Below are 576,716 nucleotides of genomic sequence, written 5' to 3'. Positions count from 1 at the left end.
GGGCATTAGGAAAGCACTAAAGAGCAAAGATAGCTTCTGGGGGTAGGCAGACATCCAGAAGCATCAAGGAAGCTGAGCAGAGGCCAAGGAGCCACACGTTGTTAGGGAAACCATCCCTCACAAGCAAGGGCTGGGCCAGCTTTGCTTTTATGCATCACCCAGGCCTTTGCCAGGTGCTGATCCTTCCTTAGAATCATGGGATTAATGCTGTGGATTTCAGCTTCTTTGACATCTTGCTCAGTCACCGAAACCAAGAGAGAAAATAGATATGGTTACTGGCCAATGAGGTGGGCAGGGTGCTGATATTTTGTCATTACTGACTAATTGGTTTCTTATTTTTATAAAACCCTCCTTCTTCAGGTAGAATCCCCCAAAACTACATTTCCCAGCTTCATGTGCATCTACCATAGGCCTGTAATCAGGGCCAACTATGTAATTTGTAGGACCCAATGAAAATTGAAAAGTGGGGTCTCATCCAGGCCCAGTGACTTGCACCTATGGTCCCAGCTACTCAGAAGCCTGAAGCAGGAGAATTCAGAGTTCAAGGTCAGTCTGGGCAACTTCAGAGTCTTCCATCTTAAAAAAAAAAACCCAAAAAACAAAAAAAACAAAAAACTGTAGAGTCTCATTCAAAAAGCAAGGGTGAAAAGTATAATTAAAGTTACTAAAATATAATCCATTTTTCTTTAAAAATATTTTATTACTCATAAATGTACCATGGGGTAATAGTGAAACACTGACAGTAAACTTGTAAATTGCAAAAAGTGTCAATTTTAAATCATATAAAGAATATTAATATAATACATTGAGCATAAACTTTTTCTAACTTGCTTTTTATTCAAATTTATTTACTAGGTCACCAAAATATATGCTTTTAGTAACATCACTTTTAATCAGTATAATCGAAAACAATATTGGTTGCTCTTGGCAAATGCAGATCCCAAACAATTTTTTATAATTTTTAATTTTGAGAAGGGCTTTCTGTTGATGCCACTGCTGCTGGATTTCTCATATGTATATTTTATAGTCCAAAAACATTGGGATGAATTTCTGATAAATTTTTTGAAACATAAATGTTAGTAGATCCAGTCCTGGTGATTCTTGTAGAGTAAAAATTTCCCCAAAGATTTAACTCTTCATACAAATCAGTTTTGTGTAACTGAATTTAATTCTTAAAAAAAGTTATACAATGGAATTTTAATGTTTCCTTTGGCATTTCCTAGACCTTGTTGAAATCACATGGGAAGCTGAAAGTGGCTTCATGATTTGTAGGTAGTTGAAAACACCAATTTGTACATGCTATCACTGTATCTTCAAATACAGAGAAAAACATTATACAATTCTCTTCCATGTGAATATTTGATTCATCCAAAACTCTACAAGGAGATGAAGTTCTTTTCCATCAAATCTGACAGTCGAAATTTAATTTGTTTCTAGCCCTATGGAAATTTGTTTTACAATGTTGCAGCAATTTTCAAAACCAGAGATCCTACACTATTTGAAGAATTCTAACAATTCCCGGATAGGCCTCATTGCAATGTCTCTGTGTATGCTCTTATTTTGTATAATACCAATACCAGCAGTTCTTATCTCAGCTCAGATTGCAGGGCTAATGCTCTCTGCGCAGATGCTGCAGAGATGCGCAGAAGACTGGCCATCCTCCTTCCCTTTTCCTCTCCCAGGGCGATCATGGACCCTCCCCCACAGTTGCTGTTACTTATTCTGCGGCTATTGTTACTATTATCACCACCAGTCTGTGGCCCAATCCCTGCCAGGCCACCACTTGGGAATCTCAGGAAACCCTGGACTACCCATATGAGGATGTAGACAGTAGACATCCAAGTCAACTTAGTGCACTCACCCACCTTTCGCCTGTGGGCCTGAGCCTGTGTGTACTACCACCCAGGGTGTCTCCTCTGCATGCATGTGCTCTATTGTCCCATCAGACTTCACAAACACTTTTTATAATGTTTTTCTTTGTATTTGAAGATACAGTGATAGAATGTACAAATTGGTGTTTTCAACTACCTACAAATCATGAAACCACTTTCAGCTTCCTGCGTGATTTCAACAAGGTCTAGGAAATGCCAAAGGAAACACTAAAATTCCGTTGTATAACTTTTCTTTTAAAATTAAATTCAGTTACACAAAACTGACTTGTATGAAGAGTTAAATGTTTTTGGAAAGTTTTACTCTATAAGACATGAAATTATGAAGGATTTCAAGATTTCGAGAGCAGCAGAGCATTAAACTAAGTGTGAGGAGAGAAGCCCTGTTGAACCGTACAGGGTGGGTGCCATGAAGATACCCCTGTGTGCAAACACTGTTCCATTGATCAGACACACCCCCAAAAGTATGATTCAGAGACCAGCTGGGCAGAGGAGTAGGTGTGATGGGGGTCTGCTTTGCCAGCTCGATTGCTGTGGAGGCAGTTTGCTCCTGGGATAGACGGTGGCAGCAGCTTCCACACAGTGCAGATAGAATGGCAGGGCAGAGACAGCACCCTCTTGGATGGGTCATCTAGTATCCTTTAATCTCTTTCTAATTAGGTTGATAAAGAGTGAGTTCTTATTTGAAACTAAGAGCCTCAATGATATGGCATGTGTAATTTTCTCCATTTTACAGATGAAGAGACTGAAAGTCATGGAGAACCTGCCCATGTCATGGAACCTGTGAATGGTAGAATGAAGATTCAGATCCCAAACCTAGGCTGTTAATCATTGTATTGCATCAGTTCTTCAAATGACATCAAAGAACCCCCTAAATCATACTTAATACTGCATTATAACTGTACTGAATATCTGTTCATTGTGTACTTAGCTAACATCTTTTTCACTGGGGAGTTTCCTCTTTTATACCTGATGGGATTATCAGTCAATCACATGCCCTGACTCCCCAGTGAATGTGAGATAATCAGAGCTGGGATGATCAGAGATTCCCTTCCTCCTAAGCATAACCATGGAAGACAATATCATTTAGAGCCAACTTAGAGGACTAAAGAGGAAAGAGGGTCTCTCCTCCTGAGATTGTGACTGTTATTCTCCCCTCCCCCATCCAACTGAGAATGAGAAATCAGCATGGGAAAAAGCAAAACTGAGAAACGGTTCTGATGACGACATCTGAGTCCTTGGACTCCAGACATTCCTGGAGCCTAATAAGTAAGCCAAGAAATTACTCTTTTTATCTCTGTTATTTGAATTGTTTTCTGTCTTTAAAAAATAAAAAGTATTTTTTAAAACTACAAAGATACTTCACATGGTCAAAGGGTCAACAGACTGACTGCCTGCTTCTGTAACTACTGTGATGACTTCTACTCTGCCCCAAATAGCTCACCAGGGGTCATCTCTCTTCCATTATTTACTTTTACTCCTGTTGGCAATGGAAGTTACATTGAGCAGAAATCACTGCTACAACCATCCACTCTACATATATGTCAGGCATCTTTCTTTCTCTTTGCCCTGTCTTCCTGGTCCTGCGTGACTCTTAAATGGAAAGCATCATCTATCCTTGTTGTAGACAGAGGTATGCAGAAAAAACTCCTCTTGAAATCCTGGCTGTCTATATAATATCTGACAGCACCAGAAGCAACATAAAATGCTCTGGATGATGTGATTTATTTTATATAATGTGAGTTGGCTAATATCAGTGTTTGGATTTTCTTCAGAAACATAAACAAAATGTACTAAAAGGTACCATGGAGATGCTATGCTTTCTTTCTGTGTCTACTGAGAGTGGGATGATTCTCACCAATATAGAAGAAAGGATTCCATCAGAATATGGACACAGCATGAAATAGCACTGAATGAGAAGTAAGCCAGTCTTTCCTGAATCTAATCAGGATACAACATCAGACAACCAGGAATTTAGTCTGTCTTTAAAATATCCAACCTGCATTCTTCAAAAAAAATGTCAACATCATGAAAGACAAAGAAAGTCTGAGGAAAGGTTCACATTTAAAAGACTAAGAGATGGGACCATTAAATAAAAAACATTATCTGAACTTGTTCCTGTGCCAGGAAAAAAATGCTATAAATGACATTCCTTCTTGAGTCAATTGACCAAATAGAATTATAGACTGCAGTCAGATGGAAGTATTGCACAATGTTAAAATTCTTCAGTATGATAATTACACTATGATTATAAAAGAAGATATCCATGTTCTTAGGAAATGCATACCTGGGTGTTAAGGGCATGGTATAGGCAACCACTAATTATTCAGAAAATACATATAAGGAGAGAGATAGAGAACGGTAAGGCAAATGTGGTCAGTATTTGAAACTGATAAATTCATTAGCGGGAATATTAATTAGCACAGTCATTATGGAAAAGAGTATGGAAGTGCCTCAAGAAACTAGAATTAGAACTACCAGGGTTTGGGTTATGGTTTGGATATGAGTGTTCCCCAGAAGCTCATGTGTGCGACAATGCAAGAATGTTCAGAAGCAAAATGATTAGATTATGAGAGCTCTAACCTAATCAATGGCTTAATCCACTGGTATGGATTAACTGGATGGTAACTGTAGGCAGATAGGGTGTGGTTGGAGGAAGTAGGTCACTGGATGCATACTTTGGGTTATATATTTTGTCCCTGGTGAATGGAGCTTTCTCTGCTTCCTTGATGCCAAGTCCTGAGCTGCTTCCCTCTGTCATGCGCTTCTGAATGATGTTCTGCCTCACCTTGGGTTCATAGCTATCAAGTTGGCCAACCATGAACTGAACCTCTGAAACCATGAATCCCAAATAAACTTTTCTTCCTCTAATTTTTCTCATCGGGTCTTCTTGTCACAACAACAAAAAAGCTGACTAAAATAGCTGGGGATGTGGCTCAGTGGTAAAGTGCTTGCCTACCGTGCATGAGGTCCTGGGTTGAATTCCCAACTCTGGGGGGAAAAAAAACCTACCATATGACCCAGCAGTTCCACTTCTGGATAGATATTCAAAGGAAATGAAATCAGTACGTTGAGAGATATCTGCACTGCCATGTTCACTGCAGCACTATTCATAATAGCCAAGAAATGGGTGGGCTGGGGATATAGCTCAGTTGGTAGAGTGTTTGCCTCGCAAGCACAAGGCCCTGGGTTCAATCCCCAGTACCGCCAAAAAAAAAAAAAAAAAAAGCCAAGAAATGGAACCAACCTAAGTGTCCATCAACTGATCAACTGATGAATGGATGAAAAAATGTGGTGTATATATAATTAAATACTATTCAATCTAAACAAAGACAGAAATTCTGTCATTTGGAACAATACTAAGCAACCTGAAGCATACAATGTTTAGTGACATAAGTCAGGCATAAAAGGACAAATATGGCGTGATCTCACCTACACGTGGAATCTAAAAAAGTTAAATTCAAAGGCGTAGGGAACAGTGGTTACCAAGGGCTGGGGAGGGGAGTTTGAGATACATTGGTCAAAGGATACAAAAATAGAAGGAATAAATTCAAGAGACCTGTTGTGTAGCACAGTCACTAGAGTTGACAACAATGTATTCAATTCTTGAAAACTATTCAGATTTTAAGTGGTGTCACCCGGAAATAATGACAGGTATGCAAGGTAATGCATATATTATTTAGCTCAGTTTAGCGATTCTACAATTGGTTCATATCTCCAAACAACATGCTGTACCTGATAAAAACAAAAAACTAACCCAATCTTAGGTGATCAGGATTCTGAAACGTATCCTGGTTTATAAACCTAAGTTGTATTTAAGGGCACACAACTGGTTGAGGGGAACTGTGGACAGAGTGGGCAAACCCTCCTCCGTCTGAGTCCCAGCACCCAAGCTTTGGCTTATTACCACTGGCCATGGATTCCTGGCTTCATGGCTGTTTGTCCATCTCTGGTCCAGAAACTTGACCCTAACTGCTGCAAAGGCTGGCTCATTTGGGTTTACAGTTGAGAAAACAAAACAAAACAAAACTCCCTGATAAATTCAGGTAAATACTGGAGTTCTTTTATACAGTATTTACAAGTTTTCTATAAGTTTGAAATCATTTCAAAACAACAAAAAAATTCTCGTGAAAGAGTTAGCCTGTCTTTCAAGTTTCTTTCAACTCATGATTATGTCAAAGAGAAAGTATCAGTTTGGGACTAATATATCTTTAACACATTTCTAACACTGCTAATCTCTCCTTTTAATAAAGAGAACACAAGCCTCAGGCTCAGAACCTTTGGCAAGCAGCAGTTACCAGCTAGAACTTAATAACACAGTTATGTTTTCATTGAACTTACTTTTGCATTTGCTTTTTTATTTAAGGAAAGCGGTGTAGCTTTTGTATGGTAAGATATAAATTACCTCTTAAATAAATTTATGTAGTTAAAAAGGTGCTAATGTAATGAAAAATATTAATATCAAAGTACAGGTGGAAAGAAATATTTAATGACAATTGACTGGCTTTTAGATCTTTTCTAAAGGCCTTAGCATATAGATGGGGAAGCCAGAACTCTGAAAGGTAAATATCTAGGATTGTGTAGTTCCTAGGGACGAAGATGAGGCAAGTATGGTCAGCTATTTGCATCTGTGGGTCCTGCATCTGCAGACTCAGCCAATCACAGATTGAAAATATTCAGGAAAAAAAAAAAGTTACATCTATACTGAACAGATACAGTATAGATGTATCTGTTCTCATCATCCCTGAAGCAACGTAGTATAACCACTATTTATCATATACATTGTATTAGGTATTGTAAGCAATTTAAAGATGATTTAAAGTACACAGGAGGATGAGCATAGGTTACAAGCATATCTACATCACTTTATATGAAGGACTTGAATATCCATGAATTTAAGCATTTGTGGGGGACCTGGGACCAATCTCCCATGAATCCTAGATGCAGAAGGGTGATTGTACACATACCAAAGAGCTTTGATTCATTGCCTATTCCACCACGCATTGTTGTGTGACCCACAATGCAAGCTGCTAAGAGCCAACCCTACAATAAGAAACACAGTTTAAAGTAGCATCATTTGTTATTTGCACACACAAAGAAACACATGAAAACTCATTATCCATTTTGCAAGTCAGGCAACTCAGCAAGATCAAACCTCACTGCTGACCAATTCTTGCTGCTTCTTTTTTCATTTCCAGAGTGACCAATGAAACAGAAAGAGTGATTCGTTTCTATATAGTTCATAGGCAAATTCAAAACACTCCTTTTATTTATTTATTTTTCAAAAACACTCATTTAAAAAAGCACTAATATGAGTCTGGAATCCTGGAAACTGGAAAGAACAGTTAGATCAATCTTGTAAATAGTTTCAGATGTGGGGAGGGAAGCACGCTGGGCATTGGCATGCTCCAGGGCACCAGCCCCGTATCCTAGCTTTCGCGGTCACAATGCCAGGCGCTGACAGTTAAAATATTTTCCTTGTTCTCTGACATTCTTGCTCTCTTGATGCTGTTTTCTATAAATCTGTGGGTGGATTTTATTTGGCTTTGAGTGAAAAGTTAGAACTGCCAGGGCAAGTGCTAATGGTTATGTCTGATCTGGTCCCCCCACTCCTGTCAGGGAACTCAACTCATAAACCTCACTAGCAAGAAGAGAATGCCGCCTGCCTACGCGGGTGCCAGGGCAGGTCGTCTTACGACTTCCTTAAACTCATTCCAGGGTCCGGCCACTCTGACTGTCAGGATAGCCGCCCTCTTCCCACCCCACTCTTTGAGGTCACCTTTGGCCACAAGTGTGTGCCTTCCTCTCCCTGTTCCCTCCTTTGGAGGGCAAATGGCCTCCAGCCTTTGTAAAATAACCTCTGTGTGTTTGAAGATTATTACCAATCCTCCCTAAAGTGCACTCACCCCAGATTTTCCATCTTCAAGCAAAAATAAAACTTTCTAATCTATTCATCATCTTCAAGGATCACCTTTGAGCTTACATGTTGTTTTTTCCTATCACTCCTAAATTGTTGAGACCATAACAGAGCACAGTGTTTTGAGGGCGTGTGCAGTCAGTGTAAAAATGCCCAACATTCCTGCTTCCTTGGAAGGCCCAGACTTCCTAAAGCGTGCCAGGATCCCCTGACTCTCCGGGCTGGAGCCAATCAGTTCTGAGGCCCTTGGAGTCTTAAATATGCCTTTGGTGGTTCAAGTCTCATCCATACAACACTTTAAATTAAAGGTGGTTGAAAGACCTCAGAGATGTACCCTGTAACTATTTTTTTTAATCTAGAGCCTTGCACATCCAGGCAAGTGCTCTACCACTGAAACTACACCCTCAGCCTTCTCCCCATGCCCACCCTGTTCTTTTTCTTTTTTCTTTTATTAAACTTTGAGACAGGTTTAGCCAAGTTGACCAGGCAGTCCTCAAACTTGAAATCCTCTGTCTCAGCCTCCTAAATAGCCAGCATTACAAACGTATGCTACTGCATCTGTCCTTACCCTGTAACTTCTTAAGTGGAAAGTTCAGTTTAGAACTAGGGTCACCTTGTGGTATAGAGGATACTAAGTGTTGACTGGGTCTTACGAACCCCAGAGAAGACCAAATTAACTATTAGGGGAGAAGAGATGTACAGGTCATTCTGGGACTTGTCAACTGTTACCAAAGTAGTCCAATTATCTGAGGTTGCTGTAAGGATTGATTTGAGGAGACACTCTCCCCAGAACAGTGGAAAAAATTCTACACTGTGACCTAATTTCAATTTACCTAACACATTAGGGCTTCATTTAGCAATTCTGCTTAAGAATCTTGCCTGTCCACCCTGAAATAATGACAGAATAAGAAAACATAGAGTGGGACTCTTTGAAAACTGTCCAGGTAAGAGGAGGACAGAGAGGAGAGGAGGAGAGGGTCCAAAGAGTGAGTTTTTACACAGTTCTGTCTCTGAGGAAGTCTCAGAACTGTTCAAGCCCCTGACTGTCACTGAGGCCAGAGACTCACCTGAGCGTGTTTAAGGAGTCAGTTCCCCAAGACTTCCAGATTCCCTCAGGGATAGAATGGAAGTTGTTGAAAGACACCATTTTAGACAATCTACCCAAATGGCAGGGAAATTATTCTCTGAGCAGAGTTTTATGCTGATCATAGGAAGTCAACAAGTCTAGACTTCTTAATTTACACCTGGAGAAACTGAGGTCCAGTTTCTGGACTCTGAGGTCCAGAGTGATGTTCCAAGGTCAGATAGGAATTGGCATAACCAGTACTCTCTGACCTTGGCCTTTTTGCCCCCACCTGCTTTGAAAATCCTAGAGCATCAGTACTAGAGTTGCCTCCCTATCTCTATCTAGACATCTATGATAGATGTGAGCACGAGGACAGCCATTCTCTGGTTCAGCTCAGATGGTGAACGTGGGGTGGGTAAGTGGGAGGCAGGGTTGAACAGTGTGTGTGTACATTTCACTTCTTTCTTTGCGTTTTGGTTACGTTTAACAATGTGTTACCTCTTCACAGAGTAGTTTATATCATTTGCAGGATGCCAAGAATGACATCAACATCTATTAAAACCTAACATTTCACATTCTCCACTGTAAACATTAACATTGCTTCGTTTCCAAATATAAACTCAAAGTCATTCTCAAGTTGGATCATTTCTTTCCAAGAAAGTTGGTGTTACTGTAATGAAATTTACCTAATTAATCTCCTTAAGGAGAGAGGGGATCCAATGATGACTGTTAATAAAGACTGCAAGGTTCTTCTTGTAATCAGTGTAAGGCAATCTGTGGATTCATTTTGGGAAAGACCATAACTTTCCAAATAAATCTTAGTAAAGCCTTGCAGACAGGACTATTTCCCCACTTGGTTGGCTGGCTTTCAGCCTTAGCTAGGCCCTGTGTAAACTTCTCTAGAACCTCTATGTGTATTTTTATTCACCTGTGACCTTGGACCTTGATGTTCATGGTCACCATTCTTAATGTCAAGAACTAAGTGAACCAGTCATTCACAGAAACTCTCAGTCTGCCATACTTCACACGGTCCCCTCCCTGGCCATCATCAGCTCATCAGCATGGACTCACCTCCCACTTTTTTTTGTTAGTTTGGTACCGGGATTGAGCCCAGGGATGCTTTACCACTGAGCCACATTCAGCCCTTTTTTCTATTTTGAGACAGGGTCTTGCTAAGATGGTTAAGGCCTCACCAAGTTGCTGAGATTTGAACTTGTGATCCTCCTACCTCAGTCTCTTGAGTCCCTGGGATTACAATGTATACCAGGATGTCCAGCATGGATCCACCTCTTGATACTAAGCAGTGAGTTTAGAACACAGAGACAGACACCTTCTGCCAGGTGTTTCCCTGAACACTAGTGGGGTCATACACACACACACTCACACACACACACACACATATATATATAGCCAAGAGTTTCTCCTTTCAAGGGAGTGCAGTGTATCATACTGGGAATGGAAGTCTCCTGGTCTTGAGTTCAAGATGGCTGGAGGAGAAGGGCATCCCCAGGGAAGAGCCTTGTGAGTGACAGCCCCCTGAGAAAATGTACTGGGAGTGATGGAGTTTATTAACCCTGAAACTAGACACCGAAGAAGTGTAAAGGATATCACTGGTGGTGGGGAGAGTTTGGGGAGATTTGGTCAGGGCAGTAGAGGAGTGTGGGAAGTTACAGAGGAAACTTGGGAATGCAGCAGAAATCCTGTTTTCAAAAGTGGGGCAGCTGGTCATGGAGATACATATACCCAAAGGTAACTTGATCCTCAGCTCCCAAATTGAGAGCTGAATCTGTTTGTGTTCTTACTGATTTTAGGACATGACCAAACTGGGAACTGGAATGGGGCCAAGTTTGCAGGTGGCAGGTAGAATAGTGGATGTCAAGGAGAAGATAGCATGACAGGCCTGACCCCTACTCCAGCAAAGCAGGCCATAAGAAGTCCCAGGAGACCAGGAACCTGAGTATAATTTTCAAGGACAGAATCCTCCCACTGTTTCCCATTCTTCCATGGGAAGATTTTTTTCAGACCTTGAGAGGGTGACAGTCTGAAATTTATCCCTAAATGTTCATGGTGGTCATTCCATGCTCTGCTGCCTCCAGACCCTTATAAGAGTTCTGAAATCTGGATCTAGGTTCAGCCTTCCTTATAACTGCCATTTGGGTCATTTGTGTCCCATGTTGGATTATAAGCTCTGTGAAGACAGGGAAGAGATCTATTTCTGTAGATCAATTTCTAGCACAAGACTGGCACATAGTTAGCCTTCAACAAATACTCATGGAATGAATGAATAATGGTGGATGGCATTACTATGCTTGAGGACCTACTTTCTCCTTCCCCATAGCATATTCTTGACCCCTATGACTTTGGACTTGGTCATGTTACCTGCTGTGGCCAAAGGGATGCAGGTGGGCATGTTACAGGCACACCAGAGGAGAAGACTGAAATGCGATTGTGTGGCTTGGGTGGACCTTGTACACTTCTGCTCTGGCAACCAGGCTGCCTGTTGCAGGTGGGGGCTGCTCCCATAACCTGAGTTCCAGAACAAGAAGCTGCAAGAAGCAAACTGAGTCAGTCCATGATCCTGAGCAGAGCTGTGGTCATCCTTCTCTCAAGTAGTATGATGGAGAAATGAAGGTCTGTTGTAAGCCAGTGGAATTCCAGAACTGGTTGCCAGGACAAAAGCCCTGACAATGGAAGAACAAGCCTTCTCCTATTCAATTTCAGTGACGTGCTGGCACAGCTGCCTTTGATGCCTTGAATTTCCCAAAGCTGAGAACAGATGACTAGCAGTCTACCTTCTAGAAAGCAACCTTTTCACTGTCCCCCCCACCCCCGCCAGGAACACCCAGAAAGCCTCCTCTGCCCAGAGAAACTTAATGGCGAACTGTCAAGGCTCCTTAAACTGAAAAGTGGTCTGACAGCAAGTTTACATATCATATTTTAAACATTTATGTAGTTTTAAAATAAATACAAGCCTGCGCTGGCTCCAGTCCTCTCCATTTCTTCACCTGCCAGTGAAACAGGCTCTCTCCAATCCTTCAAGAAGCCAGAATTATTCGGGTGCTGGAGGGAGGAGACTTGGCTAGAATCCACCTGTGATCTGCCTAGGATCTCAAGGTCTTTTCCCTCCATGCCGAGTGTAAAATGTGCATGGTTTCTGGGGAACAAGAAAAAGAAGACTGAAAGAAACCTTGTGTTCTTTACTGAGTTCTACTGGTTTTGTTGTTGTTGTTGTTTTCATTTTGGGGTTTTTGTTTGTTTGTTTGTTACTGGGTCCTGAACCCAGGGCTGCTCTAATCCAGAGCTACCTTCCCAGCCCTTTTTATTTTTAATTTTGAGGTTGCCAGGGATGGCTTCTAGCTTGCTTTCCTCCTGCCTCAGCCTCCCGAGTCACTGTGATTACAGGCTGTGCCATCATGCCTGGCTAGTGCACTGAAGCTGTCTGGATGGTGTTATAACTTTTGATAAAAAGTGAAAAATAATGCAGTCAGGTCTATGAGATACTAAACTGCCAAATAATTGGAAATGACTCCATGTTTCATGCATTTATCAGAGGCTCTCTTGACATCTACCCTCATAATCTCAGCCTGCAACAATGTTGTAAGGATTCCAAATTCTACATTTCCAACTTTGACTTTTCTCACAACATACAAATCCTTATAGCCACTTGATTGTCCACAACACTTCAGTCTTAACGTTGGAAATTAAAACTTGGATATTTTTCCGAGCATGGACTCCTTTCCCTTTATTTCCTGTACAGATTAAGGCGAACCATCTTCCCAGTTATCCAAGCAGGAAAGGGTGTGTGTGGCTGGGTGCTTTCCTCACCCTCTGTACCTGTATTCATCTGGTTGTCAAACCCAGTGATGCTACCCCAAATATTTTGTGGGATAAAGCTAGATGTAAGTAATTCATATCCACAGACATAAAGGTCCTGAAATTTCCCTAAATCTCCTTCCCTCATTCCACTCTGCATCCCCACCCTGATTGCCTTAGTTCATCTGGACTTGGCATCCAGTGTAGCTGCTGCCCTCCTGGCCTGACATAGTCCTCCCTTCAGACCAGAGTCCTCTTCCTAAACACGAATCTAATGATATTACTTCTTTTAGAAAATCCCACTATGAATTTCTTTTGACTATAGAATAAAACCTAGGAAACAGAGACCTCTGGTACTGGCCATTATGAATCTTCCAGGTTTATCATTCACAGTTCTCTCAGCCAAACTCAACCACCATTCCAAACTCCACCATTTTGGATGTTCTATGTTCCTTTTCCCTGTGTTTACCTGGGGACCCAGTCCAAGGATCTTGCCTGCTATGAAGGTTGCCCTGACCCCTGAGCTGAGTTAGGCAGCCCCTGCTTTGAGTTAAAGCCCCCTTATAGCCCCAATGGCACTGTTTTTAGTGTATGCCTCCTCTAGCAAACTGAAAGTGAAGCAAAGGCTGACCCGAGTTCTCTGTCCTCAGGGTCACGCACACTGCCTATGTCCTGTAAATATGAATAAATGGAAGGTGAAAGAGTGGCTATCTGAGTAAGTTCTCCAGCCATCACCAATGTATCCTTAAGTGAATAAATGACTTAGTACATTAATTTTCCTTTCTGTAAATGAAAATCAGAACAAGAATCAATAAGGCAGATTTTTTTAAAAAAACATTCTTCTAAAATCGAGGGGGAAATGATGCTATCACAGCATTATTACTTCTACAATGATAGTGACATTTGCTGTAGCACTGGAATGGAGGATTCTGACAATACTGACATAAAGTGCCAACATCCCAGTATGATACTATAAAGCAAGTCAGTGGGGGCTATTATCTGACACCTAAATTTTTTCCTTTTCCTTTTTTTTTTTTTTTTTTTTTTTTTTGGTATCAGGAATTTAACCTAGGGGCACTGTACCACTGAGCCACATTCCAGTCCTTTTTATTTTGAAGTAGGGTCTTGCTAGGTTGCTTAGGGCCTCACTAAGTTTCTGAGGCTGGTTTCAAACTTGCCTCAGCCTCCTGAGCCACTGATATTACAGTCATGTGCCACTGTATCTGGCTATAAGCTTCTCCCTTTGTAATAAAGAAGCAAAAAGGTTTCTTCTGCATCCACACAGAACTCCCCAGACTTCTGTATTTTAGCACAGTCATTTACAGCAGGGAGTTAGGAGCCAAACTCCAAAGGTTTGAGACTCAGCTCCAGCACTCACTGGCTCTGTGATTTTGGACTAATAACTTAACTACTCTAGAACTCAATTTTCCTATCTGTAAAATTAGTACAGTCAACTCTTCATATCCAGGCTCTGCATCCTCAGATGCAATCAACAAGGGATTAAAAATATTTTTTTGAAAATTGACTCTACTTTGAACATATGCAGACTTTCCTCCTTGTCTTTAGTGCCTAAACAATATAGTATAACAATTTACATAGTATTTACACTGTATTAGATGTGTTAAGTAATCTAGAGATTATTTAAAGTACAGGGGAAGATGTGTGTGGGTTATATGCAAATGGTGCAGCTTGGATTGAGCACCTGTGGATTTTGGTATCTGTGGGGGTTCTGGAAACAATCCTCCATACATATTGACAGACAGGTATATATTAATAGCACTTACTCCATAGGTTATTATAAGGGTTAAATGAATTAATTAAATGAATTAATTAAATGAATTAATGCAGATAAAGCACAAGAAAGCTACAGGAAGCATAACATAAATGTTATTGAAGGCATACATTTTGCCCCAAATGGTAGAATATATTTTCTAAGTATCAGAGGTGGTTAGATCCAATTTAAATGGTATTCTTCCTATCTACTCAAGGGTTATTTTTTATTATTGCCCAGGGTTTTGCAAACTCCATGCAATTTTACAATATGTCTATGGAGATTTAGAGAAACAGATCCAACTCAGAGAGCTTCTGTGAGCCTGTCCTCAGCTCCCTGCTTCCATGAGGCCCCAGGTTTTGTTCATGAAAGATCGAGTCAGGACAGGGATCTGTAGGAACCCAGGAGGTTCATGGAGTGTACCTATGTCACTGTGCCATCTAGTGGACACGAAGCTCAGTAGTCAACGGAGGCCCTCTCAGAACAGCTGGAGGGGAGGGTTTATAGACTTGACTGTCCTGATGTATCCAGTCAGCTCCCAGGATGATCTCAGAACACCATCGCTTTGATGTGCATCATCAGCCCTAATCATCTGAGACACCGGGAATCCCTCTAATGAGCCGACAGCTGAATTGCTGTGTTCAGCCTGCCCATCCTCCCTCACAGCCGGACTGGCAAACCCAGGCAGAGAAGAAAGGAATGAAAATGGATGCGACAGTATTTATAATAATGAGAAAGAAGCTAGCCAACATTCACCTATATTTTAATAAGGATATGTCAAATCAGCCAGCCAGCAAGCTGGGTCAGTACTTAGTAACTTTTTGACCTCTGTTTCTGGCTTCAACACATCTTGGCACAAGGAAACCTGGGCTGACAAGGGCTGAATCCCACTTTATTGAAGTATTTTTAGAGGAGGCCAACTACTCTTTGTAGGTGATTAAAAGCTTATTCCCAGAAGGCAAGTAATCACTCCCCCACCAATAACTCAGCTCTGGCATGCAGGGCAAGGGGTATCGAACACCATAATAGGGAAAGAGTATCCACATAAAAACCCAATCAAAAGCCAGGCTTGCCTTTGAGGGGCGCTCGGAGGACAATAATCCACCTCGCCTTTTTTTTTCTATTCAAAGTTCCTGGCCATGGTGGCCAAGCAAGCCAGCATTAAACTTGAAAGACAATGGGCTTGAAATCAATAACCGAAATCCCTCACATAGTTCCCAGTTTGACACATTCGGGCAACAGACATAGGAAGCAAGGGGATGGTGACAATTGAGTTCCACTGTATCTTGTCCAGAGTACAAATTCTTCAGGTGATGGATTTAGCACATCGTCCTTAGAAAATTGCATATTATTGATGTTAGAAAAAATAAAATCTCTGGGACACTATTTGTCTTAGACCAGTTAATGTTTCTATGGCAAAACAAATCACTAAGAGGATTCAAATAGGAAAGATCTAACATTCTTCCAAAAAACAAGGGAGTTGGGACTAAGGGTTATAGCACAGGCCTATTTCAGCACGTAAGCAGATTCTTAGTGCTCTCTTTTTGAAACACTCAACATCACAGAGTTTAAACCTTATTCTCTGTAGGCCAGCCAATCGGAAAGCGCCAAGAGTCAAGGCATCATGGGATAATCAGCTATTCAATAGCCCTATTTAAACTGCAAAGGTTTGCCAGTGAGAAGAAATTCTTGTTCCTCTGTTTGGTGACCTGCTCTGCTGAGCCTGGCAGCTCAGTGTAGTCCCTTGATGGTGGCCATCTGTGGACACAGGTCCGGTGGATCTTGAGCCAAGAGAGAAGCAATTCCTGCCATCCTTCCTCCCAAAAATCTATGCAGGGCTCCAGGAGGTTAAAGTTATTAGGCTCGTAAGTGGCAGAGCTGGGGTTCAAAGCACTAAAGCTCATGTTCTTAATTTCATTTCACTCCTTCTGCAACAGGAACCCATTTGGGGGGGAAATGCATTCATTCAAAAAAATTTTGAGCTCCAACAAATTACGATAACACTACTGTGCATAAAATATAGCCCCAGCATTTCGCCATCCAATGAAGAAAATGAGACATCAACCATTAGGGAGCAAACGGTGTGGCGAGCTTGTTGGGTGGATCCATATGCTATGGGTGCATGACAGAGGCTTCTGAGTCAGTGCTGGAGGGTGGGGCAAGGTTTCCCTAAAAGACCTAACACTGAATCCCAAACAGTGAGTTGGAGTCAATCAGAAGACTGGGGAAAAGTCCTCAGGAGAGTCCACACAAGGGAAAGTACGATTAACAAAGGGGACTGCAAAAGTTGGACATGGTTAGACCATAACAAATCTAGATACACACAGTATGGGTAGGTGTATAAGTGTGTGCTGTGGTTACTGAGGGAAGTGCAGGTATGGGAGAAAGAAGTGGAACCCCAGAGAAGCTAGGCCTATAGTCTTGAATGCCATGCTCCAAAGTGAAGACTTTAGCCTGGATCATTCACATCAAGCAAGTGCACTTTTGCTCCTTGTAACCAAAAAAGGGTAATGAACACACGCTGGTACCCAGCGTGCCAGGCCACAGTGGAGATCCATGGATGAAAACTCAGAAACTCAGAGTCATCTGTTTTACTGACTATTTGTTAATCTCTCACATGCAGTTTCCTAATTCGGTCTCATGGAAGAAAGCTATAGGGTCCATAAGTTCTCACCCCTGGGTGACAAGCCTAGGAACTTATCATAGAAGCATCTTCAGCAGGTTCAAGAAAACTGCAGCCTAGAAATCTAGGAGACAACTTGAAGGTGCAGGCAAACAGTAGGCTCCCACCTAGGTGAGCATCAGGGATTACAAAGAGATGAGCACGTGGGGAATGAACTGTTTCAAGACTGTAGGGCCAGATCTGCATCTCCTCAGTGCCAGACATCATTTTTCAGTGTCCCTGCACAAGCCTTACTGAGCATGTGCTGAGGTCAGACTGGCCTAAAGGACTGGGGAGGGTCCAGGGAAAACACGGGCACATTTTTAAAGACTTTGGGATTTCTATGGGAAGGATGTAGACTCAGGAAACATTGCCAAAATCTGAGGTATAAATATTTACTTTTATTGTACATTTATAATATACCTTGCCAGGCAGCATTCCAGATACTTTTGGAAATTGTCTCTAGCCCTGACCAGCCCTACAAGACTGATATTGTATATTATAACCAAATACAAGATACAGATACATTCATTTTTCCAGCCCAGAAAACCAATAGGGAGCCATAGCACGTTCTCAAGAGAGGAACAATACAATGACAATGGTACTTTGGAACAATTAATTGGAAAATGATTTTCAGGATTATCCTAAAGTAGAAGAAACTATGTATTTTATACTAATCCATGCAGAACATGAGGCAGGCCTGCTGCTGTAGAAATAAGAGAAAGAACTTTTTTTTTTTATTGTAAACAAATGGGATACATGTTGTTTCTCTGTTTGTACATGGAGTCAAGGCACACTATTTGTGTAATCATAAATTTACATAGGGTAATGTTGTTTGATTCATTCTGTAATTTTTTTCCCATCCCCCCCCCAACTCCTCTTTTCCCTCTATACAGTCCTTCCTTCCTAAGAGAAGAACTTTGAAGAGAGAGATGGACACTCACATTGAACCAGAGGAAAGATCCTGTAAGAGCTGACCCAGTCGAGGTCGAAAGAATGTTCACTAATGTCAAGTTGTAGATAACAGGCTCAGAACATCCAGACTCAATTCAAAGTCCCATGGCTTCTATCAGATCAGAAAAAAGTAAAAGTAAAGATGTGAGGTCCACAAAGTCCCTAAATCTGAATGACTTGTGGAGGTGACAATGTTTTGAGTAGCAATGCCTGTGTGAGGCAATTGTAGCTGACCACCCCATCCCACTATGACCCCACCCAAGTCTTTGCTAAAGAAATGAGCTTAGGTGGCCATGGATGGATATGAGCCCAACTCCAGCACATGCCCACTGACAAGGAGTGGAGGTCTGACCCACTGGCCAGTCCCCAATCAACTTTCTCTCAAAACCCTGAAGTGTGAACCTGAGACTGTGATCAGACAGAGAATGCCTGGCTCCTAACTGTGCCCCATTCCAGTTCCCATGTGTGTTTAGTTCTTTGGATCCTGTGTTCAAAATCACCTGTTATACACTTAGAGGTGATGGTCCTTTACTTGAGCTAGCTCAAGGAGAACTATGTTCTTAAGAACCAAAGGATCCCTGACTGGCCAGCTAGGCCAGTAGATACACTTGAGGCCAAAAGAGGCATCCAGGGGAGAGCACAGATGTGTTTGCTCTGCCCCATGCAGCTGCTGCTGCTGTTGTTTTTATTTGAATGTGGTTGTCTTAAGACAGAGCTTATTATCTTCAACTTGCCTCAGCCCCTTCTACACCCTATCATATTACCATAATACCTGCACCTCCTCAATCATTTGGCATTACCTGCTTCACCCTGTAATTATTTGAGTTTGAAATCTTTGTTCTATACCTGGTATGTGGGGTGTGTGTGTGTGTGTGTGTGTGTGTGTGTGTGTGTAGGAGGCAAAATGTACCTGTACCTGTCAATGAGGTACAACTGCAATGAAGTAAAATGGAAAGGACACCGGGCTAGAAGCAGAGTTCCCTTTGATCTTTTCAGTTCCTCAGAAGCAAACGTATTTTGTAAGCAAAAATCTTTGGAAACAAAAAATACAGTGCGTGATCAAAAAGTACAGCCAAGTTTCCCTGACATTTTGTTCAGGGACCCTTGCATAACTTGGTGAACGGGTACAGTGGCTGCATTACTTGGGATGCTTTTGTTTGCGAGTGGCAGAAACCCAACTCAAATTAGGTTACCAAGGGGTGAGGGGGATTGGGGACCTGTCTCAGTATCAAAGGAAGAGCTCCTGGAGTAAATCCAGCCTTCAGGAACAGTGGACCTAGTACCCCAGGCCTCTCTCTTTGGTTTCTCATCTCTGTGTATGTCTCTCTCCCCATCTATTGCTGGCTTTATTCTGCTAAGAGTTCTCCCTCTTCCTCTTTTCTCTCTTTTGGAAGGTGATTGTTGACATCCCTGTACCCACATAATCCAAATTCAGCCACCCCTGGAAAAGAAACCCTCTCTCTGCCACCATCATGGAGACAGGAATGACCCCCACAGGAAGGTTTTAATTAGCCCCAGTTGGGTCAGTCTCCAGGGGAATGGGATTCTTTAGTTTGTTGGCCTAGGCCATATATCCATGCCATTGGGATTCTGCTACCAAAAAAGAGGGAGACAGAAGAAAATTTGCTAGAAAACAAACAAACAAACAAAAATATAGCTATGTAACTTACAATTGGTAAAAAAAAAAAATAAGTTCTAATTAAATAACCTAACTTATATTACTTTGCCCAATGAAGGCATATACTTACACACTCAAATGGTAGGTATCTGTAAGCCACTATGGGATCACACTAAAGTGTCCTCTATATTGACGAAGTAAGAATAAGTTCCAATTTCTCTGGCAAAGATTTCTAAAGTTTTTGAATAGTTCTAGAAATTAAAAACTTCCTTCCTCCATTAACTCCAGATTATACCCAAACCACTAATATAAGGGAGACACTCATACACTTGCATGGGTTAAATAGTCAGAAGATCTTTGGTAGGGGTGGAAAGTTTGGCATTAGATAGGAAGGAAAAAGGAAAGGAAGAGCTTCTGGGGGTTTCTAGAGAAAGGAAGGGGAAGTCACATATAAGTAGGAGGTGAGAAGATGCCAAAAGTAAATGCCACTTGTTTCGAAAATTTCCTTGAAAATAAGACCAAAGTGCTGGGGAGTGATATTGCCTAAATGACATTGTTATAGTGTGTGCACATACAAATATGTAACAATAAATCCCATCATTTTGTGCAACTATAATGCACCAATAAAATAAATGTGGAGAAAGAAAAAAGAAGGAAAGAAAGAAAATGTCCAAAAGATACTGGCTCAGGGCTTCCCGGGGCTATCCATTGGTACAGACTAGGGAAGTTCTAGCTGATCTCAAGAAGATTCACACTGTATATGGAGTAGAATCCAGGGCAACTTGGCAGAGATGGTAGAGATGCTTAGAAGGATATGACGAAGGTGTTTCCTGAAAGCAGAAATTCTACTGCCTTTCAAGAGAGCAGACGAAGAAAAGAAGGAGGAGGAGGAGGAGGGGTGAGGGGGTCAAAATGGCCATAATTAGCCAGTTAAGAAAACTGAGAGAGAGCCTAAAGAAGGGCTCAAAGTTGATTTAGGAATAGCTATGTGGAACCATTCATTCAGAGTGAAAATGCAACTTAAATTAATTGTAACAATTTGAAGGAGGAATGTGACCACAATGTAGGGGAAGGAAAATAATTATCCCTCTGCCCTTTTGAGTTCTTATTGGGTTGGACCCCTGTAACAAAAGACAGATTAACAAGAGAAAGGCAAACAAGTTTATTGACATGTGTACTTCATATATGCTTGGAAAATACCAGGAAATGAGTAATTCTCAAAGAAGTGGCTTAGAACTCTCTTACATAGCTTATATAGCATCTTCAACAAAGAACAGGAAAGTTTTTAAGAACTGACAACATACTTCTTTGAGTCTCTAGCATGGCGACTTGTAGGAAGGCACATAAATGGAAGTCTGTCATATGGACTTCTCTGCCATTTCCAGACTGATGGGGGTCTAAAGTTCTCTTCAGGAATCAACCTTTGTCCTTCCTGGTACAGAGGGGAAAAGAGAGACTTAGATCTTTGTACATTTATGTTGTGATTTTAGGTAAATAAGGGGAGGACAGAGAACTTTTATTGCATTTGCTTCCTCTCAATTACCTTCAGCTCAAATAATCCTTATGGCAATGTGACACATTTGGGGGGTTGCATGTTCTTTGCCATAGACCAGGGTTGCAGAGGTTGCTTGGAGTCTTGAGAAGGAAGAGAGAGAGAGTCTCCAGCCAGACAGATCCAGGAGGGGGAGCTCACCAAGCAAAGAGTCACAGTTCAGGATGCTCAATTAAGTTCATGTATCAGCATGTTTTCTAGTTGGTTCTGAAGCCCCAGCTGCCTAAAGTGTTTCATCACATGTAACACAAGATATTATTTTATGTACCACAAAGAAAAACAATAGTACCAATTACACTATAACAAAATGCTTTCTTATCACTTCAACTTTTAATCTCTTAGACTCTTCTAAGCTTATTTGGATGTAGGTTTTATCCTATACCAAACCTGTGCATATATGCAAAGAAAATTTAACTGAAATGAAATGACTACAATAATCCTAAAAATTCTTTCTGTTCAATATCTGATTCTTCTGAATCATATTTAGACTTGGTGTCTTTGATGTCTTTTTTTTCCTACACAATAACATCTTCTGGACCTTCAACAATGTTGGCAATATAGCACTTCTTTCTTTCTTTCTTTCTTTCTTTCTTTCTTTCTTTCTTTCTTTCTTTCTTTTTGGGGTGGGGAATACAGCATTTCTTACAAAAGAAAAAAGCAGAAATTTGAAATTAGGATATGAAATTTCTTGGTTGTGATAATGATATGTCTTAGGAAAATGGCCTTATTCTTTAAAAGGTCCTTGATGAAGTTTCTTAGAAGTGAAGTGTCATGTTATTTACATGTCCTTTCACATAATCCAGCAAATAAACAAAAAACACTCTCCCTCCCCACGCTCCCCACCAAAAAAAAAAAAAAAAAAAAAGAAAGAAAGAAAGAAAGAGTGAGAGGTAATGTCTCAAAATAATAATAGAAAATCTAAGTGAAGAAAATATAGGTACTCACTGAAATGTTTTAAAAACATAGTAAGTTGAAATGTTTTCAAAGTAAAATGTTGTATGGATAGAACAAAAATCCATTCTGTTTCCTTCCAAGTTTTCTCAAGCTACAACACATGTACGCCTTGCAATTTGAAGGTTACAAGGAATGAGAGCTCTTGTTCCACCTGGTTATGCCACTAACTTCTCTGCTGAGAAGAATAATGAGACTGCGTTGCCTGTTTCTATCTTCAACCAAATTTCGTTGCTGCTCTACCTCATGGGATTATTGTGAACACAGAGAGGCAAAAAAAAAGAAAAGGCGGCGGGGGAGCATGAAATACCATGATTATAAGAACAAAGGTCTTCGAAAGGACAGATAGTAATAATGATCCACAACATAGCGGAGGAGGCTTTCTTGTTTAATGAAGTTATTTACTCTCATTCCTTTGGTTCCTGAAGGGAAGATAATCTCAATAGCTTGTTTTGCTAGCCTTTCCTTTTGTTGGCTGCTTTGGATAGTAAAAGCCTGTTGTGAATTACTCACTATGCCTAGAACCCAACAGCATGCTTATGATGATGTCCTTTTACACATTTAATGTGGAAAACCCTCGCTAACAAGAACACAGGGACGCGCAGGGATAACGAGCCTCGTCCCCGCAGCGCTCTGCGGTTAGCCGTGCTACCCTGGAACCCCGCGGCTGCAGGGCAGTCCTCCCCACAGTGCGGAGCCATCCCTGGAGTGCACACCCTGACTTGTTGACATTTACTTTACAAAGGGAGGAAATGTAAGTAAATCAAGGCAAACAAAAGTGACTCAACCGGCTCCGACATCTTCTACTTTAGGACTTGGAACACACAAAGATGAAGCCAGCAGATGAAGCACTTCGCCCAAGGCCACCAGGCTCCTTGAACCCGCAAGACTCTGGCTGGTGACTCCGCACTCCACCCTGTTTTGAGCGCCTCCTCTTCCCGCTGTTGGTGGTGGAGGAGTCCCGCCTTAGCTTCTGGGGATGGCTGGACACGCAATTCCTGACACTGGACAGATGGAATCCACACCAGCTCATTAGTCACATATACTCAGCCCAGACCATGAGGACCACATGTCCTGCAGGGCCACGCGAGGGTTGCACCCGGAAGCGGAGAGAACCACCAAGGATTGTGTGGGAGGCAGGACTCCCTCTAGCAAGAGGGTGGGGTGCCCTGGTTCCAGTGGTGGTTGGCCTGGGCTCCGTGGAAGAATTGCGTGGATCGGTCGCGAACTGAAGCCCAATATTCAGGGGTAAGCGGGAACTGTGCCGGTTCCCTGATGTGAGGGTTATTCCGTCTGAGGGACATTATCCATGGCAGCGGAGTGGGAAGGGGGAACTTGCCATGATGCCATTCTGGCCTCAGATGTCAAAGCAGCATGTAATACTGGGTCTTAATTTTAAGCCCTCACACACACCCTGTACCACATGTTCAACCCCAGGGTTGCAAAAGCCCCAATGTACTGTACTGTTTTCAGATCCCAAAGAAAGAACTTGGAGGACTCAGCTGAGAGGGTTTGGACGTTTTATTACCCAAGTGCTCCTGGGTGGTGGTGACAGGCCAGGACAAAATGGAGAGCTGCACCACTCCTGCAAGCAGGGAGAAATAAATAAATATATACAGGACAGATTGCCTGCCAATGGCTCAGATGGGTTTCTTCAGATGTTTTATGAACACATGACTTCACAACCACAGTCTTTCTGTTTTGGTTTCCCACCTGAAGATTGGAGATAAGGAAAGTGGCCAGTTTCCTCCTCCTTGTCCCATTCCCAACACATCCTTAAGAGTCCTTAATTCATCTTCAGAAACTACGAACGGAGCCTTCTAGTCATTGACTGCATTCACCCCAACACCCATCTCCCTCCTTTACATCTTCTGTGTTGAGGATATGGATTTCTCTTTGATCCCTTTCTATATCTGGTTCTTTTTGCTGTATCCTCCTTCACTGGAGATACCAGTTGCTTTCACATAGAACAGTTTCCTACCTCACCAGCAAGCTTCTGAACCTCTCAGTGCAAGGATATTTTCTGGGGGAAATTAAGATATACCCAGAAAAAACAAAAACTATTAAGTCATAATTCTATTTGTGACTTCTTCTGGGAGTTTTATCCATTTGGGGCAGCAGAATCTGTACTTTAATAGTAGATGGGTCCTTTTAATCCAGAACTCTATTTAGCTCTCTACAGTAGAACTGTGATGTTACAAAGATAGAAAATATTTGATGAGAGTGACCAGCTCTACTTTGTAATAGGCATCATTCAATCTATTGTTCTTTGTTAGTTACAACAAATTATACAGACACACTTGTGTAACTGAAGAAGTATATTGCAATATTAATGGGTGTGATTTCTGTGGAGTTAAACATGGAATTTCCTTCACTCTTTTTCCATTTTGAAATGATTACAGATTCAAAAAAGTTGCAAAAAGTGGTACAGAGCCCTTCACCCACTTTTCTGCAATAATAAGCTCCTCCCTCATGAGTTTAAAATTGCTCAGCATTCTGAGCAGCATGATAAAATCTCACACAGTCCTGCCTGGGATGTGACTCATCCCTCTGTCCAGCATATCCACACCATATATACTACTCTCCCATTAGTCACTTAGGAGCTGTCATTGTTATTGGATCCACCATCATGGTACTGCAGTGCTTGTGTTTAGAGAACTCTTATTTTACTTAATAATGTCTCAACAGTGCAAAACTAGTGATGATGGCATTTCAGTTATGCCTTTGAGGATCCATAAAGTGCTTCCTTTAAGTGAAAAGGTGAACGTTTTTGACTTAAGAAGGAAAAAAAAATGATAAGCTGAAGTTATTAAGATCTATGCTGAGAAAATCTTCTGTCCATGAAATTATGAAAAAAAGAAATGTGTGCTAGTTTCGCTGTCACAGTCTCAAACTGCAAAAGTCACAGCCATTATGTGCTTAATAAGAAGGAAAATATATTAAATGTAGGTATGTATGTGTAGGAAAAAACAGTACATGTAGGGTTTGATACTATCCATGGTTTTAGGTATCCACTGGGAGTCTTGGAATGTATTCCACACAGGTAAGGGGAGACTACTGCAATATGATAGAATTGCTAAGGTTTCACAGAAGTCACAAGTTTGTTGTGGGGATGAGTCCAACAGGACACCAGCACATGGTTACAGTCAGCCTGGCTTATTGACTAAGAGTTGACAATTCCTTTCTAACTCTAGGAGTTTCATTGACTCTTTAGAATGAAACTCCCCTCCCCCCTTTTCTGTGGTGCCAGGGATCAAACCCAGGGCCACAAGCATTCTGGGCAAGAGATCTACCACTGAACTATACACCCAGCCCTAGAATTGATAGTTTGGAGTCAGATAGTTACTCTTGGGAGCTAATCTCAACTTTAGGATTAAGCAGCTATATGACATGACAAACAGTAATTTTTGTTTTCTAGTGCAGGGGACGGAACCCAGGGCTTACACTTGCTAGAAAAACACTCATCCTCTGAGTTATACCCTAAGCCAATTGTGAACTACAGTTAAACCTACATTTCCTCATATGTAAGTGAGACATGGTGCATATTGTACTTAATACAGGGCTCTGACGCAGCAGGCACTCAAAAAGTTAGTTGTTATCATCTGAATAAATTAATGCAAAAAACAAGGATAAAAATAAAATCATATGGGGGAATAAAACAACCTTTTCTGCCCCAAATCAACCCCTAAGCAGTCATTGTATCTGGCCACTCGGTAATGACTGGGAATGTGATGTTTTTAGCTACCGGACATGAGGCAGAACTAATCCAGGGCAGAATTAAAGAGCAATAGGGTCTTCCAGCCCTCTAGGCTGCCTGTGATGAAAGGCAAACTGTGAAACTAGATGCACCATGAAAATGAGAATTTCTTCTGCCTTTCCAGGAATTTGCACAGCTTTGGGACAAGCAATATATTTAGGCCAAATTCAAGGAGCTCTTAAGAGACAGGAAGGGAGACTGACATGCCTTACCTCCACCACACTCCCCACCAAGCTGGGCATCTGAATTCCATAGCAACCAAAACTTTGTTTTTCTTTTAAATTCACAGACTAAAAGAAAAAAAAAAAAAAGGAAAAAATTCACCGACTGCTTCAGCGAACACACTAAGAAGCAGAGCTAGGTGGAGAAGCTGCTAGTAATCACAGCTTACTTCTAGTTATTCATAGTCCTCTCTCAAATGAAGAAAACCATAGCAAATAAACCAGAACAAAATAAAACACTTAGAGAGGCAATGTTCAAAGAGAATGAGTGATGTAGCTGGATATAGAAGGGTAAACATGGAAAATACCTCCCAGCGTGGTCCCAGGTGCTCCACGGCCTGGGCTGGGAAGCTCCTGGGCTTGGCAGCAGCTCTGTTCCCAGGCAGGGGTGGAAGGAAGGAGGGAGAAGAACCTTCTTGGAATACTGTTGGCGTGAGGGCCGCCTACCATGGGGCCATCACGTAACTCATTCCCTAAGGTTAGTAGAAGGAATCAAGATCCTTAAGACTGGGCAAGATGATAGAAATGCCTGAACTAGGGAAAAATAATTAGCTAAATCTAAATGGTATTCTTGATGCCAAGGAGGGGATAAAGATCAAGATGGGTTTCAAATTTATGTGTCTCAGGAAAGGAGAAAAATGATAATTTGGGAACTGAGCAAGTACCCTGTAGTCCAACAAAATTCATTTCTAAAGGTTTTCTTGACAGATGCTTGGATCAGACTGCGGTATGTTAGGTGTATGTTGAAACTGGCAACTTTTCATACTTGCTAGGAAACAAATAGAATCAATGGTATTTGCTGCTCCCAGTCAAAAACTTGCCCTCCCACATGCAACTTGAGCTTGTCTCATTTTTCTCTCAATCAATGGCCTGCGGGGAAAAATTCAATCATACTAAGATTTGTTAAAAAAATTTAAACCCTCTAACAGAGTATAGTAAGTCTATGTGCAATTCAGAGGCCAAATGAAAGAAACGTGAGACTTATGATTTATTTTTAAAATTAAAAACAACACATTTTCAGGGTTAAGTAGAAAGGTCACAACCCATAAAAGCATCTAATCAGCCTCATTAGTGTTTCTTCAGCCACATTTCTCTTATTCAACAGAGCGAATCTCCTCTGAAGAACAAGTTAATTTCGCAATAACACATGCAAAGACCAAAGAAGGAATCTCTGTAATGCAGCTACTACCATCAGACCAGGGAGCATTTGCCTCAGAGGGAGAAGGAACAGCAAGCTTCTGACACCTTGCCCACATCTGTAAAGCTTAACAAAGTTTCCGTGTGGCTTCCCAGAATATCACATGACAGCTTCTCACCCACCTCCAAATGAGGGTGCACTCTCATCCTGTGGATTGGAGTAGCATTTCTTTCAAGAAATTTAACTTTTCAGGACAAGAGCTGCTGGGCATCCAAAGAAACATCCTAGGTCGAAGATTCCAGAAGCAATTGGAGGTCTAATTCACTTGATACTCAGGAGAGTTAATGGAGTTTTATTATCTCGAGTTTAACTTGAATGAAATGCAGTGTTTGGGGATTTATGGATTCCGACCAGATCTAGATTAAAATCTTCCGTTCAAGGGACCATTTACATCTTTTTTCTATTTCTTTGGCCACTGCTTCTGTGTCTCCTATACCCTCTCTCCTCCTCCTCCTCCACCTTATGTCAAATGTTGGAATGTCCTGAGGCTCAGCCATGGGCAGTCTCTTATCTACATCTTTTCCCTAGGTCACACCATCCAATCCCAAGGCTGTCATTACTCTCATAGTCAAACTAGAATGCTCTTCTGTGCCCTGGACTTGAGAATCTAACTGCTGACCTATTACCTCCATTTGATCTATAACTTTACAGGTCTGGTCTGGACCTCTTGGCTTTCCTTCCAGAGCTGTTTCCTATCAGTAAGAGGCTCCGACACATTCATTCCACTGCTCAGGAGTCACTCTTAATTACCCCTCATTCTCCTCGTTCAGTCCATCACAAGTCCTCTTAATATCCTTCTGAAATACGTTCCAAATGCCCCCTTCTCCTCTGGCACCATCCTAGCCCAGGCTGCCCTGCTCTTCTGGCTACACTGGCTTGCTAGCCCCTTCAATGGTCTCCCCACTTCTACTATTACCCCCCTAAAATGTAGTCTCCACAAAGCAGCCGAGGCAACATTGAAAATGTGAATCCCAAAATATTGCTCTGCCGCTTCAGGCCCTCCAGGAAGTTTCTGCTTCCACTTAGGTTGTAGAAAGCATCAAGAAAACACAGCTCCCCCAACAACCAGGAAAGAGCAGACAATCTACTAAATCATGGCTTTTCTTTGAGCTCATCAGAGATCTGAGGTCACAGGGCAACCGTATAAATTAAATTCCAGAAACTAGAAGCCCCTGTGAGAGGGAGGTGTTGTGAAAATATTGTTTCACATTTGGCAGCGAAAGGAATGAAGGGGTAACTGCTATGCAGGTGGGAGAAAGAAAATTTCTCAAATTTTAGTTTATTCTTAAAAACCAATGAGGGTTGGCATGTTGGTTTGCTATAGATAGGACCAGCAGAGGGGAGGGGTTTTGATACCCATTGAGAGCACTTCCCCCACTGACCTCTAGCAGGTGCTCACGAGAAAGATTAGGGAAAGGTGAACAACCAGAGAGAGGCCCATCTCAGTGGTAGAGGTGTAACCGATGCCTAGCTATAATGTCAAGCGTATCAGGCAGGATTTTAAAAACAAGACCTGGTTGGGTGCAAGAACACATGCCTGAAATCCCAACTACTCAGGAGGCTGAGGTAGGAGGATTGTAAGTGTGAGTCCAGCCTAGGCAATTTAGTAAGACCTTGCCACAAAATTTTATTTAAAAAAGAAAAAAAAAGTAAGGGCTGGGGGTATAACTCCGTTGTAGAGCACTTACTGAGCATGCATAGGGTCCTAGGTTCAATCCCTCGGACCACAAAACAAACAAAAACACGTTAGATAATGACAAAATGGTCAATTCTAGAACCTTCTCTCTCACCCTGCACAAAAGTTAACTCAAAATGGATCAAAGACCTAGAAATTGTACCAGAAACTATATAACTCCAGAAAGCAACTTAGGGTCAACCCTATGAGATACGGGCACAGTCAACAACTTCTTAATAGAATCCCTAAAGCTCAGAAAATAGTGGCAAGAATTAATAAATGGGATGCATCAAATTTAAAAGCTTCTGCACAGCAAAGAAATAAATTAAGAATGTGAAAAGAGCTAGGAGTGGTGGTGTATGCCTGTCATCCTAGCAGCTCGGGAGGCTGGGGAAGGAGGATCACAAGTTCAAGGCCAGCCTTAGCAATGTAAAATAAAAAACAAAAATTAAAAAAAAAAAAAAAAAAAAAAAAAGGACTGGGCTGTAACTCAAAATAAAAAACAAAAAGGGCTGGGATGTAACTCAGTAGTAAAGTGCCCCTCTGGGCCTGATCCCAAATACAAAAAAAAAAAAAAAAAAAATGTGAAGAATGGGAGAAAAATCTTTACTAGCTACTTTCCTGACAGAGGATTAGTATTCAGAGTATATAAAGAAATCAAAACACTAAACACCAAAAAAAAAAAAAAACCACCAAATAATCTAATTAATAAATGGGAAAATGTACTAAACAGATACTTCTCAAAACAAGAAATACAAATGGCTAATAAATATATGAAAAAACATTCAACATCATTAACAATTAGGAAAAGGGAAATTAAAACTACTCTGAGACTTCATCCCACTTCTGTCAGAATGGCAATGGTCAAGAATACAAACAACAATAAATGCTAGTGGAGATGTGCAGGCAAAGGTATGCTTATACATAGTTGGTGAGACTGCAAATTAATAGAATCTCAAAAGACTAAAAATGGAACCATCATGTGACCCAGCTATTCTGCTCCTTGGTATTTGTCCAAAAGAACTAAAATCGGTGTACTATAGTGATTCAGCCACATCAATGTTTAAAGCAACACAATTCACCTTAACCAAGTTATGGAACCAGTCCAGATGTCAGTCAACAGATGAATGAATAAGGAAAATGTGGCATTTATATACAATGGAGTATTACTCAGTCATTGAGAAGGAAGAAGTTATGGTATTGACTGGTAAATGCATGAAACTGGAGAATATCGGCTAAGTTAACTGAATCAGACTAGAAAATCAAGGATTGAATGTTTTCTCTCATATGCAGAAGCTATACCAAAGTAAGGGGAAAAGACCAGGGTGGGGACGGGAGAATTCCATGAAACTAGAAGAAAGATCAGTGGGGCAGAGAAAAGGGATGGAGGGGGAGGGGAGGGACAGGAAATAGGAGGAACTATGCAATGAAATTGATCAAACTACCCTATATACATATATGAATATACCACAGTGAGTTTCTCCTCTATGTATATCTGTGAGGCACTAATAAAAAATAAAAAAAAATAAAAACTTAAGTAGGGCTTGGTGACACATACCTATAATCCCAGTGACTCCAGAGGCTGAGGTAGGAGAATTGCAAGTTTAAGACCAGCCTCAGTAATTTAATAAGGCCCTGTCTAAAAAAAAGAACAGGACTGGGGATATGGCTCAGTGGTAAAGCAACCCTGGAATCAAACCCGAGTACAAAAAAAAAAAAAAAAAAAAAAAAAAAAAAAAAAAAAAAATATATATATATATATATATATATATATATATATATATATAGAGAGAGAGAGAGAGAGAGAGAGGGAGGGAGAAGGAAGACTGATAGAGTCAAAGAAGCAGGGAATTGGAGGAGGGAGAGAAAGAGGAAGTACTGGAGTCTGAACTGGAGCAAATTATATTCCATGCTTGTGTAATTATGTCAAAATGAACCACAACACTATGTGTAAATATAATGCACTAATAAAAAATTCTTGTAAAAAATAATACAAACAACATTAAATATTCGAGAGAATGTGGAGGAAAAGAAACACACTTCTGCTCTGTTGATGGGATTGTAAATTAGTACAAATACTATGGAAATTAGTATGAAGTTTCCTCAAAAGACTAATGGAACCACCATATGTCCCAGCTATACCACTTCTTGATGTTTATCCTGAAGAATTAAAGCCATAATACTATAGCAATACATGCATACCCATGTTTATAGCAGCACAATTCACAAGAGCAAAACTACGGACCAGCCTAGGTGTCCATCAATGAATTGATGAATAAAGAAAATGCGGTATATATACACAATGGAGTTTTATTCAGTCATAAACAAGAATGAAATGGTGTCATTTGCAGGAAAGTGGATGGAACTTGAGATCATCCTAGCAAAATGAATCCAAACACACAAAAAAATTAAGTCATATGTTTTCTCTCATATGTGGAAGCTTGAGAGGAAAAGGGAAAAGAAAGGTGGAGGGGGATCTCATGAAAATTGAAGAGACATCAATAGAGTAGAAGAAAGGAACAGGGGGAGGCAAAGGGGGAGGCAAAGGGAAAGTACTGGGGAACAATATTGGTGAAATTAGGTTGTCACAGTGTGTGCATGTTTAAATATGTAACAACGAATCCCACCATTTTGTACAACTATGAAGTACCAATAAAAATTATGGGAAAGGGCTGGGGAGACAGCTCAGCTGGTAGAGTGCTCGCCTCGCAAGCACAAGGCCCTGAGTTCGATCCCCAGTACCACAAAAAAAAAAAAAAAAAAAAAAAAAAAAAAAAAAAAAAATTATGGGAAAAAGTATTCTATTCATCAAAAAGACATATCATGCATGTGCATGCACTTAACAGAGCTTCAAAATATATTAACCATGAATTGATTAAAAAATAAGCAGTTGAACTGGCCACAGTGGCTCATGCCTGTAATCCCAGTGTCTGGGGAGTCTGAGGCAGGGGGATTGAGTGTTCAAAGCCAGCCTCATCCAAAGCAAAGTGTTGACAACTCAGTGAGACCCTGTCTCTAAACAATATAAAAAGGTCTGGGGATGTGGCTCAGTGATTGAAGTCTCCTGAGTTCAATTCCCATACCAAAAAAGAAAAGAAAAGAAAAAGAAAGAAATTGACAGGGGCTGGGACTGTAGCTCAGTGGCAGAGCACTTGCCTAGCTCATGTGAGGCACTGGGTTCAAGTCTCAGCACCACATAATAAATAAAATAAAACAAAGGTATTGTGTCCATCTACAATGAAAAACTATTTTTTAAAAATAAGCAATTGACAGATGTACAATTATAATTGGAGATCTTGATCAGCCTTTTCAATAATTTTTGATTTTATTGTATATGTTTATGATGTATGTTTTGATAAACATAGTGAAATGGTCATTACTAGATTCAGACAAATTCACATATCCATCTTCTCACATTTTAACCCCCCTTTGTGTGTGTGTGTGTGTGTGTGTGTGTGCATGTGTGTGTGCATGTGCGTGTGCTGTCTTAAGAACAACTGAAGTCTTCCTTAGCCACCTTCCAGCATATACTGCAACATTGTTAACTATGGTTCCCTGTGTTATATCTTTAGACTCATTCATAATGGCCACTTTGTATCCTTTGACACACTTGTTCCCATTTTCTTCCTACTCCTATCCCACCCTGGTGATTTGCCTTTTACTGTTTCTATTAATTGAATCTTTTGGATCCCATATATAGGAGAGATCATGCAGGATTTTTCTTTCTGTTCCAAGCTTATTTCACATAGTATAATGACCTCTGGATTCATCCATACTGTCCCAGATGGCAGGATCTCCTTTCTTAAAGCTGAATAATATTTGCATGTGTGTGTGCCATAAGTTTATTGGCCCCTCATCTACAGACTGACACTTACTTTGTTTCCACATCCTGACTGTTGTGAGTGACTCTGTGGTGAACATGTCATGCATATATCTCTATGAGGTGCTACTGTCATTCCTTTGGGTATATACCAGAGAGAGTGTCAGGAGATGTGGTAATTTTTAGTAATAGTCATATTGTTTTCCATAATGCCTCACCAAGGTACATTTGCACCAACAATATACCAAAATCTACTTTTCTTCATACCATTGTCAATACCTATTTCTTGTTTCTTGTTGTTGTTGTTGTTTGTTTTGTTTTTATAATAGCTATTCTAACAAGCCTGAGGGTACTATCTCATTGTAGTTTTGATTTGCATTTCACTGATGATTAGTGATGTTGAGCGCCATTTTGTATACCTGTTAGCCCCTCTCAAGAATCAATAGAACAATTAAAAAATCAATAAGACAATAGTGACCAACACCATTGAACTCATTGATGTTTAGACACTCTAACCAAAAATTATTGACTATATGTTCACTCGACATGTTTATAAAATATTCACCAAGATAGATCATATTCTGGGTCATAAAACAAACCTCAAAAATTTTTTTTAATTTTTATTTTTACAGACTGCATTTTGATTCATTGTACACAAATGGGGTACAACTTTTCATTTCTGTGGTTGTACACAATGTAGATTCACACCATTCATGTAATCATACATGTACATAGGGTAATAATGTCTGCCTCAGTCTACTATCTTTCCTTCCCCCACCCCCTTCCACCCCATTTTCCTCCACACCATCCAAAGTTCCTCCATTCTTCTTTTGCCCCCCACACCCCAGTTCCCCATCCTGGTTATGTATCATCATCCACTTATCAGAGAAAACATTTGGCCTTTGGTTTTTCAGACTTGGCCTATTTCATTTAGCATGATATTCTCCAACTCTATTCATTTACCAGAAAATGCCATAATTTTATTCTTCTTTATGGCTAATATTCCATTTTGTATATATACCACATTTTCTTTATCCATTCATCAGTTGAGGGCATCTAGACTGGTTCCACAATCTAGCTATTGTGAATTGAGCAGCTTTGAACATTGATGTGGCTGTATCTCTGTAGTATACTGATTTTAAGTCCTTTGGGTATAGGCCAAGGAGTGGGATAGCTGGGTCAAATGGTGGGTCCATTCCAAGCTTTCTGAGGAATCTCCACACTGCTTTCCAGAGTGGCTGCACTAATTTGCAGCCCCACCAGCAACGTATGAGTGTACCTTTTTCCCCACATCCTCTCAACACCTATTGTTGCTTGTATTCTTGATAATCGCCATTCTAATTGAGGTGAGATGGAATCTTAGGGTAGTTTTGATTTGCATTTCTCTTATTACTAGAGATGTTGAATGTTTTTTCATATATCTGTTGATTGCTTGTAGATCCTCTTCTGTGAAGTGTCTGCTCATTTCCTTAGCCCATTTATTAATTGGGTTATTTGTATTCTTGGTGTAAAATTTTTTGAGTTCTTTATAGATTCTGGAGATTAATGCTCTATCTGAAGTGTGTGTGGCAAAGATATTCTCCCACTCTGTAGGCTCTCTCTTCACATTGCTGATAGTTTCCTTTGCTGAGAGAAAGCTTTTTGTTTGAATCTATCTCAATTATTAATTCCTGCTTTTATTTCTTGTGCTATGGGAGTCCTGTTAAGGAAGTCTGGTCCTAAGCCTACATGATGAAGATTTGGACCTACTTTTTCTTCTATAAGGTGCAGGGTCTCTGATCTGATTCTGAGGTCCTTGATCCACTTGAGTTTAGTTTTGTGCAGGGTGAGAGACAGGGATTTAATTTCATTTTGCTGATATGAATTTCCAGTTTTCCCAGCACCATTTGTTGAACACACTATCTTTTCTCCAATGTATGTTTTTGGCACCTTTGTCTAGTATGATAAAACTGTACTTATGTGGGTTTGTCACTGTGTCTTCTATTCGGTACCATTGGTCTACCTCTCTATTTTGGTGCCAAAACCATGCTGTTTTTGTTATCATTACTCTGTAGTATATACTTGAAGCTCTGGTATCCTGATACCTCCTGCATCACTAAACCTCAACAATTTTTTAAAGTTGAAATAATGTCAAAATTTGTTCTCTAACAACAGATTAAAACTAGAAAAGTAATCAGAAAATTCTCCAAATACTATGTATTAAATAAGACCCTTCTAAATATTTTTTTGGTTAAAATAGGAATGTACAAGAAATAATTAGGTTGTTTCTTTTTTCTTTTCTTTTTTTTTTTTTTTTTTTTTTTTTTTTTTTTTTTTTTTCTGGGGATAAAACCAGGGCCTTGGGCTTTGGAGGCAAGCACTCTACCAGCTGAGCTATATCCCCAACCCAGGGTATATTTTTAAGACTATGAAAAAGAAAACATCAAAATTTGAAGGATAGGGGCTGGGGTTGTAACTCAGTGGTAGAGCGCTTGCCTAGCAGGTGTGAGGCACTGGGTTCGAACCTCAGTACCACATAAAAATAAATAAAGTAAAGGTATTATGTTCATCTACAACCAAAAAAAAAAAAAATTGAGGAATGCAAAAAATTCAAATCAAAAGCAGTTAATTAATCAGAACTGTCATAATAGCTACACTTATGACCAGATTCAAGATTGTCTGTGAGATCAATCACGGAACAGAACCAAGAAATTGACTTAGGTGAAGCTCGTGTCGTAGTTCATTGAGGCTGCTACAGCAAAATGTCACAGACCGAGTGGCTCATAAACAACAGGAATTTATTTCTTAGGTTATGCAGTCTGGAAGTCAAGATCAGGGTGCCGGCAGATTTAAAGGCCCACTTTCGAGTTCACCTTCTTGCAGCCTCCTCACCTGGTGGGAGGGACGAGCTAACTCTCAGGGTTCTCTCTTATAAGAACACTGATCCCATTCGAGAGCACACCACCTTCCTGAACTAACTGCCTCCCAAAGGCCCTACTCCTCACACCATCACCTTGGAGGTTAGGATTTCAACTTGGATTGGGGAGAGACATCAACACTCAGATAATAACAGCTGGCCAAGCAAATCCAGAGTCCATATGGAAGGACATCAGGAAGGAAAGACCAGGAGCAGGCTGAAACCCCATGGACATTAATTCTCCCGCATGCCCCTCTCTTTCCAGGGATGGCCTAAACTTATTTTTTTTTTTTTTTTTTTTTTTTTTTTTTTGGTGCTGGGGATTGAACCCAGGGGTGCTTAATCACTGAGTCACATCCCAGTCCCACCTTTTTTTAAAATATATTTTTAGATGTTGATAGACCTTTATTCTATTCATGTATTTATATGTGGTGCTAAGAATCAAACCCAGTGCCTCACACATACTAGGCAAGTGCTCTACCACTGAGCCACAAGCCCAGTCCCCTTATTTATCTTTTATTTTGAGACAGGCTCTTGTGAAGTTGCTTAGGGCCTTGCTAAATTGCTGAGGCCGGCTTCGAACTCATGATCCTCCTGCCTCAGCATCGTGAGCGTCTGGGATTACAGGTGTGAGCCACCACTCTGGACTGTCCTGAACTCTTGTCAGATCGTCCAGTGGATCAGGTCAGGAATACTCTCCCAACCTAAAGCCAAATAATTGGGTGCTTTAATTACATCTTCAAAGTCCCTTTGGAGCAGTGTGTGGATATGTTTGGTTGAACAAGTGGGAGAAAGTGCATGTGTACGTTACCAAAGGTTGTGGCTGCCCTTCCATCTTCTGACCCTCTCTAATAACATGCTAGAAAGGGAACTCTGGGGTCTGTCGTTCAGTCCAGCCAAGTTCACGCACACCATGAAGCCATTACAGGGGCTAATGAACAATTATGGAAGAAAGTAAAGAGGAGCGAGAACCAATATTCACAGAGCACACACAACAGCCCCCCCAAAGGTAGTATAGTTGTTAACACATGGGGCTTTGGGTCTAGACAACCTGGTTGACTGGGTTCTAAGTCCAGCTTGCTGGTAATATCACTCTTGATAAATAACTTAATCTCTTTTTCTCTGTTTCTTTCTCAATAAAATAGAACTTACTTGTTGGGAGAATTAGATTGAAAAAAAAAAGTATAGATTAAGAAGGTTAATCGTATGCCTGATATAAAATAAGCATTTACTATGTGCTATTATACTGCGTGCTTTCCTAATTTAACTAAATGTCTTGCTCCTTCATTTGACAAATATTAATGGAACAGCTGTGCAGCCACTGGGAACAAAACGAAGGACAACAGTCGGGGTCACTACCCTCTGAGCTTGCAATAAATTAGTAGTGTATAACAAATGAGAAATTATTCTAACACAATTGATAAGTACTATTCAACTCCTTGTAACCTGATGGGATGGCATTATCATTTTATAGATGAGGAAACCACCAACTATTGAGATTGAGGAACTCGTTCAGAATTACACATGCCTTTGTCTGCTAGAGCTGCCATAACAGAGCACCCCAAACTGAGCGCTTAAACAGCAGAAAAGTACCACCTCAGAGTTGCAAGGTCAGAAGTCCAAGATCAAAGTGTCAGTTTCTTCTCAGCTCTGTGAAAGAGGATCTGTCCCCTGCCTCTCCCCTAGTTTGATGACTCATTGACACGGTTAGGTATTCCTTGACTCCCAGAAACACAACCCTGATCTCTGCCTTCATCTTCACATGGTTCTTCTTCTGTATGTGTGTGTAGGTGTGTGCGTGTGTGTTTGTGTGTGTGTGTGTGTGTCCAGATTTCCCCCTTTTATAAAGATAGCACTTATATTGGATTAGGGTCCCACCCTCCTCCAGCATGACCTCATCTTCACTAATCACATCTGCAATGACCCTCTTTCCAGATGAAACCTCAGAATGCAACAAGTGAATTTGGAGGCAACACAATTTAACCCATAACATGGAGTTTTGAGGGGGCAAAGTCAGGAGCCCAATCCAACTCTCTGATTCCCAGTTCACATATTGTGCCTCCTCACACTGGGTAACAGATGTATGAGAGATTCTTAAAAGAGAGCGTGGGACCTGAAGGCTCTGCCCTTGGCTGTGAAGCTGCCTTGCAAGCTGTAGCCTCTCCAACCTCTACTACAGGGTGTTCCTTACCACACATGCCGCAGATTGAGCGACCCATTGACATTTTTTACTCTATTCTAATTTGGAAAGCAAAACATGGAGAGTTGAACTGCACCAACATCTTTACGTATGGGTTACACCTAAGGACCAAAGAACAGCCTCAACTCAAAATTCAGTCATTAGGATCCATCATCTGAAACCTCCTGAGAAAGAACTAAAGTGTACATTTTTAAAAATATAAAATGTTATTTGCACTTCTCTTTTCAACATTAATCATCTTTTTAATTGGCATGCCCTGCTTCCTTCAAAAGTATGTGTAACAGGTGCTGAGTTTTTCAGTCAATATGTTCATATTTCAACAAAAGCAAGTAGATCTGGAGAACTTCGAGAGACCCTGTCTCAAAATAAAAAATAGAAAAAGGCTGGGGATGTGGCCCAGTGGTTAAGGCCCCTGTCAATCCCTGGTGCCCAAAACAGAAAACGAACAAATAAACAAAAAGAACCCTACAAATGAAAGTGCCCACAAGGGCAGGACAAGTGTATGCTGAGTGACTTCAGGGGGACCAGGTGCTGTGGAGCATGGATACAGCAAAACTCCCACCCACACACTCCAGGACCCAGTGTCCACACCACAAATACAGTTCATCACAGGGATTCAGAGCCCTGGCTTTGGAATCAAGAGGATTTGAGTTTGAATTCCACTCTGCCCTTTGCAGGCTGTGTAGGCTGGGGCAAGTTACCTAATCTCTCCAAATCTCATCTGTGATGTCAATATCTTATGTATACTTACCTCATTAGGATGGTGAAAAATTAAACAAGATGATGGATATAAAGTATTTAGCATCCCACTAAAATAACAGTTTCGTAAAGACAGTAATTACTAAATACTTAATGAAAGGAAAAGTCTGAATTGTAGCATTTTATTACAGATTTATTACTTTAATATACATTTAATAACTAAACTATGTGACTAATTATCATAATTTTCAATGTAATTACCAACAGCTGTTTCCAAGAACTTATTCAGGGTGCTTGGTACACCATAGGCTGAGGAAGGAAGAGGTAAATTATTACTTAGCTGAAGAATCAGATCTCAATATAGCCTAGTAAAGACTTGAAAGAATCTTCTTAAATGATTAGGCAAAAAAAAATTTGAGTTAGCCTTTCAGTTGTTTTCATGTGAACCAGAGTTTGTAAGTATTTGAAAAAAATATTTTCAAAAACTATTTTCCTGAGTATTTTATTACAATCTTCTTTACACTATAAAAGATCTATGAAGATTCGTTTTATTACAAATAGTACCAAATTAAATTCTAATCACTACCAGTGTGAATGATACCAAATTTAGTTAGCAGAATCTGCAACAATGTGTTTTTTCTCAGGTCCTTTTGTACGTGTATCTCATGATATTTATCTATGGCACATACAGAGACGTAAACAGAATTCACAGGAGATCCAAGCACCTTGGGGTTAGTCAGTCACTTTTAGCCAAATTAATGTAAACTTAGCACAATAAAACCTTCTCCACCAGGTACAGGCATGTTAAGAGCTGGTGGACCTGCCAGCTACTTGGATTAGAAACATCCTTCATCCATTTTATAGTTGGCAATGCTTCAATTCTGTTACTTGGGTGTTTTAAAAGTATAGAACTATGTTTTTGTTCCTCTTCTAACAATTCTGGACATTTCTTTGAAGAAGGGGCTTATTCTCACAAGGTAGTACCCTGGAGAAAATCTCTCTTACTTAGGGTTCAGGAAATAGATCTTTTTCAAAATTGCAGGTTATCATTGACTATCACCTGCCTCGAGATGATAGGCAGCTTCCTCTGTGGGTCCCCTGCTGTGCCCATCCTTTGGAAGGAGTCAGTCCTTAGGAATCCAAGTCAGTGCAGAGTTCAGTGTCCACAAGGGGCTGAGCCACAGAGGCACAGAGCACTTGGAGATTCCAACTTGTTCTCATGACTGAGACACTTTGAGGGAGCCTGACTGCCTAACAGACAAAGGCCCTGACCTTTCAACCTGACAAATTCAAGTGTGGTTTGTCATCCGATGGATGAATTTGGCCATGTGTCCTGTAGGATGCAGAGGCCTTGTAGGATGCAGAGGCCTTGTCCCAGAAAAATGCAAGAACATGAAAGAGGGGCATTGAAAAATAAAATCCACAAGATGATTGAGAACACACATGGATATGCTAATTACAAATTCCTTTTCCCAAATAATGAACAGCCCTGTGATTTCTTGGGCTGTGTAGACTCCATTCACACATATACAGGGGTCAAAGTGGGGAGTTGCTGCTAGTTTTTTCTTCCTAGGAATGTGAAGTATGTTTTTATATTTATTTTTCATTTTCTCCTTTTATCATGTGCACTTAAGCCCTCCTATTACAGTTGTTGTGTTCCACTTCTCTTGGTGACCCCCAAAGGAGAAAGGTTGTATTCCAACATCTCCAGTTTCCGGACCCTTTCTCTCTAGGGACCCTTCCTGAGTGGACCAGGAGCCAGAAATGGACAGAATATGCCCTCCAGGAGAGGCTTAGAGATTTGAACCTGAGATCAAAGTACTCAAATCCCTCAAATGTCTGAGAAGGTGTCCTGGTGGGACTCTCTGGGTAGGACCTTTTTCTCAACCTAGAGAGTTTTATACTGCCTTAACTTGATTTCAAAGAGTTTTCTCAAAATCTCTTTTCCTCTACTGTGTCTAACTTGCTTAAGTATCACCATTAACTGGGTAGTGGATAAAGACTGGAATGGCCTAGAAGCCCTATGAATTATTAATGCATTGTTCTTTTATTTGACATTTGAAGGTTTCACTAACGTCCATTTGAAAGCTTACAAATAAAGCACTCTTGCAAATCTCTACAAATAACCCTCCAGTGGATTATTTTTACCCAATCACATATAAATGGAAGTAATGGATGATAAGAGTAAAGAAACAAAGACATCTATGGATTAAGCCTTTTTTCCTATTTTTTCTTGATATGTTTTTTAAAAAAAAAATTTCTCTTGTGAGATCAAGAAAATATTCAAAGGTCTCACTCCAATTTGCCAGAGACTTCTTAAGCCACAAGAAGTTATCAATAGTTTTGTCCTCTGTAATTGTAAAAGAAGATCTTTACTTTCTAAAGTTCTACTCTAATAGGGAAGTCAGTGGCCAAAATTGACCATGACCCAAAGGAATTATCATGCTCTTGAACATTTGCAAGTACAAACTTTTTGTTGTTGTTGTTGTTTGTTTGTTTGTTTTGCAGTACTGAGGACTGAATCCAGGTTTGCTCTACCTCTGAGTCACATTCCCAACTCTATTTATTTATTTAGACAGAGTTTCTCTAACTTGCTGAGGCTCGTGATCCTCCTGCTTCAGCCTGCTGGAGGCTGAAGGGTGCATCACTATACCCCACTTGGAAGTATAAAACTTTTTTTAAAAAGAATCCTCATGAGGGGCTGGGGATATAGCTCAGTTGGTAGAGTGCTTGCCTTGCAAGCACAATGCTCTGGGTTCAATCCCCAGCACCGCGAAAAAAAGAATCCTCATGAAAATTACACTGCATTGTTTTCTTTCTTACTTTTATTGTTTTAAAGCCAGGATTAAAACAGGAAGAGATTTGCTATGTCTGTCATGATCCTATCTGCCACCCCATCCACCTCCCTCAGCTCCCCACGTGCAACTTCATGGGCGCGGATTCCTCACTCTCCTGCCTTAACAGCACCCACTCTCATTCCTCCAAGCCAGCCAACACGTTGCTTCCTTGACTTGAATGACCTTCCTCACTCTTTTCTGTTTTTCAAGGTCTCTGCTAAATGTTGAGAACTTTCTATAACTCAAGCAGGAATAGGCCCTCTGACTTCTGTGCTCACGCAGAATCATAGAGGCACTGGACCTTCAGAACCACAACTGATTGCTTGTGTGTCTGTCTTTCCATCATTGAAGAGCCAAAGGGATGACTCATCTCTTCTCATTTTTATCACAGTATCTATCCCATGTTGCTTCTGTAACACAACCAGTGGTAAATCATGCTCTTAAAGGTAGTACATCAGCAATAATTAGGGGACCTTGTCCTGTCCCACAATGGAGCCAGTGATTTTGGTATTCCTGGAGGAAATAGCACCAAGATTCAATAAAAAAAAATATTGGGAATTAGCTGCAACATTTCATAAGCCAAATAATTCCCTGGTGCCCACCTGGAGGAACCGGACCCTGTATGTTTCCATACGTCTCTCATGTCTCCATACCACCACCTTTGAGGAAAATGAATTTGAACTACACCTTAGGACATGATTATACCCATGTGCATCTCCCTCACATCACAAAATCAGACTCTGCATAAATCCTCCTTTGTAAACAAATAGTGAAGATAATTTAAGGTACAGAGGTGAGATACTATTATAGTCCAATTCATTCTAGGTTATAAATGTCTGAGAAAAAAAAAAAAAAAGCCTCTCTTGCTCTAACCATGCAGAGGGTCCCAGTTCCAGGGTGCTGTAGAATGCAGGCTATGGCATAAGACAGATTTGGTTGAAATCCCAGTGCTGCCTTAACTAACTGTGAGGCCTCAAGAAAGTCACATCACTGCTCTGAAGCTCATCAAAAAACAGCGTTCACAGTGCTAACGGTAATTCCTATCTTGTTGGGCTTATTGTGAGGAATAAATGAAATGATGTGCGTTAACTGCTCAGCTCAGTACCTGACACAGAGGGGTGTGACGGCCTTGGACCTGTCTTCACTTCCCAGGTCTTATGGCGATGTGCCTCTCTTTGTTCGCTGTTCTCAGACTCCTACCTCCCCAACAATGTGGGGAGTCTGTGAACACTGCTCTTTTCAAGATAGAGGCAACATGTGGTCAGCCACTCGCTGACTGAAGGTTTCAAACGCATATACTCATGTCTTTCCTCCGTCAGTGCTAACCGAGGGCAGTAGGGCTGGGAATGAAGAAAACACTACTGGAAGGGAGGAGAAAGCCATTATGGCACTGGCAGAAGAGAGGTATGGGTGGGTGATTGAGTCCTAGATTCTGAACCAAAATAATAAGTACAAGAGTTAGATAGGGGTGTCCTCTCCTTGAAAAGGGAAGGGGAAAGGCAGAGACACGTGTAAAACTTTACTTTAAAAAAAAATATATATATATATATATATTTAAACATATAAACATTAAAATATATGTATATATATATAAACAGTCTTTTTAAAATTCTAATTCTCTTCCAAAAACTGAGCTAGATGATGCAACCATTTTTCCTTGAGTTGAAACTCTATATTATCAGGTAATTTTTCAAAAAACAGAACTGCCACCCTAGTGGAACAGAGCTCAGGAATGCTCATAAAAATCTTTTTAAACACTGGCATACCACCACCACTCTAATGGAAGGAGGAGGCTGGAGGGCTCCCCTCCCCTCTCCACCCCAGGGACCCCTTCACTGGTGTGCACAGGTGTCATCCCTTCATGGCAGATCCCTCAATCTGGATTCCTTCCGATGGTGGTAGAAGCTGTAGACTCTCAAGGGCAGCCTGGAATGTTTTTTGTTATCAGGAGCCTGCAGGCCTCCTTTCATCTTATTTAAATTATAGCCTTTCTGCTAAGACTGAAAAGAAAACCAAGATTGGTAATTGTATCGCACTCAACTGAGGGAAAGTGGCCCATCAGCCCTTCTAGAGTTACTGTGCTATTCATGTGGTTTTTCTGTTTCCTACAACTGCCCCTGACACTCCAAGACTTTAGCTCCATTCCTGAGAGGCGAGGTGGAAACTGAAGGGTTATAATAATGTAAGTAAACACCTTGTGAAGAGCTTTGCATACCTTATTTAATGGAAGTCTCCCAACATGCCTGAGAAATGGGTGTTTATTATTATTTTTTATCATCATTATTACTTTTTTTTTCTTTTTTACATCCCCATATTCCAGATGACAATTAAGGGCACAAAACTGGCCACAGTTAACCAGCTGGCAACTTTCATAGTGGGAGTTTGATCCCAGACAGCCCAGCATCAGAACCCCTGTGGTTAACCTGCATTCAACATGAATTTCAAAACTCCATCTTGCCAGGCTCTGGATTGAATTGAAGCCCCTAAATCCATATGCCTTCTGTCTTAGTTAGTATTCTATTGGTACAACAAAATACCCGAGACCAGGTAATTTATAAGGATTAGACGTTTATTAAGCTCACGATTCTGGAGACTTGGGAAGCTCAAAAGCATGGAGCTGTCTTGGTCTCAGCATCTGGTGAGGATCTTCTTGCTGCATCATAACATGGCGGAGATACCTCGTGGCCAATCAAAGCCAGCTGCTAGCTCAGGTCTCTTCTTATAATGCCACTAGTGCTACCATGGAGAACCCACCCTCATGACCTTGTTTAATCCTTAATGACTTCCCCAAATCCTCAGCTCTAAATGCCATAAACATAAGAATTTGGAAATTAAGTTTCTAACATACAAACTTTGGGGGCGGGTACACATTCAAACCATAGCCCCTACTCCCCAGTGTGGTGGTATCAGGAGGTGTGGCCTTTGGGAAGAAACAAGTTGTGAGGGCAGAGTCCTTCTGGATGAGATAGAAAGAGGAGGAGATAAAGAATCTCTCTCTCTCTCTCTCCCTCCCTCCCTCTTTCTCTACCCAACTCTATCTCTCTCTGCTTCCCCTGTGGAAATGTCACACTTCCACATTCTTACTTAATCTGAGGAAGAAAGCATCCATCTGTAAACCAGAAGCAGACTCTCACCAGATACCAGACCAGCTGGCACCTTCGTCTTGGACTTCCAAGCCTCCAGAGCTGAGAGACATATCTGCTGTTTAACTCCGGAGCGATGACGATTTGTTACAGCAGCTTGAGCTGACACGGTCGTGCTGGGTTAAGATGCTGTGAGAAGGTCCATGACACTCCACTTCCCCAGCTGCTTCTGAAAGCAACAGATGCGGCACTTGGCCAGCAGCCAGCCATCTGGGACTCCATTCTGCCCCCCAAGGCTACCTCTGACCCATTGGTTGGATCTTAAGAGGGACTGGAAATCACTTCAGGCCCTGGTCCACACCCTAGTGACCTTTCTGGGTCCCAGACAAGCTGTGACGAACCTTCGAAGAAATAGGATGTGGTGGATGAGTCCAACAATAGGGTTGGACTTAGAGACATTCTCAGGCCACTTAGAGAACTGCTTTTTAAATGAACCATTCTGTCTAGAGAAGTCCGGCCAAGCAGAGTGGTCACTGGTGCAGAGACTTGGGGGATCGTCTTCTCTGCTTGTTGCAGGGGGTACCCCTAAGGCCCAGGCTTGCCACATTTTGCCATCAGTCCTACCCAACCCACATAAGCAATACCAGAGTTCCTGCATTCCCTAGTATGTGGGGAAACCTGTCCCTAAGACCAGTTTCCATCAGTGTTGAAGTTGTGACTAGCCCCTTTCCCAAAACTGGGGGTGAGATGGGTGAATCCTCTGACCCAGCCACTCCTCCTAGACAGTGGAAGAAGCATTTACCAGCCACAGGGTCTTGGGCCCTGTGCCAGCTTTCAGACCTGTGTCATGTGGGGTGTTCAAGCTTCAGATCCTCAGAACACAGTGACCCTTCTCTTCTCCCCTGATCATTTGTCTTCAGATCACAGTCCTCCAACACAAAACAGCCCATTCCTGTCCTTCTCATTTGTAGAACCCAAGAGCCTGTCAGAGTTTGGCAATAGAAAAGCCTATGGCACAAACAGGTCTGCTTGGCCTCCAAAAGGTTGAGGAAGACCTGGCCTTAGAGAATGAAAAGTCTCCCACTTTCACTGAGGGAGGTTAGGACCATGCCCCCTCCCTCCCCATGACTGCCCAGCCCTTGCCCAGCCCAGCCCACAGGAGACAGCCCTCCTATTACAGCCCTGGAAAACAAGCCCGAGGCCTCAGTGGCTCACCCACTCAGTAAGATTGTCATGAGATATTCTGCACAAATACCAGGAACCTTCAGATAGATAGATAGATAGATTTATTTATTTATTTTAAATTTTTGCCCAATTATTAGAGTTGTATGAGCAAAACCAAGAAGAAAAAAGGTATAAAAGAAAAAAGGAAGTCAGTCCTAAACAAAATACCAAGAAAACTCAAATCTGTAGATGTGAACCCACTGGATGCCACTGATTTGTGCCCTTAGAAATGATTAAGATAGTGTTGGGAGTCCATGCAGTGGTACACACCTGTAATCCCAGTAGCTCAGGAGACAGGTAAGAGGATCATGTGTTCAAAGCCAACCTCAGCAACCTAGTGAGGCCCTAAGCAACTCAGTGAATCCCTGTTTCTAAATGAAATATTAAAAAGGGGTGGGGATGTGCTCAGTGGTTAAGGACATCTGAGGCTCAATCCCTGGTACCAATTAAAAAAAAAAAATGGGTTGGAGTGTAGCTCAATGGTAGAGCACCTACCTAGCATAACCAAGGCCCTGGGTTCCATCCCCAGCATCAAAAAAAAAAAAAAAAAAAAAAAAAGAAAACCTTTTTAATAGAGATTAAGATGATTTTTTGTATGCTTTTTCACAATGGTTTTTAAAAACTGTAGAAACATGTAGTGAGGAGAAGCCAGTTATCAAAAATTGTTTCAGGTGTATGTGTCAAATCTGCTAATCTGCAAGCCAATTTGTGAATATATTTCATCTGCAAAAAGAATCTTTATATTAAATGGAATTTGCTTGCTGTGGCCGAAGGAGTCTTTTCTTCTATTTTTGTTGTTATTATCAAAATAACTCCCTGTAGTACTAGACTTTAAGTCTGTAAGCTACATCAGAAACTATTTGTTTTAGGAAAAGGTCACTGAGAGTAAGTATTTCACCAGATTTGGTTGTTGGAAGACTGCCTTTTGGTCTCTTTTGATGCACACATTATCTCAGATTGTTCTCAGGTGTGTAGAGTTGTAGAACAATCAGACCATCAGGCAGGGTGGTGCATGCCTATAATCCCAGTTACTCAGGAGGCTGAGGCAGGAGGATCAAAAGTTTGAGGCCTGATCAACTTAGTGAGACCCTTTTTCAAAATAAAAAATGAAAAGGATGGCATCTATAGATCAGTAGTCAAGAACCCTTAGGTTCAATCCCCAATCTCACACACATACACACCCAGGAAAATTACAGACCAATGTCTCTTTAGTTTCAGGAACAAACAAGGCATGAATAAAACACTCTCAATGAATCAAAAAGCATTCCTCCTCACATACCCACTTTGTGTAGGTATCAACTTGTATTCCAGGAACTGTAAATCGTGCCTGTGACTGTGAACACATTCATTTTCTGTGTTTACGTAATACTGTGGTGGGATCACCATGTGTGCTGATAGCAATTTCTATATTTCTTTAAACATAAACACCCATCAGGACACAGACTGTAAGTATTTTGAAAACGCCATACATTAAGAAGCAAGAACTGCTCAAGGAATCACAAATATTTATTCTAAGGCCGGTCTTAGCTCAGCTTTCTTCTGACTTGGGGCTGCTAATACCAGTCATTTATTCAACACCCCAAGCTCATTCAAATGGGAGTCAGTGCTTCATAATTCCAAGTGGAAATCCCCCCTTATTTTCAAATGCAGAAAAATTTGGATCGAAAAACCAGTGAAATGTGAAGCACTTGAAATTACCTAGTTGATTTCATGAGTCTCAGATGGAACTAAAGGGAGCTTATGAAGAATTCATAAGGACAGTGTTGTGGGGCACTTCCTCTCAGAAACTGAGGCACTGAGGGAGCCACTAGACTTGGTCCTCATCCACGCCATCACCCACGTATTACCTCCACACATCGTAGCTTGTCTTCTGAGGCTCAAACAAAACCATGTGGGCACTGTGAATTGAACGTGGCCTCTCCAAAATCCAGACGTTGCTAACGTGCTAGTGTCAAGAGGTGTGGTATTCAAGAGCTAATGAGGCCATGAGGTCTCCCCAGTTGTAATTGGGATTAGGTGTCCTTCTAAAAGGGCTGGCAGGCTGGGTGCTATGGTGCAGTCTGTAATCCCAGTGATTTAGGAGGCTGAGACAGGAGGATGGCAAGCTCAAGGTCAACCTGGGCAACTTAGTGAGACCTTGTCACAAAATATAAAATAAATAGGACTGGGGATGTAGTTCAGTGATAGAGCACCCCTGAATTTCACCCCCAGTACCACAAAAGACAATAAAAGTTGGGGTGGGTACTGGCCGAGGGAGTCGATTCCTTTGCCCTCCTGCCTTTCTTCGGGTATGAGCAGTGCCCCTCCCTTCTGGAACATAAAAGACACCAGCTTAGAAATAGAGACTGATCATTCACTGGAGGCCGGATCTGCCAATGTCTTGATCTTGGACTTTCCAGCTTCCAGAACTGTAAGAAATAAATTCCTACTGTTTATAAATTAGCAAGTCTCAGGCATTTTGTTGGAGTTGCATAAAACAGACTAAGGTAGGGAATGAAATGGTTTCTTAATTCATAAATCACTGTACAGATACCAGTTGTTATTAATATCTTAGATTTTTACTTGGGGTTTCTATTTATTTTTGGAGGTAGGAAGGTGAGACTTTCCCTTCCCTGAACCTTAAGTCCGTCAATAGAGTGTAGAAGGAGGAATTAGTAAAAATCAATTTTGTGACCACGGTCCTAATCTAGTGACCGACACAAATAGCTCATCCATTAAGTGTTGCTAAATGAGTGGCCTGAGTAGGGCAAGCAGGAACCTGCCCAGGAGCCAGGAATGCAGAGGAGCACTCTTGGGACAAGAGGACATCTTAAGAGCGATCTATCTGTGCTAGAGAAGCTCAGACTCAGAATTCAGACAAGTCCAGCTTCTAATCCTGGCTCTGCAATTTGCCAGCTGTGGCAACTTGGATAAGTTGCTAAATTATAAGTTCTTTGTCTATAAAATGGTAAAATACTACCTTCCCTTTACCAGTCATGGTGAAGATTAGAAATAATGCATGCAAAGCATTAAAGTTTTAGATTCCCAGAGCTGCCAAAGCAAATAAACACAAATTAGGTAGCTTAAAACAGCAGGATCTTATTCTCTCACAGTCCCAGAGGTCAGCTTTCTGAAATCCAGGGGCACCCTCCCTCCCTAAGCAACAGGGGAGAGTCACTCCTTGCCCCTGCCAGCTTCTGGTGGTTGCAGGTGATCCTTGGCTTTGGAGTCACGTAACTCCAAGCTCTGCTCCTGTCTTCCCAGGGTATCCTCTTCCCGTGTCCTTTTATCTATCTTTTTTAAAAGCTTTTCATTGGATTTAGAGCCCACCCAGACAATCCAGGATGATCTCATCTTAAGATCCTTACCTTAATGACATCTGCAAAAATCCCTTTTCCAAATAAGTTCACATTCACAGGTTGCAGGGCTCAAGACACAGACAAATCTTTGGGAAGAAAAACCTTTCAACTCATGATGGTGTTATGTACCTGGCATAGAGCACTCATAGAGGTCAGATGAGCTACGATGGCTTAGCACTTAACCATTTGGACAATCATCGTTAACTATTTTTAGCAAGGAAAGACAAGGCTGCGCACCTCCTCAGCCCCTTCCTTCCTGCCTGCCTCACCTGCAGTGGGAGGGGACCTTCTCTTAAAGTGATGAAATGATGCTTCACACCCAAGCAGTGCTGTGGCAGGGGTCACATTTACCAGAGCAAGTGTGTTAGTCTCGCAGGGAGTTCACTGAGAGAAGTCCAGAAGACTTTTGGCCCTGCAGGAGGACGACTATTCACAAGTTGCTACCTTCCCATCTTCTCAGGAAAAGAATCTCAGAGCCCTGACCTCCCACACCAAGAGGGATCCAAGACAGTGTAGGGAAGGAGGAAGCAGAGAGGGGTGATAGGCAAAGGGAGGTGGCTGGGGGTGCACTCCGCAGTGGAGTGCTTGTCTAGCATGCACAGGCCAGGCCTTGGGTGGGAGCCCCAGCACCCCCAAAGACAAAACAAACTCAAATTAAAACCAAGGGAAAGCACCAAGATGGGATTCCTGGGCACCCAATGCAGGCTGACAGTATAGAAGTGAAAAATGTTTTCCACCATCTCTTGGACTCCAGGTGTGTCCATCACCAGACACCGGTGACTGTCTCTGTGGTGACACCCTTCCATGCAGAGGTTGCTCCCATCCACGCCAGTCCCCTCATTTTAAAGGTTTCCTGCTCTCCCCATTCTCCCTTTTTGCTTCTCATAGATTTTTTCAGGCTGCAGAGCATATTCAAGTTCACTTGTGTTAGCTTTTTATCACTGTGACCATAATTCCCAACAAGAACCACTTAGAGGAGAGAAATGTTATTTTGACTCATGGTTTTAGAGATTCAGTCCATGGTCAACCAACTCCATTGCCGTGGCCCAAGGTGAGGCGGAACATCACGGCGATAGGGCCTGGTGGAAGGAAGTTGCTTCCCTCGCGGTGGCCAGAAAGCAGACAGAGGGACGGGAAGGAGCCACAAGGAAGATGAACCCTTCCAGGGCATGCCCCCAGTGACCTGCCTCCTCCAACCACACACCATCTGCCTACAGTTACCACTCAGGCATTCACTAAGATGAACTGATTGGGTTAGAGTCTAATCATTCACCTCTGAAAATGTCTGCATTAACACAGGAGTTTTGGGAGACTGCCTCATCTCCAAACCATAATTCTTGTTCAAGGGCTCCTGGGAGGAAGATCTGATTCTCCATCCGATCTGTCAGCTGGAACTAAACAAAAATGGGGCACCTGCTCTGGATGGAAGCAAGGTCAAATGGCTTTTGAATTCTGTGGGGTTTTTGTTGGTTTCTTTCTTACTTGGGCTTTCTATCCTTCTTCATTCCTCCTCTCCCTGCAGTCCCTTCCACTGGGGACAGTTCAGCCCTGCCTATTGCTCAATTTTGCCCCCAAGCTTTGTGTCCAATCCTCACATCAGGGAAACACAACAAACTCAGTCCTGTGCTGCCTCAGGTCAGCCTCGGTCTTGGTCAGTAGAAAAGCCTGAAAGGTATGGCAGAGGACATTTTGCCCATACTCACCTTGACCCCTGGTTCAAATTCCTGAACTCTTTATCACGTGCTCTTTGCTGTTTGTTCTCTGACTACTTGCCCTACACCTGATCTCTTCATCCAGTTCTGTGCTGATGCCTGTGCAATGCAGCACTCAGGCTTCATGACTAAAAGACCTGCAATTGGGATTGACTGGTGGAAAACCCTGGCAGGAGGTGGCAAGTTGGGGTGGAAAGAGTTGGGTACTTATCTGCTCCCTGTGATGTACCGCCTCTGGCATCCCTCATAACTACAGCTCCTATCAGGCTGCTCCTCTTCTACAGCACCTATTCCCACTGGGAACAGCTGATACTTTTCCCATCCCTTAGCCCTAAGTGTGATAATAGCTTACACCATGTTACCGTCTGGCTACATCACAATCTTGTCTGTTTCCTTAACTCTGTCTAAAGTCTTCATTTGAGCAACTTCCTAATAGGAGCCTTACCAAAACCTGATCAGACCATTTTCTTTTCCACTTCTGGGTGCTTGGCTTCACTCCTCTTATGGTTTGGATGTGAGGTGTCCCCCAAAAGCTCACATGTGAGACAATGCAAGAAGGTTCAGAGGAGAAATGTTTGGATTATAGCCTTAACTTAATCAGTGAATTAATTCCTGAGGGATTAACAGTGGTAACTGGAGGCAGGTGGGGTGTGACTGGAGGACGTGGTTAATCAGGGGTGTGACTTTGGGGTATATATTTGTATCTGGAGAGTGGAGTTTTTCTCTCTCTGCTTTCTGATCATCATGTAAACTGCTTCTCTCTACCACACTCTTCTGCCATGATGTTCTGCCTCACCTTGAGCCCCAAGGAATGGAGCCAGCCTTTTATGGACTAAGACCTCTGAAATCATTAGCCCTTAAAAAAATTTTCTTCTTCTACAATTGTTCTTGTTGGGTCTTTTAGTCACAGTGGTAAAATAGCTGACTAAAACAACTCCTTACCTAATACATGGGTTTCTCTGGAGAGAGCTGTAGTGGACACTGTAATGTGCAACCCAGTTCTGCTCTGCAGGGGTACGGTCCTTATTCACTAGTTGCTGGCAGCACTCACAATGGAGCCCCCTTCTCAGGAATTTCTCTCAGCAAGAGAGCACCTTGCCCAAGGTCATGCCCTGCTCTGGAGGCAGCTCACATCCCATGATCCAATGATGGATCTGTGTGGGAAACAGAAGTGAAATAGGTGAAATCTCCTTGCTTTAGGATGAGAAATCCCTGAAGGACTTTTCAGCTCCACAGATGAACAAGGGGTGGTGAAAGCCTTTGAGGAGATACACTCCTGTTCAAGTCCTTTGCCCATCATTCTGTCTCTCCCTCCTCAGGGAGTTACTGGCAGCATTCCCAATAAACTTCCTGTAGGCAATTTGATTATCAGGGGATTTATTCTTAAATAGTTGGTTTCTTTCAAAGTACCAGGAAATGGTCTCTCAAATACATGCTACTAACCTTTGACAATAGTGCCCAACAAAATTTGATTTTCTTCTTATATCAGGTGCTAAACAAAGTTGGTAATTTCATCTCTTCAGGTCTGCTACCTTTTCCCTCCACTCCTCAGAAATTCCACTAGTTGATCCTGTATCCTTCATACTACCCAGAGAGTCCAGTGTCTCTGGCCTGAACTGTCTTATCACCAACTCTGTCTCTGACATTCTTTCTTGCAAAATAATAAGAATACTTCTCAGTTTATACTATGTGCTAGACACAGTGATAGCTACTCAGAATATAGAAATCAATAAATGTACCAGGTGCAATGGTACATACCTATAATCCCAGTGACTTGGGAAGCTGAGGCAGTAGGATTGTAAGTTTAAGGCCAGCCTCCACAACTTAGCAAGACCCTGCCTCAAAATAGAAAGGGTTAGGGGGAGATCCAAGATGACAGACTATAGGGAGGCTGCATTCCTTGTCACTCCATAACTCAGGTTTCAAGCACAGGATATCTGTTTCTTGGTGAGGCAGTTTTTACAGCTTATCAATCCCCTGCTGTTTACTCCATTTGTCTACTGCAATCATCTGAAGTCTGCCCAGCATATCAACTGTTTTTGAGTGCAGATTGCCCACTGTCTGGCACCTACCATCTGCCATTTGCCTGCCTTTTGCCCATCCATTGCCTGCCTTTTACCTACCCATCACCCACTGCCTGAGATTCACCTCCCAATCATCTGGCAGCAGTTGGCAGACTGACCACAGACCACCAGTGGAGTGCCAGCTGCCTGCTGTTGCCTGGAAGTTCACTGTCACAGTACCTGCAGGATTGGTTACACATGGCTGCTGCCATTTTGAGACAACAGCCAGGACTTGTAGGACCCTCGCCGAACTGACTGAGTCCCATCTCCAGGATCCCTCAGCCTGACCAATCACTCCCTGCCTCCAGGGCCCTCACATCTGACTGCTCCCTGCCACCAGGACCCCCAGACCAACTGACTGCGCCCTACTACCAGGATCCCCAGACCAACCAATTGTACCCCACCTCCAGGATCCCACAACCAGACCAACCACATCCCACCTCTAGGACCCCTGCCCAACCACGCCCACATCCCAAGCTGCAGCTCCCCATTTGCCAACACATTTGGAAGCCAGAGTGACCATTTTGGGTAATCCTGGAAGCCATAACTTCCATCTTTAGGTGGGGCAAATCCCATCCTGAGACGCCTGCCGGAGACTTGAACCTCATTGTCAGGTACCTCTCATACATCAGGCTATTGAAGACTGGGAGGTTTGAATACTATATGACTGTTGTAGTGTAGATTTTCTTTTTTCTCCTTATTGGAAAAATTTTAAGTTTTTATTTCTTTACTTTTCTTGCTCTCTTTTCCTTTTGTTTACCTGTTCCCTCAGAGTCTCTTGCTCTCTTCTCCCATGCTAACAACAGACTTCTTTTGTTTACACTCTCACTTTTTCCATGATCTAGAACTTCTATATATTCTTTTCTTATCCCAATAACAGCTACATCCTACACCCCTATGCATCCTCTTTGTCCTCCATTAGAAACTGCAAACCTTATTGCAAATCTACGTGTTATACTGAAGATAATAATTGAACTCATTCTGTTTATTATGACAATATTGTTAACATCCTCATAGGGGCTATTTGATTTTGAGCTGCATACTGTCTGAACTGGGCACTGCTAATATTGATCTCCCCCTTAAAGAAAAGGTTTTGGAAACCTATCAGGTCACTATAAGCCTATAGGGAGGAAACTGCATTACCCAAGATCTGCACTGCTAGAGGGGAAGATACAAGAACAACATGAAAAAACAAGGGAAGAAAATGATCCAAACAGATCTACATTCTATATTAATAGAATCCAATGACAGTATGGTAGAAGAAATGTCAGAAAAGGACTTCAGATTATACATAATTAAAATGATTCATGAAGTCAAGGATGAGATAAGAGAGCAAAGGCAGGCAATGAATGATAATACCAATAAGCAGTTGAAAGAGCAATGGCAAGAAGCAAAAGATCATTTCAACAAAGATAGAGATTCTCAAAAACAAAACAAAACAACAACAACAACAAAAAAAAAACAAATGGAAATCCTTGAAATGAAGGAAACAATAAGCTAAATAAAAAACTCAATGGAAAGCATCACTAACGGACTAGACCACTTGGAAGACAGAACCTCAGACAATGAAGATAAAATATTTAATCTTGAAAATAAAGTTGCCCAAACAGAGAAGATGGTAAGAAATCATGAACAAAATCTCCAAGAACTATGGGACATCATGAAAAGACCAAATTTAAGAATCATCCAGATTGAGGAAGGCACAGAGATACAATCCAAAGGAATGAACAACTTATTCAATGAAATAATATCAGAAAATTTCCCAAACCTGAAGAACGAGATGGAGGCTTATGGAACACCAAATGCACAAAATCACAACAGATCCACACCAAGGCACATTATAATGAAAATGCCTAACATACAAAATAAAGATAGGATTTTGAAGGCTGTGAGAGAAAAGCATCAGATTACATATAGGGGGATACCAATAAGAATATCAGCAGAGTTCTCAGCTCAGACTCTAAAAACTAGAAATGCCTGGAACAACATATTTCAAGTTCTGAAAGAACATGGTTTCCAACCAAGAATTCTATACCCAGCAAAACTAACCTTCAGATTTGAAGATGAAATAAAATCTTTCCACGATAAACAAAAGTTAAAAGAATTTACAAATAAAAGTAAAGGAAAAAAAAAGAAATAAAATGAGAAAAAAAGGAAAAAAAAGAATTTACAAATAGAAAGCCTGCACTACAGAATATTCTCAACAAAATATTCCTCAAGGAGGAAATGAAAAACAACATTGGAGGTCAGCAAAGGGAGGAACTACCTTAAAGGAAAATTCAAAGGAGAAACCAAGTCAAGTTAAAAATCAAAAATAAACCCAAATGATTGGGAATACAAATCATATCTCAATAATAACCCTGAACGTTAATGGTCTAAACTTATCAATCAAAAGACAGACTGGCAGAATGGATTAAAAATAAAGACCCAACAATATGCTGTTTCCAAGACATTCATATCATAGAAAAAGACACCCACAGACTAACAGTGAAAGGATGGGAAAAAACCTACCATGCACATGGACTCAGTAAAAAAGTAGGGGTTTCCATCCTTATTTCAGATAAAGTGGACTTCAAGCCAAAGTTAGTCAGAAGCGATAAAGAAGGATATTTCATACTGCTTGGGGAACCATAAATCAGGAAGACATAATGATCGTAAACATTTATGCCCCAAACAATGTGCATCCCTGTACATCAAACAAATCCTTCTCAATTTCAGGAATCATATAGACCACAACACAATAATTCTGGGTGACTTTAACACACCATTGTCACCACTGGATAGATCTTCCAAACAAAAACTAAACAGAGAAACCATAGAACTCAATAACACAATCAATAACTTAGACTTAACAGACATATATAGAATATTCCATCCATCAACGAGCAGATTCACTTTCTTCTCAGCAGCACATGGAACCTTCTCAAAAATAGACCATGTGTTATGCCACAAAACAGCCCTTAGTAAATGCAAAAAAATAGAGATAACGCCTTGTGTTCTATCAGATCATAATGGAATGATATTAGAAATCAATGACAAAATAAAAAACAGAAATTACTCCAATACCTGGAGACTAAATAATATGCTATTGAATGAAGCATGGATAAGAGAAAACGTCAGGGAGGAGATAAAATAATTCTTACAGGTAAACAAGAATGATGATACAACATATCAAAATCTCTGGGACACTATGAAAGTGGTACTAAGAGGAAAATTCATTGCATGGAGCACATTCAAGAAAAGAATAAAAGGTCAACAACTAAATGACCTAACATTACAGCTCAACATCCTCAAAAAAGAACAGAACAACACCAAAAGTAGTAGAAGACAGGAAATAATTAAAATCAGAGCTGAAATCAATGAAATTGACACAAAAGAAACAATTCAAAAAATTGACAAAACAAAAGTTGGTTCTTTGAAAAAGTAAACAAAATAGACAAACCTTTAGCCACACTAACCAAGAGGAGAGAGAAAACTCAAATTACTAAAATTCATGATGAAAAAGGAAATATCATGACAGACACCAATGAATATGTAACATAATGAGAAGCTACTTTGAAAATCTATATTCCAACAAAATAGAAAATACTGAAACATCAACAAATTTCTAGAGACATATGATCCCCCCAAACTGACCAGGAGGACATAAACAACTTAAACAGATCAATATCAAGCAATGAAATAAAAGAAGCCATCAAAAGCCTACCAATCAAGAAAAGCACAGGACCAGACAGATTCTCAGCCAAGTTCTACAAGACCTTCAAATAAGAACACATTCCAATACTAGTATTTCAGGAAATAGAAAAGGGGGAACCCTACCAAACTCATCCTATGAAGTTAATATCACCCTCATACCTAAACCAGGCAAAGACACATCAAGGAAAGAAAATTTTAGACCAATATCCTTGATGAATATAGATGCAAAGATCCTTAACAAAATACTGGCAAACCATATCCAAAAACATATTAGGAAGATAGTGCACCACGATCAAGTGGGGTTCATCCCGGGAATGCAAGGTTGGTTCAACATCCATAAATCAATAAATGTAATCCATCATGTCAATAGACTTAAGGTTAAGAATCATATGGTTATTTCAATTGACGCAGAAAAAGCATTCGACAAAATACAACACCGCTTCCTGCTCACACACTAGAAAAAATAGGGATAGTAGGAACATTGTAAAGGCTATTTATGCTAAGCCCACAGCCAACATCATTCTTAATGGAGAAAAACTGAAAGCATTCCCTTTAAAAACTGGAACAAGACGGGATGCCCTCTTTCACCACTTCTATTCAGCATCATACTTGAAATACTAGCCAGAGCAATTAGACAGACAAGAGAAATTCAAGGGATACAAATAGGAAAAGAGGAACTCAAGCTGTCACTATTTGCTGATGACATAATTCTCTATTTAGAGGATCCAAGAAACTCCTCTAGAAAACTTCTAGACCTCATAAATGAATTCAGCAAAATAGCAGGCTATAAACTCAACATGCATAAATCTAAAGCATTTTTATATATAAGTGATGAAACATCTGAAAGGGAAATGAGGAAAACAACTCCATTCGCAATAGCCTCAAAAAAAAAATAAAATACTTGGGAATCAATCTAACCAAAGAGGTGAAAGATCTCTACAATGAGAACTACAGAAAACTAAAGAAAGAAATTAAAGAACACCTTAGAAGATGGGAAGATCTCCCATGTTCTTGGATAGGCAGAATTAATATTATCAAAAATGGTCATACTTCCAAAGGCGCTATACAGATTTAACACAATTCCAATTAAAATCCCTATGACATTTCTCATAGAAACAGAAAAAGCAATCATGAAATTCATCTGGAAGAACAAAAGACCCAGAATAGCCAAAGACATCCTGGGAAGGAAGAGTGATGCAGGAGATACACAATACCAGACCTTAAACTCTACTACAGAGCAATAGTAACAAAAATGGCATGGTACTGGCATCAAAATAGACAGATAGACCAATGGTACAGGATAGAAGACACAGAGACATCCCCATATAAGTACAGTAACCTCATACTAGACAAGGGTGCCAAAAACTTACAAGGAAGAAAAGATAGCCTGTTCAACAAATGGTGCTGGGAAAACTGGAAATCCATATGCAGTAAAATGACATTAAACCCCTATCTCTCACCCTGTACAAAACTCAACTCAAAATGGATCAAGGAATCTTTATCTAGGAATTAAACCTGAGACCCTTCACCAAATAGAAGAAAAAGTAGACCCGAATCTCCATATGATGGCTTAGGACCAGACTTCCTTAACAAGACCCCCATAGCGCAAGAAATAAAAACAAGAATCAATAAATGGGATAAATTGAAACTAAAAATGTTTTTCTCAGCACAGGAAACAAACAATAATGTGAAAAGAGAGCCTATAGAGTGGGAAAAAATCTTTGCCACACACACTTCAGACAGAGCACTCATCTCCAAAGTTTATAAAGAACTTAAAAAACTACACCCCAAATACAAAGAACCCAATCAATAAATGGGCTAAGGAAATGGGCAGACACTTCACAGAAGAAGATATACAGGTGAGCAACAAATATATGAGAAAGTGTTCATCATCCTTAGTAATAAGAGAAATGCAAATTAAAACCACCCTAAGATTTCATCTAACTTCAATTAGAATGGCAATTATCAAGCACACAAGCAATAATAAGTGTTGGTGTGAATGTGGGGGAAAAGGTATACTCATACATTGCTGGTGGAGTTGCAAATTAGTGCAGCCACTCTGGAAAGCAGTGTGTAGATTCCTCAGAAAGCTTGGAATGGACCCACCATTTGACCCAGCTATCCCACTCTTCAGTTTATACCCAAATGACTTAAAATCAGCATACTACTGTGATGCAGCCACATCAATGTTCATAGCAGCTCAATTCACAATAGCTAGATTGTAGAACCAACCTGGATGCCCTTCAACTGATGAATGGATAAAGAAACTGTGGTATATATATAAAATGGAATATTACTCAGCCATAAAGAAGAATAAAATTATGGCATTTGCTGGTAAATGGGTGAAGTTGAAAAATATAATGCTAAATGAAATAGGCCAAGTCCAAAAAACCAAAGGCCGAATGTTTTCTTTGATAAGTGCATGACAATATATAATGAGGGGGGGTAATGGGGAGAAGAGAAGAATGAAGGAACTTTGGATGGTGTAAAGGAAAAAGGGGTGGGAGTGGGTGGGGATGGACAAAACAGTAGAATGAAACAGACAGTATTGCCCTATATGTGATTACATGAATGGTGTGAATCTACATTGTGTACAACCATAGAAAAAAATAAAAATAAATTTAAAAAAACATGAAACAGATGGAAATTTTTTAAAAAAGGGGTTAGGGATGTCACCCAGTTCTAAAGCATCCTGTGTTCAAACCCCAGTATGTGGAGGAAAAAGAAGAAGGAGGAGAAGGAGAAGGAGAGGAGGAGGGGGAGGTGGAGGAAAAGAAAAAAGAAAAGAAGAAGAGGAGGAGGAGGAAGAATAAAAATAAGGAGGAGGAAGGATAAAAATAAGGAGGAGAAGGAGGAGGAGATGGAGTAGAATAAGAATTAATTTCTGCCTTTGAGTGGTTCACATCTCAATTTTGCTGCTTTACTAGCTATAGACTTTGAAAAGGAATCTGAAAAGAAGTGACCAGAAAGGTAGAAAGAAGACTGAAAGAGAATAGTATCCTGGAAGTCTCTTCAAGTATTAGGAGAGATTGACTATGTCTAATGCCACTTGATACATCATATAAAATAAGGATGAGAATTTCTATTCCCTTGGGATAAACATAGGTTATCAGACAAGAGCTGTTTTAGTAAGTGGTTTGTTGTTTTAGTTGGCTTTTGTGTCACTGTGACCAAAATACCTGACAAGAACAATTTAGAGGAGGAAAAGTGTATTTTTGGCTCAGAGTTTCAGAGATTCAGTCTAGATTCAGTCTCCACAGCTCTGGACCCAAGGCGGGGTAGCTATGGACCCAAGGCGGGGTAGCTATGGCAGAAGGGAATGGCAGAGAAAAGCAGCCAGGAAGCAGAGAGAGCTTCACTCAGCAGGGACAAAATATGAACCCCAAAGACACGCCCCCAGTGACCTACTTCCTCCAGCCATACCCTACCTGCCCATAGTTACCACCCGGTTAATCCATGTTAGTGGATTAATCCACTGATTAAGCTACAGCTCTCATAATCTAATTTTCTCACCTCAGAAAAGTCTTGCACTGTTTCACACATGACTTTGGGGGTACACCTCATATCCAAAGCATACCGGTGGTGCTGCCAAGAGCCTAACTGGAGCAATTTCAAGAGAAAAGCAGGGGGAGGAAGTGCAGATGGTGTACAGACCACACTTGAAAGGAGCTTTGCTATAAAGGGAAACAAATGGAGTCGCAGATCACAGGAAGTGTGTCTGTATGCCAAGACAGGAGATTTTGTAACAAGTTTTTTCTCTGGCGGAAATGATCGAGATAAGAGAGGACATTGTAATGATTCAGGGATGCAATTGCTGTAGTGAGAGGAGATAGGGACTTACCTGCTGTGCAAGCGAAGGGGACCTTAGCAGTCCTTCTGGGGGTGCTCATGGATAGAATGTGAATGAGTACAGAGCAGGTGGTTTGTCGATCAGGGTTTGGAGTGAATGGAAGTTCTTCCTAATTGTTCCTTGTTTTCTCAATTGAATTAAGAAGGGTCATTAACTCAGTGAGAAGTTGGGGAAGGCCTCGTAGATTTAAAGAAAAAAGAGAAGGTGTATAACAGTTACCAAGGGGAATGGAGTGAAAATGAGATACCTAAGGATTTTACAATTGAGCCCTTGGGAAGATGCAATAAGATGGTAGATGAAAACATTTGGCACCATGCCCTATACTAATGGGCATGAAAAAAATTAGTTATTATTAAATTAACCTGGTAGTGATTAAGATCCTCCAAAGAGGCACCTACTCCCAGGAAAATTTGTTAACTAACCCCAAAGGCAGTGAATTCACAGCTGGCCTTAAGGAGGAGCAGGAGGAACATTGTAACTTAACTTAAAGAGCATTATTGCTAAACATAGTACTATTACTGAGAATGAAAATTTTCTAGGAGCATAGTCGTGTCCATTAATTTACAGATTGCCTATAACTGTTTTCATGCTACAATGTCAGGGTTAGGTAGTTTCAATAGATAGTGTATAGCCCGCAAAGTCTAAAATATTTACTATTTAGCCTTAAAAAAAAATTTTTTAAAGGTTTGCTAATTCCTGTACATAGAATTAGATAACGAGTGATTATAGACCTAAGAAAACAAACTGGAGACAATTAGTATCATTGCAGAATTAATAAATTAGAAATGGCAATGAAGAAAAGAGGCATAGCTAGAGACTGAATCGACCTTGAGGAAACACTAAATTATGCCCGTAGGAGAGAAAAAAAAAAAATCCACTGATTAAAGTAATCAGAAAGAAAATAGAAAATATTCACAAATTCTTATTCTTCAACACTCCAGATTCTTAGAACAGATGAAGATGATCCCAAATAAGGATATTTTGTGTCCCTGAAACAGAGACCTCAAAACGATAGCACAGAAAGAATTAAGTATTTGAAAATATAATGAGAAAAATTTCCCCAAATGCAGAAACAATGGAATCTGCTACCTTGGACACACTGTGTTCCAGTAAATTTTGATCCAGGTCAACCATAGTAAACCATATGCAACCAACAGTGAACCATAGTCCAAGTCAGTTTCAAGAACCAGAAGAGAGCTGGACATGGTGGTGCTTGCCTATAATCCCCACTACTCCAGAGGTAAGAGGATTGTAAGTTTGAGGCCAGCCCCAGCATTTAATACCCTATCTCAAAATTTTTTTTAAAAAATGATACAGGTTGGGGATGTAGCTCCATTGTAGAGCAGCCCTAGGTTCAATCCCCAGTATGAAAAAAAAAAAAAAGAGCCACCTTAATTAACACTCCCAAGCTGAGTGCAGTGTCTCACACCTGCAATCCCAACTACTTAGGAGCCTGAGGCAGGAGATTCAGAAGCTCCAGGCCAGCCTGGGCAACATAGCAAGGTCCTGTTTCCAAAAACCAAAACAGCACACCCACTCTCAGATCAAAGCCATATCATCGAGAGAAGGCAGTTTTTTAATGGATATATTTATTCAGGAATCTAAATTATATATAAGAAGGCTACCAGGTGAGCAGAGAATTAGAAGAAAACGAGTCAGGAAATTTCTTTGGAACTATCATTGACAAAAATTGTCCTTCACTGAAGTAATTATTCTTAATAGAAAACTATTTTCTCAGCTTAAAATCAAGACTCCATCTTCTCATCCTAAATATTTATCAGAAAGTACAGTTCTCCACAGTTATGATTGATATTGCTTACACTGGAGGGGATTTCCAAATCCCAGATGCAAAAGATTGTCTTCAATCCCAAACATAAATTTATTATGCATGGTGGCTGCAATTTCAGAAATTTGCCTCTCATCCCTATCTCTAAATCTTGGGCTTATCTTACTTGGGGGTGATTTGTGCCTTCTGTGGACTAAATACATACTAGTTTTTCTAAAAACTTCCTGAGGAAAAAATAAAGTGATCTATGAAAGTAGAGCCTGTGGTTTTTTTTTTTTTTTAAGATTTAATGAAAAACATAAGTTAAATTAAATTATATCCCAAGGCTGAAAAGGTGATTAATTATTGTCAGCACATCTCGTTTATTAAAAAGAAATAAACATTCCATAAACATTCCACTCCTTTCTGAACTGACTGGAGTGAACTCTTTCACAGGGAAGATGGAGGGGTAAGGGCGGACACGGTTATCCACGTACATAATCCCAGCTTCCACTTACCAGTATAAATGTTCCAAGATGTCTCAATGTCAGAATTTGCAAACTCAACTCACTATTAATATGTTTGCCTGTGAAAGTACTATTGTGCCCTAAAATTTAAGTAATTAAACCATGACTTTATCAACTGAACTTAAGATTTTAAAAATTATTATGCCTTGGAGTTTTGTATATGAGTTTTGAATCCTAGTAGGTTAGGATCCTAGTTCTTCCACTTTCTAGCTAGAGATGTAGTAAATAACAAAGACCCTCAGTTTATTCCATTTATAAAACAGGAATAAGATCTTCCTATTTATTAGGGTCTTCATAAGGTTAATAAATAATACTAAATGTCAAGAGGACATAGTAGTAGTTCAATAAATGAAATCTACCTGACAAAGAAGTACTTGTCCAAGAAAGATCACCAAATTTTTGTTTCAGAGTAACTTTTTTCCTTCTTCCCCATTTCTTAAATTATTGAATACACTGGAGGAAATGATAAGAAGAGTGAAAAAAGGACAGGTAAAAGCCAGGTGCAGTGGTGCACGCCTGTAATCCCAGCAACTGGGGAGGCTGAGGTAGGAGGATCACAAGTTCAAGACCAGCTTCAACAACTTAGCAAGCCCTGTCTCAAAATAAAAAAAATAAAAATAAAAATAGTTGGGGATATAGTTCAGTGGTAGAGCACCCACCCCCTAGGTTCAATCTCAGTTTAAAAAAAAAAAGAAAGAAAGAAAAAGTACAGGTAGTATTTAAATCATTCTCAATCAAAATTCGTATGTAAGCACAAACAAATCCATTTAAATTAGTTATCCCCCTAGGAACTAATTCATTGTAATAATGCAGACAAACACATATGAATAGTGTATTTGTGTAAATTAATATAAAACATGCAAGGACATGAACTCTCCTCCTTTTTCTCCTCCTCTTCATTCTTCTTTTGTCTTCTAGGACGACTTTCTGCAGTAAAGTTCATTGCACAGACAGGTACTTTTAAAATGTTGATTTGGTTAAGTCTAAAGGAACAATCCACGTGCATAAAATTCATGGAATATAATTTCTCTCATGCTTATATTCCCTTAATTTAAATTTCTCTTTGTGGTGTTAACAAAATAAGAAACCATTCCACATATAACATAAAATATTTATTTCCTATTTACATTTCCATTTTTATGTAAATCATTGCACATCATATCATATATCAAAAAAAAAAAAAAGGCAACCTTAAAAGCAGTGAAGAAAGCATCACACCGTATGGTATTTATCAGCAGTCTCGTAACTCTCGCTTCTTGCCTTTTTTTGATTTTTTGCTTGTTTCCTGACGAATGGTATTACACTCCAATAGAGCCATTTTGGAAAGTCTCTGTAAGTACTGAGATGGTGCTCCAGTAAAAGGGTCGCTGAAGTCAGAATCTGGGGTGAGAAAATCAGCTTTTCAAATTAAATTAGGTATGTATGCATAAACAGTTTACAAAATATAGTGAGTAAAATATTTGTTCCATAAGTGACCATAAAACACTACTAGATCTGCATATAATAAATACTGTGAATTAGAAATGCCAATGCCGACTTCTCACAATGACTATAACTGTGACGGAAAGTCACCTAAAAAATATTTAATTAAAAAATAATGCTTTGGAGATCCAAGATGGCAGACTAGAGGGAGGCTGCGTTCCTCGTCGTTCCGTAACTTGGGCTTTTAGCAGAGAAAAATCTGTTTCTTTGTGAGGCCGGCTTTGCTGCTCATCGATCCCCTGCTGCTTACCCCATTTGTCCACCTTGATCACCTGCATCTGCCAGCATATCGACTACTTTTTGGGTGAAGATTGCTCACTAACTGCTGCCTATCATCTGCCATTTACCTGCTTGCCTGCCTCTTGCCAGCCCATTGCCTGCCTTTCACCTACCCATCACCCACCACCTGAGGTCCACCTGTCGATCATCAGCAGACTCCCCACAGACCGCCCGCAGTCAGCGGATCACCAAATGCCTGCTGTTGTCTGGAAGTCCACTGTCACAGTACCCACAGGTTTGGCTACACATGGCTGCTGCCATTTTGGGACAACAGCAGAACCTGCAGACCCCCAGCCCGACTGACTGTGCCCCACCTCTAGGACCCCCAGCCTGATTGACCGCACCCCATGCCAACACAGCGCCCAGGCCCCACGCTGCTGCTCCCCATTTTCCAACACGTTTGGAAGCCAGTACAGTCATTGTATTATCCTGGAAGTGGAAGCAGCCATCTTTAGTTGGGGCCAATCCCATCCTGAGAGGCCTGTTAGAGACTAGAAGCTCATTGTTGGGTACTTGTCATGCATCAGGCTACTGAAGACTGGGAGGTTTGAATATTATATGTCTGTTATAGTGTAGATTTTTTTCCTCCTTTTTGAAAAGTTTTAAGTTTTTGTTTCTTTATTTTTCTCACTCTTTCTATTTTCCTTTTGTTTACCTGTTCCCTCAGAGTCTCTTTCTCCCTTTTCTCATGCTAACAAGCAACTTCTTTTGATTCTACTTTCACTCTTCCTACAATCTAGTACTTCTATATGCTCTTTTCTTATCCCATTAACAGTTACATCCTGCACCCCTCCACACTCCCTTTGTCCACCATAAGAAACTGTAGACTTCATTGCAAATCTATTTGTTATGCTGTAGATAATAAATTGAACTCATTCTCTCTGTTTATTATGATAATATTGTTAATATCTTCATAGGGGCTATTTGGTTTAGGGCTGCATATTGTCTGCACTGGGTGCTGTTAATATTGATCTCCCCCTTAAAGAAGAGGTTTTGGAAACTTGCAGGGTCACAATAAGCCTACAGGGGGAAAACTGTAGTACCCCAGATCCACACTGCTAGAGGGGAAGATACGTGAACAATATGAAAAAACAAGGGAGGACAGTGTTCCCAACAAACCAAGATTCTATATTAATAGAATCCAATGACAGCATTTCAGAAAAGGTGTTCAGGGCTGGGGAGATAGCTCAGTCGGTAGAGTGCTTGCCTTGCAAGCACAAAGCCCTGGGTTCGATCCCCAGCACCGAAAAAAAAAAAAAAAAATCAAAAGAAAAGGAGTTCAGAACATACTTAATTAAAATGATCTGTGAGGCAAAGGATGAGATAAGAGAGTAAATGCAGGCAATGAATGATTGCTCCAATAAACAGTTAAAAGAGCAATTGCAGGAAGCAAAAGATCATTTTAACAAATAGATAGAGATTCTGAAATAAAAAACAGAAACCTTGAAATTAAGGAAACAATAAACCAAATAAAAAACTCAATGGAAAGTATCACCAACAGACTAGATCACTTGGAAGACAGAACCTCAGACAATGAAGATAAAATATTTAATCTTGAAAATAGGTTGACCAAATAGAGAAGATGGTAAGAAATCATGACCAGAACCTCCAAGAACTATGGGATATCTGAAAAGACCAAATTTAAGAATCATCCGGATTGAGGAAGGAACAGAGATACACACCAAAGGAATGAACAACCTATTTAGTGAAATAATATCAGAAAATTTCCCAAACCTGAAGAATGAAATGGAAAATCAAATACAAGAGGCTTACAGAACACCAAATGCACAAAATTACAACAGATCTACACCAAGGCATATTATAATGAAAATGCCTAACATACAAAATAAAGATAGGATTTTAAGGGCTGTGAAAGAAAAGCATCAGATTACATATAGGGAGAAACCAATATGGATATCAGCAGATTTCACAGCCCAGACCCTAAAAACTAGAAGGGCCTGGAACAACATATTTCAAGCTCTGAAAGAACATGGTTGCCAACCAAAAATCTTGTACCCAGAAAAACTAACCTTCAGATTTGAAGATGAAATAAAAATCCTTCCATGATAAACAAAAAAGAATTTACAAAGAGAAAGTCTGTGCTATAGATCATTCTCAGCAAAATATTCCATAAGGAGGAAATGAAAAGCAACAATGTAGGTCAACAAAGGGAGGAACTACCCTAAAGGAAAAGTCAATCAAAAGAGAAACCAAGTCAAGTTAAAAACCAAAAATAAGCTAAAATGACTGGGAACACAAATCATATCTCAATAATAATTCTGAATGTTAATGGTCTAACCTCATCAATCAAAAGACATAGACTGGTAGAATGGATTAAAAATAAAGACCCAACAATATGCTGCCTTCAAGACACTCATCTCATAGAAAAAGACATCCACAGACTAAAGGTGAAAGGTTGGGATAAAAACTACCACGCACACGGACTCAGTAAAAAAGCGGGGGTTTCCATACTTATTTCAGATAAAGTGTACTTCAAATCAAAGTTAGAAGGGGTAAAGAAGGACATTGCATACTGCTTAAGGGAAGCATAAATCAGGAAGACATAACGATCATAAATATTTATGCCCCAAACAATGGTGCATCCATGTGCATCAAACAAATCCTTCTCAATTCCTGGAATCAAATAGACCACAACACAAAAATTTTGGGTGACTTTAACACACCACTGTGAGAAGGCATGAGAAAATGCTTTCCCCTCCAGAGTCCTATCAATAGAGTATGTTAGCTGACTTTGGAATTTTGCCAATGAAGAGAGAGAAAATGGTCTTTCATCCACAGTTGTAATTTACATTAAATTAGTTAATTTAACAAATTAATTATCTTGTTTATTAATAGCAAATTTTATTTCCTTTTTCTATGTTTCAAAAGGGTTATGATTTTGTCAATTTACAGGTTAGGAAGGATAGTACTTTGTGATATGGGCTGTAAATATCTCCCTTAGTTGTCTTTTTTTTTTTTTTTAAGTTTGTTTATGATGCTTCTTTCCATAAAAAATTGATTTTTATGTAACAAAAAGTATCAGTGAAATAACTTATGACTTGGGGATTTTGAGTCATGAAAAGTTAGATAGTTCTTGCTAACTCCAGATTTGTAAAGAAAAAATTTTCAAGTTTTCTTCTTATTATTTAATGGTTGTGTTATTTAAAAAATATCTTTGGTACATATGGAATTTATCATGGTATATGAGGTAAGGCAGGGATATTACTTTATTTATCCCTATAACACTTATTGACTACTTCTTTTTTCCCAGTGATTTGAGGTGATGTCCTCTTTACACATTCAATTTCTATATGTATCTGAGTGTACGTACATCTGGGCATATTCTGTTTTGCTAATAGATCAGTCTGATACTCTTAAATTATTTAAGTTTTTAAAAATGCCTTAATGTATTTTAGTGCTGGTCCCACTTCTATGTTTTTTTTTTTTTTCACTAAATTTAGCATCAGGTGATATAGCTTAAAACTGTTAAGTTTTCATTGAGATTTTGTTTAATTTACAAATTAATTTACACAATAATATGGCCCTTCTATTTGTAGAAAGGTTTTTTTTTTTTTACTTCCGTGGTATTTTAATTTTTATTTTTCATAGGTCTCACATTTTTATTGATAAACATATTAATATATTTTTGTTCCTATTATATATGAAATCCTTTATTCCATTGAATCTTCCAAAATATTGTTTGAATATATGTAAACTACTGATTTTTGTATGTTGATTTTGTACTTTGATAATCTAATTTGAGTTATCTTTCTGTTTGTAGTAGCTGTTAATAAAATTTCTTGAATCTAAAAATTAAAAAAATAATAATAATGCTTTTGCCTGGGCATTGTGGCATACAATTGTAATCACAGAGACTTGGGAGGCTAAGAAAGGAGGATCGCAAATTTGAGGGCAGCCTCATCAACTTAGTGAGACCTTGTCTCAAAAGAAAAAATAAAAGGGGCTGGGGATGTAGCTCAGCAGTAGCATGCCCCTGGGTTCAATTCCTAGTATTTTTGCAAAGTAATAATAATACTTCTATTTAATTATCTAAAATTAATTCTGAGTCTGTATCATGCTTCTTAAAACACGGATGCTATGGAATTTATTTCAAAGTAAAAGTCACACTCTCCATAAATACCTTGTTTCATGACTTACATCCTCATCAAGTTATTTTCTCCAATAAAATAGATTCTTATGAATGCTAAGTGAAGTAACATAGTAAAATTATATAGTTAAATAAATCATTCACTTAAGTGAAGCAATATTGACCAAGCATTATTATGGAGTAGTAATAATAATAATGGCACTTATTGAATTATCTTTGTCAAGTTTACATCTATTTCATCAATACAACAATACAATAAAGTTGTAAGTAGTATTATCCCAGATTCCAGAGCTTTAAAACATGATTTAGGGAGGCCAAGTAACAAGTTCAAGGGCAATACCTAGTAACTACCATTTGTAGGATTTAATCATGGAACCATTAAACTCAAAGTTCCTACATAATCACTACATATCGCCTTAAATATATAAATGTGTATAAATCTTTCTATTGACAAACATATTGGTCTTTGAAAATAATATACTGACCCATATTTATGTAGGTCCTGGGGATTGACCCCAGAGGCACTTTATTGCTGTACATCCCCAACACTTTTTACTTTTTATTTATTTTCTTTTTCTTCTTTCTTTTCTTTTCTTTTGTACCAGGGATTGAGCACAGGGACACTTCATTACTGAACTCTAGTCCCAGTCCCTTTTATCTTTTATTTGAGAACTCACCTCAGCCTCCCAATTAATGAGATTACAAGCACCTGTGCTCAGATTTGTTTTTATTTTAAGACAGGGTCCTGCTGAGTTGCTGAGGTTCTCGCTAATTGCTGAAGCTAGCCTCAAACTTGTGATTCTCCAGCCTCAGTTTCCTTTAAAATACCATTATGTAACTTCACTTTGAATAGTTTCAAGTGTAAAAAGATATTTTTAATTCTCGAATGCAATTGTTATTTTTTGTTTGTTTTGCTTCCAACAAACAAACGGGAAGTTGAGAGGGAGAGAGAGAGAGAGAGAGAGAGAGAGAGAGAGAAATCTTAATATGATCAGGGGCTGGGTGGGATGGTACACACCTGTAATTCCAGCAACTCAGGAGGCTGAGGCAGGAGGATTGCAAATTGGAGGCCAGCCTTGGCAATTTAGAAAGACCCTCAGCAACTTAGTGAGACCCTGTCTCAAAATAAAATATAAGAACTCAAAAAACTTAACATCAAAAAACCAAAAAACCCAATCAATAAATGGGCTAAGGAACTGAACAGATGTTTCACAGAAGAAATATGAATGATCAACAAATATATGAAAAAATGTTCAATATCTCTAGCAACTAGAAAAATGCCAATTAAACTACACTAGATTTCAACTCTTTCCAGTCAGAATGGCAATTATCAAGAACGCAAGTAACAATAAATGTTGGCAAGGATGTGGGGATAAAGGTACACTCAGACATTTCTGGTGGGACTGCAAATTGGCACAACCTCTATGGAAAGCAATATGGAGATTCCTCAGAAAACTTGGAATGGAACCACCATTAGACATAGTTATTCCACTCCTCGGTTTTTACCCAGAGAACTTAAAATCAGCATACTACAGTGACACAGCCACATCAATATTTATAGCAGCTCATTTCACAATAACTAAACTATGGAACCAACCTAGGTGCCCTTGAACAGATGAATGGACAAAGAAATTGTGGTATATACACTATGGAATATTATTCAGAAGAATGAAATTATGACATTTACCAATAAATGAATGAGTCTGGAGACTATCATGCTAAGTGAAGTAAGCCAGTTCCAAAAAACCAAATTTGAATGTTTTCTCTGATATGTGGAAGCTAATTCACAATGGAGGGAAGGGTGAGGGGAAGAATAGAAGTACAATAGATTAGGCAATGGGAAATGGAGGGAAGGGAGGGGGATAGTAATAGGAAAGACAGCGGAATGAATCTGACATAGTTTTCCCTTGAACATATATGAAAACAACACAGTGAATCATGTACATCCATAAGAATGGAACTATAACTAGAATAAGATATATTTCATGCTTGTGTAATTGTATCAAAATGGATTCTGCTGTCGTATACAACAAAAAAGAACCAATAAAAAAAGAAAATTAAAAAATTCAAATAATAAAGAGGAATTTACACACACACACACACACAAACAATACTAATTAACCCACCAATATTGATGTTTCCTCTTGATTCAGGTACTACTAGGGTAAGGTGCCAATCCTCAATAATTAGTACAACATTCCTATAAAATTTATTAAAGACCAACAGATGAAGAGTCCTTATTTCTCATTCATCTATCAAATAAGAACTACATGGGGATAATACTTTTGATATTTTGGATGGAACAATTAAAATATTTTTAAGCAGGAAGAAGTCATTCTTCCAAGTTACTGGAGATTATTCTCACTTACTAATCTGAGAAATGTCCTCAAACTATAATTACATACCTTGGTATAGTCATCCTATTTTCTTTATGAAGTTCTAAGTATAAAACTTTAATAAAATTGAATAATATGAAGAATCCAAGTGCATTTCCAGTTCTCTTTGAATATGCATTTATAAATATCTCTCTAAAATAAAAAATATGAGGAGAAAAAATATATATCTACATCACCCTTCTTTAACCATATCTCATGATTTTCCTTACCCTGCTCTATTTCTTGTTTCTATTGTGCCTAATTTTTTTTTTCTTTTTTTTTTTGGGGGGGGGTGGTAACGGGGATTGAACCCAGGAACATTCTGCCTCTGAGCTACATCCCCAGCCCTTTTCATATTGTATCTTGAAACAGGGTCTTCCTAAGTTGCTGAGACTGGCCTCAAAATTTCCATCCTCCTGTCTCAGAAGCTGGGATTACAGGCACGAGTCACTGTGCCAGGCTGTGTTTAATCTCTAATATGCTACATAACTGACCTACTGATTTTATTGAGCATTTGTGGGCTATGTTTTCTTGCTAGAATATACATTCCACAATGGTACGGGTCTTTGTTTTGTTCAGGGATGTATCCCCGAGCCCTAGCACCTAGAACAATACCTGGTATATGATACTCAATCTGTATTTGGTGAAAAAATTAATAAACTTCCTTCTTATATGTCGCTAAAGAAGACAATTTTCTTATATGTCTCTAAGGAAAATAATGAAAATGCTTGCTGAAAATTTGTTGAAGAAACCTACATAGCACTGTGGGGGTACAAAGATAAATAAGACACAGTACCTGTGTTGTCCTATTCCTGCTGCAACAACAAAATTATGCAGGTTGGATAATTTATAGAACAGAAGTTTACCTCTCATGGTTTCAGAGGCTGGGAAGTCCCAGATGGAGGTGCCGGCAGGTGAAGGCTACTCTCTGCTTCCAAGATGGCGCCTTGTTGCTGTGTCCTCACGTGGCACCAGGGAGAAGCCCAGAGGGGGATGAGTGCTGAGTTCTCACAGCGGGGAAGAGATGGAAGGGCACTAGGGTGCCCCCTTCAAAAGTGCTTCAGAAGTGCCTTCTTCTATAAGAGCACTAATCTACTCATGAGAACACGATCCTCATGACAATCATTCCCAGAAAGTGCCAGCTTTTCCTTTCATGGCATCTGGTATTAGGTTACAACATATGGATTCTGGAAAGTCCCATGTATTCACACCTATTGTCAAAGAGCCATAAAGTTGGTCTATTGGAAAACAGGCAGACAAATGTTTGTTTGGGCCAAGATGCAAAACACATCTCTTTTGTTCCAATTAACATTCTTCTTTTTATTTTATGCCTACTGTTGATAATAGAAGTTTTTATGGCTTATGGAAATTCAGAGAAAGGAAATATCCAAGGAAAATTTTAGGAATATTTAATCTGATGAATTTCCATAGATGTATTTGCAAAGCTACTGTAAATTCTGACTACTACCAACCTTCTCCATAGGGACCTTATAATTTCAGTTTTTGTTGTTTGTCTGAAGTGATGAATGTACTAGAAGATGACAACCATGTTTATGTTAAAGATAAAGCTGGGGATGGTGGCACACTCCTATAATACCAGCTACTCAGGAGGCTGAGGAAGGAGGATCACAAGTTCAAATCCAACCTCTACAATTTAGTGAGACCCTGTCCCTGGGTTAAAATACCCCTGGATTCAATCCCCACTACCACAAAAATAAATAAATAGATAAGGTTTAAAAGTCTTAAATTTGGAAGGAAATATTTGGTGCACATGGGTAAAGAATAGATCATTTGATAGCCTGAAAGACAAATAGTAAATAACATATAATGCTGGGTGTCATGCTTAGACCAGTATTTCTCAACTGAAGGTTTTTACTATACTTTTTAAAAAACATTTGTCAATATCTGTAGATTTTTTATTTATTTTCACAGCTGCAGGTGCTAGTGGCTGTGGATGCTTCTAAATATTCTACAATGCACAAAACACACCTTATAATAAAGAATTATCTGGTTCAAAATGTTAATACTATCACTGTTGAAAATCCCTGGCTTAGACAATAATCAACGAAAGACTCCCAAACTTTTTTAAATGGGAAACTTTTGACAGTATGGCTCACAAATCTTCTAACATCAACTTTGGGCAAAATTACCTCAGGGAATGACTAGAACTTAAATGCTAGTCATGTGTATTATATCATGTGCTAGATATGGTTCCTTTGGTATAATTTCATAAATCAGTCACATGTAAAAGGAAGGAATGAGGCAGTAAGTGTAGACACCAGGACTTCTAGGAAGGTCCTTGAACACATCATGAAAAATCTGAGACAACAGATTTTTGGTGTCTACTTTAGAAAAATAAAATTCTGATCAAACTATTAAAAATGAGGAGATGAGGATGCCTGATTTTTAAGTCTCAAAGGAGAGCTCTCTCTCTGAATATGGCAAAAATATATCATAGTGCTGTAAACCCTCTTAGTAACTGTGCACTTTGGAATAAATTGATTACTGAATAGTTTTTGGGACCCATGCAGTGGTGCACACCTATGATCCCAGCTAGGCAGGAGATCACAAGAGCAAGGCCAGCCTCAGCAACTTAGGAAGACCCTGTCTCAAAATAAAAATGGCTGGGGATGTAGCTCAGTGGTAAAGTGACCCAGAGTTTAATCCCCAGTCCCAAACAAACAAAACAAAACACACACACACACACACACACACAAAAAAAAAAAAAAAAAAAAACTAAAAAAGAGTAGTATTTTTGTAACCCAAACTGTTGGTATATGGATACATTTCTGTAGTGAGATGTCTTTGGTACACAAGATTCATGGAAAAAGAAAAAATTAGAAGATAAGGCTAGAATGGAAAGTTAGGGGAAGCTGGTAAAGGGTTCAATGACAGATTAAGAAAGTCATATTTTAATCTGCAGTCATGAGAAGCTGTTGTTTTTTGAAGAAGGCAGTAATGTGATTAGAGATCAAGGTTTGGGGGCTTTGTCACCTCAAGTTGAAGAATCTCAAAGGTCAGAAACTAAAACCAGAGAAACGAAAGTTGTACTCCACTTGTGTACGATGAATCAAAATAATAATAATGATAATTTTAAAAACAAGATCAGTTTACAGGCTACTACATGACCTAAGTGAGATATGATGACAGCCTATCCCAGGGTCCTGAGATTATAAAGTTATGTATATAATGAACCCAACATCCTCTAAGCTCATGAAATAAACAAAGCTTAAAAGAAATATTAATAAAACAAAGACAAATCAATGAAAAAATAAAAAGGAAGTAAAACAGGTAAGTATGTGACACCCTAACAAAACATTTGATGGGAAAAAAGATGAGCCAGTTTACCTTTTGATTTCTCCTGAAGTGGTATCATGGTGCATGTCCCCTTTGTCTTCTTTATCCTAAAAGAGTATATATGATCATAAAGTCACATGTATATAAACCCAGGGTACTTTGACTTTAAAGGATACAATAAGAAGTAAGCAACACACTTTCAGTGAAACTCATTGCTTGGTTTTGTTGGTTTTCATGTTGGGGGTGGGCAGGGACCCAGGACCTTGTACATGCCAAAGAATGTGCTCTATCAGTGAGCTGCACCTCCAATCCCAGAACTCACTTGTTAAATGACATCATGTGGAACTTAAATAAACGTTAAAGAAAGGAGACTCCTTCCATTTTAACTAATCCAATTAGAAGCAGATATGAACCAACCCAATTCCTTGGGTTTTCCTAGTAAGTTTTGCCAGTAGATGAGCGCTGTGTCTAACTTTTCCTACAGATCTTTACTATAACACTTTGTCACTATGACCCAAGAAATACTAAAAGGAGGGGAATGGAGATTAACAGGATATCTGGAAGTGTCAGACGCCCACTATTCCTTACTTGTGCACTTTTTACCTATCAGTCACTGCAATTGGAATTCTGCCATATTTAACTTTTGTTCTTGCTGGAATAAGCCTAGATAATAAGTGATTATTAGGGGAAATACATCATGATTGAATCTGCTATAGATGAGATACTCCATCATAAGAATTCTCAATTTATTACAGCTATTTTAAACTTTAAAAGTCAGCAGCAGCTTTTAAATACTTTTCACCTCTCATCTCTAGGATGACCATTATCAGTTATATTTCCAAAGTGTGCCATGAAAGTCACTGGAAATTTCTGATCATTAAAGAAATTTGAAAAAACATTCAATTCTTATCACAGATTTAATTCCAAATATTCACATATGGAGAAAAAAAGAGGGTAAGGAGTTGTACACAAAACAAATCAAAAAGAGTACTTTCCTGCTTTGCCAAGACTGTTCTTTCACAGGGCGCTGTGCAATGTGCAGAGGAGAATAAAATACTTGTAGACAACTTGACATGTTCTCACTAGAATGGCTAAAACGAACACACTTGTGTCAGAGGCAAGGAAAAGAATTAACATTTATGTTTGGCAAGTACTTTGTGTACATTCTGTCCCTTAGTCACCACAATTCCACTTTACATATGAAGGAAGCTTGTCATAACATGAATAAAATGTGTTCAGATCATCCTTCATTGGCTTAAGTTAATGCACACTCGAGTCAACATAAAAGGTTTAGAAATGGGGCCTGGGGGGTGCAGCTCTGTGGTGGAGTGCTTGCCTGGCATACCCAAGGCCCTGGGTTCCCTCCCCAGCACCACAAAACAAACACACACACACAAATTAAGAGTCCTTTCGGTGCTGGGGAGGGAACCCAGGGCCTTGCACATGATAAAGCATGTGCTTACCCCCTAATCCCAGAAGTCACTTGATAAATGACATCACATGGAATGTAAATAAAGAGACAGAATGGGCTAGTTCAGGGGGGTGCTTTCCCAGCTTCCCACTCCTTTAAGATGACTGTGTGTTGAAGGAAGTTAACAATTCTGGTCTCTACTGGTTCAAAGTCTGTTGCCACTGGCAGGGCACTGTGTACACAGATGAAAAGGAGAGGAGTAGGTCGGGGATCAGGGACTGGGGTTTTGGTAATGAAGCACACTGACTGTCCTCAATAGGTTTTATGCTTATGTTTCAAAAGCCACCTCATCTCTAGCATCCCACCCTCCCTCCTTGTGGATCCACCAACTATTCTGCTAGTAATTCACCGTTTCTCTTCCACCATTGCTAAGGCTGTTTTATTTTATTATAATCTCACTTCAGAAATAGTAATTTTGTTTTTTATATTTTTATGCCTTGAAAAATCTGTCTTCAGATAATATTAAAAATGATGAGAAATGTTGTATATATGGTTATTGTTCATTGTGGTATTATTTTAAAAACCAAGCTCGATATGGTGGCACATGCCTGCAACCCCAGCCACTGGGAGGCTGAGGCAGGGGGACTGCAAGTTCACCCTCAGCAACTTTAGTGAGAACTTGTTTCAAAATTTAAAAAAAATAAATAAATAAAAGAGCCCTTGGTTTCAATCCCCAGCACCAAACAAAATGGACAAACCATGGACATATCAATGAAATATAAGGTAGCCAATAATATAGTTTGAAGGTTATATATGAAAAAATACATAATGTGTAAGTTTTAAAAAGGCAAAATAAAAAATTGCCAGTACACTAAAATCACAACTAAAATAAAATCCATGAAACTAAAAAAGGATAGAAGAAAATGCCTAACAGTAAAAATTGGACATTTTAGGATGGGAAGATAATCAAGCAATTATTTTTTTCTCCAAAGCTCTTATTTATCTTCCTAATTTAGATAAATATTATCACAACTTTTCATTTTTAACATGTTCTAGATATCTATTTGTGTTACCACAATTTATTTCAAGAGTCCTTAACAACAATATCAGTTGGAAAACTCAAGAAATACATTCTAAAACACCAATCTTCAGTACTTGTATACCTGGATGACTTTAAAGTTCATTATTGCTGGAAGATAATATACAAATCATCCCACTCAAAAAGTTGCAGTATATGATACCATAAATGCCTTTTTTTTTTTTTTTTTTTTTTTTTTTGTGGTATTGGGGATTGACCCCAGGGGCACTGAGTTACATCCCCATCCATTTTTATTTTTTATTTTGAGACAGGGTCTCACAAAATGGCTGAAGCTGGCCTCAAACTTGCAATACTCCTGACTCACCTGCCCAAATTGTTGGGATTACAGGTGTGTGCCACCACATTAGACCTCATTCTAGAATCGAATCACAGGTCCTACATTCAAGATGCAGAAACTTGTTAATACTACAGAGTTAGATTTTTTTTTATTGCTAAATATTTCAATGTTCTCCTGGGCATGATCTAGGGTAAAGTACTCAAGATTTTTCAAAGTAAGTCCGTAATCCTTTCTGGCAATGTTACACTTGAAAACATAGTATAAAGTGCCTTTTGTCCATCTGAATAAAAAATTTAGATTTAAAAACAAATCCTTTATGAAAAAAAAATCAGTAGGCAAGAAAGAGATTCACTAGCCAGAACAAAATCTCTACATTGAACAGTATTTCTGCAAATAACTATTACACAAAAGAAAGTGACCTCGCAAAGATCTACCTGATTGCAGGCATCTGGGTGTCCGTGTGCAGTAGTCGATTATGAATCTCCAGTGGAGTTGAACTTATACTCTTTTGGCAGGTTGGCAGTCCTGGTAAATATGGCATTTTGACACATTCTTTGAATTCTGCTAGACCAAATGCTGAAGAGTATTCTAATTTAAAATACCATCATAATCACCTTGGTTAAATGAATATTACTTTTACTATATACTAAAATGCATGACAAAATACATCAAATTAGCCATTAAGTAAACTAAGCAACTATAATTTATCTAGTATCTTTACCAAGAAAATGTCTTTCGATTCCTGTCCCAGGGACAATAGGGAGTAGTAGGTTAAGGGACTGATTAAGAATTAGAGCAAGAGTAAGAGCTGGGTGTGGTGGAGCACACCTGAAATCCCAGAGACTCGGGAGGCTGAAACACGAGGATTGAAAGTTTGAAGTCAGTCAGGGAAATTTAGTGAGATCCTGTCTCAAAAGAAAAAGGTCTGGGGAATGCAGCTTAATGGTACAGTGCTTGCCTAGCATGTAGGAGGCCTGGGGTTGAACTTCCAGTACTACTATCCACATCTTTTATTACTTTATTTAATTAGAATTACTCAAATGTTAGCATCACATTTAAATAAAAGCACTTCCAAGAGTCTGGTATTATCTACAACTTTGAATCTTTTCATTTTTCTGCTTTTGTGTAAATAACAGATAGAAGTGCATGATTGTCTGAGCTAGCAATGAGAAATAAAAGAATTCTCTTAGGCATCGATTTTAATTTTCTCTCCACAAAATTTCATAACATCTATAAACAGCAACACTGAGTATCCAGATTGCTGATTCTATGACCTCACATATCAATGGACAAAGAGATTGTCAAATCATTTTTAAAAATTCAAAACAAAGGCATTAAATGGAAAAGGTAGATGAAGAAGTTTAAAGTTTGGATGGTCTTTAAACCTGGAGAATTGCTTTTGTGTCTCTACTAAACAAGTCTAGCAGCAACATAGTATTTAATACACAAGTTATTCCATTAAATGTTCAAAATGCCATTTTGCAACCTTTGATTTTTCCTCTTTTGGGAAAAAAATGTTTTAACTAAAAATCATATAGATTCACTTTTCAACATTAGATTATAGGGTAGGAGGGTGGATAAGCAAGTATTTTCTGAATACCTTTAGTGGGAACCTGGTGAAAAAGTTGTAAAAATATATATGTATAGCAACACACTTAAAACGAGAAGGGATGAAATGATTGAATAGTCTGAATTTCACTGTTTTCAAGAATTACATCTCCATCAATAAAGCTGAAGGCAGAGTTCAGAATAAATAATAATACAGTTATAAGTTAAAAGTAAGGTGGAAACTATTCATACATATATCAGTCATTCTTAAACCAATCTTTATTGAGCAACTACAGAATACAAGACACTCTCCATTTGATGTACTTAAAAATAAAGTTTTGGTTCAAATTATTGATACATAAAGACATTGTTAAAGATTTGTGTCCTGCTGGGCCTGGTAGAGCATGCCTGTTATCCCAGCAACTTGGGAGACTTAGGTAGGAGGATTTGAAAGTTCAAGGCCAGGCTGGGCAATTTAGTGAGGCCCAAAGCAACTTAGTGAGACCCTGTCTCAAAATAAAAAATAAAAAGGACGGGGGATATGGCTCAGGGTTTAAATGCCCCTGGGTTCCATCCCTGGTTAAAAAGAGAGAGAGAGAGAGAGAGAGAGAGAGAGAGAGAGAGAGAGATTTGGGTGCCCTAAGACATAAAAAGTCAATTTGAGATATTTAAAAGGATAAACTATTTATGAAAATTGGCATGATCCAATAGAGAGAGTAGTACACTAAATATGAAGAGAAGTAATTCTTTATTATTTTTTCTCCTTTAGAGGTACTGGGATTGAACCCGGGTCCTCACACATGTTAGGCAAGTGCTCTACAACTGAACAACACTCCCAGATCTTTTATTTTTTATTTGGAGACACAGCCTTGCTAAGTTGTCCAGGCTGGCCTCAAACTTGCAACCCTCCTACCCAAGCCTCCCAGCTGCTAGGATCACAGGTATGTGCTACCACACCCAGCTAGGAGAATGCTCTAAAATTGATCTATTAGTCACAGAATTACATTAATTAATTTTAATTTGCTTCCATTTTTTCATAAACAATATATTATTCTCATTATATAAATGTCATAGAAATTATAAAGTGTTTTCAACTGCTTAAAAAACATATGTAAATTCAAGGCACTATTTCTATATTTTTTTGGGTAAAATAACAATAAAAATAAAGTTACCTTTCCTTATCTTTTGTGTTTCTAAAACTGCTTTCCTCCAACTACTCTCAAAAAGAAAACAACTGTTCAGAAAACTTCTGGTGACATTAGAAGTCTCAAATTTGATTTCAGGAGATAACATTGACATTTTTTCTTCTTTCAACAGTGCTGATGAAAATGAGATGCTGCTCCAGATACAGGACACAAAATACAAAGAAAACAAGGCATTGCTTGTAAATATCTTCTCATTTGTTTTTCATCACACAGATCAAGTATTAACATAGGCATGTTAACCTATAAATACATATTCTTGGGATTTTAAAATGAGGTATTTAAGAAAAAAGCAAAATGTATAGTCAGAACTTTTAAAATTGTTAAATATTTTTCAAGTTCCAGGAGACAGATATTTGGCAATATAAAAAAATGTGAAGTCCAATAAGTTGTCATCTTCAAAACAATAGAAAGCTTAGGATTCTCTAAAAAATCCTGCCAATATAAAATGTATTTGTGCCTGAAAAAAGAAATCAAAGTCTATGTCCCACAGAAAATAAACTGTCCTCAAGATACTCATAAATTTATACTAACCAATCACATATCTTGCTTATTTATTAAATATATATTCAATTCAATAATTTATCTTAGGTAACTATTATGTTCAAAGCATGACTAAACCCCCAAAAGAGAACAGCCACAAGCAAGACTCAGATTTAGCTATGTTTCTTCACTTGTACAAAATAACTTACTGGAGGTTGATTCTATGCCAATAATTGCCCACGCTTTTGGATTAACATACTAAACAAATAGTCCCTGCCCATGATAGACTTAGAGTCCAGTAAAGGAAACACAAAGAAATGGATAACACCGTTTAGTTAGTGCTATGATGGGGCGGGGGGGCTAGGGAGCACACAGGAGGGAATCCTAGTAGAAGGGATGCCTGTAAAATCACCAGGAGTTGAGAGACAACAGGCTCAAGGGTATATGACTGGAGCGTGCACGGGCGTATTGCACACAGCAGGAGGGAGAAAAAAGAAGAAGGACAAGAATGTAGGGGGTAAGAGGGAGGCAAGTGAGGGCACAGGAAATGAGGAGAGGGGGAAGGGGAGGGGAGAGGAAAGAGGGACACCAGAAGAGCACCTCAGAGGTGGCGGTGTGGTGAGGGGGTGACCTTCTCCAAGGAGGGCTTCTCCTGAGAAGTCGGCTGTGTCAAGTCCTGGTGAGGCTACTTATTAAAACAGGAGAAAACAAACTAAGAATACAGGAGGAAAGTCTTTGGATTTGGAGACGAGCTCTTAGGTCTGCTTGAATTGTAGCCTTGGCACTTAAAGGTGAGGGTAGCGACCAGACAGTCATGAGCTACAGGGTGGGAGTGAAGCGCGTTAGGTAATAGAGTGGAGGGAAGCAAGGGAAAGGAGAATCCAACTCTGCGCAGTGCCCAGGGCCCACTTGGACTTCTCCAGTCTGACCTGCCAAGTGCTCTGGCTCTGGCCCAGGCTTCCTCCCCTGCAGCACGTCCCAGAGTTTTATTGTCTAAGGAGGCCACCACCCTCTCTATTCTTGGGTTGATCCCCCTTCTAAGTAACAAAGAAAGAAGAGTGGTTCATGCTTTCTTTGATGTTCTTAAAGACAAACTCTTAAGCTCTTTCAATTTCGTAGGATTTGTTGCTAAAGACTTGAATAAACAAACAAGAGCACCAAACATCACGAAAATGGTAACAAAACTAAACCAAAATATGGAGTAAATTATGATTTCCACACTCTTAAAGGACTCAGAATCACGCTCCAGACACCATCCCAGGAACTTCTTTCTCTTTTTCATCTGTAGACGTGGAGATGACCTGAGAATGTTCTTTAGCTTCAAGGCAGCCTCTTAGAAGCCCTCTTCCAGGACAGAAGAGGCTACGACTAACAGTAAGTGCCTGCTACCCTCCGGTGGACACTTGAGTTTCTGAACATCCCACATTGGAGTTGCTCCAAGATAGTCTTATTGAGGAATTTTATCCTGCATGTCAGGAGAAAGCTTCCTTAAAACTGGATTCTTCTAGAATGTTCGTATAATAAACTTATGAGACTGGGCATACCTGCAATTCCACATACTTGGGATGCTGAGGCAGGAGGATCACAAGTTCAAGATCACACTCAACAACTTAGCAAGGCCCTAAGCAACTTAGTGAGACCCGGTCTCTAAATAAAAAATAAAAAGGGCTAGGGATGTGGTTCAGTGGTTAAGTGCTCCTGGGTTCAATCCCTAATACCAAAATAAATAAAATAAATAAGGATTCATTATATTCTTATCTCTATGTTTTTACATTTGTTTGAAATTTCCCATAATAAAAAAACTTTTAAACCTACATTTGCAAGTATGTATAACTTCAGGCATGTGCTGAAATAATTAAATTCTAAATTTTATTATTATTATTATTTTTGTGTGTGTGACCCTTGGGACTAAACCCAGGGGTTCTCTACCACTGAGATATACCCCCAGTCCTCTCCACTTTTTCTTCTGATTTTGAGGCAGGGTCTCAATAAGTTACTGAGACTGGTCTCAAACTTGAGATCCTCCTGCCTCAGCCACACAAGTATCTGGGATTACAGACGTGTACCACTGTGCCTGGCAAGATTTTCTTTTTGTAACCTAGTTTAGAACTAGGAGGAAAAGTTCAATAAATGTTTGTTTGCTTACTCATTATTCATCCATCCTTCCATTCATTCATTTAATAACAATTTCTTGAATGGCAATCATGTCAGATACTGAGGATATAATAGGGAAGCAAATCAGATAAGGTCCTGGCTTTGAAGTCTAAATAAGCAAATAAAGTTTATTTCAGATGAAGTAGCATGAAAGTAAAGTCGATTTTCATTATTAGCGGTAGTTAAGTTCTATAGTCACTGCAAACTGAATTAGTGAATACTGAACCACTGTTGCTGGGAGAAACACTGGGTTAGGATCCTACCAATCTCTACTCATTTCCAGCAACCAATCAATACCTAACCTTGTTTTTTGTTTAAAGATACCTTACTTACTATATATTATTGATTCATTAATATTGAGGTCTTGGCCAACAGCATTATTGCCCATGCCTGAAGAAGCTTATTGCAGACCTGAATTTTCTACACGAGGCACAGATAGCTTTTTTATACTTAGGAGCGTGAGACAGCATTACACTTAGGGCTCATTTTATGTAACAAAATCAACAATGAAAAGCACAAAAATGTGAAAAACATGACACCAACCAGACAATGAAAAGGACACTTGCTTAAGGTCTGAGAAGTAAAACAAGAAAGGTCTTGCTTCATTTGAACTCCACTGGGAATGTGTGACAAATTTTTCACAGTTCTGCAACTTTTTTCCCTACTCATTTGAAATTGAGTCCTATTTATACATTTAGATCTAGTGTGCTCATTTTAATTGCTGTCTGTATCAAGTAAATGAGTATGCAATTGTCCATTTTCCTACAGGTGGTCCCATGAATCATTCATTTTTCCAATACTACAATCATTTTCAATGCCATCCTGATTCCAACTTCTAAAATTTTGTTGATACTCTTTTATTGTACTCTTTTATAAATTTGTGCCATTTTAATTTTTAAATCCTTTCCCAATCATTTCAATAGGATTTTAGGAGGGAGATGATGAATGTGTTCAATCACTCTCTTTAACCAGAATCATTTAAGTCATCAGTATTCCCTTTGAGCTTTCTATACTGGACATCTCAACCTAATACTACTAGTCTTGAAGGTGGGACAATGTTTTGTTGTGCCAAATTTTCCAAATGTTACAGGATATTTTCCTAATCTTCCTGTTCTTTTTCATACTGTCTCATTCTTGCCTTATCATGTCCATTCCTTCATCTCCTTTTGTGTGTGTGTGTGTGTGTGTGTGTGTGTGTGTGTGTATTACTGGGGATTGAACCCAGCAGTACTTTACCAAGTTACATTCCTAACCTTATTACTTACTTACTTACTTACTTACTAACTTACTTATTTATTATTTGAGACAGGGTCTATCCCCAGCCATTTTTATTTTATTTTATTTATTTTTTGAGACAGTGTTTCCCTAAGTTGCTAAGACTGGCCTCAAACTTGTGATCCTCTTGTCTTAGCCTCCTGAGTCACTGGGATTATAGATGTGTGACACCATACATGATTCCTTTGTGTCCTTGAATATTATAATTTTTTCATGCTGTTACTTTTAGTTTGGGGGTACAAGTGTCCCATTTACTGCATCTGCTAAGTCTCCTTCTTTGTGGTTACTTTCTTCATATAATTTGTAATCCTTGACTGTGGTTTTATCTTTAGAGAAATTGCTGTCTGGAGAAGTCAACACTTGCTTGAGCTAGGAACATGCTTCTGTACATAGAGGTTTTTCACTGATCTCTGACTGGTCTGGAGTTTCAGAGGTACCAGACCAGCAAATAAGTCATTTTCTTGAACTATAGTCCCTGATTGTGTAGAAATGTGAAAGTAGACCCCAGAACTGAGCAGGTAAAAGGTAAGAAGCTCTGATCTCTAGCAACTGACTCTTTCTGCAGTTCAGGTGGATGGCAAGCTTCTCAGCAAACTTCTTGGTCCAATGGTGAGTATTTTTCAAGTTACCATCTCAGGGTCAAGGTACTTGTGACATGTTATATTTTTCAAACATACGTGCACTAATACAATCCCACATGCTCTTCCTCCAATGCAATGTCATTGACACTCCTTTGTTACAAGATGAAATCTGTGTTCTTTTCCCTGAAACTAATTTTCTCAGAAAAAAAAAGCAAAGAAAGTCACACAATGTGATTTCAAAAAGATTAGGTCATAAAAAAGTGACTTGATTTTCACCAGATTCTCTTGGGATATGCACCTTCAAAACGTTGGCATCATTTTGTGTGGACGTCAGGTGATGTGTAGAGGCCACATATAAATGTTCCAACTGACATCCATAGATGTCAACAGTCAGCATCAATTATCAGACATGGGAGTGAATAAGCCTTCAGGTGATTCCAGGTCCCAGCCTTCAAATCTTCAGCTGAGTCTCAGACATGGTAGAACAGAGCCACGCTGTCCGTGCTCAGCACTGTCCAAATTCCCGGCCCATGGAATTCATGAGCATAATAAATGGTTGTTTTGCACGACTAAGTTTTGGAGAAATTTGTTGTGCAGTCATAGTAACTGAAACAGTACTCCTTTGTGACTCCCAGTTTTCAGCAGATGGCTCAATGGTGGCTTTCTTTGTGAACATTCCCTCATTTCAGGCACCTGGGGATTTCCTTCTCTTGGTTCCTGCTCAACCACATATCCATAAATTATCTTATGTTTTATTCAATACTTGAAAACTAGTGAAGCAAAATGGAGTCTTCCATGTCAGCCCACTCTGCCACGATGCCCAGAATTTCCTAGAATAACTTTTCTAATAATGACACAAATAACTAAAGAGTTTTATAAAGATTTGAAAAAAATCATAAAATAATCTATAGAATGAATTTATTAAAGAACAGCTAACTTGTTACAGAAAAAATACAAATAGTCATTAAAAAGTTCATTCTTACTAGTGCTCAAATAAAAGCAAGATAATAATAAGGAGCTACTACTTTAGCCAAAGAAAATGGCAGGGATTTTTTTCTTTAAATCAGTAATAGACAGTAAAAGATTGGGTTCAAGGAAATAGGCACTCTTAAAAAGTTTCAGTAGAAGCATGTATTGGTTTATTTCCAGGAGGCAATCTAGCAATATATATGTCCTTGCAATTTTAAATACTTTTGACTCAGAAGTTCTATTTCCAGCAGTTTATCTGAAAGGAATAATCACTGATACACACAAATATTTATCTTCAAGGATGTCAAACCCTGTACTTTTATAATAGAAAGGAGGCTGAAAATAACCCAAACATCAAAAAAGCAAGAGATGGTAAAATCATCTTTATTTTTAGTTTTTTTTAACCAAATAATTATCAAATGGACATAGACAAAGAGAATTATACATTCATTAAGAAAGATATTTATTTATTTACAATGCCAGCACTGTGCTAGGAGCCAAAATACCAACATAATTGGGATATAAAAACGTGCAACCTATTGGGGGAAATAAAATGAACAATGACTGTTCATTATGATAAATATTAATAATGAAACTACATTTGCTTTCTGTGGTAAACCTGCACCTTTGCTGAACTAACTGAACTGGGGAAGTAGCTGGGGTTTTGGTTTTGGGGCGACAAGCTAAGTCCTAGAGGTTTTGACAAGTAGAAAATAACTGCAGCAGAGAAGTCTAACCAGTCTCTCAAATTTTTGCTTCTCCTTCTAAGAGTTGTTCCTAGAGGTGGGAATGTGAGCAAACACAAGGTGTAATAACTTTCTACATGATTTTAAGGAGTAAATCTGCTTCATTAACACTTTATCTTTCTCCTGCTTACTGGACTTCTTTTTCCAAATATAAATTTTATTGTGTCTATTTTAGGTGTACAACCTGTTGTGTGTGTGTGTGTGTGTGTGTGTGTGTGTGTATTTAAAATGGTTACTATGTACTGACTGGATTTAGACAAGAATGAAACGCTAATGAACGGCAGAGCGTGGGTCTCTTTACCAAATGGAAGAAAGCCACCAGTTGATCAGGGACATCTGTCTTGGAATTGTTGTAATGTGAATAACAAACTTCTATATGTTAAATCACAACATATTGGGACCTATTTGTCACTCCAGCTAGCATTATGCTAACACCTGTGACTTTTTTATTCCCAAGTAATATATTAGCTTTTACTCAAATATATTCACTACCCATGTACTATGTACAAATCAATGTGCCATATGCATGAGAAATACAAAGATAAACTAAATACAGATTCTGCCTTCATGCAATTTCCAATATGGAAGGGGTAAAATAGTCACTTATATAACTGGAAGGCAGGGTATGTAAAATTAAAGCCTTAGGAGATAAAGTATTAGATGAGTTAAGAGGAGGGAGAGAATATTTTCAGGTATAGGTTCAAGAAAGAAGACAATGGCATTTAAACAGGATTCAGACAGGCTGAAATGTGGGGAAAGGCATTCTACCCAGATATAGAAGGGAGAGCTGTCATGGAGACTGGGATGTTTGCATTCTAGTTTGCCTGGAAAAGGGGGTTCAGATAAGGGCATTGTGAGAGCTAATGAAACAATATATTGGGATGAGATTACAGATCAAATGTGAATGCTGGGCAAGTGGCTATACTTTCTTCTCTGAGGAATGGGAAACCATTGGAGGTTTTGGAATAGGAGTGTGGCATATATTCACTGCTATGCTTTAGGAAAATTAATCTGGTAGGAGATGAGTTAGGCAACTTTTAATAATAGTCCAGAGAGCCCAAATTAGAGCAGTGTGGCAGTGAGAATGAGAGAATGATAGTACATTGGATGTGGAAAGTTTGGCAAAGAAAAGAGTCAAAGATGAACTGGAATGACTAAAAAAATGATGGAACCATGAACTAATTTCAAAGAGAACATGTTAGTTTTAGGTAGAGGGCAATGACCCATTTTAGATAGAATTGAAGTACAAGTCATCCAGTGGAGATACATAACCTGGACCCAAGTAGCAGGAGGTTTATAGGCTTGGTTTGGAGATGAAAAATGTTACCTATTTACAGGTAAGAATTAAGGCCAAAAGCTACATTAAAGTTAGCTAAGAAGATCCAAAAAAGAACAAAATAAAAACCCAGTGATTTCCTTAAAATATATGCAAAGCAGAAAGATGAAGAAAATGCAGAGGACTGAAGAGACAGAGGGTCCAGAGGAACCAGCATCATGGGAGGCATTAGACCATATCCAATTACAAAAGAGATATGGAGTAAGGAAATTAACACCAAACACAGGATCTCATTTCATCCTCAAACTGACCAACTGTTATGGTTTGAATATGAGCTCCTGTGTTAATGCAGTAAGCAAAATGATCATGAGAGCCATAACCTAATCAATCCATCCTAACTTGAATGGGCTAGGTGTTAAAGGTATGTGGGGTGACTGGAAGGAGTTGGGGGGTGTGCTCTCAGAGGTTATATCATGTCCCCTCTGACTCCTCCCTCCTCCTTTCTCTCTGCTTCCCCACTGTAATAAGCTGAGCAGCTTTCTGCTTCATCTTTGGTCAAGAGTGGTGGAGTTGGCCGACCATGGTCCCCTAAACCTCTGAAACTGAGCCATAATGAACTTTTTCTCCTCTAAGTTGTTCTGGTCAGGTATTTGGACACAGGGATGAAAAACTAACACATCAAAGAAACACAATTTCCAGTCAATTACTGAGCAGAATTCAAATCCTAAAAAGAACAGGCATTGGAGTAAAATGAACCTGGATTCCAATATTAACTCCGCCCTTCAATAGCAACATAACCATGGTCATGCCTCTGACTCTCATAAGGTATGTGAAGAGTGAATTTTATAAACACTCTGGAAGTGTTCAGCACATTGACTGACATGTAATTAAACAGTAAGCAGAAGCTATTTTTTAAACTAATAAACATTTTTTCCTTATCACAGCCTGCTGATGAAAAGGTAATTCAGAATCTTTTCTTTAAAGACACTTTTTAAAATTTGTGCAATTTTTTGTGCTATTTACAAAAAAGTAATGCTTTGCTGTCTTTATTGTTGTCTTAGCATGATCTCTGCCCTATGTATGCCTTTTCCCGTCACCTGCCATCTGCCACTGTGAACCTCTGGACTGCTCTTATGCTAAATACCCTTAACTGTCCACACTCCACCTGATAAGAGAATAAGAACTTCAGGTTACTTCCTCCAACTCTGTCCCCTTTCAGCAGGAAGTAGCTTGGAGATGTTATTGCCCATTTTCCATAGAAATGAAAGGTAGAAATTGACAATGGGGAAATGTATCAGGGGTTCACTTGATGCTTTGATTATATCCCTTGTTGCTTTGAAACTTACATGGTTTTTTCATTTTTTCCCAACCTTTCCCCTGACCTCCTTCCAGATCTTCTTTTCCCTAATCTTCTCCACCCTGATCTTTTCCTTGATCTTCTCCTTCTTACCTTTCCTCCCTAATCTCATTTTCTCTGAATCCCCTCTTTAAAAAGTCCCCTATTCCTGCTGATGGGCAGACTCACAGCCTTTGGGACAGGAGTCCCCTGTGTTTCTCCTTTGCTAGCAAAGCAATAAACCTACTTTTTCCTTTTGCTCTAAATAAATAAATAGTGTATTTTGATACTGGAACAAGTAAAGGATACATAGTGGGGAAAGGTTGTTCATTATTTTCTTTTAGATTCATAATTTTTTTAAAAAATTTAGTTCATTATAGTTATATATAATAGAACCAATTTTTTGAAAGCAAGATTCTATCAAAATTTGTAATGTACATATATCTGACCCTGCAATTCTGCTTTAAGGAGCTTATTCTATAGAACTGTTCCTGGGTGTAAGAATGTTCCCTGTTGCATTGTCTGTAATAGGGAGGAAAAAAAAAAAAAAAAGGAAATAATCTCAAGTGGAAGAGTGGTTACATAAATTGATACATCTGTTGTATGAAATTCTTGGTACACCCCTAAGTAAAAAAGTTGTATGAAAGGCTTTCTCTGTATCTTAAATGGAAAGAAATTTTTCAAAAGAATCTATACATAATTTCATTCATGACCAAAAAAGAAAGAAAAAGAATATCATAATAATGAGGTGGTTAAAGCAATTTAGTATTTTGCTGGCTGGGAAGATCTGTTTTTTTTTTTTTTTCTCCCCCTTCTCATATATAACAAGTCTCTAGAAACATGTGCTAAATAAAGTTGTGTGAAATTGGTAAAAAAAATTTAAAAAAAAAGGAATATAAGGATGAACACTAAATTAAAAAGTAAGTAGTGGAAAATAAAGAAGACATTCACCTCTATACTTGTGGTGTTCCCATGAGAAGGACCAATGTGCTATAATGTAATTTCAAAAATATGTAAGGAAGAATTTTAAAATAGAAATATCAGAAGTATTTTTAAAATTTTAACAGATTTTAACACTCTTAAGAATATATATGTACACACACAGTCACATTTGAAGAGCAGAGATTTTTGTGCTTCAGGAAGTATAATACCTTAAAACTGTTTGTGAAATTGTTTGCATTTATCTGGAGAGAGGCTCTACAGTTTCCATGAGGTCTATGACCCCAAAAACGGCTGGTTGAAAAGATGACCAGTACAATAGAAGTCTACCTGCCATACAATTATTTTCTAGTAGCTTTAAGCCCCAGTGAAAAAAGTAGCACACAAATTATAGATAAATCAGAAATGGTACAAAGCAAAATTATCAATGAAAACAGGGTTAAGACAACTTAATAGGGTCAGCCTCCAAAGTCCTGTACCATCTGACTGGGTGCCAAGTGTGGGAGAAAGGCAGATACTCGTAATCAAAGAAGGAAGTAAACACATCCCACACCCCCTTAAGGTTTAAGTTCTGGGAGGGGTGGAGAGTGAACCTGTCAAGGTGTGCCCACTTAATGAATAGATGTGCCTGCCCCGTACCAGAAGGGTAGTGGGAGTGGACTATACAGTTCTGGCAAGCAAGCTCTCTTCCCCTGGTTCATTCTCCCTCCTGTCACCTGACCCTTCAGAATAGACGTAGTCAGGTCCTTCTTGACCAATCTTCTCTGGCAGCTCCCCTCTAGAAGGTCTCAAGAGAATACTTGGGAGCGGCCCAGGTGCCTCTCTAGGCCCTTTACCCTTTCTTGGGAGGGGATCCATTCTCCCTCTCAGGCCTGCCTGACCCAGGAATGTCCCTTTTCCGATGTCCCGTCCCTCCCAACCTCCAGCTCTTGGGGGTTAGCTGGCCAGCCGGCCAGGCACCCGCACTCACTGTCCCTGCAGCTCCGCGTAAGAGGGGAGGAGCTTCTTGTGCCTGGCTCGTGGTAAAAAGGGCGGTGGTTCTGGCAGCGACGACTGCAGCGGGGGCAACGGGCATCGCGGGAGCCAGCGGCGGCCCTGTGCTGACCCGAGCCCCCGGCCCAGACTGGCCACGTTTTGGTGGTGTCCATAACTGTGGGACGAGGCAGCCGGCCGCGCACTCGCATGCGAGCTGCTCTCAGGACAAGCATGCTCATGCTCCGCGGCCGGCAGCCCTGCGATGCTGGGGAACGTGGCTCAGCCCCGCCCGGCCGGGGGCAGCTGCTGCCACGCCCGTCCAACCCGCGCATCGGTTGCTAGGCGCCTGTTGCCTGGGGCTTCGGGCTGCACTCCACCAGGGTGCAGGCCAGCCCTGCAAAGGAACCCGGTCCAGGGTGTATGATTGGGTAAGATCAGGAGGCAAGTCAGTACTCCCAGGACTTGCATCCGAGTGTCACTGCCCTCAAGGTCGCTGCTTTGAGGAGCTGAGGTGGGCAAAGGCGGAAACAAGGCCGGTTTAACAGCCATCAGTTGTGACACAACACGAGAGGGAAGTAGGGTGGATAATGGCAGTCGTAAAGTACATGAAGTTTTAGCTTTCTGGGTTGTTAGCGCATCAACTTGTACCAAAGGCTAACTTTTCAGATTCAAAGTAATCAGGTTTTCCTGGATACTGGGTTTTTTAGCCAAGTGCCAAGGTCACACCCCTTCACCCCACCAACTTTGATCTTCTGTGAAAGATTAGGTTGTCTCCTTCCTATGGTGGAGACAAAGTACACTAATTTGTACAGTAGGATCTTAAGCCTCGTCAAGTTATATTTTCATTCTTTGAGCGTCCCCCTTCTGAACTGCAAAAAGTTGGTGATATGGTTTGACTCCTCTGAAGCCCATGAAAACTGCTCAACACTGGATACTTCAATCTTCCAACTCAAATTAGACCTGGAATTGAAGTAGCCCAGGGTGGGGGAACATTAACCTCTCATTAAAAAAAAAAAAAACGAAAACAACAACAACAACAAAAAGCAGACTGCACACTAGAAACCACAGAGTTTAAAAGTCTGGGGCCCATCCCAAACATTATGAATTTAGCTCTGTGGCTGCAAAGCAGAGAACCACCTACACAGGATTATGTGGATTAATATCACATTGGCATTGATCAAACCTTTATTGAATTGTTTCCTTCCATACCCTCTCAACTATTACAATCCTATTTGAAACTTCTGCCTTTTCTGTTGTCATCAGGTGTCCAAATTCTACCTCCTCTGTGAAATTTTTCAGTTTACACAGCATGAATTGTATTCTCTTAATGTTCTATTACTACATACATCATCTTTTCCATGAAACCCCACTCCTTCTCTTTCGTTCCCCATTTCCAAATACCCAATGACTGCAATGTGCAACTGGAGACTCGAAATTTTAAATGGCTTAAGAGGTTAGAGTCGCTCAATCAAGAGTGAAGTGCCTACAATGCACCTCATTAAGAGGTTAAGAATCAAGTGTTTCACTGGGGAGTAGCTGGGAAAAGTAAATTCCAGATAAGAAATGCTATAGCTGTAAGCAGTGATACACATCTGTAATCCCAGCAACTAAGGAGGAACCCCAAGTTTGAGGCCAACCTCAGCAATTTAGTCATGTCCTGTGTCAAACACTAGCTCAGAGGTAGAGCACCTTGGTTCAATTCCCAGTAAAAAAACAAAACCAAAACTGCTTTAACACCAAATGTGTCAAAGAAAACAGTGGTGGGTAGGGAGAGTAGGGATGGTGCACGCCTGGAATCCTGGCTACATGGGAGGGTTGAGGCAGGAAGATCCCAAGTTCAAGGCCAGCCTCAGCAATTCAGCGAGGCCCCCAGCAACCTGGTTTCAATCCCCAGTACCAATAAATAAAAAGAAATATTTTTAAACCCAAAAAACAAAGTTGTCAATCTTTCTGGGCCCCCAAAAGATATGAGGCTCTATGTACCTCCCTGTAGCACTCATCTTACCATATTTGTCCATCAGAGTAACACACAAAAGTAGAGGCTATTTTATATTGCTCCCAGTTGTACATTTGAACTAAGTGCTCAAGTTCACTACCAATACCAAACACTTCATGAAACATGAAACAAATTTTCACTGAAGCTTATGAAACCAGGTGCCATTATTTCCCCCATTTTGCTAATGAAGAAACTGAGCCGGACTTATTGGCCCAGACTGAGACTAGACATGAACCCAAGCAGCCTGGTGCCAAAACTTGTACTGGAGCTAACAAACCAAAAATGAATCTTCAAACGGTAAGTAAAACTGCTTAAAGGCCAATAAGTCTAATACCCTTTTATGAAGATAGCTAGGGGAAGACTTATTAGATAGAGCTTTAAAAAGGTACAAATGGAAATCAAGATGAGGTGACTTTTTGAACCTAATATGTGCCAAGACTCAAATTAATTGGGGAAGTAAAGCACCCTTTGTAAATGATGGCATCACATTTAGCGGTAGGTTTCCTAAGTAAAATAAGGTGCCAAACCTCATCTCCACAGTTCACAAAATATTTTCATACCCACTTATTTCTGTCCTCACAATTCTAGGATGGCAGAGCTCACTTTATACTCTAGGAAACCGCTGTCATCACCTGACAGCAATGCTGTAAATTTTTCCTACTTACCCCCATACTCTCTACAACTGCCTCAATTTCTTAATCCCCCTGCAAGAGCTTCAGAGTGCACCATCTGGATCTCTGCAATCCCTCCCACTTTTCCCTACTCTCTGGTCCTATTTACAAGAGTGATCAAATCAGCACCCTACTTCTTCATCCCAGGTACTCCTACACCTCATCAACTACCTTTTTTTTTTTTTGCTACTTTGGGTGATATGTCAGTATGAATTCAGAGACTAACAAATATACCACTGAGATGGTGGTAGGGAGTTGACAGCAGAGGAGGCTGTGTACGGAGACGGAATGCATGGTAACCCTTTACACTTCTGCTAAATTTTGCTGTAAACCTAAAACTGCTCTTTAAGAAAAATCGCTAAATACTACAACCCTGTATCTAAACACTTGTTATTTCCATTCCCCTAAAAACTTCCTCTAACATTGTACATACCCCCACCTAGGCAGTTAGCAATAATGCCATCTACACAACTTCATTCTGACCCTGCAAAGGCCACTGATGGCCCTCACCACTGTCCAAAAATCTGGAAGTCAACCAGACTCTAACATCTTCTGAGATACCTTTACATCTCAGGACAGAGGATGTGCAAAAACTGGGGTCTTGTACTCATATTTAACAGCAAAAGAGGGCAAGATTCAAAATTTAAACTCTTTGGCTCCACCTAGAGATTAACATATAATTTTTTTTTTACACTGATCCTACAGTTCACTAAGAAAACAAATTTCTGACAAAACACACTCTCATAAACATGTAACATGGTTTTATGAAGTTATCTTCTTGTTTTCTCTCCATGAACTCAAAAGAAACTTAGTCATAGAACTACCTTCCAGTATCAGAAGAAATTTTTAAAAATTCCTAATATATTGTTCTAGATACTTTCAATTATTAAAAATCAGTTAATGATTCTGGTGCCAAAAAATCAACAAGGGATATGTTTCACACTGCTACCATCAGTTTCTCAGTAATAAAATTCAATTACTACAAAAATTTTGCTTTCATTGTATACTTTATGCTATACTCTACATGTAAAGACTTTGTACTTCAAATTTTTGCTCACTAATTTCAACTCCAAGTGTTTTAATCCAATTTCTTCTACATAATATCCACAATGTATAATAAAATTACTAATAATCCATCTAAATTTGGGTAAAAGATGCAAAATAAGAATGTAAAAGTGGTATACAAAAGGATAACAACACACTCACATGGTAGTTTTCAGGCAAGTCACTGTCTGAGAGACATGGAACTTCAGCAATTAAATGTGTATGGTAATATGAAAACCCTTCAACAAACCCAAAAAATGTTTTTTTTTTTTTCATAAGATAAAAACTTGATCCCAGTTTTCTGTTGATATGACTGAATTTGATCATACACCAAGATTTAGCACGATAGTTGAAGGAAGGCAGAGGCAGACTACCAAGTCACCAATACATTGAGAGCAGGTACTGTTTTATTAACTGACCAGATTACAAAAATATGATGGTAGATACCTGAAAGGAAAAAGAAAATAAACCTATGAAGGAAAGACAATAGCAGCTAAAAATGAACATTAGTAAGTTATATTTTAAAGGACACCCAGTTTCCATTTTTAAATGGATTAAAAAAAGATGGAGGGTTCCTTCCCTCCAGAAAGACTCTTTAAGAGATAACAAATCATATACTTCCCCCACCCCACCCCACCGAGGAGTACTGATCATATTCCAAATTACCACATTCACTCAATTATTCAGACTACTTCTTTCTCTCAGGATGCAGTTTCTCACCTTAGTTCATTCTTCTAATAAGTCTGTTGATCTGGTCTTCCCTGTTGCCAGCATCTCCACCTTCTACAAAATGGGTGGTCTTTTTCTTCATTCCACCTCTTGGAGAAGATAATTTGAAGGGCCACAGGAAGTTATTTGCCTCTTTGAAGCGTTTTCCAACAGTGTAGATCTCATGAATCAGATCCTCCATGCAGATGATGCCATATTTACCTGGAAAAAATTAACAGTTATTAAAGTTTAAAAAAAAAAAAATCATTACATTTTAAGGCATCCAACAAGCACAATTATAGGCTGAGCTAAATGCAAATTAAAAAGAATCATGTATATCTAAAAAGGGCTGGGGATATAGCTCAAAGCTAAAGCACTCTTATCAAGATTTAAGCTGATGAAATTATCTTACATTTTCTTTAACGAAATATAGGAAATATATGAAGGTTCATTAGTATTGAGAAAATTAGGGCCATGGGAGGATAGAAAATACCACTTTCATCTAATATCGAACTTTCCCCAAAACAAAGAGAACCTACCAAGAGATCGTGCAATCAAAGCATTATCCGTCAAGGCAATTCGTTTCTTATTGATTTTGCCATAGCCACGCTTGTAGATGAGTTCATTCACTGACTTCAGGTTTGGGTACCTGAAATATGAAAAACAGACATGAATGATCAAAGAAAAAGATTATCACTATTAAAACATCTAAAATCCACCCTGCCATGCCATTCTACTTGCCAAGCACAAATAAAAGGAAAAAGGCTCTTACCCCCATGCAATATATGGTTCCACAATCCTCAGCATGTTAATTGAAGCCTTGTTGAGCTTTACAAAGGTGCCATTGAAGATCTGGCGAAGGCGAAGAAGTTGTAACACCTTACGAACCTTTGGGCTCACACCATTGATACTGCAGTGAAAAGGGACCAAAGAATTTTTATTTTATGTGTTTTTTCTATTAATGGACAAGAAACTAAAGAAACTGACCATACACATCCCACTTATTAAGTAAGAATCCTTTCATATTAAAGAGACCAAAGTTCAGTGTTTTTTCCTGTTTTCTACAATTTCCACTAACTTGCTTCCTCTCCAACTATTTTTGTTAAGTACCAGTAACACATAAAAGGTTCTGACTTCTACCTTTGTTATAGCATGATACTAATGGCACACTTTAATTTCTTCTGAAATCAACTGACAAGACACTGAATTCTTCCTGGGTTCAATTACAGTGGACAGGAGCTTTAGGCAGAGGGCTTACAACTAATCCCTTAAAATGACACCCACTCCTTTTTCTAGTCACACCTAAAACATTGTTATTCCCATGTTTCAGAATCAGCCCTTCCCGAATTAACGAGAAATTTTTCTGAGGTTTTTAAAATTTCCCTTTAAAACCCAAATGCAATAAAAACTGAACTTACCCCCTGATCCTGATGACAAATGCCAGTTTGGGTTCTGCAGGTACATAGAAGTTGCCAGCTTTTCTTGCCATTCTAGCCATTCGAATCTCTGTTCTGTACATCTGTCTATATTCCTTGTGGTAATGCTTGGCTTTTTCATAAATAAGCTTCCTCCTTGCCTTTCGAAGCTGAAAAGCAATTACCATTATTCACGATTCTTAATTCCCAAACACAATCTGCAATAGCAATTTTAAAAATAATCTTCCCTTCAACTTTTACTGCCACAGTACAGTAACATTCCAAAAAGCAGATGCTATATTTATATGAGAATGCCACATAAGGAAGCTCTAAGCGATTACTTGGTACAACAGTGAAATACACAAGTCTAGCTAAGAACATTCACTTCATTCTCAATCCCAATCACAGAACTCTTCTCAAATCTAAGTAGTCCAAAACTTTACTTACCATCTTTTGGGCAAACTTCTTCCTCAGGCGCTTTATCTTCAGCTCTGCATAATTCCTTCGCTTTTTCTTAAGGGTTTCTGGCACAGCAGGGACCTTCTTTTTCTTCTCTCTGTCATTAGCATATAAAGAATATTATCAGTAGTTCAAAAACCTTTAAGCCTTGCATCACTCCCATCCTGTACTGAGCAGCGTGCTAACATACCTAGGGTCACTGGCTCTTAACCACCACTGGTATCTGAATTACCCCAATATGCTCTGGCCTAAAAAATAAATGTTTTTCAGATTTCTCCCAGTAATTTTCACCTTTTAACACACACTTTAGATAAACTGCAATCGCAAACATGACATTAGCAGAATTAACAACTGTTCCAGTTCCAATCCTGACCTCCAACAAATGTATCTACAGAAAATATATCTAGAAAATATACTGCAAAACGTACCAGACTGAAAGACTGCTACAAGACACTTGACTTTCAGTCTAAAGAACCTAGGATTCTCAATATTAAAATGGTGAAACTCCACCCTGGTTCAAGTCCCAAGCAACACACGTTGAAAGCCACGGCCTGCAAAGACGCCTGGGCCACGTACTAGCCAAGGATGCATGCAACTTAACAGGTTTTATGCGGGCCTCGAAAGACCTCGGCCCAATCTGTTTGGTTTGCACACACAAATTCTGCGGTGGTACCTCGTTCCGGGTACTTCAGAAACCTCCACTTAAGGCCGCCCGCATCCCATCCCAGCCTGGGGTCCCTACTGGTGTCACGGAGCGTCACAAACACAAAGATAAGTGGGCAAAGGTAGGAGCTAAGGTCAAACAGGGAAAAAGTGAGGCAAATGGCCTATATTTTCGGGGATGGCAACGGATTCTCGAGAGGACGAAGGGTAACTTACTCGGCAACCTCCATGGTTCCAGCCGGAAAAAGAGGAAGTTAGCGCATGCGCACTTTCCACTTAAAGACTGCGCGAGAAGCCCCACGATTTATAGGCGTCCTAAAATAAGCCAGAAAAGAACTCAGAACTGAGAGCCCACCTCGCAGTTGCAAAATTAAGAAATGCCCGACTTAATCTCTTCCAATCAACTTTCGGGCAAAATTTGTGTAGGAAAAGCAAATGCACTGGTTAGGCTTTAATCAATTCAAGAGCTAGGAGTGGTGACACCTTGACTGCTCGGGGTCCTAATCCCTAGGTTGCGTTGACAGGATTAGCTCGAGTTCCTGGTTGTAACTTAACATAACACGCCTCTTGGGTACGAACTACAAACCCCGGCATGCATCACTCCATGGTCAGCCCGACGGGAGGGTGACGCCTGACCAGCAGTGTGGGTAACCACCGCCATGGTGATTCCAGCCAGGAAAATGAGAGCCTTTGGGATCATGTCCCAAACAGCTAGCAACGATTCGAAGTCACTTTTGGCCGCTTCCCCGACTCTCTGCCGCCCGTAGTTAGACTCTGGCACCAACCCCCCATGCCGCGCTGCCGAGGTCCTTCTCCTCGTCCTCTAGTCTACAGGGCTGTCTTCCGCAGTGCCTGATCGCAGGCTGGGCCGTCCGAAGTCCCCTGGCTAACGAAAGTGGTGAGACCGGGAAGAGCGAGGACAAGACGGCCAGGGAATGAAGGCCGGGGCTCCGCGGACCTCGCGGCCTGACAGGCGGAGGCAGGGACGACCTGTGGCAGTGGGCGTGAGCCACGAAGGGAGGTGCAATGAGGGCTGGAGGCTGCGGCCACGGCCATGTGAGAGGGGCTGCCCCGCGCGGCTAGGCGGACGACGGGCGGGGGGTTGGGGGCTGGGGGCTGGGCCGGGGGCGGGGTGCGCCCGGGGGCGGGGAGGGCCGAGCGGAGGGAGGGCCGAGCCGATGCCGCCGCCGGCTCTTCCCCGTCGCGGGTTATATAGCGCGGAGCGTGGAACCCGCTCACAGCCGGCCGGGAGCGCTCCAACTTGCAAGCGGCACTGCGCTGCGGAGCCTGGTGCCCGAGTGACAGCCGCGGGGAGTGCAGGGCAGGGGGACACGAGACCGCAGGGGCAGCTGCAAGCCGTTGGGCAGCGCTCGCCTGCGCCTAGCGAGTCGCCCCTTTCCGGCGCTCCGCTGCCCCGCACCCCACTCTCCCACCCTCTCGCAACTTGGGTCAAGTTGACAACTCCTGCGGCGGCCGGCCAGCCCGTGCGGTCTCCACCGCTCATTCCTTCCCCGGGGTGAAAAGGAGCCGCCGCGCCGGCTCCGGGGACCCTCGGGCGGCAGCAGCTTGGCCATGAGTGCAGTGCGTGTCGCCTAACTCACGGCTGTCACCGCCGCTGCAGCGGGACCGGCCGGCAAGACTCTCCAGGACAGGCGGGCGGCCGCCGGCAGGAGGCGCCGAGCCGGGCGGCAGCCGCGGCGGGCTTACCCCGGGGCCACTGCGCGGAGCCCAGCACCGCGCAAGCAGAGAGCGGCGCCGCGCACTGTGGTCCGGCGGGCACCTCGGGGACAGGCGCGGGGTGCAGCCTTCTGGTCCCGGCCGCTCTGACAAGGGCTTCTCTGGTCTGCCTGGCGCGGGGTGGGCGCGGACAGGGGCTCTGGGCTCGCGCGGGCCCCCGGGCGTCGCGATGAACATCGTAGTGGAGTTCTTCGTGGTCACTTTCAAAGTGCTCTGGGCGTTCGTGCTGGCCGCGGCGCGCTGGCTGGTGCGGCCCAAGGAGAAGAGCGTGGCCGGCCAGGTGTGCCTCATCACGGGCGCCGGCAGCGGCCTGGGCCGCCTTTTCGCGTTGGAGTTCGCCCGGCGCCGGGCGCTGCTGGTGCTCTGGGACATCAACACGCAGAGCAACGAGGAGACGGCGGGCATGGTTCGCCACATCTACCGCGACCTGGAGGCAGCCGATGCCGCCGCGCTGCAAGGTAACTCGGACTCACGCCCGAGCATTGTTGGGTCAAACCTCTCCCTACCCTGCACTCTACCTTGGAAGGTCCCCAAATCCCACTGTCATGGTCAAGGAAAAGAATACCCTACCGGTCTTCTGGAAAGCGAGTGGAATTTATCCTCTGATAAAAGAGAATGATTACCTCAGTATTAGAAAGAGGAAAGTGTGCCAAACCCAACCCTTAACGGAAGGTCCGTCCCTTTTTAGGACGAAACTGGTGTTTCCCATACCCTTTGAGCCTAGGGAAAGCAGAGGGAACTTGTTACCTCAGGATGGATTCCTAAAGAAATGTCTTGCTCTTGCTTGCATGCGGCATGATGGGAAACAGAAGCGTCTTTGAGAAGTTGTTCCTAGACTGGACTGTATCAGTGTATATGTATTACTGCAGTCTGAACCCCTTAGAAGAGGGCAATATTGATGGTTTCACTATAACTTTAGCCAGAAGAAAATAATTACATTGTTTCACCAGCGATAAGTAAGTGCTTTAGTTTACTTACGGACCCTAGCATGATTGAGAAGATTACCTGCCTCTTGAGAAAGTGCTTGAAGGATTTCAGCTTCATGTAAATTTCTTTCATGTTTCTGGTCACTCCAATCTGCATTGTTGTATATTTATTAACTAGCCTGAATCTGAGACTTAGAAGGAAAAAAAAAAAAAAAACCATAAGTGGAAACCATAACCAAACATAAATATTGGTCCAGGAAATTTGATGATTGTTCTTGCTTTTTGACAGAAGTTTTTATTTCCATGAAAAATATTGAACTATGTGAATATTTACATATTGGGTGCCACTCTTTCCCTCTGTCCATCTTTTGTTACAGACTTCTTAGCACCTGCTTTCTTGATTTAAGTTTAAAAATGATGCTACTGTGAAGGGGTAGCAAATACAGATTTTCTGTGTGTGTGTGTGTGTGTGTGTGTTCACTTCCAAAACCCAAAAGATAAGGATGTTCATTTTCCAGAGAAGAGATTTTGTTTTTTTAAGCTGTTCAAGTTCTTATGTGGCCCATTTACTTACCTTCTACCCCAGTGAGAACAAGCCAGTGACCCCCTGTTTTTCATGAGAAACTTTTAGGTTAATTTCTTGGCTTCAGATAAGAATCTTGAATTCAGATTATTATTTACAGTTTTGATTTATGAACTTTAAAGTGAATTTCTATTTTGATGGTGCTCAGACTAAATACTGAGAGCTTTTTCTAGCCAGTTTCCCCCAGCTCCTACCACCCCCCAAAAAAGGAATGTGTAATGTGTATGTGTTATTCTCTGGGCTGAAATCTGTTCTTTGCAGGTGTCTTTAGCTCCAGCAAGCTGATCCCATGTGGTCTACTTGTTTTGGGCTTGTCACAATTACATGACTTTCCCCTAAGCAAAGTTATCCAGTAAATTGCTGCAATTTCCAAAGACTTTGGGGGGAGGAAGGCAGCTGTAAGTCCAGTCATTGGCAAGCCTTGTGGTGTTAGAAATTTGAAGCTCACTGTAGTACTTTTGTTCTGTGTGATCTTTGTCCTACTGATTGCCATGTGACTCACTTTCTGTACCTCCTTCTCTGTTCCATTTTTTTCCCCTCATCTGGGCTTCTGAGGACAGCTGGGAATGGTGAAGAAGAAATTCTGCCCCACTGTAACTTGCAGGTTTTTACCTACACCTGTGATGTGGGAAAGAGGGAGAATGTCTACTTGACCGCAGAAAGGGTCCGCAAAGAAGTTGGTGAAGTCTCAGTCCTGGTCAATAATGCTGGTGTGGTTTCTGGACATCATCTTCTGGAATGTCCTGATGAGCTCATTGAGAGAACCATGATGGTCAATTGCCATGCACACTTCTGGGTAAATATAAACTTTTTTTTTTTTTTTTTTTGGTACTCCTGGGCCCTCTTCGAGAAGGAGAGTGATCTCATGCCAGCCTTGAAGCCACCTGTACTTCCACCACCAAGTCTCCTAATGAGCTATTCCCCCATGGTGAATTTCAGTGTATGTTGGTTGCTGTTAAATCATTACTTTCTCCCCTCCCCCAAATTCAGTATTTCTTGAGAGGGTAAAAGACTTAACATTGTGAACTAGTTTGAAAAATTGCCATAAAAATAACAAGAGTATAAAACCCTGGGTTTGTTTATTTTACTTTCTGTTGAGTTTATACAACATTGGTTGTTCTTATGAATTCCTAAAGTCAGGGTTTAGGCTTCCAAATTACTGCTCAGCCACATTTTAGAAAGTGCCAAAGATTCTGAGATCAGCATTTATAGTCCATTGGGAGTGATCAGGCCACCCTGGCCGTCACTTCACCTACACTGGCCATCCCCAGGATCCATAGCATTGTCTTTTTGGAGGACATCACAGGACTTTTTCAGCTTGGAAGTTACCTCTCAAATGAGAACAGAAGTCACCTTGATAGGACCACAGAGAGGGGAAGGCATCAAAAGACCTGTTGAGCTGTGGGACCTTCAACAATGTCAATTTCTAACCAGCTGAAGTACTAACTTTTCAGCTGAATTATCTTCAATAAAGGCAGATGTGAAACTCTCCCCTGTAATTCTGTGCACTGTTGATCCACTTTGCTTTTTTTCCTCATAGTATTTCCCTTTTTGTAGACAGGTTGAATCCGATAAAGAAGAGGTAGAGGGGGCTGGAAGTGTAGCTCAGTGGTAGATCACTAGCATGTGTTAGACTTTGTTTGATCCCTAGTACTGTTTAAAAAAAAAAAAAGGGAGGTGGGGATAAGGAGATAGGATTTTATTTTATTTTCCACAGGCAGATTAGTCTTCTAATAGAACACAACAAAGAACTATTTCTCCTAAATAGGTCACATTAAACCTCATTAATTTTTTAGCAACTGCTTAAAAACTTAATCTGGCTTTAGAAGTACTTATTTAAATGTTGCTTATCCAATAGGAAGCCTTTTCTCTGATCCTGGAAGAAGCTTATTTTGATGTTTTATTTTTTTAAACATGAACTTTATTTCCTTTCATAACCTCTAGAAATGAACATATAAATAACCTGAGCTAACTCATGTCCATGTTTCAGTGAGTAAGGGGATAAAGTTTAGAGGAATGTAAATGTGCTTATGTGTGTATGTGCATGTAGGTGTGTGTTGATTGTGTGCAGTGCATATGGGGAGCCGAATTAAAGGTGGTTTTTTTTTTTTTTTTTCAGGCAGCAAGTATCAAAGGGGTGGTTTAGGTGGGAAAAGGCTAGTCCAACTGAATAAACTTGGCAGTATACTCCATCAAGAATCTTGTGTGTTTATAATTCTGAATAAAACAAAAACTGCTATTTGAAATGAAAGACAAACTTAAACTGCAGGTGTAATGTAGTTTCCATATTTGAAAATTGGTAAAGGTGAAGTTGCCATAGAAACTGTTGATTTCAGCCAATGCATCAAGCCTTAAACAGGTACACAGCTGTCAGTAGGTTAGTGTGCACCACAGGCACTGGGAATTGTTTTTTTTTTCCCCAATAACCTTTGACTGAGATGATGCAAGATTTCCTAACTATAAAAACTTTTACCTACACCAAGTACTCTGAAGTTTCACCATCTTGACTATTCTGATTATTTTGTTGACTTAAAAAAATTTCAAATGTAACCAGATTTTTTTGCAGGGTGGGGTGGGTACCAGGGATTGAATTTAGGGGCACTTAACCGCTGAGCCGCATTCCCAGCCCTTTTTTTGTTTTTTATTTGAAGACAGGGTCTCACTAAGTTGCTTAGGGCTTCCCTAAGTTGCTGAGGCTGGCCTTGAACTTGTAATTCTCCTGCCTCATCCTCCTGAGCTGCTAGGATTACAGGCATGTACCACCTTGTCTGACTATAACCAGATTTTTAAGGAAACCTCTTATAATCTTGTGTTAAATATTTATAACAGGAGAGTATCTTATCTTCTCTAGACATTCCTATAAAATGAATGCTAATGTTTTAAGCTCAGAAAATCCATACTCTCAGCTTTGGAATCGTACATAAATTGAAATATTGTACTTTTTTCTTTTTCTCTACATCCCCAGCTACGTTTTATTTTTATTTTGAGATTAGTTTCAAGTTGCCTAGGCTGGCCTCAATCTTCTGATCCTCCTGTCTCAGCCTCCCCAGTAGCTGGGATTATAGGCATGTGCCCCCATGCCCAGCTAATTTACTATACTTTTAAGATTAGGTTACATTTTTTTTTTCTTTTCTTTTTTCTAGTACTAGGGATTGAACCCAGGGGTGTTTAACCACTGAGTCACATCCCCATCCCTTTTTACTTTTTGTTTTAAGACAGGGTCTTGCTTAGTTGCTTAGGGCCTTGCTGAGTTGCTGGGGCTGGCTTGAATTTATAATCCTCCTGCCTCCACCTCCCCAGCCACTGGGATTACTGGTTTGTGGGCCACTGCACCCAGCCATTAGGCTATTTTCTAACATAAGGAGAAAATTGAATCACAAATATTATTCTGGAACTGAATCTGTATACCAAGGAGGAACATGGTACCTTTCTAGCGTCCTAACTGTGCCTCAAGATGTTGCTTAACCACACAATTTAGGGAGTTCTTGGAAGCCTTGGCGGTAATGACGTCACTTCATATTAAAATATGGGAGGCTCCTGAATTCTCCAGCTGTTTTTCTCCTAAGCATCTAAACTTAAGAATTTATTTTGAATATTGAGTCAGAAAATTCATTTTAGAGTTGGAATTTCTGACTTCTTGCCAGGACTTAAAACCTTTTGAGAAGAAATTGAAATTTAGCAACTAAAATTTAAAAGAAGGTATATTATAATTTTTACAGTGATTGGAATGGGAAGGTTAAATAGTACTGTGGAGAGCCACCTGAATTCAACTTTCCTTCCAGTAGTCCTCTTAGGCAAAAGTATTAGTGATGATTTTTCAAAGATGTGTTGGCCTGACTTGTACTGTTTTCCTTTCAGAAAAAATGAGTGTGTCTTGTGGCTCCATACATATTAAAAAGTACATCAGCTGAGCAAAGAGTTCGTTCAATGATTTGAACTGATCATCTTGAGCCAGACTTTTAAGTAGCAGTTAATGTCCGTTTTCGTAGAATAACAAATAGTATGTTGATCCTGACTCAGTAAAAGTTATGAATGGTGAAATAGAAGACCATGTGGACTTTCACTAAAAAGCTGTGGATGCTTCCACTTCCAAACCATTCCTCATACTGGTCCCGCCTTCTGGAATTTCCTCTTTATCTACTCCACGTGCCTTTTAAAGTCTAGTCCAGGTTGTCAGCCTACCCTTCCCGCCCCACTCTAGTCCTTCCTGGAATTCTCGAATGTCAGAGTTACAAGGATCCTTAGACACCCTCTGGTTCAACCCCTTACTTTCCGAGGAAACTGCACTTAAACGACTCATATAAGGCTCTTCTTCCCAAGTTTTTTGTGCAGCATTCGTTGTCATAGCCATTCTTTGGTGCATAGTACGGCTTTTTGGCATAACTTTGTCTACAATGTACCCTTTATCCCAAAGTAGATGGCAAGCTCTCTGAAGGTAGTTGGTTATATTCATTTGTTTGTGTTCCTCTGCCTAAAACAGAACTTTATTCTTAAGTCACTCAATAAATATTTAATAAAACGCAATAGGCTTCTGCTGAAATATTTAGAAGATAACCTATTTAGAGAATCCTCATGTGGGTCTATTGTGAACTTTCAAAAGGTAAGTATTATGTTGAACTAACTCAAGCCTTGTGAGGTTGATACTTTAAAAGGGGGCTAGCTCACATTCACTATTGTTTGTATCTCCTTTTGTTTCCTATGGACTTGGGATTTTTTCCATTCTTCCCGCCCCACCAGTGTGCTCAATTTTACAGTAGAGTGTTAACTGTGCTGGTTTGAAGCTGAGGACTTTGAGAAAGCCACACTTGATATCCAGTTTGAATCGAGCTCCAATTGAATATATGGCAACCATGTTTTTTTAAATAACTAAGCCTCAAGGAGACAACCTCTACCACAATTCCTTCTTTCCATCTTAGCCATGTATTATTTCTGCACACTTTGGAAGCTTTTACACTGTTCTGCACAGGCTTGCAGTCTGCTATGGCACTTCACCTTCCAGTGTTGTTCTACTGCCAGATTTCCCAGGAACCTTCTCTTGGTCACCAGTCAAGAAGTGATAGATATGGGATAGGCTTTAGTTTGTGTGATCTATGAAGCACACAGTCAGGAGAAGGCCATGGAGAACAAATGCACTTTAACACTAGCATAGAAATCATTCACATATGCTCTTTATCTCACTGAGATTTAAAAAAAAAAAAAAAAAAAAACTTGAAAATACCTCCATTCAACTTGAAATATAGAAAGTTGATCTCTATACAGCAACTGTTAATATCCCCCCCATTATTAACATTGCTTCACTTGATGTTTTTTCAGAGAGAATCTCAGTTTGCTATTTCTAAAAAAGCCAAAGTTTATCTGTAGATCCTTTCAATCAAAGAGCCGCATTTGGCCTTTATACGTGAGCAGCACATTGATCCCTGATTAACCAAAAGGGGGAAGCAAAAGCATTTAACTCTAGGCCTTTTATGTTCTGAAGAAATTTTACATGGTAAAGGACTAAATCTGTCAAATAGCTAGTAGGTAATTTACTTCTATTGATATGTTAGTCAGACAAGATAATTGGTAGTTAATTAATAGACCACTTAACTTAAAAGGTTTCACAGTTTTAAAATACTAATTACTGAATTAGGCATTTATCTATATCCAAATGTCTAAAGTCTATTTAGTTAAAATCCATCCAGGAAAAGTAAAAGCCCACCAGCTAGATCTGAGTAATGTAGCACTTAAATGCATTAGTGCTACCATTGTACCTAATATCTCATGGATGGTCTCTAATCATTAATGTTTAAGTTCTTACATGATTTACTGGTTTTTAATCTCACATGCTGAATTCCTCTATTCTCTGTTTAGCAAAATCTAGTTTTGTTTTGTTTTTGTTTTTGTTTTTTTTCCCAAGCCCTCTTAGGTTTAAAATGTATAAAAAGTCATTTCTAAAATATTCATATAAAATATTTGATAGTTCCTCCTTCATACCACATTAAGAATTGTAAGACTAAACATTTTATATAATATTGTTTCCCTATGGGATATTATTAAGGTACCTACTAAAAAACTTAGAATTTATGGCCTTTTTTTTTTTTTTTTGTATATTTTATTTATTTGTGTGGTGCTGAGGATCGAACCCAGTGCTTCACACATGCCTCACACACACACTGAGCCACAACCCCAGCCCTTATGGCCTATTTTTAAAAGTCTGCTCTAGAGCTGGTTTCTGTTAAAAGTAAATGTCACATGCATAAAAATGTTTGAGCTTTCAAAATAAAGACTTCAAGTCTTGAACTGAGTTATAAATTGGCATAGTTTGTCTTATTAATTGTTGGTTATAGTCAAAAACAGGAAAAAAAACCTCTTTTGATGATAACTGCCTGGATAGCTGGGACTGTGTATCTGTATACACAAACTCGGATCACGTGTTTATTAATTTTGAGTTTCTGTGTTTGATGTAATTTTTTCTAGGCCCTAATCTATTGCTACTAGAAATCGAAATCCACGACATGAAAGGTGTCTTTACAAAATTGGTGTGAGCAGGGAACCAGACACTACCTCGTCTAAGAAACTTCCCCACATGTTTGATCTGTGCTCTCATCTGTCTAGTTGTCATTGTTGTTTGGAAAATACTGCAAAGTAACCAATGCACAATTTCTAAGCTGTATGAACAGATAGCAGTGCTCCCTCATTGCCAAATGCAGCATGCAGCTTGATCTTTCCACAGAATGTAATCCTCTTGACTATCTCCTTGAATCCTGAGTGCCTTAGTTGCCATGAAAAGTCACCTTTCTTCTGTTCCTCTTTCTGACTTCCCAGTGCTCTTGGCCTCCCCACCTTTGAAATGTTGGCTCTTTAGTATTGTGTGCTCAGACCAATTGTCTCTATGCACCTCTTCCTAACTGCCTAAAATCAGCATGTCACAATATTGAACTAACTCCTCTTTGCCCCTTCTTGCATCCCCCAGTTGGACAATCACAAGGCTTGAAAACAGCATAATCTTCAATCCTCTCTATGGGTCACCAGCACCACCATGGACTTTGATTAATCCCCTTATTTCCATTCCCACCTCCTTCAGTGTACCTCTATCACCTCACGCCTGGACTCAAAAGAACCTCTAAACTTCTTTCCCTGATCCCATTCTTAGCTCTCCAGTCTAGGGTTATCTTAGCAGAGCTGAGTTTGCTGTTTGCTTGCTTGAAATTCCGGTGTGACCACATTACTCACAGTCCATGCCATTAGCATGGCATCTTGGACCTTCCAAAACTGAATTTCACCTGCCTTCCCAGCTCAGCACCTACTCTACCTCCTGCTGTACTATAAACTCCAGGCAGGCTGCTCTTTACTCTGCCTGAGAGAGCCCTACATGCTCATGCTTCATGCAAGAGCTTCTGGTTGTCTACTCTGCCATTTGAGTCCCATTTCATCGGGAGACAACAGAAGTTGAATAGTTCAAAAAAAGTGTACTGCTCCTGCAAAAGAAAAACACAAATAGCAAGTATTTTCATGTTGACTTGATAATAACTTTATATTAAGGTAGTAGCCCCTATGGAATAATCATCAAATTCTAGATTCAAGGATTAGCCCCTTCTTATTTGGAGGGGAGTGACAGGAGCTATTCGTCTCCATTCCTGTGGAAGCAAAGTCGTATTTGTTCTTTCTTCCCTTGCTATTTTTTTCTTTTCTCTCCTTTTCTTTTACTAGCACTGGTGATTGAACCCAGGAGCTCTGTACCTCTGAGCTATATCCTCAGCCCTTATTTTATTTTATTTTGAGACAAGGTCTTGCTAAGTTGCTGAGACTGGCCTCAAACTTGTGATTCTCCTGCCTCAGGCTCTAGAGTTGCTGGAATTCAGGCTTGCACTACATCCCTGGTCGTCCCTTATTTCTGTATCCAGGGCTTTATCCATTATCTGACCAGGTAGAAATTAATCTATAGGACATGTCAAAGTGTAACTATTCTTTAACCCATGCTAATGCTAACATGGAGTAGCTTTTTCAAAAAGACTGAATGGAGAGTGCAGCAGCAGAGTCTTTAGCCATTCATTTCAGGACTGGGTCACTGGAACCTAAACAAGAGCTACAAACCATAGGCTAAAAAAAACTGCTGACATTCTCTCAATTCATTCTCCTCTCTTAAATGTGTTTTTAATCTCATCACTTTTCAGATTTTCAAGATAATTGCCAAGTTCCAGTAGATTGATTTAGTAACTAGTGACTAAATAGTGGCAGTCTGAGAAAATTATTTTCAAGCAATTTAATAACCTCACTTGAGAATTGAAGTTTTGGTAGGAAACTCCTTTTTTATTAATTTTTTAAGTTAAGGAATATTCATAGATTCACCTAAAATTTCTTAGTTTTTCTGAAGCTAAAATTAAGCCTCCTTCATTTGTGATAAGTCACCAGTGTGCCTCTGTCTAATCTTAATATCTGCCTGTATAAGTGTATAGATGACATGATTTGCCCATTTGCTTTGTGTTTTGCTATATTTAATAAGTAGAAGGCACATGACTATGGTACAGTTGTAGCCACTGGAACTGGGAAAATACATTTAAGTATGTTGAGCATATCTAATCTAAACATCTGCAATCTTTTTTCTTTCTTTTTGTATTGGGGATTGAATCCAGGGTGTTTACCACTGAGCCACATCCTCAACACTTCTTTTTCAGTTTGAGACAGGGTCTCACTAAGTTGCTTAAGGCCTTGCTAAGTTGCCAAGGCTAGCTTTGAACTTGCAATCCTCCTGCCTCAGCCTCCCAAGTCTCTGGGATTACGACCATGCACCACCGCGCCCTTCTGAAATCTTAAATACTCCAAAACTTGAAAGTCTTTTGAGTACCAACATGATTTCAGAATTAGAAAATCCATGCCTGAGCTCACATGATGGGGTCAGTCAAAATGTAGGTATAAAATTATCTTCCATGTTATATAAGGTATTATGAAGCATAAATGATTTTTGTGGTTAGACTTGAGTCCATCCCCAAGGCATCTCATTATGTAGATGCAAATATTACAAAAGCCAAACCACTTTGGGTTCCAAGCATTTTGGATAAGGGATACTCAACCTGTACCTAGAATGCTTTTGGACCCCCAAATTGTGCTATGCTGAAGTTCCACTAGGGGGTGTATTGGCAGGGTGCTTTTGTATCTCACTTCTTACACACAACCATTATTTTCCTAAGAGAAAAGTTCCTTTGTAACTAATCTTTGGAGTATAATAAAATTTCCAAAGATTAAGAAATAGGGAGCTGTTCCCTGCCTTCAATGAATGAGATAAGTCCAAGATTTTGAGCCTATAACTCCAAGGATCAGATTAAAATGTGTTAATCTCTTTTGGTTTAATTAGTGATTTCTTATCTCAGAAGTTAGTATAGTAAGTTATCTATTCAAAGACCTATCACCTTCTCTTAGTTTCTGTCAGATGACCTAGAAGCTCCTTTCTGGCTGAGGCCCATGTAAGCATAATTGGAAAATAACTCAAAAGACAGATGCTTTTGATTCTTTGATTATATAGAATAGGTAGGGCATACTGATAGTCTCTAATAGGGTAGCCTTAGAAAACAAACATCCCTGTATTGTGTCTTAACACTGTGTTAAGAGACCATTGTTGAGAATATAGGTTGGCAGAGCCTAGCCTCAGGATTTAACTGTGTTTACCTGACATACCTGGCCAACCAGTTTCAGTCACCTGGATCCCTGGGTTTGTGCAGGCTTACACACCTCTGCTCTAGAGGGAACAGCACTTCATCTTTAGGAATGCCAACACTTTTTACCCAGCGTGGCCTACTCTTTTTTCTTTTTTACTTTATTTGTCAATTCTCTTAAAACTGAAGTTCACACCTGTCAGAGACCATTTTCCTAAATGCTCTGAAACTAAAATTAAGTGAACCACAGGGGGGAAAATGAATATCCTCTCATAATGATCATAAAACTTTCAACAGTGCAGCAAATGCTGCTAGAATATTTAACAGGTAAGGGCAATTACTGTGGAAACCTTGAGTGCTGTCAAATTAGCCCCTTACAATGACAAGCCACTTACAGTGAATTCACTTTTGGAAACAAAACATTACTTGGTCTGTGAAACTTTCAAAGATCACACAAAGTTATGTGAAAGGCAACAGGGGTGTTAAACATTGTTTTTTGGTTTGGGGAACTCACAAGGGTTTCTCTTATTTGCTGCTTGCTTAAAATGTGAATTTCTTGCCTCTCCTTTAAATACCTTCATACTGGGATTTTTGAATATTAACAAGATTCAGCTTCTTAGTGATATTCTAAGCAATGGGGCTCAAAATAACACTTCCCAAATCAGTGTAACTGGGAAAATATTTGTGGTGTAACTTATGTAAACACATGGGTATTTTGAGGACAAGTGCAACTTAAAATTCAAAGCCTGAATTTTCCCACCTGCAAATTGTGATTAGCATACTGCCCCCTACTGATTTCTCAAGGATTTTTTTTTTTTTTTTTAATTAAATTGAGACAGTTCTGCAATCTCTGGGGAAAGAAATATAAAGTGTAATTATTTTTAAATAATTTTTACTTGTAGTGTTTTTACATTTACTGGACACTTCTTCAAGCATTTTGGTTCATAACTTAAACAGTTGTTTTCTGCTGGTAGTGGAAAAGAGTTAGGAAGGAGGTATGATTGGAAAGTGTTGTTTCCCAGCATCATCCAGGTTTCTGGAAGAAAGGGATGAGGTGACTGAAGCAACTGCTTAGCTACATGCTCTTGTGTCTTCTTTTTGAGGTCAGACACTGGGTTTTAACCGGAAGTATGTTCAGGCTGTGTGTGGAGGGAAGGAAGGACTGGAAGCTATACATAGTAAGAACCAGGAACTGCAGGGACTTGAAGAAAGAAACAAGCTATCCAAAAATAGATAGCACTTAGAATTAAAATAGCCTATAAATATATGCTTAATGAGCCTTGTGTACATTTACTGTACTTTTTATGTAACACTTAAATTTACAAAGCACTTTTCTTTCATTTGAGCTTCACAGGCAACTCTGAATTAAGTATGACCATTATCCCAATTTTATGGATAAGAGATCCTGAAACTTCTCTTGAGGTCACCACCAGGGAAGGAAGGAGCTAGGGCCCAGACCCTCAGTGTGGGGCTCCAGGTTAGAAGGTGTACAAGTACTTACCTGGGCTACTTGTTCAAAGCTCCTGGTATAGTAAAATTTCCTATGAGTCACTTATGGTTTTTGTGGTATAATGTAAGAATTAATCTTCAAATGTTGATTTTTTTTTTATTAGCATGGTTAGTTTAGCAATAACCGATTAACTCCAGGTTAATATCCCCAGAAAGTTTGTGCTATAAATTAGACAAGCATGTAAAATTCTAGCCTGAAGAAGCAATGTCACACTAGATTTTATTACTGAAGACCAACTCAGAGGTTTTTCTGAGCCTTTTCTGTAATTTTCCATGACTGTATTCGAGATGGCCTATATAGTACATCCTTCGTCACTCAGTTTCCTTCCCTTTCTTCCTAGTGTGTGTGTCAGCATTAGTAAATTGGACCTGAGAAGGTAGTTAATGGAAAGGAATCTTCTACAATTACTGGCTATGTAAAGTTCCATAAGTATTTGGGACCCAAATTTTAATAACAGTGTGGTTTCAGTTTAGCTTATTCTGTTACCTTATCTCCCAAAAAATGTTAACCCTTTATTCTGTTATATAATAATCTTATGGGATAAGAATTTCAGAAAAGTTCCATAAGCTTCCCCTTTGAAATGTTAACCATGGATTTTCAAAATTGTGCAGTGTGGGCTAACTGATAACAGGTCCAAGCTTGATCCAAACATCTGATTTATAAAGGGGTAATCTTTTCCTGGGTGGGATTTTCTCACAGACTTGCCCAAGTATGAAAGTTTCTGTGGTTCACTTGTCCAGGGAAAGGTGAAAGAGGGAGATGCTGAGGCAGATGGGGTCTACATTGTCTTCATAGCTATGGATGAGAGAGAGAGAATTTTGAAGTCCTGAGGTCTCTTTGAGAACTTGCTATTGCTAAAAGTGTGTCCAAGACAAATATACAGACAGTCCACAAATTCTCACAGTTGTTCATACAAAGTGCTGAGGGCTCTTTACTTAATAATGAATGACCACAGTGAAGGTCAAGGGGCAGTAAGAACAGACTGTGGAGGATTGGTCTGCCCGTTTTGCTGAATGTGGGGGAGAAATTGATCTGAAGTCACTTGAGGTTTGGAGTAGACAGATTCCCCAGGCTCACTCTAGAACCCTGTCTTGGCCTGTGGTCCAGAGCAACAGCAGCAGCAGCAGTACCACTTGGGGTCCTGTTAGAAAGGCAGACTCTGGCCCACTTTCAAACCTTCTGAATTAGAATCTGCATTTGGTCACCTTCCAGGCAATTCTTATGCACATCAATGTTTGAGGAGAAAGAGCTCTTCCACACTTCTTTTCCTTTCTACTTTCTCAGTACCTCCCCCTCTTTTTCCTGAAGCCCTTTAGGAATCTTATATATGAGTCAGGCATGTTTGCACACACCTGTAATCCCAGTGATTTGGGAAGCTTTGGCAGGAAGATTGCAAATTCTGGGCCAGCCTCAGCAACTTAGCAAGACCCTGTCTCAAAATAAAAAGGGTTGGGGACATAGAGCACTACAAAAAAAAAAAAAAAATTCTGTACATGAGGAAAAAGTCAGACCCTGCACTCTGGGCCCCACCCCTGATCTATGTTTGTTTTTTAAATTTGGATTCAGGTCCAGGTGCTCTTTAGCTCACTACTCTCCCTAGCTCCTGTGGCCACAGCCATGAGCAGCATGGCAGAAGGTAGGAACCATGCAGTGAAGGGTTGTGTTCTCCCTGCTCAGGACCAAAGTAACTTATGGAATTAATTTGTGGGAGGTCAGGGACACTGCCGGTGTTACTGTGTGTCACTTCCAGCCCAGTACCTGGCACATCATGGACATTCAGAATTGTTGGATGACTGAAGGAATGGTTCCGCGTAGTCTGGCTACACTTAAAGGGAGTAGTGGATAAAAGGTATACAAACTGAAAGCGATAGGATTTTGAGTCCATTTGTTTTCTTCAGTGTTGGAGATCTCAGGGCCTCAGACATGCTGTGCAAGCATTCTGCCACTAAGCCATATCCCCAGGCTATATGGAGCCCAGTTTAAGTTGTGATTTTTCCCCCCAACTTGGAATGTATTTCAAACCTAGAAAAATGTCATTACAATGTAAGAATTAGAGATTAGGGGAAAATCATCACTGGTCTATGGAACTTGCTTTGCTAATGCCCACTCCCTACTAGATAGTGGTCCTTAAGGGGGCAGTTGTGCCTTCAGGGGACATTGGCAATACATTTCTCTTGTCAGACTGGTGGAGCTGCTACTGGCATCTAGTGGAGAGAAGAGAGGATGCTGCTGAAATATCCTGGGATGCCCAGGAAAGCCCCCTGTGGCATAAAATAACCTAGCAATAAATGTAATGGTGCTGAGACTGGGAAACTGTTCTAGAGCACTGGGTCTCAAACTTGCTCCTTACTTGAGTCACCAGGGGAATGTTTCCTCTTAATGCCTGATTCTCTCCCATGGAGTTTCTGGTATAACTGGTCTGGGATATGGCCTAGACACCAGGAGTAAAACTCCCTAGGCAATTCCAATGTCTAGCAAAGTTTGATAACCACTTATTTATAGGAAAGATGGATTCTGCAATCATTAAAGTTCTCTGAGGGGTTCTCAAAGATTGATTGAATTTAGTAATGCTTAGCTCAATATGGGTACCATAAACCCTTATATATAAGGGTTGAGTGACTTCTAAGGTATTATATATAATGCATGTTTAAGAATGAATTATCAGGAGTAACCTCTTGATTATGTTTACTCTACTTTTAAATAGTTTTTTTTTGGTTTTTTTTTTTTTTTTTTTTAAGATTCCACGGTAAGCACACTAGAAAGCAGGAAAGAATTTGAACTATTTGCACTCATGAATTACAAGGGCTGACGATCACGGGGGACATTGCTGGGCTGTGCTCTTGGAAGGGGCAAAGGTGCCCTGCCACTTCAGATGGCCCAGCAGTGGCTAAGCTGGCGTGCACGTGCTCATGCCTCACGAAAGTGGTTACTGGTCACTAGAGCAGAACTGAAGCTCTGCCCTTTGGAAGATCTGTCTTTATTACCATTTCTGAGAAGTGATGTGCATTTGTGGCAAAGCAGAGGGATTAAAGACAGCCCTTGTTTGGCAGGTGATTTGGCTGCAATTTTGTGAGTTATTTTCATTATTCCATAAAGAATTATTGAAGAGGGGGAGGGGCCTGGGCCTGAGGGAGATCACTGAACTCTCCTTTGATCATCTTGGACCCGCTTAGGGGAAGATCAAGGGAAACAACATTTCAGAAACAGTGTTCACTGTTCACAGTTTTGTTCACACATTGAACTGCCATGTATTCAAATAAAACAAAAATGATTATTTTGCACAGATTATTTGTAATATTAAATAAGAGGCATGAATTCAAGTTATATTATGTTAAAAGGCACAGCCATGACAACATATAAATGTTTAACGAGTAGATATTTTTACTAATCACCAGGTGCTGGCAACCACACTAATGGAGCTGATACCTTATTGAGTCATTTATGAGAGTCTTAGGCAAGTTATACCTCAGTATTAAGGCTTGTATTTTGAGTGCACAGTAGCAACTGAAGCAGTCTTGAATATAAAGCTAACACTTTTTAGCTACAGATCCTTGGAGATCTCCTCTTTTGGTATGGGAGATGAGTTAAACCAAGATTCAGAGAGGTCAGGTAACAAAGAAGGTTAAGGCTTCTGCAGTCAGAACCATGTGGGTTTCTGGATTCCAAAGACCAGTGTGCTTTCTAGACAGATTGAGTTTTAAGTCACCTCATTCCTGGTATTTCTGCATAGCAAGCCCTAAAATATAAGGGAATGTTGGGCTCTGACTTGCAACCTTGGGGTAGATTCACCCCATCCTTTACCAGTGGGAAGACAAGTTAATGAAGCATTTATTTTTGCTGAATAACTAATGGTGTCATCATCTAGGTGTTCATTTGAAAAGCCTAGCTCTTTTATTAGCTTCTTGGTTGCAGGGCAACTGTAGGAGTATTCTTGTGCATGTGTGTTAAGTATTAACTGCTGATGCTGTTCGAATGTTAAATGAATCCCTGTAGCCCCACAATAATGTTTTTTAAGGATGGTAAATGTAACATTGGTACAAATTTGACTGATGACATATTCCTTAGTCTCTCCTCTCTATCTAGAAAGAGAATGTTTTGTCTTAATCTGATAAAATTAAGATGAACACGTTAAGTCAGAAATAATTGTTCCAGACTTCATCATCTTGGGGCTATTTTGCACAATTCATCAGGAGATTTTTCTGTGTCTGCAAACATACCTAAATAGGAAAAGGAACAAAGGCCATTGTGCAGCAGTACAAATGTCAGAATGTCTCCTGTCAACTACAACTAAAGTAGTTAAAGTCAGTATATTGCTTGCAAACAAAGGTAGGCTTTATCTCCCAATTAAAGATAATTCTATAGTGAAGATTGCCTTTTTGAAATAACATTGTGGTCAGAGAAACTTCTAAATTTTGACCATTTTATTTATTAAGCATTATATTTATTATTGGAAATTCCCAAAATTAAGAGTATTTAGGCTCATATTCCTCTCACAGGGTAACTGGTGATACATTGAACACATTAATGAACAGTTAACCTTCTTAACACAGTTCAGTCTATTTCCAATACCTTCAAAAGTTTGTATGGTAAAATCATAGTATTCCAGGAACAGTGACTGAGTTCTCAGAGAAGAGTACCACCAGATGTCATTTTAGCCTTGTAAATATTCAGGAGAATATTCCATTATGATTCTGATAAAGATAAGTTATTCTGGTGGCAACACAGGCAGGAGAACAGGAAGAACGTTCTTCCTGGGAGGGGTAGCATAAGCACGTCCAGTTAGATATTTTTGCTCAGTGGACTATATTGTATTTTCATTTTCAGATTGTACATAATGCTGTCATTTTGGAGATCTGGAAACTTTTAAACCTACATCAGCATGCCATCCTCTTTATATGCCATTTCCCAGTGTAATATAATTTATAGTTCTCTTTGGAAATGAATGTTTAGTCTGTTTCTTGGACATTCAAATAAGAGTTAAACACTTCAAAACTGTTCTTTTAAAAGATGGCTTTTTAAAAATTGATCACAGGATAGTTATGCAAATGCATAAAAATATAGTATAAGGTCTTTTCCTACTGTGAAAACTTAACTGTGCTTTTCCCTTAGTGTCTGCGAACCTGGGGCTGTTTACAGATACAGAGAATGCATTATGGGTGTTTTACTGACACCATCTCAAAATTTCAAGTCAGACTTTGCCAGACACCATGTTTCTTCACATTCTCTTTTGCTTAACTTTCAGCTAATTTGTCCTGACACTGCAGCTGCAGGCTCCGCACTGCACAGTCTGTCATTAAGAGCACCAGGAGTGATCTGGAGGTCGGAACTGTTGGAAGTTAATTTGGCGTAAACCCAACTTTCAAAGATTTCTCAAGCTATGACATGCCATGTCTCTGTGCAATCACTTACACTTCTGTTTGAGAAGTTCTTGCCCATATTGTAAACGTGACCTCTACAGGTATCTTTCAGAGGACCCACTGCTTTGAAGAGGAACCCGAGGAGTTATGGAGATATTAGACTTGCTAAGCGTGTGTCAGTGCCCGTTTAAACATCCTTCTTTTGTTCAATCACGTAAGCAACCTGTCTGCTGGCAGTAGATTGTGAACCTTGTGATAAAATTAATCACAAATAATCAAAATTCTATATTCACCCTTTACAGCCAGAGTCAATTATTACAGTTTTTCTTTTTTAGCAAATAAGAAAGACCCTAGATCCCTTCCAACTCTGAATTCTCTAAATCTTCCTGGTTCAAATATAGGTTACTGACATTAGACACCACCTTAGATCAAGAGTCACTCAGATTTTCTTGATGAAGAACTAGATCTCCTCTGTTTTCTAGACATTCAACTAAGAGGACATAGCAATGGAATGCAATTCTCTGGCTTTGGTTTAGCATCTAGCAAACCTTGCCAACCACCATGGGTGCCAGTTAACTCTAGAGACTGATTAAATGCCCTTCCTGTAGGGATCCCATCTTGAGTTGTTAAGTCCTAAACTAGGTAATCTGTCCTTGTAGTTGATGTAATACAGCAATCCTGTGGCCAGTGAATTTTCTGACTCGCCCATTTTGGATCCTCTGTGGCAGCATACCCATGAAATTCTACTTAAACCACTTGGGTGTACATTTCAAATTTGCCCTTTATGTTCTTCTAACAACTCTTTGAGACAAAGTTAAAGATCATGAACCTTAGCTTGAACTGACTGGTGTCATGGCAACTAGAACTTCACCTTTTGCTGGTCCCCACCTCGTACATGCTACAATATTTGTGCACATTAATAATTCATTGCAAAGTGCCAGATTTCTTTGTTCTGTCAAGCTGTGTCAAGGACGGAATATGCTGTGCTATCTCAGATGTCATCTACCAGACTGTGGAGGGCAGGAGTAATTAGAAAGGAAAACTAGTTGGGTTACTTTGGAAAATTCCTGAAATGTAGTGCTTTCTAGTCACCCATTTATGGCATTTTTTTTTTTCTTAAAAAGTAAGGAACAGAATTAGTGTTGATCAAGGTTTATTTAATAATGCACCCCAGAACCCAGGCAAGAGTTTGTGTGTGGAAATAATGTACAAGGAGCAATTGCTCATGTCCATTCAGGCATCAAGAAATGATTAACAGCCTTAGTCACATGTCCTAGGTTCCAGCAGGATCCTGAGCATGGGCTTAAGAGAAACCTGAGTGGTCCTGATGTGAATGCTCTTGCCCAGCTTGCCTTTGTTCAGCACAGAGTGAGTGAGTGGCACCAGTTTTGGAAAATAAGCAGTCTGGATTCCAAGGCTGCTGGCGTTACTGCAGGGTTTCCTCAACAGCTCACATGTTGACAGCATTAGAAGTTGTAGTGATTGTGGAATTACCTATCATTGGTGAGGTTTTCTACATAAAGAATATTGTCTTTGTCTTCGAAGGTAGAATATACAGAGACACATTGGATGTCATTTATAAAGATCAAATTTGTCCCTGATTAGGCAAAGAAGTCACATTTTAAACTGAATCTTGACCCACTACTACTATAAAAAAATTTTAAATCCTTCCTCTCAAAACAAAAACTTTGAATTAAAACAAAGCAACCAACCTGTGTCACACTCCACTAGCTACTTAAAGTTGAAACATATTTCTCTGAATAATATATTTAGAACTCACAACTACAAAAGACTTTAATCATATAACGATACTTGGATTATTTTCTTTCTAGTTTTCCCTCCCCCCCCCCCAATATAAAACCAGTAACTTAACTCCCCTCCAAACAGCTTTGGGGCAGGGCACAGGAGTAGAATCAGACCCAAATCATGTTCTTTGGAATGTGAATGTATAGCCCTTCTGCTTATGTGAGAGAGAATCTATAACTGGTTTACATTTGATATATCAGTTTAACCCAGTTAAATCCCGGTGAGTTTAAATTGTGCTTAGAGACAGGAATGAGGCTAACTCCTGTTTTACCCATCACTATAAGACCAGATCATGCCCAGCACCTGCACATGAACATGTTCAAGAATGACTTGTTGAATAGAGAAGTGAACACCACCAGACTCATTTCAGAACTTTAATCAGTTTCAGAACCTTGCAACAAATTAAACTTAAAACACAGTTAGGAACTTGTTAATCTTGTATCACCTGCCTTTATGTGCTGCTAAGGATCTGGGTTAGTCATTTAACACCTACAGGCAGGACCTCAGCACATGAATATGGGGAACTCATTAGAACCAGCCCACTCTGGTGTCTGTGAGTTACTAGTCAGCCCACTGCCAGCTGGAGTTAGGGTGGACACTGGCCACATACGCAAGCAGCTCAGTGGTTCAGATTTGTCAGGTAGCCAGGTAGCAAATTCTTACTTGTATTTTAGATTGTATGTAATTTCTTAGGATTTAATATTAAGTCCCTATACTTACCTATATTAAGAACTTTTAAAACAAAAAGATAGAAAGGACTCTCTTCTAACACTAAGCAAACTTTTAATATAGATGACTGTGTGACTTTATTACCAGCCTAGAAATAGGTGGCATGATCCTCTCTTGATGCCCAACTGTAGGCTAATGTGAGTGCTCTGAATAGGTTGGAGGTAGGCTAGGTTCAGCCCTGAACGTTGGTAGTTTTGGTGTGTTGAGTGCAGGATATTTTCAACCTATGGTCAGTTTATCACAACATAACACCATCATAAGTTTAGAAGTTTCTGTCCTTAGAGGTGATGCCTGGTTAACATCAAAGATAACTTTTATACTTTTTAGTTAGTCTGGGAATAATTCATTTTAATCAGGTTTACTTAAAAGGCAGTTTATAGACTTGATTACTTACGGATATGTTTTCAAGTTTAGCTTGGAATATAGAAGCTCCTTTGTGATGTGACTTGATTTCAGTTCTGGGATACAATGGCCGTATATAAGTTATAGAGCCTGAAGTTGAACCTATAATGACCTAAAGTACCAGTTGTTGGCTTTTTGGGGTATCAGGCAGACCAAAGTAACAATTACTGTGATAGTTGCCCTAATGATTGCCATTTACGACTACAAAGAAATCCAGCTGGAACATGTCTTTTATATCAGCAGTGTGCTGGGCCTATGCGGTAATGAAAGGTGAGCACAATCCCAGCGTCACGATTCTGCCTTAAAATCTGGAAGACTGACCTGGGTCTTCCAGCTTAGTCTGAGACAAATAAGTATAAAACAATTAATCAAAACATGATAAAAACTTGCAATTATATGTCAGGATGAGTGGTACCAACTATGTGTCTTAGAAAGAGATGGACAGTCAAGCTGGTCTAGAATAGTATTAGGTAACACAGGCAGGTGTGTGGGCCGGGAGTGTAGCTCCTTGTCAGAGCACAAGCTCAACCTGCACAAGGGCCTGGGTTCAGTCCTGAAAAGCATAAAAGACTATAGCTCCATGATCAATATCACACTTTGGCTTATATAGAAAGGGGCTTTGAATATAGATTATCAGAGAAGAATAATTCATCCAAAAATTTAGTGAGCCCTTAGCCAGGAAATCTCTGAGAAGGGAACTCTTTTTTTTTTTTTTTTTTTTTTTAAGTCTTCTGTGTAGTGCTTTGTTTTTTAACTTCATAAATCATGGGAAACTGTGTTGGCAGTAGACAATAACTCAACAGAGGACAGATTGCTCTTTTCCTGCTTTCCTTTAAGAAGCAGGTTATAAAACTGTTGGGAGCCTGGTAGAATAGTTAATAGATCATCTTAAGTAATTTGAAGGATTTTTTTTTTTTTAATGCAGTTCTGCATTTTGAAGGCGAGAGACCAGAGGAGAAAGAGTTTAGTAAGAAATCAGTGCCACCTCTTTTTTTCACCATGTCAGTGGATCTGCCACATAGTCTGCCACCCTAGGTGGCCAGTCTCCTGCCTCTGTGGAGTCACCTCTGGGACCCCCACAGTGGAGTATGGTCCTTCACAATTCTACATGTTCTTGTCAGTACAGCATTAGCATCATGGTATATTTTTCATTAAAATGGTTCTGTACTTTCCATACCATTTTCTACATTCTAAAATACTTTGCCTTCTGCCAGCGTACACGTCAATAGTAAACCTTTCTAGTGGAGCAGCTGTCTGTTTCCAGGTCTGTCACTAATTAGATGTAGCAGAGGGTAAACATTTATACAAGGCACCTGTTCATAGGTAGGCTGGAGATCCTCAGAGCAGATGGCTGCACTGGAGTGTCACCAGCATAAAAAGATCTGACCTGACCTGGGAGTCGTTTCAGGTTAACAGATAACTGTCATTTAAAGGTGATAAAGACTCTTCTACTGATGACTTTCTTCTCATCTCTGGACATTGTCCCCAAGAGTCCTCAAGTTACAGTCTGGTTCATCATGGCCTATAATAGACCTGCCATGCCAATGATATGGTACTAGGTTAACCAGACACATAAAGGATCTTCTCTTTTTGGAAAATGTAAAATACGTTTAAATGAATTGGGAATATAATATTGTGTGGGTCAAAGTTTGTTCTGTAACACTGGATTGGGTTTTCGAGGAAATTCAGCACATCAGTTCTAAAACTTGAATCTTATCTTTTCTTTCAGACCACTAAGGCCTTTCTTCCTACAATGCTGGAGATTAATCATGGTCATATTGTGACAGTTGCAAGTTCCTTGGGATTGTTCAGTACTGCTGGAGTTGAGGTTTGTCGAATATAAAGCATTTCCTTCACTGAATGAGTTTACCCCATGATGAACACATCACCAGAGTACCTGCTGCTTGTACATCTGTGAAAGCATGCAGTTGACATGCTGGGTGTAGGATGTTTCCAAATAAGCCAGGGCCAGCTGTTGAAATGGAATTATACCTCTTCTGCCATAAAATCACTTACACTGGTTTGACAAAGTAGCAGCCAAGAGAAGTAGATGGGCCAGTCCTAAGTGTACCCCATTTCCATTAGCAGCCTTGATGATGGCGGGAGGCACGGGGTCAGGAATGGAACCACAGAGAGCTAGGGTAGTGCTGTGGGAAACAGATAAATGAGGCCAAAGGTTCACAGTCTGTTTTGATCATCTTGCCAAAAGTGAGCTACCTTGTGTTGGCTCATCAGATGAGGTAGTTAGGACCAGCGTCAGGTGCTCTGCATTTTAAGTTTGTAATACTGAACTTCATCAAACCCTGTTCCTCATCATGTTCAGATTATAAAGCATGTGTACATCTGTTGTTCTGTGCTGTTTGTCCAATGAGTACCTATAATATTGAAAAGATAATTCCATGCATATATGCAAAGGGACACAGAATAGATGGCTTCTGCATTCAAGGGATTTATATTTCCATTTGTAACTTAAATTTGGGTCAGGGACAAGAACTGTGTGCCCTTAGTTTTAAGTTTATAAGTTTTAGTTATCATTTTCATTTTAATTTCACTCTAAAGAGAAAGATCATAACAACTTATAACCTGAGCTAGACTTGCCTTTGTTCTTCTTGCATTAATTTAAACAAACAGGTTTTTCAGTCTCCTTCACTGAACAAGAGACCATTTGTAAATTTTCCAGACACTTCAAAGTGAACCTCTCTGCATTTTTAACTTTAGCCTGTGAGCCTTCATAGAATCTTTGGCGGTAACTTCCTCAAAGTAATTTGATACTTAGTAGATGTGGCAAAAAGCATTCATCTGTTTCTGCTGTTGCTTTGAAAATATTATTTCTGCACTGAACCACATCAGATATCTGTCTTTTAAAATGGTTTCCTTTTCTTTGCTTGGTTACCTGTAACTTTTTTTAGCAAACATTTAGCCAGAGAAGATAGGACCAGGGAAGCTTCAGGTTGTCGTGATTTGGGCATGTTCTTACCATTTCTGTTCTCTCTCTTCTCTAACTCAGGATTACTGTGCCAGTAAATTTGGAGTTGTGGGTTTTCATGAATCCCTGAGCCATGAACTAAAGGCTGCTGAAAAGGATGGAATTAAAACAACCTTAGTTTGCCCCTACCTGGTAGACACTGGCATGTTCAGAGGCTGCCGAATCAGGTCAGTGGGAACATATTACTGATAAAAAGAATAACCCTGGGAGAATGTGTGGAATTGCATTTTCAAACAGCCTTTGGCTTTAATGGTCTTTTGACATCCTGTAGTTTTCATTGGTCAGGGTTCAAAAGGTTTATTAAATTGTGTAACTTTGGCAAGTGAGAGACCTGTGCCACACTAATAGTAACTTTCAGAAGTTAATTCAAGAAGCATCCTATAGTAAGTGGCTTTCCATCTCTTCAGGGAGAAAGTGTAAATACTCAGGATCTTTCTTAGAAGCTGCATCCGCCAGAGTTATTTTTCTCTACTCTTAGTGTTGGTAGATAAGAGTACCAGAAGAAAAGTCCTTAATGTGACTTTGGTTTGGATATGAAACACTGTCACTGTCACAGAGGAGTAACATGCCTTTCTTCTAAAAACGACTTTGCATATTACACTCCAGATTCAGAAATTTCTCTTGCAGCAAGTGTATGTTGCTAGATTCATTCTGACAGAATGAGAAGAACCGTTTAGATTTACTAAAGATGAAATGAAAGACCCACACACTTAGAAGGAAGCACATGGGAATATAAATGTCAAGTTCCATCTGAGTTGCGTTTAGCAGAGTAAACACAACCACGAATCATTAAGAAGATACTTGTGAAGACACGCTCACTTTGAGATCTTCACTTAAGTGAATCTCCCTGTTGGTCGGAAGCCATTCTTAACACATACTGAACCGGACAAGCAGTAAATTCTGTGGAGGGCGATTTGAGTCATTCCAATCTCAGGCTGACTCCAAGTCTGGACTGAGAAATGAAATCTAGGGGCTGGGGATGCAGCTCAGTGGTAGAGCATGTGCTCAGCATGCATGAGGCCCTGGGTTCTAGTCCTAGCACCAAAAATAGAAAAAAAAAAAAGGAAAAAGACGTGAACTCTAGCTCTGCCTTGTCCTTTCCATGCATATGTGTGTGTGTGTCAATGGTTGTTGGTCTGGTCTTCCTTTTTTCCCCTTATGTATCTAGAACCAGTTGCTGGGGGTCTTGAGGAGCTCCATTTCCTATTTAGCACAGTCGCATGTGCAGGCGTCCAAAGTTGTGGTGAGAGGATAAATAGTAAAAGGAATAAATCGTGTTACTATGCTATTTCAACATGTAGCATAATGAATTAAACTGTAGGGAGGATATCTGTGTGCCCTTCATTTCAGAGGTCCCTAGAGACTATACCTTAGCTTTTCCTATTCAGGCATCCTGAAAAATGTAGACCTGTTATTTCTCTCAGAAAGACTGTGCCAGTGTTTACATGCCCACATTTTAGCTATACCTAATCCTAAATGCTTTGCCTCTTGTTGGGGTTTAGTATTCACTATACCAAACAGCTACTACTACTACTAAAAGAAAAATACTGGAAAATAGTATGAAATACATCTTACAGCATCTTAAAAACATCACTCACTTTATAGAAAAGCAGACCATTTTTGCTTTTTTTTCCCCTCTAACTTGTTTTCTTCCATATGTAATCAAATATGTTTATAGTAGGAAATTTTTGAAAAAAAAATAAATAAATAAAACAGAAAAGCACCATAAAGAAAGCAAAAAGTACCCCAAATCTGGTCACTCAGATACTGTCACAATGTTTTAATATGTATTTTCAGTCTTCACTATTGTGTTAATTCTGAATTTCATTTTTTAACATAAAACTTACATAGGAAAGAAATTGAGCCCTTTTTGCCCCCTCTGAAGCCTGATTACTGTGTGAAGCAGGCCATGAAGGCCATCCTCACCGACCAGCCCATGATCTGCACCCCTCGCCTCATGTACATCGTGACCTTCATGAAGAGGTAACTGTGAAGGGCTCCCTCACTGACCCAGCCTTCCCCTGCCTGCCCCAGGCCCTGGTTAACTTGAGACTTCAGGTTTGTAACTGTGACTTTCTGTTGCAGCATCCTTCCTTTCGAAGCAGTCGTGTGCATGTATCGGTTCCTAGGAGCGGACAAGTGTATGTACCCTTTTATTGCTCAAAGAAAACAAGCTACAAACAATAATGAAGCGAAAAATGGAATCTAAGAATCTTTTTGTATGAAATATCATTTCTATCAGAAGACGATCAAGATGTTTCAGTCCAGTACACATCAGCGTTACTGACATTCTGTGGATTCTAACCCCATGTTGACTTTTTTAAAAAATCAACTTTTTAAAAAAATAAAGTGTAAATTAACTGACTAGAGTGCTTGGGAAATGTGATCAGTCAAAGTGAGCTAAGCTTGTTGCTAACAGGATCCTTTTAGACAGGACCCTAAAACCAGTCTGATCTTTAGACAAGCACTGTGTGACATCTTTGGGCTTTCCTTATTTTTTTAATGAACAGAAAGTCTAGAAATGATAACTACAGTGTGTTTCACATGTGTGATTTTTCTGAATTCCATAGAGTTTATTCATTCTTTTCAGTAAACTCTAGCCAACTGACATCCTTGCAACTTCAAGGACTGTAGGGCTATATTTTCTCATCTTTTCTAAGGTCCAGTAGTGTAAAGCCTGTGTGGCTTTTTCATGGTATCTGTATGTTCAGCTCTTTTTAAAAAGGAATTTTGAAATCTCCATCCATTTGAAGTCAGTGATGTCTGAGCATTACAGTAAAGATGATCAGGTCTCATTCTTAAACTCACATTGACTAAAGTGTTAGGTGATTTTTTTTTTTATTTGACCTCTGAAATACTTCATTATATATCTAGAGACCTAGTTATCCAAAAAGACATGCATTTTCTACCTATGAATTTTGCTGCATATAGAAAGTGCCCTTTCCTCAGGAGTTGCTGCGTTTTGTGTTTGGGGCAGTACTCTTATCTAGAGTACACAGCAGCTCTGCAAAGAACCCATTTCTAAAAATGGGAATTTCTACATTAAAAAGTCCCCATTTTTTGTGCCAACTATGATTAGTGATGGGGAAAATCTTATTCTATGGAGTATGTACGGAAGGGTGTAAAGATTCCTTTGGAAGGTGTATTCACATTGTAGAACAGCAAATGACATTTTTACAGTATTTTTTTGTAAAGCAAACTATTTTGTGCCTTGAATTTGGTATATGTGTATTAGTGAAACATTGTAAAAGTGAACTTCTACCTCTGTATCTAAATGTGTACCATCCACTTGTAAATTACTATGAACTATTATGTGATTGCTTTTTTTTTTTTTTAATGTCTTGTTTGAATAGTGACCAATGTTTAAGGCTATTAAAAAAGCCAACTTTTACTAATTGGGAAGTTTTATAAAGGACTGATTAAACTTAAAGAATTAAATTACACACCACCGACTGTGATTATTACCAACATTGTTGTAAGGAAAATCATTATATTCTTTTCTTTCATGCTGTATGTTGCAATTGGTTAAAGTAAAATGTTTGAATGGGATAGCATTTGGGAACAGACATAAAAACTCAGGGTACCATACACCCAAATTTATACTGTTACCATCTACTTATATAAGATAACTTCATCAAAGGCTACTTGTATTAAAGTGGGAAAATGGGGCTGGGGATGTGGCTTAGTGGTAGAGTGTTTGCTTAGCATGCATGAGGTCCTGGGTTTGATCCTCAGCACCAAAAAAAAATTAAAGTGGGAAAACAGAAAGACTCCCGTTACCTGTGTTTGTCTGGCTGCACCACAAATCAAACCTCACTGGATCCATATCAGGAAAGGTCCTGGTCACTGCAACTTTTCCAGTGCTGGTTTTAAGGAAGAACTTCATTGCATGTTTGAATTTCTCTTTATGAATGATAACCAAACCCCAAGGCATTTAACAATGGAGACCCTGGCTGCCTCTTAATTTTCACTTTTGGATTTAAATAAGTACTTTGAAGTAGCCTCATAACAATGTGGAGTGAGAGCAATTATTTTCAGGTTGTCCAGGTCTGCCACCCAACTAACATCCTAGAGAAATGGTTCAAATTAATTTAATGACCCATTTATCAACCTTAACCAGGAAAGTTCTTTACATTTGATTTTATTCTCATGTGTTAGAATATAAACCTATAACTATTTTTGTTATTGCCCTTATAAGATTGTCCATCTCCATGTTCAATAAACTAAATTCATTTTTTTGGTAGAAGTCTTTGATTCCCATATCCCAGTCCAGTTTAATTACTTCTGGGGCTCTCCCTTGAATGTTTTCCAAAATCTTCCCATCTTTAGCTGTGGAGCTTGGAAAGGGACACAATTCCTGCAAGTTTGGAATTGCAGGATTCCTACATGCTGTCTTTCTTCATTCTAGTATTGTATTCTCAGCATTTGCTATTTTGCTGGTGTGTGTGTGTGTGTGTTTTCTGAAACACTAAATCTTTTCTAGTTCTGCCTACTTGGGTTGATCACTTACATAATCATAAGTTTACTTCTCCAGCTGGTGGCTCACCTGTACCTATGCCACACACACACACACACACACACCTTGACATCAATGCTGACTTGAAATGTGTTCTCTTTTCTCTCATCTGGGCTCCTGTTCATGTGAGTGTTCAGGGCTGCCATCCCCACCCCACCAGGGAGCACCACTTCTGTCCCCAGCTAGCGTTGGCCCTATCCCTCTCTCTAACCTTTCAACTAGTTTAATAATAATCATATTGAGTGGAACTCAGGAATCAAAAGTTTTGAAGTTGGCAAAAATAAATTCCTACTATTGTGTTCCTCCTTGATCTACCAGGTCTGCTGCTCTGTCACAAAAGATTAGATTAGCTTGACAGGATTGAACTACATAAAGCCAGGCTAGTTGTGTGTGTGTGTGTGTGTGTGTGTGTGTGTGTGTTTTAAGTATCCTGTTTCCTTGAAAGGCTATAGCTTACAAATTTTTCCCAAGGTTAACATTTAAAAAAAAAAAAAATCAAATGTCTTTTTCAAAGTTTTCTTTTCCAACTGGCAGAAATAACTTCTAAATTGATGTTGACCTGTAACTTGGAAATATGCTTTTGCCTCCAACAAAATATAAAATCGGTGAGGTTGGGAAAGGAGGGTAGTTTTTTTCTCATGCCAGATTGATTGATTGTGACTGATTCCAAAGAGGATAGAGACAGCAAAGCTGTAATGGACCAGAAGTGACTGGGACTCAGGACCAGGGAGCATAGAGTCAGCATTTATCCATAGTTTAGCAGGTACACCAAGCATCTTCTAGGCTAAAGGACTCGTTGCAGTTAACTTAGATACAAATAAGTACACCTGTATGTGCCAAAAATGAAGCCTGAGAGTGTGGGGAGGGGAGAAAATCCTGGAAGGTTGGTGATGGCAATCAATAGGGTTGGGAATGGGTTTTTGGGTACCCCAGGGAATGGATTCTCAGGAAAGGTACAGAGATCAAAATAGGTAAATTATATTCATTGTGATTAAAACAAAACATGAGAAGGGAATGGCATCCATTCTCTAAGGAGGTCCCATCTGAGAATCACCTACATTACAGGATGAGAAATGTGTCCTTCATTTGATAGAGAAGAGGGAAGCCCTGGAATTTTTTTTTTTTTTTTTAAGCAAGAAAGTAACATGGTCAGAGTTGTGAGTTAATAGAATCCATTAAGCTGCAATAAACAATTTCCTGTCCCACAGGAAGTGGGACACCAGTAAGGACAGATACAGTAGTCCATCTGATGGGTGATGGATGCCTGCGAGAGACTGGAAGCAATGAGACTGGAGGAAGAACAGGCTGAGCAGCCAATGGCACAGATTGAACTTGTAAGCTCAGGTGTCTGAAGATAGCTTATCACCCAAGAGCACCTGAGTTGTTTTAAGTGAGAAGAACAGAATTTACAGGCAGTTCAACTTAGAAATGGTGCATTGGGGATGCAGGATGTCAAAAAACTGACAAACAGCTGGACAACTGGCTCTGGTCCTCAGGGAGGAGGTTGGTGCTAGGATTCTGGACTCATCTGCATAGAAGCTGTGAAGTAAGCAAACTTGGGAGAGGGAGGCATAGTTTGAGAAGAGATCCAGGGACCCAACTTGGGAACCCTAAAGCAACCTCAGAAATCATAAAAGGTGATGGGATAAGGTTAGGAGGGGAACTTCCTCCTCCCAAGGAGAAACCAGACTAGAAACAATGCTCTCTTCCTGGACCTAATCCCCAGGCTGAGTCACACTAAAGAAACCTCAGTCTGGCCCAAGAAAAAGAGTCTGTGTGGCCAGCCCTGGGGCAGAGGCCCAGAAGGTGAAGGGCAGTGTCAACAGATAGCACATGAAGTCTTTAACCTTGTACTCGGGTTTCTAGTAACAAAATCCACCCTTAAAACGACCAAAGGAAAATTCCTTCTTAAATGAAACCTGGAAACTGTTGCTCTTTGGCAATTTTGTTTGCTTGGCCTCAGAAGTATGAATTGCTTAAATGCACAGGCAACTTTTCATGAGAATCCTGGGGGAAAACAAAATACAAACTTCAAGCATCATCAAAAGGATACATGTTAGTTCAAATGAACTCTAATGTGCCAAAAAGATGAGACAGGACCAACTCCTACCAGTCTGCTCGAAGAATCCTATCTGGCCTCTGTAACACTGAACTCGGGTCAAAAACTGCCCTTTTCCAGGCAGGTCCCAGGTCAAGCTGGGCATCCCTGATCTCCCACCAAAGGTCAAGGTAGAGCAGTACATGACCATAGTCCAGTTACTATTTATTATGACTCTTCCTGTGGTTTTAAGTCCTTATAATACAATAGCTTCCTCAAAGCATTTACACAGTTCATGATTTACCTATCTCTTGGGGAAGCATTGAGGATGTACAGCCACACAAGCCAGAGAAAGAATCCTGCTTGTTTCTGTAGTAAACTTACACAATGTCTTCCAGAAGCTTCTAACAAGCTTTTTAGCTGTGACTGTTGAAACCCTTCTTACCACCCAGTCAAAAGCAAAAGACTTGATTAGCAAGAAAAACAAAGCATCTTCAGACCAGATTCTAAGTTTGAGGTTTTCCTGTCAAGGTGATTGAAACCATGCTGCAGAGAGAGATGTGTGTGCATAGCAGCCATGAAAAATGCCCTCTTGCTTGCCCACACGTCCTGGGTGGTCCACCTGGACACTACTCCACAGGCTCCCCTCCCCCGAGGGAGGAACCGGAGCCTGGCTCCTCCATCCCAGCCCTCTGCCTGCACGTGCGCAGTCTCCCAGGCCAGCCCAGCTCATCCAGGGCCTGAGTGGTCCAGGTGGCTAATGGGCAGGTGGGGGTCCTGGCTCGGACACTGACACACATACATATGTCAACAACACAGCATCCTGTGGAGCTGCTGTTCAAGAGCTCAGTATTGTGGATTGAATCATGTCCTCCCCAAGGATGTTGAGGTCCAAATCCCCAAGGCCTGTAAATGTGTCCTTATTTGGAAATAGTCTTGCAGATGTAATCAAGATGAGGTCATACTGGATTAAAGTGGGCCCTAAATTCAATCACTGATGTCCTTATAAGAAGAGACAAACACAGGGAGAAGGCACCATGTAACCACAGAGACAGAGACTAGAGTGACGTAGGTACAAGCCAAGGTACACCAAGGAATTGTATCAAGGACCAAAAGCTAGGGGAGAGGCAGGGCACAGGTTCTGCTTTGGAGCCTTCAAAAAGGAACCAAGCCTGCTGACACCTTGATTTCAGATTTCTAGCTTCTAGAACTGTGAAAGAATAGAATGTGACAAAATCACGCTATGTGCAAGTATAAATATACATACCACCATGAATTCCACCTTTATGTGTATCTAGAAAACACCAATTAAAAATAAATAAATAAATAAATAAATAAATAAATAAATAAATGGAAGGAAGACCAGTAGTGTAGAGGAAGGGGAATAGGTGGAGGGACTGAAATGAAGAAATTAAATTCCATGCAAGTATGATTATGTCAAAATGAACCCAACTATTATGTTTAGATATAATGCACTAATAAAAGTGGGGTTTTTTTGTTTTTTGTTTTTTAATAGAAAGACTAGGTTTCCGGGGGTTTTTTTAGCCACCCAGTTGTGTTACTTTGTTACTGCAGGTCTAGCAAACTAATACCCTCAGGGTCTGCTGCCAGACAACATGAGCTCCAATCCAGCCCTTCCCCTCACTGGCCTTATATCTGGGCCTTTGTCTTTGCCTCCATGTGTCTCGGTCTCCTCATCTGTAAGTTGGTGATCATAGTGGTACTTGCATCGAGAGCACTGTGAGGAAGTGTAAAGATTCATGTAGAGCCCTGGTACTGTGCCTCCTACACCTTGTAAGTGTTCAATAGATCCCATTAGGTTGAATCATATGAAATTGTCATTTCTCAACTGTTTTGATCTACAAAAAGGGCTACTTCATATGGTTCACCCTAACAGTAATGTGCAGGAACAGAGATAAGAACCTACATCCAAGTTCCTGTTTATAGTACTATTTTGTGTTTCTAACACTGCGATTCTCTGACACCACCTGGGTGTCCTACAATTTCATTGGATTTCTGACACTCCCCAGAATTAGTGCAGACTCCACAGGCTGAGGGCTCAATCCCACAAGGCTTCTTTCCCTTACTTTGAATGTTAGTCGCAAACTGGGTCCGTCCCCAGGCTACCCATATCCCTTCCTAGCTGACTGCAAATTCAGGGCCTCCCGTAAACCTCTTAGGTTTGAATTCCCTCGAAAGACCCAGAACTCAGGAAAACCTGTAGTACTTACAGTACAGTTCAGAGATGGACGTCCAGGTAGAAAAGCTACACAGGGCAAACCTTGCTATGCAAGAGTTTTTATCCAAAATTTTTTACATAGACATGATTGATCAAATCATTGGCCTCTGGTGACAGAATTCCATCTCTATCCCCTCATCTCTCCCCAGAGGTGGGGTGGTGGAGATGTTGAAAATTCCAACATCCTCCAAGAGAGGCCTTGAAAATGAGTGCCCATCTCAATAGCATAAACTCAGGTGTGGTTGTAAGAGGCTTGTTATGAATAACAAGAGACACTCTTATTGTTACAAAAATTCCAAGGGTTTTAAGAGCTCTGCCTAAAACTGAAGACAAAGGCCAAATACATTTTTTGTTATACCACAAATACCTACTATGCTTCAGTTAGTTAATTAGTTGTTTGTACATCTGAGGACAAGGGTCGTATTTTATTTATCTCAGCAATGCTAGTCCTAACACCTGAAAGCCAAGCACATAGTAGATACTCAATAAATGTTGACGTACATGACCCTGTGTGCTCTTCAAATACCTGGTGGTCCTCTTGTCAGTAACAGGAATATGTTCACTTCTGCCTTACCCACAGAGAAACTTTCCCAAGTCTCCTGCTTTGTGACTACTAAAGTAGCTATGAGGACAAAGGAATTTACTGGGTTTTTTTTTTTTTTTTTTTTTTTTTTTTTTTTTTTTTTGGTAGTTGTAGAAGGACAGAATACCTTTATTTTATTTGTTTATTTTTATGTGATGCTGAGGATCAAACCCAGTACCTCACACATGCTAGCAAACGCTCTGCCACTAACCTACAGCCCCAGCCCCAGGAATTTACTGTTGACATGCCCTTTGAGCCTTTATTCTTGTCAACCTCAACTGTATGCAAAGGGGAGGCCAGAGAAATTTGTAAGGCAACCCCACCAACCCAAATCTGCCCCCAACCCAAACAGTGAGAGTCCTCCCAAACCCTCAGAATACCTGGTCAGTCGTGGAAAACTTGAAGAGTAAATACAGAAATTAGGCACGTTTTGAAAAGATCAAGCAAGCACTGAGGCAGACACAAAAAAAGAGAACTTCAGTCTAACCCCTGTATCCACCTGGCTTGAAGTGACAATGGAAATCTTATACTTTCACCAAGAAAAGAAGAAGAAAAACAATAGAAGTCTGTATTGTCCAGAGGTCTTCGTTTATTTTCTTCCCCTTTTCTCTGACTTAGGCAATGACTTGGCACGATGGGATTTTCTGAGATTTACCCCAGGATGCTGAAGGGTATTTGAAATGCTTCTGGAAGGGGACCCCATGACTCTGGAGCCCAATCCTCTGCCCTCTGCATTCCTGCAGCCCAGGCCCTGGAGGCCTGAGAGCCGGAAGCAGAAGCTGGCCAGGGAGTGAAAAAATGAATATGCTGTCTCTGAAGGAACTGGAAGGAGCAAGAACTGCGGCCCCGGGGGACATTCCCACAGTTCCTCCAGCTGCTCTGACTTCCTGCTCTTCCACCGCCTGTAGTCTGTCCCCAAAGACTTCCCAGCAGCCAGCTGAAAGCCCAGGAACCATTTTCCTCACCTGCTACAGAGGCAGCAGAGAAGTCCAATGCATGCGGGAGAGGAGGGACCTGCCCGGTTTTCTTCCCTGGGACTGAACTGTGGGGAACAAGTTCATTCAAATCTCTACATTTTAGCTTAATGAGCCACAGAATAAGAAGTTTGTTTAATTTGGGAAATTCTGGTTTATTCTCCATGAGGAACTGTCAGTTTAAAATGATTTATCTTAGAAGGGAAGACGTAGTATTTTATGCATGGAGGAGATAAAATAAATTAGGATAGGTTAAATGTTACCTAATAAGGAAAGGGGGTTCTGATAGACTAGAGAAAAACATAGAAAATAGGATTCACCTGATCAGTCTACTGTGCACTTCCTAGCACTGAAGGCTTTCAGGCTGAGTCAGTTCCATAATCAGCCTTAGGGTTTCTAGTATTTTCTGTTTGTATCTGGCCTCTAATACTGGATTCATTTGTAAGCAACCCCAGTTCCAAGATATTAGGGAGGCAGAAAGATGAAAAAGAAGAAGAAAATGGTCTGTTTTCAACTTCAAGTGAAACCTCTTTAGGGAATACATTCCAACCTTAGAAGAAAAGCTATTTAAAAGGCTAAAACCTTTAGCCAGGTTAAGTGGCACAGTCTATAATCCCAGTGACTTGGGAGGCTGAAGCAGGAAGATCACAAGTTTGAAGCCAGCTTCAGCAACTTAGCAAGACCCTGTCTTAACACAGTATAACAATAATAAAGGGATGTGGGTGTAACTCAGTGGTAAAGGGCCCTTAGTATCAATTTCCACAACTGACCAAAAGAAGATGAAAAGTATCTGGAGATTAGATGCACAACTGTGTGAACATGCTTAATGATGATAAAACATACTCCTAAAAATGGTCAGAGTAGGGGCACCATGGAACATACCTGTAATCCCAGTGGCTTGGAAGGCTGAGGCAGGAGGATCACAAGTTCAAAGTCAGCAACTTAGCAAGAACCTAAGCAACTTAGAGAGCCCCTGTCTCTAAATGAAATATTATTAAAATGGGTTGGGGATGTGACTTAATAGTTAAGCACCCCTGAGTTCAATCCCTGGTACCAAAAAAGAAAGAAATAAAGAAAAAAGATCAAGATGGTAAGTTTTGTTATGAAAATTTCACCACAGTTTTGTTTGGTGCTGAGGATTGGGCCCAGGGTTTCTGCATGCTAAGCACATGCATTACCTACACTCCCCAAATAAACATTTTTTAAAAGAGACAGGGGGTTTCACTATATAGCCCAGGCAGGCCCCAAACTCCTGGGCTCCAGTGATCATTCTACCTCAGTCTCCCAAATAGCTGGGACTGCAGGTGTATACCACCATGCCTGACACCAAAACTTTTAAAAGACCAGAAAGTTCTGTCTTTGGGGTCACAGTTGAGAAGGCAGCTTCCCATCCATAAGTAGCCACAGCAGATGGTCTCTCCGTCCAATGTAATCTTTCCCTGTGACAAGAAAGGAAGAAATCACAGGGCAAACACATATCTCATAAATTGCTGCATGATGGGCACTGGAACACAAAGACGACCAGGTCACACAGGTCCCCTGTTCTCCAGGGACCAAAGGCCAAAACATTTGGTTGCAATAATTTCTTTATGAATAGTACAAAGATTTTTGTCACAGTGACCTTCACTGTGACCTTGCAATGCTTGCCCTGGCTAACCAATGCTTCTCCAGCTCTGCTTTGCACTCAGGCTGCACCCAGACATAACGTCAAGCATGTATAAGAGGACATAGACACCATTCCCCCAGGTGCGTCCCTTGGAACATTATCATCATGAGATGTTACTGGAAAAGTGCCCCAGGGCCAAAGACTCTTCCTGAAACACCACTAACACTCTTCAGAGTCAAAAAACACTGGGTTCTGAGTAATCCTGGGAAGAAAACTGATTTTTTAATTTTAATTTTTTAATTTTTTATTTTTTGGGAGTACCAGGGATTGAACTCAGGGGCACTTGACGGCTGAGTCACATCCCCGGCCCTACTTTTTGTATTTTATTTAGAGACAGGGTCTCACTGAGTTGCTTAGTACCTTGCTTCTTTTTGTTGAGGCTGGCTTTGAACTCGCGATCCACCTGTCTCAGCCTCCCGAGCCAGTGGGATTACAGGTGTGCACCACCACACCTGGTGGAAGCTGTTTTTTATGCTTCCCAATGTGTTTGATCCTGGCTGGAGCAGGTGTCCCCTTGAGCCAGGGTTAAATCCAGGTTTTCTTTCTCCCCCTGGAGTGTTTGTCCCCCAGCAGGCACGCAGGGCACTCCACCACTGAGCCACATCCCCAGCCCTAATTTTGTATTTTATTTAGAGACAGGGTCTCACTGAGTTGCTTAGCGCCTCGCTTTTGCTGAGGCTGGCTTTGAACTAGCGATCCTCCTGCCTCAGCCTCCTGAGTTGCTGGGATTACAGGCATACACCACTCTACCTGGCCAGCTTGTCGGTTTTTAGTTGTATATTATGATCTCATTCAGTTTCCTCCTACTCATATGCCTGCCCCCAACTGCACTCTCAATATTCAGGATGACTGTCTCCCCGAGGATTCCTGGGCTTTGACCAGGCATTCTTACTATTTCCCCAACTCTAATAATGATTCCCAAGTTCACTCAGTCCCCATTTCCCCAGGGCCCAGCTTAGGCCCTGCTCCCTCCAGTGGGACCCAGAATAGCCCAACCAGAGGTGCTGTCTCCTCCTCAGTACTGACTCTAGAAAATGGGCCTCCTGCCAGAGGCACTCATTGTTCACAGGACAGCTGAAAACAGCAGGAAGGCTGGGATCCTACCTTTTTTGTCTTTGTTTTTCTCCTCCCAAGTGCCATAGACCCATCCCTGGTGTATACTTTATGCTCAGAAAATGTTAATTGAAAGAACACAAACAACTCAAAAAAAAGGCAAATAACCCTACTGAAATATGGGCAAAGCCAGGCATAGTAGTGCACACCTGTAGTCCAGCTACTCAGGAGGCTGAGGCAGGAAGATTGCAAGTTTGAGGTCAGTCTGGGTAACTTACTAAGACCCTCAGCAACTTAGTAAAACCCTGTCTCAACATAAAAAATAAAAGAGGGCTGGGAATGTAGTTCAGTGGTAAAGTGCCTCTAGGTTCCATCCTTAGTTTTAGATATGTGTGAGTGTATATATAATATACACTATATAAGTGATATATAGGCAACAGACTTGAATAGACATGTTCATGGAACACTGTTCCAGATAGTTAAAATGTGGAAACAACCCAAATGCCTGTCAGTGGACAAATGGGTAAAGAAAATCTGGTATACCCAAGTGGAATATTATCTGCTTAAAAAGGAATGGGCTACTGTAAATGTTATAAGAATAATCCTTGAAAACATTATGCTAAGGGAAAAAGTCAGTCACAAAAGACCACAAATTACATGATTCCATGTGTATGAAATTTCTGAAAGAGGCAAATCTATAGAGACAGAAATAGATCAGTAATTTCTTATGACTGGGGATGAGAGTGAGGATGAGATTGTGATAGTCAAAGGGTATGATATTCTCTTTGGGGTAGTCATCTAAAATTGATTATGGTGATAGTTAAACATGTCTGTGAATGTACTAAAAACCATTGAATTGTACACTATAAGTGGGTAAATTGGTATGTAAATTTCATTCTGATAGAGCTGTTTAAAAAATAAATGAACATATTTAACAAACTTTTAATATTCAAGTGTTACCATACATAACTGAAAATACTCAAGCAACACCCCAAAGGTCCATGACATGCCATCATTTAAAATTTGCTGAGGATCAATTTGAATTCCACGAGTCAAGAGGCTGGCATACTTGAGGGAGTCCTTGAGTCAAGTGGGGGGATTAGAGGCCCGTGTCTTCCACTCCTGTGACCTGAAATTAAAAGAGAAGTGATAGAAACTCTAATTCCACTTTCTTTCTCTGTGAAAAGAATGGAGGGAAGACATAACATCAATAGGTATAAAAAAGTGATGCTGCTCACTAGTTTAGAATACCACAAGTCTTGGAGTTTAGAATTCCCTTTGAGTCTTATGTGTTTATTTATTGATTTATTTATTTGTACTGGGGATTGAACTCAGGGGTGCTCAACCACTGAGCCCCATCCCCAATCCTTTTTAAAAATATTTCATTTAAAGATGGTCTCCCTCGTTTTCTTAGGGTCTCACACTGTTGCTGAGGCTGTCCTCGGACTTGTGATCCTCCTGCCTCAGCCTCCACAGTCAGAGTCTTGTGCATTTAGAATCTTAGCTGTTGGAGAGGGAAGAGAGTCACCATGCATCCAAAGGCAGAAAGTCTAGATTGGTAGTGCTCATTCCAAGAAGGTGAGTGCAGGCTGGCATTGTTACCAAGCAGACTGCACTGGCAGGAGAGAGAGACCTCTCTATACAGCTGCCAGGCCTTTGAGGCCAAGGACAGCCCCACCCTAGGTCGTGGGGGGTTGGTTATGAACAACTGGGGGAGGGACCTTGCCATGGGGACCATGCAGGGCTGATAAAGGGAGGATTGACAGATGAGGCAATCTGATGGCGGTGGCGAGTGGCTCCTCCTGCAACTGTGGGCAACCACTTTGTTATTTATGGAATAATGAAGCAAGTACTCTGGGAGCTGGGGGCTTAGCTTGATGGTAGAGCACTTGCCTAGCAAGTATACAAGCCCTCGGTTCCATCCCCAGCAGGGATTAAAAAAACAAACAAACAAACAAGAAATCTTTCTTTGTATAGTTGTTGAAACTATTAGTTCCTTCCCTCCTGTTACCACCCCTCCTCTTTAAAAAAAGTGGGCTGTCTCCACTCATGACTGCAAGAAAAAGAAGCCACAGACTAGAAAATCCTGTAGTAAAGGGTCAATACATAAATGTAACCTCACCAGTAACCAGAGAAACGCAATTAAAAACCACAAAGACGGGCTGGGGTTGTGGTTCATGGTAGAGCACTTACCTCGTACCTGTGAGGCACTGGGTTTGATCCTCAGCACCACATGAAAATAAATAAAATAAAGATATTATGTCCATCTGCAACTAAAAATATATATTTAAAGAACACAGAGTATTTCATGACCATCTGGTTAGCAAAAGTAAATAAAAATTCTGATAATACTTTTTTTGTTTTGGTTTGGTTTGGTTTGGTTTGTTTCTGGGGATTGAACCCAGGGACAATTTACTTCTGAGCAAAATGCCCAGATCTTTTTAAATTTCATTTTGAGACAGGGTCTCACCAAGTTGCCGAGGATCTTACTGAGTTGCTGAGGCTGGTCTCAAACTTGCAATCCTCTTGCTTCAGCCTCCAAAGTCAGTGGAATTACAGGTATGTGCCACTGTGCTCAGTTAAAAAATATCTGATAATATGAATGATTGTTTAGGGTGTGGAGCAAAAGGAATTCTCGTAACTGCCAGTGGGAGTATACAACCTCCCACATTTTGCAAAATTAAAGATGCATATGCTGCATTACCCAACAACCCCACTCCTAGAGAGAGAACACCTAGAGAAATACTCACATGTGCACAGCAGCAGACATGAACAATGTCACTCTAGTAAGTTCAGATAAATTGGAAACAACCTAAATATCCATCAATAGGAGAGTGGGTCTATGGTGATATGGATCATTCAGTGGAGTACTGCAAAGCAGTGAAAAAAGGAATGAGCTGCTGCTATATGCACCTAATGGATTAACTTCAGTATGTATTACTGAATAGAAAAATGACAAAAGTTAGAAGGGCATGGTGGTATATGCCTATAATCCCAGCAACTCGGGAGACTGAGGCAGGAGGATCACAAGTTCAAGGTCAGCCTCAGCAACTTAGCAACAGCCTGGCTCAAAATAAAAAAAATAAAAAGGGCTGAGATGTAGCACAGCTGGTTAAGCAGCACTGGGTTCAATCTCTCATTTAAAAACAAAAAGTCTAAGAACTTTTTAAAATCCTATGAGGAAAGGTGAAACCCAGACTAAGGTCTTGGGTTGAGGGTTTAAGGAAGACAAAGTGACCCCACTCGCCCTAGTACCAGGAAAACATCCTTGGGATTGGGGCCATGGGGAACAAAGATGGAGGAGAGCCAGGAAAGAGAACATGAGCCTGTGGTTCCTGGGTAAAGAGCCCTTGCAGAGTCCTGGGAAACTGTCGAGACAGACTTTGGGAATTTGAGTGTAGGAGAGACTGGGGCTCCTCTCCCAGAGACACAGCTCATGCCTGCTGCTTTAATTCAGCACTGAGGCGATAAATGAGTTCAGGGCCCCAAGTCGGTCTGCAGAGTGACTTCTGTGTTCTGAGTGTGGAGCTAAGGGAAACCATTAGAGAAACACAAAATGCGACTGGGTGTCATTCAATAGCTAAGGGTTATGTGGTCCCACCAGACAGAAAGAGTATATGGGGGTGGGATAGCAGGGTGGGATCTGAGCAAAATCAAGCAATAAATAAAGTGAAGCAATCTGGGAATAAGGAGAAGAGACTCAGACCAGATGGGAGACTCAAGCAATAGAACGCCTTTAACCCCAGAGATTGCAACCCCAAAGACTTGGAGTTCCCGTCTTGATGGTTTTAACTAGTCTATGAGGATCACGAGGAAAACTGGATCTTGTGTCCACAGCAAAATCTGCTGTCTCACCTCCGTCCACTGAGATGGAAACTGTAACTTGCTTAGCTCAACTTAATTGTTTCCTCCATGAGTAAGTGTCTGTTGACCTTGGGAAGGGTTCAGATGAAGTAAAAACACTTTTCATTAGGTTCAGCAACAATCTATGTCTACTGGGCGTTTGGAGTATTAGTAATGTTTAAGAGGAGTCAGTATTAAAGAATCTAATATATTAGCCTCTTGATTCCAATTTAAAAAGTGCAATTGAGTAATTGTTTAGATTTGTGATTTTACTAGGTTTGTAAACAATATTGGAATGTTTATGAGAACTTGAGATGTACTATATTTTTAAGTGTAACTTATTATACTTATTAGAATTGTTTAAGTGTTTGGGAATGCTCTGATCGTTAGGCATTTAAGTGCTAATAAATAAACTCAAATATACTAAATTTATAAATCCAGAATAAAATATATAAGAGGATTTAATTAAGTAAGATGTAAAAGGCCTCTTTAAAAGTGATTGTTAAAATTTAGTAGATTTATAAATAAAATGAAAGTTGTCAGTTGATGTTAAAACCTTAAAGAAAATGAGAATTTTTTTCCCCCACTGCATGCAGCTTTTAAAAACTAACCACAAATAGTGTTTCTTCTTCAACACACAAAGTTCTTCCCAAAGAACATTAAAAAAAAAAAAAAAATCAACTCATACTGACCACAGTACCTTCCAGAAGTGGGAGAGGAGCTGCCCAGACCCTGTGTGGGAGGGAAGCAAGGACATCCAGGGACCCCAGAACTGCTGATATGAAGAACCAGATGTTCCTCATCCTAGTCTCAGTCACTGCACAAGCACAGAAGTGCCATGAGTTTTTTGTTTGTTTTTTTTTAATGGGTCTCACTATGTTGCCCATCTGGTCTTGAACTGGTGAGCTCAAGTGATCTTCCTGCCTCAGCCTCTTGAGTAACTGGGACAGAAGGCATGTGCTTCCTTCCCTGGCTGTCCAAGAGATTTTTTTCCCACCTTTTCATTATGAAATTTTTCTTACATGCAAAAACTTGAAAATACATAATATAATGGACACCCACCAAGCCAACACCTACATTCAGCAGTTGTCAATTTTTTTGTTGCACAGGTTTTATCTATCTCCAGCTAGACCAATCAATCTCCTCTCCATTTGTTTCAAAGTACTTTGCAGATATCGTGATGGTTCACCTCAAATGCTTTGGTATTTGCCAATAAATCTCCTGAAAGTAAGGATGTTCTCTTATGTAACCACAATACTATATCACACTTAACAATGTTAATGTGTTCCCAACATCATCTAAATCCCAGTTCAAATTCAAATGCAAAAGTTTAGTTTAACTTACTCTCTATATATGTATATATGATATGTGATACACTATATATAATATGTATATATATCATATATATAGTATATCATGTAATGCAGCATTTGATGTGATGCTATAGTATGTTTTGTTTTACTGTTGTGTAATATTACATTGTTTTTTTGTTTTGTTTTGTTTTGTGGTGCTGGGGATTGAACCCAGAGCCTTGTGCTTGCAAGGCAAGCACTCTACCAACTGAGCTGTATCCCCAGCCCATTACATTATATTTTATCCATGCTTACATGCCCATTCAGCTAATCATATGCATTATTGGCGATTCTAGTTTTTGCCTATCGAAATGACGTTTTTTTAAAAACTACATTCCAAGCAAGAACCAAGTACTTCATGTCTTCTTATATCATCTTAATCTACAACAACCCTTTCACTTTTATTATTATTTTCATGAAAATAATGTGTTTGCAGTAGTTAGGACAGTAGTCTTAAAGAATATCCCAAATTCTGAGTTTGTCTGTTTTTTCTTTGTAATACTGTTTTAACCTATTTCCATAGCTCTGGTTTTCTTGTTAACTAGAAGTTAGGCCAAGTGACTTGTTTGTGTTCAAGTTAAATGTTTTTGGCAAAAATTCTTCATGTGTGGTGCTAGGTACTGAATATTACTTCACATCAGGAGACACATAGTATTCGATTGTTCCTCCTTATGGTTTAGATTTAAGATGTCCCCCATAAGGTCACGTGTGAGAGGATGCAAGCAAGTTTAGAGATGGAATGACTGGGTTATGACAGCCTTATTCTAATCAGACATTAATCCTCTCATAGGGATTAACTGGGTGGTAACTGTAGTCAGGTAGGGTGTGGCGGGAGGAGGTGGGTTATTGAGGGTGTGCCTTTGGGGTACATATTTAGTCTTGTGAGGGGACACTCTCTCCTTCCTGGTACCACGTCCTGAGCTGCTGTCCTCTACCACACTCTTCTGCCATAATGTTCTTGCAATACCCTGTGCACAGAGCAATGGAACTGGCCTTCTATGGACAGACCTCAGGAACTGTGAGCCCCAAATAAGCTTTTCCTCCTCTAAAATTGTTCTTGTCAGGTTTTTTGGTCACAGTGACACAAAAATGGACTAAAACATCCTCTATGACTCAGTTAAGGTGACAACGCACTTGGTAAGTGTCTGGAACACAGCAAACATAAAATAAATGTTACCTATATTCACCCCATTTCACAGATGAGGAAACTGAGAGTCTGTACTTTTAGCTCACTTTCTTCAGGTAACCTGACTTTCAAGTGACAGAGTTGGGACTCAAACTCAGACCATCTGATTCTGTATCCAGACTTCTTTCCCTTCACTATCCAAAATTCTGCCTTCTTAGAGGTATAAAATACTTCACAAGTCCTTCATTCTCTTATTAGTTCATTCAACAAATATTTAATGAAAGCCTACTATGAGAATGTCAATCATTATGCCAGGCACTGGGGATTTCACAGGGACAGAACGGGCCCTCCGAGAGCTTACACTGTAGCACAATGAGGTGTGCAGTAAACACAAGACATAAGTAACATCATAGAAGGTATTATATGATTTGGAGAAACAAACCAGGATCAGAAGGGTGAGGTGGGTGTCACTGAAAATATAGCTTTTGTTTTGTTTTGTTTTTGTGAGTGCATTTTAGTGGTACATAATAGTTGAGTTTATTCTGACATAATTATATATGCATGGAATTTAATTTATTCCATTTCAGATCCCAGTACCCCTCTTTTCCCTCCCCTTTTATCCTATTCCCCTTCCTCTACTGGTCTAAGAAGGTAACTTTTGAGCAAAGATTTGAAGGAAGTGAATGGGTGAGTCATAGAGAAATCCAAGAGACAATTCTAAGCAAAGGAAACAGTCAATGCAAAGGCCCTGAGGCAGGCCCTGAGGCAGTGCATGTTCAGCAACTGTGAGGAGTAGCCCCTCCTGTCTCCAACCTGAGCCTATTCAACAGAGGTATCCCATCATAACTGATTCACAGATAAGGATTTGTATGGAAATATTTCTTTGCCTCTTTAAGAGTTACTGTATAGGTTCCCACTCATGTCCACAGGTGCCTGTGTGTGCCAACCTAATGAAAGGGGTCTCCCAATGCCAAATGACAGAGTATGGGATTCTCCTCCACAGTGTGCCTCTAGAGATAGATTTTGGTCAAAAAGGAAAAGAAGGAGAAAAGGAGATGTAGGCAGAATTGAAGGTTGACCGTATCTGTGTCAGAGCTTTGGGGCCGATGACATGTGTAGGAGCTGGGTCACCCCTCCCCCCTTCCTCTCTCTGCAGCTTTTAGGTCCCTTGAAGGCCCCACCCTGGGAGATGGTGTCCACTTGTCTCAACTCAGCCTGCAGCCTCTGGGTCGGTCAGCTTTTTGTCACTGTGACAAATAACTGAGAAAAACGTACTTAAAGGAGGAAAGATTTATTTTGGCTCCTGGTTTCAGGGGTCTCAGTGCCTGGTCAGCTGGTTTCATTGCATTGAAGCAGAACATCATGGCAAAAGGTCATGGTGGAGGAAAGCTGCTCAGCTCGCAGTGACTGGAAAGCAGAGATACAGTAGAGAGTGAGAGGAAGAGAGAGGAAGGAGACATGGACATGACACAGTCCCCAAGGGCATGCCCCCAAAGCCCCATACCATTCAGTTAGGTCCAACCTCCTGTTTTCCACTACCTGTCAATCATCCATTTGAATTTTGAGTGCCTCGGTGGGTTAATCCACTGAGGAGATCAGAGTGCTTATAATCCAGCCACTTCCCCAAAGCCCCACCTCTGAACACTGCAGCATTGGGGATCTCCAGTACCTGAGTCTTCAGGGGCACACTTCATATCCAAACTGTAACAGCCTCTCTTTGGAAATTCTCAGTAGACAACTTGAGGAGAGCAGCAACCAACAACCTGAGACATCCCAGAGGCTTAATCAATAAGTATCTGGAGGGGAGGCCACACCATCTGAGGCTGTGGGACATCTGAGTTGTCTGTCATCACAGGCCCACACTCCTGGTTTCCCAAACCGAGACAGGTAGACATGGCTGACACCCCAGGAAGAAGCTCAGGGACTCCCACAAGTAATGTAGGGGTCCATCCTTGAAATGATATAGCTTTTTTTTTCTTTTTAAATATTTTTAGCTGTAGAAGCTCATAATATCTTTATTTACTCTTTTATGTGGTGTTTAACATTGAACCCAGGACCTCGCATGTGCTAAGCAAGCACTCTCCTACTGAGCCATAACCCCAGCCCAGTATGGCTTCTCTTATAGCCCACACCAAGCCAATCAAACCTGGCGTGGTACCACAGTGGTCACAGAGAGCATTTATTAGATACCACTGTGCAAATGAGGACCAGCTACAAATACATCCCAGATTTGCATCAAAGCCTTGCTCTCATGGCCTGTTTAGAATTCCACATGTGGTTGAAAAGGGTCCCTGAGTGGTTAGCCTTCCCCACCATGAGCATGAAGAGCCCTAGGAGATCCCCTTAGACCTGAGCCTATGATTCAGCCTTGGGCGGCTTCCCTGCCCTTCTCCTCACCCTGCATTTTAGGATCAGGCTTCCTTTACAAGACAAGAATGCTTTGCTTTCCACTGGGCTGGTGATGTAGCTCAGTGGTAGAGCACTTGCCTAACATGCCTGGGACCCTAGGTTTGATCCCTGGCACCACCAGGAAAAACAACAACAACAACAAAAAAAACTTTCCACCATCTAAAATGGTTTTTGTTCATTATAGCTAGAAGAAACGTCTTCAAAGGGAGAGTTCAAGTAGAAGTTCAAAGTAATTTTCTTCTCTTCCCCCAAATCAAGAACTTTCCTGCCTAAGATTCCCCAAAGAGAGATCACGAGAGAGTCAAGAGAGTCAGAGGAATCACAGATGGAGCATAGGAAGTCATCCTTAGGAGGGGTTCAAGGAGGATTCCTCTAGAGGGATTTTCTGGAATGTTCAGGTTAGGCTTGCCAAGCTGCCTGCCAAAGGCACTGGGGCAGGATTCAGTTGGTGCAGGGAGGTCCAAGCTGGAAGGAGATGCAGGTTTTCCTGTCTGCCCTGTGGTACTCAGGCAGCTGTGGTGTGGGGGACTAAATTGGCCTTTCAAATTCTACCTCTTCATTTGGTGTCCCAGCCCCATGTCTGGATGATCAGAGATGCACCATTTTTAAAGGGTTTCATCAAAGCCTTGCTTGGCCATAAAATGAGCCATTACATGAGGCCACACTCCTTTTGCTTTAAAGACTGGCACAGACAAATAACAGATAAGAGAGTCTTTATGTAGTTCAAATGGAAGACAGTCCATAAAGAACTCTGAGGAGACTGGTGAGCAGAGCGGAAGAACAAACATGAGTTTGATAGCCTGTGTCCACCTGAAACTGAAACACAGAATACCGAGGATAATAATAGCCAGCCCTGACCGAGTTCTGGCTTTTAGATATTAACTCATCAATCTTCACAACAACACTGTGAGGCAATTACTATTATTAAACTCAGCTACAGACAAGAAACCCAGGCAGAGACCTTGACTCTGGCAGCCCAAGGTCACAGAGTTAGATGGGGTAGAGCCAGGACTGTAACGCCCAGAATCTGGTTTCAGAGCCTACACTCTTAGCTACTCCCCTATCTGGTTTGCCCTCCCCCTGGTTCAGGTCCCACTTTCACGTTTCCAGTTCATGTGCTGCATGTGGAGGTAAAACAGGACCCAGGCTGCCAATCCCACATCCTGGCAATGAAGGGAAAAAGCAAGAGGAAACACAATATTCTCCATTTTCCTGTACAGTACCACCTCAGGCAAGATCGCCCAAACAAGACCTACCTCTGATTCAACAGTACACACCATGAAAAGAGATTCACATCATTAGTCAATAGGGAAATGCAAATCAAAACCACAGTGAGGTACTTTTTCATACCCACTAGATGGCTATAATCAAGAAACCAGAAAATACCAAGTGTTATCAGGATGTGGAGAAATCAGAACTCTCCCACGTTGCTGGTGGAATGTAAAAAGATATACCTACCTTGGAAAACAGTCTGACAGCATCTCAGAAAGTTAAATATAGAGTCATCATAGAACCCCCAAATTCCACTCCTAGATATACTCTAAAGAATTTGAAAACAAACAAACAAATAAAAGCTTTCACAGTAGCCCTCCCTTATCTGTGGTGTCACTTTCTGTTCATCTAGGTACCCAAGGTCAACCTAGGCTGAAAATATTAAATGGAAAATTCCAGAAGTAAGCAATTGAAGTTTTAAATTATATATTTAGAATGTTTTAAATTGTCATCCTGCTTCATCCTGCTCAGGACATAAATCACCCCTTCATCCAGTATATCCATGCTGTATACCCCATGCAGCCTTTAGTCACTTACTAAGAATCTCAGTTATCTGATCAGCTGTCAAGGCATTACAGGATTTGTGTTCAAGTTATCCTTATGGAGTAGCCTAACACTGACTCATGATACCTATGTCACCTCACATCACCTCACCTCACCTCACCTCACCTCACCCCATAGGCATTGTGTCATCTCACATTATCACAAGAAGGGTGAGGACAGCCCAATAAGACCTTTTGGGAAAGAAAGAGAGACAGACCACATTCACATAACTTTTTAATCTCTTATTGTGCTTATTTTATAAATTAAGCTTTATCATAGATATGTGAGTATAGGAAAAAGCATAGTATATGTAGGGCTTAGTACTATCCTGAGTTTCAGGTATCCAGGGAGCCTTGGAATGTATTCCCTGCAGATAAGAGGGGACTACTATACACGGATGTTCATAGCAGCACTGCCTGAGGTGGAAGCCACTCAAATGCCCTTCCACAAAGGAAAGGATTGACCATATGTACTATATACATACAACCAACATTATTTAGTCACAAAAAGAAATGAAGTACTCACACATGCTACCTTGTAATGAGCCTCAAAAATATGTCAAGTGAAAGAAGTCTATCACAAATGATCACACACTTATGATTCCATTTGTATGAAATGCAGAACAGGAAAATTCCTCAAGACAGAAAATAGATTAGTGCTTTCCAGGGATACAGGTAGGGGAGCCTGGAAAATGACTCCCTAATGAGTATAGGGTTTCCTTTTGGGGTGATGAAAAGATAGAGATGGAGATTACATAATATTGTGAATGTACTAAATGATACTGAAATATTCTTTAAAATGGTGGATTTTATGATATGTGAATTTTAAAAATTCCATTTATCTGTCTGAATCTAATTCTACAAATATTTACTGAGTACCTACTATGCGCTGGTTGCTTTTCTAGACTCTGGGTCACATCAGTGATGGAGACAGAGCAGATGCCTGTGATCTCTGAGCTTCCGCCCCAGAAGGGAGAGGTGTGAATACCAAGCCTACATACGTGAGGGTGATCTAGAAAGCAAAGCAAGGGGCAGGGAGTGGCAGGGTGAGCAGGAGGGAAGCTGGTTTAGAAGAGAAAACCAGGGGCCCCTCTGAGGAGGTGATTTGAGCAGAGAACTGATCGAAGTCAGAGAGAATGATTTGGAAAGATCTAGGGCAAGAACAGCTGGGCTGAAGAACCAGAAAATGTGCAGGGCAGGAGACCAGAACAAGCCCAAGTCTAAAGAGCGATAGAGTCCTGTGAGGTTGGGATAGGGGATGGGGGGTAGGGAGTGGCCCTGGGAGGTCAGAGCCACACAGGAAAGTCAGAGCACATGGGGACTGACAGGCCACCATGGAAAGCAAGGAGTTACTGGGTCTGACGAGCTGTATACTGGCTCAGTTCTCACTCACAAGGCACATACTCTCATTATCCTTGTCTTACTGGACTCAGAATCTGAAGCTCAGAGTGGTTTGGGAGCAAATTCAAGATTCTATGGGTATTAAGTTTGGAGGTGGAACATGACCCAGGTTCTGTGACCTCACAGCCTACAATATTCAACAAACAACAAACCACTGCTACAAATCTCTTCCCAAAGCCGACTCAGCCTGGGGCTGGGTCAGCGCAAGCTCCCAGCAGAAGACACCCACACTGTCTGCACCCTGCATTTTAAGCAAAACCTCAAGAAACCAGGAGGTGCCCAGAGGAAGAGGAGGATAGTGATGCTAGTCCTGGGCACATGGGATCTCAGTTTCATCCTAGAACAACTTGTGTGTTGGAGACTGAAAGTCCCATTCTACTCAGGAGGAAAACAGAGGCATAGACAGCTCTTAGAGTGGCCAGAGATCCTAAGGGGGTCAGGTGGTAGAGCTGGGATTTGGACTCAGACAATCTGAGGCCAGAGTGGAGATGCTTACTCACAGGCCCACATGGTCTCCCAGCCACCTTGCCTCCCTTCTTCCCGTGTCAGGCTAAATCTGCAAAGATTTCTCTCCACCTGCTATCTGTCCATCGCCTGTGGCTAAATCCTGCCTGCTTGCCTTGGACCTATTCCTTCCCTCTTCTCCACACCCAGTGCCCCACCAACTTTTTTCATTCTCTCAGTCACAAACTGGGAATGCAAAGGGATCAGGTGGGGCCACACCCTCAAGGAGCTCACTGCCCAGTGGCAGACACAGGTGAGCAGACAACTGATAGGCAGTGAATAAGTCCTCGAGAAAGGAAGGCACCAAATCGCTTCTAGAAGTGGCAATGGGAGTGGGTAGACATCTAGATAACTCGAGGATGCCATGAAAGGCTTCCTGGAGGAGGTGATGCACAACATGAGACCCACAAGACAGAAGGAACAAGACATCTTACTGTTGCCGCCTGCAGCAACAATCTCGCAGTAATTTATCAGAGGTGGACTGGAACTGAACTACTTCTATTATCTTTATCTGGGCTACTTCCTTCTTGTTTGCTTGTTCACTAGTTTATAGAGGAAAAGAGGCTTTGCTTACTTTTAGTTTTGGAGGAAGAGAGGCTTTGAGAGGAAGAAAGACTTTGCTTAATTTCAGAGGAAGAGAGACTTTGCTTAGAGGAAGAAAGACTTTGCTTAATTTTAGAGGTGCTACTTCTTAGAGTTCTGCTGCTTCTTCTTAGAAGTGCGTCCTGCATCCTGCATCCTAAAGGTGCGTGCTAGAGGTGCGTGCTATCAGAGGTGCTTTCTATCAGAGGTGCTTCTTAGTGGTGCGTCCTGTGACCTGCAACCTGCGTTCTGCGATCTGCGATCTTACAACCTGCGACCTAGAGGTGTGGCTTTAGTCCTCCGTCCTGCGATCTGCAATCTGTGACCTGCGTTCTGCCATCTCTTCCCAGGCAAAGAGAATGTCTTATATACCCTAAGGCAGCCAATCAGCTTAGGATTAAGTAGCACGGTTGGAGCATGTGCCATGGTACCAATTAAGAATGAGGAACATCTGTTGACCACTAGGGCAAAGGAGACATTAACTAATCAGGCAAAAGTAGATCACGCCGTGTTAACACTAACTATGCACCACCTCTTGGCTCAACGCCAGTCGCCATCCTAGGGCTACCCAAACGTGTCTCTGCATCTTACCCCTATGGACCATAGACACTAAGAGCTAACTCATAGCTCTCTGCAGTTTGGCCCCAATAGCAGTTGCACATCCTCAGATCTGATGCCCCAAGAATCCTCTACCCTGCAGATTTAGTTCAAGAAGTCATTGGGAAAACATCAAACATGCTTCTGCCATGATGTTTGGCCTTGGTATAGGCCCAAAGCAATATGGCCCTGAGACTATTGGACCAAAGTCTTTGACTCTGTGAGCCAAAAGAAACTTTCCCTCCCCTTAAATCAATCATGTCAGGTATCTTATCACAGAGACAGAAATCTGACTAACACATCCTCTGATCTCACCATACTTTTTCTTTTATAGTTCATTGACAGTCGACTCTCCCTTCTAGGTATGATTATCTTTCCATGTATTTTCAGATTTTCCATGTTTTATCTCCCTTATTAGGTGATCATGCCTGAGGGGAAGGGCCAGTATCATTCATTTCCCTGTCCCACTCCTTTGGCAAGCAAGCATGGTGCCTTGTGCAATGGAATCATTCCTACAACTCATGTTTGTTGAGGGCCTACTATGTGCCAGGCACAGTCATGGACATTGGAGACTCTGTACTGAACCGAGCACATGGGTCTCCTAACTCACAGGATATACATTCTAGAATACAAACACCAAACACTGTACATGTAAATTTTAAAAAGAACATGACATGAAATGCCCATTTGGTTCATATGATTTCCAACTAGGTTTGTTCAGCAATGTAAGAGAAAAAATAACAATGTAAATAATGGTAATTCCATTTGCCATTTTACTCAGTGAATCCATGTCCAGAGAGAGCCTAAGACAGGAAAAGTGAATCTGCTATTCCCTCCTGAGCATCTCACTATGCTGAATGGGATTCTGATGTTAATATATTTTCTCATAAAGAATCATCCTTAAATAAGAGCCAACTGCTTCATCTGGTGTCAGACCAAAGGAAACAGTGATGTGTTCCAACTTGGAGGAATAATGGTTCTGTCAAGTTTGCTGAGTGATATTAAGTTGTTTCTCAACATGGCATCTACCTGGGGAAATTGCAAGGGTTATTGATTACATGTGATTACCACGGACTGTGTGGACTTTAGAATCTAATCCTTGATGGAGAGGGATTCCCCTGTATTATGCTTACCCACTAACTCAACCTGTGATATTCAGTCACTCAATGCCATTTGTATGATGTCCCTATTATGTGTCTGTAACTATTCTATGCACCAAAACTAGAAAGGTGAATCCAAAGAGGTACCACAATCAAAAATTGAGCATTATTTCTTGTATTTGTAAGATGTCGTGCATCTCTAAAATGTTTTATAATGCTGTTCTTGTTTTATCTGTCCAATGTATCTCCAGATTTTAGCTTGGACTGCTATAACATAATGCCATAGATTGGATGGCTAAAATAACAGACATTTATTTCTCAGTTCTGAAGACTGAGAAGGTGAGGATCAAGGTACTGGAAAATTAGGTTCTCGGAGAATCCTCTCCCTAGCTTGTAGACTACTTCTCACTGTGTCCTCATAAGACCTTTCCTTGATGCTTGTCAAGAAATCTTTCTTCCTCTTATAAGAGCACTAATCCCATCATGAGGGTCCCATTTTATGATCCCATCTAACCTAATTACCACCTCCCAAAGCCATCACACTGGGGTTAGGACTTCAACCTATGAATCAGGGACAGGGACAAAAGCATTTGGCTCATGATAACTCTCTTGAACTCATCCTCTTAGGAAATGCTCTTTCCCACACTACAACTCTGCATTCAGTGAGAACTACCATCATTTCTCCATATGCTGCTTTCCTGGTCATATTTAATTGACTGAAGAAGAGCAACCAGCTTCAACTTGAGTCACTTATGTTATCTCATCCCCTATACATGTTGACTACTTGATGGAAGAGTATTTGGTCCCAACCCAGTTAATCAAAGTTCTCTCTAGTATTTGTCCAAATGTGTATTACAAAATATCAGAGGCTGAGTCCTTTATAACATAAAGAGATTTATTTAACTCATCATTTTGGTGATTGAAAGGTCCAAACAGGGGCTAGGGCCCCTGACTGTATCATGACATAGCAGAAAAATGGAAAGGGAACTGACTGTGTGCAAAAGGGTGAAAAAACCTGAAGTGGCCTCACTTCATAACAACCGACTCTCATGAGAATAAACTCAGACCTGTGAGAACTATTTGAATCCCTCTGAGGACAGTACCTCATGACCTAAGTACCTTGCACTGGTCCCACCTCTTAGAGGTTCCACCATCTCAACACTGCCACCCTAGGGTACAAGCTTCAGCTCCTGAAACTCGGCAGGACACTCAAACCATATCCAGACCATAGTGAAGTGGAACTGAAAGGAGAGAATGGTGTAACTCCAGATCTGAGGCATGCGCACAGCAGCTGACCAGGTTTCAGGAAGGAATATGGCACCTGTGCACAGATGGGAACAGAAATGGGAAAGATGATGGAGACCCAGGCTCCCTGCCCCCCAGCAACAACTATTCCTGCCACCCTGAGGACCACCAGCCTTCTCCCCAGCAACATGAGTTGCCTACAAATTCTTTCTTCCTAAGTTGGGTCAAGGTGACTTTCTGTACTTGCAACCAAAGTGCCTGAGATACTCTTTTTTGACATTTTTTCCTCAACTGGAGAAAAGAGCTCAGAGAGGTCAATTGAGCTCTCCGATATCCCACTGCTACAGAGTGAGCAGCAAGAATTAAAACATGGCTTCAGACCTTGATTCATGTCCTGGATCTTTAAAAGAGGTTTCCCTGATTCTGACCCGGGCCCCACTCAGGAGCGTCCTGCACTCTCGCGGTGCCTTTTTCACAGCCCAAAGCTGCACATGTCATGTCCGTGTTCTAATCCTCTGGTGACTCACTACCCCATCAGAGTGCAAGCAGACACTCCTCTCAGGGCACACGGGCCCTTCTGGATCTGGCTCCTGCGTACCTTGCCTGCCCACACCCTCCTCCCTCTGGCCCCTGTGTATTCCCTGAATAGCTCTGTGCCTGAGTCACCCACTGCTCCCTTGTTTGCCCACCTTGGAGGCCTGCCACATTCCTCCAGTTCCCTACTGACCAGGAAGGTTCCCTTGCCACCTCCCACCCCAGGCAGAGCCACAACCCCTCCCTATGGATGCCTTCTTCCCATAGGCCTCCAGTCAAGCGCCTGCCTCGCTCTTCTCTAGTTCCCAGCATCTGCCTTCCAGAATGGAGTTTCACTGGGACAGCTTCTGTAAGTTCATCTATCCCTTGACTATGTCCTGTCACATAGTAGGTACTCAAGCAAGTAGGAGACAAGCAAGTGTATGTGGAGTATGAAGGTCAGTGTGGGTATCCAGAGTTCTATTTCTTTAATAACCAGCATCCGTTTGTGAGTTGACTGATGAGATGCTTCGAAGCCAGCGGTAGCTGAACGGGCAAATCTGAAATACTCTTCAGAGATTCATCTGCACTCTATGTGCCCAATTAATGCTGAGCCATTAGTCCTTTCCAAAGCTGCCAGGATCTATTAAGCAATTTAACTTATCCTCCCGCACTTCAGGATAGCTCCCAAGGGCATTTTTCAGGCCTGGGCAGCTAAAGCATAAATGACTTAAGTGGTGAGCTTTCTATCACCCCCCCTGGGAACCCATCCCACCTAAGCAGAGTTTTAATGGGTCTAAAGCACCGTGAAGCTGAGAAGCACCTAAAGCTCTGACCAGAATTATTCTCAACCCTTAAAGAAATGCCCATCTGGGGCCCCTGCTCAGGGCTGACCTTCTAAGTAACTGGAATAGGAAACCACCCTCTGTGGGGTGATTAGAATGGTCCCAGGAAAGTCCCCAGGCTTAAAGGATGCCCCTCAGCAATTCACTATAGTGCCCAAAATCCCCTCCATTAATCACTTAATAAATATTTATTGAGTACCTATTAGGTGCCAGGCACTTGGGAACTCTGACATTACAGTTTTGTTATTTTGAACTAACTCAGGCTTTATGCTGAGCTCAAAGGCAAATATTTCTCTGAAGGTAAGGCACTATGCATTACCAGTCATAACCACCTCCTTCCCAAGGAGACTGCTAAGAAGAGGAGAGCTGTGGGGGAGGAGTCTTAGGACAGAGAGCAATGCAAGTTGTGCTGGTGAAGAGAAGGAGCGAAACCTGTGAGATGCGAGCTAATTCTTCATGTCGCGATGGCCACCTCGGATCAGGTTACCACTTTCATTCCCACCCTGCTACCCTATGGAGTTGCTAGACCAGAGAAGCAAGCAGAGTGAGCATGCTGCATACACCTCGCTTCTGGGATTAGCCTTGTGTTCCCCAGCTGGGTCCCACTCTTAATTCTATCAAGAAATGCCCTGGATTGCATGCAGAGGGTGGAAGCAGATCTAAGCTTCCAGTTCAGGCACATACTTTAGCCTCTGTGAGCAGAGCTCACTTAGCAAGGGCCAACTCTAACACCCTGCAACCACAGTGAAAAAACAGCCACAGCCCCATTTCTCAAGTACCTACTAGGTGCCAGGTGTTCTGTGTGATCAGTTTTTCATGATGATGTCTAGGGCATGCATTTGTAGGAAACCAAGGCTTGAGGTACTATTGGCTCAAGGTCACCCAACTAGTCAACAGATGAGGTAGGGTTAAATGAAGTCCCTACACGTGCAACTCCAGAACCCATGTTCTTTACTGTACATAAATCATGAACTAGGTTCATTTTCAGTTCCAACCTTTGTCTGTACCTTGAAGGAATATCACAAGGGAATCCCATCTGCTATAGTTTGAATATTTGTGTCCCCCCAAAAAAATTTAGGTTGAAATTTAATCCCCAGTGACACCATATTAGAAGGTGGAATCTTTGGAAGAAAGGGGATTAATGCCCTTTAAAGAGGTTTCAGCAGCATTTATCTCTTTTTGCCTTTCCTCCATCCCCCTTCCACCGTAAGAGGACACAAAGAACAAGGTACCATCTTGGAAGCAGAGGGCAGCTGTGACCAGATACCAGACCTGCCAGCACCTTGACCTTGACTTCTCAGCCTCCAGAACTGTGAGAAATAAATTTCTTTTGTTTATAAATTACCCTGTCTGTGGTATTTTGTTATAGCAGCACAAATAGACTAAGATGCCATCAGAACTTGGGAAATGAGAGTATAGGTTTACTCTCTGGGAGTTCATTTATAAAATAGAATTTTAAAAATATTTACTGTAAAGAAATGGAATGACTCAACAGTAACCTGACCAAAGGTATGGAGAGAGGAAGAGGATTAGGTGGTCAGGACTCCCACAAGAGGTGAAATCAGGGGCACGGTTGTCCTGTCCTGTCCTGTCCTCTTAATACAAAATGAAAGTCAAGTGCAATCAGTAGAGTGGTGTTCCCACTGTCAGAGGCAGATGTATTGGGCATTTTCATAGCCTGATCATATCAGCCATCACTCTCATCTGGATTCTTCTCTTCTCTCTGGGTGTTGGTCCCTATGACATGCTGCTTAGTGGCCACAGACATTTGAGCTTTGGTGGTCATAGCTCTTTGTCAATTAACAAACTGGAATTGTGAGTATTCATCCTCTCTCATGAACTCAGGACCTCATTTTTCCAGATATACCGGTAACCAGCTATACCAGATGCTTGGCCTCAGTGTCTGCCCCAGGCTGACCCTCAAGCTCCTCGCAGGCCTTCTTTAGGCCCTTCTTCCTTGCTGCTTAGGAATCCAGGACCTTTGAGCTGGCTTTTTGTCAGTCTTCCTTCCTCATGGAAACAGGAATGACCTGTTGCCGATGGGTCAGAATCCAGCATTGAATCTTTCGGGCTTCTTCCCCATTTTCTTTGGACTCTGACTTCAAAGATTTCATGCTCCTCGACTGGACAAACCAATTGCATGATTCATTTCCCAGGAATAAAAAATCAAAATGGCCAGATAGGGATGTAGTCCAATGGTAAAATGTGTGCTCAGCACACAAGAAGCCTTGGTTTCAATCCCCAGTGCCAAAAATATGTATAAAACTAAAATAAAATTGGGAGGCATCAAAAATCATTATAACAGTGTCATATGAAATATTTTATGTAAATAAATTATTGAAGGTGTCATTATATATTATGGATGTAGATACATATTATATATTTATCATATTCTAGAACTTTCCAACATATAAAAAGTAGAGAGGAGAATATAAGGAATTTCCACAGCTTCATCACCTCATTTTGACAGTGATCATCATTTATCCATCTGGTTTCTTCCATCTACCACACTGTTCCTCCAAGCATTTTAAAGCAAATCCCAGAGGACATATGAATTCACTCACAAATACTCGTTTAGACTCCTACAACAGTTAAAAGCTTGGCCATAATACCATTATCACCTATAACAAAATGAACAGTAAACCCTTAATATAATTGAATACCCAGTCCCTATGTTCAAATTTTCCAGATAGTTTCAAAAGTCTCTTTTTGCCACTGGTTGTTTGGGAAGCAAACAAGTTACAGACACTGCACCTGGTTGTTACATCTATTTTCATCAAAAGCCACCCCTCTATTTATTCTAAAACTATTTATTTGTCATAAAAAGTCAGTCATTTTCTGGTAGAATTCCCCCACATTCTGGACTTGTTTCCTTTTGGCGCTGTTTAACTAGTTTCGCTAGGGCCAGAATTTTCTGTAAACTATGGAGTTGATTTAGAGTAGTGAAGGTGTCCAATGGAAATAGAATTCCAGGCACATATTTAATTTAAACTTTCTACCAGAACATTTAAAAAGTTAAAAGAAATAGATGAAATCATTTTAAAATGTTTTATTTAATGTAAAATAGTCAAAATACTAACATTTCAGAATGTAACTAATATAAAATATGAGGTATTTTATATTCTTTTTCAATAGTCTTCAAAATCAGATGTACATTGTACCCTTAAAGCACAGCTCAATTCAGAATGGACACATTTCAAGTGCTCAAGAGTCATAGCCATACTGGATTATGCCGATTTAGAGGCTTAATTAGATTACAATAAACAATTTTTATATACAAAGAATACTTCATAGAGGTTGCTGTTATTGAGGGTTCTGTTTTGCCTTTTTAATGAAACAAGGTCTCTCTATGTTGCCCAGGCTGGTCCTGAACTCCTGGACTCAAGAGATCCTCCTGCCTCAGCCTCCTGAGTGCCTTGGGAGTATGGGCAACCTGGTTGAGGTTGCTGTTTATTTCCTGTTTTAAAGTATCCTCTCACCAAATAGTTTCAACATCTATCGATAAGCATTTCCAAATCCATTATTTTATTAGGGATTTCAAAATCATAGTTTTCTAATTCTACTATTCCTTCTGCATTTATTGGGAGGAATTCTTTCCTAAAGATGAATTCTCTGTAAGCTCTTTGCTTACCTAGAAATATATTTTACAGAGAAATGGTGAAATACAGGCTTATTCTTCTCTGTCAATTCTCAGAGAAATGAGAATTTCAAACAACCTCTGATAGTGACCAAAGAAGAGGTCTTCTCTTATCATTATGAACTCATGAATTTCTATATTGCTACCTTTCTGTACATTGCAAACATTATTCCTTTTTGATGTTAAAAATTCCATATTTTTGACCAATAGGTCTCTCCAGTAGACTCCTAGGCCAGTATTGCTATCTTCTCTGCTTTCTGGAACAGTCAGGAGTCTCAAGCTCATTTTGGACATTCCCTGCCCCAGCAGGAATCAGCTACTTCTCCTCTCAGTGTTCTAGGTCTCTTTCAATGAGATCACAACTCAGAGGAATGAAAGAAAAGAAATTAGAGGTACCAAGATGAGTCCACAGGAAAGGACTCAAAGGGTGGAGAAGGGGGAAAGACAGGAAGAAGGATAGGAAGAGAGAAGGGTGATTTCAGAGGTTCTCCACGGCCCTGCTCATCCCTATCTCTAAATCTCTGCTCTCCTGAACCTCCGATTTAGGATGAGAACTTCTGCTGCCCTTAAGGGCAGGTGAAAGTTCAGTCAGCTGGGAGCCCCACCTCACCTCCCTCTGCGAAGAGCCCAGAGCGTTTGTCCAAAGCTTCACACTTCCCACCCAGCCCTTCCTGAGCCAACTCCCTGATGTCTCCGGGAGAACACAGTCGGCATCACCCCAATGACATCAGGGAAACTCCTATTTCCAGCAGTTTCTCCTTCAGCTGCAAAAATGTGCCGCGGTAGACTGGGCGTGGGCTTTTGAAGGCTCCGCAGGAAGCAGAGTTGTTTTCTCAGCACCACATCTGAGCGCATCTTCTGTAGTGGGGGGCCCGACCCTGTGAGAGCTGCAGGAACTCAGCTGCTGTGAGAACTTCCCATCCCCCCACCCTGTCCTCCACGGCCGTGCCTGATTGATCAGCTAGGCAGGGAGGACCCCACACCATGTGGGGGCGGTTGAGAAAGATGGGGTCCAGCACAGAGGAAGGTATGGGGTATGCCTGACAAGTTGTCCTAAGTGTCCTTTATCGCTCCCCATTCTCCACCTAAAAGGACAATACATTTCACTTCACCTAGATTTAGGTCAGCTTAGGAGAACCCCCAGATGCCCACCATACTCCACAAGTACAATCATGAATCTATTCTCATTGGCCTCCCTGGCTGCCAAAAAAACCTTTCTTAGCTCATTACCATTGCTACCGCAGCCAGACAGCACTTTCTAGCCATTTTCTATCATTGTTAAGACCCATGCTCTGGCCAGGTCTCTAAGGCCAGGCTTTATCCTTCCAGCCCCAGAGGCTGTGAGCAGAGCCACCTGACTCAAGGAACTTCTTACCTGTCTGTAATGTAGATGGGGAGAGCACCCTTCCCATCACGGTCTCCACGATTGCCGCCTCCTGTGGGTGCACAAGGCACAAGGTGCTGCAACTCCCTCCCCCACACCCCTTTGAGCCCACTGCAGCATGTCCACCTCTCTGCTGTCCCCTGACTCCTCAGCCATACTCCCGCCCCAGTGCCTTTGCATTTATCTGGTTCAGGGCTGGTATGCAGGAGAAGCAGGATTCAAACCCAGGCATCAGGTCTAGAATCCATACCCTTCACTATGACATTAGATCGCCTTTTCCCATCTTATGAGTCTTTCACTTTGAGCATTGCTTTTACCTTTTTCAAAAGAGATGCCCAATGTTTCAGCTCATTTTCTAACCCCTACATCACTCATTGGACAGGAACCCAGAACATCAACGGAGGTACCTCCTGCTATTCTCCAATAATTAGAGGAAGGTCTTGAAAGCAGTTGCCTCCCAAGAAACTCAGAGTGCATTCACAGTTGTGTTCTATTTCCTTATCTTAAACCTTAAGGAGCTTAACCTTCCTATAACTGGAAACCTCTTTCAAAGGCTGTGGATTTTTCTCATCAAAGTTTCAGAAGGCCCTGCAGGAGGGGTGGGCCTAACCTGTTTTTAGCCAGGGTCTGTCTGCACTTGGGTGATTATCACATCTACACTTGCACTGAGGCCCTGCTGACTGCCTTGGGGTATGGATACCTTCCCTCCACCAGGCACTTTGTATCTATTATCTCAGCTCATCATTGATCCAGTTTATAAGTGGCTGTCAATATCACTTCTTTACAAATGAGGAACCTAGCTAATGACATTAAGGCATGTACCTAGACCTTATTCCAAAGTCCATGCATTTTTCATTGAGCTGCTCTGCCTTCCAAAAAGTAGGTAATTTTCCCAACCCTCCCAACTCCCAATTTTGGGATCTATGGTCCATTAAATGCATTAAAATGCAAAGACAAGTCAGGTGCCATGGCATACAACTGTAATCCCAGTAACTAGGGAAGCTGAGGCAAGAGGATCTCAAGTTTAAACATAGCCTCAGCAATTTTGCCCAGACCTAAGCAAGTTAGCAAGACCCTGTCTCAAAATAAACAATAAAAAGGGCTGGAGATGTGGCTCCATGGTCAAGTGTCCCCAGGTTCAATCCCTAGTATCTAAAACAACAACAACAACAAAAAATTGCAAAGACAAATGGTAGTATCTCAATGTCATACTAGTAATCAACCCATGCTAGACTCAGACAACTCCCCCATAGAAGACTTGAGTCTGGGATCCAATATGGTCTGGTTTTTATCAGAGTGTGCCACTGTGCTAGATTCCAGAGTATTTTAGGTGATGGGCAACATTTTAATTTTTAATATGTGTTGAAATACAACCTGCACACTAAATCCATTATATTAATAAGGATGAAGCTATGTCAACTAAAAAAGTCATTAAAATGATAAGGAGGACTGGAATTGTGACTCAGTTGTAGAGCACTTGCCTGGCCTGTGTGAAGCACTGGGTTCAATTCTCAGCACCTCATACAAATAAATAAAGGTTCATCAATGGCTAATAAAAATATTTTTTTTAAATGATAAGGAACTAATTGTGTAAGTGGTTCACAGATTACATGGCAAAAATTGAGACTGTCAGCATAGTGAAGTGGCAGTGTCCTAGCCAACAAGTTTTATCTGAGGCACGATTATTGCTAATTGAAAACTTTTCCCAGCACCAAACCATGACAACTTGCAATATAGTCAGCATTGGCAATTTTTGATAGTCTCTATGGAGATTGATTCTTTTAAAAATTCTACAGAGACTGATTCTTAAAATTTTTATTTATTTCTTTTTTAAATCAAGGTTGTCAATGGTAAGCATGTGAAATGTGAAACAAGGAACTGACCGTCCTCTCGTCCTTTTCATATCCAGGCAGTGCACCGACTTTCTAGAGAGGGAAAGAAAGTGGTCGTAAAACTGCATTGGGTTCCCTTGCTAGATTGGCCATTGCTTGCTTTTATCATGAACTAAAAATAGGACCATGACTTCCATGTCTCTGGCACATTAAAAAAATCAAGAATGTGAAATACAGAACATCTTTTCCCCTTTGTATAGACACCTGATGAGCTTTACCAAAAGCCTACCTTAGGGCTGCAAGAGCTTATGGGAAACAGTGATCTGCCCCAAGAGTAAACAGTAAATGGAATGACGATTTTCTAGGAAGTGCTGTCTGGCTGCGGCAGCGGCAATGAGCTAAGAAAGGTTTTTTGGCAGCCAGGGAGGCCATTGAGAACTATGGGCTGTGATGAAGAAAGCATTCATCCGGTTATCTCCGTGGGAGTGCCTTCCGTGAGGCATCAGGGAGTCCGCCTGCTCTGGGGATTTCCTTTGGCATTACAGAAAATGATGCAGGGAAGCCTCCGTTCTCCGGAATGGGAGGCCAGAGGCCACCTGTGTGAAGACTGTGGGTCAGGATTTTCACTCGTCGTCATTTTCCCTGTTGTTGGCTCAGAAACCGGGTGAAATGATTCACTTGCTGCCCTGGCACAGTTGGGAGGGCAGCACAGAACTAGGTTTCTAAAGCTGAGTCCCGGAGAAATAGACTCCCTTCCTAAGTAAAGACTGTGGAGAGAAAGTGCAGCGGGCCATGGGAATCCCTAAAAAACAGTTGCTCCATGTACATGTCAGCAAGATGCTTTGTGCAAGTGCTGGTTGTGGTGATATTCACAATGGCAGATACCCGGAGGCAGCTCTCTGGTTCATGAGAGAAACTGGCTTAGGACATGGTGGTATGTCTGGTATGTGGGATGATGAAATACAACGCAGCTATTTTGAAAAGATTACAGCTCATCTGATGTGTGAATTGACAGTGATGTGCCCAACGTATTTACATGGAAAAGATAAGCCAAAAAAAAAAAAAATCGGTAGAGCGAGTTCCTATTATTGTGCACAATATGGACATATGTATGTCAACATATGGAGAAAGACCTGGCCAAGAACTTGCTTCAGGAGGGGGAGCAGGACCACTTGATGAACTTGGGTGGAATGAGGAGATGGCACTTTCTCTCCTTTCGCAATGTACTCTTCTATAAGAGGAAGGGAGACCCTGGCCTGAATAGGAGACTATGAGTGGGTATCTGGGCAAGCTCTCTGCACCCTATTGGGGAAACTCACTTTTTTGGCCCTTTCTCTGGGACTGGGGAGAATTCAGCCTTGAACTCCAGCAATGGGTCTCACCCATTGTTTGTGGAAGGGGTCCCAAGGGCCAGGCAACCCAGGGCGAAGCTGAAGCCAGTAGGGCCTATCCCATCCCTGTCCCTCTCCAGGACCAGGACGGCTTCATCTTCTTTCTTCCCTGGTGTTTGGGGTCTCCACCCTGCACTTGATCTCCCAAGGGCCCACTATCCTCCAGGGGCTTTCCCTCCCTCTATCCTTTTGCCCTATCAAGGCTTGTTCCTCCAAACCTTATTCTCTGGGAGGGAATCAATAAACAAATTCCTGGTCTCTCTGCCAGGCGACACACTTGCATTCTAACTGGAATTTTCTGGGGAAAACTTACTGGAAACAAATCCATCCGTTCTATCAACATATAATCTGTGAGCACCTCAGTTAGGTCAGATCCTGGGAGTAAGACTGGTGCCCCACTGATGGATGGAAGACACCTTGCAGGGTCAGGTTCTAGCAGAGGCAAATTTGGTGGGGGGCTGCAAACAAGGGGGCAGGCAGGTGCCAAAAAAGTTTTAGGGGAAGTGAGTTTTCTCAAAATGATCAAAGCAGACCAAGTAGGCACTGCCTTGGGATCTGAGGGGCGGTATGTTCCTGAGCAGTAGAAAGAAACCTGGACTTAGGGACAGAAGCACTGGACTCAACTCTCCACCTACCACCTGGGTGACCTTAGGCAAATCAAGACACCAAACTCTCAATTTCCTCATGAGTAAAATAGGGATTAAAAAAAAAATAGTATCTTTATCATAACTCATGGAATCTTACCGTACTCAAAATGTAATAATTCGCTTTCCACGTGTGTGTCATTAAGATGTCTACTCTTTCTTCTCAAAGGCAGCAGTGTGGCCTTGTAGCTGGTGCCCCTCCTGCCTTAAGAGATCAGCCCCATGATGTAGCAGGTTAGCACGGTGATCAAATCAATGAGTTCTGAAGTCAGGCAGTTGGGGTCCAGTCCATTCACGACATTGGCAGGTTACTTGGGAGGTCTCAGGACTTCAGTTTTCTTGTTTTGAAATGGAGATGATAATCTACAGATGCCTGATGAGAGGATTTGGTACTTGCAAAAGTAGGTGAGCAGTGCCTGACCAAAGTTTGCCCTGTGTGAGCAATTGGCAGGGGCCACTGAGGAGGGATGAAGGACCCTTTCTCTGCCACTGACTCATGCATTTGACAATAACCACAGCTGGGGGTGGAGGGTGCACCACCAGCCCAGGTTGCAAGAGAATCATTTCCTAGGGAGGGAGCCATGGTGGAGCAACGCATGCCTGACCATCCCTATCACACTGATTCTCTGATTATAGAATTAGTCACGGATAAAAATGATCAGATACCCAGATATGATGCTTTACTTTTTTATTTTTCTGAAACAAGAATGGAATCTAAATGATAAAACTACCAGTAAGCTATTTTAAAGGGGCAAAGCTAGGAATTTCAACAACCAGTTTTCAGGATACATAAAATCAGTGGAAGACAACTATTCATAAATGTTTGAAGCTCCTGAATTCCATGAAACTGACTGCTTTCCTACTAATCTAGGGTGGAGGAGAGAATTCTAAGAATACTAGGTCCTCCAATATCATTCAGATGGCATTGACATCGTATGGAGTCACTCTGGAACACAGATGGAGATATAGGGAAGCAAGAAATTAGCATCATCTACCCTCCAGCATCAGTGATGAGCTATGTGCCAAGCATTAGTGAGGGATGCATCAATAAAGCCTTTGGGATTTCAGAGGAGAGTGTGGGTAGTGAGGCCTCAACTGAGTAGGGAGATTCAAGGGAGGGATGAGCAAGTCAGACAGAATGATGAGAAAGGAGTCTTCCTCCTAGGGAAGGGCTTTGATACTGCAAAAGGATCCATCTCAAGCCTCTTTAAATTGGATATGAGATGGGCTGTGTGTTAGACAGTGCTTTTTGCCATAGTGACCAAAATACCTGACAAAAACTATTCAAGAAAAAGGAAAATTTAATTTGGGCTCACGGTTTAGGAATTTTGGTTCATGGGCAGCCAATTGCATTGCTCTGGGTCTGAAGTAAAGCAGAACTTCATGGCAGAAGCGGGTAGAGGAGGAAGCTGCTCAGCTTATGGAAACTGGGAAGGAAAGAGAGAGAGAGAGGAGAGTCAGAGACAAGAGGTTTTCCCCAAAGTCACAGTGACCCACTTCCTCCAGTCATGTCCCACCTGCCTAAGTTATCACCCAGTAGTCCATTCAAATTACTGATCAATCAAGTAGATCAATCTACTGACAAGTTACAACTCGCATAATCCAAGCTTGCCTACATTGCCTAACATACGAATTCTTTGGGGGACACTTGTAGACCTAAGTCATAATAGACTGGAAGGAAAAGAGAATTTTAACTTAGCAAGGTATTCTTAGGGCAGAGATTTAGGGGGCCAAGGTCTCTTTGCCAAAGTGGAACCATGATCTCTCCACTGGTATCCTCTTCTTTTGAAGTTGGGGGCCTTAGGTCTCAGAACACCATGCCTAGAGTGAAAGGCACAAACTCAGACAAAGGGTTACAGGTTTAAATTGATGTTCTGGACTAGGACTCAGTTTATTTTCCAATCCCATCATATGCTGTATACACTTGGGGACTATTCAAAACATTCAATACAATTCCTTTGTGAGGTGTTTGTGTGATCAACAGGAGAACATTATATACAGATGTGTGGTACAGCCTCATGATGTTTGAGCTTTGCTGTTTTTCTTTCCTTCCCACCTCCAGTCAGAAATTAAGTGTGGTTGTGCATTTTAATCCCCAAAGAAAAATTCTATGCAATGGCAAAAGGTAGGGGCATTTACAGTTGTAGGTCTCACTATGATCCAGGATGGTGCAACCTAGCTCTGATGCAGCTGTCAGGGGTTCCCTGTTAAAGACAGACCTGAAGTTTAATCATGGGCCACTTTTCGGTCCACTGTCACTGGTGGCCTTGAAGCACCCATTGGGAGAGGCCCCTTTCACTCAGTCACTAGCCATGAAGTCTAGGGTTGTAAGGTCCCCAAAGACACACCTGCTCTGAACCTGTGAATGAGACCTTACTTGGAAAAAGGGTTTTTGTAGATGTAATTAAGTGAAGTATCTTGAGATAATTCTGAATTATGGTGGGCCCTAAATCAGTGACAAATGACCTTATAAGAAAGGAGAAGGTGATGTGAAGGAAGCCAAGAGCAAAGTTATGCAACTACAAGCCAACTAATGCCAAAAGATTGCCACGTGTCACAGAAGTAGGAGAGGCAAGCAAGGATTCTTCCCTAGGAGTTTCAGAGGGTGTGACCTTTCCAATACCTAGACTTTGGACATCTGGTCTTCAGAACTATGAGACAGTACAGTCATGTGCTGCATACCAATGCTTCAGTGGAAGATGGATCACATATACAAGAGCAGTCCATAAGATTATATAACCCAGTGACACTGAAGTCATCTCATTTTTGTGCAAGTATACTCTATGATGTTCCCACAATGATGAAATTGCCTAACGATGCATTTTTCCAAGTAGATCCCCAATCGATGCGTGACTGTAAATTTCTTTTGTTTTAAACCACCAGTTGATGGTAATTTGTTACAGGCAGTTTCAGGAAACCTATATGAAGTCCTTGATCCTTCTTTATAGGGCATTCTACAGATGTTCATTCAAAAGAGGTTCCTTTGTTTTTAAAGGACCCCTCCCCCATTTAAATTTGCAACATATCAGCATCAGGCTCAGAGACAACTGGGCTGAGGAGGGGGCAGAGCAGAAAGTGGTGGTTCTGGAGTCAGAGACCAAAGCTGACTCTGGACTGTGTGTTCGGAGGACTTACTTCTGTTCTCTCTCCTTGGTCAGATGGGAATACACTGGAGAAGAGCAAATGAGATAAGTCATGGGAATGCACCACGTCAATAGCCAGGGTCAGTGAGCCCAGCTAGCAAAAGCCCCCTTGATGAAGTCGAAAATCCAATGAATGATCACCTTCAGAGGTAATGTGAGCTCTGCAGTCAGTCTGCCTGGGCTCCTCGTCCTCCAGTTTTGTGACCTTGGGCAAATTCCTTTGTTGGGGCTCAGCTCTTTATTCATTCAATACTACATCTAGCACTGATCAGTGGTTGGTTGTAAGGACTCAGGATCTTAATACATGAAAGGTGATGGGTTACATAATGCGTGACCCATAGAAAATTACCTGTCTTCATTAACATCGTTATTGGCTCTGAAAATGAAGGCTTCAAGCACGAGGTCCTAGTGCCGTGAAGCCATCAGCCTCCACCTCAGGCCTCCTGGGCTGAGTGCTTGAATGTCACCATTGCTCATTAGAGCATTTCCTCTGCTATGGTCAAGCTGAAAAACATCGTCAACAAATCAAGGAGTCCAACATCTTTTTCAGAGTTAGTTAATATTTTTTGTGTGTGAAGAGTCACTTATCTAAAACTGGACAATGTTTTAAATCCCATTTTCTTCTGTGAAATCTCCTCCACAATTAAAATTCTAACTTAAAAAGCCCATATGTTGAATAATCTCATTTTTCAAAGTTTATCCATCTGGTTCTGCATTTTTCTTCCTACGGCTCTTTATGTCTATACGCATAGAAAGGTGTCAGTGATAATGCTCAGCAAATGTTGACAATGGTATGTTATGATGTAATTTTCTTTTGCTTTTTTTTTTCTTTGTACTTTTCTTTGTTCCGTGAGCATGTATAAAAAATGCATGAATTATTTTCACAAAAACAATGTTTAAAGTTTATCTGTTGATACCTGGAATAGGCAAATTCATAGAGACAGAAAGTACAATGAGAAGTTACTAGGGAATGCAGGAGGAAGAATGGGGAATTATTGCTTAATGGGTACAGTGGTTTTGTTGGGGAAAATTAAAAAGTTCTGAAAAAAGGAGAGTGGAAATTGGCAGCACCACAGAGTGAAAGATTCTGATTTGTATATTTGAAAATAGTTACAAAGGTAAATTTTAACTCCTGTATTTTACATAATAATAAAATATAAAAGTGTGTGTGTGTGTGTGTGCGCGTGCGCATGTGCGTGCGCATATGTGCACGCACATGCACGCACCTTGTATTTTCCCTCCTGAGGGTGCATCAACAGAGGATGACCAGGAAGCCAGTATGCAGAAAAGCCTGGTCAAGGGCTGGCTTCTCCAGTTCAGTACTTGTGTAAATGGAGCTGTAAAGAGTTAACTCTAAGAGACTTAGGCAGGGTTTTCAGGATCTTAGGTAGGACCCAGGAAAGACAAACCTGCTAAATAACTGAAAGGACGATAGGGTCACCGTTGGAGGGAATCTTTCTTTTACCCTTGACAGCCATCCAGTAGGTAAGTGGGGGCTTTCTTTTCCTTTTCCTTTGCAAAACTGGCCAAGAAATTCTGAATCTTGTAACTGCTCTTGGATCCCTCTTTGCTCTGCATCTTCTCATTCAGCTAAGTAGCCCATGTTTGGCCCAGTGATCCAATAACCAATTCCAAGTTTTCATCTGTTTGTCTGGCCTGGAGCTTGTCATCTTCTAAGGAGGGGCAATCTGCTCTGTTTCTCTGAGTTAGACAGATGTATCAGCAAATCACAAACTGCAGAAGGGCATTCAAGCCCCATGTCTGGCCTGTCAATTCCAAGTCCCTCAGAATCTTTGTTGTACATTGCTGCCATGGCAATGGCTAGGGACAACACCTGGTGGAGTGGGAGCCTGCCAAAGCCCACTGTAGCACCAGTGAAGGACAAAGAGGGTATTTCCGGGACAGTCAAGGAGCAATTAAGAGACAAGGACCAGCTCTGAGCCAGCCAGACTGAATAGTCTGGAAGTATTTGACCCAGAGTTTAAACCACAGAGGCTGAAAATATAATTTTAAAAAATCAATTTAATTGCTTTTGTAAGCACTAAATGCTGAAGGACACTTCCTAAGTTACTTTCTGATTTTTTTATCCTAGGGCATGATGACCAATAAGAACGTTGGCCTCCATTCCTGGCCCTTCGTGGAGTTTATAATTACAGCAGATCCACAGAGAGCTCCCAAGCACCCTGGCCCATGCAGGCGAAACCAGCTGTTTGCACATAGACCTTGAAAAGAGCAAAGCTTACAGACAGTAAAACATGTTCTCATGTTAGCATCTTTCTTGTGAGCACAGCCCCTATGCTGTTAACACAGTCCGAGGAGTCAAAGTGGCTTTCTCCTCTCCACTTCCCTAAAAAAAAAAAAAAGAGTTTTAAATTTCACATTCTGTGATCTAACTTCCCATTTCCCACTCACAAACAAATGACATCTGGCCACTCTCAACAATAAACTTGGAAAGATGAGACATTTCCTGTTAGTTCTCCATGTAACCCCTGCTTAAACTTTTAAATTCCTGAAAGAATTGCCTAAAAAATAAATGGATCATTAAAAAGTGAGGAAAAGGGGGCGGGGGGTGGGGTGTAAGGAACCTGCTACAAGATCCCTGTGACACTTAACTCTGTGAGGTTTTACCAGTATTCTGACACCTTTAAAAAATTCTGTTTTATCACTGAAAAATCAAAACAGGTTTTTTTATTCTGCCCAACCACCTCCTGGAAATCCCAACTGGAAAAACCTTCCACAGGCTACTGGATCCTACAATGCAGCTAATTGCCTGATTCCTTTAAGTGGTGGTCGAAATTTTTCTGAAGTCCTCATCTGCTTTTTAGCACCTTGCTTATCTATCCACTCAGTTCCTAAGAAATTGATATGGCCTCACAGTCTCCAAAGTTACACAACATCATAATTTTTTCAAATCCACATTTCCAGCCCTGATTTTTCTTCTTCATCATCAGTTCCCATTTGGATATTTCTTCCTGGAGGGAGGCCCTGCCCTTATCTTGAATTCAGCATGACTAAGGCTGGTGACTCTCACCAGCCTCCCAAAGCTAGCTCCTTCTCCATACTTCCTCTTCCTGCCAGGGACACCAGTTTCCTCAAGATCCAGTCTCAAATAGGGGCATTACTATGGAGGGCCTAGCCTGTCCCCCTCTCAGCCCCCAGGGACAGTGAAACAATCTATGAAATTGCACATGTCCCTTCTTCCCAGTCCTACAACCACCAATCTCTTGCCTACGTGCTTGACAAGTCCATTAATTTCCTGGTAGGTGTCCCTCGTCTATTTCCTGTCACTGGAAAAATACCTGACAGCCAAAATAGCGAATGCATTCTTTTTTAAAAATCTTTTTAAAAATTATTTTTGGTTGTTGATGAACCTATATTTTATTTATTTATATGTGGGACTGAGAATCAAACCCAGTGCCTCATGCATGCTAGGCCAGCGCTCCACTGAGCTACAACCTCAGCCCCTAGCTAATGCATTCTTAACATTTACAACAAAGTAAGCTTCTTGGGTTCTATAGGTTGAACCTAAATGTCCCTCAAAGGCCCATGTGTTGAAAGCTTGGTCGTCATAAGTGCTATTGTGAGGTGCTGAAACCTTTAGGAGGTAGGGCCTAGAAGTCATTGGGGGGCATGCTCTTGAAGGCAATATATAAAACTGGGTTCCTTTCTTTCTTTTTTGTGCTTCTCAGTCATCATGAGGTGAACAGGCTTCCTCTGCCCCAGACTCCCACCATGATGTGATGTGCTACCACAGGCCCAAAGTGACAGAGCCCAAGTGATGGTTGACTAAAACCTTTGAAACTATAAGCCAAAATAAACCTTTCTCCTTAAAAGTTGTTTATCTCAGATATTTTGTCACAGTGACAGAAAACTGACTAATACAATGGGTATACGTAGGCAATGCACAAAACCCCCTGGAGTTCAGGCCCCTGTGTGCAGCCCTTGGAAGGGCCCTGCACTTGGTTTAATCCCTATTGTGCTGTCTTGAAACTCTTGATAAAAAACAAGGGGCCTCACATTTTCATTTTGCATTGAGTTCTGCATCAGGTAAACAATCCTGCTTACATGCTCAGTACAGACTCCTTGGCTTGACATTAAGAACAGTTACAACTGGGCTGGTCCTTCTCTCTGGTCTAATGAGCACATCTTGATGTGAACCCTCCAAGTGCTCAATCATATTGATCATTTACTGTAACTGGAACATGCCATGCTAATTTTTACTTCCAGTTCTTTATTCATCCAATTCCTCTCTCCAGCCATGCTTTCCTACTCTCATTTCAATCCTAATCATATTTCAATTTCCTTATCCCCATAATTTCTCTCTGTGCTCAATGGTGGTCAGCCTTATCTAGTTTATATATGTTCAGTTTTTCTATTAACCCTCCTTTTGCTATCTCAGTCTTGTCCTGTCAATCAGTAAATATCTGGCTTTGGGGAGCATGGCTTTTGCGTCAGTGCCATCTCGACAGTGCCTTGCAGTGTGCAAGGTTGATAACCAATTGTTCAGCTAATTCTCCTTTGTCTCCAGTGAGGGTTTCAGGATGCCTACCCTTTATGTATGAGTTACAGACAAAATGTGGGTTAAAATTTACTCAGTTTAAAGTATAGAAAGTTGGAAGTAGTCATTGAGCACATCTATATTAATTTGGTGAATATTTATTGAATGCCAGCTTTGCGTCAAGTGCTGTTCCACTCTAAGCAGTAAAGGGGTAGCTGGTAGATCAGTTACTAGGATCTGATCAGTAGCTGAATTGGCTGGGTTCACAGTTCCAGATCCACCCCTTTTAGCAACAATGTGATCTTGCACAAATTACTTAACTTCGCTGTGGCTTAGTTTTTCTATCTGACAAATGGAGCTAATAATACCCAAAGTCAAGTCAACAAAAGAAAAAAATTGATAAACTGACCTCATCAAAATTAAAAATTTTATGTATTGAAATGACAACCCACAGAATGGGAGAAGGCAAGTCATATGTCTGACAAAGGATTAATATACAGAATGTATAACAAACTCCTATAACTCAACAAACAGCTAACTCAATTAAAAAATTAACAAAGAGAATAGAGTATATTCTAGTGGAAGAGCTCTTGTCCAGCATGTACAATAATGTGGAATAATCTCTGTCACCACAAAAATGAAAAGCACAACAACAAAACAAAAACTGGAGAAAGAATTTTGAACAGACATTTCTCCAGGGAAGATACACAAATAGCCAATAAGTTCATGAAAATACACCCCAAATCACTAATGATTAGGGAAATGATATCAAAACCATAATGAAATACCACCTCATGCCCATTGGGATGGCTACTATTAAAAAAAATGTAGAAAATAACAAATTCTGGTGAGAATATGGAGAAAGTAGAACACTTGTGTTTTTCTGGTGGAAATATAAAACAATGTCACCACTGTGAAAAACAGCATGGCAGATCCTCAGAAAGATTAAGGTGGGGCTGGGGCTGTAGCTCAGTGGTAGAGCACTAGCCTGGCACATGTGAGGCAATGGGTTCCATCTTCAGCACCACATTAAAAATAACTTAATTAATTAAAAAATAAAGTTATTGTGTCTACCTACAACTAAAAAAACATTTTTTTAAAGATTAAGGTAGTATGCGCCTGTGATTACAGCTGCTCAGACAGCTAAATCAGGAGGATCACAAGTTCAAGGCCAGCCTGGACAAGTTAGTGAGACCCTGCCTCAATAATAAAAAGACTGGGGATGTAGCTCACCAGTACAAACTGTACTAGCATGCACAAGTCCCTGGATTCAATTCCATTACTGCATTTTTTTTTATTATTGTGTACAAATGGGATACATGTTGTTTCTCTATTTGTACATGGAGTCAAGGCATACCATTTGTGTAATCATACGTTTACATAGGGCTATGATGTTTGATTCACTATTTTTTTCCCTTCCCCCCAACCCTTCCCACCCCTCTTTTCCCTCTATACAGTCCTTCTTTCCTTCATTCTTACCACACTCCTTATCCCTAACCCTAAACCTAACCCTAAACCTAATGCTAACCTCTCCCACCCCCCATTATATGTCCTCATCCGCTTATCAGCGAGATCATTTGTCCTTCAGTTTTTTGAGATTGGCTTATCTCACTTAGCATGATATTCTCCAATTTCATCCATTTGCCTGCAAATGCCATAATTTTATCATTCTTCATTGCGGAGTAATATTCCATTGTATATTTATGCCACAGTTTCTTTATCCATTCATCAACTGAAGGGCATCTAGGTTGGTTCCACAATCTGGCTATGGTGAATTGAGCAGCAATGAACATTGATGTGGCTGTATCTCTGTAATATGCTGATTTTAAGTCCTTTGGGTATAGGCCAAGGAGTGGGATAGCTGGGTCAAATGGTGTTTCCATTCCAAGCTTTCTGAGGAATCTCCATACTGCTTTCCAGAGTGGCTGCACTAATTTGCAACCCCACCAGCAATGTATGAGTGTTCCTTTTTCACCACATCCTCGCCTTTAATTTCTTTGGTTTGTCTAATTGCTCTGGCTAGAGTCTCAAGGACGTTGTTGAATAGAAGTGGTGAAAGAGGGCATCCCTGCCTTGTTCCAGTTTTTAGGGGGAACGCTTTCAGTTTTTCACCATTTAGAATGATATTGGCCATGGGCTTAGCGTAGATGGCCTTTATAATGTTAAGGAATGTTCCCACTACCCCATTTTTTTCTAGTGTTTTGAGCATGAAGGGATGCTGTATTTTATCGAATGCTTTTTCTGCATCTGTTGAAATAATCATGTGATTCTTAACTTTAAGTCTGTTGATATGGTGAATGACATTGATTTCCGAATGTTGAACCAACCTTGCATCCCTTGGATAAAACCCACTTGATCGTGGTGCACTATCTTTTTAATATATATTTGTATGCGATTTGCTAAAATTTTGTTGAGAATTTTTGCGTCGATGTTCATTAAGGATATTGGTCTGAAATTTTCTTTCCTCGATGTGTCTCTGTCTGGTTTAGGTATCAGGGTGATATTGGCTTCACAGAACGAGTTTGGGAGGGTTCCCTCCTCTTCTATTTCATGGAATACTTTGAGGAGTATTGGAATGAGCTCTTATTTAAAGCTTTTGGAGAACTCGGCTGAGAACCCATCTGGTCCCGGACTTTTCTTTGTTGGTAGGCTTTTGATGACCTCTTCTATTTCATTGCTTGAAATTGGTTTATTTAAGTTGTGTATGTCCTCCTTGTTCAGTTTAGGTAATTCATATGTCTCTAGAAATTTGTTGATGTCTACGAGGTTTTCTGTTTTGTTGGCCATTACTGCATTAAAAAAAAATTACACAGTTATTGTATGATCTTGCAATCCCTCTTACAAGTCTATACCCCAAAGAACTAAAAGTAGGAACTCAAAATGTCTGAGCATCCATGCACATGGTGGTGTTAATTCACAGTAGCCAAAAGATGAAAGCAATCCAAATGTCCATCAACAGATGAATGGATAAACAAAATGTAATATATACATGCAATGGGATATTACTCAGCTTTAAAAAATAAATTCTGACACATAAGACAACCTAGATGCACCTTTATGCTAAATGAAATAAGTCATAAAAAGACAGATATTATATAATTCCACTGATATAAGGTACCCAGAATAGGCAAATTCAGAGATAGAAAGTAGAATGGTAGTTTCTGGAGGCTGGGGCTGAGAGAGGAAGAATGGGGAGTTAATGTTTAATGAATATAATTTCTAATTGGAATGTTGAAAAGACTCTGGAAATGGATTGTGGTGATGGTTGTGCAGCAATGTGAGTGTACTTTATAGTGCTGATTTATATGCCTAAAATTATTAAAATGGTAAATTTTATGTTTTAAATATAGATAAAGTACTTATATCTATATAAGTATTTCTATCTATTTCCATCCATGATAAGAAAAAAGGGGGGAATAATAGGTTTATTTCACAGGGTCATTTTACAGATTAAATGAAATAATCGTGCAGGACTTAGAAGATTGTGTGGTGCCTACCAAGGTGGTTTAATGAGTACGCACAAGGGGAAGAGCAAGCATTATCATTGCAGGTATCATTTCCCACACATGAGCCTTCCACCGCCTAAGCTCTGTGATCACAAGACATGAGCTTCTTGTTCACTCCAGTCCATGTTGATCCCATATATCTCTGAATTCCTGTCCTTCACGGTTTGGTTGTGAGTAGCACCTCTGTCATCCCCTAGGTGCTTCAGTGCGTGAGTCCTGCCCACCCTGGGTTGTAGCGGGGATAAGCCATACATCTCTCTATCCCCAAGTGCCCGACAGGGCTAGGCCCACAATCATCAATAACTGGGCAAACATCATGCAGTAGACCCTACTTCCATTCCACATTTGTGTCTTATCAGAATAAGATAGAAAGGCATGAAAGAAAGGCACTAGTGACATGGCTCATCTATCCTCTTATTTGTAGTGAGCATAACTCTTTTCTTCATGCACTAGGTTTCAAAAGAAATCAAATTTATTTTCCTACAACTGATCTGAATTTCTATTCCAAGCCCTCATCTCCCTGAGTAGGAGACACTTATTTGCAGTCAGTTCTGGGTTTTCCCTCCATCTCCCCAGGTTGGATCTTAAAGCTGGGAGAATGATCCTAGAAAAGCACACTACAGTGACACAGCCACGTCAATGTTTATAGCAGCTCAATTCACAATAGCTAAACTGTGGAACCAACCCAGATGCCCTTTAACAGGTGAATGGATAAAGAAAATGTGATATATATATATGATGGAATATTACTCAGTTTTAAAGAAGAATGAAATTCTGGAATTTTCTAGTAAATTTATGTAGGTAGAGAATATCATGCTAAGTGAAATAAGCCAAACCCAAAAAACCAAAGGCCAAATGTTTCCTCTGACATGCAGATGCTAATTCACAGTGGGTGGGTGGGTGGATAGGGAAGAATAGGGTCACCTTATATTAGGTAGAGGAGTGAAGGGAGGGGAAGAGGTGTGGGGAAAGGAAGGATAGTACAGTGAAACGCATTATTACCTCATGCACATGTATGACTGCATGACCCATGTGATCCTACCATATGTACAATCAGAAAAATGAGAAATTACATTCCATTTATGTATGATCTGTCAAAATGTATAAATGCATTCTACTGTCATGTACAACTAGTTAGAACAAATAAAATACAAGAATTAAAAATATTTTTAAAAACCTGGGGACCTGATCCTAGGTATCATTGACCTCCAGGAAGGACCCTGCTGAAACACACTGGGCCTCTACAGCCACTGATTTGCTCTCATCGCAGTTGCATCCACCCACTATTCAAACCTCAAGCCCTCTGTCTGTCTGCTGCTTCTTTTCACTCTTTGGGCACATCCAGCTGTAGGGATGTTGTGTGATTGGGTGGGGATGTTGCATGACCGGGTGAGCCTTCAGAAGCAGGCTGTCCACCATGAGGTGTCACCCTCAGACTCATGGGAGCATTTTACAGCTCCCAGGTGCAGCCATCATAGCCATGCCTGCTCTGGAGCCTTGGTACTCACCTCCTCCTGGGCTCAACCAGAGGTCAGGACTCAGGTCTTATCTCTCTCAGCTTCTTCAAACATGCCTGGAGGTTCTGTTCTCACCTACCTAGGATATGGTGCATAAAAATGATGGTGGGGCTGGGGAGATAGCTCAGTCGGTAGAGTGCTTGCCTTGCAAGCACAAGGCCCTGGGTTTGATCCCCAGCACCACAAAAAAAAAAAAATGATGCTGGAAAGAGGGCCAGGGACTCATTCATAATTTGCTCATTCCCCATTTACTCTCCATTCATTCCAGACATCGAACTCATCAGATACTTGTCCAATCAGTGGTTCCTGGCCAGAGTTCCCTTGCAAGCCACTTCTTTCTAATCACTCATTCCTTGGGGTAGTGACCTATCCATGACCTGTCAATGACCATCTACCTGGGGTAGAAAAGGGATATGGAGTAGAAAGAAATGTTGGGGAAAGCAGAGGTTAATATTTTAAAATTATATAATGTATCGCAGTCATCCATTTAACAAATATTCATCAAGCACCCCTTCCACATGAAAGGTACTGTGCTGATGCCACACCAACCACAGACACAAAAGTGGCACAATCACTGTCCCCTGGAGCTGACAACTCATGGTGGGCACACAGTCTGGAGGGGAAGAGCCATAGGTTCCTCCTGCATAAGGAAACTCAGACAGCCCTTCAGAAAACTGTCTGCTTAGACACAGGACAAGAAGAGCCTTTGGACTTACTATTATCAATAGAGATAAACAAAGGGACAGCTCCTGAGAACAAAAGCATTGTGTGGACCATACTGTCGTACTTAAGGAAATGTACACATGCAAATACACAGGAAGTAAAGCACTCACTTCTTTGAACAAAAACATTCATCTTAAAATCTACTTGCTAAGGTTTGAATATGTCCCCCCAAAAGTATGTGTTGTCAATTTATTCCACAGTCACTGTAGTTTGGGTCTGGAATGTGCCCCCAAGACTCATGTGCTGAAGGCTTGTCCTCATCTGGTGGTGCAGTTGAGTGGGGGTGAAGATGATCAGAGGTGACCTAGTTGAAGGAAGTGTGCCCTAGATGACTGTATCTTGTCCTTGACCACTTTCTGCATGCCTTCCACCCAACAGGCCCAGAAAAAATGAAGCCAGATGACAATGGCCTGAAACCTCTGAAACTGTGCGTACAAATACATCTTTCCTCTTAAAACAACTTAAAAGTTGTTTTCCTCAGGTATTTTGTCACAGAAATGAAAAACTGAGTAATATACCAATGCATCAGTGTGGGGAGGGGAACCCAATGAAAAGGATCTAGGTCATATGGGCTTCACTCTTACAAATCAATTCCCATTATAAAAGGGTTTGGGGGCTGTGTGTTAGATCTCTTGCTCTCTCTTAGAGATTCTCTCATCATGCGATGCCTTCCACCATGGGATGACCCAGCAAGAAGCCCTTCATCAGATGTGGCTCCTCACTCTTGTATTTCCCAGCCTCTAGATCCATGAGTCAGGTAAACTTCTGGTCTTTATAATTAACTCATTCCATGGTATCCTAGTAGAGTAGCACACTGTTCCTCCTTTTGAGTTCCTGACACCTCAAGTTGTAGCAAGGAATGAGGGATTTTTGGTTTACTCTGTATTCTTTGAAGTAAAGGGAGAGAGGCCAGGAGTCCTGGTAGCCTCTCATGGTGGCTCCAGAGGCTTTCAATCCTGTGTGCAGGTGTCGACTCTGACACCAGGCACTGAAGCAAGAACAAAGGTCAGGCAGTATAGATAGGTGGTTGGTCAGGTCGGGAAGATGGAAGCTAATTCAAAAGGAATGAATGTTACTATCTTCAGGACATGTCCCCTCCCTCACCAGTGGCCAAAAAGTCACCAGCCTGAAGGGGAGGATTTTTCCTCCCAACAAGGGGCTGTTTATAAATGCCTCCTGGACCTCTGCCTTCCTGCCTGGACTCCTGGCAACTTTCTTCTGCTTTTGGCCCACCTTTTGGTCACAAGTTGTGTACACAGGATGGGGGCGGGGAGGAGAGGCCATGAGAACAAAGAAATTCTTTAAAAGGTATAAAAGAGGCAGGACACCCCCACTTCCTCCAATACCCAACTCAGGGACCCCTTCTCTGAGAAGTCTGTCTCTGTTCTATTCTTAAATAAAACTTGGCTTTCTGTGCTTGCCTCAGCATTTCTCGGGTGTTCCATCTTCACATCTGGGGAAACAGAACTCAGCCCTGATTGATTTTCATCACCAGCACTATCAGCACCAGGCACCTGGGATCCAACCTTGGGGTGTCAGGCCAGGATGATACTGAGGAAATCACTGCCCAGCGAGATCTCCACAGGGAGATGCAGGACACACCAACACAGGAGGCCAGCTACATTCTGAGAAGAGCAGAAAAGGAATTGTGAAACTCCCTGGTGACCCAATGAAGAAAGGAGGGATTGCTTCCCTAATGCCACAGAATTGCATCCAGAAAATACTAATGGTTTAGTCAGATTTATTTGTGATCACAGAGGAAAGGCATGTTGGTTCTGGTTCTCTGGTGACATGCTTGATGATAGATTCTGAAAAAGATGATGTATCATTTATTAAGCTACTTATAGGATTTTTTTTCTAGTGTTTATTCAAAAACATATTTTTTCTTTCTTTTTTTTATTGGAGATGTATGTCTATTTTTCTTAAGAAGTTCTTACCAGCTCAGGTCAAAATGAAACCACTGAGGAAGATGGTGGTGTTCTTAAATTCCTCAGTGTTTGCTGATCACCCACATGGTCCTGGGCATCATTGGTACTGAAGATAAAGGTGTGTAAGCATGAGCCTGAATCCTCGAGGAGCTTTCTGAACACAGGAGGAGGAAGATTAATACTAAGTGAGGAAGAAAATGAGGAAGTGTGTCAAGAAGAAGGAAGACAAAGCTAAATTCTTGGAATAGTTAGACCTGCTCAAACTCATCAATGGTTCCCATCTTGCTCTGAGGAAAAGCCAATCCTTCAAAGGCCTCCAAGGAACTACTCCATTTGCTTGACTCCTTTCCTCTCTGTTCTCAGGTCCTCCTCTTCTTCCCCTGCTCTCTCCTCCCTCCTGCAGCCACAATGACCTTCTACCAGACATCCCAGCCTTTGAACTTGCAGTTCTCCTGGGATGTTCCTCCCAAAGACATGCTCACCTCCTTTACTCAGCTGCCACTTTCCCTGTGAAGTTATCCTTCTCCCAACCTTCCCACTCCTCCCCACCTCTCACAACACATTCCAATTATTCTTTTCTGTTTTTCAAACCTTCCAAAAGCACATGGTAGATCCTGCAGAGGTTCAGGGACCCCACTCTGAGAGTTATATTAGAATTCCCTGGGAGGCTCATTAAAATCCAATTCCCAAATGAAGTGCTAATCCCCACCCTGCCAAAAATATCCAACTCCCCAGTCCAACCCAAGTGATTCTACTTTAGTGACTTTGGAGAGAAACCTGGAAATCAGCATTTTAAAAGGCAATTCTGCACAATTCTGATGATACGGTCTAAGGCCTCCATTTACAAAAACAATGGGAAGCCATTGAAAGGTTTTAAATTAAAAGTGACAAAAATAGGGACTGGGAATGTAGTTCAGTAGTGGAGCACTTGTTTAGCGTGTGCAAGGCCTTGGGTTAAATTCTGGGCACCAATTAGAAACAAAAATCAAAAAGTAAGTGACAAAATTAGCTCAGGCCTGCAGGAAGCCCTGGGGGCCATAGAACCAACTGGTAATCATCCAATTGAGGATTCTTTTGCTCAATCCAAATAGAAATCTCTACTAGGCAAAGTGCAGCTCCCTTAGTCTTAGCAGCTCTGAGTTTTAAATGTCAGAGGCTCTCAGCTCTTAGTTTCAGTGACCCTTCTCTCTGCTCACTAGTCAGAGCCAGCAACTATCAACAATTCTCTGGAAATTTCCCAGCAGCTGGAGCTAGTGGCTCCCAACCATTCTCCATTGCTGGCTATCAGTTTCACCATTCTCTGGCTACTAGCCAATTCAGTGATACTAGTCCTGGCTGCTGGCCACTGTTAATTCTGGTAGCCTAAGTGTTACCAGTTCTTAGTGCAACCACCTCAACCTGCTCTACTCAAGATAGAAATCACAAATAGGCAAAGTACAATTCATTCCAAGAGATCTTATTAGAACTTATGCTGCAGTATAATGGAAAGCAGTGCATAGAATGTTCTGATAAGAGAATGGAAAGTCTACTTCTATAGGAAAAATGTGGGCTCCTGCACATGCAGTGTCCTGCCAGTTAACTACAGTTTCTGCCTAGTCATGGGTAGAAAAGGGTCTTCTGGACTGAATTGGGAACAGCTAAAGGGCTGCAGAGGGGTGGAGTCATCCAGAGAGGCTGCATGGCTTACCAAAAACAAAAAAAAAAAATGGTTTTGTTTCTTTTTGTCATGCTGTGTATTAAACCCAGGACCTCATTCAAGCTAGGCAAGTGCTTGACCACCAAACTACAGTCATCTAGGATGGACCTGTTACTGAAGCTGCTGCAGCCAAAGTAAAATTTCCCACATGGCTTCAAGGAGTGTGGAACAGCCATGGAAGAAAGAAATTTTAAGAATTCCTCTTGAGTAGTGTTGGGTCTTTCTCTTCTGTTTTAGTACCAGAGAGCTCATGGTCTAAATCAGAGTCAACTATCTATACTCAGAGAAGAAAGTTCTGCTCCCACCTATTTTCACAAATAAAGTTTTACTGGAGTACAGCCACACTCATTCTTTCCCCCACATCCTTGCCATTTGGGTGCCATGGATAGAACCCAGAGCCTCAGTCATGCTAGACAATCTCTCTACCACTGAGCTACAGCTCCAGCCCCGCATCCATTCTTTTGTGTAATTGTCTACTGTTTCTCTACTAGAATTGCAGAGATGCAGACAGTCAGTAGTCTGTATCTATAGGATCTGCTTTCACGGATTCAAAAATACTTGGGAAAAACAACTGCATCTGTACTGAGCAGGTGCAGACTTTTCTTCCTTGCCATTATTCCCTAAATAATAAAGTATAACAACTTTTCATATAGCATTTACATTGTGTTGTATTATAAGTAATCTAGAGGTATTTTAAAGTATGCAGGAGGATGTGCATAGATTATATACAAATACTATACCATTTTATATAAGGGACTTGAGCATCTGCAGATTTTGGTATCTCAAGGTGTCCTGGTACCAAACTCCCTCCCCATGCCGAAGGATGAACGTAGTTGTGACAGAAACTGCATGGATGGTAAAACAAAAAATACTAAGTGACTTTTTCTGGAAAAAGTTTGCTGAGCCCTGGTCTAAACCAAGGACTAGAAGGCAGGAAGAAAAAGTGATAAATATTTAGAGACAAGATTAAGGGGTGGATGGAGTATGGTGGAGATGGAGAAGTGGGAAATTGAGCTCTCTGAGGATGAGATCTGCCTTTCAAGCTCAGACCATGGAGTGAAGGTGCCACCAACAGATGAGTCACATGTGGGAAAAGTCCAGCCTAGAAATGTGATAAATTTGGGAACTTATGTTTTGTGTATTCTCCAGGCTTAGCATACAGTTCCACTGAGGTTTTCTGTAGTTTGTCTTCTGTAGTTTGAAATTTCCCCTCAGAAATGAGACTAATAGTTATAGCAAAGGAGCCCCAGGCCCTAAGCTAAAAGGTGTTATCTCTCATATCCTCAGACCCAATGAGATGATACAATTATTTCCATTTAACAGATCATAAAAATGAGGTTCAATAATTTGCCCAAGGATAAATATGTTGGCCTCTAGAGTTTTTAACACTACCTTAGGCAAACTTGAAGATGTACTGCATACTTTGCATGGCTTTAAAAAAAAAAAAAAAGGTTTTATTTCTGTTTTGTCATGCTGTGTATTGAACCCAGGACCTCAACAGACTAGGCAAGTGCTGGACCACTGAGCTACATCCCTAGCTCACAAAAGTGACTTTCAAAAGACCAGTTACAGGCAATGAAGGATTCAATTGGTATTTCTACCCAGAGTTTCTCTTTACCCTTTGCTTCCTGTTTTGAAATCAGTTTCTGATCCATAACAAAACATTACACTTAATCTCAGCTATGGTAACTGAATATTTTTAGTAATAGTTGTGGTGGTGTCTGGCCAAGGACTTTGACAAGCTAAATGAAATAAACTGTATCTGTTGGTAATTTATTCACACTGATTGATACCTTCAGAGCTGGAGCAGGTGATTCAGTCTTGAAGCCATCCAATAGCCTGAGGGTGAACACTTTAAAGAGGCGACCAAATGCCCTCCCCAAGCTAATGATGGTCCCTCTGAGTTTTAGCAGAAACTCTACTTTCATCACATTTATTAAAGGCTGAATTTACTTCATAGCCACGAGGAAGGAAAAAGAATCTTTGCTCACTATTTCTTTCCACCTCAGCTAAGCAGCATTGTAAAACTGCTCCCAGTCAAAAACAAAGACAACTGGGTTTTTTGTTCTGTTTTGTTTTTACCAGTTTATTTCAAGAAGGCAATACGATAATCTTTTGATAACCTGGGGTTACTTTCCTGTAAAGATTAAGGTTGGAAAGGAAAGGAAAAAAAAAAAAAAAAAAACAGTAAAATGTTTTTAAAAACACATAGTAAATGGTAGTTCTAAAAGACATTCACTTTCTGCTCCGGGACCTAGCTCTTCCTTTATCTCTCTCCACTTCCTTTCCTGGCTTCTCATTGCAAGTAAAATTAAACCTGATCTCCATACTGTGGCTTATGATCCCCTGCTGGTCTCCACACTGGCTTCTGTGGGGTCCTCAAGATCACATCCTTTCCTCCTCCAGCCGCTGGCCCTCACTGGAACTGTCTGCAACACTTCCCTGCTATTCATCCTCCAGGTCTTGGCTCTAATTTGACTCTAAGAAAGGTTGTCCAGGAATGCCAATCTGGCTTCAGATTTTTTCCTTCCTAGCATTTATGACAATCAGCAATACAGTTGGCCCTCCTTATCTCTGGGTTCCATATCCACAGTCAACCAATTGCAGATTGAAAATACCCAAGAAAAAATTGCATCAGTACTGAATATGTAGAATTTTTTTTTTGGTCATTTTTCCATAAACAATACAGTATAACAACCACTTACATAACATTTACATTGTATTAGCTATTCTAAATAATCTAGAGTTGATTCAAAGTATATGGGATTATATGCACATAGATTATATGCAAATAGTATGTCCTTTATATAAAGGGACGTGAACATCCTCAGATTTTGGTATCCATAGAGGTCCCAGAATCAATTCCCTGTAGATGCCAAGGGACAGTTGTAGTCTTATTTATGTGTTTTGAAAATGGTCTCTTTTTCCTATCCTTCTAGAACATACATCCTATAAGGCCAAAATCTATGTTTGCTTTCTCACTGATAAATCCTGGAAGCTTAGAATAATGCCAATAACCCAGCGGACACTCAGAACTATCAGTTGAATGAATGACTGGAATTTTTTCCCCTCCATTTAAAAAAAAATGTTAAGTAGTCTCTGCCTCTTTTTTTTAAGGGTTTAGAATCAGCCCTTTCTAGCTTGAAAATTTACATAATTGTCTTATGTAAGTATTTGAAATGACTCTGTGATGTTTCCCAAATTCATCTGCAAGTTTAAAATAATTTTAATCAAAATTCCAACATAACTGTTCTTAGCCCTTGATAAACTGTAAAAATTCACGCAAAAAAGTAAATGTTTAAGAATAACATTTACTCTGTCCCAAAGGTTAGTGAAGTACACAAGATTAGCCTCACAAGAGATGTTATAAAGCTAAGGCAATTTTAACAGCATAATATTGACACTGGAACAAATAAAAAAGATGGATCAGGGATGTAGACCTGGGACTTCAGGGCTTTGCAGAGTTGGTATATCATATCAGAGGGGAAAGGGCAGATTATTCAATAATTGGAACTGGAACAACTGTCCACCCAGGTGAAAGATAAATCACTTTCTTGCATCAGGCACACACACACACACACACACACACACACACACACACCAGATACATTAAAACCTAAATGTAAAAAAATTAAAATTCTTAAAAGAAGATAGAGGTAATCTTAGATTAGGGAAGGCTTGTAAACTTCAGGCCCCCAAAATGCAAACTACGGTAACCTCTGAAACCATGAGCCAAAACAAATCTTTCCTCTTCTAAGTTGATTTTTCTCAGGTATTTGGTCACAGTGATTGAAAGCTAAAGATGTGAGCAAAGGGAATTCTCATGGTACTTCAACTGTAAATTGTTATAACCTGCCTCTTGGGGCAGCATTTTAACTATATCTGTTATAATTCCAGAGTTCCTAACTATGACCCAGCCACTGGTACATCTCTGAAGAAATCTGAAGCCTGTGCAAGACTATTAATGTAGCATTGCTTTAAATGATAAAATTATAAATATATATCATGAGGGGAAATGCTTAAATAAAACAATATACAGTACATTAAGAGAAATGAATCAGATCTGTAGGTCAGTATAGGCAGCCCTCAAAACATGTTACTTGACAATGAAAGTAATTTTCAGATTATAGGTACAGTGTGGTAGTCATTATAGATAAATACCCATTATACTATGTATTTTCAGGGGGTGCATATAAATAATTGTAAGGTAGTAAAATACAGTCTGGCTGTATACCCACCAGTTCATAACTACCAGTTTTTCTGGAGAGAGAAGAATGGTAAGATTGCAGCAAGGTGGTTGAGTGGAATATTAGCCATCTATAGTGCTCTGCATTTTTGGAAGCATGTATTCCTCTATCTCCTATGCAATTAAAATGATTGTTTTAAAATAATGTTCATTTAAGAAAACAAACTGCCCAAAATAAAAAGTTAGGTAAAGAAATTGAAAAGTAGCCATAAGAAAATTTTATAGCAATGTGACATTGCCCCAGTATCCAAGTTCATGATCAGTGGGCTCATTTCTAAAGAGAGCACAGTTGGGTTGTTAGGCCTAGCAAGAATTTTCTCCAGAAGAAGAGAAAGGAAGAGAGAGTCTGAGTAAAAGAAAAATACAGCACACTGCATGTTTGTCAGTTTTCCATCACTGTGACCAAATACCTGAGAATATCAACTCAGAAGAGGAAAGATTTGTTTTGGTTCATGGTTTCAGAGATTTCAATCCATACTCTGCTTGCTCCTGCTGTTTCTGGGCCTGCAATGAGGCAGGACATCGTGGCAGAAGGACGTGGCTGAACAAACTACTCACCTCATGGCAGCCAGAAAGCAGAGGGTGGGTGGGAAGGGGCTGAGGCAAGAATACCTTACCTGTCCCCAGTGACCTATGTGCTCCCACAGTGTGTCACCTCCTACAGTTTCACCACCTCCCTATGGTCCTTTCAAATATGGACCTAGCCATGGATTGATCCACTGATGGGATCAGAGCCCACGTGGTCCGATCACTTCCCGAGTCCCACCTCTGAACATTGCTGCATTGGGACCAGGCCTTCCACACAGAAGCCTTCATATCCAAACCATGAGACTGCAGATGTGAAGGCAGAAGGGCCACATGGAAAGCAATGTGAGTGGCCTCTGGGAGCCAAGAGAAGGTCCTAACCAACAGCCAGGAAGAAAATCATAACTTCAGTGCGACAATCACAAGGAGCTGAATTTTGACTGCACCTGGAAGCAGTTCTTTCCTTAAGCCTCAGGTAAACCCAAGCAACATCTTGATTTCAGCCTTGGGGTATCCACTGTGGGCTGCCTGGTCTTCTGATCCACAGAACTGTATTATTTTAGAAACAAAAAAACTTGGGCAAAACCAAGGTCAAGGCTATGTTTTCCTGGGATGGCTCTTCTAGCCATGTATTAGGTAGTTAGTACCCACACCTCCACTCCTGCCCTGGTTGTCTTCTTTTTATTTAAGCTCTATGCAGGGGGATGGAGGTGCTGCCTTCCCAGGGAAAACAAATATTTGTAGGCATTTAAGATTGTCACAATGGCTGGGAGCCCCTCTTGCCTCTTACTATGAGCATAGAAAATGCTAAAACCTAAATTTAATTCAATTTAATTTTATTGGTACTGGGATTGAACCCAGGGCCACTTACCTATGAGCCATATCTCTAGCCCTTTATATATTTTATTTTTGAGACAAGGTCTTGATAAGTTGCTGAGTCTGGCTTTGAACTCTCGATCCTCCCGCCTCAGCCTTACAAGTTACTGGGATTGCAGGCACGGGCCACTCTACCCAGCTAAATCCTAAAATCTTACAATGCAGGAAACATACTGTTCCCTGAATGGTCCTGCTAGTTGAGAAACGTGAGCCTGGCATGAAGCGAACTGAACTTGACAGTTGGAAAAGGTTTTAGGATGTAGTAGATTTTTTTTCAACCTACAGATTGAAATTGGTTCTTGAAAGATTGCTACACATTTCCATGGAAGCTTCTCTTCTGTGCAGTCACCATCCAACAGACTCATAATGACTGAGCCAAGCTTACACATAGTCTTGATTAGACAGGGAGGAGGAAGGGTTAGTGCCATTAGTGGCCCATGGCACACCCAAATTAAAGTCCTGTTGACTCGTGGGTTGTGTGAATTTATGAGGAAGGCCTCAGGCAGAGGATAAAACAATGAACTGCTGCTGCTGCTGTAATAGATTTGCTGCTGGACACTGTTATTGGGAATGGAAACTGGAGTCTGGAGAAGGCACCGCTATGTCCTGGGGTGCAGGGCAGTGTGTGTTGGCAGCCAAATCTCAGCCCCACAATGGCTCAGCCCTCACAGGCCGTCGGGCCAGAGAGATTTATGGACCTCGAGGACGGAGTGCGACCGAGGTTGCTCAAAGGAGGCAATGCATTGTGAGGTGCAGACTGTCAAATAACATGTTGGGGTTTCTTCAGTGGTCCCAAGACTGAGAGATTACATCTTTAACACATCAATAACTTAGCCTCTGGTTAGCAGGGCTCACTGGGGCATGACTAATCAGCGGATGAAAGTGTCTTTGTGGGGATTAACTTTAATGAAAAGAAAAGGGATAGTTATTTGGGGAGTTTGAAATCTTTCATAAATCAAAGAGACACTAACCAAGCAGGTTCATAAGGTAAGAATGAAGCCATTGTGGGAAATGAAGGGACAGCTACTTTTTACATAAATCACAGGTCAGGGCTCCATTGGCTGAGAATCCCATGGGAAAACGGGATCCTGTAACTTCTTCAGGTGTAAAAGAATGGTATTTGGGAGAAGCTCGGCAATCCTTAAGGAAAGTTAGATGTACCATGTCCTCATTAACCCCTTTCCTACAGGCTTCCAGGAAATCTGGACCTAGCAACCAGCTTTATCAAATCTTGAAGGAGTCATCTCCATATATTCCAAACGCAGCTGTCAAAATATGTTCTGAACTTGTCTCTTACCAAAGGCCCTGTGAGTCAAAGTCTCTCCAGGAAACCACGGGAATGACTCCATGTAGCCTACAGATCACGAAAGAAAGATGGTTCTCTGCCCTCTGAGAGCTTAGACATTAGACTATAAGAATGAGCCAGAGCTTATCTCTTAATGAGTGATAAGGTTTATTCCACCAGTAATGCGACTTCTCTCCCACCCAACGTGATGCTCTCAGAAGGATGTATCACCATTATCATGTTCCTGCCCAAACTGTGTAACTTTAATCTAATCGTGAGCAACTACAGAAAAACCTGTGGTGATAAAGTCTCCTAAACAACAGGGCTGTTTTCTTTCTTCTTCCCTCCCTTCCTTCCTTCCTTCCTTCCTTCCTCCCTCCCTCCCTCCCTCCCTTCCTTCCTTCCTCCCTCCCTTCCTTCCTCCCTCCCTTCCTTCTTCCCTCCCTCCTTTCCTTCCTTCCTTCTTCCCTCCCTCCTTTCCTTCCTTCCTTCCTCCCTCCCTCCCTCCCTCCCTTCCTTCCTTCCTTCCTTCCTCCCTCCCTTCCTTCCTCCCTCCCTTCCTTCCTCCCTCCCTTCCTTCTTCCCTCCCTTCCTTCCTTCCTTCCTCCCTTCCTTCCTTCCTCCCTTCCTTCCTTCCTTCCTTCTTCCCTCCCTCCCTTCCTTCCTTCCTTCCTTCCTTCCTTTATTTCTCAAATATCAATCTCACGAAGGACAAAGAAAGTCTGAAGAACTGTTTGGTTCTGTGTTTTTTTTTGTTTGCAGCACTAGGGAGGGAACCCAGCGACTCAGGCATGCTAGGTAAGCCCACCACCTCTGAGCTGTACCCCCAGCCCACTAAAGAACCATTTCAGATTAAAGGAAACTAAAAAGAGATGACAACTGAATGTGGCATGTCAACCTGGATTGGGTTCTTGTCAAGACAGAAGCACTGCTATAAACAGATTTGGGACAAGTCATAAGATGTGCATATGACCCGTGCTCTAGATAATAGTACTTCATCAATGTTAAATTTCTTGAATTTCATAGCCGTATAGTATTTGTGTAAAAAAGACTTCTTGTTTTTAAGGAATATGCATGGAATTATTTGGGGATTAAAGTTCATAATATCTACAATATCATCTTTAAAGTTTCAGAATTTCCTCCAAATATGTGGAGGAGAAATGTAGTAAAATATTAACTAACAATTGGTGAATCTAGATGAAAGGTATGTAGAAGTTTATTGTACTATTATCACAACTTTTGTGTAGTTGGAAACTTTTTCAAAATAAAAAGTAACAAAAAGATGGAAGCAGATATATATTTTTTTCTTTTTAAAAAAATTTGTTCTAATTAGTTATACATGACAGTAGAATGCACTTTGATACATCATATATAAATGGAGTATAATTTCTCATTCTCCTGGTTGTACGTGATGTAGACTCATGCTGGTTATATAGTCATATATGCACATAGGGTAATAATGTCCAATTCATTCTACTATCCTTCCTACCCCCATGCCCCGTCCCCTCCCTTTATTCCCCTCTGCCTAATCCAAAGTGCCTCTATTTTTCTCTAACCCCCCACCTTGTTGTGAATTAGCATATGCATATCAGAGAAAACATTAGGCCTTTGTTTTTCGGGATTGGCTTATTTTGCTTAGCATGATATTCTCCAGTTCCATCCATTTACTGGCAAATGCCGTCATTTCATTCTTCTTTAAGACACAGTAATATTTCATTGTATATATGTGCCACATTTTCTTTATTCATTCATTTGTTGACGGACACCAAGGTTGGTTCTCTAGTTTAGTTATTGTGAGTTGAGCAGCTATAAACATTGACATGGCTGCATCACTATAATATTGTGATTTTAGGGGTTTTTTGTGTGTATAAATCGAGGAGTGGGATAGCTGAGTCAAAAGGTGCTCCATTCCAAGTTTTCTGAGGACTCTCCACACTGCTTTCCAGAGTGGTTGAACCAATTTGCAGTCCCACCAGCAATGTTTGAGCATGCCTTTTCCTGCACATCCTCATCAACATTTATCATTGGGAAGCAGATGTATTTTAAGATCAGTAAATACAAGGGGGAAATGCATACAATCCTTAAAAAGGAAAAAAATCCCAGCTGAATTCTGAAGGTTGTAGTTAATCACAGTCTACCAGAGGATGCATAGCACGAAATATATGGTTCAAAGAGTAACCATTAGGAAGGCTTTTGACATCAAGTTTCCTACAACCCACCTTGTATGGGTTATGGATCTAGTTTCTCACATGAGCCATTCTGTAGCTGGTGAGGAAGTTCCCAAGCTCCTGTCTTTTTACTATGCCATTTTTAGTAGATTGGCTTTTTGTCTCATGGATGCAGGATGGCTTCAGCACCTCCAGACATCATGACTTCTTTCCAAGAGGAAAGAAGTTGAAAGAAGATAGACCGAGCATCACTTGTTTAGAAAAGTGAAAACTGTCCCCAAAACCTCCATAATTCAGTTACAGGTAAATGTATTCAAAACACGTCTATTTTCCAGTTACCTCTTCCTCTCATCATGAATTTGTGTTTTATTATTATTAAGTTTCAGAGAAAGAGTGATGTAGATAGAGTCCTGGAGCCTGGGATCAGAGCTGGCTCTGTTCTTCACTCTCTGGAAGGCTTTCCCCAAGTCATGCTACCTCTCTGGACTGGCCTCAGTTTCCTCATCGTAAAACAAGAGCTTTAACTAGATTACCTAAAGTGCACTTTGGGCAACAACAATATGTGATTATATATCATCTTTTCTACTGTTTAAAGCGGCATTTGTCTGATGTGCACAAAACTCTGACTTCAACTGGCTTGACCAATCAGGAAATTTGTTATCTCATGGAAGAGGAAGGCAGGCCAGACCTGGATTCAGGGCGTGTAACAGCTTAATAGCATTGAACATCAGCAGGAAGTTCTTTTTCTTTGCTCTGCCATCTGCTGCTCTGGCTTCTTCATCAGGCTGTGGATGCAGCTATTCCAAGTGTTGTACCCAGAGAGGGTAATGTATACTGCAAGAAGAAACACCATCTTGTCCTCAGTTCTCCAGAGGAGGAAGGGAACTTCCTGAGAAACTTCCTAGCAGCCTTCCTCTTGGGTTTCATTAGACAGAAGTGGTTTGTATGTGGGTCCTGAACCTACACACCTTAGGAGGCCGAGGTAGGAGGATTGCAAGTTCAAGGCTGACCTCAGCCATTTAGCAAGGCCTGGGACTCACTGTTTGAACTTTAATACTCTCACAACAAATAAGCGAGGCTTCCCAGATCCCACCATAGCTCAAGTGAAGGCTGCTAGGAGCTGGTACCAGAACAGAAGCAGATGGTAATGGTAGATTGCCCTGAATGTGGTACAGCTATGTTCCCAGATCATGAGTATGGTGCCTGAAGAGAGGCGGCAAAGCCATACCCTGGATCCCAGTGCTGAGCAGAGACTGACTAGTGCCTGATGCCTGGAGAAGCAGGACTAAAACCTGGGAACACAGGCTTTGCTGGTGGTGCAAATGCCAGGACCAACTTGGGTCAAAATTAGGAGGTTCTCTTAGCCTCCCCATTCTGTAATCTTTTTATCCATGAAGAAAAGCCCTCAGACCAGAGACCCTTCATTTTATAGAAGAAAAAGTAGTTCCAAATCTTCAACATGTCGGCCCAGGATCAGACTTCCTTAACAGGACTCCCATAGCACAAGAAATAAAAGCAAGAATCAATAACTGGGATAGATTCAAACGAAAAAGTTTTCTCTCAGCAAAGGAAACTATCAGCAATGCAAAGAGAGAGCCTACAGAGTGGGAGAAAATCTTTGCCACCCATACTTCAGATAGAGCACTTATCTCCAGAATATATAAAGAACTCAAAAAACTTTACACCAACAATACAAATAACCCAATCAACAAATGGGCTAAGGAAATGAACAGTCACTTCACAGAAGAAGATCTACAAGCAATCAACAAACATATGAAAAAATGTTCAACTTCTCTAGTAATAAGAGAAATGCAAATCAAAACTACCTTAAGATTCCACCTCACCCCAATTAGAATGGCGATTATCAAGAACACAAGCAACAATAGGTATTGGCAAGGATGTGGGGAAAAAGGTACACTCATACATTGCTGGTGGGGCTGCAAATTAGTGCAGCCACTCTGGAAAGCAGTGTGGAGATTCCTCAGAAAACTTGGAATGGAACCACCATTTGACCCAGCTATCCCACTCCTTGGCCTATACCCAAAGGACTTAAAATCAGCATACTACAAAGATGAAGCCACATCAATGTTCATAGCTGCTCAATTCACCATAGCCAGATTATGGAACCAACCTAGATGCCCTTCAACAGATGAATGGATAAAGAAACTGGTATATTTATACAATGGAAAATTACTCAGCCATAAAGAATAATAAAATTATGACATTTGCAGGCAAATGGATGAAATTGGAGGATATCATTCTAAGTGAGATAAGCCAATCTCAAAAAACCAAAGGAAGAATGATCTCGCTGATAAGCGGATGATGACACATAATGGGGGGGTGGGAGGGGGGCAAGAATGGAGGAAGGAGGGACTGTATAGAGGAAAAGAGGGGTGGGAGGAGTTGGGGATAGGGAAAAAATAACAGAATGAATCAAACACCATTACCCTATGTAAATGTATGATTACACAAATGGTATGCTGTTACTCCATGTACAGAGAATCAACATGTATCCCATTTGTTTATAATAAAAATAAATTTAAAAAAAAATAAAAAAGAAAAGTCCTGTCTTAGAAACATTACTCAGTTTATGACAGCAGGATTCGCAAAGAAACAGACGAATCGATGAAATAGCAAGAGAAGATCAACAAGCTCTCAAGAAGGTAAACCACTGTGGGTGAGAGTAGACATCAACAGCACACAACAGGTTGTGAACCCAAAGACTGAAGATACTGGAGTCACCAAATAGCTATAAAGTGCTTTTTAAAATAAAGAATGCTATCACAAAAATGAGTAAGTGATAGTAGTTTTCAGAAACAAACAGATTTTGAAATAAATATGGAACTTCTAGAAATTAAAAATATAAAATTTGGCATCTGAAACCAAATGGAAGGTTTTGACCCAGCTGAAGAGAGAATTTGTGAAATAAAAAAACATATATGAAGATGTATTGTCAGAATGAATTAAAAATACAAGATCCAACTCTGTGCTGTATATAAGGGACAGACCTGAGATTCAAAAGCACAAAGAAGTCAAAAGTAAAGTAAAGGAAAGTGCATAAAACACGCAAAGAGTAACCATAGAGGGTTATAGTGATGATATTAACATGAGACACAATATAATGCAAGATAAGAAATATTACTAGGGACAAAAAGAACACTGCTGATAAAGGTAGAATTACAACAGGAAGATAAATAAAACACAACCAAATTAAATTTCCAAATGCATGGCAAAAACTCTCAGAATTGAAAAGAAAAATAGATAATTTAATAATTATAATTAGAGACTTGAGTCAATACTACTCCCTTGGTAAATGATAGAATAACTAGATAGAAAATCAGTAAAGATACAGAAACCTTGGATAACATCATCAGCCAAATTGATCAATTGATATTAATAGAACTCTCCAACCAACAACAGAAAAATATATATTATTTACAAATACACACAGAATATTCTCCTTAGACCATATAATAGGCTATCAAATGAGTATCAATCAATTTAAAAGATTTTATGTCATACAAGTATGTTTATTAGCCAAAGCAAAATTAAATTAGACTGAACAACAGAAAATAATTTGGAATATCTTTCTCATATTATACAAATAAGCAACATACTTCAAATGTCTCTGGATCAAAGAAGAAATAATCACAAGGGAAATCACAAAATATCTTTAAGTGAACCAAATTGACAATACACCATGTCAAAATTTTGGTGGTAGCTAAATTCTGCAGAGATGGAAGTTTATAGCTTTGAACATTATTTTGAAAAAGAAGAAAATCCAAAACCAATAATATAATCTTCCATCTCAAAAAGCTAGGGAAAAACAGACCAATTCAAACCCAAAATAAGTACAAAGTAGGAAACAACAAAAGCCAAAGTGGAAATTAACAAAAAGAGAAAAAGAATATAGAGGAAATCAATAAAACCAAAAGTTGACTTTTCAAAGAGATCTACAAAATGGATAAGCCTTTAATTAAATTGACCAGGAAAAACACAGAGAAGGGACAAAATATCAAAATGAGAACCTATAAAATTAAGAGGTTCATAAGAGAATATTATGAACAATTTTATGCAAATGAATTAGATTATTTAAATGAAATGATTACATTTCTAGGATGACACAAAATATTAGGATAAATATAAGAAGGATGATAAAATATTACTACTATAAGTAAAAATAAAAAAATCGAATTAGCATTAAAACTTCTCCACAAAGAAAAATCTATGCCCAAATGACTTAATAATTTTAATCAAAGACTAAAAAGAGAGGCTGGGGCTGTCGCTCAGTGGCAGAGTGCTTGCCTGGCATGTGCAAAGCACTGGGTTCAATCCTTAGTACCACATAAAAATAAACAATATGATAAAGGCATGCTGTTCATCTGCAACTAGCAAAAAAAAAAATTTTTTTTTAAAGATTAAAAGGAAATAGCATCAGTCCTACACAAAATCTTTCAGAAAATATGGAAAAGGGAACTACTTTCACTCAGGGAAATATTAATCTGATACTAAAGTCAGATAAAGATATCTAAGAAGAAAAAACTGCAGAACAACATATAGATGTAAAAATACTTAACAAAATATTAGCAAATTGAATCTAAGACACAAAAAATTATGCACAATGACAAAGTGAGAGATATCCTAGGAGTACAAGACTGGCTTAATATCCTAAAATCAAATAGCTATTTGATTGATGTAATGCATCACATAAATAGAAAATAGGACAAAACCATATAGGCATCTTTCTCAGAAGATCATTTGACAAAATCCAACGCCTATTTATGCTGAAAACTCTTAAGGAAGGGTAGCCACATGTAGAAAGGAATTTTCTCACCCTGAGAAGGGCCATCATCAAAAAAATAATAATAATACAGCTAACATTACATTTAGTGGTGAAAGACTGAATGCTTTTCCCCTAATTGGAAATAATGCAAGAGTGTCTGCTTTCATCATTTCTATTCAACTAGAAACTCTAGTCAGCACAATAAGACAGGAAAATATAGACTGAAAAGGAAAAGCTAAAAATACCTATTTTTGCTGGCATTCATGTGGAAATGTGAAGATCCTGAAGTAGACAAATAAATTTGAAAATTTCAAAGCTTACTATATAAGGCTTAATTTCAAAACTTACAGTAATTAAGACAGAAGAAATACAAATGGTCAAAAAATATATGAAAAAAGGTTCAACATCTCTAGCAATTAGAGAAATGCAAATTAAAACTACACTGAGATTTTATCTCACTCCAGTCAGAATGGCAGTTATCAAGAATACAAGCAACAATAAGTGTTGGCAAGGATTTAGGGGAAAAGTTGCACTCATACATTGCTGGTGGGACTGCAAATTGGTCCAACTGCTATGGAAAGCAGTAGGGAGATTCCTCAGAAAGCTTGGAATGGAACTATCATTTGACCCAGTTATATCACTCCTTGGTATATATCCAGAGGATTGTAAATTGGCATACAATGATACAGCTACATCAATGTTTATAAAAGCTCAATTCACAATAGCTAAGCTATGGAACCAACCTAGGTGCTCTTCCACACATGAATGGATAAACAAAATGTGGTATATATACACAATGGAGTATTACTTAGCCATATAGAAGAATGACTTTATAATACTTGCCAGCAAATGGATGGATCTAGAAACTATCATGCTAAGTGAAATAAGCCTGTCCCCCAAAGCCAAAGGTCAAATGTTTTCTCTGATATGTGGAAGCTAACCCACAATAAAGGGGTGGAGTGTGGGGAAAAATAGAAGTTTAGTAGATTAGACAATGAGGAATGGAGGGAAAGAAGAGGGGATAGAAAAAGGAAAGACAGTGGAATGAGTTGGACATGATTTTCTCATGCACATGTATGAAAACAACACAGTGAATCCCATCATCAGGTACATCCCTAAGAATTGAATCTTAACTAGAATAAGATATATTCCATGCTTGTATAATTATATCAAAATAGATTCTGCTGTCATGTATAACTAAAATGAACCAATAAATAAAAGAAAGGAATACAAATGGCCAATAAACCTGATTAAAAAAAAAGAATATATGGTATCTGTATAAGAATATAACATATATGTGTGAGAAACTCTCATTTCTGTTTGATTGATTTTGAAAAGGTGTCAAAGCAATTCAAGGGCAAAAGATAGTCTTCTCAAGAAGGCAGCCAGATATTTCAATGCAAAAAGATTGAATTAGACATTTATTTCACGCCATATTTTTAAATGATGTCAAAATACATAATGGACTCCAAATGTATACAACTTTTAGGAGAAAACAGAAAATCTTTTGGATTCTGAGTTTGACAAAGATTTCTTTAAAATGACACCAAAAACATGATCTAAGTATTATAAAAATAATTGAACTAATTACTTAATTTAAAAAATGAGTCCCATAAGAAAAATATTGGTAAATTGGGCTACATGCAGGCTATACACAGAACTCTAAAAACTCTTAAGAAGCAGCAACTCAAGGAAGGGCTCACTGATGAATGAGTGAATAAACAAAATGTGGTATATGCATATAGTAGAATACTATTTAGCCTTAAAAACAAAGGAAATTTCGGGGCTATAGATCAGAGTATTTGCCTAGTCATGTGCCAGGCTCTGGGTTTGACCCTCAGCACTGAAAAACAAAACCAACCACCAAAAAAAGAAACAAAAGAAAGGAAATTCTGGCATATGCTATATATTATGGATCATCTACTATATTGCTGATGGGAATAGAGAATTATGCACATGGACAATTTAAATACAAATGTACAATTATTATATAACCCAGCAATTTTACTATTTTATCTGCTCAAAAATTTTTGCAGCATCATTCATAACAGTCAAAATTAGAAACAACCTAAATGTTCACAAGCAAGCATATTATATCTATTTTATTTATTAGATATATTGATTATATTTCCACACAACAGAATAATAGTGCACTAGATATTTGATGATAATAAGGAATTATATATTTGGCATAACAATGATATTTTGGTTATGTCCTAAGTATTTTTATTTTTAAGAAATACACACTGAAATGTTTACGAATGAAATGATATGACATCTCTCATGTACTTAAATGTAGTTCAATAGGGAATTGAGAAAATTGGTGAAAAAAAGATGGTTTACTATATAAAGCTTAATTTCAAAACTTAAAGTTATAGTAATTAAGACAGAAGAAGTACGAATGGACAAATACATGAAAAATATTCAATATTTCTAGCAATTAGAGAAATGCAAATTAAAACTATACTGAGATTCAAAGGGGTTCAGTAATCTATACCATTTACTTTCTTATATGATTGAAATATTTGCATGCCCACACACATATCTGGTGTTAGAGAGGATGTGGGGTAATGAGAACTCTTCATTAAGAGGAGTATATAAATGGGTTCAACATTTTTGAAAACTATTTGGAATTTTTTGAGAATTTGCACATTAGCAGGTCCTCATAACTGCAATTCTAATCGGCCATATAGTCATGCAGTGGCATATTATTTACCAGAACATGAACATAATAATTACACAAAACATGGAGGAATCTTAATAACGCTGAAAGAAAAATAGAAGCAGAAGGCTACGTGAAGTAGTATGATCTCATTTTTATACCACTCAAAACCAAGCAAAGTAACAATGTGCCATGTAGGCTTACATATATATAAGACTATATCTGTGCAAAGCAGTGAGGAACTCCCTAATTCAGGATAACAATTACCTCTGTGGAGACCTGGGGCTGACTGGAAAAAGAACATTAGGCACAGGTGGTATTGGCAATGTCCTAGTTCTTTGGACAACGGAATCACAGGTTTTCATCAGATTTTAAACTTTATAATATAAACACATGTGACATATCTGCATATGTGCTGTATATATAAATTTTAAAATAAATTTTTTTAATATAAAAATATTTATGATACTATGATTTGTCAGTCCTTGTGGGATTGAACTCCCTCTGTATTGAGATGCATTTCATTTCTTAGGAGTCCCAGGGTTATGTGTGCACAGGATTTTGGCTCCTGCAACTATTCTGTGGGTTTGAGATAGTATGTTGTACCCAGCTAAGAGCTGGCCCTCTGGCACCTCTGATGGCTGTTTCTCACTACTCATCTCAGTCGGTTGTTATTTTTTCCCTTCTGTATTCAGTGGCTTTAGACTATTCTAAAATTTTCCATGAAGGTAATTTCCGGAAGAGTGAGCCACTGGGTTTGGATGGCAAATCATTGGCTCGGGTACTGTCCCTACAGTACTAACAGGGAATGGCTTGGCCAATCCTACCACCTAGGCGACGTGCCCTGGCCTTGGATCTCATCCACCTCACTTCCTGAGGTCTTGGTTAGGAGGGGAAGCCAGAAAAGCCATTTCCACCTCCTTAGCCCTCACCACTTCCTGTCCTTGGGCAATTAAGCAGCATGGCCTCCTAGGCTCCCCACATGATGCCCATCAGAGTTGAAGGCGTGAAGGGACCTGACTTGTACCTATGTTCTGGGCCAAACCTTACTCCAGAGCAGTACTCTAGTCCATGCCCATATTTAACTCTCCACCTACTTTAACAAACAAAGTTTTATGGGAACACAAAACCACAGATTCATTTGTGTATTGCCTATGGCTACATTCATGCTGTAATGGCCAGTTGAGTAGTTTAGACAGAAACACTGTGGCCCACAAAGACTTTTCCTATCTGGCCCTTTACAGGTGAAGTTCCACACACCATTCTACAGGGCCCAGGACACTGTGTCTACCCTGAGGGCACACCCCATCCTCAGAACTGTCAGATGACAAGAGGTAAGAGGTGGCATAGTGTTGAGGTGGCTGTCACCTTGGCCATCAAAAGACCTGGATTCGGGTCCCTAGTCTGACACTGCCTGGCAAAATACAGAATTTCTCTCTACTCTATTCTGCCCACCTGGCAGATGGGAAAGACAATCTCTGCTCATGCTTCCTTTCCTGGTGAGAATCAGAAGAAACACTGCCTGAGCTTTTCAAACAAAAGTACAGGATGAGAGCATGAGCTTTCAACTTTAACAGACATGGTAATTATCTAGGGTCAAGGGCTTGTTAGAAGCACATAGTTGGGTCCATCTCACCAAATTTTGCATTTCGAAGGTCGAAGTTTTCCAGAGAAAACTGCATTTCTTACAAGTTTCCAGGTTATGTGGCTACCAGCGGTCTAGCTTCCACACTTTGAGAACCTCTGCTCTAAGAAATGGTTTTTCATCCTGACTTTACATTAGCATCTCTAAGACGCTTTAAATGACCAGATGCCCAGGTCACAGCCTCTAACAATTAAATCAGAACCTCTGGGTGGGGCCTGGGTGTCAACATCTGCTGAAGCTTGGTGGGTGATTCCAGTGCACAGTGGAGGCTGAGAGTATCAGCCAGTGGCACTGGGAAGAATCTTAGTTTATAAAAATCAGATCCAGCACAGATGCACTGTGGAACAGAATGCAAAATCTGTGTGAATTTTCAGACATTTTCTGTTTGCAAGGAACAGTTTTAGCTTTCATCAAACTACAAAGGAGTGTCATTTATGTGCAAACATCTCACATTTTGGAAGAACTGGAGATCAAGTTGTATTATCCTGGAAAGCCTCTGTCTAATTCCCTCCACGAATTTACATCCAGTGCAGCCATTGATAGAATGTCTAGGGCTACTTTCTCTCACGTTGTTATGAATTGACTTTCTCCAGAATGTACCTGTGTCATTTCTCACCTCCCCCACCAAGCAAGCCACCATCCCTCCCACCTGCATGCTGCAGTGGCTTCCTAATGAGACTTTGGCCACTCTCCCCTGCATTCCCTACCTATCACAAGAGCTGATGGAATGTAGAGCTGATCACGTCTCTCCCTTGCCTCAAACCTCTAGCTTCACCTTGTGCCCAAAATAAAATCTAAACTCCTTACCTGGTCTACAAGTCCCGCCCCACCCTACCCATCTCCCCCACTTGTCTTGCTCCACTCTCCTTCAAACACCCTTGACGTGGGGCTTCTCTCAGCTCCTGGAAGAATCCAAGCACTTCCCCATCCAAGGCCTTTCTCCCACCTCCACACTCCCCCTAGATGAAGATCCTTTAGGACTCAGTTTTAAAAGGCCACCCCAGCAGACTTCCCCACCACCTTACCTAAGGCAGACACTCTTCACTGCAAATTATGCTCTATCTCATCTCCTCTTTCATCTTGCCACTTAATAACAATGATCTCAATTTGTAATGGCATGATTTCTTCTCTCTCTCTCTCTCTCTTTCCCTCTCTCTCTCTCTCTCTCTCTCTCTCTCTCTCTCTCTCTCTGGTCTGTCTACCCACAATCTAAATTCCTTTACCAAAAGACTGAGTCATTTTGTTCTCCACTGTGTCCCTAGAACCAAACACTGGACTCAGTCAGTACTTATTGCATTAGGGTTAGTCTAGTGCTACGATCAGTCAACCTTGACTTCTCCCTCTTGTCGCACAAGTGACATGGCATGCAGGGGTGGAACGCCCGTGCGCCTGGGGCGAGTTGGGGGACAGGAGGGAATGAGAGCCAGGTTTCTGAAGGGGTGGCTGCCACCCGTTCCTGCCAACCGTCATCATGGAGACCCCTGGTTGCTGGATCTTCCAGTGTTTCAGGAGATGCAGACAATCCAGATTTTATGTGATTTAAAAATCTTGGCAACTAAACTAAACTTTAAAAAAACAACCCTTTGGGAGGCCAAACAAAACACATAACACATCTGTGTGCTGGATCCAGCCCGAGGGCTGCCAGTTTGCAACCTCTGCTGAAATCCAGATGGACCAAATCTAAGGCTCTCTCTGATCTATCAGCCCAGTTACCCTATCAAAGGCGGAATGAGGTTAGATGTGGTTTGGATTATCGGTGTTTCCTACGAAGAGATAGTCCTTTGAACCATGAATTCGATTCTGGACTTCAAGGGCTATAGGCCCAGGGATGGAGAGAGCTGGGCCGGCTTGTCATTCAGCAAACATTCCTTCATACCTGGTATGTGCCAAGAGCGGGGCATTCCTTTGGGCAGTGGCTGGAGATCAAAGCCTTAAGTCGTGCTGCCTCAGCCAGCCCCCCACCAGCCTCTGCCTCCCTTTTGATCCCCTTACCCAGCCCTCTTGAGCCCCCAACTTCACTCTTGACTTGAGCCTTCCCACCAGCAGCAGAACTCATAGCTCCCACCTTGCAACTCCCCTCCCCATTCCCTGCTTATCTCCTCGGACGCCACCTCTTCTTCTACAGGCTTGTCAAGGGAGCTGTGCGTCCTTCCAGCTCCCCCTTCCCCAGGAGCGGCAGCCCTGAAGGTCAATGCAGTAGCATGGTGGGGAGGGGGTCAACTGGAGCTGGTGGGTTTTGTTTTAATATGATTCTTCATTGCTTATCTGCTCACCCCTCAGTCCATATTTTTCTGATGCATTTCAATGTAAATTGCAAACACCGGTGGCCTTCAATATGCACATCGTTAGTGTTCCATGTTTGTTAAGCATCTTTGCTTTTAAGGTAAAATTTGCACACACATGGAGAGTGGATGCTGCTGAGCCTTGATAAATGCATGCTCCTGGGTTACAACTCTTGTTGAGATACAGAACATTACTGTCATCAGGCCAGTTCCCTCACACACAGTCCCTGACCCACCCCAGCCAAGAAGTCAGCATAAGTCTGCTATCTTTTTCAATATAACTGAATTTTGCCTTTTCCAAAGCTTCATATAAATGAAATTGATCAACATATACTCTTTTTTTTTTTTTTTCTTGTGGTGCTGGGGATTGAACCCAGGGCCTTATGTATGTGAGGCAAGCACTCTACCAACTGAGCTATATCCCCAACCCAGCATATACTCTTTTGTGTAAGGTTTCCCAAAATATAGAGCATTTGAGATTCATCCACAATATGGAACTTATTGATAGGTTTATCCTATGTATTGCTGAGTAGTATTCCACTTATGTTTATCTCTTTTCCTATTTATGAGCATGTGAGCTATTTCCTGTCTAGGGCTATTGTGAATAAAGTTGAGAATTTTTGCACAGACATTCCATGTTCCTTTCTCTTGGGTAAATATTTAGGTGTAGAATTGCTGGGTCACAGAGTAAGTAGACACATGTGTCACCCAGATTTTACCAGGGTTTCTGTTTGATCACATATCAATAACAACAACTAAATTTCTTGTATTGGCTAAAACTGGTTGGTTATATCCAGAAAAAAGAAAGAAATTGTCTCCCAGGAACTTGCAGTCTAGTGAGGGGAACAGGGGAGCACATATGGCGCCTTAAATGATAACACACAGGGCACAGGGCTCTCCATCTGCTAAGAAGAAAATTAATGGGGCACCTTGTGTTCCCAGCAGGGAGTGGTCCGATCATCCAGGAGGGCTTCTTGCTAGAAGTGAGTCTTGAACTACATCTGCAGATGAGGGGTTTCCTTAGGATTTCCAGTTGTAGAAAATTGAATCTGTCATCCCAACACTGCTCCAGTGACATCTTGGTTTTATTACTTAGCTTTTCAGTTAGCTTTTTTTTGTTTAGTTTGGTACCGGGGATTAAACCCAGGAATTCTCTACCACTGAGCTACACCAACAGCCCTTTCTATGTTTTTATTTTGAGACTAGATCTTACTAAGTTTCAGGCTGACCTGAAACCTGTGATCCTCCTGCCTCAGCCTCCTGTGTTGCTGGATTTAGGCATGCACCACTGCTCTGGGCTCAGTTAAGTATCACAAGAACGGCACTGAATCCCTCAATGACCCGATTCCCTTCCATTAGGCTGTACTTCCTACAGATTCCACCACCTTCCAATAGAGACACAGGCGAGGGACTGAGTCTTTAGTATATCAACCTTTGGGGGGCATTTCAGACCACAACTATAACAGTAGTATGATTGCGTTCCATCCTCAGCAGCCCGATCTATAAAACGATGGGCTCCAAATGAGCTGGCATCATCTTGGAGCTTCCACGTACAAGAACAAAACTGCCTCTAATGCTTTTGTGCATTCTTTCCTGATAGGGAAAACCATCTCTGGGCTAAGCCAACTGTCTCCACTCCTTATAATCTGTGTATCTTTTCCAGACTTTGCAAAGGAATGACCCTGGACTAAGCCTAGGTCTCTGACTCAGAGTCTTGTAAAGATACTCACATGACCTCAGCAGGAGGAAATCTGTCGACCACCTCTTACAGATCTTGCAACACACTTGGGTTGCCAAGGTTCCCAACTGGACGTTGGATGTGATTTTCCAGGTCATATGAGGTGGGGCACACTCTAAGAAGAAACGGAGGCCATGGTGTGAATAGCCCAGACTCTTGTGGGCCTTCCCATATGATTGACTTTTCTTTCACATTAGAAGGCACAATTTGCTGAAAGGGCTCAAGTGGGTTCCCTAAAAAGGTTTAAGTCAAGTCCACATCTCTGATTTTATCATGTTGGATAGTAGAATGAATAATAGCCTCACCTTCTCTGGATGACTGGGTAGCTCACCGCTGGAGGGCAGTTTGTGTGGAAGCTTAGGAATCTTTGCTATTTCATCTGCTTCTATGGTATTGACTGTCCCAGTTTGTTTGGAGTTTCCGGTTTCAGCACTTAAAGCCCTATGTTCCCGGAAATCCCTCAGTCCTGAGCAAACTGGGCTGGTTTGTCACCCTATGAATAGCAGTGGCCCTTTACAGCAATTTCCTCTAAATAAAGGTGGGTTTTCTGAAGTTCTAGTTTTGAAAAGTTTTTTCTTCATTTTGTTTGTTTGTTTTGCAGTGCTGGGGGTGGAACCCAGGACTTTGCTCATGCTAGGCTAGTGCTCTACCACTGAGCTACACCTCCCGCCCAAAAGAAGAATTTTTAGAGCCATGTGCTGACAGATACCAGCCCCAGTCCAGAGCCACCTCTCTATCCAGCAGGGTGGCTGAGTGGGGCACTGCAAGTGACTCTCTTTCAGCAGTGCTGTTGGTGACTTGGATCTTGTGTCTTGGCAGATGCAGCCAGCGGTCATGGGGCAAGAGTCAAGGCCATTGGTTTAAGTGGCAAAGATGGTTTCTGGGTCAGTTTCCATGTCTTTGATGAGGCAATAGATCTTACATGGCTGTTTTATTTGCAGATTTCAGAGAGAGCAAATGATATACATTCAGCAAGACTGACTCTGACCTGGGGGTTGGAGGTCAGGTCACTATAAGCTTTTGGTGGGCTTGGATCCATGCCGAGTAGGAGACTTTGTCCCCTCTCCCACCTAGAAGAAAGAGGATGCAGCTTTGGAGAGTGATTTGTTGCACCCTGTAGGGTCAAAAGGAGACACTTCAGCTATGCAGCTTTTATTTCTAGAAAGTCATTCTCTTGTAGGCCTCTTCCTCTCCACTAGATTTGAAGAATCTGAGATCTCTGTCCCCAAAGAAGCCATCTTTTGTTCTCCAAATATGTGAGTTCTGTTCCTCTGGTGATCTTAGAAGCCATTTCAAGTGGGGTTCTGTGTGATTAATCTCCTTGGCCACTCTGAGTTGCTGTAGAAGTTTGGGGTGTTCTGTGGTTTGGGGTCCAGTGGTCTGAAACAGATACTGTCTAAATATACCCTTGTCACATACAGTGTCTAAGGGTTCCCTCCCATCTGTTTCCCCTGCCTGATATTGTGTCAGTGTACTGTGAACTGATTGTCCCCTGGGAATGAGTGGCTGAGCTTTGTGTCCACTGTTACAGACAATTGTGGACAGATACCCTCTACTGTGCGTGCCAGTCAGTACACACAAGGTGTTCTTCATTACAGACTAGACAGGGGGTCTGAATTACAAGGAAATAATTCAATCTAGCAGGCAAAGGTGAAATTGCCAACCCAAAGAACAATTTATGAGATCATCCAAACCTGGATGTGAAATCAATTCCATAACACGGTAACTCGTCACAGACCACCTTGCTTAATTTTATTTTATTTTTTCCTATGAATAAGGTCGTCCTGCTATCACCGATGTTCCACACAATATAAAAACAATACAGCCATTGTGCTTGAAACTCCTTTATGTCTGAAATGCAAAAAGTTATAGCAATTGTGTGAGCTTTAAGCACATTTATGTTATAAACGAATTCCCTCGAGTTGAAGAGTCTAAGCATGTTTATTAACTATCATTTCAACACAGCAAGAAAGGTGGAACTTTAACCAGGGGGACCTGAACCAGAACTTTCTGAGGCATTCTCGTTTCTAGCTCACAGCCCTGGTCCTAGGACCACACTCTTAGTGAACTAGTGTTTTTTCCAGGGCTCCCATCGAACAAAAAGGAAGGTGCTTCAGGTCTCTGTCATTCCTTCTGGACCTGTCAAGCAGGGTCCAAGTGATGGCCCCATCCTGGAGAAATATGCGACTGAGATTTCAAGGAATTTTGGACCAGCTGCAGGGCTACACAGGGCTTACAGTGCTCGGGAGACTGTGGGGACTTGAACCCGTAGGGTCAGAGAGACACAACCACACAGTTGCTGTGATCAAGTGTCATATCATGTCACTCATATGGGCTCTTAATACAAGAAAGTGTGGGAACTTAGCTCTCTCAGCCTACCTAGTCTTGGCATCTGGCCTTTTCTTAAGGAAAAGAAAAAAAACAAGTGACTGCTGTGTTCTGTCCTGTTTAAAAATGGCCCCAGCCCCCGGTGGCTCTAATAACTCATTGAGGAAGGCCCTCTCTTTCTCCAGCTGGATTTTTCCAGTCCTTTTTTGCCTCTACTTCATGCCTGAGACCTTCATTCCACTGTATGCACCTGCAGGGAGACAGGCAAAAGGAGCTCCACCTTCTCGTGCTGGTTGAAAGGAGTCATGGGGAGGACTCTGTGCAGCTGAGACGGAAGCTTAGGGGTAGTTTGAGGTTTGTGTGTGTCAACTACTCCAGCAATTAGGTAAAAATTGTATGGAAAATATGAATGAAAACTGCTCTGGTTATCTACCGTTATATAACAAACCACCCCAAAGTAGTTGTGACCAAAAAAGACAACTCTTGTTACTTCTCACAAGTCTGTGGGTTGACTGGGCTCAGCTGGGTGGTTATTTCTGCCCCTTGTGATGTTGGCTCGGGTTGAGGTCATCTGAGGCTTCATTGGAGCATCTAAGAGGCCACTCACATGGTTGGCAGTTGGTGCTCACTGTGGCTTTGGAGCACAGCTGAGGCTGCTGGCAAGGGGTAGCCCCTTCATGTGGCTTGGGCCTCTCACAGCATGGTGACTGAGTTCCCAGATGAGAGTAAGAAGGGGGAGTGTTCCCATTGGGAGGTAGGAGGAGGCTAGACCCAGAAGGCTAGGCCTGAAACTGGTATATTGTGACTTCCGCTAATTGGTTTAGCAATTATAGGGTCAGCCCAGATTCAAGGGAAAGGTAAATAAACTCTACTTCTTAGTGGGGAGAGCAATCATTTACAACCACCCTTAATTCACCGCAACTTAATTATGGCCTTTCCATATTAGATAACGTATCCTGGTCTCTGTCCATGCAAGGCCTCATACCCTACACAGTCTTTGCCATGGATGCCCGCATTGAGCTGATTTCCAGTGGAGTTTTTGCCCTCTGTTTCATGGCTCTTCTCTTAGGTAGAAATTCCATCCTCTTCTGAGGTAATTAAAACAGGCAGAGCTGAGCGTGGCAGTGCAGCCTCTATCCCAGCTACTCAGGAGGCTGAGGCGGGAGGATCACAAGTTCAGCAACTTGGTGAGACCCTGTCTCAAAATAAAAAAGGGCTGGGGATGTGAGTCAGTGGTAGAGCACACTGGGGTTCTATCCTTGATACTACAAAAAGAAAAAAAGAAAGAAGGAAGGAAGGAAGGAAGGAAGGAATGAAGGAAGGAAGGAAGGAAGGAAGAAAGAAAAGAAAAGAAAACCTGGCAGAGCCGTGACCTCAAGACTACCAGAGCAAAGAGACAACTTATTGCCCAGATCGGAAGTGCCCCCATTTCAGAGCACCTCTGTGGTCAGCATCCATAGGCTGGGCATCCACTGTCCATCAGCAGTGACCACCTTCAGAGATGGCCAACACACTCCCAGTCACAGGTCACTGGGGCAGATGCTGGACTGAGTTACCCGTGTGAGTGCCCAAGGGCACTGGCTTCTACTACCTTGCTAACAAGCACCAGAACCAGCACCATCCCTGGGCAGTGAGAGAACAGAGTTGCTGACAGTGAAGCTGTTTCTTAATATTTGGATACATATCGTCCTGCTGTACTCTAGAGAAGTTGCACCTATTTATAGTTCTTATATCTAGTGCGCTAGTTCAGCTGGTGTCTAGAAAAACACTGGCTTTGCTGGAGCAACTGTCCAGGGCCTCAAGAGGAGAGTGGGGCTCTCTTTCTTGCATTCCCCCCATCTGCCTTCCTGAACAGGACTGTCAGAGGTCATCCACAACCTCCTAATGCCAGTGCTGATGGGCTTTCTTCCTGCCTTCTCTTGTCACTCACTTCCTCCCTGTCATGATTGGCACTCCTGACTGTCCTGTCCTCCCTAGACATCCTTTTCTTATTACTCCAATTACATCTTGAGCTCCTCTCTTCAGCCTACTCCTTAAATGTTAAAAAATGCTTCCCAAGGCTTTGTCTTTGGACTTTTGCTCTTCATCTGGAGGATATCAGTCATTCAAATGTCACTCACTGATTGCCACCCAAGTGTTTATTGCTCACAGATACCTTCTCTCTAACTTCAATACCTCTCCAGATCCTCCGTTACCAGTTGACCATCTTTCTTTGGATGTTCTCACCATACCAGGCCTGAGGAAGCATTAGGAGACACTATATTTGGCCTTGTGGAAAAAGCAACTTAAAAATGATCCTAAGGTCTAACAAGCCCAATGGAGCTTTCTGCAGACACCCTCCCCTGAGTCTGTGAGAAAATTAAGTTTGAGGTAATATTTATTTGTGTACCTGTTTTATCATTATCTTTAAGAAGACAAAAATCCCTCAGTGCAGAACTGACTATACTTTATTCATCTCTTCCCCTCTCCCTTAGCACCTGATTATAGTTTCTGGCCCACAGTAGTTGATCAATACTTATTGATTAATTCATTGATGTCTTTTGGTCAATCATAACTCATGTTTATGAGTGCTTACTCTGTGCCACATGCAGTTCAAAACCCTTTAGATGAATTAATCCATAGAATTAATTTATTTAATTCCCATAACTACATTGCCATCTTTATTTTATAGCTGAGGAAAGTGAGGCTTGGAGAAGTGATGGTCACTTACTTAAACACATGGGGAAATAGTAGAAAGGCCAAGAGTTGAAGCTAGGCATTCTGGCTGGGGAATCCTGACTCTTAACCATGCCCAACACTGCTTCCTTGGTGAGGGCGGAGAAGTAATCACTGGCAGTTGGGAAAGTTGTTGTTACAGGAGGTAGGGGTCGTGGAGGGGATGGTGGTTCATAAAGCCTCAACTATCACAGGGATTTACCCCAGAATAAAAGAAACACATGCTGGGTATGGTAGCACATGCCTGCAATCCCAGCAGTTCTGGAGGCTGAGGCAGGAGGATTGCAAGTTCAAAGCCAACCTCAGCAACTTAGGGAGACCCTGTTTCAAAAATTTTAAAAAGGACCAGGGATGTGGTTCAGTGGTTAAACACCACTGGGTTCAATCCCTAGTACCAAAAAAGAAAAAAAGAAAGAAAGAAGGAGAAGGAAACATGTAAATTGCATTCTTACAACATCTTAGTTATAGTTGACCATCCCCAGTCACTAGACAAGAAAAGCAGGAATTTAGGGCAGAGCTTGTAATTGGCCTGAGATTCCCCCAGGATACCTCTCATAAGCATTATGGGAGTAGGAGAAGCTGAAATCGATTCCTGTTGAAGAGCATGTATCTCGATCTTGCATTCCCTCTCAGTATCTTGTTTCTACTTCATCTTCCCAACTGGGAAGGGTAGAGACCTCATTTTAGGCTTCATTTGGTTTTTCACCATGACTAATTTAAGGATGGAGACTCAATCTGTGTTTGTTGATTGAGAGATTAGAATTTGGTTCTGAGCAGAAGCTAGAAGGCAAGCTGTTTCAGCAGAAAATTTCAGGCTCCTGGCCTCTTCTCCTCCTGAGGCAGAGGCAGAAGCTGCAGCAAGCTGAATGCAGAACGTCTGCTGTGCATTACGCAGGAGAGACTGTGGAAGTGACTCTAGTTCTAGGCCCCACCCCACAAAAGGGTTCTGACTTGCCCTGCTGTCAGAGATTCAGAGACAATCCACTGGCTAGATTCTCCCTGGAGTTCACATCCAGTCCTGGTCTTCACCTAATCCTGGAGCTTGTTGATCATCTTGAGTTGGTGAAGAAGGATCCGACTCCTTCCTCTGGACTCAGAGAATGAGGAAGGACCAGTGGCCAGACATCATTCTGGAAAGCAACTACCCATGCAGAAGATTTGGTGATAGGCTCAAGAAAAATGGAAGATTTTGCTCATTCCTGAAGCTGAGAAGACTTATTGCAGGGAGTACCTAGTCTGTTTCCATCAAAGCCTTCTCCAGAACTTTCCATTCCTTCATTCTTCTCCAAGGCAGCTTGGCTTCCTTAGTAACAGTTTTCAGTACAAATTTCTGCCTCTTTCCACCCAGGTAACAAAGTCTCCTCCCTCCCTTCTTTGGGTCCTCATAATTATTTGTGAGCAAAATTTGAAAAAAAAAAAAAAAAAAAAAGCAGACCAAGATTGCCGAGTCTCTCTCAACTTCAGCTGCGGGTTTCAGAAGTCCCTTCTGGTTAACATCTCTCAGAATAACAAAAGCAGGGAAGTGACCTTTGATTCTCTGTTCTGTAGAAATCAGAGGCTGGATGACTACACTATCACTTAATTTTCTTTTTCATTACTTGTGCATGCTAAAGGGAAGGTTTATTTAAAATATACTAATTTGGGATCAGTGGAAAGACTATTTTTTATTCTAGGTAGTTTTATGACTCATTCAGGATAGTTTTGTGGTTCATCAGACTGTTGAAACTAAAGACTGAAAGGATTAAATTAAATAAAACCAAACAATGTGCTACAGGATTCGTGAGCTGGAGACAAATCTAAGACATTGGGAGAACATTATTCAGTTATTTAAACTTCACTATTTACTACCTTGAAAGAAACAATTAGCACATGGTTAAAATGAGCCTCGCCCCTGCAAAATGTGAGGAGTTAATGCCGCTATCTATTGGGTTGTCTCCCCCACAGTGATTCCCTCTTCTTAGATGGCTACTCCTCTTCTAGATGAGCTCCCTAGGGATAGACAGACTTAAGGCAGCAATATTTGTGCAACGTAGGCCAGAGGAGAGTCCCTGGTCCAAGATGGACAAGTTATGGGTAGCTTCCTAAAACTTTAGTATTAAAACAAAAGAAGAAAGTCAGTATTCCTTCAGGTATACTTGTATACAGGTATAAACTTGGGTTCTATTGGTATGTGCACTTGAGAAGCATGAGCTGGTTTAGGAAGAGAGAGAGGAAAAGAGAATGGGGAGTTGAGAGAGAGGGATAACTTCCTGTTCTCCCTACAACCTTCTACTTCCTGGTTCCAGTTTGTGTGTGTGTGTGTGTGTGTGTGTGTTTCCTGAATTTCTGGCCTCACATTCTGTGAAATACCCCTCTGGTTCTATTAGCAAATTCCTATTGCTGGTTTGAATTGATTTTCAGAACTTGAAACTGAAAGGATCCTAATTAACATAAGAGTGATATTTTCCTTCCAGGTGTTTGATCAAAACTTCACATCTATTAGATGTGAACTTTGAATATAAGCATGCCATTAGCAATACATGTACAAGAAGACAAGTTTAGAGCTACAGTGTTCTTGGGGGGCCATCAATTCATGCATGTGATAAATGAGGCCCAGGAAGGCTGCATCCTTTGCTAAAGTCACCTCTATCAAAAACAAGTCCCTAGACTTGACAGACTCCTAGACCATTGCTCTTTCCCTAGTAGCCACTTATGGATTAAAGTACTGTATTTATTTTCACAAAATGTGTACATTTAAAAAAAAAATGTCCATATACTCCTAAATATTCTTAGCCTCAGATTTTGAATGAAAAGCTGAAGATGTTAAAATGATTTCAACAAATCTACATATTAACAGAAATAGAAGTTTATTCCCAGGCAAGAGGTTCCATCTAGTAGGCCAGACTTCTCTGCCCACGTCACTGTCGTTGTGTTAGATGGGGAAATCCATCCCCAACCCCACTGAAAAAACATTTCTTCAGTACTTACTGATTTAAAGTGGGCACTGCTCTAGGCCAGAAGATACACTGAGAGATAAATCGGGTTGACTGGCTTTCTGAGTGTTGTTGAGCTTAACAGGTTTTTACCCCCATATGTGTGAGTGGGGGGCAGTGGATGTTTGGGGTGTGGTGGGAGTGATATAAAATGCACTACTAGAGTAAAAGTTCCTTGAAAGTAGATGTGGCTTCTTTGACAGTGTCACCAGAATATATAACATGTGTCCTAGGCATAGGAGGATGAATAATGGAAGGAATAAGTGACTGACTGAAAGAGACAAACAGTTGAGCTACTAGTTGTCACATTTCTGAGTCCAGCACACTCATTATCTAGGTTTAACGTCCTTCTTGGTCTTTCCTGCTAGCTAGAATGATGGGGACTCTTTAATTGAAGTTGTTTTTTTAATTATTTTTTGAATTCCCAGCATACCTCAGAGTGTCCTGGGGATATAGTCAAAGGAGTTCTTACCTATGTTGAAAAGTTAGAACCTAAGAGGAAAGCTTCTCCAGTGAGGGACTGTTAACCATGTTAACCATTCTTCTAAAGGTAAGAAGGAATTCAGAGGCCATCTGCCAGAGACAGACAGTTAGGTTTGACCAGGCCTAAGGATGTCTTTTCTCTGAACCAGATATCACAAAATCTTTCCCCATGAAGATGTGCACATGAGATTGCAGAAATGCAGGGATGCATCTGGGATGGGGAATGTGATTCAACCTGCTGGCCTAGAAAAGGAATATAAATGTAGAAGTGAGAAGATAAGGGAGGGTCCCATGGGTCCAAAATCCTCAGAAGTGAGGGAGTGGTTTTTTTGTTTGTTTGCTTTTACTTGTCATGTTCTTGATTAAAAAACCTCAGAGACCCCCTGGGGTTGAGGGTATAGTATCACATTAACAGTAGTGTCATGTGTTATCATGAATGCCTATCTCTGTGTTATACAAGCAGTGAGATTTAAAATTTATTTCTCTAACTTGTGGTGGATGATAGATCATTCATTCGCCCACTTAGTCAATATATCACTCATACATTTACCAGGTGCTTTTATCATGTGGGTTAGGCCACGTGAGCCTCAAAGACAAATTCATATGATTTTGCCATTAATAACTTATCAGCTCTGTGTGCAAAACTATTAGGTTCTCTATCATTCTTGGTCATAACGGTAACAAGTAGCCTGTGGAAGTTAAAAGGTACAAAACAAACTGTGCAGTTCCGGACCTGCAACAGGATTTAAACAGCAGCTAGCAGGTCTGGACCATATTTCCAAAGTCACCAGGAGTCCTGAAAACCTCTGTGTAATAAGGTACATTTTTCATTCATCTATTTTTACTTTATGGTGGACAAATTGGTCTAAACTGTCAAAAAATCACAATTGAGAATGTTTGCCTGAGAGAAGACTGCTAGAACAACTTGTCATAGGGGTCGCCCGGGGAGAGGGTTGAGATGCCTTGTCCCGACCTGATGGGTGGTGTCTCACCATTGATCTTTGGCAAGTTGTACTGGAAAAGATGGACAGAGTTCCAAAGTGCAATATTATATTTCCAATTAAAATGTAAAAACAAACCTTTTTCATAAAACACATTGGCCTCAGCCCTGGGAAGTGACTACAAAGCCCCACGCTGATTGAGAAAAACTGAAAGCAGACACTGTAATTGATAAAGGAGATAAGTCAATCTGTATCCTTTAAAGAATAATGAGTTCCATTTTTCATCAAAAAGATCTCCTTGTGCCGAAGAAACATTCTTTCAATAAATCTACTTAATGGTTTCCCCTCTAATGATATATAACATTGCGCTTTGGAAGACAGCATTGCAGCAGGTCCTTGCCAGGAACTGCAGGCCACCCATCATTTGCATTGGTAATTCAACCAAAAAAAAAAAAAAATACAGATGATTCCCAGGAAGTGCTGCTGTTCTGGGGAAAATATCTGAAGTCCTTCCCGGGTTCTTCCAGCAGGTAAAGGCATGGGATGTTGAATAAATAATCACTAAACTTGAGATGCTGTGCACACCTCCACTCCCACGGCTCTCTGAGAAGGACTCCAGGGCAGACAGCCCCAGCTAAATGCTTCAGATACTTGGGTCGTGAGAACTGATTAGCTTTGTTTGTTCCCTAAACTCATCACTCTCGCACAGACCTGATGGCCTTGTGCCTCTGCAGAAGGTCACATGTTTACTGGGTTGGCTAAACCGAAGTAACCACTTCAGTGACCCTGCCTGAAGTAGCCCCCACCTCATCTGAGGGCGGAAGCCTCAGGTGGTCAAGTCCTGGTAAAAGAAAGGGCCTGTCCCCTCCTATGGGAGTGATTTAGGGCCTGTGTGCTCTTGGGTTAGGCAGCAGGACCAGATTTCAAACAGTATACCTTCATGAACCTCCACCTTACAGATGCGCTGTTCTTTTCACCAGGACCCAGCTTTATGTAACAAAACCTACTTCCTCCAAGAGCACCCAGCCCTCCCAGTACTGACAGACGGACGGACTTCCCCACATGGGAGTCATTAGCAACAACCCTGGAGTTATTTCCTTATGGTGCTGTTTGTTTATTCTCCAGTCGCGTGTGAGTCAGCCAGATCATGATTTGTGGCGGTTTTGCTTGTGAAATCTTACATAATTATATTCCTATTGTCAGGTTGGGTCTAGCAGTTAGACCGTATAGTGTTTTCTCATTGCACAACATCTGCAAATCAATAAGGAGAAAGCCTGAACAATGAGATGACGTTGGCTAGCCAGAACCGGGCAGCACGTCACCCAGAGGCGGCTCTGCAGTTTCACAGATACAGCTGCTAATTCCTCTGCTGGGCAGGGTGACTGGGCAGGGTGGTGGCCTTTCCAATGGGTTTCACTGAGGTGATATTTAAAAGAGAAGAGTGAGGGCATGAAAGAAGAACAATCACAACACTTTACACAGAAACCGACCAAATTTTTACTGCATTTGCCCCACGCTGGATTCCAACATGCTGGTCCAGAACGCGGCTGGCTAGAAGCTTCTCCAACAGGCTTTCCCTTCCCCGCCATGTACATTATTAATTTTGATCTTACTCACTGTCCCAAGTCCGGAGGCATTTAATAAAGACACTCTTAATGCAAACAGTGAGTGGTTACAACACACGGATGGGGTGGGCACGGTTTCCACGACACAGAGTGGAATCCAGGAAAATGACACGCAGAGGCAAGACGCCCCCTTCATTGCTAATGGTATCATGGAGCTCAAAACCCACAACTGCTTGGTTTTGTTTTGTTTTGTTTTTTAAAATTCCTGGAATATATTGAAACTACTTGTTCCTAGCATTATTTCATATTTTTAATCAAATATCTGACCTGATTCAAAACATATTTGTTTACATACATCTTTGCTTAGCGCACCTTATTTATATTGATATAGGATGAAGATTACAAATATCTGCATAAAAAGAGAAACTGTGTGACTCTATATGAAGACAACAACCATCACATTCCACAGCACGTCAGTGGTTAGTTTTCGAATGGTCAAGCATTATTTCAAACAAGAGAAAGTATATAACTGAACACAAGCGCCACAAGAAAACAATCAGAACAACAGAATCAAACCCAACTTCTCTATTAATCATTTAAAAACTTGAGCTCTGTTTCTAACACTTTTCATTAATTGTTATTTTAAGCTCCAGTAGCAGGATCAGATTTCTGCTGCCTCTAGGCAAATGAGTTATGATCTGATCTCAAGTTCCAAGGGAAATGCTCAAAGTTTTATTTTTCCCCAGTTGAATAAACAGTACCATGTACATTATCTCTTGTGTTAGAATAGTGTTGTCTTCACATAAGACTCAAATAATGGTATTAGTCATTCATTTCCTTGAACTCAGACACCCTCATGCGTGCTGACAGGTTTATAAGGATGTGGTGGCAGCCGTGGGTTCTGGGAGTTGCTAGATGGCCGACTTTGATTTCTTGCAGTCCTGAGCCATGGAGCCTGGGTTCGCCTGGTTATTGTCCGCTTTCTCTCTCAGATGCTTGGCTTGTCTGAAAGATTAATACATTAACAAGAGCTGAGGTCCAGGGTTGCACATCTTCAGACATGTTTATTAGCAGATGGCACATAGGATTCAAAGGTCACCACAAAAGTGACATTTTAAAGTGAAACAACAATATTTATGTTCAGATAGTCTGCTGATGAGATCATGTGGAAATGGTTTTGATTAAATTAGCTTATAAATGGTTGCCAATCTATAGACAACTTAAAATGCCATGTCTGTTTACCAAATGTTTTCTTCTCACGCTCTTACCTTTTAAATATTAATGACCAAATGCTGGGGGGTTTTGTTGTTGTTTTCTGGGTTGTTTGGTTTGGTTTTGCTTCTTTGGGAGGGGCATGCTCATTTAACTACAGGATGATTATGTCTGGTTTTTACTTCCTGGGTTATCTATTTTTATTTTAATTCTAAAAATGTTATCTCCTTTGTGTGTTCTGAGAACTTACTCATTGGCTATTATTATTGCTTTGAAAGACTTTGGATCCTACTATGTAAATATAATTGCCTTACATTTCTTCAGTATAAATTGGGTCTCTGGAGAGACCCAAAATCCAGTTCCTTAGATAGGGCCTTATGTACTAGTCTCATAAAAATGCTATGAGCTAGATTCCAGAAATAATTTTTATAGTTGCAACCCCTGGGAGCCCCAGTTCTGTGGCATTGTTGTGCTGTGTTTCATATAGTGATGTGAAAAACCAAGTGCAGGCTAGGGGAGGGACACCTCTCCTTATCGTTTTTTTTTTTTTTTTTTTTTTTTTCTCACTGTTGTGTTCACAGCTTAGTAGGAACATGAGTGGTTTTTTTGTTTTGTTTTGTTTTGTTTTGTTTTGTTTTTGTTTTTGTTTTTTAACTTCAGAAGGTAAGTTAGCCAGAAGATGGTCAACAGTATGAAGTAAAAAATAACTTTTTGGTAAGTTTTGCAAAGTCTCTATAGTCAACAAATGCATATATGTTTCCAACAAAGGCATTAATCAATTCATTGGTTAAAACTCACATACATATTATAGGAGATGAATATGACCACAAATGCTGCTTCTCATTTATCTACCTTTAATTGTGTTATGTATGATTTTGTAAGATTTAGATATCATTGTTTGAATGTTTTTACATTACAATTGTCTATGCCTCATCTTTTGTACCATTACAAAAGTTACAAATAAAAAAAAAATACCAAGGAGGATTTACTCACTTTTCAAGAGAACCCTTTTCAATATTCATTGCTCCATCAATTGGATCCAGTCCTTGTTCAGAAAATTGTTTCAAGGCACTTAAAGCTGCCTACAATGAAAACAAACAAGGAGAACCATTCACTGACTTTAATGTAATGCAGAGGTAACTGTAAAACAAAGTCAAGACAGACTATCATTTTCACTAATCTAAAGAAATGCTTTTTACATCCTTTAGCAAAACTACATTTGAAAGGCTGAATTATCATGGAGCAATGTATATGTACATCTTTAATTTTATGTATACACACATATACACATATGTATATAACAAATAATATATAAATGAAAATAATAACGAATAATTTAAAACTATAAGTTATATATGTATGTATACATTTTTTCCCCAAAAACTATGAGAGCTTCATTTTTAGGAAGGTTGGGAAAATGAATTTCAATGAGTCTTATGCCTTATCCCTTATCCATAATTTTGCAAATTCCATCTGCAAATGTAACACCTCATATAAGCATAAAATATTTCGGACAGTGACTTCGCATGTTTTCTCCTCACGTGACTGAGATTATGTATTCTCTTCCTTCAGATGTGAGGATATCTGGTTTTTCCACCTTGAGTACTTTTTCCAAAGTTAGCATAAAGGTATTGTTCAATTTTGTGGATGTTGAATTCCAAATTAAGTCACAGAATATTAGCAGAAATGGACAGCAGGTACTCATGCATAGTCAGTGGAAGGCTATGATGGCATTCTGAGAGAAAGGGAAGGAGCAAGAATCCCAGCTTCTTGGGGCTCTGGTGAGGTGTTGATAGGCCCAGGAGGTGTGGGATGCTGACGGGTGATGACAGGCTGGTGGAGCCTGGCTGGATAGCTGGGAGGCACCAAAAATGCAAAGCTGATAAGATCTACATAACTTGTTGACACTCTTGTGCGAGTTCCAAATTGTTATTTCTTTGAATAAGAATTTGGTTGCTCGTCCCCTCCCCCTCCCCACCTTGGAAACTCTATTAGAAGGGCTTTGTTGAGTCTGAGGTAGGTGTCGGCCTCAGAGTTGTTTGCATCTCCAGAGTCCTGCTGGTTCACACTTCAGGCATCTGTGTCTTCTCAGCTGCCTTTGAGAAGAACTAACTCTTGCAGTTTCTCAAACTTTTATCCGCCAAAGGCCCCTTTTGGGTACCTAAGTGCATGGGTTCTTTTACATTATTTTATGAAAGAAGACAGTTGGAGGGTTTTACTTTTAAGTTAATAGACCTCTTTTTTTTTCATGCAGTTTTAGGTTCACAGAACAATGGAGGAGGTAGTATGCACAGTTCCCATGCACTGCCTCCTGCCTCCCTGTCCTAAACAGTTTCCCCTGTTACCATCATCTTGCAGCAGGACATAGTACATTTGTCATAACTGGTGAGCAAATATTGCTATATTATCACTAAGTAAATCATATTTTACATTAGGATTCACTCTTTGTATTGTATATTCTATGGGTTTTCACAACTGCATAATGACATGTACCCACTATCACAATATCTATGTATAGAATAGTTTCATTGCCTTAAAAATCCTGAGCTCCACCTATTTATCTCTCCCTTTCTACCTCCTTCCCCATCAAACCCCTGGCAGCCACTGATCTTTTTACCATCTCTACAGTTTTGCTTTTTCCAAAGTGTCATATACTTGGAATTAGGCACTGTGCAGTCTTTTTGGACAGGTTTCTTTCACTTAGCAATACGCACTTAAAGTCCTCCTGTGTCTTTTCCCAGCTCATTTTTTTTATTTCGTTGCATGGATGTGCCATAGTTGGATTAGCCCTTTGTTTATTAAGGGGGTCTTGATTGTTTCTAGTTTTGGGTTATTATGAATAAAACCACCATAAATATTCACTTATAGTATTTAGTGTAATATACTCTCAATTTGGGGGGATTGAACCCAGGGGCACTCAACCACTGAGCCACATCTCTAGCCCTTTTAATTTTTTTTATTTTGAGACAGGGCCTCACTAAGTTGCTGAGGCTGGCTTTGAACTTGAGATCCTCCTGCTGCAAGCCACCAGAGCCACTGGGATTACAAGTGTTTGCCATGGTGTCCAGTCTACTCACAATATTTTCTGTCTTTTCTCTTGTTTTTTTTGCATTTTTTGCTGCTTTGTTTGTGGTACTAGGGATCAAACCCAGACTGCATCTCTAGTCCTTTTTATTTTTTGTTTTGAGGGAAGCTCTTGCTAAATTTCCCAGGTTGGCCTCACACTTGAGATCCTCCTGCCTCAGCTTCCCATGTGGCTGGGATTACAAGTTGTGCTACCATATCTGGTGCTTGTTTGTTTCTTAAGCCACAATTTCTATATGCAACCAAAAGTATCAATATATAAATTTCTTTAGATGACTATTCTTTTCAGGTCTTTAAACTGAGCCCTCTAGATCAGATGTGCTAGTCTAAATACTCATCTGTGTCTGCAACGCTGGTCAGGGTGCCCTGGGACAGGAGGAGACTGTGTTTGGGCTCAGTTTTTATCATTGAACCTGGAGTCCTGCAGAGAGGTGGTCAGGGTCCTCGTCCCGCTACTCCAGATCTAGACTCTCAATTATGCTGTCTAGCTGGCATGTATAGCCAGGTAAATGTGGACCTCAGTGGGGCAGGAGCAATATGGCCATCTCGCTGGGGTATCATTGTGGGTTTGAATCCTGCCATCTCATATGCATATGCAGAAGCCCTGAGCTGCAATACCTTGGAATGTGATCTTATGTGGAAACAGTGTTGTTGCAGATGTGGTTAGTTACAATGAGGTCATACAGCAGTAAGTGAGGCCCTAACCCTGTCACTGGCGTCTTTATGTAAAGTGGAAATCTGAACATAGATGCATGTTCAGGGAGAAGAAGAGAGAGATCGCAGTGATGCAGCAGAAACCAAGGGCACCAAAGATTTCCAGAAGTGACGAGAGATTCAGGGACCTGATCCTTCATAGCACTCAGAAGGAACCAAAACTTGATCCCATATTCCCAGCCTCCAGACTGTGAGGCAACAAACTTCTGCTGTTTAAGACCTGTAGCTGTGGTACTTTGTTCCAGCAGCCCTAGCAAACGATTACAGGTGCATCATGGTTCCTCTCTAAGGACAGCAGAATCAGTCTCCCTCTCTTTTGAATGGTTTCCTTTATTATTTTTTTATCTTAAAAAAATTGTAGTTATAGGAAAATCAGAATATATAGACAGGCAAAAAGAGTTGAAGTATTCACAGTCCCATGCCCCACCCATTCACAACATGGTGTGCGTCTTTCTACATCCTTGCCTATCCCCTCCCTGTAGCTACTCACTTTAACCTAGAGTAGATCTTAACACTTTTATAACCTGCTCTTTTCTCAGAACATGAGTAGTTTTCCATACCACCATAAACATTAAAAGCAGTGTTTTCATGGCTGCACAGTATCTATCACCTTTATATGCCTTTCTGTATCTGGCTAATCCCCACTGCTAGACATTTAACCTAGTTCAAATTTTTAAGCTGTCGTAAACACTGCACTGAACTTTCTACTCCTTAAATCTTTGGGAACCATCTCAATACTTATGGTAAATCCTTAGAAATCAAATATCTGGTCCAAAGATGGCGCCCATTTTTGCAGATCTTGATCTATACTTTCTGCCTGTCCTCACAGAGGTACCCACGCCAGCAGTGGGAGGAAGGCATTTCTCTCAGTGCTTCTGGAATTACCTCTCAGAACCACTTTGCCAGTCAGGTGAACAAATTTGTTTTGTCATTTTATGGCCCTACCTTGTTTTTAATTTATTTATCCTGATCATTTACCTTACTCATTAACTTTGGCCTTAGTAAGGATTTGATTGCTTTCAAAGATTAAATTCATTTTTGAAAGACCCAGATTTGAACAGCTCTGCCCACAGCCCTCAAAAAAAAAAAAAAAAAAAAAAAAAATTGCAGAGGAATTTGACTCTTGTTTGGCTTTGATTGGGTGACCTCTGAGACCCCATCAAGTCCTGCAGTGCTGGGATGGCTACGCTAAGAAGAGTCATGTGATTAAGTATGTTCTTGTGGGCTTGTGCCATCAACCTGAGCATGTGTCCCACCTCCCACATGCGTGTGGCACCAAGAGTCAGACCCATTCCCTTCTCAGTTCCAAAGATCATTCATGCCTAACCTTCTTCACAAATACTCCCAACTTCTTGGGGTGGGCTAATGAACTTAAAGGTCTTCATAGTTGCAACAATTTTGAACAAATGATCAGCTATTCTGTTCTGATCCATTAATATGTGAATTGTTGGCAAGAATGTTAATTTTGGTCAATTTCTTCCCAAATGAACTATTAATAGTCCATTTAAATTTGCAGTGTGATATTGCTGAATGAGACTGAATGAGAGATTGCTCCAAGACTCTCAGTCCTGTTTTATTCCCAAGAAGGCCAAAACAACAACCCAAATCAAATTTTTACACTTTTGTGTGTATGTGTGTGTGTGTGTGTGCATGGTGCTAGGGATCAAACTTATGACCTCAACCAGGCTACTACAGAGTTACACTCCCTGCACCCCAATTTTTTAAAAACTTTAAAAAATAATTTATAAGCTAACTATAGCCCATTTTCCTTGGTTGCTGTTAGGAACACTTGGTTCCTAACGTGGCCTGAATACCATGAACCAAATAACCTGCTTCAAGTCCAGAACTATGGTACCTGCTCTCTTTCCTCTGAATTAGAGACACACATAAGACAAAGGCCAGGTCTCAGGGAGCGGGTTCAGTGTTTTATCTCTTACAAAATTTCTGGGATGATTTTATCATCATGTCATTCTGGTCCCTGTGCACTGTCAAAATGACTGTCATCATTCAAAGAGCATCCTACAGGCTGGAATGGTGGGTGCTCTTTCACACTGTGCCATGAACGGATTTTCAGAATTCTTGAGTGACTGCTTCCCTCTGAAGGTATGCTTGATAGCTTCCAAGTAACATTCCCTTATCTATCTGCTGAGATCATTCAACCCACGTCTTGTTGATAACCTGGAACACAATAGCTTATAAGTATGAAAGGACTTCTTTCTAATTTATAAAAGACAAAGATGATAATTTATCTTAACCTCTGTAAACAGTAGTAGCTACCATTTGATGAGCATCATTCTGCCACTGGCTCTATACCTGCGTGGCCTCAGGTATTATCACAGCCCTGCAAGGGAGGTCCTGCCCATAAGGAATCCAAAGTCAAGAGAATTCACTAACCTACTTGAGTAGCAGAGATGTGAACCCCAACTATATTCTTGGTCATTTCCCTTTATTTTCTCTGAACTTAAATCTGTTCACATTCAGCCTGCTCAATTTCAGCATGGCTTCTTTCAAAATTATTTCAAAATCACTCTTAGTTTCTCTTCCATACTCATTCCATCCACTATGTTCCACAATAATAACTTCAAGTAAGCTAACAAAGTTACCTCCATTTTCTTGAGAAGGAATTTATGTTCTTGTGGGAGTCCCACAACCCTCTCTCAGCTTCCTTGGTTTGACTTCCAAGGTTCCACTCAGCACTTCCGTAACACTTACAGTTTTGGCTAATGCCAAATGAATGACTACAGGAATTATTTTGTCACTTAGAATCACCACAGGACCACAAACAAGATGACTTGATTCTCCATTTCTTAACACTCTGAGGGTAATGAATCTGCCTTCTTTACTGGCCTTCCTTCTCCATTAAAAGACTTTTCCCCTTTTGGCCTTCCTGTGTTTGCGGGCAGGAAGGAGAGAGGAGCTCAAGGGTTTTGCCAAGTTTATTAGGCTACAGGAAGCTACAGCAAGAAGAGGTTGTGGGAGCCCGGTGTAGTGGTGCACACCTGTAATCCCAGTGGTTCTGGTTGGGAGGCTGAGGCAGGAGGATCATGAGTTCAAGGTCAGTCTCAGCAACTTAGTGAGGACCTAAGCAACTCAGTGAGACCCAGTCTCTAAATGAAATATATAAAAGGGATGGAGATGTGGTTCAGTAGTTAAGAGCCCTTGGGTTTAATTCCCAGTACAAAAAAAAAAAAAAGGAAGTTCTGGGATTGCAGAAGCGAAATGAACAAAGAAGGTAAAGGGTTTGACTGTGATGCACAGACAGCCATGAACCCAAACTGCTTAGGAAATCAGAGATGGGTAGGTGCTGCTGATCACGTGGCTCCTCTTGCAGGTACTAAGAGAACATTTCGGGAGCTGCTTCCTCCTCCGCTTGCCAAGAGCACAACTGCGGAATCCGGGGCTCTCTTCCCACCTTCATCCTCAATTCGTCACCCACTATTTTCTGGGAAAGGATATTTACCAATTAAAGAATTCCACAGGAGATGGGTTAGCTTCTCTTTCTACAGCAAAATGCCCACAACAATAGAAAGATGCAAAATGCCTGAAAAAGCCACATGACATTTAGCAAGACCCAATTATGACTGAGGTCAAACAAAATGAGCCTTTGCTATCAGATCAATTATTTCAAAGAACGATGGATAATGCAGTGGCTTTATGAACAAATGCTAAAATTTAACAGTCGAAAAAGTGTTTTACTATACTCCTCCAAATTAGTTCAGAAAATGGTAAAATCAACAAAATTCTCATGTTTTTATTCACTGAATAAACTTCCTAGAGGCCAGCTGCTTTAAAAAATTCTGAACATATTATAAATCTGCTACATAATACTAAAGGACACTTTGGAATGAGGGGAAAATCAAATAGCCCTCATTTGGGAAGATATACTTGAAGCCTGGTTAAGAGGCAAGTTCTAAATTGTCTATTTACTGAGAGGGTAAATAGATAACAAGATGTTCAGGTCGCACTGGCTACAGTTCACCCTTTCAGCATGGACAATTTGCTGTGCAATGAATGTAAACTAAACTTGGGGAGTCGTGGGAAGGAGGCAAATCTGGGTTCCCTAATGAGGAACATCCTGGATGATGCTGAATCCAAGTTGTGTAACTTCCCACTCACTGAGGATTAGAGAATTTCAAAGATACACTAACGTAAGTACCCAGAACCCTCCATAAGTCTTTGGCCATAAACAAATAGACAACTCAATGATTTCATTTCCAGTGTTTTCCTAGCAAATCAAAACAAACACTCGGCATCCATTTGTAGGTTACCACAGCCTACCAACCTCAGTCTTAAACTTCAGCCTATGACAACTAATGTGCTCTGTGATTTAAAAAGAAAAGACATAGCCAAAGCAATAAATATAGCTGTGTTTGGGAGAAAAATTAAATATTTTCAAGAAGTGGATGACATGTCCTGTTTTTATGCCTATCTTTTCAGTGCTACACTTGCATCAATTTTTTGTTTTATTTTGTTTTGTGTGTGTGTGTGTATGTGTGTGTGTATGTGTGTGTGTGTCCCTTAGAGAAAAGCATCTGCATAGTGATATGGAAATATTTTTGTCCCCAAAAGATTTTACAACTGCTTTGTGAATGAAGCCACACAGGTTCTAGAACAGATGTCGCCACCGACTCATGTGTCGCTTGTTTGGTGCGTAGTTATAGCAATGCCAGAAACACGATGCCAACAAGATATTTTCCATGCCTATTGTCGGCCCTGGCTCTCCTGTGTGTGTGCGTGTGTGTGTGCATGTGTGTGTGCGTGCAGAGAATGAAGGTGCGTCTTTCCAGTCATTTCTACAATTTGGAACTCTCCTCTTGACAATGAGCAATTAGCAAATAGTGCTAATTGTTAAAACCAATGCCTCTCCTCCTGCTTCCTTCTTCAGGGATTAGTTTATAATGACAGTGTAGCAGCATTAGGTCATTCTCTGAGAGACAACAACAGTCTTCATTAGCAAAATGTGAATTTTTAACTCATCCCCCTGACAAGCAGCTCTTTGTGAAGTTTTTGAACAAGATGCCCAGTGAGTCCTTTTATTTCCTTTTCTTGTATGTCATACTTTTCCCACCAACTTATCCTGATTCCCAGAAACAGACAGGCTGTTCCTATTAAAGTCAATGATAACCATACCGTCTGAATGTGGCCTTCGTTTTTTAAAAAGTGTTCAAGTTTGTTTTGTTTTGCCTTTTCTCCCTAAAGTGCTTACTCATGTTGATCTCTTCCTGGGAGCAGATCTAACTGCTAGATTCAGCTCAGAATGATCATAGTGGTCATGTATGCAGTTAATTAAATCAGTCTCCTGCCATGAGGAAATGATAGGCTTCAAAAGCAAACGTCTCCATCTAGAGTGGAGGATTCTCCTAACTTTCCATCCTAATAGTCTCTGGGACTGACTCTATATTAAATCACTCAAATGATTGAAAAGAGGGTCTTTACTAACTTGAAGGTTTGTTGCCCAAAGAATGTGAAGTTTAAGGTTTCTAAGAGATCCTTTTCCTGCTTTGAAAGGTCTATAATTAAATGCCATGTCTCTATATAAAACAAGAGAAACCAAAAAGATATTTATGTTTCTAAACTTTATCACTAGTCTATTTCATTTCATATGAATCAATGATATAACTTTTTTAAATGAAAAGAGGCCTACCCTGAACATTAATTAACCCACTTGCTGCCTTGCTTTCTAACAATTTCATTGTAAGCCTGCACTTCTCATTTGATCTCCCACAATCCTATTAGTTCAGGTAATTTCCATAAAATTGGTACTTTATAAAATGACTTGCCCTTGGAACAAAGGACTGTTGCCTGCTAAGGTGATGGTTACTCTTTGGAAAAAAAAATGGTTGTGAAAAAAAAAAAAAGTAGGAAGGTGGGTGTTCAGAGATATGCAGATTTTCCATAGTTTCCTAAAATAGGTGTTCGGCTCTAGAACTTGAGAAATTGGTTAAAAAAAAAAAATGAGCAAACTTCAGATTTAACCACTGCCTTCATTTCTGCAGTTAGGCTCTTAGAATGGTAATTTATATAGCTGCCAGCCATGGCAACAACACAGAGACGAATTTAAAGCAGGATTAACTGTGCTGCAGAATGTCATCAATGTGCTCAGAACAAACTTGAGCAGCAGCACCACTACCATGCCTTCCTGTAACGAGGCTTTTCTGTTTGCCCAACATCGTTCCTGCTCAAAGCCCTATTTTGCCCTGTATTCAATTATTTTTGATTTAACGCAAAGTTCCCTTTGTAATGGGGTTTGCCACAACATGTTGGTGGGCCACACTGACATGCTGACAAGGTAAGTGTCATAAAGGCAGCATCATTCTCTGTGGAAGATAGAATAATGCTCCCCACCACCAACTTGTCCATATCCTACTTCCCAGAATCTGCATGTTCCTTTACATGGCAAAAGGGATTTGGCAGATGGGGTTAAGGTATGAATGTTGAGATGGGAAGATTAGCCTAGATTATCTGGTTGGGTCTACTCTAATCACTCAAATTAAAATCAGAGAACCTTTCCTGGCTTTGGTCAAAGAAAAAGATGTACCAGGGACGATTAGTCGAAGAGGCATAGTTGTGTTGATTTTGAAGATGGAGGCAGCGGGCCATGAGTCAAAGAATACAGGTAGCTGCTAGAAGCTGAAAAAGGAAAAGAAGTAGATTCTCCCCTAGAGTCTCCAAGAAAGAACTACTGAAACCTTGATCTTAGCTCAGCAAGACCCTTGTCTGACTTTTGGCCTATAGAAGTCTAAGGCAATACATTTGTGGCAAGTCAATAGGTCTTCGGTAATTTTTTAAAGTAGAAAAAGGAAACTAATACACTCTCCTTGTCATCTGGACAAGGAAAAGGGTTTGGTATCTGGAGTCTGCTATACTTTGGATCTTGAATGTGCCCCAAAGGCCTGTGTGTTACAGACTATCCTCATGGTGGTGTTAGTGCAAAGTGGTAGAACTTTTAGGATATGAGGACTTGTGGGAGGTCCTTAAGTCATTGGGGCCTATATCCAAAGGCAACTGTGGGAGCCCATCCCTTTCTTCTCTGGCTCTTGCTTCCTGGCCATGAGGTGAGCAGTTTTATTCCGCCACATCCTCCCACCACGATGTACTGCCTAACCACAGGCCCAGAACAATGGGGCTAATCAACCATGAACTGAAACTTCCAAAACAGTGAGCCAGAAATAAACCCCTTCTCTTTATAAGTTGATAACATTTTGTTACAGCAATGGAAAGCTGACTAACATAAGGTTTTTCAGACCTGGATTAAAATTCCAGCTGTAGCACTCCACCTGTGTGTCCTTAAACAAGTAACTTTGTCCCTCTCAGCCTCCTGTTCATTATCTGTAATTTGGAGACTACAACACCTATTGCACTGGATTATTCAAAAAGTTAATGGTTAGACTTTAGTGGTGTTTAATAAATGAGAGCTTGAATTATATATTTTTCTTTGCTGTATTTTGAACCCAACATCTGGTGATAAAATTCTTATACTCCTTTTCTCTTCCTTGTTCATTTAAGTCAAATTCCCTTTATATTTCTCTAAATTTTTTCAGCCTGTTGCTCTTGTTCCTCTTCCTAAGAAAATCCTATCATTAAGCCTCCTTCTTAATCAAAAGTTATTAAAAATTCCAAGCCCTAGAGTAACATTCAGTATCTTCACACTTAAAAATATTAGAAATAAATTATTTACATCTAAATACCCATGTTAAAATTTCTTTGATAGTCTCAAAGATCCCTTTTTAAATTGGTTTTTAAATCTATATCCTAATGGTTCACTCCTTGAATTTGATTAACTGATCTTTTAAGGCCAAGGAGTCCCGTGGTAGATGGAATAATGACCTCCAATGACATCCATGTCCTACTCTATAGTACCTGTGAATATGTTGTTTTACATGGCAACAGGGACTTTGCAGATGGGATTAAATTAAGGGTTTTGAGATGAGACTTTCACCTGGATTTTGCAGGTGGACCCAATCTAATCCCAGGAATGCTTAGAATTAGAGAATCCCAGGTATGGTAGTGATGGTGAGAGGGACAATGGGAGAAGAGTCAGAGGGCTATGTCATCCCTGGCTCTGAATGCTGGGAAATGGATTCTTCTCCAGCACCTCCAGAAAGGAGCATAGCCCTGCTCACCATGCAAGACTTCGGACCTGAAGAACTGCAAGATAATACATGTGTGCTGTTGTAAGCCACCAATGTGTGGCAATTTGGTAGGGCATCCATTGAAAATGAGTACAAATCCATTTAAGGGGACTGCAAGACAGAGTTGTAAATGTCTATAGAGACTACACTGGTGTTGGGCCCAGGAAGGAGACTGTGTGGGCCTGACTGGGACGACTGGAGAAAGCGAAAGCTGGGCCTGAGAAGAAATGGGGTCTACAGTGCTGAAGGTCAGGAGGTTGGCCCTGCAAGTTCCCTGCAAGCCACAGCAAGCAGGAAGAGAAGAGCACCACATACCTCCTGAATCAGCCTTTATAAGATTTCATGGGGGCTGGGGATATAGCTCAGTTGGTAGAGCGCTTGCCTTACAAGCACAAGGCCCTGGGTTCAATCCTCAGCACCACAAAAAAAAAAAACAAAAAAAAGATTTCATCACTTCCCACATAAGTCCTTCCATGGCCTCTTTCCACCTTCACTACCACCCATGTTCTACTCTCTCTTCACTCATGTCTATACTGGGCTCCCTTCTGTTCTTTTACTGGAACAAACTCCCTCCCACCTCAGGTCCTTCTGTCCATCCCCTCTCACGAACCAATGCTCATCTTTCATTAGGTCTTAGGTGCAGGACACCTCTCCCAACCACCCCTTCCCCCAACAAATCACAGCCTGCTTATTTCCCTCATAGCACTTGTCATTATTTCCCTGAGGGAGGACCCTATATAACTCACCACTGGAAACTGTCATTCATTTAACAAATGTCTGTTGAGAACCAGACACTGTGCTAGACACTAGGAAAACTAATGCCAACATACATGGTTTCTTGTGGGTGTCTCCCAGCCGGGAGAACAGCCTGCAAGTGATGGCCTTACAATGCAATAATAGCTCCAAAGAAAGAACATACAACAGTAGCACCAAGAAAGGGTGCTTATCATGGAGAGGCAGCATTTGGGGTGAGACTTAGGGTAAGAAGACCTTTTGGAGTCCAGAGGAGCAACATTAAAGCCCTGCAGGATGCTGGGGCTGGGAGGGTGAGTGGGGATGGAGAGCATGGCAGATATTCATCACAGTTTTAAAGCTGCTGTGTAGAGAAGGTAAGCACCTTACTGTGGAAAGCCTGGGGCACACTCAGTGGATGAAAGCCACAGGCAAAAGGATTTGGAGATCAGAACAAGAAGGAAACTTGTGTCCAAGAGGAAATGTGTCAGCAAGGGGGCCCTGAGGAAAGACTGGGTGGTGCCCATTGCCAGGGCCATCTGTCAGGTGGCAGGCAGATGGTTGTGAAGGCCCTGCCATCTTCAGCTCCCTGGTACTTAGGGTTGGGCCTGTTCACACATGGCCATGCAGATTATACCCCAGTCTGTGTGCAGAATGACAAGGGTTGTTGGAGAAGTGACATGTAGAACTACCTAATGAGTTGTGAGTATGCTGAGTTCTCATGATAAGAGTAACATGTGGGCCTGAGCCTCACCACTGGTCATGTGAGGAAGGGTCTAACCTGTGCTGTGCCTCAGCATCTCCATTTAGAAGACTGAATCAGGAAAACCACCCCACTGTAGGACTTAATTCTATGAGGGATGTTTATACCCTTCCCAGGGGGTTCCTCTGTGTACAAGTAGTGCTAGTAAATGTTTGACCCTCTAGGAGGGAAATCCTGACCTGTAGTATCTGTCGATACCCCTCCATGGCTGATTTTCACCTTCCAAGGTGACTCAATGAACATAGAGTTGGGAGAGGTGTACATAGTTGGTGGCTTCGAGCAGCAGGATGTGCTACAGCAGCCTATACACACAAGTGTCATGCATGATCTCCAGCTCCCTGAGTCCTGCTGCAGGCAACGAAGCAAAGTGGGTCAGAGCCTGGGATTTGCAGCTGAACACACCTGAGATCAGTGGCTGACTCCACCTCTTCCTAGTCCATGTGAATTTGGACAAGTAAAATTCTCAATAATTAAAATGCCTACACTTCACATAAACCCAGAGTAAGGTTTTGTTTGCTTGTTTGTTTGGCACCAGGGATTGAACCCAGGAGTGCTTAACAATTAAGCCACATCCCCAGGTATTTTTATTTTATTTTGCTAAGTTGCTTAGGGCCTCACTAAGTTGCTGAGGCTGGTCTCAAACTTACAGTCCTCCTACTTCAGCCTCCTGAGTTGCTGGAATTACAGGTGTGCACCACCATATCCAACCCAGAGTAAGATTTCTAAAATGTAAATAAAAAGATGCCTATCCTGTTCGAAAGCCTTCAAGCACTTCTCTTTCTTTTCTTTTTTAATATTAGTACTGGAGATTGAACCCAAGGGCTCTCTACCTGAGCTACATCCCCAGCTCTTTTTATTTTATTTTAAATAAGTTGCTGAGGGCAGCGTTGCTATTCTCCTGCTTTGGCCTCTCAAATCACTGGGATTCCAGGTGTGCACCACAGTGCCCCACTCAGGACTTCTCGTTTTTCTCAGAACAAATCCCAATTCCTGACTATGGTCCCAAAGCCCTATGTGATTCTGCCCAAGCTCCAGCTCCAGTCTCATCACCTACCACGCAAGCCTGAGCCCATGCAGTTCGAGCACATCAGTCTATCGGCTCTTAGAAATCCCAAGTTCTGTGAGGGCAGAAATTTGTGTATTTTATTCTGTGTGAATACTCAGCACCTAGAAGAGTAAATCCTCAATAAATACCTACTAGCTGACTAAAAGAATGAATGAATGGTTAAAATAGTGCCTGTGGTTAAGACTATCCAGTTACCTCTAAGCTGCATTTTATATACAGTCGTATTAATTCTTAGAAGTTCCCCATGGAAATTAAAGAGCAAATTATTTCCCCCATTTATGGAAAGCCACAAGTTAACAATTCATATGATGTTAAAGACAACTATTCAGCTGGAATGAATAGTGTCTAAATGTCAGTATTTCAAATGAAGCATGATCTTAAGGTCTTGATAGGTCTCCAATGTGAATGTTTTCACATGTTGTAAACTTACTTTATGCCAATTATATTTTTGCAACTTTAGAAGAAATGTTATTGGAATTAACTATAATGTTTTCTAGAAGGTGTCTTTTTTATATTAGCACAAATGCAAAGTCATTGCAAATGACTTTTGCAAGACGTAAACCATCTCTCTTTTTTTTCTAAGTTACAAATGGAAGAAAAATCATAACATTAATAATACCACACTTTGGTAATGTTTAGAAATTTTATTAAAAGTAATTTTTCAAGTCTATAATTAAGTAACATCTCAAAGGAAAAATCTAGAGTCCTGATTTCCTCAAAACATCTTCATGAAAACAATATAATCAAATAATATGGAATATTATGTGTTAGAATAATAAGGTCACAAATGATCTCCTTGCCTACCTTCATTCCAAAATGAGAAGAAATTTAGAATACTTTGGGGGATATGGGTTAGATATGCCAAATACTTGTGTATTAGAAGTTCTCCTAAGTTTGTTTATAGAAATTGCCAGTACTCCAAGAGGGTTGACACATTCTAACATATCCAAACACTGTTTTTCTAATTTCTTGCCTACAAATGAAGATGTAAAGTTGTAAGTATAAGAATGTATGTGATGATCAGTGTTGGAATCCTAATCCATCTTAAGCTGCATGCATGACAACTGGCAGTTCCTAATGCCTATTAAGAGACAGGTTTTTTTGGCCTGAGGGTAGATTCTCTTTCAAAAGCAGAATATTTTTCTTCTTTTGCCTTCTAAAGATATCACATTAAATTTCACTCTTGATGGTTAATCTTTTACGGAGGTAAGGTAGATAGAAGAGGGCATCTATGATAGTTTCAGAAATTTGGGGCAAAATGTAACACAAGGCATTCCAATATGAATTCAAAATCAAAACCTTAACTTGGGCAAGGGACATTATATCAACCAACAGCATTCTTTAGAAATGCCTGACATTCAGTTGGATAGAATTATATATTGAAATAGATTGTAGGCATATTGCAAATGTTTTTCCCCTAGCATCTGGTAGTATCAAAGCCCAGGAGGAAAGGAGGGTGACCGTGCCAGAATTAAAAAGCTGCCTCGTTGGATAAATATGCGGAAAGGATATGAATTAAGTTATCAAAAGGCTAGAAGAATTTGCTGAAGGGAGGGGTGGTTTCTAAAAGCAATAAGCTTTTTGGATTTTGACAGCATGCAACTCTAGTGCTTTGTATAGCTGGTATTATTTGCCAAATGAAGGTAAAATGATATTTCAAAGGGGAAAAATTAGTAAATGAGTACAAACATCAAACAACAAGGCAATACTCAGATTCGTAAAAGTAAATAGTACTTAAAGTACCTGAAATACAATGCGTGATATGCCCCAAGGGAAATCAAGTATCTCCTCTATGAAGTCTTTCTGTATGGGGAGTACTGACCTGTGAATTCTGTGCCTTGTGTACAAGTCAAGGTAACCAAACTGCTGAATGAAAAACCCCAGAATCTCAATGTCCATGGAAAGCCCAATTGGATGTTCCTGGGCTGTGGATCCTGATCAATGAGGGTCCCAGACCCCTTCTGTCTTATGAGTTTGCCCCTGTCTGGGCCATTCCATTCAGTCCTCTTCATTCAGCCAATGGAAGAGAAAATAAAATAGAGAATGGTATCTAGGAGGAAATTATGAATGAGGAAGGAAGCCCTCACATTCCACAGGCCAGAGCCTGGTGACATGACACACTTAATTTCATGGGAGATTGGGTAACACAGTCAAGTTATGAGCTTAGGAAAATTCCAAGAAAGTTGATGCATGGTACCATGGCATTGTGCTCTCTTGTGAGGAATCTGCATGTCTGACTACCTGTGTTAAGTCCCTAGGTACAGATGAGTCTTTTTTTTTTTTGTAGATGGACATAATACCTTTATATTTATTCATTTTTATGTGGTATTGAGGATCAAACCCAGTGTCTCACTCATGCCAGGCAAGCACTTCTACTACTGAGCCACAACCCCAGCCCAACAGATGAGTCTTAACTGGCTATGGGACTAACTGGTATGGGGATGATGCTCCACGAGTGGGTGGACATGGCTAGCTGGGTAACCTGGAGGTGCTACAACTGGTGTTCTGTACTCTCATGTTGCCAAGAAATGCCCAAATTTTCCTTCCTTCCTCAAAATTGCCTCTCTGTGATGATATCTCCAGAGGACACAGAGACCCCAAGTCAACAGTGACCCCCTATTTTATTAATTCTCACCATGTTTTTATATAAGGAAAAGACTTAAGAGGAGAAAGTCCTTCCACCCTTGCTTCTGGAAGAAGCTTCCATGGGGTGGGGGTAGGCTGGAGTTCTGGGAGACAAAGGACAGGTGGAAGGTTTTTAGTGAATCCCAACCTCAAGAATAAAAAGAACCAGAATTGACCCAGACTTCCTTATCAACTGAGAAAGGAGTCAGAAGTTATAGGTGAGCAGAACTATAGAACTTCATAAAATTTCAGAGCTTTATTCTGTCTCCATTTAGTTTAACTTAACCCAGAAACAACCCCTGTGTGAATATTCAGGAGAAACAAAGACAAGAGTTTCTTCAGAGTTTACATCACAGTTTGCAAGCAGGCTGGGATAAGATGAATCCTAAGAAAGAGACTGAGGCAGTGAGCAACTTCATTCACTTGTTAAAAACAAAAGAAAAATCGATGAATTGGATGATATCCAAACTACCAACTTTTGCTCTGTGAAGTACTCTGGAAGAGGATGAAAAAACAGGCTACAACTGGGAAAAAAATGTTTCCAGACCATGTATCTAATGGAGGACTAGAATCTAGAATACTCTAACTCTCAAAAACTCAGCAGCAAAACCAAATAATCCAATTAGAAAATGGGCAAAGGACATGAAGAAACATTTCACTAGTGAGGGTTTTTAGATGGCAAATCAACACACAAAAAGATGCTGAACATCACTCGCTGCCATTAAGACCACAGCATCACATTTCCCAAGAGAGTCAAAATAAAAAGTCGTAACAACACCAAATGCTGGAGAAGAACCATAGAAACTGATCTCTCATTTATTTCTGATGTAAAATGGTTCGGCTGTCCTGGAAAATAGTTTTTCATTAAAACAACAACAAAAACAATAACAACAAACCATCAACTTAAAATTACCAGGTATCACACTTCTGGGCATTTATCCCAGACTAGTGGAGTTTTATATCTAATGCAAATGTTGCATTAACTTTATCTGTAATAGTAAAATACTAGAAGCAAAAATAGACCAGAATAGGTGAATTGTTCCACAAAAGTAGTACCTTAGTACCATTTACTATTATTTCTCAATAATAGAAGGAATGAACTAACAATGCACATAATAACCTGGAGCAACTTCAAGGGCATTAGTCTGAGTGAAAAAAAGGCAATCTTGAAAAGTCACACACTACATGATTCCACTTATCGTGAGATGACAAAAGCAGAGAATCAGAGAACAGACTGGTGGTTGCTGAGAGCTGGGGGCGTGGGCAGTAAGGTGAGGGTGACACTATAAAGGGGTAGCAGGACGGAGACTGGGTGCAAAGGGCACAGTACCTCTCTATACCTTTCCCCCTCAACTTTCTGTGCATCTATAATAATTAAAAATCAAAATTAGCCAGGCATGGTGGCGACTTCCAGCGACTTGGAAGTCTTGGCAGGCTGAGGCAGGAGGGTTTCAAGTTCAAAGCCAGTCTCAGCAACTTAGTGAGGCCTTAAGCAACTCAGTGAGACCCTATCACTAAATAAAACATAAAAAGGAGCTGGGGATGTGGTTCAGTGGTTAAATGCCCCTGGGTTCAATCCCCAGTCCAAAAAAGAAAAATAAATAAAAAATTAAAATTAAATACAAAAAGAAAATTAGAACTATTTTTGGAAAATAGGATTTTTATCTTAAAATGAACAATTATCATCATAAAACTTTTAAAAATATTTAGATGTTAAAGAAAAGTCTCTCACATTGTCTTTCCCTTCAATGAATTCCAATTCCACCTCTAAGAAGTTACTACTATTAACTTAGAAGTTACTTAGAAGTTAGAAGTTACTTAGAAGTTACTACTATTAACTTGGGTGTTAGATAAAATACCTTCCAGGTATCCTATTTATTATATTCTCGTATACATATATATGGATTTCGTATTTTTTCCCTAGATGAAATCACTGTGCTCATTTTTCTGCACCTTGCTTTTTCATGTAACAATACACCTTGAACATCTTTTCTTGGCAACATAAATAGCTCTATATCTTTCTTTGTCATAGCTACATCTTATTTCACTGTATAGCTATACTATAACTTATTTAATCAGTCTCCTAGTAATAGACATGTAGATTATGTCTAGCTTTAACAAATAAAGCTTCAGTGGATATTCTGCTACATAAACTTTTTGCAGATACATATAAGACAAATATAAAAATTTGATAGATACTGTCAAATTGTTTTTCTATAGAGGTGTAACAAGGTACAGGTAACAGTAGATTAAGGGGTTAGGAGAGCAGTGCCACCAGGACCTCGAAGAGAAGGGGACTGGAGAGCACCCTGTTCAGATCTGTGTTTTGGAAGGCACGGTCTGCCCTGCAACTGGGGTTGGTGGCAGGGAACCCAGGAGGCAGGGAGAAGGGACCAGGCTTTTGTCCCAGTGGCCTCCATCTTTCCATAGCTGGCACACTGCCAACCTCCTCTTGCTGTTACAACCATTTTCACTTGGTTCATTCTCTCTGAAGTAGGGAGCCCAGGAGTGCTGACTGGGTGGGGTGTGGAGAAGAGGTAGTGTTGGCATCCTTCACCAACTCCTGCCCAATCTGGATGAGGAGCCCTGTGTGGTCCCTGCTTGGACCTGGTCCACCAATCCCTTCTGTGGACACAAAAGGCAGCAGCCCCTTGCCAGCATGGCTATGTGGAGGTCCAAATCCCTTTCAAGTCACACAGTCCCAGACAAGACTCCCAGAGGCAAGGAGGTAAGGAAGAAACAAATGACATCCTCCCACCCAAGAGGTTCAATTGTGAGTGCATGGCTCTGGGAGCTCAATGAATTTAAATGGAAAGAGGTGACATTTTTATATGTACCTGTTGAGTATCCCGTATCCAAAATTCTTAGGACCAGAAGTGTTTCAGATTTTTGAAGTTTTTGGATTTTAGAATATTTTCATAGACTTTATGTGTTGAGCAACCCTGATTCAAAAGTCCAAAATCTGAAATTTAGATTAGGTTCTCATAATTTTTGAGTTTCTCATTTTTGGATTAGGGATGCTTGATCTGTATTAATATGTAACGGAAATACTGGAAGTATCTTAGAAGTGTGTTAGTAGACCAACTGCAAGATTTTAGTTTTAGTCAATGTCTTAAACACATTTACTACTATAGCTCAAATTTTTAAAATATTTTTTAGTTGTCAATGGATCTTTTATTTAATTAATTTATTTATATGCAGTGCTGAAGATCAAACTCAGGGCCTTATACTTGCCAGGCAAGTGCTGACCACTGAGCCACAACCCCAGCCCACCTTTAAAATATTTTGATAATTGTTTCTCAATATAATTTTGTGAAATCTTATATATTTTAAAAAGCATTCTAGGAAAAGATGTGTAGGCTTCACCAGATTGCCAAAAGGGTCCCCTATTTAACCAAAGCTGCAAATGAGATGAAGTGGATTCCAGGGAGGAAACTGCCCAATTTGTCCTCTTGTAATAAGATATTTGGGACATAGGGCTTCGGAGACATTAGGCTGCTCCTGAGTGACTAGAAAGTTCAGGGCTTTGGCATATAATACATATAAAGAAAAAAGACGTCAGTGTTCTTCTGATGACAGCTGCTCTTTGATTTTTGTTATCCTTTTGACCATCAGCCACAAGTTTAAGAACTTGCACACTGCTGATCAAGGACCCCTCTGCCTTTTACCTTGGATGTGTTTATTTAAAACCTAACAGCACATGCTACACAGGAGAAGGTGAGAGAGAGGGATATTGCTAGAGTCAAACAAGTGTGTTCTGTCTTTGCTCCAAGGTGACTAGATGCTTCTATTGTTATATGTCGAGACACCACAGGATGTGGTGGCCCTAAAGGGGATAGCGAGGCAAGAAGGTAAGGGCATTTGTACCAACCACTCTCCTGCTCCTCTAAAATGTTTATACACACACCCAAATACCAGAGCATGAAGAAATGGAGACTGGCACAAGAAGAAACCAGTCACACAAATACCAAAGGACCCACTTGGCCACGTGTGGGTCCCACACGCTGCTGGACAAAGCCTACACTTGGCAGACATCTTGCCCAATTTCCCTCACAAAGCAACTGAATAAATGTAATCCTTGAACAGTGCCTTCTCATTTCCAGCAGCTCTTTCATAATTTTGTGCTTTCCACTTTTTGAGACGTTGTCTTGGCTCATCCCACTTGAACCTACAGCCATCAGCTCCTTTATAATAGGGGTGTCTATAAAGAACTGCCCTGAAATATGCCTTTCCAGTGCACTTAATGTCTTTCCAATTAGATCCAGATGTGAGGAGCTGAAGGAACAGTTCTCAGGACTGGACAAGATGACATAAATCTTGCAGCTGACAGAGATCCCACTGAGCTCGGCTGGGGAAATTCACAGAGAACTTGTTTGGGGCCAGAAAAGCGGCTGGGTATAAAGACAGATGTGTACACTCTGATTCGAAAAAATATGTTAAGAGAGAGAGAGAACTCTTCGCTAACACAGTGCCTACAAATTGGGCTGCAGGCCTGAAGCAGGTTGGGTTAGCTCCCCCTTCCCACTCACAGCTAGATCAAAGGAGGTGACTGAAGAGGCTGCTAGAAAACAGACCAACTCAGCGATGCTTCCTTAATTGCTCTTCTCAGAGAGAGGAAGGTGGGCACTCCTGACGGACCTTTGCTGGAAGAGAACAAGGGCTGTTTGTGCAGCTGAGGGTTTCGCTTTTATTTTTTTAATTATCAGATCTTGTACACTTTCCAGAAAGTTCCTTTTAAAAATAGTATATTCTTCCTCCTCTTCTCCAGATGCTAGGAAGTGCAGGTTCAGCCCAAACCGTGTCTATTTCAAAGAGACACAAAAACCCAGGGCTGGAGTTAAAGGAGTTTGGTGGCATGATGCCCAAGAACTGAAGGCTTTGGTTTTCTTTTACCCTCCCAGTAATTTTGTTTTTAAAGTTTGGAAAACAAATTCCACTGAATGATCAGCTTCTGCAGGATGCAGCCTGGAGAGGGCAGGGTGGGCAATGGAAGCAAGGAGCTGGGTGCAGGGAATGAGCCCAGTAAGGAGCAGACATGGTCACTCTGACAGACAGGTGCAACAGTGAACAAATAGCTGCCTGATGTAGGCAGAAGGCTCGCTCTCTAGAGATTCGGGTTCATAAAATAGCAGTTATGGTTTTGTTTTGTTTTTTCCCCCTCAAGAGTCTCCTCAAATGATCCACTGCCTCTTCTCTAAGCCCTCTTCCACTCCATCATGACAGCAAGTTCTGTGACAGAGGACAGAGCTCCTGGACACTTGCTCTAAGTCACCTCACAAAGGCTACTGCACCTGATCAGAGACACTCCTGCAAGTTTTGCCTGGTCCAGGCCAAACCAGGATCAGGAGGAACCCCTGGCCTTTCTCAGTTCAGGTCTTTGGCTTTTTTTTTTTTTTTTTTTTTTTTTTTTTTTTTGTCAGGCATCCCATGGAAAGCTTGTGGATAGTGCATTTCGTTGACAATTTTATGACCCTGATCATTTCCCTAGAAACCGTATCTTTGAAATGGTTCCTTGTCTTCAGGTGGGTGAGAGCAAGACTGCTCTTCTCTCTACTTCCTGCTGCTGAGACGTCTGCCCAAAACAACAGTACTAACGTAGTAGAAAGTTAGTTCTGGATCACAGAACAGCACAAATAACTTTGACCACTTTTATTTTCCATCTCAAGATACAAGCCAAAACATCTTTTTTAAATTTATATTTTACATCTTTTAGTTAGATATTACTTTTCTAAGTGAATTTGAAGTGCTGTAAAGATGTCTTCACAGACAACTCCAACTCTATAGAAATTAATGCAAATTACAGTGTAGATCAGTGACATGCTAATTTATAGCACTGTAAAGGTACAGTTCAAAGCTTGAACAAACCAGAAGGAAGTCAGTGGATTGATGGTTTGCAGTAAGAAAGGTTTAGAAACAATAAAACATAAGTGGGGTTTTCATTTGGAAATGAACTAAGGTTCATTTGTTCCACGTTACTGAGTTTTTAATTTAGATCTGCTGTTAAAACCTAATGCATTTTGTATTTGTGGTTAGTAAGTGACTCTAACTCAATATCTTTAAAGAAAAAATTGCAAAAGAGCAGGAATAATTCTCAAAGATAAGACTCACATCTGTAGGTTTCTTTGCTAAAAATGTAATCTCTAAATCTCACCTTTAAAATGTAATTACAAAGCAGAAAAGTAAGAATTTAAAACATCTGTGATTTTCAAAAAGAGGTTAGCAATTGTTGTAACAGGAAAAGCACATTTCCACAGAGGTAAAATTCACCTGTATATAAAATATTGTACATTGCTGGCAATTATTAGTCTCAAACATTTATCTCTGAGTCAGAATGTAAAAACTGTTTTCCTGTGTCTACATAAGCATGTATTCCCATTTCTCTTCTCATCTTCCTATTATTTATACTGTTTCCCTACACCCAAAGTGCAAATATATTCAGAAAACATACTCTTAAGATTCTGAGATCTGTCTGGGAAAAAATCAAGAGGGACTTTGCTACCCAAGTCAAACTGGCAAAAATTGGCACAGATACTTGGGTGCTTTGAGGCTGGAGTAGCTAAACCAGTTTGAAAATGGATAGTCTTTTTAGAAATCAGAAGGAGAAACTTTTTTTTTTTTTAAAGAGGAAATTAATTCTCAGGGTAGGTAGTTTTTTTTTTTTTTTTTTTTTTTTTTCCCCTTTCTTTCTTCTCGGTGCTGGAATTTAACCCATAGCTTCAAGTATAACAGGCAAGTGCTTTATCATTAAGTCACATTCTCAGTCTTGATTTTTTTCTTCTTCTTCTTTTTCATATTTATACCAGCAAGAAATAAAAAATCTGGCTTGGTAACACAAATAACATTTTTTTTCCTAAAAGATATGAAGCTACTGAATAAGCACGTGTTTTTGTTGTTTTCAGAAGGCAAATGTCCTAGGTGAGGGTCAGAGCTGCCAGGCCACTCTCTCTTGTGTGAATGCCAGGTCTGAGTTTTGTGCTTTTGCTTGGATGCACATCTGTGTAGCCAGGAAACAAATGGACACTCACTAAACGCTGTCTTCCTTTTGCTCAAGACCACCTAACTCTAAATACATTTCTTAGAGAAAAAATCCAGAACACTAGACTATTTAAAAATGAGTTATCCTAAGTGAACAATTTATCTATGAAATAAAGATTATTAAAATTGTTTCTCAACAGAGCAAATTCTGCAATAGGAATTCTGTTCGCCAGACTAAGCAGCTACATTTAGCACTTATTCAGGCTCTCAGCTTTCAAGTGCCACACATTCATAAAGCTGCATTTTATTACACATGCCAAAACTTTAAACAGTAATTATGATATAACACCCACTGGGCAAAGATAAAAACTGTGGAAACCTGAAGAATATTTTATTTCTCCTTAGATTATTTGGTTGCCTATTTCATTTGCAGATATAACCTAATTCTTAAAATGTTTAGAGGATCTACCTATACCTTACATATTTACTTCTGCTTCTTGACAACAATCGCCATAAAATGGATTAAATAGATTGAAATGCTTTTTATGATTTGGGTTTGTACTTGTATTGAGGGATATGCATCACACCCTGAATTAGTGGTGTCAATAGAGAAGGGAAGTGAAGATTAGGATTCATAGGAAAGAGTCCTGAATCAGTTTTCCCCAATGCTACATGCCCATCACTTATCCATCCACCCTCATCTTCAACCTAACAATAGCAATAACAGTCCATGATGAAGCCTTACATTTGAATGGCATTTAACATTTTCTTGTTTCTAAAGAGAGAAGAATAAAAGTACTAACCTAGGAAAAGACTAACAGGACATTCTTTCAAAGGCCATTCAATATTATTTCAGTTTACTGAAAGATTACAGATGTATAGCCTATGTGTTAATGCACACAGATAGTTGCTTAAATAACTTTATAGTAAGGCTAGCAGTGGGACTGTACACCCCAGGGGACAATGACACCCCTTGAGACCTGCTGACTACAAAAGTCTGTGATTACTGGTGCTGGGAGGTGGGTGGCTCTGGAGCACGCAGAGTGGTCCCCCCACTAGGCTAGAAGAAGGGTAGTTTTGGCAGGACCTCCAGGCCAGTTCATGCCTAGGGACAGGATTGAGCCTCAACTGGAGATGGAAATATTTAGCCAGTTCATCCCACTCAGTATTTGTAGTATGACACTGTGGAGTTCTACCACGTGCAAACCTACCAAATACATGCCTTGCTGCAGGCAGAAAGTCCATCTGGATCCCATCTTCTAGAAAGGTGCAGGTCACGAAGCCTACCGCCTGCTTTGCTTAGGCTGGCTCGAAGATGAACTATTTTGTTGTTGTTGTTTTGCAGTACTGGGGATTGAACCTAGGGCCTCATGTGTGTTAGGTAAGCACTCTACCACTTAGCTACATCCCAGTCCCTTTTTTCTTTTTCTTTTCTTCTTTTTTATTTTGGGACAGGTCTTTAGTAAGTTGCTCAGACTGACCTCTAACTTGCCATCCTTGTTATTTCCACAATCCCACAGTGCCGGGGACTCGAACCCGGGCCTCGAGCATGCGAGACAGGCACTCTACAAGTTGGGCTAAATGGGCTGCACTAACTTGCCATCCTGAGCAGCTTGGATTACAGGTGTACGTCCAGGGAGATGCACTATCTAATGGTGGAAAGCTTACTTTTGCAAAGCTTCCAGAAGGAAAGGTGGTGGCATTGATTTGGAGAACCAAACAACTTTGGTCTCTGGTCGAACTCAGGGCCATGTGGCTAGGGTGAAGAGCCCAGGAGACTCACTCCTGCCACAGCAGATACTGACTTCTCTTAAACCAGTACTCCCTTGGACTGGAGAGTAGAAAATGTCTCAGGTGGGTTCTGGGACAGCCTCAGTTCAGAGCAGGCCAGAACAGGCTAATTCAGGACTTTCACAGTCCCTGTAGACAGGTCCAGGGGGTGCTCTGTGGCTTTGCTTAGGCCAGTCCCTCTGTCTAGAAGGCACTTCCCTCTGGTCTTTGCCTAAAAATCCATGACCTGTTATTTAAGATTCGAATGAACTGTTCCCTCCCTAAAATGCTACTTAAATTCCCTGAGTGAGTTGCTTTGTCCCTTGTACTTCAAGACTACTTTGCCTCTATATCCATTATAGCTTTTTATTGCACTGATGATATCTTTAACTATGTCTTTGTACCTCACCTGGCCAACACAGAACCTGAAACATAGTGGGTGCTCATTAAATATTAGACAAGTAGATAGACAGATAGACAGATAGGAGAGAAACTGAGCTTCACTGTCTGAGTGTGTGAGCCAAATCAAAGTTCATCTACTGTATTTAAGAGTCTAAGAAGACAGGTCCAATGTGTAGAGTCCAAGCCAGAAGGGAATCCATATACTGGCACAAATGAGTCTGGTGGGCAGACTTAGACTCAGTAGTAAGACAAATACCCTTCAGATCTGGGAACAACACATATTGCAATTGTGCTGGCACAAGAATAGTCCAATTAAAACCCAGATGTTAAATGGGGGCATAAATAAACATATTACATGAGATTGAGCACATAAGGGCAAATTTAAATTTATGGTGTAGTCTATTTAAAACAGGTCCCAGTTGGTGATATAGAGGACTTTAAATAGATCCTATTTAAAATAGGTGAGCCTAAATTAACCCAGGGTAAGAAATGAAACCTCTCATCTTGCGTTACATGGAGAAAGAATAACTGAAATCTGCCCAGAGTTATCAATCATTCATTCAGTCAGGGATCTTTTGAATGCTTCCTGAGTGCAAGGTAGGAGGATGTAAAGAAAGGAAATGTGCACATGAAAAAGGAAGGACTTGCAGGTAGGAGGAAGAGGGGGGTACTCCTCATGGCAGGAAAGGAAGGGGCAGAGCAGCCCTGGTTATGGACTGAATGAGCATGCAGCCCATATCCAGGAAGTCTTGGGAGCTCCCATGCCATCTTACCAGATGATTATTCTCTTCCTACTATCCCTATGTGGCTCACCTGGGCTGATAAAATTCCATATTTTACAGCCACAGACCTTTTTCTTCCCCTATGATGACACTTAAGTTGGTTTGTTTGGGCGGTGCTGGGGATCAAACCCAGGGCTTTGTGCATGCAAGGCAAGCACTCTACCACTGAGCCACATCCCTAACCCCCAAAGCTTGTTTTTTAAGTATAGAAAAAAATCATACACAGACACATTTGGGCATCCACTCTTATATAGAAACAGAACAGGGGGAGGGTGCTAAACTCAAATTGAAGGAGTTAAACAGAAAATTTATTCAGTAGTGAATCACACATGGTGTACCATATAACGTTTGCCAACTGAAGTGAAGGTCTTAATGCTCCCAAATCTTTGGTTCCTCAGATGTTACAAATGTATTGCTACTTAGACTTACTAATGACATTCTTTTAGCTCTGGCATCTTTCTTTAATTTGCATTGGAAACTCTTTGAAGTGCTAAGATTTTTCCTCAGGGTACATTATATCCATAAACTAAGATTTTTCTCACAATTCTCTCTGGACTTTTCTTGCTCATCAAGCACAATGAAAGGCACAGAGATTTTCACTATGCAGTCATAACTTTTTCAATCAGAGAAGGCAAGAGACTTAATGGAATCTAAAAGATCACAGTAAAAAAACTCAACAACTCAAAACAGCACTTCTCTTCCAGTATTACTAAATGGTAATCAATAATACAGATTGGAGGTTGGTGTCCAAGTGCAAAAAGCACGATCCTGTCCTTGGTCCCTTGTGGGCTCCAGGTAGCCCCCCATCAGACATGGCTCTTAAACATGCAGTAGTGTCTTCAGCTCTAATGAACCATTCACGCTTGGGCAAACTCTCATATTTCCCTTTGTCATGCTGTTATAAAAGAATTTCATTCTATACTTTCCAGATTAAGTAAATTGGTACAAAAGAGATATGTGGCCAAAATAAGAGAATGGGGGAGGAAAAGAATTCTTGCAGACTCCTGAATCAGCAAAGCAACAGGCAGAGAAAAACTATGCAGTGACTTTGAGCTTCTCTCATATCCCAATGACTCCAAGTCTTTTTATCCAATCTGGTTTTAAAATATCACTCTTAGTTTTCTCTTTTGGTGCAATATCTATATTTGTATGACTTTCCTCTCAGTATTGAGGTCTCCTCAGTTTAGCTATTTTTATTTACATCATTTCCAGTAGAATAGGTATGACATGCAAAGTGCTTAATAACAGGTAGGGCATGGGCCCCGACCAAGTTGATCTAACTGCACCCTTAGCTGGGGAAAAGCCTTTGATAACCCATGTTGCATTGGGTGTTACCTGTTAGTAGCTGGTTTTCAGAAGAGGGGACTGGGTAGCCAGGAGGCTGCAGGAGGCCTCATACCAAGCACTTAAGGCCACAGCTATTTGCCAATGATATCTAAAAATTTCATATTTTAACAAACAGTGTGGGCATACAAAGGCACACTAACACCAACGTACTAAGTATCTCCTCCATCAAGATCTACCCTTCAATTTTCCCTTCTTAAATTTGACTTATAAATTTTCTTCCCAGGAATATCACATGAAGAACTACTATTAAATTTAAATTCTGAGCTTTACCTCCATAAAATAAAATCATTCCCAGGATTGACTTGGAATTTTGATCTTCACAAGTATAACTTTTCCCCATGATAATCTCTTGAATCTCCCAGTTTCTACTTTGATTCCAGTTTAATATTGTCTTAGGATATTCAGGAAATAGAACTTTTTTTCCTTCTTTATTCTTAATATACAAATGCCTTTTTGCTTTATCAGTTCTTCGGACTTAAGAAAAAGAAAAAGAACCTGCTGTCTCACTAGCAGTTGCCAGATAGTCTCTCCCAATACCTGTCAAGTCAGGCTGAAGGAGAGAGTTTAAGAAAGCACCACCACCAACAACAAAAATACCCTATAAGTTGCTATAGAATGTTAATTACTTAAAAAATAAAACTTTACTACCTTGACTATTATTTCATCAAAATGGTGGCTCATTCTGAACCTATTGAACAAAGAAATAATAACTTTACTCCTTGCTACACAAACTTGATTCTTGTCATGTGTACTCTCAAAAAGGGAAAGCAGAATTTTATCCAGATATATTCAGCACCAAAGTGGTGTAAACCAAGCTCTGAATGCAGAAAGAACAGGAAGAAGTTGATGCTGGTCAGTGGATAGATGGCATTGGAGAAGGGCAATAACACTTGACATTAATTATACATCATCCCATCCGATCCTAGTCAGGGTATTTGCCAAGAAGTTCTTACATTCCTGTGGCCAGGGAACAGGGCCACACTAGAGTTTCATGCAAAACAACAGTGCATTATAAAACACTCTAATCACTCCAGCTCCCTACAATGACTAAATAATTTAATAAAATTATTTCATTGAATGAAAGCCTTTGGTGAAAATAATCAAAATTTTGACTTTCAAGTTTTTGTTTTAAAGAAGTTTTCTAAATTCATTTTTCTCCAATGATTAACAATTGCTGATTTAATGTTAACTTGGCAAGTTTTTTATATTACTGAGGTAGATTCAGGGATAGAATTGAAAAGGCTAGTGGCACATAAAGAATGCTTTTACTTTGAGAGTATATGTTCACAGAGAGATGCCAAGTTCCTCACCTAGTATGGAAAAACTAATTCCAAACAAATATAGAGGATGTGCTTTATTTCTGATAGGCTTTATTATTATATTTGTACCAAAATCCATACTTTCCCATTTATAGAAACAGCTTTAGAGAATGCATTTTCCACATAGTAATCAGAAACCCCTAAATTCATCCTGCAAGCCACCTTGAAGGTCCAGGGTTTTTTTTTAAAGGGGCAACTTTAAATAGCTGAGAAGTGCTCTAGTTTCTGAAGCTGCACTTTTACCCTCCTCTGTCAGGAAACTGGGCCTCCTACGAGAAGTCGGCTCCTATTAAGATGATCCCCTCTGCAAAGACCTCAAACAGCGGCCCTACCATGTGCAGAACTCCCATTGAAATCTAAACCGAACCTAGGACTCATGCAGCTCTGCCCCCACATATTGCCACATCCCACACATGCTGCTGTCATCACACCCACACTGTTGTCACAACACCCAACGGGCTGTTACTAAGGGGACTGGTATGCTGCTGAATATATGCATTCAATAGGAATTTCCAAAACATATTTCAAGAAATACTTATCCTTGGCTCTCATCTTCATCTGCTCAATGCGGGCTCTGTCTCTGGAAGGAGCAGCTCCTATCAGGCGTAGCTCCTTTGACTCTTGAGGCCTCCTGCCTCCCCAGCCATGAATACACAATGGGGACCAGAGGACAGCTGCGGGAGGAATCTAGGGCAGTGCTTAATTGGATCGTTCTCCTTCCATTAGACGATCCTCCAGGCCGGCACATCTCCCTTCACCCTCATTCTCTGCCCTGCAGTGCCTGCCAACCCCAGCCCCGACTCAATTCAAGTTTTGTATCCTTGTCTTCTTAAGATTCTCAGTGTCTTAGCCTGAGGTAGCTGAGGAGTTCTAAGGCTAGGAAACAAAACAAAACAAAACAAAACAAAACAAAAAACCCATCCCTTCGATGCTGTGGAGTAGTTGTTGATTCTGTATTTAACCAAACAAGAACTAGGAGAAAATGGGAACAGTGTGTTGGGGGCTGCTGTTGTTCTTTTGAGTAAGGTGGTTTGAGGGAAGTCATCTGTTCCACATTAGAAGAGAAACATGATTTGATAGCAAATTACTAAATTAATTCTTGGGGGTTCCTCATTCTTGTTTAACATGTATGCTAAATTACTACAGGGGATGAAAGAACTTTTGAATGAGTTTCAACACATCCGATGACATCCAGCATGAAGACTGACATGAGTAAGCCATCATGGGTAAGGACAGCTAAATAATAATTGCAAAGAGCTTTTGAGGAAAATGCTGAGGTAAGGGAGTAATCTCTGTCTTCTGCTGAGGCTCTGAGTATACTCCCTCCATGGTCTTCAGACCCAAGGCACCTTGTAGATTCCCTAGAAGGTCTCAGCTTTGGTCACAACAGAAGCCTCAGCTGCTCTCAGGATGAAAGCCATGATTGTTCAGTGCCAGGCTCTGTACACAGCTTTATTTTTATATTCTTCAAACTGAGGTTATAAAGAGTGCCAAGATTGTCCTAACATCATCCTAGGATGTGTTGATCACACACCACTTCCAATGGTTTCTGAATTGCAACTCACTCCAAATGATTTAGCTGTTGACACTAGAACCAGCTTAGGTTTAGGAGACTATAATGTAGCTAGGAGCTTCAATTTTGGGGGTGTGCTTGTCATCCTCCCCTCCCCCTGACTCTTTTCTTTCTTTCAGTAGAGCTCAACAAACATTCCTAGAGTAATTGTGTCCCAGGTTCTTTCATATGTCTCACTGAGGGGGTGATTATATAGGTTATGGAGTGAGACCAACCTGACCTGGAATTCGGCTGGGAGACTTTGGTAAAGTTGCTTTTCCTCTCTGCATTTCCTGAAGTGAGATAATGCACATAAAGTATTTACCATAGTGCCTGGCATGCAGGAGTGGCTCTCACTATTGCACAGAGGCACAAAACAGTTCATGTGACTAGTGGGAAGGAAAACACCAAACAGGCCAAGACCTTATTTCCTGACAAGTGCTGAAGGAGTAACACTTATTCCAGTCTTATTTTAGTAAGTCGTAAGGTGGAAGACAAACATCGGAGGAGGAATACAGGAACTGACACCTAATTACATGTTATTCAATAAACAGTGGAAGACATCTTATCTCTCTGGTTCAGAGGACAATCACAAAGCTGGTAGAGTTAAAACAAATATGGTGAATATGTGGTGACTTTGGGGGCTACCTGCCGTTTCTTCTATGTATTTGCAAATGCATCCATATGCTAAGGAGAGGTACCACTTACGTCATGTCATGCTGGTACAGTCGACAAGGTCAACAGACTGCATGGGCACAAGCATGGCAGCATGTAGGAGGGCGGAGGCTGTGGGAGGGAGAATGAGGTGGGAAGAAGCAGAAGTCTGGGGGGATGCAGCCGCAGGCTTTCACCCATCCTTGGAATGTAGGGAACTCAAACTCAGAGCCTGCAGGGATGGAACTGGACCAGTCTGCTAGAACTTCTTGCCTGGTACTCCACCAGCCATGTGACCACACCCAGAGCACAGCTCTATGGTTCCCAGCTCTGCTGTGGCCTTTGCCTTTTGTCAGTCCATTTTCCCTGCTTTGTTGGGCTTCGCCTACTCCTGATTTTTTTCTCTTAATTCTCCGTTTATAATGATATTTTTTGGCCCATAATCTATTGTAAATAACAAAGCATCTTAAACCTAAAAACAAAAAAAAGTCTGTGAATGATTTTTCTTATTCTTGCTCCATGTATGAACTTTAAGCCTCACCTACATGGTAGAAGGTTGAAATCTAAGTGTTTTTAGTCTAAGGTCAGATTTATTACAAAATTTTTTGATACTAGTATTTTAAAAGTGTCCAATTTATTTGAGTGCCTTTGGAGGATACACAACTGACCTGGCAAAAAAGACAACGGGGGTTTGCAGACTGCATAGCCGGTAATGGTGAAGGATCTGCCTATGAAAATATTTTGGCAAAATATATAATGAACTCAAAGGAGTCACAGTGGAAGGCACAGGGAAGTTCCTTTTTCTTCCTCTGGTTCCTGCCTTCCTGCCTACTTACTGACCTGACCAGCATTTGCTGAGGCAAAATGGAGAAGTCTGGTAGACCTGGGGTTTGACTTCTGCCTGTGTGACCATGAACAAATTATTTAGTCACATGACACTTACTAGAGAGTGATAATATAAATACTATCTAGTTTTATCTTTCTTTGTACCTTATTAAAGCAATATGCCAACTTAGAAAATGAAAATGGCCACAGACTTTTATGTATGGCAATACATGTGTGCTGGACTCTTACTGGTCCATTTTTATTCTCTTCTAACTTGCCTTGAGCTGCTGAAATGCAAGTTAAAATGGATTTTATAACAATGTTGTCCAAAACTTTTGGATTCCTCATGTTTATTTCATCTCATGAATGCCATTCTGAAGATTAAAGGTGGCTTATGTGTGAATTTCTGAGGACTTGATCATAAATATATCACATTATAAGAAAGCCCATAGAAAAACAAATCACCCTAATTATTATGTAAGCTCATGACACAAAACAAATGTTCACATTTCAGGTTTCTAGGTTTTTCTGAGTGGTCAAGGTCTTACTGTGATATTCTTCCCATGACTTTGGCAAAAGTTTACTTTTTGATGTACAATCCAAGATTTTGAGCCTTACTTTTGTGGAAGTATGTTTAGGAAAAGGAGTTGGGATATCTATTCCATTTGTGAAACTAACTTTTAAAAAGGTAATTTCCCTTGGTCCTGATTTACCCCATATCTGGGATGAATAAAAGTTTGGCTTTTGCAAAATGATTTCTGCTCAGCGAGCAGCTGCAAAGGATATAGAACGAGGTAGGTGAAGTACCTTATGATCTCATGGATTGACTCTGGGCATTTTTCATTTTTACCTTCCATGCAGGTTCACCAACCTTGTGTGGGTACAGAGGAGGAAGTGGGCCTTGGTGGCTACGAAGTCAAGACTTCAAAGTGTAGCACCACAATCCTTTCCGTTAGAGGCCAGATTTGTTATGAAACATCTTTAGGTCACCTATATATATTTTTTTCCTTTTGATAAAGAATTAGAGTATTTTAAGGCCACATTTAACAAGTTGCCTGAAAATTTGGTACAATTTCTGGGCTTTGAATGAAGATTTTCTGGGATGTTGCCTGAAGCAGAAAGCTGTTTTGTGGTTTTTGTTTGTTTCGTTTTGTTTTTGTCCTTTTGCACACGAGTCCATAAGAAACAGGTTGACAGGCAGACTAGGCAGAACTCTGTTTTGAGAGGCTGCTCAAACTTCTAAGCTCACATGGAGTTGTAAAGCTGTTTCTCAGAAGTCTCCATTTTCTCCTGGAATCCTCTCTGAATGAAGGTCCTTGCGGCTCTTACTGTTCTTTTAGAGGGTGACACCTATTCTCTATTCTCCTTCACTTTGCATATCATTTTTCAAGCTTTCTGGGAAGCGCTATTACACTTCTATGAAGAGACTCCAACTGCCAATCTTGAAATATTCTTTGAAACCAGTAACACCAGGTGCTCTGTTCAAGAAGGAAGGAGGCAGCTCCATATAATATACAATGCAACATTTGTTCCCAGCAGCACTGGCTTCACACACACACATGCTCACACTCACACACACACACACACACACAAACACACACACACAACTGCTGCCTAAATAGCTCAATGTTTCTCTTGAAACACTCTAAGGGTTTCAGGAAATGCAAGGAAACTTTTAAAAACAAAGCATTAAAAAAATGGAAACAGAAGAATCTAAGAAAACATGAAAAAAAGGAATCCAAGTTGAACACGGCTTGTAATAACATACTTAGAAAGGAAGTCAGGAAGTTAGATGAAGTCATATCATCAACCTGTAGATAAGAAAGATCTCTTTCAAAATGATAAAAGGTCTACTCTTTGTAAGCAATTTTAGAGGTGTGGATTTGTTTTTGTGATATCATATTAAGAAGATACAGCTAAAATGAGATCATTGCCCACTGAAGGATGCTACTATTTTCGCAGAATCATTTATGAAAGAAACCAAAATCAATGGAAGAGTAAATATCAACATGATGCTTTCTACTCTTGCTAGAAAAATATTTATTTTCCTTTTGAATTTTTACACAACCTTGCTCATCAAAGAGCAGAGACTCACAAAAGAGAGAAGTCAGGTGGAAGAGAGATGAGCCCAGCCTGGCCACACGCATGGACAGCTGGGATCCCACCCTTCCTTTCCCAGCAGCTCAGGCAGTGTGACTGAACAGCACTGGGGCATCCTCTTCCATGTTCAACAGTTTAAAAACACAATAAATATCTCGGTTTCTTTTTGGTTGCTGACTTACTGTTTTCTAGCACATGTAATAATGTTTTATTAAGTGTTTAATGACCTTTTAAACCATAGTTTCCAGCCACAGAAAACAGCCCATCTTCCTTACCTTCTACATTTCAAAAGAATGTGTTTTGTTTTGTTTGTGGTGCTAGGGATTGAACCCAGGCTCTTGTACATTCAAGGCAAACACTCTGCCAACTGAGCTATATCCCCAGCCCTCAAAGGAATGTTTTTGACTAGAATGTATATTAGTTCTAACGTTTTTGTTAGTAGAATTATTGAAATGCCTTGTTTAGTATTTTATTTCTTATTTATTTCTTTAAACTAATTATCACTTTCAAACTAAGTTTGGGTATATATTTTAAAACTCTTTCTTCTAACCTTCCCCAGGAGTGACCACTTTTGAGTTTATTGTGCCAACACTGAACAACATAATTCTGTATGTCTATCACAGCCTTTCCTGGTCATGAGCCTTGCAAACAGGTGCACACACATATATGTATGTGTGTGTGTTTCGCTTAATTATACCACCATGGGGCTTGATACTCCCTTTCCCTTGCTGTTCACTTTATTGCTGCCTACTTTTCACCCCTGCATTTGAAGGCAATGAATGCTGTCACAGGGCTCTGCCTGAAGGCTCTTATCTTCATCTCTTGGCCAATTCACACACTAGGCATGCATTCTTGCATTTTAGAATAGCACATTTCTTGACTTTGCAAACATGACAAGCAATCTATTACTCTGAACCAAAATACCATCATCCAGTCTCATAACTTTTTCTGGGTTTTAGACTCATGAAGTTACCAATCATCTTTATTAATTTCATGTCCTATTAATTTTTTTCAGGTTGGGGATGGAATCCAGGTCCTTACACATGCTAGAAAATGCTCTGCCACTGAGTGACACCCACAGCCCTCGTGTCCTTTTTCATTTTAATGTGGCTAGAAAATATGTGCTCTTCCTCTTGTTCACTGGAGCTCTGGGTCTTTTAAAAAATGATTTTGCTATTATATCCCTGGTCTTTGTAATAAAATTCCTCTAGAGGAGAGGTGAAAGGGCTTGAGCAACGCCTTTCTTCCCTCTGGCTTATTAGAGAAGATGAAGGTTTCGGGGCAGGATGAAAGAAATAATCCAGGAAGGAAGCCAGGAAGAAAAAGGGGGTGGAGGGAAACTTAAGCCAGTGTCAAGAGGTTGGTGAATGGAAGAATGTGACACAGAAGAGGGGGAATAAAGAAGCCCCTCCAGTAAATCTCACCGGAGATTTCCTTGAAGGCCTCTTTCAAAGGCTTCTCCTCCATGGAGCCCGCCCGGCCTCTCCTACCCTCTTTCTCCCTCCTCATACATTGTATGTCTCCCTGTTGCCCTGGCCAGCTTCTGCTTTGTGTTATAGGTGCTAGGGGGCCTCTGGAGAGCCCCCCACTCATTCACCATGTCATCAACCACACTGGTGCCTCCCTGATGCCAGGTGCTTTGCTGGATGCCAGGGGTGCAGAGGTGACGGTGGTATGACCTGCCCTCTAGAGGCTCAGGCTGCATGTGAGCTGCTGCCCACAGCCCTGGCCCCTCCTGTCAAGCCCATGTCTTCCTTGTCTACCTTTGCTTTGTTGATGCTGTCACCCTTGCCTGAAGTGTCCCTCTTCTTCTTTTCTCTTGTTTGTTTTTCAAGGCTCAGGTATAAACTCCTCAGGAAGCCTATTTTGAACTTCCAGGTTGAGCTCCTATAGAATATATGCACTTCTCTTCTAGCATTTTCCAGAAACTAATACCAACTCTATCTCTGCCTGTGGACTTGGGGTAGATGCCATGCCTTCTAATCTTTGTTTTTTCAAGTTCAAAAACTATGCCTGTTCTATGGTAAAAGTTAGTTGAATTAAAATTTGATTAGTTCTGTCAAGTCAGCACAGTACAGTGATACATGCATACCCTATTTTATAGCAGCACATTTTACAATAGCCAAGTCATGGAACCAGCCCAGGTGTCAGTCAACAGCTAAATGGATAAAGAAAATGGAGATATATACAACAGAGTATAAAAGTCAAAAAAGAGGAATAAAATTATGTTATTTGCAGAAAAATGAATGGGGCTGGAGGACTTGTTAAGGGAAATAAGCTAGATTAAGAAAGTCAAGGGTCATGATTTCTCTCATATGTAGAAGACAGGGGGAAAAGAGAATTTTCATAAAAAAAAAATTAAGACCAGTACAGTAGAGGATGGGGATGAGGGGTGGAGGAGAAGAGGAGAGAGAAAGGGGTGGTATGGTATGGAGGAATGAAATCGACCAAATTATGTTATGTGCATATATGAATATATCAAATGAATGCCACTATTTTGTATAGTTATAATATACCAATAAAAAAGGAGTAAAATTGATTGGTTCTCCTCATAATGTCTCTCTCTGGGTGGAGTGGCAAAGGTATCATCATTTGTCCCCTTTTACAGGTAGGAAAACAAAGAGATGGAGAAGATAAATGACCTGTCCCCAAATTTAAATGGTAGGATTGTGCAAAAAGCCACACCTCCCACTCTCTCCTCTAAACTCAATAGACTTGCTATGATAAAAGGGTGTGCCCATTTACTCTGAGTCATCTTAGGGAAACAGTTTGGATGGGAGACATAGACGTTTAGAAGGTAGGAAGACTATATAGACCTGGAAGGAGGTCTATCTTGGCAGAACAGGGAAATGACCAGAAACAACCATGTGCAGTAGTTGACAGAAGACAGGCTGAGGCTAGTGCTGCTGCATGGTCAGCTTAAGAAAGGAAATGATTACTGGTTGAGGACAATAGGGTGAAAAGTAGATTAGCAAGTGATTGCTTCTACTGGACAAGAACTCAGAAAATATCTAAAGAGAGGCACCCGGGAGGAGTCAGATTAAAGCTGGAATCAAAGCAAGGCTGCCTGACGAACAAAACTGCAAACCAGGACAAATGGGAAGTAGTTGAGCAGATGTATGAGTGAATTTCCAATTGATGTGACTGCTAACTGTGCAGTTATACTATTATTTGTCTTTAAAGTTGACCAACAGGTAGCATCAAGCAGTGGGAGGAGCCTAATTGTCTTATTTGAAATCACAAGTCCTGCTTTTATGAATAAAAAATGGGGGATCTCCTCACCAGAATAGAGGAAGAAAATCAAGAAGGGAGGGCAGGGGGAGAGACCAGCAGAGTAGAATAAGCAGATCAGGAGAGGGAAGAAGGGAGTGAGTGATATGGTACTAGAAAATGAGATTGATCAAATTATGTTATGTGCATATATGAATATGGCATAATGAATCTCACTGCTAAGTATAATGATAATGCAATAAAAAAAACTTCAAATTAAAAACATCTTTAAAAAATTTTATTGCATTATACATGTGTGTGTGTGTGTGTATGAAATCCTGCTTTTAGGCCTCTCAATATGTTCAGGATTTATGAATTTGGGCGAGCCACTTAGCATTTCTGAATCTTAGTTTCTCCTTAAACAGTGAAAATGCTTTCTGTTTACAAGAAAGTTGTGAAGATCAATTCTCTTTTTCATTAATAAGTTAAGGTTTGTTTCCAAATCACTACATTTGGGGTTAGATTAGGGTGTCAGTCAGTTATCTAGAAGCTGCTAAGCAAATAGCGCTGCTGCAAAAGTCTGGGAAAATTACTCCCAGTTTTGGTTTTACTTTTGTTTGGCCCTAAGGCAGAAGGGAGTTAGGAAAAAACTTTGCATTAGTTAACTTGGGTCAAGTACTCCATATCCAGTAGCGATGGCATATGTGTAACTAGACAGAAGGAAGGCAATCTGAGACAAATAAAGCTAAGCAGTAGGTGTGGGATGATGAATCTAATTAGGTAGTAAATTAAAATTAATAGAGATAGTGGCATGAAAAGTCCCCCAAGAGAAACTGTGAATAGTGCCCCCACTGGTTTCTAATAAGCAGGGTGGTTTCCAGCAAAACTGAGTAGGAGGTCAAGTTACCTTGTGGTGTTGCTCCCTTTTTGTATTATCTGCTGTCACCATTTGCTTCTTACTTCTCTCCATCCTCCACCCCCAAAACCCTCATGGTTTTCAGCTCCTCTGATTCAGCACTCCCTAATGCTCTTTTAGGGTAGGCTCCACTTCCTAGGATTTTCTCTTTCCCCAATAACTGAATCTCTTAATTTTCTCAACTTACAATTCTTGGTTATTGCTTCTGCAATTAAAAGAAAAAAAAGGAAGAAGAAAGAAAGAAAAAATTCAAGCTAAGACCAGGGCACATCAGTGCCTTCTTAAAATACTTACATTCCAATGATGCTGGAATGCAAAGTTCTGCAGCTGGTTATATGGGTGCTATATATATTTGGGGGTGCTACAGCAAGGCCAGTGGAAGAGAGTTTATGGATTAGGGGACCTCACTTGGAATCTGTCAGATGTCACATATTTACATTGTTTCAGCTAAGGGCTAACCCTCTTAACAAAATCCAGGAGTAGAGATGTGGTAAGGGAATGCAGAATGGATTTGCCTTTAATCAGCCTGTGGTGTGATAGGATAGGGTGGTGGTGTACTAGAATTGGGTGGGGAAGGACAAATCTGTCAAAACATGAGAAGAAAACCTGATGTGCTAAGAAGAGATGACACTGGGTTTAAAATAAAGCTTCATAAAAAGCTATCCAGTTGGGCAACACCCAATCAAAATAGTACTGCTAATGGACTAATTATTAGCATGGAGATACAACTGTGAATTATACACAGAGGGAGGAGGGGCAGGATAGGGAGAAAAGGATTGGGGGAGGCCTATTAAAGATAGATGAAAAGTTGGCCTCATATCAGAGCATAAACCAAGCCAAAATTTTAAAAAATGTCTTTGCTAGCTTATCCTTCAGTAAAATATATGTTTTCTTTTGTCCTGTGTGTTTAGCTATGAACATGTATGATTAGAAAACCATCAGTGAAAGCAAATATATAGATAAATTAGGGAATAATTACTCACAATATAAAACAAAATTATGGGTTTTACAAAAAGAATTCTCCTTGAGGTTTCTTTAAGCGCCATTTAAAATATTCTTCAGTATGTCAAAGATTTTCATAAAATAAGGCCAGTCCATATACTAGAGAGAGAAAGATTTCAGGAGAGTTGGTTCAGCATAAAAAAATTCCAAGAAACACACACTGCTAATAGACAAAGGAAAGTAGAAAGATGCAGCTCACTTTCAGCTGTAATAGAGGATCATTTTATCTGCCATGCCAGGAAGCTCTTTTTTCACCAGGAAGAATTCATTAAATGGAGAGCAAGTCAATAAAAATGAGCTTTATTAAAAATAACTGATGTAATTAAAGGTATTGGTGAAAACTAGCTCAGTTATGAAGGGGAAATGAGTCAGCAGAGAATTTAAGAAATGAAACCATACGCCACGAATCTTCTCCCAATTTTATTTTGGAAAAAGAAATCTGGTACACTACATAATTTGTAATAGCCAACGTGAATGCCAGCATGATGGAGGAAGAAGTGCTTATATAAAACTGTCATTCTTCCAATAATGGTGAATTATAGTATTGACAGTGCTGGCAGCCCCAGGAAGCTGTCCACAAGGACAGTGGGAAAGCCCAGGCTCGTGGCTGCAGATGGGAGGAGGTGATTTTCATTAATACAGTTCTATGTTACAGTTTAAATAAGAATATTTGATCTCTGGAATACTGAAAACTGCACACGGGGGGAAATACACTTAAGATGTGAGGATCCCAGATCAAATGATATTTCTGTGGTGGGAGGGGAATATGTAAGTTGGTCACATGATAGAGCATCTACACATTAAAGGGCAACGGAGTAGCTATGCAATATAGCTTTTTAAAAGAATCATTCTGTTCAAGCTCCTGTGGTCCTAGTCACCTGATTTGAACATCATGCAAAAGTCTACATGCCTCAAGACCAAGCGATACGTGTGCTTGGCATCTTTGCAGAACTTGGATATATGAATGTGCAAGGAAGCCAGAGGAACTGTGAGGAACCAGCACCTCTCTCCCTGGGGAGCTTCAGCTCTGGGTGGTCTTGTGATCTGAACTCAGGGCTGGAAGACAGAGAAACAGCTGAAGGCTTGGATTAGCCAGTGATGCCACATGACAAGCCACTGCCTGGTCCAATGCCTTCTAACCTAGCCCTATCAAAAGGATTAAGTGCTTACCAGCTAAGAAATAAAATTAAAAGGTGAATCTGTAGATGCTTCAAGCACTAAAGAGCTTAGTACAGTATTCTACTACCTGCCTCACCCTTGTGCCAAGCATGTCAGGCTGCAAGATGGGGATGATGAAGAGGAACATTGTAAGCAGAAGGCAGATAAAAGAAGTTTGGAAATTTCCAGGTACAAAAGTCATAAATAACCCACCATAAGATCAGTGACAAGTGGAAGGGGCTCTACAAATTGGAATGTAACATTTTCAATAACAGAATCTTCCTTGCTCACCTCAGAGTTGCTGAGATAAACACATGAAATACTGTCTGCAAGAGTAATTTATGAATTATAAATCTTCTAATAATTTATTGTGGTATGTGGTCTAAAAAAGAGTTAAAAAAAAAAAAAAGAAAGAAACTTGGAAGCATGTAGAGTGGGGAGTATCTGAAAATGGGTAGCCTTTATCCAGTCCCTAGAGACCACAGGCATTTTCCTCTTGAAATGTCTGCCCACGCATCACAACTGCATATTTTGGGAAGTAAAAGGGATACTTTATTCTATACGAAGTAAATAAAAGTTAGTGACTGGGCTTGGGGGATGAGTTATTTCATGATCTAAGTTCTGTCAACTCACTGTGTGTGATATGTTGGGAAAGAACAGCAGGGAAAATCTGGTGTTTCTGAGGCTTTGTCTTACTTAAAGAATGAAAAGACCTTCAGCACTCTCCACTCATAATCTGCTGCTCAAAAGCAAAAACAAAACCACCACTTTCCAACTCTAAGTAGGTTCAAGATCCTGTGTTTTGCAACTTTGTTCTGTGGCTTCACACGCAGAAGAGATATGCTCTGTTCATTTAATAGGTATGCTAGATGAGGCAAGAGAGAGAAAAAAAAGGTAGGCTGGCTTGAGTTTAAATTAATCCATGCCTTTTGATATTTATAAAATGGATTTCCACTCAATTTTCTAACAGATGAGTAGTCGATATGCCAGAATAGTAGAAAAGGCAACATTAGAACAAAAGTCTCCCCAGTAGATTAAATGGATATGTATATTCACCAAAAGATAGAAGAATATACATAATATTATTTATAACAGCAAAAAAAGTAGAAAAGATAAATAAATATGGGATAGTCACATAATGGAATATCTTACAGCCTTAAGAAGAATGACATGCAGCTATGCTCAATACTATATACAGATACTATTGAGTAAAAAACCACAAACACAAAACAAGAAAATAAGATCCCACTTATGCAAACTATAAAAATAAGCACAACTAAATTATGTTGTTAGAAGACAGAACAGTAGTGATTCCTGGGGAGAGAGCATGGTGGGACAGGGGGCTGCTGGGACATTAGTGTGTCTCTTGATTACACAGTTGTATTCAGTTGGTGAAAATATATCAAATTTATACTTATGTACAATTTTCTGCATTATACCATATTTCATTGAGAATTAGTTTTTAAACTGTAAGTAGATAGGATATAGTTAGATTCACTTTGATTCCCTGATACCAACTGTTTACAAAGTTCCTACTTCTCACAGATCAGGATGTAACTGATGAACAGAAACTCCATTTCTGAGGCTTAGTACTAAGACAAGGAATATATAAATGAATGTTTTTATTCTTACTGTAAATCATGGAGTCAGTAAATGGATCTGTAAATTCAGTGCATCTGCAGAGTCATAAATATTGCTAATTCAATAAATGATATTTTAGTAATTTGGATTTTATTCCTTTTTTGAAGTGTCTTAAGAACCTTAGAGATTCTAAATCTCCTATATGAAAGAAATCTGGAAAAATGAATCAAAACGATCTATTAAATTTATTTAAATTGACAAAGGATTTTCCCACTGATATGTGATGAGGGTCTCATTTAATATTCATTCAGAATTGTAGAAGACTCCTGCTGGATGAATGAATAAAGAACATGTGGTACATATATACAATGGAGTTTTATTCAGCCATAAAGAAGAATGAAATTACATAACCTGTAAGAAAATGGATGGAACTTGAGAACATTATATTAAGTAAAATAAACCAAACTCAAAAGGTCAAGGGTCATATGTTTTCTCTCATATATAGAAGCTAGAGAGGAATAAGGGAAAAAAAGGTAGGAGGGGGACCTCATGAAACCTGAAGAGAGATCAGTGGAGTAGAGGAAAGGGACCACAGAAGGAAAGAGGGGAGGGAGAGGAGAAATACTGGGGGATGATACTGGTCATATTATATAGTTGTATTGTGTGCATGTACAAATATGTAGTAACAAATTCCACCATTATATATAACTATAATGCACCAATAAAAATATATGGAAAAAATAGAAAATGATCATATCATATGAGTTTAGCTCCTTCATTTTTTAGATCAGTCACCTGATACCTAACAGGTCAAAGGACATGTTTATGGCCATTAGACATTAGATATTCAAAAGCAGAATATGGACTAACATTCAGGTTCCCTAACTACTTAACCAATCCACTTTTCATTCTAGCCACTAGCATTCATTTTACTGTTGATTCACAGAAATATAAACAACTAAAAATAGATGAAATGGAATTGTTACAATGTGACAACACTACAATTTTAATTTATTGTGATATTCATATATTCTAAAGAGCAGGACCAACAAATTAAGTGTTCCTGAATGATTATTGATTTTTGGAAATTAGCTAACAGTTTAGAAACTTGTATGTTAACAGTATCATTAAAAAAATACTAATGCTTATATACTGGAAATTACACTTACTGTGACCAATGGGGCAGTGTGGGGGCTATTTTATCTTCTTATTTAAGAACATACATTGTCTGAACAGCACCGGATGACCTCAGACCAATCAGAACAGAATTCATCAGGTTCTTCTACATACGTCTGAAAACATACAGCTGAGACGGATTTGGTATTACTACAGAGCAAATCACCTTGAGAACATTTGGGCTATTTTTACCTGACAACACCCTTTGAAGGACTATTTACCTGCTATGGGTCATTTCCATGAGTAAATAGAAATAACCACCTGAAACTGAAACTGTTTACCCACCTCATTCTGTTTCCCAGGAGTTATACAGTTCTAACTTGCTTGCTACAGGACAAGATGGACTCATTAGTTTTTGTACAAATTGTTTTCAGGTCCTGTACTATAGTTAACATCCTTTGACTTGGTATTGTGACCCTTATTCAGATATAACTGTAAGTTTCATTGATCATGAATGCATAACATTTATGAGCGGATTCAGTACACTTCCAACAACAGGACATGAGAGATTAAACTCGCCCTTAAAAATGGACATCAACAAAAACAGAAATGACAACATAAAATACTGAGGTAGACTGTAGTGTTTAACTGCATTTCCCTCCTAAGGCTCCCAGATGATGGGGTGTAGACTATACTTTGCTCTCAAGTCTGAAGAAATGGTTACATCTCTCATGCCACTTATACTTATGGATGCCCTCTCTGGTGGCCCAGAGGCCCAGTGGACATGTGAAGACAAATGTTATCATCAGCAGCCAATCTGAGAAGCAGCTTCTATGTACTGTAGAGATTTTAGCAGAAATAATATTAAATGTATACCTTTCTAGTCCTAACAACTGCAGAGGCATGAGGTGACATTAAGTCATTTAACAAATATGACTGAGCACTGATTCTGGTAATTGGACTTTAAATGAGATAATTCAAGAGAAGGATTTAGCATGGTCACTAGTATGTGACAGATACTTTACATAAGTACCAGTATCGTAACACTTCCTGGAGGAAGTCATGTTAAAGCCGGCACTGGAAGGATTAACCTGGTAGACAGGGGTAGAGTGGAGAGAGCAAAGGAAAATGAAAAGGAGAGTGGCATTGCTCTGGGACACTAAGAGGTTCAGGGGTGGGGGGCCATCAAATGACAGGGGACACAATGGGGCAACTGAGATGAGCAGGTAGCAGAGCATGAGGAGTCCCATCATGCTCATTACAGAAGTAAAATATCCTAAAAACCAAAGCTTTTCCCACTGTAGGCTCTCATCTATTAGTTAGCTCTGAGAACACTTTTATGGGTTTCTGCCAGCACTACTTTTTCAACAAAAGAGATCAAACTAGTACAGGATGAGACAATAGAAAAATGCAAAGCTTGTTTTTAAATATATTTATGTACTTGTTGGGTTGTGATGTTATATTTACTTCTTATTGTGAGCTTGCAGGCTGCTTAAATGAAAACATTCAAGCAGTATCGATAAGTAGTCTTGTGCTTTGGAAAATCAGTTTGGCTGTTGTGCAGAATGGAGGAGGGTGACAGGTTTGGGTACAAGAGGCACAGCTGCAATAGCCAGGTGAAGATGCTGGCATTCAACTGGGCGTGGGGCTCATGAAGATGGACAGAAGTTCTAATGAGAAACACTAGGAGGACAAGATTAGAAGAAGAAGGTGTCAGAAATGCAACCCAATTGTCTCAGTTTCTGCCTGAAACAACTGAACAGGTCTTACTGTCCTTCTTGAGGCAAGGAATGCCAGAGCAAAAACAGTTTGGTGAACAGATGATGATCAGATCAGGACATACTGAAGTACAATGCTGAAAATCAGAGAATACTCACAATTTGGATAACTTTCTCTATAAAGAAAATTCATAGTATTAAAATGTCCTAATGTTAGAAATATATAGGTGTGTGTGTGTGTGTGTGTGTGTGTGTGTGTGCGTGCATACGCACATGTGTGCAAAGAAATACAGTAAGCACATAAGGGATGTGCAAATGTCCAGAATTTGGGGACAAAGTTTTTAAAAAGATATTCTAAAGGCAATGCAAAGAAGAATCATCATTAGTACAGTAAGAATTATAAAGGTAAAGACAAAATGTATGAGCATCTAGCATAACACTTGACACACAGGAGATGTTCCAGTTACATTTTCTTTGCCTCTACCTTCTAATACCTCATTAATAGATCTTAAGATACAGCTATTTACATGGATATATATCAGGACACTTGATAGCTAGATTTACCAACTATGATTCATAAAACTGATTGTATTCTCCTGTACAAAGGCAAGAAGTTAATAGACAAATTCATGATGCGTCTCTAGTAAATGTACAGAAACTTAATGTACGCATTTTGTGTATCTTGTCTCTGACTCATTTTAAGCCTTTTCCATAATTCCTTCACCTAAAAATATTAATTTTAAAATATTACTTAAAATCTTTCGAAAAATAATTCAAATCCTATAGACAGGTAGGTAGATGGATAAATAGATGGTTGAAGCTGATGGATGACTGTATTCCCCCCCCCCCACGGGAAATCACATAAGACAGTTTATTAAGCAAACAGTGTCTCTCTGCAGGGTAAGAGAGAAAATGAGAGGAAAAGGGAGAAAAACAAAGGGCACGCGCTAGAGAGAGTGGAAAAGCCAGGAGGAGAGAGAAAGAAAGTGAGTAGGACAGAGAAAAGCAAGCGGATGACTGTATTTTTAATTATTAATCCAAGAACTGTGAATTAGAGTTCCCTGAACCTTCTTTTTTTTTTTCTTTCTCTAAAAGTATTTAATACAAAATAACTACAAATGTACAGAGAGAAACTAGTGTAATGAAGTTACCTGAATTCATGCTTTAGCTTCAACAACTGTCAACTCCTGCTCAATCTTGTTTCATCTCTGCCCTCACCCATAACCCCAAATCCTGATTAATTTAAAGCAAATCCAAACTGTCTATATCATTTTATTGTAAATGTTTTAGTATTAATATCCAAAAGATAAGAACTTTTTTATAAAACAGCTGGGCATAGCAGCACACACCTGTAATCCCACAGACTCAGGAGCCTACAGCAGGATTCCAAGTTCAAGACCAGCCTTAGCAACTATCGAGACTCTGCCTCAAAATAAAAAAAAAAAAAAAGAAAAAAGACTGGGAATGTTACCCAGTGGTAAAACACCCCTGGATTCAATTCCCAGTACCAAAACAAAACAAAACAAAAAACCATAACCACAGCCAGAGTGGTGGCACACACCTTTAGTCCCAGTGACTCAGGAGGCTGAAGCAGGAGAATCACAAATTTGAGGCCAGACTGGGCAACTTAGGAAGACCCTTAAAATTTAAAAATAGAATAAAAAGGCTGGGGATTATAACACAGTGGTAGAGTGCTCCGGGGTTCAATCCCACAATCTCCAGAACTGCTAAAAAAAAAAAAAAAAAATTGAGGATATCTTCCAATAAGGATATACTTAAATATTATATATGTATGTAGACCTAAAAAGAACACCTTACTGTGCATATTTGAAATAAAACATCCAACTCCAAAGTTTCTGAGAAGTCTTATATCCATTACATCTTTATCAAAATTCTTGAGGAAAAGACATTAAAATGAATGACTAGGGATGTAACTCAGGGGGTACAGCCCTTGCGTAGCATGCAGGCCTTGAAGCTCATTCCTAGCACCATAAAAGCAAACAAAAAAAGGACTTCAGAAATAAAGCATTCAGCAGAGTCGCTGTGTCTTTGCTGGGCTCCAGTCAGCCTTCTGACTGATTTCCTTATCTCCCACCACTTCTTCCTCCATTTCATTGAACACACAGAGGCTGAAGGTTAGTTTTCTAAAATATCCAACATGTCAAGTCTTGCTTCAAAGTTTTTCACTGTTCTCCACTGTCTGCAGAATAGAGTTCAAATGTTTAAAAGTGGTGAGTGAGGATTAATACAATCTTCCGCAACTACTTTTCAATCTGTGTTCCATGGCTTCTCCATCCCACTATCTTTAGTGCCCTGGCCATGTTGGAATAGTCTGCTCCCCTTCTTTATGCCTCTGTGATTTTATTCACAGTGACTCCCTTTATATGAAGAACAATACTTCTTATTTATCCAATATATAAATGTGAGTTTGCTATGAACAGATGAAGATAAGGAATGAGGCATGCCCTTTGCTCTCAGGGAGCTCATGACCTAATGGTAAACAGATAAGTAAACAAATTTAAATAGAGGTATGATAAGTGTAGACATATTAACATGTCCCAGGTTTGGTGATGACACAGGGAGATTTTGTTGTAGATATGAGATCATTAGTCAACATTTGGAAATACAATGAACATAAAATATATGGAGAAAGGGAAGTTCAATCTAAGATTTGAAAAAACCCAAGATTAAACATGTAGAATTAATACAGAGCCATAGGATGACTACATCCAAGAGATCAATTTAAAACCATTTGCAGTTTATTACAGGTAAAGCCTACAAGAGATTGTAATCACAAACTCAAATATACATTAGGAAGGCTTTGTTACCAAATCAACACAAAAATCTGTGGGAACCAAATTGTAAGTGTTGTTTGGCAAAGGGAGGCTGAGCAATTGGACTTACACATGAAAAGAATGAAGCAATTAATTCTGGTGAAATACAAAGCATACTAACATACTAACAGAAGGAAGGAGTTCAATGTGATGCTGAAATCATGCTATCAAATTTAACAATATGCCATACTTGCTGCTGCATCCACTCTGATGTCATTTAAATAATGAAATAGTTTCTAATTCATGGTACAAAAAGTGTAATGCAAACCAAAGAATGGTATTTTAAAGCATGTGTGCACACACACAGATACTTGTGTGTCCCCTACCTCCCAAGGGTAAGGAATTGAACATTATTAGTCATTTGGAAGTTCCTAGAACCCCCTCCCCAACTATTTTTCACTCTCTTCCAATGAGTAGCAGACATTACCTTGCTTTTTGGGCTAATCTTTCCTTATAATTTTGTCATCTAAAAAACACTTAATATTAGTTTTAAAAACACTGCATAGCAAGCATAAACTAGCAGTCTAAGGAAGGAGCAATACTGCTCTTGACAGAGAGGAGAGTGAGGAGAAGAGAGATAACAGGATTCTAGTTTGGTTGAGGTTCTTCAAGCATTTGCCAGAGCCTCTACTGCAGAACCTGGAGGCAGCTCAGAAACAGAGGCTTGGCAGTGTTTGAGCTGTTGCTAGGTCTGTGGTGTGAACCAAGAACTGACATCCAGCAGGACTGTGGTCAGGAGTGTACTGATCTATTTTGTTTTAATTTTTATTGTAGTAAAATATCCATAACATAAAATTTACCCTTGTAAACACTCCCTCCCTTTGGTACTGGGAATTAAACCCAGAAGCACGCTACCACTGAGCTACACCCAATCCTTTTTATTTTGATACAAGGTCCCACTGAATTGCACAAGGCTGGCTTGAACTTGGGATCCTCTTGTCTGTCTCCCAAGTAGCTGGGATTACAAGTGTGCACCACAGCACCCAGGCCATTTTAACCACTTTTAAGTGTACAGCTCAATGGAATTAAGCACATTCACACTGTGTAGCCATCGCCACCATCCATCTCCAAACTTTTTTCATTTTCCAAGATGAAGATTTGTATCCACTGAGCATTAACTTCCCATTCCTACACAACCAGGCAACTGCTGCTCTACTTTCTGTCTTCATGAATTTGACTACTCTAGAGACCTCATACAAGTGGAATCACATGGTATTTGCTTTTTGTAATCATTTTTTTCACTTAGCAAAACATCCTCAAGGTTCATACATGTTGTAGAATGCAGAATTTCTTTCCTTTTTAAAGTGAATAGTATTCCATTGTGTGCGTACATTTTGTGGAGAAAGATATCCACAAATGGATAAATACACTTCCACTTTTTGGCTATTGTGAATAATGCTATTGGAAACGTGGGTGTTCAGACATCTAAATTCCTACCTTTAGTCCTTTCAGGTATATGGTATACATAGAAATGGAATTGCTGGACTATAGTTCTATTTTTAATCTTTTTAAGAACTACCATGTTTTCTGTTATTGATTTTTAATTTAATTCCAGAGTGGCAGAGAACATATTTGGTATGAATAGAATTTCTGTAAACTTTTTGAGGCTTGTGTTATGGCCTAGAAGATGATCTATAGATGAATGCCCCATTTGTACCTGAAAAAAATGTGTATGATGCTACTGTATGGTGGAGCATTCTACACATATCAATCAGGTCAAGCTGGTTGAGCATGTTGAGCCTTCCATATCTTTACTGATTTTCTTCCTACATGTTCTTTCATTATTAGGTAAGGGTTGTTGAAATCTGACAGTAATAGTTAATTTGTCTATTTCTTTTTGCAATTCTATCAGTTTTTACTTTCTATATTTTAAAGTTCTATTATTAGGTACATAAGCATTTAAAACTGTCCTCTTGATGAATTGGTCCCTTTATTATTATGTAATGATTTTCTTTACCTCTGATAATATTCTTTGCTTGGCTATCTTTAAGTGCAAATAATAGCCATGTATAAAAACAGATAATCATCTCTATGAAAAATCTGCTGAAAAGCCTAACACTGATGCCCTAAGACATTCTGAGTGGTTGGAAAAAATCACCTTTAGAGCGGCACAATGTGGCTCTCTGGCCCACACTCATCACCTAACTGTGTAGAAATGCAAATTTCCAAGCTCTGTCCAAGACCTACTAAATCCCAGAAAACTGTCTCTAACAAGTACACCTGGGAATTCTGAGGCTTGCCAAAGTTTGAGAGTCACTGCCTAGAGTCCCTTGCATCTTCTGATTCTAGAATAAGTATTTTAGGGGGTGGGGTTGTGGCTCAGTGGTGCGCTCACCTAGCATGAATGAGACCTTGGGTTTGATCCTCAGCATCACATAAAGATAAAATTAATGTAGAATAAGTGTTTGGATCAAAATAAACCCAAACAACACTTCTTTGGAAGGTGAATCAATCAAAACTCTCTAGTTAGAAAGGTATTTTTGCAACCCACATTTCTATATTGTTGCCCTAAAGGTCATTTTTTTGTATGTTTGTCATATATTAACACTTCTGATTAATATATATTAACAGATTAAATAATTATACAAAGAACTACAATTGATTTTAAATAGAGCCATATTGCAGGAATATGGGGCAACATTCAACACTTTGAATTTTCAGCTGTGATTTTTAAGGTAGGAAATACTGCTTGTGGAAACATTATAATGAATTTTCACTGCATGTGACTAGTGAGTCTTGGGGATGAATCAGAGTTGGGTCTGACTCAAAAATTCCCTCCTCTTAAAACAACTCCATAGGGCGGAACTTTTGTTTTCCTTTAGGTCTAGTACAGTAGGTGGGCGACTTTCTGAGTAAAGTTTTCCCACTGTGCCATTAGTCTGTGTATATATAGTCTTTTGAGTGCTATCCTAGGCAGGTGGGATTCTTTTTCCTTTTATTTTTTACTTTTATACCTGAAGAGCTTCTTTTGCAGCCGCTGGCCTATCATTTTTTAAAGCTCCTCTCAGGTATGAGCAGCACTTGGCTCCTCACACATATTAACTTATCTAATCCCCACTCTAACCCCTCTGGGTGGGTATGACACGCCTTGTCACAGATAGCTGGAGAAACGGCCTTCACGCACTGCCAGGGATTCTGCAGATGAGCTGGCAGGTGAACTCCTTGACTCCAAGTCCCGGAGAACTCCCCCGAGGGCCACCCTAGTAACTGGTTGTAACTTCAAAGACATGATAGAGAAAAAAAAGAAAAAGATTCAGGATCTTAAAAAACAAAAACAAAAATTTTTTTTTTTTAAGTTTAAAATTGTAATAGACATTCAACAGTAAACAAGTTAGTTTATTTCAGTACAGGACATGGTTCTAGGTATGAAAACAAAAACCAAACCAAACAAAACAAAAAAAAAGGCAGGACAAGAAAGCCCTGGCCATGACCTCTGAGATAACTACACACAAACACACTCTGCCACAAAAACCCCATGTCAAGGATGCTACTACCAGCCAGAGTCCCTGATGTCACTTCAATATGCTGTCTTCGATTTAACATGGACTACTTACCTGTATTTAAAAATGAAGTTTTATCATCATCATCATTATTTTCAGTGTTGGGGCAGAACCCAGGGTCTTATGCATGCCAGGCAAGCCCTCTTCCACTAAGCTAAATCCCAGCCCTCAAGTTTTATTTTTAACAGGAGTCTTTTATTTGGGTCATTAATTGTGACAGTAATAATTGCAAATTATAATGTTTCATTTACACTTTATTAATCAAAACCCCTCAAAAATAAAACCAACCTTCAATTGCAGGATCATATTAAGAAATTAGAATCAACTACTGAGTACTTATGCCAAGGTTCAGGTGTAAAGTATGGACGCTATTTAGCCAACTGAGATGGCTTCAAGGGTGGTTTTCTTGGCAAAGAATGGTAAACAGAATTTCCATGCCTCATAATTTCCTTGTACCAGAACCAAAAACAATATTTAATATTTGCTTTATACCTTACCCAAGAATTTTTTTAAAAGCCCATCCACAGAATAATCAGTGGTCAGTTAAAGAATGTAAAGCCTAAAACATGAGATGCCTTGGAGGATAGAGTGGTTGCACTTTCTGCCCTGGTCTCTTTTTCAAGTAAAAATGGATTTATGGCAAAAGTGTTTTCAACATGCTAATAACAGATTTAAAAGAATCATTTGCCTTGGAAGAAGTTTAACAACAATAAAGAAGAGGAGGCTGTAAAATAAAACCAAAAAACATGTCCACAAGAACTTGAAAAATGTCAGGAAAAAACAAAAACCTCATGAATTGTCTAGACAATCATAAGCAATTATTGACTTAGTTTGTTATAATTTCAAATTACCCTCTTAAAATATGTGATTTACAGTGACCATTTACACAGTTATTATCTATGATTCCAAAGATGATCAGTTTGAAGCTTAATGAATTTTCTTAATATTGAATTTTTAAACCTTTGAAATCTTGTATTCAGTACTGCTCTGTTAACATTTAAGCAAAGCTGCGTGATCTAGGGAAAATTCAATCTCTTCTGATGATTAAATTTCAGTAATTGAACATAAAAACACTTGAAACATGAAGGGTCATATAAATGAACTGTCAGCATATATTACAACTTTACGATGTTGCTTAGGTAAGAAAATGCTCCTTGAAGAAGTTGGCACAATGAGAACCAATTGGAAAAACAGAGGAAGTAAGCGATCACTGAAATAATGAGCAGGAATTCCATTAAGGCTCCAGGCCAGGTATGTGAAGGAGGTGTGATTGACATGCAGGACTCCAAGATTAACTGTGTGGGAAGGGACATTGTGGTGTTGGTTCCTGCCCACATGCATCTAACAGTGCTATATTTGGTATCAGAGTTTGACTGAAGTGCTGTTTACAAAGACATTGCTTTTTGCTAACTCTTTTCTTTTAAATGCTAAGGATTTTGTTTCAGCCACAGTGTCAGCAAGAGAGCATGTTCACAAGAAGAAGAAAAATAGAGCTATGTGCAGAGTTAGTCTTACATTAAGATGTGATTAGTGTTCACTTTTAGTGTCAACAACAATTTAAAAAGCTACATTTCATACAAAGACAGGGATGAAAATGACCATGAGGTCATCGAGTCCCTCTGCTCCTATCAGTAGGTCCCTTTGGAAATTGCTAATAAATGGTAAGATTTTAGAAGCCAACATAATGACATGATATAAAAACAATTTTTAAATTTTGATATTTATGAGTATGGGAGTATAGAAGAAGGCGTTGTTCTGAAGCTGCTTCTAGAATTGCTACAGAGCATTGGAATCTAGTTCAAGTTAACATAACATCCTTGAGACGTAATAAGCCAAGTGTTGGTTCCGAGTATACACTTGTATTATAAGTGATTATATAATGGAGAGAGGTCAGTAGATGAATTTGAACACAGTCTTTGAAACATTATTTCTAGAAGAGAAATGAAACACTGGAAATCTTGCAGAGTAGAACCTAGTTAATGAATGGCTTTATATTACTTGAATTTCAATAAAGTAAGTGTTAAACACCATTCTACCAGCTCCCCCCCATCTTACCTACAACGAAAGTGTGTACAATCTTAGTTTGTAAAGTGAATATTAGTTCCACTTGCCAATACCTAAGCTATAGATAAGGGTCTCATTTTCCTGTTTATGACTCCTGCTATACATTAAGAAATGACCAACCTGCTACCAGTTGACTGTGTGACCCTGAGAAATCACTCAACTCTCTACAGCAATCACAAACTCATACTAGGGCAACTGGAGGTTAGATTAAATTACCTACAGTTTTCTCTAATAAATAAGGATTGACAACTGGCCATGACATAAGAGAAATAAACTTAAGATATTTACTTTATCCATACCTTACTAATTAGTTGGTAACTTTACATCATAATTACACTTGATCCTTCCAAGACCAAATTCAGATAAAAAAAAAAAAAAAAAAAAAAAAAAAAGCAGCACAGCACAGTAGTGCCGGAACAGCCCTGATATTTGAATTCTAGGATGCATTCCTCAGTCCCAGTAACTACTACAGGTAATTTTTTAAATGTTGTTTTGTTTCCCTTATCCTTTTTATGAACTAATCCCTAAACTTTTAAAGTAAATCATTCGGTCAGACACAGTGACTGCCTCCTTATAATCCCAGCATCTGGTGGTGGGGAGGGTGTGCTGAACAGGATGGCAAGTTCCAGACTAGCCTCAGTAACTCAGAGAGACCCTGTCTCAAAATTAAAAAAATAAAAATAAAAATATAAAAGAAAGGGCTGGGGCTGTAGTTCAGAAGTAGAGCACTCCTGGGTTAAATCCCCAGTACCACAAAAACAACCAACCAACCAACCAACCAATTAAAGTAAATCATATACTCTAAATTATCATTCAGTTTAATATAACACATAAGCACTGAATCTCTCCTGAGACAGGTCCAATTCTCTGTACTTAAATGATGGCACTCTGTCCCTTCAGGAGTTTACAATCCAATTGCCAAGTGGCATAGCATGACAAGGGCATAGTGCATAGTGCATGGAAGGTCAGGAAAGACAGAACTCTGAACCAGTTAGAGAGTTAACATGCTTCTCAATGGGATTTCAAGCATCAATAAGTATGACAGGCATAGACAGGGAAAAGATGAGGAGGAAGCAAGAAAAAAATCAACTGGAGAGTCCAAAGAAAATGCAGTAGCTTGGACAAAGCCAAAAGACACTGTGTGTGTGTGTGTGTGTGTGTGTGTGTGTGTGTGTGTGTGTGTGTGAATGGAAGAGACTGACTGCAAGTTTAGGGCCTACCATTTAGGATCTTAACTTCTTCACTTAAGGAGTGTAGCCAGTGGGAGGGGAATGACAGAGGCCAGGCCTCTTTCTACAGATATCTAACCTGAACCTGTGCCAATAAAATACATAATACAATACCTCTGGCAGACTGTGTGAACCTAATAAACGTGAGAATCACATTTTCTCACTATATCTATCCCCAGGTCCTGTCATAGTAAACACTCAAATTTTTATTTTATAAATAAGCCAGTGAACAAATAGTTAGCTTGATTCATTAAAGGCAAATATGAATTATGTTCCAATAAACATTGATATACCCTATTGTATGCTGACTTTAGATCTTTTGGATATATACTGAGGAGTGGGATAGCTGGGTCATATGGTGGTTTCACTCCTAGTTTTTTGACAAGTCTCCATACTGCTTTCCAGAGTGGTTGCACTAATTTGTATATCACAAACAATGAATGAGTGTACCTTTTTTTCCCACATTCTCACCAACACTTATTATTATTTGTATTCTTGATAACTGCCATTCTAACTGCAGAGAGATGAGATTTCAATGTAGTTTTGATTTGCATTTCCCTAGTTGCTGAAGATGTTGAACATTTTTGCACATATTTGTTAGCCATTTGTATTTCTTCTTTTAAGAAGTGCCTGTTTAGTTCTTTTGTCCATGTATTAATTGGGTTATTTGTATTTTTTGGTGTTTTTTAGTTCTTTATGTAGTCTGAATATTAATGTCCTATCTGAAAAGCAGGTGAAGATCTTCTCCCATTCTCTTACACTCTTTATTGTTTTCTTTGCTATGCAGCTTTTTAATTTGATGCCATCCCACTTACTGATTTTTTATTTTATTTCTTGCACAATAGCCAAGTTATGGAACCAACCTAGGTGCCCTTCAACAGATGAATGGATAAAGAAATTGTGGTATATATAAACAATGGAGTATTACTCAGCCATAAAAAAGAGTGAAATTAGGGCATTTGCTGGTAAGTGGAGGGAAATAGGGAGCATCATGCTAAATGAAATAAACCAGACTCAGAAACTCACAAGGTCGAATATTTCCTCTGACATTTGGCAGTTATAAGGGTAGAGAGAGAAAAAAAGAAAAGAGGTGGGGAAGAATTCCTTCAAAATGGAAGAAAGATCTGTAGACTAGATGAAAAGGATCAAAGGGAGGGAGGAAGAAAGGAGGATAAGGGAAGAACAGTGGAATGAATCTGACCTAACTTTCTTATGTACATTTATGAATACACCACAGAGAATCTCACCATCTTGTATATTCACAGTACACTTAAAAAAATGATTATAAGCAAATAGCAGAAAGATCAGCAGAATAGAGAAAAGGAAATAGGGGGAAGGAAGAAGGAAAGAAGAGTACTGGGGACTAAATTAGAGCAAATTAAATTCCATGCTTTTATGATTGTCAAAATGAATCCTAGGGGCTGGGGAGATAGCTCAGTTGGTAGAATTCTTGCCTTGTAAGCACAAGGCCCTGGGTTTGATCCCCAGCGCCAAAAAAAAAAAAAAAAAAAAAAGAATCCTAATGTTATGTGTAATCAAAAAGAACCAATAAAAAAGGTAAACATGAAATTTTAAATTTTGCTATTAGTATATTTCTTAATGAAAATAAGTTCTTGTATGCTTTAAATAAATGCACACTTGAATATTCCCCAGTTTTCCTTCCTTCCTAGGCTACTCAAAATATCATAGAAATAAATATTATTAAGCCTTATATGCAAGGAGATGCTTTCATAAGCTTGTACAGTACTAGAGATTAGCTTTTTATATAAAATTAAGTTATTTTATCAGACATAGCATCTAATTTTAGAAAAATCTGTTCCTATCAGTTTTTCATGGAAAAACTACTATCCATATTTGCATTTAAAAGGTTGTTTTGGGCTGAAGATGTAGCTTTGAGGTAGAATTCATTGTTAGCATGGATGAATTCCTAGATTGAATCCCCAGAACTGCAAATAAAATAAAATAAGATAAAATAAAAGGGATGTTTTAAGTTTGAAATATAAGAAAACCTTTTTACAGCAGCCACAAAAAACTATATCTAATATTTCAGAATCTCCCATTCTCCTTGGCCACTGAACTTGATATTGGTGGGGGTACTAAAGTCAGTAAGTCTTGCTGCCTACCAGTGGCAGCATTCAAGCAAGGAAATATTTTAATAAAAGCCATGATCCAAGAACACTGTCATCCATCAGGTTGCCAGTGCTATCTATGGGTTAGTTACGGATACATAAGGCAATGAACTTTATTTTGAGACAATTCTCCAGAAATTACTTCTGGGAAGGACCTTGAAACTCAGTTCCTGTAATTAAATCAGGTGGACTATGATGGTGGAGGTTAGAAAGTCTTGGTGGTCTAGAAGCAAAGGAATTTGGTGTTTCTTTGATCACTGATGGAACCTCTGGTAGTCGTTGGAAATAAATAGGAAAATGAAGAGATTAAGTGTGAATTTTCTATAATGATAAAGGAGACTCCCAAACATAGCAGTGATTATGGGCGAAGACTCCTTTCTACTTTTTTATATAAACACATGGAAGTGTCCTATTTGATACAGTGACAAGTGAGTTTCGGATTTCAGTAGTTCAGGTAAAACCCAGAGGTGTTTTACCACTGAGCCACAATCCAACTCTTGCCTGATTCTATTGCACTCTGCAATTTTGAAAAAGGAGATTTTTCTTGTATATTGCCCACCCAAGGCACCTTGGCACATCTTTATACATATTTACATAAGTCAATATTGGGGAATCATTACCAATGCTGAACAATGGTTCAAATAACCCCAGGATAAATTAGCTTGATGTTGAATCTACAAAAGAAAAGCAAAATTTGGGATCCTAGAAAGGAGACGTTAAATTTATAAATATAAATTTAAAAAGCAAAATATAAATTTTATTAGATATAACCTATCACACAGAAATCAATTTATGTTTTCTAATAAATCATAACCTATCTTAACTGTGGTGAAATATCTGGGAAAATCAAGGATTCTGAAACATAAATTCTCTTATGTAATTTCTTAGGAAAAAAGTCAGTTTACTATAAAACAAAAACATTTTGTTTGGCTCAAATATTTAATCCAGACCAATCATATATAATTTGTACTCAATAAATATTAAGGAATGTATGTGTGAATGAATGAAAAATTTATCATAACCATTTTATGTCTCTTGAAAGCATAACAGGGTATTATAAGTATACTCTTCCACAGAGTACAAACTTTCAAATCATCTTAATTTGTAAACATAATTTTGAATTCCAAATAAAATGACAGAACTAAAATCAGAAAGCAATATAGATATTTTTACAAATTTTTATACTGCCTTTTCTCAAAAACGATTGTATCTAGTTGCAAATGTTCAAAGACAAAATGGATTCACGTTTTCTGTTTACAAAATCAAATTATGCATAAAAGCCTTTGATCAGACAGATTCCAGCATTTATGTTTCTGCTGGTTCAAGGAAATAAAGTTGTAATAAAGAAAATGAAGCTGTAATAAATTGCTCCAAAGCAAAGGTAAAATGACCATCCAATTAAGCTATAACTTTAAAAATCACCTTGAGGTTAAGTTGGGAAGAAATATGAGGAAAGGGGCAATTAAAGATCAGTGCTTTAAATCTGAGGTCTCCTCATCAACAATAAAAGATTCAGTTACTTAAACTCTTTTTCACTATTTCATTTATGAGTTACTTTTAAACAATATTTCATCACTCAACAGAGGAAATAAGGAATCCTTTAAAAGAAAAAAAAGCTATACCAGGCTATCAAAATCTTCACTAAGAAAAATAAACTAATCAAGATTGATCTCCTGGGTCTCTCAGAAGTTCACCAATTCCAAATGTTCACAGAAGTTTCACAAGAGAAGAAAACAATAAAGTTTCCTTATAATATAGTGCTTAATAACTCGTTGTGGGGGTATGGAGTTAATAACAGCAGCATTCTGTAAAATACATTTAACTATAATTAAAATACACATTCATTTACTTCTTTTCTTAAAAATCTAAGTTTCTCTTTCCCCAATACTAATAAGTCTGGGTCAATTTTGTCTGTCAGCTCTTAAAGGATTTTTCTAGAACAATTTTAAAGCAAAGATTGAATGTGTTGCTCTTAGCCTTAAGAGTTGAAAGAGATGTTTTGAAAATTCATTATTTTTAAAAAATCAGCAATAACTAAATAAATATGTTCATAAAGCAAACAAAAGGCAAAGTTTCCTTTATATTTAAGCATACTGACCAGTAATATCCTATTTTCAAGGTCTTTGATATCAGTTACTGATAGAGCAAATGAAAATGGTAAAAAATACCAACTGCATTGCTGAAAAGAGAATATTTCTCCTCATTTAAAAACATTCTTCCTGTTCCTTTTAAATTTCACCAGAAAACATATTTGCTATAAATGCCACACAAATGAGTGGATAAATAGTTAAGTACAATCTAAGGAGGTCTTAATCTAATGTACCATTGACTGTCAGCTAATCTCTCCTGGTTTAACAATCTGAGTTTAACTACTTCATGATGAATGAGACAGGGTGCAAATGACCTGAGTGTTTCAGCCCATAAAACAGGCTTAGGGAAATAAAACCTAACCTGCAATTTTGATCACCAGACTGGCCATCATGGGGCAATGTAGTTAAGGTTTTAAAGGAATTGTCTAAGAGTAATATTAAGTAACGAAATTCTAATAATTTACATTTAAAGTACCATTTACCCTCAAGTAGCCTACTATATGCAAGATTTGCCATTATATAACTGAAATTCAGATAGCTCTGAATTGAAAGATGGTGAGCTAATTGTCAGAGGACCTACTGAGCTGGAGAGCTTTATAGACTCAGTTTTACAGAAAGTTTTTTGGAAAGATTAACATGTACTCACATTAAGCAAGAAAGACTCCAGTTGTTAACAGCAGTAGGTCTATTGTTCAAGAAGAAATACATTTCATGAGATTCATTATGAAAGAGAGGCAGAAAATCCTTTTTGGCATTCTGCATATAAAATATTCTCAAAAAGACATCTGCAGTTAAAAAAAAAAATCCACCTACTTTTACTACTACAACCTTTGTTAATTTTCTACAGTTCTCTGCTTCAGTAACTTAAAAGTCATTTCCTTAAGAAAACAGATGACAGACAACTTGAGTGACTGATTATATTGTGCCATCACTTTGTTTTTCTCAGAGGCCTGGGTTTAAGAGGATGGATGTTAGTGTAAATGACAGCAAGGGGAGCTTCGCATAAGATTTCACTTCTGTTCAAAGACAAGCTAATGTAACCTCACTGCCGTGCCATCAACTTGACAAATGGACACCGTGCAACCCTCTGCCTCCCACTGAAACCGGAGAGCCTGATTTACACAATATTCTTCCCATAGATGGAAAAAGACTTCATGCTGCTAGGCTGTATAATGGGTTGATCTGATAATCCTTCGCCATGTAATGAAATTTGATAATAGGGAGGTGAAATGCATCTCAAAGAATAAAGCAAGCTGATGAACTTATAAAACTACACTTAAGTCTTTTAAAACCTGAATAAACAGAAAAAAAGGGACAGTTCAATCCATGCTGAGAAAATGTAGCAGTTCTCATGTTGACTCTGCAACCAAAGATATATGGCTTTTACTTAGAATGAATAAAAGACACGGATCGAATGAGTACAGCTTTATTCACACAAGTCAATGTAATCTGTAAGCCTTGGTGTGCCTTATCTTTACCATCAGATTTTTGCTGGTTCTCAGTTCTTCACCTCAAGAATTTTACATTATTTTATTCTGCTAAATTATTACCCCAAGAAGCTCAATATTTTTCCTTCAAAGTGGGAAATTCGAAGAATTTATAACTACCATGCAATTTCATCTGGAGATTTAAACATATCCTAAATTTCTGACACAAAAATCATAAAATCCAGGACTTAATAAGAAATACAAAAACTGCTTTAAAGTCATAGTATAAATTCTTACTTATTCACAGTATAAATGTTTAAATAAATTATTTTAGGAAGAAGTTCATGGTATAGAATATTTTGCAGCAAGGCTGACTTCAAATCCTCTGTAATAAAACTGTCTATTGGTATGAATGCATACAGATAAACACCATGAATGTAAATTATAGTCAGAAGCAGTTTTAACACATGTAAATGTTGAATGAGGTAGAATTTTAGTCTTATATTTACTTTGCTGTTGTCACAAATAAAAAAAGCACTTATGAAAACATTTCATGCTGAAGTGAATGGATTTCAACAGCTGCTGATTTGGTGACATGGAGAACCCCAGAGGAGACATCCTGCTGAATTAACATTTTGGAAATGTTAAAAAGAAACTTCAAACAGACCTTGTTTAGCAGGCGGTCAAAGATTTTGCTCGGTGGGGATCATGTGAAGGCTAGCAGAGCAGTCACTCAGCCATGAATCAGACTTGTCAATAGTTGCCTATTTTCTCAACAGGTGACTCAAACAGGCACACAGTCTATTTCCCCTAACATTTCTGTGTGCTTACACACAAAAAATCATCCTAAGCTTCTGCTCTGGCATTTTGTAGGAAGGCACAGCATGTACGGTTGGGAAACAGTCGCTGAGGAGTTTAAATACATTTTTAAAATTTGTACTTTTGCTTTTTTCTAACTCCCCAAATTAGCTACATTATACTTAAAATCTACTGAATCTTTCTTCTTTTCTTTTCTGTCTTCTTTTTCTTTTTTACGATGGTGGAGCTTGAACCCAGGGCCTTGCATGTTAGGCAAATGCTCTACCACTGACCTACACTCCCAGTGTAGAATCTACTGATTTCCAAACAAAATTTTATCCTAAGTTAGAACTTGGGCACAAAGCCAACTGAAAAACTATAGGAGCCTTGGCAATAGCAAAGATCAAACCTTTCATTTTATAGTTGGGGAAACTAAGTGATTTGCCAAAGGTCACGTATTTATTTTCTGATGCCTTCAGATTAGAACATTCATTTTCTGACTCCTCAATATTAGTTCATTATACTTGTCTTTAAGAAGCAAATAAGAATTAGGTTTCTTTTAGCAATGTAAAAATATTCAAGGGAAGATAACTGTTAAACTAGGCAAAATATCATGGTTCAACGTTTTTCTAATTTGGCATGTTTTGATTTTCCCCCCTTTAAACTGGTCACAAAGAGAGTTAATGGAAAATTCCTTCCACACACCACCAAGAAGTTATGGGTTCGGGGGTAGGCTGGAAGAGGCAGAGTACCAAGTTCTGTTTTCAACTTTCAACATTTAAGAGTTTAGTACAAATATAGAGTACAAAAATAATAGAGCATTTCATTGTTAGTGACTCAGATTGGCTTTGTAAACTATGCCATACAAGCTACTATTATGTCAGAAAATTACCAGGTATCCATTAAATGAGTTCAGGCTATTTTCTATTGTTCAAGGATGTTTTACTTGTTTTGGAAAGCTTAAGTACAGAGTTCAGTGAAAGTTCTCAGAGGTGATTCCACAATCATAGCAGCACTTATTACCTTAGTCAACCTCACCTACAGCTTCCATCAATGCATGGTCATTACCAGCCATTTGAAGACAGAATATGAGTATTTGTAAATAACCTCCTGTTGGAAAGATGCTTCCTAGGTAAGTACCCTGTTGAAAATACTTTCTACCTAATTCAGAGATAAAAATTAAGAAGAAAAGCAAACACCAATTTCACATACGCATACAAACATATATATAAACCTCTCGGAGCCCAAGTCCATGAATCCTTGTTTTTCAAAATTTAACTTTTAGAAGTTTAACTCATCATATGGTATGAGGAAACAGGCCTAATGCAAAGGTTGATAGGAGTGTAAAAGACAGATTGGATTTATGTATCAAAATGAAAAATGCACTCATCCTTTGACCCAGCATTCCTACATACAGAAATTAACCCTGACAAGATAATTCAACAAATGGGGAAAGATATATGTGGTAAGGATTTTCACGGCAGTATTAGTTATGGTAGTACAAAGTTGGAAATCAAACTAGTAAGAAAGTAAAGGTATGTACATATACTGGCAAACATTTAGCTTTTCAATTATTACTATTCACTTACTATTAAAACTACAGTAATATTAGCTTAAGGATCAAAAAATAAGTCAATGGAAGAGAATAGAGTTCAGAAATAGACCCACACTTATATGGCCATTTGATTTTTAATAACATGCCAAAGAAATTTAATTGTGTTTGAATAACTGAAAGTTCATATGAGGGAAAAAATGAATCTCAACCTCTTTCTCATACCACATACAAACATTAACCTAAGGTCTACTTTAGACCTAAAGTATAAAACCTAACACCATAAAGTTTTTAAGTGGAGACAAGAGAAAATCTGCACAAATCGGGACTAGGTAAAGGTTTCTTAAAACAGATTAATCATAAAATAAAAAATTGGATTGCATCAAAATTTAAAACTTCTAAAGGGGAGATGCTGGAAAACAATATTGATCAAATTATATTGTTATATTATGCACGTGTATGAATATGTATCAACAAATTCCATTATGTCTAATTATAATATACTAATAAAACTATGGAAAAAATTTGAAACTTCTTATGAAAATACACCAATAAAAAATGAATAAGGAGGTTACAAACTGTATTTGCTTACACAGATGACAAAGAATTGGTATCCAGGATAATATAAAGAACTCCTAAAACTTAATAATAAAAAGACAAGTTGGGATGGTAGATCACCTGTATAATTCCAGCAATTTAGAAAATGCAGGAAGGAAGATCACAAATTAAAGGCCAGCCTGGGCAACTTAGCGAAAACTTGTTTCAAAATAAAAGATAAAAGGGTGGTGGAGATGTGGCTCAGTGAGTGTGTGCCACTGGGTTCAATCCCCAGTAAACATGCACATACACACACACATTCACTCACAGACAATAACCTAATTTAAAACAGACCAAAAAAAGAAAGATTCTTCACAAAGAAAGATATATAAATGACCAATAAACAAAAAGTACTTGACAGTATTAGTTACTGGGTAGAACAAACTAAAAATCATAATGTAATATCATTACATACCCATCAGAATAACTAAGATTAAAAAGTCAGTACCAAATGTTGGCAAGGATGGGCACCAAGTGGAACTTACTTTCATCCTTGGTGGGAATGTCAGTGGGTGTCTCATGTAAAATATATAACTACCCCATAACCCAGCAATTCCACTCCTGGGAACTGATCCAAGAGAAATGAAAACATGTCCACAGAGGACCTGTACAAGATGTTCACAGCAGCTGTATTCATAATAGTTAAGAAGTAGAAACAGCTCAGGTATTTATCAAAAGGAGAACGAATAAATAATTTTATACAATGAAATACTATTCAGCAACAGAAAAAAAAAAAAAAAAACAAAAAAAAAAAAACCAGACTAGGGATGTGCACAATAGGGCAGAATCTCAAAAACACTGCTAAATAAAAGAAGCATTGCAGAAAAAGACATACTCAATATGGGTTCGTTTATGTGAAGTTCCGGAACATTTAAAAATAATATGTGGTGGAAAATATCAGAACAATGGTTGCCATTGAGGTTAGTGAGGACTGGGATTTATTGAAAAGGGAAGTGAGGGACCTTATTGTGATAGTAATGCTTTATCTCTCAATAGGGGTTTGAGTTTCACAGGCATATGGTCAGAACCTGTCAACTGGTACACTTCAGACTTTTACATTTTTATCTCAAGAAAAAAGGTCCATAAGCAAATACTGAACTTAAGTTAGTAACACACCTGCCAAAGTACTAGGAGAGGCAGGAAATATACAGATGTCTGCCTGCAAGACAACTCAAAAAATGGGTTAATAGAGAACCACTGAAATAGAGAGATGTGTAATGAACAGTATAGTAAAATATTATACAATCTAGGTGATGAAGTATATGGTTATGCATTAGAAAAACCTTTCAACTTTTCTGTGTAGTACAAAGATTTCACAATACAATACTGGGAAAATGATCGTTCACGTGTATATTTATTGTAATAGAAAACATCGACCATACATGATTAGGAGGTTATTAAATAGTTTTTAAGTAAAACTGTGTATTTAGATAGATAGATAGTCTGAAGGAATATTTACCAAACACAGTCATATTTTCTCTCTGAACACATATGTGTGCACGTGCATGATTGTAGGTAATCTTAAAATAAGCACATGCAAGTTTTAAAAATAACATGTTTTCCAAACTGATACTTTACCTCTATTAATAGATACTTCTTTATGTTGTATTCAATGAAGTCTACCTTCTCCTAAAACAGAACCACTGAATGACTTTCAAGCCCATATATAGCAAATGTCCAAAAAAGATAAAACACTAGCTCAGTTTGATCAAATTATCTCAGTATCAAAGCCTTCCACATTTATGGATAATATGAAAGGGCAGCAGTAGTTGTACCACCTTTTATTAAAAATTTATGACATGGCTCAGATCAAAGAATCTTTAAAAAATTATCTACAACAATAAGTTATTTGAACTGTAATTCGAAATATCAAAATTGTTATGGACTATTATCTTAAATTTCAATGAAAATTTTGTTATGAAATAACATTTAAAATTTGGTAGATACATGTCCATGCAGAAGGAAAAACAAAATCTTTCAGTTGCATTGAGCCAACACATGGAGAACAAATCAATAAGTACTACAAGACTCACAAGTCATTTGTAATTAACATTTTATATTTTCAGCTACTTTTACCATATATTCAGATTAAGAACCTAAACTGTGCTGCCATTTCTTTCTCTTTTTTTTTTTTTTTTTTGGTACCAGGGATTGAACCCAGAGGTGCTTTTACCACTGAGCCACAATCCCAGTCCTTTTTTTGTTTGTTTTTTAAATTTAGATACAGGGTCTTGCCAAATTGTTTAGGGCCTCGATAAGGTGCTGAGGCTGGCTTTTGAACTTGTGATCCTCCTGCCTCAAGCTTCCAAGCCACTGGGATTATAGGCATATGCCTCCGTGCCTGCCTTGTGTTCCCATTTCTAAGTTAAAGTATTCTGATTTTTTTTTTAAAAAAGCATCTAGACTCTTATTTTTTGAATATATTTTTACTTGCAATTGAAAAAAAAAATTCTATTTTGTGTCACATTCTGGGATAGCTGGGTATAACCTGAAAATACCATGCAAGAAAACTGATCTGTTCAAATTAGAAGTAGGTAAGTTCCTTCAGGTATTCTAACCACCAAATATACTGCTAAATATAAAATTTGATGATATATAGGGGACTATGATTGTACTATTCAATAATCTACAGATATTAAATGCTACTTAGTATTATGAAAATCATACAGCATATATCAGAATGATTTCTTCATTTTGCTGGCTGTTACAATATACATTTTCCTCTCAGGGACACAAATGTGTAGCACCATATAATTTACAAAATAAACATATTCTGCCATTTAACTGGAATTGAGGATTTTTTTAAAGTAGTACTAATGAGTACTAATGAGTACATTTCTCATGAAATGGTCATGTTAAAGGAAGTTTATCTTAAGCATTTACATCTTTCTTTAAAAAGCTTATTATAAGTTATTTTTAAAAAATAGTTATCAGTTACTTTACCCAGCAATTTAGTTTCTTATTTGGTACTTTCTCTATTTAATATAATATTATACAGTCTTCCAGTTTTCAAGTCAATAAAAATTGATACTTTTTTCATTATTTAATTTACTCAGGGTCTCTCACAATAAACTACTGGAGGGATAGTTCACAAAGCCAAGTATACATATGTATAGTTAACATTTTCTTCAGTTTATCTAACGAAAAATATGAATATAAAATAATGATTAAAATATCTAAGAGATTATGTATGCAAATGAACATTAGTTTATGAATATTTATCTGGGAAGCAACAACTGATTAGCATAGTGGCAGAATTCCACTTTGGAACTCAATTTCACAAGACTGTCTACCTGATGTTTATGTTCTCTTTCTCTCTTACACATATGTACATGAAGCCCCCTTCTTTTATGACACACTTGTTTCACACACAGTATTAACAGACATCTTCAAATACCTTGTAGTTATTTCTAAAAATCAAAGTCACTTTAAAAAGTTACAAATTTTCTGTAAAAAAAAAAAAAAAGTCTCAAAAATTCTGAAAACGTTTCTGGAAGTGGTGACTTACATGTATGACTAAGATAAGCATGCGTGGCCTCTCATGATGCCAAGATGACCACATTGGAGGAACTAATACTTACTCAGATGTATATGCTCTGGGATGTCTATGTGTCTGTGTATTTTAACTGCTACATTTGAAGGAAGTGAGCTAGCATGGTAAGAACTGCATCTGTATCCGAAGCTGTTTAGTTAAGTCTTTACTTCTTTGGATTTCAGTTTTCTCATCCTCAAATAAGTGTTGATTTAGACCAGCACAGCTTAACAGAAATATTATGCAGGCTAAATATGTGATTTTTATAGCCACTTTAAAAAGTAAAAAGAAACAGATGAAATTAATTTTAGTTTAATACTTTATTTGACCCACTGTACTAAAAATATTATCACTTCAACATTTAACCAGTAAAAATTAATTAATGAGATCATTTGCATTCTTTTTGTTTTGGTGCTGTCTTTAAATCCAGTGTGTATTTTATATTTAGGGCACATATCCCAATTTAGAATATCCACATTTTCAGATGCTTAGGAGCCACATGTGGCTAGCTGATGGTTGAGGAGTTGGACAGTACAGACAGTTACTAACAGTACTTCTAGTCTTAAAAACTTTATTACTTTATTGTCAAAATTACTATATTAACAGATTTAGTATAAAATTAAGCACAAGTATATGAAAACCATAAGTCAAATACTTCCATGGAATATCCACTTTCATCAGGAAAGGTTAATTAATTTCTTGTCTGGCATTTTAAAATTCTGGATTATTTTTTCTAACATTGAACAATCATTAAGAAGTAAAGAACTGGTAATTATCTTCTGAACTCAACCCCATAGATAGTGGATTACTTTGTCTATTAAACTGGCTCAAGTCTATTAAATAACTGCCAAGTCCCCCTTTCATATTGTAGGATTTATATTTTTCTTTAACCTGAAGCTTTAGACCTCTATGTTACTATAAGAATCATGACTTGTTTTTAAATGAATAAACATCCAAAATTACTTTTACAGTAGAAAGCTTATTTTTTTTTATTCAGTCTGAATTACTAAGACTATGAAAGGGTTTTATATTAGGGAATCACAGCACAAGCTAATCAATATTCAATAATAGATATCATTATCAATTCTTGGCAGCTTATTATTGGAAAAGGCTGTGCCCATTAAAGTAGGTGATATAAAGATGACATTCACGTTCTAATTGAGAAAAATATAAGCCATCATCTATGAAGTATCCCTTAGTAACTGAAAGACTGAAATAGAACCTACGAGCATCTTAGGACTTTTCAAATGTTAATAATAATAGTAACAGATCCCCTGCAAGTTAGTTATATCTAAGAACAATTATACATCATCTCAATTAGCTTAAGTTTGTTATACCAAACTTTATAGAAATTATATAAATGTTCTCCCTGATATTAATTTAATCTTTTGAACCTTCCCTCAAATTTATAATAGAATAGCAAAAGGGCACACTCAATTGTTTCTCTATCATCATAATTATTTTATGACAGATTTTTTATTTTTTAAAAAAGAAGTGAATAAAACATCCCACATGCTTTATCAAATTCAAATGGTATTTCTGCAAATCTCTAAAATTTTGTTCAACATTATACATAGCGAAAACTGATGATGCCAATACATATTTTTGGATGGCAATATAACATATTTAGCCTTTAAGGACTAGAGGAAAACACTGTGTTTATAAATTTGCCAATAAGATAAAGTCATGTCAGTTGAAGTTAACCTTCTATGTGATTTATATTATTTAAGAAGCATTTAGCAGAGCCCGACTGTGATATACCACCTCATTTTTAGAGAAAAAACTGTAAACATTATCACTATTGTGTAGTTACATATAATTCCTCCAGGCAATTATCTATTATATGTCAGAGGCTAAGGAAGGAAGTAATAAAGGCAAAGTCAGAAAAACTCTTGATGTTTTGGACCTGTGCCTAGCACACTGCCTGACCCTTAGATTACATTCAGTGTTTCTGAATGAATGAACATAGGGCATATATCTGTGATACAGTCTATATGTTTGTATACAAAGTGGCCTGAATACATTCCATGAATAGATTCAGTAAGTAAATAAATACACATGCATACCATAATATACTATAGATGTATTAGCTTTTTTTTTTTTGGTAGGGAGATTTGTTAATAAGAACTTTTAATGTGATTTTTGATATCTAAATTTTAGTTCTCCATTCAGGTGCCATCTAATCTCAAATCTTTTTTCTTCTTTCATTATGCACTCAATTTATCTATTATTTGTATAACTGGCAAATGATAGTCATGCTGATCCTATAGATTAATACTTATCACTTTTATTTTGTAAGCAAGGGAGATTAAGAAAATCGCCCAACATAATCCAGCCTGTGAGCACAAGAACTAAGTGTCAAATCCCAATCTGTTTTCTAATTATCCCATGAAACATAAATTGAAGCTGATAAAGAAGCATGATATTTTGTGTTTACTCTACTAGGCTGTGGTGCTCAGTTGCTTGGTCAAACACTACTCTTGATCTTCCTGTGAAGGTATTTTACAGATACAATTAACACTGATAAGGAGTTGATTGGATCAGGTTAGACTCTAAATACAAGTGGGCCTCATTCAATCAATCAAAGACCTTAAAAGATTCCTACCTCGAACTCAATCCTCAAAACAGGTTTCCTACCTCAACACTGTAACATAGAAATCCTGCCAGCATTTCTTTCCTGCTGGCTTGCCCTACAGACTTCAGATGCAAGACTGCAACATCAACTCTGCCCTGCTTCCAGACCACTAACTTACACAACAGATTCTGGACTTGCCAGCTCCCAGAATCATGGGTATCAATTTAAAATCAACCAATCTCTCCCCTTTTTTCCCCTTTCAAAATACACATATACACCATTGGTACAAAAACAGAGATTGGGAAGGCATCAAAATGTTGGCAATAGTTCAATTTACAAAGGTGAATAAGACCCAAAAGGGACCAAGATACCAAAGATAAAATCTTGGGTACAACAGCATTTAAGGAGACAGCAGAGATAAGTTGGGCAAGGCAAAGAGAGTTTCATGCAGAGGGAAGTAATCTGGCAGAATGGTCAAAGAGGATAAGGGTGACTGAGTGTGGACCCTTATATTTCACAATTTGTTGTACAATAGTAACTATGGCCAGAGCAGTTACAATAATGGTTGGGATGGAAATTACACTGCACTCACTTGATTGTCTACTAGTGAATAAGAAGTGAGAAAGTAAAAAAAGTGGTAATTGAAGAAAAGAAGAATATAATGCATTATTTCAAAAAACAAGGTATAATGGTGAAGGAAGATTATGTTTGAAGGAGGGAGACATTTGTAACTTGCGGGAAAGGAATCACTGGAGAAGAAGATAAAGGTAGATGACAACTGCGGGAAACTAAGTCCCCAAAATAGTAAATCTTAGAAAATGAGTTCTAGAAGACAGAAGTAGGAAAGAACTATGATCAGAAATGAAATACCTCTGTTTTAGACAAGCAGTGTAAATAGGCAAGAAATTAGTGCTCTCATGGATTGCTCTGAAGCTGAGACTTCATGCATTTATTTTATATATTCTTTATTTCTCAGGAAATTCAGAGGTGAGGTCATCTCTGAGTCTCCATTAAGTAAAGTGTGTGTGGGGGGGTACAAAATGGAATTAAAAAAAAAAAAAAAAACAACTGGATTCATTCTCTGCCAGTCTACCTGCCCAGCTAATCTGATCAAGTATATTTTGAGTTGCTAAGCAAAAAGTTTTACCATTCCTAGTTAAATTATTCCTAATATTAGGTTACACAGTATATTGTGGAAACCTTTAGTAAAATATGCTAATTTCCACAAGCAATTAGAAAAAAAATTATGTTGGCCACCTGTTTTTCATCACTTGTACACATTTCTTGGAGATAAGCTTGAAAATAAGATTTCTAATACATAGATTATATATTTTTTGTTATAAAAATATGATCTTCCTGGCAACAAGAAACCAATATTATAATATATGACCATAATAAAATAGCACAGTATAATCTTATTATGTTCAATAAAAGACTGAACTTAAGATTATTGATGTGATCAATAAATCTCCTTTATTATTTTCTTCACTGTGAATATTAAATGATTACACAAATAATATGATTTTTCCCTTAAGATATATAAAGTAACCTACACAATTTTCTCACGTGTACAATTTTTTCATGTACTAAATAAGGACATGAGTGGCTAGAGATTAAGCTTTAAGGTCTCCAATGATGCATTCGCTAAACCAAAAAGACAACTTTACTCATTTCAAAATGTTTTATTGTAACAGCAATCTCTGAAGGCAAACACAAAAGATTCTACTATGCTTAGATTTTAAAACATAAATAACCAATTTAATGCATCACTAATGATGTACAATGGGTGTCTTCTGTAGCACCAATTCAAATAAGAGACTGATGCAGTCTGCCATAGACTTCAAAGTAACTAATTTGGTAATAGGAACACTTCTTTTGTGCCAACTTTCCTACTAAAAAGAATTGCAGAAACCCTCCCAGTTGGATATTTACTAAATACAAGTATTGAATCCTCATTAAAATGTTATTTAATAAAACAAAGATAATTAAGGACTTTAGGTCTTCAAAATTTATCTTAAGTAACATTAGGTTTTTTTCTTTCTTCTTCAAAGAAAACAGACATTGATGGCAAAGTATGCTCTATTTTAGAATTAAATATTTGTTCAATGTTTTTTAAGTTTTAAATAGGTGTTATATTTGTTACTCTTGTGTTACATACCCCATGCACTCCAGATGCCTCATCTATGAAAGCAGAATAGTACATTTCACTTCTCAATGAATCTTACCCAGCATGTACAATGTATTTCCTGGATCTTGAACTTCTAAAGGTAAAAGCTTATATCAGAGTTCCCAAGCATATTCTATTATTATATTTAATAATCTTTTCAGGAAAGAACTATAGATTTCTCTTTGCCTATGTTTTCCCTTACCTACTTTGGAATTCACAAGTTTGGCCTTTCTGCGTATGGTGTTGGGGATATAAAACAAGTATATCCAAAAACATGTTTAATAAAAATTGTTGTTCTTTGACCAAGATCATTTGTCAATTTGCCTCTTGGCCCACATCTACCAACCAAAATATAAATGTCGATTAAGAAGTTTTAATTTTTTTGTTGTTTCTTTCCACAGAGTAGTGAATCTTGAGAAAGAACCTATTATTTCACAAAGGAACAACAACAAAAAAAGAGTTTTCATTTCTATTGGCCACTTGCAGCAGTGTGTGTCCAGAGTGGGACATAAAATATGCTTCTTAGGGCTTCTTCCAGTGGTACTCAAAAGATTCAGAATCTAAATTACTTACCTCTAATTGGAACTAGGAGCACTCTACACTAAGCACATCCCTAGCCCTTCTTATTTTTTATTTTGAGACAAGGTCTTACTAAGTTCTTCAGGATAGCCTCAAACTTGCAATCCCCCTGCCTTAGCCTCTGAGTCACTGGCATCACAGGTAAGCACGATTGGAAAAAATTTTTCTTGAAATCAGAATTTTTTACAATTAGTAATTGAGAGGCAGAACTAACATCTATGAAGTTACAGCAGGGCTTTCCTTTATAGCGTAATATTTTAGGATATATATTTCCAAATAAAGAAAAAATAAATTATTTGAGCCATTTAATGATACCTAACAACAGGGCATTACTATATTTATTCCAATCAGGAAAAAGATATCACTCAAGTGAATTTTTTCTAAATTACACCTCAATTAATGTAGCTTAACTGTTGTCTGTGCTCTATACCAGCATATTAGCCAGAATTGCCTTGCATACTTGCAAATTTCCATGTCTGCCCTTGATCCACTAGAGGGAATTTAAATTCTCTATCCTGGTGTGAAAGACACCCTACAGTCAGATGTCTATCTCAAATTCTAACTCCAGTATTATTCAAAGATCAACCCTATATTTCAACCAAAGAGACTGCCAAATAAATGAGCCCTGCTCCTCTCCTCTCACACCTGGGCCCATGCTAGTTCTGCCTTGGACTGAATGCCTTGTTCCTATTACCTAGAGCCTAGTTCTTTGTACCAAAGTCCCCTACTATATTAAAATTTCTTGTCAAAACTATTCCTGCCCAATTCCCAAAACTCCTTAAACATTACTTTGATTTCAGTTATCATTTGTTTGCCCAATACATTTCCTCCTAATCATGACAATTCTGAGGGATAGCATCCATTTCTAATTCAGGACCTTTAGGTCCACATACTCACAATACAGTCACACTGCCTTAAATGCAGCAGACGTTCAATCAGGTTTATTGAATGAATGAACTTTAATGTTATTATAATCTTTTATTCTAGATTACTCTTATTTGAATAGTCACTGCAGAAACCAGTGGAAAAACTGTTACCACTTGTAATTTCCTCTTAAAAGCAAACAGTAGAAATGGTTAAGCTTTCAATTATAAATTCAATTAGAGATGAGACTAGAGGTTAGCCTCATTCATAAAATGAGGCCATAGGAAAGACCATAACAATACTGCAGTTAGGGACCAAGCAATAGGCCTGATTAATACGTTTCCTTGTAACCATGAAAAGGATACACTGCATAGCTAAGTGTACAGGGCAGACAACACTTGAAATAAAATATAAATGAATACATGGTACACCAAAGTGCTTAATAATGAAGTTTTGCTGATATATGCTTTACTACCTTACTGAAGTGGTAAACTTTTAAATCCTCCAAATCAATGAGGCTTAAAATAATAGCAACACTCATTTCCTGGGATGATACATGATTCTGTTAGGAGTTCTATCATCTACATAAATTGAGAAGACTGGAATAAATGAATTAATAGAATGGGGTTTCTTTTCATAGAATTGACCTAAATGAGGAATCAAAATTTGAAAATTCTTCATCAAAAACAGTTTTAAAAAATCCACCCAAACACCTTGCCTCTTGTTAAAAAGCAACAAGAACTCTTTTTTTTTTTTTTTTTGCACATGGTGATACTGAAAAAGTATTTGTTGAACAGATAAATAAATCACAAGCTGCTTTTTAACTTAGAAAATTTAATAAAAACAATTTGAGTAGTGATGCAATGCTAATATCTGAGTATATACAGAGTATACACTTCAGTGGAACAAACTGAAAATTTGTCTGCTGAGATTTGGGAAATGTTGCCCCAATTTTATACTGCCTCTGCTTCTGCACAACACCTCCAGGAAAATTCCATTGCTCTACACTACTGACCTGGGTTTACGAACTTTAGTGAGGGAGTCAGTATTTATTAGAATAAAAGCAACAGGCTACTACTCTTCAAAGTTATCTGGACACAGAAGGACAATGTAAAACACTAAAGAGAAAGAAAAAAAAACCTACTTAATTTTAATATAAAAATAAAAGCAGACCATTATTTGGTAACTAAAAAAAAGAAAAGAAAAGAAAACCTTTGAATAGCACATTTTGAATGTGATAATTTGTCTCAGGCTAATTTTATTTTATTTTTTTAGTTATTCCAAGTCCCATATAATTATTAAAACCCCCAGAAACTTTTTATATTCATGAAAGTCCAGAGAGGAAAGCTACTTAAAATTACAGATAACTGTTTAAAATTGACTTCTGATAGTCCCTACCATCTATTAAGTAATTTATTCTAAATGGAATTCATCATTTAGCTCAGCATTCAATAGCTGAACTTTCCAAAGACTCTTGGGACAAAATTGTCAAAATGGTCACAGTAATTTTCTGTTTATTATTTTCTGTAAATACTAAATGTCCCAAAACATTCATATTGCTACCCAAAATCAACACGAAGTGTTTTTGCCCTCCTTCACATTACAGATTTTGAGTACACAGGCTATATACTTCAAAAGTATAAAGTGAAATTTTCAAAGTGATGGTTTTATGGACACAACACTTAGGAATAAGGGACAACACAGGGTGTGAGAGAGGGGCTGTCTGGTCTCTCCAGAAGCTTGCTTTTGCCACCTAGTGGGAGAGGCAGTTTCACTGTCAGGTTTTGTGTTTTGCGTGGTTGTCCTCTTTAACACATCAATTGGCTTCTTATAAGAAAATGATCAAACATACTTTTCTTTTGTAACTGTAAGTAATTTCTCCAAAATGATCTGTTTCATATTTATTGCCTTTACTTTTAAGTGGCTAGTTTTCAGTACAATGAATTAACCTAGAGAATTCAAGGTAAAATAAAACCTTTGGATATACATTTATTATTTGCAATTTTGGGGGGAAAAGTTAACCTTTTCCTTGATTCCAATCATTCTCTATCACCTTTTCTTGTTTTTCACAAGGTTGATGTTTTAGCTCATTCCTGTTTCTCATTCCTAGGTGGGGACCAAATCTACATCTTCATCCCTACTTTTTCAAATCTTCAGCTATATACCCAATATCTGTTCTGGAATTGATATTTAATATGGCAAAAACTGAAGTCACTATCCTCCAAAAGAAACAAAGTGAGACAGTGTAGCAGGTTTAATGATTTTTAGCCCAGGGCCAAAATGGCAGAAAAACTTTTTTTAAGTATGTAAAAATTAATGAAACAAGTTAAGCAAAAGGAACAATCAGAAGTCAGGATCAGTTTATTGGGCCGGGCAAGAGGAAACATGATGACCAAGAGTTAGGTGGAACAATAATAATTAACAGGAAGTGGGGTCAGGACCATGAGAAATTTGAGGCAGATCACAAAGCTAAAGCTAAGAAAACTGGAAATAAGAGGTAAGAGAGGTAGAGAGAATACCATGACTAAGTCCTCAAGCTTGAGGTACACAGGCAAGTAAGAGGGCTGTGGGCTGCCAGAAATTTGTTAGGTCTTGGTCCTGGAAATACATGTTAATATCTGTTTTTTTCTAATTTACCTTTGTCCAAAATTTTTTAAAAAAATTCCCATAGAAAGTCTGCTGGAAAATTCCTTAAGGTTTCTGACCCATATAAATCAGAGCTTATCAAAACTTCCATTATCATGAACAGTTTAAAATGAAAACTTATATAGCTATTTTTAAACAGTTTTACTGAGGTATAATATGCATGCCCTAAAGTTCATCCATTGAATAGTTTAAATAAATTTAGAAAGTTGTGTGAGCAGCTCCACAATCTAGTCTTAGAACATTTTTATCACCATGAACAGTTCCCCTACTCTCATTCCCAGCTCAAGGGCACTGCTGATCTGTCTCTAATTTGCCTTTTCTGAAAATTTCATATAAATGGAATCAGAAAATATGTGGTCTTTTGTGTCTGGTGTTTTTTATTTATTGTGTTTTTGAAGTTCATCCATGTTGTAACATGGATGTAGCGCATAATGGTTCTGTATTTCATTCCTTCTTATTGCCAAAATACTATTTCTTTGTATGAATACACCACATTTTGTTTACCCGTTCACCAGGTGATGGTCATTTGGGTTTTTTCCAGTTTTTAGCTACTATGAATAATGAATAATTCATATACAATTCTTGATATAAACATGTCATTTTTTCTTGGATTGGTAATCTAGGGGTGGAATTAATAAATCATGTGATAAATTGGATTTTATTTTTAAGAAATTCCCAAACTATTTTCCAAAGTAGCTATACATTCCTACAAGCAATCCATGAAAGCACTACTTTCTCTATAATTTCACCAACATTGGCTATTATCTGCCATTTTGGTTATAGTTATCTTACTGGGTGTAAAATTATATGCTACTGTGGGTGTTTTACTTTGCATTTCTCTGATGGCTATGCACGGAGCATCTTCTCAGATGATTACTAGCCAACTGTATATTTTCTTTAGGAAATTATTTATGTCACATGCATTTTAATTGAGTTACCTCCTTATTACATGTAGGCACCCTTTGTATGTCCTAGACCTACTGCTGAGGGACACTGCACTTGCCTCTGTGCTGACTCAGCACACCCTCGCTGGAGTTCCCCAGCTTCTTTGGGGGCTGGTGCAGGCATTTTGAATTATGCCTGAGGGTGTGGCCATCATCATCAGAAGGGCGGCTCCCTTCCTGAGGCACCTACAGGAGACTTGAGGTCCTTTGACAGGACTCAGGATTCAAGAAGAGGAGGTATTGAGAGACTCGGGACTAACTCAGAGCCACCAGGTGAGTCTCTCCCACTGGGCAAGGCTCCCTGGATAGGTCAGCAGTCCCGGAATGCAGGGAACTTCGTGGAGTAGAGTTGCCCAGTGAAACTCCTCCGCTGGAGCCGGGAACCCAGACCCGGGAGAATTGTAGAGGAGGACCACCCAGCAAGAGGCTTCAGCGCAGAGCGAGGGTCCCAGGCCTGAGCAGTAGGTCCAGTCCCCAGGGAACATCGTAGAGGAGGGTCACTCAGAGAAAGAGTCCCTCACAGGGCCAGGTCCCCCAGACCAGGTGGTAGTTCTGGGCCCTAGGGAACATCGCAGAGGAGCTGCCCAGTGAGATTCTCAATCACAGGGTGAGGCTCCCTGGTCTAGGAGGTAGGTTCAGACCCCTGGGAACATCGCAGAGGAGGGCTGCCTAGCCCAGGTGGTAGTTGTGGGCCAAAGGGAACTTCTCGGAGGAGAGCTGCCCAGAGAGACATCCCCACTGGGTGAGTCTTCCCCGCCAGGTGAGGCTTTCCCACCAGGGTGGTAGAACCAGAGACATAGGCCCAGACCAGCCACGCCCCAGCCCACAGTCTAGTCCCCCTTTAGACTGACTATCAGTCAACAAGTGGAGGCACCTCTGCCCACCAGCAGGAAATATACCCCACCTGAAGGCCACCACCCCTAGAGGGGCAACTTCCTTCTGTATCACTGCATTATCAACTTCCTCCAAGACTTCAGGCTGCTGAAGGCTAGCAGGTGACTTATTGGAAATCTATAGGGACACTATAAGCTAACAGAGGAAATCTGCAATATCTCAGAGTTTCACTACTACAGGGGTAGATACCTGACCAATATGAGAAAACAAGGGAAGAAAATGTCCCAAACAAACCTAGATGCTACAACGATAAAATCCAATGACAGCATGGCAGAAGAAATGTCAGAAAGGGAGTTCAGAATGTACATAATTAAAATGATCAGAGAAGCAAATGAGGAGATGAAACAGCAAATGCAGACTCTGAATGATTGCACCACTCAACAGTTAAAAGAGCAAATGTGGGAAGCAAAAGGTCATTTCAATAAAGAGTTAGAGATACTGAAAAAAAAAAAAAAAACAGAAAGAAATCCTTGAAATGAAGGAAACAATAAACCAAATTAAAAACTCCATAGAAAGCATAACCAATAGAATAGAACACCTGGAAGACAGAACCTCAGACATTAAACACAAAATATTTAATTTTGAAAACAAAGTTGACCAACAGAGAAGATGGTAAGAAATCATGACCAGAATCTACAAGAATTATGGGATATCATGAAAAGGCCAAATTTAAGAATTATTGGGATTGAGGAAGGTACAGAGAAACAAACCAAAGGAATGAACAATCTATTCAATGAAATAATATCAGAAAATTTCCCAGAAATGGAAAATTAAGTACAAGAGGCTTATAGGACTCCAAATATACAAAATTACAATAGACCCACACCAATGCACATTATAATGAAAATACCTAACATATAAAATAAAGACAGAATTTTAAAGGCTGCAAGAGAAAAGAATCAAATTACATTCAGGGGCAAACCAATATGGATATCAGCAGATTTTTCAACCCAGACCCTAAAAGCTAGAAGGACCTGGAACAACATTTTTCAAGCCCTGAAAGAAAACGGATGCCAACCAAGAATCTTATACCCAGCAAAACTTACCTACAGATTTGATGATGAAATAAAATCCTTCCATGATAAACAAAAGCTAAACGAATTTACAAAAAGAAAGCCAACACTACAGAACATTCTCAACAAAATATTCCATGAGGAAGAGATGAAATACAATGATGTAAATCAGCAAAGGGAGGAACTACCCTAAACGAATAGCCAAATAATTGAGAAGAAACCAAGTCATGTCGAAAAAACAAAATGAGCCAAATGACCGGGAATGCAAATCATATCTCAATAATAACCCTGAATGTTAATGGCCTGAACTCATCAATCAAAAGACAGAGACTGGCAGATTGGATTAAAAAGAAAGATCCAACAAAATGCTGCCTGCAATAGACTCATCTCATAGAAAGAGATACCCACAGACTAAAGGTGAAAGGATGGGAAAAAACATACCATGCACATGAACTCAGCAAAAAAGCCAGAGTATCTATCCTCATATCAGATAATGTGGACTTTAAGTCAAAGATAGTCAGAAGGGATAAAGAAGGACATTTCATACTGCTTAAGGGAAGCATAAATTAGCAAGACATAACAATCATAAATATGCCCCAAACAGTGGTTCATCCATGTACATCAAACAGATCCTTCTCAATTCCAGAAATCAAATAGATCATAACACAATAATACTAGATGATTTTAACACACCTCTCTCACCACTGGACAGATATTCCAAACAAAAATTGAACAAAGAAACCATAGATCTCAATAACATAATCACTACTTTAGGCTTAATGGACATATATAGAATATACCATCCAACAAAGAACGAATACTTTCTTCTCAGCAGCACACAGATCCTTCTCTAAAATAGACCATATTCTATGCCACAAGCAATGTTAGCAAATACAAGAAGATAGAGATACTACCGTGTATTCTATCAGATCATAATGGATTGAAATTAGAAATAATGACAGAATAAAAAACAAACTACTCCAACTCCTGGAGAATAAGTAATGAGTTATTGTATGATGAATGGATAACAGAAGACATCAGAAGGGAAATTTAAAAATTCTTAGAGGTAAATGAGAACAGAGATACATAATATCAAAATCTCTGGGACACTAGGAAAGCAGTACTTAGAGGAAAATTTATTTCATGGAGTGCATTCAATAAAAAAAAAAAAATCAACAAAAAAACCACGTAACACTACAGCTCAAAGCCCTAGAAAAAGAACAGAGCAACACCAAAAGTAGTAGAAGACAGGAAATAGTTAAAATCAGAGCTGAAATCAATGAAATTGAAACAAAAGAAACAGTTGAAAAAATTGACAAAATAGTTGATTCTTTGAAAAAATAAACAAAATTGGTAAACCCTTAGCCACACTGACAAAGAGAAGGAGATAGAAAACTCAAATTACTAAAATTTGGAATGAACAAGGAAATATCACTACAGACACGAGTGAAATACAAAACATAATTAGAAGCTATTCTGAAAATCTATACTCCAACAAAATAGAAAATCTTGAAGACATCAGCAAGTTTCTAGAGACATATGAATTACCTAAACTGAACCAGGAGGACATACACAAATTAAATACATCAAGTAATTTAATTTCAAGTAATGAAATAGAAGAAGTCATCAAAAGCCTTCCAACAAAGAAAAGTCCAGGACCAGATGGGTTCTCAGCAGAGTTCCACAAAACCTTTAAAGAAGAGCGCATTCCAATACTCCTCAAAGTATTCCATGAAACAGAAGAGGAGGGAACCCACCCAAACTCATTCTATGAAGCCAATATCACCCTGATACCTAAACCAGACAGAGACACATGGAGGAAAGAAAATTTCAGACCAATATCCTTAATGAACATTGATGCAAAAATTCTCAACAAAAATTCTTAGTAAATCACATACAAAAATATATTAAAAAGATAGTGCACCATGATCAAGTGGGTTTTATCCCAGGGATGCAAGGTTGGTTCAACATCCAGAAATCAATAAATGTAATTCACCATATCAATAGACTTAAAGTCAAGAATCACATGATTATTTCGATAGATGCAGAAAAAGCATTCGATAAAATACAGCACCCCTTCATGCTCAAAACACTAGAAAAAATAGGGATAGTGGGAACACTCCTTAACATAGTAAAAGCCATCTATGCTAAGCCCATGGCCAATATCATTCTTAATGGCGAAAAACTGAAAGCATTCCCCCTAAAAACTGGAACAAGGCAGGGATGCCCTCTTTCACCACTTCTATTCAACATTGTCCTTGAAACTCTAGCCAGAGCAATTAGACTGACCAAGGAAATTAAAGGGATACGAATAGGAAAAGAAGAACTCAAACTATCCCTATTTGCTGATGACTTGATTATGTATTTAGAGGAACCAGGAAATTCCACCAGAAAACTTTTAGAACTCATAAGTGAATTCAGTAAAGTAGCAGGATATAAGATCAATGTTCATAAATCTAATGCATTTTTATACATAAGTGATGAAACTTCAGAAAGAGGAGTTAGGAAAACTACCGCATTCACAATAGCCTCGAAAAAAATAAAATACTTGGGAATCAATCTCACAAAAGAGGTGAAAGACCTCTACAATGAGACCTACAGAACACTAAAGAAAGACATTAAAGAAAACCTTAGAAGATGGAAAGATCTCCCATGTTCTTGGATAGGCAGAATTAATATTGTCAAAATGGCCATACTACCAAAAGTGCTACACAGATTCAATGCAATTCCAATTAAAATCCCAAAGATGTACCTTACAGAAATAGAGCAAGCAATCATGAAATTCATCTGGAAGAAGAAACGCAGAATAGTTAAAGCAATCCTTAGCAGGAAGAGTGAAGCAGGGGGTATTGCAATACCAGAACTTCAACTACACTACAAAGCAATAGTAACAAAAATGGCATGGTATTGGTACCAAAATAGACAGGTAGATCAATGGTACAGAATAGAGGACACAGACACAAACCCAAATAAATACAATTTTCTCATACTAGACAAAGGTGCCAAAAGTATGCAATGGAGAAAAGATAGCTACTTCAACAAATGGTGCTGGGAAAACTGGAAATCCATATGCAGCAGAATGGAACTAAACCCCTCTCTCTCACCCTGCACAAAATTCAACTCAAAATGGATCAAGGGCCTTGGAATCAGACTAGAGAACCTGCACCTTATAGAAGAAAAAGTAGGTCCAAATCTTCAACATGTCGGCTTAGGATCAGACTTCCTTAACAGGACTCCCATAGCACAAAAAATAAAAGCAAGAATCAACAACTGGGATAGATTCAAACTAAAAAGCTTTCTCTCAGCAAAGGAAACTATCAGCAATGTGAAGAGAGAGCCTACAGAATGGAGAAAATCTTTGTCACTCATACTTCAGATAGAGCACTAATTTCCAGAATATATAAAGAACTCAAAAAATTCTACACAAAGAATACACATAACCCAATCAACAAATGGGCCAAGGAAATGAACAAACACTTCACAGAAGAAGATCTACAAGCTATCAACAGATATATGAAAAAACGTTCAACATCTCTAGTAATAAGAGAAATGCAAACCAAAACTACCCTAAGATTCCATCTCACCCCAATTAGAATGATGATTATCAAGAATACAAGCAACAATAGGTGTTGGCAAGGATGTGGGGAAAAAGGTACACTCATACATTGCTGGTGGGGTTGCAAATTAGTGCAGCCACTCTGGAAAGCAGCGTGGAGACTCCTTAGAAAACTTGGAATGGAACCACCATTTGACCCAGCTATCCCACTCCTTGGCCTATACCCAAAGGTTTTAAAATCAGCATACTACAGAGATACAGCCACATCAATGTTCATAGCTGCTCAATTCACAATAGCCAGATTGTGGAACCAACCTAGATGCCCTTCAACTGATGAATGGATAAAGAAACTGTGGTATATATATATACAATGGAATATTACTCAGTCATAAAGAATAATAAAATTATGGCATTTGCAGGCAAATGGATGAAACTGGAGAATATCATACTAAGTGAGATAAGTCAATGTCAAAAACCAAAGAACGAATGATCTCACTGATAAGTGGATGATGACACAAAATGGGGGGTGGAAGGGGGGTAAGAATGGAGGAAGGAGGAACTGTATAGAGGGAAAAGGGGGGTTGGAAGGGTGGGGGGAAGGAAAATATAACAGAATGAATCAAAAAAGTATTACCCTAGGTAAATGTATGATTACACAAATGGTATGCCTCTACTTCATGTACAGAGAAACAAGAGTTATCACATTTTTACAATAAAAATAAAAATTTTTAAAAATGAATGAAAAAAACAGAAAGGTTCATTTCCAAACTCAATTATGTTCCACTAATCTACTGTCTATCCTTATGCCACTAATTAGTGTAGTTTTTTCATAAAATTTGAAATTGGGTAGTATAAGTCTTTCAATTTTGTTCTTCCTTTTCAAAATTTCTGAGCTCTCCATATTTCCATTAACTTAACAACAAGCAACCTTCTGATCCACGAATACTGAATGCCTGCCATGTATTTAGACATTTGATTTTTCTCATCAGTGTTCTACATTTTTCCATGTATAAGTCTTGTACCTCTTTGTTTAAACTGATTCCTAAGTGTTTTATTCTTTCAGACACTATTATGAACAAAAGGTCTTCTTAATTTCACTTTTTGATTATTTATTTCTAGTATATAGAAATACAGTTGATTTTTGCATCAATCTGCAATTGATCTGTACATTCAATCCTGTCTGTAACTGTACTAAACTTATTAGTTCTAATGGGGGGGAGTTGTGTATTTCTTAGGATTTTCTATGTACTGGATCATGCCATCTGAAATTAAGACATCCACTTTTTCCTTTCCAAACTACATACTTCATGTTTTGCTCATATTCTTTTTCTCTCTCCCTCCTTCTTTATTTCTATCTCCTGTTTTTTGCCATATCACATGGCTACAATCTCTAGTACAATGTTCAGCAGTAGTGAGAGCAGACATCCTTGCTTTGTTCCCAGTCTTAGGGAGAAGGCATTCAGTCTTTCGCCAGTAGGACAAGATTAGCTGTAGGTATTTTTGTAGGTCCTCTCTATCAAGTTAAGGAAGTTATCTTTTACTTCTAGAGTGTTTGGGGTTTTCTATAAGAAATGATTGTTGAATTTTGTCAAAACTTTTTCTGTGTCTATCGAGATTTTCATGAGGGTTATCTCTTCTATGAAATAGCATAGATAGTAACTGAATTTTGCATGTTAAACTAACTTGATAAGGATGTTTAATCCTTTTTATATGTTACTTGATAATCCTTTTTATAGGTAGATGCCGTTGTATGGTTTCTGAGGCTTTGTTCACCTTTTTTATTCTTTTTTTTTCCTGTTATTCCAACTAGATAATGCCTTTTGATTTATCTTGAAGTTCATGGATTCTTTAATCATCTTGAATCTGTTAGTCACCCTAGTGACTTTTTCATTTCAGTTATTGTATTTTTCAACTCCAGTTTTCTTTTGATATTTTTATTAATTTTTGTCTTTGTACTGAGATTCTCTATTTGTTGAGCTGTTGTTGCTATACCTTCCTCTAATTCTTTAAGTGTAGTTTTTGGTACTTCCTTTGGTTATTACAACTGCTTCAAAGTCTTTGTCTATTAACAAAGCCTTTGAATGGACAACATCTGGACCCATTCAAAAAGAGTTCACAACTACTTTTTCCCTCTGAGTATTGATCATCCTTTTCTTTCTTTACATATCTTCTAACTTTTTATTGAAAACTGGGATTTTAGATACAATATTGTAAAACTGTGGATTTTAATGTTTTCCCCTCAGGGTTGTTCTTGCTATGGTTTTCTTGTTTACTAATATTCCTGGACTAAATCTGTGGAATCCATCTTCCTCATGGTGTACAACTTCTTGTATCTCTACTCAGTTTTTAAAATTTTAAGCCTGGTTTCCTAAGGGGTCATTCTATGTATGCATAGTTCACAGGTCAACCAATGATTGGTTACCAATTCTGCTCAAACAGCAGTAAGCCAGTAAAGTTTCTACCCTCTGCAAATGGATCTGTGTTTAGGTTGGGGGTCGCTTCAAATTCAGGTAGTTTTCCAGGCTTTCTTTGCATTTAGTTTCTGCCAGGTCCTTCTGCATCTCCTCAGCATGTGTGCAGAATTTCAGTTAACCAAAGTATATGATAGTTTGAGCCCCTCTAATCTCTTCTGTGCATCTATGAAGCCTTTTGGTCAGCCAGGAACACACATTGAGTTTATCAAGGCTCAGTCACACTGTGTCATTTCCCAAATCTCCCTGATAAATTTATGACTAGTCTACTGGTTCACTATTGGTTCCAACCAAGACTGTAACCTTAGTCTCACCAAACTTTTAGTTAACTTTTCCTGTTTGTTTGCTACTGTTAATCACACTGATTGGTGCAGGCCTTTTCACATTCTACTTTATGTCAAGTAAGGCCACTCCTTCAGTGAAACTCCTAGGTTGTATGGCTTTTGTTGACCTTGAGAACTACTTTGCTGAGTCTAGAGGTGGAGAAGAACATACCCCATTAGGGCCACCACAAAACCCTACTTTTCTTACCTCAGTGCAGTAGGGTTATTATTATTTTTTTTTAATAAATAAATGGTTCTCAATTTGGTAAATGTCTTTTATTAATTTCCAGAGTCCTAAATTTGCTGTTTTTGACAATTTTATTCAGTTTTATTGTTGCTTTTTGGAAAGAGAATTTGCCCAGCTCTCACTGTGCCCTTTTCATAGTTTGCCTTTAGAGCTATTTTTAATTGCTCTCATTCTTTCATACTCGGCTGGTCACCAAAGCCTGTCAATTCTCTGAATGTCTCTCTGGAAAATCTGCTGCTTTTGTTGCCATTTTCAGGGTTATATCCATCAAGGTAATCAGCACCCGTTCCTGAACTACTGGGATGAAGTCATCCTCCCCATCACTGTCACTCCTGCATCTGGCTTCCAGACTGATCGTACAGATACCATCCTAGTCATAATCCTAATTCCTGACCAAAGAATGGCTCTCTGCTGCAAAGAACATTAATTTCATACTGTCTAGAGTAGCTTTTAAGTTACTCTGCTTAAGCTTAATTTTCTTAATTTCATGAGGCATCATTTAGTCCAGGAGCTCCTACTAAGCTGAGTTTTTCTTTCCCCACATATTCTTTTGCCAACTTCCATGCTTCTATCTTTTCTCATGTTGTTGCCCTATGTGGAATAACCTTATAATTTCTGGTCCATCGATTCCTAAAAGAAGCTTAATCAAATGAATTATTCTGTTATTGATCACTCTGATATTCCATAGCCTTTCAATATTTATGTATTTACAGATTTTAAACTATTTCTGACACAAAGTTTGCAATTGGTCCTCAATTTTTTTGGTATGTATTTTTTTGTTTGTCCAACTTTTTTTTTTTTTTGTGGGGGGGATGCTGGGGATTGAACCCACGGCCTTGTGCTTGCAAGGCAAGCACTCTACCAACTGAGCTATCTCCCCAGCCCCCCCCCCTTTTTTTTTCTTTTTAAAGACTTTATTTTTTAGAACCATTTGGGTTATTTATAAAATAACCTTATTTATAAAATAGGAAATACTTTTTAGTATCCAGAGCGGTGATGGACATACATACTTACAATGGTGCTTAATACATGACTGCTAAATGAATAAACTGAAAAGCTTCTTGATTTCCATAGGAAATTTTCAGAAATACTTAAAAGTGATTATTCTGGGAGTCTTTTCTTCAAGAACTTAACTGACATAATACCCCTGAAAGCAGAGTTGATCTTAATGTGCATATGGCACAAAAACCAATCAATAGAACTAGATAACAACAACAACAACAACAACAACAAAAGTCCTGAGAGCTGCTGGGCCAAGTAATGACCCAACAGTTCCTAGATAGTAGGAAGGTCCCAGAGGTCTGGGACATGAGGCCATGATATCAGGGGGTAAAAATGAGGCAGCAGCTGTTTACCAAATAGTATGAAGGTATTCAAATATTTTAACATCTGGTATAATAATCAGGGTACACAAGAATTACCAGTTTTGCCAGCAGTTTTATCATGCTATAGAATGCAATATCAATAAAATGGAATTCTGTCAATCTTGGGCAGTTAGGGTTTTGAGGAGTAATATGAGAATAGTTTTTTGAAAGGTTAGATTAGACAAGAACAGTAAATTGTCAGAAGTCAACATAAAGCATCAGGTTGGCAGCACAAGATCACAGAATTAAAAAGAACTTGTAGGTCAAGGCAAATCAACAGGGCAGAACCTAGGAAAGTAAACAGGCGTCAGTGTTCAAGGCAAGTAGAAAGATCACCCAAATAGTAAAGAAAAATTTAGGTAAGGAACCCAGGAAACAATCAACTAGGAAGTAGAAAGGTATCAGCAACAAGGAGACTCTGAGTGCCATGCAACCTTCTCCCCAAGGCAAAAACTTATTATATGCTTCCTATAAGAAACTGCCTTTACATAGACTACCTTATATGTCAGGCACCTATGTGAAGGAATGACCTCTGTCTCTAGTGAGGGTAGGAGAATCAAGAAGAAGCCAAGCAACACATTGGTCCTGTAAAGTCAAAAATTTAAGTGTGAGTCATTTTTTGTTTTGATACTAGAGATTAAACCCAGGGACTCATGCATGCTAAACACACACTCTGCCACTAAGTTATACCCCAGCCCCAGGTGTGAGTCTTGGTAGAGCAGTGATATTTCTTATCAAACAGTAGTGACTGATCTGGGTTTACTGGTAGCATTTCTCTGTTCCATCTAGGAAAAGCAACAGAATACATTTTTTTTTTAATCACTACTTTGCCCCTGGTGATTTAATTCTACTTATGGTAAATATTTGGGGGTTTAAAAATGCCTTCCCTCTAGAAGATGCAGAGAGAAGCCAATTAATGAAGGGTATTTTTAAAATATGTGATCTGAAATGGCAAAAACTGCCAACACAGAGACAAAGAGAGCATGCCAAATAACTATTAGCAATGAAAGAATAATACTGAAAAATTTAAAATATAAGCAGTAACTAACTTGTTTGTTCAAAAAGGAATTTTGGATATGGGGAGAGGCATGACTTAATTGAAGGTGTATTGCTAGGGGAGAGGAGGTTACTGTTTTTCAGTTTTAAATAGGGTAATAAATCATGCACAACACCATAATTTGAATTTATGAGGAAGGTAATACTCTTTAGGTTGTAAAAGTGACCTCCAGTGGGCAATAATGCTCTCAAATCTGTGGCCCAGGGATCTATATTCCATTGATCGTCACTTTAAAAAAGTCTATATAGGCAACAGTTTTCCACTCTAACTTTCACATCCATTAGCCAATTATATACATATGGTATTTATTGGTTTAATAATGTATCTGGTTATGATTCATTAGTGTGAACTCTTCACAAAAAGGTTTTCAGAATATTTCCCCAGTGATCTTCAAACCAACATCAAACATAGAGGCATGTAGAATAGTAAGAACACTAAATTCCTACCTAAATATTTTTAATATAAAGGGTACATTAAGAATTAGAATACTGATTTAAAAATTAAAGAATTAATGACAGTAGAAGTCATTTGTGCAGGTCCAAAACTGACAAACTTATTAGAGAGTCTAGAGAAGTTTTAAGTTCTATTTATACTTTGTGACTTACAATATCATGAACATGAAATTATTTTTAAAAAGGTAAACTGTGGCAAAACACTGATCTATAGTTATGCTGAGGTATGGATTACATAACCACACTAAAAGTCTTTTTTTTGAAGTGTAGTTGGAAAAAGTCAGGTTTTATACCTAGAATTTCACACTTTTTGCTGATTAAAATAGGTGTTATTCATCATTCCAAGGAAAAAATATGTGGGAAAAGAAAGTAATGAGTAAATTCGTGGGTTTTGACTATAGTCCAAAATTATTTTATAGCTCAAATTAATAAGTCACTTGTGAGCACAATATCATTGGATATATGCAACCTCTTAGAAATGTGGTCATGCTGTACTAAGCATAAATGAAATTATGAGTCAGTTATAAAATACATAATATTCAATCTTCCCACTACCTTCTCCTATAATTCACTGTTATTTCTGGAAACTGCTTATATATCTGAAATGAAAGAAATGAAAGATCATTAGAGAAACAAATGAATATTCCCTATTACTTAAAAAATCCAGTTTTACAGTGTTTCTAAATGGGATTTCAGCAAGGAGACAAAAGTAACCTTTGCTACAAGCAAACTTTCTTTCAATGCTCTGATGAAAATGAAGACAGACTTACTTATTATTCCCTTAGAGAATAAAAATGGTTTTCTCTGTAAATAAATCCAAAATCCACATTCAAGTCTTATTCTGCTATAATACAGGCGATATTTCAAGGAAACTGGCTCTTTTCTGAAAGAGAATGAACTCTGAATGACCATGTTTAACCTAACATTTGCTATAAAACACAAAAGCTTCATGTTTCCTCCTTTTAAGCCTAGGACTGAATTGGCAAACATTTTCTATAAAGGGGCAAGTAGTAAATATTTTAGGCATTGCAGTCAATGAGGTCTCTACCCTAACTACGTGGTTTTGCCTCTAAAGTGTGGAAGTGGCCACAAGCAAAATCTACATCAATGGTGTAACTGTGTCCCAATAAATATATTTATGGGGAATAAACTTTGAATTCTGTATTTTTACATGTATGAAATATTCTTTTTTATTTTTTTTTCAATCATTTCAAAATGTAAAGGCCATTCTTAGTTTGGGTAGCAGAAAAGACTTGGCCTTTAGGCTACCTATGCTGATCTCTGTTCCAGTCTATCAATAAATAATATCTATCCAGTGGCAAGAAGTTGTTACTGGTGAGTTGCCCTGCTCTAATTTATTTTAAGATATTAAATTCCTTAACTTAAAGTGGAAAATTTATAAACTTAAAAGTCAGCAGCAGAAATTTTTTTTCTCTAATAAAGGGATAAGCTCCTGACAGAAGTATTTTTGAAATATAAAAATCAACAAGAAAGCACCTTCCCAAAATAAACATTAAAGTTCATTTGCCTTTTTAATATATCTATTTTGGCACCCTGAATTCATAAAAAGTAAGCAAAACTCAAGGTATATTTCAAATCCTGGCAGCTCCAGGACCTCCTAGAAGCTGCAGTAACAATACCCAGTTCTTCACACCCCATAGCACTCAGCTCTGTGGCTGAATATGTGGACCTGCAGAAGCAGCCAAAGTTCAAAATCTACACTGCATCTGTGCAATACAATGAATACCACTGCAGCTATCTCTAGGATGATGATGTGGGGTCACAAGTATATTTTGCTTTAACAAAAAGTTGTAATTGTCTTGAATAATTGTTGCTAGAATCTATGATGTCTGTGCCTCTTTAGATTCTGGGGAATGCAGTCACCAACATTATTCAGTGAATACTGGTTTGTTTACTATATGGCAGATACTAGAATCAGGAAAGACAGTTCCTGGGACTTGAATTGTTTAATTAGGACACAAAAGGATATGAAAGGTTAGAAAAATTAAAGGTTATGAATAGACAGTAAAAGGATTAATGGAGATATATGATGGATTCCTAAGGATAGCTACATGTATGTACTCAGAGTACATGAATACTTCAAGGGCAACATTTGGAAGGCCTGGGATCCTTTCACAAAAAAATATCCTTAGAGGGCCACCATCAGAGAAAGCTTTCTTGGCCAAACATTCTATTTTTCTCACTAATTTACCTAATAAGTTCTACCAAATATAAGTCATTCTAATTTTCTTAGAAACTCAATTTATTTTCATCCTATAAATGAATATGTGGTTGTGATGTGGGAAGGCTTTCTCTATCTATCTTTGAGTTTTAAAATATCAGTATAAGACTTTATGGCATAATTACCCTGGGGAAAAGAGAAAACAACTTATGAGGAGAACTTAATTAATCAAAAGTAGAATCAAATACCCACTAGAGTTGCAAATTATTTCACTTAATGGCCATCCCTTTATCTAGAGGTCTGACTGGAATCCTAGTCAAAGTATACCCACTAGGAACCACTCAGTTTGATTTCACTAATTTGGACACAAACCCTTGAAGATGCACAGTAAATGAAGCAAATACACAACTGCTACAGTTTATACCTCATTTTAGTAATTGCAAGAAATAAGCAAAATATCTGGGCTGGGAATGTAGCTCAATGGTAGAGCACTTGCCTAGCATGCTGAAGACCTTGGGTTTGATCTCCAGCACACCAATAAATAAACAAGCAAAATAATGTAGAGAGCCCAGCACATGACAGATGCACAATATGTAAAGTTGATTCTTGTTTATTTTCTTGTAGAATTGTTGATTTTTTAAAATTCCAAGTAATATGGTTAATGTGTCACTTGTTAGAATCTTACTTTTGTTGACTAGAATTCAGATTACAATAAATATTAATATACATGTTACACTTAAAGTTAGTTAGTGCTTGGTTAAGTGACTGATTTTCTAACTCACTCTTTTATTTATGTGAAGCAAGTAAGTCAAAACTAACCTGAACACAATAAGGTAGAGAGCAGTAAAACTATTATCTAGAAACTAGGGTAAAGCATTTTTGCCCAATCTTTGTGAGACTGGAGATTGATGATGAAATCTGAATGAAGATGAATAAAAAGAAAGCAAAGGGAGGAAAGGTTCTGATTTGGGGGCTATAATGAGAAGGTGACTGATGTAATTAGAGGAGACAGGAAAAGATACTCAGTAACATTTCCTGATGATGAAGAAAGGTGCAGAAAGAGTAACCCCCAGAAAGAGAAAGTAAAGAATAACATACTTGGCGAATTATACCAAGCTATGAGACTCCCAAAACTTTTCTATTACTAAGAATTATGTTTTAATAACATACACTAACCAAGATAACTTTAATTTTCAATATAGGCTACACTGAAAAATACTGATCAGATCCCTCACCAGCTCACTGTGTTTTTTACTCAACTTACCAATAAGGATGTCCTTGAAAACACCAAATTTTTTAAGTTTCACAAGACAACTGACTCACCAAGGACTAAGGCTAGAATCCCCCTTATCTTTATAGATTCCAGTGTCTAGTGAAGTACTGACACACCTGCTCACTAAAGTTAATACCTAGTTATCGTATAAATAATTGTGGAAATTCAAACTTTGTTTTTGCTCTGAACAACTAAACATTCTAAAGGAATGTGAATTTCTAATGTCATCCACGTTGTGATGAACAGGACAAATGTAGAACATTCACACCCAGACACCATGGGGACCTGCAGCCTGAATTGACTGTCTAATTGAGAGTTTAGTTTCCAAATAAGAAACTCTGACTCAAAATGATCATCATTCTAGTTAGTCTGAAGCAGATCTTACTAGGGCTAGCATTTAGAGGGGCTCTCAGTCAGGCATTCCAGAATGGAACCAACATATCAGAGAATGAAGAAGCAAGAAGATGTCAGCCTTCTACATTTCCTTGGGGTCAGTGCTGTATGAGTAACTGATAAAAGCAATGAACCCAGCTTTTTTTCCTTTAAAATTATGTTTTTTTCAGGTATTATCTACAAACCGTAAAATTTGATCTTTTTAAGTACAGTTCTGTGAGTCAGAAAAATGCATAGTCTTAATATGGCACATTTCCATCATTCTGAAAAATTCCCTCATGACATAATCTACTCAATCCCTCTCTATACTCTCAGCCCCTGCCAACCCCTCAGCTGTCTCCTATTCCTACAGTTTTGCCTTCTCCAGAATGTTGTGTAAATGGAATCTACAGTATGTAGCTTTTGAGTGGTTTCTTTCACTTACCATCATGTAACAGGCCACGAGGCCCATGACACTGTGACACAGTCAATGAGCAGAAGGGCAGGCACTGAGACTGAAGAAAGGGAGGAAGTCAAACCACAGAATGGCTTGTATGCCACGTCTAAAATTTTGCCTTTTAATAGTAGGTAGGAAGGGAAGCCATTCAAAGGTTTGATCTTAAGTTTTTTTTTTTTCTTTTTTTTTTTGGTGGTGCTGGGGATTGAACCCAGGGCCTTGAACATGCTAGGCAAGCACTTAAACAACTGAGCTATATCCCCAGTCCCATTCAAAGCTTTGAAACAACTGAATATTATGATCTGATTAAGTTAAAAATAATTTTGGCTATTGTACAAAAGACCAGAATGGGAAAAAAAGTAGAAAAACAAGCAGCTACTTTAGAGGTACTGTAGTTGCCTATGTTAAAAATAATAGTGACAAATTAATATGGCAACAATTGAGGACCTGATGAAGCAGCTGATAGTGAATTACAGAAAGAGCTGCTGGGACTGTGTGTAGCATGCTGCAGGAGAGAGGAGCAGAGGATGCTTTCAAGGATGACCAGAGCAACAAGGTGGAAGGTGGGGGCCATTTACCAAGATGGGGGAAAGGTAAAGACAGGGGAGGAGGGAGCAGCAGGTTGGGTAGGGGGAGATGGAAAATTAAGAGTACCATAAATTTTAATATCTTTAGGATACAGATGGTATTGAATCTTTCCCCTGAGCATTTAGCATAACTATTAACCTTTGATAGAGAAATTTCGTTTGTCTCTTCCCTGTTACTTTTAATGCAGTGGGTGAATGCGCTGAATAATATATTCAGTTCCCACTGCACTGAATTCCTTGATTTAAATTTACAAAAACAAGAAGATAAACCATAGAGGCTCAAGATGAGAAAGGTCTTTCATTTCTCCATTTCATTTTTTAAATAGATAAGAACATGTTAAGTTTCATAAGGACTGCCTCTAAATCTTACATATACTTTTTTTCTTAGATCAATTTAATTTGTTCAATTGCATTAAAATGAATTTAGAAACATTTTAAATTATTATAACTTTTCTTGCTTTAACATGTTTTCCTGTTCGCTCACGTTGAAAAATCAGTTGTTGAAAAGCATTTAGTGGTTCCTCCTTAAGACCAAGTTTATCTGTTGGAATGACAAGAGAGTAACTTTTGATAGGCCAGCCTTCAGGATGGAGCAGGTAATGTGGCAACATGATGTGGAAAAGCCAGAGGTTGTGAGTAGAGATTTACTTTGTGTCTCCTCTCCTCAAGGAACCTATTTAAGTACAAGGGAGGCACACTGATCACACCAATATCCCCCACTGTGCAACTCTGAAGCCACCAAATTAGTGTTTGATGCAGGGGCAATCATTTCTGCCATGGATACAGTTATGTATTTATTCAATTTAACCATTATCAACATATCTCCTGAAAGTTTCTTTTTTTTAAATCTCAAAACTCCATGTAAAATTTGTAATCTGTAACATAATTATACTTACTTTATCATAAAAATGTCTTCATTTACTTACCATTGAGCAAAATTGACATTTCAGATAGATGAAGCATAACACCACTTGGTACAGTTGTATAGGTTGTCAAGGAAGTAGTGCTTACACTAGTTATTGTGGTGTATTACCAAAAAAAAAAAAAAGTTCCTTTGGATGGCAGCCCTCGGGAAGAACTGTTTTTCTGATTTGTAAAGGTGCCTTAAGAGCTGACAGTAGCCCTGGATATTTAGTTCTCTAGCACATGGACTTGGCACAAACTTGAACCAGTCAAGTTCGAAAGAGGTGAAGAGGGAATATCCACAGCTTGTTCATGGCAGAGCTAAATCTGATCCTAGTCTCCATTCCAGTCCAGGGCTCTTTTATAGTAACATGCTACCTCTGCTAATTGTGAGTTGTTCCTTTCAGATTTGTGGGTTATTAATGTACTCTTTCAATTCTTTGTTATGCTTCAGAAAAGATCTTTGCAGGATGGGTGTCTCAACTTGCTCAAGCCATTTGTTTCTGCCATGAGTGGAGACAGAGATAGACAGAGAAGTAGCTGTACTTGCCAAATATTCAAAGGGGTGAATTTACCAGACTGGAAGTTCCATGAGAGCAGAAACCATGTCTAACATTCTCACCGTGTATCCTTAGCACATATCATATAGCTAAATTATAGTTGTATACAGGGAAATGTATTACTTCATGTCAGTGAGTTAAGTTATACCCCTCAGATCCCCTCAGTATTGTCTTCTGTGCTAGGGCAAACACTGGTATAATAAAAATGTTGAGAAGCACTGGAGTGATCTCAAGCTATTTTCTAGACCATGCTATACCTATTTATTTTTGGTTAGGTTCATTTAAATGGGAGCAGTAATATCAGTCACAGAATCATAAAATGGGAGCAATGGGATGGATCTTATGTCATCTAATCTAACTCCCTCATTTAGTATTCTAGGAAGCTGAGTCACAACAAAGTGATAGAATCCATCCAGGTAATGCAGTTAACTTTGACCATGATTAATTCCTAAAACTTAGGTTTTCTGGCAACAAATTAGCTGCTCTTTTCTGAATACCCATTATTTCCCCACTAATCAAGAAAATAATGACTGGAAACCTACAAGGTCAGAGATATTGGGCACTGGGAGGCATACCCTTAGTGGGATTTTGCTCTGAGTTGGACAATGATAAATCATGAGCTTAAGAAAATGCACTATTATGTTCTTTTACTCCCTCAATGCAAGAGGCACTACTTGGAAGAAGGAAGATTAGTCAGAAGACTAATAGAAGTCCTCAAATTTAGTGAAATGGATATGGAAGTGGGTAATGCTTGTCCTGTATACTGTTCATTTAGAAAGCATAGCAGGATAGTCATACAATAATCTGTGCATTAGACTATGCGATGATTATTTTCATTGAAAATACATACTCTCTTGTAAATAGGATGTTCTCAAGCAGCTATCTAAACCAAAGTATAATGTTTATTAAGAAATAATATACTTTTCAGATTTTCAGCTTGATTTCAGAAATAAAACTTTAAAAGTAAAAACAATGACACTGGCACTTCATTTCAGTAATATCCCAAATTATGGGACTAAGTTGATGGTTCTGAATGTTCACATGATTATTTTATGAATATTATACAAAACTGTTCTCTAACAGAACCAAAAAAACATGAGACTCCAGTAATATCTATGCTGCTTCATTGATTGTGCCTCTCATATGTAATTATTAAAGATTAAAAGAGTATATAGGGAAATTATTTGTTATAAGAGAATTCTACATTTAATAATGAATTGCAAACAAAAAAGCCTAAAATCATTTAAATCCCCTAAAATATATTTCCCAACCAAACGATTTTGATTTTTCAAACATCTAGCAAATGGTGCTAGTAGATAATATATGACGGAAAGCAAAGCTGTATGTGTGCACATAAGCTTCCCTTCTGCTGGCCTCCAATTTCTCAGTGGGGCCATAATGCAGCAAGATGGCAGTGGCATATTATACCTGGTCATGGCTGGCTTCAACGGAGCTTCCAATAGCATGGAAAGTCATCTGCACAGGGGCTAAGGTCAGACAGGTCACATATTCTTTGCCACTTTGTTTATCACAGTAGTGAACCTATAATAGAACACACGCAATCTGCTGAACACCATTTTTATGAGGGAGCCAGATGTAAAAGGTCCTTTTTCAAAGTGTCAAGATTTCAAAAAAAGTCAAATAATTTATGCAAAGCACATCTCAAATATTTAAAATCTATGAACCTTTCAATTTTCTATGGTAAATCTATTAATTCCATTTTAACCCATTTTGTCCCATTGTCCCAGATGGGGAACACCTCTAAAAACTCAAAATAGAACAAATATGCCACTTAACAATAACTTTGAAATAATATTTGAATATTTACTATGTTCACAGAATGGAAAACTTGGGACTTCATGGGTTCAATCTTTTTGAGGTTTTAAGGGAGTTTAAGAAATGCTTTTTTATTATGGCTAATATAAAAATGCTACATGCTAACTAAATGCTACATATATCTTTAAGGTCCAGCTTTTCAGGATATAAAATGAATAAAGGACTCAAGTTTGTAAGCATCAGTCAAAGTCCATTTGATTCTAATGGAACTTTGCCAACCTGAGTTTTCCCTCATCTTTGACTCTATGTGTATGTGATTGCTGCTAACTGGTAATGACAATTCTTCTCTTTCTACATTATAGCCCCTTCAAAATCAGTGAATATATGTGTGTGTGTCACTATACATGTTCTGTTTGAAATTTTGACATTATAATCAAATTGAATTAAATTGAAGTGATTTATAAAGTGCAGACTAAAATAAAGTTACCAGAATATTATTTTTCTTTTAGCTAAATATAACTAACCATTATTAAAACCACATGTAAGATACTCCATATCAGAGGTAGGGCATATGGGATAGGGGAGAGTATGGGTCCATTTTCTTATTAAGAAAATTTCCATCTTTCTATTTATCTACTTTCAAAAAAGTTCTGTCCATGGACTTTTTTTTTTTTAACTGTAAGCTAACAAGATAATAAAAGCATTGCTTTTGTGATAAATTAATAAAAATATGTCTATAGAATGGAATGGGATTCCTACCAATTATATTAGAGGGAAAACTGGTTTCATTAGTCATAACTTGCTTAATTTGTTAACTTGTACACATTTAGAGTAAAGGTTTAGGTGAGAATTTTGAATTTTTAAGGAAGAAAATTAAAACATGTAAGTTCCTTGTTTGAGGTTTTATTCTAATAGCTGCATAAGGTTCATATACCCTTACACCTTTATTACAGAATATGGCCCATATTAATTTTGTCATGTTTAGTAAGAATATGATTGAAAATTATAACAATATGAATCCTAGTCTAATAGTTTAATAATTCAACTGTTTCAAACCAGTAGGGTTGTTAAGAATGGCCATCATTTTCCCTGGAGGTAGGGAAATTTTCCTCCTGGGAATCTATAAAAGTAGTATAGGACTCAAATCAAGTCAATATAAAAGTCTTGTTTCCAAAGTACTGTAAAGATTTTGTTATAAAATTTTTTTTCCCAAGTTAACCTTAGAGAAAAAGATTTGACAACAGTTCTAATTCACTCTACTATAACCCCTGAGCAAATTAAAAGCTCAGTCTATGTATAGCAGTTCAAGAATGTGGAAGTATTGTTTACTATGTGTCAGCTAGGTATGATGGGAAAAAATGTAACTTATCACATAACAGGTTTATGCAAAAGTCAATAAGTGGTGACACTATAATAGCTACAGTTCGCAAGCATTTATGATATAGTTAAAATAATATGTCTGATATAGTGCTATTATAAAACATGCTCTTTATAAATTTAATAAAATATAATCACCCATTCAATCCCAATTGAAAATACATATGAAAGATATGGCATTCTTTTAAAAACAGTTGACACCCTTGTATGTCAGCTGACTTATTGCAGATCTATTCTTTCTCCTAGAGAAATGAAAATTAGAAAGGACAAAAAGACAATTATAGTCAAAAAGATAAGCTTCAAACTTGGTTTTCATCAGTGGTTTAGATGTCATAGCTGAAAGATTCAGCTTTTCTCCGAACTCTATACAAGGCGCCATGAGAAGCAAGTATGTAATAAAATACTATGGACACATGCAATTCATGTGTGAAAAATAAATGTAATGCTGCAAGCTAGCACACAGTTCCAACCATGTCACAGCACTACTGCTGGGTTCTCTAGTATGGTCCAATAGTAATTCTTAGCTGGGCACTTAGATGCTCAGAATAAAGACTATATTTCCCAAGGTCCCTTTTAGATATGACTGACCAGATGTCTAAGAGGATGTGACTGAAAGAATTCTCTAGCAGTTTCCTAGAAACTTTAAAAAATATATTTCAGATGTATGCTTTTTGATCTTCTTTACCTATTTTTGCTAACCTGCTGCTTAGAGTGTTAATACTGCCATCCTGAACCATGAGGAAACCTAGATATGGTAAAGTGGCGAGTTGGAAGGAACTATGGTCCTTGAGGACTCCGTGGAACAGAACCATCATACCCGCCTTAGTCTTCAAGCTATCAGCTTTTAAATATGCAAAATTCAACTTCTACTCTATTTATGTCACTGGTACTTTTATCACTCAAATGAAACCTAATCCTAACAAGATGTTTCCTGTCCAAAATCGACACCAAGACTCATAGCCAATCACAAAAGAATCTCCAGGAAGCTGCCAACATTTAGGGCTTAACCTTATCTCCTTCCCTCACTCCCTTTATAAAAGCCAGCACAACTGGTCCAAACACAAAGAATCTACATAGGAACAGGGACAGGTAAGTAAATGGGAGGGAATCATCTGGATTGGTCAGTCTTATAAGGAATAGAGTATTTTCAGTGAATGAGGAAGCTCTAAGAGAATATCTGACAGACAATGGGAACACCTACACAAAAGCAATACTGACATTTCATCCTCTGGTGGGAGGCTTGCTAAGAATTGAACCTACAGACCCCTCTCAGTTTGAGTTACATTCCTGGCAGTCTAGAAGCACATGAAAATACAGCAACAAGACTTGGATGTATTTGGGCCCATGTTGGAGTTCCTTGGCATGTAGCATACCTGAAAAACAAAATGGATGGAGAAGACATGCTCAGCCCAGATTTTCATGGCTTTGCAGGAAATGATAGAGAATCTGCAGAAATCAAGGAGCTACCCAGGCCAACCATGTGGTACCCATCAACATAGGGGACCAGAGGCATGACTTACTAGTAAGGCCCAAGGGAAACAGTTGCCCCTTAGGACCAAGGGAACTGGGATAAACTGACCACCACCTAAAGAAAATCATGGACATCATCTATATGGAAACCAGCAGTGGATGAAACTACACTAAAAGTGCCATCTCCCCCATCTGAACTTTCAAAGACCCTAAGGGTCAGGTCATGAAATAGACGTGGATTGTGGAGGAGAGTGTCTAAAAAATAGACACTCACCAATGACCAATACACAAAGATGCTGGAGTGAGAGGAGGAGAGGAAGAGACCCATGCACACCCTGCGTCTACTAAGTCTACTGGGCCAAAATGAATAACATGCAATGGAATGACTTGCAAAATGAATAACTTGTAAAGGATATGACTTATTGTTTTACACTGAACTGGACTATTTTTTTAATCAATTAATAATTAATCTGATGCTGAGGATAAAACCCAGGACACTGGGTATGAGGTGAACCCTGTGAATTACACTCCCAGCCCTTGAACTAGATTTTTAAAAACTACAGATAACTGGCAAACTAAAAGACTTACTAAATATAGTACAAATGAACATAAGAGATTTGATAAAGCATAGAGGAAAGCAGTGACTGAAGAAATAAAAAAATCACCTCATATTTTTCCCTCACTGCATTGACATTTCACAATAAACTGGATAAGAAGTATATGAAAAAATACATGAAACTACTGCTTGCAGACCCAATTTCAAATTAAGCAAAACATAATGTGTGATAAAAGGCCTTAAGAAACTATCATACTTTGAATACTTTGCATACCAATGACTCATAAAAACAAGTTTGATATGGCTCTCTTCAGGTATATATTTTCTTCTTAGAAATAAAAATAGAAATGCTAGGACCAAAGCAGTGTGTTTCCACATCTGTGGCCCTAGAAAATCCAGTATAAAATGTCTTAGGACGTTGATTTTGATAAAATAAAAATGAATAAAGACAATTTTAGAAGATTACAAAAATCATCTCTCTATATTTAAGATTTACTGTTTACACATCATATAATTTTGCTGTTTTTAATTCTTTAAAACATAAGCAGTGAATGCTGCACTTTTTGTTCTGAATTTATAACACTAGTCAACAACTATATATTGACATTTTGTTTCTCAGGAATTTATAAAAATAATTCCACTAAAAGGTGAGTCATAAATTAAAATGCCTATTAAATAACATGGCTTCATTTGAAATTTGCAAACCTATAGTATATTTAAAATAAATTTCCTAGTATGATTTGCACTCCAATAAATCCAAATGAGGTACTATACTTGCACGTTCTGACATTTATCTTGCCAGTCTAAAGATTACCTTTACAAAAATCTTTTCAGCTATCCATATAATGTAAGAAATAAAATACTACTAGTCTCATATTATCATATATAAAAAGTTAGGTAAATGAATTTTTTCATGGTCATTTGAAAATATGAGGGACTACGCAAATGAAAATTACTCTTTATCTCACCCCAAACTGTTTCCTGCAGGGCTGAAGTTCCTTGATGTTGCAGGACTACTAAATACTTTACTAATCTCAGCAGGGAACTGGTTAACTGCCTGTCTGTCAGATGTTTGTACTGGCCACCTCCTGTAGGGACAAAAATGAGGAGAGTGTGGAAAAGACTCACATTTAAAGAAAGTTGCTCCTTAGATCATAAAGGAAAGATAAAGGCCTACATATCCACATGTGATACAATCCAGTCACTGTATTAAGGCAGCACAGGTTTGATTAGCACACCTGAAGTTCATAACATGGGGTCTACTTCTTAGTAGCAGGTAGCAGAGTCATATGAGCCTCACCCACAAGAGTAAAGATAGCAATGAACTAAGAAGGGGCATGTTAACAATAAACTTCAGGATACTCAAAACATGCTTGATTCTTGCATGATTCACACCAGCTGCATAGAAGAACTAAAGTTTCATTAACACAAATAACATGTTCCTAGCAAGGCATGAAATAGATTTGCTTCATAAATATTGACCTAAATACGTAGAGTGAGTTGATCTTAAACATTTCTAAACTGTTTTCTTTGTAGATCACATGTGAATTAACTTATTTGGGTCAACTACAGTCAATAGGACAAGTCTAAATTATGTCAGTTTATGTATAAGTAATTTATAATAAAGGCATAAGATTAGTTTATCCCATGAGAAATATTTAGATATGTGACAGGTTCACAGTGTTTATTAAAATAAATATTAAATAGTATTATTATATCATATTCCTTCATAATATAATAAAAGATGACATTTATAAAATTTTTAAAATATTAACACAGATAATGACTGTTACTGACTTCCTCTAAAGATTTTGTCCTCAATTTCATATCTAACAAAGTAATACCATATCCTCTGTAACAAAAATGCACACATACAACTAACATGCTCAGCCTCATACTAGTCTTTTAGTTGGTGAGTAATCTGTTTCACTCATGCTTGCCTAAAGCGACAGGCGTGAATATCATTTTTTGAAGTGAATATCACTTCAAAAAATGGTATTGAAGACAAGATCTTATAAATCTTTTCCTTACATACTGGCTTAATTAATAATGTGTTTAATTGTATTTTTTATTTGTTCTTTTTAGTTATATATGACAGCAGAATATATTTTGACATATTAATACAGACATGGAGTACATCTTATTCTAATTAGGATCCCAGTCTTGTGGTTGTACATGATGTGGAGATTCACTGTGGTGTATTCATATATGTACATAGAAAAGTTATGTCAGATTCATTCCATTGTCTTTCCTATTCCTGTTGCCCTTCCTTCCCCTTTGTCTAATCCAATGAACTTCTATTCTCCCACCCCTTCTTACAGTGTGTTAGCATCCACATTTCAGAGAGATCATTTGATCTTTGGTTTTTTGGGGGACTGGCTTATTTCACTTAGCATAATAGTCTCCAGATCCATCCATTTACCAGCAAAATTTTATCCTTTCTACTCAAGAATTACAGATCTTAGAAATATACAATACATACTTGTATTTAAAACACAGTTACATTTTTATAAAAAGACGATGTATGACTTCTGCTTCCAGGCAAGATGGAATAGATGTACTTTTTTCTTATTCTGCCTGCTAAGTACAAGTAAAAGTAAAAGCTCTGGATGTTATAAATAAACATAAGAACTCAGAAAAGTGGAAAGGAGAAGGAAGACCACCTAGGGGTTTCAGGGCTCAAGGAAAAACACAGTGGTGAATTCCTAAATTTTCTTTTTGTTTTATATATCCTGGATTAAGTGCTAGAGAACCCAAGAACCTGAAAATGCCAATGGGTATAGAAAAAAAACAAAACAAAACAAACTCCTAAGAAAGCCTGCTCTAACCAAAGGATCATAAAAGGAATAAACTAGCAAAACAGGAAACTTTTAGATAGTAATTACAATCACATAGCAAAAAATGAGAGATTCATTCCTAATGCCAATAACAAAGGTCAAATGGAGAACCTATATTTTCACCCTCAGCAGACTTCAATAAGGAGCCCCAAGTCCCCTGCTAGTGTGGTAAAAGAGATGGTCAAATGGGGAACCAAGATTTTTATCTTAAATGGATCCTGGTGCACCTTCACTTGGTGATTCTGAGGCACCTACCTCTCCTTGCCAAGGTGCTCTCAGGAGAGGGTCAGGAATTTCACCTTCGCCCAGCTGTAAAAAAGCCCCTCTCGTCCACCAGGGTGTCAACTGAGACTAAGCACAAAATGTGAACCCTTAACTGGTGCCATGTCAGAAGAGTTTGCTAAAACCAAACTTTTTTAGGTATACAGTACTCAAAATGTCCAGAATTGTTGGAATATCACTCCTTATCAGCAAGATGATACAGACATTAGACTTACAAGTATCTTAAAGTAGCCATAATAAAAATATTTCAATAATTATACTGCACTTGAAACAAATGAAGAAATGACAGTCTCATCAAAGAAACAGAAGCTAACAGATGGTCCTAACAGCAAAATGGACAAAGTAGAATAATTAATTAGTGAATTTGAAGATAGAAAATACAAATTCCCCAATCTGAGAAAAAAGAATGAGAAAAAATGAACAGAGCCTCCAGGATTTATGAGACCATAACAATGATATGATAATAATTGCACCACCAGAGTTCTAAAAGAAGAAAAGAAATGGGTAAAAATGAAAAAGAGTTCAAAGAAATAATGGTTAAAAAATTTGGAAAATTGTAGTAAAAGATATAAACCTCACTCCTTTAAGAGGATGGATAAACACAATAAACACCAAGAAACCTACTCCCAGACACATAATAAGCTTATAAAAATTAAAGACAAAGAAAATCTTAGAAGTAACAAGAAACAAACAACCCTTAACCTACAAAGGTAAAACAATTAGAATGACAGTATTTTCTCAACTGAAACTATGAAATGAAAGCAAGATGAAACTGGCATATTTGACTTTTTAAGTGTTAAAAGAATTGTCAACCCAGAATTTTATAGCCAGTAACAATATCTTACCCTGAATGGTCAGAAGTAAAGAGAATTGAAAGAAGCCAAGCAATTGTTAGAGTAAGGAGTAAACCTAAGATTTTCTATGCATGTAATAATTTTATAGTAAGAATCTTCAATGAGATTAAAGTTTATCTGCTATAGTTTGGATCTTGAATATCTCCTAAAGGCCCATGATTGTAGAGTTGGACCCTAACTATTAGAAGGTAGTGGAAGCTTTAGGAGTGTAGCTTAGTGGATGAGGTCATTGGAGGTGTGCCTTGAGGGGATACTGTGATACTGGCCTCTTTCTCTTTCTCTTTTTAGCTTCCTGGATGCCATGAATTCCCACAATGATGTACTGTGCTGCCATAAGCCCAAAGCAATATGACCAAGAAACCATGGACTGAAGCCACGTTCAGGAAAGCCTGGGCAACTTAGCAAGACTCTATCTCAAAATAAAATGGGCTGGGGGGCTGGGGCTGCGGCTCAGTGGTAGAGCACTTGCTTAGCATTGTGAGGCACTGGGTTCGATTCTTAGCACCACATAGAAACAAATGAATAAAGTAAAGGTCTATCAACATCTTTAAAAATAAATAAATAAATAAAATAAAATAAAATGGGCTGGGATAGTGGCAGAGTGTCTACCTAGCATGATGCTGGGTTCCACATCCAGTCCCATAAAAAACAAAAGTCTGTTGCCTTACCAACTAAAGGAGGCAAAAGAGTGAGCTTCTGACTGGCAGAAGAGTTACATATGACTGCTAAATTTCACATATACAGGGAGATCCTAAACAGCGTGGTATGAAACAGCTGGAAAGTAAAAGAACTGAGTGGAGACTATCAGTCAAGGGAAATCACCATGGGGAAAACAAAGTGTATAGTTTTAGTCCAAGCAACTTAATTGACAACTAGATTGAAAAAAATGGACTAGAGTTGGTACAAGTTATCCACAATGTACATTTTTCAAACAAAAATTTAAAATGTGCAAAACAGTAAATAGTGAATCACATGAATAAGGCAGTGAATAGAAACTGATCACTACAGGGTGCAGATATTGGATGTAGTTGACAAAAAATTCAAGCAGTTACTATGAAAGTTTTAAGAATTCAAGGAAAACATGATTTCAATAACTACATAGACACAGGTCTCAACAGAACCAGAACTATTTAAAAATCCAAATGGAAATGTTAGATATGAAAAAACACAGTAAATGAAATGAAAAAAAATTACTGTATGAGGTAAAAAAAAAAAATTGAAATAGAGGGAATAATTGGTAAACTTGAAGGTAAGATCAATAGGAGCTATGCAATCCAAAAAGATTAAGTAAAAAAAAAAAATTCAGAGACACATGGGACAATATCAACAGGTTCAATATATGCGTAACTGGAATTATAAAAGGAGAGGAGAAAGGGTAAAACATTTCTTGAAAAAAGTAGTGGCCAAAATTTTCTAAAACTGGCTTATAAAAGCTATCTTATAGTTTTATGAAGTTAAATGAATCCCAAGTTTGATTTAAAACATTTCTAGACATAGCATAGTCCAACTGGTGAAAAATCAAAGATAAAAAGAATATTTTGATAGTAGCCAGAGAAAACACAATACCTTATATTCATGGGGCTGTTTTAAAAAGTGGCTGTTCTGTAAGAAAAAAATTAGCTTCAACTCTTACCTCAAACCATACATAAAAATTTAACTTTAAGTACATATTAGCATTAAATATGAAGGCTAAAATCATAAAATGTATACAAGAAAACATACAAGATAAAATCTTTAAGACCTTGAGGTAGTCAGATATTCCTTAGATAAGACCAAAAAAGCATAAGCCATAGAGAAAACATGAGAAATTTTATCAAAATTGAAAACTTTTCAAAACATCATATTAATATAATGAAATGACAAGCCATAGGCAGGGAGATTAATATCTATAATGCAAACGGCCTGTATTTAGGATATAAGGAACTCTTTTAAATCAATAATAGACAAAAAAAATTAGAAACTGAGCAAAAGATAGGGACACTTCACGAAGACATACAAACAACCAATAAACACAAGAAAAGAAACTCATATGATTCATCATAGGTGAAAACTAAAAGTTCAATGACACACTACTACAACCTCAATAGAGTCTAACCACAGTAATATATGGAACCCTCATATATTGCTGGTAGGAATGTAATGATACAACATAATGAATAAGAATCTGAGTTGTTTTTTTTTTTTTTAAATAAAATTGTACATACACTTACCATACGATCCAGCAATTCCACTTCAAGGTATTTTTTGCAAGAAAATTGGAAACATGTCTGCATAAAATTTTATACAAGACTGTACATAGACAGCCAGCTTCTGCAGGTTCTCGGAACGGAACTGGCCCGCTAGTGAGAGCCTTTCTGAACAGAGCAGGCTCCGAGTCCCGCAGCTGCCGCAGCGCAGTGTACTCCTGCAAAGAACCAGCAGAGAGCCTCGATCTGCAAGCAGCCTCAGGGATAAGGGCAGGGCAGCCGGAGACCTCTTCAGGCGGCTCTGCCCACTCCGGCTGCGGGCTCTCTTCATGGGGCGATCCAAGATGGCGGCCTAGAGGGAGACTGCACCCCCATTCGCTCCAGAACCCAGGAGTTAAGAAGGGGAGGCATTGAGAGACTCGGACTGAAGTGGAGCCACGGGTGAGTCTGCCCACTGGGTAAAGCTTGGCCCGGGTGGCAGGCCCAGATAGAGGTGGCTTATCGGAGCCGGGCAGGGCAGCTAGAGTCATCCACAGGCAGTCCTGCGCACTCCGACGGTGGGCCCCGCCCACACAGCCAGCTTCTCCAGGTTCTCGGACGGAACTGGTCCGCTAGTGAGAGCCTTTCTGAACAGAGCAGGCTCCGAGTCCCGGAGCCACTGCAGTGCAGTGTACTCCTGCAAAGAACCAGCGGAGAGCCTCGATCTGCAATCAGCCTCAGGGATAAGGGCAGGGCAGCCGGAGACCTCTTCAGGTGGCTCTGCCCACTCCGGCTGCGGGCTCTCTTCATGGGGCGATCCAAGATGGCGGCCTAGAGGGAGACTGCACCCCCATTCGCTCCAGAACCCAGGAGTTAAGAAGGGGAGGCATTGAGAGACTCAGACTGAAGTGGAGCCATGGGTGAGTCTGCCCACTGGGTAAAGCTCGGCCCGGGTGGCAGGCCCAGATAGAGGTGGCTTATCGGAGCCGGGCAGGGCAGCTAGAGTCATCCACAGGCAGCCCTGCGCACTCCGACGGTGGGCCCCGCCCACACAGTCAGCTTCTCCAGGTTCTCGGAACGGAACTGGCCCGCTAGTGAGTGCCTTTCTGAACAGAGCAGGCTCCGAGTCCCGGAGCCGCTGCAGCGCAGTGTACTCCTGCAAAGAACCAGCGGAGAGCCTCGATCTGCAAGCAGCCTCAGGGATAAGGGCAGGGCAGCCGGAGACCTCTTCAGGCAGCTCTGCCCACTCCGGCTGCGGGCTCTCTTCACGGGGAGATCCAAGATGGCGGCCTAGAGGGAGACTGCACCCCCGGTCGCTCCAGAACCCAGGAGCTAAGAGGGGGAGGCATAGAGAGACTCGGACTAAAATAGAGCCACGGGTGAGTCTGCCCACTGGGTAAAGCTCAGCCCGGGTGGCAGGCCCAGATAGAGGTGGCTTAGCGGAGCCGGGCAGGGCAGCTTGAGTCTTCCCAAGGTAGTCTTCCACACTCCGGCAGTGGGCTCTTCCCACACGGCCAGCTGCACGGTGCAGGCCCACAGTGAGAGCATTTCCGCACAGAGCCAGTTCCAAAACGTGGAACCAGTAGGGGGCTAGGGGCAGTATTCTTCGAATGAGCTGCTTTATCAGATTCCTCCAAGACATCAGGCTACTGAAGGCTGGGAGGTGATACACTGGAAATCTACTGGGACACTATAAGCCAATAGTGGAAAACTGCAATATCTCAGGGTCCCACTGACAACTGACCATTATGAGAAAACAAGGGAAGAAAATGTCCCAAACAAACCTAGATACTACATCAATAAAACCCAATGACAGCACAGCAGAAGAAATGTCAGAAAGGGAGTTCAGAATGTACGTAATTAAAACGATCAGGGAAGCTAATGAGGAGATGAAAGAGCAAATGCAGACATTGAAGGAGGAGATGAAAGAGCAAATGCAGGCATTGAAGGAGGAGATGAAAGAGCAAATGCAGGCATTAAATGATCGCACCAATCAACAGTTAAAAGACCAAATACGGGAAGCAAGAGATCATTTCAATAAAGAGTTAGAGATACTGAAAAAAAACCAAACTGAAATCCTTGAAATGAAGGAAACAATAAACCAAGTTAAAAACTCCATAGAAAGCATAACCAATAGGATAGAACACCTGGAAGACAGAACCTCAGACATTGAAGACAAAATATTTAACCTTGAAAACAAAGTGGAACAAACAGAGAAGATGGTAAGAAATCATGAACAGAATCTCCAAGAACTATGGGATATCATGAAAAGGCCAAATATGAGAATTATTGGGATTGAGGAAGGCTTAGAGAAACAAACCAAAGGAATGAACAATCTATTCAATGAAATAATAACAGAAAATTTCCCAAATCTGAAGAATGAAATGGAAAACCAAGTACAAGAGGCTTATAGAACTCCAAACATACAAAATTACAACAGACCCACACCAAGGCATATTATTATGAAAATACCTAACATACAAAATAAAGACAGAATTTTAAAGGCCGCGAGAGAAAAGAAACAAATTACATTCAGAGGGAAACCAATAAGAATATCAGCAGATTTTTCAATCCAGACCCTAAAAGCTAGAAGGGTCTGGAACAACATATACCAAGCCCTGAAAGAAAATGGATGCCAACCAAGAATCTTATACCCAGCAAAACTTACCTTCAAATTTGACGATGAAATAAGATCCTTCCATGATAAACAAAAGTTAAAGGAATTTACAAAAAGAAAGCAAGCATTACAGAACATTCTCAGCAAAATATTCCATGAGGAAGAGATGAAAAACAACGATGCAAATCAGCAACAGGAGGCGCTAGCCTAAAGGAATAGCCAAATAAAGGAGAAACCAAATCATGTCAAAAACAAATATGAGTCAACTGACTGGGAATACAAATCATATCACAATAATAACCCTGAATGTTAATGGCCTGAATTCATCAATCAAAAGACACAGACTGGCAGATTGGATTAAAAAGAAAAATTGAACAATATGCTGCCTGCAAGAGACTCATCTCATAGAAAGAGACACCCATAGACTAAAGGTGAAAGGATGGGGAAAAACATACCATGCACACGGACACAGCAAAAAAGCTGGAGTATCCATCCTCATCTCAGATAATGTGGACTTCAAACCAAAACTAGTCAGAAGGGATAAAGAAGGACATTACATGCTGCTTAAGGGAAGCATAAATCAGCAAGACATAACAATCATAAATATCTATGCCCCGAACATTGGCTCATCCACGTACGTCAAACAAATCCTTCTCAATTCCAGAAATCAAATAGACCACAACACAATAATACTAGGCGATTTTAACACACCTCTCTCACCACTGGATAGATCGTCCAAACAAAAATTAAATAAAGAAACTATAGATCTCAACAACACAATCAGCAATTTAGACTTAACGGACATATATAGAATATACCATCCAACAAAGAATGAATACACTTTCTTCTCAGCAGCACATGGATCCTTCTCTAAAATAGACCATATTTTATGCCACAAAGCTACTGTTAGTAAATACAAGAAGATAGAGATACTACCTTGTACTCTATCAGATCATAATGGATTGAAATTAGAAATAAATGACAGAATAAAAAACAGAAACTTCTCCAATACCTGGAGACTAAATAATACACTATTATATGATGAATGGATAACAGAAGACATCAGGAGGGAAATAAAAAAATTCTTAGAAGTAAACGAGAACAAAGACACATCATATCAAAATCTCTGGGACACTATGAAAGCAGTACTTAGAGGAAGATTTATTTCATGGGGTGCATTCAAAAAAAGAAGTAGAAATCAACAAATAAACGACTTAACACTACAGCTCAAAGCACTAGAAAAAGAAGAGCAGACCAATACCAAAAGTAGTAGAAGACAGGAAATAGTTAAAATCAGAGCCGAAATCAATGAAATCGAAACAAAAGAAACAACTGGAAAAATTAACAAAATAAATAGTTGGTTCTTTGAAAAAATAAATAAAATTGATAAACCCTTAGCCACACTAACAAAGAGAAAGAGGGAGAAAACTCAAATTACTAAAATTCAGAATGAACAAGGAAACATCACAACAGACACGAGTGAAATACAAAACATAATTAGAAGCTATTTCGAAAATCTATAATCCAACAAAACAGAAAACCTCGAAGACATCAACAAATTTCTAGAGACATATGAATTACCTAAACTGAACCAGGAGGACATACACAAATTAAATAAACCAATTTCAAGCAATGAAATAGAAAAGGTCATCAAAAGCCTACCAACAAAGAAAAGTCCAGGACCAGATGGGTTCTCAGCCGAGTTCTACAAAACCTTTAAAGAAGAGCTCATTCCAATACTCCTCAAACTATTCCATGAAATAGAAGAGGAGGGAACCCTACCAAACTCGTTCTATGAAGCCAATATCACCCTGATACCTAAACCAGACAGAGACACATCGAGGAAAGAAAATTTCAGACCAATATCGTTAATGAACATCGATGCAAAAATTCTCAACAAAATTTTAGCAAATCGCATACAAATATATATTAAAAAGATAGTGCACCACGATCATGTGGGTTTTATCCCAGGGATGCAAGGTTGGTTCAACATTCGGAAATCAATAAATGTCATTCACCATATCAACAGACTTAAAGTTAAGAATCACATGATTATTTCAATAGATGCAGAAAAAGCATTTGATAAAATACAGCATCCCTTCATGCTCAAAACACTAGAAAAAATTGGGGTAGTGGGAACATTCCTAAACATTATAAAGGCCATCTACGCTAAGCCCATGGCTAATATCATTCTAAATGGTGAAAAACTGAAAGCGTTCCCCCTAAAAACTGGAACAAGGCAGGGATGCCCTCTTTCACCGCTTCTATTCAACATCGTCCTTGAGACTCTAGCCAGAGCAATTAGACAAACCAAAGAAATTAAAGGGATACGAATAGGAAAAGAAGAACTCAAACTATCCCTGTTCGCTGATGACATGATTATATATTTAGAGGAACCTGGAAATTCCACCAGAAAACTTTTAGAACTCATAAGTGAATTCAGTAAAGTAGCAGGTTACAAGATCAATGCTCATAAATCCAATGCATTTTTATACATAAGTGATGAATCTTCAGAAAGAGAAATTAGGAAAACTACCCCATTCACAATAGCATCGAAAAAAATAAAATACTTGGGAATCAATCTCACAAAAGAGGTGAAAGACCTCTACAATGAGAACTACAGAACACTAAAGAAAGAAATTCAAGAAAACCTTAGAAGATGGAAAGATCTCCCATGTTCCTAGATAGGCAGAATTAATATCGTCAAAATGGCTATACTACCTAAAGTGCTATACAGATTCAATGCAATTCCAATTAAAATCCCAATGATGTACCTTGCAGAAATAGAGCAAGCAATTATGAAATTCATCTGGAAGAATAAAAAACCTAGAATAGCTAAAGCAATCCTCAGTAGCAAGAGCGAAGCAGTGGGTATTGCAATACCAGATCTTCAACTCTACTACAAAGCAATAGTAACAAAAACAGCATGGTATTGGTACCAAAATAGACAGGTAGATCAATGGTACAGAATAGAGGACATGGACACAAACCCAAATAAATACAATTTTCTCACACTAGACAAAGGTTCCAACAATATGCAATGGAGAAAAGACAGCCTCTTCAACAAATGGTGCTGGGAAAACTGGAAAACTATATGCAATAGAATGAAATTAAACCCCTATCTCTCACCCTACACAAAACTCAACTCAAAATGGATCAAGGACCTCGGAATCAGACCAGAGACCCTGCATCTTATAGAAGAAAAAGTAGGTCCAAATCTTCAACTTGTTGGCTTAGGATCAGATTTCCTTAACAGGACTCCCATAGCACAAGAAATAAAAGCAAGAATCAACAACTGGGATAGATTCAAACTAAAAAGCTTTCTCTCAGCAAAGGAAACTATCAGAAATGTGAAGAGAGAGCCTACAGAGTGGGAGAATATCTTTGCCAACCATACCTCAGATAGAGCGCTAATTTCCAGAATCTATAAAGAACTCAAAAAACTCTACACGAAGAATACAAATAATCCAATCAACAAATGGGCTAAGGAAATGAACAGACACTTCACAGAAGAAGATGTACAAGTAATCACCAGATATATGAAAAAATGTTCAACATCCCTAGTAATAAGGGAAATGCAAATCAAAACTACCCTAAGATTTCATCTCACCCCAATTAGAATGGCGATTATCAAGAATACAAGCAACAATAGGTGTTGGCGAGGATGTGGTGAAAAAGGAACACTCATACATTGCTGGTGGGGTTGCAAATTAGTGCAGCCACTCTGGAAAGCAGTGTGGAGATTCCTCAGAAAGCTTGGAATGGAAACACCATTTGACCCAGCTATCCCACTCCTTGGCCTATACCCAAAGGACTTAAAATCAGCATACTACAGAGATACAGCCACATCAATGTTCATTGCTGCTCAATTCACCATAGCCAGATTGTGGAACCAACCTAGATGCCCTTCAGTTGATGAATGGATAAAGAAACTGTGGCATATTTATACAATGGAATATTACTCCGCAATGAAGAATGATAAAATTATGGCATTTGTAGGCAAATGGTCGAAATTGGAGAATATCATGCTAAGTGAGATAAGCCAATCTCAAAAAACTAAAGGACGAATGATCTCGCTGATAAGCGGATGAGGACATATAATGGGGGGTGGGACGGGCTAGCATTAGGTTTAGGGTTAGGTTTAGAGTTAGGCTAAGTAGAGCCGTAAGAATGAAGGAAAGAAGGACTGTGTAGAGGGAAAAGAGGGGTGGGAGGGGTGGGAGGGGTGGGGGGGAGGGGAAAAATAAAATAAACATCATTACCCTATGTAAACGTAAAAAAATAAAAAATAAAAAAAAAAGACTGTACATAAACAACTTTATTTGTAATAGCCCAAACTAAAAACAACCCAAATGCCCATCAACAGGTAAACTGTACAATTTATTATATGTGTCCACCATAAAAGGAATTACTACTTAGTAATAAAAAGGAACAATCACTGATTCTCAAAACAAATAAATCTGGAAAATATTATACTGAATAAAATAAGTCAGACACAAACTTGTATACACGATATGATTCCATGTATGTTAATTTTATATTAATTTCTATGAAAAAGTAGAACTAATCATTAGTTCCAGAAAGAATACTACGGTTGTCTGGAGCCAGGGGAGGTGAGGAAAACCATGTGCAAAGAGGCACAAAGACAATTTATATAGTAATGGAAAGAGTCCCCTGTTCATTGTAGCAGTAGTTACACGGCTGTATACATTTTTGTTTCTGTTTTCCCACTGTATCAAATCATACAACTAAAGTGAGTATTTCATTGTATATAAATTATACCTCAATAAAGTTGATTAAAACATTTTTGAAATATGGTTATCTTTGACACAATTGGAGACTTTAAGTTATTGTTTATAATTCTCACAATTAATCTCAGAAGTAATTAACTTTCAAGTACTTGTTACATTAGGAGTTTAACACTATTTGAATTTGGCATATGTTAAGATGTGATTTCCTGTCTTTCCACCTGCCCCCAACACACACAACCATTTTAATGCTGGTTCCATGAGGGCAAGGACCTTGACTGTCATATTCATGATATATCCTCAGTGCCAAGAAGTATACCTGGCTTGAGGTAGGTACTCAATACATATTGGTTGAATTAGTGAATAAATGACTCTTACGTTTTAGTATTCAATGAGAATCTCTATTTGGATTTTGTTTACTTTTCCTAGTCAATCCTATCTACTTCTATGCCTCCAAGTACATCTATATACTAATAACTCTTGAATCTGTATGTCTTATTCTCTCTCCATGATCACCAGATGCAATTCAATTGCCTATTGGACAATTTCACTTGAATGCCCCATAAGCAACACAAATTCCCTATGTTTAAGATGGAACTCTCTGACTTCTTTTAAGTTTATTCATCCTATCCTATCATACTAAAAATAAAACCTTGCCTAGAACACCTCCAGTTCATACTACCTCATTTACTCAATTGGTCTCTACACTTCAACAGATGTAACTCCTGCTTCCACCCTAAGCAGCCTAGTAAAAGTGTCCTCTCAGAAGTCTGCATAAGAGATCATTTAATTCTCCCAAATGCACCTTAGACAACTGTACCCTAGTCCCACTCCTCTATGCTAACTAGCTCTATCTTAATTCAATCTTTATTATTTGTTTTCCTGGATTTGTGTAAAACCATTCTATATCTTTCTGCTGCTGGTCTCTCTTTATTTTCTTTGGGGTTCTACTTCATCTTTTACGTAGCTTACAAAATTATCTTTCTAAAAAGGAATTACGTCACTACTCTTTTAAGGTCTCTGACTAATTGCTTAAAAAATTCAAGCCCCCAATAAAACATACACATCATTTCAGTCTTCCACTTTAAGTATGTTCTAAGATACCATGCCCTTTTATGTCTCCAGTACTTTGTTTTTTCTGCCTGTAATGCCTTATTTTTAACTCACCTTAAATTTCTATGTACTCTTGAACTCTAAATTCAAACGTCCCCTCTGCTATGAATTTTTCCCTAACAGGGAAAAATAGTTAACTGTTTACAGCCATTCATGATTCTAGACATCACTCACCACATCTCAAATTAACATTTACAAGGTTACTCTTACTATGACACACAGTATGTGGGGCAAGCATTATACATTGTCCCACATTATTTCATGCAGCATGTAAAATTTAATTATTTTTATCGAATTGTATGTTTGAACATTTATCCCTACCTAGAAATAGAGTTAATTTGTGGTAGTAATTCATCTTCTGAATATTGGTTCTATTTATTTGTCCAGTCCCCACCTTGGCCATAACTCCTTCTGCATCCAGTACTTAGCTTGTTACTTAGTATTTGCCCAGAGTGAATAAACAAATGTTCATTTCCTGTTCTTCAGTAGAATCAATTCCAATGTTCAGTGGCATGAAATTCTATAGCCAAATTAACTTCATATCCAAATTCTTCACATGCATGCTTGAAATGATTAAAAGCTGTATGTCATAATGTTACCAAGAAGTTAATAACAGTTGTTAAAACTGTAAAGTTAGTACCAAATAGTCCAATTCTTGTTTTCTCAGATGTTCCAATCAATGGACTTGATTCTTGACTTTTCTTAAAGTGGTACAGATAAAAACAAAGTTTTTTAAATATCCATTTTTTTCTGACAGTTAAATCTGCTTTTTGATGGGACTGTGTAAAGATGGCAAAACTTTCTAGAACCTAAAATAAGTCAGGGTTTAAAATAAACTAGTAATCCCACAGAGGAAAACAAATATACTATACTATAAATGTGATGTTTTACTTGTTCAGCCTTTAAAGTGTATTTACATATAAAATTTTATTTTAGAATAAAATCCAACATCCATTCCACCTCAAAAGAGTCAAAATCTTAAATGCCTCACACCCAGTTGTGTATAAAGACAGAAATAATGTATGAACAAAATCTATGACCAAAACAAAACAATATCTAGAAGACTGTGGACCACCACAAACCAGTCTTCCTCCATGAACCAGTCTTCAACATTATACAATACTATGACTTAAAAAAAAGATTTGTAAGCAAAAATGTATCCGGCACTTGCAAAATAACATATACAATGCCTACTTCACTATCCGATATAACAAGTCAGTCAAGAAGTGTCAGTTTCCTTCCCTTGTTTATCCATTTATCTCCTAAATGAAGTAAGTTAGAGCAGGTATTTTTTTGTTTCTGCATTTTTGTGAGTGTGCAGAAATTCTTTACATGTGGTATTCCCCATGCTGTTCTCTTTCTTAAGAATTGCCTTGGGTGAAAAGAGAAAAATACCCCCCAAAAATCTCTGAATGTTGGAGAGAGGGCAATACTGAGACATTGCACCACGATTTGGAATGGAGTGAGGTACATAGCTGTCAGTCATGTTATGGGTACTATAATTAATCTTATGTCATTAGGTAAAAACCATATCAATGCCAATCTTTTCTAGTGAAGGGAAATGTAATCTACCTTTAGACGAAAAATAATTTTTTCTTCAAGGTTTGATTTTCAAATAATTCTAAGCAATTTTCATGTGGAGTTGGACTCTCTTCTGAAACACGGAAAGCTACAGATTGTTCTACTTAGGGAGAACACATAATAACAGCCATTTTTTTCTGCACTACGGTGGCTCATTTCAGGTCTACATGAAAGTTTCTGTGGTAGAAATGGCTCTTACTGTGCTTGTATATTAACTTAAAAAATACTTCATGTGCCTTACTAGTATTCACTGCTACATGAAGGGTTAAGATGAGTGTCTTTGTCCTTTTGAGTTCTGTCGTTACATCTGCAGTGACTTAGGGTGGCATTAGTCCCAAATAGTTATTGCAGCAATTATGGACTGTTTTACTCAAAATCTGCTTATTTCCTATGTGTATTATTATTACTCATCAATGTATGTTTTTATCTGCATCAGTATTTCTTTCTTCAAATATAACATTTTTCTCCAGTTTATAATTTCCACAAAATGAGTTGATGTATAATTCCACTGGTTTTTACGGAACAGCTATGTGATATGTAATCTGCATCCCCTGGGGGTTTGGTCAGCATATAAGGTCTGAAGGTACCTAACATGATAGGTCAGTTTGCATTAACTTGGGCTGCCCATTCAAAGAATGCACCTGAGTTTTAGGATCACTATAGGAAGACCAAGCCTTTAGGAGAGTTCAAATACACACCTAAATTTCCAGTCTTTGGAAAGTACTAGAAGCCAAATTCAGGAGAGATTTTCAAGGAGTAATTGAATCACAGCAGTATCTGCTGACCCCATTCCAAACCTACAAATGTGCTTTGTTCATTGAAGTCTAAGTAATTTCTTATCATTTTATAGTACCATTTGCTTAACGGTCTGGATGAAAATCTAAGCTAAGGTGAAATATGTTATGCTTCAAGGATAAATTAAAAATGGGAGAGAACATATTTCTATGTGAGTGTATATGTGTATATGAAGATTTCTTCCTGCATCTTCTCCTACTGGCAAACTATGAAGTTGCACTTATATTGGTCTTTTTACAAAATGGATACCCCATTCTTCAACACACACACACATACACACACACACAAACACACACAGAAGCTACAAATAGCCACTTCAATTATAAATATATGGACTACGAAACATGAAGCATAGGGAAGATGAGAAAAGAGATAGGAAAAGGGTTGATTTTCAGATTTGCAGGGAGCCTGGTCATCCCTCCTACCCTACCCCCAACCCTATCTCAATGTAGTCTATAATAAGATCACAGTGTTAAATTCTTAAAAGAAAGCTGTAACTAAAAAGAAGACTGCTATAATCATATTAAACTTCACAAAAGTAGACAAATAAACTGAAATGTATTAAGTGCAAATTATACTTGAAAAGAAAGTTTTTAATGGAAGTTTTTAATGAGAAGGTTTTTAATAGCCCTTCTCATCTGGCTGAAAATAACACCATCATCTAAAATTCCCAATAGTGAAAAAAGCCTTCTAGAAAACACATCTTGATTTTGGAAAATATGCCAGTGTGGTTTAACTAAAACACTAAGTGCTTCTTCATATTATTTATGTGATGAAAAATTCTAGTATATCATATTTTACTCTGAAGTTTTCACAAATGGCAATATTCAATGCATGATGATCAATGTACGAGATACAGAATGCCAAACTGAAATTAAATCCATCTAGAAAAGATAATTTACCAAAATAATTCATTCATTCCCAATCTAATAATTTTTCTAATGGCTCATCTGGGAACTATTTATACTTATTAGTTGTAAAAAATTTTTAGTATGATCAGTATGGAAAAGCATATTAAAGACAAAAACAGAATAATGTAAACATAAAATCTACTTCAGTTCAAATGCACAGTATTTCGAGAATATTTTTGCCACAATTTTATTTAAAGAGCTAAATGATTTTGAAACATTGTGGTATTATAAAGAGTATGAAGCATACAAAATGGGAATTCTAAAACACTACGGTATTGAATAAGTTTTTGTTTTGTGGTTTTTGGTTTTTTTTTGTGTGCTGGGGATTGAACCCAGGGCATTGTACATGTGAGTTAAGGAAAGCACTCTACCAACTGAGCTATATCCCCAGCCCTTGAATGAGTTTTTGAGATGTGTTGAAGTTATGGAAGTAGACCTACTATGCTAGATAACATCTGAGGTTCACAGAGCTATTGACATCTAAAAATAATAAATCATTGGATGTGGTGGCATCTGTAATGCTAGCAACTAAGGACACTGAAGCAGGAGGGTTACAAGTCAAAGACTTCAAAGATTCAGCAAGACTCTCAGCAACTTAATGAGACTCTGCTTCAAATTTAAGAAAAAAAAAAAGAGAGAGAGAAAGAGAATGGCAGACTCAGTTCAGTGGTAAAGTGCCCTTGGGTTCAATCCCTAGTACTACTATTAATAATTAACTAATTAATTAATTAAAATCAATTAAGGATGTTCAGGTTTTAAAATAAGATAGTTAAAATACATTTAAAACTTAAAAAATATTAATTATGATGAGATTCAAAGGACATGCTTCTAAAATAATAAAAATCTTCAGGTTAAGTCCAAGCAAGGGTAAAAGAATCACTGAGAACGTACAAGTATTCAGTCATTTTCTGCTATGTGAAATTAGCTGTTAATAACTTAAATTGTATTGTAATTTTATGTATTATACATGTAAACAAAAGGATGTGAACTTAATACCTACATTCTGATGATGAAATTTATAAATTTCAACTATGAAATGAAAAGACTAAAGACTGGGCAATGAAAATAATAAAAGTTAAAACAACTTCATTTTCCATGTACTCACATATTTTTACTTGGAATTACATTATAGCTGTCACATACAATAGCTTGGTTAGGTTTAAATCAACTTGCAATGGGCAAAGGAAGGTCAAAGAAGGGTTTATACAATATTCAATAAGCAATAATATCTGTTCAGTGTGCAATAAAATGAAAAGGTACTAACCTAGAAACAAAGAAAAAGAATTTATTGTGTTTAAATTCCAGAAATAAAAGTAACAGAATGGCATATTATCCTTAACAAAACTGGTCCTATAATTTCTAAACTGTAGTCCAATTAAAACATTTAAGAAACAGAAACAATCTACATGTTTTTGTACTTCATATATACACCTGAGAAAGTTATCTAGAAAGAAATAGGCTTTAAAACTCTTAACCACAAAGATCTTTCTACGGTGACATGAAAATGAGCTATGCATGTGAGAAACACTAAGCCACTTCCCACAGAGATTTTTTTCATGTCCCAGCTGTGGGTTGTGATCCATCAGCAACATAATATTTCACATCAATATGAGCTCATTCAACCAAAGAAGCACAGTAATGTTTTAAAACCACATGTTTATATTCATTAGTATGTAAAAATCATAGTACACAGATCTGAAAATGTTTAACTTGTCCATAAATAAGAGTATATTGTCTCAGTGTAAGTTTTTAAAAGAGGTCTAAGCAGTCAGTCTAATAATGGGGGAAGCAGATTACATTTTGGTTTAAAGTAAAGATATGTTAAAATTATAGCTGTTGTCATTGTGAAGAACTAACATATGAAAACAAATTTAAAAAATTAAGTTCTTCTGGCAACAAAATTATATCTATTGTAATGCTGCTAAGAAAAAAATCAATTCAGAGCTTCAACGCAATTTGTGCTTTCTATAAATATGTAGTATTACGCTCAAACATTTCTAAGTGACTAGATTTGTAAATAAGGAGTGAATTTCTTTTCATCACAGTTTATTTTTAATTCATCCTATGTAGATTATAGGTAGAACTAAACACTACTTAACTTTTTTCTAGTAGTTTAACTATATGAATCAAGATCTTTTTTTTTAACAGTGATTTATTGTGATTCTTAAACAACAAAAGCAAATTCTAAAATTATAACCTGAAATTAAGCATTTAAAATTTCAGATGACAGAGTCAATAGTTGGTAACAGCTTCTTTAATTTCATATTAATAGTCCAATTAAAAACACTAACAACTACCTGGCAATAGATTTGAAAGAATTAGAAGGATTCTGTGAAGGAAAAAACAAAACCGAACATGCAAAATACCCCCCAAAACACACGATCCTCTCTCATTTTATAATCTAAAATTGTAAAATGTTTATAAATACATGATCATTCTACACAATACAGATCTTCTAGAGCACTTCTAATGGAAATTACAGTTTTTGGTCTTACGGAATAAGACTAAGATGAAAAGGGGGATGAGAACAGTGAAATCTGGGGAGCAGACCTTTCTACAGGAGCAAGCTGCAGTTCATCCAGTCGAGGTGGTGGTTACAGTTCAGTACATGATTTTCAAGGCAACTAAGTAATCAGGATGTGTGTTTCCCCTTCCTGGAGTTAACAATTCTTTAAAACTCTCTGAAATATCCATAAAGGAGTGTTGGGCTTGTTTGTTTCTCCAAAAGGGAACGAAGAATAAATAAGTGGGAGTAGGGATTTCTATCCTCAAATTCACACATACAAGTTAAACTGTAAGCTGGTTTTAGACTACCCAGCGAAATAACGTTGTTGGTTACCATCAGAGGCAGTTGCTATTCTACCTAGATGTTTCAAAACATAATTCAATAAAACAAATACATATTATGCCTCAAACAACTAGAAAGCGTTGCATTATTATTCAAATACCATGTTTAATTAACTCCTAAGGTAATAGACTGTGAGGATGTTGTACCTTAATGATTTACCTGAATCATTACTAGCAATCAAATGTCAAATTCAAAACTGTTATATGAGTAAAATCATCATTAGAAAGACTCAACGCTAATGAAAAAAGAGGGGGAAATGAGTGTGAAATACTAACACCAAATGTCTGGAGGCAGAATTTTTGTTTGTGGAAGACTGAGTGAGGAGATAGATGCACCCAATCAAAACCAACTGGAAGACAAAACAGAGTATGAAAAATGTTTATAAAAAAAAAAATTGAAGAAGAGAGAAAATGGAAGAAGGACAGGCAGCAAAAGAATTATTGGATAGACAGAAAATAAGAGAAAATGAGACATGTGCATATGGCTCTTTTTTCTGTCCTCTGTGTTCCTAAATAATTTACAATGTAAGTGGCATATAGGCCACATTAGCAGGCGAGAATGGGCCTTCTGATGATAGAGATGAAGGATTTGGGGCTAATGAATTGTTTTGCTTTTTGTTTTTGTTTTTGCTTTTTAATTCATACCTGAAAGCCTTGAATCCTTGCTAAATATTCCAGTTGTTTTGAAGGTTGTACTGGAGAACAAGGGGGAGTAGGAGAACTTCCTTTTAAACCTATGGCTTCAGCTGTAGGAGATGTTCCATTCATAAGGAGTTCCCTGGCAATTGTGGCTGAACTATTCGATGTGGGAGATATACTGAAGAAAGAGCTTGAAGGTTGGTTCATATCTTTGGGTGACAAATAGCCTAGAGTAGTGCCAGAGATTACTTTGTGGCGGCTGGCTTCCATCTCTTGATAAACATCAGGAGACAAATGAAGAATTCCTTTTGGAGCTATAAATAAAATGAAGGAACACTGTTAATACACTTAAAATAACTGAAAACAAATATGTTATAGCATTATTAGCTCAACGGCTTCCCTTAATGTAGTAACAAAGAAATAAGAAGCACTGCCAATCAAGTATCTTCCTCATGCCTGCAGAGACAACTGTAGCTTCTATTTAGAAGTGAATAAAGTATGTTTCAATATTCCTAAAATCAGAAGTTTAAAAAAATCCAAAAAAGTGGTTTCAGAGGAATTATGTGTGGTAGGAAAGTCATGGAGAAAATAAGGGAAATTGATGTGTGGAAATACAGTGAGGGAGAAGATTGAAAATATGGAATATCTTTATCCTGAAGATCAATATTTTATTCTCATTAATAGAAAGTAACCACCCCATCATATGTAGCAACTCAGACACAGAAAATAAAATGAAGGCAGTACCAGTCCAAACATTTTCAAAGACACAAACCTATATATTCAATGGCCTACTGGTCCTCTCCTTTCCACAAGGATATCCCACAGAATATTTTAACTCATGAACATGTCAGAAAGGGCATCCTCTTCCCCAAACTGACATGGTCCCTATCTTGCTTAGCTAATTATGTCACCACCATCTATCTGGATACTGCCTAACTTATACCCCTGGTGATCATCTCTGATTCACCCATAACCAAGTGGTTATAGTGTCCATTCTAACATCTCTAGAATTTGCCCTTCATCATCTGGTATATTTGTTCAAGCCAGGCCATGGACAGGTACTGCAAGCAAAAGGAGTGAGACTGGTGCTATGTCATCAATTGGTAGAGCTTTAAACACATCAGAGGCCCTTTCCTTTGACTATCATTTGTCTCAGAGATGTTTCAAGCCATATTTCACACTGCTTGTTCTGATTAGGTATTAACAACTCTCAAATCATATTATCTTTTAAAATTAATGAAAAGTCATCCCTTGGAGAATGTGCCTTGGGAGATACAGCTTAATGCCCTTGCTTTCACACCCATCCCACCCTCCTGCAATTAGCTTTCTAATTGGAACCTCCTATGTTTCACATAGTGGCTAGTAACAATCACTGAAAGGTTTCACTGCTGCTAGTCTCCACAGCATTCATTTTGCAAAATGTGTTCTATAACGAGTCTGCAAAAAAGGGTTCCATGATAAAGAAATTTGGAAAATAATGCAAATCCATTCTCTCTTCCTCTCTCTTGTGTGTGGGTGCGCGCAAACTCTTCAGGGAGATTAAAAATGCATATTAGCATAGTAAAGAATCAAAGAAGCTCAGAACAGAAACTTTCAACTTGGTTTATCCCAGAACTTCCAAGCTAATTTTATATCCATGCTTTCCTCATAAAATTCAAAGCAGTAAACATTATGGAAAATCCTGTAAGGCCAAACCATTCTCCTCTAATTCCCAAATATATATATTCCCAAATATATATATTCATTCTAATTAGTTGTACATGACAGTAGAATGCACTTTGATACATCATACATAAATGGAGTTTAACTTCTCATTCTGCTGGTTGTACATGATGTGTAGAACCACACCGGTTATATAATCATATATGTTAATAGGGTAATGTCTGATTCATTCTACTATCCTTCCTACCCCCAGACCCCCTCCCCTCCCTTCATCCCCTCTGTCTAATCCAAAGTACTTCTATTCTTCCCTAGCCTACCCCACCTTATTGTGAATTCACTTCCACATATCAGAAAAACATTTAGGCTTTGGTTTTGGGGGATTGGTTTATTTTGTTTAGCATGGTATTCTTCAGCTCCATCCATTTGCCTGCAAATGCCTAATTTCATTCTTTCCAATGGCCTTTATTTTGCTTAAACTTGTGTGCTGTTAAACCTCTCTGGTGATGTTTTCAGTTCAGTTATTTAGTCTTCACCTCCATGATTTCCATTTGGTACTTTTTAAAGTTTGAAATTCTCAGCTGCAATTAGCACTTTGTTCATGAATTATTCTCTTGACTTCAGAGAGCATCTTAGAGAGGGTCATTTTGAATTCTCTATCAGGTAAATCACATATCTCCATTTCATTAGCATCAGTTTCTGGAGATTTATCTCAATCTTTTGTTTGGAAAATATGTTTCATTTTCCTTGCTTCTCTTTGTTGGTGCCTGCACATTTGGACAAAAGAGTCACCTCTCTTAGCATTCACAGACTGGCCATGTATTGGCAATACTCACTAATATCAGTCTGGTCAGAGACTCTCAGTGTCTCTTAAACTTCTGTGTTAATCTAACCTGTTTTTCATTGTTCTTCCACCCCCAGGTATCCAGTCTGCCACTCCCATCAGCACTCAAAGACAAGCAAGACTGGGCCAATTTCTCCAGGTTGCCCCATATAAACTGAGTCATTGGACATATGGTGCACCTCTTTATCTCTCGAAGAAGAAGCTGGGCACTGGGGTTTTTCAGCTGTTAGCTCTGTGCAGGGCTAGGGGTGGAGGAGTAGGTACAGTGACCACCTGTTCTCACTATTCCCAGGCGGCTAGAGTATGCCATGTCCCATCAGTACCCTGAGACAGGCTAAACAGAAGCCAGTCCTCTGGGTAGCCCTCAGAAAAGTTGAAGCACTGGATGCCTGATGCATCTCCTTCCTTTCTCAGGAGCACCTTAGAACTTGTGTGTATGCTGGGGGTGTGGGGGGCTGTCTTGATTGTATGGCACTGTGCCAGAGACTGAGATTTTTGGTATAAGGATATTTTCCTTATACCAGTTTTCCTTTCCTATCAATGTAGCTGGTATCATGCTTGCCTGGGGTGCAGGAGCTTCTTACAAAGGGAATATGTCCATGAATTATTGTCAAACTGGTGTGTTCATGGAGTAAAGAGGGACCAGGGCTTTATATCCACCATTTTGCCAAGGCTAGACCATTCTCTTATTTAAAAGCCTTTTCATTAGTTCCCTACCACTTACATTACAGACTCTAAACTCCTTAAGATGACATAGGAAGACTTTAATAATCTGGCTCCTCTTTGATTCATCATCCTCATCTACTTCTTCATGAAGACCCCATGCTCCAGTCATATATACTTCTTCTGATACTCTAGGCTGATCCCAACATGCCTTCATTTCTATTGCTCAGTTACAAGTACATATATACACAAACATGCATGTATGCACAAGATGCATTCTCTGTTCCCTCTCTCCCTCGCGCCACCACCCCCAGTTCAGCTGCTACTATGTCCCATATACTGTGCCAACCAATAACAACCTGGCCTCAAGTCAAGTTCTGCCTACTGGGCAGGACAATAAAAACAGGTAACAATGTAGTAGGTGCCCTAGAGAGTGCATAGTAGAAAGGAGAAACAACAGGAGCTCAGGAAAGGCTTCCTAGAGATGACGCTGACAGTAAATTTCAAAAGGTAAAAAGAAACTATCCAAAAAGGAAGAGAACTGAAAACAAGGGACAGCTTGGGCAAAGGAAGGGAATAGGAGGATTTGTATTCCAAGAAATCCTGGGCAGTTCCTCACCACTAGAGGTTGAAGAGGAAGCTGGGAATAGTAAAAGATGAAGATAGAGGTAGCAGGGGTCAAGTTCCAAGAGACCTTATCCTGATGGCATTAAAGCATAAAAAAGCTTTGGATTTTAATAGTTAAACAGCATAAAATAATGCATAATCTTATTTTATAGATTGAGTTTATATCTTTGTTTAGTTTTCAAATTCTGTCCATTTAAGTTTTCATTTCTTAAAATTAGAAATAAACTTTTTTTAACCATATTTTTACTGGTGCATAATTATACATTATAGCTATTTTTGTTGTTGCATATTCATACATGCATACACTATAACAATATAATATGGTATCATTCCCCACTATCTCCCTTTACCTCTCCTCTTTACTCACCCTGGTCCCTTTCCTCTACTCCACTGGTTTCCCTTCCATTTTCCTAAGATTCCCCATCTCTACTTTTCTTTTCCTTTTTCCTCTCTAGTTTCCACAGGAGAGAAAATAAACAACTCCTGACTTTGAGTTTGGCTTATTTCACTTAACACAATGCACTCAAGTTCCATTCACTTTCCTGCAAATAATTTCATCATTCTTTATGGCTGAATAAAACTCCACTGTGTATATATACCACATTTTCTTTGTTCATTCATCCACTGATGAACACCTAGGCTGGTTCCATAACTTAGTTATTGTGAATTGTACTATTATAAACATAAGTATGTATATATCACTATAGTATGATGGCTTTAATTCATTAGGATAGACACCAAAGAATGGTATAGCTGGGTCATATAACAGTTCCATTCCTAGTCTTTTGAGGAAACTCCATGCTGATTCCATAGGTGTACTAATTTACAATCCTAGCAACTCTGTAAAAGCGTTCCCTTTTCCTCACATCCTCACCAGCATTTATTATTGTCTGTACTCTTGATGGTTGCCATTCTAACTGAAGTGAGATGAAATCTCGAGTAGTTTTGATTTGCATTTCCATAATTTCTAAAGTTGTTGAACATTTTTTTCATAATTTGTTGCCATTTGAATTTCTTCTTTTGAGAAGTACCTGTTCATTTGCCTATTTATTGATTGTTATTATTATTACTATTATTCTTTTGGCCGTGGTGTTTTTTGAGTTCTTTATGTATTCTGGATATTAATCCCCAGACAGATGAGCAGCTAGCAGATTTTCTCCCATTATGTAGGCTCTCTATTCATGCTCGTCATTGTTTCCTTTGTTGTGCAGAAGCTTTTTAATTTGATGGCTTCCATTTAGAATTCTTGGGGTTTTTTCCCCCTTTAACAACATTTACTTTTTTAAAACAATTATTTTTAGATACACACGACAGTGTATTTTTACATTTTAATACAAACATGGAGTATATCCTGTTCTAATTAGGATCCCCATCTTGTGGTTGTACATGATGAGATTCATTGTGCTGTATTCATATATGTACATAGAAAAGTTCTGTCAGATTCATTCCACTGTCTTTCCTATTCCCATCATCCCCCTTTGTCTAATCCAATGAAATTCTATTCTTCCCCCACCCCGCCACCTTCTTGCATGTTAGCATCCACATATCAGAGAGAACAATTGAACTTCAGGTTTTTGGGGGTTGGCTTATTTCACTTAGCGTAATAGTCTCCATCCATTTTCTGGCAAATGTCATAAAGTCATTCTTTTTATGGCTAAATAACAGTCTACTGTGTATATATACCATTGTTTTTTTTTTTATTCTTTCACTTGTTGAAGGACACTAGGTTGGTTCCATAGCTTGGCTGTTGTGAATTGAGCTGCTATAAACATTGATGTGGATGCATCACTGTAGTATGCTGATTTTAACTCCTTTGGACATATACCAAGGAGTATTATACCTGGGTCAAATGATGGGTCCATTTCTACTGCTTTCCAGAGTGGTTGCACTAATTTGTAATCCCACCAGCATTATGTAAGTGTAAACTCACCAAAATTTATTGTTATTTGCATTCTTGATTATTGTCATTCTGATTGGAGTTAAGATGAAATCTCAGTGTAGTTCCAATTTACATTTCTCTAATTGATAGAGATGTTGAACATTTTTTCATATATTTGTTGACCATTAGTATTTCTTCTTCTGTGAAGTGTCTGTTCAGTTCCTTTGCCCATTTACTGACTGGGCTATTTGGTTTTTGGGGGTTAAGTTTTTTGAGCTCTTTATATATCCTGGAGATTAATGCTCTATCTGAGGTGAAGGTGGCAAAGATTTTCTCCCGTTCTGTAGGCTCTCTCCTCACGCCCTTGTTTCCTTTGCTGTTAAGAAGCTTTACAATTTGATACATCCCATCTGCTGATTCTTTATTTATTTTTGTGGTGCTGAGGATCGAACCCAGTGCCCCACCCATGTGAGGCAGGCACTCTACCTCATCTGCTGATTCTTGATTTTACTTCTTGCTCTTCAGGAGTCTTGTTGAGAAATTCGGTTCCTAAGCAGACATGATGGAGTACTGGGCCTACACTTTTTTCTAGTAGACACAGGGTGACTGCTGTAATGACAAGATCTTTGATCCATTTTGATTTGACTTCCATGCAGGGCGAGAGATAAGAATCTAGAAACTACTTCTACATATGGATATTCTGTTTTTCCAGCACCATTTTTTTTAAAAGGCTATCTTTTTGCTAACATATGCTATTGGTATCTTTGTCAAGGGTCAGATATCTATATCTATGTGGATTTGTCTGTGTATCCTATTCTGTTCCATTGGTCTTATGTCTGTTTTGATGCCAGTACCATGCTGTTTTTGTTACTATAGTTCTGTAGTATAATTTGAGATCAGGTACTGTGATGCCTCCAGCATCACACAACTTGTTCAGGATTCTTTTGATTACTCTGCATCTTTTATTATTCCAAATGTGTTTTAGGAATATTTTCTCTAGTCCTGTGAAGATTATCATTGGTTTTTTGATGGGGATTATATTATATCTACATAAAACTTTTGTTTAACATAATTATTTTAGCAATATTAATTTTGACTAGCCATGAACAAGGAAGGTTTTTTCATTTTCTAATGTCTTCTTCAACTTCTTTCCTTGGTGTTCCATAATTTTCACTGTAGAAAATTTTACACCTCCTTGGTTAGATTTATTCCCAGGTATATTCTTTTTCTTGAGGCTATTGTGAATAGGAGTGTTTTCCTGATTACTTTCTCGGCAGATCCATTATTGGTATATAGGAAAGTTACTGATTTTTCTATGCTGATATTGTATCCAGGTACTTTTATGAATTTGTTTATAGGATCTTCTACGTATAGGATCAAATCATTTGCAAACCAATACTCTTGATTTCTTTTACTATTTGTACCCCTTTAATTTTTTTCTCTCGTCTGATTTCAAGAGAACTATAATGAAGAGGAGTGATGAGAGTGGATATCCTTGTCTTGTTCCTGATTTTAGAGGAAATGATTTCAGTTTTTTTCCATTCCATATAATGCTTGCTTTGTTTATCACATACATCCTTTTGACTTTGAGGTAATTCTATCCCTGACTTCTTCAGTGTTTTTAACATGGATGGGTGCTGGATTTTGTCAAAGTCTTTTTCTGCATCTATGGAAATGATCATGTGATTTTTATCTTTGATTCTATTTATGTGATGAATTATATTTATTGATTTGTGTATCAAACCAACCTTGTATCTCTCAGATGAAACCAACATGATCATGATGTTCAAACTACTTAATGTACTTTTCACTGTGGGTTGCTAATATTTTATTAAGGATTTTTGTGTCAATGTTCATCAGAGATAATGGTCTCTAGTTTTCTTTCCTTAATGTGTTTTTATCTGGTTTTGGTATCAGAGTAATACTGACTTCATAGAACGAATTTTGGAGTGTTCTCTCCCTTTCTATTTCACAGAATAATTTGAGGAGCCCTGGCATTGTTTTTCTTTAAAGATCTGGTAGAACTCAGTCTGACTTCTTGGTTGAGAAGTTTTTAAATTAATGCTTCTGGTTATTTAATACTGGTCTATTTAGTTTTTCTATGTCTTCTTGGCTCAATTTGGATAGGTCACATGTGTCTAGAAATTTGTCAATATTTTCTATATTTTCCAATTTATTGGAATATAAGATTTCAAAACACACTCTAAGGATTCTTTGTAACAATTTCACACTCTCACTAAAGTATCTAAAAGTGCTTTCCTATTTTGGTATTAACCATTATAATTTTAAAAATCCTTGGCGCTTATTTACTGAGACAGAAAGCAAAACCATGGTTGCCTGGGAATGGGGTTGGCAGGAGTGACATGCAAAAGGACATGAGGAAACTTTCAAGGAGGTGGAAATGTTCACTTCACAGGTTTATAAACATGTAAAAAAAAATGATCAAACTGTATACATTGTGTGCAGTTTATTATACTTCAATTAACATTGTAAAAAATATTTGCAAATTTGATAAGTGAAATGTCATACATATTAGAAATTTTTATACCTATTATTACTAATTTTTTTAACTATCTGGATGCATGTACATAATTCTTATTTAAATGTTATGACTCTAACTTATATACTCAGTTCAAGAAACTTAACCATATTACTTCAGTATTGTTATTAGACAATTTTAATAGACTTTCTAATAGCAATATTATAAAGTAACAAAATACACTCTCAATACTCAAGGAAGGCATCACATCACAGTATAAAGACTGGTAGAGAGGATCAGGATCTCCTACTATACAGCGAAGTACAAGATGACTTTTCTTTGTGAATAAGGAAGATTGCCTTCTATAGAGTTCAACTCTTAACAAAATGGTCATAAAACAGTATAAAAGACACATGGATTTATGAAAGTCTGTAGTCAACTTCTAAATAATTTTCAACTTGAGTATCAGTAATAGTGATGGATTGCTCATAATTAGAGTTTTCCTGTTGAAATTTAAATTGCTGTTCAAGAGTACAAAGGCCTAAAAAGTAGAATCAAAGAGTAATTTAGCATGTGCATATTTAGGGACCTTTAACTTATTTTGCCAAATTATATTTCTATTAGGAGACATGACAAAATCTACTTTTATTCACACATCTACCAAAAGAGGTTTCAGTAATTCTAAGTAGTCATTGCCACCCTACAATAGTTCATTATTACCTTACCTTTACTTGATTACTGTTTAGGATAGATTTTTCTCTCATGCAACAACCAAAGTCTGTGTTTTCTCTGACCTCAGTTTTGCTCATGGACTTTAAACACTGCATGCTGCTCGGGCTTAATACATCCCATTATATTCACTCCTTATCTGAAGAGGTCCTGAGACCAATCTTCCAATATCTACTTTTGTTCCTGATTTTGCCTTTGATACTCCCTCCTTGGTTCTATCAGTCTGTGACCACTTTACACAGCTACACTGCAGACACTGTTTGTTATCTCATTTAATTCCAACAACCATGCTATGAGATGGATATTCTTAGTCACCTATATTAGTGATATAAAAACAGAAGCATAGAAATGTTAGGCAACTCACCTATGGTGATAAAGATAATAAGCAGCAAGTCAGACTCTTATTCTAGGCAATATATCTCTAGAGACTGGACACTTAATCATTATATTAAATGCCCCACTAAAAGAACAGGTAAGGAACTCAATGTAATATCCAGATACCTAAGGCTCAACTCAGAAACCAAACTCCAAGCCTGAGATTAGCCCAGATTAGTTCCCCAAGCTCTGGCAGTGTGGACCACATGGCAGGGGCCTTGTTCTTTCCGAAGGTCACTTTGAGACCAAGTAATGGGTGAGAAACTTAAGAAGGAACCCACTGGACTGCCCTGATCTCTAGGGAGATCATAAACAAGACAGAATCCATCCTCAGCACAATATTTAGCTGCAAGGCTGATGTGAGGTATTGAAATATTCTCTTCCTCCTACCCAATTGCTGGAATCCAGTGAAACAGGTATTTGATGAGACCTGCTTCCCTTTCCCACACAGTTCACTGCCAAACTGGTCTTCTAGCCGAGGATGCTGGATCCCCAGTTCTGCCTAAATTTAAAGTCACATATATACTATTTATGGAGTCAAAAATAAATAACATAAAATTTGAAGAAAATTTTTATGAAAGCTAAACTAAAAAAGGAAACTGCTGACTCAGAACAATACAATGAAAAAATCAAACTGGTACATTATTTTTGAGAAGTTTCATTTTAAGTTCAGTCTCAGAATTACCTTAGAAGGGAAAGCTAGAAAGAAACAGCAACTATAAGAAATCACTATTGAACAAATGCATAAAATAATGTATTTTACATTGTATGAAACCAGTATCACTATGATACCAAAACCAGATAAAGACACATAGAGGAAGAAAACTATAGACCACTATCCCTGATGAATACAGATGTAAAAATCCTTAATAAAACATTAGCAAACTGCATTCAAAAACACATCAAGAAAATACACCATGATAAAGTGGGCTCCATTCCAGGGAGGCACGATTGGTTCAACATACACAAGTCAATAAATGTAATTCACCACTTAAATAGAATTAAGAACAAGAATCATATGATGATCTCAATAGATGCAGAAAAGGCCTCTGATAAAATCCAGCACTCATTCATGTTAAAAATGCTAGAAAAAGCAGGAATAAAAGGCTACATAGAACAAACTCAAAATCAAAACAATACTGAACAGAGAAAAAACTGAAAGCATTTCCTCTAAAGTAAAAAACAAGACAAGGATGTGTACTCTTAACCACTTCTATTCAAGATAGCTCTCAAGGACTGGGGAGATAACTCAGTTGGTAGAGTGCTTGCCTTGCAAGCACAAGGCCCTAGGTTCAATCCCCAGCACTGCAAAAATAAAAAAAAAAAAAATCTCAAAACTCTAGCAAGAGCAATGAGGCAAGAGAAAGAAATTAAAGGAATACAGGCGATCCAAGATGGCGGCCTAGAGGGTGACTGCACCCCCAGTCGCTTCAGAACCCAGGAGTTAAGAAGGGGAGGCATTGAGAGACTCGGACTGAAATAGAGCCACGGGTGAGTCTGCCCACTGGGTAAAGCTCGGCCCGGGTGGCAGGCCCAGATAGAGGTGGCTTATCGGAGCAGGGCAGGGCAGCTAGAGTCTTCCACAGGCAGCCCTGCGCACTCCGGCGGTGGGCCCCGCCCACACAGCCAGCTTCTCCAGGTTCTCGGAGCAGGCCCCCTAGTGAGAGCCTTTCTGACCAGAACAAGCTCCAAGTCCTGGAGCCAGCGCAGCGCAAGGTACTCTGGCACGCAAGCAGCTTCAGGGACCAGGATAGGGCAGCCAGAGACTTCCCCAAGTAGCCTGGACCCCTGCAGTGGGAGGTGCCTTTCAAGGCTACCTTCTCAGAACAGACCGCCCAGTGAGAGGCTTTCTACATAGAACCAGCAACAAGTCCCCAAACCAACAGAGAGCTTCGATCCGCAAGCAGCCTCTGGGATCAGGGCAGGGCAGCCAGAGACCTCTTCAGGCGGCTCGGCCCACTCCGGCCGCAGGCTCTTTCCACGGGGTGATCCAAGATGGCGGCCTACAGGGTGACTGCATCCCCAGTCGCTCCAGAACCCAGGAGTTAAGAAGGGGAGGCATTGAGAGACTCGAACTGAAATAGAGCCACGGGTGAGTCTGCCCACTGGGTGAAGCTTGGCCCGGGTGGCAGGCACAGATAGGGGTGGCTTATCAGAGCAGGGCAGGGCAGCTAGAGTCTTCCCCAGGTAGCCTTCCACACTCCGGCGGTGGGCTCCTCCCACACGGCCAGCTGCACGGTGCAGGACCCCAGTGAGAGCCTTTCCGCACAGAGCCAGCTCCAAACCCTAGAACCAGTAGGGGGCTAGGGGCAGCTTTCTTCGGAAGCACTGCATTATCAAGTTCCTCCAAGACTTCAGGCTACTGAAGCCTGGGAGGTGATACACTGGAAATCTACCGGGACACTATAAGCCAATAGAGGAAATTTGCAATATCTCAGGATCCCACTGATAGCTGACCAATATGAGAAAACAAGGGAAGAAAATGTCCCAAACAAACCTAGATACTACATCAATAAAACCCAATGACAGCACAGCAGAAGAAATGTCAGAAAGGGAGTTCAGAATGTACGTAATTAAAACGATCAGGGAAGCTAATGAGGAGATGAAAGAGCAAATGCAGGCATTGAAGGAGGAGATGAAAGAGCAAATTCAGGCATTAAATGATCGCACCAATCAACAGTTAAAAGCAAGAGATCATTTCAATAAAGAGTTAGAGATACTGAAAAAAAACCAAACTGAAATCCTTGAAATGAAGGAAACAATAAACCAAGTTAAAAACTCCATAGAAAGCATAACCAATAGGATAGAACACCTGGAAAACAGAACCTCAGAAGTTGAAGACAAATTATTTAATCTTGAAAACAAAGTTGGCCAAACAGAGAAGATGGTAAGAAATCATGAACAGAATCTACAAGAATTATGGGATATCATGAAAAGGCCAAATTCAAGAACTATTGGGATTGAGGAAGGCACAGAGAAACAAACCAAAGGAATGAACAATCTATTCAATGAAATAATATCAGAAAATTTCCCAAATATGAAGAATGAAATGGAAAACCAAGTACAAGAGGCTTATAGAACTCCAAACATACAAAATTACAACAGACACACACCAAGGCGCATTATTATGAAAATACCTAACATACAAAAAAAAGCAGAATTTTAAAGGCCGCGAGAGAAAAGAATCAAATTACATTCAGAGGGAAACCAATAAGAATATCAGCAGATTTTTCAATCCAGACCCTAAAAGCTAGAAGGGCCTGGAACAACATTTACCAAGCCCTGAAAGAAAACGGATGCCAACCAAGAATCTTATACCCAGCAAAACTTACCTTCAAATTTGACGATGAAATAAGATCCTTCCATGATAAACAAAAGCTAAAGGAATTTACAAAAAGAAAGCCAGCATTACAGAACATTCTCAGCAAAATATTCCATGAGGAAGAGATGAAAAACAACGATGCAAATCAGCAACAGGAGGCGCTAGCCTAAAGGAATAGCCAAATAAGGAGAAACCAAATCATGTCAAAACAAATATGAGTCAACTGATTGGGAATACAAATCATATCACAATAATAACCCTGAATGTTAATGGCCTGAACTCATCAATCAAAAGACATAGACTGGCAGATTGGATTAAAAAGAAAAATTCAACAATATGCTGCCTGCAAGAGACTCATCTCATAGAAAGAGACACCCATAGACTAAAGGTGAAAGGATGGGGAAAAACATACCATGCACACGGACACAGCAAAAAAGCTGGAGTATCCATCCTCATCTCAGATAATGTGGACTTCAAACCAAAACAAGTCAGAAGGGATAAAGAAGGACATTACATGCTGCTTAAGGGAAGCATAAATCAGCAAGACATAACAATCATAAATATCTATGCCCGAACATTGGCTCATCCACGTACGTCAAACAAATCCTTCTCAATTCCAGAAATCAAATAGACCACAACACAATAATACTAGGCGATTTTAACACACCTCTCTCACCACTGGATAGATCGTCCAAACAAAAATTGAATAAAGAAACTATAGATCTCAACAACACAATCAACAATTTAGACTTAACGGACATATATAGAATATACCATCCAACAAAGAACGAATATACTTTCTTCTCAGCAGCACATGGATCCTTCTCTAAAATAGACCATATTTTATGCCACAAAGCTACTGTTAGCAAATACAAGAAGATAGAGATACTACCTTGTACTCTATCAGATCATAATGGATTGAAATTAGCAATAAATGACAGAATAAAAAACAGAAACTTCTCCAATACCTGGAGATTAAATAATACACTATTATATGATGAATGGATAACAGAAGACATCAGGAGGGAAATTAAAAAATTCTCAGAAGTAAACGAGAACAAAGACACATCATATCAAAATCTCTGGGACACTAGGAAAGCAGTACTTAGAGGAAGATTTATTTCATGGGACGCATTCAAAAAAAGAAGTAGAAATCAACAAATAAACGAATTAACACTACAGCTCAAAGCGCTAGAAAAAAAAGAGCAGACCAATACCAAAAGTAGTAGAAGACAGGAAATAGTTAAAATCAGAGCCGAAATCAATGAAATCGAAACAAAAGAAACAACTGGAAAAATTAACAAAATAAATAGTTGGTTCTTTGAAAAAATAAATAAAATTGATAAACCCTTAGCCACACTAACAAAGAGAAAGAGGGAGAAAACTCAAATTACTAAAATTCGGAATGAACAAGGAAACATCACAACAGACACGAGTGAAATACAAAACATAATTAGAAGCTATTTCGAAAATCTATAATCCAACAAAACAGAAAACCTCGAAGACATCAACAAATTTCTAGAGACATATGAATTACCTAAACTGAACCAGGAGGACATACACAACTTAAATAAACCAATTTCAAGCAATGAAATAGAAGAGGTCATCAAAAGCCTACCAACAAAGAAAAGTCCAGGACCAGATAGGTTCTCAGCAGAGTTCTACAAAACCTTTAAAGAAGAGCTCATTCCAATACTCCTCAAACTATTCCATGAAATAGAAGAGGAGGGAACCCTCCCAAACTCGTTCTATGAAGCCAATATCACCCTGATACCTAAACCAGACAGAGACACATCGAGGAAAGAAAATTTCAGACCAATATCCTTAATGAACATCGACGCAAAAATTCTCAACAAAATTTTAGCAAATCACTTACAAATATATATTAAAAAGATAGTGCAACACGATCAAGTGGGTTTTATCCCAGGGATGCAAGGTTGGTTCAACATTCGGAAATCAATAAATGTCATTCACCATATCAACAGACTTAAAGTTAAGAATCACATGATTATTTCAATAGATGCAGAAAAAGCATTTGATAAAATACAGCATCCCTTCATGCTCAAAACACTAGAAAAAATTGGGGTAGTGGGAACATTCCTTAACATTATAAAGGCCATCTACGCTAAGCCCATGGCTAATATCATTCTAAATGATGAAAAACTGAAAGCGTTCTCCCTAAAAACTGGAACAAGGCAGGGATGCCCTCTTTCACCGCTTCTATTCAACAACGTCCTTGAGACTCTAGTCAGAGCAATCAGACAAACCAAAGAAATTAAAGGGATACGAATAGGAAAAGAAGAACTCAAACTATCCCTGTTCGCTGATGACATGATTATATATTTAGAGGAACCTGGAAATTCCACCAGAAAACTTTTAGAACTCATAAGTGAATTCAGTAAAGTAGCAGGTTACAAGATCAATGCTCATAAATCCAATGCATTTTTATACATAAGTGATGAATCTTCAGAAAGAGAAATTAGGAAAACTACCCCATTCACAATAGCATCGAAAAAAATAAAATACTTGGGAATCAATCTCACAAAAGAGGTGAAAGACCTCTACAATGAGAACTACAGAACACTAAAGAAAGAAATTCAAGAAAACCTTAGAAGATGGAAAGATCTCCCATGTTCCTAGATAGGCAGAATTAATATTGTCAAAATGGCTATACTACCTAAAGTGCTATACAGATTCAATGCAATTCCAATTAAAATCCCAATGAAGTACCTTGCAGAAATAGAGCAAGCAATTATGAAATTCATCTGGAAGAATAAAAAACCTAGAATACCTAAAGCAATCCTCAGTAGCAAGAGCGAAGCAGGGGGTATTGCAATACCAGATCTTCAGCTCTACTACAAAGCAACAGTAACAAAAACGGCATGGTATTGGTACCAAAATAGACAGATAGATCAATGGTACAGAATAGAGGACATGGACAGAAACCCAAATAAATACAATTTTCTCATACTAGACAAAGGTTCCAAAAATATGCAATGGAGAAAAGATAGCCTCTTCAACAAATGGTGCTGGGAACACTGGAAAACCATATGCAATAGAATGAAATTAAACCCCTATCTCTCACCCTACACAAAACTCAACTCAAAATGGATCAAGGACCTCGGAATCAGACCACAGACCCTTAATCTTATAAAAGAAGAAGTAGGTCCAAATCTTCAACTTGTTGGCTTAGGATCAGACTTCCTTAACAGGACTCCCATAGCACAAGAAATAAAAGCAAGAATCAACAACTGGGATAGATTCAAACTAAAAAGCTTTCTCTCAGCAAAGGACACTATCAGCAATGTGAAGAGAGAGCCTACAGAGTGGGAGAATATCTTTGCCAACCATACTTCAGATAGAGCACTAATTTCCAGAATCTATAAAGAACTCAAAAACTCTACACAAAGAATACAAATAATCCAATCAACAAATGGGCTAAGGAAATGAACAGACACTTCACAGAAGAAGATGTACAAGTAATCACCAGATATATGAAAAAATGTTCAACATCCCTAGTAATAAGGGAAATGCAAATCAAAACTACCCTAAGATTTCATCTCACCCCAATTAGAATGACGCTTATCAAGAATACAAGCAACAATAGGTGTTGGCGAGGATGTGGTGAAAAAGGAACGCTCATACATTGCTGGTGGGGTTGCAAATTAGTGCAGCCACTCTGGAAAGCAGTGTGGAGATTCCTCAGAAAGCTTGGAATGGAAACACCATTTGACCCAGCTATCCCACTCCTTGGCCTATACCCAAAGGACTTAAAATCAGCATACTACAGAGATACAGCCACATCAATGTTCATTGCTGCTCAATTCACCATAGCCAGATTGTGGAACCAACCTAGATGCCCTTCAGTTGATGAATGGATAAAGAAACTGTGGCATATTTATACAATGGAATATTACTCCGCAATGAAGAATGATAAAATTATGGCATTTACAGGCAAATGGATGAAATTGGAGAATATCATGCTAAGTGAGATAAGCCAATCTCAAAAAACTAAAGGACGAATGATCTCGCTGATAAGCGGATGAGGACGTATAATGGGGGGTAGGAGGGGTTAGCATTAGGTTTAGGGTTAGGTTTAGGGTTAGGGATAAGGAGAGCGGTAAGAATGAAGGAAAGAAGGACTGTATAGAGGGAAAAGAGGGGTGGGAGTGGTGGGGGGGAAGGAAAAAAAATAATCAAACATCATTGCCCTATGGAAACGTATGATTACACAAATGGTATGCCTTGACTGTATTTACAAATAGAGAAACAACATGTATCCCATTTGTATATAGTAATCAAAAAATAAATTAAAAAAAATAAAAAAATAAAGGAATACAAATAGAAAAAAAGTCAAACTGTCTGTTATGATATGATCCTATATCTAGAAGACCCAAAAAATTCTAACAGAAGACTTCTACAACTGATAAATGAATTCAGCAAAGTAGCAGATACATGATCAACACTCAGAAATTAATAGCTTTCCTATACTCCAACAGCAATTCTGCTGAGAAAGAAACCAGGAAAACATTCCATTCACAATAACCTAAAAAAAAAAAAAAAAAAAAAAACCTAGAAATTAATCTAACCAGGATGTGAAAAGTCTCTACAATGAAAGCTATAGAACACTGAAGAAATGTTCTTGAATAGGTGGAATTGATATGTCAAAATAGACATATTTACAAAAGCAATATACAGACTCAATGCAATTCCCATCAAAAATTCAATGACATTCTTCACAGAACTAGAAAAACAGTCCAATTCATTTGGAAGACTGAGACCCAGAATAGGCAAAGCAATTCTGAGCAAGTAGAGCAATGCATGAGGCATCATAATACATGATCTCAAATTATACTGCAGAGCTATAGTAAAAAAAAAAAAAAATGCTGTCATGTATAACTAATTAGAATAAAAATAAATTTTAAAAAACAGCATGGAAATGGCATCAAAACAAACATGAAGATCAATGGAATAGAACAGAAGACACAGAGACAAACACACCTACTTACAGTCATCTGGTATTTGACAAAGGTGCCAAATTTATGTTGGAGAAAAGATAGCCTTTTTAACAAATGGTGCTAGGAAAACCAGACATCCATATGCAAAAGAATGAATCTGGATCCCTCTCACCCTGCACAAAAGTCAAATAAAAATGAATCAAAGACTTAGGAATTAGACCTGCAACTGCTAGAAGTAAACAAATGGGTCAACACTCCATCATATGGGTACAAGTACCAATTTTGTCAACAAGACTCCTACAGCTCAAGAAATAAGACCGAGAATCAATAAGTGGGATGCTGTCAAATTAAAAAACTTCTGCACAGCAAAAGAATCAAGAACATCAAGAGAGAGAGAGACTTCAGAATGGAAGAAAATCTCTGCCAGCTGCCCTCCAAGAATATATAAAATATACCAAGGGGGATTAATACCAAGAATACACAGAAGTCAAAAAACTCAAAAAAAAAAATCTCAATCAATAAATGGGCAAATGAACTAAACAGGTATCTCTCAAAAGAAGAAACACAAATGGCTAATAAATATATGAAAAAATGTTCAACATCTCTAGCGATCTGGGAAATGCAAATCAAAACAACACTAACATTTCATTTCATTTCACTCCAGTCAGAATGGCAATTCTCAAGAACATGAAGATGTGGGGGAAAAGGTATACTAATACATTGTTGGTGAGTTTTAAATAGTGCAACCACTCTGGAAAACTGTATGGAGATTCCCCAAGAAACTAGGAATGGAACCACCATATTCCATTCCTTGGTATTTAGCCAAAAGAACTAAAATCAGCATATTATAGCAATACAGCCACTTCAATGTTTATAACAGCACAATACACAATAGCCAAATTATGGAATCAGTCCAGAAACACATCAATAGATGAATGAATGAAGAAAATGTGGTATATATGCACAATGGAGTTTTACTTAGCCATAAATAAGAATAAAATAATGGCATTTTCTAGTAAATGGATGGAAATGGAGAATATCATGCTAAGTAAAACAAGCCAGACTCGGAAAATCAAGGTATGAATGTTTTCTCTCAAATATGGAAACTACGGCAAAAAGGAGAGGAAGAAGATGGTAGGTGGAACACATATCATAAATATACAGGGAAGACAAGTGGAATGGAAGAAAGAAAACAAGAGGGAAGAAGGAAGGATGGAAAAGGGGAGGAAAAATTAGAATGAATTAAACAAAATCAGATCATATGCATAAACGAATGTACCAAAGGGAATTTCACCTTTATGTATACGTAGAAAGTACCGATCAAAAATAAATAAACAAGCAAAAGGAAGATCAGTAAATCAGAGGAATGAAAATGGCAGGGGTGGGAAAGGGGAAATTAGAACTGAAATCAAATTCCTTCCATGCATGATTTTTGTCAAAATGAACCCAATTACTATGTATAACTATAAGGCTCTAATTTTAAAATAATGTATTCTAATGTGTTTAAAAGCATAACTTGAAATCAGTGGTGAAATTAACCTTATTCTTATCCTGAGCTGGATAAAAGTACTGATTTTATCAATCTGTACATTTCACTGGTGATTTTTTTCTTTTTGCTACTTTTAATATAATGATATATATGAAGAGTTATTATTTTGGGGAATACTTATGAATAAAATTACTGAGAAAGAACTTTTCAGTGAGATACAAGTCTTTCGCTGAGCACAGTACTAGGTAGGAGTGCTTAGTCTGGTCCTGGTCCACAAAAGGCAGAACCCCAGGGCACAGCCTCATAGGAGACCCTGACAGAGCATCCAGTGTGCCTCAAAGAGATTTCTTCTCATGCAATTGGCAGGAGGTGTAAGATGTAAGAAGAAGTAATGATAAACTTGCCTTAAAAAACTAAAACCAAGGGTTGAGGATGTAGCTCAATCATAGAATGTTTGCTTAGCCCACACAAGAGTCCGGGGCTCAATCCCCAGCACCACCACAAAACAAATAAACAAACAAAAATCCTAAAAACAAACAACAGTAACAGCAATAAAATTTGCATGAATTTTTGTAATAAACTGGAAAATACTTTTGGAAAACTTGTTCTACTACACAAATGTACACAGCTTAGCCAGAGAAAGGAGATAATCAGAATTTTCAAAAATGGTTAAAATGTTATTTTTTCTTTAAAAGAGAAAAATAAGAAGTGTATAATAACAAAGGATAAGAACATGGGTTGATAAATAAACTCCTTTTTAAATCTTACACTTGGGAATGATTTATACTTTTGTCAGAAATTTTCTTTAACAAGAAAATTCTGGAGTGCAAAATGAGTGAGATAAATCGAAGAGCAAATTTGGCACAAGTGTTTCCAAAAGAGATCTAGGGACAGGTGTAAGGCGAATAATAAACTGTAAACTTTCAGTTATATATACAAACCAATATGTATCTTTCTCGGGGAGACAATCTAAAACTTACATTAGAAACATGGAGGAACTGTCAATCACACCATCATCCCAAATACACTAAAGACCTACTCAGCATATTTCTATGATTAGAAACCACTTTCAAATAGAAGACATAATTATAGATTAAAGAAGAGGGGGAAACTGTGTGAAACAGTTTGACTTTACAAGGACAGTGCATCTCATGAATAACTCCTAAGTATAGTTTAGGGAGTTAACTGGGGAGTCAGTCATTCCCGACACGTGCACCTTTTTCAAGGCTTAATATTTCCCAATAAAGACAGAATTCTCAAGAATTTTTACTGAGAAAGACAAAACTGTTGCAATGAAAATGAAGTCTGAGAGCAGCTTGTGAGGATAATGAGTTATCTTCAATTATTAGTTTATAATTAAATGGGGTAAAACGGTGGTTTGTAAGATAGAGATCATTCTCATTAGTCGTTTTCCTTTACAAAATCTCCGTTAGTGACTATTACCCTAAACTGCAAGAAGACTGAAATGTGGGTTATGTATATTTTCCACATGACATAAATGACCTGATCTCTTAGTAGGAAGAAACAAGGTTACTGCACCAACACTGAAAAAAATCACACCACAGTATTCCTCTGCTAGGATCTTGAGTAGTTCTTCCTAGTCAGTATCTTCAAGCAATTCACAAAACAGGAATAACAGCAATACTAATTATAAATAAAATTCATAGAGTCCTTACTAGATCTCTGGCTTGTTTTAAATGCTTTGCATATTTTAGCTCAGTAACCCTCACAATGACCCTATGAAGAAGGGACTATAATTACACAGTAGAAGATCCTAAGGCACAAAGAGGTTATATGACTTGCTGAAAGTGGCAGGTGTTGGGGCCACGCATCTGGCTATAGTAGCAGCGCATGCAACTGCCTTTACAATCAGTAAACAAACAACAAAACAAGAACTTTTGTTGTTCATATCTGTACACTTATAAATTCTTCACTTCTGTATTCCTGAAATATTCTAATACATGATAGAGAAAAGAAACCGTCAAAACATTAAACTGAAAATGAGGTGTCTCTCTTTATTTTAAACCTGTTTTCTAGGTTCACTAAATCAGAGTTTGCCCTTGCGCAGTAATAGAAAAGATGGAGATGAAGGCCAGGGGAAAAGTTACTTTAAAAAAAAAAAAAAGTCTCATTGTGATACCGCCCTGGGAGAGATGTTAAAATAATATGCTTAGCCATTTTCATAGTTTTAGTTATGGTGAGAAAGTAATTTCAAGAACTAGATTAGTATAAAATTTTAAGCACAGCTTTAAGATAAAAAAGTTAGCCCACATAATATTGTTTTTCAATTTCCCTTATATGACATATTTGAGATTTAACAATTTATTATAAATTAGTCTATATGTTACTCAGAAACTTATGAAAGATCCCACAATATTATGAAAATTGGAATTATATAATATTAAGTATTTATCCAATTTTTTAAATGTCATAAAAATAACAAATTCATTTTTTAAACAATATTTTTACTTGTGAACTGTACTTGTACGTAATATGGGATTTCTTTTACATATTTGTACATGCTCATAATATAACTATATATAACTTGGCCAGTATCACTCCCCAGCACTCCCCCCAACAAATTCTTTGTTTTTGTTTTTAAAGAACAAGGAAAGGGGAAAACTAGCAAGACAGAACACTTCAACCAAAACCATGTTAATTCAGCAAAAAAAAAACAAAAAAACAAAACAAAAACCCCACTGTCCTACTCTTACTCATGTCATCTACTGCAGAGTGTGGGACTTCCACCCTCACAAAGCTGTACTGAAGCCTCAACTTCCCTAATGTGGGAGTAAATGTCAAAGAAAGCCACTTAGGGCACTAGTACTTTCATCCTCAGTCTGCAGTGTTAGTGGAGACAACAGAGGGAGCCTAGACTTCTACTCCTACCTGGCAATAATGAATGATCCCTTCCCCTTTCCACTAGAGTGATGTCAGGACAGGATTTAAGGGAAATCAGTTCTCATGGATGGGGGACCCTAATCCACTAAACAGTAATGAGGAAGATCCCACTTTGAGTGTCAATGGGGGCAGAGTGGGGAACCTGGACTTGTACCTTCAACCAGCAGTAGCAAGGTGGCACTCCTCACTTTACCTTCTGGAGGTGGGTCACAAAAAGCAAAATAAAACAAGAACAAGAACAATGGAAGGTTTAAATAAGATACAAGGTCTCATAAATATGAATATTCTTAGGTTTCAATAAAGACATCACCAGACATAGCAACAATCATAGAGGTCTCAAAGTAAATGAAAAAATAAATTAAAAGATGCCAAAAGTGAGATGTTGGAGATATTTGAATAATCAAACAAGTATTTTAAAACAGCCATGATAAAAATGCTTCAATGAACAAATACAAATACATAAGAAACAACTGAAAATATAAAGTCTCCGCAAACAGGTGAATAAAAAAAATTAGAAGATTAAAATAACCAAATGGAAATTTTAGAACTAAAATACACAACCAAAAATAAAAAGCAGAGCAAAGGAAAGAATCAGTGAAAGAAGGCAGAAATTACCCAATTAGAAGAACGGGCAGAAAATTGGCTGGAAAAAAAAGAGAGAAAATGTAAACAACAGAAAAAACCAAGAAAGCCTCAAGAATCAGTTGAGAATACAACAAAAGACCTAGTATTCATGCTATAGAAAGGAGAAAGAGAATAGGGATGAAAAAGTACTCAAAAGATATAGCTGAAAACTCCCAAACTGGCAAGAGATATAAATCTTCAAGATGCTAAGTAAATCCCAAGCAGGATAAACACAAAGAAACCTATGCCAGGACACAATGAAATTCAACTTCTGAAAACTAAAAAGACAAAGAATCTTGAAGTGGTCAGAGAAAATAAAAATCTAACCTTAGGGGAAAGACAATTCAAATGACAGATTTCTCATCATAAACCACAGAGACAAAGAGGGAGGAACACAATGTTTATCAAGAGCTTTAAAAAAAAAAAAAAAAAGTCAATGTACAATCCTATATCCAGCAAAAATATATTTCAGGAAGGAAGGTGAAATCAAGACAGTCTCAGATGAAGTAAGAAGATTATCTAACAAATACATGCTAAAAGAATGGCTAGATCAAGTCCTTTAAGGAGGAAAGAAATGAAAAAAGAAAGATCCACGGACCATCAGGAAGGAATTAAAAAAGCATGGTAGGCAAAAAACATAGGGCAAGTACAATGGAATTTCTTTCCTCTCTTTACTTTTCTCTGATTTGGATTTTCCTGTTAAAACAATAATGGTACTATTATCTGATGTGATTCTAAAAGTATATAGGAAAAATACTTAAGACTATATTAAAAAGGAGGAAGAAAGAAACAAAAGGAAATAAGGTTTCTATACTTCAATCACACTGAAAAGCAACATCAATAGACTGATGATTATGTATACACAGTAGTTCTCCTTATCCAAGGTTTTACTTTCCACAGTTGCAATTACCCATGATCCACAGAGGTCTGAAAATAACAAAAGGAAATTTTTAGATATAAAAATTCACAGGTTTAACATTCATGCTGTTCTAAATAGTGTGATGAAATCTTACACCATCCTGCTATTCCCACTCATGAATCATACCTTCATCCAGTGTATCATGCATATATGCTACCCATCCTTAATCATTTAGTAGTCATCTTGGTTATTAGATAGGCTGACTTGGTATCAGCTATATTCAAGTAACCCCTATGTTACTTAATAATGGCCCCAAAGTACAAAAGTAGTAATGCAAAGGAAGGACCAGGGCATAAAACCTGAAGAATAGATTAATTCTGGTACCGTGTGGTAAGGTTTCAGGGTACATATAAAAATGTGTGTGTATGTGTGTGTGTGTGTGTGTGTGAATATATGAATGGGTATTATCCATGGTTTTTCTTGAAATGAATCTCCTGAAGGTAAGATGACACTATTAGACTCTATTAGATAATAACTAAGGTAACCACTAAGAAGATTATATAAGAAAACACAATCAAAAAATGCTCTAGACAATGTAAATGGAGTTCTAAATAGAGGTCAAGTAATCCACAAGAGGACAAAAAAAGGAGAGGACAACTAGAAAAGTATAAAATAACACACTTAAGCCCTAAATGCCAATAATTTCATTAAATGTAAATGATCTAAATATACCAATTAAAAGGAAGTTGGCAGTGTGGATTTTAAAAATGTGATACAACTATATGCTATTTACAACAAACTCATGTCAAACGATAGAGGCAGTTGAAAATAAAAGGATGGAGTAACTGATATATCATGCAAACATTAATCAAAAGAAAGCAGAAGTTCTCCTTCCAAATGATAACATGAGAAGATCCATAGACCCACTCTCCTACAAACATAACTGGTACAAATTAATTTTTCAAAACTATCAAAGTTTCTGAAAATGTCCTAAGGGAATTTGGCCAGTAAGGAAACATTTCTCTATGTAATAAAGAATTTGTCCTTTGTCCTCAGTTTCTGAGAGGTAGTTTCTAAATCCTTGAAATTATCAAGTGACAAGAGTATCTTTGTAATTCCTGGTGGGCAACAGAGACCACACAGAGTTTACGTTAACAAGTTGACTCACAGTGGGCCCCTAGATAGTTCATCCTAATGAGAAGACTCAAATGGGGGATGGTCATTTCAGAAAGACCACATTTGAGTAAAAGCATTTGAATAAAAGGGATTTAGAGCACATGATATCAGCCTGATCTCCAAGAGCTTCAGGTTCATATCAATTTCATGGCCAAAGACATAATCGACCATGCATGCATAATAAAACCCCAATAAAAATACTCTAGACAACTTGAGAAGCTCAAGTGAGTTTCCCTGGTTAGCATTATTCTCTATATATTTTTACACATCCATGTGCTATAACAGTGACGTGTCCTAACTCCATAAGAAGATAACACCAGAAAATTCATTTCACATACTCCCAGATTTCAACCAATGTGTCTCTTCCTGATTTGTATCCTCTTTGCTACAATAAACATGTCACTGTAAGTAAAGTAAAGTACTTGCCCAAGTTTTTTGATTGGTCTAGGAAGTTTTCAAACCTGATAAGAGTAGGAGGAACTCACAAATTTCTAACCTATTGATCAGAAATGAAGGCAGCCCTGGGAATCCCCAAGTTTTCCATCTGCTATCAGAGTAAGAGCAGTCTTGTGGAGCATTGTCTTTAACCTATGAAGTTTAGCTTAATTCCACATTTTATATGTGAAGGCATTGTACATTTATTTAAGAAAATCTAATAAATCTTGATCAGAACAGTGAAAGTGTGTGGAATCTGCTCCCTTCTTCCCCCACGTAGTTAAGAAGACCAGAGTTCTTTTTCTCCTCAACCTCCCATCAAGGAATATGAAATCTCACCACAAGGGGTAGGCTACCAGAAGTTCTCATTTCTTCCAGTTCCAAGATGCAAGAGCTAAATTCCTGGTGTATGCAGCAAAGAAATTAGAGGGTCCCTTCTTCCACACAGCTATCACCCATACAATATTGACTCTACATAGGAACAGGAGGCTGAGAATACTTGAGCACTGATATCCTTCCCTTCAGTTTCTTCACAAGAGGGAGGTTCCACATCAGAAAAGAGAAGCCAAGAATATCAGAGACTACTTCCCTCACCTAACACCTTTATCACAAAGTAGGACATCACCATCACCCCAAGAGAAGTGGGGGGTCTTAAACTGTCTTAAAATTCCACTTTGGAGCAATGGCTCAGAAATTGTACCCAAGGGGAGAGGTAATCCATAAGAACAGAGAGTTCCAAAGATTTCCAAAAGAAAATTGCATTATTTGACAGAGAGTGTGGGAAAGTTCAAGTCTAAGGGCACTCAGGAAAACAGTGGAGATTTTGTGGGTAAGCAATTCATGAGTATGGTAGTTCAATTTGAGCAAAAGCTATACTATAAACCAAGTTTGTCAGAAACAACTTAAAAAGAGCTAAGAAAAATCCTCTTGAGGTCAGAACAACTTCAAGAATTGACCTCAAAAGCTATCCCTCAAAGGGGCCCAAAATTAAGAGGATCAGACCAGAAACAATTTAAGTCTCACAAAAACAACACAGCATCTCCAGCAATTAGTGGAGCCTAACAGTTGCATGTAATACTAACAGAGGTAGAAATCCCAAAAAAGAATAGAGAGGGGGCAAAAGAGCCTGCTAAATAAAATGGCATCCCAGGTGACCATGTACATGCTCAGAAATCTGTCCTCTGGGAAGGAAACAGGCTCCACACTGTAAGAGAAATGGACTTCTCAAAAATAGCTCAGCCAAGTCATCAATCAAGTAGACAAACAACAACAAAAATAAGCCCAGGAAAGGGAGGGAAATCAGTATCCACAACTGTCACATTTTATCTCAAATGCTCAGTTTTCAACACAACATTCTGTAGCACCCAAAGAAACGCAAAAATGTGACAGATCACACAAAGTGACAGTGAGTGGGGGGAGCCAGAAATAAAAGCAGATGTCAATTATCCCCAAATTGATAAACAAGTTTAGCACAATTCCTATCAAAATCTCAGCAAGACACACTAAGACACATTATAATGAAAATGCCTAACGTACAGAATAAGGATAGAATTTTAAAGGCTGTGAGAGAAAAATATCAGATTACATACCAGGGGAAAACAGTTCAGATCTCAACTGATTTCTCAACTCAGAGCCTCAAAGCTAGTAGGTCCTAGAATAATATATACCAAGTTCTGAAAGAAAATGGAAGCCAACCAAGAATTCTATAGCCAGCAAAATTAAGCTCCACATTTGAAGATGAAATAAAAACCTTAGATGGTAAACAAAAGTTAAAAGAATTCACAACTTGAAAGTCTTCACTACAGAACATTCCCAACAAATTATTCCATGAAGATGAAATGAAAAGAAACAGTGAAAACCAACAAAGGGAACAACTACACTAAAGGAATAGTTGATCAAAGGAGAAACTAATTCAAATTAAAAACTAGAAATAAACCAAAATGACCAGGAATATAAATCATATCTCAATAAAAACCTTGAAAGTTAATGGCCTAAACTCATCAATCAAAAGACACAAACTGGCAGACTAGATTAAAAAACAAGATCCAAGCCAAGCATAGTGGTGCCTGCCTGCAATTCCAGCAGCTGGAGAGGCTGAGGCAGGAGGATCTCAAGTTCAAAGCCAGACTCAGCAAAAGTGAGGTGTTAAACAACTCAGTAAGATCCTGTCTCTAAATAAAATATAAAATAAAACTGGGGATGTGGCTCAGTGGTCGAATACCCCGAGTTCAATCCCTGGTACCAAAAAAAAAAAAAAAAAAAGACCCAACAATATGCTATCTTCAAGAGATTCACTTCATAAGCAAAAACATTCACAGATGAAAAGGACAGGCAAAAAAAAAAAAAAACAACAACAAAAAAAACCATATCACTCACACGGATCAAGTAAACAAGCAGGGGTTTCTATCCTCATATCAGATAAAGTGGACTTCAAGTCAAAGTTAATCAGAAGGGACAAAGAAGGACATTTCATACTGTTTAAGGGAATTATACATCAATAAGACATAAAAATCATAAATATTTATGCCCCAAACAATGGAGCATCTACATATATCAAATAAACCCTTCTCAATTTCAAGAATCAAACAGACCACAACACGAAAATACTGTGTGAATTTAACACACCTCTCTCACTACTGGACACATCTTTTAAGCAAAACTAAACAAAGAAACTACAGAACTAAATAATACAATCAATAAGTTAAACTTAACAGACATATATAGAATATTATATCCATCAACGAACAAATACAATTTCTCCTCAGCAGCACATGAATCCTTCTCTAAAACAGATCACATCTTATGCTACAAAGCAACTCTTAGCAAATACAAAAAAATAGAGATAATGTCCTGCATTCTGTCAGATCACAATGGAATGAAATTAGAAATCAAAGATAAAATTAAAAAGTAGAAGCTACTCTAACACTTGGAGACTAAATAATATGCTATTAAATGACAAATGGATAACAGAAGAAATCAGAGGTGAAATAAAAAAATACATAGAGGTAAATGAGAATAGTGATACAACATATCAAAATCTCTGGGACACTATGAAGGCATTGCTAAGAGGAAAGTTCATTGCATTGAGTTCATTCATTAAAAGAATAGAAAGTCAACAAATAAATGATCTAATATTATATTTCAAAGTCCTAGAAAAATAACAAATCAACACCAAAAGCAGAAGACAGGAAATAATTAAAATCAGAGCTGAAAAAAAAAAATCAATGATATTGAAACCAAAGAAACAATTCAAAAAATTGACCAAAAAAGTTGGTTCTTTGAAAAAATAAATAAAATTCACAGACCCTTAACCACATTAACAAAGAGAAAGAGAGAGAAAACTCAAATTACTAAAATTGGTGATGAAAAAGGAAATATCACGATGGATATTACCTAAATACAGAAAATAATCACAAACTATTTTGAAAATTTATACTCCAATAAAATAGAAAATCTTGAAGACATTGACAAATATCTAGAGACATACGATCTGCCCAAACTGAAACAGGACATACACAATTTAAACAGATCACTTTTAAGCAATTTAAAAGAAGATGCCATCAAAAGCCTACCAATTAAGAACAGCCCAGAACCAGACAGATTTCTTGGCCAGATTCTCAGCCAAGTTCTCCAAGACTTTGCAAGAAGAATTAATATCAATAACCCTCGAAGTGTTCCATGAAACAGGAATAGGAAGGAACCCTTCCAAACTCATTCCATGAAAACTAGTATCACCCTGACAGCAAAATCAAACAAAGACACATCAAGGAAAGAATACTTCAGACTAATATCCCTGATGAACATATATGAAAAAATTCTGGCAAAATGCATACAAAAACATAAAAAAGATAGCACACCACAATCAAGTGGGGTACATTCCAGGGATACAAGTTTGGATCAACATACAGAAATCAATAAAACATAATTCATCACACCAATAGACTTACTAAAGACAAAAATCATAAGATCATCTCAATGCATGCAGAACAAACATTTGAAAAAAATACAGTACACTTTCATGTTCAAAACACTAGAAAAACTAGGGATAGTAGGAACATACCTCAACATTTTAAAGCTATATATGCTAAACCCAAGGCCAACGTAATTCAAAATGGAGAAAAATTGAAATCATTCCCTCTAAGAACTGGAACAAGACAAGGATGCCCTCTTTCACCAATTTTATTCAACATCATCCATGAAACTCTAGCCAGAGCAATTAAACAAAGGAAATTAAAGGGATACAACTAGGAAAAGAAGAACTCAAACCATCACTATTTGCTGATGACATGATTCTATATTTAGACTATCCAAAAAAATTCCACCAGAAAACTTCTAGAACTAATAAATGAATTCAGCAAAGTGGCAGGATATAAAATTAACACCCATAAATCAAATGCATTCCTATATATCAGTGATGAATCTACTGAAAGAGAAATTAGGAAAACTAATTAAACCCCATTCACAATAGCCTTAAAAAAATAAAATACATAGGAATTAATCTAAAAAAGGAGGTGAAAGACCTCAATAATGAAAACTACAGACACTAAAGAAAGAAATTGAAGAAGATCTTAGAAAATGGAAAGACCTCCCAAGCTCCTGGACATACAGAATTAATAAAGTCAAAATGGCTATACTACCAAAAACGTTATAGAGATTTAATGCAATTCCTATTAAAATGCCAGTGACATTCTTCATAAAACTAGAAAAAGTGATCATGAAATTCATTTGGAAAAATAAGAGACCCAGAATAACTAAAGCAATCCTTATCAAGAAGAGTGAAGCATGAGACATCACAATACCAAACATTAAACTGTACTACAGTCATAGTAACGAAAATAGCATGGTACTGGCACCAAAACAGATGCTTACCCCAATGGTACAGAATAGAAGATACAGAGACAAACCCACAAAATACAGTTATCTCATACTAGACAAAGTCGACAAAAACATAGATCGGAGAAAAGATAGTCTTTTCAACAAATGGTGCTGGGAAAACTGGAAATCCATAGGCAGTAAAATGAAATTAAACCACTCTCACCCTGCACAAAACTCAACTCAAAGTGGATCAAGAACTTAGGCACTATGCCTAACAGATGAAAAAGTAGGCTCAAATCTCCACCATGTCAACTTAGGACCTGACTTCCTTAACAAGACTTCTAAAGCACAAGAAATAAAATCAAGAATCAATAAATGGGGTGGTATCAAACTAAAAAACTTCTTCACAGCAAAGGAAACAAATCAAGAAAGTGAAGAGAGAGTCTACAGAATGGGAGAAAATCTTTGCCACCTGCACCTCTGAGCATTAATCTCCAGGATATATAAAGAATTCAAAAAACAAAACACCAAAAAAACAAATAACCCAATCAATAAATGAGCTAAGGAACTGAAGAGACACTTCACAGAAGTAATACAAAGTCAACAAACATATGAAACAATGTTCAACATCTCTATCAATAAGAGAAATGCAAATCAAAACTACCCTAAGATTCCATCTCACCCTAATTAGAATGGCAATTATCAAAAATACAAGCAACAATAAATGTTTGTAAAGATGTGGGGGGAAAGGTACACTCATACATTGCTGGTGGGAATGCTGTTTTTGTTACTTCTCTGGAGAGCAGTACGGAGAGTTCTAAGAAAACCTGGACTGAAACCACCATTTGACCCAGCTACCTCACTCCTTGGTTTACATCCAAAGGACTTAAAATCGGCATACTCTAATGATGCAGCCATGTCAATGTTTACGGCTGCTCAACTCACAATAGCTAAACTATGGAACCAACCTTGGTGTCCTTCAACAGATGAATGGATAAAGAAAATGTGGTGAATATACACAATGGAATATCACTCTGCCTTAAAGAACAATGAAATTATGGCATTTGCTAGTAAATGGATGGAGCTGGAGAACATCATGCTAAATGAAATAAGCCAATCCCAAAGAACTAAAGGTCAAAAGTTTCCTCTGATATGTGGATGCTAATTCACAATAAGGGGTGGGGGCCTAGGGAAGAATAGAGGTACTTTGGATTAGACAGAGGGGAAATGAAGGGAAGGGAGGGAGTATGGGGGTAGGAAGGACAGTAGAATGAATCAGTCATTATTACCCTATATGCATATACAATTACATGGCCAGTGTAATTCTACATCATGTACAACCAGAAGACTGAAAAGTTATATTCCATTTATGTATAATGTGTCAAAATGCATTCTACTGTCATATATAACTACTCAGAACAAAGAAAAATCTCAGCAAGATTTTTTTGTAGAGGCAAAATTACTTTAAAATTTTATATGGAAATGCAAAGGATGTACAATACCTAAAACAATTTTATAAAAAGAGTAAAGTAGGTGCCTGCTTGGCACCACACAAGAGAGGGTGCCAGGGGACGTGGAGCCGCAAGAGGCACGTGGCCCCAGCCAGCTCTGACTCTGGTGTTAGCGCTGTGACTGTGGCTATGGCTGTCGCTCCACGCCACTGACCCACCCTCAGGAGTGCAGGCGGGGAGGTGAGATGGAGTGATAGGGAAGATGTGGATTCTTCTGTGGGATCAGAGGGCATGCCTATTGTAATCAGAAAACTCCAAGTATAACAGCAGGGATGGATGAACAGGCTCTTTTAGGGCTAAATCCAAATGCTGATTCAGACTTTAGACGAAGGGCCCTGGCCTATTTTGAGCAGTTAAAGATATCCCCAGATGCCTGGCAGGTGTGTGCAGAAGCTCCAGTACAAAGGACTTACAGTGATGATCACATCAAGTTTTTCTGCTTTCAAGTATTAGAACATCAAGTTAAATACAAACATTCAGAACTAACCACTGTTCAACAACAACTAATTAAGGAGACACTCATATCTTGGCTTCAAGTTCAGATGTTGAATCCCCAACCAGAGAAGACCTTTATACAAAATAAAGCAGCCCAAGTCTTCGCCTTGCTTTTTGTAACAGAATATCTCACTAAATGGTCCAACATTTTTTTGTTTGTAGTTTTTTTTTTTATTTTGTTTTTTGTTTTTTACATTCTCTCAGTAATAGACCTAAATCCAAGGGGAGTAGATCTGTACCTCCAAATCCTCATGGTTATTGATTCAGAGTAGATAGTGATGTGGTTCATACATCAGAGAAGGCTCGTAGGAATACTCTAATAAAAGATACCATGAAGGAGCAGTGCATTCCAAGTCTATGGTACCAAATCTTACAAAATTATCAGTATGTTAAATCAGAAGTGACATGTCAGTGCCTTGAAGCAGCTGGGGCTTATGTCTCTTGGATAGACATATCCCTTATAGCCAGTGATAGGTTTATAAATATGCTGCTAGGTCATATGTCAATAGAAGTTCTATGAAAAGAAGCATGTGACTTTTTATTTGAAATTGTAAATAAAGGAATGCACCCTGTTGAAAAAATGAAGCTAGTAGAATCCTTGTGTCAAGTATTACAGACTGCTGGTTTTTTTAGCATTGACCAGGAAGAAGATGTGGACTTCCTGACCAGATTTTCTAAACTGGTAAATGGAATGGGATAGTCATTGATAGTTAGCTGGAGTAAATTAATTAAGAATGGGGATATCAAGAATGCACAAGAGGCACTACAAGCTATAGAAACAAAAGTGTTGCTTATGTTGCAGCTACTAATTCATGAGGATAATGACATCTCCTCTAACTTTATTGGGTTTTGTTATGATTACCTTCATATTTTAAAACAGCTTACAGTGCTCTCAGATCAGCAAAAAGCTAATGCAGAGGCAATCATGTTGGCCGTTATGAAAAAATTAACTTATCATGAAGAATATAACTTTGAAAATGAAGGTGAAGATGAAGCCATGTTTGTAGAGTATAGAAAACAACTGAAGTTATTGTTGGACAGACTTGCTCAAGTTTCATCAGAGTTACTGCTGACTTCTGTTTGCAGTTTTTAGTTCTATCCTGCAGAACTGGCAGACCACACAGTTTAGGGAAGTTGAAGTAGCAATAAGATTGCTGTAATATGTTGGCAGAACTCTTCCAGTGTCTCATGGTGCTCACTTCTAAGGTGATGTTTCAAAAGCTAGTGCTTTGAAGGATATAATGTGAACTTGGGTAACATCAGGAGTCAGCATACATTGGTGACACTGGAGTTCTTTGAAACTGTTGTTAGATATGAAAAGTTTTTCACAGTTGAACCTCAATACATTCCATGTGTATTTATGGCTTCCTTAGATCACAGGGGTCTGTGGCATTCCAGTGCTAAAATTCAAAGCAGAACTGCTTCCCTGTTTTCTAGATTTGTCAAATCTCTCAATAAACAAATGAATCCTTTCATTGAAGATATTTTGAATAGAATACAATATTTATTAGCCCTTTCTCCACCTGAGAATGGTTATCAGTCCTTGTTGAGCTATTAACTATTATTTATTGTTGAGCTAATTAACTATTTATTTATGAGACAGTTAGAGTGCTGATTGTTAATAGTGAATACCCAGCAGAAAGGAAGCAAGCCTTAATGAGGAATGTATTGACTCCACTAATGGAGAAGTTTAAAATTCTGTTAGAAAAATTGATGCTGGCACAAGATGAAGAAAGGCAGGCATCTCTAACTGACTGTCTCAACCATGCTGTTGGATTTGCCAGTTGAACCAGCAAAGCTTTCACCAACAAGGAGACTGTGAAACAGTGTGGCTGCTCTGAAGTTTATCTAGACTATTTACAGTCATTCTTGCCAATAAGAAAAGACGTTCTCAGAAGTGGAGTTCACACTTTCCTTCATCGAATGATTATTTGCCTAGAGGAAGAAGTTCCTCCATTTACCCCATCTGCCTCAGAACACATGCTCAAAGACTCTGAAGCAAAAGACCTCCAGGAGCTCATTCCTCTTATCAAACAGATTACAGCCAAAATTAAAATGCAGGTATCCCCATTTTTACAACAGATGTTCATGCCCTTGCTCCATGCAATTTTTAAAGTGCTGCTGCGACCTGCTGAAGAGAATGACCAGTCTGCTGCTTTAGAGAAGCAAATGTTGCAGAGAAGTTACTTGGCCTTCCTTCAAACAGTAGCAGGCAGCAGAATGAGCAAAGTTAGAGCAAATCAAGGTGCAGAAAATGTAGAACGAGTGCTTATTACCATCATCCAAGGAGCAGTTGAATATACAGATCCAACTGCTCAGAACACATGTTTTATCATCCTCTCAAAGTTGGTAGAACTCTGGGGAGGTAAAGATGGACCAGTGGGATTTTCTGATTTTGTCTATAAACATACTGTCTCTGCATGTTTCCTAGCACCTTTAAAACAAACCTTTAACCTGGATGATGCACAAACAGTATTGGCTCTCTCTGAGTGTGCTGTGAAACTGAAAACCATTCACCTCAAATGGGGCCCAGAATGTGTTCAGTATCTTCAACAAGAATACCTGCCCTCCTTGCAAGTAGCTCCAGAAATAATTCAGGAATCAAGCACTCCAGCAGCCAGATGCTAAAGTTTTTAAAAATTACTTAAAGGTGTTCTTTCAGATAGCAAAGCCCTAAGGACTGGATTTACCTTTGCCTACTTCATGATCAGGAATTCTAGTTAATAATTTATAAAGAAGCAATTTTTGTGTGCCATTCATACTGTCTTTCTAACATTGTTTTGAGCTTATTGCATATATGATTTAGAATTTTTCTGTAAAATAGGTGTAATTTTCCCTACACACAGGTATGTGACAACAAGAGAAGTTGCTTGCATGCCAGCTCAAATTGTTCTACATAAAAATGCTGTTAAAAGACAGCAGAGTTATGCCTTTTATCTTAATTTTTTTTCTTTATTTGAAACTTAAGTTCTTTCTTTATAAAGACCATAGCAGTGGAAAACAGTGTAATTTTCTTAAAAATTGATGGATACAAAATGTTTAAAAATTTTAGTTTTCTTTATGTGTGCAGACACATAAAAGTATGGGGGACATAAAAGTATGGGGGGAATACAACAATCAAAACTAATTTTTTGTAGATAGCCATTATGTTTCTTTAAACTGTTTCAATGCCAATGTGTATTCTACAAGAGAATGGGTTCATAAATTGATTGACTGAAAAGTAGGTGCCAGTGTTATACATTTTTTATAAAATAAAATAAATTTTATGTAGTGAAATCTAAAAAAAAAAGAATAAAGTAGGAGTAATTGGTTTGTCCAATTTAAAGATTGATTATATTGGACCAGTAATCAAAACTGGTATTGACAAAGGTATAAACACATATTCACTGATAAAGAACAGAGAACTCAGAATTAAATTCACAAAAGTACATCCAAGTGACTTTTCACAAAAATACAAAACCAGTTCAGCAGAGGAAAGACAACCTTTTCAACAAATAGAACAGATGGACAACCAAGGAGGGGGGGAAATCTTGATCTAAGACTTGCACTTTATACAAAAATTATCTCAAAATGGACTGCTAATTTAAATGTAGAATTATAAAATTTTTAGGGAAAAAACAGAACTCTTTGGGATCTAGGGTTAGAGAAAGAGATCTAAGACTTGACATTGAAAACACATTAACAAAAAAAAAAAAATAAGTAGGATCTAACAAAATCAAATTTTTTCCTGTGCAAAAGACCCTACACAGAAACCAAATGAAAATACAAGCTGTAGATTAGGAGATAATATTTGCATACCACATATCCATTTAACGATTAGTATCAATAATGTACAAAGAAACCTGGAGCCACACTTGTAAATCATCATCATCATCATCATCATCATCTAAATAGAAAATGGACAGAAGACATGGAGACATTTCACCAAAGAGGATCTATAGTTGGCAAATAAGCACATGAAAAGATTCTCAGTAACATTAAATTTCAACACCATTAGCCAAAAGAGAAATGCAAGACTAAAACCAGAATGAGATATCACTGAACACCTATCAGAAAACCCAAAATGAAAAAATGCTGGCTAAACTAAATACCAACTCCTAGATTTAGAGAACCTGGATCACTTAGGCACTGCTGGTAAGAATGAAACATGGTACTCCGGGAAACTGACATTTTCTATAGAAAGCAAACACGCAACTACCATACAACCAAGCAATTGCACACATGGGCATCTACAACACAGAAACAAAAAGATTCACAAGAAAAATCTGTACAAGAATATCAGTACTGCAGTTTTATTTGCAATATCTAAAAACTGAAAACAAACTGATATCCTTCAATGAGTGAATGGTTAGACTATCCCATACGATAGAATACTACTTAAAATTTTAAAAAAGAATAATAATTGCCACATTCAATAATCTGGATGAAATCTTCAGTGAATTATGCTAACTGGAAAGAAAATCAATCCCAAAAGTTTACATACTACTACATAATTCCATTTTTAAATAGTATACTATATAGTTTTTAAGATGTTATTGTAAGTAAACTAGGCAAAAAATACACAGAATATCTTTTTATTAATTCTTACAACTGATATGAATCTATAATTATCTCAAAATTAAAAAGTTTAAAGAGAATAGGAAGCTCCGCCTTATTCCCCCATAAAAACAGATTGAAAAATGATATACAAACTAAAACACCTTTATGAGAATTCCAGAATCTAGTTAAGAAGTTGCAGTACAGCAGGTAGACATGAAGTCAAGAATAGTCACTTTGAAAGAGGTAAAAACAATAATTTCACTTTACCCACACTAGCCCCCCAACCCCCGAGTCAACACAGTTCAGTGCTTGGAGAGAATATTTCAGATCACAACTTCTCCCTTAGGTAGACAAGAGTGGAGTGTGCATCCAATGTTCTGGATTTTAAGTCCAAGAGACTGGTTTTTGTCTCACCTCACTTGGAATGCTCACAAAACCAGTATAATTTGGTTACCAGAGGGTTGCAGAGAGAAAAGAAAAGCAGGGAGCAGTTTGCTGTGGTTGGCACAGCTCAGTATGATCAAGAGAAGACAAACAACTTGAGGTTTCTCTCTGGAGGGAGGGAGAGAAATGAAATATGCATTCTTCATTGTGGCTCTAAGGAGGGCTTCCTGAGGGACTACCCTGAACTGGGGTGTTGATAAATGTGCATAGTTGGATAGCTGGTTGGTAACTGAGAATGGTGGAAATGGGATCAGTTGCTGCTATAGGAATCAGACAACCTACAGACATCAAAGGGAGCAAGAGATTACAACTTCCTGAAAAAGAAACTGGCAAGACTCTCTAATTAGAATATTATATGCATGGGCCATGAGAAATCAGTCCTTCCCAAAAGGTTTCAGAGTTCTCCAGAATCTTACCCAGGCTGATTGCTGATGGTCGTCCCCTGCATAAAGTTGCTTCATAAAGACTGGGTGAGGTAGCTGTTTTTTCAAATGAGATGTTCCCAACACAAAGTTAGAGACACATAAAGAAACAGGGCAACATGGCTCAAAGAACCAATCTCCAAAAACTGATCCTAAAGAAATGGAAGCCCATAATCTTTGACAAGGGTGTCTAGACTACCCAATGGTGAACGGAAGTTCTCTCAACAAACAAGCCTGGGAAAATTGGACACCTACAAGCAAAAGAATGCAATTGTACACTTTTCTTACAACATACATAAAAATTAACTAAATATCTGAACATAAGACCTTAAACTATAAAACTCCTAGAAGAAACACATGGGAAAAGCTATATGACACTGGTCTTGGCAATAATTTCTTAAGAATTACACCAAAAACAGGCTGTAAGACAACATGACAACAGGACTACATATAAACTAAAAAGCTTCTGCATAGCAAAAGCAACAATCAACAGGTTTAAAAATGCAACCTCTACAATGAGAGAAAATATTTGTAAACCAAATATCTGACAAGGGTTTAATCTCCAAAATATATAAGGAACTCTTACAATAGGAAAAAATACACACACACACACACAACACACACACACAACACCCTGGACTTGAATAGACATTTCTTTAAAGATGACATACAAATGGCAAACAGATATAAGAAAAGATGCTCATCATCACTAATTATTAGAGAAATGCAAATCAAAACCACAATGGGATATCAGCTCACACCTTTGAAGATGGCCATTGTTTAAAAAAGAAAGAAAGAAAGAAAAGAACAAGTGCTAGCAAGGATGTGGAGTAATTTTTAACAATTATGCACTACTGATGAAAATGCAAAATGGTGTGTAATAACTACAAAAAACAAAATGGAGGTTTCTCCCAAAATTAAAAATAAACCACCATATAATTCTGCAATCCCACAGTTGAGTATTTACCCAAAAGAATTGAAAATAATATCTAGAAAAGATATTTGTACTTTGGTATTCATTGCAGCATTGCTCACAATAGCCAGGAGGTAAAAACCACCTAAAATCCACCAAGAGATGAGAGGATAAAAAATGTGGTATACCTATACAACAGAATACTAAAAAAAAAAAAAAAAAGAAGGAAATTCTGTCATATGTTACATCATAGATGAACCTTGAGAACGTTATGCTAAGTAATATAAGTCACAGAAGGACAAATACTGCATGATTATACTTATAGGATGTATCTAAATTAGACAAATTCATAGAAATAGGAGGTACAATGGTGCTTGACAGGTGATAAGTGAGAAATGAGAACTTTCTATCCAGCGGGTAGAGGATCAGTCATTCAAGATGAAAAAGTTCTATAAATCTGCTGTACAACATTGTGCTTATAGTTAGCCATTCTGTACTGTTCACTTAAAAATGTATCAAGCAGGTATAACCTATGTTTATTTACCACAATGCAAAATACACAATTAATTTTTAAGTGGTAAAAAGAAGGTCTGACATTTAATATTAGCACAAAACATGACAGTCAAAGTAAAGACAACAGTACAGTGGTAAATGCACTAGACTGGAGCCCAGTTATCTGGGTTCAAGTTGGGACAGCAGAGATTCTTTTTATCCTGCTTTCTTCATCTGTAAAATGAATTAGACTAGAGGAACTTTAAAATCTCTTTCAGCTCTAATAGTCTATGAATCATCCTAACACAAACCAGAAAGGTTGGAATAAAAGACTACACTTGAATAACATCACCCCAAAAGCCTGTTGAGTGTTTTTAGAAATGGACTATTACTAAAGTTTTCTAAGTCTTAAGGAAAATCAAGTAACACAGATGTCTGTTCCACTGATGTAATAATAGTTAAAACAAACATTTCACATAGTTTCTCAGCCATTTAGTGTTTTTACATGATTCACCCAAATATCAATGTGGTATCTGAAACAATAATTTGGACATTTTCCATGTTATAAAACATTCTAAGTGTTCTTTTTTTAAAGATTCTGGTACATGATGTATAAAACATTATTTCAAAACATGCACACTTAGTTTTAGTGGAATTTCTCAAAAACATTATTTTTTCTTAATTTTCAGCAAGTACTATGTCTAGAAATAAATGTGCTATCTAGTAGCAAATGCACAGACCTTGGAATCAGAGGGCATGATTTCAAGTCTTCACTACCTTCTGTCTTTGGAGAAACTATAAAAATACCTGCACTTCAATTTTTCTATTTGTAAGATGAGAGGCTGGATATTACTCAAATCAAATTTTTCACACTTAGGACCTCTTATGTTGTTGGTGGTGGCTTTTGTTTGTTTTTGTTTTGTTTCATACTAAGGATTTAACCCAGGGGTGCTTTACCACTGAGCTACATCCTCAACCCTTTTATTTTGAGATAGGATCTCACTAAGTTGCTTAAAACCTTGCTAAGTTGCTGAGGCAGGCCTTGAACTTGCAATCCTCTTGCCTCAGCCTCCCAAGGTGCTGGGATTACAGGTGTGAGCCACTGTGCCTGGTTGTTACATTCTTTTATGCATACCTTGTTTCAAGGATCTTTCAGACAACCTTGCTTTATTAAGTAATAAATCATCTTCTAAAGACTGCCAACATGAGATTCAGAATATCTTGAAATATGAATTCAAGTTAAAATTTTGACCCAAAACAAATTTGCTAAGAATAAATGTATTATTTTATTTAGTTGTTGAACTACAAATAATGCCACTCATAATTATATTGAGTCTAGCAACACCAAGCTGAGAATCACAGATCTAAGTATTATCTAAATTCTAAGGATTCTATTTTCAACAATTTGGGGGGAACTAATTGTTATACATTATAAATTCCTTACAAGATCACCAAAACAGCAAGAAAGAAGTGAAAACACATTCTAGTCCTTTTATTTGTTCAAATACTGAAAACTAACATCAGGTACTATGTTATATGATTTTTTAAATTAAAAGTAAATGATAACTTTTTTCAAATAACACTTGTTTCACTTTTTAAAAAGTTTTCCCTCTTCCTTTTTTAAGGTAGTGGGAATGGCAGTATTATCGCTATTTATTTTACGGATTGTCTACATTTCCAAGAAGCAATTATCAAAACTACTAAAATCACTAACAATTAAAAATAGTACAATGTAGTCAATAAGTACTTTCTTAATAAATGAAAGAATGAATGATGCATTCATAACACATGTAAGCTTTAGGGACACTGTCACCACTGTCTTCCAAACCTCAAAAGCCTTCAAATATACAGTTCCCTATGGATTCTCTTGGTATATCATAGTCAACACTTGGACTTCTCATACCTCTTAGTTTTGATGTTGAGGGGATTTGGATGGGGGTGGTGCTAGGGATGGAACCCAGAGCCTTGTGAATGTTAGGCAAGCACAGTACCATTGAGAACTACTGCGCAGCGCTATAATCAGCCCTCAAGGAGATCATTATCTCTTTAATTACTTGTACTCTGAGTAGTGTGTGCAAGAAGATCATGGACCAAGCAGGTCTTCATTTACATTTGCTTAAACAGTTTTAAATTGACACATATTAAAACACAATAAAGACTCAATGACAAAAACTGTGCATGAATAAACAGTCACACAAAAGAGAATACAAAGCCCAGAATGAAACCAAATTCATACAGGATCTTAGTATATGGCATCAGAGAAGTATCAAAGCAGTGGGAAATAAAGTTGGATCCATACTTTCAGTATAAATCCTAAATGTATCAAAGATTTAAATTTCCAGAAGATAATTTAAAATGTTATTATATAGTATCAGATTGGGGAAGATATTATTAATTATGCCAAGATTACAAATACTAGAAAAGAAAGACTATTTTAAAAAGGTCATTAAAATACATTAAACATACATACATATACTTAGAACACTAACCTTTAAAAGGAAATTCCATTATAAACAAAAAGTCTGCTAAGTCATATCATAAAGGCATATAGACACATAAAGTCCTATCAAGTAAAAATATAAAATACCAATGATCTAATTTTTAAATGGCAATAGATATGATCATATTTTTGATAGAAAAGGCTCATAAATGTACAAAAAATGCTCAGTCTTATTCTTAACAGGAGAAATTCAAAATAAAACTACACGAATGCTCAATTTCAACTATCAGATTGGCAAAAATCCAAAAGTTTGACAGCACACCGAGGCTGCAGAAAAACAGAAAATCTGATATATGCTGGTAAGAATGTAAATTGGTAAGTGTTATTTAGGGTAGTCTGGCAACATTTATCAAATTTAAGTTATACATACTTTAAAGATACATTTTTATTTTTAATTGAAATAGTAAATGTACTTTTATTTAATGGATACATGGTGACATTTCAATACATTTATATAATATATAATGATAAGATCAGGGTAACTAATATAATTCACCTGAGACATATCATTTATTTGTGCTAGAAACATTCAAAATCCTCTCTATTAGCTATTTTGAAATATTCCCTTAACTACTGTCAAACAGTTAATCCTACCATACTGCAGAACATTAGGAGTTACTCTTCTTAACCAACTATAGTCCTGTACTGGTTAACCATTCCCTCTCCATTCCTCCCTCCCCCACACCTTTCCCAGGCTCTGGTAACCACTTTCCTATTCTCCATTTCATTGAGATCAATATGTTTTTGTTTCTTTTGTATGTTTTGTTTGTATTTGCTTTTGTTTTTAACTGCTTTGTTGATAGTATTCCAAAAGTCACAAGAGTAGAACAAGGTTAAGCAAAATACAAATTTGTTCTTACAAAATTCAAAATCTGCACCCCTGGATATGTTTGCCAGAAATTTCAAATACAAAATCTGAAACAGATTTATCAATTCTCTGCTTTGTACATGTGAAGTATCAAGATATTTTTCTCAGCAGTACAATTGTTTGATCACTAAAATTCAGAGTTAGAGATGAGTGAATCAGTGAACTGTGGTTCTCTTAACAAAAAAAGTCAACTTTTTTTTTTATCTTTCACATATAAGTAAGAATATGTTGTATTTGTCTTTCCATGCCTGACTTATATCACTCAACATAATACCCTCCAATTCAATCCGTGTATTCGCAAATGACAGAATCTAATTCTTTTTATGGCTGAATAATATTCCACTGTGTGTATGTGTGTGTGTATCATATTTTCTTTATCCATTCATTACTGAACACCTGAGTTAAGTGTAGAATTAACTCTGCCTCCCTAGCTGTTTAATATTTAATATTTACATTTAGCTTGGTTTTGAAGAAGGAAATACCCAGGTTGTGAGAAGGCCCCAACTGCAGGGAACTGTGGGGGCCTCGAGGAGCTGAGAGCCGTCCCTACTGATAGTCAGCAAGAAAGCAGGGACCTCAGATTCTTAAACATAAAGAACTGAATTCTACCAAAAAACACATGAGCTTACACAAGAACCCAGAACTCCAGAAAGAAATGCAGCCTGGATGACACTGTGATTGGGAGACTTGTAAGTCCTTGAGCAGAGGACCCAGTTAAGCCATGTCTGAACTGCTGACTAAGGAATTGGGAGATAATAAATGTTTTAAACTGTTAACTATGTGGCAATTTGTTACACAGCAAGAGTGAGTCAATATACTATCAAAGTTTCTAGTCCTTGTCTGCTCTAGGTTGTTATTTTCTTACTGGCTTCTAACCAACTTTTTACTACTACTTCTTTTTTTTTTCTTTATTGATTCTTTTTAGTTATACATGATTTTTTTACTTTTAACCAACCAACCAACATACAAATAGTTTTTGCAGTAAGTACTGGATCCATTAAGCTCATTTTTGCTTTTTGGGCATCTCCAGAAAGGGTTTCAACAGAAAAAGTCAGTTTATTGTCCTATCTCCAAGGTTCCTATTTTGATTTTAAAGATCATCCTTGATTCTATGTGATGAGTGAATTGGCAAGAGCAGCAGCAGGGATATCAGTTAGAGCTTACTATGGAAGACCAGGTGAGAGATGATAGTGACTGAACTAGGGCATGGCAAGGAGACTGGAGAGAAGCAGATGGATTTGAGGGAAGGTAACAGAAGTGACCCTAAACTAGGTATCACTAGGTAGTGATTATAGATAATCACTGTCAATATCAATATTAGCCAGGTAATATTTTAGCATATTTTCTTTTTCTTAATGCATATATTTGTAATGGCATATTTTTAGAGAACTGGAATGACATTTTATTTTAATTTTATATTTTGACTCATTACCCTTACCTTGTTATGACCATTTATCTGAAGCAATAAATACCATTTAAAAACAAATAAATCTAGTCAGGCTACTGCATTTAAGGTTAAAATTTGTGCCTATGTTTTAAATATATTTGATTTTTTTAATTATAAAAACAGTAGTTGGGCTGGGGAGATAGCTCAGTCGGTAGACTGCTTGCCTTGCAAGCACAAGGCCCTGGGTTCGATCCCCAGCACCGCAAAAAAAAAAAAAAAAAAAAAAAAAAAAAAAAAAACAGTAGTTATACTTTATGGAAACCTATTTTCCCTTACCTTTCAGTTAAGCTTTAAAAAGAAACAGGTCTGAATATTATAATACTTAGGTAAATGCCCTTCAAAAAAGAAACGCTAATTCACAATGCTTTCATCAGTCTAAGTATCTATTTCCCCAACACGTAGAATTATCATTTTTAAATACCTGAAATTTTTATGGATCAGAAATTGCATAATATTTATTTTTACTCTGAACTGAAAATTCACTATTGCTGAGAATTTTTCATTATTTATTATCTGTTCTTTTTTCAATCAGGGCACTGTCATTTTTTTAATCAACTTACATGTATCATCTGTAAATATTTAACTGTTGCTATATATTCACAAGTTACACTTTCTATTTGTCATTTGACTTCTTATTCTTATGCTGTTCTCTGAATTCAGTTTTAGTTTTCATGTATCTAAATTCATCTTTTTTTTTTCTTTTGTCATTTCGCCCCTTGCTCTTATGCTTAAAAACACTCTCATACTACAATGAAAAAGACATCCTTAAACTGTTTATATGGTTGCTTTAAAAAAACTGTTATCTGAAATCCTTTATGTATATAAAAATATGAATCAAGGAAGATTTTAAAATCATGAAAATTTAAACTCCAAACTTTAGTAATTTGAGTTTTCTCCCTCTTTCTCTTTGTTACTGTGGCAAAGGGTTTATCAATTTTGTTTATTTTTTCAAAGAACCAACTCTTTATTTTGTTTATTTTTTCAATTGTTTCTTTTGTTTCAATTTTGTTGATTTCAGCTCTGATTTTAACTATTTCCTGTCTTCTACTACTTTTGGTGTTGGTCTGCTCTTCTTTTTCTAGGGCTTTGAGCTGTAGTCGTTTAAGTCATTTATTTGTTGATTTTTACTTCTTTTGTTGAATGCGCTCCATGAGATAAATCTTCCTCTAAGTACTGCTTTCATAGTGTCCCAGAGATTTTGAAATGATGTGTCTTTGTTCTCGTTTACTTCTAAGAATTTTTTTTTATTGTAAACAAATGGGATACATGTTGTTTCTCTGTACATGGCGTAAAGGCATACCATTTGTGTAATCATCTAAGAATTTTTTTATTTCCCTCCTGATGTCTTCTGTTATCCATTCATCATATAATAGTGTATTATTTAATCTCCAGGTATTGGAGAAGTTTCTGTTTTTTATTCTGTCATTTATTGCTAATTTCAATCCATTATGATCTGATAGAGTACAAGGTAGTATCTCTATCTTCTTGTATTTGCTAACAGTAGCTTTGTGGCATAAAATACGGTCTATTTTAGAGAAGGATCCATGTGCTGCTGAGAAGAAAGTATATTCGTTCTTTGTTGGATAGTATATTCTACATATCTCCGTTAAGTCTAAATTGTTGATTGTGTTATTGAGATCTATGGTTTCTTTATTCAATTTTTGTTTGGAAGATCTATCCAGTGGTGAGAGAGGTGTGTTAAAAAATCGCCTAGTATTATTGTGTGTTGTGGTCTATTTGATTTCTGGAATTGAGAAGGATTTGTTTGACGTACATGGATGAGCCAATGTTCAGGGCATAGATATTTATGATTGTTATGTCTTGCTGATTTATACTTCCCTTAAGCAGTATGTAATGTCTTCTTTATCCCTTCTGACTACTTTTGGCTTAAAGTCCACATTATCTGATATGAGGATGGATACTCCAGCTTTTTTGCTGAGTCCATGTGCATGGTATGTTTTTTCCCATCCTTTCACCTTTAGTCTATGGGTATCTCTTTCATTAAGATGAGTCTCTTGCAGGCAGCATATTGTTGGATTTTTCTTTTTAATCCAATCTGCCAGTCTATGTCTTTTGATTGATGAGTTCAGGTCATTAACATTCAGGGTTATTATTGTGATATGATTTGTATTCCCAATCATTTGACTCATTTTTGTTTTTTGACATGATTTGGTTTCTCCTTTATTTGGCTATTCCTTTAGGCTATTTCCCCCCATTGCTGATTTGCATCATTGTTTTTCATCTCTTCCTCATGGAATATTTTGCTGAGAATGTTAATAAATTCGGAATGAATAAGGAAATATCACTACAGACACAAGTGAAATACAAAACATAATTAGAAGCTATTTTGAAAATCTATACTCCAACAAAATAGAAAACCTTGAAGACATCAACAAGTTTCTAGAGACATACGAATTACCTAAACTGAACCAGGAGGACATACACAAATAGATCAATTTCAAGCAATGAAATAGAAGAGGTCATCAAAAGCCTACCAACAAAGAAAAGTCTGGGACCAGATCGGTTCTCAGCCGAGTTCTACAAAACCTTTAAAGAAGAAGCTCATTCCAATACTCCTCGAAGTATTCCATGAAATAAAAGAGGAGTGAACCCTCCCAAACTCATTCTATGAAGCCAATATCACCCTGATACCTAAACCAGACAGAGACACATCGAAGAAAGAAAATTTCAGACCAATATTCTTAATCAACATCGACACAAAAATTCTCAACAAAATTTTAGCAAATTGCATACAAAAATATATTAAAAAGATAGTGCACTACGATCGAGTGGGTTCTATCCCAGGGATGCAAGGTTGGTTCAACATCTGGAAATCAATAAATGTCATTCACCATATCAACAGACTTAAAGTTAAGAATCACATGAAGGGCTGGGGAGAGAGCTCAGTCGGTAGAGTGCTTGCCTTGCAAGCACAAGGCCCTGGGTTCGATCCCCAGCACCGCAAAAAAAAAAAAGAATCACATGATTATTTCAATAGATGCAGAAAAAGCATTTGATAAAATACAGCACCCCTTCATGCTCAAAACACTAGAAAAAATTGGGGTAGTGGGAACATTCCTTAACATTATAAAGGCCATCTACGCTAAGCCCATGGCCAATATCATTCTAAATGGTGAAAAACTGAAAGCATTCCCCCTAAAAACTGGAACAAGGCAGGAATGCCCTCTTTCACCACTTCTATTCAACATCATCCTTGAGACTCTAGCCAGAGCAATTAGACAAACCAAAGAAATTAAAGGGATACGAATAGGAAAAGAAGAACTCAAACTATTCCTGTTCGCTGATAACATGATTATATATTTAGAGGAATCAGGAAATTCCACTAGAAAACTTTTAGAACTCATAAGTGAATTAAGTAAAGTAGCAGGTTACAAGATCAATGCTCATAAATCCAATGCATTTCTATACATAAGTGATGAATCTTCAGAAAAAGAAGTTAGGAAAACTACCCCATTCACAATAGCCTCAAAAAAAATAAAATATGTGGGAATCAATCTCACAAAAGAGGTGAAAGACCTCTACAATGAGAACTACAGAACACTAAAGAAAGAAATTAAAGAAAATCTTAGAAAATGGAAAGATCCCCCATGTTCTTGGATAGGAAGAATTAATATTGTCAAAATGGCCATACTACCAAAATTGCTATACAGATTCAATGCAATTCCAATTAAAATCCCAATGACGTACCTTACAGAAATAGAGCAAGCAATTATGAAATTCATCTGGAAGAATAAAAAACCCAGAATAGCTAAAGCAATCCTTAGCAGAAAGAGCAAAGCAGGGGGTATCACAATACCAGATCTTCAACTCTACTACAAAGCAATAGTAACAAAAACGGCATGGTATTGGTACCAAAATAGACAGGTAGATCAATGGTACAGAATAGAGGACATGGATACAAACCCAAATAAATACAATTTTCTCATACTAGACAAAGGTTCCAAAAATATGCAATGGAGAAAAGATAGCCTCTTCAACAAATGGTGCTGGGAAAACTGGAAAACCATATGCAATAGAATGAAATTAAACCCCTATCTCTCACCCTACACAAAACTCAACTCAAAATGGATCAAGGACCTCGGAATCAGTCCAGAGACCCTTAATCTTATAGAAGAAAAAGTAAGTCCAAATCTTTAACATGTTGGCTTAGGATCAGACTTCCTTAACAGGACTCCCATAGCACAAGAAATAAAAGCAAGAATCAACAACTGGGATAGATTCAAACTAAAAACCTTTCTCTCAGCAAAGGAAACTATCAGTAATGTGAAGAGAGAGCCTACAGAGTGGGAGAAAATCTTTGCCACACAAACTTCAGATAGAGCACTAATCTCCAGAATCTATAAAGAACTCAAAAAACTCTACACCAAGAATACAAATAATCCAATCAACAAATGGGCTAAGGAAATGAACAGACACTTCACAGAAGATCTACAAGTAATCAACAGATATATGAAAAAATGTTCACCATCTTTAGTAATAAGAGAAATGCAAATCAAAACTACCCTAAGATTCCATCTCACCCCAATTAGAATGGCGATTATTAAGAACACAAGCAACCATAGGTGTTGGTGAGGATGTGGGGAAAAAGGTACACTCATACATTGCTGGTGGGGTTGCAAATTAGTGCAGCCACTCTGGAAAGCAGTGTGGAGATTCCTCAGAAATCCTGGAATGGAACCACCATTTGACCCAGCTATCCCACTCCTTGGCCTATACCCAAAGGACTTAAAATCAGCATACTATAGAGATACAGACACATCAATGTTCATAGTTGCTCAATTCACTATAGCCAGATTGTGGAACCAACCCAGATGTCCTTCAGTTGATGAATGGATAAAGAAACTATGGTATATATATACAATGGAATATTACTCCACCATAAAGAATGATAAAATTATGGCATTTGCAGGCAAATGGATGAAATTGGAGAATATCATGCTAAGTGAGATAAGCCAATCTCAAAAAACCAAAGGACGAATGATCTCGCTGATAAGTGGAAGATGACACATAATGGGAGGTGGGAGGGGTTAGTGTTAGGGTTAGGGAGGGGGGCAAGAATGGAGGAAGGAAGGATTGTATAGAGGGAAAAGAGGGGTGGGGGGGAAGGGAAAAAAATAACAGAATTATCAAACAACATTACCCTATGTAAATTTATGATTACACAAATGGTATGCCTTTACTCCATGTACAAACAGAGAAACATGTATCCCCTTTGTTTACAATTTTAAAAAATCCCCAGTTTAAAAAAAAATAGTAATAATTTGGGAAAATGGAAAATATATGAACCTTTTCTTTTTTTGCTGGGTGGGGGGCAAAAGTGCTTAGAATATGGATTGAATTATATTTAACCTAATAAATATTTTTGGTCCTTCTAAAAAAAAATTTAAACTCATTAAATATTTCCTAAGTATATTTCAGAAAACATGCTATCTGTGCTAATCTGACCAAATACTTTCTAATCTCAAATTACTTTTCCTCTAAGTAAACCTTTTAAACATAGACTTAACTGACATGACTACAAAGGAAGCAAGCTTAACACTACCTCTAACCTTAGATTCAGTCGGGAAGAAAAGCTTGTTTTACTTATGAAAGTAAAACAAGAAGAGGCTACAGCTTCTTGTCACTCAGACAGGTCCAACATAACCACCAATGTAAACTGGGGAGGGTATTTTTCTGGAGTACTTGGATATGTCTTTTTTGCTCTTGGTAGAAAGAGTGTTTCCATAAGCAGTCTCAGATGGAGAGCATCAGTCTGCCCAGCACAAGTAACTCACAAATCTTTCTAAATAACATCACTACAGACCAGCCACACTCTTGTACTTTGAACACAGTTGTTTATGTCTAAATAAACAGATAAATTGGATTTAAGCTTTATACTTAAATCCAATTGACGCCAACTACTTTTGTTTCATTACAAAGTAGTTTCTGTTATGGTAGCCCCAGAAGGAATTCATTTAGGGAACTCTCCCAAAACACTATTAAAGCAAGAATATGTTAACCTATCATCATTGAAGGACAACCCACACCCTCTACAAAAAAGAATAAGTAAAGGTTCTAGATAAGGCATACAGTTATTAGGGAAACAAGCAGGCAATCTATCCGATATCTGATCACTAGGCTAATATAGCTTCCTGATTTCAGGATGTACAGTGCATATGACATGCATATGACACAAAAATGACAAAAATTTTACTAAGTCAACTAAGATCCTGAAAAGGTCACTCTATCCTGTCCCCAAAGTATTTGTCTTGGGTCTTCTCTAATGAACCCAGAAGATCCAACATATTTCACAGGGGCTAAATAAGACTTTTTAAAATGTTAATGGAAAACTATTTACAAGAAAAAATGCCCCCAAATAATCTTTTAGTGGGTGGATTCGGCACATACCAGTGAATACCTTTGAGTTTAGTCCAATTTTGAATTAAGCTAGTGTTCACCTTTAAGAAACAACCTGTTGTAAAGTAAAACCGTGTATTAATAAGAAACATGGACTGTGAATACAAAAAAAAAAGATATTATCAACTGAACTGTATCTAAATATTTTAGAAAGTTTTCCATAAGCAATCAGTAAATCTTTAAAATGCATGGTCTTTTTAAAAACTTGTTAGTCATTCATCTGTAAAAGCCAGCTTTATATGTGTATGCCAAGCATAAAATTGCCCTATGCCAAAATTAACAAAAACTTCGCATTATAGAGTTAGGTTTTCTTGTACTTCAACATAATTATGATAATGCTTTGAAGGATAAAAATGCAGAATACTCTACCTTCTGATACACTTTAGTATAATGAAGAAAGCCTGAGACCCATACCAAAATTAGGTCCATATTTTAAAGCTGCATGCAATCAAGTCAGGAAAATAAATTGAGGAACCAGTCTATGTAATCACAATCACTTGCAAAACCATTTCAAGTATTTTTTCAGTTGTAACTGTTAGCAGTTTCTTATGACTATAATCTTTAAAAAAAAAAAAATCTTCCACTTCAAAAATTAAATGCACATGTGCATTAACATTTTTTGTCTACTTATAGTTAGGTGCTAGCTATGCCAGATTAAAATTTCCTTCTTTCACGTTCCAATTCTGCATTCCCTTCTTTTCATTTTTGTATGACTCCAAGTTAATTTTGTGTGTTATTTATCCATATAATGGTTGACTAGAAATTTGATCTTCAAAATTATAATTCTGAAGTAATGTAGAATTTGACAAAGAAAACAATGAAGAGAGTCACTTCATGATGACACAGTTGTTTTCCCAAGGTTAATGTTACCTTTTCAGATGTTATTTAAGGTTGGTTAATCACTTTACAAATATTACATAATTTAAGAGCCTCAACATTATAAATATGTATGCATAATCTTAACAGAGCATACTGAAAATGAGATATAAAATGAACTGTTCAAGGCCAGACAATATGTCACTGAGGTAGCTAGTGCTGGCAACCTCAAATTCCTATCTTCCCCAACATGTGCCACCTCAAGAGTTCCAGGCTTTAACCCCTCCCTATAAAATACAAACACGTGTTCTTCACAGGGCAGAAATCATGTAGAGCAGAATTTCAAACTTAAGGAACTAATTAAATAGACGTTAGCCTAAATATTAACAGTCAATTTTCAGGTAAGACTCCTCACCTGAGTGATCAATTACTAAGCAGAAACCAACTTTTTCCTAATGTATTTAAGTAGCTTTGTGCTGGTTCTGACAGATCTGGGGCTTCATTCATTAGTGAGTCATCAGTTCTTGGGCTACACTAGTTTCTACTCTTCAGACTCTCCTCATCCTCTGTGGTAATCTGAGGCAGGACCACTTGTGTTAATTTGAAGAATTATATCCGTTTTGTCACCCCTCACAGCTGGGAAATGATGTAAGAACATTCTTTGAAATTCCCAATTTGAACCATTATAGAACAGAGAAATTCCTAAAGCTTTAACAGTTTAGTTTTTTGTTGTTATTGTTTTGTTTTTGGTCCTGGAATTGAACCCAAAAGTGCTTTACCACTCAGCTACATCTCCAGTTCATTTTTATTTTTTTTATTTTGAGACAAGTCTCACTAAGTTGCCCAGGCTGGCCTCAAATTTGTGATCCTCCTATCTTCAGCCTCGTAAGCAGCTGAGACTACAGGCACATGCCACTGCACCAAGCTCATTTTAGTTGTTTTAAAATGGCTTCAAATAGTTTAACTGACCTTTTGGGCTCTCTTTAATATTTCTGATCACTTAATAAACTGATTAGCCTTTTTCTGATACCCTTTTCATACTTGCAAAGGAGATCCAGTATCACTTAGCAAATTAAAAAAAAAAAATCAACAACATAATACTAAGAGCCAAAATAGCTCTGTTTAATGATACAGTTTGCAGGCTATCTACAATGTTTCATGTCAAATTAATCATGATATGACTTCCATATTCAAATATGTAATGTTCATATTCTTCAAAAAAAATGGCTAGTGCCAAAATACAATGATTCAAGAATATATATTCTTTACTCACAATGTTCAGGGTAAAATATATCTGACAAAAAGTATAAGAATGAAATTTTTGGCAAGAGTACATAGACATATCACTTTTATAAAAGATGGGGAAAGGAGGTATGGAAAGAAATCAACATTCATTACAAAATGAATAGGAACAGGTACTGTGCTAAATACTTTACATAAAACTTCAATCAATTTAATGTTTCTTATATTCCCTCATCAACTAATTATAAACCAATAAATGCAAACATCAAAGAATTAAATATAATCTCAGAATCCTGAACCAATTCCATTTTTTCCAAGGGGTATATGCAAAACCCATTTATCAACCCTATCATATAGTCCAAGGTCTCACAGGCACATTAATTTCAATTATTCTCAGAAAGTTAACCCAAGAATATCATTAGCTCACTGAAATATTCTTTTCAAGAAACTAGTTTAGATGATTCAAGAATTCAATTCTTAAGAGCATGCACTGGTAATACTTATTAATTGCATTATATATATCAAGACATGAGCTTCCCCCTTCAATATGACAATTTGCAGATTTAACCTTTTTCAGCACCCAGAAGTTGTAAGGAAGAAAAATAGGGTTAGAAATGAGATAGATTGGGTATTTTCACTCACTAAATGTTTTCATTCATTGATCTACAGTAAAATGGTCACTTTGGTGAAAACAGATGCTTTTAAAAAGAGGGGACTTTATTAAAGTGTCTAAATGTCCATTGCAAAATGTCTTGATTAAATACATTTGAAAAATGAAATAAACTGAAATTGCATTTTAAGTGTTGAGAATACTATATGTGAAATAAGACCATGAGCAATTTTGTACTTAATATGTAGCGATTTTAATAAAATAATAAAAATTATAATGACTCAGCAAAATGTGCAAAATGCTTATGGCAATATTAAAAGAAAATAACAATAAAAATTTTATCAGTATAATTATATAAAAATTTGTGTAGACATTAAAAAATTGGAACTGTGAGAACAGTTGATTTGAGAGTTAACTGATTTGCAGATAATTGTTTTATTTTTATAAAAATGTTATATCGATAAAATGACAACTAGAAAAATATGACTATATGCATCTGCTGTGGTTTAGCCATTTTAAGGAAATGAGTGTCTATGTCTTAAGTTTTCCAGTTTTTTGTCAGTATCTGGAAAGCAAAACACCACAACTCCCCTATATCCTCCACAATGTTTAAAGCAGTATCCAGTGCCGAGACAAACCCAATCTGTACACTGATGAACACCAAGTGCACACAACACAAAAATGAGAACTTACTGTTATTTGTTGGTTCAGGAAACCCAGCCTTTGGACCACTCCAGCCTTTGTTTTCCCCTGTCTGAAAGATTAAATCAATTGTTTAAATTCGAAGAAAAAGGCTTATTTACAACATGAAACAAAACACTGACTAATCAGTTAAGCAAAGTAAAGGCAATGATTTCTCATATGGTAGTTCTGTGTATCCTCTTCAAAGAGAAGATGGCTACAAGAGTAACTAATGGGGGCTGGGGGTGTAGCTCAGTGGTGGAGAGCTTGCCTCACACAAATGAGGTACTGGGTTCAATCTAGTGAATAAAAATAAATGAATGAATTAATTTAAAAGGTATTTAAAAAGATATTTTAAAAAGAGTAACTAATGTAAATAGTATCATCTACCCCTTTTCTATATTTGAATCTATTTCTAATTCTCCTTCAACTTTCAACTGCTTGTTTAAATTTACAATTTAAGGTATCAAGAAAGCCCAATATTGGTGCGGTGGTGCACACCTATAATGCCAACAGTTTGGGAGGCTAAGGCAGGAAGATCGCAAGTTCAAAGTAAACCCCAACAATTTAGTGAGGCTCTCCAAGTAACTTAGCAAAATCCTGTCTCAAAATAAAATTAAAAAGGAGCTGGGGACATAACTTAATGGTTAAGTGCTCCTGGGTTCAATCCCTGGTGAATAAAAGAAAGGAAGGATGGGAGGGAGGGAGGGAGGAAAGAAGCAAGCAAGCCAACCTAATATTAAGTGTAGTATGTAGAAAATGGGTTCAAAGTGATAAAAAATATGTAATTTGAATGCAAATAGAAACAATAATAATCATTACAAGTAGTAAAGTGACTAAAAGAGCTTCTTTATCAATCCTAAAGCCAGATTAATAATAGAAATGTTACTTTGTCCATTCTGGGAAAGTCCTATGACTTTTACCAAAAAAAAAAAAAAAATTAGCAGAGTTAACCAAATGGCTTTCACATTTTTTTTTCTTACTTGTCTCTTTCGTTTTTATTATACATCTTAAGGGGGACAAGAAAAGATATAATAGCAGAGCAAAAGAAAATAAAGAACTCTGAAAAACAAGTTAATAGTATATTAGAAGCAACCAACAGCTTCATATGAGCATCTTTCTTTATTATCTCTTTTATCTCCTTAAAACACAAATCCTGTCTTCCTCCATGCTTCACACCTGCATGATCACTACTATAATCTTTTACTACAAAATGCTAACACAAGTATCCTTTACAGGACAAAAACTGCTGTATAACAAAAGAGCCTGGCATGGGTAACAGCTGATAGCTAACACTTAGGACTTTAAAGTATGGTTGGTAATGTACGAGGTGTTTTACATGGAGAGAGATCATCTCATTTTCATTATCACAAAAATCTGGTAAGATGATATTAACATTCAACTTCACAGAGAAGCAAACTAGAGTTAGAGAGGCTCAACAATTAATTAGTCTGAGGTTGTACAGCTAACACATATAAGTATTACCAGATCTTTCTGAGGAGATAGTAATCATACTAGTTCATTTGGAAAGAAGCAGTCAAAGAAAAAAAGAATAGAAAATTATGGATTAAGTGTGAACTGTGCATCTAAGAAAGGGAAGAAAGACGATGGGATAAAGAATTGAGTTTGGAACTAACAGAAATGTGCAAAAGTGGCCAAAATAGAAAGGGACTACTGCAGACAAACAGCACTCTGATGGAAAAGCAGATCCCTTTGAGGGTGAAAGAAATTTAAAAAGATTTTGAAAAATCACTAAAATTGTTATCAGTATGAAAAGCTGGTGAGCAGAAAGAAAATATATTCAATATATTTTTCATCCTTTCCATGCATTTAATTTTATTAATGCCTCAAACAGTTTGTTCTTACTGAACTACTGACACTGTATCTAGGGTCTTAGAAAAGTATTTATGTTTCAAGAACCCTGGAGCAGTTCCACAATTAGCATCAGGATTCTTTCTAGACTTTCCAAACAAAAGGATTTGCATTTTTAAAGTGCAGAATTAATTTTAAAAAATCTTTTTTTATTTAATGTATTAACTTCTTCTGTTCTTTTCCTTGCCTTTTTATCTTAATTATATATTTGAAACAATGAATTAACAATTTTCATCTGAGAGTTATGTCTAATATCAAAATGTCTCACCCTTTTAGGAGAGTATGGGGAAATAAGGTAACAAGGACAAAGTCAAAGTGATTATAAACAAGAACTCAAGTCCTGGAAAGGGAAAACTCAGCAGCAGCTTATCTCCCAAATCTTACTGCCTTTGTTTCTTCTATTCTATTTTTATATCTTAACTACTTCCTTTATTTCTATAAACATTTTTAATTAATTTCATTCAGTCCTCTGAGTCTTTTGATTTTTCCAGTCTGTCACACTACTTACTATCAGCCTTGTGTGGATCCCATATCTGACACCACTTCTAGTTCTTAACTATTGACCTTCTGTTGATCCATCCTCAAATCCCTAACTACAGGTCACCTGCCTTGTTTGCTTCCATGCCCAAGATTTAAGGGTTGCATAACCTTACAAATTGATGTAATTTACATTTGTAGCTTCCAACCACTCATGATAAATGGTCCCTTCTCCGTAATATGCTCCTCACAGTGACTGGCCCTTCCTGATACATGCAAATAAAGCTGGCTTTTAATAGGATGAAAACATTTTCTCCACTGTAAAAGGATATTAGAGGAGTAAATGTTTATAAATGCAGGCATATGTTGTGTGGGAGGTCTAAAGAGGCTGCCCTTTATATATTCTCTGTGAAGTACAAGACAAGATCACAGAATAAGAGGAAAGTGAACTGAGGAAGGCTGTAAATATGGGTAAACTGTAGGCAGTAAGGAACATATCACTTCAGGGAGGGGAAATGCAAGGTGAATAGAAAAATGCACATTGCCAGGTATTTGAGGGCTCCACTGAAGTTAGTAAAAATATATACACCATTTTGTTCCTCCTGGTTTTTTTTGTTTGTAGGTTGCTGGGGGTAGTGGGATGGGGTTGTCCTGGGGATTGAACCCCTGGTGCTTTGTTACTGAACTAATCCCCAGTTCTATAAATTTTGAGACAGGGTCTCCCTAAGTTGCCCAGTTGGCCTGGAACTTGTGATTACATGTGGGCCACCACACCCAGCCTCTTTCTTAATTCCTCTCCTTCTACTAATGACCAAAGACATTTAAATACTAGATTATATTCACTGTTATTAACTTTTCATCTTCAACTGAATCCCAACCAAGTCCACTGCTCTCTGATTTCTACCCTAACACTAATGAAACTGCTTTTGTAAGGTTCCTATTTAAACATGTCGGATTGATCTGAGGAGTAATTTCTTTTCTTTCTCAAAGTATCTCTAAATTGATAATCCAATATGCCCCCCCACACACACACAAGGTACTGAAAGCAAACAACATCAGAAGAGAACATCACTCAAAATCTAGAACCAGGACAGCAGGTTCCAGAGACTGAACAAGTTGTAACTTTTTTAGCAGACATAAATGACTAAAATCTGATCTACAGAGGGAGTTACCAACAAAAAGCTTAGAGAAAATAAGGTGATTAGTGGTGATTAGTGACCCAGAACCAAATGTCCTAGTTTTTATAAATAAAAGTATACAGATTAGAAAGGAAGAAATAAAACTATCTTTATAAACAAAGGACATGATCATCAATGTAGAAAACCCCAAAATTACAAAAAAAAAAAGTTACTGTAACTGATGTTAGTTTATAAAGGTTACAGGATATAAAGTCGACATATAAAATAAAATGTATTCTATATACTGGCAAAGAATAAATGGACACTGAAATTGAAAACCAATTCCATTAACATGAAACATTTAGGGATAAACATAAGAAATGTGCAACCTATTTCTTTGGGGAAAAAGATAGAATAAGGGACAGATTTCCAAAAATCTAAATTAATGGAGAAATAATCTTGTTCATATCAGAAGACTCAGTATTAGGAACTCTTGTAACTTAATAATAAGAAAGCGAACCTAAATCTAATTCTTTAAAAAGGCAAACATTTTAAACATATACTTCAAAGAAGAAATAAACACATGATAATAAATATTCAACATTATTACTAGAGAATACACACTAAAAATCAAAGAGACCAGGTAAGGCAGGAAGAGAGCAGAAGGAAATGTACTAAAGAGTGAAACTTACCAAATTATGCTTTGTGTAAGTATGAATATGTCACAATGAATCCCACTATTATGTATAATTATAATGCACCAATTAAAAATATTCAGAGTCAAGCATGATGGTACATGCCTGTAATTCCAGAGACTTGGGAGGCTGAGGCATGAGGATTACAAGTTTGAGACTAGCCTCAGCAACTGGGGATGTGGCTCAATGGTGAAGCACCCTTGAGTTCAGTCCCCAGTACCAAAAAATAAAATAAAATAAAATAAAATAATAACAATAATACATGGATATATATGTGTGTGTGTACACATATATGTATATGTGTATATATATGTATCCAAAGAGATAGCATAACCAAACCATCAAAAGTGACATCACGAAGAGCTAGAGAGAATGTGGAGCAAGTTGAATTTTCAAGCGCTGCTGGCAGGAATGCAAAATGATACAGCCCCTCTGGAAAAACAGTTCATAATTTCTTATAAAATTAAACACATATGAATGCATACATACAGGATATAACAGAAATAAATACATACAAAGACTCTTGAATGTTTATAACTGCTTTATCATAAGCTCAAACTAATGATAAATTCAACAACATGAATAACTTTCAAAAGCATTATACTAAGTCCAATGAACTAAACAGACATTTCTCAAAAGAAATATAAATGGCCGACAAATACATGAAAAAAATGTTCAACACCCTTAGCAATGAGGGAAATGCAAATCAAACTACACTGAGATTTCCTCTCACACCAGTTAGGATGGCAGTCATCAATAATACAAAATAAATATAATGCTGGAGAGGATGTAGAGAAAAAAGAACACTTTAACACTTTTGGTAAGACTGTAAATTAGTACAACTGCTATGGAAATCAATACGGAGTCTCCTCAAAACAGTAGGCATGGAACCATTATATGACCCAGCTATGCCACTTCTCAGTATTTACCCTGAAGAATTAAAGCCATCTTACTATAATGATACATGCATACCTATGTTTACTGTAGCACAATTCACAACAGCCAAACTATGGAACCATCCTAGGAGTTCATCAAAGAATGAATGGATAAAGAAAATGTGATGTTCTCTCTCTCTCTCTCTCTCTCTCTCTCACACACACACACACACACACACACAAAATGGAGTTTCATTCAGCCATAAAGAAAAATAAAATTATGGTGGTATTTGCAGGAAAATGGATGGAAGTAGAGTCCATCATGTTAAGTGTAATAAATCAAACTCACGAAGTTAAGGGTCATATGTTTTCTCTTATATGCAGAAGCTAGAGAGGAAAAAGGAAAACAAAGGTGGGGGTAGATCTCCTAAAAATCAAAGGGAGATCAGTAGAGGAAAGGGACTAAGAGGCGGGGGGTAGGGAGTGGGAAATGCTGTGCTGGGGAGTGATCCTGGCCAAATTATGTTTTATATTTTGTGTATGTATGAATATGTATCCACAAATTCCATCAATATGTACAACTATAATGTACCAAAAAAAAAATGGGGGAAAAAACATTATGCCAAGAAAGAGGAAGTCAGACAAAAAAAGAACTACATAATGTATAGTTTAATTTGTTTGATATTCTGCAAACGGCAAAAAGGAACAGAAATCAGATCAGTGCTTGCCAGAGGATGAAGGTAGGAGATCAGGTTATTTTATAAAGGAGTGTTAAGGAATTTGGGGATGTAAAAGAAATGCTAAAAGCCTTAGTTGTGGTGGTGATTAATGAGTAAATACTATTTGTCAAATTTCACAGGAGCACATATCAACAAATCTGAATTTTTAAAGTGGGAGTATATTAATGTATAAGCATAGAATAGCCCTATAAGGATATGTATTTTATTATTTCTCAAGCTCTTATGGAATATTTAGTGGACCTTAGACACTATTCTAAATGCTATACAAATAAACTCAGTGAGAGATGCCCTTGGGACTATGAGAAGATGAAATAAAACTTTTTTGTTTCATTTGCTTGTTTACTCTGTTGTCTGAATTTGTTTAACCATGGAAGTAGAATATCTATTTAAAAAAAAAAAAAAACTTTAAAAACTGCCTTGCAGGTTTTTAAAATTGCTTTTGCCGCACTTACCAAAGATCTTGTTTACAAATCAATACATTCAGTATTTATCTGATTTCTCTGCAGCTTGTAACTGCCACCTAGTGCTTTCAGTCTTCCTCCATTCCTCATTTTTGCAGATATTTCTTCCCCCTCCTTCCTCTTCCATCCTTCATGAATCTCATCTGCTACTTACATCTTACCAATTACACTCCTGAGTTATCTCTGGGATCTTTTCCCTCTCCTTTCTACCACCATGGTCTTAGTTTAGACTCTTGGGATCTCTTGACAGAACTATCCTACTTGCCTGCTAGCTGGCCTCTTTGCCTTCAGCCTCACCCTACCCAAATCCATTTTCCACATTACTCACAGAATTATCTTTTGAAGAATGCAAACTAGATCATTTCATTTTCACGTTCAAGACTTGAATGATCCCTTAAGCTCTTTACTTCATATAAAAACAGTGGCCTCTGCTTTTCCTGACTTTGCAGGCTCATTCCCCAGCAGACTGTCTTTGGACTGGAACTGGAACTCTCTTTCCTGAGTCTCCAGTCTGCCAGTCTATTCAACCAGACTATAGACTAGAATACCCTCCACAATCAAATGGGCCAATTTCTTCAAATAAATCTGCATGTTTGTATATGTGCATGTTATTCACACATGCTATGGGTTGTTTCTCTGGAGAATCCTGACTAACGCAGCTTGTATGCAAGAAATGTTTTTCAAATAAATGAAATTAATTAATAAAATTAATACTGCTTTTTGTCTTGTTTTCTTTCACTTAACTTACAAATAAGTGTCTGTGAAGAGATGTATTTTAACATATTTTTATAAGTTACTCACCAGTTTTAAGTCAATACAAATGTGTTAAGTTAAAACAACATATATACAATATAAGATCTACAGAAACTTGAACATATGTTAGGTTTCATGTTACAAATACTTTTAAAAGAAGAAAAAGCATTAACCAGCCAGGTTATAAAAACAAAATTGAAATCTCTAGCAATACCACACAAATGATTTTTTAATCATTCAAAACAATCATGGCTAACTTAAAAAGAATAATATAACTGAATGTTTTTTAACAGATAACTGTATTTCTTATTCTAAACTTCATAAATTTATTTATGAAGAAACTAAAGTTATCTCTGAAACAGAATCCTTATGTAATAAAGGCCTGGTCAAGAGCATATCAGTTTTAGTAAAAGTTACGAGGCCTGTTTTGGTATGAATTTCCATATAAATAAAATGTCAAATAATTTCTACTTATGCATAGAAAAAATAATTTAATGCAAAATAAAATTAAACCATTTCTCACCAAGTTATCTGCCAAGCCCTGAATTCAGGGTTCTGTGCTTCTCTTGCAACAGAGGTAGGTGTTAATGATGTCATTAACTGCTGCAGAAGAAATTGGGGACCATGAACACAGGTCTTGGCAGAAAATAAATACCCTCTGAGTTTATCTTTAAATTTAAAGTAAACAGAAAAATCAGTTTATAGAGTGTCTGTCTAATATAGTTTCTGCCCTAAAGGGATAAGTCAGAATTTTTATTTCTAGTGTTTTCAGCTTAATTCCAAAAATAAAGGCTAAACCTTCTGTTCTCAAAAGGTACAGATTAAGACTATGTCTACAGACAAAAACAATTAACTGACAGAAACGATCATTCAGTTAAAAAATTATTCAGCTAGTATTATACAGAATATGTACAATCATACAAAAAACTTTTATTATTAGCTAACTAATAAGATTACAATTACTAACTAATATTTCATCTTATCCCTTAATTAGATGTTATCTTGCATCTGGAATATCTGTCTTATATAAAGATAGAGTACTGTCTCAGAAAAATTAAAACTGACGCCTACTTTAATACTAGTCACAATCAGAATTTGTTAATCACTTTAATATTCTGACAGAAAGCACACATGCATGTAAGCTTTATTCTTACCTTGTCAAGTTGATCTTGAAGACTAGTGGATGCTTTATAACCAAGCTGTAACAGCATTGCTTCTGCAGCATTTTTTTTGGCTATCTTTTTATTAGGCCCTGTTCCTGTAGCAACTTCATTGCCTATCTTGACCTGACAAATTAAAGAAAGAAATGAATAATAATTGCTTTGGGAAACAAGAAGTCCTTATATTATAAAGCACTGTATTCCACTCTAGTATTCAGAAATAAAAAGTTCAGTCCAAAACAAAATATAAAAGTAAATACCACTTATAGACTGTTATATACACATGTGAAAATATACACAGAGAAAAATACAGGAAAATGGTCCTTGAAACATCAATGATGGGTTATCCTGGGTGGCAAACTTGTAGAGGACTTTTTACTCCCTTGCAAATTTATATATTATTTTTTAAGCAATAAATTTGTATTATTTAGATAAGCAGGAAAATCAAATTTATATCTTCGCACAGAGTTTAAATTGGTTATTACATTAAGTGTTTTTTAATTCAATTACTGAACTGAAAAGGTTAAAAATCCATACTGACGCCATTTAAACCAATATTCACATTGCATCACAAGTTTACAAAGATTTTATTAAATAGTTTTTGAAAAGAATTAATATACAAGGGTTACTATAATATGGTGGTTAATAATAAAGACTTTTGCCCATGGACGCCACTGAGAAAGCATCATTAAAGTTTCTGTTCCTGCTGCTGTCATGTCTAAGTCAGAGTTCCCTAAAGAGCCTGAACAGCTGTGGAAGCTATTCATGGGAGGGCTGAGCTTTGAAACAACTGATGAGAGTCTGAGAAGTCATTTCAAGCAATGGGGAACACTCACAGGCTGTGTGGTAATGAGAGACCCAAACACCAAATACTCCAGGGGTTTTGGGTTTGTCACTTATGTCACTGTGAAGGAAGTGGATGCATCCATGAATGCAGGACCACACAAGGTAGATGGAAGAGTTGTGGAACCAAAAAGAGATGTCTCTAGAGAAGATTCTCAAAGACCAGGGGCCTACTTAAATGTGAAAAAGATCTTTGTTGATGGCATTAAAGAAGACACTGAAGAACATCATCTACAAGATTATTTTGAACAGTACGGGAAAATTGAAGTTATTGAAATCATGACTGACAGAGGCAGTGGAAAGAAGAGGGGCTTTGCTTTTGTAACTTTTGACGACCATGACTCTGTGGATAAGATTATCATTCAGAAATACCATACTGTGAATGGCCACAACTGTGAAGTAAGGAAAGCCCTGTCAAAGCAAGAGACAGTTAGTGCTTCATCTAGTCAAAGAGGTTGAAGTGGTTCTAGAAACTTGGGTGGTGGTCATGGAGGTGATTTTGGTAGAAATGACAATTTTGGTCATGGAGGAAACTTTGGTGGTCATGGTGGCTTTGGGGGTGGATATCGTGGCAGCAGAAATGACTACAATGGATTTGATATTGACAGTGGTAATAGAGGAGGCGGCCCTGGTTACTCTGGAGGAAGCAGAGACTATGGAAGTAGTCAAAACCAGGGCAGTGGCTATGGCAGGAGTGGCAGCTATGACAGCTACAACAATGGAGGAGGTAGAGGCGGCTCTGGCGGTGGTAGTGAAAGCAATTTTGGAGGTGGTGGAAGCTACAATGATTTTGGCAATTACAACAATCAGCCATCAAATTTTGGACCCATTAAGGGTGGAAACTTTGGAGGCAGAACCTCTGCACCTTATCTTGGTGGAGGTCAATGCTTTGCCAAACCATGAAACCAAGGTGGCTATGGCAGTGGCAGAAGGTTTTAATACTGCCAGGAAACAAAGCTTAGCAGGAAAGGAGAGCCAGAGAAGTGACGAGGAAGCTACAGGTTACAAAAGATTTGTGAACTCAGCCAAGCACAGCGGTGGCAGGGCCTATCTGACACGAAGAAGAAATGGTTTGGACGATAATAGTGTATGGGCAAAAAAACTCGAGGACTGTATTTGTGACTAATTATATAACAGGTTATTTTAGTTTCTGTTCTGTGGAAAATGTAAAGCATTCCAAACAAAGGGTTTTAATGTTGACTTTTTTGTTTTTTGCACCCATGCTGTTGATTGCTAAATGTAATAGTCTGATCGTGACACTGAATAAATGTGTCTTTAAAAAAAAAACAGAATAAAGACTTTTAAAGTCAGATTGGGATATGAAACTATTTCCTGGTTGTATGAACTAGTGCAAATGATTTAACATCTCAAAGGCTCAGGTTCATTATCAGTAAAGCAGGGATAGTATCAACTACTTCACAGTGTTCCTCTGCAAACTAAACAAGAAGTCAGGTGTAGTGGTGCACACCTGTAATCCCAGCAACTCAGGAGGCTAAGGTAGGAGGACAGCAAGTTCAAGGTCAGCCTTAATAACTTAGTGGGGCCCTCAGCAACTTAGTGAGACCCTATCTCAAAATAAAAATAAAAAACATTGGAACATAGATTGGTGATAAAGCATTCCTGGATTCAATCTCTAGGATCAAAATAAATAAATAAACAAGCAAAATAATCTCTATCAACATACTATTTAATTAATCATAATTAATCAATAAACAGCAAACTATTCCATACTAGTTGTATTTTGTGAGTAATTTAAACATACATGTGTTACACATACATGTATTTACATAAACAACAGTCATCTTACATTCACATGAACATATTCTGAGTTGGGTAATGCTGTTTTAGAGATACATGCACACAGAGATAATATAAATATAAAAATTAAGTTAGAAAGCAGAATCACAAGGAGACAATTACAAAGAGACATAGAAAATATACAACTATAGTAGGATTTGTTTTTATAGTTATCTCAGTAAGTGAAAAGACAAAAAATTAACCACAACTGAGGAAATTAAACAATGCAATTCCAAATAATCCATGGGTAAAAGACAAAATCCCAATAGAAATTAGAAAGTATTTTAAATAAATAATAATAAAAATATATCAACACTTGAAGGATGCAGCAGGATCTAGAAGAAAATGTGTAGCCATAGTAGCATATAGAAGGGCAGAAAATGACATAACATCCAACTCAAGAAGTTACAAACAATAGCAAAATCAAACTTAGAAAACAGAAGAATAAATACAAAGCAAAAATTAAAGAAATGGAAAACAAAATATAATAGAGAAGTTTAAAAAGCCAAAAAGTTGGTTCCCTTAAAAAGTTAAAATGATAAGCCAAGGTAAGACTGATCAAGAAGGAAAAAAAAAAAGAGAGAAGACACAAGTAAGAATGAAAAAGGGAAATTACCACAGCTTCTGTCATATTACAAAATAGTACAAAATATTCAAAACAACTTTCTATTTTTAAAAAATATTTAGATAAAATGGAAAAACTCCTAAACAATACAAGTTACCAAAATTCCACAGAATGAGCCCATAATTGAACAGAACTGTAACTACTAAAGAAATGGCACAGCATTTGCCTAGAATGTGTAAGGACTTGGGAAGAAAAAGGAAGGGGAGGGGCAAACATGTGAAAGGCAAACAAAAGCAATCAATGGAATGTATTATATAAAAGAATGAAGAGACAAACCAGTTTGATCATCCTAATAAATGAAGCAAAAGTATTTGATAAAATTCAACATTCCTTCATGATTAAAACTATTAGCAAACTAGGAAAAGAAGAAAATTCCCTTAATATCATAAATGGCATTGTTCTGGTTTGGATGTGAGGTGTCCACCAAAAGCTCATGTGAGGCAATGCAGGAAGATTCAGAGGAGAAATGATTAGGTTGTAAGAGTCTTAACCCAATCAGTGCATTAATCCCTGATGGGAAGTGGAAGGATGTGGCTGGAGGAGATTGGAATTGGGCGTGGCTTTGGGGTATACATTTTGTTTCTGGAGAGTGGAGACTCTGCTTCCTGATGATGTGAGCTGCTTCCCTCTGCCATGCGCTTCTGCCATGGTATCCTGCCTCACCTTGAAGGACTAAGACCTCTGAAATCGTGAGCCCTCAAATCAACCTTTCCTCCTTTATAACCGTGCTGGTCAGATCATTTAGCCACAGCAGCAAAAAAGTTGGCTAAAATAGGCATTTTACAAAAAACCTACAGCAGACCTTAGCAAACATTGTACTTAATGTTGAAAACTTTAAGATTAGAGCTGGGCGCAGGGGCACATGCCTATAATCCCAGTTTAGGAGGCTGAGGCAGGAGGAGGATCACAAGTTCAAGTTCAGCCTGGGCAACTTAACAAGGCCCACAGCAAATTAGCCATACCCTGTCTCAAAATAAAAAATAAAAGGGTGTAGCTCAGTGGTAAAGTAACCTCAGATTCAATCCCTAGGACAAAAAAAAAAAAAAACACAAACAGAGGAAGATATTTTGGATTAGAAACAAGAAAATAATGCCTTGTCATTTCTAATATTTAACCTTACTACAAATCCTGAAGACAGCAACAAAATATTAAGAAAAAGAATTAGGGGAAATGTCATTATTTACAGTCATTTATAGGAAATCCAAGAAAATCAACAAGGAAATTTAAGAATTAATGAGAATCCAACATGCTCTCTGTACAAAAATGTCGGTATGCCCAAAACCAACTGTATTCCTATATTCCATCAATATTTAAGTAGAAAATGAAAAATATTAAAGGATACTATTTATACTAAATGAAAATCAGAGACCTAAGATGTGTAGGGAATCTACACAGCAAACAATAAGGATTAGTGAGAAAAATTAAATCCTATTAGAATGATTACGCCATGTTCATGAATTGCAGACAATAGTAGTATAATAATTAACAGTTCATTTCCCTATGTAGATGTATGACTACACAAATGGTATGCCTTTACTTCATGTACAAACAGAAACAACATGTATCCCATTTGTTTACAATAAAAATAAATTTAAAAATAATAATATTAATAATAATAATTAACAGTTCTCTTTAAATTGACCTATAAATTCAATGAATTCCAGTCAAAACCCCACACATACATTTATGATTTTGACAAGCTGATTCTAAAAGTTATACAGTAATGCAAATGTGCTAAAAATAGCCAAGATCCTACGGAGGAAGAAAAAGGTGAGGGCACTTATTTATCTGGCTCTTTAGACTTGTTATAAAGCTAGAGTAAAGGAAAAGACAGATAAATCTGACTGCATTTAAAATTATTTCCATTCTTAACAAAGCACTATTAAAAAAGGACAGTCACAGCACAGGGAATGATACTTAAAATGCTACAAAACTCCAAAGAGCTCACATCCAGAATATATAATGGATTCCTATAAATTTACCTTATTCATTTTTTAAAAAGTTGATAGAAAAATGAGCAAGAGAATTGAACAGGTGACCCACAAATAAAAAGTTGAATTGTGTTACCAAATGTCAATGTGTTTTGTACAAAACACAAAAATAGAAAGCTTCACTAGTTTCATGCCACTTTAAGAAACACTTCACAATGATAATGTACTGAATATTAGCTGCAAATACAAATGCAGCACAAAGATCCAGCTTTCAGGTTTATGGACAATACTAATCATACTGTTCTTTTTTGGCGGGGGGGCTCCTATGTGAAATCATAACTTTGGTTGTTTCAACTATCCTAGAAAAAACAAGATTCCCATCTGGTATCCACAGCTGAGTACTGTTGGCCATTTATTTTTACACTATTATTTTGAATTTCATTTGTGTTACTATTTCCATCACTACTTTAAAGCTTCAGGGAACCAACCACTTTCAAGGAATTAGGAATTCATAACACAAGTTTAACTAAATACAAACCTAAACATAAACACAAATGATATGTCAAATACATTCCTTCAACAGAATTTTAGTCAAGATAAACTAAATGGCAATTCTTGTAACATATGAAACACTGAAAATGGATTCATTACAGAATTTCTGTAATAACTATCACAAATCATATAGTTTAAATCTATAAAATGTTTTTGAAACATGTTATTCTTTTTTCTTCTAAAGTCAGAAACTACCACATTATGGCAAATTAGTGGTCATCTATGGACCTCATTCTGAGAAACAGTGACCTGCAATACAGTCACAGCAGATCCTTGGAGCTGGACAAACTCATGTTACCTGTCCTATCACTGTTTGCCTGAAGCAGACCTCATCAAGACAGGCCTTGTGGACAATGTGCTTGAATCCCTGGCTAGAGTCACATCAGCTCTTATTTTTTTTTTGCAGGGCTTGGTTTGTGCCCCAGCTTCACTAAACCCTACTTTGTTGCTGGAATACTTTTTTAAGTGAAAAATTAGATCAGTTGCATCAGAAGCCTCCTCTGCCGTTTTGAGGATCAAAATAATTGCCAAAATAAAGAGAAGCAAAAGATCACTGAGCAGTAAATAATGGCAAAAGAGCTTTCATCTGTTTTTACATACTACACACACCTCACTCAATCTCATTCGATTATTCTATTACTTCATCACTAAGTCTCATCTATCTACTCAGGTTGATGCCTTCTGGTTCCTGGCTCCAATCTTGGACTTGTTGGCTACAATGCTGTTTTCATATCTGCATTTACCATGTATCTGCATCTGCCAGATTTCCATCTGACCTAGTCTGATACTTTCGAGACTAACTTTCTCTAGAACAGGTGTTTCCCAGAATCACTTTCCTACTCATTCACCCTTTATCCATACCAGTTTTTATAAATGCATAGTTCAACAGTTTTCAGGTAGTTATCTCAAGAGTGATTTGTTAGTATTGGAAAGACCACTCTGCTGACAAACACAATGATCACTCACATTATCATTTTGTTACAAAATTCAAGTAAGAATATAAGTAAATCTCATAAATCATCTTTCTAGAATGCTCACAAATTTTGTAAGTATTGCAAATAGGATCTTTACATTAAAATGCTAATTTTAATCAATAAAGGAGCTCAATTATTTTACTATGCAGTAAATTTAAGATGATCAGATTTTTGTCTTTAAACAAATGATTCAATTGAAATCAACTTCTCAAAAAACAAAGAATCAAAAATACTTCTGAAATAGCATTCACCAAAAACTTAATTCAACTTCTTTTACTCAGACACATTAAAATTGCTGAAATTTTATATATTTTTAACAACTTAGGGAATTTAATCACAGGTAGGAAAGTAACATCACAATACATAATAATACAATGTGCTGATATGCAATTTAGTTATCATTATTCTCTATCTGAAATATGAAAATACTTCTCTCCAAATGAAAAGAAAAATGAAATTTGTTTTGGAACTTCCTCAAATACTGTCATCAGAAGATTTTCATTTCCCTAGTAATCAATATAAGTAAATGAATTCATTTTATAACATACAAACTCACTCTTTTTTTATATATTTGTTTGTTGTTGATAGATAAGAATGAGCATATTATCTCTAGATGTTGTCCTTCCACATTCAATTATAACATATAGTAACAATGCTTAAGGAATTTACACAAAAACTACTTTGATCAAGTTGCTGCAATATCGTAATGAATCCACTAAAGTTTCCAGAAGGGTAAAAAACAATGTGAATTCAATCTGAAAACATTTAAGCGCAAAGTCAAATGTTCCCACTTGACTAGAATTCTTATGAACACACATAAAATGGAAGCTGGCCTAAGATACTCTACATTTCTCTTTCAAAAGGGATACTCAATACACTCCATAGAAAAGGAATTGTTTAATAAAGCCCAAACTAGATTATATTCCTAATATATGACTAAAATTTAGGTTATTTTTTTCAACCTTTGGAATTCAAAAAATGTATCCTAGAATTCTTAAAAGCTAAGGATGTAAGAGGAAAAAATGATTAATATATTTTACCAAGTGAAAATACTAGAACAACATTATTCTGGGTTCTGATGATAACTAAACAATAATGTATTTAGAACCACAGAAGAATTCCCTCTCTTTGGACATCTAGGTTCTCAGCAGTGGTTTATCTACAGCTACACTGTAAATTTTCATTTCCCACAAAAGCCTGCTGGCTTAGGAGTAGCCAACAAATATAAAGTAAATGTAGGTCAAGGTCCTACTATATACAAACCACTATATCAGGGACTAGGAGATAAAGTAGTATAGAGATTACAAATTAGGAAGCAAAGTAAAACTTACCTATGCATGAAAAATTAAATCAATAGGAAATACTGTATTTGAATATCAAAATGTCTGCCACATGATCAGCACTTAATGAACAACTGTTCATTTTATCTGGATTACATGACAGATGAGATCCTTGGGTTTGGCTACAAAAAAGTTTCTATAACGAATTATTTTTAAAAAACAGGTTAAAGTCAATAAAGAGAATTTAAATACAGATAAATCATTAGAAGGTTTTAGTGATATCTAATGTAAGAAAAACTGCCATATTTTTAAAAATTCATACCAAAAATACAAGGTTGAAATGACATGTGATTAGAACTTAGTTTTGAAATACTTCAGGGAAGAAGGCAGAGAAGAAAAAAAAACAAGAAAGGGAGGGAGGAAAAACAGCTAAACCAAGTGTAGCAAAAATCTTGAATGTTGTGTTTGAGTGACAGATATATTGGGGGTCCATTATATTATCTTCTCTTCACCTTTAGACATGTTTGAAATTTTCATAATAAAATATTAAAACCAAGATTTCTTCAAAACCATGGCTTGAATTGACAAATGAAGACTGAGTAGCTACAATTTGAAAAGGAGGATATTTTAAGCATTCCACCTCATTCCTAGTCCCAATGGTCTACCAACACACAAGGTAAGCATCCTTCAACGTTCTTGGATGCACAATGCAGCAATAAGATCGCTCAAGCAATTCTGAGTCCCTCAGTCCCCACCACAGTTAGGTAGGCAGCTCACTCTCCTGACTAATTTTCCTGATAAGCCCAAGAATTAATGATTTTGGCCTTGCTCCATCTACTACATCCATCCTTCCAAATTTTGTTTCTAATTCTATTTGTCTCCAATTCCCAGCAGTTAATGGACCCTGGCCACAAATGTAACACAAAGTTAAAAGATAGACATTAAATGATTGATAAACTCTGGGTACATAACCTGTGTGAACTCACAGGCCCTTCAAAAACTCATCTTGTCTATTCTAACATGTCCTTGACACTTGTATGTATCCATCAAGTTGATAGGTGAGCCTGGAGGGAATAAATAGTTCAAATGTAAACACAGCTTTAATTTCTGCTATCAAGTTCTAGTTTGTCTTTCTCCCATATCTCTATTCCAACCTGAGTATTTCTAAATGTTTTCAACAGCTTTATAAGTTTTTAACACAAAGGTTAGAAATACCTGCATCACAAATTCTCGACGCCGAGGCATTCCTCTTTCTGAAAGCAAAACATAATCAGGTTCCTTTTCCTTTTTGGCCTGTTGAATTTGAGCCAGGCGGCTAATGGGGTTCATTCCTTGACCATATTCTGGTCCAGCCTAAAAGACAATTTAAGAAAAAGTTTCAAAATAAGCTTAGAAAACCGGATCCTTAAAGAACAATGGTTCTCTCCTCTACTGCTACACCCCACAAGTGTAACTGGAGAAATGAGAGAGTCGTTTATGAAGATTTATGAAGAAAATCATAAAAATGGACCCATAACTAAGGCTTTTATGGGATTTGGATTTACAGGTATTATAGATAAATTGGCTCACCCATGTTTTAAAAAGTTAATTCAACTCTTCAGTCTGGTATAGTTGCTTCACAACTTCTTGTTCACCAAAAAGAATGTGAGAGTATAAACCATGGAATGGGAAGAGATGTTTACAACACATATATAACTTAATACACAATGGAATACTATTCAGCCATAAAGAATAATAATATTACAGCACTTGCAAATAAATGGATGGAATTGGAAAATATCATGCTAAGTGAAATAAGCCAAACCCAAAAAACCAAAGGCCAAATGTTTTCCCTGATAAGGGGACAATGATATATAATGGGGGTGGCAGGGTGGGGAGTGAGAGAAGAATGGGGGAACTTTATGTAGAAGGAAATGAGAGGGAGGGGGGTATGAAAAGCAGTGGAATGAGACAGACATCATTACCCTATGTACATATATGATTACATAAATGGTATGAATCTACACCATGTACAACCATAGAAATGAAATGATGTACCCCATTTGTGTTCAATGAATCAAAATGCAGTCTGTAAAAAATTAAAAGATAAATAAAAATAAAAATAAATAAAACAATTTTTAAAAATCCAGTATTCTAATTGTGTTTTTAAAAACTCCTAAGTAGTATTAAGAAAAAAGACAATATAAAAGAGAAATGGGCAAAAAGTTGACAGATATATCACAAAGGGAAAAAAATATGAAAAGATAGCTTCATTAGAACTTGAAAAATGCATATTAAAACTACAGTGAGGCCGGGCACAGTGGCTCACACTTGTGATCCCAACCAGCTCCTGAGGTTGAGGCAAGAGGATTCCAACTTCAAAGTCCGTTTCAGCAACTTAGCAAGGCTCTAAGTAATTCAGTGAGACCCCGTCTCTAAATAAATACAAAAAGGACTGGGGATGTGGCTCAGTGGTTAAGCGCCCCTAAGTTCAAATGCCGGTACCAAAGTGGAAAAAAAAAAACCCATACACCCAGTTTATCAAAAATTAAACAGTCACCAACTGGTCAGAATGGGAAGTAACAGAAACTTTTTTTTTTTTTTGAGATGGGGTCTCATTATGTTACCAATATAAGCCAATACTAAAATATGTGTGGAAATACAAAGGACAAATTACCAAAACTACATTGAAAAAAGAAAAAAGAAGACTCAGAGTACCTGATTTCAAGATTATAAAACTATAGTATTTAAGACAGTGTGCATAGTAATAACATATAAATTGACAAAGAAATCAATGAACAGAATTAGCATATGGAAATACACATACACGTGTACACACACACACACACACACACACAGAATCAACTAATTTTCAAGAAAAGTACAAAAGCAATTTGGTGAGAACGGGTGGTCTTTTCAACCAGTGGTGCTGGGACAATTTAAAAGTTGAATGTACACTTACAAAAGAAAGGAACTTCAATGCATACCTCATGCCATTTATAAAAATAACTCAAAATGTTAAGCATAACATTAGCATAATTTCTAAGACTCCAAGATTTCCAGAAGAAAATATAAGGGAAATTTTTGTGGTTTGGTTAGATGACAATTTCTCAGAAAAAAATGCCAAAATCACATTTGTAAATAATAATAAATTGGACATCTTCAAAATTAACAATTTCTGCTCAGCAAGGCAGCACATACCTATAATCCCAGCAGCTCAGGAGGCTGAGGCAAGAGGATCTCGAGTTCAATGCCAGCCTCAGCAAGAACAAGGTACTAAGCAATTCAGTGAGACCCTGTTTCTAAATAAAATACAAGAGAAAAAGGGCTAGGGATATGGCTCAGAGGTTGAGTGCCCTCTGAGTTCAATCCCCAGGACCCCAAAAAAAAAAAAAAAAAAAAAAAGGACTTCTACAAGAATGTAGAAAGGCTGTCATGTACAATTATTCTTTTAAGTGAGCAACAAAATTTTTTAAGTAGACAAAAGATCTGAATACTTTATCAAGTCTCATATGCCATTAAACACATAGAAAATTCTCACTATCATGGATCACTGGGGAACTTTAAATTAAAACTACAGTGAGATACAAATAGACATGTATTTGAACACCTGAAATTTTAAAGGCTGATTTTATTAAGTTTTAGCAAAGATGTAGAACAACTGGAATTCTTAGACAAGGCTGATAACAAAATGAGACAGCAAAGTGGTAGTACTTTGACAAATAACTGGCAGTTTCTTAAAAGTTGAATGTACACTTACAAAATGACTAGACCATTCTATTCAAAGTATTTAACCAAGAGAAATGAAAGCATATGATCACAGATGATTTGTATACAGATGTTCATACTGACTCTTATGTGCAATAACAAAAAACTAGAAACATCTCAAATATCCAACAACAGGTGAAAGGATAAACAAATGGTAATGTATCCATACCATGAAATACTGTACTACTCAGCCATAAAACAGAACCAATGATTCAGACATGAGACGACATCAATTAATCTCAAAATAATCATGCTGACTGAAAGAAGGCGGTAAAAAAAGGGTGGTTTCTTGGGAACTGAGGGTGGAGGATTTCCAAAAGGTATGAGGAAACTTTGGGAAACAATTTATGAATTCAGTATCTTTGGGGGGGGGGCAGTTATTGTGGGATTAAACTCAGGGGCACTTGGCTACTAAGCCACATCCCCAGCCCTATTTTGTATTTTATTTAGAGACAGGGTCTCACTGAGTTGCTGAACACCTCACTTTTGCTGAGGCTGGCTTTGAACTCATGATCCTTCTGTCTCAGCCTCCCAATGAATTTAGTATCTTGATTGTGGTCATGGTTTTACAAGTGTGTACATATCAAAACATATCAAAAAGTAAACTTTAAACATGTATACTATACTATATATAAATATAAATTTGCATATACATATTAGAAAAAGAAACATTTCAAAACTCTAAAAAAAAATTTATGTATATATACACACACACACACACACACACACACACACACATACACACAAACTAATGATAGTGGTTGCCTGAGAGAGGTGGCATTAAGGATGTGATGGAAGAGGAACACGCTGAAAGTTTAACCTTACTGAAGTTCTTTCTATATGCTATACTCAAGTTCTATGCTCTATACTCAAAATGAACAGTAGTTTTACTTACATTTAATTATCATGCTTTTCAACTTACATACAAGTTTATAAATAACTTTTTGCATGTATTAGGATTTAAAAACAAAAACCCCATTTGTGTACAATGAATCAAAATGCAGTCTGTAAAAATAAAAAAAATAAATAAATAAATAAAATATTATTTATAAAGCAAATATTCTTTCTGCATATGAACTTTTTTTATGTTTTTACTAGAAATGAAGGACTGCATATATCATATGGCTGAAACTTTACTTCCACCAGTGAAAATTTATTCTTTTGTGTGGGTGTGTGTGTGTGTGTGGTGCTGTGGATCAAACTCAGGGCCCTGTGCATGTAAGGTAAGCAACTGAGCTACATCCCCAACCCTGAAAATTTATTCTTAAGTAGGTAGTAGAGACAAAGACAATCACTATATTACAGATTGCATGTTACACTAATCTTATGTAAGAGACACTGTGTAGTCTTAGCTCTTGCTGATAAATACTGGCACTCAGGATCCTGACAATGTCCATGTGGTGCTGCAGGTAGAGCCTTCAGGTCAGTTCCTTCAACCCCTTTTAAACAATGTTTAGAAGTCTAGACTTTATCCAAAGAGCGATGGAAAACAAACAAAAGACTAAGCAGTAAGCAGAGGCATGGCATGACTGGAAAGACTTTTCTAAAAGAACATACTTTTTAAAAGATCGTTTGGTATCCAGAATACTTGTAGGAAAGTCAATTAGGTGGCACACACCTGTAATTCCCATGGCTTGGGAGGCTGAGGCAGATGGATTGAGTTCAGTCAGTCTCAGCAACTTAGTGAGGCCCTTAAGCAACTTAGCAAGACCCTGTCTCTAAATTAAATATAAAAAAGGCTGGGGGATGTGACTCGGTGGGAAAGAAATCCTGGGTTCAATCCCCAGTACCAAAAAAAAAAAAACCTGACCATAGTAGTTTAGGCAAGAGCTCGTTGTGAATTTGACCAGAAGAGACAGAAAGAACCAACTAAATAAATATTTAGGTGATAGAATCAATCGGACTTGATGATTTATTGGATACAAAGGGTAAAAGAGAAGTTTAAAATGACTTCCAGTTTTCAGTTTCAGCATGTTTGGATAGTGGTGCCAGTCACCAAGATAAGGAATGCTGGGGGAGAAAGGTGTTAGAAGGGAACATGAAGAGTTTGGGACACAGAGTCTGAGGTGCCTGTGAAATATTAAGCAATGATGCCTAATACACAGTGTCGAGTGAAGACGAGTGCTTGGAAATCATCCACCTAAAGACTGACTTGAATCCCTATCAGTAAAAGAGCAGTCTAGGGAAAGAGGAAGAGGAAAAAGAAAAACTTCACCATCACAAGGATAAGGTGGAGAGGGAGAGAAGAGAACAAAGGAGACTTTCAGTTTTTGATAAAATACTTTCCTGCTTCTACTCGCGTACCAAAAATAAAATTTGAACAAATTATAAAGGGAATGAAGTGATAGGAAAAGACAAACACAAACAATAATTGACAAGTATAAGATTTCTTCTGGGGAGAAAAGGTAAAGAAAAGCTTCGAGTCTGGCACTAAAAGAAGTATGCCTAACACATGAAGATGCTCAAATAAACAAACATGTATAACCAACGGTATGTTGTATCTTCCTCTTTAATTTGACTCTTACAAGCATGTCTTAAAGTTCCAAAGAAACTGTTGTTGATATGGATTCCAAAGACAAAAAACCATATACATAAATCCAATTTAGATAAAGAAGGAATCCTCAGAATAATAAGAATGGCTTGATTTCTCACTTTGATTGAAATTAACTAACAGTGTCCTTGACAATTAAGTCCTGAAATAGCAAGTGTTAGATTATCATCCTACAAACCAGTAAGAACAGTCTTATGAAAACTATATCCAGAAAATTTTATGTCCAGCACTGGAAAGCCTTCTATGAAGTTTCATCTTGTAGAAAAGAAATGTATTAAACGACAGGATAAAACACAAAGATACCATCAGGGAAGTTTTACATGTTAACAGCATAACTCCATAGAGCAAATTTAAAATCCAAAAGGAGTTCAAAATTAGCCAGTTTCAAATGGACACTAAAGCCAAACAAGACAGGATTTGAAATCTGACTCTGCTATAGGATTTCAGTTAACAAAAATGGTCTCATCTCTTTAAGATGTAGCTACACCAGAATGATCAAGAGAATGATGAGACAGTGTGATAGTTTTATTATTTTAAATAAAATCAAAGCAAATCATCACAGATATTTTCTCTACTTCTATTAAAAATAAGGAATAGTAGATGTATAAGACATAGAAAGAAATGAGAAAAATGCCAGTTTCTGTTCCAAACTGACCCATTTACTGGCACATAAGGTACAATTACTTAAAATTCTACAGAGTCCAAATCATTATATGCATGCTGCTTTCTCAAAAAAAAAAAAAAAAAAAAAAAAAAAGATTTCATTTCAGAGGATAGCTGCAGGATTTATTTTACATAAGACAGACACAGCAGAAGTAATTCCAAGTGTGATGTATGTAAGGAAAAATGCAGGGGGGTAACCAAGTCTGGGAGCAGAGGAGGATCATAGAAGGGTTCCCTGAAAAAGTCAAGTTTAAGCCGAAATATGAATGATGGATAGGAGGACGTTCCAGAATAATATGTTTATAGACGCAGCAGCAAATAATTTTAAGAATTTAAAATGTTTCTCCCATCCTTTGCCTCTAGGAGATAAAATTTAACAATAATCTTGCTTTTAACAGCTATAGTTGAAGCAAAAATTAGATTTACATCCTACTACTTAAGAAATATAGACAGCTTTTCCTAGCCAATGGCTTCAAATTCTGAATTTATTAAGATTAGATTTAGTTTAATAGAATAAATGGAAATCATGGTAAGCAGTTTTATATTGCCATTTTAATGTAAACCACTATCTTTCCATTACAGAAAAACTATATCATTTTACATTGAAGGATTTAAAAATAAATACATCATGGATATATTCACATACCTACAAAATGTGAACTGACAGTTATTAGAAACAAAGTACTAATAGTTGATGTTTATTGAGTAATTATTACTTTCATTGCTATTATTAGCAATATAGACAATGCATTTTGTGCATTGCTTCAATTGAGACAACAATGTGACAAGCAAGTACAATTACTATTCCCAATTTATAAGGAAGAGATATACCACTAGAAAAGTTAAATAACTTGCTCAGGTCACAAGGATTCATGCTCAAAATTGACTCCAAAGATCATCCTCTTAATAGCTACACCCTCCTCCCTTACAGCATATGAAAGAATGCCAGTATTCTTCAGAATCAGTATAACTCATGATGAGTGGATCTATTTACCTTTTATTTTTAGTCTACCTCAGCTCTAATGTAGAATGCTATTTCAGTGAATATATAACCTATAACTTCTTCTAAGTCAAATAATGCTGGTATTCATTAAAAATAAGTATTTATGTCATTATCTATTTATGCACATATGTAGGTACATATTCTTAAATACAGCAATTAACTATAGTATTAAACCCATAAAAATATCAAAATTGGGCCACTGTATAATTTAAACAAAGGAAATTCACCAAGAATTAACTATATCTCTTATCTGCAATCCATAATTTGTAGAATCTAATCAGAAATGTGCTAAACCAGTGGGGCTGAAATGGCAACTGAAAAGGTAGCAACTAAAGACTTTCTCTAGAAACACACAACTCTAGCTCCATTCATGTCACACACATTGAGCATTAAGGGCACTGTTCTGTACTCAATGCTGATTCATCTATTCCTCTAAACTTTGCCTTTCTTTCCTTTTTAATATAAATAATATATGACCCAATAAAAGAAATAGTTTCAATGTCTTAAAAAGCTGTATGTTCTGTATTCTTCTTTGGCGGGTATATATACCTAAATGAATGGAAACAAAATAATACCATCAACTTCACAGGGCTGCTTTGAGGATTAAATAAGATAAGCACACAAAGCTCTGGGACAAAGTCTGGTACATAGAGTGCTTTATCATTTCTACTTGCTGCTGCTGTCATCCTTGTTAGTTTTATTGACATGGTTATTACTCTGTGTCCTGTTACCATTTCATGATATTCTAACAAGTTACTATATGGTGGTGTTGTGAACTAAATAACACTGGATTAGACAGAGCAGTTCAGGCTGTTCCACATGATAGCTTAATAAAAATGAGCAAATTCTTTGAACATGTTTTGTAAACCTTTTTGTAAAATGAGGGACATTATCATATCTACCTTACAGGGTCATGATGAAAATTATACTAAAGGAGACAAAAATTGAGAAGTACTTTTTAAACCATAAAAAAAGCTATGAATATCTAAGGTATTATTGTTGTTATTATCATCATCATTTTGATATACAGAATACTTTCGTCTATATCTTATGATCATGTATCACTTGTACATCTGAGAAATGCATCCTTAGGTGATTTCATTGCTTGCTAACATCGCAGAGTATATTTACACAAACTTAGATGGTGTAGCCTACTATACAATAAGGCTATATGGTATAGCCCACTGCTCCCAGGCTACAACCAATACAGCATGTTACTTAGTAAATACTGTGAATAACTGTAACATAGTGATATTTATACATTTAAACATATCTAAACAGAAAAGTATGGTACAAACATTATACAATAGGGAATTTTTCTGTTCTGTTATGATCTTATGGGACCACCATCATGCATACAGTCCAATATTGACTTAAATGACATGCAGCATGTAACTATTTATTTAGTAAAACTGACTAATGTTCACAAGTACATACTCACCTTCACTATTGTTTTAGGGCGTTTTTTAAAAAATAGTTTTGGCTTTTCCACCACGGGAAGAGGTGGAAGTTTTTTAAGCTCCTGTAAGACAGTGGTTGCAGCACGTTTCTTAGAGAGTTTTTTGCTATTTCCCTCTCCTTCTGCAGAGAACTCTCCTACTGATACCCGAGTAACAAAGCTCTTCATATGTGGAGGTCCACTTTCTTTAATAACCTATTGAATATAAGTAAAATATTAAGTAATAGCACTTCAAATGTTTTTATAGCACAAATCTCTTGATATTCTTATCATAATCAAAACTGATATTCATAATTACAACAAAATTATAGTATTTAAGAAAGCTATGATGAAACTATACCAGTAGTGTTCATTTATGACATATCTGATTCTTACTGAATTGAAGTAAAAGAAATCTAAACAAATATACTCATAGTCAAAACTGCGTTTTACAATTTTAAAACCTAATTCTAATTATGGTTTCCCCATAATTTTGTCTTACAGAACACAAAATTAAGAATATAAAACATGCCACATTAAATTAGACACCATACTAAATAAGTCATCTAAAGTGACTACTTGTATATAATTGTATACATATCCAATTTTCTCTTCTGTCAGGGTAAGTTGCCCAAGAACAAGGATGATGTCTTATTGTAATCCATAACCTGTGAAGCATCTTGCCTTAACCTCTTGTTGACAGTGCCCTCAATGGCTATTTTACAGAAAGGGATATTTACTTTTGTTACATGCATGATCTTATATTTATATGCAATAATAATACCTAGCTTTCTAGAGTAATGAATTATGAATCTGTCAGCTATGCATGTTCCCTAATCCTATTTAATCCTCTTCTTACTTTTATATTACCCTAGCTTTGGGGGAAAAGAGGTCTTTAAAACTCTGAGTATTCAAAACTTTAGCCTCCTTTGAAATTCTAACATATAGAAGATAGACTATTTGGTTTATCATTTAACATTACATTGAAATTTTGTCTTCTAAAATGGGATACCAATTAGGAGAAAGGAAGGAAATAATATAACATCTCAATAATCCAAATAATTAGGAATAAGAAATTTATCATAAGATACTGTCCAAGTAATTTTACTAGTTTAAATGCCAAGTTTACTTTGATGAACATCCTTCTCAATTTAAAAAAGTATGTTTTATGAACTTAACAAGAGAATACTAAACATTTAACCATATAAGAGCATCATTATGAATATCAAATATTCTATACTATAATATACTGATGTACCCAAGGATTTCTAAAGACTTACAAAACTGTCTGTTCCTATTTACTATAGTCTTTAAAAGATCCTACATACCAATAATTTTTGAGTATATGCTGATTACTTTTTATAGGTATCCCACTTTCCCTATCATTTCTTGCTGGGACTAATAAGACCTCAAGTATGTTCTTTCCTTGCCTTCCTCATTTTGCTGTTTTGGTCTGCTACAGGCTAAGAAATCAGATAACCCAACTTGTCAGAACTGTGTCCAAAAAGAAAGTACAGTTTCTCAGTCCAGTTCAGGTGATCCTGCCAACAGGTACAATATGGGAGCTGTCTAGTAAAGAGGATGATGTACAATTTGAAGAAAAGTTCTCCACAACTATTTCAGCATATTTCCTGGTTCTTGCCCACTTTCTAGACACGAGCTGTAAAATCAGTGATGTCTTAATAGGGAGGTATTAAAATAATAGTTTTTTAAGTTTTCTCTTTAAAATTTTATGCAATTTAATAAATGTATTTATGATACATTCATTCAGTTTTAGAGAGCAATTTCATTATTTCTTGATGATTTATTAGCTTAAGGCTAACACTTTGGGGACTAGGGATATAGCTCAGTGGTAGAGTACACGCTCAGCATGCTGAGACCCTGGATTCAATCCCCAGCACCACCCCCCCAAAAAAAGTTAAACATATTTTGGCCTCCACACAATTAAAAAAAAAAAAAAAAAAAAAACTGAATAGTAACATAAATGTGTCACTAAAAATTAACTTGAATATTAACTTGAATTAAATAGAATCAAATTAGTATTATTTTCTCTTATTTAAAACACCAAATTATCTTGTATTCAGAAAATAGATTTCATGATGAAAATTGAAATATCAGGTATACAAATAGCTTAATATAAAAAGGACAAAAGAGATCAGCAGGAATCTATGATATTATCAAAATTTCTATTTTCCCCAGGGCCCAGATCATTTCAAGATAGTGAATTTGAACATAAGGAAGCATATTAACTGTTACAGTATTCTACTACACCAGTTAATTTTATTTGCTTATTTAAAATAACCAGAAAAGGGAAAAAATTGAAAGGCCTCTATGAGTACATACCTCAAAACTAACAGGCATATTTCTCTTCAGAGCAATTTCAAATACTAAGCTGATCTCAGATTTATTTGCATCTTTGTCATCATCCATGTCTTTTCCTGATTCACCATTCTAAATTGCAAAAAAATAGGATAACATTAATTTTTCAACAACCTTTGCACATATTCTACAATCAAGAGAGCCTTGCTAAAATACAATAAAAAATAACAAATTCTGGACTGTACCCAATGAATTCCTGTATAGTCAAGGGTTTTGCTGCCAGGTTTTATATACTTGGTTTTCAGAGGGTTTTGCGTGTGTGCGTTTGTTTGTTTGTTTTTGATTTTGTTTTTTTAACTTTACGTCGAAACGTTTAATGATGAGTTTGGAAATCTTTTACTCAACCATATAGTACTTTCAGAATTTATCCTACCTGGACTGGGGATATAGCTCAGTTGGTAGAGTGTTTGCCTCACATGCACAAGGCCCTGGGTTCAATCCCAGCACCAAAAAAAAAGAATTCATCCTATATTCCTAGAATCAATTCTTCTATTTGAGAGCTCTCTACCCACCACCCCTCACACCTTGCTCCTATACAATTCCTTCATGGTGTTCAAATATGACCTATGAAAACACTAAGTTACAGAAAGAATACAGGATTCAGACCAAGATACTGGAGTTCTACATTTGGCACTGGCACCAATTCATGTATTCACTTACTTAACACATAATTCTAAAGAACCTCATATATGCTGAGCATAGTATAAGTATTAGAGATAAAGAGATAGTGTTCCTGCTGTCAAAAAGCTTATAATCTAAGGGGAAAATAGATGAGTTATGAAAAAAGTACACAAGCAAAAAAAGACCAAAGTCTGCCATTAAAACAAATCTCAAACAAGGAGAACCAATAGATTTGGGGAAAGGGTTAATTGTAGAAACCAAACTGTAAGGTTTGAAATAACTAAGTGCAGAAGTCCAATAAGAAGGTAAATATATTGTAGGATATGCCTGAGCTGAAACTACAATAATATGTGAGATTACTCAAGAATACCCTCAACATCTTCATTTATAAAATAAGACACAAAAATCCATAAAGATCTCCTCCACTTTAAATTTCTTGATTCTGTTAACTGTAATCTATGCTCAATAAACGTAGCATTAAATGCAAGGCAAATAAATGGTACCTCTCAACCTTATACAGACCCTTCAAAAGTCTGAGCCACCTAAGAGGTGAATTCTAGAGGTGGACTAAAGTTCTGAAAGGCAGGGTCACACTGGCAGGAACTAGTAAGACTCATGTAGCAAGACAAGTAGTCTGAGAAGTAAATCTCAGCAGATTATCATTCTAGTATTCTTTACCAGTGATATTTATAAAGTGTATTTATTTGTCTGATCAATAATCTCACTGGGGAAGTATAAGACAGAGACAGCCATGTGCAACAGCACCACACCTGAGACTTTTCTGGAATAGGTTCATTCTGCAGGGCTTGAAGGGCTTTCATTGCAGCATTGTGCCTTGCGGCTTGTCGAGTCTTTCCTTCACCAAAAAACTCATTATTTCCTACAGTTAGCTGAACATAAAAGATCTTAGGCATTGGGCAATGATACCTAAAATAAGAAAATGAAAACAACTAATGTTAGTTCAATAAAACTATTTTATAATCATTAATAAGATTTTCTTTATCAAAAATGTTACCAATGGTATAATTGTACTATATCCTCTTACTAGTTCTAATAAAATTTTGACCTCATGAATGTACATAAAAAGATAAAAGGTGTGTCAATATACCTAAAGGTAAGTGTATACTGTTCTCCATTGAAAACATATGTAGAGTACAACATTAAACATAAATGAATACAGCAAAATTATTTAGTTATATCACAGAAGACTTCCTAGCATGTCTTCAATCAGATTTTGCAGAAGTGAGCAGAATGGTTTGGTACTGAGTATGGGGAGCTATAGCAAACTCTGGAGACAGATGAGCCATTTAGGTGACAACATGCAGATTATGGTGCTTTTAGCAGAAGGCAGTTATAATCAGAAATGTGGGAGAGGAGATGGATTTAGTATGATACAAACTAATGAGATCGAAGTCAATGTAAGAATGAAAAGGGAATTATGCCAATACTTTTCCATTTTTTAGTTTCTAAATGACACATAGCAACTACATATTTATGGAATACACTGACATTTCAATACATATACACAATGTATAAAGATCAGATCAGTATAACTGGCATATGTATCACCTCAGACAGGTATCATTTCTTTGGGCTGGGAACATTCAAAATCCTATTTTGAAATATTCAATTAAGTATTGTCAACCATAGTGACCCTCTATAGAACATTAGCAGTTATTCCTCCTATCCAACTGAACCCCATTAACCATGTGCTCTCTATTCCTCCCTTCCTAACATCCTTTCCAGGATTAGGTAACTACTATTCTATTTTCTGTACTTCTTCAAGATCAAAGTTTTTAGGTTCCACATAAGTAAGAAAATATAGTACTTTTCATTCTGTGCCTGACTTATTTCACTTAATATGTTTTCCAGTTAAATCCATGCTGCTGCATTTGAAAGAATTTTATTCTTTTCATAACTGAATAATATTCCATTGTGTGCATATACCATGTTTTCTTTATCCATGCATCCATCAATGGACACCTTGGTTGATCCAGATCTTAGCTACTGAGAATAGTACTGCAATTAACATGAGAGTTGCAGCTATCTAAAATACTGTTCTCAATTATTGTGGTTATATACCAGTAGTGGGACTGCTGGATCATATGGTGGTTCTACTTCTAGTTTTTTGAGGAAACTTCATAATGTTTTCCATATGGCTATACTAATTTACACTCCCATACAATAGTGTATGGTAGTTTCCCTTTCTGTGTATTCATTATTTTTTCTTTTTGATAATAACCCTTCTAACTGGGGTAAAAAGTATCTCAATGTGATTTTGATTTGCATTTCTCTGATGATTAGTGATGGTGATCACTGTTTATGCCAATTCATAAGCAGGAAATAAAGTATACTTAAAGTTAAAAGTTTTAGCAGGTTTGTTTTTAATGAGACAGGGTTAACAAAGTATAACTGGAAAGCTGCGATAACACAGGCAGGAGGGGATAAAAGAGACTAAAAGAAGAATAAATCTAGCAGACAGTAAGAAAAAATTAGGAAGATTTACAAAACAACACAATTCAACAATTATTTATGGAGTATCTTCTACGTGACAAGTGACTATGACAATGAACAAAAAATATTAAAATGGAGAAGACAGGCAATAAATAAGATAAATATGTAGAATATATAGAACAATAGAGATAATGAAAGAAAAAACAAAAAGGGCTCAGAAGTATTAGAGAGGTGAATATTAGATACAGTTGCTAAGGAAGGTTTCACCAAGAAACAGACATTGTCAAGACATAATAAATGAGGAAGCAAATCATGAAGGTATCTGGGATACTGCATTAAGGCAGAGAGAACACCAAGCACAAAGCTCATGAAGCAAGAATGTGCTATGCATGTTTAAATAACTCAAAGGAGGTCCATCTGGCTAGAGTTGAGGGAGTGAAGAAAGGAAAACTAGGAAATGAGAAATGCAAGTTTCAGAGAGCCTTCCCTAGAAATTATTTTAAGGCTGACTTTTACCATGAGTGAAATGGTCAGCTATTCTGAACAGAAAAGTAATCTGACTTATATTTTGGAAGAACCATCTAGTATGTTGAGGATAGACTGTAGGGGAACAATGGTACAAGCAGGGAGATCTAACAGGAGGCTGCTGAGATAATCCAGAGAAAAGTAAAAGTGATCAGAAGTAGGGTATAGCAGAGATGTGATGAGAAGTCACTGGATTCTGGATGAATTTTGAAAGTCAAAATGGGTTTACCTAAAAACTAGTTATAGAATATGAAATAAGAATCAAAGATGATCCCAGGGTTCTGGAACTAAGTAACTGGAGTACCTGTTCATTGAGACACTGAAGACTAAAAAAGGAATAGATTTGCTGAGAGTACCAGCAGCTCTATTTTGGAGATGTTAAACTATTAGAACTATTAGATATAGTGGAGATATCAAGTGGAGATATCAAGTGAACAATCAGATTTATGAGACTATAGGAAAGAGATCTGAGGTAGAAATAAAACACGGAAATCATCCATATGTAGATGGTATTTAAAGCTCTAAGACAATGAGAATTCTGTGGGAGAGAATAAGACGACCAAGGAAGCATGGTGCCTTTACTGAAAGCTAAATAAGGGGAAAGTTGGAAGGAGAGACTGATTGTATCTAGTGACAGTCATAAGCCAAGGGCAGTAATGACTGGGAAATATGACCTTTGAATTGAGCAGTTCAGCAAAATTAATAGGATTAACTTGGATGTAATGACAATGGTGAAAAGTCAAAAATTACTCTAATGCTGTAAAATGTTTGCTTCCAAGCAAAGAGAAGTTCAATTGAGATCATACTATTTTGTTGCTGTTTTACAAAACTAAGGATCAAACCCCGAGCCTTACACCTTCTAGGTAAGCACTCTTTCAATAACCCACACTCCAGACCCAAGGTTCTATGATGTCTTAAATGATTACTAAACATCCATATAGTGGTGCTCTATAGGCAAGTTGGGATAAACAGATAGAGCCCATAGTATGAAAATTCACTTGGCGGATGGAATTAATCAAAGAACATTTAATGAAGGTGAAGGACTAGAAATGTAGATTGGTACTGAAGATGCAGATTACTAAGGCAATAATTGAAACCATGCCAGTGAATAAACACCTGGAAAGGGTAAGTGTAAAAGGAATCAAAAAAGAGCCTTAAGGCTGGGATCTGATAGATGTCTATGATCAAAGTGAAGGAGAAATAATAGATGGCAGTGAAGGAGATGAAAGAAAGGGTTAGAAAAGAAATCACAACGTTATGTCAGAGAAAGGGATAATCAACAGTGTCAAATGGAATGGAGAAATCCAGAGTAAGAAAAAAGAAAAAGTTCCTATTTTAAACTCTTAAAATCAATTTTCTTGGCGTACAGTTCTCTACTAATTTAAGATATTTTAAATGTGCTTTATTATCAAGTCCTATGTTCTCATTTTTTAATTAGCAAAGATAAAGAATTAAAGGAAGAAAAAAATTCAATGAAAGTAAAAGTATTTTCAATGTCCAAAGACTAAAAAGCATCTAAAAGTACAATCTTTTTTTGTTCTTTGATTACATTAACTAAATAGGGTATCAACATACACAATTTCCTATTACCTATTTTACTTTAGATCCCTTTAATGTAGAACTCTGGACAGGCTAATATGAAGATTACAAATTATCTTTACTTTATATCCCACAAAATTCAATTTTCCCATCTCCACAAAATTTTATGCATATTTTAACTGGTTCTGTAAAATTTTAAAACAGACAACTTGAAATCATAAATTTACTCCTGAACTGATCTTTCACCATAGAGCAAATATTTACAATTAATTATAAACTTCTGAAAATAGAGGTCCACAATTGGAATGCTAACAGACGTTTAACTATGGTAGAGGGAGTGGGCGCCACTATAATCACTAAGGCCTGCTGACAATTACAAAACTCATTTTGGTTTGCCACAGAGACAAACAAAATTTCTGTTCATTATAACTTTACTGGAATATGATGTCATAACACATAACCATACTGAAACAATCTGCTGATTTTCTGACCAAAATATTAATTGCACACTAAAGAGCCCTTGGGGCCTCTTCCTTTTTGGTCATCAAATATGGCTCTATGCATATGTATGTGCATGTTGATATAAGTGTACATATAAATTATGTCATATAAATATCAGAGGGAAAATTGTGTTGTATTTTTAACATTAAAAAGTAAAATATTCTAGCACTAACAACAGGAAATACCAAGACCAGACGCCTGACTTGTTTCATTCCAGTTTCATTTCATCCTCTTAACAATGAATCTTAATAATGTACCCCACATGGCTTGAATACCTTTTACATCACATCTCCTCTCAGCATCATGACAATTAAGATTAACCAGAGCACCCCATTAATGGCATCCAGATTGGATTACAAGAGCGATGATTTTGAATGCTTCATCACACAGATGTATTAGGACCTTGTGTCTAAATATTTATTTCCTTTGTTATAGAAACACAAAAAATTTATTAGCTTAAAGGTTGATATACTCTATGTAATGGAGTTCTTCTATTTTTATTTGTTTCTAACTTGAAGTTCACTTCTGGTAAGGTGTTTATAGTAAATGATTTCTTATTCCTACAAACCAGCAGATATTTAACTAAATGGACATAGCTATTCTTGAATGATTATTCTCAATTTTGTGGTCAATGTTTAGATCCCCATAACGCCTACTCTCCAAAGACGACTGCTGGAAACCCCTTCCAGGTTATTTAAGGGTCAAATGGTTTTTCCTACCCACAGCCTCCAAAGTGTGATCCCACTTTCATCAGAATCATCTTTAGTGCTGGTTTAAAATGCAGATTCCTGTGCTCCAATCTTGATATGCTTAATTAGAGTCCCTGGGAATGGAATGTGAATCCTAGGTTGCTCTGGTGACTGTGAACACCACCAGTCTAAGAGCCACTGCTCCAGGGTAGCACCATATCACACAAGACTGGGTAAATGGGCAATTGCTTCAGACACCATTCAAACAGGGGTCACATGTATTACTTATAGCATAATGTTTAGGTCTTTCATATTTCTTTCTGATTTAATCCTTACAGTCATTTGATGAGACCGGAGTGGCCCCAAGGTCACCCTGAGAGGTAACAAATCTCCTCTACAGAGGTGCTGGGAATCAAATGCAACTAATTTCAGAGGTTCAAGAAACTCTTAAGAATTTCCCCCACATCTGCCTTGTTCTCTTTTTTATGTATTAAACTGGCTATCTATTTAGCTGGCCAGAGAATCTAATGCAAGAGTTCTGAACAAAGGTCCACCAAAGGACTTCAGAGGTATGTTACTAAGTGGCTGAACTCCACAATAAATGCCTATGTTTCTAAGCATGTCAAGCCCAAAATAGAGCTGAGAGCTACAGACGGAAAAGTCAGAATGAAGGGCACTATGTGCCACACTGCATAACAGTCTAAATTTACAAAGATTACTTATGAGGCCTTCTTACCATGCTACTTGTTCTCTATCTGCTGGAAGTCTTGCAAAAAATTAACGAAACAAAATAAAATGCTTTCTTTCTTTTCTTTAGATCCCCCAAAGTCTTCAGATTTGGTCTATATTCAAGATACATGAGACAATATAACAATGAAGAACAGATGCATATTTGGATTGCTTTGAGTTAATACTTGACACTCCTCATTCCTTATACAGTTTTATTTTTTTAAGTGAAGGGGACATTCTACATGTACTTACATTTGTTTGTTATAACAACATTCTATACAATATATCCTTGCCATCTTCCCTAATTTTACTCCATTTAATGCCCTGTTTCTAAACTCACTTTGTATTATCTTTCTAAACAAAACTAAAATCCCTTTGTCCTCCCTATCATCTTTGTGACTGCTTTATTCTTCAACATCTCCACTTTCTTAAGTATCACTTTTACAAGGTGAGAAAGACATATTCCAAATAACACTAGAACCTTTAAAAATTGAAAAATAATTACCTCATTTTATTTGATAGCATTACTCATAAATCTCAATACAGCTTAAATGTTCATATATGCTCTACAGGTTTATGTCCTAAAATATATGAAAAGCTTATCTTCTGATCTTATAGAGAGAAGTTTTGGATTCTATGTTTATTTCTAACACTGACTAAACACAGAAATGTTACTTAACCTTTCTATCTCAGTTTATTTATCTGTAAAATGTTTGCAGAATCTATGATTAAAGAATTCTAAAAGCCAAAACTTAGAATTCAAATGACATGTTGATTATTTTGATTCTCTGTATATTCCTTGGCACTGCTAAGTCAAATTTTTTATCTTGCTACAGAAAAATAACAAGTTTTATCATAAAGCTATAAAGTAGTCCTGGGCACATTTTCAAACTTGTATGTATATAGTATGTCTAGATATTCAGTTCTTTCTCTCTACATCTATAAATTTTGAAAATATATCTTTTATGGGATCTCAGCATTAATTCTCATGGAATTCCAAATATTAAAACTGATGAAAAGAGATTCACAGGTTTGCTAAAATTAAGTTTAAAAACCATTTAACAATATTCTTTTCTGTCTGTTGAATCACTATAACTATTTTAAATGCCTGGGGGAGAAAATACAAAAAGACATGCACTAAAAACCAGGATAGAGTGTTTTGAAGTAAAAGGTTATGAATGACATTCTCTTCTTTCATATTTTCAAGTTTTTGAAAATAATTGGATGCAGTGGGGCAAAAACAGAAGTATTTAACTGACCAAGTGTAGTCTCTATCAAAACAAAGTAAATAAATCTGTTCAAATTTAAATTTGATAAACTAGTGTAATGACTTACAGAATTTAGAATATAAGCCAAGAGAAAAAAGTATTTGTACTATATCTCTCACAATATTACCAAAATAAAGACAATATGGAAAACAGAACATGTCATCGAAGAGCCTCAACACAATACTACCACCCTCAGTACCACACTCAGATCCAACATAAGCCTACTCTCGCCCCTTCCCTAAATACATATCTAGATAAATCATCATCATCATCACTATTATCATAATTGAGGCAAAAACAACAAGGAAAAAAAAGCACTTGCTATGTGCCAGACACTACACTCTGCTGAGCATTTAGATACTAATCTCATTCAATCTCCAGGCAACTCCAACTTCATTTTACAGATGAGGACATTGAAGAATAGAGACATTAACTTTCCCAAGGCCATCCAACTAGAGCCAGCATTTGAGTTCCAGGGGTCTCAGTCCAGAGGCATTCTCTTAACCTTTACACTGTGATGCCGCTGAATTAAGTGAATACATGAGCACTAAAAAATGCAGAAGTACTAACTATAAACTTTGGAGAAGTCATGCTGGACTCAGAATATAGACAACTTAAATCTGACTAGACACCTCACAGATTCTGAAGATCTAGGAAAGTCAAATATAACCTGTAGGACATCAGTTACTAAAGGGAATGTTGAAAATACTACAAGTCTGGGAGACCAACTTAACTGCAAAGATCCATTATCCTTCTGTTCACTCTTTGTCTCCTCTCATAAAGGTTCCATCTTTCTGAAGCCTGAACTTAAAATTATATTTTTCCTATGTCTTTTCACAACTTAATTACTTACATTATGTTGGTCTATACCTCCAAAAGAGGATTTGGGGAGAAAAGGGAGAGGGAGGGAGTGTGTGTGTGTGTGTGTATTTGTGTATATGCATGTATAGTGTATATATTTTCTATTTTACAATGTTAAGAAAATATCTATTTATAAAGCACTGAGTTTTCAAAATCAAGAATGGATTTTTAATGTCTTCAGCATTTGCATGACAGAAATGTTTTTTACTTCTTATTCCTTAATTAGGTAAATTTTAACCTATTTTCTAATAATGGAGCAACTTTATATTCCTAGAATAAATCCTACTTATTATAGTTACTCTTCTTTCAATGTACTGCCAAATTCTGTTTGCCAATGTTTTAATTAGGATTTTTCCACTGATAGTCTATAAATAATACTAATCTGAAGTTCTCCCCTCTGTTTTTTAAACTAACATTGTTGAATTAGATATCAATGTTAATGGCCCCAAACGATTCATTTCCTGTTGTAGAAAGCTCTAATAAAATCTCTTCGTGAAACTATTTAGGCCAGTTGCTTTTCTTCAGAGTGGTGGGGAAGACAGAGGTGGCTACTTGTGTGACTATTTATTCTGTTATTTCTAAGGCAATCAGATCTCTCTTTTATTCTTCCCAGGTCAGTTTGGTAATTTATATTTTCCTGCAAAATCATCCAGTTCATTTGAGTTCTGAAATTGTTTTTATCATAAGTTGAATAATGCAGCCTTTTACAAGAATTTTTATTTCCTATGTATCTGTACTTCCCTACCCACCCCAATTAGCAGTCTGTATTTTTGCATATTTGTGCTTTAAACCCATATTTACTTATTAATTATGTATTTATGTATTATACTTAAAAGTCATATTTACTTACCTTATTAGATTATGTATTTACACATTCTACTGATTCTTCCTAAGAACAAAATATTAGATTTTAAAGATCTTTTCTATCATTCTTCTGTTTACATGCAGCATTCAATTGCCTTCCTCAGATTTATTTTGTTATTCCTTTTCTAATTTGTGTTGGATATTCAATTTCTTTTCTTGGTATCATTAAGATCATATAAGATTAATAAATTTGCTTTCTCATGGGCTTTCTGTTGCCTTAAAAGTTTTCAAAAGAGAAATAGAGTGTTTCTGTACACAGTGCTTTTTAATTAAACTTGGTAATGAAAATCTTTTTATGGTAAACCATCATATGTGTCCATGAAACACCTTTGGGATATGGTGCTGTAGGTATTTTGTTATAGGTAAGAGTCTATGTGCTCTCTAGGTACTGTTAAAGTTTTAAAATCTTGAATGTAATAAAAATGCACATTTTAAGAAATGTAATTTAAAACTGTATATAGAGTAATTTCTATAAATTGGAGTAAATAAGTATGAAAAAAGAAAAGATCTTTACATTTAGAGAAAGATCAACTGGATTTAAGCTCCAACTACTAGATGAATAACTGGACGAGAAGCTTTATGTTCTCCTCAGTAACAAATGATTTTGTCTGCATCAACTTTCTCAACATTATTGAAGTAGCAAAACAGGAAGAAATTGTATTTTCCATAAACTAGAATAGCTGTATATTTACTTAAGGACAATTTTCAAATAAATACATACATGTGCACACACACATACTTAGCACTTCAAAAACATTTATAAAATGTTTTTAAAAATACAATTTTAAATTTTTAATATGTATGTGCTAAATAATGCTATGCTCCAAATCTAGTAACAGAATCCTAAGTGTCAAGAAAACTATTGAAAATATGGTTTATATTTTCTTTGAGTTATAAGAAAAATCCCATAATTGAATTCCATCTTTGGTTAAGGGTTCTCTGAAAATGGTCCTTGAAAATCACTAGTATAAGAAAATATCAAAAGTCTTTTCCAGTAACAAAATGATTCACAAAATTGGTTCTAGAAAATATTTGAAATACTTACATTTTCCCCTTATTTTAAGCCCATAAAGGTTTTTGAGAAGTTTGTTAAGTATAAATAAGAATAAAAGTATTTTAAAAAATATACCAGATTATATTTTTAAAAGGGTTTTATGCCTTTTCTTGGATAAGTTACTTTTGTGATATCTAGAATACAAGATTCAAGTGGAAAGTTTGTACTAGAATCTTCCAAGAGCTCCAGAAATTATTTTCTTTGTTACAATGTCAACTCAGACATCTCCTCCAGTGCTTTCGCTGATCAGAATTAACTATCAACTTTGGATGTTTGCCCACTGCAAATACTCCCCAAAGTAACACAGAGACATTACATCAGCGGTACTGCAGAAAGATTAATGTGCTTTGTTTGGAAATACAAACAATAATTATACTTACTGCATACTTGTAGTATTTTGTCTTTTTCACCCAAATCTAAGTGAATTTGGTTGTACATCTGCATATAGTTTGATAATAACAATAATGTATAAGTTAATAGATATTCACTGGAATATAAAAAATTTACTTGGCATTTTCCCAGTTAATTGTTTTTACAGCTTGACTTCACCTTATGCATTAGCTGCATTCATAAAAAGGTTTACATAAAGCAAATATTTTCATACTAAATCCCATTTTCCCACTGTTGCACAATATTAAATCTTAAGTTATACTTCTATAGGAAAATGCTGGCTCCAACACGTAATAAAAAACTATAATTAAAAATTTTAACATGTATGCCAAGGAATAGGTACATTTAATCAATTATTTTATAAAATACATTTTATCCTCTCACCTGCAATAAAAATTAGTCTAATAGATAATCATTTTGTTTCATATTTTCACAATCACTAGAAGGAAATGTATGTTTAAAATAACAACTGCAGGGTTTTAAAAGTGGCTTCACAGAAAAGTAGAAATATAATTTATTAGCTGAAAGTGCCACATGAGATACACTGTCAGATTTGAGTCAAATCAAGTAGTCTCTGATTATTGACAAAATCATTCAAGAATCTTGGTTCTTATGCCATTGGTAATATACTTTTGGGATTTCAATGCAATTCATACCAATTTATTGGAATAATACAGATCCTGTGGAGTCAATTCTATCGTCTGACTCAAAGTTCACTTTTCAAGAAACAGGGAAAAAGACTTGCTCAATTACCTGGATCCTTTCTTGCTACAAAAAAAAAAAAAAAAAAAAAAAAAAAAAAAGTAAAAGGCAACTTTTGAGTTACAATAGAATATCTGGGACCTTCAGGAAACTCTTACTCTTTTTTTGGTGGGAGGGATACCAGGGATGGAACCCAGACGCACTTAACCACTGAGCCACATCCCCAGCCCTTTTACTTTTTATTGTGAGATAGGGTCTCACTAAGTTGCTTAGGGTCTTGCTAAGTTGCTGAGGCTGACTGTGAACTTGCAATCCTCCTGTTTCAACCTTCCAAGACACTGGGATTAGAGGTGTGTACCATCACACCTGGCTGAAAAATCTCCTTTTAACTAATGGTTCATTAAATTGAGGTTAAGCAATTTCATTTTAAATTAAGTTTTTTAATTATCTACACAAATCCTATGTGAACTGCAATTATTTACACTATCCTTTTCTTGTGCTGCTGCAGATAAACAAGGTATACTTTTACATCAATGTGTGAATTTTGCTGTTTTAGTCCAAGATGCACATTAAGCTGAAAATCACCAAATCCCCTTTATTTGTACCATGTACCCTGAGAGAAATACATGGCAACAAGTAAATGGTAAAGATATGACACTGAAACCAGTCTGACTACCATACACAGGAAGAGTGTGATATAATACTTAGAGTTTTAAAAGGCTATTGGTTCTGGTTTCTGATTATGATGGTTTATTCTTATTCTCAATAAGGATAAGATACAGCATTTTTGTCACAATGCAAATTCTTTTCTATGAGCATAATAGTTTTTGAGAATACTAGTCTGAAATAAGTCTATTATGTTATCTCAATACTCTCAAAGAGCAGATGTTTACATGAGCTAGCACAGGGAGTAGAAAAAGCAAGGTCTGGGTTGGAAGGCCAATTCGGCCCTTTACCAGCTGTGTAACCCTGGGCAAGTTCTATACACTGTGCTAGAAGACAGAAGTTTTCGGCTCAGGAAATCACAATTGTTTGCCCTCCTTCCTTCTTGGTAACAAACCTTTCAGTCTTCTTAGACATTCCACAGTGTTTTTGTGATGCTTCAGCACCTCTTGTGCTTTTTGTTATTGCCTATAAGGAATAACCTTTGCCACTAGCTCCTCACAGCACACAGGGCTCATGTCACTAGTTTCACATTGTTAAGTCTGCTTTAGAGAGATCCAAGAAAAGATTATAGTCATGCCAGTAGAGTTCTAGTTTTCCACTTCACATGCTCAGCAGTGCCCCCTGACAGTGCTAGTACCATGCCAGGGAGCTTCATGCATCCCCAGGAACTCTGACGTTTGGATCACTGGAGGTTCAAGAAATGCCAATGTAGTTCAAAATACCAGGCATTGGGCAAAAGATACATTGATAAGTTCAGATATTATAAAAACCAGTAGAAACCATCTAAACACATCTCTAGAAGATTTTAATGTAGAATAATGAAGAATGTTGCTACAATTTTTAAAATTCTCTTGGTCTTATATCTTAAAAGGCACTTATTTACATGCTTGGGATGATGTTCTATATAGACTGTTCCTTGACCTGTCAATCACAGTGTAGGAGTCTAGTAACTCATTTATCTTTGAAGAAGTGCATCTTGACCAGAGAACATGAGAATGTCAGCAAGTCATAAGGAAATAAAGAAGGCGAGTGGGTCAAGGTCCTAGTAACTGAAGCCAAGAAAAAGCCTGGGAAATTAGTGAATAATAAGCTCCCAGGAAACTCAAACTGAGAAAAGCAGTAAGCCATGAGGAAAATAATACCTGAGATGATTAAATATATAGTCCAAACATTACTGCCTAAGAACCTAAATCTAACCCAGAAGTAAAAGAGAACAGACAAACCACTGAAGCTGCTTATTTTCATCTCAATGAGAGATGGAGGAAGAAGAAAGAAAAAGAAAAGGCTTGCGCAAGAGAACAGAACATAAAATTAAAATTAATTAATGCATTATACTGTATTAGAAATATAACTAATAAAAGCCAACATTTAGGATTGATTTGGAATTAGGAAAGATCAGAACACAAAATTATGTTATTTTTATTTTAAAATGGAGACAAAACTTGTAAGTTCAACACAATAAAAAAATTCTTGCTGCCATTATTGATTTGGAGAAAGGCTTCCATATGTTCTTAAAAAGACAGGATGTTGAGCAAAACCAATGAGTCATTTAAATCCAGTGTGTATAAGATTTCTTAAGTATTTGAGGAAGCAACATGGAGAATTCAGAAAATCTGAGACTCACATGGGATTAAAGTACGAATGCAACTTAAGCAAATTTTACTTATTTTTTTTTGTTATTTTTCTGAAAAAAAAAATCAAGATAACCAAAACAATTTTTAAAGGTTTGCAAATAGACCATACAATCTTATTTGCAGAAGTCGATGCTTCTTAGGAAACTTAGAAAGAAACCTACAATACGATTTAAGACTCAGAATGCAGAAGAACAAGCATGATCAAGACTGACAGGAGTATGACCATGTTGTGATCTCTAAGGAAGCTAAATCACCCCAATTATGCCTAAGAAATTCTGGCCAGAAACTGAACACTTGAGAGCTGGTGAGCTCATGATGAAGTTAAATAGATGAAGAGCTAAACTTATAATCTTATTTGTCACTTGAATCTTGTTTTATCAAAATGTAATTTTAATAAAATCAAAATAAGCATATCCTTCTATTTCTCAAATTTAAGCAAGTCAGGACTCCCCAAAAGTTCTTGAAAACCCTATATTAAACCATGTACTGCTCAATGATGGGAAAAGTTTACTGTAAATGATTCTCATGCTACTCCAGGGGTAGTGTTCTAGGAAGGCTGCAATGGAGACAGATTTCTGCTGGTACACAGTCCCAGTATCTGGTGTCTACCATGACATCTAGCACTGAAAAGGAGTTCAATTAATACCCATAAGATGAGAAAGTAATCATAGCTAACACTAAGTGGTTATCTAGGGGCCAGCACTATGTTTTTAGTAACTCACCAAATCGCCACAATAGCCCTCTGAGGTAAGTACTATTATTACTTCTACTTTACAGTTCAGAAAAATGAAGACTAGAGAGTTAAGTAACTTGGATTAAGTGAGCCAGCTTTCAAACGAAGGTAGACTGATTCCACGGACCTCCTTATCCTCAACACTGCATGATTCTCCTCTCAAGGTGAGAATGAATGATGGTGACAAAGAAACACGAACTAGCAAGGGCCAGGCTTTCAGCTATATGTGATAAAACATATCAGGCTCCACAGAAGGGCAAGTTCAAAGGGAAAGAAGCATGTGGGATCTGGGTAGGGAAGTGCTGGGAGTGGATCCACTTAGTTGTGACAATGGCTCCAAGTACTTCCCAACATAGCAAGATCTGTCCTTGAGGCAGCTGCTTTCATCTTGTTTATACAATGGAAGGCACGTGAGGAGCGTTTAATCAGCAGGAAACATTATCAAATCAACAGAAAAATAAAAGGTTATCAATTCACAGTTCACAGAAAAGAAAATATAAATGACTATACATGTAGGATAAAATTTTCAACCTCATTCATAATTAAAGAAATGCAAATCAAAATGCAAAAGAAGTATCATTTTTAATCTAATAATGTTGGCAAAGACAAACAAACAAACATTGAAAAAGGTCTTGTGTTTAGTCTGGAGTACTCTAACAACTCACTGTTCTGAGTCGCCAAAGTGGTCCTTTAAAATTTTAAATCAGATCAGGTCACTGCTTTGCTGAAAACCTGCCAAGGTTCTGCGCTGCACTCAGGAAAAGCTAGCATCCTTAAAGTGGCCCACAAAGCCTTACAGAAACCTGGTTCCAGCCACATCTCTGACCTTCTCACAGTATTCATCACTTACTCCACTCCAACCACATTCTTGCTCCTCAAACTCACCAGACACCCTGGGGCCTTTGACTGACTTCTTAAAAGTCTTTGTTCACATCTCACCTTCTCAATAAGACCTCCCTATTTAAAATTATAATACCCTTCACTCTGCTCTATGTTTCCATTTATCCACAGCACTTTTAACTTTCTAATCTATCACATGCTTACATTACATACCACATCTTGTTATATTTACATACTCATCTACATATTTGTTATATTTATTTTTTATTGTTTGAATAGAATATAGCCTTCAATGATGGTGAGAATGTCTATTTATTGGTGTGCTTATAAGAATGTTTCACATGTGGCTAAAATGAATGTATGATATGTATTGTAAAAGATTTGAAACAACTAAATGTCCATGAATATAGGATTGGTTAAATTATGGGGCAATCACACAGTGGATGTTAAACAGTTCTTAAAAATTTTTAAGCAGTTCTTTAAAAAATGGAGCAGAAATCCTGTTTCCAGTGTGGATAAGTAAGCTCTGATTGGATCAATTCTCCTGAAGGACACTAAAAATGCTCAACAAAATATAATAATCACTAAAAGGCACTGAAGAGTGAACAGAACAGGCAGACACTGGAGGAGAGTTAACATCTGGAAAATAGAACAAAATAAAATGAGAGTCTGTTTGTTTGTTTCTCTCTCTCTCTCAACAGCTTGAACTTGAAAGCAGGCTCCAGTCTGTTCCATGCTCATGTGGAAATGCCACTAGGGAATATATAGTCTTACTGGCTTGAAGATCTACAGATGGGGGCTCAGAGAAACCATAACTACTTGAATATGAAAAGGGCATTCTAGAAATAAGAGATTAGAGAGGGGGAGCCCCATATTCTTAGATAAAACTCCGCCAAATCTCTATCTAACCCCTGAACCATAAAACCATGGGACAGATTCACAGCAACTCAGCTAAGATATTGAAATTTGAGCTACTGTACAGAGTAGAATAAAACAAAAACTGCTTTGCTGGAAGACTGCAGCAAAATTAATTGCCTACTTAAAAAATTATTACACTTCAGAGGGACATAACAGAATCACGTTTCTATAACATCTAATTAGCAATATTCAGAATACTACTCCAAATTACACAATATAAGAAGAAGAAAAAAGGCAACAGAAACCAACATTGAAGTGACTCAGATGTCAGAACTAGCAGAAAAGATTACACTATACTGAAAAAGACTAAAGAAAGTATGCTTTTATTGAATAAATGTATGGGTCAATTATAGAATAGTAACTATAAAAATCAAATGGAAATTACAGAATATTATACTCAAATTTAAAATTCATTAGGTAGGCATAATAGCAGGAAGGAGATGTCAGAGAGATCAAGATTAATTAACAGAAATTATGTGGGAAAATTAAGTGAGGATACAGGGCAAAAGGTATATTGAAAAGACTAGAGAGAAGGAAGAGACTAAAAAACAAAATGATTTAAGACTTAGGGACCTGTTAAGGTCTGACAGACAAAATGGCCATATTGCCAAAAGCATTATATAAATTTAATGTAATCCCCATCAAAACACCAATGACATTTTCACTAGGAAAAAAACAGTATAAAATTTATATAGAATAAAAGACTCAGAATAGTCAAAGCAATACTAAACAAGAAGAGCAACACTGGAGGCATCACAATACCCGATCTCAAATTATACTACAGAGGTATAATAACAAAAACAGCATGGTATTAAGCATCAAAACAGACATGAAGACCAATGGAATAGAACAGAAGACACAGAGACAAACCCGAATACATATAATCATCAGTTACTTGAAGAAGGTACCAAAACCATATGCTAGAGAAAAGGCAGCCTTTTTAACAAATGGTACTGGGAAAATGAGACTTTCATATGTAAAAGGATGAAACTAGAACCCAATCTTTTACCATCCACAAAAGTCAACCCCAAGTGGATCAAAGACCTAGCAATCAGACTAGAAACTGCAACTGCTAGAAAAAAACAGGCTCAACACTCCAACATACTGGCATTAAGTTCCAATTTAACAAGACCCATAAAATTCAAGAAATAAAACCATGAATCAATAAGTGGGATGACATCAAATTAAAAAGTGTCTGTACAGCAAAGGAAACAAGAGGGCAAAGAGAAAGACTACAGAAACGAAGAAAATCTTTGCCCACCACTCCTCCAAAAGGGGTTAATATACAGATATATGATGGATAAAAAAACTGTGATATATATACATAATGGAATACTATTCAGCCATAAATAATAATAATATTATGGCATTTGCAAATAAATGGATGGAATTGGAAAATATCATGCTAAGTGAAATAAGCCAAGCTCAAAAAACCAAAGGCCAAATGTTTTCCCTGATAGGTGGATGATGACATATAATGGGGGTGGGGAAGTGGGGAGTGAGAAAAGAATGGAGAAACTTTAGATTATGTAGAAGGAAATGGGAGGTAATGAAAAACGTTGGAATGAGACAGACATCATTACCCTACGTATATGTATGATTACATGAATGGTAGGTATGAATCTACATTATGTACAACCATAGAAACAAAATGATGGACCCCATTTGTGTACAATGAATCAAAATACAGTCTGTAAAAAATTTAAAAATAAATAAATAATTTTTTAAAAAAAGAACTCAAAAGCAAAAAAAATCAATAATTGGGAAAAATAAGAACATTTCCAAAAGAAGAAATACAAATGACCAATAAATATTTTGAAACGTAAAATATTATTAAATTTAAAAATGTTCAACATCCCTAGTAATCAGAGAAATACAAATCAAAACTACATTAAAATTGCATCTCACTCCAGTTAGAAGGGCAATCATCAAGAATACAAACAGTAAGGGGCTAGGGTTGTGGCTCAGTGGTAGAGCGCTTGCCTAGCATGTATGAGGCACTGGGTTTGATTCTCAGCACCACATATAAATAAATGAATAAAATAAAGGTCTATCAACATCTAAATAGCTATTTTTTAAAAAAGAATACAAATAATAAATGCTCATGAGGATGCAGGGGAAAAAGTACACTCATACATTGTTGGTGGAACTAAAAATAAGTACAACCACTTTGGAGAGCAGTATAAAGAGCCTCAAAAGACTATTCCATCCTTAATAATTATACAAAAGAACTAAAATCAGCATACCATAGTGATACAGCACATCAATGTTTACAGCAGTGCAATTCAAAATAATCAAGTTATGGAACCAGTTCAGGTACCTATCAACAGATAAATGGATAAATAAAATGTGATATATATATATATGTGTGTGTGTGTGTGTGTGTGTGTGTGTGTGTGTGTATACACACACAAACAACAGAATTTTACTGTGCCATAAAGAATGAATTTAAGGCATTTGCCAATAAATGGATGGAACTGGATAATATCATGCTAGTGAAATAAGCCACTCAGAAAGTCAAGGATCAAATGTTTTCTCTCACATGCAAAAGCTACAACAAATAAGGGGGATGTCATAAAACCAGGAGTGAGATCAATGGAGTACAGGAAGGGGACCGAGAGGAGAGGAGGAGGAATAAAAAAGAGGAGGAACTGCAGAATGAAATTGACCAAATTATGTTATGTACATATATGAATATACCTCAGTGAATTCCATCTTTATACCTATAAAGCACCAATTTAAAAAAAAAAACAACAACAACAATAGAGGGAAGAGAGAAGAGCAGAATGAGAGGGAACAGGGTGAGGAAGAAGGGAAGTGAAAGAGGAAGTACAGGAAACTGAAATGGAGCAAATTACATTCCATGCACATATGTTGACATGAACCACTATTATGTATAACTACAATGTGCTAATAAAAACATTTCTTTAAAACAAAGGTCTGACAGAAGGTAAGTAGTAAACAAACAATGGGTCAGAAAAATACTAAGACATAAAGAGTTCAAAACATATTTTTGAAAAAGACATTTACATGTTCAAGAAGTTCAGAGAAGTAATATAAAAAAGAGCACTCAATACGTTATAACTGAATTGCTGCAAACTAAAATGACATATCATAACACAGTGAACAAGTCGTCAAATGATGGCTGACTTCTCATGAGAAAAAGGTGAGGCCGGAAGACAGTGGAATATCTTTAAAGCATGGAAAGTAAAAAAGTTATCACCTCAGAAATATATATTCAGGGAAAGTATCCTTCAAAAATGAAAGTGAAATGAAGACATTTTCAGTCAATGAAAATTCTAAAGTTCATTGCCAGTAGACTTTCACTACAGGAAATGTTCCAAATTCAAGCTGAAAGAAGTAAAGCCAGATGGAAACCTGGATGTTCGGAAAGAAATGAACAAAATGAGAAATGGTAAATCTGTGGATACAAAGTCTGTTTTCTCTTCATTTCTTTAAGACAGACTACTTAAAGAAAAATTGTAACACTGTACAGTTTATAATCTACTTAGAAGGACAAAGGACATCTGCAGTGAAAAGAAGGGCCAGGTAATTAAACAGAACTATATGGTTGCAAGGTTTCTGAAATCTTTATAATGAAGTTAGAAAAAATGATGCAGCTTCTTATATATTAAGATAAAATAGTCTTTAAGGGATATTTCAAAGAAAAAAACCGATTCAGAATACTATTACAGAATGACACTTTAGAGTAAATATATGCATACAGTCAGAGAGAATTCTGAAGGGAAAGATGTGAAACCAACAGAGGCAAGGGCAGGAGTGGATAGCCAGAACACAGTGATGATATAATGTCTACATTAATATGCAAATGTTTTAAGTTCTAAACTGTATAAAATACCAAAAAATTAAAAATAAAATATACACAAACATTAAGAAATAAAGGACCTGAGAAGTTCTATAAGAAAGTTTCTGAAGGGAGGGCATGATTCCTTGAAAGTTTCACTGCTAAATGATCTAGAAGAGAAATGGGACAAAAATGAAAGACATGGAAGTCTAGCACTATTCAGCTAGTTTTCTTTCTTATAAAAAGACAGTACTAATTAGGGAAAGACCAGAAGTTTGGCGAATGACAGGAAGGGATAGGGGATAGGAATATGAAAGTGCAAAAAATCTGAATTAACTTTCCTATATACATATATAAATACACCACAGTGAATTCCACCAACAAGTACATCCACAAGACTGGGACCCTAATTAGAATAAGATATATTCCATGCATGATAATTTTATAAAAATGGACTCTTACTGTCATGTATAACTAAAAAGAATCAATAAAAAAGTACTAATAGTATGATGGTACTGAGCTAACTTGGTAACTATTCTTGTCATCTTCAACCCTTTCAGATCACTCAGAATGAAAATAAATTTCTGTATCACAAATGAAACTAAAAATTGCTTTCAAAAAGTCATGTTTACTTTCTGCACAGAACCAGCTCCAAGTCCCTGAGCCAGCGGCAAGCTCCAGCCCACATGCAGTTTCAGGACAGAGCAGCCAGGGACTTCCCCAAGCAGCCCTGATCCCTCCGGCGGCAGGCACCTTTCAAAGCTAGCTTCTCGGAGCAGACCGCCCAGTGAGAGCCTTTCTACACAGAGCCAGCCCCAAGTCCCAGAGCCAGCGGCGAGCTCCGGCCCGCAGGCAGCTTCTGGGACCAGGGCAGGGCAGCCAGAGACTTCTCCAGGTGGCCCTGCTCCCTCCAGCCACAGGCTCTTTCCATGGGATGATCCAAGATGGCAGACTAGAGAGTGACTGCATCTCTTGTCGCTCCAGAACCCAGGATTCAAGAAGGGGAGGTATTGAGAGACTCAGACTAAAATAGAGCCACAGGGTGAGTCTCCCCCACCGGGTAAAGCTCGGCCAGGGTGGCAGGCCCAGAGAGGGGTGGCTTCTCAGAGCAGTGCAAGGCAGTTAGAGTCTTCCCCAGGTAGCCCTGCTCCCTGTGGCGGTGGGCTCCTCCCACACGGCCAGCTCTCTGAGCAGGCCCCACAGTGAGAGCCTTTCTGCACAGAACCAGTTCCAAGTCCTGAACCAGCGGTGAGCTCCGGCCCACAGGCAGCTTCAGGGAAAAGGACAGGGCAGCCAGGGACTTCCCCAAGCAGCCCTGCTCCCTCCAGCAGCAGGTTCCTTTCACCGCCAGCTTCTCGGAGCAGACCGCCCAGTGAGAGCCTTTCCGCACACAGCCAGCTCCAAGCCCTGGAACCAGTAGCTGGCTAGGGGCAGCTTTCTTCGGAAGTACTGCATTATCAAGTTCCTCCAAGACTTCAGGCTACTGAAGCCTGGAAGGTGATACACTGGAAATCTATCGGGGCACAATAAGCCAATAGAGGAAATCTGTAATATCTCAGAGTCCCACTGACATCTGACCAATATCAGAAAACAAGGGAAGAAAATGTCCCAAACAAACCTAGATACTATATCAATAAAACCCAATGACAGCACAGCAGAGGAAATGTCAAAAAGAGAGTTCAGAATGTACATAATTAAAACAATCAGGGAAGCAAACGAAGAGATGAAACAGCAAATGCAGGCATTGAAGGAGGAGATGAGAGAGCAAATGCAGGCATTAAATGATCACACCAATCAACAGTTAAAAGAGCAAATACGGGAAGCAAGAGATCATTTCAATAAAGAGTTAGAGATACTGAAAAAAAAAAAACAAACACAAATCCTTGAAATGAAGGAAACAATAAACCAAGTTAAAAACTCCATAGAAAGCATAACCAATACGATAAACACCTGGAAGACAGAACCTCAGACATTGAAGAAAAATATTTAATCTTGAAAACAAAGTTGACCAAACAGAGATGATGATAAGAAATCATGAACAGAATCTACAAGAATTATGGGATATCATGAAAAGGCCAAATTCAAGAACTATTGGGAATGAGGAAGGCTTAGAGAAACAAACCAAAGGAATGAACAATCTATTCAATGAAATAAGACCAGAAAATTTCCCAAATCTGAAAAATGAAATGGAAAACCAAGTACAAGAGGCTTATAGGACTCCAAATATACAAAATTACAACAGACCCACACCAAGGCATATTATTATGAAAATACCTAACATACAAAATACAGAATTTTAAAGGCCACGAGAGAAAAGAACCAAATTACATTCAAGGGGAAACCAATAAGAATATCAGCAGATTTTTCAATCCAGACCCTAAAAGCTAGAAGGGCCTGGAACAACATTTACCAAGCCCTGAAAGAAAACGGATGCCAACCAAGAATCTTATACCCAGCAAAACTTACTTTCAGATTTGACGACGAAATAAGATCTTTCCATGATAAACAAAAAGCTAAAGGAATTTACAAAAAGAAAGCCGGCATTACAGAACATTCTCAGCAAAATATTCCATGAGGAAGAGATGAAAAACAACAATGCAAATCAGCAACGGGAGGAACTAGCCTAAAGGAATAGCCAAATAAAGGAGAAACCAAATCATGTCAAAAAACAAAAATGAGTCAAATGACTGGGAATACAAATCATATCACAATAATAACCCTGAATGTTAATGGCCTGAACTCATCAATCAAAAGACACAGACTGGCAGATTGGATTAAAAAGAAAAATCCAACAATATGCTGCCTGCAAGAGACTCATCTCAATGAAAGAGATACCCATAGACTAAAGGTGAAAGGATGGGAAAAAACATACCATGCACACGGACACAGCAAAAAAGCTGGAGTATCCATCCTCATTTCAGATAATGTGAACTTCAAGCCAAAACTAGTCAGAAGGGATAAAGAAGGACATTACATACTGCTTAAGGGAAGCATAAATCAGCAAGACATAACAATCATAAATATCTATGCCCCAAACATTGGCTCATCCATGTATGTCAAACAAATCCTTCTCAATTCCAGAAATCAAAAAGACCAGAACACAATAATACTTGGCGATTTTAACACACCTCTCTCACCACTGGACAGATCCTCCAAACAAAAATTATTAAAGAAATCATAGATCTCAATAACACAATCAACAATTTAGACTTAACTGACATATATAGAATATACCATCCAACAAAGAACGAATACTTTCTTCTCAGCAGCACATGGATCCTTCTCTAAAATAGACCATATTTTATGCCACAAAGCTACTGTTAGCAAATATAAGAACATAGAGATACTACCTTGTATTCTATCAGATCATAATAGATTAATTAGCAATAAATGACAGAATAAAAAACAGAAACTTCTCCAATACCTGGAGATTAAATAATATACTATTATATGATGAATGGATAAAAGAAGACATCAGGAGGGAAATAAAAAAATTCTTAGAAGTAAATGAGAACAAAGACACATCATATCAAAATCTCTGGGACACTATGAAAGCAGTACTAAGAGGAAGATTTATTTCATGGGGCACATTCAACAAAAGAAGTAGAAATCAACAAATAAACGACTTAACACTACAGCTCAAAGCCCTAGAAAAAGAAGACCAACCAACACTAAAAGTAGTAGAAGACAGGAAATACTTAAAATCAGAGCCGAAATCAATGAAATTGCAACAAAAGAAACAATCAGAAAAATTAACAAAATAAATAGTTGGTTCTTTGAAAAAATAAACAAAATTGATAAACCCTTAGCCACACTAACAAAGAGAAAGAGGGAGAAAACTCAAATTACTCAAATTCGGAATGAACAAGGAAATATCACAACAGACACGACTAAAATACAAAACATAATTAGAAGCTATTTTGAAAATCTATACTCCAACAAAACAGAAAACCTTGAAGACATCAACAAGTTTCTAGATGAATTACCTAAACTGAATGAGGAGGACATACATAACTTAAATAAATCAATTTCAAGTAATGAAATAGAAGAAGTCATCAAAAGTCTACCAACAAAGAAAAGTCCAGGACCAGATGGGTTCTCAGCCGAGTTCTACAAAACCTTTAAAGAAGAGCTCATTGCAATACTCCTCAAAGTATTCCATGAAATAGAAGAGGAGGGAACCCTCCCAAACTCATTCTATGAAGCCAATATCACCCTGATACCTAAACCAGACAGAGACACATCGAGGAAAGAAAATTTCAGACCAATATCCTTAATGAACATTGATGCAAAAATTCTCAACAAAATTTTAGCAAATCGCATACAAAAATATATTTAAAAGATAGTGCACCACGATCAAGTGGGTTTTATCCCAGGGATGCTAGGTTGGTTCAATATCTGGAAATCAATAAATGTCATTCACCATATCAATAGACCATCAAATAATCCAATAAACTCCATCATATGCTATTATAAACCAGGGATCAGCAAATTTTCTAAAAAGAGTCAGATGGTAAAGCATTTTAGGCTCTGCAGGTCTACTATTTCCTAGCACACCTCCTTCACACCGCTACTGTAGTGTGAAGGCAGTCACGACACAAATGAATGGGTGTAACTCTGTGTCAGTAAATCTTTACCAAAGGCTGCTGCAATCTGAATTTGATACAATCTTCAAACATCACAAAATATCATATTTCTGGTGACTTTTTAAACAATTTAAAAATGTACAACCTTAAATTATAAGTGCTACACAAAAAGAAGTAATCCTGGCTTGACCTGAAAGCCAACCCCCAATCTAAAACCACAGGAAAAGTGGCTACTAGAAACACTTTCCAAAATCTCTTTTTAACAGAACATACATAATATTCCATTTTTACTATGCTATTATTTTTCTCATATATTAAGTTCTAAAATACCATTATCTGCCAAAATAATGACTGTACCAAAGGTAGAAAAACCAAAAGTATTCTTAATGAGTTCTTAATATTTCAAAGTCACAAAAAAGAGGCAATAAAAGTCAGAAAAGTGTTATTTAATTACACACTCCTAGATCATAAATTTCACACAGAATTAAAATTACTCTATATAGTATTTGCCCATTGAGTTATATGAAGTTGTCAGTTACATTTATGCTAAATTTAGAAATTCATTAATCCCAGTTATATTATACTAGTAAAATGCAACCACAAGAGTCCTAGCATTTTCATAGTTAATGCTGTTCTACGTGGTAATATTGAAACATCTTAAAAAATCAAAGGACAGATCATGAAAATTGTTATAGTTGTTAAGATCTTGAACAAATTATGTAAACCAGCATTTCCTAAAGTTTGCTCAGTATCCAAAGATGATTCATTAACATAACAGGATCCATGGCCTACTGAATCTGGGAACTGCTATACATCGTATACACTTCTAGAAGATTTAAATGTACATTAGTACATCATAAGTATGAGAAGTCCTGCAGTGAAAAAAATCCATTGGTGTAACCCAGACTGTCCAAATGTACTCAATTAATTATTTTTGTTGGTGTAATACTTATTAATATCCCAAAAAACTGAAATTCCTCAAAACACATTTTAAAAAATTATCGAATCTCTGATTAAACATCAAACAATGAAAAATTTTCTAATCTCTAATAGAGATTAGATAAAATCCCTTTAAGTTGAAAATTTTTACTAAAAGAAATTTTTAAAAATATTTTAAAATTTATAAAAAGTTTATAGAACTTTATGAACAACCTATAAAAGCTGTTCAAATATTTAGTTCAGATTTATAAACCAAATCCTTGTGACTAAATGTGTTCTTTTATGCTCCCACAACACTACAACTTTTCTATTTCAGAGCAATTATCTCTGGATTGAAATCATCTCTCTAGCCTTTGACACTCACTCCTTAAGTAAAAAACAGAATCATGCCCTATTACTCCTGGCTCCTTCAATGCCTAGCAGAGTGTGTGGGTCATAAAATGTTTTTGTTTCTGTTCCTCTTCTGTCAGAGAAATCTCCTCCTTCATCTACTCAAAACCACCCATGCCCCTTTCCTATTGTTTCTGTATGCAAATGTGCTCAGTTCTTCACCTACTTAAAAACATTCATCCCCCATTGCTCTGAACATGAAGACCAAATTTCATAGGATAGCCCTGAAACTCTGACTCCCTTCTCCAGTTTCATATTCTTGCTTAACCTGCTCCAGCCATACCAGGCTAGCAGAAATGATACTAAGTAGTACAGTGAAGAAAAGCAGGGCAGGAAGCTGGGAATGTCAGGGTGTAGTGAGATGGGGTACTATTTTAACTAGGATAGCTGTGAAAGGCCAAACTGGAAAGGTTATATGAGATCCCTGCAAGTGAGAAGAAAAAGAAAATAAATACCCCAAAAAAGGGAGTATGCCTGACATTTTGGAAAGTGTACCAATTACAATAGAATGGTAGAAGGAGTAAATGAGGTCAGAGAAATAATGAGGTCGGGAAGAGTAGGGCCTTATCTGGGACAACCACCATATTTCCCTCTCTAATTTAGATCTTCCCCGCCAGGTCCAGTCTTCTATATTAATCACATACTTGACAATTCCTCTTGGATGTCTTACAAATGTCTATGCCAGAAGTTTTAAATGCACTCCCTATCAGTTTATTCTCCATTTTCTCCCACTTCAGTAAATAGCAGCAACCTGTACCCATTGACAAAACCAAGAAATTAGAAAAGTTTCTCAAACTGGAGTAGACATGAAATTCCAATTAAACGTTCTCCAAAGTAAGTAGCTACATCCCTTGATCAGTGGAGCAAGCACAGTGAAGACCTAATCCCATATATGTACCACTCCCCTAAATATTACTGTGTATATATTAAACACAGACAGGAAGGAACTCACTTGGATATGACTTCCACAAAGGGACTTAATACTCCTGAAGGAACACAGGATACATGAAGTTAAACAATGACTCTAGTGTCCTCTGAAATGCCAAAAGACCATCTAAGACAAAAGGTACATATCCCTACAGTTTAGGCCTAATAGCAGTTTCAAGCCAAGAGACAGCAATCATAGTGGAAGAGCTCCATATGATCTTCGACAATACAAATTTAAAAGTAGGAGATCCAGGGAGAATCAATGTCTCAATGACAATACAAATTTAAAAGTAGGAGATCCAGGGAGAATCAATCAATGTACAAACTAAGTTGTACTTAGTTTTCTTTTTTTTTTTAAATTTTTTTATTTGTTCTAATTTGTTGTATATGACAGTAGAATGAATTTATACATTTTGATAGATCATACATAAATGGAGTATACTCTCTCATTTTTCTGATTATACATACTGATCACATCAGTCATGCAGTCATATATGTACATGAGGTAATAATGTCTGTTTCACTCTACTATCATTTCTACTCCAGTTGTACTTTTATCCTTTCTAAAGAGATGATAACTACAGATTAGGAACTACTGAAAACTTCCCCAAGTTTATTATTTGTGCTGCTGTTTCTTACCTCACAATAACAAACTCCACAAAAAAATTAACAACAAATTATGGTATATTACTACAGTGAAATATCAAGCAAATTTATTAATTAGGGGTGTATTTAACTGCATGGAAATTCTTATAAAACATTTTGAAGTGAAATGGGACTATATGATTACCACACATCTGCATACCCATAGAAAATGTTAGCTTATTACCTCTAGGACATAAGATTATAGATAATTCTTTAAATAAAAAGTATATATGCACTGGGCATGGTGGCTCATGCCTATAATCCCAGTAATCATAAGCTCCCCTGCTGAGACAGGAGGATTGCAAGTTCAAAGCCAGCCTCACACTTAGTGAGACACTGTCTTAAAATAAAAAATAAAAAGGGCTGGGGATGTGGCTCAGTGGCTAAGCATCTCTGGTTCAATTCCCAGCACCCAAAAAATAAGTTTATATGGATTTATCATGGTTTTTCTAGAAAGCAAGCAGTTTTTTAAATGCAAAATGAAAATCAGATGCAGATTTTGAAAAGTACATTTTATTAAACTTTCTCAAAAAATTTAAAAGAAGTGATATCACACAGAGTATATTCTCTGTCCACAATGGAATCAGCGTAAATGTCAATAACAAAGATAATAGGAAAAATCTCCAACTGTTGGAAAGTACACAATACACTTCTAAAATAATCCATGGGCCAAAAACAAAGTATCAATTATGTAATTTTAAAGGTACAATAAAATGGATTTGAAAATGAAATACACCATATCACAATTTGTGAGACACATGTAAGGCCATGCATCTGACAAATTTACTGCACTAAAATTTAAAGCACTAAATTATATTTAAGAAGGAAAAGTCTCAATAATTTAAGCTCCTACCTCGATAATAAAGAACAAGAGGAACACAGGGCTCGGTAGCACACACATTTAATCCCAGCAGTTCACGAGGCTGAAGCAAGAGGATCTACAGTTCAAGGCCAGCCTCAGCAACAGCGAGGCACTAAATAACTCAATGAGACTCTGTCTCTAAATAATATACAAAAGAGGGCTGGGGATGAGGCTCAGTGGCTAAGTGCCCCTGAGTTCAACCTCCAGCATCAAAAAAAAAAAAAAAAAAAAAGAACAAGAGAAGGAAAATAAACATAAAGCAAGCAGAAGAAAGTAAATCTAAGAACAGAAATCAATAAAACTGGAAACAGAAAAACTACAAAGAAAAGCAATGAAACGAAATCCTGGTTCTTTGTAAAGGTCAATAAAACTGACAAATATCTAGCAAAACTGCCAAAGAAAAAAAAGAAAGTTGATGCAAAATTACCAACATTAGGAAAGAGAAAGGACAATCACTATTGACCCTATAGACATAACAAGGATAAGGAACTATTAAGAACAACTTCATAACATGCAAATTTGACAATTTAGATAAATGGACTGAATCCTCAAAAAAGCATGAACAATCACATTTACCCAATACAAAGCAGGTGACTTGAATAGTTATATAAGTAATCAAAAAATTAAATTCATAAATTTAAAACTTCTGGTGCTGAGGAGATGGTTCAGTGGCAGAGTGCTTACCAAGTGTACGTGAAGCACAGGGTTCAATTTTCAGCACCAAAAAATAAAAATAAAATCCCTAAAAAAGAAATTCCTACATCCAAATGGCTTCAGAGGAGAATTCTATCAAACTTTCAAAGAACTAACATCAACTCCAAAAAATCTCTTCCAGAAAAAGAGAACACCTCCTACTTCTTTATGTAAGTTCAATAAAATCTTAAACGAAAATTAGTGTGTCTAAAAGTAAACAAATAAAAGAAACTAGAGATAAATGTCCTTTATGGCTAAAAAAGCAAAAATTATTGGTAGGATATCATAAATAAAATTATTAGCAGGATATCATAAAATAGAACTCAGGAACATACATAAAAAAATCTTAGACCATGATCAAGTGGCATTATTGCAGGCATGCAAGGCTGGTTCAATATTCAAAAAAGTCAATCAATGTATTCTATCATATTAAGAGGTAAAAAAAAGATCACATGATGAAGACCACTTTAAGTAGCAAAAACACTTTATAAAATTCAACACTCATTCAAAATAAAAATCCTCAAAAACTACCAATAAAAAAGAATAACCTCAACTCAATTTTAAAAGTTATTAAAAGTCTAAGGCTAAAATCAGACTTCATGGTGAATGACAGAATTGGTTTTGCCCCAACATCAAGAAGGAAGGCAAGGATATCCATTCCACTCTTATTCAACACATTGCTGAAAGACCTAGCCAGAAGAGTAAGGTAAGAAAGGGAAATAAAAGGCAAAAATATCAGAAAGAAATACACTATCCCTATATGAAGACGGTAAGAGTGCCCATGTAGAAAATGCCAAGAAACACATTTTGAAAATCATCTACAATAAGTAAGATGGTAGTGTCATAGGATAAAATATCAAAATGCAAAAATCAATACTATTTCTGTATTCTAGCAATGAAAACATGGAAACTGGAAGTAAAAATGTAAGAAAAGACTTATTCTATTTTACAGGGAAAGGCAATGGAAATAGAATACCTCAAACACTTTTAAAAAAGAATAAAGTACAAGAAATCACTTGATATTATGTTAATATACTGATTATGTAACTTCAGTAATCAAGACAGAATGGAATTGGAAAAGATATAGACACAGAGAGGAAGAGAACATAATAGAGAATTCCGAAATATAACAATAGTATGGATAATTGATTTTTTTACAAAGGCACTAAAGCAATTCAACGGAGAAAGAATGATCTATCCAACAAGTGGTGCTAGTACTAGAACAACGGGATATCCACAGGCAGTCAAAAACCAAAATAACAATGAAAAGTAGAAAAAACAATTTTTACCTAAATGCACCATCTAGTCAGAAAAAGTTAAGTCAAAATGTAAAATTCAACGAAGAGGCTCACTGTCAGGCGTCTATCATCCGCCATTTGCCTGCCTCTCGCCTGTCCATCGCCTGCCTTACACCTATCCATCACCAAACGCACCGAGGTTCACCTCCCAATCATCCGACAACAGTCAGCAAACTGATCGCCAAATGCCAGTGGAGCACCAGCTGCCTGCTGTTGCCTAGAAGTTCACTGTTCAAGTACCTGCAGGTTTGATTACACGTGGCTGCCGCCATTTTGAGACAACAGCCAGGCCCTGTAGGACCCCTGGCCGGACTGACTGAACCCCATCTCCAGGATACCTCAGCCCGACCCATCACTCCCTGCCTCTGGGGCCCTCACATCGACTGACTGCTCCCTGCCGCCAGGAATCCCAGACCAACTGACTGTGCCCTATCACCAGGACCCCAGACCGACTGATTGCACCCAGCCTCCAGGATCCCACAACCACACCAAACACATCCTTCCTCCAGCACCCCTGCTTGACCAACCACATCACGCCTCCAGGACCTCTGCTGACCACAGCCACACCCTGAGCTGCAGCTGCAGCCAACACATTTCCAAGCCAGAGTGGCCATCTTGGATAATCCTGGAAGACGTAGCTCCGATCTTTAGGTGGGGCAAATCCCAACCTCAGACGCCTGCTGGAGGCTTGAAGCTCATTGTCAGATACCTCTCATGCATCAGGCTACTGAAGACTGGGAGGTTTCATTACTATAGACTATTATACTGTAGATTTTCTTTTTTTCTCCTTATTGAAAAAATTTCAGTTTTTATATCTTTACTTTTCTTGCTCTCTTTTCCTTTTGTTTACTTGTTTCCTCAGAGTCTCTTTCTTCCTTTTTTGCATGCTAACATCCAATTTCTTTTGATTACACTCTTACCCTTTCTATTATCTAGAACTTCTGTATATTCTTTTCTTATCCCATTAACAGCCACATTCTACATCCCTGTGCATCTTCTTTGTCCTCCATTTGAAACTGCAGACCTTATTACAAATCTGTTTGTTTTACTGAAGATAATATTTGAACTCATTCTGTATCTTATGACAATTTTGTTATTGTCCTCATAGGGGCTATTTGGTCTAGGATTGCATAATGTCTGAATTGGGCACTGCTAATATTGATCTCCCCTTAAAGAAAGAGTTTTGGAAACCTACAGGGCCACTATAAACCTATAGGGGGAAAACTGCAATACACCAGATCTGCACTGCTAGAGGGGAAGATACATGAACAACATGAGAAAACAAGGGAAGAAAATGATCCAAACAAATCTAGATTCTATATTAATAGAATCCAATGACAGTATGTTAGAAGAAATGTCAGAAAAGGACTTCAGATTATACATGATTAAGATGATTCGTGAAGCAAAGGATGAGATAAGAGAATAAATACAGGCAATGAATGATAATACCAATAAGCTGAAAGAACAAGTGCAGGAAGCAAAAGATCATTTCAACAAAGAGACAGAGATTCTCAAAAAAAAAAAAAAAAAAACCAAACAGGGGCTGGGGAGATAGCTCAGTCGGTAGAGTGCTTGCCTTGCAAGCACAAGGCCCTGGGTTCGAGCCCCAGCACCCAAAAAAACAAAAAAAAAAAAAAAAAAAAACAAACGGAAATCCTTGAAATGAAGGAAACAATAAACCAAATAAAAAACTCAATGGAAAGCATCACCAAAAGACTACATCACTTGGAAGACAGAACCTCAGACAATGAAGATAAAATATTTAATTTTGAAAATAAAATTGCCCAAACAGAGAAGATGGTAAGAAATCATGAACAGAATCTCCAAGGACTATGGGATATCATGAAAGGACCAAATTTAATAATTATTGGGATTGAGGAAGCACAGAGATACAAACCAAAGGAATGAACAATCTATTCAATGAAATTATATCAGAAAATTTCCCAAACCTGAAGAATGAAATGGAAAAATCAAATACAAGAAGCTTACAGAACACCAAATGCACAAAATCACAACAGGTCCATACCAAAGCACATTATAATTAAAATGCCTAACATTCAAAATAAAGATAGGATTTTGAAGGCCGCAAGAGAAAACCATCAGATTACATATAGGGGGAGACCAATACGGATAGCAGTCGACTTCTCAACCCAAACTCTAAAAGCTAGAAGGGCCTGGAACAACATATTTCAAGCTCTGAAAGAACATGGTTGCCAACCAAGAATCCTATACCCAGCAAAACTAACCTTCAGATTTGATGATGAAATAAAATCCTTCCATGATAAACAAAAGTTAAAAGAATTTACAAATAGAAAGCCTGCGCTACAGAATGTTCTCAACAAAATATTCCATGAGGAGGAAATGAAAAACAACTATGTAGGTCAGCAAAGGGAGGAACTAGAGAAAAACCACTCAAAGGAGAAACCAAGCCAACTTAAAAACCAAAAATAAGCCAAATGACTGGGAATACAAATCATATCTCAATAATAACCCTGAACATTAATGGCCTAAACTCATCAATCAAAAGACATAGACTGGCAGAATGGATTAAAAACAAAGACCCAACAATATGCTGCCTGCAAGAGACTCATCTCATAGAAAAAGAAATCCACAGACTAAAGGTGAAAGGATGGGAAAAAACCTACCATGCACATGGACTTAGTAAAAATGCGGGGGTTTCTATCCTTAGATAAAGTGGACTTCAAGCCACAGTTAGTCAAAAGGGATAAAGAATGACATTTCATACTGCTTAAGGAATCCATAAATCAGGGAGACATAACAATAGTAAATATTTATGCCCCAAACAATGGTGCATCCCTGTACATCAAACAAATCCTTCTCAATTTCAGGAATCACATAGATCACAACACAATAATTCTGGGTGACTTTAATGCACTGCTGTCACCACTAGATAGATCTTCCAAACAAAAACCAACCAAAGAAACCACAGAACTCAATAACCCAATCAATAACCAGGCTTAACAGACATATATAGAATATTCCATCCATCAATGAGCGGATTCACTTTGTTCTCAGCAGCACATGGAACCTTCTCAAAAATAGACCATATATTATGCCACAAAGCAGACCTTAGGAAATGCAAAAAAACAAAGATACTGCCTTGTGTTCTATCAGATCATAATGGACTGAGAGTAGAAATCAATGACAAAATAAAAAACAGAAATTACTCCAACACCTGGAGACTAAATAATATGCTACTGAATGAAACATGGATAACAGAAAACATCAGGGAGGAGATAAAAAAATTCTTAGAGGTCAATGAGAACAATGATACAACATATCAAAATCTCTGAGACACTACGAAAGTGGTACTAAGAGGAAACTTCATTGCATGGAGTACATTCCAGAAAAGAATAAAAAGTTAACAACTAAATAACCTAACATTACAGCTCAAAGCCCTAGAAAAAGAACAGAATAACAGCAAAAGTAGTAGAAGACAGGAAATAATTAAAACCAGAGCTGAAATCAATGAAATTGAAACAAAAGAAACAATTCAAAAAATTGACAAAACAAAAAGTTGGTTCTTTGAGAAAGTAAACAAAATAGACAAACCCATAGCCCCACTAACAAAGAGAAGGAGAGAGAAAACTCAAATTACTAAAATTCGTGATGAAAAAGAAAATATCACGACAGACACCACTGAGATACATAACATAATGATAAGCTACTTTGAAAATCTGTATTCCAACAAAATAGAAACTACTGAAGACACTGACAAATTTCTAGAGACATATGCTCCTCCCAAACTGAACCAGGAGGACATACACAATTTAAATAGATCAATATCAAGCAATGAAATAGAAGAAGCCATTAAAAACCTACCATCCAAGAAAAGCCCAGGACCAACGGATTCTCAGCCAAGTTCTACTGACCTTCAAAGAAGAACTCATTCCAATATTTCTCAAAGTATTCCAGGAAATAAAAAAGGGGGGAACCTTACCAAACTCATTCTATGAAGCTAATATCATCCTCATACCAAACCAGGAAAAGATACATCAAGGAAAGAAAATTTTAGACCAATACCCTTGATGAATATAGATGCAAAGATCCTTAACAAAATATTGGCAAACCGTATCCAAAAGCATATTAAGAAAATCATGCACCACAATCAAGTGGGGTTCATTCCTGGAATGCAAAGATGATTTAACATCCGTAAATCAATAAACATAATCCATCATGTCAATAGACTTAAGGATAAGAATCATATGGTTATTTTAATTGATGCAGAAAAAGCGTTCAACAAAATACAACACCCCTTCATGCTCAAAACACTAGAAAAATAGGGATAGTAGGAACGTACCTGAACACTGTAAAGGCTATTTATGCTAAGCCCATGGCCAACATCATTCTTAATGGAGAAAAACTGAAACCATTCTGTTTAAAAATGGGAACAAGACAGGGATGTCCTCTTTCACCACTTCTATTCAACGCTGTCCTCGAAACTCTAGCCAGAGCAATTAGGCAGACTAAAGAAATTAAAGGGATATGAACAGGAAAAGAGGAACTTAAGCTGTCACTATTTGCAGATGACATGATTCTATATTTAGAGGATCCAAAAAACTCCTCCAGAAAACTCCTAGACCTCATCAATGAATTCAGCAAAATAGCAGGCTATAAAATCAACACGCATAAATCTAAAGCATTTTTACATGCAAGCGATGAAACATCTGAAAGGGAAATGAGAAAAACAACTGTATTTGCAATAGCCTCAAAAAAAATAAAATACTTGGGAATCAATCTAACCAAAGAGGTAAAAGATCTCTACGATGAAAACTACAAAACACTGAAGAAAGAAATTTAGAAAGACCTTAGAAGATGGAAAGATCTCCCATGTTCTTGGATAGGCAGAATTAATACTGTCAAAATGGCCATACTACCAAAAGTGCTATACAGATTCAATGCAATTCCAATTAAAATCCCAATGACGTACCTTACAGAAATAGAGCAAGCAATCATGAAATTTATCTGGAAGAAGAAGAAACCCAGAATAGCTAAAGCAATCTTTAGCAGGAAGAATAAAACAGGGGGTATCACAATACCAGAACTTCAACTATACTACAAAGCTATAGTAACAAAAACGGCATGGTATTGGCACCAAAATAGACAGAAACATCAATGGTACAGAATAGAGGACACGGACACAAACTCAAATAAATACAATTTTCTCATACTAGACAAAGGGGCCAAAATGGAGAAAAGATAGCCTCTTCAACAAATGGTGCTGGGAAAACTAGAAATCCATATGCGACAGAATGAAACTAAACCCCTATCTCTCACCCCGCACAAAAATCAACTCAAAATGGATCAAGGACTTTGAAATCAAACCAGAGACACTGCATCTTATAGAAGAAAATGTAGGTCCAAATCTTCAACTTGTTGGCTTAGGATCAGACTTCTTTAACAGGACTCCCATAGCACAAGAAATAAAGCAAGAATCAATAACTGGAATAGATTCAAACTAAAAAGCTTTCTCTCAGCAAAGGAAACTATCAGCAATGCGAAGAGAGAGCCTACAGAGTGGGAGAAAATCTTTGCCACTCATACTTCAGATAGAGCACCAATTTCCAGAATATATAAAGAACTCAAAAAACTCTACACGAAGAATACAAATAACCCAATCGACAAATGGGCTAAGGATATGAACAGACGCTTCACAGAAGATCTACAAGCAACCAATAAACATATGAAAAAATGTTCACCATCTTTAGTAATAAGAGAAATGCAAACCAAAACTACACTAAGATTCCATCTCACCCGGATTAGAATGGCGATTATCAAGAATACAAGCAACAATAGGTGTTGAAGAGGATGTAGGGAAAAAGGCACATTCATACATTGCTGGTGGGGCTGCGAATTAGTGCAGTCACTCTGGAAAGCAGTGTGGAGATTCCTTAGAAAACTTGGAATGGAACCACCATTTGACCCAGCTATCCCACTCCTTGGCCTATACCCAAAGGACTTAAAATCAGCATACTTCAGAGATATAGCCACATCAATGTTCACAGCTGCTCAATTCACAATAGCCAGATTGTGGAACCAACCTAGTTGTCCTTCAATTGATGAATGGATAAAGAAACTGTGGTATATATATACAATGGAATATTACTCAGCTATAAAGAATAATAAAATTATGGCATTTGCAGGCAAATGGATGAAATTGGAGAATATCATGCTAAGTGAGACAAGCCAATCTCAAAAAACCAAAGGACAAATGATCTCGCTGATAAGCGGATGATGACACATAATGGGGGGTGGGAGGGGGGCAGGAAAGGAGGAAGGAGGGACTGTATAGATGGAAAAGAGGGGTGGGGAGGGGTGGGGGGGGAGGAAAAAATAACAGAATGAATCAAACATCATTACCCTATGTAAATGTATGATTACGCAAATGGTATACTGTTACTCCACATACAAACAGAAACAACATGTATCCCATTTGTTTACAATAAAAATAAATTAAAATTTTAAAAAAATTCAATGAAGACAATAAGACTTTTAGAAGAAAATTTAGGGGATACCTTTGGAAAGCTAAGATTTGGTAAAGAGATTTATACTTAAAATCAAAAGAAAAAAGAAATTGGGCCAGGAACGGTGGTGCACATCTATAATCCCAGCAACTGGGCAGGCTGAGACAAGAAGGCTGCAAATTCAAGACCAGCCTCAGCAAATTTAGCAAAACCTTTGACAATTTAGCAAGACCCTGTCTCAAAATTAAAGAAAATAAATAAAAAGGGCTGGTGATATAGTTATAGCTCAGTCATTAAGTGCCCCTGGATTCAATTCCCAGAACAAAATAAATAAATAAATGAACTTTATAAACTAGACCTAATCAAATTTAAAACTTTTGTTCTGTGGAAGACCGTGTTAAGATGATGAGGCCAGGGGTGTTAACTCAGTGGTAGAGCACTTGCTTAGTATGCTCCATGTTTGATCCCCAACATCACAAAAGGAAAAAAAAAAAAAAAAAAAAAAAAGGATGAAAAATCAAACTACTAACAGAAAAAAGGTTTACAAACCACACTTCTAATAATGGACTCATTTCTACAGTATGTAAGAAACTTTCCAAACTCCATAGTAAATAAAACAATACAAAAGAAAATGTGCAAACAACAGACATTTCACCAAAGAAGACAGAGATGGCAATAATAATAATAATAATAAGTAATTAAATAAAAAGATTTTCAACAGCTCAAGTCATTAGGAAAATGTAAATTAAGATTACAATGACAATCAATACATACCTTTCACTGTGACCAAAATAAAAAGTAGTGATAACAAATGCTGGTGAAAATGAAGAGAAAGTGGATCTCTCATATATTCTTGGTTGTGATGCAAAATGTTTCAATCACCCCAGAAAACAGCACAGTAGTTTCCTAGAAAACTTACTTACCCATAACTGTCTATTGCACTCATGGGCATTTATCCCAGAGAAATTAACATTTATTTCCAAATGCAACCCAAATATAAATGTTCATAGCGGCTTTATTCAGAATAACTAAAAATGCAAAAACAAAATACCCCTCAATAGGTGAAAACGAAATACGGAACATCCATACCATAACACAAAATATTACTCAAAGAGTCACATACCACATTCCATTTATATAACATTATCTAAATAACAAAAGCAACAAGATAAAGAGTTCAGTGACTGCCAAAGGCTGGAGTATGGGGCAGCAGGGTTGAAGGTGAGACCATAAAGTGGCAGCAGAAGGGAGACACATGTAGTGACTGGAAGTGTTCTGTATCTTGACTGTGGTGGCAGTTACACGGATCAAAAAATGACACAGAAGTATAACACACCTCCCACCAATGTGGATTTCCTGATTTGGATATTGTACTAGGTATGTAAAAATGTAACTATTGGGGAAGACTGGATGCAAGGTACAACGGACCTTTCTGTACTACTTTGTAACTGCCTTTGAATACCTATTTATAAATTTTTTTTAAGTTTTTTAAAGAAAACAAGATATGTATAAAACAACTAGTTCAATAGGAACTAGCAAGAGAGAATTTCTCTCTCTCTCTTGCTTTTATTTTTATTTTTTGGCAGTGCTGGAGAGTGAAGGCAGGGTCTCCCCCACATGCTAAGCAAGTGCTCTACCACAAAGCTACATCCCCAGCAGCAGTATCTACATGTTTCCTAAAATTTTACTTATAATCTTATTCCTAACATTAATTTTTAGTAATTTTATTCATGGTGATTTTGAGAGAAAAAATACATTTTGAAATGACACCTTATTTCATAGTATCCAAATACCCAATAGTAAAATTGTTTACTGAATGGGTTAAAGTCAGACAAAGATTTAAATCCCAGTTCTATAATTTGCTGCATATATTATCTTGAGCAACTTAAGAGTCTCAGTTTCTTCATGGATAAAAATGGGGATATAAATACATACCCGAGAGAATCATCACATCTGTGTGCAGAGAATCTAGCCATGTTCTACACATGGTAGATCATATTTAACTTCTACTTTGGGCATCTTATCTGAAAAGACATAATGGGGGAGCTGAAGAAATAGCTCGTTTTGGAGAGCTCTCGCCTAGCATGTGCAAGGGCCGAGGTTCGAATCCCCCGTGCCTCTGAGTAAGGGGGAAAAAAAAAAAGATATAATGGGACAGAAATTGCTCCAGAGCAGGAACAATTTCATGTATTTACCTTGAATCACCTTACTACTCTCAGCATGGTAACAGATACACAATAAATACCTGATATGCAATTATCCTTGAACTTTAACCTCTGGCTTTAAATTTATCATATTTTCTCATTATAAATGGTTATATCCTGATTTTCTGAAAAGGGTTAGGTTTGGGAATTTAGGGGGTTATTCTTATTTCTAACTTGGCCAATTAAAATCTTTCCTTAATATTTTATTCATTAATAATAAGGAGTGGTATTTTCCAATGTCTCATCACTTCATGTAGATTATTATTCTTGCTTTCTAGTTAAAGAATGCTATCTTATTTATACTGGCTAACAATGCTGATCACAATGACTCCTCAACACAGGTTTCCAGATTACTGACGCTGATCTTTTCCTGTTTAGTAAAGATTGTTTCTACACTCATATATTCATTATATTTTTTCCTCATTATATTTTATTTCCCCTATGACAATGGAAATTGTGAAAAAAAAAGATTACAAATATCAACACCCTTCCCCACAATTTAGAAGTCTTTCAAATTCTATTCTATTCTTCTCTTAATTCTAAACTCCTAAAAGGAACTATCAAGTAGAATTAACAAAAACACCTTTAATATTGCTTAGTAAGTTTCTATCTCTTATTCATAAAAGTCATGTTAAAAATTTACTGTTCAGGACAGTGAACCATATAATTAATTAATGTATTGGCAACAGACTTTATTCAGAAATTGTTTATTTTTTCCTTTTCTATGATTTTTGGGTAACTGATGACACTGGATATTCTGTTGTCTTATACAAATTCCTATTACCATACATAATTTAACTTGGTGTCTACTTGTTCTATAACGAATGTGGATTCACTATGGGATTATAGATTCACAGTAACAGGGTCGTGGTATTGGAAGAAACCTTAGGAGTCATGTAAATTAATATTTTTCAAAATATAAATTATGGCCCATTACCAGGCCATGAAATAAATTCAATAAAACACAACTTTTAATGGAGTGAAATAGAAATATTAGAATATAATACATAGGTTAAGGATATTACTGCTTCATAGATCTTTTTTGGTATATATATATATATATACATATGTGCATGTACTACTAAATTATACTGTTAAAGATATATTCCTTACCACAAGTCATAGTCAAAAAAGTTTTAGAAGTCATTCATTTATACCAAAACAAGAAATCTTTCTTCAAAAGCTGGAGCACAGATGGGGTGTAGCTCAGTGATAGAGTGCTTACCTAGTATATGAGAGGCCATGGGTTTGATCCCCACCACTTGAAAAATAAAAATCTTTGAAAGATGATAACTACAGTTCTACATAAACAGAATTAAAGGCAGGGCATTTACTACCCATGAGACAGCAATATTGGGAAATTTTTTATGTGGAACCAACATTCCACATAACTTGCCAAAAAAGATGGCGGGTGGGATTGCTAAAGAAAAATATTCTATATGTAGTTCTATTTCTTTTCTTCTCTCTCCTTTCTTAACCAGTGAACAGATGTTGTTACACATAGAAATCAAAAAGTTAGAAGTTTCCCTCTTGGTTTCCAAAATGAGACACCAGAGACAAAGGGCAATAATAGAAGACCAAAAAAGTATATAAAGCCACTAAATGGAAGAAGAAAAGCAATTCTAAATAAAAAGATCAAATCAATAAAGAAGCATCTTTGATGACCGCCTGCCCCCCACTGCTTCCAGTCCTCTCCCCAGTGTGTTTGGAGGCTGGTGCAGACATTTTGAATTATCACTGAGGGCATGGCCACCATCTTTGGGTGGGGCAGCTCCCATCTTGAGACACCTGCAGGAGACTGGAGGTCCTTTGACAGGTACCACACTCACATGGAGATACTGAGGACTGGGAGGCTTGAGGGGTGGGTGACTGTGAACCATAGATTTTTTAAAATTTTTTATTTTTTATTTCTTCTTTTTTTTCTCACTCAATTTTCCTTTATTTACCTATTTCCTCCAAGTCTCTTTCTCCTTTTCTCATGCTAAAGACCAACTTCTTTTGATCCCACTCTTACTCTTCTCTTGTGCTGGTACCTCTTTATACTCACTTCATATCCCATTAATAGTTACATCCTATAACCCTCCCCTTCCTCTTCATCCACCACTGGAAGTTGTAGAGTCCACTGCAAGTCTATTGGCTATACTGCAGATAGTAATCAAACTCATCCTGTTTATTACAATACTGTTAATGTCTTTATAGGGGCTATCTGGTTTAGGGCTGTATACTGTTTGTACTAGGTGTTGCTAATAATGCTCTCCCCCTCAAAGGAGACCTGCAGGGTCACTATAACTACAGAGGGGAAGTTGCAGTACCTCAGTTCTTCAATGCTAGAGAAGAAGATACAGGAACAACATGAAAAAACAGGGGAAGAAAGTGTCCCTAACAAACCAAGATGTTATTTTGATAGGATCCAATGACAGCATGGCAGTAGAAACAACAGAAAAGGAGTTTAGAATCTACATAATAAAAATGATCCATGAAGCAAAAGATAAGACAGCAAATGCAGGCAATGCATGATCACTCTGATAAACACCTAAAAGAGCAAATGCAAGAATCAAAAGAGCACTTCAATAAAGAGACAGAGATTCTGAAAAATAAAACAAATACTTGAAAGAAACAATAAACCAAATTTAAAACTCAATGGAAAGCATCACCAACAGAATAGATCTTGTGAAAGACAGAAATCTCAGACAATGAAGACAAAATATTTAATCTTGAAAATAAAGTTGACCAAACTGAGAAGATGGTAAGGAATCATGAATGGGAACCTCCAAGAATTATGGGATATCATGAAAAGACCAAATATAAGAATTATTGGGATTGAGGAAGGCACAGAGATACAAACCAAAGGAATGAACAATCTGTTCAACAAAATAATATCAGAAAATTCCCCAAACCTGAAGGATGAAATGGAAAATCAAATGAGAGGCATACAGAACACCAAATGCACAAAATTACAACACATTCACACCAAGGTACATTATAATGAAACTACCTCACATACAAAATAAAGACAGGATTTTAAAGGCTACAAGAGAAAAGCATCAAATTACACATAAGGGGAAGCCAATACAGATATCAGTAGATTTCTCATCCCAGATAGTAAAAGCTACGAAGGCCTGGAATAATAAATTTCAAGCTCTGAAAGAACATGATGCCAACTAAGAATCTTATATCCAGCAAAACTAACCTTCATATTTGATGATGAAATAAAATCTTTCCACAAAAAACAAAAGTTAAAAGAATTTACAAACAGAAAGCCTGTGCTACAGAACATTCTCAGCAAAATATTTCATGAGGAGGAAGTGAAAAACAATAATACAAGTCAACAAAGGGAAGAACTATCCTAAAGGAAAAGCCAATCAAAGGAGAAACCAAGTCAAGTCAAAAACCAAAAATAAGCCAAACTGACCAGGAATACAAATCATATCACAATAATAACCCTGAATGTTAATGGCCTAAACTCATTAATCAAAAAACACAGACTGGCAGATTGGATTAAAAAGAAAGACCCAACAATATGCTGCCTTCAAGAGATTCACCTCACAGAAAAAGACATCCACAGATTAAAAGTGAAAGGATGGGGAAAAACATACCACACACATGGACTCAGTAAAAAAGCAGGGGTCTCCATCCTCATTATCAGATAAAGTGGACTTCAAACCTAAGTTGGTCAGAAGGGATAAGAAGAACATTTCATACTGCTTCAAGAAAGAATAAAACCAGCCAGACATAACAATTTTAAATATTTATGCAACAATGGAGCATCTATGTACATCAAACAAGCCCTTCTCAATTTCAAGAATCAAATAGACCACAACACAATAATACTGGGTGACTTTAACACACTGCTCTCATCACTGGATAGATCCTCCAAACAAAAACTAAACAAAGAAACTACAGAATTAAATAACACAATCAATGATATAGACTTAATGGACATGTACAGAGTATTTCATCCATCACTGAATATACTTCCTTCTCAGCAGCTCATGGATCCTTCTCCAAAATAAACCATATGCTATGCCACAAAGAAGCCATTAATAAATACAAAAAAATAGAGATACTACCTTGTATTCTATCAGACCATAATGGAATGCAATTAGAAATCAATAATAAAATAAAATACAAAAACTACCCCTACACCTAGAGACTAAATAATATGCTATTGAATGATACAATGATAACAGAAGACATCAGGGAGGAAATAAAAAAATTCTTAGAGGTAAACGAGAACAACGACATAACATCAAAATCTCTGGGACACTGTAAAAGCAATGCCAAGAGGAAAGTTCATTGCATTGAGCTCATACATTAAAAGAATAAAAAAATCAACAACCAAATGACATAACATTACATCTCAAAGCCCTAGAAAAAGAAGAACAGGTCAACACCAAAAGTAGAAGACAGGATATAATTAAACTCAGAGCTAAAATCAATGAAACTGAAACAAGAGAAACAATTCAAAAAATTGACAAAACAAAAAGTTGGTTCTTTGAAAAAGTAAACAAAATTGATAAACCCTTAGCCACACTAACAAAGAGAGCGAAAACTCAAATTACTAAAATTCATGATGAAAAGGAAAAATCACAACAGACACCACTAAAATACATAACCTAATTAGAATCTACTTTGAAAATCTATACTCCAACAAAATAGAAAGTATCAAAGACATTGATAAATTTTTAGAGACATATGATCCTCCCAAACTGAATCAGGAAGATGTACACAATTTAAACAGATCAATTTCAAACACCGAAATAGAAGAAGCCATCAAAAGCCTACCAACCAAGAAAAGTCCAGGACCAGAAGGATTCTCAGCCGAAGTCTACAAGACCTTCAAAGAAGAACAAATACCAATACTCCTCAAAGTATTCCAGGAAATAGAAAAGGAGGGAATCCTTCCAAACTCGTTCTATGAAGCTAGTATCATTCTGATACCAAAACCAGACAAAGACATATCAAGGAAAGAAAACTTTAAACCAATATCCCTGATGAACATAGATGCAAAAATCCTTAACAAAATTCTGGCAAATCATACAAAAACATATTAAAAAGATAGTGCACCATGATCAAGCGGGGTTTATCCCAGGGATGCAAGGTTGGTTCAACATCCGGAAATCAATAAATGTAACTCGTCACATCAATAGACTTAAAGTTAAGAATCATAAGATTATTTCAATAGATGCTAAGAAAGCATTTGATAAAATACAGTACCCCTTCATGCTTAAAACACTAAAAAAAATAGGGATAATAGGAACATACCTCAACATTGCAAAGCTTATATATGCTAAGTCCACCGCCAACATCATTCTAAATGGAGAAAAACAAAGTATCCCCTCTAAAAACTGGAACAAAGCAGGGATGCCCTCTTTCACCACTTCTACTTAACATCATCCTTGAAACACTAGCCAGAGCAATTAAACGGACCAAAGAAATTAAAGGGATTTGAATAGGAAAAGAAGAACTCAAGCTATCACTATTTACTGATAACATGATTCTATATTTAGAGGATCCTAAAAACTCTACCAGGACACTTCTAGAACTAATAAATGTATTCAGCAAAGTGGCAGGATATAAAATCAATATGTGTAAAACTAATGCATTTCTATTCATAAGTGATGAATCCTCTGAAAGAGAAATTAGGAAAACCACTCCATTCACAACAGCCTCAAAAAATTAAAATAATATAATATACTTAGGAATCAATCTAACAAAAGAGTTGAAAGACCTCTACAATTAAAACTACAGATAACTAAAGAAAGAAAATAACAAAAACCTTAGAAGATGGAAAGATCCCCCATGTTCTTAGATAGGCAGAATTAACATTGTCAAAATGGTCATTCTACCAAAGGCACTGTACAATTCAATTGCAATTCAATGCAATTAAAATCCCAATGACTTCCTCATAGAAATAGAGAAAGCAATCATGAACTTCATCTGGAAGAATAAGAGACCTCAAATAGTCAAAACAACCCTGAGCAGAAAGAGTGAAGCAGGAGGTATCACAATACCAGACCTTAAACTATACTACAGAGCAATAGTAACAAAAATGGCACCAAAATAAATAGGCAGACCAATGGCACAGAACAGAAGACACAGAGACAAAAATACAGTTATCGCATATTAGACAAAGGAGCCAAAAACTACAGTTATCGTATATTAGACAAAGGAGCCAAAAACACACGATGGAGAAAAGATAGCCTGCTCAACAAATGGTGCTAGGAAAACTGGAAATCCATATGCAAGAAAATGAAATTAAACCTCTATCTTTCACCCTACACAAAACCCAACTCAAAATGGATCAAGGACTTAAGAATTAGACCAGAGACGCTGTACCAAATAGAAGACAAAGTAGACTCAAATCTTCATCATGTCGGCTTAGGATCAGACTTCCTTAACAAGACTCCCAAAGCACAAGAAATCAAAGCAAAAATCAATAAATGGAATGGACTCAAACTAAAAAGCTTTTTCTTTTTTTTTTTTTTTTCTTTTTTTTTTTTTTTTTGCGGTGCTGGGGATCGAACCCAGGGCTTTGTGTTTGCAAGGCAAGCACTCTACCAACTGAGCTATCTTCCCAGCCCCTAAAAAGCTTTTTCTTAGCAAAGAATACAATCAATGTGAAAAGAGAGCCTACAGAGTGGGAGAAAATTTTTTCCACACACACTTCAGAGAGAACACTCCAAAATTTATAAAAGAACATACAAAACTTTACACTAAAATACAAAGAACCCAATCAATAAATGGGCCACGGAACTGAGCAGACGCTTCACAGAAGAAGATATTCAGGGATTAATAAATATATGAAAAAGTGTTCGACATCTCTAGTAATCAGAGAAATGCAAATTAAAACAACTCTAAGATTTCACCTTATTCTAATTAGAATGGCTATTATCAAGAACACAATAATAAATGTTGGCATGGATGTGGGGACAAAGGTACACTTTTACATATGGTGGAGTTCCAAATTGGTATAGTCACTCTGGAAAGCAGTATGGAGATTCCTCAGAAAACTTGGACTGGACCCACCTTTTGACCCAGTTATCCCACTCCTCGGTTTATACCCAAAGGACTTAAAATTAGCATACTACAGTAACACAGCCACATCAATGTTTATAGCAGTTCAATTTACGATAGCTAAATTGTGGAACCAACCTAGATGCCCTTCAACAGATGAATGGATAAAGAAACTGTTGTATATATACAGAATGGAATATTATTCAACCATAAAGAATAATAATATGGCATTTATAGATAAATGGATGGAATTGGAGATATCATGCTAAGTGAAATAAGCCAATCCCAAAAAATCAAAGGCCAAATGTTCTCCCTGATAAGTGGATGATGATACATAATGAGGGTTGGGGGTGGGGGGCAGTGAGAGAAGAATGGAGAAACTTTAGATTACGTAGAGGGAAATGAGAGGGAGGAGGGGCAGGGGTATGAAAGATGATGGAATGAAACAGACATCATTACCCTATGTACATGTATGATTACACAAAAGGTATGAGTCCACATTGTGCACAACCGGAGAAACAAAAAGTTGTACCCCATTTGTGTACAATAATCAAAATGTAGTCTGGGGGCTGGGGAGATAGCTCAGTCGGTAGAGTGCTTGCCTTGTAAGCACAAGGCCCTGGGTTCAATCCCCAGCACCCAAAAAAAAAAAAAAATGTAGTCTGTAAAAATAAAAATAATAATAATAATAAAAAAGAAACATCTTCACAGAAGTGACATGAATAAAATGATCAAACTCAGACAATTTCATAAAAATATGCATTACTTTCTAGCAAACAGTCTCACTTTGGAAAGTAAATTTCACTTATTTTTTAATATACACACCAAGAAAAGGCAGAACAATTTCCACTCAGAAGAGGAAAAAAAAACCACATCAATGTTTTCTGTCTCCTTTAACATATAAAAAAATTTTATGAAATTATAGCAACTATTATTTCTGCCTAGTCCCAAGCAAAACACTTCATTTTACATATGTATGTAATAATATATATAATACATATATTTATTATATATCATGTATATTTATTAATAATATATTATTTAATAAGTTCTGAAGCAAAAATATCTACAAATTAGCACTTATTTACTCCATACTTACAATACCTTAGAACCTAATCAAAGCCTTGTTAACTGTAACTTTATCCCCAATTCTAACTACAATTAAGTTTTTAAGACAATAGCAATTGTATAGCCTTAAATTAAAGAGGGGCAAGAGGTGCTATGCAAAGGTACACTGACATGAATAAGAAATAAGTTGATGGGCTGGGGTTGTAGCTCAATGGTAGAGCACTTGCCTAGTACATTGAGGCCCTGAGTTCGAGTCTCAGCACCACATAAAAATAAATAAATAAGATAAAGGTATTGAGTTCATCTACAACTAAGAAAATTAAAAAAAAAAAAAAAGTTGACAATCTGTCTGCCAGGGATGATTTAGAAAGTAACAGCAGGTTTGAGTACTCAGAAACAGATGTTTAGGAGTATCTGGCATAAGAACAAACCACGTATATATCTCATATGGCTTATAATAATGCTTGCAGTTTATAAGATTGACATTGAGTCACAATGAAGCATTCTTTATGCTCATAATGGTGGTGTTTTCTATTTAAGTATATGAAAAATGTATGTCATAACTTTAAGGAAAAAAAATCTATCCAAAATTGTTTTAAATAAAGTGCTCATTTCTAAAAAGCAGTAAATCCTCTGCAACAGGAAAATGAGTACAAACAACTGATTCTCTGAAAACTATGGTTAACTAATTTTTACCTTCTGTATCTTTTTCAAAATTTCTATGACTACTTAAATCAATATCTCATAATCCGTGGTGTTAACTGAAAGCAATGTGTGTTTGGGATGGGAAGTAATATTTCAGTGACTAGACATTAGAATCACCCAAGAAACTTTTTAAAACACTGGTTCAAGATCCTCAACCAATTTTTATGGATGTAATGTCTATTACAGTTTGTGATATTTCTCTCTAATTCTCAGTGATTTAAATGCAACCAAGCCTACTGTACTTTGTCACAGAAAGCAGGTTTTCCAGGTGACTATTTTGGTAAGAGTCAAATTAAGAATTTATGGTGTATTACTGTTGATTCACTTTGAATTAAAATATACATTGCAAAAAAAATTAGTTTAACCAGAAATTCTGATATAATTAGTGTAGATAGAGTTGGGCATCAGAACTTATAAAGCTCCCCAGGAGAGCCTGATGCTCAGCTTGAGATTGAAACCACTTAAAATAGCTTTCTTCATGACATCTTTAAAAACTGTTAAGGAATCTTTAGGAGGGGTAGGGTAAGCAGCATTTCCCAAATTTATCTTCAAATCCTTTATCCCATGAACAACCTATAACATGTCTTAGGTAACTCTTCAGCTGCAAATCAAGGTAAATATTAAGTTTAGAATCAAGTTGTATAACTTTCCAAACTTTATAAAAGTTCAAATGTGTTTAGGGGAGGGGAGGTGAAAGAAGAAAGCAAAGAAGGGCTAAACTTTTATACTGCCATCATAATTTTTATTGCATTAAAACTTTCAAATGAAAGATTTTAATTTTAACTAAAAACTTTCAATTAATTTAAACTATGTATATAATAAGCTTGTTACACAAGAGTCCAAATGTTGTGAAAGCTAATACCAAAAACAAAGACATACTGCCCTCTAATGGTTCAAGTTTTACCTACACTGTACCAGAAAGATTATGATAAATAAAATTATATTATTTTATAAATGAAAAAATTAGATTAAGGACCAAAAGAGAAAAATAAGATTTCAATGTTGGAAGCAACTGAGCTCATAAGAATAATTATGACTGCTATCTTCATATTCAAGACTCAATTATTGGGTCTGAGATTGTGGCTACTAATAGTGGTAGAGTTCTTGCTCTACCACTCATATGTGAGTCACTGGGTTCAATTCTCAGCACCACACATAAATAGAATGAAAAAAATAAAGGTCCATCAACATCTAAAAAAATTTTTTAAAAGGTTGGGGATGTCGCTCAGTGGTTAAGTGCCTCTGGGTTCAATCCCTGGCACCCCCCCCCCCAAAAAAAAAAGACTCAATTATCAAGCCATTTTCAAACTACTTTATTTGCCTATGCATGTGTAAATTAAGATAAAAAATTTCCTCTATGCATTACACAACAGCCTTCTCTAATACAGTTTCTTTTCAAGTCAGTCTATGGCAATAGTATTCAAACTTAAATTTTCATAGTCATAAAAGGATTTGTAATTTTACATTATTTGGATATAATTTAATTATATCTAAAATTTTGCATTAGAAGCTTAAGTACTTGCTTCCACAAACAAAAAGGATACAGTTTCTGGTTTACTGGAAATATTGACATTTTTAAATTAAGTTGTATGTTACTCCTTTAAATTGTATTCAAAGAAATCTAATCTAGGTTGAAATCTAAGTTGATATTCACCCTCATCTACTTAAAAATACATAAACCTTGTTAATGTATCAGAAATTTACATCACCTTTATCTTCTTCAACTTGTATTTTATTCCACTGTTTATACAGAATTTTAACCTGTGATTATTTTGTGACTGTGTGTCTTTTTTTAAATATTTTTCTAGTTTGTAGATGAACACAACACCTTTCTTTCTTTCTTTCTTTTTATGTGGAGTTGAGGGTTGAACCCAGTACCTCTCAAGTGCAAGGCAAGCACTCCACCACTGAGATACAACCCTAGTCCCTGTGCCTGCAAGTCTTTTATTACTCATTCCATCACATTCTATGCAGTGGAATGTGCATATTAATTAAAATTTATATAGTTTGTTGGGGGGTTGTTTTGTTAGTTTTTTTTTTTTTTTTTTTTTCAGTGCTGGAAAATGAACACAACCTCACAGATGCTACTAGGTACACAGACCCACCGAAGTTTGCATTTTCTGTGATAGTAAGTATGTAAGTTAAAATAGAAGTGTACCATGAGCCAATACTGCAATTATTATTAGCAGATAATGGAATATAAATATTATAAATTTTGATCAATTATTTTTAAACAAAAAGTAAAATCTTATAGACATGAAACTCAGTGAAAATGGATAGATCTTTTTTAAAATTTATATTAATATATACAAAAATTTTTCTTACTGTTAAAATAGATAGTTCTCAATTCTGTTCTTATTTCAGTTTTATTAGATACAATCACTGAGAAACATTATTCATATTCAGAAGTAAACCACACCTAAACTTTTGTTATAGTAAGGTCACACAATTTCTTCTATGTAAAAACCTACATGGTGATCTACCATCGAAAATCACTTTACGTTTGGGGAAGGGTGGGGCACTGGGGACGGGAAGGACAGTAGAATGAGACAGACATTATTACCCTATATACATGTATGATTACACTACTGGTGTAACTCAGCATAACGTACAGCCAGAGGAATGAGAAGCCATGTTCCATCTGTGTACAATGTGTGAAAATGCATTCTACTGTCATGTACAGCCAATTAGAAGAAATTTTTTTAAAAAAAAATTTTTATTTTAATGATGCATCAACTGATGACTCAATTAGGTCTTCTTTTAATTTGTTAGAAACAAAGAACTAGAAACTACCTGACCTGCAATCCAATGCGTTATGAGTTTACCACAATTATTCAACTTCTCAATTTCTGGGAAGTATTTCAAAACAGCACTACCAAGATTTATCAAGTGACTATTAATTATACCTGTTATTCTTTCACTTAGCAATTTAATTTAATATACTCGGAAAGGGTAGAAAAATAAAACTATTGATTTCAGTACCCCCTGAGACAAAGTTTGTTTTTGAAAAGTTTTTGTATTATTATACATTTTAAATATATTTTTATCAAAACTTTAGAGCATCAGACTTGATTCAGTTTAAGGTAAACAACCACTGTCAACTAATTGCCAAATTAGGTTACCAAAAAATGTCTGCCATTATTCTCAAGACAAATACGTTTATGTTTCATAAAGCAAGACTCAAATATATGTTATACAAGAGACAGAGCAAAAGGCTAAAAGAAAAAGAAATAAAGGTATACTGAGCAGATAGAAACAAAAAGCAGTTAAATGGTATCCTGATACCAGACAAAGTAGAATTCAAGATAAAAGGTATTAATGGAAAGACATTTTTAATGCTAAAATCTACAATTCTCAAATAACACACAGCAGTTATGAATATCTTTGTTCCATATAATACAGCAACCACTTTCATGAAACAAAAACTACAGACATTACAAGGAGATAAGGTGGGAAGTACACAAATACTAAGACATTTTACACATCATTCTCAGTACAGAACAGACCAAGTAGACAAAAGGAAAGTAAGGATAGAGAATATCAAAGCAACAAAATCTTATGGATTATCTTTTTTTTTAAGTGAATATACAATCTATTTAACATTCAAACTTCATTAAGACATGTACAATATGGCAATTTTACTGGGGGTTTCACCCTACCTAGGATATGATTGCTTATTGGGGCTTAGCAACAGGGTCCAGTTCACACTTAGCACTAATTAAATACTTCACTGAATAAACACAATACCAAACAAAATGCATTCAAATGCTTTCTAAAAAATCAATTTTAAAGGTCTTTCTATTCAGGCTAATGACAAACACAATAAAGGCAGATATGCTAGTTTAACATAATTGGCTTATTTTATACAGTACTTTTATCTTTATACAGCACTTATATCTTTAGTCCACAAGTATATTATTAAATGAAAGAGAACATCTCATACAACCTTCTCTACAGAACTAGGAAATAAATTTCTAAGAAAAAAAGATTTTCCAGACCCCCATCTTTTATACCCACCCCAACAGTCAAACTCTAAAGAGGATAAAGCCAATGACTTTCCTCACAAGAGCTCACTACTTATGTCGCTTTGCAATCAAAATCTATATTATTGATCCATTATAAGCACTGAGACAAAATGCAGCACAATGCACACTGTTATCTCCTACTCAGCAACAGTGAGCACTGTATTCAAATTTATCTCATCCCAGGAATTAGATTAGGTCAGCTACATTCATGGGCATTTCCTCCACTATAGTATTGTAGAAAGACTCGATGTAATGAAGAATCCTCTTGTCTTCTTCAGTAACAAAGTATATAGCCACACCTCTCCTTCCAAATCAACTCCCTTTGCCAATTCTGTGAATACAGTTTTCACAACTGGTAGGTAGACCATAGTTTATAACCAAAGATACTTGTTGCACATCAATTCCACAAGCCAACAAATCAATAGTGAACAGAACTTGGTTTGACCCTGATTGGAATTCCCTCATGATAACATCTCTCTCTTTTGATCCATGTCACCATGCAGAGCAAAAACTGTGAAATCCCTGGCATGCATCTTCTCTGAGTCAGTCCACTTTGTGCTGTGTATTGAGAAAAATAACAGCCCATGTAATGGCCAGTGTCTCATACAAGCCACGAAGTGTGTCCAAATTCCATTCCTTTCTTTCAGCATTAATGTAAAATGGTTTGATTCCTTCAAGAGTCAATTCTTCTTTCTTCACCAGAATTCAAATTAGATCGCTCATTTTTTTTGGCATTGTAGCAGAAAGCAACATAACCTGACTACTTGCATTTAATCTTTGGAAAATCTCATAGATTTGATCCTTAAACCCTTGGCTCAACATTTCAACTGCTTCATCCAAAACGAACATTTTGATCCATTATGGAGAAAGATATCTTCTGTTTAACATATCAAATGCTCTCCCTGGCATACCAACAACAATATGTGGTGCTTCAGCCCGCAGTTTTTGCATTTCATTTCGAACATTTGTTCCACCAATGCAGCCATGATAAGTTGCTCCTGTACTGTCTCCAAGTACCAAAATCACCTTTGGATCTGCTGAGACAGTTCTCTGGTGGGAGGCAATACTAGTGCTTGGGTCTCCTTGAACTCAATCTCCAACTGTTGCTGGATGGAAACAGCAAATGTAGCTGTCATGCCAGTACCTGACTCAGTTTGGGCAATCACATCATACCCTTTAAAACAGGGAATAAAAGCTCTCTGCTGAGCAGCTGAATTCTTCTCAAAACCATAAGCATAGATGACCCGAAGAAGAGACTCCTTTAAATTCATATTGTCAACGTTATCAACCATTTCATTCCATATGCTCTCCACCACACCATCAGGGTCCATTCCCTCTGGGCCTCCATGTTCTCTGTTATGATCACAGAGCCACCAGACATGATCCAAAGAACTACTCAGCGCCCAACTGAAAAGGTTTATGGACGATCTTTATGATCAAAATTTATACCCTTTATACTTCAAGTGCATATATGTAATACTATATTGATTCCACATTAAATCTCAAAGAACAAGAAAGTACCACAAAATACAATAATAATAAAAAAGTACCACAAAATAGAAATATTAAAAATAATAAATAGCCTTGGATCAAAATACAATTAGAATAAAATTTTAAAAGGCCCTTTTGTCTTGAAATTAAACCTTTTATCAAACAGTATTTACATGAAAGGGAAAATACAAACTAAAAAAAACTGAAAAAATTATAATGAAAATACATATTCAAATCCATATTACACATGTAGAGCAATAATCACAGAAAAATTCGAAGCCTTTACCAGTCCGATCAATAAAAATGAAAGTATTCAAATGAATTAAATTCAAACAGAAAAGATTTTTAAGTTATATATTATTACTAACTTGGTTTTAGAGTCTATTTGTTTTATTTGTTCTTATATATATTTATTTTGGGGATTAGATTGCAATTTCCTTTTCTATACCATGTTTACCAGGTTTAGATATTGATGTTAAACCCATTTTGTAAAATGATTCAGAAATTCCCCCTTCCATCTCTTACCTTTTTCTTATATACTACTAAGACTGTTGGTCTCCAAAACTGTGGGAGATAGGATTCCCCCATGACCCCAGGTAAGCCTGATGCTATTTTGTAGGTTTATTCCTTATTAACTTTCTCTAGGTTCTTTTCAAATGGACAAAGTACATTTAAACTTTCTATCACTACTGAGCCAATTTTGGAAAGCAACGTTTTCTAGGAAATTCACTATATCATCTAGGTTAACAAATTTATTTGTATAGAGGTCTGTGAAGTAATGTCATGAAAAATTTCCTCTGTTTCGATGGTCATTTTTGCCCTAATATTTCTCATTTGTGCCTTTGTTTGCTTGTTCTATTTTATAAATTTTTTTTAAATCAGGATTTTGAATCAAGTAGATATTTTCTATTCTCTACTTCCTTCATTTCTACTTTAATCTTCATTATTTCATTCTATTTTTAACTAGTTTTTAAAATGTTCAATCATCCTATATGCAATAGCAAAAATGTCACTTGTTGAGGTATATTTTTATATCTCTCAGGAGCACTCTAAAGCTTTTTTATTTCCTTTTTTATAGAATTATAATTTTTATTATTTTTTTAATTTAGCTTTTAATTTTTTATAGACTGCATTTTGATTCATTGTACCCAAATGGGGTACATCATTTTATTTCTATGGTTGTACACGATGTAGATTCACAACATTCATGTAATCATATATGTACATAGGGTAATGATGTCTGTCTCATTCCACTATTTTTCATACCCCCCTCCCCCTCATTTCCTTCTACATATTCTAAAGTTACCCCATTCTTCTCTCATTCCCCACTCCCCCACCCCCCATTATATATCGTTTTCCACTTATCAGGGAAAACATTTGGCCTTTGGTTTTTTGGGCTTGGCTTATTTCACTTAACATGATAATCTCCAATTCCATCCATTTATTTGCAAATGCCATAATATTATTCTTCTTTATGGCTGAATAGTATTGCATTGTGTATATATACCAGAATTTCTTTATCCATTCATCTGTTGAAGGGTACCTAGGTTGGTTCCTTTTTGCAGTGCTAGGAACTAAACCCAGCCCTCGTGACTGCTAGGCAACTCTTAACACTGAACTACATCCCCGAACCTTAAAACTTGATGTATTCTTGCACATTCTCAGTAGGTTTATTCCTCAGTATTTTATATTCTTTGTTATTATAAATGGAGTTTCTCTACCATTAGCTCTTCTATTCCCTGTGTGTTTGAAGGTTATTGATTCTAGGTGTTAGCTTTATTTTTTCCATATTTTTATTGGTTCATTATAGTTGGACATAATGGTAGGATTTGTTATTACATGTTCATACATGCACACAATATAACAATATAATTTGGCCAACATCATTCCCCAGTATTTTCCCTTTCCCTTCCCTCCTTACCACCCTGGTCCATTTCCTCTACTGATCTCCCTTCAATTTTCATGAGATCTCCATCCCCACTTCTCTTTTCCTTTTTCCTCTCTAGTTTCCACATAGAAAACATATGACCCTTGATTTTCTGAATTTGGCTTATTTCACTTAACATAATGTTCTCAAGTTCTATCCATTTTCCTACAATTTACATCATTTCATTCTTCTTTATGGTTGATTAAAACTCCATTGTGTACATATATACCATATTTTCTTTATCCATTCATCCACTGATGGACACCTAAACTGGTTCCATAGTTCGGCTGTTGTGAACTGTGCTACTATAAACATGGGTATGCAGGTATTATTAGAGTAAGATGATTTTAGTTCTGTAGGATAAACATCGAGGAGTGGTATAACTGAGTCATATGGAGGTTCCATTCCTAGTCTTTGAGAAAATTCCACAGTGATTTACATAGCACCTATACTAATTTACAAGCCCACCAACAGTACAAAAGTGTTCTTTTTTCTCCACATCCTCTCCAGCATTAATTAATGTTTGTATTCTTTTGGGGTTCTTTTTATTCTGGGGAGTGGAGTTCTGGGGTTTGAACTCAGGGGCCCTTAACCAGTGAGCCACATTCACATTCTTTTATATTTTTTATTTTGAGACAGGGTCTCGCTCAGTTGCTTAGGGTCTCATTAAGTTGCTGAGGCTGGCCACGGGGTGATCCATGATGGCGGACTAGAGGGTGACTGCATCTCCAGTCGCTCCAGAACCCAGGATTCAAGAAGGGTAGGCATTGAGAGACTCGGACTAAAATAGAGCCACAGGGTGAATCTCCCCCACCGAGTGAAGCTTGGCCTAGGTGGCAGGCCCAGATAAGGGCGGCTTATCAGAGCAGGGCAGGGCAGCTAGAGTCTTCCCCAGGTAGCCCTGCTCACTCCAGTGGTGGGCTCCTCCCACACGGCCAGCTTCTCAGAGCAGGCCCCCCAGTGAGAGCCTTTCCACACAGAGCCAGCTCCAAGCCCTGGAACCAGTAGCGGGCTAGGGGCAGCTTTCTTCGGAAGCACTGCATTATCAAGTTCCTCCAAGACTTCAGGCTACTGAAGCCTGGGAGGTGATACACTGGAAATCTACAGGGACACTATAAGCCAAAGAGGAAATCTGCAATATCTCAGAGTCCCACTGACATCTGACCAATATGAGAAAACAAGGGAAGAAAATGTCCCAAACAAACCTAGATACTATATCAGTAAAACCCAATGACAGCACAGCAGAAGAAATGTCAGAAAGGGAGTTCAGAATGTACATAATTAAAACAATCAGGGAAGCAAACGAGGAGATGAAACAGCAAATGCAGGCATTGACGGAGGAGATGAAAGAGCAAATGCAGGCATTAAATGATCGCACCACTCAACAGTTAAAAGACCAAATACAGGAAGCAAGAGATCATTTCAATAAAGACTTAGAGATACTAAAAAAAAAAAAACAAACAAACAAAAAGAAATCCTTGAAATGAAGTAAACAATAAACCAAGTTAAAAACTCCATAGAAAGCATAACCAATAGGGCAGAACACCTGGAAGACAGAACCTCAGACATTGAAGAAAAAATATTTAATCTTGAAGACAAAGTTGACCAAACAGAGAAGATGGTAAGAAATCATGAACAGAACTTATAAGAATAATGGGCAAACAGAGAAGATGGTAAGAAACCATGAACAGAATCTCCAAGAACGATGGGATATCATGAAAAGGCCAAATTTGAGAATTATTGGGATTGAGAAAGGCTTAGAGAAACAAACCAAAGGAATGAACAATCTATTCAATGAAATAATATCAGAAAATTTCCCAAATATGAAAAATGAAATGGAAAACCAGGTACAAGAGGCTTATAGGACTCCAAATATACAAAATTACAACAGACCCACAAAAGGCACATTATAATGAAAATACTGAACATACAAAATAAAGACAGAATTTTAAAGGCTGTGAGAGAAAAGAACCAAATTACATTCAGGGGGAAACCAATAAGAATATCAGCAGATTTTTCAATCCAGACCCTAAAAGATAGAAGGGCCTGGAACAACATTTTTCAAGCTCTGAAAGAAAATGGATGCCAACCAAGAATCGTATACCCTGCAAAACTTACCTTCAAATTTGATGATGAAATAAAATCATTCCATGATAAACAAAAGCTAAAAGAATTTACAAAAAGAAAGCCAGCATTACAGAACATTCTCAGCAAAATCATCCATGAGAAAGAGATAAAAAACAAAGAAGCAAATCAGCAAAGGGAGGAATTATACTAAAGGAACTGTCAAATAAAGGAGGAACCAAGGTGTGTCAAAAAAATAAATAAATAAATAAAATTTAAAAAATGAACCAAATGACCGGGAATACAAATCATATCTCAATAATAACCGTGAATGTTAATGGCCTGAACTCATCAATCAAAAGACATAGACTGGCAGATTGGATTAAAAAGAAAGATCCAACAATATGTTGCCTGCAAGAGACTCACCTCATAGAAAGAGATACCCATAGACTAAAGGTGAAAGGATGGGGAAAAACATACCATGCACATGGACTCAGCAAAAAAGCTGGAGTACCCATCCTCATTTCAGATAATGTGGACTTCAAGCCAAAGTTAGTCAGAAGGGATAAAGAAGGACATTTCATACTGCTTAAGGGAAGCATAAATCAGCAAGATATAACAATCATAAACATCTATGCCCCAAACAGTGGCTCATCCATGTATGTCAAACAAATCCTTCTCAATTTTAGAAACCAAATAGACCATAACACAATAATACTAGGTGATTTTAACACGCCTCTCTCAGCACTGGACAGATCTTCCAAACAAAAATTGAACAAAGAAACCATAGATCTCAATAACACAATCAATAATTTAGACTTAACAGACATTTATAGAATATACCATCCAACCAAGAGCGAATACACTTTCTTCTCAGCAGCACATGGATCCTTCTCTAAAATAGACCATATTTTATGCCACAAAGCTAATGTTAGCAAATACAAGAAGATAGAGACACTACCTTGTATTCTATCAGATCATAATGGATTGAAGTTAGAAATAAATGAAAGAGTAAAAAACAGAAACTACTCCAACTCCTGGAGATTAAACAATATGCTATTATATGATGAATGGATAACAGAAGATATTAGGAAGGAAATTAAAAAATTCTTAGAGGTAAATGAGAACAAAGAAACATCATATCAAAATCTCTGGGACACTATGAAAGCAGTACTTAGAGGAAAATTTATTTCATGGAGCGCATTTAATAAAAGAAGTAAACTCAACAAATAAACGACCTAACACTACAGCTCAAAGCCCTAGAAAAAAAAGAACAGACCAACACCAAAAGTAGTAGAAGACAGGAAATAGTTAAACTCAGAGCTGAAATCAACGAAATTGAAACAAAAGAAACAATACAAAAATTGACAAAATAAATAGTTGGTTCTTCAAAAAAATAAACAAAATTGATAAACCTTTAGTCACACTAACAAAGAGAAGATGAGAGAAAACCCAAATTACTAAAATTCGGAATGAACAAGGAAATATCACAACAGACACGACTAAAATACAAAACATAATTAGAAGCTATTTTGAAAATCTATACTCCAAAAAAATAGAAAATTTCGAAGACATCAACAGGTTTCTAGAGACATATGAATTGCCTAAACTGAACGAGGAGGACATACACAATTTAAATAGACCAATTTCAAGTACTGAAATAGAGGAAGTCATCAAAAGCCTACCAACAAAGAAAAGTCCAGGACCAGATGGGTTCTCAGCAGAGTTCTACAAAACCTTTAAAGAAGAGCTCATTCCAATACTCCTCAAAGTATTCCATGAAATAGAAGAGGAGGGAACCCTCCCAAACTCATTCTATGAAGCCAATATCACCCTGATACCTAAACCAGACAGAGACACATCGAGGAAAGAAAATTTCAGACCAATATCCTTAATGAACATTGACGTAAAAATTCTAAACAAAATTTTAGCAAATCGCATACAAAAACATATTAAAAAGATAGTGCACCATGATCAAGTGGGTTTCATCCCAGGGATGCAAGGTTGGTTCAACATCAGGAAATCAATAAATGTAATTCACCATATCAATAGACTTAAAGTCAAGAATCACATGATTATTTTGATAGATGCAGAGAAAGCATTTGATAAAATACAGCATCCCTTCATGCTCAAAACACTAGAAAAAATGGGGATAGTGGGAACATTCCTTAACATTGTAAAGGCCATCTATGCTAAGCCCATGGCTAATATCATTCTAAATGGTGAAAAACTGAAAGCATTCCCCCTTAAAATTGGAACAAGGCAGGGATACCCTCTTTCACCACTTCTTTTCAATATCGTCCTTGAAACTCTAGCCAGAGCAATTAGACAGACCAAAGAAATTAAACGGATACAAATAGGAAAAGAAGAACTCAAAATATCCCTGTTTGCTGATGATATGATTATATACTTAGAGGAACCAAGAAATTCCACCAGAAAACTTTTAGATCTCATAAGTGAATTAAGTAAAGTAGCGGGATATAAGATCAATGCACATAAATCTAAGGCATTTTTATACATAAGGGGTGAATCTTCAGAAAGAGAAATTAGGAAAACTACCCCATTCACAATAGCCTCGAAAAAAATAAAATAAATTAAAAAAAATAAAACTTGGGAATCAATCTCACAAAAGAGGTGAAAGACCTCTACAGTGAGAACTACAGAACACTAAAGAAAGAAATTAAAGAAAACTAGAAGATGGAAAGATCTCCCATGTTCTTGGATAGGCAGAATTAATATTGTCAAAATGGCCATACTACCTAAAGTGCTATACAGATTCAATGCAATTCCAATTAAAATCCCAATGACGTACCTTACAGAAATAGAGCAAGCAATTATGAAATTCATCTGGAAGAAGAAAAACCCAGAATATCTAAAGCAATCCTCAGTAGACAGAGTGAAGCAGGGGGTATCGCAATACCAGATCTTCAACTCTACTACAAAGCAATAGTAACAAAAATGGCATGGTACTGGTACCAAAATAGAAAGGTGGATCAATGGTACAGAATAGAGGACACGGACACAAACCCAAATAAATACAATTTTCTCATACTAGACAAAGGGGCCAAAAATATGCAATGGAGAAAAGATAGCCTCTTCAACAAATGGTGCTGGGAGAATTGGAAATCCATATGCAACAGAATGAAACTAAACCCATATCTCTCACCATGCACAAAACTAAACTCAAAATGGATTAAGGAACTCGGAATCAGACCAGAGACCGTGCATCTTATAGAAGAAAAAGTAGGTCCAGAGCTTCAACATGTCGGCTTAGGATCAGACTTCCTCAACAGGACTCCCATAGCAAAAGAAATAAAAGCAAGAATCAATAACTGGGATAGATTCAAACTAAAATGCTTTCTCTCAGCAAAGGAAACTATCAGCAATGTGAAGAAAGAGCCTACAGAGTGGGAGAAAATCTTTGCCAATCATACTTCAGATAGAGCACTAATTTCCAGAATCTATAAAAAACTCAAAAAACTCTACACCAAGATTGCAAATAATCCAATCGACAAATGGGTTAAGGAAATGAATAGACGCTTCACAGAAGAAGAACTACAAGAAATCAACAAACATATGGAAAAATGTTCAACATCTCTAGTAATAAGAGAAATGCAAATCAAAACCACCCTAAGATTCCATCTCACTCCAATTAGAATGGCGAGTATCAAGAATACAAGCAACAACAGGTGTTGGCGAGGATGTGGGGAGAAAGGTACACTCATACATTGCTGGTGGGGCTGCAAATTAGTGCAGCCACTCTGGAAAGCAGTGTGGAGACTCCTTAGAAAACTTGGAATGGAACCACCATTTGACCCAGCTATCCCACTCCTTGGCCTATACCCAAAGGACTTAAAATCAGCATATTACAGAGATACAGCCACATCAATGTTCATAGCTGCTCAGTTCACAATAGCCAGATTGTGAAACCAACCTAGATGTCCTTCAATTGATGAATGGATAAAGAAACTGTGGTATATATGTATATACAATGGAATATTACTCAGCCACAAAGAATGATAAAATTATGGCATTTGCAGGCAAATGGATGAAATTGGAGAATATCATGCTAAGTAAGATAAGCCAATCTCAAAAAAACAAATGATGAATGATATCGCTAATAAGTGGATGATGACACATAATGGGGGGTGGGAGGGGTTAGTGTTAGAGTTAGAGTTAGGGTTAGGGAGGGGGGGCAAGAATGGAGGAAGGAAGGACTGTATAGAGGGAAAAGAGGGGTGGAAGGGGTGGGGGGAAGGGAAAAAAATAACAAAATGAATCAAACAGCATGACCCTATGTAAATTTATGATTACACAAATGGTATGCCTTTACGCCATGTACAAACAGAGAAACAACATGTATACCATTTGTTTACAATAAAATTAAAAAAAAAAAAAAAAAAAGATTTATGGGATATCATGAAAAGGCCAAATTCAAGAACTATTGGGAATGAGGAAGGCTTAGAGAAACAAACCAAAGGAATGAACAACCTATTCAATGAAATAAGACCAGAAAATTTCCCAAATCTGAAAAATGAAATGGAAAACCAAGTACAAGAGGCTTATAGGACTCCAAATATACAAAATTACAACAGACACACACCAAGGCACATTACTATGAAAATATCTAACATACAAAATAAAGACAGAATTTTAAAGGCCGCAAGAGAAAAGAATCAAATTACATTCAGGGGAAATCAATAAGAATATCAGCAGATTTTTCAATCCAGACCCTAAAAGCTAGAAGGACCTGGAACAACATTTACCAAGCCCTGAAAGAAAATGGATGCAAACCAAGAATCTTATACCCAGCAAAACTTACTTTCAGATTTGACGACGAAATAAGATCCTTCCATGATAAACAAAAGCTAAAGGAATTTACAAAAAGAAAGCCAGCATTACAGAACATTCTCAGCAAAATATTCCATGAGGAAGAGATGAAAAACAACAATGCAAATCAGCAACGGGAGGAACTAGCCTAAAGGAATAGCCAAATAAAGGAGAAACCAAATCATGTCAAAAAACAAAAATGAGTCAAATGACTGGGAATACAAATCATATCACAATAATAACCCTGAATGTTAATGGCCTGAACTCATCAATCAAAAGACATAGACTGGCAGATTGGATTAAAAAGAAAAATCCAACAATATGCTGCCTGCAAGAGACTCATCTCAATGAAAGAGATACCCATAGACTAAAGGTGAAAGGATGGGAAAAAACATACCATGCACACGGACACAGCAAAAAAGCTGGAGTATCCATCCTCATTTCAGATAATGTGGACTTCAAGCCAAAACTAGTCAGAAGGGATAACAAGGACATTACATACTGCTTAAGGGAAGTATAAATCAGCAAGACATAACAATCATAAATATCTATGCCCGAACATTGACTCATCCATGTACGCCAAACAAATCCTTCTCAATTCCAGAAATCAAATAGACCACAACACAATAATACTAGGCGATTTTAACACACCTCTCTCACCACTGGATAGATCTTCCAAACAAAAATTAAATAAAGAAACCATAGATCTCAATAACACAATCAACAATTTAGACTTAACTGACATATATAGAATATACCATCCAACAAAGAACGAATACACTTTCTTCTCAGCAGCACATGGATCCTTCTCCAAAATAGACTATATATTATGCCACAAAGCTACTGTTAGCAAATACAAGAACATAGAGATACTACCTTGTACTCTATCAGATCATAATGGATTGAAATTAGCAATAAATGACAGAATAAAAAACGGAAACTTCTCCAATACCTGGAGATTAAATAATACACTATTATATGATGAATGGATAACAGAAGATGTCAGGAGGGAAATTAAAAAATTCTTAGAAGTAAACGAGAACAAAGACACATCATATCAAAATCTCTGGGACACTAGGAAAGCAGTACTTAGAGGAAGATTTATTTCATGGGACGCATTCAACAAAAGAAGTAGAAATCAACAAATAAACGACTTAACAGTACAGCTCAAAGCCCTAGAAAAAGAAGAGCAGACCAACACCAAAAGCAGTAGAAAAAAGGAAGTAGCTAAAATCAGAGCCGAAATCAAAAAATTGAAACAAAAGAAACAATCAGAAAAATTAACAAAATAGTTGGTTCTTTGAAAAAATAAACAAAATTGATAAACCCTTAGCCACACTAACAAAGAGAAAGAGGGAGAAAACTCAAATTACTCAAATTCAGAATGAACAAGGAAATATCACAACGGACACAACTGAAATACAAAACATAATTAGAAGCTATTTTGAAAATCTATACTCCAACAAAACAGAAAACCTCGAAGACATCAACAAGTTTCTAGAGACATATGAATTACCTAAACTGAATGAGGAGGACATACACAACTTAAATAAATCAATTTCAAGCAATGAAATAGAAGAGGTCATCAAAAGCCTACCAACAAAGAAAAGTCCGGGACCAGATGGGTTCTCAGCCGAGTTCTACAAAACCTTTAAAGAAGAGCTCATTGCAATACTCCTCAAAGTATTCCATGAAATAGAAGAGGAGGGAACCCTCCCAAACTCATTCTATGAAGCCAATATCACCCTGATACCTAAACCAGACAGAGACACATCGAGGAAAGAAAATTTCAGACCAATATCCTTAATGAACATTGATGCAAAAATTCTAAACAAAATTTTAGCAAATCGCATACAAAAATATATTAAAAAGAGAGTGCACCACGATCAAGTGGGTTTTATTCCAGGGATGCAAGGTTGGTTCAACATCCAGAAATCAATAAACGTCATTCACCGTATCAACAGACTTAAAGTTAAGAATCACATGATTATTTCAATAGATGCAGAAAAAGCATTCAATAAAATACAGCATCCCTTCATGCTCAAAACACTAGAAAAAATAGGGATAGTGGGAACATTCCTTAACATTGTAAAGGCCATCTACGCTAAGCCCATGGCCAATATCATTCTAAATGGTGAAAAACTGAAAGCATTCCCCCTAAAAAATGGAACAAGGCAGGGATGCCCTCTTTCACCACTTCTATTCAACATCGTCCTTGAGACTCTAGCCAGAGCAATTAGACAAACCAAAGAAATTAAAGAGATACGAATTAGAAAAGAAGAACTCAAACTATCCCTGTTCGCTGATGACATGATTATATATTTAGAGGAACCAGGAAATTCCACCAGAAAACTTTTAGAACTCATAAGTGAATTCTGTAAAGTAGCAGGTTACAAGATCAATGCTCATAAATCCAATGCATTTTCGTACATAAGTGATGAATCTTCAGAAAGAGAAATTAGGAAAACTACCCCATTCACAATAGCATCGAAAAAAATTAAAACTTGGGAATCAATCTCACAAAAGAGGTGAAAGACCTCTACAATGAGAACTACAGAACACTAAAGAAAGAAATTAAAGAAAACCTTAGAAGATGGCAAGATCTCCTATGTTCTTGGATAGGCAGAATTAATAATGTCAAAATGGCCTACTACCTAAAGTGCTATACAGATTCAGTGCAATTCCAATTAAAATCCCAATGACGTACCTTAAAGAAATAGAGCAAGCAATTATGAATTCATCTGGAAGAATAAAAAACCCAGAATAGCTAAAGCAATCCTCAGTAGAAAGAGGAAAGGAGGGGGTATTGCAATATCAGATCTTCAACTCTATTACAAAACAATAGTAACAAAAACGGCATGGTATTGGTACCAAAATAGACAGGTAGATCAATGGTACAGAATAGAGGACACGGACACAAACCCAAATAAATACAATTTTCTCATACTAGACAAAGGGGCCAAAAATATGCAATGGAGAAAAGATAGCCTCTTCAACAAATGGTGCTGGGAAAACTGGAAAACCATATGCAACAGAATGAAATTAAACCCCTATCTCTCACCCTGCACAAAACTCAACTCAAAATGGATCAAGGACCTTGGAATCAGATCAGAGACCCTGTAACTTATAGAAGAAAAAGTAGGTCCAAACCTTCAACTTGTTGGCTTAGGATCAGACTTCCTCAACAGGACTCCCATAGCACAAGAAATAAAAACAAGAGTCAACAACTGGGATAGATTCAAACTAAAAAGCTTTCTCTCAGCAAAGGAAACTATCAGTAATGTGAAGAGAGAGCCTACAGAGTGGGAGAAAATCTTTGCCAATCATACTTCAGATAGAGCACTAATCTCCAGAATCTATAAAGAACTCAAAAAACTCTACACCAAGAATACAAATAATCCAATCAACAAATGGGCTAAGGAAATGAATAGACACTTCACAGAAGAAGATGTACAAGCAATCAACAGATATATGAAAAAATGTTCAACATCTCTAGTAATAAGAGAAATGCAAATCAAAACTACCCTAAGATTCCATCTCACCCCAATTAGAATGACGATTATGAAGAACACAAGCAACAACAGGCGTTGGTGAGGATGTGGGGAAAAAGGTACACTCATACATTGCTGGTCGGGTTGCAAATTAGTGCAGCCACTCTGGAAAGCAGTATGGAGATTTCTCAGAAAGCTTGGAATGGAACCACCATTTGACCCAGCTATCCCACTCCTTGGCCTATACCCAAAAGACTTACAATCAGTATACTACAGAGATACAGTCACATCAATGTTCATTGCTGCTCAATTCACCATAGCCAGATTGTGGAACCAACTTAGATGCCCTTCAGTTGATGAATGGATAAAGAAACTGTGGCAAATATATACAATGGAATATTACTCCGCCATGAAGAATGATAAAATTATGGCATTTGCAGGCAAATGGATGAAATTGGAGAATATCATGCTAAGTGAGATAAGCCAATCTCAAAAAACCAAAGGACGAATGATCTCACTGATAAGCGGATGAGGACATATAATGGGGGGTGGGAGGGGTTAGCGTTAGGGTTAGGGTTAGGTTTAGGGTTAGGGATAAGTAGGGTGGTAAGAATGGAGGAAGGAAGGACTGTATAGAGGGAAAAGAGAGGTGGGAGGGGTGGGGGGGAAGGGAAAAAAATAACAGAATGAATCAAATGGTATGCCTTGACTCCATGTACAAATAGAGAAACAACATGTATCCCATTTGTTTACAATAAAAAAAAAAAGTTGCTGAGGCTGGCTTTGAACTTGTGATCCTCCTACCTCAGCCTCCCAAGTCACTGGTATTACAGGCTTGTGCCACCATACCCAGCTTAATGTTTGTATTATTATTATTTTTTTTTTTTTTTTTTTTTTTTTTTTTGGTGGCAGGGGGGTCAGGGACACTAGGCCACTGAACCACATCCCCAGCCCTATTTTGTATTTTATTTAAGAGACAGGGTCTTACTGAGTTGCTTAGCACCTCACTGTTGCTGAGGTTGGTTTATGAACTCATGATCCTCCAGTGAGCCACTGCGCCAGACAAATTTTTTAAAATATCTCAAAATAACATATCTAGCTGGGCATGGTGGTATATGCCTATAATCCAACTTGCTCAGGAGGCTGAGGCAGGAGGATCACAGGTTCCAAGTCAGCCTTAGCAACTTAGTGAGGCTATAAGCAACCTAATGAGACCTTGTCTCAAAATAAAAACTAAATTTAAAATGGTTATGGATGTGGCTCAGTGGTTAAGCATCCTTGGGTTCAATCCTTGGGACAAAAAAAAAAAAAAAATCTAGTGCAAATACAATAGTATTTAGATTCATTTAAGGAATCTAAAACATTAGAGGTCATGTGTAGTTCCTGAATTACTTTATTAAATTCTAAAAACACCACCACAAAGAAACATTATTATTATTATTTATTTCTCCTCAAACTACAGGTAAGGTAACTGAGAATTAGGCTGAGGAATCTGTTCAAATCCACATAGCTATGATTCCAACCTCAGAGTCTGTACTTCTAACTGAATTTACCACCTGCATTATAAAAAGACTAACCTACAGACAAATCATTTTGTCCTCAAACATTCTATAAGGCAAATGTTATTTTAGCCCCTATAAAAATATTTATGATGTTTGTGGTAAAATGCTTGAGTGGCGAAAATATGACACATTTTAGAAATATCGTTAGCTTCAAATCAAATGAGTACTGCAAAATGTATTTTTCAAATCAACTTTTTTTTATGAAATTTACACATAATGAAATGTGCACATAGTCTGATTAATTTTGACATTCATCATATAATAATCATTAAAATCAAAAGTTTGTAGAGTGCTTGCCTTGCATGCACAAGGCCCTGGGTTCAATCCCCAGCACCACACACAAAAAAGAGCTTTCTTGTATAGATAATTTCTATCCCCAAATCCAGGGAACCAATGAACTTCTTTCTGTCACTAAGGAATAGTTTTGCTATTCTAGAATTCCACAAAAACAGAATACAGTATATAAACTATACATCTAGCTTTTTCTCTCAGCATGTTTTGTGATTCCAACATATTGTTGTATAAATCAGCTTTACAGTTGAATAGTACTCCAAGGCATGGTTATATTATAATTTTTTAACCATTTATCTGATAGTAGATATTTGGGTAGTTTCATATTAAAGGCAATTATAAAGAAAGATACTACAAACACTGATGTATAAGTCTTTGAATGGCCATGTTTTCATTTCTCTTAGGTATATACTAGGTATGGAATTGCTGGATGATATGGTAAGTATATGCTTAACTTCATAAGAAAATGACAAATTCTGACAAAGTGACTGCACCATTTTATACTCCCAGCAGTGATACATAATAATTCTAGTTGCCCCACCATAACACCTGGTGCTGTCAAGTCTTTTAATTATGGTTTCAATTTGCATTTCCCTGATGACTAATGATTTTGAGCAACTTCTTCATGTGTTTATTAGCCATTCTCATCTCTTTCTTAGTGAGAGTCTCTTCAAATATTTTGCCCATTTTTGTTGACTTGTTACAGAGTTGTAGGTATTGTTTTATGTACTCTAGAGGCAAGTTCTTTCAAATATATGCATTGCAAATGTTTTCTTTCAATATATGTCTTGCTTTTACACTTTTTTAAGACAGTGAATTTCAGGTACTAGACATTTAAAATTGTGATGACATTTGATTTCTCAATTTTTTTCATGATTTGTGCTTTTTGTGCTCTAAGAAATCTTTATCTTTCTCCAAAAATCCCAAAATATTTTCTTCTGGGAAACATGACTTGTGCACTTGTTGTTCTAAAAACTCTTTGCCTATTCCCAGAGTAACCAAGTATTTTTTTTTTATTTTATAGCTTTAACTTTTACAGTTAGGTCTACCATCCATCCTAATTAATTTTTGTCTATAATGTGATACAGGTTAAGGTTCTTTGTTTCTGTCTTGATATCCAATTATTTCACCACTAATTTTTGGAAAGAGTATCCTTTCCCCATTTGTACCTTCCCTGTAATTAATTATGAAAGAATTAAATTCACCATCTTTGGATGATCTATTTCTTGCCTCCATATTCCAGATATTAGAAAACTTCTATAAAGGGCTGGAGAGTAAATATTTTGAGCATTATAGGGCATACAATCTCTGTCACATCCACTCAACTCTCCAATAGTAGCACAAAAGCAGTTATAGACAATATGTAAACAAAACTGCAGCTATGTGCCAATAAAACTGACATACACTAAAATTTCAATTTCACCTAAATTCCATGTGCTATGAAATATAATTTTTCTTTTGATATTTTTCAGCCATTTTAAAATGTAAAACCATTCCAAGCTTGCAAGGCACACAAAAATAGACAAGTCAGATTTGGCCCATGAGTCATGGTATGCCAGCCTCTGTTCTGTTTCATTCCACTAACCCATATATCTGTTCCTAGGTCAAATTAAGGTAGTTTGTTGCATATCTTGAAGTCAGGTACAGTGAGTCCTCCTTTTTTTTGTTTGTTTGGACGTGTTTTGGCTACACGTCCACTGCATCTACACAAATGCCAATGTTAACATTAACTTTATGAACTAGTTAGGATTTTAACTGAGATTATATTATATCATCATGTTAACTTTGGGAGAAGAGTCTTCTTTAATGTGAGCAATTATTTTATAGTATTCAATATACAGGCTGTTAATTTATTCCTAAATATGATGTGTTTTTAGGCTACAGTAATTTGCTAGTTGTTCATTACTATTAAATAAAAATACCACTGATTTTTCTACATACTAACCTTGTATCCTGTTACTTTGCTAAACTTACTTATTCTACTAGTTTTCAGTTTTGATTTCTTAATGTTCGACATAAAGGATCACAGCATCTACAAATAAAGATAGCCTAACTTCTCCATTATTTCCCAAGTAGCTGGGATTATAGGTATGTTCCCATTGTGCCGTCTCAAATGCTTTTTCTTTATCTAATGCGGTGTTCATACAGTTTTCCTCCACTGTTAATATTGGTAATTGTTTTGATTATTGTATACTAAACAAACCCCGCTTTCCTGGAATAAACCCCATTTAATTGTGGTGTATTATATTATTTAAATTTTCTGAATTCAGTTTGCTAATATTTTGTTAAGGATTTTTATATCTGTGATCATGAAAGCTTCTATCTTAAATCCACTCTTTCTCATTCTTGCTTTGGTAATCTGTTCAAATTCTCTTCTCTGGCTCATAAGTGTTTTTAAATAATAATGTATTTTTTAATGTGTCTTACTGTTACAGAGTTTAGATTTATCCCCCCAAATGAAAAACATCCTCATAAGGAGGCAATATTTCTTTCCTATACTTTTTTCCCACCTTTTTCATACTGGTAATTTAATCCAGGGGACTGTGCTAAATCCCGAGCCTTCTCATTTTTTATTTGAGACAGTGTCTCTCTAAGTTGCCAGGGTTCTCACTAAGTTGCTAAGGCTGGCCTCCAACTTGTGATCTTCCTGTCTCAGTCTCCCAAGTCAGTGGAATAATCCCCCACACCCAGCAAGAAGCAGCACTTTTTAAAGCTTTGACATGCATTCCATGTGTAAAACACACTATAAAAGAAAAGAATATATTCCCCAAATCAAAGGATATAGGACATAAAGACAAAGTTATAAGTAACTCTCAGAACAAATTCCTGCTTTTCCCCACTTCATGTGTATTTCATTTATCCAAGAGATTTCAAAGTTGTATACTGTTTTATCAATACACAGGCACCATCTGGTGGCAGAAACCAAAACTGTAGGCTTATGCCTATTTATATCACTACTGGCACAAATATATTCAATGTTTCTCAACTCTTCTACTTTCTAATATGCCTTTTGAAGGGGTTTTACAAGCAGCAAAAAAACCCTTATATTGAAAGTTTGAATAACCTCAAAATAAGGGTGAATAACATAAGCATAAAATGTTCTCCAATCTTTATCTTATCCTTTGTCATATGAATTTTTAAATGTTTTCTACTTTTCAACATATCTGCTAGTGAACAGTAACCCAAAAGAAAACAAAAAGATGTAATGGGATGTATTCCTTGTCAAACATCTTGGGCATAACAAAAGGAGACAGATTCTTCAGAATTCAGGTAACATCTGCAGTGTTTGCCCATGAACAAATTTTTTTTCCCCACCCACTATAAAACAGCAGAGGGAAAAAACCAGTTTTCCTTAGGACTTTGAATGAGTTCAAATGGAGAAACTGCATCAGCAAAGAACAGAGAAAAAACAATGCCGTGGGTAATAACTAATTGTTACTTAATATTATTTTAAGTAAATAATGAGAGGACTTTTTCAAAAATCTCTCTAAATGATATCTATCTCTTACACTTCTCAACCTTTTATTCCCTGCCTGAAGAAGTTACTGACTCATTAGAGTCTGACAAAGGATCTTTATCAGATCTCTGATCTTTAGCTCCAAATTCCCTGTAATACATTAGAGTGTTATCATCTATAAATTAAGGTTATGTGTAAAATCATAATTTTAACAGCCTACTGAGTAATGGGAAGGTCTGCTCTTCTGTGAGCAGAAAGTTTTAAAGTTAAAACATAGCTAATAGGTTTAACAGTATTTCCCTACTTCTTTCCTTTTTTTTTTTTTATTTTAAATAAGTGCTTTTAATGTTAAATCTAAAATGTGGAGGCTAATATTTTTTTCTGGCAATTCTTTGCTATTTATTACAATGTTGTTACAGCATTTTCTTTTTTTTTTTATTTGTTCTAATTAGTTGTACATGACAGTAGAATGCATTTAGACATTGATAAACCATACATAAAGGGAGCGTAATTTCTAATTTTTCTGATGGTACATATTGTAGGATCACATTAGTCATATACATACATCAGGTAATAGTGTCTGTTTCACTCTACTATCCTTCCTTCCCCCTTCCCCCTTCCCCTCTCTTCACTCCCCTTCCTATTTTCTTTTTATCTTTTTTGTTACTTGCAAAAACTCATATTCTCCAAAAATATGAAGGAAAAGTTTACCTTATTCATTAAAACTGTTTCACCCTCATAACAACCACAGAATCAAAGCTTGAAACTAGAAATTGCCAACAAAGGAAAAATACCATCATGCTTATTCTCAAAAAGAAAAAAAAAAAAAAAAATCAAACCAAACCACATGACCCCCATTGCCTCCTCTGATTTCATGTACCAACTCATCCTTCACTTGGTTCACTCTACTGCAAACATGCTGGTCTCCTGGTGGAAGTGTCCACATGCCAGGCTCATTCCGGATACAGAGGTTTTGTGCTTCCTGTTTCTTATGCCTAAAGCCAACCAATCCATGAGCCTCTTCTCCCTCCCTCCATTCACATGCTTTTTTGTTGTTGTTGTTGTTGTTTTGTTTTTTTTCCCCTCTCTTCCTTTAGGTTTTAATCAAATGCCACCTTCTCAGTGACAACCTCTTATTGACTGACTGCTCTTCCTGGAACATGAGCTCCACAAGGAGAGAGATTATTGCCTGATTTTTCATGGCTTTAGAACCACATTTCTTTCATTTAAAAATGATAAATTCCCTAATCAAAATCACAGTAAAATTTCATTAAAGAACTGAAGATGTTAAAATACAATAAACATTAAAACCAACCCTCATGAATCTATGTTATATTACATTACATTAAAATTTAAAGTATCCAGGGGGCTGGGGAAGTGGCTCAGTGATAGAGCATCTGCCTGGCATACACAAGGCCCTGGGTTCAATCCCTAGCACCACAAAAATAAATAAATAAAATAAAGTATCTGGCTGGGGATATAGATTAGTGGTAAAGCACATGCATAGCATAGGCAAGGAAACGGGTATGATCCCCAGTACCATAAAAATAAATAAAATAAAACATCTTTAAGTAGAAGATGTTAAAAAGATGTATAGAAGACATAAGGTGTTTCTTACTATGATAACTAAATATGCCTATGGTGCTGAAATGGGCTACTAGCTTTATTTATATTAGGTAATGTTAAACTAAAAGAAAGACAACTGATATACTATAACCAAAAAAAAAAAAAAAAAAGAATAGAGGGGACTAAAGCAACTATAAAGAAAATATTATATCCCCTACGCCTCTTATGTGGTGTGACACAGAGTTTAGAACTAGAAAGCCTGCTGCTGGATGCTCCACAGTTAAAAGCAGGGACTCTAGAGAAGAGAAGAATAGAATGACATCAGAGGAGCCAAGAAAAGTTGAGGGTTTAGACCGAGTTAGCGAGGGGAATGTTACAACACTCCCTGAAAGCAAGACATGAGGGGAGAAAATGAATTCAATGTCACTGACTGCAGTTTTTAGCACCTGGTAAACAAGGGACATCACTGCACAAAGCAGAGGCACCAAAGGACAACCAAAGCTCCTCGCACAGAGGAGCTTGCACTCTCATTCCTAACACAGAACTTCCAGGCATACTAGGTGGAAAGGAAGAGGGAAGGAAATCTAAGAGATTGTACAAATTTTTCTTAGAGATCCTAAGCAATAACACTTAAAAGAACTATTTACAATTTGAACAGGACTAAGTTTTAAATAGATAATGATTAAAGGTGATTTTCCATTACCAAGCAAGATATCAAAAAGTATCAGATTATACAGGCTAAATAAAAATATTCTCTGCACATCTGAGTTGTACTGTCAGTAATCAAAACCATAACAAAAGCATCAGCAAATACTGATCATATGTGGGGAAAAAAAAGAATTTCTTAGGCATAAAAGCAATGGGAGAAAAATGTTTTTAAAAGTCAAAAGATTAAACCATAAAATCTTTATAATAAACACAAAATTAAAATCCAAAATTTTAAAAGCAGGGAAATTACAACAAAAAAATAGACTGAATATTAATACACTTTACACATAAACATTTGAAACTGGTCAAAGCAATGCTATAAAAATTAGCCAACTAAATTAGACAAATCAAAAAGGATAAAATAACTAGCAAGGTGGGAGGAGGGAAGAATAGAAGTTCAGTGGATTAGACAAAGGGGAATGAAGGGAAGGGTGAGGAGTTGGGAATATGAAAGACAGTAGAATGAATTGGACATAATTTGCCTATGTTCATATATGAATACATGACCAGTGTAACTCCACATATGCACAACCACAAGAATGGGAAATTATAACCCATGTATGTATAATATGTCAAAATACATTCTACTGTCATATATCTAAAAGGAACAAAGAAAAAATGACAACTAGCAAACATCTGAAAAAATATCCAGTTTCATTAGCAATCAATAGCTTTAATTTTTTTTAAATTCCATTTTTAACTACTGAACAATTTTTTAACTCAGTGTTGTCGAAGTATAAAAGATATTCTCGTATACAATAAGAAATTAGGATAAACTTCAATGTAATTTGGCAATACATTATGTCTTTTTAACTCTAATATTCCTTTTACAATAATCTACCTTAAGGAAACAAACAATGATGCAAACAAAGATTTGTACTTAAAGACTGTTTACTGCAGCATTATTTATAACCATAAAAGGGGAGTGCAACCTAGAAGACCAAAAAATAGGCATGATTATAAAATACACCTTGGTCACATAAAGCATTTTGTAGCCAGCAAAAATACCTCTCAAAGATTATTTAAAAATATGAAAAATCAACTCTATATTAGGTGAAAACAAGGCACCATATTGCATATGCAGGATAAACAAATTAAGACATTCATACAAAGTAACAATATTCAGCAATAAAAAAGGACAAAACCCAGCCGTAAACAAAATGGATGACTTTCAAAACAAATGAACAAACAAGAAAACTATTATACAAAGTGAAAGAAGCCAGACATACAGTGACTAGTGTATTGGTCTATTTATATGAAGTTTGACATCAGGAAAAATTAATCTGTGCTGACAAAATGTGGTTATTTCTGCAGTGAGAGTATGCTACCAGTAGGAGGTCTCTAGAAACCCTCAGAGGAGATAGGAACTTTCTCAACTTTGATATAAGTGGTGATCACATGAGGATATACACATACAAATAGTCATAAAAGTATAAATGCATACATACATAAAGTCATCAAGATGTACACTTAAGATTTGCACATTTTACTATATTATACCTCAATAAATTACTATAAAAATTACACATAAAGACAACTTCAATTCAGTTAAATACATTAATATGCTCAGAAAAAAACAAGGTAAACTATATAGAATATTAAGGGTGGCTAATTCTGGGATTACAACTTATTTATATTTCTTTACCTTTCTGTATTTTCCACATTCTCCACATGAGTTTTATATGACTTTTATGATCGGGGGGAAAACTCCACAAAACTTTATTTTGAAACTTCTGCCATGCTTGTAAAAGAAAATTCAGTCACACTTGTAACTATCATAAAGTCATGCAATGTACAAAAAGACAGTAAATCCTTGCTTCCTCCAATAAATTACCTATAAATTAGAAACACTCATGTTCATTCATGTATTCAGACAAATCAAGACAAACACTTAATTCTGCTTGGCGAAGGAATGAAAAAGTCAACTGAGAAGTTGACACTATAAACTTTGGGTAAACTTTAAAACTTGGTCCTGCCTTCAACAAATACAGGGCTCTCATGACTCAATAAAAACTAATTCCTGAAAACTGTGGGGGTTTTTAATGTCTTGCTTTACATTCCCCTCCTGAGCTTAACTTATCTAAATTCCATGCAAAGTGCCCAAGGTGAACTGTAATTACACTGAAAATACTATGAATTTCAGAAACTTTTACAATATGCATAAATAATAATGAAGAAAACCAAAGAAGACATACAAACCTCTGATTGTACATGCCCCGAAAGTTGTAATTAGCTCTATAATTTGGGAATGGCTTTGGATCTAACGGCCTGTAGATGGCAGGCTCTCCCCTTTTCATAGCAAGCCCATTCAGTTCCACAGTTGGAGTTATACTGCCTGTTTAAAAAAAATATATTAAAGGCACACAAGTGAAATATTCCACAATAAAATGTACACTCTAAACCTTTAATACATTTAATTACCATGGAAGAATATGAGAATAGATAACCCCACTGTATGATTTTCAAATGAATTATAAATGAAGTAAAAAAAACAATAGTTTATAGTGAAATCTCTGGGGTTTTTACAACATCTTCTGTACATTAGTAAACAAAAAATTCAACCACGTAATTATACTATTTAAAACAAGGTAAACATGAGATTCTTAGATTGCTTTGTTTGGATATTAAGTATTAAACTTTAACATTACTTACCCTAGAAAACTTTGCATATATTTAATCATTAAAACTATCAACTGAATATTTTTATTTACACTTTGGTAATCAAATAACAAATAGAGCAGAGTATTACTACAATGAATTAGCAATGAATACAAGGTTATCAGTAATTCTTGAACTTATCAGACAAAAAAACATTTTTGGAGTGTTTTTCTATAACCAACAAGACAAAGAAAATATAAGTGATGCTCTGTGAATGACATTTCCTAGAACTACTGCATCTATTCCTAGGAAATACAAAAAGATATGTACAAGTAGTGCTACCAACTCAAAAGACTAGAAACAGCCTTAAAAACCATCTAATGGCACCATTTACATAAACATCCATAGCATAAAATACTCCATAGCATTAAAATACTAAACAGCTATAAGAAGTATATGAAATTTTGCTTTTGCCATTTTTTTAAACTTAAGAATATGCCTTGGAGGTTATACTTAGCAGGACAAGATACACTATTAAATAAAAATAAGCAAGGTACCAATTAATGTGTGTTATCTTTTATCTAAGAAAGATGAAAACACAAATGTATATTTGCTTATTTTTTTAAAGGGATAAAGCCAAAAAAATACATACTTATTAAGAGAAGGCACAGAAGAGGGAAGGAATAAAAACTGAATTTCTTTGTATATCATTTTACAGACCTTATTTTGAAAATGTGATTTATTTACAAAATTATTTAAGAACTCCATCAAAATGGGGAGGAAGCAATCCCTAAAATCAAAAGAAAAATGACACTGAATCTAGCTGTGAATTGAGTTGCTGACTTAAACAGAGAAATTTTTCGAATGCCTTTAAACCCAATAAATTAACATAATGAGGTGTATCCCTAAAGAAAAAAGAAAATCAAAACAAAGAAATCTCAAACTATCTTCAGTAACCACATTGCCAAGAACATGATTTTTAACTAGTAATATACTTTTATTTAATTCAAACAAAATTAAATCAAAATGGAGAGCAAAAATCTCTTTAAAAAAAGAAAACAATGCAAATAAGCTAACAGAAAAATCCAATTGGTGGCCTTAGTTGTACAAAGATAATTATTTCAAATGACTTTACTATATTTCCTAGACAAAAAGAAACCTGCAAAGTAGTCAGTATATTAGTATGTATCTATAAATAGATATAAAACATTAATAAAACTAGGCAACTGTGTTTATGTTAAAGACCAAGATTTCTAGCTCTATCCATTTAAGAGGACTAAAAACAATCCACTAGCAATGAAGACAGACAACATCATTTGTTTGGTTTATAACATTTCCCAATTATAAAAAAAAAAAAAAAAAAAAAAAAAAAAACTTTAGAGAAATCATTGGTTTCAGATCTGTACATGATACTTACACATAAAGGGAAAGACTCAAGCATTAATCTTGCCTTTACTGAATAAACTATACTCAAAACAAGCAGATGATGAAAGAAAATCTCTTTATCTATTAGCTAAAAGAATTCCAGCTTACAAATGTAGAAGGAGTAAGCCCCATCAAAATCACCCATTTACATCTCCAGATAAAGTAATGGATCTTCTAAGCAATGAGCATCAACAGGCTGCTACAACGATTAGGTCAAATGTTAATGTTACACTGGATATGGATGAACCAGGCTAACAATAAAAGAACCCTCTGATCAACCTTAAAATCACAAAACAGAAGACCACAAGAAATTGTCCTCTGAGGTAATGCAACAGAAGTAGACAAAATTACCCAGTCTGGCCAAAGAAATCAAATCTGAATCTATATAGTCTCTTAAGTCATCCATTTACAGGAAATACTGGTATTCAGTGGTAGAGCACCCTGAGTTCAATCTTCAGTACCACCAAAAAAAAAAAAAAAAAAGGACTAAAGAGACATCACAGATTAAGTGCAATAAATGAACATTGTTTCAATCTTCATTAAAATAAACCATTATTTTAAAAATGAGACTATATGGAAATCTTAACTATGGACTTTAATGTTAAGAAAATGTAGTTTTATTTCCTTGATAATGGAGTTATTAATTTTTTTAAGAGTTCCTATCTTAAAAAGTATTGAGGATGAAGTAATATAGCTGAGATTTGCTTCAAAATATCCCAGGAAGGAAAGAGATGAGAAACAAGATTGGCTGCCATAGTTGATAATTGCTGAAGTTAGTGACTGGTACAGGGGACATTCACATCTTATTTTCTCTACTTTTGTAAAAGTTTCAAAATTCAAAGTTTTTTTGAATAAAAAAAAAAACTCAATATAAAATTAAGTCAACCTATCTTAAGTACCAAAATAGGTCATTTAGCAAAATATATGTGTACATATGTTCTAATAAACTAAAAAACAATATAAAACTTTTATATTAAGTAAAATTCAATATAAATTCTTTACTACTTTTTTTGAATCATGACTTTCAGACCATATGCTTTAGATTCCATTTTTACATCCAAAAATGGGTTCATTTATTGTAGCAGAGAAACTGGGGCTTGTATGAGGTGCCAGCAAAGGGAAGGTAGAGACTTACACAGATGCACAACTGGCATTCAGGTCATAAGCAGTTCAATAAACTGCTGGTCTCTTTTTTTTTTTTTTTGTGGTGCTGGGGATTGAGCACAGGGCCTTGTGCTTGCAAGGCAAGCACTCTACCAACTAAGCTATCTCCCCAGCCCTGGTCTCATTTTTTAAAATGAAATGTGAAATCACTGAAGAATACAAGAACATGAACTAAATCAAGGTTAAAAAGAAGGGAGCAAGATTTATATATAACTAATTAAAACAAAATAAATTTTTTAAAAAAAGGGAACAAGAAAAATAAAGGAGGAAATCAGTTAGTCCAAATCCCTAACTTACTACATTCATTTATAGCAAAGGCAGAAAAAGTAAAGCATATTCTCTTTCTTCCTCCCTCTCTCTTCCCACACCAATTTCTCCATCTTTCCCTCCCTCCCTTTCTATTTCTTTCTTACAGTATTTTGCTGAGGGACAAAAGTAAAATGCACAAACCTTAAGCATACAGTTTAATGAATTACTACATATGTAGAGTCACATGACCATCATTCAGATCAAGGTAAAAACATTTCCACCACCCAGAGAGTTCTTCAGCTTCTTTCCAGTCAACACCTGCCTCCCCAAATGATTTGTTCTGACTTCGGTTATCACAGATTTGTTAGCTTGTTCTTTGCATCTGGATATGCACCATTTTTTTTTTTTTTGTCTTGCTCCTTTCCCTCAATAATTGTTTGTACTTTTTTTAACCACTGAATCATATTCTACTGAATGAAAATACCATAATTTGTTTAATCTGCCATTGATGAAATATCTAAGTTGTTTCCCGTTTGAGGCTATTATGTATAAAGCTATCTTGAACATTTTTGGCGAAGTCTTTTAACAGATACATACTCAGTTCTTATGGATAACAACCCAACAGTTGAACTACTGTTCTCAGAGTGGATTTATATTTAACTTTATTAGAAACAGTCTAACAGTTTCCCAAAGACTTCCTTTATAAATTACATTTTAAATTTCATGAAGATTGTGTTAATAATTAACATGCTAATCATTCAACATTTATGTCACCTTGAATTCTATTTTGCAATTTAGTCACAAATAGATAAAATTCAAATGGAGTGGGAAAAAAGCTTAAAAGACCTCATCGTTAAGTAAGGCAATAAATAAGAAATCTAATGTGTTTGAAAATCATTAGTTGGTGGGGGAGAGGGGGAAATAATCAGTGAAATGATAAGAATACACTGGTGGGATATACTGTATCTGCCACTCATACCATGAATTGGATTTTAAAATAACTGTAAAAGTACTGTATTCATGTGAGATTTACATAAGATTAAATAGATAATCTCCAATTTTTCATTTGAAAATATGACTACAGTATTTTTTTAAAGCAATGTTAGAAACCGGTCTTTATGAAACAAAAGAAAATGAGAAGCAGAAAGCACAAGCCATATCGAAAAGTCTTCATCTCTCAGAGCAGTGTCCCCACCTCCTTCGTGCAGAACTAGACTAAGCACCCCCCACCCATGCAATGCATTATTTCTTTACCTCTCCAGGAATGCTTCCACAGAAAACACTCACAGTAACTCTTAAGTTATAAGATTGCAAAGAACTCTTGCTTTCAGTGTGATAAAGATAATCATCAAACAGGGGAATGGACTATATTTTCAGTAAGTACTGTTGGATAAACTGAATGCCTATACATTGAAAAGAGTAAGAAAAATCCCAAGCTCTACCTAACATCACACATAAAATTTGATTCCTGACAGGTTGTAGATTAAATTAGAAAGACAAAATGATAGTTTCTAAAAATAAAGTGAGGTTATCTTAATACATAACCTTGTGGAAGACAAGAAGTAGTATACCAAAAAAGGCACTAACCATAAAAGAAAAGACTAAAAAACTGGTCTTCATTAAAATAAAGAATTTCTATTCATCAAAATGTAGCATTAAGAGTATGGAAGATATATGTAATATATATATATATATATATATATATATATATATATATGACAAAGGATAAGAATCTAAAATATTTGAGTCCCACAAATCAATAAAAAACAGGAAAAAAAATTTTTTAAGATAATACAGTTATTTTTTTAATGGGAAAAAATATTCCAACTGGCACTTAAACAGAGGCTATCCGAACACCACTATACATATGACACTATCAACAAGTACATGGTGTTTCATTAGGCACCTTCACTAGTTATTAGGGAAATTCAAATGAAACCACAGTGAATTACTATTAAACACCTTAGCATAATAGGTAAAAATTTTTTTTGAAAGCTATCTAATAGTTAATAAGAATGCAAAGAACTCTCCTATACTCTTAGTAAAAAAATAAATTGATAGTATTTAACATTATGTATTAATACTGAACACATATATAACCTAATGGAATATAACAGTTCCAAATCTACATACATTTTGAACAGAAATGTGTAAGAATGTTTATAGGGCTGGAGTTATAGCTCAGTGTTAGAGTGCTTGCCTAGCATGATTGAGGTACTGGATTTGATCCTCAGCACCACATAAAAAAACAAATAAATAGGGCTGAGAAGATAGCTCAGCTGGTAGAGTGCTTGCCTTGCAAGTACAAGACCCTGAGTTCGATCCCCAGTAACGCAAAAAAAAAAAAAAAAAAAAAAAAAAAAAAAAACATAAAATAAATAAATAAATAAATAATAAAGGTTGAATTCTTAAAAAAAAAAAAAAAAAAAAGAAGAAGAAGAAAAGAAAAGAAAAAAGAATGTTCATGGCAGCATGACGGTATTATTTCTAATAGCCCCAACTGGACACAATTCAAATAACTATCAAAAGTACAATGAATATGAAAATTATGGCATATTCATGCAAAGGAATACTTTATAGTAATGAAATACTATACTAGTAAATACAATACAGATGAATCTCACAAACACAGAAGAATCCAGTGTATGCTTCCAACAAGTAGGAACAACTAATCTGACAGAAATCAGAAGAGTGGCTTTAGAGTTGTTTTATGGACCAGAGGTGGCTTCTGAGGAGCTAGTAATGTTCGCAGTGTAAAACTTCATCAAGCTCTTCAATTGTAATCTGTGCACTTACCTGTTTATGAATGTATACTTTTAGAAGTTTACCCAAAACAATCTATTCCTTCTCTCAGCTTACTATGACATTCAACAATGGAAACATCTCCAATGGCCTTTAAGACTCTCCTGTTTGCTTCTCTGACTCTTGGTAGGTTACTTCCTGCTACGTTCCTCTAAATGTGGACTTCACTCAGAGCTAAATACACAACTGCTCCTGCTTTACATTATATGCCTTGGAGAGTTCATTCTATTCTCTTCCAAATGCCACTCCCAGCATCCCTACAGAGTGGGGGCATACAGGACTCAATGTATGTGAATTCCTCTCTCTCCACCGATAAACTATAGCAATGATTTCCCAGCTGATCACCTTCCATTCACATGTCAAACTGAATGTCCTAAAAAGCTGTTTTAAAACCCATCATACACTTTCTCATAAATATTAATTTCCCCCAAACTACAGAAAAAATTCAACCTTGTAAAGCTGGTATTCCAGTCCATCACAATTCACTTCTTATCTATACCTCCACTCTTTTTTTCCTACTAGTCACTTGTCAACTCATTCCAATTAAAAACTATCTACAAAAAAAAATTTTTTTAACCAAACCCATGGTCCAGATTCCTGACTTTATTCATTCTCTCAGTCTAGAATATTCTTTCCTCTCCTTTTGAAACTGGCTACTCTTCATTCAAGGCCCATATCTTATTTCAGGCCATGTGTATCATTCCCCTACAATATTGCCTGCTATTATTATTCACATGGCACTTAATCACTAATGTTATGGTTTAGATATGAGTTGTCCCCGCCCAAAAGCTCTTATCTGAGACAATGCAAGAAAGTTTAGATGTGAAAAGACTGGGTTGAGAGAGCCTTAACTTAATCGATGCATGGTATGGTAACTGTAGGCAAGCAGTGTGTGTCTGAAGGACTGGAGGAGGTAGGTCATTACGGGCAAGCCTTTGGGGTATGTATTTCGTCTGTGCCTCCCTCCTCGTACCCCTGCTTGGTGCCATGTCCTGAGTCACACTCTTCCACCATGATGTTCTGCCTCACCTTTGGCCCCAAAGAATGGAGTCAGTCATCTATAGACTAAGACCTCTGAAGCCTTCAATGCCAAAATAAACTTTTCCTCCTCTAAATGTTCTTGTCAGGTCTTTTGGTCATAACAGTAAAAAAGCTGATTAAAACAACTACCATCAAGTTATGCATTTATGGGGCTGGAGTTGTGGTTCAAAGGCAGAGCACTTGCCTAGCACATGTGAGGCACTGGGTTTGATCCTCAGCACCACGTAAAAATAAATAAATAAAGGTATTGTAGCGAGCTGGGGATATGGCTCAGTTGGTAGAGTGCCTGCCTCGCAAGCACAAGGCCCTGGGTTCAATCCCCAGCACCGCAAAAAAAAAAAAAAAAAAGGTATTGTGACCACCTACAACTAAAAAAATTTTTTTTAAAGTTATGCATTTATGAGGCTGGAGTTGTTGCTCAGTGGTAGAGCACTTGCCTAGTGTGTGTAAGGCACTGGGTTCAATTCTCAGCACCACATGAAAAGATAGATAAAGATATTATGTCCATTTACAGTTAAAAATATTTTTTAAAAAGTTATGCATTTTGTATAAGACTATGAGATATTCACAGAAAAGGATAATTTTTTATACCTCTTGGATATGTAAAAGCAAGTGCTTAATTAAGAGTGATAGGGCTGGGGAGATAGCTCAGTCAGTAAAGTGCTTGCCTTACAAGCATAAGGCCATGGGTTCGATTCCCAGCATCGCAAAAAAAAAAAGAAAGAAAAGAAAGAGTGATAGTAGTGTGGTACTAATGATCAATCAGTAATTTGAAGACATTTTTAAAAATTTAAAAAAGTAAACAGTCATTTATCAACTTCAAATTGAACACAATAGGTTTCATTTTTTTATTATAGTAATATTTTGGCTTCTTTAAATTAATAACAACTACAAACAATTAAATAGAAGCAAAAGGTCTATTAATAAGACAAACACTGGAACTCTAGTAGTCCTTGAAACAACAGACTATTCCTACCTAGTACAGGCTGCATAAGAAAGAAATAACTGTCTAAGTGATCTGATTATGAGTACAAGCATGGAAACTATAATTAAACAGAATAGGAAGTCATTGTTGGCAGTCTCAATGTCATTTTTTTTTACACATCACATAAATGCTTAAGGCAATATTAATATTGATCAGAAGATAAGAACTTGTATTAATAAGTTAACAAATGAATGAGTAAGTGGATAGACAGTTGATACTAAACTTATAGGAACTTTATTAACTTGAACCACTATGTCCAATATAGGTTTGCGTCTTCCCAAAAGATAACTGGACATACAAAATGCTTTTGGTATTTATACATTCAAAACAACTTTTTTTTTTCTTTGCGGTGCTTGGGATTTGAACCCAGGGCCTTGTGCTTGCGAGGCAAGCACTCTACCAACTGAGCTGTCTCCCCAGCCCCTCAAAACAATTTTTTAAAATTATCCTTGGGATCTTAAAATTAGAATGGTCATTTACTCAGCATTTTATACACAAGTGATTTTTAGATTTATGGGTTTCTGAATAAACATCATGTAATACTCTAAACTGAATAACAACCATTTCTAAAATTTTATAACATGCAAAGCATTTTAAAAGATGCTTAGGGTTGATTTTATAATTGTGTACTAAACTAAAGAATAACTTAATTATTAAAATTGCATATCATACATTTAAAAAGAAAGACTGATCACTTCTATTTTTATTTTAGAAAAACACTCATCTTCTGGGCTTTGCATACAAATGATTCTGCCAACATTTAAAAAGTAAATAAGGTACCTTTTGAATATCCACTAAAGCAATTTTTTTAAATAATTACAATCACATTATTCATCATCTCACCTTGTTATTATTCAGTTATCTTGTACGCACTACTGTTAATATGTGCAACTAGCCTACCAAATAAATAAAACAGAGAACAATACATATGCCATATGACGCAACAAAAGGAAACAAGTGAGTACCATACCTGGATTGTTATTAACATTACTTTTGGGAGGTTTCTGTACTGGTTTGGGAAGTGTAGATTCAGTCAAAGCTTTATTAGCAACAGCTTGTTGGGCCTTCTTTATACTGCTCCCTTCGGATTCCCATGTCTGCTCTCCAAGACTCAGCTGCACTGAGAACATCTTAGAAAACATAAACAGACAAAGAAAACATGAAAATTTTTTCAGGAAATAAAATGGGTTGTCTGAGTGAAACCCAAAAATACCACAGAATCAGAATTTTAGTGGTAGAAGTGACCTTAGGGATCATTTGCAACAAAAACCTTATTTTACCTAGTAAAAGAATCTTAAGAGGTTGTACCAAATTGATCTAATGTAGCTCAAAGATTAACAGCAGCTCTAAAAGTGTACATTTTGAGTAGAATAAATCAGATAGAAAATTCTTCTCTAAATAGAATCATATTATTAATGCCATTCAAATAGTCCCCAGGAAAGTACAATAAGTACCAATAAGAGAAACTGTAAAAGAAGTCAAAAGGTCCTGTCACTATATGGGCTTTATTAAAAAGTAATGACTTAAATGTTATGCTTAGCACAATGTAGTCAATAAATTAGGCAATCCTATTAAATATTTTATCACCAAGAAATTCAATCCCCACAAAGAACATTTAACCAGTCAGTAAATTGTTTTTTTTTAACCTCATGAATATTTCTCAAGTCTTCCTCTTCTTTCTGCCAATAACAACTCACTGGATCTAGTTTTTCATCATCTGTAACTTAGACAATAATTTTCAAACTGCTGCTAAAACTACCTTTCTGAAATTCAATCCCAATTGTATTATCTTAACCAACACCAGGTTAAAAACCTTCAACTAAAGCTAGGAATGGTGGCTAAAACAGGAAGATGGCTTGAGTTTGAGACCAGCCTGGGCAACATAGCAAGATCCTGTCTCAAAAAAAAAAAAAAAAAAAAAAAATCACTTCAACTGTTATCATTTTAGCTTGACACAAAAGTTCTACCTGTCTATTCTCATTTCATATACACTCTTTCTCTTCTACATCCTACATTTACACCATCATGTCCATATGAGCTCAGAAACCTACTGTTCACCTTTAAAATTTAGGATCAAGTTATACAATAAACAATCAGTTTGAACTCACAGACTGCTTACTACTTTGTAGTATTAATACAAAAGTATTCACTAATTATTCACTAATTATCAAAGTGAAGTGTATCTTTGCAGCAAGGAGATCATGTAGAAAATATTTTAACCAAGTTATTAAAGTTAACATCAATGATCATACAAATTGACATCGTGTGCCTCCTGACAAGATCCAATGAGAAGTACACATCAACAACTACATACTTTTCTTGGCCAACAAATCTAATCATAGGGAAACAATTAGATCTAAATTATGGGACAGTCAATCAGACAAGTTGCCTAGACTCCAAAAATGTCAATGTCATAAAAGAAAAAGAAAAGAATGGATGGGGGAGAGCTGTTACCAATTAAAGGATACTTAAGAGACATGAAAGACATAAAATACAATGCAAGATCCCTGAATAGGGGGAGATCGCTCAGCTGGTAGAGTGCTTGCCTCGCAAGCACAAGGCCCTGAGTTCGATTCCCCAGTACCGCCAAAAAAAAAAAAAAAAAAAGATCCCTGAATAGATTTATAGTGTGGGAATTTTAAAAACCAAAAAAAGAAAAAAGGGGGGGGAGGCGGGGAGGGGGACAGGATGTAGAGGACAGCTGGAGAAATCTGACTATGAAAGCTATGGTTTAAATGTGTTCTCCCAAGTTCATATGTTGAAAATTTAATGTACAAAGCAACCATGTTGAAAGGCAGGGCCTTTAAGAGAAGATTAAATCACGAGGGGTTTGCCGTCATGAAAAAATTATTTATTACCACAGAAGCGGATTATTATAGGAAGAGTAGGTAGTTAGAAAAAACAGGCCCCTCTAGCACTCTCTTGCCATTCAGCCTCCTACCTAGGGATGATAAAGCATGGAGGCCCTCAATAAATGCAGCCTCTTGATTTCAGACTTCCCTGCCTCTAGAACTGTAAGCCAGAGGAACTTCTATTCTTTATAAATTACCCAGTCTCTGGTTTTCTGTTATAGTAGTAGTAAAGAGACTAATAGACTATTAAACGACATATCTAGTAAATGTTAGTGATGAGTGATGGCAAGATGGTTAGGCAGAAAAATGTCTTTAGTCTCAAATTAATATAGAAGTGTATAAGTGTATTTTTTTTAAGTGAAGAGTCATTATGGCAGAAATTCACTGTCAAATTGTATTGGGAAAATGTAAAGATATACACAGAGGAAGCAAGAAATAAACTAACATGACAAATACATGGATCAGTGAATGTGAAAGATACATGAGTCCTATTGTACTATTCTTTTGTTTCTTGTTTGTTTGTTTTTGGTGGGGAGTACCGGGGATTAAACTCAGAGGCACTCAACCACTGAGCCACATCACATCCCCAGTCCTATTTTGTATTTTATTTAGAGACAAGGGTCTTGCTGAGTTGCTTAGCACCTTGCTTTTGCTAAGGCTGGCTTTGAACTCGTGTTCCTCCTGCCTCAGCCTCCTGAGCTGCTGGGATTACAGACATGTGCCACTGCGCCCAGCTTGTACTATTTTTTCAGTATTCAATTTTTCAAAACAGAATTGAAAATAATCACCATTTGTAATTCAAAACATACACATTTTTTAAAAATTAAAATTCTTATATTCTGATAGTTTAAAACTTATCCCTAAAATATATCTTTAATAAATGTACCTGATTTTTTAATTATTTTAATGAGTTCTTTTTTATTTCAAATTTTAAAATTTAATGAAGATGAGAAAGTTTAAAGATTTTACATTAGATATATATAATATATATCTCATGATTAAGTACAGAAATAACCATGTGAATATTAGATCTTGAGATTCCTGATGGTATCAGGTAAGCATGTTAAATTTATTCTGGCCAGGCGTAGTGGTACATGCCTATAATCCCAGCAACTCAGGAGCTGATGCAGGGGCAGTGCAAATTTAAGCAACTTGGTGAGACCTGTCTCAAAATAAAAATTATTTTATAATTTTTAGGAATGTAGCTCAGTGATAAAGCACTCTGGGGTTCAATCCCCAGTACTGAAAAAAAAAAAAAAATTATTCTACATCTCTCCAAACATGACCTCTCTATAAATAAAAATCTGCCCACAACGTATTTCCACTAACTTAAGAGGAATAAGTCAAATAAAATATCTCCTCCATGCCACATCCCCCTATCAGTTTATACTCGAGGATGATCTGTCCATTATTACACCAACAGTTCCAGTTAAAAACCTCATTAGTGCTAGGTACAGTCGTGCATGCCTGTAATCCCAGCAGCTAAGGAGGACCATGAGTTCAAAGCCAGCCTCAGCAAAAGCAAGGTGCTAAGCAACTCAGTGAAACCCTTTCTCTAAATAAAATACAAAACAGGGCTAGGGATGTGGCTCAGTGGCCAAGTACCTCTGAGTTCAAACCCTGGTACCAAAACAAACAAACAACAACAAAAAAAAAAAAACTCAATAGCTTCATTGTTTATATTTTCCTACTGGATCCAGAGATTCGAGAACTCTGTCAAGCCATTATCTATGGAGGTAACAGAAGAGATTTCAGTAACCACATAAAACATGGAATTTAGTGTATTATGGACTATATACCCCCAAAATTGGTATGCTAAAATCCTAATACTCAATATGATACTATTTGGGAGGTAAGACCTTTCAAGATACTTTCATTTAGGTAAGGTCATGAGGATGGGGTCTCCATGACAGGATTAGTTTGCAAAAAGAGAAAGAGATTCAAATCTCTCTTTCTCCGTTATGTGTGGATACAGCAAGAAAAAAAGCATCTATAAGTCAGGAAAAGAGCCCTTAACCAGGTGGTAAATTAGGTAGAACGCAAATCATGGTACTTCCCAGCCTCAAGAACCATTGAGAAATACATTTCTTTTCTTTAAACTACTAACAGATTAATAGTATTTTGTTACAGCAGTCTGAGCTAAGACATAGTCCTTGTGAAAATGGCTTGGAAAATGCATTAGACAAATGAACAACATCACCTTTCAACAAACAGATTAGTAATCCTTGGAGTTAGAGGAAGAATCTTATTTCCAGAATTGCCACATTATAACATTCAAAGTTCCCAGTTCTCAAGAAAAACTACAAAGCACACAAAGAAACAGGAAAGTACTGCCCATTCATAGGAAAAAAAAAAAGTTGGACAAAAAATATCCCCGAAGAAGCCCATATTCTGAACATATAACAAAGACTAAATCAACTGTCTTAAATAAGCTCAAAGTGTGAAGGAAATTATGGACAAAAATAAGAATCCATATAAAAATTCAAGAACTACACACATGTAGACAACACAGCAATGTTATAACAACCCACAATAATATAAAATAACACTAAATTACTTGAGAGTTCAATTTAAAAGAGCAAAAAACAAAAGGATATGAGGTAAACATTGTTTTTTATTTAATAGTCACATATTAAAGGTTGCCATAGGGCTGGGGATATAGCTCAGTGGCAGAGTACTTGCCTAGCATGCATAAGGCCCTACGTTCAATTCCCAGCACCAAGGAAAAAAAAAAAAAAACAATGTAGCCATAAATTGTTCAGATTATGTGAAGATATGAATATCTGACCAGTGTGTCCCAGCTCTGGCTTGGGACACGTTTGAATCACTTCAGAGCTTTAAATCCTAATGTGTAGACCTCACTCAAGATCAACTAAATTAGAATTTCTGAGAATAAGACTCAGGCATACGTATTTTTTAAAGCTCCCCTGAAAACTTCAAACAACTAAAGTTCAGAAGTAGTACTATAAGCATGTGGCAGGGGGGGTATGTAAGAGAATTACTATATAAGTGTGTCTCAAGAAAATTAAAGTCATGACTAGATTTGAATTTCTTGCCACAGATAATCATTTATTTCACTAAAATACATTTTATGTCTCACTTAAAACTACAAACATGTATGAATGAAAATGACTTTGTTTTCCACAAAACGGATCCCACTAATATAGCTTAAACTTATAACTATCTTTCCTTCGAGAATATGCCAATTATTGTACTACACACTATTTTAAAAAATGAGCTATGGGGGACTGGGGATGTGACTCAGAGGTATAGCACTTGCCTAGCATGTGCGAGTTCCTCCTAGGTTCAATCTCCACCACCTTCCCAGCCAAAAAGAAGTTACAGATAAAAGGAGTGGTCTATGACAAAAGCACATAAAGCAATAGACAAAGGTTAGCTAAAAGGAGACTGCCAATCTCAGAAAAACCCAAAAGGAATCCTGAAACTGTCTAGAAATAAAGTGTCTACAGGAGTCCCCTCAACCCCACTATGATCCACTTTCACCACAATTTTGTTCAGCCACCAGGTCTGGTGGTATGCATCTGAAATCCCAGAGACCCAGGAGGCTAAGGTAGGTAGATCACAAGTTTAAGGCCAGCCTGTACAATTTAGCAAGGAAGACCCTGTCTAAAAAAAATAAAAAGGACTGGGATGTAGCTCAGTGGTAGAACAACCCAGGGTTTAATCCCCAGGACTGGGTGGCAGGGGAAACCTGTTCAGCCTTAGAAGTATTGACAGTGAACTATAAAGTTCATAAGCCCCTCCAAAATTTTCAATGTGTAGAAAAATTTTAAGGAAATCAGAATCCTTCCAGATTCCTCCAGAATCTTGCTAGGTAACCTAGCTTTCCTTTACCTCACATAGAAGGTTGAGATGAGGTCACTAACAGAACAATCCAGCCCGTCCCTCTTAGGGTACTACCAAAAAAGCCCTGGACTAAAACCTAACTGCATGAGCCTTCAGGAAGAACAGAGCTAATTCTAATTATTTTAGCTAAAAATACCACAGTCAGGACAGTCCTGACCACAGTGTTTCTATTTCTACTGAAATTAACTTACTACAGGGATAAGTAGTGCTCCTCAGACCAAATGTAAGTTCACAGGACTCTTTTGAAAATCAGAACTCTTTCAAAGACTGCTTACAAACAAGTCCTTTCTCTGAACTATAACTTAAGATTGAGGCCAAGATCATCCAAACGAAGACAAAATAGTGACTATTTCTTTGAAAAGAAATGCATCAATTTCATTCTTTAATGTACCTGCTGAATTCTTCTAACACATTCCTATTTCACGGATTTCTATTTGTCCATGAATACATAAAAATTACTTTTCCACTTCACAGTGTTTTCACTTTAAATCTTCAGAGTAATGAATGTCAAGAAACTTTAATAAGGAAAAACTTTTTTTTTTTTTTTTTTTTTTTTGGCAGTGCTGGTTTTTTTTCTTTTTTGGCAGTGCTGGGGATTGAACCCAGGGCCTTGTGCTTGCAAGGCAAGCACTCTACTAACTGAGCTATAGCCCCAGCCCAGGAAAAACTATTTTGAAATATCAACACTACTGGAAAATCCCACTCTTTCGAAGTTACAGAAAAGAAGATCTTTAGTTCCTTTTCTTTTTCTTTTCAGAAAAGCCGAGTATTGTTATCTACACTTTGAATTCAGTTTTTCATTTATTTATGTATTCATTCACTCATTCAACAACTACTTACTGAGTATCTACTGTGTGCACCATTCCAGGCAGTGAGAACACAGCTGTAAGCAAACAACATTAAAGCCTTGCCCTCATACAGTTTATATAATTGAGGAAGACAAAACAATAAAAGATCTGAAGTGGTTAAGTGCTACTGAGAAAAAGAGAACATGTATGACAGAGACCAGGAATTCAGTTTCAGATGTACTCAGTTTGAGAGATTTATTAGACACTCAAGTAGTAATGATTAATAGGCAATTAGATATGCAATTCTAGAGTACAGGGAAGAGCTCTGGCTGAGAGATAAATTTGAACACTGACAGCATACAGATGTTATTAAAAGTTATAAGATTGTATGAAATCACTAAGGGAGTCAGTCCAGTCAAAGGAGTGAGAAGAGGTCTAAGATCTGAACTCTGGGACCCCACAATATTAAAAGGTCTGGAAGATTAGTGGGAGAAAAAAAATCAAAGGAAATTTTTAAAGTGTGGCCAATTAGAGAATAGGAAAAATAGCACAATGTCTTAAAAGCTAACAAAAGGAAGCATCTCAACAAGGAGTTGAACATATTTCACCTATATCAAATACACACAACAGATCAAGTAACACAGGACTGACAATTGTTAAGAAATTTAAAGAGGATATTGTTGGTAACTTTCATTAGACCAGTTTTAAACAGTGAGAATGGTGGGAACAAAATCCTGGCTACAGAGGAATTGGAAACAGCTAATGTGGACAACTCTTTTTAGGAGTTTTGCTATAAAGAAGAGGGGAATTAGGTTACAAATGGAGGAGGAAATGGAGCCAGGAGATCTTTTTAAGATTAAAATAAAAAATGAATAGGCTATCTGTATGCTGATGGGAATGATTCACTGGAAGGGGATAGTGACAGCACAAAAGCAAGCAGGGGTCAGGAGAAAAGGGCAGGGGAAGTGAAGCTGGAGGAATGGCCAAAGGACTTGCGATATAACACGCAAATGGAGGGCCTGGCTTCTACAGGCAGTTCCTCCATTATTCAGAAGGGAAGGCAAAGTTCAGATTTGAGGTTAGGATTCTGCCCAGCAAGTACCAGTAATCAAGAGAGGCAAGACAGATAAGGACATTTACATACAAATCATTCAGAATTTTAAGTTGAGCAAGGATCTACCTAAGAAATAAGGGAAGTGGGGCTGGGGCTGTAGTTCAGTAGCAGAGAACTTGCCTACCATGTGTAAGGCCCTGGGTTCAAGCCTTAGCACCACATATAAATAAATAAAATAAAGGCATTCTGTCCATCTAAAACTACAAAAAAAAAAAAAAAAAAAAAAGGGCCAGAATGCAGAGAAGCAAGTGGGTGGAGTGGGTGTGGAGCTGCAGAGCAGAGCCAAGTGGAGCCCAAATGCTGGGTGGAGCCTAAGAGACAAAATTGAATGGAGCTGAAGAGATGGGCAGTGAGAGTCCCTCAGAGTGGACTGGGACCCAGTGGAGCCCAACAAATTGACCAAGCTGGTGGGGCAGAGCAAAGTGGATCAAGTGGAGTCCAACAAATGGTTGGAACTTGCAGAGCAGAGCTGAGAGGAGCCCATGAAGCCCAATCCTTAGCAGCAACTCTCTGGGCAGGGCATCCAGGAAGCATGTGGAGGAGCACCCCACCCAGTACTTCTTGGGCTGGCTCACAGTAGCTCTGTTTTAGGACATTTCACCATGAAGGCTTGAAGCACTGCAGGTACCTGTAACAAGATCTCAGAACATTTTCTGGTTTTGGCTTCTCTGTGATCAACGTTTTCAGCTTCAACACATGAATGTCAACATGTAGTATTTGTGAAAAATGAAAACTCTCTAACACCACTAGGATAAGACAATATTTTCCACAAGTAATGATCAGGTCTACTCTTAAGGCTCCTGTTGACAGAACTCTGTAGAACTAGAGCACTGTTAGAAGTGGAGGGTTCTAAGTTCAATTGGGAGACTCAACTGGGATTTCTGCCTCTGGCTCCACAAGGCACCTCCAACACGCATCAGAACTCCCATTTGGGATTCATAATACAGCAAGCAATCACAAAATTCATTTGGAAGAATGAGAGACCCAGAATAGCTAAAGCAATCCTTAGCAGGAAGAGTGAAGCAGGGGTATCATAATACCAGACCTTCAACTACACTGCAGAGCAACAGTAACAAAAACAGCATGGTATTGGCACCAAAATAGACAGGTAGATCAATGGTACAGAATAGAGGACATAGAGACAAACCCACATAAAAACAGTTTTCTCCTATTAGACAAAGGGGCCAAAAACATACAATGGAGAAAAGATAGCCTCTTCAACAAATGGTGCTGGGAAAACTGGAAATCCACATGCAGCAAAATAAATTAAACCCCTATCTCTCACCCTGCTCAAAACTCAACTCAAAATGGATCAAGGACCTCAGAATCAGACCAGAGACCCTGCACCTTACAGAAGAAAAAGTAAGTCCAAATCTTCATCATGTCAGCTTAGGACCAGACTTCCTTAACATGACTTCCAAAGCACAAGAAATAAAAGCAGGAATCAAAAATTGGGATAGATTCAAACTAAAAAGTTTTCTCTCAGCAAAGGAAACTATCAACAATGTGAAGAGAGAGCCTACAGAGTGGGAGAAAATCTTTGCCACACATACTTCAGATAGAGCACTAATCTCCAGAATCTATAAAGAACTCAAAAAATTTTACACCAAGAATACAAATAGCCCAATCAATAAATGAGCTAAGGAAATGAGCAAACACTTCACAGAAGAAGATCTACAAGCAATCAACAGATGCAAAAATGTTCAACATCTCTAGTAATAAAAGAAATGCAAATCAAAACTACCCTAAGATTCCACCTTACCCCAATTAGAATGGCTATTATCAATAATACAAGCAACAACAGGTATTGGCAAGAATGTGGGGAAAAGGGTACACTCATACGTTGCTGGTCGGGTTGCAAATTAGTGCAGCCACTCTGGAAAGCAGTGTGGAGATTCCTTAGAAAACTTGGAATGGAACCACCATTTGACCCAGCTATCCTACTCCTTGGCCTGTACCCAAAGGACTTAAAATCTGCATACTACAGTGATGTAGTCACATCAATGTTCACAGCTGCTCAATTCACAATAGCTAGATTGTGGAACCAGTCTAGATGCCCTTCAACTGATGAATGGATAAAGAAACTGTGGTATATATACACAATGGAATATTACTCAGCCATAAAGAAGAATAAAATTATAGCATTTGCAGGCAAATGGATGTAGCTGGAGAATATCATAAGCCAATCCCAAAAAACCAAAGGCCAAATGATCTGATAAATGGATGATGATACATAATGGGGGGTGGGAGGGAGGAAGAAGTGGGAGGGTGGGAAGAATGGAAGAAGGATGGATTGTATAGAGGAAAAAGAGGGGAGTAGGAGGGGGAAGGAAAAATAACAATGAGACAAACATCATTACCCTATGTACAAGTGGTACACAAATGGTATGACTCCACTTCATGTACAACCAGAGAAACAACAGTTCTATCCCATTTGTGTATAATGAATCAAAATAAATAAATAAATAAAACTACCAAAAAATAACTTTTTTAAATAAGGGAGGTGAGGAACAGCAAAAAGGTGGTAGAATCAATAGACTGGTTGTATGGAAGGACTGTTGAAATCAAATTACAAGAAACAGTGATCTAGAAAGTTATGAGGTTTGTGTCAGCAAGAGATAAGTCCTAGAAACCAAAATTATGGAGGGTCTTTCAGTTACTGGTAGTGATAAGGTCAAGAATGCAATTACAGAAAAGAGTGGCTGAAGGCAAGTAAAGGGCAAGATAAATGGAAAAGTTCCAGGAACTGAAAGGTCAGCATGTTGGAACAATCATCTAGTTAGATGTTAAAATCACCAAACTTAGCCAGATGTGGGAGCCCAGTGACTCCAGAGGCTGAAGCAGAAAGGCTGCAAGTTCAAGGCCAGCCTCAGTAACTTGGTGAGACCCTCGGTGACTTAGCAACACACTCTCTCAAAATAAAAAATAAAAAGGACTGGGGATGTAGCTTAGTGGTAAAGATCCCCTGGGTTCAATCCCCAGTACTCGCTCCCCCAAACACCTCCCCAAAAAAAAAAAAAAAAATCACCAAAAATTTAAATGGAAGGAAAGCTGAAGAAAGTGAAAGTGAGCCAAAAAAAATGTGATGGAATCACCAAGAGGTCAATAAATGACTATCATGAGGGGAAGTGTGGAGTTATTTTGATTAGATGAAATCAAAGCTGAGAATTATCTCAAGGAAGAGTATCTAGTATTGGTAATAAGGAGCCGAGAAGGACATGTGCCAGGAACATAAGGAATAGTAAATAAACAACCCTAAATAAGCAGAGGGTAGCACAAAAGTAATGAACAACGTATATTACTGTACACAATACAGTAACCACTACAACTTCAGGTCCTATTGGAGGCCCAGCGGAAAGATCAGAGGTTTCACAGAAGTTTGGAAGACAGGACAAGTAAGTTTGGTGTTCAAAATGAATAAAAGCAAAAAGATCTTCAAGGCAGAAAGATAATCTAACTTAGTCAGAGCACAGAAATGAGAAAATAATATGAAATATTCTGAGAAATGCAAACAGTTCAATATGATTAAGAGCAGAAAGTCAGGATAAAAGAGAGTCAGGATACACAGATGAACAAGTAAAGCCAAGCCACACTATTTTCTCTGTTAATACAAGAGATAATATGAAAAAATTAAATAGTTGCACATAAGTCCTTCAGAAAAGTCTCTAGCAGGGAGCAACATTGACAGATTTTAGTTTCATTTTCATTACTTTAAGGGAGATGAGAGAAAACAACCCAATAGTCAATGGCTTTATGAAGATTAATCAACTCTTACAGATCAACTGTTTCCACATTGCATATAAAAATATAAAATTATCATATCCCATACATAAAAGGTACCAAGGAAAATTATGCACAACTGAGTTTTTTCTCAGATGAACAGAAATCAAATATACTAGTTGTAGACTTCTTTTTAACAAGTATATAAGTAAACATGTGTATGTAGCTACGTACAAATTGCTTTTCCATCGAAAAGAACAATATTATAACAATGCACAGATAATAATGCTGGAATATACAACTTTCATAAATGATGTATCTTAGAATTAAACATCACACTGGAGAAGAGGTATCAATAGTTAACCACTGAATTATCTGCTCTATCTCCATTATACTGCAGCAGCTGTGATTTAATGGAAAGAGCACCGACTTGGAGTCAAAGAACGTACTTAAATGCTAGTACTGTCAATTATGAACTATAAAGCAAGTCATTTTTCTGTGCCTGAGTTTCTCAATTTACAAAATGGAAATTTTAGAAACCTGTATTTCTTGTATTTTTGATAAGGTTTTTGTGAGGTACCATGTTTCAAAGAGTTCAAATCATAATGTGACAAAATTTTTTACACTTCAAAATATTATTGATACAAAACAAAGAGCCTCCAGGGCATCCACCACCCCACACACCAAAATAATATACAATTAACACCTGAGACGGTAAGTGTGCTAGTTTGATAAGCATGTCTGACCACCTCTCTTCATAACCTTACCTTTGAATGAGCAGGCCCGCTTTCACTCAGAAGTTTATACTGGGGTTGGATGCTATTGAAACGGGCCAACTCATTTACCAGACACATTGGAGTTTTCTCTTTGGGGTTTGCCATTTTATCTTGGAGAGAAGCTGTAAATAAAAAGGCTGTAAAGTTTTTGTCAAGAATGACTTTACAAAATTGAAGAAAACTAATTTTGACTTTTTGGACTAAAATTAGATTGTATATATGAATTAAATTATTTTCATAAATTTTGTATTTAAAAAAATCAAATCATCTAATGTCTTCCATTACATGCAACAGAAGTATATATCACATTTTAAACAAAAAAAGAACCTTTTTTCTTAAAAACCTAAGTTGCTCTCTACACATAAGTGACAAGAGCATAGATCTAATAAAATTACAATTTTTACTTTCTTATAAATTTCCTTTCCTCTCAAGAAATATTATCATAAACAAATAAATTCTTGACTGCTTATTACTAAAAAGCTAATTCTGTCCACCTTTTGTAGCCTTTCATTTTCATTTTTTTCCTTCTCATTTGGAGGCAGCATGTTAGTAGAAAACTTTACAGACTTGGGACTCAAGTTCTAAAAGTAAGTAGTTGCTCTTCCAATTATATTTGGGAACCCTAAGCAAATTAAACTTCCTTTTCTTTCTTTTTTTTAAAGGAAATTCTGGAAGTAAAAAGAAGAAAAAAATAATTAAACAAATGTCCACTACTGAACAATCAGAACTTAAATTGTTAACATTTTCCATATTTACTTTAAATCTTGATTATATCATGTATTATAGTTAAGAATCTTTTCTCTTAAAAAAAAAAAAGTATAACATTTCAATTAAGTTTCTTTTATTTTTTCTGGGGACTACTACTATATAAATTTAGAATATACTTCTCTAGGATATTTCAAAATACATTTATGGGCATACATGTATATTCATGAGAAAATACAGTTGTGATACATTTGGCTTTGTATTTACATAAATAAATACATAAATTAAATAAACTTAGAATTTTCACAATTTACATTCCTCTCTCTTCATTATGTATTTAAGATTTTAACCTATATAATCTAGTGAATTACATCTAACTACTATAGAATTTCCATGACAATAATGTAGTAGTATTTTTATCCACACCTCTAATAAGAGACATTTAGGTGCTTTCAATTCTTCACTCTTATAAGAAAATGCTGCTAAATAGCACTATACTCCTGGCAGCATGAAAATTACAATTTATTCTCAAGTTTGAAAATATGAAGTATGGTCATGCATTTTAATTTTTATAACGATGTTTGACAAATGGTATCCCACTAATATTTGTTGGGCATTTTTCCCCACCATTATTTTTATTTGCATGCCCAGATTACTATAAGGTTAAACATTTTCTCTTACTTTATGGATCACTGTGAACTGCTTCTGTCCTTTCTTTATTGATTATCTTATATGTTAGAGTTCTTTTTTTTTTTTTTTCCCATATGTATGATACTAGGAATTGACCCCATGGCCTCATACATGCTAGGCAAGTGTTCCACCACTGAACTACATCCTCAGCCCTTTTTTATTTGAGACAAGTTCTCATCAAGTTACTCAGGCTAGACTCAAATCTGGTATTCTTCCTCAGCCTACCGCACAGTTGGGATTACAGGTGTGAATACCAAGAGTTACCAATCTTTTCTATTATGGTTTATGCTTTTTATATATTGTTTAAAAAAATCCTTCCCTAATCTTCAAGATTCTAATGACTTTACTTAAAGTTACTAAACCTATTCTTTCTATAAAATGAGGGTAAGAAATCTACCTTATTTAATTCAAAATTTTATTGAGAGTTCAAGATTTTAAATGTATGTTTTTCTAAACTGTACTGTAAATACAAGTTATTATTATAGCTTCAGAATATTCCCCTAACACTATATTAAACTATTTTATCCTATATTTTTCATCTCATTTGTAGACAGATTTAACTAATCTTCAGTTTTTCTTTCATCACCCATTGATCAATGCCAATAAAAATTCTAAAATCTAGCTATACAACTTGCAGGTTTTATTTAAATAAACTATAGGCACAATGTATGGAGAATACATAAAATGAATAGAAATTGATGATTTTGTAGGAACTTCGTCTTCAAACTTTCTATGGCAAGGTTTAGTGTGGAAAATAGTACTCTTTAAAATTTCTAATTACTCTTAAATCAATAATTTGCTACAATGACTTGATCATGAACATTATGATTATGAAACTATTTTATGAGCTAGGCTTATGGCTCAGTCATACAGCACTTGCCTAGCACATGTAAGGCACTTAGAACCACATAAAACTAGATAAATAAAATACAGTTTAAAAAAAAAGAAACTATTTTATAAGAAAACTACATACATACCTGATAAAACATAAGTAAAAAGAGCAAAAATCTACATAACCAAGTTTAGGACCAATATAGTTGACAGATGAATCTACAATTAAACTATTCTAAGTGTTTTCAAAAAAAAAAAAAAAAAAACATAAAAACTAGCAATTATTTCTTTTGGGAACAGCACAAAGATAAAAGACAAGAGAAGCTTGAGAAAACCCACATTTTACTTAATCCACTGTGTATCAGGCAAAGAAGCATTTCATAAAATGTCCTGTTCAATTCAGAAAATCAGTCATCATGGAAAATTTGGTGACCTGCAGCTATAATCAATTTTAGTTCTTGCTTACCATGATATGAAACATTCAAGTGCAACAAATAGCAAAAGTAGAATGACATTTTCCTAAAAATGAAAAAATATTGAAAATCTGGTAAAAATCAGCCTATTTCATGTAATACTGGAAAAGCAGTTATACTAATGTGTAATTTTTTAAAATTTTTTTTAGTTGTTGATGAACCTTTTATTTATTTATTGACTTATATGTGGTGCTGAGGATCAAACCCAGTGCCTCACACATGTTAGGCAAGCACTCTACCACTGAGCCACAACCCTAGCATTAATGTGCAATTTTCATAACTCAACAATGCTGTATATTCATCTGTTCGATGCAAAAATATGAGGAGCATAGCTGCTATAATGTAAAATTTTATAGTGTGAATGCTTAATTGTACAAGTTTTAAATACATTAAAAAGTTATTAAGCCAGTGTGGTGGTGCACACCTACAATCTCAGTGATTAGGGAGGCTGAGGCAGAAGCATCATAAGTTCAAGGCCAGCTGGACAACTTAGGGAGACCCTGTCTCAAAATAAAAAATAAAACAGTCTAGGGATGTAGCTCAGTGGTAGAATTTCCCTGGGTTCAATCCCCAGCACCTCCCCCACCGAAAAGTGAATAAGATGGTACATTTATAGTCACATAAGCCTTTCTTGATTTAAAAAAAAAAAAAACTGATCTAAATCCTTTTAAGGAAGTGCTAATAACATGCTATAAAATTTATATTCCACAAACTTTAATTCTGTGCTTCAAAAAATTAACATGAATTCAATTAAACATTTTAAAGTATGATTGATGTTTTGGTTTAAGAGATGTGCAAGATCCTACTTTGCTTTGTTTTGTTTGTGCAGTGCTAGGAATCAAACCCAGTATCTTGCAAATGCTAGGCAAGCACTCCACCACTGAACTATATCCCGAGCCCAAGATCTTACTTTGATAAAACTTCTAAATTAAAATCCAAAATATTTAAATAGATTGGAAAATAACTGTGGTTGCAATGTTTTCCTTTACAAAATGATTAAAACTTTATTTTAAAAAGCTATTCCCCTATTTAATCAGAAATCTTATTAGTATTAACTATTTGACAGAGCCCTAATGATATAGCAATAATTTTAGAATTATACCAAAATTTGGATAAAGCATCTACAAAACTATAAAACAAACTGCTCTATAAAAATTGAGATACACAGCTGAGGGTACGTATAGCTCAGTGGTAGAGCACTTGCAAGCATGTCTGTGGCCTGGAGTTCAATCCCCAGTACCACACACACAGACATAAAAAATAAATACACATATATATAAACATATATAACTTATATATAACATTTATATATAACATTTAAGAAATGCAAAAAATGAGAAACACAATGTGACATAGGTAGACATTTTCAAGAAACCTAAGAATATCACCCCTGAAGTTATTCTGAAGTAAACTTCAAGTTCACTGGGTAGTTGGATGAGTAAGAGCCTACTTAAAAGTAAATAAAACTGATAATAATGGATTTCATAATCTAAGACTGCCATTTGGAGAGAGCAACTGGGTTGCTGGTTTCTCCTTCTGGTAAAGAACATGTTTTGGAATATCTCTGTCACTTCCTGATATCTACGTGACCTTAAGAAAAAACTTAAATCTCACCTTCTGTACAGTAAAATAGGGATAGTAGTTGTTTTTATCTCATTGGATGATTACACGGATTGAATAAAATGATATAAGGCACTGTTAACTATGATTAAGAATCCACTATTATTGTGATTATAAATATTAAAACATACTATCATCAAGTACTAAAACTATTAATAAAGTTATACAAATGTTTTTCATGGCTATTATAAAAATATTTTGAACTAAAATTCTGTTAGGATAAATTGATTTCGTTCATACAAAAGGAATTCTTGAATATCTGTAAAAAGAATGTTATTACTTTTCCCATTGATTTATCATATATGCCTAAGAATTTTTCCATAAAAATTCCCAAGTATTATATGAATTATACTTAAGATTTCTCATATATGTGTAAGGGAATATTCTACCTTAACTGATCTGAAATTTATTTACATGTAATGCACCATAAATTTGATAAGGAACAATGGTAACAATAGTAAATACATATCCAACAAAAGCATAGATACATTATATTTTTTTAGATATACTCTACTTTTATATCTTTGCAAAATGTCTTGGACTCTCTGGAACTCATATCTTCAGACTATACCAAAATAACCTAGCTCATAGTTTTCAATGAATAAGTAAATTCTCTGTCCTCAAAAGAGCTCATATTCTTGAAAGAAGACAACAGATACATACAATAAATTACAATACTTTGAGCGCTGTAATAAAGCTGTGTAGAAAGGAAGTTTTAAGAGGTGGTAATCAGGTTAGTTAAGGAAAGCAGGAATACACCAAGGTAAGATGAGGGAAAATCTAAGCTTTTCAAAGACAAGGGAAAAAGCCAGAATACATCATATCTGACAAATGCAAGCAGAACATTAACACAATGTAGAATGAATGGAAGGCAATAGTGAGGGGGAAATGTAACTAGAATTCACTACAACACCAAAAGTTTCCTAAACCAGAACTCAAGAGTAGCAAACTTTCTAAAAGTAGCTATATGGCAGCCACAGCTGTTGCTAGTAAAATCACAGTCCTTCTCCTCCGTCAAAGCAAATTTATGCAAAGAAGAGTCCATTTCTATCTCTAGTCCTAGAAGTGATTTGGACAGTTTCTATGTCTCTTTCCTGGCTCCCCTCTCCCTATGCTCTTCTATTGGAAGAAACTCACCCTAACTTCCAAGGGGAAAAAAATAAAATTAAAGACAAAGAGCAAAGGAATTTACCTTCCATAGACTCGTTTGCCTTCTAGAAGAAATGCTACTCTCTGTACACAGCTATAACTAAACAAACATTGTAACTTCAAATTAGACCTTAACCTAAGGCTGCCCAAGCAAAATCATTGCTGAACTACTCAAGTGTTGAACAACTCTATAAAACATTTATTTACCAGGAAAAAATTTAAGTTCCTATCTCACATAAACACAAAAATAAATTCCAGAAGCATTAGAATATAAAATACCACAAAAGGGATTAGGGATATAGCTCAGTTTGTAGAGTGTTTGCCTTGGAAGCACAAGGCCCTGGGTTCAACCCCCAGCACCGCAAAACAAAAAACAAAAAAAACACAAAAGCACAAAACATTGGACTAACTCATAGTCCTGTAATACGGAAGGCCTTAAAGACAAGAAACATAGAAGCTACAAAAGAAAAAAAATTGATAATTAACAACATAAAAATGCAACACTTCAGTAAAGCAGAGCATATGATAAAAGACACTAAGGGACAATCTATAAACTAGAGGTATGGAAACACTTGTAACATAAGAAGACAAACTGTTAACATCTATAAAATACAAAGATAAGATAAATCAGTGTTTTTAAAGTCAACAGAAAAAAGAGCAAATGTATACAATCCATGTAATTTTTTAGTTTCCTTTTTTTTTTGGGGGGGGGGGGGACTGTTAAGGATTGAACCCAGGGTCTAACATGTGCTAGGCAAGTGCTTTACCACTAGGCTACATTCCCAGCTCCAACTCACATAATTTGTTGAGTAAACATATCTGTTCAAAAAAAGATTAAAGAAAGAAATAATACAAATTCCAGTGAGATTTAACAGACTGGTGATTCTTTTTCTTATTTTTTTTAATTAAATTTATTTTTAACTGATATATAAAAATTGTAATGTCTCATGGAGTAATATGATATTTCAATACACGTATATGTTGTGTAATATTTAAATCAGGTTAAGCATCTCTACCTGCTCAAATATTTATCATTTCTTTATGGTAAAAACTTTCAAAATCCTTTCTTCTAGCTTTTTTAAATGTACAGTACATTATCATAAGTTTTTTTAATTCACATTAAGTATTGGCAAGGATGTCAGAAAATGGTTGCAAACACTACTGATGCAAACATAAATGAGCACTAATTTTTGGTGTACAATATGGATTAAAGTTTCCATTGTACCTAAGTTTAAAACAGCAACTCTACATCTAGATTTAAATACAACAGGAAGATTAAAACAAGATATAGAAAGAAAGAAAGATAGATAGATAAACAATGTAAACAGCAAGACTCTAGTAACAAGAATTACAAATAAGATAAAATTTTATCCATCAATAATGGATTGATGAAATAAGCTACAAGGAAAATGCAGCTTTGAGGTCACAACTTTTTTTTTCACTAGGGATTGAATTCAGGATCTTCTGCATGCCAGGCAAGCACTTTACCCCTAAGCTATGTTCCAGCCCTAGAACTATGCAGCTTTGAAAAGACTAAAACAGTGGGGTGCAGGTGGTAATAATGCTAGTAATCCCAGTGACCAGTGACTTGGGAAGTTAAGCAGGAAGATCACAAATCTGAGGCCAGGCTCCTCATCAACTTAGCAAGGTTAGCAAGGCCCTAAGAAACATATCCAGACCATATCTCAAAATAAAAATAAAAATGGCTGGGGATAAAACTCTGTATTAAAGTATCCCTGGGTTAAATCCCCAGAAAGGAGAGAGAGAGAGAAAGAAAGAGAGAGAGAGAGAGAGAGAGAGAGAGAGAGAGAGAGAGAGAGAGAGGAGAGAAGGTGGGGGGGAAGGGAGATAGAAAGAGAAGGGGAGAGGAGGGGAGGAAAGAGTAAGAAAGAAAGAAAGGAAGGAACAAACTAAGAGACGGAGGGAGAGAGAAGGAAAACAGAGAAAGCAAGAAAGCTACATAGCTAGCTAGCTAGGAAGCTAGCTAAAAGTGGTATCGGGCTTATAGAGTGACATGAGAAAACACTGCAAAATGCTGAATTTAAAAAGTTGCAGCTTATTTACTGATCATATCTTTATCTTCTTTAAAAGTGCATGTATTTAAAGAGTGGGAATGGGGATATTCTCACTTTCTATTTCAATATACTGTATTCTTTTACTATTTTTACAATGAGCATGTTTAACTTTAATATTATTACTTTATGAAGCCATACCAAAAGTAGGAAATGATTTATAATATGTCTTAAATCCTAATTGCTCTTGTCCTTTATAAAGTCTTGACAGTGCCACCACGATTCTGAAAAACAGAAAGAAGATGCTCAAGGATCTAATTCAAAGCATGCCCTAAGTGTCATGTCTGCAATCTCCAACTTCCAATAAGCTATCTTGAGATTTAAACACTACAAAAGCATACAGCATCCTTACCAACACTGTTATGGTCTTTTTTTTTTTTTTTTTTTTTTTTTTTTTTTTTTTTTTTTTTTGCGGTGCTGGGGATTGAACCCAGGGCCTTGTGCCTTGCAAGGCAAGCACTCTACCAACTGAGCTATCTCCCCAGCCCATGCCATGATCAGTCTTCTTAATGTCAGTTATTCTAATAGATGTACAATGGTAAATGGTTTTAATTTGCGATTTATTTTGTCCATTTTGACAATACAGCATATAAAGATTAGAGTATAAATCTATGGATTACTTTGGTGAAAATCGACATTTTAACAAAGTTAAGTCTTCCAACCCATGAAAAAGATAGTTAATTCTCATTATTGAGGTAATGATGTGCCAGTGATAGATATGTTCTATAAAGTTGCAACCAACAGTGAGTTCATGGATACTGAACTCACATACCAGGGCAAATACAAAGTTAGATTCCTACAAGCCACTGGTCACATTTTTGTCAATTGATCCGTATATAATCTTGTTTTATATGTGTTTCTGTTTAAAGACCCCCAATAAATATATACACACACTTTCATATATTTGTAAATAAACACATATTTGGCTGATTAATACTGAACTCACAGCCAACAACCCAGTAATTGTGCCTGAATGAAGATTACCTAACATATGTATTTTCTCCATAAGGCATATCAGAGCCTTCTTGGGCTTAGGAATACTATATTAGAACTTAAAAACTACAACTGAGAGCCATTTTAAACAATGAAATAAACAAGAAGCACAGAAATGCAAAAAATGTGACACTAAATAATCCAAGATAAGGTCACTTGCTTACATATGAAAGCTGAAACAAGACAGCAGAATGTGGACTTGTTCATTTTCACCACTCTGCAAGTATCTGCAAATCACCACAAAAATTAAAAAATATTGATTTGGGGATTACAAATGCATTTTAATAAAGAGGCCAATTCACAAATAAGAAATCCATGAACAATGAAAATCAATCATATTTCTCTATTTAGGCAGTTTAATTTCTCTTAGCAATGCTGTTTTTAATCCCAACATTATTAAATTTATCTATATGTATTTCACATTTTGATGCTACTGAAAATATTTACAGAAACACAATTGGTTTTTGTATATCCTGCAATTTTTTTTTTTTTTTTTTTTTTTAGTATTGGGGCTTGAACCCAGGGGTGCTCTACCACTGAGCTACATCCCCAGCCCTTTTGCCCTTTTTAATCTTTATTTTAAGACAGGGTCTCACTAAGTGACGTAGGGTCTCAAATTTATGAACCTCCTGCCTTAGCCCCCCAAGTCACTAGGATTACAAGTGGCTTATATTCTGCAATCTTGCTATAATCATTCATTAGTTACAGCAGAATTCTGCCAGATTTGCCCAATTGTACTGGCTAAAACCACCAGGCAAATGCTGAATAGTGCTAGTGAAAATGGGTATTTCTGTCTTCTTGGGTTTTCTTAAAAAGTGTTCAATTTGGACTACTGAAGTTTATCATAGATATGCATTATAAATTATGGAAGTTCACTTCCATTTCTAGTTTGCTAAGTGTTTTCAAGAACAGATACTAAATTTTGTCAAGTGATTTCTATCAAGAATGATAACGCAATTTTTACTTTATAGTTTAATATGGTTATTACATTAATTGATTTGTTTGAATGTTAAACCAACCCTGTATTGCTAGGATAAACCACACGTAGTCAATGATACACTATCCTTTCCATATACTGATGAATTAGAATTGCTAAAACTTGTTTTAGATTTCTGCAATTATGTTTGTGAAAAGTATTACTCTTCAGTTTTCTTATTGTCTTTGGCTCTTGTATCCCAGTAATCCTGACATCACAAACCTTAAAAAATATTTCCATTGCTTCAATATTTTATAATGTTTTATAAAATTGATATTTCTTCCTTAAGTGTCTGTTAAAATTAATCAGTTAAACTATCTAGATCTTTCTTTGTGAGAGGATTTTAACCAACTAAAATGTCTATTTTTTTAAACATATAAAGCTATTTAGGTTACCTATTTTCTTTGGCTTCCTTTGGGATTAATTTGCTCTTCTTAAGGTGAAAGTTGAAATCATTTGAGAGCTTTCTTCTTTTCTGATATTTAGTGCTATAAATTTCCAAAACCAAGACCTAGTATAGCAACATCTTCTAATATGTCATATTGACATTATCATTCAGCTTAAAATACTTCCTGCTTTTCCCTTTCATTTCTCCTTTTATAATCATGGGTTGTTTGTGTGTTACTTAATTTCTAAATATTTGGGGATTTTCAAAGATCATTCTGCTAATGATTTAATTTCACTGTAATCAGAAAACATTCTTTCTGGGGCTGGAGATGTGGCTCAGTGGTAGAGCACTTGCCTGGCATGCATGAGGCCCTGGGTTCGATCCTCAGCACCACATACATACATATAAATAAATAAATAAATATCCATTGACAACTAAAAAGTATTTTAAAAAATTCTATGACCTGGATCCTTTTGAACTCACTAAGAATTGTTTCATGGCCTACAAAAGTGTCATCTTGGTAAATGTTATGTATGAACTTGTAAACAAGTGTGTATTCTGCTCTTCTTAGGTAGGGTATGCTATAAAAGCAATGTCAAGTCTACTGTATCTTTGGTGCCTTTTTGTCCTATTTTTTTTTTAATATATATATCAATTATTGAGAGAAATTACTGAAATGAACTTCTTTATCCCTGGTAATGGTCCTTGCTCTAAAATCTACTTTGAACCACTTCAAATTTCTTTTTAGGTTACCATGTTGTATTTTTTCTATTCTTTAAATCTACCTGTGTTTATATTTCTTTAGGCAAGCATACAGATATCTTGCTGTTTTATACAATCTGAAAATATCAACCTTTAAATCTGGGGGTTTACAGCATTTACATTTTTTTAATTTGTTCCTTTTAGATATATGACAATAGAGTACATTCTGATATAATATGCCTACACAGAGTGTAGCTTATTCTTATTAGGATTCCATTCTTGTGGTTGTACATGATGTGAAGTTTCACAGGTCATGTATTTATATATGAACATAGAGAAGTTATGTCTGATTCATTCTCGTCTTTTCTATTCCTATCCCTATTCCCTTCCCTTCATCCCCCTTTGTCTAATCCAATGAACTTCTGTTTTTCCCCATTTACTGTGTGTTAGCATCCAAATATCAGAGAGGACATTCAGCTTTTTTTTTTTTTTTTTTTTTGGATTGGCTTATTTCACTTAGCATGATATTCTCCCATTCCACCCAAATACCAGCAAATGCCATAATTTCATTCTTCTTTATGGCTGAGTAATATTCCATTGTGTATATATACCATATTTTCTTTATCGATTCATCCGTTGAAGGGCACCAAGGTTGGTTCCATAGTTTAGCTATTGTGAATCGAGCTGCTACAAACACTGATGTGGCTGCATCACTTGAGTATGCTGATTTTGAAGTTCTTTGGGTATATACCAAGGAGTGGGACAACTGGGTCAAATGGTAGTTCCATTCCAAGTTTTCTGAGGAATCTCCGTACTGCTTTCTAGAGTGGTTGCACCAATTTGCACTCCCAACAGCAATGTATCAATGTACCCTTTTTCCCACATCCTCGCCAACTTATTGTTACTTGTATTCTTGATAATTGCCATTCTGACTGGAGTGAGATGAAATCTCAGTGCAGTCTTATTGCATTTCTCTAATTGCTAGATATGTTGAACATCTTTTCATATATTTGTTGATCATTTGTATTTCTTCTGTGAAGTGCCTGTTCAGTTTCTTTGCCCATTATTGACTGGGTTGTTTGTTTTTCGTTAAGTTTTTTTTGAGCTATTTGTATATCCTAGAGATTAATGCTCTATCTGAGGTGCAGGTAGCAAAGATTTTCTCCCATTCTGTAGGTTCTCTCTTTATGTTCCTGATTTTTTCCTTTGCTGTGAAGAAGCTTTTTAGTTTGATAGCATTCCATTTACTGACTCTTGATTTTACTTCTTGCATTTTAGGTAGACTATTTACATTTAATGTGATTATTCATACAGTTACTTTGAGTCTATCATTTTACTATTTGTTTTATTTGTGCTATCTGGTCTTTGCTTTTTCATCTTTTCTTGGTTTTTGCTGGATTATGTTGTTGATTCCAATTTATGTCCCTATTTTTGGATTATTAGTTACAATTATGTATTTAGCTGTTTTCATGGCTGCTCTGTCATAGTATACTATCTTTAACTTATAAATCTACCCTCAAGTGATATTAAATTCCCTCATGTAGAGCATAAAAACTGTAATAGTACACTTACATTTCTCCCTCTCTGCCATTGGGCTATTGCTGTCATACAGTTTACTTTTATGTATGTCATAAAACCACAATAACTTTTTAATATTTTTACTTCAGTCAATTATCATTTAAGGCAATTATGAAGGAAAAAAGATTTAAGTATTTGTTATTTATGGCATACTTCTTTTATGTAAATCCGTTATCTGCACTGAGTATGATTTTCCTACTGAATGAAGGAGAACTTAATTTTCTTCTAGATGGGGAATATTAGTGATGCATTCATTCAGCATCTGTGTATTTGAAAATGTTTATCTCATCTTTGTTTTTGAAACCTATTTTCACAATACAGAACTCTAGGTTGATACTTTTCATCTTTCTGTACTTCAAAGATGTTTCTCCATTTCCTGCTTTTGTCAGTTTTTTTGTTTGTTCATTTGTTTGTTTAGTACCAGGGATTGAACCCTGGGGTGTTTAACCACTAAGCCACAGACCTTTTTATTTTATGTTTTGAAAGAGAGTCTCTCTAAGTCATTTAGGGACTCACTTAGTTGCAGAGGCTGACCTTGAACTTGCAATCTTTCTGCCTCAGCCTTCCAAGCTGCTGGGATTACAGGCATGTGCCACCACATCTGGCTCCTTGATCACATCTTAATCTTTGCTCCTCTGCACATAATATGACCAAGTCTCTGGCCACTTTTAAGATTTTCTTTTTAACATTTGCATTCAGCAATATGACAATGACATACCTTGATATTATTTTATATTTCTTACACTTGGAATTCATTTAATTTCTTGGATTTATAGGTTTCTGGTTTCACTAAGTCTAGAAAGGTTTTAGTCATTATTTTCTGAAATACTTTTATCTGTGCCCTGCTTCCCTCAGGAACTTCAATTCCTCATACATGTGGCTGCTTGAAGGTACCCTACACATTGCTGATGCTTCTTAATTTTAAAAATTATTTTTTTCTGTGTTTCATTCTTGATGGTTTCTATTGCTGTGTCTTCAAGTTCATTAGTTATTTTTCTAGCAATGTCAAATTTCACTTTAATCTCATCTGGCATATTTTTCTTCTCAGATGTAGTTTTCATCTCTGTAAGTTTCATACTGGTCTTTTTGTATTATCTATATCTCTGACTTCTTGAACATATGAATATTGTCCTGTTAATTCTATCATCTGTGTCACCTCTGTGCTAGTTTTGATACATTATTCACTTTATTACAGGGCATTGTTTTCAAGTTTCTCTGCACACATAGAACTGAGAGAACGGACCTAAATAAATATCTATACATCCACATTCACAGTAGCACTGTTCACAATAACATAAAGGTAGAAGCAACCCAAATGTTCACCAACAATGAATGGATAAACAAAATGTGATGCTCTAATAAATATATTAGAATATTATTCAACCTTAAAAAGGAAGGAAATTGGGCTGGGGTTCTGGTTCAATGGTACAGCACTTTCCTAGCATGTGTGAGGCACTGGGTTCAATTCTCAACACCACATAAAAATAAATAAATAAAATAAAGGTAACGTGTTCATCTACAACTAAAAAAAAATTTCAAACATAAAAAGGAAGGAAATATAGTGTATGCTACAACATGAATGCATCTTGAAGACATTAAGCTAAAAAAAGCTTAAGCCAGTCACAATAATACTGCATGACTGTTTATATGAAGGTACTTAAGAGTAGTCAAATTCATAGAGACAGAAAGTAGAATGACAGTTGCAATGGGCTGGTGGGAGGGCAATGGGGAGTTGGTTTTAATGGGTATAATAGTTAATTTTAAAGGTTAATGGTTTAATGGGTATAATGCTCCAGTTTGGGAAAATGAAAAAAGGATCTAGAAATGATAGTGATGGTTGCAGGACAATATACATGCACTTAATGTCACAGAACTGTACACTTAAGAATGGTTATAATGATAAACTTATGTATATTTTAACATAATTAAGAAACACAAGAAAAAATCACTTCTTTCTGAAAAGTATTTTCAATAGCAATAGAATGCTACTTTAATAAATATTTTTCTTTCATTACTTTAAAGATGTTACACCACTTTCTTGTGGTCCACAGTTTCTAAGAAAAGGTCTGTGGTAATCCTTCTCTGTATTTCTGTTCAGGGTTGGGCAGTAGATCAGTGGTAGAGTGCTTACCTGGCATGTGTGAGGCAAAAACAAAAACAAAACACCTCTCTATTTATAATGTTTCTTTTTACCTCACATTCCTTGAAAGATTTTCTTTCAGTATCACTGGTTTCCAGCAATTTGATTATGATGAGACTTGGTGTGCATCTTTAATGTTTCTTCCATTTCATGCTCATTGACTTCTTAGATCTGTGGGTTTATAGTTTTCACTAAACATAGAAGGTTTTTCAATCATTATTTCTTCTAATATTTTGTCTATTCCCCTCCCTACTACTGGGGCTCTACTTACATGTTATCTCAGACCACCTGACATCATCCCACAGCTCACTGATGTACCACTATTGTTTCAGTCTTTCCACCCTATGTATCACTTTGAATAGCCACAATTTCTATGTATTCGAGCTCCCTAATCTTTTCTTCTAGAGACTTATGTGCTATTAACCCTATGTCCGTCCCATCATCCTATACAAAGGACACATATAAAAACTCAAATTGAGAAACTGTTTAGGGTTTTTTGAGGAGCCCTATATATACAACAAGGAGACATAATAGGCTAATTCCATTCAGTATTTTTTAATTTCAGATATTGCACTCAACCTCTAGAAATTGCATTTGGGAATATTTTTGTATATTCTACCTATTTTTACATCATGTTCCTGATTTCCTTTCTCTTGAACATTTAGAGCACCTTTGTCACACCTTTGTCTGCTAATCAATCACCAATCTTTCTAATCAGTGATTTATTTATCTTGGCTATGAATGATGTGTGCTTTCTTCTTTGTAAACATTTTAATTTTTATGGAAATGAAATCAACATAACATCAATATCAAATTAATCCATTTCAAGTGAACAATACAGTAACATTTAGTACATTCACAATATTGTTCAACAATCACCTATATCTAGCCCAAAACATTATTACTCCATGAGGAAACTGCATGCCCATTAGGCAGTGTTACCCATTCCTCCTCACCCCTTAGGCCCTGGCAACCATCAATCTGCATTCTATCTCCATGGATTATGTATTCCGGAGTTTTCATATAAATGAAATCATACTGCTTGATTTCTTTCATTTAAAATTGTTTTCAAGGTTCTTCTGCATTGTGGCATGTATTAGTACATCATTTTCTTTCTATGGCTAAGCAATATTATATGGAATGTAAGTAAAATAAATGCACCCATTCATTCATTGATGGGTATTTGGGATGTTTCCACAATTTATCTACTGAAAATAGTACTACTATGAACATGCAGGTATACATTTATTTGAGTAAATTGTTTCATATGCATATCTAAGAATGGAATTTCTGGGTCAGATGACAATTTAGTTTGAGGAACAAACACTTTTCCACAATAGCTTAGCTATTTAATATTCCCACCAGCAATATAAGAGAGTTTCAGTTTCTCCACATCTATACCAAAACTTGATATTGTTGGAGTCTTGATTCTAGCCATCCTAGTAGGCATGAAGTAGTACCTCATTGTGGTTTTCATTTGCATTTCTCTGATCATGAATGATGCTGAATATCTCTTATCATGTTCACCTTGGCTACCAGGATATCCTCTTTTGAGAATAGTCTATTCAAGTCTTGCCTATTTTTTAGTTGGGTAGTCTTTTTGCTGTTGAGTTTTAGTTCTTATATTTAGGCCGCAGATCCATTTTGAGTTAATGTTTGTATACTGTATGAGGCAGGGATCCAACTTCATTGTTTTGCATGTATATTTCCAGGATAATTTGTTGAAGAAATTATTCTTTCCCCATTGAATGGTCCTGTCACTGTCAAAACTCAATTGCATACAGATGTACAGGTTTATTTCTGTACCCTCAATGCTATTTATTGGTGTGTGTGTGTGTGTGTGTGTGTGTTGTATGTGTGTTGCATGTGTGTCACTAGTATTACACTGTTTTGATTATTGTAGCTTTGTAGTAAGTATTTTTTCCCCTTTTTTGGAGGAGTGGAAGGAGGTGGTGTATTGGGAATTGAACCCAGGACCTCATGCATGCTACACAAGGGTTCTACCACTGAGTTGCATTTTTAGAGGGTTTTTTGTTTGTTTCTTTTTGTTTTTTTAAACCTTGAGACAAGGTCTTGCTAAGTTTTCCAGGCTGGTCTTAAAATTGAAACCTTCCTGCCGTAGCATCCTGAGTAGCTGGGATTACAGGTATGTGCTACCACGCCTAGTCGTACATTTTGAAACTGGGAAATATATGTTCCCCAACTTTCTTCTTCTTTTTCAAGACTGTTTTTAATATTTGGGCCTTTTGGGTTTCATGAATTTGAAGATCAGCTTCCCCATTTTTACAAAAAAGGTCATTAGAATATTGATAAAAATTACAATGAATCTGTAACTTGCTTTGGCTAGTAATGCCATCTTAACATTAAATTTTCTAATCCATGAACACAGTATGTCCTTTCATTTACCTAGATCCCCTTCTAATTGATTTCAACAACGTTTTCTACTTTTCAGTGCACACATATTTCATAAAGGAGTCTACTCCTTTTACTTTTGGATGTTACTTGTAATGGAACTTTAATTTCCTTTTTGGATTGTTCATTTCTGGCATACAGAAACACAACTATTTCTTTTGTGTCTATCTTGTACCTAAATATTTGCACAATTTTTTAATTAGCTTTTTTTTTTTTTTTTTTTTTTTGGGGTGCTGGGGATCGAACCCAGGGCCTTGTGCTTGCAAGGCAAGCACTCTACCGACTGAGCTATCTCCCCAGCCCCTTTAATTAGCTTTAAATGGAGTTTTTGAGGGTTGCTGTTTTATGGATTCACTATGGTCTCATTAAGTTGCTTAGGACCTCACTAAATTGCTGAGGCTGGTTTTAATCTGATCCTCCTGCCTCAGTCTCCTGAGTCACTAGGATTACAGACATGCACCACCACAACTGGCTAAGATCGTCCTTTTTTTTAATTAAATTTTTTATTTTTAAAATTTGGTCTAATTAGTCATACATGACAGTAGAATGCATTTAGACACATTGTACACAAATGAAGCACAACTTCTTCCTCTGGCTGAACACCGTGCAGAGTCACACCAGTAGTGTATTCATACATGTATACAGGGTAATAATGTCCATCTCATTCCATTGTCCTTTCCATCCCCTCACCCCCAACCCTCCCCTCACTCCCCTTCAAGATCTTTCTTTTTTAATGTAAGTATTTACTGCTATTAATTTCCCTCTGAGCATGTTTTCAATGCATCAAATACGTTTTTTTTTTTTTTTTTTTTTTTTTTAAATTTTCACTTGTCTCTAAGTATTTTCTAATTTCCTCTATGGTATTTTTACTTTGACCTACTAAGAATCTGTTTAATATCTGCACATAGTAATCCTTTGGTATCCTTGAGAGACTGGTTTCAGGGTCCCTCCCTAAAGGATACCAAAATCTGAGAATGTTCAATTCCCTTACATAAAATGGCAGAGTAGCTGGGTGTGGAGGCATATGCCTTTAATCCCAATGGCTCAGGAGGATGAGGCAGGAGGATCTTGAGTTCAAAGCCATCTTCAGCAACTTGAAGAGGCCCTAAGCAACTCAGCAAGACCCTGTCTCTCAATAAAATATAAAAAAGGGCTGGGGATGTGGCTCAGTGGTTAAGAGTCCCTGGGTTCAATCCACAGTACCAAATAAATAAAATGGCAGAATATTTGCACATAGCATATGTAAATCCTTCCATATAATTTGAATCATCTATAGATTACTTATAATATCTAATGAAATATAAATTCTATGTAAACAGTTGTTATACTTTATCATTTAAGGAACAAGGGGAAAAAGTCTATACACATTCTGTACAGATGCAATTTTTTTCCTAAAAGTTTTCAATCTGTACTTGATTGATTCCACAAATGCAGAACACACAAATATGGAGGGCTGACTGAATTTGTTAATTTTCTAAATTTTCTAGTATTCAATTAACTGACTTGATTTCTAACCTCATTTCACTGTCGTTAGAGAAGATACTTTTTTATCATTTCGATCTTTTTAAATTTACTGAACCATGCTTTGTGGCAAATGTTTCAACTGTACTTGAGAAAAATGGGTATCTGGTTGTTGCTTGATATTCTTAGTATGTCCGTCAGGCCTAGTTGGTTTATGCTATTGTTTGAATCTTCTCTTTCCTTACTGATCTTCTGTATGAAAGTTCTATCCATTACTGAAGGTGAGGCAAACATTTTAATTTTGTATTAAATGACAATAACTGTGAATTTAGCATTGTTGAATTCTGAATTGTATTCTTCTAGTGTTTGGTGCACAGTTACTTGAAATCACTTGGAATCTTCTGGGCCCCCTGTGCTACAAATCTTTCAGTGTAGGCTGTGAGAACACTATTTCTAACCTTATATAAGTTCTAGAAATTGTTTTTCTTACTGTTTTCCAGTAGTATTTTCTCTGGTGTCAAGCATCTATAAATCAGACTCAGTCAGACTCAAGGAGAACCTCCTGCAGATCTCCAGGATGCTCATACACTTGCTTTTTAATGTGTGTTCTCATTGTGTGTCCCCTGCATGCACCCCCTACACACACATAGCACATCATTTTCACTGGTACTCTGCCTTGCAATTCTTTTTTTTTTTTTTTTTTTTTTTTTTTTTCCCTGCCCTGCAATTCTAACCACACCTTGGTCTTCCCAAATTCTTATCTTTTTCTACTTATCTCAACAAGACTGCTGGGCTCTGTTTTGGTTCCTCCTCCTTACAACGAAGCCAGTAAATTATCTTTGGGTTCTTCGGTAAGTTGGTCCAATAAAAGGGCTTCATCTCATTAGTTTCAGGGATCATAGTCTTATTCATTCAATGTCTAAAAACCATTGTGTACATATTTTATATGTTCTTAAGTTGTTTAAGGCAAAAGAGTATTTTTTGCTGCACAGAAAACCACCCCAACTTAGCCTCTTTAAAAAAAGTTGTTGGGGTTTTTTCCACAGTTCTGAGGGCCAGCAATCATAGGGAAGCTAAGCTGCATAGTCCTGGCTCAACATATCTCATGACACTGCAGTCAAGATGTCAGTAGGGCAGCAGTCTAGGACTAGAAGCCTGATTAGCTGGGAAGATCTGGCTTCCAAGAAGGCTCGTTTACATGCTGTTGGCTACAGGTCTCAGTTCCTTGTTGGTTGTTGGCAGGTCTCAATTTCTCATGACATGGCTCTTACCATTGGGATGTTCACAACGTGACAGCTAACTACTCTCAGAATAAGCAATCCAAGAGAGAGAGAGAGACAGAGACAAGAGAGCAAGCAAAGGAGAAAACGCAAGAGAGAAAAAAGGGAATATGAGTGCAAGAGAAAAGAAGCAGAAGGCACAATGTATTTTATAAATAACCTATCCTTAAAAATGATCCATTACTTCTGCCATGTTCTCTTAGTCACACAAACCAACCCTAGTATAATGTGCCAGGTGATAACACAAGGGTGTAAATATTCTGATGTAGGGATCACTGGGGAGCATTCTTGGAAGCTGCCTACACAGAGGGTAAATCCAGTTCCTGTTATTGTTAGCATAGAGGAAAGAAAACACACTTCTTACATATTTTAATCTTCTTAAGTTTCTGTTTTTCTTATCCCCTAACTGTAGACCTTATTCTGTGATTACGAAGAGAGATGAACAGACTACAGATTTTACTCCTCACGGAGAGCTGGAAGAAAATAAAACTAAGAGTAAGTAGCAGGGGCTGGGGTCGTAGCTCAGTGGCAGAGCACCTGCCTTGCATGTGTGAGGCAACAGGTTGTATTCCCAGCACTGCATATAAATAAATAAACAAATTAGTTAATTAATTAAATAAAGGTTCATCCAACAACTTAAAAAAAATATTTAAAAGAAAGAGTAAATAGCAGTAACTTTTATAAGAAAAGAATAGAGTTCTGGTACCTCCAGCAAGAAAGAGGAGGGTACCTGAAGTCAATCTGGGCCCAAGTGGTTTATTCCTCCAAATATTCAATGATCTCCCTTGAATGTCTGCTCTCTGCCTTCCTTGCCCATCAGTCTCCAAAGCCAGGCAGCAATATCAACATTAATAGAAAAATTAATAGCAGTAGCAGTAATAACAGGACTAGTGCTAAACATTTTGCCTTTGCTAATTCAATTACTCATCACAACAAACATGTGAGACAGACATTATCCTTAAATTCTAGGTCTTTGCTTTTCTGATAATCATAACCTAGCTTTATGCTCTTCATAGTATAATAACAATTTTATTCTTCCTACATCTGGCTCCCTGTTGCCCTCTAGGGTCCCCCTACTCCTCTGGAAATGAAATTCTGTTTTGTCCTGCCTGTCTTCCCATTTTACTTTGGCAGGTCTTAAAGTTTCCTCTTGGCTTCCATATTCCCAACATCTACTACCAAACCTTGTTAAATGGAACTATCAGACCAGTTAGACCTCTGTAAATTCCCTGCTGCTGGGCCCTCCCAATGCTACAACTGCCTAATATAGACTTCTCCAATCCCTTAGGACACACTGACCTGTCTAGTCTGCCTCACCAGCTATTTCAAAAAAAAAAAAAAAAAAAAAAAAAGTGGCCCTATTTCAGTCACTCATTTAAAAATATTACTTTATAGCACATGTGTTTTCTTAATTTACATTTGCTACAACTTAATATTAAAATGAGTTCCCTTTTCCTAGGGACTCAAAGAAAGGCCCAAAATATACCAAATCCCTATCTACTATGGTACCCTAGAAACTAATAGATTTCATTAGTTATCTATTGAATAATGAACTAAAAAAGGAAAGTAATAATTACAAATATTAGCTCCGAAAATTATCAGAGCATAAACCAAAAAATATCATTTTCAAATAAAAAAGAAAAGTTGAGAGTGAACACATACAAGCAATTCACAAAAAGCAAAGCACAAAAAACAAACATAAGCAAATCTCAGAAATGCAAACTAAAATACCACTTTTTGTCAGATTGGCAAAGATTGAAACATCATAATAACTAAAAAAAAAATTGGCATTCTCATTTACTAATTAATATAATTTTGTGCTTTTGGTATTTATGCATTAAGTAACTTTAAAATTCATAGACCCGGGGCTGGCGTTGTAACTTAGTAGTACTTGCCGAGCATGTATGAGGTACTGGGTTCGATTAAAATTAAATAAATAAAATAAAGGTCCGTCAACAACTATAAAAATATTTTTTTAAAAATTCTTGATCCCAAACTTGGAGGCTCCCAAACATCGCTGGGCGATGTTCTCCAGGCAGCCTTCAGGGCCGCTGCCACCCCCGCCGGGACTCCCATGCCAGGCTTTCCTTCTCCACACAGCCCCTGGCGCATAGAGAACTTCTAGCAGCACCTTGGAGGAGGAGTTGGAGTCGTCATTCGAGGCTTGCTTTGCTTCTCTAGTGAGTCAGGATTATGTCAACGGCACTGATCAGGAAGAAATTCGAACTGGTGTTGATCAGTGTATCCAGAAGTTTCTAGGTACTGCTAGACAGACAGAATGTTTCTTTCTACAGAAAAGATTGCAGCTGTCTGTCCAGAAACTGGAGCAAGTTATCAAAGAAGATATCTCAGAACTAAGGAATGAATTGCAGCGGAAAGATGCACTGGTGCAGAAGCATTTGACAAAACTAAGGCATTGGCAGCAGGTGCTGGAGGACATCACTGAGCAGCACAAAAAGCCAGTCAAAGTCCCTCAGGGCTCCTTGGCCTACCTGGAGCAGGCTTCTGTCAATATCCCTGCAACTCTGAAGGAGACCTGAGAGGGGTCTGGCCTACAAGGTAGCCTCTTGAAGTCAGTTTCACCAAACCTCTGTGTGGACCTGATATTTTAGAAGAATTATTTGCCAGGGAATGAGTTGGTGTTAATTTTGTTTCCAACTAAAAATTTCCCCAATTTTTGTGATCTGTTAATTACTTGATTAGTTTATAAAATGCTTATGGCTTGGTGAACCAAGTGAGGTTTGGTTTTGTTTGCAGCAAAGTTTAGACTTTGATGACACAGATTCTTTCCTGTTTTTTTCACTTGTTTCTAAAATTTTTATATGACTTTTATATAGTTTTTTTTCCAGTTGTTAGTTTGTTATTATCTGAGGGGGAAAATTACAATACTCCAGAATCAGGGGAAAAGGAGTTAGGTTTTAGGTCTTTTACAATTACTACCGATTCATGGTAGTAGAGAAAAATATGTAAATTTGCTATCTCAAGACTTTGAACTACCTAAAGAAGAGGAATCTTATGCAATGTTTGTAATGCTTCCACAGTAGCACGGATATTTTGTATATTGGTCAGAATAAAGGTTAAAATATGCTGTTAGTGTAGTGATATCACAATCGATCCTTAAGTTGATACTGCCTTTTGTTTAGGTGAGTTTGTGTGTTGTATGGTGTTCCCTGTTTGGAGGGGAGCTGTATTAGCAGCATGATATGCTAGATGCCTTGCAGTAATTAACCCATGTGAGTAACAAAGCAGGCCCAGTCTCTAGCTTGACCACTGGGACACAGGTGAAGTACGAGGGGTCAAAGCTTGGTCTGATTCTTTTTATTTTGAATTTTGTGTTGTTTGCTTGTGTTTTTGTTTTTCTCTTTTTGGAGAAAAGGCAGTTTACATAATGAAAGATTCTTGCTCATGAATTCGATTCCCAGGGACTAGGGCCTTGGGGTAGAGGGTGACCTACAGTGTGATTCTTGGCTACTTCACCTCTATAGAGAGCACGTGGCTCCTCTGGGGAAGGTATTTTGCACTCTTGTTGGAGGAGGTTTTCTGTTCTCTGTTGTATGCTTTTCTTAGATTACATCCCTTTAGCCAGTACAGATACTCCACTGTCTTCTGACTAGTCAGTAAGTCTGTGGCTGTTTTGTCCTCTCCAACAAGGAAGATCCTTCCCCACATACTTTGATATCCATTCATGTTCCTGGTCTGGCCTGGATGCCACCTGGTCGATGAAGCCTCCACTCCATTCCAAGGCACAGGACTTTTATTTCTTCCACTGTCTTGTGGGTTAGTGTATAGTATTTGTTTCTGTGCCCCTTGCTCCACTGTATGCTCATGGGAAATAGGCATTACTCCCCTTGAATATACACATGTATTTTACATGATACTTTGTACTCACTTTGTACATATATATGTACATGTGTGTGAATAAAGAGCAATATATATATATATATATATATATATATATATTTTGTTTGTGTGCTATGAGGATGATATTTGTCTTGTGGACCTATGACCTGTGTTGATTAGCCTGAAGCCAGCATGTCCCCTTGATTGGAATGTATAGGTCAAAACTTAAAAGTTATTTTTCACTCATAAGGGTTTAACCTGGTCATCTTATGCTAATTAGAAGCTCTGATTGGCAGCTTTAGGTTTCTTGATTAAAAACCTAAATAAACTAAGTTTGAAGCAGTCTTTCAATGATAAAGGTGAAAAGATAGGAAACTATTCTACTTGGTGCTTAGTGAAAATGTTTTGAATTAGTGTATATACAAGTTATTGTCGTTTCTTTATATTAATTCAGAAGTTATCTGTCAAATAAATAATAATTTTTCAATTAAAAAAAATTCTTAGGGCTGGGGTTGTGGTTCAGTGATAGAGTGCTTGCTTGGTATGTATAAGGCACTGGGTTCAATTCTTAGCACCACATATAAATAAATGAATCAAATAAAAGATCCATCAACATCTTAAAAATATTTTTTAAAAAAATTCTTAGACATCTTAGTACAGTATTTCATTTTTAAAATTCATTGTAATAATTGGAAAAACAAATGTATATTTTAAAAATTCACTGTGGTACTACCTAGCATATAAAAATCTGTCCAACAAAGAAGGCTTGGTTAAATAAATTTTAGTGTTTCCAAATGAAAGATTATTTGTAAATCACTTCAGAATATTACATATTATATAATCCCACTTTTTAAATATAAGTCATACAAAAACATACCTAAATTAAAAAAAAAATCTAGAGGTATACACCCCAAAAAGTTAGCAGTGATTATCTCTGTAAAAGAAGAGTGGAATTTGTGTGTGTGTATGTTTTATATGTTTGTTTTTTGCTTTTTGCTCATCTAGATCACCTAATTTTTCTATGGAAACCATGGGTTGCACATGAATAATAACACACATTGTTTAAAAAAAAAAAAAAGCAAAAGCAAAAATGAAGATAACAATTTAAAGGTAGAAAAACCATTATAACATGTAAAACACCCCCATATTCCATAATGTCAAGCAGAGTTAATAACAAACAATATCAAATAATCCAGTATCTTAGTACAATATGGAATCTAGTATAGCCTACTTTTTAATTAGCTTTAGGAACATATATGGAAGAATCTATAAGGACAAGAAAAGTTGTGATTATTCAAGCATTTTAAGAAAACAAAAGATCTCCTAAATAAAAATTTCAAATTAATCCTAGAGACAGTGTTTAAAATCTCATAGTAAAAATCAAAATTATTTCAAGTTGAAGATCAGCTTAAATCTCTTTGTCACCTCTTTTTACTTTTATCTTATGAATCTTAATTTTCATAAGAAAGTAATCCCATGAAAATAATAAAAGGTCTAAAAATTCATAAATTTAGGAATTCGAATTTAGGTGTGCTTAAACAGAAAATCTTCACAATAGCTTTTACTATTCCCAATTATGTTAACCCTTTCCCTCAGACTTGAAACAGTTGGAGGGATGAAATTTAGTAACAAGAATGGGACCTTAATTGACTTTAGGAATGCATGCCTTTTGCAAGCTAAGTACTGCGTACAGTTTCTAACGAAAGAACAGGAAATTGCTTGTGGCCATGCTGAACGTTGCCTAGGAATTGTGCACAATGCCCAATTCAACATGAACTGCAATGCAGAAAATGAGTAGATCCTCAGTACTAATCCATAAACTATAATTTCTACTAAAGTTGTCTGGCACAAAGTAAATGATCATTTCTACCTATCTACACAAGAACATGAAACAAATTATTCTAATTGTACCCATATAATTAATTGCAGGCACCCACAGAAAGTCATTTAATAACAACTTTCACACCTACAACAGTGTACATGACAAATATAAAGCATCACTGATGCTTCCAATGGAATTGATAGCAGCTGCCAGGGTGTAGGAAGTACCAAGTATAGTACATAAAAACATTTCTTTAAGCCTCTATTAGAAATGTCTTTGATGAAAGCAATTTTTATTGTACAAAATTTTTTCTATTATAGGAGATAATCAAAAAAACAACTTTGCACAGAGTACAGTACCACATGCCTATAATCCCAGCAGCTTGGGAGGCTGAGGCAGCAGGATCACAAGTCCAAAGACAGCCTCAGCAATTTAGCAAGGCCCTAAGCAACTTAGGGAGAACCTGTCTCAAATAAAAAATACAAAGGGTTGGGGATGTAGCTCAGTGGTGAAACACCTTGGGTTTAAACCTCCGTACCAAAGGGGGAAAAAAAAAAGGACAACTTTGCACAAAGGAGATATTAACGACATTTGCATAATGAAAAACATCACAAAACACCAAAATGGACAACGCAATTATGTAGTTACTGTTGAAAAGAACAGAGATCTCTTTCCCTTTCTGATAACTCTAGTACCATTTGTCACTCATTCAACAAGTATATGAAAACATTTACACCATTTTAGGACCAGAGAATACAAGAGTAAACAAAATCACTGTCTTCATGGAGTATACTGTCTAGCAAGGGAGACAGTTATTAAACAAATACAGTAATCCCTCCATATCCATGGAGATTGGTTCCAAAACACCCTTCAGATACCAAAATCTGTGAACACTGAAGCCTTTTGTATAAAAAGGTCATAATATTTGCATATAGCCAATGCATATCCTCCTGTATATTTTAAATCACTCTAAATTACTTAAAATACCTAACACAATGTAAATGCTATGTACATAGTTGTTATACTCTATTGTTTAGGGAATAATGACAAGAAAAAAGTCTAACATGCAATTTTTTTCTGAATATTTTCCACCTGTTAGTTAAATCCACAAATATGATACCCATGAATGTGAAGGGACAACTGAAATTTCATATTTGACTATAACTGCAAATGTCATAATACCATTAAATAAAAGGGCAAAGTTCTGAGAAAGCATACACTAAGCCTAGAGTTAAGTAACCCTAATATAGGGGAAGAAAAGAGAGGTCCAGGAGCAGGTAATCTGTGCAAAGTCCCTGAAGCCAGAATGATCTTACCCAACATCAGAACTAAAACAATCTAATGTAACTGAAGCATTTAAATTGAAACATTTAAATACATCAAATCTGAGATATGTGAAGACATCCAATTTAAGTGAACAAGTTGATACTGTTATAAGCATCTGGAGCTCAGAAATGAGGCCCAGAGCAGGTATAAACTTAGGAAGCACTGGCTTAGAGATGGTATTTGATGTACAGGAACCATAAATTTCTTAGGCCAGGTGAGTGAGACTTGGCAGGGTGGCAGCCAGGATTACTTTCTCGAATCACAGAAAACAAATTTACTTCTCTCTTGATTTGGAAACAAAAGAATTAAAACAAAGTATTTTGTAACATAGTTATGAAACAATGTTCTATTTATTCAGAAAAGGAAAAAATTAAATATATGAAGTTCTTGGGAAAATGCCAAGACCTAAGAAAACTACTTCTTTCAGTTAGTTTAGGGTATTATATGCTGCAGTTTATTTAGCAGAGCACTTCCTCTTAGCTTTTTCAATGCCCTAGAAAAATGAATCTTTTTTTTTTTTTAACACACTGACATGACTACTTTACAAGATTTGTTTCTAGATATGCCTTGAGTCTGCAGAACTGCCAGCTACCAAAGGTATACTGTAAGTATTCTTAACACACCAAGTCCTTGAAGGGGTGACATCAAGAACAAACCTTTCACTCTACAAACACAGAAGTTATCAACTTTCAGGACTATCACTATTTTCCTTAAACAACCTGCCCTGTACTATCTCCAATGATGATTATATACTATGTATAAATTTGACAAAGTAGTGGTCAAGTTATGATTATAGAAGAATGGAGTTAAAATGTTCCACAATTTATGCCCAAAGCACCATAAAAGTATGACATGCCTTAACACAAACTCACCTGATTTATTTGAAGCATGTTAAGACAATAATGATCAAACTGCTGTATCCCTCACGGCTCCAAAAACTGGAAAATGAAAATGAAGAAATAAAGTTCAACTTAGTTGATAACCTCAACGACTAGCATTTTAAACATATAATCAGAATCAAATAAAAAAGGCATTTGATTCAGATCAGCATAGAGCTTTCTATGATGATGAAAATGTCCTATACTTGTGCGTCCAATTAGGTAGCCACTAGCCACACAGCTAATGGGCACTTGAAAAATGACTGATATGACTGGTGTACTTGAGAAAGTAAACCTTTAACATTTCTGAATGTCAATTTAAATTTAAATAAACACATGTGGCTATTGGCTACCACTTCATACAGATCTAAATTGATAAACAAAGTCTCTTATGGTTCTAGACAATCCCCACAAAAAGGAAACTGTTAATAAATCCAAAGTCTCATATTGATATTTAATGTATATTCTCTTCACTCCAGTCAGGTTTTAAATAGCTTTGTTCCCATCCTCTACACTAATTGATAATAAATTAATACTAAAGAAGATAAAACATACACAAGTATTCTTGTATGTTACAGAAAAGGATACACAGTATGATTACCAGGCTATATATTTTATGTGTTTTGCCCTTATTATCAGTATGAAAATGGTATTTACATTAAAATTTCATATAAACTAGATATGGGGTGCACACCTGTAATCCCAGCTACTCAGGAGGCTGAAGCAGGAAGACTACAAGTTCCAGGCCAGCCTGGGACCTCAGCAAGACCCTGTGTCAAAATAAAAAAGGACTGATGGTGTAGTAGAGCACTAGCCTAGCATTTATGGGTTCAATCCTCAGCATCACAAGAAATAAAAATTTTACATAAAATTTCCTAGAAAACCAATCACACTCTCCCTTGAGAGTGTTCCCTCTCTCTTTCCCATTCTCTTCAATAAACTCATTTCTGTTATTCTGAGTGATATGTATGAAATCTTTCTAAATTGATTGCAAGATCAGGGTTTAAAGGGGGGGTGATCTTCACATTGCCTCAGTTTCTTAGAAGACCCCATTTAATGTGTGTATTAAAAATGTGTGGGCTGGGGAGATAGCTCAGTTGGTAGAGTGCTTGCTCGCAATCACAAGGCCGTGGGTTCAATCCCCAGCACCGGAAAAAAAAAAAAAAAAGGGCCATCAAACTATTAAAAAAAAAAAAATGATGACAAACCAAAGTCAGTTCGAATCAACTTTGAAAACATTTAAAGTTTCTTACAATAGTGTCCTCAGCATCTCAGGAGATTCTTTCTTGGTCAATTTATTTTGTGTATCTTTTAGTTCTTTTTTTTTTTTTTTTTTTTTTTTTGGTCCTTAAAAAATAAATTGAAGTCTTTGTGATAGGCAGCTTTTAACAAATAGAACAATGAGATACCATTTCCAAGACTAGGTTATAAAAAGACTTGATGTCACCTTCTCTTCATCTGTCACTAATTTGCTCTGAGGGAAACCAGATGCAATACTGTGAGTTGCCCTTAGGAGAGGTCCACATGGCAAATAACTGAGAAGACTGGCCAAGAGCCAGCAAGAATTGAGGTCTTCAGTCAAACAGTCCCAAGAGCCAGCAACTGAATCCTGTCAAGAGTCTGGAAGTAGGTCTTCCACCAGTCAAGCTTCCAGATGCAACCGCAGCCCCAAATGCAACCATGACTGCAACCCCCTAAGTGACATTAGGCCACAGGCACCTAAGTTGCACCCAGATTCCTAACCCACAGAAGGTGTGAGATAATAAATGTTTATTCAATGTTTCAAGTCATATTTAAGTTCTAAAGTAATTTGTTATGCAACAATAAATAAGACAATCCAGCCCAACTCTAAAATTCAACACTACTATGGTGATGTAGGTATTATTTAACCTAAAATAATTTCTGTTCAACATGAGCAAATAAGTAATATTAAAATTTGAGTGTTAACTTATAAAATTTAAGCATTTATATTTTTAAATCAAAAGCTGAGGTCATTAAAAAAAGTAGCATGGGCTGGGGCTATAGTTCAGTGGTAGAGCACTTGCCTCGCATCCATGAGACACTGGGTTTGATACTCAGCATCACATAAAAAAATGAATAAAGATATTGTGTCCATCTACAACTAAAATTATATATATATATATATATATATATATTTTTTTTTTTTTAAGTGTAGCGTAAGGGTTGGGGATGTAGCTTAGAGGCAACTAGCATACTCAAGGCCCTGAGTTCAATCCCTAGTACCACCAAATAATTTTTTTTTTAAAGTGACATTAGTCAAATGGTGCTAAAATATACTTGCTATAACTAACAATATAAAACAAAACAAAGTGTTTAATTTAAAATAATTCACTTAACCAGTCTGGTGGTGCACGCCCATAATCCCAACAGCTCAGGAAGTTGAGGCAGAAGGATCCCAAGTTCAAAGCCAGCCTCAGCAAAAGCGAGGTGCTAAGCAACTCAGTGAAACCCTGTCTCTAAGTAAAATACAAAGAGGGCTGGGAATGTGGCTATGTGGTCAAGCGCCCCTGAGTTCAATCCCCAGTACCCGCACCACCACCCCCAAAAAAATACTTATTTGGAAGGTAAAATGTAGACCACTAAAATCACTTTCTAAAACTTAACATTATTAAGCACTTACCAACTATGAGAAATACCATTTTGTTTTCATCTAGTATAAGTCTCTAAAAATATTTATCTATAAATCTGTATATATTTCTTTAACATTTGAGTTTGGTAAGTGATTCCAAGAAGTAGGAACAGTCACATATTGGGGTGCATTTCTAAAAGTTCTAATCTTCTGATATACAAATGATATTTTACGAAGTAACAAAAATGAAATCATCTATTCACTTAAAATTGACTATACAGTTTCAAATACTCTGTAAGCCTTCTTTCATGATTTAAAATAAGGAGCTGTATAAATTAAAACAGATGAAGAGAGGAAGGAGCACGGTGGTAAACGCCTGTAATTCTAGCAGCTAGGGAGGTGTAAGCAGAAGGATAGCAAATTCGAGCCCAGTTTCAGCAACTTTGAAAGGCCCTAAGCAAATTAGCAAGACCCTGTGTCAAAATTTAGAAAATAAGTAGAAAGGACTGGGGATATAGCCAATGAAGTGCCCTTGGGTTCAATCTCCGATAGAAAAAATAGTAATAATAATAAATTAAAATAGATGAAACTATTATATTACTACTCTAAGGTTAATTAGGCATTGTCCTAAAATTATTCTTTTTCATCAAGCAAGTTATGCTAGAATTACACTAATATAAAAACTATAATTCACCACATCTGTGATCCCACCAATTCAGGAGGCTGAGGCTAGAAAACCCTAAATTCAAGGTCAGCCTCAGCAACTTACCCAAACTCTGTCTCAAAATAAAAATAAAGAAAAGGGCTGGGGATTTGGCTCAGTGGTAAAGCGCCTCTGGGTTCAATCCCCATTATTAAAAAAAAAGAAGAAAGAAAAAAATTTGTATTCACAACTAAACTACAGACAATTCAGAACACCCATAGTAGCATGTCTTTAAAACTTCATTTCTTCTTTAAAGAGATGCCTGGTCTATGGTCCTATATTTTAAATTTTTGATAAAATATCAAGACATGTCAAAAAATATCAATAAATCTCAATAAGATGTGGAGCATTTTATACTGCCTGTGATTTCACAATCCAATTCTCCTTTCTTTATTAAAAAAAAAAAAAATTCAGATACAGTTCCATCCAATTACAACTAAAAGTACTTTAAGAGAAACCTATTCACATATCTCAAAAATACTTCAGAGGGCCGAAGTTATGGCTCAATGGTAAAGTATTTGCCCCACATGCATGCAGCACTAGATTCGATCCTCAGCACCACATAAATAAATAAATTAAATAAAGGTATTGTGTCCATACACAACTAAAAATTTAAAGTTTCATTTCATTTAAAAAAATACCTTAGAGTGATACAATCAGGCACATTAGGACATTCAGTTCCAGATTCCAAGCTACTAAAAGAACACAAATGGGGCAATTGCTGAAGAGAGTACTACAACTGGGGGAGATCTGCTACTCAAGAAGAACTAAAGGTTCAACCTATAACTGCTGATGTAACACACCCCTTTAAAATGAACTGCATTTTGCCCATCTAATGAATTAAGATCTGTTCAAAATTAAATCTACAGCTTCCTCAATAAATACCACTTAATAAAATGACATAATTATTAGTATCCATAAGCATTTTACATCAGTACCCATCCTACATTTGGTCAACAATTCTCACTTAAACATTTTCTATTTGACAATATGAAAAGAAAAAGCATTTACTATCCTCATTCTTAAGACCACAAATTATGGCCCAACTAAGTATAAATTCAAAGCTTCTTTAAAAATATTCATGAGTTCATTAAAAAGTTTTTAAAAAATGTTTTTAGTTGGGTACAGTGGTGCACAAGTGTCGTAACACCTACTGGGGAGACTGAGACAGGAAGATCACAAATTCAAGGCCAACCTGGGCAACAAGTGAGACTCTGCCTCAAAAATAAAATAAAATTTTAAAAGTGTTGGGGATGTAGCCCAATAGAGGAGCACTTGACTAACATGTACAAAGCCCTGAGTTCAATCCCCAGCACTGCCCTGGAAAAAAAAAAGTTTTTAACTTTTTAAAGCAGGTACTGAAACAAATTTAAGGAAAACAAAACAGTAAAATTTTAACATCTATTACACTATGAAAAATTCCAACTATACAGAAATCTTCCCTTACAAGACATCTACCAAATATCATCAACCAAGAAAAAAAAAAGAAAGAAAACTAACATTTGCCAGATAGCAGTTTTATATGCCAGGTGCCACAGTCTGCCACTTGTTCACCTTGGGATGTAGGTCTTAATCTGAATTTTTCTAAAGGTTGGGCCAGTTGCCCAGGCACATTGCTATAATTAAAACCTAATTCAGACAGTTTCAAAGTTCTCTTCTCTTCACTATACACTAAATTATAAAAGACCTGCCTTTTTAAGATTTTTCCTATACCACAGTCAAGGGCTTATCCTGAACAAGGCAGCCTACAGAACTCAAAATCAAACAATGGCCAGGGGTGGTGGCACAAGCCATTCAGGAGGCTAAGGCAGGAAGATCATAAGTTGGAGGCCAACCTGGGCAAGTTTGCAGGACTCTGTCTCAAAATTTAGAAAACAGAGAGAGCTGGGATGATCCTCAAAAGGAGTACAGAAAAAGCTGGCCAGGTGATACAGGCCTATAATTCCAACCACAATGGAGGCTGAGGAAGGAGGATCACAAGCAACTTATCAAGACTGTCTCAGAAAGTATAAAAGGGCTGGGAATGTAGCTCAGTACAGTGCTCCTCAGTGCAATCCTCACCACTGCAAAGTACAAAAGAAAGGATAAGAGAAAAACTGGAGAAAGGAGGTTAAGTATAAAGGAAAAAAAAATGTTGGCCAACTACAGAGTCTAGAACCTAAAATGGAAAAGCACTCAACCTCACTTTCATTGTTGTATATTTAAAACTTGAATTACTATCTTAGATTTATATTTTTTGTTGAAAAGCAAACAAAGCCATTCTTTCTGAGAACTTCATTCCAGACAAATAAGACAAAATGCAAAATTCTTATGGTTTTTCCATGTTGAAATATTTGGAAGTAAAAGGCCATAACATATGTACTTTACCTTAAACATCCCACAAAGATAATAGTGTGGGTGGGGGGGGGGGGAGGACAGAAAATGATTAATAGGTGAAATGGTAACAGGTGAATCTGAGTAAAGGTTACAAAGATGCTCTCTGTATTACTCTATTCTTGCAACTTTTCTCTACACTTCAAATTATTTCCAATAAGTTAAAATTTAAAATTATGACATGCTATTTGAAACTAACAATATATACACAGATTATACAGCAACATTTTTACAAATACCACACACCAGTTTTTAAGGAAAATGCAATGATATATGAGGAAGTAAGCATCATATCCTACAAAGTAATCTTTGCTTAAAAGTAAATTTCATATTACACTGCCATGTAATGAAATATGGCAATGGTGACTAGAGTTGAAACCATTTTTTTTTTAATTTTTAAAAAAGGCGCACACATCACATAGTTGAACATTACTGCTTCAGAAATTTAATAGAGGCCTGCTGCAAAATGCAGCAAATCTACAATTCAAATGATATGTGATATCTCTAGTTTGCAGTAAAATATCTACAAACTGAACAAAGAAAAACTTGCCAAAATACTAAACAATCCAGAAGTGGAGTAAGTCTTGGTTTTGATGGTTTTATTAAGATTTTTCCACTGCAGCTCACATCGCAACAGTATATTCCAATCGCTTTAAGAAAAGCAAGAGTAGGGAAGAAGTAATACTACCAAAGAAATGTTGCAATGTTTACTCCTACAAGGTTACTATCATCCTGACCGCCCATAACAATTTTGATTTCAAATGTTCACCATGCTTTTCCTAAAACATAGAATATATCAAAACCCAAGTAATGCTCAGCAAAAGTTCAGCTGAACATTGTGAAATCAAACAAATTGTGAAATCAAACCTTAAACAATTAAAGATTTTCAGTTAGTGTAAAACATTTAAAGGATTATTTCCTTTTGCAGAATCCAACCACTTTTAAATTATTCAGTAAATTCCCGGGTCTACGCTAATTGGATGGTCCCTCAACACCCAAGCAGTTCTTACTTAACCTTTTGGGAGGTGAGACAGGAAAAAAGTAGAGCAAATACGGACCCCTTGCAAAAAAAAAAAAAAAAAAATTATTCACACTGCAAAATTCTGCACATAATTCCAGGAACTTCCAGAACCCCACAGCCATTATCTCCGCCCCCTCACTAAGAATCCCAGCTTTTCCATCTCCTCAATTGCCTCTGCAGAAACACACACACACACTACAGTGCCCAGCTCGCCTCAAGAGGGACTGGAGTCCCTGCCCTCACATAGTGAATTCTGTAAGCGAGCTTTGTCTCTCGCCCAACTCCCTTTGCCCCGGCAAGGTCACTACTGCCAACTACCCGCTTAAGCCGAGCCATCACGGTAATAGTCCGTAAGAGCCACAGCAGAACTTGCCTGTCATAGGATATATTTTGTCCCCTCGGCCCCACCTACCTTCCCCATTTCGGCGAGTTACGTCTTTGCCACTTGCCCATTATACAGAAATAGCCACCGCCGCCACCACCCCGCAACCCGACGCGCCCCGGCCCCACCGCTCCGCCTCCGGCGCCCCGGGCCCATTCCTCGCAGACCCTCCTCGCACCGCTCGCACCGCCCGCACCGCCCTGCCCTGCCCTCCCTCTCTCCCGCACCGCCGATTCTCGCCGCCCGCTCTTCTGCCGTTCCCACCCGGCCCCCACGACCCCCGGCTTCCAGCGCCCACCACCGAGTCCCCCCACCTCGGCACCCCCACTGGGGCCGGCCTCTCAGCCGTCCTCCCGGCTCCTCCCCTCAGGACACCTGTGTCGTCCCACCCCCTCCACACACGCCCCCCCAATTCATTCGCCCCCTCCGCGGCGGCCCTGCCCCCCCACCCACCTCCCCTCCCCCTCCTGCCCCGGGAGCCCGAGGAGGGAGGGATGGCGCCGGGAAGGGGAGGGGAGGCCGCGAAGGGGGCCGTTCTGCTCCGGGTTCGCCGCGCCGCGGACCTGCAGGGCTCCCCAGCGCCCTCTGCCTCCTCTGCCAGCGGGGCGGAAGTCGGGGCCTCCAGGGCGCCCCCAACGAGGGTATTTACCTTCTTGCCAGGGACACTTAGCAGACAGCTCCAACATTGGCAAACACTACGGAGAACTGACCCCGCTCGGCCGCCGCCGCCGCCGCCGCCGCCGCCGGCTTCCACCCTTCGGGCTCCCCGCCCCCCGCCTCCGCCTGCCTCCCCTGCGCTCCCGCCGCGCCCTCCCGGGCTCGCGCCGCGCGCCCCCGCCTGCGCAGCCGCTCCCGCGCCCCAGCACGCCAGGCCCGCGCGCGCGCCCGCGCCAACCCTACCTTCACTCAGCCTCCCGCCCCACCGCCCGCGGCCGAGCGAGGCCATTGTTCCCGGCGCCGTTCCCGCCCCCTGGCGGCCGCCTGGCCCCCCGCAGTAGCGGGCGCTGCGGTGCTGGCGCCGGCGGCTGGACCTCGGGGCGAGGGTCGTTCCTGGGGGCCCTGGGAACCAAGGCGAGCGAGTGCGTGGGCAGCGCGCCCTTTCCGCAGTCTCCTGGTCCGCACGAGGGCTCCCAGCCCCCTCGGCCGCAAAGGGTGGGTCCAGGGCAGCCCTTTACACACCTGCACCCGGCAACTTCCTCCCCCACCCCACAGACCTTTTGGCTCTTTCTAGACCGCGGCCTGGGCCCGGATTCCCTGCTCCTACCTTCCCCCGGCCTCTCTGGCTACCCTACTCTGCTGCGCCGGGGATGCGCGACCATCCCGCGTCTGCTCCGGCCGCCGCTGTGCGACGCACGGGTTTAGCGGATCCTGCACCTTTCCAGACTGGGGGGGGGAGGCGGCAGGGAGGAGGCTGGTTCACTATCTTACCCGGAAAACAGTGGTGATCGCTAATCACCTGCCCTCCGGCATCAGCGGTGCGGCCAAGCATCCTCCTCGACCAACAGAAAATCTTATGTGATCAACTGAAGAATAAATTTTGGGGAACAAAAATGAGGACCATCTTAAAACAGTGCCCTAGATCCTAGATTTTTGAGGCAAGGGTGCCAGAAAATTCGAATTACTTCTTGGTTCGTCCTGGTTTTGAAGTGGGTTACTTATGGCCAGGAAACACCAACCCAGTTAAGTCCAATGAAACATAACACTTTATTTAGTAAATGACACCAGAAATAATCTGACAAAAAAAAAAAAAAAAAAGAAAAGAAAAGAAATAGAACTGTTAGTGTGTTCTTCACAAACTTATTCATTGGCATTATTATTCCCTGGATTCTTTCCTGGTATCACCTTCCTGAGTTTTGTCTACCAGGCCTGTGATTTCAGTCATCATTTAAAACCAATAGTTCTGTCTACAAATGGAGAAACAGTAGCATGTGCATGTTACCCTATGCATCAGTTCATTCTTTTTTTTTAAGAGGCTGAATGTGCTGTGTATAAATGTGTAAATAGAGCCTGGCGTGTGTTAGTTCTCATTTGGTACAATATTGACTCCTGCTACATTTTTCTACCCAAAATGTTTCTTGGACTTCTTTCACCTTTGACCACGTCCCTCAAATTTAACTTACCTGGTCCTCCTTAAATCAGTACCAATGCTGGATTAATGACTTCTAGCTGCTTAGGTGACATTGAAATGTTGAATGACTTTAATGAATACATATCCTTGACACCAGCTGTACCTAGGGATAAGCCTCCCCACTCTGTACTTTTCCATAGGTTTCTCCCCTCCCCACAGTCTATCCTTCCCTCACCTTTGAACAAATCATCCTTCAAGCCAGTCAAAAATTACCTGGTTGAGAGGCATTCTCTAATTACATGCTCTTTTCTTGATTCCTCTTCTCTGATACTGTAGATATATTACAATTGTTTGTTTTCTATCTTGCCTTCCCCTGCTAACCAGTGCATTGTCAAAGGCAGCTCTGTCTCATTCATTTTTGTTGTCTCAGCACTCAACAGCAAGTGGGTGGACAGTAAATGCTTTTGGAATAAATGGATGAGTTTATACTTTTGGAAATGACTTTGAAAAGTGATCAGAAATTTCAGTCTCTTTGATTCAGATCATTAAAGTTGATTTAAATTTCATGCTGTAATTTTTTTCTTACAATTGATTTGAAGTTTTAAAAGTCATAATTATCAGAAATTATTTTTTAGCTTCAATCAGCATTTTCAACTGCTCAAGGTATGTAGGCATCAATACATGAAATCATCTGAATGACATGGAAATTCTCATAATTCTATGATCATCTTAGGATTTACTTTAAGATAAATACTTTTATGGGAATTGAAAATATTTAATATTTAAAGAGCAGTGGTCCTGTTAGCAAGACAAATGCATGTTTTGGGTACCATTGTAAAATATTTGAGCACCAGTAAAAGGATAATGCTTTCAAGTCACTGTGATTGACTTTTAGCAGTTTGATGGGACCAAGGTTAGAATCACAAACTAGTTTCTTTTCTGCTAGTCCATATTACTCATTTTTTTTATTTAGCTTTTTTGCCACTGTGACCAAAAGACTTGACAAGAACAGTTTTAGAGGAGGAAAAGTTTCAGAGGTCTCATCGGATAGTTGACCAACTCCATTGCTCTGGGTATGAGGTGAGGCAGAACATCATAGCAGAAGGAGGAACACAGTTCAAGACATGGCACCAAGGAAGTAGAGATGGAGACTCCCCTCTCATGAACGAAATATAAACCCCAAAGGCAATCCCCAGTGACCTATCTCTTCCAGTCACACCTTACCGCCTACAGTTACCACCCAATTAATCCATATCAGTGGATTAATGTACTGATTATGTTAAGGCTCTTATAACAATCATTCTACTTTTAAACTTGTTTGCATTATCTTTTATACATTAAGTTTTGGGGGAACATCTTATATCTAAACCATTACATTCATCATATATTACTCTCCCTTATATGATTAGATCTGAACGTGTTTTTTTTTTTTAAATCACTACACACCATTTCTTCCACTATACCTTAAGCTTTTTTTTTTTATTGTAAACAAATGGGATACATGTTGTTTCTCTGTTTGTACATGGCGTAAAGGCATACCTTTTCTGTAACCATAAATTTACATAGGGTAATGTTGTTTCATTCATTCTGTTATTTTTTCCCTTCCCCCCACCCCTCCCACCCCTCTTTTCCCTCTATACACTCCTTCCTTCCTCCATTCTTGCCCGCCTCCCTAACCCTAACTCTAACCCTAACACTAACCCCTCCCACCCCCCATTATGTGTCATTATCCACTTATTAGCGATATCATTCGTCATTTGTTTTTTTGAGATTGGCTTATCTCGCTTAGCATGATATTCTCCAATTTCATCCATTTGCCTGCAAATGCCATAATTTTATCATTCTTTATGGCTGAGTAATATTCCTTTGTATATATATACCACAGTTTCTTTATCCATTCATCAACTGAAGGACATCTAGGTTGGTTCCACAATCTGGCTATTGTGAACTGAGCAGCTATGAACATTGATGTGGCTGTATCTCTGTAATATGTGATTTTAAGTCCTTTGGGTATAAGCCAAAGAGTGGGATAGCTGGGTCAAATGGTGGTTCCATTCCAAGTTTTCTAAGGAGTCTCCACACTGCTTTCCAGAGTGGCTGCACTAATTTGCAGCCCCACCAGCAATGTATGAGTGTACCTTTCTCCCGACATCCTCGCCAACACCTGTTGTTGCTTGTATTCTTGATACTCACCATTCTAATTGGGGTGAGATGGAATCTTAGGGTGGTTTTGATTTGCATTTCTCTTATTACTAGAGATGTTGAACATTTTTCCATATGTTTGTTGATTTCTTGTAGATCTTCTTCTGTGAAGTGTCTATTCATTTCCTTAGCCCATTTGTCGATTGGATTATTTGCATTCTTTGTGTAGAATTTTTTGAGTTCTTTATAGATTCTGGAGATTAGTGCTCTATCTGAAGTATGATTGGCAAAGATTTTTCTCCCACTCTGTAGGCTCTTTCTTTGCATTGCTGATAGTTTCCTTTGCTGAGAGAAAGCTTTTTAGTTTGAGTCTATCCCAGTTATTGATTCTTGCTTTTATTTCTTGTGCTATGGGAGTCCTGTTGAGAAAGTCTGGTCCTAAGCCGACATGTTGAAGCTCTGGACCTACTTTTTCTTCTATAAGATGCACGGTCTCTGGTCTGATTCTGAGGTCCTTAATGCATTTTGAGTTTAGTTTTGTGCATGGTGAGAGATATGGGTTTAGTTTCATTCTGTTGCATATGGATTTCCAATTCTCCCAGCACCATTTGTTGAAGAGGCTATCTTTTCTCCATTGCATATTTTTGGCCCCTTTGTCTAGTATGAGAAAATTGTATTTATTTGGGTTTGTGTCCATGTCCTCTATTCCGTACCATTGATCCACCTTTCTATTTTGGTACCAGTACCATGCCAGTTTTGTTACTATTGCTTTGTAGTAGAGTTGAAGATCTGGTATTGCGATACCCCCTGCTTCACTCTGTCTACTGAGGATTGCTTTAACTATTCTGGGTTTTTTATTCTTCCAGATGAATTTCATAATTACTTGCTCTATTTCTGTAAGGTACATCATTGGGATTTTAATTGGAATTGCATTGAATCTGTATAGCACTTTTGGTAGTATGGCCATTTTGACAATATTAATTCTTCCTATCCAAGAACATGGGAGATCTTGCCATCTCCTGAGGTTTTCTTTAATTTCTTTCTTTAGTGTTCTGTAGTTCTCACTATAGAAGTCTTTCACCTCTTTTGTGAGATTGATTCCCAAGTATTTTATTTTTTCAAGGCTATTGTGAATGGGGTAGTTTTCCTAATTTCTCTTTCTGAATATTCATCCCTTATGTATAAAAATGCCTTAGATTTATGTGCATTGATCTTATATCCCACTACTTTACTGAATTCACTTATGAGATCTAAAAGTTTTCTGGTGGAATTTCCTGGTTCCTCTAAGTATATAATCATATCATCAGCAAATAGGGATAATTTGAGTTCTTCTTTTCCTATTCATTTTCGTTTAATTTCTTTGGTCTGTCTAATTGCTCTGGCTAGAGTTTCAAGGACGATATTGAAAAGAAGTGGTGAAAGAGGGCATCCCTGCCTTGTTCCAGTTTTAAGGGGGAATGCTTTAGTTTTTCACCATTTAGAATGATATTAGCCATGGGCTTAGCATAGATGGCCTTTACAATGTTAAGGAATGTTCCCACTATCCCTATTTTTTCTAGTGTTTTGAGCATGAAGGGGTGCTGTATTTTATTGAATGCTTTTTCTGCATCTATCGAAATAATCATGTGATTCTTGACTTTAAGTCTATTGATATGGTGAATTACATTTATTCATTTCCTGATGTTGAACCAACCTTGCATTCCTGGGATGAAACCGACTTGATCATGGTGCACTATCTTTTTAATATATATTTGTATGCGATTTGCTAAAATTTTGTTTAGAATTTTTGCGTCGACGTTCATTAAGGATATTGGTCTGAAATTTTCTTTCCTCGATGTGTCTCTGTCTGGTTTAGGTATCAGGGTGATATTGGCTTCATAGAATGAGTTTGGGAGGGTTCCCTCCTCTTCTATTTTATGGAATACTTTGAGAAGTATTGGAGTGAGCTCTTCTTTAAAGGTTTTGTAGAACTCGGCTGAAAACCCATCTGGTCCTGGACTTTTCTTTGTTGGTAGGCTTTTGATGACTTCTTCTATTTCATTACTTGAAATTGGTCTATTTAAATTGTGTATGTCCTCCTCGTTTAGTTTAGGCAATTCATATGTCTCTAGAAACATGTTGATATCTTCGAAATTTTCTATTTTGTTGGAGTATAGATTTTCAAAATAGCTTCTAATTATGTTTTGTATTTCACTTGTGTATGTTGTGATATTTCCTTGTTCATTCCGAATTTTGGTGATTTGGGTTTTCTCTCGTCTTCTCTTTGTTAGTGTGACTAAAGGTTTATCAATTTTGTTTATTTTTTTGAAGAACCAACTATTTATTTTGTCAATTTTTTGTATTGTTTCTTTTGTTTCAATTTCGTTGATTTCAGCTCTGAGTTTAACTATTTCCTGTCTTCTACTACTTTTGGTGTTGGTCTGTTCTTCTTTTTCTAGGGCTTTGAGCTGTAGTGTTAGGTCGTTTATTTGTTGAGTTTTACTTCTTTTATTGAATGCGCTCCATGAAATAAATTTTCCTCTAAGTATTGCTTTCATAGTGTCCCAGAGATTTTGATATGATGTTTCTTTGTTCTCATATACCTCTAAGAATTTCTTAATTTCCTTCCTAATATCTTCTGTTATCCATTCATCATATAATAGCATATTGTTTAATCTCCAGGTGTTGGAGTAGTTTGTTTTTTACTCTTTCATTTATTTCTAACTTCAATCCATTATAATCTGATAGAATACAAGGTAGTGTCTCTATCTTCTTGTATTTGCTGACATTAGCTTTGTGGCATAATAGATGGTCTATTTTAGAGAAGGATCCATGTGCTGCTGAGAAGAAAGTGTATTCGCTCTTGGTTGGATGGTATATTCTATAAATGTCTGTTAAGTCTAAATTATTGATTGTGTTATTGAGATCTATGGTTTCCTTGTTCAATTTTTGTTTGGAAGATCTGTCCAGTGGTGAAAGAGACGTGTTAAAATCACCTAGTATTATTGTGTTATGGTCTATTTGGTTTCTAAAATTGAGAAGGATTTGTTTGACGTACGTGGATGAGCCACTGTTTGGGACATAGATGTTTATGATTGTTATATCTTGCTGATTTATGCTTCCCTTAAGCAGTATGAAATGTCCTTCTTTATCCCTTCTGACTAACTTTGGCTTGAAGTCCACATTATCTGAAATGAGGATGGATACTCCAACTTTTTTGCTGAGTCCACGTGCATGGTATGTTTTTCCCCATCCTTTCACCTTTAGTCTATGGGTATCTCTTTCTATGAGGTGGGTCTCTTGCAGGCAACATATTGTTGGATCTTTCTTTTTAATCCAATCTGCCAGTCTATGTCTTTTGATTGATGAATTCAGGCCATTAACATTCAGGGTTATTATTGAGATATGATTTGTATTCCCAGTCATTTGGTTAATTTTTTAAATTTTATTTATTTATTTATATTTTAACACAACTTGGTTCCTCCTTTATTTGACAGTTCCTTTAGGATAATTCCTCCCTTTGCTGATTTGCTTCTTTGTTTTTTATCTCTTCCTCATGGAATATTTTGCTGAGAATGTTCTGTAATGCTGACTTTCTTTTTGTAAATTCTTTTAGCTTTTGTTTATCATGGAATGATTTTATTTCATCATCAAATTTGAAGGTAAGTTTTGCTGGGTATAAGATTCTTGGTTGGCATCCATTTTCTTTCAGAGCTTGAAAAATGTTGTTCCAGGCCCTTCTATCTTTTAGGGTCTGGATTGAAAAATCTGCTGATATCCGTATTGGTTTCCCCCTGAATGTAATTTGGTTCTTTTCTCTCACAGCCTTTAAAATTCTGTCTTTATTTTGTATGTTCGGTATTTTCATTATAATGTGCCTTGGTGTGGGTCTGTTGTAATTTTGTGTATTTGGAGTCCTATAAGCCTCTTGAACTTGATTTTCCATTTCATTCTCCAGATTTGGGAAATTTTCTGATATTATTTCATTGAATAGATTGTTCATTCCTTTGGTTTGTTTCTCTAAGCCTTCCTCAATCCCAATAATTCTCAAATTTGGCCTTTTCATGATATCCCATAGTTCTTGGAGATTCTGTTCATGATTTCTTACCATCTTCTCTGTTTGTTCAACTTTGTTTTCAAGGTTAAATATTTTGTCTTCAATATGTGAGGTTCTGTCTTCCAGGTGTTCTATCCTATTGGTTGTGCTTTCTATGGAGTTCTTAATTTGGTTTATTGTTTCCTTCATTTCAAGGTTTCTGTTTGGTTTTTTTTCAATATCTCTAACTCTTTATTGAAATGATCTTTTGCTTCCTGTATTTGCTCTTTTAACTGTCGATTGGTGCTATCATTCAATGCCTGCATTTGCTCTTTCATCTCATCATTCAATGCCTGCATTTGCTCTTTCACCTCATCGTTTGCTTCCCTGATCATTTTAATTATGTACATTCTGAACTCCCTTTCTGTCATTTCTTCTGCCATGCTGTCGTTGGATTTTATTGATGTAACATCTAGATTTGTTTGGGGCATTTTCTTCCCTTGTTTTCTCATATTGTTCAGGAATCAGTGGGTCATTAAGATATTGCAGATTTCCTCTATTGACTTATAATGTCCCTGAAGATTGCTAGTATATCCCCTCTTATCCTTCAGTAGCCTGAAGTCTTGGAGGAAATTGATAATGCGGTGCTCCACAAGGAAGCTGCCTCTCTAGGGTTGGTGACCCTCAGGTGGGGTATATTCCCTGATAGTGGGCAGAGGTGCCTCCACTTGTTGAGCAATGGTCATCCAAAGAGGAACTAGGCTGCGGGCTGAGGCATGGCCTGTTTGTGCCTGTGTCTCTGGTTTTACCGACCTTGTGGGAAAACCTCACCCGGCGGGGAAGACTCACCCAGTGGGGAGGTCTCGCTGGTCAGTTCCCCTCCTAGAGGTTCCCCTCAATCCACAACTACCGCCTGGGCTGGGCTGCCTTCCTCTGCAACGTTCCCAGGGGCCCGGACCTACCTCCTGGGCCTGGGAGCCTCACCCTTCGCAGACGAATCTCCTTAGGCTGCCTCTCCTCAGAGAATCTGTCCGCAGTCCTGGAACCTTCGCTCCACCCCTAGGCGTGTCTCTGTGGGGCTCTTCCAGCAAGAAGCCGCCTAGGTCCTGGGACCCTGCTCTGCACCTAATCGCCTGGCTATGCGGCCCCTCCTCAGAGCCGCCACCTGGAGCCCCATACAATAGCTCCGATACCCAGAGACCCGCCACACACCTCTTCCTCCGGACAGCCGCCCAGTTTCTGACGCAGTCATAGGAGTCCAAGCAACTCACTTCACGTCTCCTCCTCCCGCCAACCGCCCGTAGCCCTAGGCAGTCACTCTGAGTCCAAGTGTCCTACCCTGTTCCTCCTCCTCCTCGGGGTAGCCCCCCGGGTGTTCAGGAGCGGTCGCTCGGAGACCAAGGGACCCACCACGCTCCTCCTCCAGGCAGGCCACCTGTGTTCAGGAGCAGTCGCTTTGAGTCCAAACAACTCACCACTTGCCTCCTCCTCTGGCAACTGCTTGTGGCTCTGTATCAGTTACTCCTAGACCAAGCAACCCGCCACATTCCTCCTCTTCCTCCGGGCAGCCCCCCGGTGTTCAGAAGCGATTGCTCTGAGTCTAAACAGCTCACCACGCTGCTCCTCCTCAGGCAGCCGCCCGGAGCCCCAGTGGTTGCTCCGAGTCCAAGCGCTGTGCTGAGCCGCCTCCTCTACGATGATCCCAGTTGTCCGTGTTCACCACTCCAGCGGGTGGAGGGGCATCTAGCCCAGTAAGTCTACTTCCCAAAGTTCCCTGCGTTCCGGGGCTACCGCCCCATCCGGGACACCTCCCCAACGGGAGAGACTCACCCAGCGGCTTTGAGTTGGTCCCAAGTCTCTCACTATCTCCTCTTTTGAATCCTGCGTCCTGGAGCAACATGAAATGCAGCCACCCTCTAGTCTGCCATCTTGAAAACCTACCTTAAGCTCTTGAAGGAGAGAATGACTTCCTCATTTTTGTTTCTCCAAGACCTAACACAATGGTCCATAATTACTTGTTGAGTAGTGGAATAGTGAATTTCACAAACATTAACATTTACTAATATCTACTACTAATCTTAGCATAGATATATATAGCAATGAAAAAGATCTTCAAAGTCTCTGTCATCATGGAACAGAGGTAGGATAGGAGAAATAAAAGGTAGAAAGGAGACAAAAGGAAGGACAAGGAAACAATAACCTGAAATTCTTGTGCTTCCCTCCCCAGGACAGTTGTCTCCCAGATCTATCACTCCCAATTTCTGGGAAATCTACAAATCTTCATTCACAATCTTATAATCATTGGAAATTTACCCACATATGAAAACTACCCCATGCACTACTAATTATCCTACTGATATACATATTTTTAGGACAGATTGAGTAAAGGGAATCATGAAACCCATAATGGAAGATACTTTCCCAACATTTTCTAGTCATCAGATAATGAAGATGTCAACCTCATAAAACTAACATTTCCAAATATTTTACCCCATCAAAATACCATTGCATAAATTCCCAACATATCTGTGTATTTACTAATAAATTGGTTGCTGGGAACCACATACATGTTTTACACAATAATAATGCAATGATATTTATTAAAGTATCAGTCACCTAAGTTATTGAACTTAAAAAGAGTAGAAATAAATTATGTTGCAAATGTAATCATTAAGAATAAGAAAACAAATCTGTATTTAATGAAGTATGAGAGATTTTTAAAAATAATAGTGACCCAACTATTCTTATAGTGACTTTTATTTTTCTTCTGCAGTCATCATCTTGTCTCTTCATTTTTTTCTGGGGATGGGGAGTGCCCATACTTTCCACCATGCCATAAATTTGATTTTCAGCCATATTTTATCTAGTAATTTCATTCTCACTTATTTGTTAATTTTTAAATGACATTGTTTAAGTCTCAGTTTCATTCTTTTTTGGGGGGGGATACAAGGGATTGAACTCAGGGGTACTCAACCACTGAACCACATCCCCAGCTCTATTTTGTATTTTATTTAGAGGCAGGTCTCACTGAGTTGCTGAGCACCTCCCTTTTGCTGAGGCTGGCTTTGAACTCCTGATCCTCCTGCCTCAGTCTCCCAAATCCTTGGAATTACAGGTGCGCACCACCATGCCCAACTTCGTTTTTATTTAACTAAAATAGAAGATGAAAAAAAATAGCAATCTGCTCTTTCATCACAATCTGTGGTTTATTGTCTGTAAATTGAGGTTATTTATTGAATGTATACTTGTATTACATCTGTCTATACAGCAAAGTACTCATAGAAAGTATTCTTAAATTCCGTGGATTATTCTTCTTCTATCCTGAATTCTTTTCCTTCAACCTGTTGGGACTAATGACACATTAACTAACTCAGGCTGACTCCTTACTCCCTGGCAAGTGAGCAAGATCAAGACCTCAAAGGCGGTTTCAAAAGTTAATGCACAAGGCCCTGGGTTCGATCCCCAGCACCCAAAAAAAAAAAAAAAAAAGTTAATGACAATAAATTGAACCACCGTCAGGGATTGGTTAACAATAGTTCCACAAAGGTGATCAGCTCGTGTTTGCCATATAGTCCTATGGGACTCCCGCCTGCGTGAACCCCTGTGCCTTTAATCTGATTGGTTCCCGCCTCGCCTCCACCATACATAAAAGCTGTATGACTTCCTCAATAAACGAGTTCCTGCTGTGACTGGTCTCCCTGATGCATCTTATTGTCCTCCGCCTGGAGGGCTGGATGCGGGCGGTCAGTCAGCCCTACCTTTCCCGGTCTGGTCTTGTTGGGGAATGCTCCCTTACCTTGTCGCTGGTCAAGAAGAGCAAGGGGGGCTTAAGACCCCTACATCAACCCTGAATTCTTATTTTTCTTCTATCCTAGATACTGTCTTTTAAATTCAATATTGATGTTTCTATTATTTTGAATGCATTTATAATTTTTGCTACAATGATTGGCATAATTTTAATAATATGTGTTTTAATTTTGCTCATATTTAATCTGGGAAACTCTGCCCAGATTTTGCATTAGCTTAGCTTTTCCTAATAGAGCTTCTAGGGAAAATAAAATTTCATTTCATCCATACATAGCAAAATGAAATTAAACCCTATCTCTCACCCTGTACAAAATGCAACTCAGAACGGATCAAAGACCTAGACATTACACCAGAAACTCTGTGCCTACTAGAAGAAAGTGTAGGCACAACTCTATCAGGTCAGTTTAGGAACAAATTCCTCACCAAGACTCCTAAAGTGCAAGAAGTAAAATCAAAAATCAATAAATGGGATGTATCAAACTAGAAAACCTCTTCACAGCAAAGGAAACAATCAAGAACATGAAGAGAGAGCCTACTAACTGGGAGAAAATCTTTGCCACCTGCACTTCAGACAATCTCTATTAATCTCCAGGATATACAAAGAACTCAGAAAACTTAACAACAAAAAAACAACCCAATCAATAAGTGGGCAATGGAACTGAACAGACACTTCACCAAAGAAGAAATACAAATGGTCAACAAATATATGAAAAAATGTTCAACATATCTAGCAACTAGAGAAATGCAAATTAAAACTACACTGAGATTTCATCTCACTCCAGTCAGAATAGCAATTATCAAGAATACAAGTAACAATAAATGTTGGCAAGGATATGGGAATAAAGGTAAACTCATACATTGCTGTTGGGACTGCAAATTGGTGCAACCACTCTAGAATGCAGTACAGAGATTCCTCAGAAAACTTGGAATGGAACTACCATTTGACCCAGTTGTCCCACTCCTCGGTTATACCCAAAGGACCTAAAATCAGCATACTCTAGTGATGCAGCCATATCAAGGTTTGTAGCAGCTCGATTCACAATAGCTAAACTATGGATCCAAACTTGGCGCCCTTCAACATATGAGCGGATAAAGAAAATGTGGTATATATATATATATACAATGAAATATTAGCCATAAAGAAGGATGAAATTATGGCATTTGCCAGTATATGAATGGAACTGGAGAATATCATGCTAAGTGAAATAAGCCAATCCAAAAAAAAATCAAAAGCCGAATGTTCTTTTTGACGTGTGGATGCTAATTCACAATAGGGGGAGGGGAGAACAGAAGTTAATTGGATTAGACAAAGGGGAATGAAGGGGAGGGAGGGGGAAGAGAATAGGCAACAGTAGAAGGTATCAGACATTACTTTCCTTTGTTCATACATAAATACATGACCTATGAATCTTCACATCATGTACAACCACAGAATGGGAAGTTATACTATATGTATGTGTATTATGTTGAAATACACTCTACTATCATGTATATCTAAAAAGAACAAATTTTTAAAATTTTTGCTTCGTTAGTTTTCAGAGGTATGAGTCTAAAAATCTGATTTTATTCCACCATCTTTACCTTAAATTTCAGATACATTTCTTTGAACTAGTAAGCTAATAAAGTCTATAAATGTATCTTGATTATAATAATTTAAATTTCCTTGCAGTGGAAATAAATGTGTCACATCTCTGAACACTGAGGGAAGAGAAGGGAAGCTAGGGGTGGAGGAAAAAGATGGCAGGTATTGGTATTCTTCAACAAGTTCAATGACTTCTTCAGACATTTTTTTATTTAATCTTATTTTTATTTTATAATTTATATATGGTTTTGAGACTAAGTCCAAGACTGTACATGCTAGGCAAACACCCTACCACTAAGCTAAAACCCTAGTCCTCAAAAGGTTTTTTAATTATGGCTGTAATTCTGCCAAATTCTATTGGTCAATATCATCTTAGCAATTACCTCTCCCTCTTTCCTTCCCTCATTCAAGACCCCTCACCCCCTTTTCAAAAAACTTCATTATTAACTTCACAAAGTATTCTTTATCCCTTCTTGTTTTAGTCAGTATTTTCACTGCTGTGACCAAAAAACCTGACAAGAACAATGCAGAGGAGGAAAAGTTTATTTGGGGCTCACGGTTTCAGAGGTCTCAATCCAAAGACAGTCAATTCCATTGCTCTGGGTCCCAGGTGAGGCAGAACATCATGGCAGAAGAATGTGGAGAATGAAAGCTGCTCAGCACATGGCACCAGGAAGGAGAAAGAGGAAGAGAGAGAGAAAGAGAGAGAGAGAGAGAGAGAGAGAGAGAGAGATATTATTCTCACCTTGGTCAAAATATAAACCCAGAGACAAACCCCCCATCTCCTACAGTCACAACCTACCAGCCTTCATTTACCACCCAGTTAATCCATATCAGTCAATTAATCCACTGAGTAAGATATAACTCTCATAATCTAATCATTTCATCTCTGAACATTCTTTTTTTTTTTTTTTTTTTTTTTTTTTTTGTGGTACTGGGGATTTGAACCCAGGGCCTTGTGCTTGCAAGGCAAGCGCTCTACCAACTGAGCTATCTCCCCAGCCCCTCTGAACATTCTTGCATGGTCCCACATATGAGCCATATTATCCAAATCATAACACTTCTCATACATAAAGAAGAAGAAAAAAAAACAGAAAATTCTAGTTATGTATATTTCCTTACTCTTTCCTCTCTTTGAGGAAAGTTATCAACAGCATTCTGAATTCATGATACATTTTGCCATGTAATATACCTCCTCAAAATTTAGTGACTTGAAACAATTTATTTAGTTCAAGCAGTTCAAGCAAAGCTGCATGTCTCTGCTCCAAGGAGGATCAGCCGGGCACCTCAAAGGCTAGGAGCGCAAATCACATAAAGGCTTACTCCCTCATATCTGTCATTGATACTGGTTATCAGCTGGGACCTCAGCTGGAGCTTTCAGACAAACGCCTACATTTGACCTTTCTAAACAGCTGTTTGGCTCGCTTACAACATGGTGGTAGGGTTCCATGACACTAACAGTAACGGCCAACACTTTCTTAAGGCCTGGGCCCAGAAGTGGCACAAATATGCTGTAATTCTGCCAAATTCTATTGGTCAAAGGACCCAGTTCAAGAGGAGGCAGTGAGTCCTCTCTCTCTGAGGAGTTCAAGATCACACTTAAAATCCATGCGTTCTCTGAAACATATCATTTTGCCTTTTCACTGTACCGCTCCTACATTAATATAAGATGACATTGAAATGTTCCTTCCATGTGTACTTACTTGGGTCAGCATACATCATGACAGCTAATTTGATTCATCCAAGACCTTTTTTGCCCATTAAAGATAGGGACGTGCCTGGGCTGTGGAGATTGCAAAAACTAGATTGAAGAGGAATAGGGTTTGTATTCTTTTCTAGTTCTACTCTCCTCCCCAGGTCAAGAGAAAAGCACTGGGAAAGTTAAGGCTGCTGATAGTTGCAGCAGCTGAAAAGATGATGAGGTAAGTTGGAAGTTGGAGGAAACTCCCGGGCAGCAAGTGGTGTAACGTAGAATATTGAATCATGCTGTTTCTGGGACTTGCTACAGTTGGATATGGACCATGAAGGCAATGGAGAGGCGAGAAATAGCCTAGGGAGAGACCAACAGAAGGCAGTCAGACAAGGTCAGGCTGGGCAGGTAGCATGAGAGGGCTCAGCACCCAAGCACGAGTGGCTCCTTCTGTCCCTGTCCACTCCAGAGCACCTCTCACAGGCTCAGACAATTCATTTGTTTATTCACTCAACATTCATGCCTACTAGTGACAGTAAGATCTACTGGGGTATTTGTTTGCTTGTTTGTTTGTTAAGAAAAAAAAAAATTCTCATGTATCATTGCGGTAGTATGTGGCCAATCTACTTGCCTACCTTTCAGCCCGAGTTCCTGATTATTGTTCTCTCCATCCAGTCGTCACCTTCCCTCCAACACACACACACACACACACACACACACACACACACACACACACACCATCCTTAGGACTCAACATACATCTTTCTCCCATATAATTACCTGCTGGCCTCTATGCCCAGGGCTAAACCTAACTTACTTTCCTCTTCTGTATGGATATTCTCCCTTGAGGGTTCTCCCAGACATCCATGGATAATAAAACCACAGCTACTCAAGACTTGGATGCTGACTCTGTGCTCTCTTTCCCTTTCCCACCCAACTTTGACCATCAACCTTTACTTATTGTGAATGAAATTTACTGCATTTCCTCAGTGTGTGACCCTCCACCTCCAGCTCCATGATTTGCTTGGAACCTCACAGAGGAGTGTACCCTTGACCTTCCCTAAGAGTCACACAGGCAGGATCACCACTAGGCTACACAGTACCATTGTGAGAACCTTTAGGAAGTATAACCCTGGATGGTCACTACTCTGTAAGCACAAGTATTACTGCCAAAAGAAAAGGAGGGAGCAGAAGATGCTCTGGATCTCTCTCCCTGCTGGCCTGCTGTTGTTTGAATGTATGCAAACTACATACAAACTACAATCAAATTCTTTATGTTGGAACCGAATACCCAATATGAATTGTTAAGAGACATGGTTAGGTCATAAAGGCTCCCCTTGGTGAAGGGATGAATGCTGCTATAATAGAAGCTTTAGAAAGCTGCCTTTCCCTTTTGTCCTTCCACCCTTTTGCCATGTGAGGACAAAGCAAGAAGATCTGCAGTAGAGACCAAATCTACTGACACCTTGATCTTGGACTTCCCAAGTTCCAAAACTGTGAGAAATAAATTTCTGTCCTTTATAAATTACTCCCTCTAAGGTATTATATTATAAAGTAGCACAAACTGATTAAGATAGAGCCCCTTAGCTAGGGTTTTTGTGAACAGACAGCCCAAAACAGTGAGCACATTGTTTTTGAGCTGCTGGGCTGTCAATTTCCTTAGGAGAGCTGGTGGCTAAGTCAATACTCTTAGCTCAGAAAAGGTTCAATTCTTCCTGCTTTGCTCCCCATATTTGTGCCACTTTTCGACTTCTTCCAGTGAGTGTCTGCAGTCTCCTCCTTCTTATAGAACAAAAGGAATTAAAACACTGTCACAAGAGCCTATCAGGTAACAATTCTCCTAGCACTTCGTTTAGAGGCAGACTCAGTGAACACTACGAGATTCTCCTTGGATCCTATAAAATCAGAATACAAGGGCGGGGGATGTAACTCAGTAGAGGGCACTTGCCTAGTATGCACTACTCTGTGTTCAATCCCCAGCACCACCAAAATATGAAATAAAATAAAAAAGGAGCTGGGAACCAGGTGAGGTGGTGCACACAAATTCACAAGTTTGAGGCCAGCCTCAGCAACTTAGTGAGGCCTTAAGCAATTTAGTAGACCCTGTCTCAAAATAAAAAAATAAAAAGAACTGGGGATATAGCTCAGTGGCAAAGCCTCCCTGGGTTCAATCCCCAGTATTAGAAAAAGAAGGAGGAGGAAAAAGAGGAAGAGGAGGAGGAGGAAGAGGAGGAGGAGAAATTAAGTAGTCATGAAAAGTAGAAAACACGACAGTGTTTAAAATTATAGATTTCAATGCTGTAAAGCACAGGTTAGATCCAGGCATAGTGATACACACCTGTAATCCCAGCAATCTTGGAGCCTGAGGCAAAAGGATTGAGAGTTCAAGGCCAACCTGGACAACTTAGTGAGGCCCTGTCTCAAAATGAAATAAAAAGGGCTAGGGTTGTAGCTCAGTGGAAGAGCACCTCTGGATTCAACCCCCAGTACAGGAAAAGAAAAGAAAAGAAAAGATAAGAAAAGAAAAGAAAAGAAAAGAAAAGAAAAGAAAAGAAAAAGAGAAAGAAAGAAAGAAAGAAAGAAAGAAAGAAAGAAAGAAAGAAAGAAAGAAAGAAAGAAAAAGAAAGAGAGGAAGGAAGAAAGAAAAGGAGGCAAGCAGGGAGGGAGGGAAAAGAAAAAGGAAAGTGAGATCTTTTCTCTTGCTTTTCTCTCCTACTCACTTGTGTTCTTTCTCCTCCTCACTTTCCACTCTCTCTAGCACACACACTTTCTTTATCCCTTTCTTTTCCTCTCTTACCCTGCAGGCAGACACTCTGTTTGTTTAATAAACTCCCTTATGTGATTTCCCGTGTCCGGTGTGGTTTCCGTGGGATTTCTTACATTGGTGCCGTGACTCGGGATGGGTTCTTCCACTGTCTCTTAAGCGAGTGGAACCCCATCCGACGCCCCAGTTCCCCCGGACATGGTCCCACCTTCCATTCGCCGGGACGCTCAGCTTTCTGCATCCATCACTGGACTTCAGATTGGTGAGTCCTCTAGGCAGGTTCCCCTAGGTCGATTTAGCTGGGACCCTCGAGGCGGCTGAGGGGTGGGGGTAGCCCCCAGCCACAATGGCTGACCCCCTTAGTCGGTCTTATCTGCCGGGTGGATTCCTGATTTTATAGTGGAGATTCTCTCTCAGGGTTGAGGCTCATCTCACACTCGCACTCGCACTCATACTCGAAAACCCTGATATCAGGTCCTCAAACCCTCCTCGACCTTTGCCCAGCACACAGACTGATGCTTGTGTGACGACACCATCACTGTGCTGCCTCCTCGACTCCAGCCGACTACTCTGTGGCCTCAGGACGCTGGGGCACAGACTCGGCTGTATCAGCCTCCACCATGGGATCTGGGTCCTCCATTCTGGCAGATTCAACCCTGTGCCTGACTCCTGGCTTATATTTGGCCACAGTGCCCTTTAGATAATCAATCCAAAATGGCTGCATACGCCCTGGCCACAGACTCGTCTGTATCAGTCTCCACCATGGGATCTGGGTCCTCCAATCCGGCAGATTCAACCCTGGGAACCCTTCACCTGACCCCCAGCTTAAAGTCATCAGAATTCATTTGTGTAGTGAGTGGGCAAATGGAAAGGGATTCCTTATCTTCAAGTCTCTTCTTTCTTGCTTCTTGGTTCTTTCTGCAAATTTGAACACATCCTTTTGGCTTTTTCTCCCCCTTAATCTCTCCTCCTCCTCCAACTTTGACTCAGTTCTGTTTCTGCTTCCATTCCCCGACCCAGCCCACCTAGTCCTCCTGCCACGAGGTCCCACATCCGCTGGTGTGGAGGGACCAACCAGCCCAACCATCAGTGGCGTGTCCCAGTAAGGAGTATGATATAGCAGTCCCACTCCCCACAAGTAGTGGGAGATTGCTTCACAATTTTCTGCATCCAAACCTGAATTGATTACTAACCAGGAAAAAGGGTAAATATGCCCTAGGCATTAAGTTTCTGCTAGAACCTGTTAGCCCCTTTCAGATCTCAGTCAAGAATTACATTGAAGTGTAAATGGAGGAAGCCAGAATGCTCAGTGGGAGACCAGTCTCAAATCCAAGGGGAAAAAAAAGTGTCCATTTAAAATTTCTCCTGGGCTGCAACACAACACTTTATCTCTCCCTTTTACCTCTTCTCTCTGCCCTTCTCTTTCTCATTTTCTCATGCTATAATTAATGGTCATTATCATTTATCTTCTAGGACTTTTGTTTTTCTTAAATGCTATATTTTTGAGCTCACAATTTTGATCCTACATACATAGGTTAATGATTTTTGATCAGTTCTTTTTATCCATCTCTAGAGTTATTTTTGAACATCCGTTACATTGCAATGGAGATAAGCATTACAAGGCCTTTGCTTTTGTGTTAAATATAAGAGTGCATAAAAATTAAAATTTAAAAAATGGATCCAAATACTTTTAATTCACATGATTTAAAAAGGTTCAATTTAAATTGGGATCTCTGACCTCATGACTTTGGACAGTGGACTTCCTTGAGAGCTACACAGAGCTCCTAACATTGCACTTTGCAGCTCTGAAAAAAGTTACATTAATGTCCTAGTCTCTGTAACTTTCCTGAAAACAAAGAATAATGCTTACATACATATATAAAGATTGCTGACATAACTCTTTAGATCTGCATTTCTATCAGAGAACAGAGCTCCATCTGATCTCAGCTTAGTCTTCAAAATCTGTGTTTATAAACCTTTATTTTCTAATACTCCTTTGCCCTTCACTGAACTTGAGAATTTGGTCATGCTGGTCATGGCAAAAGAGGAAAAATTAGCTTCAGGATTAGAACATTTTATCCAAGATTTGTGAAAAGCCCCACCTTACCTGAGATAAGGCTCTGCCTCACAACCCTGCTGCACGTTAGAATGGCTCCAAAGTAAACCAGACTTTAAATTAATTTAAAGTTGTGTTCAAAAGTTTGATGTTTGTTGTAAAGATTACTGTGATCTCAAACAGCGGATATAATGAATAACTCAGCCAAAATTCAAGATAGCTATTGCACAAACAATGTTTTACTATTGGTGATTCCATTTTGTACTTTCCTTGTAAACTCTGTTGCCTGATATTTTGCAGAAGTACACTGTAGATTAACTTGAAAAGCCATCACCTATATGACAGATAATGTAGACCCCAATTAGATAAAAGGGGATAAATAACTGTAAAGTTATAGACATTGAAGTTAAAGCCCAGTACTCTTACTTTATGACTGGCTTGCTTGATAATTAAGATTAAATTTAGAGGGGCTAGGGATATAGCTCAGTTGGTAGAGTGCTTGCCTCACAAGAATAAGGCCCTGGGTTCAATCCCTAGCACCGCCAAAAAAAAAAAAAAAAAGATTAAATTTAGAGATTGAGATTAAATACAGAGGTCAAGAAAAGTCCATATTTGGGTCTTGCCCTCAAAGTCAACCTGAACCCAGGGAACAAGAGGACTTCTCTAAGGAGCTTTGCAACTCTGGGTGGGTCACACAACTTCCTGATCAAGGAGATTGATGAGGCCACTAGAGGATAAAAAGTCAATCAGTGCACCTGCTGCAGAGGAGGGTCATGGAAAAAGGGAGACACTCCTAATGCTTCCAAGGGAAGCCACTTCATCAAGGACACCCTGCCTAACAGACAGCACTAAAGCTAAGGCTCTCAAGTTCTCTATGAGTAACCCCTGCGGGAACTCAGCTGACTCTTTAACAGACAGGAAGAGGTCACTTTGACCAGCTTGATCTTAAACACCTAGCAAAACAGTTAAAACCAAAATATAGCCATTCTTGGGCATTTAAAAGAAATAATAGTTAAATGTAACTTAAGATGTACACTTGTGTTAGCCCACTAGAATAAAGAATAAAAGCTACAAAAGAGAGATTCTTAGGCAAATGTGCCTGATAACTATCAAGAGAAACTGTAGAGTCAGAAGTTTTTAGTCAGTTTAAGGCCTACAGACACAGGTAGGCTTAATCTATGTTTGTTAGTATCTCTACTAAATGTTGTGTTTACATTCCTAATAACCTAGACAATGTTAAAGTTCCCAAATAAAGGCCTTGTCCTCTCCAGCCTTTGCTGGGCCTTGTTATGGGAACAACTTCTCAGTTCTTCAACCCCCTGGTGAGGAATTATTTTTTTTAATTTATTTTTATTGTAAACAAATGGGATACATGTTGTTTTTGTCTGTACATGGAGTAACAGCATAACATTTGTGTAATCATACATTTACATAGGGTAATGGTGTTTGATTCATTCTGTTATTTTTTCCTTCCCCCCTCCCACCCCTCTTTTCCCTCTATACAGTCCCTCCTTCCTCCCTTCTTGCCCCCCTCCTACCCCCCATTATGTGTCATCATCTGCTTATCAGTGAGATCATTTGTCCTTTGGTTTTTCGAGATTGGCTTATCTCACTTAGCATGATATTCTCCAATTTCATCCATTTACCTGCAAATGCCATAATTTTATTATTCTTCATAGCTGAGTAATATTCCATGGTATATATATATACATCCATTCATCAATTGAAGGACGTCTAGGTTGGTTCCACAAACTGGCTATTGTGAATTGAGCAGCTATGAACATTGATGTGGCTGTATCTCTGTAGTATGCTGATTTTAAGTCGTTTGGGTATAGGCCGAGGAGTGGGATAGCTGGGTCAAATGGTGGGTCCATTCCAAGTTTTCTAAGAAATCTCAACACTGCTTTCCAGAGTGGCTGCACTAATTTGCAGCCCCTCTGGTGAGGAATTTTTGACTTCTATCATCTTTATGATGTTCATTGGCATGTTCCAGATTCTGCAACATTTATATTGTATTAAACTCATGTCAGTACTCATGTCTTTTTGTTCTTCTCTCATAGAAGCACCCATCCCCAGATACCTTTACAACCTGCTCCTCCCAACCAGACTTCTACCATAGACCCCTTGATTAACCCAATTTCTAAAAAGGGAACTCCAAACTGCTTGCCCCACACTGCCCCCTTCCAGCTTGAAGAAGCCAGATCGGTCATCACCCCCTTTCCCTACAGCAGTAAAGGAGTTCCTAAAATTAGAGGGGTGAATGAAGCCAGAATTGGGGACAGGCAGTTAGTATAGAATAGGGGATAAGTCAAATCGAGGAAATGAAGTCCATGAAAACCATCTGCCTTTGGAAGTCTGGAAGGAGAATGGACTTTTTACATCTCACCTGCAAAACCAGCCCCAGTCACTTAGGCAGGAAGGAGAGAGGAGGCTTCGGGAAAAACTGGAGAACAAAAGATTTTCTTATAAAAGCAGAAACGGGAATGTAATGTAGAAAGCTGCTCTCCCCACCCTTTCCGTTGCAGCCATTTCTCCTCCTCTCAACTACTGTCAGTCTGTGAACATCCTAGCTAGCTATGGTTCATCAGTCAACTTGCAAGTATCCTTCTCTGTTATTGATCCCCTGTTAGCCCGCGGAATTTAACTGCTTCAGGGTAGCTACCCCACCATCTTTTCTCTTGTTTTTCTCTCCTACTCACTTGCTTTCTTTCTCCTCCTCGCTTTCCACTCTCTCTAGCACACACCCTTTCTCTTTCCCTTTCTTTTCCTCTCATTTTCTCTCTTACCCTGCAGGGAGATACTCTGTTTGCTTAATAAAATCCCTTATGTGATTTCCTGTGTCCAGCGTGGTTTTTGTGGGATTTCTTACACTATGTGCAGAGCTACAGATGTCTGGAAGGATGTTCACATTTCACAAATGCTGCTTATTGGATGATTTAACTTAATTTAAACTCCATTTAATTTAAAAACTATTTCTGATAATTAAAAAAAAAAAGGAAAGTGAATTTGCAACTTCTTTAAAAGAAATGGACTTTTTAGGGTGGGGGTATAGCTCAGTGATAAGGTATGTGCTTAGCATGCACAAGAACCAAGCTAGGTTGGATTCTTAACACCATAGGTATGCACACATGCAAAGTAGGCAAGACCTAACAGATAGGTAGATCTAGCACATCTTTGGGAAAAGAAAGCACAAAAATAGAGGTGGCACTAGTTAAGTTGAAACCAATGAAAATTTAAAATCAGGGGAAACCTAAGTGAGTCAAGAGATTGTAAAATCAGTTTGAAAAATGATACTGGAAACTAAAGTTGAGAAAAAGAAGCTATTGAATTATAAAATATTCTCACTTCTGAAATGAAGACAGGAATATTCTGACTGAATATGCAATCAGAAAGTATAAACTATTCACTAAGCACTCTAGAGCACTGAGCCTCAAACTATGCTGAAGGACTCTGTTTTTCAACCATAGTCTGATATTCCTATAAAATACAATGAAAACGAATTACCAGAAAAATAAAATTGAAAAAGAAGTACATATAGCCTACAGGGTCAAATTTTTCTTATTAAACAGATATAATATTGCTCTGTCAAATTGCTAAATTTCTAAATATGTGTGCTCCGTTTCTATACTTATCTCTTCATAGACTGTTTAAAAATAGCTCATATGCTGGTGGAGAGCCATGGACCAGCTTTGAGAATCACAGCTAAGAAACTATGTAGAACCTGATCTTTGACATTTTTTATTAAATCTTAAAATAGTTTCAGGAGCAGAAAACTCCTAGATACTGAAATGTCAAAATAGCAATCATTTCAGTCAGGTACAGTGCACACCCCTATCAATCCCAGCAGCTTGGGAGGCTGAGGCAGGAGTATCAGGATTTCAAAGTCACCTTCAGCAAAAGCGAGACCCTAAGCAACTCAGAGAGACCCTGTCTCTAAATAAAATACAAAAAAAGACCAGAGATATGGCTCAGTGGCCATGTACCCCTGAGTTCAATCCCCGGTAGTCCCTACCCCCCAAAATAGCAATCATCCCAAGAAAATAAGATTGTCTGGTAGTCCTATATTAAAGAATTAACACCATTTGTCTATAGGAAGGTCTGCAATTATTTTACAGTAATGAAAAACATGGGGCATAATAAATGATCATAAATAAGAAATGGTTAAAAATCTGAAAAAAATCATAGTATTTTCATACTATGAAAGGCAATATAGGGTTGGGGTTGTAGTTCAGTGGTAGGGCACTTGCCTCACACATGTGAGGCACTGGGTTCGAACCTCAGCACCACATAAAAATAAATAAAATAAAGGTATTGTGTCCTTCTACAACTAAAAATATTAAAAAGAGAAAAAGAAATGCTATGTAGCTGTTTAAAAGAATGAGATAACTTTCATATGTAGAAGCTAGAGAGGAAAAAGGAGAAGAGAGGTGAGAGATCTGATGAAAATCAAAGGGAGATCAGTAGATGAAAGGGATCAGGGATTGGGAGAAGTGTTGGGGAGTGATATTGGCCAAATTATATTGTTATATTGTGTGCATGTATAAATGTTTAACAACAAATCCCATCATTATGTACAACTATAATAATGCACCAATAAAAATTGTGGAAAAAAATGAGATATTTCTGTGGGGCACAGGGGTGCATGCCTGTAACCTCAGCTACTTGGGAAGCTGATACAGGAGGATCTCAAGTTTGAAGTTGGACTGAGCAACTTACTGAGAACCTGTCTCAAAATGAAATTTAAAAAGGGCTGGGGGTCAAAGCTATCCCACTCCTTGGTCTATACCCAAAGGACTTAAAATCAGCATACTACAGAGATACAGCCACATCAATGTTCATAGCTGCTCAATTCACAATAGCCAGATTGTGGAACCAACCTAGATGTCCTTCAATTGATGAATGGATAAAGAAACTGTGGTATGTATATATACAATGGAATATTACTCATCCATAAAGAATAATAAAATTATGGCATTTGCAGGCAAATGGATGAAATTGGAGAATATCATGCTAAGTGAGACAAGCCAATCTCAAAAAAACCAAAGGACAAATGATCTCGCTGATAAGCGGATGATGACACATAATGGGAGGTAGGAGGGGGGCAAGAATGGAGGAAGGAGGGACTGTATAGAGGGAAAAGAGGGGTGGGAGGAGTGGGGAAGAATGAAAAAATAACAGAATGAATCAAACACCATTACCCTATGTAAATATATGCTACACAAATGGTATGCCTCTACTTCATGTACAAACAGAGAAACAAGATATATCCCATTTGTTTACAATAAAAATAAATTTTTAAAAAAAAGGGCTGTGGGTCATAATTTAAAGGTAGAGTGCTTCCCTAACATATCTGAATTTCTGAGGTCAAAGGTTCAATTCAAAAAGATTGAGATCTATTTGCATGTATTGCATCCATATTATTGAATTATTGAATAGAGACACACGCAAGTTCCCCATCTTGTGGTCCCCTACATTAGAGGATGGACCGAGCCTGTATATATATATATATATATATATATATATATATATATATATATTTGCATAATAAAAGTGTAGAAAAATATCTGAAAAGATGTGAATCAGACTTTTTTACCTCCATTACCCTTAGGGGCTGAGAGAAAAGGGACAGAAAGGGAGAAACTTTCACTCTTTACTTTCATCTTAGGTTGTTCCTTCATTCTTTGGAAAAACATGTACAAAGTACAGCTGTTTTGGGTGGAAGGAAAATAATGAGGGGACACACACACACACTTACACACAAACAAAGAAGCAAAGAATGTGAAAAGAAAGAAAAGAGTATAGAAATACAGCAGGGGGAAAGGAGGGGTAAGGGGAGGGAAATAAATCTGCACAGTAGGGAGATTTTTGCCCCATGTATGAGAAGATAGGCCTCTATTCACATAAAGGGATGGGAAGGTAAATTTCAGATGGTTAGAAACAAGGACCAAGAAAAGAGTGAGGGGTGACTGAGAATGTGACAGGCACCAGGCAGTGGTGCTCGTTTAGACAACACTGCCAGAGAAAAGACGCTGGAGCTAGAGAAAGTAAACAATGAGAAAAGACAGGAAAAGAGCCCCAAGAAGTGTTTTTGTGTTCCAAAGTATAGACGTACATTTGTTTGAGATTTTTCACTAAACTACTACTGTTACTGAATTTAAAAAATATATATTTTTCAAATTCTTTCAAAGAAAACTAAGAAAAACGGTTGGTGTAGAAGTTTGTCATAGTTAACCTGAGTTGTCAGCTGATTGGATTAAGAGATGCCAAAGATTAAGAGTCTTCCGGGTGTCTCAGTGAGAGTGTTTCTAGGAATGATGATTGGCATGTGGGACAGTGAACTGAGGTGGGGACCCACCCTAAGTGTGGGCAGCATAGTCCAATAGGCTGGAGGTTTGAATGGAACAAAGAGTTGGAAGAACAAGAAAGCAGCAGCAGAGGCAAACTTGATTCTTCTTGAACGGATTCATCAACCTCCAGGTGCTTCACTCGCAGGAAGTGGTTTCTGCCCTGTGACTCTCCAGGGAATTTCCAGGTCTTGAGTTCCCGACTGGGGCTGCATCATCCATCCCTCTTGTTTTTGAGGCTTCAGCTTCTTGGACTGAGCAACTACTGGTTCCTCCAGTTCTTCAGTCTGCAGATAGTCATTGTGGGACTCTCCAGCTTCAGGTTGTGTAAACCAATCTCATAAATCTCCTTTTCATAATCATACCTATAAACATATCCTGATGGTTCTGTTCCTCTGGAGAACTCTGACTAGTACAAAAATCTAGAGCATTTTGAACTTTTATCTCATTTTCTCATGAATTCAAATATCCTAAGCCTTCTTACCCAAGACTGTGGAAGGCTATTTCATCCTCAAAGGCAATGTGTAGGGGATGAGTGGCAGGGCTAAAAGGACCTGTCCATGACCTAATCCCTGGATTCTGTGCATATTATCTTACATGGTAAAGAGTGAATATTACCTTGTATGACAAAAGATGTGACTAAAGTCTTGAAAGGAGAAACTTATCCTGTATTATAGAGGTAGACTCTACATGCAATTATATGCAATCATATTTATAAGAGGGGGTTCTGGGATAGAATGTAGAGAAGACAGATACAATAGAAAGAGGTAATGTGCCTATAGAGGCAGAAATTGGAGTGATGGCCACACACAGTGGCACATGCCTGTAACTCCGGTAAGTGACTTGGGTGGCCAAGGTAGAAAGATTACAAGTTCCAAGCCAGCCTCAGCAATTTAGCAAGACCTTGTCTAAAAAATAAACAAAAATGGCTGGAGATGTAGCTCAATGGTATAGTGCCCTTGGGTTCAGTCCTCAGTACCATTTAAAAAAGAAAGAAAGAAAGAGAGAGAAAGAAATTAAGAAATTGGAGTGACACAGCAACAAGCCAAGGAATCTCTGGGACCAACTAAAGGTGGGAGAGGCGAGAGACAAGAAAGCATTCTCCTTCAGAGCTTCCAGAGGGTACACTGTCCTGTCAATGCCTTTTTGGACTTCTGGCCTCCAAAACTGTTGGAGAAAAAAATTCTATTGTTTTTATCCACTAAGTATGTAGAAATTAGTTACAGCAATCAGAGAGAATTAATAATTATAATTACAATAAAGTTGAAGAACTACAAACAGAAAACAAAGCAAAGATAGGAGATACTTTTATTAATCCTAATTATAAGTATCAGCTGGTGGAAGAGGTTCAATAAATAATGACTAAGTTTTATAGATAACTAGCCATAAGTATTTTATTGTGTTCCCTCATTTATTTCTTATAACAACCTTATGAAATAAGTTGTTACTGTCTCTTGTCAGTATTTGATTTCTTGTCAGTATTTGGAAATCGATTATTGACCCCAGAGCCCAAACAATCTCTGCTGCTGCCTGAAGAACTGATTACTAAAAAAAACAAAAACAGAGGACTCCTGAGCCTGCCTTCTGTTCTGGGAGACCACGTGCCACAGCCAACAGAGGACACCACCACTGTGGAACAAAGGAGTTACCATAAGAAAAGCAAAGTTTCAACTAACAACCCCCAAACTTCTCTAAGTTAGGCATACTTGTGGCAAAAGATATAATTCTAGATTTTTTTTTTAATTGGCCATCTAAAAAATGCAGTCCCATTTTAACTTAGATACTGAACGAAACCAAAAATGTATTTTCTTCCTGTGTGACCGTAATACCCTTGTGCTCCAGCAGTGGTAGGACATGGTGTTAGAAGCTTGCACAGGAGCACTAATGGATTGGTATAGGACTGGCTATTTAAAATGACACAGGAACAAGAGCATAGGTTATAGTTTAAAGGAGGGAGAGGTTGGGTCTAGCACATTGGTACCTCATGCCTTGCCTTCTGCCACACCTTGGCA

The 576,716-nt window shown here is 37.8% G+C and overlaps 4 protein-coding genes, 2 non-coding genes and 4 pseudogenes across 15 annotated transcripts; 6 read left to right on the top strand and 4 right to left on the bottom strand.

Moving 5' to 3' along the window:
* The first annotated feature begins 5,026 nt into the window (after positions 1 to 5,026).
* On the top strand, positions 5,027 to 5,099 carry Trnaa-cgc (transfer RNA alanine (anticodon CGC)). The gene has a single exon. It is a non-coding gene; the product is annotated as a tRNA-Ala (tRNA).
* Positions 5,100 to 63,985: 58,886 nt separating this feature from the next.
* On the bottom strand, positions 63,986 to 79,929 carry C1H8orf89 (chromosome 1 C8orf89 homolog). The gene is made up of 4 exons (XM_047530497.1): positions 79,803 to 79,929; positions 77,517 to 77,658; positions 74,347 to 74,402; positions 63,986 to 64,134 (listed from the first exon to the last, which is right to left on the bottom strand). Exons 1-4 carry the CDS (start codon positions 79,927 to 79,929, stop codon positions 63,986 to 63,988), a joined length of 474 nt encoding a protein of 157 aa, XP_047386453.1.
* A 14,733-nt stretch (positions 79,930 to 94,662) lies between these two features.
* On the bottom strand, positions 94,663 to 97,788 carry Rpl7 (ribosomal protein L7). The gene is made up of 7 exons (XM_047560897.1): positions 97,739 to 97,788; positions 96,848 to 96,956; positions 96,404 to 96,570; positions 95,758 to 95,895; positions 95,525 to 95,634; positions 94,998 to 95,207; positions 94,663 to 94,724 (listed from the first exon to the last, which is right to left on the bottom strand). Exons 1-6 carry the CDS (start codon positions 97,750 to 97,752, stop codon positions 94,999 to 95,001), a joined length of 747 nt encoding a protein of 248 aa, XP_047416853.1. The 5' UTR covers positions 97,753 to 97,788; the 3' UTR covers positions 94,663 to 94,724; position 94,998.
* A 1,640-nt stretch (positions 97,789 to 99,428) lies between these two features.
* Positions 99,429 to 126,630, top strand: Rdh10 (retinol dehydrogenase 10). The gene is made up of 6 exons (XM_047560884.1): positions 99,429 to 99,717; positions 101,329 to 101,564; positions 121,931 to 122,029; positions 123,209 to 123,354; positions 125,039 to 125,170; positions 125,273 to 126,630. The coding sequence occupies exons 1-6, from the start codon at positions 99,429 to 99,431 to the stop codon at positions 125,394 to 125,396; spliced, it is 1,026 nt and encodes a 341-aa protein (XP_047416840.1). The 3' UTR covers positions 125,397 to 126,630.
* A 33,609-nt stretch (positions 126,631 to 160,239) lies between these two features.
* On the top strand, positions 160,240 to 160,380 carry LOC124968915 (U4 spliceosomal RNA). The gene has a single exon (XR_007105883.1). It is a non-coding gene; the product is annotated as a U4 spliceosomal RNA (small nuclear RNA).
* Positions 160,381 to 212,608: 52,228 nt separating this feature from the next.
* Stau2 (staufen double-stranded RNA binding protein 2) lies at positions 212,609 to 549,567 on the bottom strand. 10 transcript variants are annotated; one of them, XM_047525221.1, is made up of 16 exons: positions 541,162 to 541,226; positions 528,202 to 528,339; positions 521,513 to 521,595; positions 513,823 to 513,953; positions 501,685 to 501,844; positions 492,650 to 492,785; positions 417,818 to 417,974; positions 416,391 to 416,498; positions 414,051 to 414,263; positions 405,861 to 405,998; positions 396,638 to 396,769; positions 388,505 to 388,565; positions 335,268 to 335,575; positions 310,122 to 310,235; positions 214,906 to 214,994; positions 212,609 to 213,705 (listed from the first exon to the last, which is right to left on the bottom strand). In XM_047525221.1, the coding sequence occupies exons 4-16, from the start codon at positions 513,934 to 513,936 to the stop codon at positions 213,612 to 213,614; spliced, it is 1,824 nt and encodes a 607-aa protein (XP_047381177.1). In that variant the 5' UTR covers positions 513,937 to 513,953; positions 521,513 to 521,595; positions 528,202 to 528,339; positions 541,162 to 541,226; the 3' UTR covers positions 212,609 to 213,611. The 10 variants fall into 10 exon arrangements, with proteins under 10 accessions (XP_047381177.1, XP_047381161.1, XP_047381168.1 ...); XM_047525205.1 differs by lacking the exons at positions 521,513 to 521,595; positions 528,202 to 528,339 and adding an exon at positions 548,886 to 548,952 and having other exon boundaries at positions 541,162 to 541,227; XM_047525212.1 differs by lacking the exon at positions 521,513 to 521,595.
* LOC124964642 (exportin-T-like) lies at positions 366,879 to 369,778 on the top strand (annotated as a pseudogene).
* Positions 397,358 to 398,425, top strand: LOC124988307 (heterogeneous nuclear ribonucleoprotein A1-like; annotated as a pseudogene).
* On the bottom strand, positions 469,117 to 470,444 carry LOC124964686 (eukaryotic initiation factor 4A-II-like; annotated as a pseudogene).
* LOC124964691 (mediator of RNA polymerase II transcription subunit 28-like) lies at positions 533,282 to 535,841 on the top strand (annotated as a pseudogene).
* Positions 549,568 to 576,716: the final 27,149 nt, after the last annotated feature.

This window comes from Sciurus carolinensis, chromosome 1 (genome assembly GCF_902686445.1).
Source record: "Sciurus carolinensis chromosome 1, mSciCar1.2, whole genome shotgun sequence".
Taxonomy (NCBI): domain Eukaryota; kingdom Metazoa; phylum Chordata; class Mammalia; order Rodentia; family Sciuridae; genus Sciurus; species Sciurus carolinensis.
The sequence above is the reverse complement of the archived record's forward strand: the minus strand, read 5'-3'. Positions and strand labels throughout refer to the sequence as shown.

Coding starts and splice junctions, on each gene's coding strand:
- C1H8orf89 (XM_047530497.1), bottom strand. CDS start 79,929: ATGTCAATGTTATCTCCTGAAATCAAATTTGAGACTTCTAATGTCACC. Junction 77,659..79,802: donor AACACAAAAGATAAGGAAAG/GTAACTTTATTT, acceptor AATACTCTTCAG/CATTTGGTCTAGCAGAATTC. Junction 74,403..77,516: donor ACCCAGATGCCTGCAATCAG/GTAGATCTTTGC, acceptor ATACTCTTTTAG/GATAAAGAAGACAAAGGGGA.
- Rpl7 (XM_047560897.1), bottom strand. Junction 96,571..96,847: donor AGAAGTTTGCCCAAAAGATG/GTAAGTAAAGTT, acceptor ATTGCTTTTCAG/CTTCGAAAGGCAAGGAGGAA. Junction 95,635..95,757: donor GAACCATATATTGCATGGGG/GTAAGAGCCTTT, acceptor TTCATATTTCAG/GTACCCAAACCTGAAGTCAG.
- Rdh10 (XM_047560884.1), top strand. CDS start 99,429: ATGAACATCGTAGTGGAGTTCTTCGTGGTCACTTTCAAAGTGCTCTGG. Junction 99,718..101,328: donor CGATGCCGCCGCGCTGCAAG/GTAACTCGGACT, acceptor TTCTGAGGACAG/CTGGGAATGGTGAAGAAGAA. Junction 125,171..125,272: donor ATCGTGACCTTCATGAAGAG/GTAACTGTGAAG, acceptor TTTCTGTTGCAG/CATCCTTCCTTTCGAAGCAG.
- Stau2 (XM_047525205.1), bottom strand. CDS start 513,936: ATGGCAAACCCCAAAGAGAAAACTCCAATGTGTCTGGTAAATGAGTTG. Junction 414,264..416,390: donor ATATGCCTGTTAGTTTTGAG/GTATGTACTCAT, acceptor TATATTCAATAG/GTTATTAAAGAAAGTGGACC. Junction 405,999..414,050: donor GCCCTAAAACAATAGTGAAG/GTGAGTATGTAC, acceptor ATTGTCTTTTAG/GCTGGACCAGAATATGGTCA.